Consider the following 576716-nt stretch of genomic DNA (forward strand, 5'->3'; position numbering starts at 1 on the left):
CCCTGCAGTCACATTTTGTCTTAAAGCTTGCTCTCATGAGACTTTGAAGCAATTAATATTTATAACTTTATATGCACAACCTACTCCACACATTCAAAGCATAAAATATAAAGAGTAGATAATTAATATGAGAGAAAAATGGAAAAGTCATAATTACATAAATATTGGAACCTTTTGCTGAGGGAAACCTAAATTATTTTACGAGCACACAATTTCCCTCACAAGCTGCATCGTTAATTGAGTGGCCTCTGTATGCAGTAATAGTGGTACTCATGATTTCAGAATAAAAATACGTCTGCCTGAAATTCCTTGGTAGTAAATTTCAATTAAAAAAAGTTTTTTTGAAGGAACTTTCAAAGCAAGTCAGTAACAAAGTTAAAAAGCAAAAATCGGAAAGGTACAAAGATTATGAAAGTTTCTAAATAGCCTTCTGATCAGATTCTATTCCATAGAATGTAATTTTCTCTGTAGAAGAAATGGAAGGTGCATCATATCACCCAGAGCTGCAGAGCTCAATAGCTCAGATAAGAGAAAATGTCCATGAGTCAACAATATGTCATTCCATAAAGGAAGCCCATATAGAAAGGTGGAAAATTATTCTCAACAGTTTGCAACTGTTACGCCCCGACAAGCTCCAGCACCGCCGCATTAGCTCCACCAATTACCAATGCGCATTTCAAACATGCTGGGGACTCATCGGGTCATCCTCAATGAGCCTATCAAGCCAATTAAGAAACCTTGCACAGTATTTAAGCCCTGAGGAACCATTCCTCAGGGTTCAGACATTGAGTCTTTAACCCTAGCTTGCTTGTTTGCTTGTTTGCTTGTTTGCTTGTTTGCTTGTTTGCTTGTTTGCTTGTTTGCTTGTTTGCTTGTTTGCTTGTTTGCTTGTTTTCAGGTTCTCAGGAATTTTCTCCATGTTTCCAGTTCCTCGGTCTCTATTGCCTTTTTACACCCTTGTTTTCCCTCAGGCCCTGCGGCACCTGCTTCAACTGCGCAGCTCCTGTCTCCGCTGGCTCTGGCTCAGGCCTGTTTGATTTCATCAAGCGCTGTCATTGAATAAATTCTCTCAATTGCCGCATATGTTGGCTCATTGACTCTAATTTTCGCTGAGCCCGTTTCAACACCCTGTCGAGCCCGGGGTAACAGCAACAAAGTATTTAACTGACACAAATCTGTGGCAAAACGTTCTGTGGTCAGACGAGGCAAATTTGGAAATTTTGATGTAATGTCAAAGTGTTAAAAGCAAAACCAAAATAAAGCATCACCCAGTCTAGCAGCAGCATTGTGCTATGCAGATGCTTCTTATTAGCAGGGACTGCAAAGTTCCTTAAATTTAAGGAAAAATGGATGAAACAAAATGGAGGTAAATGCTGGAGAAAAGCTTGTTTCTGTCTGCTGAAGACTTGAAATGGGGCTGAAAATTAACTTTTGAACAGGATGATCCAAAGGAAGATCCAAAGAAGAATACAAAAACTAATAGAGTGGCTTAAGGATAAGAGGATGAATGTTACGGAGAGTCCTGAACTGAATCCTTTTGAGAATCTGGGGAAAGACTTTAAAACTGTTGTCCGTGATCGATTCCTGAGCCTTGTGAGAGTGCTTGAGCAAATCTGTCAAGATCAATGGGCAAAAATTGCATCAAGCCAGTGTGCAAAGTGGTGGAGACTGTGAAAATGCAAAAAGACTTTCAGCTCTAATTGCTGCCAAAGGTGCTTCCAGCAAATATTGATTTCACGGGACTGAATCCTTATGCAATCAACATATTTCAGCTTTTGCTGACATTTAATGTAACTTATCCTTAAAAGTTTTCAGAATTCGTGTTTTGAATAAAATATTGAGTTTAAAAAGTAAGTTTGTAAAAAATATGTACTGTATGTAATTTCACGAGAAGAATTATCATAGGAAGGATCTAAATAGTTTTACAAGTCACAGTATGTATATATACTTATATACGCAAATCTATGCATGTTTATAAATAAATATTTACAATTTAAAGATTATTTAGTTCCCTTGTTTAAAATTACTGTGATATGGATATGCATGGGACTACATTTTTACTTCATTAGAATTGATAATGTACAGTATTAATCATTTGTCAATTTACCCTAAAGAAACACAGAAGCTAAATATCTTTCAATTAATCATTTACACCGGAAGTTGTGCAATTAAAATCAATCATTATGCTGACTTTGCTGAAAAATGAGAGGTGAAATTGAATTAAATGTTTCATGATAGGCGATAAATATAAAGAATAATGATGGATTTGCTTTGCTTATAGAAAATAAAATAAAAAATCTCGGAACAGAGGCCCACATTTTTATAAATAATTCTATATGTCCAGATTATTAAAACTGTAGAGTTTAGAAAATTAGTAGCTAAAGAACAAAACAACAAGTATTCAAAATAATAATTTTTAACAATATCACAAAGGTAAGTAGAATGAGTAGAATCCTTTCTAAAAGAATGATATAATGGGCATTAAGAATTTGTGTAGCCTGTCAATATCTGATCAGCTCACTTAAATCTGATCAGTCACAATAGCCAAAGTGCCAGGTGAGCAAATAGTATTACGAGTACTACTAATTAACTCAGCCATTTTAGAACAGCGATATTTAAGGCCATGTCTCAATGTGCACACTTGCGGTCTTGCTCCATTCATATTTCTGTTTGTGTCAGCAAGGGCTCAGGGTGTCCCATTTCTAATTTTTCTGTTTCACAAGCTCACGGATCCCCCCGATGCGCACTTAATGTGCACTTCTCGGAGGTCCGCATCGAAGCGGACGTCGCTGAAGGGAATTACCCACAAACCTTTGCGGAATGGTGTAGCCTATCATAGTGGAGAGGAGATGCCACAGAATAAAATATTCACATTGAAGTACAATTGAACTTTTTACAGTTTAAAAACTCATTATATTTTTCATTTCATTGGGTTACTTTAAATTCATACTGTATGTATTTCAGGGTAAAATGTTTTGACATTTATTTATTGGCTTTTATTTCATCACCTCATTTTGACTGATGAATATTCGTTTAACTGCCGTGTATTTTGTACTTGGAATATTTAATAGTACACGTATGTACGTATAAATACAACGTTTTGAGGTGTTGCCAAGTTTACCTTCTTTAGTTTACTTTGAATGAATGCGTTATGTTACCTGTACTGAAATGTTTCCAGCGGAACATTTGATATTACTGTAAATGCATTTAGTAGTACAAAGCTTTGAATAAACAGAGTGGCATTGCCAAATTTTCCTTAGTTTACTTCGCACGTTTTAAATTGAGCCTGCTCAACATGCATAAACATGATGTGTAACTACTTTTGTGCAGGGACAGACAAGATGAAATTCAATTTCATCAAGCTGCAAGCGGAGAATGAAAAATTGCATCAGCAACAGAAAACATTATGACCCTGAGCCATGTAACAAACGAATGATGTCACACAAGGGTGTCCCATTACCCTTTTTATATTGGTGTGCACTTGAATACTCAAGTCCACACTTTTGCTACGTCACAGAAGTGTGGACTGGGAGGAAGGGCATAGGGCTCAGTGTGAGAACTGGGACACGGCCTAACTGGATCACAGCTTTCTGATTCAGGTTATTAAGCCAGTCTCCACAGGGCCTGCAAATAGAGCCAAGCAGGCCAAAGTAGAGTCGGGATAGAAAATACAATAAATAGGGAGGAAAGAAATTTGATAAACAATAGAGACATAAGACAGAGGATGAAAGAGGAGATTTGATTGGATTCTGAGAGACATCTCCTTTCTACAACCTAAGAAACCAGCATAGAACTAGGTAATCTAAGCACCGGAAAAGTACTCTAATCATATGAAAGGGATTTGTTATATTGTTTAAAATACAGATTTCTTAATTGTAAAATCTACAATAAGGTAAAAGACTCCAGGCCAAAAGAGTGAATCTCTCATTGATTAGTTATTCACTAATTTGGAATATGGTTATAAGTTCCCATTCATTTAGCATCTTGTTTGAGTGAATTCTTTAATCCAGGGTAGGAGACTTGTTTAATAAGAGTTGTTTGCAGGTTTCCTCCTTTAAAGGTGTTTTGTGCCTTAATGCCAGGGAGAATTCTGTATTTTCTAAAACTGTTGAAGGCAGTCCTCAGGTATTTCACAGAGTGGTAAATATCTGTATATAGCAATACGAATTGTACGCTGCATGTTTGTGCTAACTTATTGTTTCTGTTTATTTCTAATTTTGTCTGGTCCATTTAAGTTTGTCACCTAGTTATTACTCTGTTATCCTCCGTGTCACAGTACAAAAATCCTATACTATGATGTGCTCCATATTTCCTGAATATAGGGGATGAGGTGGTTATTAATCTTCATAATTTGCTTACAAAGCAATCTGGTGTCAGGACCTGATAATTGCTATTTGAAATTGGATAGATACTCCTTACTTTATATTCACACCCCTTTATTTGTAACAATAGAATGATTAAATCTAAATCAGACTTTTAATTTAAAGTTGGGCACTTTCACAAACGTCTTAATTTTTACTGTAATATGTTTAATAGCTTAATCAGAGCTCTTTCCTAGTCTCATCTGATGCTAATGCATTTTACCATTCTCCTTTCCCTGTGCACACCTTAGCAAACCAGCTCATACTTTCTCTTGTTAATCATGTTTCAATTTATATTGCATGTGGGGGGGATTTCTCACTTTGGGTTATGAAATGATTTTGTGGCTAATCTTTTGCCTCTCACTTGCCTGGGGTGATAAATAACTCCCGTGACACAGTGGAACTTAGAATCTTATCAGCCCTTTGGCTTATGTGTGAAATAATTCTCTGTCTACAATGGAGATTTAGAACATAACTTTTATTTATCCTGCCCAGAGGCGTATGTAGCACTAGAGTAATTACAACAGCAGGAATGCTCTTCACTGTGTGGATCATCTGGAGCAGACAATGCTTTATCCTGATGTCACACAACTTCCTGCAAGACTACTTTCTAAATGGTTACACAGTTGTTAAGCAGTTTGTGCTCTCACCCTAGCTGTATAGGTGGGAGAAGCGAGAGCCTGTGATTGGTCTGTCTACAAGGTGTGCATTCTACAGAAGTGCTTCCTAGCTTGATGGTACACCAGTCTGTCCTGGGCTAATTCGCATTTGAGCTAAAGTTCTTCACAATAAGGGAAAGCATGATCTGTGTATCAGGGTGAAAATACTTGTGTTTTATGTGAAAAGGTAATTGATATACAAAAACCTCATTCAAGCTCCCCCTTTTGTGATTTCTTTTAGAGGCTTCACTCATACCAGAGATGCTTGAAAGTATAGTAGAACTGGGTCACACAGGAACACCTGGGGTTAGGTTAGGTACATATTTAGGTGGTTAAAACATTCCTATTGGCAATGCTTCTCACTAAAGCACTTTCATCAGCTTTTTATAATGCTTCCTCTCCAGTGTTTTCTCTAACATCTGGAGAGAATGTTCCAGTACAGTATATTCCATTCACTATAAAGCTGTAAAAATAAAAAGACTGGTTTACAGTTCTCTTAAGACTAATAATAGCGTTACTATCCTTCATACATAAATTCATACAATGAAAATTTGTAATCTGGCACATCATTTATCCTCTGTGGGCTTGAATTTATCTCAGAATATTGATCGTCTTATTGGCACATTGACTCCTTCAAAGAAGCAATGCGCTTTCAATGTTGTACTGTAATTGTGCTTTTCATTTTCATTCTCTGCTTTTTCTAAGTTGGAACCTAGAAAGTCCATACTATCTAACTATGTACATTACATTCTTTACTATGTGAATTGTAGTTTCTGAACTGAAATTATTTAACTTCTTTCTTTTTAACCACTGATGTAAGTTGTCACCGTCAACTTACATAACTTGTTGACGCCATGTTGGTCTGGAAAAAATACATAAATATGCAAAGAACAGAATTTGTGTAAGGGATAGTAAATAAAAGTCACAAAAGTATAATTATTTAATAGTTCAAGTAGGTGGCTGTGTCGGAATGCGTAGGCTGTGTCACACCCGAAGAAGACTCCACAGCCGAACATTATGTTTCTTTTCTTCTCTTTTCAGCATGGAATAAACCTTTGGTTGTTCCTAATTATTTAATATCCCACATGTAAAGTGGCTGCTTTTCCAGAAGAAAAAATATTAAACCATATGAAAGAAGGACTCAGTGACGCTGTTGTAAAAGTCAGTAACAGAAATGACAGTAGAAAATAAAAATCCAGTTGTTTTTCTCTAACATTTAGTTGATAATCCTAATAATACCCATGTCTAAATTGACTTAATCACTCTGCTGATCCCCACTGATAGTTGGTGTGTGGTGAGTTTTCATGCACACTATGGCTGCCATCGCATTATCCAAGTGTTACTACACATTGGTGGAGGGGAGTCCCCATCACCTGTAAAGTGCTTTGAGTGGAGTGTCCAGAAAAGTGATATATACTGAAAGTGTAAGGAATTATTATTATGATTTTCACATAATTAAAAATGCATTTTTTACAAATAACTAATTTGTAAGGAGGTGATTAGGTTAAAATTATGCCTTAACAGGTACTTTTCCTCCTGGTGTTTTGGCAATACCACACTAGTTATTCAAGCTAAGCATTTTGACAATTATTGAGGGTATGTTTTTTGATGCTAAGATGCTCCTTGTTATTTATTTGTTATAACAACCGGCTGTGTAAAATAAAAAAATATGCTGGCTGAGAGTAAGAGTGTGGCATGTCGTGATTAACTCATTATATTCTGTGTGATAATGTAGTGAAAGATTTTGGATTATCATGTGCAAGTGACTTGGTGCGTGGTCTCAGAACATGCTATTTTTTGACGGATTAGAAGCAATGAAAGTGCACCTCTGAGGCAATTGCTTCAGCATGTTATATAAGACAATAATTTACAGCCCCTTCTTTTGGTGTTCAGAATTGAATATTGCCTTTACAATTTTACAGTATCTCCTATCTTGGTATCTAAGCACGTTCCCTTAATGTTGTTGTGTTGGAAACTGCAATGTCTGTTCTATCTGTAAGCAGCTCCTCTTGATGTTATGCATTGTTTCAGGGACAAACTGAAGTTTCATCTTTGTTGTTTCACATGATACTATCTTGTTTAAACATTTTCAGGTTCTGCTAGAGAAAGATAAGTAAGACTAATTAAAGATAAGGTTTATTTGCTGAGTTTGACTGGCACTTTTCGCTATAGATTGAGGTGCAGAGATAAACAAACATTGTAATCAGCAGCATTAGTGCCACATGTTTGTAAAGTCATATCTTTTGCCAATACTCTTTAAAATACAATTAAGATCTAAATGCATGCTGCTTTGCCGATTCTTCCTTTTTTACATACTATCTTTAATATTATAGCATCACCACTTTGTGGTATGTTTGGAGAAACATCCTGTGCTAGCCAAAAATATGCAAATGTTGCAAATGTTATTTTTGGTTTTAGTTTGTATTTATGATTTTGAATTTAATATGGATGATCAGCACCATATATGTCTTATTTATGTGTAATTGCATTACAATTGTGTTTGATCATATGAGAACAAAAATGTACATATTGTTTAACCCAGTTTTTTCAAGTGAGTGTTGGGAAATATCTATCTGTACATTCACAACTAGATTTCTAAGTTTAAAGCATTTGGTTTCCTATCATTCAAAGGCAATATCAATGATACATTCAGCTCCCTTAAGTTAGTTGTGTAATAATATCACATGCTTTATTGCAAACCACTTTTGAGTTTTGCCTTTTCATGGATTCAATTTTTTCTTCTGAACAAAAAATGTACAGTATATCATGTTATTATTATGGGTTGAACTCATAGTATGTTTTTTGTTCTCGGATACAAAAATAAAAATATGTATTTATTCACATCATTGGTCTCATGATCACAATGCCTTGCCTGTAAATCATAAATAAAGGTTTTGACTTTCCTGATCCAGTATTGCAGGGAGCACTGCACAGAAGGTGGAACCTCCAGAAAAATGAATACAATAGTTATTCATATCTCCCATCTTCCTTTTTGATAAAATAATATTTTAAAGAAAATCAGAATTTGAGACTTTTTTGTCTAGAGCAAAAACATAGTAATTTAATTACATTGTCACTTTGCTCACATTGAAATGTAAGGTTTTAAAAATTAACAAAATCCAGATATAGAACAGATATAGCCATTTGAAGTACGGACCAATCTTTCAAGATTTATTTGACATTTCCATTTTAATAGAATGTTTATCATTTCATTGATCTTGTCATTTGTTTGGAAGAAAAGCTGCTGAAAAATTAATATTTACCCAGGTGTAAAAATGTACTCATCAGTTCAATACGGCAATAAGTGACAGTATTTTTCAGTTGACAGGAGCACAGTAGTACTTCAGTGGTCTCAAGGCAAGAAAAAGCATCACATTTATTTCACTGAACACTGCTTAATGCAATAAGGCATATTACAATAAAACTGAGAGTACATAACCTGGAAAAATATTTCTGTTAATGAATGAAATAAAACAGAATTCTACACAAAATCTCGATTATTAATATTGTTTTTATTCATGTTTTAATAATGTTGCTTACATGCTTTTGCACCACAATTTGCTAAGACCAGTTAGAACATCTTTGGTGACTGCAAGTAAATACGATTTTTAAATTGCCAGCTTTTAAGGCTAATTATATGAAGCATTATTATTTTCTAATCAATATTTTGTCTAAATCAGAAAACACAACAGCCCATTTTGCTGCATGCACTCGAATTTTAGGGAAAAAAAAGGATGAAATACAATTACATTTCGAATAATAAAACTGTCTGCTTTGTTTCAATTTCTTGTGAGCAAGAAGCAGATTGTTACCTAGCATTACTGTCATTACTCAGGAAGTGAAGTGTAATATGTATAAATTAAAATAAAAAAAATGATGTAGCCCTCGCAAGGAGATCTTCTGAATCCAATTAAACTGCAGTATCAAGTAATTAGAAGCTGTCTGTTAGGCTTTAATGTGTATATGACTATGGAAATGTTAATTTTACCCACAGTAATATCATTGTATTATTTGTCTCTTAATGAAGCAGAATGCAAACTCCAGAATTTAAGCCATAGTATGACAAACAATAAGGTAAAGCAAAGAACCACAAATTCTGAATAATATAGGAAAACCATTAAAAGGGTCGTCTTAACTATAACCATCACAAAATTAGGGGTAACAAAGACTTGGGATGCGGCAAAAGAAACATTCATGAAACTAGAATTTATATGAATTAAAATACAGTCCTGTATATTTCCAGTAAGGAGATTCCAGCTTTTGCAAGGCTTCAGTTACAAAAGGAGACTGACCTAAATATGTTTCACATTCCCAGCACCTTTGTTTTGCGATCCATTACTTTGCGTAGAACACGTGGATAATGTCATGCTTGGAAGTGGAATGGAATACTGTGTACATTAAGGAGAAACAAGACATCAATTTTTAATGGATGTTGATTGGGAAAAACAAAAAGCACCAGCAGAGCATCTCTGCCAGTAAGCCATGTAGATAGGTTATCCATCCATTCATGCTCCCTATACATAGTGTTGTAAATAAGTTAATAAAAGCAAAAAAGAAAACTGACAAAGAAACAGTTTTCTGTTTTGTTTTTTTAGTGCAACCCATCAAATAAAAACAACACTAAGTAATCGTCTGTGGAGAACTGTTGCCGGTTTTAAAGATTAACAGTAGTAACATCAAAAATGACATTTTGGTTTGAAGTCCTGCAGTCTCCTTAAATGTGATCCGTATATTGCTTTGCTTAGATTGTCTATCTTAGATTGTTTTTCACTCTGTATGCCATCCTTATATTTCATGGCCGACTGACTTTAATGATCATAAAATGGGTTAAAATGTTTAATAGTCCAGAAAATGAAACATTTTCTTCTTCTCATTCCCTCTTGTGCTCACTTTCAGAGCTTCAATTTTACCTACACTTCCTGCCTCCTTTATTAATGAATATATTCTCATGTTTTCAGAGATATCTTTTGATCTGTTAATTTGACAGAAAATTATGAAGGTGTACCCATCTCAATTAGTTTTTGGCATGTAGAATAACCTGACTGTTTTCTCCATGTCTCCTTGACAGATATTACATTTCCAGGTAGAGGACAAGGACCTAGAGGAATACGAGCTTCACAGAACAAATTATGAGAAAGAACACAGCATGTGTCATTCTCTGGCTAGTGATACTGGAATGATCTTCCACTTGGGTGCATGTATCTAATGAGGTAATTAGCAACTTTGTCTGACTTGTCTCTGTCCTGTCCAAACCAGAAATTAGAATTTAACACACTGGATATGGATACATTTTACTCTCTTACTCTTTCTCATCTTCCAATTCTGAGTGTCCTCCAGTCATCCAGAATTCTGAAGTTTTACATTTTTTCACAGAATACCATAACAATCCACTAGTCTTAGCAATTTTGATATGTTTTTAAAGGCAATCATTTTTTTCAGATAAGCATTATATATCTAATGTTTCAAAGACTGTTACCAGAGTCAATACAAAATTGTAGGAAAACATACAGTATGTACTTTACACTGCCTAAATCCAAAATGGAATATAGCTAATATTGATCAGACATAAAATTAACCCCTTAACATTTTCATACTTGCAGAAACACAGGGTTTGAGGAAGTAATCACTTTTTAAGAGTACAGTGGAATAAAATGACTAAATTATTTATGATTAATTCTGTTATCAAAACCACAGCACAGTGATAACAAATCTCTGGAATACCAGGATCATTGACAAATACAGCATTCATAGTTTAGGTAGATGTGAGAGGAAGTGATAGCATGTTTATATTAATTCTTTTATGAAGGTGGTGTCAATGTCAATAAAGGGATGTGCGAATATCTCAAAATATTATTTATAACCTTAGAACAGTTTTGGAGGGTTTCATCCAAATGGGGTAAACCAAAGAAAAGACACTGTATTCTCTGCATTCAGAGAAGAGTTATAAAGTGTCTAATTTGTATGCTTTACCGTTGCAAACTTTATTTGTTGATGCTATGTCTCATTCACTGTGGGATTTTAAATGCTTGCAAATTGAGGCTGTAGGATAAAACATCTCATGAGACTGAAAAAGAATCAAAAAGAGAAAAATGTCTCCTGAAGGCAAGCTATGTTTCTACATGGAGTCACTCTCTAGAGTAGTTTACTTTTCTTCAGGCTCACTTTCCTACAAGTTCAGGATTTTGATCAACCCAGCATCGAGGCTTATTTATTGTCAAAAGCCAGAAGATTTTGTGGCATTCAGATTGTGACTGATTATTTGAGAACTGTACTGTCTTTCAACCTCAATTCATAAATAGAAATTATTCAACCACGAGTTTGATCCAGTGCCAACTTAGATTGTAAATTATTTTTATCTACTTAGAGTAGCAATCTTCAAAATAGTAAGTATATCCAGTAACTGTGATCTGGGGTAGATCTCTGTGATTCTGTACTGCTGGTGTGAAAACCCCTACCTTTTTAAAAAAGCTGCTTATGAACAATAGACTGTGGGTAATACATTTGTATCAGGTTTTTTAATTCTTATTTGTGGTCATCTGTAATTGAACAATTTTTTCTAAATGATGACTGGCTTAATTTGGAGTGTACTGCATTTAAAGGTAATAAAAGCACACCTTCTTAAGGGAAAGCATTCAATAAGCATTCCACAGGATAACTGTGTTGCCAATCTGAATTTAGAAAACATTTGTTTTTGCTGATATTTAATTTCTTTCACCCATTAAAAGGCATTTTAAAATGTGTATACATGATTGTAATTCAACACAATGAGATGTTTGGAAGGGGGAGAGTAGTTTTGCAATGTCCACCCAGCAACCATTTCCAGTCTGCTAGCCCGTGTTAGGAAAAGTGTTGTGCTATTGATTGTCCTGGTACTGTACCTCACTGTCACAGATTCAATCAGCAAGAGCTGCAGTAAATGTTGTCATCAGGATTTGAAACAAACCAACTAGTGATGGAACAGTCTGGAGATTATGCTCTGCCATGCCGTATTCTTTATCATGGCCAAATCCTTACTCATCAACATCAGCACATTGTTTCCAACAACTTCAGAATACAGAACTTTAAAGCAGTTTTAAATGAACTTGTTTACCCTTATTTCTGACTAAACAGATATTAATAGCTGATTGAAAGGTAAACAGTTTATCCTTCAGCTGAGGTTCAATTGCTTAAATTTCAGACAAATCACCTGAATGAGAGGGAGCTCTGAAACTCTGAACATGGTAGAGGCTTAGAACGATAAATGCCTTGCACCATTTTCAAAGCTAAAAATATATTTAAAAATGTGCTTCAAACAGAACGTCAATTAGCTTGTAGTTAAGAAATGGGCTAGAAAAGAACTTAGAAGTAACTCCAATCCCCCTTGATCAGGGTAGAGAAACAGAAGGGTAGAGTTCATATTAAAATTCAATTCTGATCAGAACTTGTACTTGTATTAGGCATTCACATCATGTGACTAATCCTCCTTCCACCTAGAGACCACAGTCGGGTCATTTTTCAACAAGACAGTATGTACACCAACACAACCAGGGTTACTTGAGCACTATTGTGCACACAATGTTCAGGTGTTGTTGGACTGGCCTTTATGATCGCTAGATATAAAACCAGAAGATCTCTTGTGCAATGAGTGGTCAAAAACAATACCCTCAGCTTTGCAGTATCATTGGAAAACTCTCTCAGAAGGCCTTGTGAGATGTCTGAGTCAATGATGCTTCGCACAATTTAGGCATGTAACCAGACACGTGTAACTATACCTCAGTGACCTCTGCATATATAAGATATATGTTATGCCACAACCAATCTTTAACACTGTACTGTATCTAGATTTTGCTCACAGCATTTCATTTAAGTTTTCTTTGATATAGAGTACATACAGTATATATACACAGAATATTTAAGAATCTATCAATCAACTACAACTACAATCTTGTTAGTTTTCATAGAAAATAAAAGCTACAGTATGTATTTATTAGTGAGATGAGACAAATTAATAAATGCAATAAACAAGGCAATGAGCGTTACAGACAAAATATTAAATGAATACAAATTAAAAACAATATGGAAATATTTGTAAAAATCAGCAGAATTTTATCTTGTCTATTAAAACCCTTACCCATGCATAAAATATGTTCATTGTCTGAATTTTAATACATTTATCTCCATTTCATTAAACCTAAAGCTATAGTTAAAGTACATTAGATAAAATCATTGGACCTGCAGTTAGCCTATAGCAATGAGAGACATCTGGGAGTAACAGATAAAGTTCTAGGCATGATTGAGGGCTTTAATATCGTGCTTTGATTCCATGAGTGCACAGACTCTTATTAGCTATTTGGAATAAAAAGAATATGTGAATCACATTAAGAAATTAAAAGAATTGTTTCAGGAAGGTTTATATATAAAGGAAATTTGATTTGTACTTCTTTGCAACATCTTGCTTTTGTTTTTTTTTTATAGCTTACTTGATCCCTTATTCACAAAAGTCAGAAAATGTTTTTACTGCTGGTGTAGGAATTTCTGCATAAATTAAATAAAAATAAAGTAATGGAGGCTATGCACCATTGCAAATACCACGTTCTTTGAAAAAGGTTTGATCAAATTTGTGACTCCATCTTTTTACTATGCTGCTGCCTAATGAGTTACATTTCTTTTGTGTATAGATTGCACAAAAGAAATGCAACACGGAGGGCTATGATATTCTATTATAAACATAAATATCTAAAAATCATAGAAACTGAAACAAAATTACATATCAAAGAATCATGATATGTTTTGAATGTGAAACCAGACACCATCAAAAAAAAAAGTTCTCATTAAAAAGTTCAGTATCAGTACGACCTTCCTGACCATTAATCAGTCCTGATAGCGTGGGTTTTTAGGCCTGATCAGCCTCTGGACAGACTGCTGTGGGATCTTCCACCACTTTTCTTGTGCAGTTGCAGCCAGATGGTGAAGGCTAGCCGATCAAGGCCACCTCTTGTTGATGACATTGACTATGGGACTCAGGTCATGGGGAAAAGTTGTCCTAGGAAAGACCTCAGCTTTGTTTTCTTGAGGTTTTACAGCAGCATTCATCTTCAGGAATGGGAAAAACTGTTGGTCAAAGGTCCTTGCTCATGTCTTGTAAAATAGTAAGATTGCCCTGCAAATATAAAGTTCATCACAACCTAATGCAAGCAGCCATATCACTCTGCAACTCACAACTGGCAGCCCATTGAATCTCAGCAGGTGTGAGCCTGGTCAGTACCTGGACGGGAGACCTCCTGAGGAAAAACTAAGGTTGCTGCTGGAAGAGGTGTTAGTGGGGCCAGCAGGGGGCGCTCACCCTGTGTCCTATTGCCCCAGTATAGCGACGGGGACACTATACTGTAAATGTGCCTTTGGATGAGATGTAAAACTGAAGTCCTGACTCTCTGTGGTCATTAAAAATCCCAGTGCATTTCTTGAAAAGAGCAGGGGTGTTACCCCAGTGTCCTGGCTGAATTTCCCACTGGCCTTTACCAATCATGGCCTCCTAATAATCCCCATCTATGAATTGGCTTAATTACTCTGCTCTCCTCCCCACTGATAGCTGATGTGTGGTGAGCGTTCTGATGCTCTATGGCTGCTGTTGTATCATACAGGTGGTGCTACACATTGGTGGTATTGGAGGGGAGTCCCTGTTACCTGTAAATTGGTTTGAGTGGAGTTTCCAGAAAAGCGCTATATAAGTATATAAGCAATAATAATAATATTTCTACACACTGTCTTCTGTCAAGTCTGTCACAATCACTCCACCAGTCTCTGGCCCACAAAAGATGGGGCTTTTATTTCCCCGACATCTACAGTATATTACCCCTGACTACCCCACAGTATGTAAATCATTTTCATGCAGATGGTGAGCTACAATTATTCTTAGATATACTTAGATAGTAAACATTGAGTGTTTGGATTCAAAATCATTTAATGTATGTGCCCAGTGAGCAAAAAGTAGACTGTTGCATTTCCATTTCATATTGGTATATTACTGTACAGTCTACTGTGCCTGAAATTCCACATCTATGTTTTGTATAAGCAACACAGAACAAAAAGGGTAGTGATATTCTCTTCTAATTTTAAGGTGCTATAATCAGCATTTGAGTTTCTATGGTCTGTAATTGGAAATAAAACGCCTGTACTCTATATAGCATTTAAGATAATGTCACGCCCTGTACACCTAGAGGGCGCTCTACTTTTCTCCTGTTCCTAGTTCCCTGTGATTATTCATGTCTTTCCGGTGTGTTTTGTTGTGTAGCCTATTTACTTCCTGTGTCTGCTCTGCTCCTGGCTCAGCATCGAGGGTTCGGATGTCCTGAGACCCTCCTAGCACCTGGTCGCTCCTGTCCGAGGCCTGAGGGCCTAGGTTTCTTTCCAACATCGTCTAACCCCCTGAGCCTGTGCTAACCCCCGTGTTACCCATTTTTATCGCTGCGCATAGGGTCTTTATTGCTCTCCTTGTCATCCCACGGCTTGCCCTTCCGACATCCTGAACTTGGAAACCCATACGTTGGAAGAACATATGATGTATTTTTTGTATTATTAAAAATTTTGAATTAAAAAATTGAAACGTTTTGTTCACAAAATGAAATCGACTGTATTGCAACATTTTCCAGACTTTTAAAATATTTCCTAAGCTATGAGAGCAACCTTGTGTTGTCGTCAGCATGATAAATATAAGTTCAACACAACCAAGTTGTTGAAAACTTACTTCTTTTATTGTGCACTCCACAAGACATACCAGTTGTTTTCCCGCACTTTTACCACAGGTCACGTGGTACAATACAAGCACTGAGTGCTATTGCACTTTTACAATATACCACAAACCCGTGATTGGCTTTTTTTCCTTCAATGAATTATAATAAAAATAGTGGTTGAATGACATATAATCAGGATTTCTGGTAAGGTATATATAGTTTAGTACGTATTCATTTTTCCTATAAGTGGAAACACTGATTTTGACACTATTTTGTTTTGCTTGACCCCATATCACTGCATCAGGGACTGATAATATATTCTGATACTGACTCGAGGAGAAACATAAAAACAGACGCCCATGACATATAAGGACAGCTCAATACTACAGTTACTTTTGTTCAGTTTTACTATTTAATGCGAATGATAAGAGTTAATAAAATCAACATAACCTATGGCATCCGCAACTCACCCACTCCTAACTTAAAAGGTGTGTTTTAAGTAAAAGATAAAAGTTCTCAGTAATAAAGGACTCATTAAAACAAGCCTTAATAACCCTTGCTGATTGTTGGTCATAAGATTTAGGATATACATCCCTTCTGAATTAGAATTTTAAAATATTGTCAAAGCAAATCTTCCATTGAACTTGAATTAATTCTAGACTTCATTTTAATTAAAAATGCCTCAAAGTGGTGCGCAGTTGTCAGGGTGAAGCCACTGTGCATGGAATATTTAATTTAATGAAAGCCCTGGAAGTCAATCAAACAAGAAACTTTCATTAACATTTTGTTTTATTCCAGATACTTCTACATTCTGGAAACCTGCTTCATTCTGTTTTTCTTAGACCTCGAAACAAGCAAATGAACAAGTGCAACAAACAGGTGTATTGGATAAGCATCTGTTCTATTGTAGATGGACCTGAGTGGTTCAGCTATGTTTTGTAGCCCATATACTGTACCTCTAAAGATAAACACAATAATATTCAGAAGCTCATTATACTACCATACAGGAAATGCTGTACAACAGATTAAACTGGTATAATTTTCAAAAATTAGCAGGTAAATTCTTATTGTCAAGCATAAAAGTGCATTGAACGGTTAAAACAAACAGTGTGGATAAAATATCCAAATAGCCAAAATAAGTAATTTGCATGCACACAAATTAATACACTGTATTATCTGCACTTTATTTGTTAAGTTTCTACAAAAAATGTGGGTTTGCAACAAAAATGTAAATAACATATTCAAGTTTAGGATGGGTTCATTCAGATCTGCCATTCATCCTCAATGGCTATTTTTAATACATAACAAACAGAAACCTTTTCCATGTCTCGATTTTTCTTTCTGCCTAATACAAAGTTTAGATAAGCATTCAGTCTCAGAAAACATTTGCACAAATTTCAGTGTGCTTATAAAAGTAATTTCTAGTTCTTCTTTTATCTGAGCAACATGGAAAGTGCAGTTAAAAGAACACAGCATAAGAGGTTAAGAACTGACTTTCTATTTCATCCACGACTGAATTAGAATTTGTTTTCAATGGATGGCCCCTATACATTTGTCCTGCAATTCATATGGAGATCATATAATAATCCATTGCCTGTGCTCATTCCAAGTGTCAAGCATTATTCAGAAATCAGTCTACTGGAAAAAGAAATCAAAGAGAGAGCAGGAAGAAAGAAGAGAAAAATCTTCAGAATTTCAGTGCACAAATAGCTTCTGGCAGATGGCATATATCCTTGCCCCCAAACAGCACTTAAGCGCAGTCAAAAAGAGAGAAAACTCTGGTCATGGTTTTGTTCACTTAAGAGGTTTATCACACATACACAGGACGCTGATAATGGAAGAAAGATATGCCATGACAGGAAATTATGGCATATTTTAGAGAAATAAATGTAACTTTCATGACATCCAGCCTCAGCATGTAATTATAATCAGAGCATCCACATTATGCAGACAGGAAATCCCTTTTTTTGGCCTACTTTAGAATAATTATTATAATTCTTTCACATAGTGCAGTCTTTCATTCTGCTCTATTGTCCTAAATACCTTCCGCGCATAGATTAAAAAAGAATACTGTAATTGGATTACAGTGCCTTGTTTTTTTTTTTACTAGGTTGCTAAATCGAAAAACTTTGACTTCAGCTGAATATTTCCTCGTAGCCTTGTTCAGTTTTAATTTTCATTCAGTGGGGATACTATTATTTTGTTTTGAATTTATGTTTGAAAATGCAGCAATGCTGGATTGTGAATTTTTAACAGTTTGGTTTTTGTTTCTGCTTTTAAATCTGCTTAAAAATACTGCATGGAAGCATGGAGCAGGATATGAGCTGTGATACATCTGGCAGTAATGCAAAATGTACAGTCCGTAAGGGGACCTGGGATGCCAAACTGGACAAGGGCCAATGTGAATGTAGCACCTTTTTCAGTAGTACAAGATGGTATTACAGTATATGGAGTTTAAAACAAAAGTTTAGGGGAACGTCAAATTCTGATCTCACCCACTTCCGTCTACTTACAGTGCATGTAAATATCACATATCTTGCTTACTTACTTGTGCATTTCAGATCCTTCATACAACCCTATCTGTTCTGATGCAGCAGCTCCCTGGCTCATCCAGCAGTGAAGGGAATTTCAGCAGCCCAGTCCCTATGGATAGGTTGTCTTTCTTCTCAGAAAGTCAAGTTATCCCCATAAAGTTCAATGTTCATATCACATGACCTGTTATCTCCCCTAGAAAATTCTTAGGCTTTGCAAACAGCAGTGTTGTAACTCAATACAAAAATTAAACTGACTTTTCTGTGAAGGCTATTTGGTTTATTTGCAATAAATTCAAGACTATGAATGTAAGTAATTAAAATCTCTCAGTTCTAGTCACAACTGTATTCTGCAGATGCGTTTATTGTTTTAAACTTTTTTAATTTCAAAAACCTATTGCTGTCTTTAATTGCCTGTTTAATCTCTGCCATGTCATTTGGCAGTAAATCACCTACATGAATCTGCCTTCTAATTGGAATTCATATTCTGCAATTATAAATAAGCTCATAGATGGGGAAAGGGGACATTTATTGAGAAAATACAATGTGGATCATCCTATCCAAACCACAGCAACTGAGGATATACAGTACTAAGATTGTAGTTTATTTTCACTTCTCTGTCTCCACATTCTTTACTTCTGACAAAAAAAACTGAACATTACATGTAAAATCTCCTCACACTCATTTAGTGTCCACTCCCCTTCTTTATATTTGCCTTTTTTTAAGATGTACTGTACCTAGTGCTTCTTACAGGTTCATTTTGGTCAGCAGTTCTAAAATGGTTGCAGATTTTAAGTTATGCTTGAGCAATAAAGGAACCAGGATCAGGCTTGGGAATAATTTTTATAACTAGATAAATGTTTTAGACCAGGGTACACAAACACAAGACCTTCTAGTTCATTCCTGTAAGGATGTGTGTACTGGATAATCAGTTCTTTAATTGCTTGATTAACATTCTAATTAGCTCAGTTATCTAATTAAATACCTGTGTTTCTTCAAGGTTTCTGGCATTAGAAGGTCTGGCATTTGACTACTGTAACTCTGGTTTAGAGCATATTCTTGTGATGCAATTTGAAAATACAAATTGCAGTTACAAGAAAAATAAGATGTTTCCACAAAGAAACCACTATTTTGTACCTTAAATAACACCAAACTAAGATTTAAAAGCAGAAACTCTTTTTGCGTAGAAAGCTTTTTGGTATTCAGACAACAATAACCTGAAAACAGCTTTTAAAGCAGTACAATCAAAAGACTCTTGATTGAATTTCTCAGATCAGCTATGACTTGAAGAAGTATTTCTGAGATGGGTAAACAGAATATAAAACAAAGACACAAGCAGAGGCTAATTCTGTACTGAAATATATAAAGAAAGAAATACAAATGTTTTACAAAATAAAACAAGATGTTGTTTTCTCATTTTGCTTTTGAGTGTGGAATTACCCTTGTATTTTTGCAGTTTACATGCTCAGACAGCTCGCAATTGAAACTGAACCTTCTCAGAAACAATTTTTAAGAATAAGCAAAGACTTTTAAGTAACAACATATTAAAAATGTTTAGTCAGTTTTAATTGGAGGAGTTCTACAAGAAGAGAACAATTCCACTAAATACTGTGATTGAGTTACACTGTAGTTCAAACTGGAATATTTTCTGACTATTTACTAATATTTACTGATATGCTCCCAAAATTAGCATCTTCCACAGTTTTTCAAAGTTTAGAAACTGAGAAGTGTTATTAGAATGAACAAGCAAAACCTAAATTATGAGCAGTATACATTAAAAAAGATGAAGTTCTCAAAGAAATGATAGATTTACAGGTGACAGTAAAAATATATTCTCCCTGTAATACGAGATTTGTTTTAACTAAATCTAGGCTACCTGTACAGTATATGCGGCAGTGGTACTGTTCTGTAATCTGTTTTGCATTTAGACTTAATACCTGCTCACAAAGTCACACATGTCCTTCAAGACCAACTTTGAGAATACAGAGTTCTACAATAATGTCTTGGATGTTACCTAAATAATCTCAGGCCTTCAATTTATACCACCAAAATAAAAAATGTGATTAATTACTTTGTATATGTCTGTGCAGTGATAACACCTCAATGACCCTTTCTTCTTTAATAAATCTGATGCGTACATTAATACATTTTACAAATGTTAAGCTATTGTATGTGAACATCAGATAGCTTAAATTAATTCCTAGTTGAGAGATAATTGCACTGCAGATGCTTTTATTAATGAAGTGGGAGGAAATGCACAGGAAGAGGAGCATAACAGAACAGAAGACAAAAGAAATGCAGTTCAATTAGTATAAAATGGGATTGTCAATTGTTTTTTTTTGTTACAGAACAACTTGACAATCTAGAAGGGCATATATCAAAGTATACTGAGTGGACATCATACAATTACTAGTTATACTCCTTTCTTTCTTAGCACAGGGCATATGTGCAAAACTGAAGTTAGTACTCATTATGCTAGTCTTGGCAGGGGACAATTTCTGTCAATTGGGATTAAACTAATGAAAGGTATTTGTTTCATTATTCAAGATGTGAGTGGCATGTTTTGAATCACGTTAGTGACAAATTAATTAGCATTGTCTTACACTTCCAAGCTAGAAATTTCAGTTAGGTGCCCCCTTTGCTGTCTTCACCCTTAGCTTTAATTAGTGTTTTTATAATTTCCCTATGACACCTTGGCAGCAATGGTCTTAGCTAAGCAAGATTTCTCACTTTACAAAAGAAGAAGAAAACAGGAAATGGCTGCTTCTCCAAGGGACTGGTGTTAAGCTGGGGGAAAGTAGTTTGTGTCAATTCCACACACATTTAAAATCTGCCGGTAATTACAATATCTATAGGAGGACAGGAAGAAACAGTTTCCAATCAAATATACAAATCAATCTTTAATTTGAGTGCCATTTATTGTGAAGAGTTCTTTCCTTCCAGAGCACTCTAGTCTATTAAAATTCAAGTATAGGTTTTATAAATATCTAATCATATTTACAATATCAAAAAAAAAATATCTTGCATTAAACCACTGATTTATATGAATGACTGATTTACCATCTCAAAAAAACTGAATGCAAAAGATAACGTTTTGTTGGCATTTTACTGCAGATGTTTCCTACCAGACTAAATTTTAGAAGTTTGTGCAATTGTTGTTGTTCAGTATGTGTTATCTTCCAAAGTAAGAGAGCATGCAGCACTCTTTATTCACTTTGTTGATAATCTGATTCAACAAGTAAAGATGTGGGGACCAGGAAAACCATCACATTTGGTTTCAGGTATATTAAGTTTCAAAGGAACAAGTAATTGGTTTATTCCATGCTGCAAAGAGAAAAAAGAAAACACAACATTTCGGCTATGGAGCCTTCTTCAGGTGTAAGAAAGAAACCCATTACTTATTCCTTTGCAGCCTACGCATGCTGACGCAGCTACCTACCTGAACTATTAAGTTTCAATATTCTTTTATACTATAATTATGACAGTTTAAATGTATGCCAGTAATGCCCATAGATTGACTTCCTTGGGTATTGTATGTGAATAGCAAATGGAATGCGATTATTCATGTCCAAATGTATTCACTATTTTTTTTGTTTGACACAAGTAAATCCTCAGACCTTCATTATATTGCCCCTCTGTTTTGCTGGAGGCACCACAGCTTTTAAGAGTCTCTTAAGCATTGCAGAAGAGTGTCTCCAAGACTACTGTTTCTTCTAACAATGGTCAAAGCTGCTTGAGAAATGTCTTGTGATACATGGGTGTGATACAAGCATATAAATGTGCTTGCAGTTTCTCTAATTCTTTTAAAAGGAAAAGCATTTTATCGAAGAGTTAAAAATCCATCCCTTTTCTAACCACTTCATCCAGCTCTGGATCGTGGCAGATCTGCAGTCTTTCCCTGCCAGTAACAGACTCAAGACAAGGTACCACCTGTGTGAGACCAATTTTCTCAGAAGCCAGTTAACAGTCACCAGTATGTTTTTGGACTGAGAGGAAACTGAAGCACCGAGAGGAAACCCATGCAAACACTGGGAGAACATACAAACTCCATGCAGATAGCTCCGTGCAGAACTAAACCCAGAGCCCAAGCGCTGAGTAGCAGCAAAGCAAACCACTGTGGCACCATGCTGCCCATAAAAAACAGCAGTTTTAAAATAAACTGCACAATAACCTGTCCTTGAGTTTATGTTCCGGGTTTATAATGAAGGGAATGGTGTACATGCTGTTTGTTTTATTGTAAAAAGAAAAACAGGCCGTGGTGGCTTGTGTTTAATGGACCACACAATGCATTTTGCACCTCAAATCACCTTTGTATGCTACAATTGCCAATGATTCACTACTCTGACCTTCTCTTCGTCTTACACAAAGGTAAGACCTGAGCATGTCAACAACAAAAAAAATCAAAGAATGCCAAGTTATTTCTTTCAGACCATTTTTAAATTGAATATGTGTTAGTTTACTGTAGGTAACTTTCATTGCTTTTGCCTGATGGACCTCAAGGAGCTCTACTGTCAAGTATGCTTTTGTACAGAAAGTATACAGTGGATATTGAAGCAAAGAATTTTCTTCAAATTCACAGAAGCAGCGAGATGATGGCAAAGCATAAGAACCCTAATGGGATATATAATTTTGCTGCATTATACTTTAAATCACCCCCAGGCTATGCAGGTGCTTGTATTCAGAAGACCCATTTGAAGGAAAATATTGTCTGCGTGAAATGTCATCACATTAAAGGACCATTAATCGTTGCTTTCTATTCTAACACTGTACAAAATATTAATTTACTTCTGCAGGTTCAATACCTATTCATCTGTCCTTCTGTAGTGCCGACTGGAATGCTGGAAGAATAAATAAGCAGCTGAAACTTTCAGAGCTCCCATGGGAAGGAGGGCACACTCAGTAAGTATTCAAATACAAGTCTACAATATGACAATGATTAAATTAAAGACAAGAACTTAAAGACGACTGACTAAATTAAAGGCAACTGTTATAAGTAATATGCTATGCCACTAGAGGCTTTGATGAAAGGTGTGCTATTCTGAATGATCCCCCTTTCCAGACCTATTCACACTTTGTTCAGAAACAGGATATTAAATAATACCACTGAGAAAATCAAACATTCCCACTTGTGTGAAAAAAGATGGGGGCTTTTTTTTTTTGCTTGCTCCTCTAATTGAAGAATATTTCATTTATTTCATATATGTCTAACACAGACTATGATGTTTACTGAAACATATTGAGGGGGGAGAAACATCACATATTATTTTGTTTCAGGTTTGTTGTATTACTTTTTTGAACATAAGTTACTTCTTTAATTTCACTCAATAAAACTAATATTGGTAAAATTATCAACTATAATTGATAGCCTTTAAATTGAAGTCTTTAGTCTTTTATGAGACAGATTTTGATGTTGAACAGAAAATGGTTTAAATTGTTTAAATAATTTACCTAAGTTCACAGATTAAATATTATAAAGCACAGATAACTAGGGGGTAGTAACTCTTATTTGTTAAAAAGTATTATTTTGTAAATGGAACAATTCCAAAAGTTCTCTGTTCTCAATAATTCAACCATTTCTCTTATCTTGCTATCAGTATAGAGTGTCCACTTACTTTATTTAATACATATTAAAAATACATATTTTATTTAAAGCATCTTCAACAATGAGCTGCAATGCAACTTAAAAGGACAGTCAGATAGTTTGTATACAATGAAGCATGCTAAAATAAACTTGTACATTTTACAGCTCATTGATTGTTTTCAATTTGAACAGCTTTGGATAAAAGTATAACCTAAAAATATTTATAAAAACACTTTAATCCTTAATGTACACTATATTTGGTATTTATCATACTAAGACTAATTTTGTTTACCAACAGTATATTCAAATACACACAACTTAAGTGTTAGATCTTTCTTCTGTAAATCTGGATGCTACAAATCTCCCTATTGTAGAATCTCCCTACTCTAAAAATGCATCAACAAACCAGGAGAGACTGTTTTAACCTAGGGATTCTCTGTGCAGGAAAGAAGAGTTTCCTTAAAACAACAGAATGGCAAGCTCTTAACAAGGTTCAAATGCTTAACTCAAATCTGGTCTTAAAGACTGATCAGAACAAAGATGTACTACATGGCACTGTCTCTTTTCCTCTCTCCTTGTGTCTTGCTTTCAACTTGTTCGTTCTCTTTACCCTAATTTCCTGTTTCTTGTTTCTTTTCTTTACCCTAATTTCCTGTTTTATCCTTTATTCCTTGACTGTTGATTGCCCTTAATCATTTAGCCAGAACTTAATTGACTAAGGAAACCAGATTACTTTGTATCTCAGACATAATGCAACTCAGTGAACACTTCATTTCCTATCTTGCTTTGATGCTCCCAAGAACTGTTAGTGTTGACACTAAGCAGGTTTAAATCACTGTCACTAGATTCTTGAGACACCTCAATAATATCAATTGCAATATTAACAATAAAGCACAATAAACGTTTACTTCAATTTATTTTACTGTTTTTAAGCTTTTCTCCAACTTATTGTGTTTTTGAAAGAAGAATTAATATAGTGGGGTGTAGTTCCCAAACATCACAATAAGTACAGTATGTGAGGATCCCAAGCTTGTCTTATTAGATTGCAAGAAGAAAATTACTTCCCATATTAAATAATAGGTATTTAAATCATGGGTTGTACAGGTCCATGTAATTTAAATGTCTTTTTTACAGGTCATTACGTTTGTATATACTGTATTAAGTTCCACAATTCATTATACAATTATAGCTGTTGATGGTATTTTGAATAAAATTGCAGAGAAATTAAATTGAAAAATGCAGTAGCTCTGCAATAAGGACAGGGAAGGAGATAACAATGTATAGATAAGTAGAAGATTTGTATATAATTTGTATATGAAATAATATGTCTATGAGTACATTTTAAAATAAAGGTCATATTTAAACTCAATATTGTATTTGTTTAAGAATCTGAACATTCTCAATACCAAGTTTTGACTAAAATCAACAACTAAATATTTTCCAGTTTTAAATATGATTTATTCAAAAAGGCTAGCATTGAAAAGTGATAAGAAATCTGGACTTCTGAAGAAAGAATTGTGGGTTCCAGTCTCAGAATATTGTACCCTTGAGCAAGATGCTTTATCTGGATTGCTGTGACAATTGGTTTACTACACAATTGTTAGCACTGTTTCCCCCCAGCTTAAAGATCCAGGATTTAATTCAGGTCTCAGATTTGCATGTTTTTGTGTCTGTTTTCACTTAGTGCTCTTGTTCCCCCACCCCAGATGTGGTAAATTTGACTGACTACTATGCATATGTGAACCGGTTCTAGGCACCAGCAAACCAAACACATGCTTGAGCTGGCATATTAACAGGGGTGACATAATGGCAATCATTGTGTTTTTCTGGAAAAATCCAGCTAAACACTAAAAAATGTGACAAAGAGGTGCTGTGCCTGTCATGTTTGGTTTGAATATTTGAATATGATGTGAAGAAGGTACTTGTGTTAGTGCTCTCTTTGCAGAAAGATAATTATTTAAAATATTCCAATGTAAACATCATCTGCAGTCAAGTTCAAATGAATTTCTCATTAAAACCTTAACCTTAAGTAAACAATTAAGTACCTAATTCAATATCACTGGGAATTTCTAACAAAGACCAATATCGACAGCTTCCAAGAAAATTATATTCACTCCCTGAATTTTATTTTTGCAGGGGAGTGAGAGAATTCATTTATACTCCCCTTGCATCCTTAGCTAAAATATTTAAAAATGCAATGCAGATTTCCACAAGCCATGACAGTTCACTGGGCTTATTAGGGTAGGGCTGTACAGTTCTATTTTAATATTTTGGTACATGTATTTTAAATATAAATGTAACAAGAATTTTTTTTTAATATATTGTAAGAATTTTAAATATCTTATCTGAGGATACAAGAAGGAGTATTATACCTTGCAAAACATGTATTATATTATTATCAATTTCCTTTAATACTGATGTTCAGATGAAGGATTTGAAGAAACAATAGCAGAGGATTTTGATTTTGAACAGATGTTTGCACCTCAACAATCCATTAATCCTCGAAAGAAGAAAAGACAGTTTTGTTGAGACTCTCATGATGGTCCCATTCTCAATCCAAAAGAAAGGTTTAAAGTTGAACATTTCCATCTTTATTTGGATGTAGCTATAAGTTCCATCAAAGAGAGGTTTTATCAGTTGCATGTAATTGATACTTTTGACTTTATGCATGATATTGGAAATATTAAAAACCAGTTTTCTAAGGAGGATCTCATGGAGTATTGCCAGGACCTACCTTTAGCGCTCAGAACTGATAACGCTGCATAGTCACTGGTGGAGAAGAAATGTACGAATTGAAACTGAAATTTTTTAAAAGTCTGGAAAATGTTGCAATACAGTCAATTTCCTTTTGTGAATGAAACATTTCTATTTTTTAATTCAAAATTTTTAATAATACAAAAAATACATAATATGTTAGATGAATATACTGTATGGGTTTTCAACTTTAAGTATTGAAAAATAATGTCCCAGGTTAGAATTTCAATTAATTTATCTGCTACGGATGTCGGAAGGGCAAGCTGTGGGATGACAAGGAGAGCAATAAAGACCCTATGCTCAGCGATAAAAAGGGGCAACACAGGGGTTAGCCCAGGCTCATGGGGTCAGACGATGTTGGAAAGAAACCTAGGCCCTCAGGCCTCGGACAGGAGTGACTGGGTGCTAGGAGGGTCTCAGGACATCCGAACCCTCGATGCTGAGCCAGGAGCAGACACAGGAAGTAAATAGGCTACACAACAAGACACACCGGCAAGACATGAAAAATCACAGTTAACTAGGAACAGGACAGAAATAGAGCGCCCTCTAGGTGTACAGGGCGTGACATTATCTTAAATGCTATATAGAGTACAGGCGTTTTATTTCCAATTACATCCAATAGAAACTCAAATGCTGATTATAGCACCTTAAAATTAGAAGAGAATATCACTACCTTTTTGTTCTGTGTTGCTTATACAAAACATAGATGTGGAATTTTAGGCACAGTAGACTGTACAGTAATATACCAATATGAAATGGAAATGCAACAGTCTACTTTTTGCTCACTGGGCACATACATTAAATGATTTTGAATCCAAACACTCAATGTTTACTATCTAAGTATATCTAAGAATAATTGTAGCTCACCATCTGCATGAAAATGATTTACATACTGTGGGGTAGTCAGGGGTAATATACTGTAGATGTCGGGGAAATAAAAGCCCCAGATTATGCAACAACACCCATTTTTGTCATTGTCTTATGCAAATATAGGCAGAGATTATATTTAAATAGACTATACCCCAGGAAAATTAAAAAAAAAACATCTGATGTATTTCAGAAATGTCCCTGTTCTAATATGACTTTTGAAGAATATTATGAGGAGAGCACAACAATTGAAAGCTGTCAGATTTTGAAAGAGAATTGTGGGAGAATGATTTTGCCTTGTACACCAGTAAGAGATAAAATCACTTTATTAGCCATATACAATTTCTTGCATTAGGAATTTGTCAAATCCAAAGAAAAGCAATATAAAGTGAGCTTTAATTCAACATATAGGGATAAGTGAACCTGCTTTCCATGAGAAAGATGTTAGCTCACACAGGAGACGGCGCCTCTAGTGTTAAGACAGCTTCAAGCTAGGCTTGACAAGTAAATTAAACACACTTTAGTACTAGAAAGAAGGGCAAGCAGTGAATTTTACCACTACAGGAAAACACTTGCATGGGATCATCAATAGGCAGAAATGTGTTCATTGTGCATTGCTGTTGTTCAATCCATTCATCCATTTTCAGTAAGTGTGTACTACTCAGAGTGTCATTGCCACAGGTACTGTAGCCTAGTGCAGCAGGAGACAGAAACTACATAAACACCGGAAGGACATAAAAGCTCCACACAGAAATAGCTAGATCTGAAACCAGGAACCACGAACTGTGAAGCGGCAGCGCTATGCACTTGCCATAATCATTCTGACAATTGTTCTTATACAAGTACTTGCTGTTACGATTTTAAACCGGAAATGAGATTATTCTTTGTTCTTATAAACCACTCCCTTTGTACCATAAAACAAAACATTCATCCATATCAACAATTGTATTTATAACAGATATTAAAGGTATGATCTGTCAACAATATTTTTCTACTTGAGGCGGTATAGCATTTATATCTGGGGCATAACAATCTAAATAATGGTATTATCCTCAAAGGAATACAATTTCCTCTTACAGAAATCCATCATATATTTATAACTTTCCTGTGCAATTTTCCATGTAATTATTGTGTCAATAGTGAATGGCAGTGTGGTTATTGATCCGCTTGATAGATGACAGTACATTCAAGGACATCTCAGATTACCATGCTTAGTGCTGAAGCATATACATTGGTTTAGCTCTCAATATGTAAATAACAGCAGGAAAACACAACAGGTATTACTGTCCCTCGTAATATTCATGAAGTCACCTGAAAACTACAACTTAATGGAAACAAGCCGGTGAATTCTAAATGTAGAAATGTGCAGAAAATTAATTACAATAGAAAAAATGCTTTAGTCATTATGTAAAACATCCTAGGATTCTACACACATATATTAAACATACATTTACATAAAGCCCAGTACGATTTTTTTTCCAATCAGGAATATTGTGCCATTACGGCTAAAGTACCAGATATGGTTAAAATAATTTCCTTCTCACTACAACTCATTTCTAACAATTAAGATTATATATCACTGTTAAAAAACAATGCACTGTGCTCTATTGTACACAATACAGATGTAAAACAATATTTTGTTACTATTTTTTACTGTCTCAAGAGATCTGGATAATTCAAATAAAATGAATGAGAGTATTCCATAGAGCTCAACCATCTTCCTAAAAAATAATACAATCAATTAAATTCGCTCTTGCACATATGCAAATGATTTAAACTGAATTAATCTTCTTAACAATTAGCCTCCCTAGGAATTAGGTCCATAAAGTGTTATAACTATTGATATTGATCAACATTATCTTCAATTTAGTAGAGAAGAAGAGAACAAACTACATTAAAGTAACATCATTAAATGAAATGAAATTAAGCTCTTTCATTACTTTATTGTGATATCTTTCCATTCATGTCTATTCATGTTCTTTTTTAAGACTGTATATTTTACTTTCTGTTAGTGCCAAATATAACTCTACCTTGACTGGTGTGATATTTTCCTTTTTTATGGAAATTAATTTCAAAGGCTATTAATAAACAGAATGAATGATGTCTCCTAATAGTTTTATAAAACAGAAACATACAATTTAGACTAAAAAGAAAATACACTAGAATACACTGAATGCTTCTAAAGCTTAGGAAACAATATACAGTATATGGTGTGTACATTTTTTACACCTGAATTTAAGGTATTTTATATAATCTAAAGATCTTCTATGCTCCACTAAATTGTTTACAACAGCAATAATAATAATCCATAATCCATCCATTTCTTACCACTTGATCCAATTCAGGCGCATGGAGGAGACACAGTAACAGGCATAAGGCAGGATACACTGTGGACAGAACACCAGTTCATCTCAGATGAGCAATAAGAGTACTAACAAAAACAAACATAATAAAATGAATTAGGATCTTCGGGGTTTTATTGCACATAAACTCACACTTTACTGAATGAACTTTAAGCATCATTGGACACTGGTCTTGCATGGTTTCCAGTCAAATAATTCTATAAAACTCTGAGGTTTGTCACCCTAGAGAAATGGGCATGGGCAAGCCTGCCTTTTCAGTTCCAGCAGTGTAGCTTTTCAGCTTTAAAGTTCCGTCTAGAAATGTCAGTTCAAACCGTTGTTGCCATACTTACTTTCCTTTCCCAATTATTAATTGCAATGTCTAACTCTCAATGCTGTTTTACTACTAATACTCCTTATTAGGGGATATAATATTAAATGAAGCTTTTCATGATGAGTTCAGCTTATTACTTTGGATGTATTTTGTGTGTAGGCTATATCTCGTAGAGAATGTTGCTATAAAAGAAGTTTACAGAGAAAGCTAAAGCTGAATTCTGAAAAAATAAAAAAATATAAAGCAGCTATGTAAATCAGAAAAAGAGACATGGGCAAAATACAAAGTGGGGGTGGTGGTGGTGACTCTGCACCTGTGGCTTGAAGGTTGTCAGTTCGTATCCCACGGCCGGCAGAGGAATCCTACTCCATTGGGCCCCTGAGCAAGGCCCTTAACCCCAGATGCTCCAGGGATGCTGCATAAATGGCTGACCTTGGGCTCTGACCCCAAACTTCTCTCTCCCTGTCTGTGTGTCTCATGGAGAGCAAGCTGGGGTATGCAAAAAGACAAATTCCTAATACATTAAATTGTATATGGCCAATAAAATGATCTTATCTGATCTAAATACTATTAGAGCATCTATAATTCTTTTTAGGTTTTTAGGTTTGTGTGACCTTGTTTCCTTGTTTTCCACCTGGAAATCTGCTTTTGATTTTTTTTTACGGCACAAGCCTAGGTTTATTCTTCACTGTACAGTTAAGCACAAAAATGCATAAAAACAGAAAAGTGTGTTTCCTAACCTACAACTTTCAAAATTGGATAGGAATACAAGGTGTCTTTTATAAGATGTGTATGTTGTGCTTAAAGATAAAATATAAATTGTAGATCAAGGTTCTTTCTTTTCTCTATTCCTTTATTCCATTTTGTAAGCCAAAATTGTGTAATTTTGTGAATTTAATGTATTGTTAGTTATAGCACACAAATAATCTGAATATCAAATTCATGATTATCAAAGGTTTACAGCCAGTACTGCTAAGGCAATTGTTGTGTTGCTGGAAAACATCACATCATGGAAAACTGCATTATAGAAACCATTGGTTCAATGGAATTAAGTGTTAGGTTAGGGGGAAGAGAATTTCGATTTACAATAACAAAGGTATTTTTTCTAAAGTAGTTGGTCACATTTTTTAGTCGAAATGTATTGCTTCTGCATAATATGTGTTTTTGTGATAATTTCAAACAGAAAACAAAGAAAAATAAATACAAATTTAAGTTGAGGTGGCTGAGAAAGCTTTTTTTCATGAGGATTTTTTTAACAATAAACACAACTATAATTTTTAACTTTTCATAAATCATCTTCAAATGTTCATGAATTGAAAGTGCTTTTTAAAATATTATTCAAACTAGTACCAGAAAGCTTCCTCATTTGGCCTTCTATCCACAAACTCAACAGCCTTCTGTGTCTTCTATTACCTTGGGACTTGCCCTAACACTTTTACTTGCACTTACATTTGTCGCAGAAAGACAGGTTTCCTTAATTTTTGCAGCACTGGACCTAATAGTGTAAAGTGTGGACTCGGTAAGATCAGTACTGCCAATGATATTACATTTTCACTTATCGTAGCACTTTATGATTCTAATTTTTGTTTTTCTAACATTTTTACTAACACTAACAGAATGCTTCATACCCTTGCAACTCATTGCAACAGCAATCTTTCATCAAAGTTTCCCAAGAATGAAAATACACTAATTGAGCACAAATACACAGCTTTGTTGTATGCAGGTTGGACAAAGACTGACGCCAACGTGTGAGAAAACATGGTAGCATCCCAAACCTTTTTCAGCATCCCAAACTGTAAAATTTAAGTGAGCATCAACGAAAATCTATCAACTTTACTGTTTTTTTGTATACAGATGCAGCCATTCAAGTAGGCATAACACTTCTAAATAAGACAAGTACAGTTTTGTGAGCCATAATTACATTCCTTTGGTTGACTGTATAATTTCTATAGATTTCATATACTGTATGTATACACCAGTACTGTAAAAAGAAATCAAAAACAGTTTTAAGGATGTCTAAGATTAGGATTTATATTTGCCTTTGTATCAATCTAAATTTCATCAGTTACATTACCCGATAATTTCATAAAAACTCTCAATTTTTAATTTCTGATTTCTTAAGCTCAAGTTGTTATCCTATTTTTTCATAAAACCTATTTGGTCAATGAATTTGTAGAAACTAAACAGTAGCATTTTAAAAAAATATATTTTTTCATGGAGATTGAACTCCAGTTAATATTCATAAGGCTCTTTAATAAAGCACTTTCAAACAATATTTTCAAGAGTGACATAGGTTTTTAAAAAAAGCTTTTAATTAATTTTACATTTGGTAAGCTGCAGAGAAAAAAATGACTTTATCAAAGATTCCAATACTAATATGTAACACTGCAGTATAAATGTTTTAATCCAATTAATTGTGAATTGAGATTTACTGAATGGACCACTTTCAAAACAGTTTTAAATTCAAATCTTACTTTTTATATTGTCTGGACTCGTGTAAACAGAAACGATGTGCCATGAAACATGATGAATTCAGGAAAATATAGAACGGAACAATGAAACCCCAAATTAATGCTTGTTTGAATATAATAACCTAAGACATGATTTGAGGTTAATATTTGACAACTATTGTCACAGCTCAGTTAACAATTTCAGAAAGACATGATTAAAAAGTTAGACAGTCCAAAGACAGGTTTAATACTGTATATTCATGGTTTATTCAACCTTTATTCTCTGTATACGATCTACATCTTTGTAAGACAAAAGTTTCACTTTAATCACAACAGTATAAAATTCTATATTGTCACACAAACTTAAAAAGTTTGATAAGATAGTATGCAAAATGAACTGATGTAAATGCAACACATATTTGCTGGCTTTATATCCCATTTAATCTTATGCAAGGTACAATTAACAACTCTGGAATAGGCCACTGCAGAGCTTTAGGCCCAGGGTAGAGTACTGTCTCTTATTAGTCGTCTGGGCCTTCAGATGTCACAGATATTCTCTAATCCTTTACTCAAGGCATTACAGATTGACACAGGGCCCCTGGTAGCCCTGAGGGGACTGGATGGTTTCCTTTATTGAGTATTTCACACCACAGCTTGTCTGCAGCATATGGAAGTTCTGAGGACAGAACAAACTTTCCAGACATGGATTAATTCTAATGGTTTTCATAGACTGAAATGGGCTAGAAAAGTTTAAAGAATAAAAAGTTTCCTTTTCCTTTTCATTTTAATTTCAGCATATAGTCAGTTGGTCCTGATAATGATAATGAAGATGATAATCAAAACAATTGTAAATGATTAAAAGAAAAACCTACACCAACAACTAAAGACTTTAAAATAATAAAGTAAACTTAAAAAAAAGTAAACTGGGCCCTTCGTGATGTGTATATTTTAGATGTAGAGAAATTACCATAACACATTTAATGTTAAGGACTTTATAATCTGAAGTTTTTCTGTTAATTTTTTTTGCAACCTGTTACTAACCTATGCACCTTTTCTACCTGCTAAAATTTGAGGGCACCATCCAATGACATAGACTGAGAAGTACATATTGTAATGTAACGGGGGCTCAGGCGGGCGCCCTTGCCGCATTAGGTCGGCCCCCCACCGTCGGGGGCTCGAACCCGGGACTCCCGCGTCACTCGGCAGGGACCCAGCCCGGTGAGCTAAAGAGAGATCTCTCTACAGCCCAGTAGCTGTAGTCCTGCTATCACAGGGAAGGGTGGCGACGTCACCGCTCTGGTAAGCCGGCTCTTACACAGTGCCTGTCGGCCGTAAGCGTTACAATATATTCTGAAAATTTAAGGATTTAATATAATTTCCCTTTTGTTACGACGCAACTTTCTCTTATTTTCACTAAATAAAGCAAAAGATTACTATTTTAGTTTTAGATTCAAAACCATTAAATGAATATAGTATTGGATATAAAAATATAATGTTTGTAACTGCATATCATGTAAATTGTACTGTTTTTTGTAACAATAAAATGCTACCTCATAAAGTGTTATGAAGAAATAAAATAATGAACTTTAAGAGGCAAATGTCTAGTTATACAAATTCCTTTATTTCCTACATGTTGATCAGGGGCAAGCCTACATTTTGGAAGTCTCCATACCCTAAAAAACTTCAAAATCAATAAGACGGCATCAGTGATATTTCATCAAAATTACTTTATTATGTTATGATTTGCCTTTTGTGTCTATTCATATACAGTATTTTCACGTTTACCTGAATTGAACAGAATGAAAAGTAACAAGATTATAATTAATTGAATTTGGTGCATTTATTTATTAATTATTATAGTTGAAATTAAAAGTGCATTAGACTGTCAATACCTGCAGTTGGTAATTTACCATAGCAACCATGTTTATAGTATATTTATAGAACGGCAGGGAACAAAAACAGATTGAAGATTGGCAGAGAACCTGTTTAATATGGATATCTACTCAGGTAATAGGAGCTCTATTAAAGATTAGATCCAGTCTGCAGGTCACATGCAATTTCATTAGAGACATACAGTACCAATTACATCTGACAATTTAAAATTCCTTTTTTTGTACTTTTTAAAATAATTTTGTGCTTTAGTTTTGTGGATGTATAAAATTGAAAATGTGTTTTCCCCAAAGCCTCTGCAAAAAAAAACTTGTAGTGTTAGCTACTGTAGATTAGGTGTCTTCAGCAGACATGAATGGTCCTTTTTCTTTCAATTGAATCCAGTGTTGGAATTTGGCTCATGTTCAAGCCTTTTTATGGATATTATTAAAGTAATAAACTAGTTTATATAAATATACTAGTATGTGATCAATTGAAAAAGGCTATTAAATGTTGCTTAAAATACGTCTATACAGATGCAGCCATTCAAAATGCGCGGTAAAAACCCGCGGTACGGTAACCTACCCACAAGCCACCGCGGGGCACCGGAGCATACCGCAGGGCAAGTGATTGGCTGGCCAAAATGACCGACAGGGGCACTCGTGGTGCATTGGTTGGTAGTGCAAAGATTGAATCATTTAATGTCTTTACTGTGCACATTTTAATCCGCTTAGTTTTGAATATTTATATGGATTTTACCACTAAAGGGAAATTTTAGTAGCTGAGCATAAAAAGAAGAGGAGCATAACGCATCTGAAGGTCATAAACGATATTAATTTAAAACATTACTGTATGTATGTAAACTGTACTGTGTATGGCTGGTCTTGGTAGTTTAAAGAAAAAATACACACCAGTCTTCCATTTCTCCCTAAACATTTTAAGCATGAAAGTTTTATGAAACGGTACCCAAATATGCGATTGCTGTATTGCTGAATTTTAATTAAAAAAAAATATTTAACACGAACATTAAGCTGTTTACATCTTCCGCCTGAGAACAGTCACCCGTTGCTACCCAACGCAGAATGGTGATTGGCTGACACCATCTGACACCCCTCTGATTGGAGAAAAAAGACGTGCTGGTTTGCTATACCAGGAAGAGAATTTCTTTCAATTCAAAACGTGTATTTTAAAAGTTTAAGAAGTAAAAACCTTACAGCGTACACAGATTTCTAAACTGATCAGGATCGTTATCTTTGTCTTATGCATAATAATGTTCACCGCTCTGTCCAGCAAATTAATAATAAACTTTATTTTATATAGCGTTTTAAACGAATAAGTAATTAGATTGCTCATAAACCTAATCACTTGCTTTTTCTTTTTATTTAGGCTCAGATTACAACTATAGATCGAATTATTAATAACCATAATAACAACCAACCAACAAAAACAACCATATAAACATAATGGTGGTGCTGGACCTTCCAGTTTTATTTATTTTTTAATCGCGTAACATAAACATATTACCGTATGCAAACTGTACTGTATACAATATGTACATGTATATTTAATGTCTTAACTGTGCCCGTTTAAGTATTGAATATTCATATCTAATTTTACCACTGAAGGGAAATCTTAACATAAACATACAGTATATGGCTGGTCTCGGTACTTTAAAGAAAAAAATACACACCGGTATTCCATTTCTCCCTAAACATTGTAAGCTTCGAAGTCTTTAACTAACGTGATACCGGAGTCAACAAGCATACTTTTAGAATTTGATTAAAAGGGAATATAATATGGAATCGCGTATCTCAAGAAATTAATAACGATATAATTATATTCATGTTGCAAAAGAACTGCAACGGACATAAAAACTCCCTTGCATGGTTTCATTACGACCAGAATCGGTCTTGAGATATTTTTAACTTGATTTACAGTATTTGAGAGGTATGTCTTAACACCGATACTACAGTGCTTAAGTACTGCTCACGTATATGTTTCTAGGTTTATATTATGCATTTCATACGGTCAAATTACTTTTGAGCAATAAGAAGCGAGAAACGGTATGCGTTTTACTTTCGTTTTGTGCTGGGACCCGTGGATTGATTAGAGATATCAAGTACATACAAGTCATTTTTTAAATGTTGTAGTTCGTCTTGAAAAAATGTTACGAGTACATCATCTATCAACAATTACACAGGTTCTGTTTCCATATTGCGGATTTTGGTTACGTAATATTATTTTCTAGATTTCACGTTGTGAATATGATGGGATGTCTGATGGGATGTTTCTAAAAATCCACCCTCTGTAAAACGTCTTCTCTAGTTGTCCTGCATATGTATTCGCTAATGAAGCTGTGTGTTCTGAGCCTAGATCTCTACATTTCTGTATGAACCAGCTTAGAGGGCTAAAGACAGCTTGTGTTTAAATTGAGTGTAAGGCAATTTATGCTTCTAAAGTCATGGTCAGCATTTATCTTTGTACTGTGTTGTAAACTTGTTCTGTGCCAAGTCACATTATTTTATAGCGTTTTTAAAGCGTTATCAAATACGGTGTTACTGTAGTTTACTGAGTCCCATGTCACATGGTCTGTGATTGAAACCTGTAAAACCGGTTTAATTCGTCACAGCCAGCACTCTTCAGGTGTGAGGGTCTTCTGCTCAGAATGAAACGCTAAAATGTTTGTGTATATTCTAATGGTAGTGGGGGCGGGGTGTGTGGGAATAAGTTTGGTTGAAACATTTTCTCTGAAAGCATTTTCTTCTTGTAACCGATCTTGTTACAGCATGTTACAGTTTACTATTATTAACCATATTAATTTTAAGTGCTTAATGTAAAATCTTGTAAAAATATATTTTCATTGTTCAAATATACATTAAGTCTGACTATCATATAATAAGTTAAATACAAAACTAAAGAAAAAATAGGGTTAAATATAATTCAAAATATTTTGCTAACAATGTTAACTGTTTATGAATAATAAAATGTATTAACTAAGGAGTAGGATGGCACAGTTGTTAGTATGTTTTTTGTTTTTTTTTAACCCAATCTCCGGGAAACCATTAGTACGATGGTGAATCGGAGATTCTCAACCCTTGCTGCGTACGACTGGAAAAGAATTCGTGATCGGATCAACGAAATGCTTCGTAGGAGGAGGCAGTCTTTTCCTCTTGTCTAACAGTCTGTCCACAAACAAAACATTCCTGTTAGACAAGAGGAATTGAAAAAAAAACAATGTTGTCAATGAAAACCGGTGTGTGTGTCTCTCCCTGCTGGATGTCCCTCTCACAAACTGCTGAATGAATAAAATAATTTTATTGAAAACGAGTTTGCGATTGTCTGGTCTTTAAATTCTGTAGATACGCGATTCCATATTATATTCCCTTTTAATCAAATTCTAAAAGTATGCTTGTTGACTCCGGTATCGCGTTAGTTAAAGACTTCGATGCTTAAAATGTTTAGGGAGAAATGGAATACTGGTGTGTATGTTTTCTTTAAAGTACCGAGACCAGCCATATACTGTATGTTTAAGTTCCAAAATTAATATCGTTTATGGGCTTCACACGCGTTGCAGTATGCTCAGGCACTAAGTAAAAGGAGATGCTTCGTATTGCTTGACTAATTTTAAAAACTAAGTTATAAATATAAAAATTGCAGGCGCTGCTCTGGTGCGTCGGCTCCTACACAGTGCCTGTCTGCCGTAAGCGTTACAATATACATACAGTACCCAACACTGCTTGTACCCATCTGTCATGTAAATAAAACACCTTGAATTGAATTGAATTGAGGGGAGAAGGGGGGGATACTAAAGCCAATACTGGCTCAATGGGCTTTGACGTGCTAATGCGTTAACGGTCCGGGTGTGGCAGGCTTCCAATGTCAACTCGACTCGATTAGAAGACAATGAACGTATTTTAGCCCTAAATGAATTAATAGCAAACATGGTTTACATAAAATACATTTTTCCAAGAAAGTTTATAATAATACGATCTATAGTTGAAATCTGAGCCTACTTTAAAAATAAAGGAAAAGCATTTTCAGAGAGCAATCACGCTGTGTTTATGAAGAAAAAGTGATTAGGTTTATGAGCAATCTAATTACCTATTCGCTTAAAATGCTATATAAAATAAAGTTTATTTAGAGATGAATGATCAGTGTCGCAGTTTAAATAATGTGAGTCAGGAAACTAACACAGCGCCACCGGATTTAATAACGCAATAAAAACGCTATAAAATAATGTGACACAGTACAGCACAGTACAACAATACTGACCATGACTTTAGAAGCATAAATTACCTTACACTCAATTTAAACACAAGCTGTCTTTCTGTATGAACCTCTAAGCTGGTTCATACAGAAAATGTAGAAATGCATTAGCCTGATCATGATTAAAAAACACATAATTAAACACGCGTTTGCGATTTAAATCAGAACACGATTTAAATCAATATAAATGTTTATATTGTAACGCATACTGTCCCGCCTCCATTTCTCTATAAAAATTTACTGTTGCACACACACACACAATAGAAGCAGGAACCACTGTCAGAAGGGAAGATATATTCAAAATATCGCAAATATCGATCATGTTGCGATATTTTGAAATATAAAAGTCAATTGATTGTCCATAATATCGCTTACCTATTTTTTCGAAGAAATGTTTGTTAAAATAAAAGTCCAGCACCAGCTGGATTCGAACACACAACCTACCAGTTGGAAGTCACGCACCTAGACCAGTAGGCTACAAGACAGCTCGCATGTTCAGGTAGGCGAAACAGCCTTACACAGTCCTGCCGCAGTACACGGATATAATCATACCGTTATTAAATTCTTTAGATACGCGATTCCATATTATATTCCCTTTTAATCAAATTCTAAAAGTATGCTTGTTGACTCCGGTATCACGTTAGTTAAAGACTTCGAAGCTTACAATGTTTAGGGAGAAATGGAATACCGGTGTGTATTTTTCCTTGTGATATTTTAAGCTCTAGTTGAATGATAGGTGTCGCATTTTAAATCATTTTCGTAGCTAGAAATTATGAAACGCCCTGTTAAAAGCAAGGAAGTTTTTATGCCCCGTTGAAGTAAAACAAAATGCCTGACAAAGTATGGCTTGGACAGATTCCAAGTGCTTGTACAAATGTGCTAAAGAAATTATACTTTGAGTATACAGCTTGTCCAAAGTCATCCATTATTAATACTATTAGTAATATCTTCAGTAAAGGCTTTGATGCATAAATATTTCTGATAAAGGTAGGTTGTGTACTTCTGTCCAACTGAGCAATCTTGCTTTCATAATATATACCAACATTTTAATGACTGATGATTAACATGCTGTAATACACAGTTCAAAATTAAAGGCTCAAATGCTGTACATGAGAGGTTAAGCTCCCCCTGGCGGTTTTACAAGGCGACGCCGGATAGTTAGTCACGTGACACACGTGAAATGCGTGATACCGCGTGATACTGTGACACGCCCACCGGGGTATGCCGCGAAATACCTCACCCATTTTGAATGGCTGCATCTGTAGGAGCTTGAAGTTCTGTATGCATTCATTGAAATGAATAAAACCATTGCAATGCCTGGTAGAGTCACTTTGAAATACATAGTTTTCCAACTCACCGTACGGATCAAAGAATTGCCCCCTTGCCAATTAGTTTCATATCTGCAGCTTCTTTTTATATGTTTTCTTTCATGGGCTTTGCATATCTTTAAATTGTCTTTTACTTGCTTTACAATAACTCAGTTCAATAGCTTTGTTATCACTTTTATTATTGTTTTGAAAAGTAACATTTTTGGTTAACAATATCAAGTCAAATAAGTCACTTTGAGCCTCTCTGTTGATTTTATTTTACAACAGAGTGTAAGTAAAAGGCCTAGATCAAATTTATTATTACTTTTCAGCTTCTATTAAAAAAGCTAGTTCTTAACTAGAGCTTCAAATCTGAAATATGAGTTTTGAATAGTATTTTCATCCACTCTCATCCAATTGAAAGTAAAAGGTCAAGTGGAAGTCACAGTATTAAGACTGCAGACAGAATAGAGCTACGCAGGCTTTCTGTGCAATTACAGTAAGATTATCTAGAGATTTGGAAGAAAGCCACCTACAGAGAAAAAGCAATCCCCCTATCATTATGTTGTGAGCAAGTTAGATAACTGCAGAAGAAAATTCAAAACTTGACTTTTTCTCTTTGAAGGGCATCTCAGAAGAAGCTTGTAAATTTCAGTCTTTTTACTTGTTTTACAATATTTATAAGGTTATAATACTACTGTGCTGCATATAAATGGAAAAATAAAAATTAGCCTTAGGTGTTACATGTACTATAGCATTCATTGCAGTGCATTGTTATTACAGCTTCATAATTGCTTCAGGGAAAATGTGCATGATACAATCATATTCATATGTTTTGTATAGCACTAAAGAAATCACAGGAGAGAAATAGAAGACATGATTGTTTGTAATGAGGCCAATATTGTTTTAATTGTGTTTTGAGAGAAAGTCTCATATTTCTTCAGCATCCGATAGGTACTTTATAAAATAATTTTAACAATTGTAAATGCAGACATAAAATTGGAAAATCTGAATGTATAATATTTGTTGCAGTTAAGACCTCACATATTTTTGTTTAATCAGAGAGCACTAAACCCATATAGTCTACATCCCTTTTTAATAAATCCAATCCAAAAGTAAAACTTTAAAAGTATATGCCTTATATTAGTGTACCTTTTGCATATTTTCAATGTAATTCTTTGAAATGATAAGTACAGTATGGCCCCAACTGGAACATTTAAGCACTTCACAAGACAGAGAGGTAAGCAAGCTATGTCTTCTATTCTGTTTTAGAGAGGAGGGGATTAAGGGCTTTTGGTGGAATGCTTCAAGTAATCAGATTTCCCATGTAAGTCTCTATTCTATTTAGACTTTCTTTCTTTGAGGCTCAGTGAACCGGGCATGCTTCATCGGACTTGTACCATGCATGTGATCGCTAAAGAAATATATTAAAACTCCTCTTACTATATCTGTTGTCCCCAGCACTTTCAATGATGATGTCAATCACAATACAATCTCAATTGTTAATCTTTAAGTATTCAGTATTACATGCAATATTTGCACTCTAAGTTTCTGTTTTCTAGGATTATAAGCGTCTTTTTAAACATGAACCATTGGCATCATTTTGCATGTTCTTGTCTGGGGTAAATGGGCTGTGAAATAGAGGGTAATGTCTAGCGTCTAGTGGATTTGTATCAGCAATGGTTAAATTATTGTTAGCTGCCTTTTATTTATTTAGCAGACCTCTTTATTATCCTAGGGCACTTACAATGGAGAACAATTTGATCTTATGCAAGTACAAGGAACAGTCATGCAAGTACAGTTAAAAACACAAAATTAATAAAATATTACAATAAAGCTAACAGAAAACTGGAAGAGCAGAATAAAAGGAAATACTAAGAACTAAGAAGAGCATACAGATACAGGATGTAAATGTCCTGTTAATTTGTTATTCCATCTCTGGAATTTAAAGTATTAGTTCAATACCATGTATGAGTTATTGAAGGATCTAGCTAAGACCTGAGAGTTCAGAGGTGGTGTCTAAACAGCAGAACAGATAAGTCTTAAGCCGGCATTGAAAGGTGATGAAGGACTGGGTAGTCCCGAATCGACTTATTAGAAATGAATGGTAGAACCGACTCTGAAAGTGGGAAAAATGATGGGGAGGAACAGAATGTCTGTTGAACAAGGAGAAAAGCAGAGAGTGAGAGACTGTTGAGGAGGGGATAGAGAGGGAGTAGAAGAATATGAATAAGGACATCTTGCTTTGAGAGGCTGGGTTTTAGTTTGGATTGTGAGTAAGGCTGAGTTGCAGTATGGAAGGAGATGCAAGTATCAATGGAAAGAAAAGCGAGGAAGGAGTGATAGGAAGGAGTAAAAAATTAGAACAAGGTAGTAGATATGGAGAAACAATAGACTGGGACCTGGGAAAAAAATCTGGGGAACACCAGGAGAGAGCAGATAATGAGAGAAAGTCAGGAGATGTGCTATGTAAGATCAACTTGGTACTACTTTACTACATAAATGGGACAAAACCTCTTCCATAAGAACTGCACTGTTGATCACAGCCACTTTTAAATGAAAATATACTTTCAGCATAAAAATGAAAGTTGTTTAATATATATCCATAACAGTTTCTGCTGGAACTTTATGTTGTCTCCTTATAAATAGTTCATTCACCACAATCTTACAGGATGATTACTGATTCATCAAGTGTTTTGTATAGTGCTATACTTCACTTTGAAATGCTATATCATGATTAGGTGATGAGGACAGCATGGTGGTACAGCAGTTAGCATTACTGTCTCATAGGGCTGGAGCTATGGATTTAATTCCTGGGTTGCTATCTGCAAGAAGTTTGTACGTTGTCCTTGTAGTCACATGAGTTTTCGCCAGGTGCTTCAGGTTTTCTCCCTTAACCCAAAGACATACTGGAAGGTTAACTAGATTTTGGAAAAATTGCCTATGAGTGTGGGAGAGTGTGTTTTTATGTCTGTGTGTGCCCTGCAATGGCACACACCTGTCCTGTCCAGGGTGTATCTTGCCTTAGTACTCTTGCATATTGGGATAGGCTTCAAATCCTCTGCAACCCTGTAACATTAGGATGATTGGTAATTTGCTCATATCTGAAACTTTTTTTTCTGAGCCTTTTGGCTGCCTTTGCTGCATACTGCAGTGCTCAGGAATTGCATTTGAAAATGGAGTCAGCTCAAAAGTTGTAAGAAAACCAGTTCTACTGAATACCATTAATTTCCCAGAGCTTTATTCAATGGTTTTGATTGTTTTAGACTCGTATTTTTTGGTTTGAGGACAATTTGCAAATCTTATGACTGGAAGGCTTTAGAGACAGGTTGCAGAATTGCTCTGTTGAAGATAGGAATAGGGTTAGCATTCTCACACTACTAAGGCAGTTTTTACCCTCAGTGGTGGATTTTGGATCCAAAGTGAACATTACAACGAATGGTAATTTAATCCTATCTGAAACATTATTCTTGTAAATTTTGGCTGACTGTTTTTTGTATATTGCAGCGTTCACGTATTGTATTCTAAAACGGAGTCAGATCAAAAGTTGTTAGTAAAGCTGTTTGAACTGAATACCATCAATTTCCAAGAGTTTTTTTCAATGGTTTTGATTGTTTAAAACTCATAATTTATGGTTTGAGGGACATTTAAAAATCGTATTACTGGAGGCCTTCATAGACAGATCCCAGGATTGCTCTGTTGACGTCCCAGCTAGGGTTAGGGTTAGCATTTCCACACTACATAGACAGTTTTTATCCTCATTGCTGGATATTGGGCCCCAGGGAACTTTAGGAGGAGAAACGTTTTTTTTTCTGAGACTTTGTTGAATATTGCAGTGCTCAGGAATTGCATTCAAAAATGGAGTCAGATCAATAGTTTTAAGAAAACCTTCTCTACTGAAGACCATGAATTTTGACGAGATTTTTATTCAATGAGTTTGTTTGATTGAGATTCAAACTTTTGGGATTGAGGAACATTTGCAAATCTTGTGACTGGAAGGCTTTAGAGTCAGATTGCAGGATCTCTCTGTCGAAGTCCCAGGTAGGGTTAGGGTTAGCATTTCCACACTACACAGACAGTTTTTATGCTCATTGCCGGATTTTGGGTCGCAAGGGATAATTAAGATGATTGGTAATTTGCTCATATCTGAAACTTTTCGCTGGCTTTGTTGCATATTGTAGCGCCCAGTAACATATTCCAAAACTGAGTCACATCAAAAGTTGTAAGAAATCCTGGTGTACTTTATATCATAAATTTCCAAGAGCTTTTTTCAATGATTTTGATTGTTTCAGACTCTTACTTTTTCGATTGAATAACATTTGCAATTCTTCTGGCTGGAGACATTTGCACTTCTTATGATCATCTTTGTGATTCCACTTGGATCCAGAATCTGTTCAAACTGTTCTCAACTGGCACTTAAGGATTGATCCTGAAGTGCTGATAGAAGATTTCCCATCATTAAATTTATTCCCTTGAGCACTTCTGCTCTGAAGTAAAGAAGTTTCACATTAATACAAAACCAGCCCTCTAAGTTCGCTTACCTCCTTCTGATTTTAGGATTCCCTTAGTATTACAAGGATCTCATTTGCTATCCTTCTTAACCATCATTCAGACACTAAATTCTAGAGCACCTGAACCTTCTCATTCCTGTCAATTCAGAAATTCTACAAAATGCCCTCTTGTGTCTTTGTATTGCTTATCACATGCTCCTCTACATTTTATCTTTAGTTTTTATAACTTAAGAATTCCACATTCTTCACTCACATCTTCTGCACCCACATCAGCCAGCAGCTATATCACTCTGCAAATCACAACTGGCAACCCACTGAAGCTCAGCAGGTGTGAGCCTGGTCAGTACCTGGATGGGAGACCTCCTGGGAAAAACTTAGGTTGCTGCTGGAAGAGGTATTAGTGGGGCCAGCAGGGGGCACTCATCCTGCAGTCCATGTGCATCCTAATGCCCCCAGTATAGTGACGGGTACACTATACTGTAAACAGGCGCTGTCCTTCGGATGAGATGTAAAACCAAGGTCCTGACTCTCTGTGGTCATTAGAAATCCAAGGGTGTTTCTCAAAAAGAGTAGGGGTGTAACCCCAGTGTCCTGGACAAATTTCCCATTGGCCTTTACCAATCATGGCCTCCTAATAATTCCCATCTGGAATTGGCTTCATTACTCTGCTCTCCTCCCTGCTGATAGCTGATGTGTGGTGAGTGTTCTGGAACACAATGGCTGCCATCGCATCATCCAGGTGGGGCTGCACATTGGTGGTGGTGGTGGTGGAGGGTGGTGGTGGAGGGGAGTCCCCATTACCTGTAAAGTGCTTTGAGTGGAGTGTCCAGAAAAGCGCTATACAGGTGTAAGCAATTATTATTATTGTTATTATAATTACATCTTACATAAGTTAGAAGTGATCCTTTCTTCACATTGCTTGAATACATATACAGATGCAGCCATTCAAAATGGGTGAGGTATTTCGCGGCATACCCCGGTGGGCGTGTCACAGTATCACGCAGTATCACGCGGTATCACGCGGTATCACGTGTGTCACGTGTGTCACGTGACTAACTATCCGGCGTCGCCTTGTAAAACCGCCAGGGGGAGCTTAACCTCTCATGTACAGCATTTGAGCCTTTAATTTTGAACTGTGTATTACAGCATGTTAATCATCAGTCATTAAAATGTTGGTATATATTATGAAAGCAAGATTGCTCAGTTGGACAGAAGTACACAACCTACCTTTATCAGAAATATTTATGCATCAAAGCCTTTACTGAAGATATTACTAATAGTATTGATAATGGATGACTTTGGACAAGCTGTATACTCAAAGTATAATTTCTTTAGCACATTTGTACAAGCACTTGGAATCTGTCCAAGCCATACTTTGTCAGGCATTTTGTTTTACTTCAACGGGGCATAAAAACTTCCTTGCTTTTAACAGGGCGTTTCATAATTTCTAGCTACGAAAATGATTTAAAATGACACCTATCATTCAACTAGAGCTTAAAATATCACAAGGAAAAATACACACCGGTATTCCATTTCTCCCTAAACATTGCTTCGAAGTCTTTAACTAACGTGATACCGGAGTCAACAAGCATACTTTTAAAATTTGATTAAAAGGGAATATAATATGGAATCGCGTATCTAAAGAATTTAATAACGGTATGATTATATCCGTGTACTGCGGCAGGACTGTGTAAGGCTGTTTCGCCTACCTGATCATGCGAGCTGTCTTGTAGCCTACTGGTCTAGGTGCGTGACTAACAACGCACAGGTTGTGTGTTCGAATCCAGCTGGTGCTGGGCTTTTCTTTTAACAAACATTTCTTTGAAAAAATAGAATAGCGATATTATGGACAATCAATTGACTTTTATATTTCAAAATATCGCAACATGATCGATATTTGCGATATTTTGAATATATCTTCCCTTCTGACAGCGGTTCCTGCTTCTATTGTGTGTGTGTGTGCAACAGTAAATTTTTATAGAGAAATGGAGGCTGGACAGTATGCGTTACAATATAAACATTTATATTGATTTAAATCGTGTTCTGATTTAAATCGCAAACGCGTGTTTAATTATGTGTTTTTTAATCATGATCAGGCTAATGCATTTCTACATTTTCTGTATGAACCAGCTTAGAGGTTCATACAGAAAGACAGCTTGTGTTTAAATTGAGTGTAAGGTAATTTATGCTTCTAAAGTCATGGTCAGTATTGTTGTACTGTGCTGTACTGTGTCACATTATTTTATAGCGTTTTTATTGCGTTATTAAATCCGGTGGCGCTGTGTTAGTTTCCTGACTCACATTATTTAAACTGCGACACTGATCATTCATCTCTAAATAAACTTTATTTTATATAGCGTTTTAAGCAAATAGGTAATTAGATTGCTCATAAACCTAATCACTTTTTCTACATAAACACAGCGTGATTGCTCTCTGAAAATGCTTTTCCTTTATTTTTAAAGTAGGCTCAGATTTCAACTATAGATCGTATTATTATAAACTTTCTTGGAAAAATGTATTTTATGTAAACCATGTTTTCTATTAATTCATTTAGGGCTAAAATACGTTCATTGTCTTCTAATCGAGTCGAGTTGACATTGGAAGCCTGCCACACCCGGACCGTTAAACCAACGCATTAGCACGTCAAAGCCCATTGAGCCAGTATTGGCTTTAGTATCCCCCCCTTCTCCCCTCAATTCAATTCAGTTCAAGGTGTTTTATTTGCATGACAGATGGGTACAAGCAGTGTTGGGTACTGTATGTATATTGTAACGCTTACGGCAGACAGGCACTGTGTAGGAGCCGACGCACCAGAGCAGCGCCTGCAAATTTTATATTTATAACTTAGTTTTTAAAATTAGTCAAGCAATACGAAGCATCTCCTTTTACTTAGTGCCTGAGCATACTGCAACGCGTGTGAAGCCCATAAACGATATTAATTTTGGAACTTAAACATACAGTATATGGCTGGTCTCGGTACTTTAAAGAAAACATACACACCAGTATTCCATTTCTCCCTAAACATTTTAAGCATCGAAGTCTTTAACTAACGCGATACCGGAGTCAACAAGCATACTTTTAGAATTTGATTAAAAGGGAATATAATATGGAATCGCGTATCTAAAGAATTTAATAACGATATAATTATATTCATGTTGCAAAAGAACTGCAACGGACATAAAAACTCCCTTGCATGGTTTCATTACGACCAGAATCGGTCTTGAGATATTTTTAACTTGATTTACAGTATTTGAGAGGTATGTCTTAACACCGATACTACAGTGCTTAAGTACTGCTCACGTATATGTTTCTAGGTTTATATTATGCATTTCATACGGTCAAATTACTTTTGAGCAATAAGAAGCGAGAAACGGTATGCGTTTTACTTTCGTTTTGTGCTGGGACCCGTGGATTGATTAGAGATATCAAGTACATACAAGTCATTTTTTAAATGTTGTAGTTCGTCTTGAAAAAATGTTACGAGTACATCATCTATCAACAATTACACAGGTTCTGTTTCCATATTGCGGATTTTGGTTACGTAATATTATTTTCTAGATTTCACGTTGTGAATATGATGGGATGTCTGATGGGATGTTCCTAAAAATCCATCCTCTGTAAAACGTCTTCTCTAGTTGTCCTGCATATGTATTCGCTAATGAAGCTGTGTGTTCTGAGCCTAGCCAGCTTAGAGGGCTAAAGACAGCTTGTGTTTAAATTGAGTGTAAGGCAATTTATGCTTCTAAAGTCATGGTCAGCATTTATCTTTGTACTGTGTTGTAAACTTGTTCTGTGCCAATCACAAACTCGTTTTCAATAAAATTATTTTATTAATTCAGCAGTTTGTGAGAGGGACATCCAGCAGGGAGACACACACACCGGTTTTCATTGACAACATTGTTTTTTTTTCAATTCCTCTTGTCTAACAGGAATGTTTTGTTTGTGGACAGACTGTTAGACAAGAGGAAAAGACCGCCTCCTCCTACGAAGCATTTCGTTGATCCGATCACGAATTCTTTTCCAGTCGTACGCAGCAAGGGTTGAGAATCTCCGATTCACCATCGTACTAATGGTTTCCCGGAGATTGGGTTAAAAAAAAAACAAAAAACATACTAACAACTGTGCCATCCTACTCCTTAGTTAATACATTTTATTATTCATGAACAGTTAACATTGTTAGCAAAATATTTTGAATTATATATAACCCTATTTTTTCTTTAGTTTTGTATTTAACTTATATGATAGTCAGACTTAATGTATATTTGAACAATGAAAATATATTTTTACAAGATTTTACATTAAGCACTTAAAATTAATATGGTTAATAATAGTAAACTGTAACATGCTGTAACAAGATCGGTTACAAGAAGAAAATGCTTTCAGAGAAAATGTTTCAACCAAACCTGTTCCCACACACCCCGCCCCCACTACCATTAGAATATACACAAACATTTTAGCGTTTCATTCTGAGCAGAAGACCCTCACACCTGAAGAGTGCTGGCTGTGACGAATTAAACCGGTTTTACAGGTTTCAATCACAGACCATGTGACATGGGACTCAGTAAACTACGGTAACACCGTATTTGATAACGCTTTAAAAACGCTATAAAATAATGTGACTTGGCACAGAACAAGTTTACAACACAGTACAAAGATAAATGCTGACCATGACTTTAGAAGCATAAATTGCCTTACACTCAATTTAAACACAAGCTGTCTTTAGCCCTCTAAGCTGGCTAGGCTCAGAACACACAGCTTCATTAGCGAATACATATGCAGGACAACTAGAGAAGACGTTTAACAGAGGATGGATTTTTAGGAACATCCCATCAGACATCCCATCATATTCACAACGTGAAATCTAGAAAATAATATTATGTAACCAAAATCCGCAATATGGAAACAGAACCTGTGTAATTGTTGATAGATGATGTACTCGTAACATTTTTTCAAGACGAACTACAACATTTAAAAAATGACTTGTATGTACTTGATATCTCTAATCAATCCACGGGTCCCAGCACAAAACGAAAGTAAAACGCATACCGTTTCTCGCTTCTTATTGCTCAAAAGTAATTTGACCGTATGAAATGCATAATATAAACCTAGAAACATATACGTGAGCAGTACTTAAGCACTGTAGTATCGGTGTTAAGACATACCTCTCAAATACTGTAAATCAAGTTAAAAATATCTCAAGACCGATTCTGGTCGTAATGAAACCATGCAAGGGAGTTTTTATGTCCGTTGCAGTTCTTTTGCAACATGAATATAATTATATCGTTATTAAATTCTTTAGATACGCGATTCCATATTATATTCCCTTTTAATCAAATTCTAAAAGTATGCTTGTTGACTCCGGTATCACGTTAGTTAAAGACTTCGAAGCTTACAATGTTTAGGGAGAAATGGAATACCGGTGTGTATTTTTTTCTTTAAAGTACCGAGACCAGCCATATACTGTATGTTTATGTTAAGATTTCCCTTCAGTGGTAAAATTAGATATGAATATTCAATACTTAAACGGGCACAGTTAAGACATTAAATATACATATACATATTGTATACAGTACAGTTTGCATACGGTAATATGTTTATGTTACGCGATTAAAAAATAAATAAATAAAACTGGAAGGTCCAGCACCACCATTATGTTTATATGGTTGTTTTTGTTGGTTGGTTGTTATTATGGTTATTAATAATACGATCTATAGTTGAAATCTGAGCCTAAATAAAAAGAAAAAGCAAGTGATTAGGTTTATGAGCAATCTAATTACTTATTCGTTTAAAACGCTATATAAAATAAAGTTTATTATTAATTTGCTGGACAGAGCGGTGAACATTATTATGCATAAGACAAAGATAACGATCCTGATCAGTTTAGAAATCTGTGTACGCTGTAAGGTTTTTACTTCTTAAACTTTTAAAATACACGTTTTGAATATAAAGAATTCCTCTTCCTGGTAGTGTGTATAGCACGCCAGCATGTCTTTTTTCTCCAATCAGAGGGGTGTCAGATGGTGTCAGCCAATCACCATTCTGCGTTGGGTAGCAACGGGTGACTGTTCTCAGGCGGAAGATGTAAACAGCTTAATGTTCGTGTTAAATAATTTTTTTTAATTCAATTAAACGGGCACAGTTAAGACATCAAATATACATATACATACTGTATACAGTACAGTTTGCATACGCTAATATTTTTATGTTACGCGATTAAAAAATAAATAAATAAAAATGAAAAGCCCAGCACCAGCTGGATTCGAACACACAACCTGTGCGTTGTTAGTCACGCACCTAGACCAGTAGGCTACAAGACAGCTCGCATGATCAGGTAGGCGAAACAGCCTTACACAGTCCTGCCGCAGTACACGGATATAATCATACCGTTATTAAATTCTTTAGATACGCGATTCCATATTATATTCCCTTTTAATCAAATTCTAAAAGTATGCTTGTTGACTCCGGTATCACGTTAGTTAAAGACTTCGAAGCTTACAATGTTTAGGGAGAAATGGAATACTGGTGTGTATTTTTTTCTTTAAAGTACCAAGACCAGCCATATACTGTATGTTTACGTTCCAAAATTAATATCATTTATGGCCTTCACACGCGTTACAGTATGCTCCTATTCTTTTTATGCTCAGCTACTAAGATTTCCCTTCAGTGGTAAAATTCAATATCTACAACGGGCACAGTAAAGGCGTTTACAGTAAGTCTTTCTACGACAGACCAACGGACCACGAGTGCCCCTGTCGGTCAACCAATCACGCACCGCGGTATCGCGTGTCATCTTACCTGCGGTATCTGTACTGCGGTGTCTGTACCGCGCACTTTGAATGGCTGCATCTGTACTGTATACTGTACAGTTGAAATACCATTCATGATACTGCCGTGATCTCCTCTCTAGCTGTGTCTGCTAGTGAGGAAGGAGGGTCAGAAGTGCAAAATAGCAGGCTCATTACTGTTTATTTTCCTTCAATGGTTAACAGGTGTATGAGCAAATCACAGAAAGATAGAGAGCAAGAGAGAAAGAAGCAGCAGGGAGCAGTCCATGAGGTAGAGAAGGAAAGGAAACTTTCTCCTTTTCATAAAGGGAGAGAAGTGAAATAATGCTGAATGAAAAACATTTTAAAACTCTATAATTAGAATAAATAAACACCAAATATAGCATACACTTAAAATATGCAGTATGTTAGGGTGAATTACATTTTAATGATTTTATAAGTACTGTACATTCCAATTCCCTACACTATACAGTTTTGTAATTCGGGTACAAATGGATACATTGAGTAGACTGAGGTACATAAAACAAAACATGTTTTTTTAATGAAAAAGTGAGATAAAATGCAGAGGTTACCACACCTGTGTGAAAGTAAAGCAAGACTGAAGTGTAAAACAGCCCTGGTGGGGATTGCATAATGCTTATTCTGTTTTATTCATCTGCCAAAAGAACTTACCACACTACAGTACTTGCTCTTTATGCATGCAACGTAAACGCTTCTTACCTTCTCTAGGAAATCCGATTACGGGACCGATGGGAGGTTTTTATGTAAAGTCAACTCTTGCAGAACCTGGGGAAATTGGAAATGCTGATTTTGATAAGGCTACTTCTGAATAAGGTTAGTAAGGTTTTTAAATTGTATACTTATACATTCTACACAATGTGAGGCAACAATAAAAAGAAAAATAAATGTTAGATTATACCATAAAAGTGAAATCAAAGTAATGTTATGTTATAGTTGTACAATGCACTAATTAGACTTCATTTAGAATAGTGTATCATTTTTTATTCATGTTTGGAGAAAAACAATATTTCAGCATTGGAACCAGAACAGAGAAGACTGATCACATATATTCTGAGGCTTTACTGAATGTCATATACTGACCGGCTAGTATAGCTAAATGTTTAAGCTTGAAAAGAGAAAACTAAGCATCGACAAAGTCAACACAGGAGACAAAAGAGAAAACCATGTGTAAGTCCATTTAAAACCAATAACATGGTGGCATTTCGTTATCTAGAAGGTCTGAGGAGTCTGGAACATTTTAAGAGATCCATACTGAAGCCAGTATCCTTGCTCTTTTTAAAAAATGGCTGGATGAAATCCTTGGATCAATTAGCTCATAACTACCAAAGGGATAGATGGTCCTAATGACCTACTCTTTGTTCTAATCTTTATTATATTCTTTTAAAGCATTTCTTCTAATTATAATACTAACAACTACTGAAATCTGCCACCTGAAACAAGAAAATCTGTTTTGATAGGAGCACATTCTAAGCATCACACAACAGAATGAGCATTTTATTTATCAAAAGTCCAGTGAAGACGTTACTGTTGCTGTATACAACCTTTTTTTATGAAGCCATTTATCTAAAGAGAGTGTGAATTGTAATAATGTGCAGTTTACACAACATTATTGATATGTCACTGAAAAATGGGGAGACAATATGGACTGTTGACCACATTTCTCTCCAGAGAGTGAGCCATTTTTCCAGCAGATTACAAGACCTATCCATGTCATTTTTTGCAGTTTACATTTATTAAAAGTGTGTTCTACTTTATGTAGCATTTGTGACTGTTATAGTAAAACTACTTATCTCTTTTCCCCTCAATATGTTTATCAAAGGCACATATATAAACTGTCTAGTAGTTTCAATGTGAATGTATTAAAAATCAATCATTGTAAACTAACAATCACTTGTCTCTGCCTCATGGCCATCTGGATTAATGCAGTCCAGTCTGAGGGTAGGAAGAGATTTCCAAGGACAGAAGTGACAATATAGGCTACACAAGTATCCTATTTCTTAATATTTTTTTAGTTTTTCTTTTTTTTCCTGAAGTTAAAAATCTAATAAATACCACTCTGATCAGTCACAAATTCCTACAATTTTGAGCATAAATCTATTGTGTACACTGACTAAAGTCATACCCACAAAAAAGAAAGAAGTGAGTCTGTAAATGATTTCTTAAATTTTAAACCACATTTTTTAAAAATGTGTTTAACCTTTAGTATTTTATTTTACAAAAAAGTTATTTGTGTTTTAACCAAATGGCTATCACACTCTGTGCTCAAACAAAGGGCATAAATACATTTGTTTCAGTAGTCTATTATTCAGTTAAATCCTTCTCTATATATACACATCTCTCTATATACTGTATATTTACATTAATGAACATTTTATTATCTACACTAACCAGATGCCTTCACGTTTGGTACAGTTAGAGTCAGTGACTCCCACTTACTGCATTAGTCCATCTTATGTCTGTTCTGAGAAGTATTCAAAGCAATTATATTCCCAGATTTTCCTGAAAATCAATGTGAAGCCATCTGGTCACTCAGTCCTGCATTCATTTAAATATTTCTATAAAAACAGTCAAAGCCTATACAGTATATGCAGTGCCTTGCAAAATTATTCAGACTCTTCCTATGGTGTCCCATGTTGTGACATTACAGAATAACGCATACACTTTGTTTTAAGTTGTAATATTTTATTCAAAACATTTATGCTTAAATTGAATTCTTATAAGGGTAAGATAAGATCTCCCTGATAAAAGACATAGTAAAACTGTATCAGTGCTGTATGTTTAATTATATATAGTGCAGATGGGGTTTCAGCCACATTCCAGGCAGGTTTCTTCCCAAAGGTCACTATCCATCACCCAAAGGAAGATCCACCGATTGGGGATCTGCAGGGTTGGTACCAGAAACAAATCTGATTGCAACTTTGATTTCGCCCCATTTTTCTCCAGTTAATTCACTGACTTGAAGATCTCTACCTAAGCTGATCTACTGAAAGGCAAGAAATCCACGTTAGGAATTAAACGTTTCTTCAAGAAGCCAGACCAAGAGAGTGAGTCAGTCAAGAGCAGCATTCCTTCTAAGATATTCTCTCTGAAACAGAAGAAATCTTGTGTTCACTTACCCACTTTTATTTTCCCCTGAACAAGGAAATTAGACAATCGGACTCTTCCTTTTTGTTGACATTCAGAATACCTAGAATATTCTGAACAAAAAGCTACAGCACGGAATGAACTGAGGTCCCAATTTGTTTACCTTGTAAACATCAATATACAGACTGTGCACAGACTGTTTCAAAGGCAGAAGCCAGCAGGAAGCTTCTTTGGCAGAGCTGCCTGAGTCCAGTGCAAGGACAAGCTGCTCTCTCCTCTAGCTGCTGAAGAAACCCAGACAGCTTTTACCAGCGCAAAGTTTAAACTCATCAAGGATGTTTGGACAATGGATTGTTGAGTATAACTTCATTAATCACATAATTCTCTAGAAGTATTTTTTACAACGCATGTTTGATGTTTGGTTCACGAGAGTAAATTAATATGTACTTGTTTCTGAGAATCTAAATGTGTTATAATTATATGAGACTGATAAAACCTACCAGCTAGACTGTGCAACAAGACAGTAAATGTGTATTTTCACTCTGAAGTTATTAACTCTTTGAAATCCTGAGTGAATAATCAGCCGTTTGTGTGCACAGTAGATTGTTTCACAGATATATATTTTATTATGTTGTTGTTTGTTATGCTTGTTTGGGGATATCAATAAATTGTATAGTTGGGATCCGTGTGTGAGACTGTAAATTATTATGTTTGGTCAGTTACTAAAAGTCATCATGTACACTTGCAATTTACTATTACAATTTCAGATTGTTACAGCAAATTAAAACCCCTAATCTCCTACACATGTCAACTTCACTTATACAATAATGAATTTTCAATGTTATCATATTAATTAACAGCAGGTAATAAAAAAAATCAATATTAAGTGCTTCAAAATAATGACTTCAATTATAAAAGTAACAAGAAGTGAAAACTATGCAAGTGTTTGAATACTTATTTTAAAGGGATTGTACAGTATGTACTACTGTATATACAGTACGTGCTCAGCAGAAAGTAATAAAGTTCTAAATTATCTCCTACCTTACAGTATATCTGTTTCTTCATTCTTTCATATTCTCTTCAGATCTCATTCTCTTTACTCCTCCTCTTCCCCATCAATTCTCCTGTGTCTAGACCACTTTCATTTTCTATCCTTGAGAATGGTATGACAGAATGAGCAATGCACAGAAATCAGAACTGCTCAGTCTGAGTATCCAAGTATGAAGAACTTCTATTACAAATAGCCTGCTCAAAACGTATCACTTTAACTAGCACTGTTTATTAATTATTTTTAATTTATTTGCATGATGATTTTACCTACAAAGTTTAGCATTTCTATAGCTTGGTATTTTTACCAACACAATCTAAACAATATACCATGCACAAGGGTAGAACAGTGCTGTCCTACTTTTTGAACCTACAAGCTTATTGTTACAGGTACAGAGCCTTCATCACCAATCTGCACCTCTGTTTTCTAGAGGTCACATCTACGACGTCTCGGATCTCAAATAAGAACAGTTAGAAATGAGAGTCTATCAGCAATCTAACCATAACTGCTTCAAATAGTAACTATTGAACTGTTACGAACATTTTAATTCTCCAACCGGTAATGTAATTTGCAAATTGCACTTATTTACAGTGCGTTTACAATTCTACTTTATATCAATCCATCAATTGTTTAATATTGATGTTTGAATGTTTAATATTGTTATGCTGTTTCATTTTTCTTTGTTTTAACCAACAACTTGCATTGCACTTCATGGTGATGGCTTGTTGTCATTTTAACATGAACTGAATTAAAACCAAGACAATGGAGCTTGAGTAAGATAAACTTTGACTACAAAGCAGACTGTAACAAACATTTGTTGACCAATACATAAATGAATTCCTAATCTCAAATGGAGAGGGTTTTTTTGACAATAGCTAATAATATCTTAATATTTTGAGAGTGATTTAGGATTGATGGAGTTACAACCCCTCAGATGGTAGAAAGACCCTAGTCCATAAAAAGAATGTACATGTATGTTATTATATCCTCTGTTACACCAGTGCAAAAATCTATGGGTGTGTTAATGCCGAGGCACAACATCAAATGTGGAAGCATGAGTAATTAAAAGAAGCTGTATTCAAAGCTGGATTCTTTTAGGTTATTTAGGCTTAGCTGTGAATAAAGCACAGTTTACCAGTACAGTTATAAAATGTAATATTAAGAATTTTACATCATAACACACAAGAATAAAATATTTTAGAAATATTTCAAAGCCAAAACAAAATAAAATATGTAGATCAACATGAAACTAAGTTCTATAAAAACTAAGTTCTTTCCTCTGGTGTGTGGAAAAATTAAAGAATAATGGTAATAGGGTCATAACTAAGGTTGCTGCTGGAAGAGGTGTTAGTGGGGCCAGCAGGGGGCACTCACCCTGCAGTCCATGTGGGTCCTAATGCCCCAGTATAGTGACGGGGACACTATACTGTAAACAGGCGCTGTCCTTCGGATGAGGCGTAAATTCAAGGTCCTGACTCTCTGTGGTCATTAAAAATCCCAGGGCGTTTCTTGAAAAGAGTAGGGGTGTAACCCTGGCGTCCTGGCCAAATTTCCCATTGGCCCTTACCAATCATGGCCTCCTAATAATCCCCATCTATGAATTGGCTTCATTACTCTGCTCTCTTCCCCACTGATACCTGGTGTGTGGTGAGCGTTCTGGTGCACTTTGGCTGCCGTCGCATCATCCAGGTGGATGCTGCACATTGGTGGTGGTGGAGGGGAGTCCCTATTACCTGTAAAGCGCTTTGAGTGGAGTGTCCAGAAAAGCGCTATATAAGTGTAAGCAATTATTATAATTATTATTTTGACAACCCCTGTTCATAGGTTATTGTTCAGCTGTAATTTATTGCTAGTCAAGTTTGAACCTCATATCCAGTATGACTGAATTTCAGTCACATATTTTGTAAGAACAGTTATTACCATGTCTACTTGTGCAGGATATGACACATAGATATTTTTCACAATTTTTTAAATAATTTGTGAAACAATTAAACCAATTTTTGTTTTCCAAATGACCAAAAAGTATCTCACATTCACTAAAACATGAGAGTTCAACCCCAGTCCATACAGCGCCCACTCTAAAATGAAATTCAACCAATCAACAATATTGATGCTGGTGAGATAGGTAGGAAATAAAGCAATTAAAGCATTTCCCTGAACATCTACAGAACCTTTGAGATCTTAATACTATGCAGTACTAAGTAATTCTTTAGCAAACAATTTCTGCTGTCTGGTATTGAACAATTTGAGGGCTTCTTTTATTACAGAACTACAACACTGGGTTTAAATCTTTTTCCTAGCCAGCTGGAGGATATCACTCAGTTCCCATAGAATAACACTTTTACATAAAGCTTAAATAAAACTTAAACATTTTATGGTTCTGTTAACCTTAACCCTACAATGGATTAAAAGGCATACTCATTTAATTACCATTTTTACACTACTTCTCAACTGATTGAAAATTTGTCTAACAAGATACATTCTTGAAGAAGATACATTTCCAAGAGCTTTTTTCAATGGTTTTGAATATTTTTGACTCATGCTGGTTTGCGAAATATTGATAAATCTAAAAAATAGAGGGCAACCAGGAGAGATTGCTAAATTCCTCAGCTGAGTCCCTTGTTAGCGTCAGCATTCCAATAATACTTAGACATTTTTTAGGCTCAGTGCTGGATTAGGAGGCCCAAGTGAACTTTAGGATGAGTAATAATTTACTCCTGTCTTCAACTTTATTTTAGGAGACTTTTTGCTCTTATATTGTACACCGCAACGTTCAGCAATTGTTCTCCAAAACTGTGTCATATCAAAAGATGAAAGAAAACCTGGTTTACTGGGTAAACTCTACTGATTATGCCATTTAAAGTGCAACTAGATGTACGGTATACCTGCAGGGAACAGTCTAGGTTCTTGTAACCCTACCCTTACACTGGCCTAAAATTCACACTCATTTAAGTTCAATTTTCACATCACTTTTTCATCTGATTGTAAATCTGCCTACAGAAGACACATTCTTAAAGAAGACACATTCTCAAGATCTTTTTTCAAAGGTTTAGATTATTTTAGACTCATATTTTACGTTTGAGGAACATTCTTAAATCTCATGACTGGAGGGCTACAAGGACATATTGCTGAATTGCTCAGCTGAATCCCCAGCTATGGTTGGGGTAAGCATTCCCATACTACTTAGAGATTTTTTACACTCAGTACTGGATTTGGGCACCCAAGTGATCTTTAGGATGAGTGATAATTTGCTTCTATTTTCAATTTTTTTCTGATATGTTTGGCTGCTCATATCATGCATTGCAATGTTCAGTAACTTATTCTAAACTGACTCTCACCAAAAGTTGTAGGAAAACCTGTTTTACTGGGTAAAGATGTGGATTTTGCTTTTGAAAGTGCAACTACTGTGTGCTCGTGTGCATCAAAGACACATGGACTTTTTTTCCTAAAGTGGGATGCCTTTACTTAACATTTACTTACAGTGCTCAAATGTATCAATATCAATTGCTGAGAGAAAGCTCCCTTATTAAATTAAGGGTAAGCTAGTTTGATACACTCAGGTCAGGCTATATTACTTTTTATTTATTACTAAATGGCAAATACAATGTTATTAATATGGAACACTAATCTTCAAGAGCTAAAATGTCAGGTAATTTCTAAAGCAAAGAGACACCATACGTCAACAGTTTCTGAAAACGTAATACAGAGTACTGTACTGTATATGCACTGAGGATATGCTGTTGCAATTCTCATTTATTGGCTCTCAGACCCTGTGGACTTTAATGCACCATATTTTAATGTTCTATTGACAGGACAGTAGTAAAGACTTTGAGATCATGCAATATTTGCAAGAAGCAGAAGAAAACACTTTGCTGTGCATTTTTATATTTTTATATGATCATATCAGATTGTTCACAAAGGTCAAAGACCTAGTTACAGTTTCTAACACCTTGATACTGGTGGGAGAAAAGACTCTGATGCTGCAGTTTCAACTTTTTCAGACTTCTGGGTCTCAGATGTCTTCTTATTTAACCACTCCTAATGGAATCTACACAGTGATTCGGAATAAAATGTGGTTTCATAGTACAAAGGCTTTTTACTGCAATTTTATAATAATTGCTAGCAATATTATCAGCAGAAGTAAAATCCTTATTTACCTTAAATTAATGGGAATGGCTTTTGGAGAGGGAGAGCTTTTGCTTCTTCCAAACATTTTCAGACCTCACAGAATTTATGATAAGGCCTCAGTGATGGGACTAACACCTCATTCATAAAATAGGTTGTAAACGAGAAGAGATCACCTGGCACATCTAAACCAATAGGTTGCTAGTAGCTAATCCAGGGATCTCATCAAGCCATTTCTTGAAAGGATCCAGAATATCAGATTGAAAAACATGGCTGAGTGACTTGCTTAATAACTAAGAACATTTGCAAAAGTTCACTTTGGAAGACATTTGTCCCTTCTAGCTGTTTTTTAGTAGTTAATTAATCTGAGGATTACATTAAACTAAAGCCGCAAAATCCCAATACTTCAAAAACGTGGATGTTAACCTTGTTCCAGATTGCCATAACCTTTAACTGCATTTTGCAATTTCCATTTGTGTCCCCTGCTTTTTACTTCATTGTTGATTCCAAAGAAGTCCATTGAGTTAATTTTGTCAATAACTTGACAAGAATTTTGAATCCTTGAATTAGATTCCCTCATAGTCTTCTCAGTTCATGATTACAATGAAATTTTCTTTAAGCCCCAGAATTCAGAAATGACACCTGAACAGCGATACCTATATTCTTCTTAGTGCATTGAATTTTGACTATATATCTTAATATTGTTTGCCTTTATTGTGCAACACATGTAAATAATGCATCCATGTAAACAGTGTTTTTTATACAGTAAGTATCTTCTTCAAGATCAGTGTTATATTTTTGTATCTGTACTTAACATTTGTGGTACCTGCATGTAATACCCTGCACTTGTCTGTGTTAAGCAAAATGTGCCAGGTGTTTGCCCAGTCTTGATGTGATGTTACATGTCTTGTGTAAATGTAGAACATCCGTAATAAATAATAGATAATACCATAAAACAATGCCCATACTTATAATGAGAACAGCACAGGGATAGAGCAAGGATATCTTACATTATTCATCTGAGCAAGCACTATTTCATTCTGAATTCATCTCTGTTCATGCTGTTAGACGTTCATGTAACAAATCTTTGCTTCTTGTCAAAGGAAATTACATGAAAAGGCCAAAATTCAAACTGAAGTAGTGCAGTGTTCAGAGGAATTGCATCAGATATTCAAAGGATATTCCTCTGCTATTCACTCCAACTTTTAATCTTTTACTATATACAGTATGACATTATGCCAGTTATTCAAATAATTTAATTTTGTCTTATCATACACCTATTTTACAAAGAAGATTATGTTTATTCTATGTGCAGATCAAATGTGTGGTCTATGGGCATGTTAAGGAATGTAAACATTTCTGAGGAGTCAGGAGATGACACAATGCTAGACAGAGCAGGCCAGAGAGCAGCTCAATAACTGAGCCCCGGTATTGGTTCTCTGGGGGCTAAATTACTGTATTAATCACAATTAATGGGCAAGCACCGTTTCACCGTGGAAAACCAGGGACTGATGCGGGCAGGTTTCGCAGAAGTCTGCTCTTTATTGTGCTTAACTCCTAACTGACACAGGAGGGCAAAAACCCACCAAGGCACTTAAGTGCCGTAAAGCTGTAACCCCCAAACAAAAGTGCAACAACATCGTAAACCAAAATGGACACTGTGTGCGACATAACAAGCACCATGTGTGGTTGAGATCCTTGCGTGAATGTGACCGGTCTCCTTGGTCACCAGGGGCAGAGAGTTCAGAACTTCCTGGGCATAACAATTTGCACATAAACCTCTCTTGAGGTCGGATGTCTTGTTGGTGATGTCACTACATGCAGAAAATCGTGGTTACAGGTATCGTGTAAGATTAAACCTCATATTGCGCCGTGGAACCGCCAGCGGGTGCGAGCTATGTCAATGTTGACTTATGAGACACGTCTCATTTCATCTCATGTTTCGTCTCATGTTTCACCAACAAAACCAAAAAACAGAAAACCTTTTATCATTTGAAAATAGACAACCGTAGCTTCAAAAAAACGTTTTCAGAATCGAAATGCACCAAGGCAATCAATCACAATAACACTATCTGATGATGCACTTCAGCAAAGTGTGTCAATAAGTAATCGATAAGCCATAAAAACCTGACTGGAAAAGCAAAAACCAGCAAAAAAGAATATATTCCATGTTTTACCGTGTTCAGGGCATCCGTAAGACCAGTCATATATCCACAAAAGGCTAACCTTACTCATCTCCAGACCTTGAGGAAACTGAAAGGTATTGGATATTGGAATTGAATTTTGAAACTGACCACCTCAAAAAAGCTGGTCTGATTGGTGAAAAGCGCTTTCATTCATTGTATTTTCAGCCATTCAGAGCCCTTTGGGGTCTTTTATTTTTAATATTTACATTACTTCTTTGTCTGACTATTAACATCATGGACTTGGGTTTCACTCATGACACTCGGATCTATTTGCTTATCTAATTGGATACTACTGCTTCAGTTTCTGACTCAACAGATGTCTGATATTAAGACACTGTTGCAACAGAACTTTCTTAACCTAAACTGTGATTCTGACTTCAATGCTTCAATGTTCTTGATGGTGCTGATGGTCTTTTTAGGGTGGAAATTTAAAACCTGTTATTTTTTACCTTTTACAATCATTTGTAGTGCATTAAGAATGTCACAAGAGCTTCTTTAAATCCACTTTATTCCATATAGAAACTTTGGATGTGTAATTTAAATCAAGACCAGGGGCACTATTTTACTAAAAGGGCTGGGACAGAATGGAATATTCTACTCAGCCATGCTGGTGAGGTGGATATCCTTACACGTCTCAAGAAATGACTATATGATGTCCTTGATTAAGGAGCCAATTTAAAAGCAACGTGAGTTGGATGGATTATATCGTCCACTCTCATTTCTAAACATTTTAACTTTTGTAGCTACATACCATTGCTTAGTTAAGGTTCTTGCTATACCTTTCTGATACTGATATATTATTAGATACCTGTGTTTAATCCAGATTGGACTACCTTAATGATTTACTTAATGGATTATACTGTAGTGATAAATAGGCTTTTATTTCCATAAATTACTTGGCCTATTTATAGTAGTCTATGAGCATTTCACTCCCAATACCTGTACATTTTTTGGGCTCTATATGAAATTTAGAGTGGACTTTAAGGTTCCCCTGCTCGTGTATGAAGTATTAAATATTCTAGTGCCAGGATATTTTAAGGACTTACTGGATCAAATCATACTTACAATCCACCTCTTAATCTTAGATCTGCAGATTCTGACCTTCTTACTTAACTGAAAACCACAATCCACACACTCCATGTCCTCGGATATCATTGCCCAAATCCATCAATGTCTCTAGTAGATATGGGGCAGTGTTGACATTTTAAAAACTTGCTTAATGTCTTATCTTCTCATTAAAGCTTTCAGTGTGTTCTTGGTCTTTCTCTTCATTTCAGCAAGTCAGTTTGCTGTTCTGGTTTTCACTTCTTGTGCTGTGTATTGTTTGTGCTTTATATGGTAATAGGGTTCATTGCATTGTAGTAGGTGCTGTAGGAGACATTAAACTGAGATCCTAAGTACTAGACCATCAAAGACCCTATTGCACTTTTGGAAAGAGAAGAGGTTTTAGCCTCAGTATTCCATTAAATTCCACTTTGGACCTCCACAATCTTGCCTTATTAATGCTTCTGCTTAAGTCAACTGGCACAGTATTTTTTTTCGTCTCTCTGCCTGATATGTCATGTAGTAAGGGCTGCTGATAATTATCGCCGAGTGTGAAGTAATTTGGAATTTCTTCACGTAATTTCTTGTACTGTGATAAGTCATGCCTAGGAGTACAGAACATAATTGTCCACTCAGCCTGGTCAGACATTCAAAGTGAAATCCAGCACACAATCACGATTGGGCCATTTTAGGCATGTTTTTTTTCATTTTTGTTGGCTTGTTGCTCAACTTCTAACTGCCGGTATGTGAGAAACAAGTACAATTTTGTAAAAAGCTTCCATCTGCCAGGTGTCAAACAGAGTACTGCTTTAGGAAATGGGTTAGGTTCCTTCTCTGTAAAGCATTTTCACCATGACTTTATAATCTCCACTTATCTGTAATGACTTTCCTGGTTTTGGCACTACTGCTGTTGGGGCTGGCCATATGTTTTGCTCCATTTTTTAAATAGCTTAAAGCCTGCCAGCTGCAATTCAGGCGTTTTTACACTGTGCGGACGGCGGTATTGCCATCTTGGTTACTTTGTCACTAAGTTCTTTGTGACTTTTTAATTTACTTAGAGACAACATAAGTGGCAAAACAACCAACAACAAATTAAACAAGTTTTCTAAGCTATATTCTATAAAAATCCATCTAAAAATGTAATTATAAAGCAATCGTAATAAAAAAAAACAAATCTGTTTAAGCACACAGTTATAAAAAAGTCCACTCTTTTTCTCTTCCCAGTATCAGTAAACATTGTCAAACATGATTAATATTCTATTGATATTAGACAAAGTCGTATTAGACAAAGTGCACTGCAAGGTGCAAATTAACCATTGAACATGGTCACAGTTCACAATGGGCAAACACAGGTATAGCGATGCACAGTATGTTGTGGTGTGATGTTCCTTTTGTAAAATATTACTTATTTAATTAACTCAGTCTGACAAAAAAATAGGCACAACATTTTTAAGAGGAATGGTAGTCACAGGGCAGAAAATGTATTCTTGTGTGCAATCATCTAACAGATCCATGCAAAAAAAAATGCTAACTCAATAACCTCTTGTGAGGTAACTGTATCCTGTACAGAATGCACAGATGTCATAATGGAGGTACTGTTTGCTCATTTATAAAAGGCATTCCAAAATAACAGACGTTGCAGCCATATCCTACATAAAACAACTGACGTAAGTGTGACAAAGCACTTGCAAATTTTTTAGATATTACTTAAGTCAGAAAGAGGGCTAGATCTGTAATGACGTGGTTGAATAAAAGACTATAAGATAATTCAAGAGGAGTATGTATGGCCTCATCTTGAGTTTATTTGACCTCTGGTAGATGGTACCTTACAGAGGTATCTGAAAACATTTACACAATACACAAAACTCAAACATATTTTTTCTGAAATCATACATGCATAGATCATTTGATTACCAATATGTATGTAAAGTCACTGTTGATGAGGTCATCAATCAGGTCATACAAGAGGCAGGTCTTGAGAAATGATACACCCATGACAAAGATATAAGTTTAACACAGTGTTTTAATTAAATAAAGAAAACTAAAACAAACTAGAACAAAAGCTAGCTAATGGGTTGAGCATCTACCTTACTCTTATCTAAATGTCGAGGGTATTTAGTCTATTCCCATTGTGAAAACAAGAAAAGAAAAATAAGTCGCCATGTTTTCTTAAGAAGCTTTCTTCTAGCCTATGGTTCCAGGTCCGAATCCATGGCTATTTTCTCTTGGGGCGTTTAGCCGTTTCCAGTTAAATTTTTATTCTTCTTCCATACTTCCTCATTTTAAATTCTTTAGGTATTTATCAAGTTTAAATTAACTCTGCCTTTCAAGTCCTTTCAGTTTTGCTTTTCCATTGTCATTGCTTCATGCTTTTACACAGTAAATTAATCACCAAGATAACTTTTAAAAAGTTAATTTACTGATATCATATATGTTTCTGGTCTTGTGATTTTTTTCCCCCCAGGTTGTTAAACAAGGAATGCTATTATTTACAAAACAGCAATCTCAGTTCAGCATCTTCCACTTTGGCTCAGAGTTTTTCCTATTAGGGGAAGAGTTTTCCAGTGGCTTGTACTGTGTGGAACAGGGTACACCTGTACACTGTTCCAGGCATTATGTCACAACACCATTTTTATGCCAGTTTCCTTCAACAATCAGCTTGGTTCAGTCAAAGGTTTAAAAACAATCCATGATGTGCTTAACTAAGGACTGCCCATCAAATATTAAACACCTAGAGACTTCACAATATAATCATCTATCCATCTATCTTCACTGCTTTATCCAGTACAGGGTTGCCTATCCTTTCTGAGAACCTATCCCAGAAAGCAACAGGTGCAAGGCAGGATACACACTAGACTGGACACCAGTCCATTGCATGGCACACACAGACACAAACACACAATCCCACTAGAGCCAAATTTACAGAAACCAATTAACCTACCATTATGTCTTTGGACTGTGGGAGGAAACTGGAGAACCCAGAGGAAATCCTCTGAGCCCATATTATGCTGGCAGGAGCTGAACGTAAGTCCAGCTTCTGAATACACTGTCATTCACTTTAGAAAAGTACTTTACTCCAGTCGCTTGTAATCAGGCATCTATACAAATATGTCTAATATTGGCTTAGGGGACAGCCCTATGATGGACTAACATCAATCAAGTTGAAGTCACACATCTATCACTACAGAATCCAGGGTAAGCTCAGACCACATGAGCCTCTATGTTTCAGATTAGACTTCATATTTTTTTCTTAAATGCCAACCTCAATTTCATCCTGTGGGTACTGCTATCATACTCTTTAGAAATGTACTTTACTCCAGTTGCTCCAGTTCACTCAGCTGTACAAATACTATGATAAAAATGAAATAATAGAAATGTGGGGAGAGCAATGATGGAACAGCATCAATCCAGGTGGTGTTACGTATCATCAGTTCATTTAATGCTACAGAAGCCAGTGTAAGCTCAGACCAGATGAGCTTTGACGTATCAGCACCGACTATTTTCTTCTTAAATGCCATGCTCAGTTCAGTTTGGTTGGAATCACTTAAAGAGCAAGCCTGCTCTTTTTCTTGGCCAAGTCTCTGCTTTTTTAGTGCTGTTTAGACAACATTATCCCGTAAATACTGATTGTGTGATATCTTCATAGTTCATACTTGTGTATTACACATCAGAAAAGACACAACTGAATTATTCAATTTAACCATTTTTTAACTGGTTCAGAGAGTATGGGAAACAAATGCATGAAAGAATCCTAGACTCACCTCAGGTGACGACCTGTATGCTGTAATGTTTTTAAATGTCAAAGAAACAAGGTATTTTATACTTATACTTACCGAAATGAGTTAACATTAGGGTAAATTGTTTATGTGTCCTTGAAAGTAGTAAAATCTGACATTTTCTGTATATTCTACTACTTGCAAGGCTTGAAGAGCTGCTCTTTTCAAAGATAAGATTGACATCATGACATCAGTGACTTTGTCACGCCCCCTGCAGCCAGAGGACGCTCCTTCTCTGTCCTGTCTCTCATTTCCGGTTATTTGCTGTCCTTCCGGTGTTTCTCTCTTTCTGGGGCTATATATGTCCGGGTCTTGCACTCTGCCGAGGCTCAGCATTGACGTTCGGATGTCCTGAGACCCGCCAAGCACCAGGTCGCCCCACGTCCGTTTCCTGAGGGCATTGGTTTCTATACGGCACTCCTGAACTCTTTGCACTAACGAGCCCGGGCTAACTCCCCCTCTCGCCGCTAAGCATAGGGTCATTTTTGCTCTCCTGCCTCTCCACGGTTCGTCCCGTGTTTTCAGACATCCGTGACAGACTTCTTTGAATGTGATCTCATATTAATGACTGTTATGAAGTGCTGAGAAACTACCTTAAAGCCTGAATTTGCTGCAGTGGTTAAAAGCACAGTAGCAGTCTAAGGTCATTAACTACCCCCATCACCAAATCATTTTTATGCCATTAAATCCTGCTCAGAGCTTATTTTAAAATGCTTGATGTCACAACGCCTTGGCACTTAACTGTCTCATATCACCATCAGTGTATTCATGAAAAGACTGATCAATTATTCATATTACATCTGCAGACCCCTGTTGTGACATACGAAACTTTGTATTGTGAAAAGTTAATTTAGCCTAATGTACCTTGTTAAGTGTTGTTCTCTTAAACTTTATCTTAGCAAACTGCTTTCATTGAATGCTTTTATCCCAGATGAATTGCATTCTTCTTTTCAGAATCTTTGAAGAAATGAAGATGTTACAGAGGTACCAGAAAGAGCAATGCATATTTTGAAAGCAAAGCATCCAGCAATTTTCATATGCATTATAATGCATGGAAATTAGATATTCAATTATTTTTTATACATTTTATACAGCACTGCAGAAATGAGTTATTGATTAAATCTCCCTTGGTGGAAAGCATCTTTCATGTTTTTCTTTTCAAGCAAAAGAAAAGTACATCATTCCACATAATGTTGATTCACCCCAAAGACACTACTTTAATGTGTTTAAACAAGAAAACTGTATATTTCTAGTATTGTCAACCCACTTCTAGCAACATACTTCTGGTTCTTAAGAGCAACACAATCTTCTAATTTTTGTTCTAGTGTGGCTTTAACTGATTTAATTGAATCAAACACTGAAGTATTTGATCTTAATTACAACTGCTCACATGAGCAAAATGGAGGATGAATGCTTTGTATAATTTTTATTACGATCAAATATGTGTTTTTCAAAGTAATTTCAATACTTTTAAAAATTACTTTGTGCATTATATTTTTATATGCATTTTGTCTTAGAACTTAGTTTTATAAAGTGTCTTTTTTAATTATGAAGACACTCGAGTGTTATTTTGAATTTAGAATAATGTTTCTTAGCCCTGGTCATGGGGTACCCATATTCCCGTTCCAGCAAAACTACCTATCCCTTAAACCAAATGAATGATTTTTAACCATATTCTGGTGTGAATTCGGGGTAAGTCCTAGAAGTAACACGTCAGCGCAGTGAAAGCATAGCAAAAGCGACCATCTTCCCAATCCACACCAACTCCGACAGTTGCGTTTCGCATTCAAATGCTAAAACCGGGAATTTATGAACAGCAGCTATCGTTTGTTTTCTGGAAAACAATATTTTGTGGTAATTTCTCAACGGTTTCTGGACTAACTGCAATTACAACACAGTTGTAGTGTAGTTGATTAAAACCCAACACGAGCAGGTGGGCAAACAACAGATCTCTGTTTATTGTGGCTAAACAATATTTAAATTGTTTTATTTAAATAATTACCCGTTTTGGTGTCATCAGCTAGTTATTGTGCTCGTGACAACAAAGTGAAAAGTTCCACTGTATCAATGGACCACTCTTGGCCAGCATGATCATAATACTGGTGTAGATTGTGTTTATATAGTTCACAGGGTATAGAAAGTGTGAGTTGTGTGTGATTTAATTGGATGTCTATGGGGTTTCCGCTTCACTCATGCGCGCCAAGTCGAAAGAAAATTGACTCGGAGCATAAAAAAACCTTGGAGGACGGAGGGGACGGATGTGAGACACGTGTTTTGCGGAGCCGGTGGGGATTAAAACAGTTAAAATGGAAGCGTATCTGTTCTGTGAGTCGGACACGAGACAGACGACCAATAAACGCTTCAGAAACGCATTCGGTGTGAATTGGTATCACAAAGTATCTCTTTTGTTATACAAAACAGTCTTCCAACTGTATTTCCAATACATACAATAAACTTAACTGTGCGTCAACTTGGTTTAAAACCTTTGCTTTCCTTTAGCTATCCATACAACTTTTCATGTTTACGAATAAACGATGTATGGACAAGTGGAAATTACACTGGTAAATACATTGACTAAGTGTTCTTATTGCTCCAGTGGCCTAGTTGTTAAGTTCAACTAAAACATTGAAACAAGAAACTTCAGTAATAAGAGAGCTGAAACCCAGCATGTCCTCTACGTTTTATGCTATTTTTTAACCTTGTTCTACAGCAGTATTTAAGAATGGATTGTTTTTAAAACCACAAGCAAACAGTTCAATTTAAGAATTAGATGTGCCAGGCTAAAGAGATTGAGCTGGAATGAAATCTAGAAGATTACAGTGGTAATCCAGGACCAGAAAATTGGGTAAACAGTGAACATCTAGAACAGTAGTTAAGTTAAAAAAAAATACAATGATTTACATTGTAGTTCAAATTAGGAATTTACATGCTAAAAAAAATAGATTTTTTTATTTTTCATGAAGGATGGAAAACATTTATTTGTTAACATGATTAATTTCTAAACATTGAAAGATTTGTTTTTTTTGCCACAAATCTGATAATTTAGCAGTAAATACTGCTGCAATTAATAATAGTACCATTACTGTAGTAATGGAGTAATGGCCTACTTAATACTTAATAAGATGTCACCTATTGGATCACATTCAAGGATTCTGTTTTCCCACCTGAATGTACATAAAACCAAAGCAGTGAAGCATGCTTTTGAACTGATTTACACTCACACTGATTTAATACCCAAATTGCATGTAATGTATGAGATGTTTGTTCATTACACAAAGCTTTTAGCTTCCATTACAGCATTATTCCCAAGTGTCCCTTTACAATAAAAAGGAAAATATATTCTTATCTCGCTTGCAAAGTGGTAACGAATGCAGTCACTACTTAGAATGCCCATTGGCCCACATTTAAACTTAGTTGCTTATAGGCTTCTAAAATGAACAAAAATTGTCTCTGTGGAAATCTTGTGGGATTGTTGACACGGTAATACAATTAATATTCTTCTTTATCTAGCTCTCTAAAGACAAGTAGTGAGCAGCACAGCACTGCCTAATTGGAAGAATCAAATCTCTGTTGGAATATGTCATTAGCAGTCTCCATTTACAACATGTGAAAGCTGAGGACCCCTCAAGTGTGTTATAAAAGATAGGAAAAATAAAAGGTGTTGCATTCAAGAACTGCAAACATACGTGTTTGTTTCAAACACTACACTAAACACTACTTGCAATAAGCAGATGATGAAGATCATCACTATATAGTACATTTAAAAGCTTAAATTTACGTAATTTAAGGCAGATTACAAAGACTAGATGATAGAGAAGATAAAAGAATTTCAAAAACTTCATGACTCCGAGATGTGATATAATCATTTGCGCATGACTTGATCAGGTTTTAAGTTGCCAGCATCTAAATATATTAGTTCAGGTGAGTAGCTGTATCAGCATGCGTAGGCTGCAAAGGAACAAGTAATAGGTTTATTCCATGCTGAAAAAAAGAAGAAAGAAAACACAACGTTTTGGCCGTGGAGCCGTCTTCAGGTTTCGGCCGTGGAGCCTTCTTCAGGTGTGTCAGGTGGGTCAAGAAGGCTCCACGGCCGAAACGTTGTGTTTTCTTTCTTCTTTTTTTCAGCATGGAATAAACCTATTACTTGTTCCATCTAAATATATTGTAGTGTATTAAGTGTAGTTTAAGAGACTCCTGCAAGTCTCTTGGGAACCCTCTGACAGTAAATCACAAAAAGTAATTACACTAATTTTACAAACTGCATATGAATGAAAATACATTAAACCTTACATACATTAATCCTTCAAAAAGATAAACTCATAAATCATTTTTGATACAGATGGTATTAAACTTAGACTGGCATTATTTCTAAGGTGTAGAAATGATGTCTTTACAATGTTCTGCACATGGGATTCATAAATCAATCCAGGATCAAAGATTAAAGCACTTCATTTCACATACAACACAGTACACAGTATTGGTACACCGAACAATGTTACAGCACTGGGATGCAATAACATCACCTAAGTGGTAACTAAGATATGAAAATTGTAACCCAAACCTTTATTGAATTGAATTTACTTTATTAACAACAAATGTTATTAAATCCTATAAAACGTCTTAAACCACATCCTAACTACTTGGTCTCTTTTGACAAGAGTAAGGGTTTTAACCACTATTTCCAGTCTACGATGTCCATTCTGCGCTTGCACAGTCTCCCTTAAGATCCCTCTAAATTCAGTTGATGAAGAACATTCCCTCTTCTCTACCTGAACTGCTGTGTTGTGGGTTGCTGGTGCATCATGGCTGCTTTTCATGAGTGAAGCGATGCATTTCAGTGGTGGATGAAGTGGATCTCCTTCTATTTGTGCAGCACTTACCCATAGAAAGGGACTCGCACATACTGTAAAAGGGATCCTTTGAGATGAAGAGTCGTCACATTTATTTTTGAATACGTCCCAATAAAAACAAATCTACAATCTGCTCTTTGAAGTAAAATGGACGTTCCTGGAACTACTGTATATTAAGCCTTCGGTAGAAAACAGAAGACAAGAAATTTATGGCTGCTAAGTACAGCATCAACTGTCCCAGGAAGAGGATGCAAGTGTATCTTGACACCACAAGCTGTGAAACAACTGAAGAGGGAGTAACCATAAATCCAAAGGCAACAGTTGGACATGTTCAACAGACACTTGCATCAGCAGGTGTCACCTACTGTACATGAATACAGCATTCATAGCTAAGCTGCAAGGAAGAATCCTCTGACAGCAAATCATGAAAAATAACGTTGATTTAACGTGATATGAATGAAAAATGTTTGCTGTAACAAAAGTGAAGCTTGTGTGGAGAAAACAACTTCACTCTTTCGGAGTTGTTAAGCATCTATTTGTTTGGAATATTTGGTAAGATGGGGGGTGAAATCACATCCAGAAAGTTTGGCCAAACACCTGGTTCCCTCTGCCAAGAATCCCAATCTGGGCTATACAGTAAGTGGATATTCCCACATGACAGAGATACAAAGCATACAAGCAAATCAACAAAAGTATGGTTAACTGCACATGAAAGAAATGTTCTTGATTGAGACCTACAGACCGTAATACAATTCAAGAAGGTATTTCTCAAATTGAATCCAATGGATCTGAAAAACCTAGAGTAATTCTGCCTGGTCACAATTTCCCCCCAGAAATACCTGAACCTGATTGCATACTACTAATTAATGGTGTGTAAGTAATTGTGACCTGTATTAATTTAACTTACATATATACTGTAACTAATGGTCAGTGCACCATTTTAGATTTTTTAAGCAAAGGAACATTATCCAATTCCTAAATATGTTTTGTTGTTGCTATTTCACTGGGGTATGAATACAGTTGGAGGGCACTGCATGTCAAGATTCAGTCAAACTATCTTAAAGGCAGCTGGCAGAAAGTAATGGATTTATAAACATTCATTGATCCACCGCACGACCTTGGATAAGTCTACTGGGTTTTCGTATTGATCACTAATGTCTAGCCATAGAACTGGAAAGCCTGTAAAACCAAACAAATATATTACAACACACAATATTTAGATTAGGGTTGGGCACTCAAGAGCTTCAGTGCTTTACATTTCATTTATGTAATTTTAATTAACTAAGTAATCTAATTATTTGGAAAGCAAGTCAAATCACCCCTTTTAGCTCTTAATCAGCTGCTAATTTAAAAGTACATGTAGAAAACGCAGAACTCCTATCGATGAATTCTTGAGGACTGGAGTTGGTCATATGTGATTTACATTATTATTGTAATAATGTCGGACCTTACATTATGAAATTACGATCTGTCATTTTCTTTTACTGAAACGTCTCACTCATAAGCACATTTTCTTTATTGACTTTCAACTATCTGCCTGTGAGGGTTATAATTTTTAGGGTCAGATAAATGTATGCAAAAGAAATTATTCTGAAAGAATAGATGGTACAGTCTAAAACCCCATCACTTAACAATAGCCGTCTTAAAAATTAAACAAGCATATTAAGTAGCTATAACTTGTAGAGTAAAACAAAGAATAAGTTATTATGAATATGATTAAATTAATCAATTTGAAAGTTCAGGACAAACCATGTCTGTTTTAAGGGCATAATTGTAGAGACCCACAATAAATCCTATTTTGATACCTCTACAATCTACTGAAATAAAGCTGAGCTCATTTCATGAACAAGAAAAAGTACTATTGTTCTTTTCAAACAGGAAATTGAAATAACACATCACTATGTGAGTTATAATCCATACGTTAAAAAGGTTTGGAAGACAATTATTTTGAGGAACATATTGTGCTTCTACAGCACTCTTCAACACAGACTGCAACTGAAGCAGTATAGACTGAAGTGAGGTCCTGTCTAGGGTGAGTCACGGCAGCCATTTCTATGCCATCACACAACACACTGGCCTGACAAAAGGAAACAGCCTGTATGGGGAGCTTTCTTGGCCATTTTTTTTAATTTTACTTTGGTGTTTTGCATAAGCACAATGAAGGACTAAAGAAACAGGCAGGAATCTTAGCAGTTTCTTAAGGTCTCCTGACAGCTCCCTGCTATTCCATTACCGACCTCTCTAACAGGCTTCTTGTGTTAGCAAATGTCTTCTGTTGGCAGGAGGAACATACATTTAATGGAAATTTGATGGGAAGTATTAAACAACATACTTTTCCTTGACTGTTTTGGCTAAAGTCGATTCACTCTCGCCTACTGTGTAAGCAGTACCTGCAGCGATATTTTTCATTGACTTTCAGCATTCACAGGCATTGTCATGTGTGCAGCAGGTGGTCCAGACATAAAAGATTGATGCTCAGATCCTTCATCCTCTTTATTCGAGCTGCATATTAACCTCAAAGGTTAAGCCTCTTCTTAAAACATCCTTACGCTGCAAAATAAAACGAAATGATAAAGCAGCACTGTGAACCAACAGTGCCTACTGTTTTCAAGAACTTCATTTAAAAAGCAGTCTTGAGATATCTAAATAACTTTCATTTGCAATATGAGAACAGTAAAACAATGAAAACTTAAAAAAAACGTATTTAACCATTTGAAAGTGCAGTGTCTTCTCAATAATGGAGAACGAGAGCTAAGTACACATTCATTCTAATGCATAGTGCATCCTGCAGTGATAAGAAGCTTGCCTTTACACCTAAAAAATCAATTCAGCAGTTGAGCTGCACTACACTATTTGAGGGATAATGAAATGTCTTCTGCCTTCTAATGTCACAAAACAAAGGTAGACTGAAAGGCTCAAGGTGATGACAGAACCCATCACTCGAACTATAACTTATGAGTACTCTACAAACTGCCAAAACTATTAATGATTTACTTAAAAGTAAAGGGTAAGAAAATTGAAATGAATTGCTTTATTTTGAACAAAATGTGTAGAAATGATTAACTCAAATCCACTTTGTAAAAGGTTTTGCTTTTGAGTGAAAAATGCTAACATCTTGCAGTCTTGCAAAGGCATTGGGACAGCAAGGTCAAAACTTAATTTTGCTGATGTGAGTAGCTATATCACCCTGCAATTCATAACTGATGACCCACTGAAGCTAAGCAGGTGTGAGCCTGGTCAGTACCTGTATGGAAGACCTCCTGGGAAAAACTACAGTTGCTACTGGAAGTGGTTTTAGTGGGGCCAGCAGGGGGCACTCACTCTGCAGTCTGTGTGGGTCCTAATGCCCCAGTATAGTATAGTGATGGGGACACTATAATGTAAAAAGGTGCTATCCTTCAGATGAGATGTAAAACCAAGGTCCTGACTCTGTGGCCATTAAAAGTCCCAGGCCTCCTAATAATCACCATCTACTGTATGAATTGGCTTCATCACTCTGTTCTCTACCCCACTGATAGGTGGTGTGTAGTGATTGTTCTGGTGCACTATGGCTGCCATTGTATCATGCAGGTGGATGCTACACATTGGTAGTGGTGGACGGGAGTCCCCATAACCCGTAAAGCACTTTGAGTGAAATGTCCAGAAAAGTGCTATATACGTGTAAGGAATGATTAATTATTAGTTATCAAATATCATGTAGGTTACATAAGGAAAATTATCCCTTTTGTGAACGTGTGCATGTTTGTGTCTGTTTGTGCCCCATAATGGACTGGTGTACCCCACCTTGTGCCCATTAATTGCTCCTGCTCCCCTACTTCCCTGAATTAGATTAGGTGTAATAATACGTTTTCAAAAATCAACAGATAAATTTGAGTTGAAATTAATCAACTCAAAAGATAAAGAAGTTTGTAGTGTGAAAAATTAAGCTCATCCTGTTGACAAGGAAGAAAACAACTGAGCCAGGATCCTAGTTTATACTGCTCCAGATCATGCTGTACAGTATATCACATACTGTACCCAGAATGTGATGAAGGGACTAGACTATATGGGCCTAATACTACTGTCAGTAGGTGCTCAGGGTCTGAAACACTCCATTATGGCAATAATTCTGGTAGTCAGCTCTGTACATAATTTATATCATTCAGACAGAAAAGAGGTCTTACAACAGACTCCAGCTAAAGCTTGTTTTTCCAAAGTAAAATATGCAAGCCACTCTGAAGATATTTCTGGGTACTGGTTCTCCACCCCTAGTCCTGGAGAAACACTGTGTATCTTGGCTTTCTGTCCAGTGAGCTCTAATTCTTCAGTGCTAATTGATAACTTAGTTGATCTGCTTGTTTTCTTTGGTAAGTCCTGAATGTTAAAAACACCCAACTTTGGCTATACTCTTTCCATGAACTTCAGCATATAAATATTTATACTACCTCTTTTCACCTCGCCCACTGTTATTTGTGACTACGCAGCTCTTATTGTTTGATCAACAGCCAAAGATGTAAAGACATGGGTGGGAATGATACAGCGACTCAATTAACTCATCAAGGACACTGACACTCTGTGAGAGAACTTTAGACAAAATGGAGATTGTCTTCTGGACCATATTCCCCACAATGCTGTGGTGAATGTGCTGCCGCCTTCAGTCACCTGAACATTTGGGCCAAGACAATTGATCAGGTGACAATTTAAAAACCAAGATAGTGTCTGTCTCTATTTGGTGTTTGAGGACAGAGGAATGAGGACGGGGGGGTAATCCATAAACTCACTTACCAAGCAAATGAACAAGTGAAGCATACTGTATACCGTTTTGGAAGTGTTTATGAAGAGTCCGAGGGTGAAACTTGATTTCTATAAAGAGTCTCGGAGTGTTATATACTTTTGAGGAAGGTAAGCAGCTAAGCTGCCTCACAGAAAGAGTTAGAGACCTAAAGAAGTTAGGTTGTAGTTCATAGAACCCCTACGTTTTTGCTTTGTTTTGATGTTTGTTTTGTCTTACTTGCACTGTAAATAAACTACAATTGGGTTGTAGCTCACAGCTACTGTGTGTTGGTTTCACTACGACCCACTTGTCCAAATTCCCATTGTAAGACATCGCTCCACGGTGTGTCACAGACTCCCATAAGCATTTCTTTCAGCAGATGTAAAGATGGTTACATTTCAGCTAGAGCTCCTGAATGAGGACAGTTCTGAAGCTCAAAAATTGGTACAGGATTGATGCCAATGACAAATTCCATTTGACATTTTAAGGGTTGAAAGTAAAAAGTGCCCAAATAGAAAACAACAGAGGTTGGCCAAAGTTAAAAACAGAAGATAGTCATCTTAGAGGTGCAGGGTTGGGATCCATTGATATGAACTATGGTTACAAAACTGAAAACAGTGTTGTTTATAATTTTTAGGAAACAGGGCACTAGTGGATAAGCAGGAATGGCATTCCAGTACATCTCTGATGAGACAGGGAACGTGTATTTTCCAGTGAAGGGAAGACCGGCCTTGGATAGGTGAACCCAGTTAGAGTCCCAGAAGAGGAAAGGGACAAGTTTTTTCCAGTTAAAAGGAAGAGTTGTCATGGATGCGACAGTCCAGTTGTGTGTTCCAGGAAGTGAAAATGAAGAGTTTATATTTTGTAAAGAAGAGAAATGCAGAACTAAGAGGAGTTTTACAGGTATTTGCCTGTTCCAGCTCTTGCAGTGGAATAGTGGACTGTAGAGTGAAGGTGAAGAAGAACTGAAGATCTTTTTACTGACTCATACTTCTGTGAAGAACTGTTTTTTGGGACTGAGCAGGCCTCTCTGAAAGAAGACCACTGGCACATCATAGGAGCCCAGAGGGATTTATCAAGCCAACAGTGGCAGATCTCCCAAACATGCACACGTAATCTGGTGACATGCTGGCTCAGTTTGTGGCTCATTGGTGTCAGCATTCCCACTTCTAGCAAATGAGCTACTAAAAACCACACAAATTAAATTGAGCAAATGGCCTCATTTTCAAACTTCTTTTCTTTCTTAAGCTAGGCATTCAGATATTTAATTCGTGCTCCACAAGATTCGCATGGAAGGTGATTTTGTTTGTTTCAAAATGGGACATTTAGAAGAGATTCCTGTCTTGCATAAAGTATACTGACAGAGAAGTCTTGTTTGATCTTTTCTTCAGGTAGTTTCTTCATTTTCACTCAGAGCTGCAGACCATACATTCAAGACCTGGGATTCTTCAGATAATCCACAATAGTGGATCTTGAATTTAAACATTGTTTAGAGACAAATTAATTGCTATGACATGTTTGCGGCTGGAAAAATATGAATTGTAATTGGATATAAGGTAAATTAGATTTTGTGTTATGCAACAAGATAGCAAATAATTTGCCACAGATTAAATCACTTTTAATGCAATAGATAACATTGTAATCATGATATCACACAAATTACAGGACCACTGAACTAAAAATTATAGAAGAAATATTGTGTAAATATTTTTTAAGAAATGCTTGTCAATGTTTCATCCCTTTTCTTTATATGGGTGTTCCTGCAAAATATTTGATCCCCTCATTTACTACATTTGACTTACCAGCACCATTTAAACTGTTCTTTTTCAGAGAAGAGTGTTAGAGTCATAGTCCTGTGCCAGTCATCCCAAAGAGATTTTGCTTGCTGCAGTATCGGATCATGGAAAAAAAGTCAGAATGGAGTGATTGTGTGCCCCTGCAGCCATTAGAGATCAATGGGGTGATGAAATGAATAATTAAAAAAGCATTCTTATTAAAGTTAAAACATAGGTTGCCAACAGTAAGCTCATTATTTGAAAGGATCAACTCATCGCTATTTTTTATCAAACGGGACTCTATTTTAGAAGGCTTTAGTCTGTAAAATTTTACTGTACGTATTTTGGGGGTTTTCAAATTATTCTACACATTTATATACATTAAATAAATAATTCACATATACAAATTGAAACACCAAATGGTCAGAAAAAAAGAGCAATGCTGCAATGCACCCATCAAGATCATTATATGTTCTGATGGCCTAGTGATAATCACACAGATAACTTATTTCAGCTGTATCTTTGAGAATGGTACTTTTCCCACACTGCTTCAACATACCCAGCTGTATAAATCAGTTTATAACAAATATAGATTATGGTAACCACTAAGTTACTTTAGATAAAAGCACCAACCAAATAAATTAATACAAATGACATATAAGGCTTAAAGATGCTAATGTCGGGATTATGATTTAAATTAGCACTGTCTGTCAACATTTGGATATTAAATTTCATTAACCACAGAAAGCAGTTTAAACCACAAGAGAAGAAGACCACAGCTGACAAACTATTACCCATTGTTTGCTTTCCAGCTTTTAGGAAATGATTGCAATTATGAAGCCAATAATGGCCAAATGGCAAGAATGTGTAAGAGCTGCACATCAGGAGATTCAGTCCCACTTACAGCTGCCAGTAACATCAAAATCATTTCAGGCACTGGGAGTCTTTATTCCAAGTGTGGAGTCAATAAAGATTTGTGTATTTTCTACTACAGATAAAAAGTGTAAGTTGTGGAGAGCCGAGTAAGAAGATAATACACAGGGACGTCTTACTTGAGTGAAGATGTCTCTCACACACACATTACCATCACACTAGTTGACATAGAATGCACATTGCAGCGTGCATCTCCTCAAAACTGTAATGTAGTGTTTTGTGTGCTGCATAGGACCTCTTTGTATTGCTATTCTTAAATGAAAATAATAAAAATGAGCAGCAGTGTGGAGTACTGGCTCCTAATTTAAAACTATAGTAATGTTGACCTGAATCTCCGGTAACCTGCTACTGTTGTACCCTTGAGACAGGTAATTCATTCTGATTGCTTCCGGACATGCCCTCCTGTATGAATGAGTCTCGAGGCTGTCACTGTAAATGAGAATATGTTCTTCTTTGACATACCATACCTGGTAAAATACAGCAAAAAAAATTATTGCTTAGTCTGATAAGTTCAGTTAACTGAACATTATATTAAAAGTAAGTTATTACCATATAATGCTCACTCTTGTATGTGTAAATTCTGTATTGTTCACTCCTCCTGATGAAGGAATCTGATAATTTTTTCTAGAATAAATGTATTTAACATCCTTAAACATATCAATGACTTGTGAATGGATTATAGGAGCAAATGAAACATGCTCTTTCTTTATAATGTGGGAGATTTTATTGGATTTTATATTTCCATCATATAAAAATGATCAATCCTATTTTCTTATTAATGTATGAAGTAGATAAATGCATGATCAGAAATGCAACACAGATTGTTCTATACTAGATTTTCAATTGTTTTAACCCCTGCTGTTTTATCACTTAGATAAGTCATAACTTACAGTAATCTACAGTATGCATTGTAAGTGGTTTAGAATGATTCTAATAACAGAGTCAATTACAATAACCCAAATTATTGGCACTCTTGATAAAGATGAAAAAGGCTGCATGAAATAAGGTTGGACTGGAAGTGACTGTACATACAGTATATTCATTTTTTCATCATTTCATATTAAGTGCTTAGATTTTTCTATATAAATCAATTGCATATTGAATATGGGTAAATCATAGTACACAACCCTCCATAAAATTTCATCTGACCTTCTCAAGAATGATCAACACAACATTCACAAAGATCAATAGAACAAACCTTTCCTTCTTAGTTGCACAATAATACATCTAAATTTAGAATTGCATCAACTATTTGTTGTTGGTTTTACCAAATTAGCTAGATGGACTGAATCACCTCCCTTTTTGCATACTATCTTTTATTATATTCCTTGGTTTATTTGGGAAAAAAAATGGTAAACAAATGTATTCATAGGATCAGCCATCCATCCATTTTCTAATTGCTTTACATTAATGGGCTGCAGGGGAGCCAGAACCTTGTCTGTAGTGGTTATCATGTTAGCTCAACACACGAAAGGTCCTTGGTGAGAAACAGGGCAGAAACAAACATACTCTTCTCTCTCTCACCAGGATGTCTTTGGACTGTGAGAGGAAACTGGAGCAGCTGGAGAAAACTGACATGAACATGGGGAGAACAAGCAGGGATAACACAAAATCCATGCAGATTTCACTCCAGCAATTAAACTTGGGGCCCTTGCACTTTGAGGCAGCATTTCTCACCACTGCACTGATGTGCCACCCTCACAGGATCATGAGTAGGCTTAAATATTTTTATTTCAGGTGGGGAGCTGCGTAAGCATGCGTAGGCTGCAAAGGAACAAGTAAAAGGTTTATTCCACGCCGAAAAAAAAAGAAGAAAGAAAAACAACGTTTCAGCCGTGGAGCCTCCTATTCCACTCTATTACCTGAAAAAGGGTCCACGGCCGAAACGTTGTGGTTTCTTTCTTCTTCTTTTCAGCATGGAATAAACCTATTACTTGTTCCTTAAATATTTTAATGTCAATAACAATCATGATGATCCAGATGTATTAAGCCTGGGACAAGTACTTGTCAACTGGAGCTGGAATTTCCCAGGTGGCAGCACATACAGTAATTGGTGGAATGCTGTCACAGTAGGGTGGCCATTAATTGGCTTGAGCTGTCTTGGCTCCAAGACGAGTATTGACCTCCAGACAAGTCCTGGGCATCTGCAGAGAGGGATACATCTCTACAATAGCTCACTCTGTACCTCACTGAAGAGTTTACAACACAAACTCAATGGATGTACAAATGTGAATAGCTTGTCTGCACTTCCTTATTCTCCTTATGTGGGTACAGGAGATGTACCCATAGCTGTGTGCTGAGACGAAGTGAATTCGTGATTCCTAAATTGGAGGGTATGTAATGAATAGAATCTGAAATTACAGGCAGGTTCCAATACTATATTAATACAGGAAATTACTATTTGTGATATAATTTGGCTTATTGTACTGAACTAGGTCTTTTCCCTTAATCTGAGCTAAGCTGTGAACAACAAAACTCAAGAACTATAAAGAAAACATAGCTGGATTTTAACAGTACTTACAGTATATTGTGAGATTCTAGCATTCTAAAGCCGATTCTAAAATTAGCAAAAACTTTGAAATTCTTGTGATGGGCTGATGGCTGTATTTCTTTCACCTATAGCCCTATCTCATGAATTAAGCTGAAAAGAAGGAATAATTTCTGACATTCAAGCTAGTTTCAGCATCATTTCCTTTATGCTGTCCAGAGCCTTCAAGAGGGTTTCAAGTTCTTAGCCAATGTATACTGTATTTGATTTTAGATAGCTTTATGCTATGGCACCTATATTGTACTTTCCATCAACAATGTTGTGGTGCCTATCACTTCTGGGTTTTATTTGTTGTTAAGCACTAATTCTATATTTCTTGAACATATGGATTGATTGCCATAGCCCTCCTTTTTTAAGTGTGTCCCTTGTCTTGGCACTGTAGCAGAGTTAGACCATTGTGTATGAACAGTTCATTTTATTGAATTGATTGATAAAATGTTTCAACAGTAGATGTTATGAAGGTAGCTGATACACTACTAATGCCATTTATTTGTTCCATCTACTCCTATACAGCTGATAATAGGGATTTCAAAAATTATGATGAACCAACAACAAATCTTTCACATTGTATTGTATGAGTCAAACTGCAAAGACATTACCGTGGAAATTCTATCATGAATGTTCCCAGCGTGCTGTGCTCTGGGGCTATGTGGATATAAACATGTACGAACAGATACTTCATAAACAACTGTAAAGTTTTTTTTATGTTGTTGTAAAAACTAAAATTGTGATGACAACCTTACTGAGATGCTTTTCACTCTTCAAATCTATTTATACTACATTATAAAAACAGATGATTTATCCAAATTAAATAAAAAATGGAGTAAATCAGAAACCCAAACAATCCTGTTTTCTAATCCAAAAGACTGACAGAAAAAATAAAAAATTGAAAATGACCCTAAAATCGTACATGTTCAATGAACTAAACATGTATTCCCTCATCCACATCAACTGTCTTACAACAGAAATACTAATTCTGTATTTTTCTACATTAGGCGATTATCAAAAAGCTAAAGGTGAAAGAACTCTTTTAGGTCTACCTGAACACTTACCCCGATTTGTACTAAATGTTTATGAAATATCCTATGCACAGAGTTTTGTTCAAATCACCTTCACAAAGCATATTCATGCAAGAACAATATGTTCATGAGACAAGACTTGGGAAAAACAAATTAATGAAGCCTAACATAACATTGTAAAGGCAAGTCTAAAACCTTTTAGCACTTAAGATGTGTGATGCCTCACAGGGGAATTTTTCAAATTTTCCAAACTAAAGTGTTCTTGTCACTCCCGATTCTCATCTCAAGCGCACACATCCAGAACTTCTGAGGGAAAAAGAGCAATTCAAGAGACGCAGAATAAGATGAAAGTGGCGATACACTCATACTTCAGACCTAAAAGCTGTGGGTCTTGCTACTAGTATTTGCATCCAGTTTCGACATTTCAAAACCCTGTCACAGAGCTGATCAATTTCCAGCTATATTCACCGTATTGCTGTTGTTATACCACGGTCTTTTATGTTTAATTTGGAGGTTCCTTCAAGTTGACTTCTTTTATTTATGAGACAAGTGCAGAACGAGGCCCAGTGATCAATAAATAGGTACACTACCCAGCTGCCTTTGCACTTTATTGCCTTTATATTAAGGTCTAATTTTTCCATCAATCTTTCTTTTTTTCTGGATCAACAGTTTTTTCCCCCATATTCTGCATTCTTACGAAATGGAGTATGAGACTGCTTCTGTGAAAAATGTTCACCTAGAAACATGAGTAATTACACACAAAACCTGTTAGTATAGCCTTATTCCACTCTATTACTCTCAGCTGAATGGGTAGAAAACATGGTAACAGGGGGCCAATTCAACTGTATGTCCTCTTCACCTCAGAAAAGAAATAGTTTACACTATTCCTGTGCACACACAAATGAGACATTGTTCTCATGTTTGAAGTAATAAAAAAATGTGAAAAAAAGTAAAGCACGCACATCTCGGTATTTCCAAAAAATAGAATTTTAATATTAAAAAAAATCTTAAATGATTTAAGTTTAATTAGATCTGTTTATTAGATGTAGTTTTCTCTTTAACAGAAAAAAAGTTATGCGACAGAGATCTCCGTCACCGTCTGCAGACAGTACAGTTCACCACACACGTTATCCCACCTAAAACTGAATTACTCGCGTTCATACACTACATCCATTTTCTTGTCCGCTAGCTAGCTCCCGAGGGTGCACACTCGGGGCTCGGCTAGCAGTTTCCCATTTCATAACTACATTTTACTTCGAAATAAGTTCCTGTTATTCGTAGAAAATCAGACACAAACCCTCAAGGATAACGTTATCTTTTCTGTTTATTTGTACAGTACATACCTATGTGAGCGAGCGCTCTGTCTTTTTTCCGTGTTGAAGTCACTGCGCATCCTGGGCGGCCTGACTTCCGGGTATGGTGGCCTCATAGGTCCAAACCTGAAACCTCTTATCAGCTTGGCTTTGTAGTGTCAACGCTGAGTGGTGCATGCGCACATCTTCCGGTATAGGATGTACCATTTTTACAGATAACGATAAAAAGGCTAAAATGTTTCGTTCATGATTCTTTGTACATTCTGTATATTCTATTGTTGCAAAAATGAATGGATGGTTATGGATTGTGGAAAATAAGAAGTTTATTGTGAGAAATTCAGTAATTGTCAATAATTTTAATGTGATAATGGTAGGGTCCAAGGGGGCAGGGCTATACTGTACCTATTTAGGAGGCTCCTTTGGTAGTTTAAGGGAGAGTTAGCAAACAGGATCTGAGTGTAGTGGGGTTGCTAGGCTTATGACTCTTGGAGGAAGGGTTTGTATATATTTTTTTAATTTGTTATTTTGTTGCACTCTCTCTAATTGTTTTGTGGGAAGCACTGTCCAAATAAATCCCCCACATTTGTGCCCAAAGCTGAACCATCATTCTATTTTGAAAGAACTCACTTGGGCACCACTCCTGCCCTCCCTGTGACATTTATCACAGTAGTACCTGTGTGAATTATTGGTAGGAGGGGTGTGGTTGCTTGCTTTATCATGGTTGAAATTTCTTGACTTTATGGAAGAGATGTTCATGGGGCCAGCAGGGGGCGCTCACCCTGCGGTCCATGTGGGTCCTAATGCCCCAGTATAGTGACGGAGACACTATACTGTAAACAAGCGCCGTCTTTTGGATGAGACGTAAAACCGAGGTCCTGACTCTCTGTGGTCATTAAAAATCCCAGGGCGTTTCTCGAAAAGAGTAGGGGTGTAACCCCGGCATCGTGGCCAAAATTTCCCATTGGCCCTTATCAATCATGGCCTCCTAATAATCCCCATCTATGAATTGGCTTCATTACTCTGCTCTCCTCCCCACTTATAGCTGATGTGTGGTGAGCGTTCTGGTGCATGATGGCTGCCGTCGCATCATCCAGGTGGATGCTGCACATTGGTGGTGGTGGAGGGGAGTCCCAATTACCTGTAAAGCGCTTTGAGTGGAGTGTCCAGAAAAGCGCTATATAAGTGTAAGCAATTATCATTATTATTATTATAAGTGAAATTTAAGGTGGCCATGGAAACCTTTGGGCAGAATAGTACAGTACATTTTGGACTGCGTAAATCAAGTCTTACAAATCCAGACAACAACCTCCATCCTGAAGATTTGGTCTCACAAGGACCAATGCAAATTCTGATAATCCTTTCTTTAATCTGGCATTTAATGCATCTTTGTTGCCAGATATGGCCAAGGCTCTTATTGTTTTAAAGATTCTCAAGACTGTATGCATAGTGTTTTCTATAGCCTTGTTCACTCCCTTTATCCTACTGAAGTTTTTAATCAATAGTGAGAGCCAGGCCTGAGCCAGATTAAAGCACTCTAATGCCTCTTTGTATTGTACATACTGTAGATTAAGGACCACTTTTTATAGTTAATTTGGTTCTCTGTTAAAGTGGGAATCTCTATTTTTCAAACCATTGGCTCATACATACAATAGTTTCCCTAACTATCACTCTGATAGATTTTTTTAAAAATACAGAAAGAAGCAGTATAAGACATTTGCAGAAATGAAGAATTCTACATGCAGGATTTTTACTAATTTTTCAAAATGTTATTAAAACGGGCACAATAAAAATGCCTGGTTCATAAACATGAATGTGGGGTCATTAATTATGGTTTCTGACAAGATAAAATGCATAATTAATAACATTAAGTTCTATTTTATTAGTAAAAAGTTGTAGAACACTGTAAATTTCCCAGCAGAGAGTATATCAAGGATATTATTCAACACAGTTGTTGGTCAGTTGCAGAACTAATGTACTGTTCATCTGGCTTCAATATTTCTAGCAAACGTTTATTAAAATTATGTTAATTCTATCAACAGATTTTAGAATGATATTTTCTACATTCATGTTTTCTTGCCTTTGATTTGCCACACAGTATGAAACAAGTTATTCTTATGATAAAATTGCTGAAAGTCTGTATGTACAGAAGATACTTAAAACAAGGGGATAAAAGATTGAGATTTCAATTTTTCTCAATTTCCTGATTGTCTCTGTGCTTGCAAGTCAAATCAACTGACATACAGTAGACCTGGACCTGAGTCGAGCTTTCCTTAAACAGGCAGTGTTGCATCTCATCTCTTCCTACCCTTCCTTAGACGAGTTACTTAAGACCTTGGTTTATTGTATTTGCAAAGGTAGTATTGCAGATACTGTATGTGTTACAACATTTTTTTTTGCAGAACTCAAAATATTCCCATAGCATACAATACTATTAGGTTTAACAGTTTTGGCATTATTTTAAATAGTTTGGTCTAAATAGTTTGTCCTAGACATTTGGTTTCTTTTTTCATAAGAAAACACCCAATTTTGTTTCATAATAAAGTTTATTCTATATTACAAATAGTATTTTTGTTCTTGACTGCAAAATAGGAATGCATTATATTTACATACACAGGTATACAATTAATTGTAACAAAGTTAGAGAAGCTTGCCTTTTCCAAGTTTCATTTTCCCCCAAACAGCATATTTAATTTTTTCATCAAATATCATAATATTAAAAGTCTTTTCTAACATTTCTTTGACACCTGCAATAACACTGAGCTCTAAGGACATATTCTTACAAAATGTTTAAGGTGGAATCTTTATCAGGCAGTTTTGAAAGGTTTCACATCCTCTGAACAACATTCATTGTAGATAAGCATGAAACAATTACATTTTCCTGCAAGAGTATTACAACACTGAACACCACATTTTAATAGATCTTAATGGCAAAAACCAAATAACACTGGGTGTTTATCTTAGTACTAAGTGACAAGTAATGAGAACAAAACACTTAACAAGCAAAAGCCAGAAACCTAAACCAAGAGCAATGTTGGAACAAAAGAAACAACATAAAACACATGATAACACAAACTCAAACCCAATACAGAATCTCACTCTGTAAATTAAGCCCCCAGAACCAATACAGATTCCTCAGAGGGACCTGAAGAGCCTAATGGAGGTTCCTAAGGGAAGCAAACAGACTACAGGAGCTTTTTTTCCTTCATTCAAGCTTGCACCAATATGCTATTTGCACAATTTATTTTAAAAAGAAAAATCACTGTGTTAAATGAGTGTAAAGCCATTTGGTAAATTGATAAACACTAAAATGTGCTTGCGATAAGAGTTTAAAGTGTGGATGTTTTCCAAGATTTTTCTTTTCCAATAAATACAGCAAATTGCAATCAGGTGCAAATTCCTTGATAAGACTTATCAAAATCTTTCTTTGGAAAATGTACTGCAACTTACATTTTAGTAATTTTTTGTTGACAGAACTAATATTCACTTCTTCAACAGAAAACAAAATAGAACAAAACCTCTGCATAGAAAAAAATATATATCCTAAAGAGCTATGCAGGATTTATTAAGCCACATTAAATTTAAAACTGTTTTTTTTTGCTTCTTATTCACATAAAATGAGTGCCAGGCTTTCATAGGCTCACTGCAGAAAAGCTCATTGTATGCCCATATAGCTCATAATCTAGAATCGTGGCCTAAGGACACTGCCATACATCAGTAGCAGTAAATGACAGTAGTAATTAAGTTTTATATTGTATTAAAAGGCACATTTATCCTTTCTGTGGATATTTGCCATCAGCCTGGTTTTTGTGGCGTAGTCCACTTGTAATCTCAATGGAGAAACTTACATCAACCATTTATAGAAGCTGTCTACTCATAGAAAGACAGTCTACCAAACTGTAAAGACATTAAATCTCTGTGAGGTTAATAAATGATATATGATAATCATAATACATTATATTGAAGACAATTGAAAAGAACAGTATGGGAGAATCCAACTCCAGTTTTTAGAATTAGCTTTTAGCATATTAGATAAATATTTTGATTGCAAGGCAGTTCCATTTCATAACATCCAGTCAACATGCAGGGTATATATTTTTTTTTAAGGTACCACTTACATTAGCGTCTAATATTTTATAAAACATGGAATGGTCACATGGATAACTGGATAAAGGTTCCACCTTAACAGAGTAATATAATAACATGACAAACCACTCTGTTTGATGCTTCCAAGCAAATTAAAAAAAAAACACATCCACGTCATTGCAAGGCTTTTTTTCTTTTTCTTTTTTTTTAAATTGTAGTACATGCGCTTAAAAAGCCAAAAGATCCAAGGTGGATCTACTGAGGCATCCACACATTCACATCACAAGTCTGGCACGTTTCAAGGCAAAAGAAAGCTTGAAGGTAAAAGAAAAGGAGGGCAGCTCTATTGTCATCTGACAATATTCGCATCCAAATGTTTGTATTGTTGCTCTTTTCAGTGTTAAAAACTCTGAGATCGATATCAACCTCAAAGAAAGCTGTACCTTCAAAGACGAGATTCACTTTCTTTCCAAATTCTCTGGTTTCTCCTCGGTTGTGCAAAATGGTAACTGGATTGGGCAAAAGATACAGTGTGCAAAAATGGAAAGGACAAAAATAAAAAGCCAGCTTGCCCGCAGATTATTTTACACACTGAGGCTGTAAATAAAATATCATTTTCTTGTTTCTTTTCAATGTGGCACTTTATTTTTCTTTTAAAATCAGACTCCTTTGGTTTTCTGCTGGCCAGCATTGTCCACTTGTTCCAGAGTCTCACTGAACATCCAGTGAAATAAAAGTCTACAACTCTTCACAACGAAGTTGGGATATCCAAAACTTGCTTGTACCAATTAGGCACAGAACTGTGCATTAAGTGGCAGTTTAGAAGTCCCCATTCTGCAGTCTGCAGCCTTCATATACAGTAAGTCAGTACATGTCAAAAAAGTACACTACACATCTCTTAGTTGTCAATTTCTTTTTTTTTCTCCAGGCATTTCAAAGAAAAAAGTCCTCGCCACATAATTTTGGACTTCTGTAGCACTACAGACGGTACATTCGACTGATGAGGGACATTATTCACAAACCTATGCAACACTTCATCAAAAAATGCAGTGGTGGCACATATGAAGAAACAAGCATTGTTACCATTATCAGCTCTACAGTAAATGAGTCAGGTTCAGCGCTTCATGCCTGATGATTTGCCTTTTCCAAACATTCATTTGCAGGTCTTGAATATTTTAAATAAAACATCTTCTTTTCGAAGTTATCCATTTTTGTTATCAGCACAATTCTAAATTTGGAAATTTAGGTTGCAGGATATATTAGACATCAGCTGAATTCTTTTTTTTGATCCTATCTGTTCTATTCAAATGCCTTTTCACCTTACAATGGTGAGGAAAAGTTTCGCCCACAATTAAAACATTTGTCCATTCAAATTACAGATACATTATTTGTCTTAAATTACTCTCTTCCGCTTCTTTTTGGGTCTAACAATACAAACGCTTTCTTTATTCCCTGTATGCTTAAATATAAATTATTCTGGCCTGTAAATCTCCCAAAAGATTCTTCGTTTGTTTACCTTTTTTATGACATTGCATATTGTCCTAAATGTGATGTGCCTCTGTTATAGAATTAATCTCCATTCTGTTGAAAAATCAAAGCAAACTGACACCAAATGTTGCTTCAGATATTTTTTTTATATCAGTAGTATATACAAGGCAACACTTTACCAGGGGATTAATTAAAATCCACTATTCCGACAAGCTCCTCTATCCCCATTCATTCTTCTGTAAGTAGAGCTAACATAGTGATACAATGCTTGAGCTACAAGGAACTCGCTGATGGTGAAAAGATGACAGGTCTTCATTCAGGCACGGCTCGGTTTCTGCTCTCCTAGCACACACCGGGGCAGTGGTTTTCAGCTGTCTATGCTCATCAAAGTGACCACTTGCTCGAGCTTGAAGGCCAGTCTCTGTTTCCTTGCAGCATCATCCTGTTCCAGTGCAGACACAATCTGTGAGAACAGAAACAAAAACAAAATTGTATTCTCTTGCGCAAGACGGTTGTGCCAAGAATAGATTGAACCTTGGAAAAAACGGGAAGCAACTAAAGGATTAACATTGTTTTTATTAAGCAAGTGGAAGCTGTGGTTTGTGGAGGTGAAATTCCCAGTTCTGTATAAACTATAGCTTTAGTAAAACACATGGGCTCGCAATGAGCCAGGGAATGGAGCTGACCTGATATGATCAAACTGCTTTATGCTATACATCATTTTCTGACCTGTAAGTTGTCAATCAAAGAAACCATTGATGACAAAAGGCTGTTCTGATTTGCTCATCTTTGTAGGTCTCCCAAATGTACCTTTTAAAATTCACTGTATCACCCCGTTTAAAGAAATGAATGGGCAACCTACAACATATTTTGTAATCTGTTAAAGGCCCAAGATTACACATTACTTTATAACTTTTACTATTAGGCATCCAGGACAATTTATAATACATATACTGTATGAAATTTACAGTTAGAGGTCATGTATGTACAAGTTGCAATAAACCAACAAAAGGAAAAACAAGGCCAGTACAACCTGGAAAAGCTATTCATGCACTGTACCTTTCACTTTACATACAAATACCCCCAAAATAAATGTGAATTCGGGATGGAGGTCCAGATTAAAGACTTCTTCAGAATAAAAATAAAAAGTATACACTATAAAACATCAGCATAAAGAAACTAATATGACACGATGGCTTCCAAATAATCAAATGCATTACATTTTTCATTAAGAAAAGTCTTTAACTGCAACTTCTGCTAGAATGCAGCAGGCATTTAATTGTATGACATTATACATCAAACAGCTTGAGAAATCCTTGAAAACCCCGTTATACCCACAAATCCAGGAGTGTTACAAATTACCATACATGCATGCTGATTTTTGTAGGCCATACTAAGGATGTCTTTAGTAGCGAAGCTGAAAGGCACGGAGGGAGAACTCCAGAGATGAAAACAGCAGCTATGCCCTTGGGAGACTATTGCAGTTTCACCTTTTTTTGCCATGTATGATTTCTTTTAATCTTTCCAGCCGAAAGCAATCTTAAGCAGGCTAGGAAGAGGTGCCGGAGAAAGGAGTACACATCAATAAAGCCAATCAGATTAAAGGAAGTCCGCCACAGTGGCTGCAGCTATTTCATCTCACTCTTTGTAATGGGATGTTTCTGAGCCGTGCATGGAGAAGGCTCGGGTGCTCTATGAATGAATAATAAGGAATTAAAATGTAGTAAAAAAAGATCGCTTTTCTTATAGCTGGATGACATTATTAATCCCTTTGTCTTTATATAGAGTAAAAAATGAGCCTGGTCACATTCCTCTAACTGTAAATTATAGTTAGAGAGAATGAGGGAAAATACAAGCATGACATATGCAACACAGATTTTCATCCCATCCCTAAGAGTATTTCCTCTAATGGCTGGTGGTTGACAAAATGAAGCAATATTTCAATTTACTGCTTTTCTGTTCTTTGCTCAGACAAAAACGCTCTGCTTTGTCCCTGTAAATGCTTTCCCATCTACAATTTCAATTTAGTCAAAAGATGGTACAGTGCATTATAAAGCGCTTTCAAAGCATTTAAATCATTTCAGTTTGGTTCGCCTCACAGGCAGGCTGGACAATCTGCACAAAAACAATATAAAACAATTTGATTTGGGTCAGTTTATCTGTAGTCTTCGAAATACAGAACTGGCTCTTCAAAGCAATCTTCAATTGCTTATTGCTCTTCCTTAGAAAGTGGCACCATAGAGCAGGGCTGAAGATGTAAAGCATTCAGAAGTAAATGAGTAGTGTGCCTTTAGAATATTTTGGAGAACCATTATACAGTATAACATCTATCAAAGTTAATACGCCAAGGGGTCATATGGACATTGGAGTTTGGTCTTCTGCCTATGTACAGTACTGAGCTGCCTCCATGAGTTAGAATTATTATACTGCATTATATTCCAAACCTGGGAGAACAAACTGACTTGCAGCATAATTTCTATATTAACATTAATGGAACAAGTAAAGGTTTATTCCATGCTGAAAAGAGAAGTAAAACACAACGGTTTGGCTGTGGAGCCTTCTTCGGGTGTTCACTTTAACGCTTTTTTTGTACTTACCTCCTCACTGTACTTTCCAACATATGAGTAAATCTCACTGAGTGAGCTCATTGTGTTGAATTCATTCATGTGCATGCGGGACTGCTCCGCTAGGTAGGCATTCATATCCTGATCGCTAATGGCAGGCATCTTACCGATGTCTGAGTAGTACCTGTTGAAAACACCATGAAAAACAACATTAGAAACCATGGCTAGAAAGAATTGCCCAATGAGATAAAGGCCTTGTTCATGCTAAAGAACTGACCTTGAAAATAGCATTTAAAATTGTTATAGTTACTCCAGCTCAGAGTGTCCACACTGCTAATAAATTTGTAATTTACTTGAGCTTACTGTGTCCAGACATGATTAGTTTCAGGTCCTAACAGAGCACTGCACAATGAAAAACTAATTTGCTGCTATCGCACCACACATTATATTGTTTGCAACCTGGAAACGTGTAACATATTGCTAAAAAGATGGAGTCTGTCTTTCAGAGTAGCATTCTAGAAATTACTTTGTTTTCTTTCTTTTGAGTTTCCAAACATCTCATGAATGTGTATTCAGCAGCATAAAAATAAAAGGCAATTTGCTCTATGAACTATACCCTTTCCATCCATTCATCCATTTTTCTAACCACTTCATACAATTCAGGACCACAGGGGAACTGGAGTTTATCTATGCAACCAATGGACACAAGGCAGGGTACACACTGGATGGGACATGGGTCCATCGCAGGGATCGCAGGGCACACTCAGACAGACATGCACGAATTCACACCACGTGAAATGTTCTCGGAATGCAATTAACCTACCAGTATGTCCTTTGGATTATGGGAGGAAACAAAAGCACCCAGAGGAAACCCACACAAGTATGGGGGGAACGTACAAAATCCACGCAGAATTGAACACAGGGCCACAGTGCTGCGAGTCAGCAATGCTGACCACTGTAACACTGTGCCATCCGTAATGGATATTAAATATGACCAAATATAATAATCACATTATTCATACTTTCTTTTACTAAAACTGAAAGCCACATAAAAAGCATGAATAAGACCTCACTTAAAAGAACTACTGTGTAATACAGGATAAGTTACAATAGATATTCGCAAGGAAGGTTACATCCTAATCTTGAACACTCCGATTTACCTACCTAAACACATCTTTCGTCCAGGACATCCTTTCAAGAATCTTTCTCACACATTGCGACAGACTCCCTTGCTGAATCCTTGCAATTGTGAAGGGTAGGGGGTTTTCAGCCTCAGAAAGGATGCCATTCCTTTAGCTACAGTAGGTAAGCTTTGCCAAAACATTTCCATATGCGTACTGTATATTTGTCTTTCACCTGCACTTTAAGGTACTGCACTGTTTGTACTATGTCCTGTCTTGGCTGTATTATCATGTCTATTGTCCACGTCTGTTTGTCACTTGTGCCTATTTTTTACCTTTACTATTACTGGGTACAGCTCAACGTGTAAGCCTTCCAATACACTTGTTGTATATGGCAAATAAAAAAAGGTTAAATCTTGAATCTCTCACATTCATTCGAACTGCTGAAAAATATTGTTTACAATTTGCTTAGAAAAAAAGATACTGCTCCTCTGAAATCAATCCAGGAAAGAGTGACTAGATACAGTGCATTCTCAGGTTTAGAGTAATGTCCTACAATGACAGGCTAGACAAACTGAACTTATATTTTTGGTACTGAGAGAGATGTCTACAAGGGGATCTGATAGAAGTATTCAAAGTCATCAAAGGCACCGACAAAGTCCATCAAATGCACTTCTTCAGAATAACTGAAAAATGAACCGGAGGACAGTCCAAGTGCCGGAATCTTGGTATAATTTTTAATCTGTTGCTTGCTTTCTATTGTACTGCACCAAGACTATTGAATAACCTCTTCTACATTCGATTTTGAACATCAGTCAGCTCCCTTTATACACCAGCTTTTAATTCCAGTTAATTTACAGTTTTAATATATGTATACCTTGAGACACAATGTCAAATAAAAAAATATTATTACAAGCAGAAACTCGGGAGAAGTGCATTAAAAGCTGAGAAGAATTTTAATTGCCTGAGAGGCAGTTTTTTACACAAAGGTTATGTGAGTCTGGAATAAGCTACCCAGCCATGTTGTCAAAGCTCATATCCTTCTTTTTTTCAAGTAACCAAATGCAGGAGTGCATTTGTTCTTTATGTTCTTTAGTCATACTGTCACTACAGAATGTGACATTGTAACTAAAACTGCACCTTTTAAAACCTGGCAATACTGAGATACACTCTCATTAATTTGACTAAAAATGTATAAGAAACTGGAATGAATAATATCATTGTTTGATTTAAAGGTACACAATTTAAAACGATACAGGATAATGGAGAGAAAAGAATGTGTTTTATAGTGACACTGCTCTTTGACATCAGTATTCCAAAATCCTTAAAAGCTTCCAGATGTTATATTGTAGCATATAGAAAGTGCAGGCTTAGAACAAACAGCTCCTCCATTACTTTTTAGTTTATGATGATATGGAGTATACTGTAGTTTTGATTAAAATATAAAACAAAAAGATTAGGATCCTACCTGAGTATACAGTACCTGCTGAGGTTATCTAGATTCTAGAACACAGTTATTGAGTGCAGTACTGAAAGCTCTACTAGGCTTAATATGAACTGTAAAGTTATCATTTCAAAGGGTACAATCATGGGATATAAGGATGAACATACAAAATAACCATAATTGTGTCTTTTTCATAATGTTAACTATCACATTTAATTATAAAGTGATACATGAATAGTTTTGGATCTGAAAATGAGGTTGGAAAGTCTACAGTAAAACAAAGTTAAATTACTTTTTAATTTGAATTTGAAAGGAAATTATTTGAAAACAAAATACTGTAAATCTTTTCCTGTTATTCCAACAACTCACAAATTGATCACTTTTTAAAGCAGATTTGTTGCATATATTATAATTTATCAATAGCTTTGAATTATCCAATAGCTTTGGATAATTCACACAATAATTTTCAATATCTAAAAGAGGTTTACCTCCCAATTGAATATTTTTTTGACCTAGCTGTCAGCTGGAAATAACAAGCCAGGTAGCTGATGGATTTTTGTTTGCCACAGGCCTCTAGCTCCTGGCCAGTCCATACCTGCCAACTGAGGACTGAGACTGCTGGACTGCATTTGTAACATGGCAAGCATAGTAATGGTTTAGTTCTGGGTACTGTTTATTGGCATGCAAACATTTCAGAAAGTAATACTGATGCTCACAAATGTAAAACCGACTCATTACTTGAAACAGCCTGGGCTGAAAAATAGGCTTTCATTAATTTGGTCTTCCTATTCTCTTCAGTATTGTGAACAAAGGATTGACTTTGTAGTCTGCTAATTTTCCACAGACAAGCTTTATTGTTAAGCCTGGAATATCTATACAAATAAGGATCTGTGAAACAACCACTTCTGTTTTTTTGTTTCTTTAAAATGACATAAAATTATTGTTTGTAGTAATGCCATAAAATTCATATCCATTCATCACTACTGGGTATTCCAGGAAAAATACAGTTCTTGAAAATAAAGGCCAATAACATAATTACTGTACATCCTGGAGGCCCCATCCCACTCCTTCTCATCGGGTTTTCATTTTTGCCATTGTTACCGGCACTTTCCTCATTCAAGTGACAAACAACTTCCTGCTACCCGTAAATCGACTCCTCTGGTTCCAGAATGTAAATGCAACACATTAGAGAGCCGCGATGGCTCTTAATGGGCTTTTGCCCTTGTAAAGTACTTTAAATAGAGCTCCTCACTATAAAGGACACCTGTCTGGCTTCTCTGCTGTACCCCCCCTCCCCTACTCTTGTATAAGGTCTTAACTGCTTCAAAATAAAGAGGGCTGGAGGAAGACAATCAGTCACTGTCAACTGCAGCTGTGCACCCCTGTCAACTTGTTAATTAAACTCAATCATTTACATTTTTAATTCCTTCAACCTGACATCTTCTGGACATAAAAATTTGACTTGATAATAGTCTATTATACAATTAGGAACAAAAGCTTGCCAAGCCAGGGTAAGTGACAGGTGTCCAATGACTCACCGCCAGGGCACAACACACCTGCTGATGGGGAGCACTTAGAAAGCCACTAGGAGCTGAGGTAATTTTTCATTCAGAACAAAAGCTAGGCAGGGGTACTTTGTTCGGGTTGTTTCCACTTAGTGAACAGAGCTCTGCGTTTGTTTTCTGAAAGACCGATCCATATTTAAGGGTTAGATGGTACAGTGCAAAATTGTCAGGCTAAGCTGACATGGCTTGTGTTACATGACACTTTTCAGATGTTCATAAGCGGTGCAAAAAAAACCCCACTGTCAATTCTACGTAAGTGTTCATAGGGATGTGCTGGATTCTGCCATGGTGTCTTATTCTTTGACAGCCTCAGGTAAATTCTGCAGGGGGCCTCTCTTACTTGTTTAATCGCCTCACTAAACAATTGAAAGGAAAATATTAAATAAAACCCAAGGTAAAAAGTTTGAAATTTCTCCAGGACCCTTGCGTTTAATGGGAAGAAAATCTGAAATAAAAGAAGGTAATGCTTCCACGTCAAGTTTAGATAAGTGACAGTCAAGGATAGGCACAGTGCTACTAAATCACAAAGCTGCAAAGTTATTACTCTGTGGAAATTGTCAAACCATGACTCCTATACTCATCAGTATAGGTTGAGTGAAGTTTATATTCAGTATTTCAAGTCATGTTAAAGCAGCCTTATGAATCCAACAGTGAAGGAAAGTTTTCTTCTAAATATGAGCAACAGCATGGACTTCACTGGAGGTGAAGCAAAGCCATCAGCAACATTTCATGTGACTGTCCACCAGGAAATGTCATCTTGAAGCCTACTGGGAACTTTCACACCCCAGTTCAGCTTGTCAAAAGACTCTCACAATACTAGGTAAAGCAGATCAAGGAGTTTTATATTTCATTTGGTCTGCTTTGTTTATTATCATTCACTGTTTAATTTGCTTTTTAATGGTAATAACAACAATGGTGGTAAATTGTCAAGCAGTATTAAATGGCTCTGCCAGAGATTCTGAATTAGTTCAGTAAAGCTGCAGGCAAGTCTTTACTTCTGTGTTGACAGCAATTCATCTTCTGTTATACAGTCAAGAAAATCAGTTTGTCAACAGGAAAAGTATTGCATGTGAACAATTTTTGTCAAATGTGACATTGCAAATATTTTAATCAGACACTCTGAAGCTTAAATCTAGGCCCTAAGGGTTCTGCTCTCCAAGATGGTATGTTTCCAGTGAAATACAGTATATTATTTTCAATTTCCTATACTGATAATGCATGCAAATATTTGTAACATTTTATACATTAGCACAAAATAACTATCATTCTACTTTTTCCATGGTAGTAAATCTAACTGGTAAACTTTGACAATACATGCTTCCCAGTGATGGAGAAAAAAACATGTAAATTGGAATGTGGTATTGAGGGTTGTGATAATTTACTGTACATGGTGTTCAAGAAAGAACAGGAGATATATTTGAAAAAATGTCTTCCACATTCGTATTTTTTAAGGTACATGTTATACTAAAAGATTACTTTATTGGCTATATACAATCTCTTGAGAAAATTTCAAGTTTCATCAATTTCTCAGAGCACAGGGTCAGCCATTTATACGGCGTCCTTGGAGCAGTTGGGGTTAAGGGCCTTGCTCAGGGGCCCAACGGAGTAGGATTCTTCCACCGGCCATGGGATACAAACCAGTAACTTTCCAGCCACAGGCGCAGATCCTTAGCCACAGAGCTACCGCACCGCCCATAAGTGACCTTTAAAAAACTGAAAGGCAGACTACCTAAAATCTGAACACAATACTTGATGGAATTTGTTTGTCAGACACTTACACTTGCTTCTACATTTTGAATGCATCAAACTCGAAAACTTGTGATTGGTGGGTGGGCTAAAGTTTTAGTCTAGTCAAGGCCTAGACGGTACATTTAAACAAACACACACAGCAATTTTTATTAGTATATACAGTATTTTCTTTAGCTTTTCTTCATATCCTAACATTTTTCTTATGAAAACAGAGAACTAGGAAAGACTATAACTACTGCAAGTAGTTAAGACTATAAAAGGGACTTTTATCTGTTTTTAAACAGAAAAGTGCAGTTTTATCCTTTGCCTAAGAATAGTATACAGTAAATAACATTTTATAGTAAAAATACTTTGCAAAATTTAGTTCACTACTGAATTATCATTTATTGCTTTCCAAAATTAATTTAAGAAGTGTTTCAAATGCCTAAGCTATGTGGTTAAACCATTTTTACTTAAAATTACTATTTAACTTCATATGTAGTTCGTTCCTTATAAAATACTGTCCCCAAAAGGCAGTTACATATTTTGTCAAAATGTTAAAAACTGATAAAAGAGAAGATAAATTATGAGAAGTTAAACTGTAACAGTATAAATTATACTTAAAATAATAGTATACTACCTGAACCCCTGAAGGCCTACTGTATAGCTGTCTGTCTGAATAAACATGTTTGTCACAGAGTGACAAAGTAGACAGAGGCATGTTCCTTTAAACCCTCAGTTTCCAAAGTACCCCAAGACAACTTGATAGGAAAAAGTTGCCAACTGTTTTCGCAAGAAAATAGGAAAGGTCGATGGATGATGTTTTTCTTTTTCATTTTTTTAGATCAGACTCCTGTTGTTTCAGCAGTATGGTTGAATACTATTATACTGACTTTCAAGCTAACATTTTCAGCACATTTGCAAAGAGGAAAATAATTGATGCTCTGTTAGCAAGGCATGAAAGTGTAATTTCATTTTGCTTATCATTAGCTAAGATCCTTTTTCAGTTATTTATGGAAAAAAATGTTTGAAAGAACCAGTGCATTAAGAGAAGAGAGGTGCTCCTTAGAAAGCTATATTGATGCCTTACGAATGTTGCTGTTGTTGTAATTTTACAATTACATGACTTCCCCTAGGATATATAAATCATGATGCTTGTTTGTTATATCTGCTGCTGATGAGGTTCAGATAAAGTCAGGGACAAAAGATCATCCATTCCAAACTTTGCCATAGCCATTAACTCTCAGTCCTTCCTCCTTTTAAGACTTATATTTAAAATATCCTTCAATTCCTGTCTTTAAATAATTGTTTCATATGACTTTTTGTATGAGGAAAACTAAACCACAAAACACATGCAAATTGGCAACAACATTTAATACAGCACATCTGGCTGTTCTTGAAATCAAGGTTTGAAAAGCACAGTGAGTTTCTAACTAAAATGTGTACCATGCTGTTACTGTGTACAGTTATACAAAAACACATCGCATATGTTTCTGAATTCCATAAAGGGTTCTACAGAAGTCCACGGTGTTCACAGCGACACACAATAGTTTTTACAACAGTAAAGTCAGTTGGAGCATATGTTATGTCAGCTTCATTTCACCACATGTCATATCTGTCATAAGGACCTGAAGAGTGAGGCAGCAGGCAGACAGAGGTGGAAATTGTGTGGCACTGCAGACATCAAGTGTGAGAACCTGAGAATGCATGACAGTTTAATTTACTGAGACTCAGCTCTGTGAACCAGGCATATCTGTATGGCTAGAAGCACTTACACCATTCATTTCAACATGTCTTGCAGGCACTAACAGTACATGGATTCTATTCAAGACTGTCTCACTAATAACGCAAATTGTAAAATTTTTCTTTATTTTATAAACTCAGTAAATCTTCATTCTTCTTTGCAATTGACAAGGCATAGAAAATTGCAGGTTGTGACAACGTGAAGCACGGCAAGCCATTTTCAGACAAAAGTTTCACCGCTGATCTCTTTCATCATTATTGTACTCAAAGTGAACTACAGTAAGATTTTTTTTGCTGGATTTAAAAGACTGCAGGCAAGGTCATTTGTGTTCATTTTACTCCAAAGGTCTTTTAAGCTTTACTGTGTAATTACTAAGACATGAATGAAAGCAGACTGAAGCACAAAATGAGAAAAATATGCTTTATCTTCAGGAACAAAAGTTCATAGAAATTTTATGCAGCTCTGAGGAAAAACAAACACAAGAAAAATGAGCTCTGGATGCTTATTTTCCTATATTAAGCCTTGTGTTGGGTTTTGTAGTGATTATTTCTTAGCCACATCGATATCTACTTACTTATAATAAGCTCCGTTATTATAAGATGAGTCATTACATTTTAGTCTGATTTTAAGGAGGTACTGCAGGTGTTCCAATCTTCTCCAGTTTACTTCCCAGTGTAAGGTGAAGCAAACATATCACGGTTCCTTAACTACATCTTGTGACTACTGCATATTAATGAAGGAACACTGCTATACAACAACCATCTTTTTATAAAAAGAAGAAGCAAAAGTTCAGTTTTTTCATATCGGATTTGAATGGTATCAACTAAGTGTCTAATATAGCTGCCAGAAGCAGTCAATATTGACGACTCTTAATGCAAAATGACATAAACAATTCAGCTTGGAATGTCAGGTCAATGCATGAAATTAGGAAGAACTGCATTAAGCAGTATTCGTAAAGTCCAATTATTAACCCCTTGGGGCAAACAATTCTGAACAGCCAGAAAATATATTAGTATTTGTTATAGACCCTGTAACATCACTGAACAGTTGGGGAATTTTCCAACGTAAACATTGTGACAGAACAGTTTGTAATTGTAATTAACTTGTAATCCATAAAGCAAATGAATAACAATGAATCTTGGTTTGAAGCATAGTGCTCAATCAGTGCTTCAAGCGGATGGCAATACTGGATCAACACTATGGAAGCCCTTAAAACAAATTTATTTGATTTACTTTATCATCATTATTCATTCTCGTCTATAAATATGACAAAAATATGTATTTATTCACTATAGGAAATTCTGCAATCTCATACACTGACAGCAAATAAATATTTTTTTAACCTTTCCACAAACCAAATCATTTTTTATTCAGTACTGCTCTCAAATAAATTTAATAAAACTTTCATTTTAACAAATTACCAACACTACTGCTTGCATTTTCATAAACTGCCACACATTTTGTGTATTAAATATAGAGAGCCTCAAGCATTTCAGGAGCCCCATTTATTTATAATGTATTTTAATTTGAAATTTAGTGTATGGGAAATGGATCACAGAATCACACTTTGCTACCCTGGGCTATGGAAAACTAACAGCTGTCCTACTTTCTGAAAAAGTATATTGGTGCAATTTTTTATTAGTGCTAATAATGAGGTCTAAATGGTGCACCAAATAAAAATGAAGCAAGCTTGCTTAATTTTAGTGTGCAGTGAACTCCAGAGTAACTATGAGAGGCATGCTAAGCTTTCAACACTAAGAAGACGACCTCTTTATCATTCAAAACAGGTCAAAGAGGTGTTATTCTGGTAACATTAAAAAAAAACTATCCCATATTATGGAGAGTATCTGTGACTTCCTCTTAAGCCAACAAAGTTTCAATTAAAATGAAAATTGTCAGACCGATAACTCAGCATTGTACACACTCATCATTATACAGCTGTCGTCTTTCAATTATCTTTAATGACCTTTTTTCAGTAGTCATCCTTTTTGAAAGCAATCAAGTCCTTTGCTCAGAAAGGAATGCAATTAAATTTAGTCCCTTAACTTCAAGCATATACTGTACTATTGGGTATTTTTTCATACTGCAATCAAAATATGGTCTGATGAAGACATTCTCTCCATTTTTTGTAATGTCTTTAGGTTAATGAATTTAACAAAGTTGACCATGAAAGCACAGACAAAATGACGATAAACATTTTTTGGAAAACTTTACACACTTCTTGTACATTCTTTTTAACTTAAGATCTTTTGTTGTCAAGGCTTCTATCTGGGTTTTTCCTATTGTTAATTTCTCTTAGGATTGTCCTATGATACCTGTTCATGGCATTACATGATATATACATAGAGTTATTTCAACAAGTGACATCAGTAATGGATACAGGCAGAGGACATGATATGGTAAATTTAGATTTCCAAAATGCTTTTTAGGATGTCTATTGAAAATGATTAATTCTCAAACTCCAGGTAGCAGGCATTCAGGGAAATGCAGATATTTGGATTAAGAACTGGTTAATGGACAGGAAAATGGTGAATGCTCCAATTGCAGTGATATAGTTAGTGGTGTCCCATAGAGATATCTATTAATGACACTGCTTTCCCTAATTTATATCCATGAACTATTTTCTGGAAGAGTCAGTAAAAAGAGTGAAATTCAAAAATGATGCCACAGTAACATGATTTGAAGGCACTACGGAAGCAGCAAAGGAAAAATAATATATTGCTAGAATTGAAGAATGGCTAAACACCAAAAAGATCACATTTATGTGGACAAGAGAAGAGCTGCTAAGATATCAATTGTAAATATACAATGGGAAACACAGAGCTGGAAAAAGGTACTTATAAAAATATGTGCATTAGTGATTAGTCTGGAGGACCTATTTACATATAACCATATTTTCTGTAATAAATGGAAAAGTAGTAAATCAACTGAGAAAGGACCCACCATTGCTTAGTCCTTAAACTTACATGTTCCACTTTCCTGGTCTAGATTCCTTTCATTTACTTACTGGCAGATCCTGTTTGGCCAGGGACCAGTATCAAACCTGTGATTTCACATTCTCCTGACATAGCCACTCTTAGTGATATTCCCCTCAGCTCTAACCATATCAACTTAAAGTGTTTCAGCATGAATCTTTTTGTATGTCTCATTCCCAAAAGATTGTAAACATCCCCCCCCCAGGTATAACCCAAGATCAACACCCCAGATTCCCTCTCTTTCGTTAAAATGTATATTTTTCCACTCATGCCAAAGAACACATAATAGCCCTTGATATCACATGCAGTTTGTCCATTAGTGACCTGCTTAAACCTAGCATCTAATCACTTGATCTGTAGGTTCTAGTAACTGCTCAAAAACTAAGTTCCCGACATCAATGATATTCATTCAAATATGCGTTCCCAAGCCATTGTTACTGTCAGTGCCCCTCAGCTACAGTAGCTTGACTTGATGTCTCCATTATACATAACATTTTAGAAGAAATACCTCTGCTAGGTACTCCAATTAGCTTCACTGCATGAAATACCATGGAAAAACATAGATAAAGGGACATTGGCCTGTCTGTTCATTTAATGGCTTTCAAGCAACATCAACAATCCTATAGTAATGCACAGACTGCTTCAAGGTCTTTTTTTTTGGAAAGCTAATTGAAAAGGAGAAGAATAATTCTAGAATGCTTTTTCATACAATTCATTACCTCTTAAATGCAGACTGTAGACTCGCTAAACTTGTTGAATTAAAAAAAAATGTATAAAATATGAAATCAAATTGTATTTTGTGATTCTCTGCCTGAGAATAATTACAGTATGTAATCTCAAGGTTAATATATCTCATCTGAAATTCTACCCAGCAAATACCTGAAATTATCACTAAAATAATTTCCTTGGATCCTATTACCACTGCCTTCTGGTGTTCAAATCTTAGCAAATCTCATCTCTTCTTTGTGCCATTGTCATATCTTAAATGCTGTTAGTCAATAATATCTTGCATTTTTCCATTAGTCATTAAACTTGACATTATTATTCCTCTGTTGAAATAGCTGAACTTAGACCCCAGCCAGTTCAGTAAATATTGGTCCACATCTAACTTTTAACAGCATGCTGGTGCTGTTCAGTAACAAGATTACTGTATATATTTTCAAACAAGCTGTGTAATCTATTTGTCACGCCCTCTGCAGCCAGAGGGCGCTCCTTCTCTGTCCTGTCCCTAGTTTCCAGTCTGCTGTCCTTCCTGTCCCTCTCTTTCCCTTGGGCTATATATTTCCGGGTCTTGCACTCTGTCCTCGCTCAGCATTGATGTTCGGATGTCCTGAGACCCGCCTAGCACCAGGGCGCCCCACGTCCGCTCCCTGAGGGCATAGGTTTCTATACGGCATTCCTGAACTCTTTGTACTAATGAGCCCGGGCCTTTTTCCCGTCTCGCCGCTACGCATATGGGTCTTTTTCCGCTCTCCTGCTCCCCACGGTTAGTTCCTTTGGACGTCTGTGACACTATTTCAGCCAATGTCAGATTGTAGTGTAGTACAGTAACAGAAACATTTTAGGGTTACTAATGATATGCTGAAGATTGATAACTGTTTTAATTATTTTTATACTATTGGACCTCAGTGCTGTCATTGATACTGTTGATGATACAGACTTGGTGAAAAGACTGTTGGTCTGACAAGAACTATTTGTTGTGGCTTAAATCATATCTAACTGATACAACAAAAAATGAACAATTCAAATTGAGTATTGTTCCTCTTCAACAAATTTGGCTACCTATGGTTACAATGCTCTGATATGGATGCCTTTTTCTCAGTATATGTACAGTATTACTGCTTGGTCAGATTCTTCATAGTAGTGGTATCAGCTTTCGCTTTTATGAACATTTAACAGCTACAAGTCAGACAGTTAGAAATGTTAGTGATCAATAGCATTTTAAAATCTGTTGATAGGCTCTTCATTGTGAGTTCCCGGGGTATATGTGCTGGGCACTGACCTTTCCACCCAGCTCTTGTAGCTGGGAATGTCCTTGGCATACAGAAGCTTGTTGGAGGGTGAGTCTTTGCCCAGCCGGTGTTCTGACGTCGAGCAGGAGTCCATGAAGGTCTGTGCTACTACTGAGAGGCAGGCATCTGTGATGCTGCTTTTGTGGATATCGAAGACAAACTGGGGGTTCTTGATCACATTCACCCAAAATCGTAAGGGCAGGCTGTTAAAAGAAAAACAAGTGTTACAATTATGTTCCCATTAAACAATGCTTTTTGATCACGTTATCTTGTATGTGCTTTTTCTTGCTTTCAGCACAAATTTATTTTTAATGGATCTGACCTTTAAACTGAAACCAGCATTTCCTCTAATGGACATATGTTTATTAAGATTATAATTATTAAAATACAATTCTATTAAAATATAATTTATCTGACTCTAAAATTTTTATTTTACCCTATGTAGCATTTGTTTCATTATCCAATTCATTTTTCCTGGAGACATCTGTGTATTAAATGCAGAATAAGAAAAATATCAATGTATGGAGAACTATCAGGAGACAGGACATTTTCAGGTATGCTTAAATGAGAATCATACCAAAGTTGATTAGCAGCTGGTTTTTCCTATTTTGGGAACAGGAGTACAAAATGTCAGTTCTACATTTTGAAAATCATCACGGATGTACCATAAGATTTTAAAAAATGCAATAATCTTTTTGTCAGCCAGTGCAATGACCTTCTTTAAACCCACCCTGATCTGTTTAAGCTCTACAGCAAAAAAATCAACAAAGAAGCAATTACTAAGTACTATCTACTACTATACTACTCCTAACTAAAATAACTAACTCAATAGATTTCTGATAAAACACAAAACAGCATAAAGTACATCAACGTGTTTTTAGCTTCATATAAAGATATCAGACGAATTAAAAAGTTATGTATATCACATTATATAGGCCAGTTTGTTTTTTAAATTACTGAGTATCTCCATAACAGGTGTGTTTTTTTGCAGATGCTTAAATTACTTACTTAGGGTAATAAGACTTCAACAGAAACATTCATGTTGGTAAAATGCTCCTGTTAGCTTAATAGTTATGATATGTTAAAACATCAAAGGGAAAACAAAACAAAAACAATCACTTTTGTCCCCAAACGTCATGCATCTGTGAGCGGCACAAAAGAGGATTTGGGAAAACCCAGTATTATGCTTTCAAATTAATCTGAAAGAATCTACAGGGATTTGTGAGGATCAAAAGGATATTAACATTGCAACTACAGAGCCTTGTTATTTGCAATCTGGCTCAGCTAACCTAGGATAATATTTCCAGAATTAATAGACATTTTGACACATTTGTGTTTAGGGTTCACAGTAGAAATTGTGAATGTGAAGGCTGATTCAATCAATGGGACATAATCACCAAGCTACTACAGCCAAAGCAAAGGTTTGTTTACAAATACTTCTCATTAAATATGCATCACAATTGTACACTTCCGTCACAGTGCACAGTGTACAACAGTATCTTCACTTTTTCAAACTTCGTTAAATTAAAAAACGTTTCACTTTTTCACCCTGTGGCAAAATACTATACCTGTTTAAGTTCATGCTCAAGTTAGCAAAACCACCCTCAAAAAATGAACAAAAGCAAAAACTATAATGAATGGCAAAGAAACTTTGAGAAGATCAAGATGAAAAAAAGGTACAAACAAGCAGAGCCCATTGGTCAAACCTGATTATTCAAATCATAGTACCTCTTTCAGCAGTTTGGCCAAATTCTAATTAATTAGATGTAGTGATTAACTGTATTAAAAGTCTGATTTGCAGTCACTCGCCTGACTGAGGGAATGGGCTGCATTTGAGGAGGAGACTGACAGGACTCCCGCTCTCTTCATTAAGAATGAGCTAGGGAGCTGCTGCAAGGGTAAGGTGCGGTGGAAGAAGGGTGTGAGATGGAAGCACAAAGGGGAACTCAGCAGGCAAGATATTTATGCATAGGAGAGTGGAAATGGGCAAGATTAGAAGTTTGTCTACCTCCTGAAATTCTGCACTAAAGGACTAAATTCTCTGCACTAAAGAACCGATATGCAGGGGGCTTGACGTTAGTTCTTCAATTAGATTTCATGAAGCTCTTGATCTTTTTTTTCAAGAAGGATTGTAGGCTTAGTATTGCTTAACTCAAGATTTTATTAGTACCATACACCAGAACATAGGTTCAGATACAGTATATTAGGTTACTTTGATCTCACATTTATTTTGTAATACCAAAGTTTTTAACCACTCTGCAGTACTTCTTTTTACTACTGGAACTCTCCTGACTGAAATACACACTCCTGTCTGACTGAATCACATGCACAAGCACCAATTTTTCATTTCATTTTGCAAAGTAATTTTTCATTTTCTTTAAACCTACATGACATGCCAGATTAACATCAGAATTTGAAAACTTCATCGCAGCTACAATGTACTGTTTCCTTTGTTAAAGCAACTTAAATTCAGTGGTTCATGCTCTGCATTGGTGATTAGAAAAATCGCTTCAGTACACTACACATTGTCAAATATGGACAATTGTGAACTTAGTCAAGAAAAGTTAACAGGTTTAAGTCAATTTAAGTCATTAGCACCAAAAATCACTGGATCATGCTACATATATTATTATATACTGTATACTTGCAAAAGCTAATAGTGTCATGTTGATATGAGTATTTCCATAATATACTCTTTGCACACACAAAGGATTTCACTTTGCCTTTGCTAACTCAATATGTGTAATCTAACTATTCAACTAACCAGATCATTAATGTAACTCATGATTACAGAAACTTAACAACAAAACCTCACACACAAAATGCTTTCTTTTTTATATCATCAAAATCTGTGATTTAAGATCTCTAAACAGAGCATCATAAAACATTGATCTTGCCAAACAGGGCTGTAAAAGTTATTATGCCATACAATTTTCACCGATATAAAAAGGTCACAATGTATTTTACATCACTTGACCTTTAAAACAAAACGGTGCAGATATGTGAATTATGGATTATCAAGTCTCAGAGCCATGCTTCGTCTGTGCTCCGCACTAATAAATAAGATACCCATGGTGGAGAAATTCAGCTGTTGCAAGTTAACACCGATAAAAGTTAAAATTGAGGAAAACTGAGGGGCTGAACTGCCAGCCTCTTAAGAGGTCCTAAGCTGTACCAATACATTTACATGGAGTATGTTTGTGAAGTAAAATTACAAGCACATAAATATTAATGTAACTGGTAAACTTTAATGTTACAAGCTTCCTTGAAACACTAGTTCTCCAGAATAGGAACTAATTTACATTATGTTGTATGAAGGATGTTTGGCACAATTTTATCTCTCTGTGGATTAAAAAGGAATATTTTTAAAAGATTATCGTTAGTTAAATAAACATCTAAGAGGTTTCTCCTCCCTTAAGTCTCTTTTTGGAAATTAAGAGCACAGTAAATTAAGTACACAGACAGACACAGGCCTAAAAGACTCGATTATTTCAATAACTGTGAAATACCTCAGACACCACTGTCGTTTTCTCTCAACAATAACAGATCCTTCAGTTTACTTTACTCCTACTGTAATTCATTTGCTGACTTTTTTTGTACTCATCAACTTTCTCAAACAGACTTCCATTAAGAAGAAGACAAAATTCGATCTTGCACGTTAAATTGTATTTACAGAATAATCCTTACTATTTTCAGTTCAGTTGCCTGCTTGTACCCTGTGTTCTGAGAAATGTACTGTTCCAGCTTTTGAAGAACAGAGCATTGATTTGCACACCAGGACTAATAAGCAGCTGTGTTCTCTTTGGAAACACAGCCAGGTTAATGTACCAATTATCACCTTACTTAACACATTCATTCTTGCAGTGAGTTAAGGCAAAGGTTCTACAATAACAAAAATCTGACAATTAAATATAAAATAATGCCTAAATACAATAAAACTGAAATATTTTGTTGTTAATTGTTCAAGGAGAACACACTTGTAAGTTATATGTAATGCCTATGTTTTGCATTAATGTAAAGGAGAGAAAATATTAAAGACTGCAGCTTGTGATACACTTAGCTTCTTATTTCAGTTCTGAAATTTGTGGTTCTTTTTTCTTCACTGAAAATTCTCTCTCATTTATATATGCTTTAGATAATATATTTTTCTTTTCTTCCTCATACATATCAACAGGTCGGTTTTTTGTGTCTCCTCCCACACTTTAAGCAGTATTCAATGAAATATCAGAGGTACTGTATTTGGACAATATTTCAGGTTGACCCTGTTGGACAATAAAAGTGTACATTTACAGTAAAAGGATATCCGAGTGTTAGGAATTAAAATATATTTACATTAAAATACATGAGTACATCACTTAATTGTAGGAAATAGGACACGAAACAGTATATTTAAGTTTCAGAAACCACTTGCTACTCTTTAATACATTTTACTTTAAAACACATGTGTATTATTATGTATAATAATCATCTATTTGGCATCAAATGCTCTTTAAAAACTAAAATATTCTGGTATCACAATTTGCATTTAAATTATTTTAATATCACTTTTGCATGAATTTAGTTAGTTCAGGCATTGTTTGCTGATTATGATTATGATTATTCCCAAAAAGCCTGAGTGCTTATTTTAATGTTTTATTGGACATCATTGAATTATTTGCATAGACTGCTTTGCATGAGATGTGATTTCTATATGAATGGAGAGATTTCCTTGAAATAATTTTTTCCTTACAGAATCAGAGTTACCTTGTTGCCCTTTGACTTTTTGGTTATCTAAATTAGAATATAAACTGAAAAAATCCATAGCAGAGTACTAAATTTAATTGTACTGGTGAAACCCTTTAGGAATCTCTAGTTCAGCAGCAACGCTCTTGTGTGCAGACACAAACTATATGTCTCTTGGGAGTCCTATTCGGTGGATTATTAAAGGAACACATCTGCTCTCAAGACAAATGCTTCTAGGAGATTTTAACAGGTCCTAAATCCAGTACTTAGAGAAACAGAGGTTAATATCACAGTCCTATCCTCTTAATTACACCATTGACATCATTAAATGTCCATAATACCACTGACCCCATAAGAACAATTGTAAAACTGGATATCTACAGTATGTTCTGCATATCCAGCTGTTTCTTAGTTTCTTATGTGCTCACAAATGCATGCTATATCACAAGAAACAGAAATATCTATGAATTATTACTATACTGTATATTACAAAACATTCCACAGTTTTCAGATTTTTTGTAATGTCAAAAAACAAGCTCTGTTTTGAAACAGAAAAAAGTACATCTCTTACCATGGGTTTTCTACATGCTGTCCATTTGTATTTGTTAATATGTGACTAGCATGTAATTTTCATTTGTGCAAGATCTGTCTTTGAGTAATGCAACTTTCACATGGAATTCTACTTTATTTCTATGTTATAGAAGTGTTTAAATGTCTGTTTATTTTCTTGCTGGGTTTCCAAACTCACTTCTATTTGGAGTAACGGTTTCTATTGTCCAAAAATAGTAAGTCTGCTTGGTTGCTGAAAGGCCAAATAGATCTGAATGATTCCTAATGAGTATTAAATGCACATTGGGAAACACAAAACCATTGACGTCTCCATGAAGACTAAATAAATCAAAATGGTATTAATACAGTTGAGAAATATTAATTATTTGTCTTCTTAACATACTGTATTTATTAAGAGGCCTTAAAAACAGAGCAAATTATTATTGGTAAACATAGTATTGTTCTTAAAGCCTCTCAATATTGCTATCTAGATTCTGCCAGGCATCAAAACTTTGAACGAGGACTATTTTAATATTTTGTATTTCTTAACATTAACTCTGCAGAAACTCCAAGACATCATTATCTAGGAATGTTCCCAGATCTAACATAAAAGTTTGTTGTATGTTTCCAGATTAGTTCAGTGCATATGGTAAGTATCAGTGCTGGGCCAACACACAGACTTTAATCTCTATCTTATCTTGCCATTGTCATGGGAATATGATGTACTGTAGCTCACACAAATCCCAAATTTGTGACACAGGAGGTGTGTGAAGAAAATATGACACATGTGAAAAGGAGTATAAATCCCTTTCTCACACTAAAAATGTGTGCAAATTTACCTAAGAATCATGGGTTTTCTTTATATCAGCAACTGCAAGACCTTTGCTGTAGGCTCTTAAGACTTTGGATGTGCAGATCTTAATGCTGTGCTACTTTCCAGCAGTTAAGGTTAGTTAAGGTGTTTATCTTCATATCATTCATATGCTTCGTCAACAACCTTGAATTGGTCAAGTATCATCAGGGTTTTTCAGTGTTTTTAACATTTTCAAGGTTTATTTTACAATGCCGTACCTCCATTCAAAAGGCAATTAGTAGATATTGCCTCTGCACTAGATCCTGGTGTACCGAAATTCATTAATTACTTTCTCTGGGTATAGGGTGTTTTATTATTATTATTAAACATATTTTAAATATATTTTGATTATTATATACATTGCCACAGGCACCTCTATTCTGTTGATAAGAACAATTCTTAGACATCATCCTCAATAACTAGTAAAAATAAAATGCACATCCATATCATAGGAACAGGTAAAAGTTTATTCCATAATGAAAGGAAAAGAGACGATGTTTGAGCTCTGGACACCTGAAGAAGGGTTCTTTTCCTTGCAGTATGGAATAACCCTTTACCTGTTCCTTTACAGCCTACGCATGCTGACACAGCTACCGACTTGAAAATCTTCATCCATATTATACTATATATCAGTTAGTAATCTTCAGGACTGAAATAGGTGTTAAAACAAACTACAGGTTTAGTGATCACTTGTAAACTGTGCTTGAGAGATCGGGAGAAGCAAAACACTCACTGAGCTGGAAAAAACAGCTTGTTCCTTTTTTTGTAATTAGCAGTGTTTCCATTTTCATGTTTTTACCAGGAAAAACAGAATCAGCCAAAAGCATTTTTACTAAGATATCATGTGACAAAAAATAAACGCAGAAAACGTGGAACACTAAATATAGGATATCAGTGTAAACCTGCCTGTGAGAATGGTAGAATCTAAAATAATTGTAGAATCTGTGCAGGTACATAGTCATAGTTGGTGAACTTTCAGAATCCAGATACTTTTCCAACAAATGTATACTAGTTCTTCTGTTGAAGGGCTTAATTAAAACACAAAGCTGCAGTGGTAAATGTGCATACAATTGAATTTCTGTCAGTTTTTACAAAAACTGTATCATAGCAAATTTTACTAAAAATTGATAGCTCTCAAAAAAAAGTTTCAATCCTTTATTTCTCACTAAAAGAAGAAGGAAGCACTGATATCTGCCCTACCAGACAGGAGGTAGATTTTGTTTCCCAAGCTCATCTTATTAGGTCTCCAGTGCTTTCTCTGACAGCTCTCCAGAACCTCCTCATCTACCTGGACAGCACCAGTCAGCCTTGGCCTAGAACTATAGTTCCCTTCTGTCTTTTCCCTGGACCCTAAGTTTTTAGTCTTAACTCATCACTGCATTCCATACCCTGATGTTGAATTAACACCAGCTTGCAACTTGTCTTGTGGTTTTTTCACAACTTGTGTATGCAGATTGCTTTGTACAGGCTATACTTACAGTATATGTGCTTACCTCTATTGTCATATATCACTTTTTTCTTTTTGTAACTTGCACTTATTCTATATACTTGTAAGGTGTATTACATGAGCATAAGAATACGAAAAATAAAATAAGCATAAAAGACCACTTCACAAAGTCTGTTCATAATGCAGACTGACTGAGAGAATATTAAAAATAGAAAGTTTTATATACAAAGACAAGAGATGCATGATTCCTTTCTTGCAGGCTCATCAACCAATTTGATTCTCTCCCATAAGACTTGAAAAATGCCGTCTGTTTTTGTATTTTCTTCCTGCATCTTTGCTTCACAAACTACAACAGGTGATGTACAGTAGAAGATTGATCTCATTTCCTCCACAAGAAGGTAAAGGAATCAAAACAATGAGCCAGGATAATTAACAATTGGCATTAAAATTGTCAAATACTGTCAAATAACTTATTTTGTTTGCGATATTTAAAAGTACCTTATAGACAGTATATCTCATAGTAACTGCTCAAGATTTTGAGGAAGGAATTTTGATAAAACACTGAGAGTATAAGATAGCCGTAAATAATTTTAATGAACATATTTTTTTAATAATAATGATATTATATCATATATAATATCACATGTTATTATCCTTGTGGATAATTTTCTGAAACATGTTTGCATGCCATGCTATTTTATTTTACCATATAATACCATATAATAGTTAAGTGTGTATGTAATATATGTGTATTGATTCTTTGCATGTACTGTACTTGAATTTAATGGCTAACATGGTATGAGACAAGCTTATGAGAACCATAATGTCACTATTAGTCATAAGAACAAAGAAGAAACTTTCCTTGTTTTTCTTTTTTTTTGCATTTGCTAGAATGAGATATCCCTGGTGTACTAATCTGCAGCGAAGTAGTCTGCATTGCAGTACATGCTGTAATCATGCTTTTAAAACCCCCTGGCAGCCATCCGAACACTGGGAGAAATTTAATCAAAACACATACCTCAGGTTTATTTATATTTTCCAAGGCTCAAATATAAAGACATTTTAATGTTTTTCAAGTCAGTATTAATTTGTTCCAACTGGGAGATAACAATATAGTATTTATAAGCGTCAGTGCATTAATAAGCTTCATTACTGTGGTCTTTCAAAGCACCGATTAACACCTACTTCATTTCTCTTCATTTCTATTTTTTATTTTTGCTTTCTGGTACCAATTGACCGAAAATATGAGAATAAATCCAATGAATCAGGTGCTTTCTAATGGATTAAGTACTGTAGCTTGTTGAACTTTAAAATAACGATGGACTATGAAACTTCTGTGATCACAGATTTCTTTATTTCTTTACATATTGGCGAATAAGTTTACATACAGTATACAAGTTCTCTGTTTTAAAATATATTTCCTTTAGTTCTAAAAATGGCAGTTGGAAACCGTATTAAACCATATAAGGAACAAGTAATAGGTTTATTCCGTGCTGAAAAGAGAAGAAAGAAAACACAACGTTTCGGCAGTGGAGTCTTCTTCAGGTATGAGGGTTGTAAAGGCTCCATGGCCGAAACGTTGTGTTTTCTTTCTTCTCTTTTCAGCGAGGAATAAACCTATTACTTGTTAATTTGCAGCCTACTCACGCTGACGCAGCTACCTGCCTGAACTACTTAAACCATATAATATATGTATAAAAAATTCTGAAAAATTAGGAACTGAAGCAATTGAAATCAAAACACTATATTCACATCTACCAAAGACAAACACCAAAAGTTCAGAAACGTTTAGTAATAAGCATAAATATGCTTTTTTGTGATAATTGGTTAAACTGAAAAAAGGAATCATATTATTAACAGAGAGCAGTCACATTTGTTTTAATTAATATATGTCCAAAGGTCATAATTATTCCCACCTCTGTAGCTAGCATTTTGTAAATCCTTCTCTGGCATGGAATACACCACCAAGACACCTCCAGTAGTATGCTGTAAGGTTCTGGCACTTCTGAGGGAATATTTCTGATTATTCCTCCAGGCAGATATAATCTCGGCCCCTTTGCTTTCTACCTGTTTGAGTAAGAACTACTGTACAAATCTTTGATTGGATTGAAGTCTGTAAATCGAGAATGTGGCCAGTTTAGAACTATTCACACAGTATGTTGATTTGGATGTATGCTTTGGGTCCTGTCATGCCTATATGGTACAGTACATTTACAACCAGATTTGTGCTTTTTGGCAGAGGGGATAAGGTGATTAAAAAGGTCATGATTACCCAAATTTGATTAAAGGCTCCAACACCCACAATTCTATAACAGGTTTGGGCAAGTTTTCACCACATGATGAATGCAAACTTAATGCAAAAATAAGACATGGCTCCAATTCTCATCTGGATATAGTTTTAGAAAAACGCATTGTCTTTTTTGTGGTCCATTGGAAAAGCTTCTTTTCTTGTAACCTTGATATAAATGCCACATTCATGTAAGCAAGGTCTAATGGAAGTTTTTAAAACTTTGTATCCTGAAAAAAGCAGTTTCTGTTGGAGACCTCTAACTGTTGCCTTGTAATACAGTACTGAATGTCCCCTTTTTAGCAGGGTTACCACAGCTAGCAGACTTATATTTCTGAATAATGGGACACAGTAGTAGAAATTTGTTGATGCAACTTTTTGTGTTGGATTGTACTGCCAACCCCATCCCCATGACCATTGGCCTTAGTCTTTGAAAGACTCTCTAACCTTAACCATAGTTACACTTGCTATTATTGAATGTCTTTTACTGTATGTGTTGCCTCCTTTATTACACTGAGTTTGAGGCCTCTACATATTTCACATGGTATCTTTTGTGTTTCCAAGCAGCAAAATGTTGTCATGGATTTCTTTTTACTCAACATTATTATTTTTTTTTAATTAAGAGCTGTAGAAGAACTTGACCCTTGTTTTTTTTAATTCTAATTATTATTCGTATCAAATATAACTTTTTCAAAGCACATAGTTATTAAAAGTTTTTAGCAATGTTAAGCATCACACATTATTTCATTTGTAATGTTTTTCTTCCGGTTTCATTGGGGAGCTAAAGACATCTGGAGGGCACCGTATTGGTCATATTGATATCAATTTCTTACAGCTCTACTGTTTTCATAACATCTTTTACAATACAACTAACTGTCTTCTTGGTTTATCCTATATTATACAGGAGGTCAAAAAGTTAATCACATAAAATAGTTTGCAAATGAGTGAAGGCATTTTGGTTTACCAAGCTCATTTCTCTTTTTTTCTTGAAATAAGTGATGGTACTGTTTGAGCTTTGGCACCATGGCCCATACTTCCACAACCCTCTATGTGAAGAACTGCCTCCTGTTCTCCTGTAAAGGCACTTCCCTATAGATTACATCTGTGTTTCACTGTTGATTCTGAACATGACCATTGGGCTGATTTTCTCAGTCCTTTGGGGATTTGAATAATTGAACAAGGTTCCCTCACAATCGTCTCCACATAAGGCTAAAAACGTTTCTTTTATTCTATCCATGTAAGACATAAGACAGGGATGTACTGTAGCTGGCCACTCGTTTTTGGATTGATTTACTATCAGCATTAACCTTTTATCAGCTATTGCCATTTTTGTCAAAGTCAATTACTGGGATGTCCAAAATTTTACATGATATTTTAAATTCTATTCTATATTCTATTCTGATATTTTACTAGTACACTTTAATACAACATTCCCTGATGTAAATTCAACACCTTTTTTTAACTAAATCCCAACATTCTGTTAGTGTTTTGCATTACTTCTCCAAACTGTCCTGAATACAAAAATGATGCATCTGCATAAACATCTTTTTCAAGATCAACATGCATTTGCTTAGGACATGTCTTGGCTAAAAGTTAGGAAAGCTTCTTGGAGTACAATGTTCTAATAATGGATAAGGCCATACATAGAGTGCTTGTTTTCAAAAGAAATATTAATTTAATGCCATGGATGAATAAAGTCACAATAGTTTTCTTTTTTATGCTAAGAATATTTGAATTATTTGAATTATTTTTACATTATAGCACAATAAAAGGTTATTGGAAAACCAATCATTATATTTCACTATTAAACATGACTATGAGAATGCAAAATCAAAATAAAAGATCTGTGATTACCGTGATAGATCTTTCTATCTGTAATATTACATCAATTTCAGTAAGATTATTTTTTAATTTATTTTTAATGAAGGGAATCGCATAAATATCTCTTGAAAACAGCTTTTTGGTTTCTTGAAGTAACTAACTTTAAGGGGTAATAGCAATCATAAAAATACATTTTTAGCTTATTTTAATTAATTTGTACAAAAATGGAAAAAAACATTTATTTTAAAAGATTACCATTTTTTGTCATACAATACGAATATTAGTCATGAGATGGAATCTTAATTTACTTTGGGAAATGATTAAATACAGCAGAATACAAGATATTCATAAACTAAAACAAAAATGAGCACTAAACTTGAACATATAAATTCAGCCTCAGATAACGTTTTATAATTAATTGGGGTTTAATACCACCATCTTTTGAAAGCAATCCCAATGATGTCTAATGCAAGTGTGACCTACTGTAACCTTTTAAACACTTAACAGACTGTAGGAGAGCATAATAACCCAAATGCATAAAAATGAGGACTATAAGAAAAAGCAAATAAAGACCTGCATACCAGTTCACCACTCAGCTTCCCTTTGCATTTGCTTGACGGTGAGCAATATATTATTACAGTCCCCATCACAGAGGGTTTTGGCTTAGAAAACATTAGCATATCGTTAACACTGACTGAGTCACTAGTCAGGAGCGGATTGCATCTCCTCTCAGTAATGAACTAAAAGTTTATTTACTAAAAAATGAACCACAGGTCAATCAGTTTAAATTAATTTGGAGACGATTCTCAACCTTTTACCTTCCTTTTAAAGGCACAGCCTATCACAACAGCACCCTTAATAACTCTGTGATATCAAAGCTCATTACCTCTTGGGTTTATGTCAGTCCTGACGCAGCTATCTGATGAAGATAATTTGATGCAGTTAGTAGCACACAGAGCAGTATGGCAGAAATGGAAAGGCTAAACCGAGACAGCAGTGGGCAGTTTTAAGTGTAATTCTTTCACACAGCGAGCAAGATGAAGAATTTCCAGGGGAGCTGCTGCTGTGTGCTTCACTGTTTTTAATGCAGGACTCCATGTTTAGTATTGTAAAGATTACAGAAACACTGGCAGGCATTCTATTCTGTCAAAATATAAAAACATGGCTTTCAGTATATATTCAAAGGAGCAAATGATACAAAGTGCTGCCGACTACAGATGTACATAAAACAAGCCAGCTGAAAAGTACAGTGGCTCATTGCTCTCTATCATTCAGGACGGACAGTCAAAGAGCATGAAGAATTCAGGGCATTTCCCATTCTAAACCAATTACCTACGTGACATCTCACGTGTTTATTTTCATATGTATTTTCTGAACTGTCTCATTGAGCAGTGTGATTGTTGAGAAGCTTTTTCAACCAGATCGCAGTGGTTGAGATGAATGTATCAGGCTACATGGTACAGGTTGTATGTCTCTCAGTGCAGCAATCGCTCTTGCTCCATTGCTCAAATTAACGCATACAATTGAAAGACGTACGCAGTTAACAATATATCTCACATAATGTACATACAAATTACTTTGCTATTTTCCTCCATTTCTGCAAAATGGAAACTGGAATGGCCATCCAAGCTTAAAATCATTAAAATCACTAAAAAGCAAATTGCATTCTGTAAACAAACAGCAAAAAGCTTTTTAAAGGCTAAGATGTAATTTATCATCTTATTTGCATATTTGTATTTGCTTTTTATTTTGTTGTTCCAGCTACTGCATTGGAGCAAGAGCAGTGAGATGCCATCACACATAGCTATAAATGCCATCAATCTTCCCCTGCTCGGTGGTGCCCGTGAGGATTATACTGCAGTAATTCACTGATAATGTGCTATACACTGAATACTGTTTTTTAATCAAAACACCCTAAAGTCAGGTTGCTACAATGTTTGAAAGGTGGAAATAAAAGAAGTATTGCCAGTAATTAACAGGTAATCAGAATATTCACCTTTGCAGCACAAAAGCAGAACTCATCTACTTATGTCAGTCCAACAATCTCTGCTCAAGGACAGTTAATACTAGGAGTGCCAAGGAAAAGACAGCAATCCAAATAAAAAATTAAAAAAGAAAAATTGAAACTATAATTTTGCCTTATCAGGCAATTCATACTTACTGTATGATTATGAGATTAATATGAAAGATAAATACAACAAAGAGTATAATTGTAATTATTTTTAGTTAAATCTATGCATACATTTGATCATTTTAGAATTAAAAATATACTTTGGTTGCATATCCTTTTCAGGAAATAATTGCATTAAGTCCTACTGAACTCATCGCATGATTTGTGTTATCATTTACAAGGCTTTACTAAGCTATTTGCAGTTCTTGTCTATTTTTAGGATATTTTGACTTCAATGTTTTCCTTAGAATGCAAAATATATGCGCACTTCTCCATGTGCACTTGGAGATTAACTTGGCCAGTCTATGATTCCGTACTTTAAACAGCTCCTTGCCTGTAAAGGTTGTACTATGTATTCTGGGACCTGTCATATATGGGATCCTCTTATAAATAACATACATAAAATGTTTCTGTAAACTTAATTCAATCTACTGCTGTCATCATCAGTTACATCAGCACAAATAAATAAGCCTGTTCTAAAGATGGCCACTCATGTCCAGGTATGACAGTAAATTCAACATGCTTCACAGATAAAGTGCTTTTCTTTGGAGAATCTACAATTCCTGTTTTTCCTCCATGCTTTGACCTTTCAATCGCACAGCTAAAGGTTTGTGTTTATGGTCTCTTCTGTGAATAAAACTTTGATCTAAAACTTTCCTGGCTCATACTTCCAAGCCAGTTTTCACCTGGCTTTTCTGTTCTTGGTGCTGATGAGAGACTAGTTTAGACTTTGCAGTGTAAGCTTTGTAATTCCTCTGTCTTCTGCCCTCTGCAAGCTGATTTAGGTGAACAAAAAACTGAAGCTGTTGGTGTTTTCACCTACAATTTTATCAGTTTGATTTCTGCTATAGTTCTAGTTGAGCTTTTCTTTTCTTTCATCTTCAACTACTTGCTTAAGTGTTTTGCTGTAACCCTAACCTAGTAGTTTTCATTTTGACTATAAACTTCAAACACTTACTGTATATCACAGTAAGACAGATGGATAGGACATTCACAGATTCTTTTAGGAAGCAAACATCTGACCAAGACGAAACACCTGTCAGCCACTGCTCAAAATAGGTTGAACATCACCAATTTATATAATTGACCCTAGAGAACAGAATTGAATTGACTTTATAAAAATGTAATTGACTTAATTTATTCAGGAAACACATGTTTTGATTGAGATTTGGTTAATAAATAGAAGATAGGGAGTACAGATAAAGGGCGAACTCTCACTTTGGTATGATGTTATCAGTGGAGTTCTACAGGGAAATGTACCTGGATCACTGGTCTTCACAATGCATATCAATGATCCAGATTCTGCTACAGTTAGTCTAGTCTAGTTTGCAGATTATACCAAAAACAGGGGATTAGCAAACACCGTAGAAGCAGAAGAAATTTAAAAGCAAGTAGATAAAATTCAAGGCAACACCTGGCAAATGATGTTAAATAATTACAATCTAGGAATGTTATGTGAAGTTATACAGTATAATACACCATTAAAACCACCGTTAGAATAATATTGTATGTACAATTCTGGTCATCACAGTATAGTAAATGTCCTGTCCAGGAATAAATCCAGAGAAAAGTATGAGCAACAGAGGACAATGAAGAGACCTGATCCAAGTATTCTCTGTTCATTCTGAAGAAGTCAACCTAGTAGACGTCTTGAGAATGAACAATAAAACAAGAACCAGAGGACAGAAGCAGAAACAACATGGAATTATATTTTAAACCGAGAACAGGAGACTTCTTTACTCAAACGGTTAAGGTTAAAGGGAACAAGATACCCAACCATTTTGCTGAAGCTGAAACTCGTTGTTTTCAAGAAATGGCTGGATGTTCTTATGTTCTTGTCTCTCTAAAACCTACCTTTACCTTAGAACTCAAAGAAATTCTTATGACATTAGAAAAAAGGATGATACAAAATAAAAAGCACATCATGAATATTTGAGGAGGGAAAACTTACCAGTTGCTTTTCCACGTGTGCCGGACATGAGGGTCATGGATACTGTGCTTGTCCGCCTGCTCATCTAGGAAATCAAACATGTATTTGATGGCGAGGGGAAGAGCACTCCCTCTGTGTGCTGTGCTGAATATTGTCTCAAAGAGATCATCAACGAACTTTTGTAAGGTACCCTGTGGACAAATCATAAACAAGGCGTGCACATTTTAATCTCAACTCTGATGTTTAGCCATCTCTGGTGTTGAACTGTGCCAAAACACTGCTGTGTGGTGAATATTTTAAAAGACCCATATCTCAAACGTGTATTTTATTTTTTCAGTGTCGCAGATATGCACCTGTGTGTACAAAAATTCTAGAATGGTTTAGCAAGTATTTCCCAAATTCTAGAATGGTTTAGCTATGTTTGGAAGTTACAGTTCTTATTTTTTTATGTGTGCAGGTTGAGAGCTATGACCTACTTCTCTTAAACCAGATGGTCCCCACAACTGGAGAATGAACCTGATTATACTGCACACTCTACCTTCCACAGTGCCGTGCTACAGTTCTGGGATATGGCCTGTGTTGCCTGCATCCACTTACTGATCTGTTACTTTACAACTGAATTCACCCAGCTGCTTGAATAAAACAGGGAGTAATTGCTGTTATGAGGTTTGGCATTTGAAAACATAAAGTGAGTTTCTGTTGACTCTCTCTATATCTAAGCTGCTGTGAGCTTGAAACCCTTCTCTGTATGGGTGACTATGTTCTTCCCAAGAGAACAGATCTTGATCGAGTATGGCAGCAGATCACTTCTGAGTGCAAAGGGGTATGGGAGGGATTCCCTACTGTGTGAGAAGAGAAGGTAAGAATTTGTTGCAAGACGTTCAATGACATCAAAGGGGATTACTGCAGTACTGCCAAGGCCAATCAATTACAAAGCACCATCTCGTGCCTGGTCATTCATAATGGTGCACATGAAAGAGATGGAAGTTCTGTATCTGTTGGTTATAAATGTAGGCGTTTTGTAGCAGATAAAATCATTAATAAATTTAAAAGAGAAAGGTATGTTTCTACTTAAATCATAAATCCTTACAGATATAAAAACGAGGAGCTATATCTCATTTAGCACATCCCTTGTTGAATGACACAAGCACTAGAGCAATTTCTAGGTGAACAAGAAAGTGTTACAGTTAACATTTAATAATAGCAGTGAGCATGGAAAATATCTTGTAAGCCTCTTGTGTGCTAGGTTTAATTCCAATACCATTCCACTGATCATAATTTTATTTAATATTGTTGAGTTAAAGGGAAAATCTAATCCACTTGTAATGAAACAAATTATAGATTTCATTGCAAAGCAGCCACATATCGAGCAAGCGGTCTAACACTACCACATGAAGTTCACAGCACTGCAAATAAAATTGTATTCCATTCAAATGGCAAAAGAACAAAATCCTGTTAGCTGACAATCACAATAATTCTAGGGTGTCCCAGATTTCTGACAGCTTATCTTTGCCTATGAAGAAACAAATATATATTTATATATCACCTCTCTCTTTTCAGCAGCTGCTTGGGGCAGTGATGATATTAATAAAAATTCCTGACAGGTTTCATAGCCTGGTTGGGCAAACTAGACCAGTTTCCCTATAGTAAAAAGCTATTAAAGCCTTGTAAATAAGCCCGGTCACTTACCCAAATGAATTAACTGCTTCTATACACATAAAACAGAGCTTCAGACATGTCAGCCTAATCAATTCACGGGTAAAAAATTGCCCTCCTGCAAAATGACACTGATGGGTGTAATACGGAAGATGTCAACGTAAACAGCAGTCCTGACTATTTATTGGTGGGGTGAAAGCCAAAAGTAGTAAATTACACTGCTGTCAGGGCAATCATTTTTCATGAAGAGATATTCTGGAAGATAAACTGGTGATTTAACTAAAACAATCTATCTCTAAAAGTGACAACATTCTGGGCTGTGTAATCACTTGGAAATGACTCATGTGTAATGCGGGAAGCCTCTTTTTTAATTATATGTCACTTTCTAGACTCCTTTGTAATTTCCCTCCGCATCTCCGCACTCCAAATTTGTGTCACTAAGACATGTAAACCCAGAAAAATGACTGCCAAGTAACCAACTCACTTGCATGGGCTCATATTCCTTAGACAGGATTCTCTTTTATAAGATCTCCATTATTAACAGAATTAAATATATTATACACTTTCAGGAATAAAAAAAGTATTCCATTTGGGGACTGAAACTGTAAATTTGAAAACTATGTTGGGATACAGTATTATCATATCAGTAATATCTCTGTGTGAGAACAGCAGTTTAAGGAAAGATGGCAGACCTTGCTTCCACCACATTTCCCAGAAAACAGTGGGAAATGTGCTCCTGCACTCAGTTACCTGACCAGTTGTTAGAAGATACTTGCAAAGAAGCAATAAAACAAAAAGAGCAGCATGAGAGAGAAACCTTGTGTGACAGTGCACAGTCCCTTTGTGGGTCTGTAGAAGATTCTTGTGTGAAACTGTTAAGTCTTTGTGACCTGCATTCTTGTTAGTATTTCAGTTTGGAAAAGTCTGTTTTGAAGCAAGTACGCATTTTAGCTGCCCAAAAAGTTATAGAGAGGGACACAAGAAGTAAGCTATAGTTCAAAGATGAGTGAGGCCTTTGTTTTCTTTGTGGAGCACTTGTTGTACCTTAAGACTGTTTGTGTTTGTTTTCCTGACACCTATCAAATAAAAGATGCACTTGTTACCTGTGGCAAGTGCTTAAGTGCTAGCATAGGGTTGGATGTTCCATGCACATTAATCTCCTGTTATCATGGTCCTTACATGCAACTTGCTGTAATGAAAAGTTAATAATTCTGTGGGGTATCATTAAGCTACTGTAGGTCTGAGACAAGACCAATCCAAATCTAATTAAACCATCCCATCCCGACACGGTTCATAAGCCTTTGGACTCTTCTGTAGTTGTAACCATCATGACGGGCCAGCTGTCTGAAACAGTTTCGCCCTTTATACACCCTTAACCTTATCTGAGAGTGTACTGTACTTCTCCATACTAACCTAATACATACAGAAAAGCAAACCTGTTTCTCTCTTCAAGCCTAAGGGAAATCTAAGCCTTTCTCTATAGTCTAAACATAACCCTCAGACTGTTGTCAGCATGTCTAGTCTGAGACAACCACTATTAGGCTTGTGTTCATTCCCTATTTATAGAGAGAAATATTATTACACTTATTTTCTATCTAAATGAGCTGTGAACTGCACAACCCTAGATCAATCTGACACAGACAGCTCTGGGAAACGGCTGGTCAGTTACACTCCCTCACTATATGCCAGTACATTTTAAGATACTTTACCCCACTTACTTTTCTTCTGCTTTGTCTTTCTTCAGGTTGCATTTAAAGAGTCTTGCCAAACTAAATCTATAGCACTGATAAACCAAATTAGTAAATTAAAAGCTGAGTAGTGGAACCCTATATTACTTTGTTTTCTACTTTTTAGTATTTTACTACTAAAATAAATAAGTTTCCGGATTCTTCTGGCAGCTTAAGAATGAATTGATGATAAACAGCAGGTTTAGTAGAATTATTTATATAAAATATAGTCAACTGAATTTCCATAATTTGATTTTTTTTACAGAAAGAGCATTTATTATCCTTGGTAGTTTAAGATGTGGTTAAACTCACCTTGGTGGCTAACAACCGAGTCAGATATATCTCTGATACCATCTTGCTGCCTCTGTCGCCTTCCTTTTGATCCCCATGTTCGTGGTTCTTGACCAAGTGCCACACTTTGACCCCACTCTCAAGGTCAGGGGTAATCATTGGAGTGCGGGAGCGCAGACTGTCTGGACTTCCAGTGTACCGAATCATGTTTTCTGTTTGATGAAGCAGAAAAAGGAATAAGATGTAAAAATGCAATAGTGGAAAAAAACAAACAGTAAACTTTACCAACTTGACATTTCCAGAGTCCGGAAAATGAAGCTTACACTTATTTTGACATCCTAAAGGGTGTTCAATTAAAAATGAAAATATGTGCATTATACAGAAAGAAAACTGATATTAAAACATGCATGATGAATTTATCAATATGGCATTTTGAAAAGGAATCTCATAAGAAATAAAAAGAAAACTGCATACGAAAGAGAGAAGCAGAAGACACAATTACTGTAAAACTTCTGTGATTGATATTCTAAATGGATTTTCTGAACCCAACCTTGGGCACTGGAAGTGATGGGGAAATAGTGCAGGAAACATGGTGTGTGCTCATACAGCAGGTTATTGAGTATGTCGTATTTCTTCATGACAGAGTAATTGTGCCTGACAAGGTTTGTCAAGTGGAACCGTCCACAGAAGAAAAACTCCATAAGACTGATGTCCCTAGTGAAATACTATTTGACATTTTTTTTGTTGTAGTTTTGATTAAGAAAGGAGGCCAGTTTTTTTAAGATGTATTAACACTATCGTTTTTTTTTACATTGTACTGTACATGAGTTCAAAGTAGAAAACCGCATCTCTGTTTCATAGAGGTTTATGTTTGAAGTTTATTCCAAAGAAAATGCAGTGATGTGTGGTTTGCCTTTGGATCAAATTAATTTTATGATGAAGCAAAACAGTTAATATTGTTTGGTGCATTTTAGGCAAAAAAGGGTTTGTGGGCATAGTTCCTTTGATCTTGGTTAATCGACTTCAGTCCTATTTAATTTGATAACATGTACAATTAAATGACGTGATTCATATTAGAGTGATGGATGGGCTTCTGTTCCATTCTAGGAATGACCTACAGCATAAAAGCAAGATTCTATTCTATTCTCTTCTTGTTATCCTGTCATGGGACATCATAACATGACCTGTGGGTCATGGTAAACATTGTAAGCATGAAACATGACACACAGACTTGATGGGGATTCATGCTGATACAGCTTTGAAATTATGCAGAAAACGCTTTGCCACATGGGTTCAGAGTGAGTGTCAAATACATTCCGACAATGTTGTTACATTCATTACATACATACGTCTCTGTAGCACATTAATTACTATAAATCGGGTTTTAAAGGGATCTTTAATATTCTTGATTGTTAAAATCTCTCAAAGTGTTAATTAACATTGACCATGATGATAGTTAATTCAAGTCATTTAGAACTCAGATGGAGTGAAAAACAGGAGACCCAAGGGATCTACAATATGCGAACAAGAGTATCAGTGATTTCAATATAGTTCTATATGTCAAATTATTTCTAACATTTTTTTTACCAGATAATTAACCTATGCTCTTGTTTTTTTCTTAATCTGAAGCAAACTTCCTTGCTCACCTCAAAATATTTTTCAGCTCAAGATAGTGATAACTGATAATGATAAAGTATTATACAATGTCTTTAATTAAAACCATGGTGCTATCGTTAACGGGTTCACGGTTCTCCACCTGTGCTTATATCACACCTTAAATGCTATAAGCTAAAGAAGTACAGTTACTGTATAGTCATACTTAATTATCTCAGGTGCGGTAGTGTATGTTCTAATGCTTCTCAAGTGGATTTGATGTGTAAGACAATTTATTGTATATGTAGACCAGCAATTCCTTAGGCACTCTAATTTGGGGTTATACTGTACTTATGAAGGATTCCTCAAAGTACTGTATTTTCATCTTGAGTATATACTAAAAATCAATTTTCATTTGTTTCTGTGTTTCAAGATTTCTGAAATATTAGAATGTAATCTTCATACAATTTCCTTTTGGACGGTCATGCTGAAGGTGTACGGTGAAAGTGATTATTTTACATTTGCCTGCGTTATTTCCCTGTTTTACAACGTGTTTAGTGATTTTCATCATGGCGGTGCATATAAGGACGAAAGTATGTGACCGTTTATGAATAGGAAATATGTAAGAAAGCAAAAACAAAATACATGGGAAAAACACATAGTTTAAACCCAACAGAAGAAATAAGGTTGGCATAAAAAAGGCCTGGTGGGTACCAATACCTGTCCACATTATCAGTTTTGCAGTGTATTATTTAATAGGAAGTGTGATGTGTTGGTTTCTATGTTTCCAATACTGTACATTTTTATTTAGCAGCAGAAACGTGATGTTGACTTTTGGTATACTGCAAAATTCCTTATTTTGCAATTCTTCATGCAGGAAGATGAATGCTTCTCAGGTAGACAGTACTCCTGCTGGTGGTGGGGGAGTACTTAACATCAAATACAGCAGCATATTTTGGTTTTCAACTTACAATGATTTTCTGTTTTGTCTTTGTGTTTGTCTTTATGTTTGGGCTTCCCTACAAAAACAAGATTACACTCCTGCAAAGTGGCAGCATTATGGGCTCAGCAAAGCTGGTGAGACAGATGTATGGCTAGAGTTATGAGGAAACACTGGCATTAGCTAATTGGAAATGTGAGGGCTGCTGGCACAGGCAGTGACCGTATCTCTCCCTGCAGTGTTATTGTTGCAGTTCCTACTGCTCTCATTTGCTGCCTGGCAGCTGCCCTTCAATCCCTGCGCTTGTATCTGAAGGGCACCGTTGCCCTACAGTCGCAAATCTGGTCTCGTCTTCAGATTCCTTTGTAATGACTCCTTCCACAGCTTTTCCACCTGCTCTGTAGGAGAATCAGATAGAGCAGAAAAACAAGGAAAGGGAAAATGCAGTAGTACCATATTTGCTGGCTGAGGTTCTGGAGACGGTGGAGTTGTTAACTGAATTGTAGGCCATAACTTGCTTGGGAACAAGGGCCACCACTGAGTTATCCGGCACCTGTAGATAGAGGGACAAGATACATGAAAAAACACCAACACCAATATTAAAAGTATGAGCTTCTTATTACATATTTAAATGTATATATATATCCATCTGTCCATTTTCTTACCTATCCTGGCAAGCAAAAGACGCAAGACAGGATATACTCTGGATGGGATGCCAGTTCACTGCAGATGTATGTACTGTATACAGTATATAACATGTATTTATCTAATATTATTTTATATGGATTGTTTTATAAAATCCTTCTACAACAATAAGAATAGTCTATTTCACTGCTTATAAATTGCTGTATTATATCTGCATAAAAATCAAATGAATTAACTATGCTATTGACTTTTCCTTTGGTAATGTTCTCATAAAACACTACATCTTTTATATTCCTATTCTAGGTTTATTCCTAGGTTCAACTATTGCCTTAAAAGATAATGCTGCAGTAGAAAACAACTTGGCTAAAGTTCTCAATGACAAAAATATCACTGATGTTAAGCACTGAAATAAATGAATGGAACAAAATGTGTTCAATTAGTAGACGAATGATTCTGTTTTCCAAACAAATGGGTCCCCATATTAACTCAATTGGTTTGCATAAGATGATCATTTCTGTTAAAGCTTCCCTCTAGTTATAAAATTAATTGAGCTGATCCTTGAGATAGGTATGCTGCATTCAGAGTTGCAGAGATTGCCCCTGCACAGGAATAAACTGAAGGAAGGAGAGAGGAGTAGAAGTGCCTGGAGGAAATGTAAGCCCGAGATGACATGGATTAGGAAATATTTAATTAAATAGAAGAGCAGAATTATATATAGAAGAGGAAAAACACTTTGGCTCAGCAGATGTCAGAATGTTCCTTAAGGCTAAGGTCTAATTGTTCCCAGCAGAAAATTAAACATTTAATTTACAAATTATGAGCTAGTGACAGGGGCTCCAAAGGCCTTGATTTGTTGTGTGGAAAAGTCTGATTAGGTTTGGCAGACCACCATTTCTTAAACTTAAATTAATTTCTTGAGTGGGTCATGAAATCCATATAACAATCCAGATCCTTCTTATACGACATGCTATAGAAAACTTCATAGTACAAAATAAAAAGAATTCAGAAACTTCAGCTAAAAACAACCAAAGAAATACAAATGGAGTTAAGTTCTGGACACCTATACTGTATGTTCAAAAGGAACAGCTTACATCTTTATTTCACATTTATTATTGATAACCACAGTACATAACAGCACAAAACCTAACCACACAACAATTGTATGGTATTTATTTTTCATGTATTGACTTATTTTTAAGTGTGATACAATACAGTATAAGTACAATACTGTGAGGTATAACGTGCAATATTCTCAGTGGAACATTTCAAAATACAATAGAAAAAAATAAAGCTCTCAAAATCCATAATCTTGCAATGTTGTTCAAATGTTCTAACAGGCTTTGAGTTAGCTTGATAGCTTTTTGTCAAGGATAACTCGCCCTCCCTGGCTGAAAAGAATTAACTTCTGTCTTCATTATCTCATCTCCGATTCCAATCAACTTCTAATCCGTTTTTCCTTCCCTCCTCCACACTGACAGTCAACAGCATGACATTTAATTTAGCACCAGTGTGGACCCCCAGTCAAACCTCTCATTTAGAGGGCAACGGCTTATCTGCTGAATTATTTGCACGTTAATGAACAGCAGGAGATTTTTATCAGAGTCTGATTGGATGTGATTCCAGAACGGACAATGCCGATGGTGTGTGAGGAGTTGTGGCTGATTGACACCTGAATGACAAGTCAGTCTTATCTTACTGTCTGACAGTCTGACAGTGTGTTTGGCCTCCTATGCTTTGGTCATCTCTCTGCCTTAATTTACTTTGTTTATCAGCTCTCCTCTGTCCTGTTAACTTGCTGGTCCCTATCATTCATTTCCCTTCTTTAAATGCTTCTGGAAGCTTTGGAGCTGCAAAATCTATTAAAATGTCACAGGGTTATGAGGTAAGACTTTGGAGGGCACACAAAAGCACAAGTGAAGCCCTAGAAAAGGTACTTGGATAAAGGTGGATTTCTAGCTTAGACTAAACTCCATCACCTTTTTTTGGTGATTTATGAATGCTTAAAGTCATACACTCAACTCTTGCGAGTGTTCTCTTCAGTGTTTCCTTGGATGATTACACAATCTTCTCGTGCAATAAAATATCCTGTTCTTCTCATACACAATTTTAATTAACAAAAGATGCATTAATAGTAGTGTTATGTGTTAAAGCAAGTGAACTTCAAAAGATATTTATTCATTGTTCCCCTGTAATCTCTAAATAAACATAAACATAATTTTCAAAATAAGACAAATAGGCTTCTGTTATGAATGGTCATTATTTATATTTGTTATAATAATTAAAATAGACTTATGCTCACTTTCAAATACAGGAGCATAAAATAAATAGAGTACTGACACTCAAAGACCTATGAGTAACTATTTAACGTAATGATGCCAAGAATACCGAAAGAGAAGTCTACGCGGATTTGGTTTCTTTTAGTCGTACTGACTCTCAGAAGGTGGTATAAGCTGTGATTTGAATTGAGAGCTTTGCCCTCAGAACCCGCTCAATGTTTTGAATCAATAGACTTTTAATAATTTCTAAAATTATCTTGCATTCAGAAAAAATATATCACAGCCTACTAAATATCTCAGGTAAAGAATATACCTTGACCTGTCACTATTTTTTTTCGATATTACTTTTGAAAGGACTTGTTAAAACAGAAACACATGAACACAGACAACAGACAACACCAACCATGGGGATCAATGGATTACTGAAACAAGTAAAAACAGTGCATCTCAGACACTAGAGGTTACAAATGATATCAGGTGAAAAAGAGTGAGTGCTTCTAAGACAGGCTACAGATAGTAGCCTATGGTCTGTTTCTCAGACAGCTGGGCTCACCTGATAATGTGCCAACATATTCAGCCTCTTCCAGTCATTCTCAATCTTGGTAGTCACATCTTCATCTTGGAGAATAAGCCGCGATCCCCTTCCTTGGCGCCACTCTGTGCGGAAAACATTCAAACTTTTGAGTAATACAGGTTGAAAACTGCAGGTACTGTAGAAGATGTAGAAACTACTGGTCCTATTTTCTTCCAGATTGAAAAAATGTTATGAAATACAGGAAAACCAAGTATCGCCCTTCTATTTGGCGAGATCATATTTAGATGTTTGTCTAATCAGAAATGCCATCTTGGAAGCTGCTGGTAGTTTTCAAAAGAGAGACACATTTTTTTTTACTTGCCCAGCGAACATATTACACAATGACTGTCAGAAGGTGGTACAAGCTTGTGTACCATCTTTTGACAATTTAACTTTGCTTAAAATGAAGAGCTGTGAATCTCTGTAAGGGCTGTGGTTTATTAAAGGGTAAAAATACACTCATGTTAAAAAGATGCAAACTTACATTCACATGCTTTATAGGACTTAAACGATGTTCTAGCATGAAGGGCTAAATTCATACTTTTGAAACAGCCCTTGAAGGAGCAACTTGAGTCAAGCATAAGAAAATGAAAAACTGATTGAAAATGGAAACAAATTGTGAAATTCACATTGAACAAATAATTGAAAAATTAAAATATTGGTGTGATCTGTCACATATGATGCAGAATGAACACAAAGAGGTGGTTTAAAAATCCATAACAAAAATGTGTCTGTTTAGCAATTAAAACAAGGCTAATTTTGTGCTGGTGACAGATTACAGAGATAAGAAGAGTGTGCTAAATATCCACTGTCATGCAGACCTTCAATCTTTGCAGTTAAAATGCCATATCCATGTAGTACTTAGGTGGGTTATGTATCAGCATGTCAAATTAGGTCTATAAGAGCACTGTCAGGACTGAAGATTATCTTGTGCTTTTACAACTGATGATCAAGATTACTCCAATGAATTGAATAATGTTCCATCAGTGCAGCTCACTTTACGACAACGTGTAAAACAGATATGAAGAAAAATCCAAGTGCACAGAGATCTCTTCCAAAAAAAATGAAAATCACACATTAAGACACACTTTGTTCACATTACAAAGTTGTAATCTCAGGTATATTAAACTGTGATATCAGGAGCAGGGTGTGATTTGGAAGAGATAAAAATGACTGAATATTCCTACAGGAAAGGTGACCCTGGTATTCAGTGTGATATCAGAAAGTGAAAATCACTGGCATTGCCATCACCTACTGTCCCCTCTCATCACACCTCTGAGATTTCACTAAAGAATAAAAACAAAGGACAGAAACACTCCAATCCAATTTGTTCCATGACTGCCTGGAAGATAGAAGTTGGTAAAATCCCATTATCCTTATCTGCCCTTGCAATCTGGACCTGTATTGAATTTGAACTCTGGAGACTGGAGCTCCATTTATTGAATGCAAAGATCCCTCTCATAGAGCAAAGTATTATATTGTTTATTTTGTCTTACTCTACACAAATTCTAAACCTTTAGGGCTGCAACTGCAGACATTATTCCAGACAAAACAATTCTCAATAATAAAACAGCACATAGCTAGGGGCCTATAAAACAATTTTATAACACAACTGTCAAAGCTAAAACAATTACTTCACTTATCTATAAGGTGCTCCCGATGGAAAGCCTATCAAAACTCTGTATAGAGGTATAAATGTTATTATCGAAACCACTATTGTAAAAAAGCACACTTGATTTATTAGTCTAAAAAACCCACCTATCAAAAACTTTAATCTCTTCAGAAGTATAGATATAATTGTAATGAGTTTCAAATTCTGTTTTAAAACTGTACTATATGCATAAATTGTATGTATACATTTAAATTGTAAACTCAGTTATGGAGAATGCACCAATATCTGTAAAAAAAGAGAACCGGTTCTTTACTTAAAACTTAAAAACAGTCTTCTAAGTTGTCCTGAATATTTGGATGAGGTTAGATGTCTTGGGTTAATACACATTTTCCCACTCCCTGCTGTGATTTAACTGGCTTCTGAAAGTGGTGTTCTTCAAAAGGTTAGCTTTTTTTTAGTCCCCTGTGGGTAATGTTTTTTTTTTTATCTTTGTGGCTACAGAAATGGTTCCATATTTCTGTATTCAAGACACATAAATTTAACCTAGGCAATGAAATGTATTAATTTTCCTCAACAGATCTTACTGAAACAACGAAAAGACAGAACAAGTCTCCACAAGGTTTTAACTTGTACCAACATGTACAGTATTAATAGGCTCAAAATACAATGCATCAAAGCCATGTTTTGCTATCATTTTGCTACAAACCTTTTCATTCAAATATTCCATCTTCTGAACTCTCAGATTGTCATTAAATTAGGAAACATTAATAGTCTATTGTCATCATATTATAATAAGGTAACACCTAGTCGCATTTCAGTTAAGTTCAGGTTTCTTGGAGTGGATAAAATCAGGATTACATAATCAAAGATAAAAACCAATTCGATTTGATGACATCACATAATGAACTGGAGACAATTTTAATGAAAGGTTTTTAAACTTTTTACCTAGGTCCATGTCTGAAGCTTTTGGCCTATGTGAATAGGGAACATTCTTGTAAATCGCATCAAGAATCTTCTCTTTGACTTGGGTAATAGTGTCGCAGTTCAGGACTTTCACTGGGATTTCCGGACTCTTCTCATTATCAGGGTTTAGACAGTTCAATATCTGTGGGATACAGTAAGAAATCATAGAGTATCAGTTCAGCCTCAACACAAAAAAGAACTCCTCATATCAGTAAGCTAAGCATAACCTAGGAGAGGTTCAGGCCTGGATCTTACTCTCACATTCAGACAGTCAGATGTTCTAACAAACTTTTCTCAAGTTTGATCATTCTCAACATTGATAATTGAAGTTGAGAGAAAATGTTGTAACCCCAAAGGATGAACACCACTCAATTATGAAAAGCTGAGGTACAAGGCACAGTGAAATGGATCTAGACTAATTTTCCCAGTGGGTAGGGGATGATTTGACACAATACTTAACCAATCATAAGAGTTTTACTATCTAGTATGTGTTCTTTGCTTTGTTTGTAATACTTGAAATAAAATGAAGACACAGACTTCTTATTAATTGTCTGATAATGATTTAAGTAATGGACAAAACGTGAGTTAAATGCAAACAGAGGATATTGCCTTTTTGTTACTTTGTTCATTTTCTAACCGCTTCATCACATGTGGACCCAGAGCCTATCCAGGCAAGCAGCAGGTGCAAGGCGTGATACGTCCTGGAAGGGACGCCTGTCCATCGCAGGGCACATACAGGCACAAACACGCACACACTCACACGTAAGCCAGTTTTCCTAGAAGCCAATTAGCCTACGTCTTTGGTCTGTCGTGGGAAACCAGAGCAACCGGTGAAAAGCTACGCAAACACAGGGAGAACATACAAAGTCCACACAGATAGCATCCCAGGTCCAGAATTGAATCCAGGGCCCCAGCACTGCAAGGCAGCTATTCTAACCTCGGCATCGTCATGTCGCCCTTATTTTGTTCATACAGACTGCAGTTCATACATTTCATAAACTAAAGTTCAATTAGGTTATTTTGTCTTGCTTTTTCAATGTTCTCCATACACTTAATATATGTATGCCTGAAGAAGGCTCCATGGCCGAAACGTTGTGTTTTCTTTCTTCTCTTTTCAGCATGGGATAAACCTATTACTTGTTCCTTTGCACTTAATATATGTATTTTAAACTGGAATCGCAACTGACGACGGTAACGATAAATCTTTATTCAAAGAAGACAAAACATGTGCTAATGATATCCTAGAGTGGCAGCTCTGTCACTCTCCCCAGCCATCATTCTAATCACAGCCATTTTGGCAACCTGCCTCCTAAGGCAAAGGCAGCACTGGCCAGTCATTAGAACGAATTATCTCATGAGGTGATAATTAAATTGTCATAAAATGAACGAGTTTTCATCATCCTAGTCATCATTGAGGAGATTATATATTCCAAGGGAAAAGACAATCTACATGACAAAGCACTTAGGGGAAGAAAATAAGGGAGATGGAACACTCTGAAGTCTAGACCGCACTTCACAAACTGAATGCACAAGAGCACCTAATAATTTTAGCGGCTATCAGGCAGCTGTTTAAACGCTGTCTACAACAAAGAGCGTTTCCGTTGCTCTAGCAAAAAAAGAAGATACTCTCTGAGATACTCACATGCTACTTAAATACAGGAGTACCTTAAGTTCACAGAAATATCGCGTTTGATTTTTCTATTTAAGTTGAATGGAAGTTTCTGTATTTGTAAAGCACTTGGCCCTTCTTTGCCCATCTTTCCCATATTATCATATCACTTTATTCACCATGGCACAAACTGTAATGCGTCATCACTCATTCACTTATGACTTTTCTCTAGGTTTTGGTCCAGTCACCCTTGGGTCATCATTAAAACATTGTGTACAGAATACATTGATTCTGCAGGGAATAGGGGTGTGAAATTGTCTATGGTTTCTAACTGCTATTTTCAAATAGAAAAAAAAACCCAACACTAACAAAACATCCTTATACAGGTGTATACTACTTACTGCTACTTACTGCTACGATTCAATATGCAGCCAGCATTGTAATTTAAGTAAAAATTCTGAAATCTAAAATCTAAAACCCTAAGTATGAACTTTGCATTTAATTAAGAAAACTAAACTTAACGAACTAACCTTAAGCTTTTTTTCTACTACAAAATACTGCTTATGTAGTTGAAACAGTTCACACATAAAACTCCTTTTTCTATGTGTTTTTCTTTCTGTACACGTACATTTTTGGATTTGTTTTTCTGCATGTCATTGTAAAAATGTACTGTATGTGGATGGCTGCAGAAAACAGTTCAAAAGCCACTTGGGCAACACCACCCAGTTAACATCACTTCGTGCCCATTTCCCGTGACGCATGAAATGCTGCAGTAAGGTGTCTTGTATGTCCCCAGACCTCTGAACTTACCAGTGTCTTGTAGTCTATTTGCTGTCTGATGAGCTTGTCTTCGCTGAGTGAATAGCGAGCCTCACCAGTGATAGAGTCAATGGGTCCTTTCTCCATCTGCTGTTTGATGGCGCAGAACAGTGAGAACAGAGGCTCTCCTGCACATTCCTGTGTAGCAAGTAAAGATTTCCATTACCTTATGAAATTAAATCTAAACCCTGCTTTACATTAATAATAATACAATTCAAGATTGTAGATAAATCTTCATCTGCTATTCATATCACCACGCATAGCCAAAGACAATTTCTGATGTCTTCACATACCTTAATTACCACTAATCCAGGATTTTCTTATTGAAATTAATATTATGCAGATGTAGACTAGTGCTAAACAAATTTATGAAAGCAGATTTATTTTAATGAAATCATGTTCCCACATAGATACTTCAACACAATATCAATTTTACAGGATTACTCCACAATAAGCATACATAATTTAGGCATTAATTTATTTCACTGGGCTCAATGGACACATTAAAGAAAATGACCTTCACTAACCCTTTCCTCCCTCATTTTCCTCATAAATTTTTCAGGGTTTTATAAACTTCTACGTGCGACTTCATGTTAGAGTTGGAAAAGCATACTCATCTCATTATACACAGAACTTCAATGTCATCCCTTTCATACATGTACTGTACTATAGAATTGATTTTATGCCCTACAACACTTACTCACAGAATATCTCTAAAAGTGGACCTCATTTCAATTTTAGAACAAGGTCATCTTTGTACTATGAACTCATAATATAGCATACAAACTAATGGACAAAAGATAAATAAAACTACAGTAGAAAGACAGGTCAAAGAGTGGTATTAATCTCCAAAATGATTATGTCCTTCTCATCTTTGCTTTGTTTTTAGATTTCTAAACAAACTAATATGTTCTGAACTGTATCTTGGGATATGTTATGTTTGATTTTTCATACTGTATTTTAGCGCTTCATCAAATATGCATATATATATAAACAATACGTTGTTTTGCCTACAATCCTACTATACTGTGAAGTAATGTAATTTTTAGTGTGTTCCCAAAAATATACAGTAGATCTGAAAGACCTACATGGAAACACATAAAATGCTAGAACAAGCTACACTTATGTGGATGCATTTTGTTGTTGCTTGAGTTTCAGCTCCATTTTCTTATTTATAATGTAGAAGAAAAAGGTCTACATAAGCTGAAGTCTCCATCACCTGAGTATAAACCCTTTGAATTACAATTACAAGCACCTGGAATTCCATTGAATGTAAGACCTTTTAAAGAGTTGAAATAAAAACTCGGGATAGAGGGTGCTGAGTTAAAAACAGAGCACAGGTTCCTGTTAAGCCTGCCCACTAAACTAACACATCATGTGATTCATCACATGAGAAAAAGACTATATCTTGGCAGGGTACACAGGGAAAACACAACACTAGCATCCCCACTGATCTAAAGGTTTTTTTTTAATCAAGTTGCAATCCTGTCTGGATTGATGCTCAATAAGGGCAGAGGGAGACTGTTGTGTTAGTTCAGTCCTTCAGGACAGGGCTGCCAGTAGACGGTCGTCTGCCTCCATTCCCCTCAGCTCACATCAGTTTTTGGCAGCAGTAAGCTCATGCTAGAATTTGCCAATGCAAATGGGAGTGGGGAGTGAGGGCATTTGAAATGCTACTTTGATTTTTAATCTAACATTAATAAGGGGAGACAGGACATATCAGAATGTATGATAGGCATATTTCGCTTTTTATAGAAGAGATACAATTCTAACCAATTAAAAAAATGAAAACATCTTAGTTTAATACTGAGTATATAAAATAATACGATTCTTATATAATATTGCTGCTGCCTTTAATTCTATTTATCCATCATAGTGATTTTTAAGCTTTGATTTGATTGGCACTCTGCATGCTAGATAAGTGCTTCACTGTATAAGTTAATTAACAGGTCTTTAAAGAGGAACTGCGATGCTATTTTTATATTTTAGGGTTAGAAAGAATCGGCATTGAAACCACAACAAAAGTAAAATGTACACAGTAACATGTAAAACCTCTAATTTACATCACAAAACAGACAAAATTTCCAGGTACAGTACAGTATGTACAGCGCCATATTGCCGTCATTATCTGAGATTAAGAATGAGGCAACAAATCTTTTGGTGCCATGGAGTGGCCCTATTATTCTTTAAACAATGTGAATACATCTCTTTTAATCCAATAAATATAGAGAAATATAGCTCTCATCTTCAAGGTTGCTTTTTAACTCTGCATGCAGATCACATTGTTATATTTCTGTAGTGAATTGTCTGCTGCACAACCTGTACTTATTCACTCACACATTGCATGACATTAGTCATTACATTGACTAGTAAGAAAAAGAATTACAATTCTCGCGAACTCTCGACAACATGACAACTATACTGTATTTTCACAAAGTTCACAATTGTGTTTACATGTCATTTGGAATTCGTAAAATGTTGCTATATTGTCAATTAAATTATTTTGTTACCAAGATTAAATAATCACTCTGAGAAATTAGGACTGCAATTTCCTTTTAATTGGGAAAACAGCTTAGGAATTGGTGCCATCTTCCAATCAAAGTTGTAGCATTTTTATTTTCATTGTTTTTGAACCCCCTAAGAGGGTTCAACTTCAACACTATTCAACTGCCAGAATCTGCAATAATCTGCAAAAATAAGATAAAACTTTGCATATCTCCCTTTAAAGTTGTGTTCCATTCAAAGCTTACATGTTCTCTGCTTGATACTTGCACTTGTTGACACTCAAAGTGCCTTGGCATTATTCACATTTTCTGTTTTTCTTTCCTTTCATTCACCTCAATGTTTTCAGAGTAACAATCACACAAGCGTCTTGGCCAGATTATCTTTGAAAACAAGAATTTATTCTCAACTGATTTATCTTATTCAATAATTGTTCTTCTTCTTATTCTTACTGCTCAATATCCTGTCATTATTGAGATCGGATAAAAACAATTCTCTCCTTTACTTCTGTTGCCCTCCAACCTTTCAGAAGCTAAATTAAAAACTGTAAAAGGCCAGCTTCCCCCTGTGTAAAACCTGAAAGAAAACAAGTCAATAATCTGAAGAAATGTGGCCTTTCCTCAGCTCCTACACCTGTCTGCTGCTTAATTAGCTTATCTCCTATCCACATATTGCTTCTTTGTACCTGTCTATTCACTCTTATCAGGCTGGCTTTTGGACTGTGGCAATAGGAAAGGCAACTGAGTGGAAAAAGGGCTATTATGGAGGCAGGATGGTGGAGAGTCCTTTATTGCTGTTACACTTTCTGAAGATTCAGTGCTCACTGACAGACAGGAATCTGTAGGTATGGAGCTAGAGCACACAGCTAATTTCACCGATGTTACAGGTGATTAGTAATTTTAAAAGGACACGGAATACCAATTTTCACCTAAAGTCTTATCATTTCAAGAGTTTTTCTGAAGAGACTCAGAGCATATCCTATCTGCATGCTAAAACAAGTTTTGTACAAATTTCTTAAAAAACAAACATGTTCAGAATGAGGTGGTGCTTTATTCTATAAATGTACTCACCACAGGAAAATAGGAAAGTTTTTAACAGTTATGTTTTAACTATGCTGTTGTTTTTCCAATAGAGGGTGTAAATATTAACATGTATCTGTCTTACAAATTACCCAAAACTTTACATTTGCTTTGTGTTAACAAAGCTATTCTTCCATCTGTTTGCCAAGAGTGGTAATAAAATAAGTATTTATACCTTTAAATAATAAAACTGTGTTACACATACCTGTAAATACCATATATCAGAAAAGCTTTAACGGCAATGGTTCATTCAAATACATACGTTTCATGTACAGTACATATTTAGATTTTCTCCCACCCCTCTTAACACAAAAAAATAAGGGGATCACCAAGGAATGACCATTATTGAATTAATCAATAATGAAGACACCAAAACGTATGCATAAAGAAACTGTTATTATAAAAAAATAAAATAAACAGTTTACCTTTAGGAACTTGTACAACAGGAAAGTAAACCAGTTGGTTAGCATTTTCTCAGCAACAGACTCAGTCCTAAAACAAACAAAAGGAGTAAATATCTGTATTAGGCTTTGAGAAATACAGTTAAGCAGCACAGAGAATCCTTCTGATCTTGCGTTTGTTACTGGAGCACCTTGATTAGAAATTCTCAAAGCATATAATTGCTGGGATTAATACAATGTAGAAATGAAATTAAACCCTACAAGATCCAACTGAATTGATGTAATTAAAAGCGTTGCCCTTTCACCTGTGGCTCTGATAAAACAATCCTATTCATTATTCACTTACACAGTGTAACACAGTGATCTCCATAATTCTGCTAGAAATGAACTTGAACAATCTATCATGATTCATAAAAATGTGAATGTGTATAGAATGTGTAACTATTTTTCCTGTCATATCAGCCAGCATAAATTACTTTTCAGTGAGATAAGTACTGATTCTGTACAGCAATTTACATAATTATCTTTTTAATGTAAGCAAAGAAAGAAATGCGTTCACTAATTGTAATGTTCGTCTTTAAAAAAAAATCTGATAAAAGTCACCATAGTAAATTACTGTTAAGACTATAAATATTTTAGAGTCACTCCAGAGTCTTTCCAATGTGCTGGTGGTGAGAGACTGCACCCAGATTACCATCTGTAGATTTACATTTAAAGTCTTTACTCTCTGTAAGCTGTACTGCCAATGGGAGACAGTGGAAGAAACCCTATGCCAATGAGCTGGCATAACACCTGGAATGTATCAGCTTTCTTTTCTTTTTTGCCAAGACATTCATTCTGCATGATTTCCGACCGCTGAAGCTGGAGGTCAGAAATGGTTGCTTTCAGCATTCAGTGCAAATTCAAGTTCTCTTTTTTTGTTCTCATCTATACCGTTCTGAACATGTTACATTCCAAATACTATGCCTTGGTGCTGAAAAAAGGATAAAATCACGAACGCTGTCATATGCAGAACTCACATTTTATTATAGATTGAAAATAAGAGTGATGCTTCTGTCAGAGACGTTAATGAGAGCACCAAATTCACAAACCAACTGTTTAGCCCACTTACAAACGGTTCCTAATTACCTGCTAATCAGTATTCTCAAAGTGTTTTCACTGAAGTCGTAACACTTCTAATCGGTTAATTTGCAATTATATATATTGGTCTGTCTCCAGCTATATGAAAATACACAAGTTGATCATAAAGAAGTTACTTTTCTTCAAAGCCAACAGATTTCCAAATGCCTGGAGACTAGAAGACAGTCAAGGATCTGAAGTTTGCTAATCATTTCATGTTTGTATATACAGTATACATGCATTTTTGATTCAAGTTGACTGATTAAAAGTGTTATTAATTTATTTGTTGAGAATACAGATTAGTGGTTAATTAGGAACATGTCTATATGAAGGTCTCAGACTGAATTGTCAGCTTTCCTGTCTTTCTAAAATAAAATATGAATTGTGCATATTCACAATTTATGTTTTGTGGTGTGCAGGGGTATCTTGTTTTCTTACATTTTAAGCAATTTTGTGTGCACCTGCAGAGATAGTCAAGTTATGCACATGTTGTCTTTTTGATATATGTAATAATTAAGTCTACAATTCTGAAAAAAAAAGAAATTAAACTACTGCCCTATTCTTTTTTGATTCTACAATTAAGCTTTTACCATGCGTCTCTAAACCTCTGTAATTATGCATTTGGCAAAGCTTGTATCATTCTCATCCTCATTTAAACTATGGCTAAAGGGGAAAGATAAAGGATTAGCATCAGATGATTTAATCTAAAGATGCCCATTGGCACTGATTCAGGAGAAGGAGGGCACAAATGCTGCTCTTGCTCCACATTTGAGGATCAAGCAATTTGGAACTTACAGTAGTTCCTCCTGATTAAATGCAATTTTCCTCAACAAAATATACCCTGTGGTTCCCAGACAGAGGATTGAAAAAGGGGATTATGTTCTGCACACTTCATAAAGCACTTTACAGGTCATACATCTTCACAACTATGTACTTGAGTTTTACCAAATAATTTGAACACTAATTTATGCTAAAAAGTAGTATAATTTGACTACTTTTTAGCATAAAAGGTTTGAGGAATTAAGTTTAACCTTCTTAAATATTTTTTCACGGTTTCTATATGCCTTTTTCCCTAAAAATCTGTTGGATTAAATATCAGTGTACTTGAATGACAGCAATCCAGATACCATGGCAGTTAAACAGAGGTGCTATAGCAGCATTTAACACTGAAGTACTGAAAGAAAACAATACATATTATTTTGTTCAAGTTCGTACACCAGGCTTAAGTGCGTTGGTAATCTTTCAATGTAAAACTTTTGTAAATTTCATCAAAGCTACCGTCTGGAGTTAGAAGCATAATATACAAATGCAGCCATTCAAAATGAGCGGGGTACGCTGCGGTACAACGCAATGGGCGTATCACATCAAAACGTGTCATATTGTCATTTCATGTCATACTGCATTTTACCCTATGCAAATTAGATTATATTAATAGTATCCGGTATCACCTTTTAAAACCGCCAGGTGGAGCTAATAAAGCTTAACCTCTCATGTACAGCATTTGAGCTGTCACCAGAAAACACCCGGTTTCGAATCCTGATCACTGCTGAGAGACAATCTTTATTCAATTAAGATGTATACTCTTTAGACTTTTAAATTTAAACTGTGTATTACAGCATGTTAATCATTATACATTAAAAAGTTGGTATATTTTATGAAAGCATTTTTTATGTCTAAATTAACAAGCTCTGTAAAGACTGTAATATTAACTGCTGACTATGTGACACCTCTCATCTGTGTTGCAGAAGAAAACATGTTGCCTTTGATTAATGAAACTAATTTCTTCAATAAATGAAAAAAATAAATGTTGGTATATCCACATACAGTAAATGTGGATATATCACATACTGTATATATACTGTACAACACCAAAAGATTGCCACCAAACTGTAGCACACTTTTAGCACATGCCTATTGAAAAAGTACATTTGGTTTTAAATACAAGTAATTTCAAGTAAGAAATCAGCAAAACAGATCTGCCAACATAATTGTCCCCTGATACAATACAAACTAACTTACATCTGTCACAAGCACTAGATGTTGACAGACACATTAAAAGACTCGATTTTCATTTTTTAAGAAGTATTATTTATTCAACAGGGTAGGAGGGTAGTGTAAACTCATAGTGAGTTTGCTACATAAATATGACAGATGGCTCTGGCAGAAGTGGTTAGCTGGGTTCCGTTTTACATTGCTAATGGAATAAGGCCAGATGGGTCCCAAGAATGAATGCTTCTTGGAACCTGGAATGGAAGATGATTTTAGAAAAAAAAGACAAAAAAGCAATTATGTTTCCAACAGTTTTTAAATGGGGATGTCTATTTGTTTACGTAAAGTCATTTAATTACAATTTGATAGCTATTTTGCAATTTTTCCTAAATGTTTCTGGGCTAGCCTTCCAACACACAGAGCTTTCTCCTCCTCTGCTATGACAACACTTCAAATAAACGGGTTCAAATTCAAGCTGGGATGGTACAGAATTCAGAAGAATGAGCAACCACCTTCATTCAAATTCAGGAACTCTGTGCCACAACAGGGAATTCATGTTCAGTCATAATATCAGAGGGTTCTGCTTCATTGGTACTCGGCAGGGAACATGCATTTCAGTCGAACATGCAAATCTCTAACCTCCACCAGACACACTTGCTGTCTCAGTGCACTGTCACTCACCACAAGCTTTCCAATTCCACGCTAAACATTTCATTGTCTTCAAATTGCATTATTTGAAAGCTGGTTTTTAGTGCTGTTTTTGTTTTCCTTTTTTCTTATACAGTGCCTGAATAAAATGAGCAACACTGAAAAAGGTGAGACGACCAATTTTAGATATATATACAGCATAAGGCAGTGTATTCAAACTTTTATTAGCAAATTCTGTAAGAAAACAGAGTCAGATAAACTTGTATACAGAAACACTGTGGCACACAGTTAGCTATGTCACCATAAACTGGAATACAATGTATTGTACTGTATATAGAGCATATATGATATACAGTAAGTGGAGCAAATACTCCCATGGAGCAAAATGCTTTTAGGCTTTCTATTCATAAGAGATTCAAGTGGGTATCTGCATCAGCATGTGGGCCACAGAGGAACAAGAAGAGGTTTGTTCAGTGTTGAAAAGCAGAAAGGAAAGAGCAGAGCACAAAACTATGTCCATTCTCTTCCTCTCCAGCACACACCTGAAAAAGGTTGCAAAGTTTAAATGTTTTATTTTACTTGTTCTTTTCACTTTTCTCATGGTATTATTTACTTGACCTTGTATATACAGTATGTACCATATATACAGTGAACATGTTTATTATATTTTAACTGGGATGTGTAACAAATATGTAATAAATGCAAAACTGTATAATGTGTGAAAAAAAACAGTATTTGCCAAAGCAGATAAATTATAGGAGGTTAAAACAACTGAAATATATATTAGAGGAATCTGACTGAAGAACTTTTACACGTGCATACTTTCATTATTTCTAGTGTGTTAGTTGAACTAAGTACTGTCGTAATGGTAGCAAACATCAAAATCCTTCTGCTAAATACTGTCCTTTTATAAAGCACAGCAGAGTAATACATTTGTTGTTCTTGATTTCCATTTCATATGTTCCAAAAATAAATGTTTAACTTTTTATAATCTGAAAGATTAAATTACTTCAAACCTTTACTTATTAACTGTAAGACAACTGAACAGTATGCAAGTGAAGCAGTCATAATACAGGGAACAATTCATGATGGCAACACGGAGAGATGTTGTGCAACAATTAAAGAATTCAGCTATTTCCATACGTGACAGAGGCCCTTGCAAGGGAGAGTTGAGTGTTTCTTACAAATCTCTTGTACCCCTAATGCCCTCTAAAACCAGCGGTCTTAATTACTGTAAGAAGTGATTACATTTCTAATTCCATTTTTTTTTAAATAGACCACAATTAACTGTCAACATCACATTTTACATTAAATAAGTGCATTCCAGCTTGAGTTACATAATCATACTGAATTACACTTTGTTCAAAATTCTATTGTAAACAGTTTTTGGGGAATTTTTCCATATAAAAAAATTGTAGTTTTAATGACAAAAATGTAACATAAAATAATTTCAGAATGTGGACATTATCCAGATTTTGGAGTTGCTGATAAATCAAAATTCATTCTATCCTGGAGTAAGATTACATTAAAACTAGTTTAGTTTTACTATTAGCCATAGTACGTAAACATACCGTTATCACCAAACACAAAGGGGGTAATCATGGATTAATTGTACATCCATTATACTGCACCAAGTTCTCCCTATGCTCCCTAAAACATGGCTGGCATACTTGGTTGTTGTCTTCTTCCATGTAATCGTCATCTGATAACATTCCCTGCCACAACAAGCCTTGTCACTCCAGTCCATGCTTACAATTCCAAAAGACTGCAGGACCCGATTAATTCTGCTATACCAAACTCTAATAATCACTTTCATCTAAGGTGTCATTAAATCACTTCTAATGAATGGAATATGCTCCTCATCGGTTGTCTAGGAGGTGCCACATTGCATTACCATGTCTATTGAGTCTATGCAAATTTCAACCTTCAGAAGACAGAGTAATAAGGAGCAATTTAGTGTGTCATTATGTCGCAAGCAGTACAAGGGGAAGGGGCTAAGGAAGGATGGATCCTCTGGGGAGTGCTGTGGCTGTCCTGCTAAAAAAGGCTGAATAAAAAGTGAACTGAAATATCATTTGGGAGATCCTGTTTCTTGAAAAAAACAGGGATTCCTAATGCATACTGTACATCTGGCCTCAACATTAAAGGCATAGGATAAATACTACAGGACAGGATTCTTCAGATATAAGTTATAATAAGATATAAATGATATAAGATATACAGTAAATGGTACAGTATTTGCTATCGTAACTTTATAATGCTTCATATAAAGTTCTTTATAATTAAAGACACTTATATGCTTTGTTAAATAAGGGAGCTTACAGTATTTCCAAGATGTTTTATTTTTAATCCTTTTAAGACTAATCATATCAGAGTTTCACAAGAAACACTTTCTGTACAGTTGCAAATTAATGTAGATTGAGAAATGCTGACGGTGTTCTGCGCTGAGTGCCGTGTTAAGAGTAATTGCTCAATATCCAGTTCTCAGTACAGGGCCATTTGGATATTTAAAACCATCTAAAGCTGAAATACAGTAGAATACATGATTTTGACCATATCCTAGTTTTTATAGAATTAGTGTATAAGTGATTGAGATGCTGATTTGGCTTTAACCAGCTTGGCCAAGGGCGCAACGATCTGACCATAAGGATAATAGTTTGGAGCCCCGTCATTAGGTGGACTGAGCCAAGGAACTGCTGCAGGGGTAATGTTGGAAGGTGGGATCACAGTGATGAACACTAGGAAAGGTGTTTTGTTACATTATGTTTTATTTATATATTTTATATATATATACTATACATAATTTACCATTACATATTATATAATGTATATATTATATACTATGCTATACATTATACATATATACTTTATGTACTTTATTTAATCTTAGCTGGGCTTGGAGGAGTGTAAGCCCTCCCTCTCAAACTTTGTTTTAAACTCCAAGGCAAATAAAAGCATAAGAAAATAAGAAAGGCTGCCGTCAAGTGGAGGTTGTTTGTCTTATCTTGCTTGTTTGATCAGAATCTAAAGTGTGTTCCTTCATTTCTCAAGGAAGGCCAGAGTTTTGGCCTCAACCACCTGGCTAGGAGGAAAAGCATAAGAGGAAACTGAACCAGTAAGCAATGGCATTTACATTTTGGGCTTTTACAGTCCTGTACTCTGCAGAGCACAGCTATATATTTAAACACAACTGAGGGATTTGCAAGTGTTTACATTTAACAGTGTCAACAATGTCAATAAACATTAAAGAACTTTAACCTGCTATGATTGCTTTAATTTCAAACAACAGCAGCTTACTAAGGGTTTATTTTTAACGGAGATTACTTGTCATTTAAACCCAGGGTTGTAATAATTGCTTTCTACTACAGTATACTCATTTACCTTCCCTCATATCAAGAGGAGGAAGAAAAAAAAACACCCTCCGTGAATTGTAATGTGTTAACACTATGTTAGCAAGATGTCAATCGCTACTCCCCGGAGGTAGAAAAACTGAAAGAACTACAGTGAGATATAATGAGGTGATAGGATGGCTGGAAGGTACTGTGAAACCAGCTTTCGTAGTTAATAAGCACATACAGATTTAGTGTGAAATCATAAAAAAGGAGTTCAGCCTCTTGTTTTTTATATACCTTGTTGTCTTCTGAACTTTTTCAAAATAGTGGATTTTTGTTGCATTATTAACAAAAGGCTAGATTAGATTGTGAAGTAAAAACGGTGGAGGGCACAAGAGGAGATGATAATCGTTCAGTGATGATTTATTGCCTTCTGTCGCTGAATCTGTGAGGAAAATGTGTACCGATGTACAGTATTTTGCTCATTGGTAAGACAGCTGTCTCCATACATGTGGAAGAAAATTCCGCCACTGGGTTCTGCACAGTAAAAATCAGTAAGAAGTAAATCTGAACATCAAGGACACAGGAGAGAATTATAACAATGGCTCAGCATACTGAGAAACCCAGTCTGAATACTCTTGTCCTTCAAAACTAATTTCAACAACTTTACTGCATTTGGTTAGTAGAGCAGTGAACTGCAACACGCTGACTGAGACATGATTCCTTACCTCCTCAACAGTAGTTTAGGATGGTTTTTACTCTCCAGGTTTTTGTCAATGAGGTCTGACAGCAGCTGCTTCAGCACATCTGTAGCATACTCTAGTTTACTCTGCAGAACTGTCATGATCAGCGAGGCAACATTTCCCCGGTCCCTCATGGAGAAACTGCGCTGATACTCAAGAGTCCGGATGAATGACAACAGAAACACCTTGTTGTTGATGAGCTGCCCAAACAGTTTCAATCCCTTTTCTACCTGTTCCTGTCTGTATCCAGGAACCTGAAACGAACAAAAAAAAAGGAGTTGGCACCAATAATAATTCACAGTAGGCAAGTAGAGATTTTTTAATACTTTATTTAAGCAATTTTTTACAAAAATCGTCTGGGAAAAGTGGGAAAGTATCATTATCAGTATGAATGGGTGTGTAGTAACTCGATCAAGGGTACAGCAGGTGCCTGCCCTCACGAGCTGGGACCATGATCCTTTGGCCCAGAGTACAGCCACTTTTCCAACCTGCTGAGATGTGCTTAAAATATTTTAGAATTGTATTTGGGTGGATGGTCACAGAGGCATGCTGTCAGGAGAAGAGATCAGAGAATATAAAAATATAAAGATAACTTGCTCATCAAAACTGTTTCATGTCTGGGAAAGAATGCCCTCAGCATGTAATGTATTTCAGTTCTAACTGAAGAGCCAAAAGAGGGAAATAAAATGTATGAAATGGGCAATCACTGTTTAAGAAAAACTAATTTGATTCTATAGCAAGAACATTGCAAATGCAGTACAGTACTGCATTTTATGTCATAACATATGAAGTATCCAATGAGTGTCTATTTTACTTTTACATGTATATGCTCATTGCAAATTAAAAGGCCCTAAAATGTTGCATTGTAAATGCAATGACACTGCTCCATTACCTAAACATTGTGAAAGACTTTTTGTCCAGGTTTGGTAGGTAAAATATGGTGTGTATATTAATTTTATGCATTATACAGAACAATAACTGCATTGCAAAGTCAAAGACAAAGAGTACTTTAACTATACATAAACATTCTGTGTTAAGCCCATCTGTCTATTCATGTTATCTGTAAGATATGCAGTATAATTCCAATGTTCAAACAGCAGTTCTGACAAAATGAATGCATTATACTGAAGTGAAGGGCAAAACTGGCAGAGAGAGGTTCTTTGCCGAACAGGGAAAGCGATAAATGTTTTCTATTTGAATTCAGAAACTGTAGGTGTTAAGCAATCTCCGAGAAATCACTGAATTTCTCATCTCCTGTGTTTTAAAATAACTTACCCAAATGAGGCTTTGAAGGATGGGATGTAGGCAAACCAAAATTAAGTGCAGTGAACAAAAGTTGGGTAAAATAGAAAAATGTCATAATTGTAAAAACTTATGCTGAAAATCCTATCCTGTTTAACCACTTTATGATCTTTTTGATTCTATACTGTATTTTCTTTCAAAACGGTCTTTGAAAGCCGTGTGGCTGAAAGACCTTGATGACGTCAATACCAGCATTGCTACAAAAACGGGGATGCACCACAAACCAAAACAGAAAAATAACTGTACTTCCTTCTTGGAAAAGCCTTTTTTTGGAAAAAATATGCATATATTAAATGTAAATGTATTTTTATATTCACTGCACGAATAAGACTGGAACACAAATTTGTTAAAAAGCACTAAAAGCAACGAATCCAAAAGATCCCTTCTCCTGTGTTTATTTTTGTGATAAAACTGCCAGTTCATCCACATGCAGCACAGCGCTCTCTGTTTCCTTTTGCATCAATAATAATTTGTTACGAATGACAGCAAGAAACAAGTCAGCCATGGCTTTTTAAATATAATTCCACGTTAGGCTTTCATGCAGCTACACATTTAATTAAATTAATATTCTTTTAATAGCTGCCATAAAAGAGTTATTACATCTAAAATGGTAAACTATATTTAGCAAATTGCTGCAGCATCGGATTGAATTTTCAATGTCCATCATTTCATTAAAAATAATAATTTGTGAAATGTTGTCACTTTAACAAAATAAGGCTTTGATTTCTATCTAGCACTGAAGGCAGTGTCATAAACAGTTGTGCCACATGTCATTTCAGTTATTAACAAGAAGCTCATTGTGATTTTAAAGTCTCTAATTAAGAAGGAAAGTGAATTTCCAAACAGCCTCTACCTAAGTATTCTACAAAATGGCTCAAGATATCATGTTATGCATAGAGCCTGAAGGTAAAAATGTAATTACAACACTTTCAGTCGCACACCCCTACAGTGTAGTTAATTAAAAACACATTAAATATGTTAAAAATGTGGAGGCCCAAAAATAAGGAAAATTACACTACTTATGCCACAATGTTTGTTGCAATTTCTAATTCCTGCTATTTTGCGCATCTGTTGTAATCATGTTGTAGCTGTCTGTGTAGACAAATGAATTCAATAAACAGCAAGCATTAATAAAAAAAAACATACCTACTGTCTGTAGGTATTAGTTATCTACCTTTGTCAAACCAATGCTGAATGGAAGGTTTTGTATTTCACCATGCATTAAATTATGTATAGACTTTGTAGGTGCTTTCTTCAGGATCACTATTTATGATGTAGATCATCTTTTCTACTTTATTTGTGCTACAGTATTATAATGCATTTAGGAAATGAGAAAAGGAAACCAAGAGTTTGAGCTTGAATATCAACAGAAAGTCATCCAGCATCAGATTGCAACAACAATGGAATTATTCACGGAAGCCCTGTTGTTCCTGTTAGTGCATTTACTCTAATGAACTGTCAATGCCAAATAATAATTAACCTTCGGCTAAATGCTCTTTGTCCCAGGGGTATAGATTTGGTTGAATCTGGCATATTTACATTTAAAATGAATGTCTAAACATAAAAACCTGACCTCCAGGTCCCTCAGAACTGGATGCTCTTCAATTCCAGGGAAAAGAACTCTCATAGTGTAGGTACGGTAATCAAGGAATGGGATACCAGCTCCATCCAAATCACTAGTTAGTTCATGAATATCAGTCTGTAACTCTGCAAATGCTGAGGAAGAAAAGAAAAAAAGGATTAATATGTATGTACGAACAAGCAGAAATAGAATTGTTATAAAAATATAACTGTAATATTATTTTGCTATAAATAAATACAACAAGAAATCCGGTCTAGTGAAGCTATAAAACACAGACAGACTAACCAAAAGAATAAAGACTTGTGCAGTCTGTAGACGATTGCCTCTATAAACTGTTCATCACCATCTTTAATTTTTCATAAGAGTACGAGTTGGTACAAGTCAGAATCAAAAGATGTTATCACAAAGAGGTACGATACAATAGGAAAAAAAGAAACAGACACATTTAAGGTACTGTAGGTCAAATTTACAGCCTGTTGTTAAACCCAGTTGCCAGATGTTTCTTTGCAAAACGTGCATTGGAATCCGACATCTAGACTGTGGGTTACTCTCATGTCGGAAAGGTTTCTCACAGCTTGGTTTCTTGGGCACTGGCTGGGAAATTTAGGTCTGCTGATTTTCTCTAAGGTCTCTGAGCTCACTTTAGACTCAATGAGTCTATATTTTATCTGCATATTAAATGGAGAACCCCGATATAATGTACGAGAGTCAAATAAATCCTGAATCTGAACATCCGAAGAGCTGTGTTTCAGCTAACCACCTCAAGTGCCAAGTTACCACTAAACCTCTGCCCTGCTGCAGGGGATACTTACCCTCTTTACACTCCAGAGCCACCCTGGATTCAAGGTTGTCCATCTGCATCTGGAGGCGCTTCAGCGTGAGATCACTTTCACGGGACTTGCGCTTGTAGGCAATGAGCACCACCACGATAAAGATGATGAGGAGGCCTCCTGCACTGGAGATGCTGATGATGGCTGTGTGGCTGAGCGGGCTGTCAGACGAAATGTGAACCACACCAGGCGAAAACTCGATCCCACCAACCCGAGCCTGAGCAAACAAAATCAAGCTTTACCATTACAATGATCAACACCTGGATGAGGACAATGGGCTACCTATCCATAAGTCCGTTGGAAAAAATAAGAAAAGAGTAACATAACGAAGTAAAGAAGTAAGGGCAAGGATAAACTGTAATGATCTCAACCCAGTAGAGCCAAGTTTGTTTAGTGGGTGCAAAAGCACCTTTTTATTAAAATGTATAGTGAATCTTGTGAATCATTCAACTCTCCAGGTGGCACTGCAGAGCTCTAACTGGCACATTGACAGCCCCAGTCCAATCAGTAAACCACACCAAGCAAAAGTAGCACCTGTGGAGTGTGTCCTACAAAACATTTAGTCATGAATAAGACTCAGTACTAAAATCCTTTTGGTTTGGCTGCATGCTATTTCATTTATTGTAGCAAAGGAGGTTATACAGTAGTTTCTAATGCTGCAGTAGGCCATTGTAACATGGATAAATAAAAAAAAACCAAGTAGAAGCACAAGAAGCTCTTCACACCTAGTAAAATGTTACCTGCTTGCCTATTAGCACTCACCAGAACTTTGTGCCGTCCTGTGAGGTTGGGGGATTCACACAGGAGCTGGGTGTCAGACACTGTTAAAGTGCAGGGCTTTTCTCCAATCAGCACAGTGTAGTTTAGCTTGGCATTTCCCCCTGGTGCTGGAGGCAGAAAATTCCTACCCTAAAATGGAAAAAAGTAATTGTGATGTGAACTGTTTTCCATAGCAAACACCTAACGATTTCCTGGACATACAGTTGGGGACTTACAGTAACATACTGTATTTCACAATGATAAAAAGAAGTCAAAAGAACAGCACCTCAGCTGAATCCCCACTAAGAAAAGCATTTTTTTAAAGAAGAGTTCTGAACCCACTATAGAAGGAAACACCAGAGGCCATTGTTATTGAAGTGTCATGCCTGACATAAAAAAGGCAATGTCACAAAATTCTAGTTTGTTCTGTTCCTTATCTAAGCTATGTATTTCCAGGAAGGAAAATATTGATCCATTGTCAGTAAGCCCCTTACTCGAGAAACATAGTCCATCTCAGGGCTGAGGATAAAGGAGCAATTCAGAAGAGCCAATCAGACCTATCTAACACGTCCTTGGGAGGTGGGAGGAAACTGGAGCACCAGGTAAAAAGCCATGTAAACATGAGGAGAAGCTGAAAACTCCACACTGACAGAGGCATGAATGGGGAATTAAACCCAGGACCCTTGAGCCCTCAGGCAATTGCGATAACTGTGATTGCACTGTGCTGCTCACAAAGAACTATGACACAACAATAAGAAACAATTTAAACCACTGATTGCAAATACAATCTAGTATTAAAATAATGAAGCAAACACAATATATTAGTGGAGTTTTATGCATTCCTTTTGTGTCAGTCTCTGATATTTCGCACACTGATGTACTGTAAGTATATTATATTGAACATCTACTAATATTTTAGGAGGAAAAATGACCTAATGCAAATTAACATTGTTATCACACACACTGTTGTCTTGATTTCTAATGTTTCAATATACCTTCAGTATGATGGGTGAGCCAGGTTTTAGTTCCAACACTCCTGAGAGACTTAAAACCTCAAATACAGGGTTTGGATAATAGATGAAGTTGGTGCTGTTCAAGGACAGCACTGACTGGACATTGTCAAGAATAAACCCAAACTCATCCGGACGCTCCACAACCTCACCCTGGTGACTTGAACTCACAGCCAGCTCAGGAGCTTGGCAGACCATTGATGTTGAGCTGAGCATTTTGCATGTCTGAAACAGAAAGGGGGATTATAATTGGAATAAGAAAAAAAATACAGTGTAGTAAAACACTGACCATTAAGTTAACGAAACTTGAAGAAGGACAGGACATTTAGCTCACCGCAACTTGCTTGAATTGGTCCTTGTACCATAACTAACATGTTCTAGAAGGATACTGGTGGAAGGAAATCTTTTATTTTCACGGTTCTCAGTTGTTTTACTATGTTTTCACAGGTTTTTTATGTACTTCCTTATGTTCTTGTAACCTGAAAGGTAGCTGTACTGTACTAACACATACCCTGAGGTGCCTCTGCATTATTTCTCCTGGAACATATCTATGTCCTTTTCAGGATATTGAGCTACGAACTGCATAAAGTATTTCATATGAGATCTAACATTGATGCTGAAGGTAATTATAATTTAGATCTTTGTAATAACATCTCTGGAATTACTTTCTTTTGCATGTACCATTCTTTATAGTATTGGCCCAGACAATGTGGAGAGATGAACTCTCACAACAACACTGAAACACCTGGGCTTCTTGTTTGCACTGTTTTTGCCCTCTTACACGTTGCTGTAATAAATAAAGATATATTCCCAGTAAATACAGAAATATGAAAATGAAAGACCATCTATAAATAAATTCAGGTATGATAAAAGCAGATTGCTGTGACTGCAGAACACATCTGTATGTAATTCAGAATGCTTACACACATCAATATGATTAGAAGTTTGTAATATAATGTTTGACCATCCATTCACTGCAGCAGCAAGACACCTTGAAATGTAATATGACACATTGAATTCGCATTTTGGATTTTTTTCATTTAAAAGCATATTTTTTAGAAGAAGACACATGACAAATAGAAGACAAGAAAAAATAGTAAAAAAAGGTTGAACAGTCAAATTTTGAAAACAAGAAAGAGCATCTGACCACTCAGTCAGTTACTGCATTAGCAAAATGTAAAATAATGTAAGATGTGACCCACAGAAGGTACAGAAGTTTGGTCTTTACCCAGCCTCATAAAATAGATTTTTGGTTGCAGTTAGACCCAGGATATAAATGTCCTTGTACCTGAGTATTGACAGTAACCCGGGAAGCATCAGTTTTCAGGAACAGTCATGGGTTCATCAGTAGAGTCAATACAGTCACATCTGAGACTGTGTTAGTCACATACACCCCAAAGTGCTCTATCGCAGGATACTTCCAAAACATAAAGGTAGGTTTTGGATACTCCCTGCATGCATCCGCGACAGAGACAGCAGGGAGCAATCTTCATCTGAAACTGACAGTATGGTTTGTGTATATTCGATGTGCAAGGTTAGAACAGATAAGATACTGAGCCAGGTTTTCAGAAGAAGATTAAAGTACTTTCCCAGACACCAGTGAAGTCATCTATCATCTAGCTGGTCTAGTTTCCTATTCCCTATAAATGAAATGGGGTAGCAACTAATTTTAGGCAGGAGAAGAAACTGATAGAGAACAGAGCCTAGATCTCTTTCTAGTAACTTCTGAAGCCACTAGATCAGCCACTGAGTGAAAAAATAAAGTGGTGTTCAACGATATTCCATAGACACAAAGGGCTGAGTCTGAGATACATACAGTACTGTAATACAGGAAAACTAGGCAATATGAAGTCTCCCACAGTAAAACCAGAAGGCTCCAGTCTTTTGTGTTTCTTTTCAACACAGTGAATTGGTGAATTATTTCAGTTTCTTGTTAGGATTAATTTCATAATCTTTAAACATTTTAATTGGTAGAACCCATAAAAGATGCAATCTTCCAAAATATTTGCCATGGGACATTTTGGGATGAATCCCTTTTGGAAAATATTTAGATACTTTTATACCACTACAGTATGTCAAGATGAATCAGTATATGATATATGAAATAATTAAATATTGTTCAGAATCCTTTGAAAAATCTTTTTATGTTCCTTATGCATGCTCCTATACCTTTCAAATCTGTTTCATTGGGAATTTAATAGTGTACACCTGATATTTAGCTTTTAGCTTTATATTTCATTTCTCTTCAGGAAAACATTACCACCCCTGTGCCAGGACCTGTGTAGGTTTTCCACATTGAACAATAGCTTTTCAGAGCTCCTTCACCCTGAAAACCTTCTTGAGCTGTTTTAGCCATGTGCCATTCTAGGTTCCCAGGCTCCCAGTAACAATACTTACATTGACAGTCTCCACTCCATTGTACTTGGCTCGGATTAGAGGGTTTTGAATGATGTCCAGATTCGTTCCCGTTACTGTTATTGGTGTATTACCACTGCATTATTCCAACAAAGAGAAAGAAACCAACATATTACATGGGTAGGTCAAAGATTAGTGCTCCAGAGTATGCTTGGCTTCCTCTTTCCTCACAGTAATTCAGACGTTTAATGGTGCAAACCAGACAACAGGTAAAAAACAAATGTTGTGAAAATACAGCTGGATCATGGCAAAAAAAGAGGGAAGCAAATGGCACTGAAGCACAAGGATTTAAAGGTCATTTATTCATTAGGCTTGTTGTTTATTCCTAGTCATTTAGAACTTATATTTTAAATATTCTTAATTATAATGCTATGTTCAGTTGATATTTAATCAGTGAAACTCATATGAAAACATCCAGTTTATCTAGTGCGTTTCTCCAGGTCTTACCAGATGTCCAATTAATAGAAACTGCTGGGACGCTTCAATTCTAAGCAGCTAGGATGGCACCCTTCCATGTACTAAAGTATGCCAGCTTAGAAAACTGTAATGAGCGATTCTCTAGTCTTAACTGAGTCAAAAGAACACCACTAAGGATAATTTCATATATTTGTAGGAAACTTCCTCAGCGAATCCAGCAACAACTCACTTGGAGAATTCAACTGTCTATTCTCGGTATTACCTGAAGATGCTCCATTCTGGTTCTAACTTGGTGATTATTGGGTCCTCTACATATTCAAACCTCAAGTCTTTCTGAAGCTCGGCTCGGTCCACTCGTACAGACACAGTGACATTCCCATAGCCATGAAGGGAGGCCTGGGATTTGCATGTAATCCACTGAGCACCTCTCCTGTTAATGAAATAAATACCCAAAGATGATACTGTAGTTCTGCCTCCCTCAGGCAGAAATAGAATATTCTTCTATCACAAATGAAGAAAGAGGTCATATGTTTTATGTGAAATCAGCCAGGTTAATATATTCCAAATTAAAGCGGTCAATGTTAATGTGTTGCAGGCACTAAACAGCTCCTAGAAAAAGTTCACTATCACTACCACATCAGAATGCCTCCCAACAAACACACACAAAATTAATGTAATTTCCATGTTCCTTGTTCTGACTGATGTATAGAGAAATGTACCGTATGGTTTATACGGTTCACTCAGATGATTTATTACAGTGAACAACATCATGAAAGAGGTATAATGGATTCAATACAGTACTGTATGTGGTCTGAAAGTAAACAAAACTTAGAGAAGAATTAATTTGCTACAAAGGCAACCTTTACCTGTGAAAAATACACTTCTGGTCTTTAAACATGATGGACACATTGCTACCTGCGTCTAGATTGCTCCCAGTGATGTTGACAATAGTGCCCCCTGACACAGGACCACGATTAGGCTTCAGGTACATTAATTTGGGAACCTGTAAAGTATAAAAGGTAAAATGCACTGCATTACAAAATTAACTGTTTTTCCCTGCATAACAAACCTATGAGCTAAGAAAAGCAACATATTTTTTCAGATTTTGGTTGAACATACTATGCAATGCATGACATTTTTGTCTGTCAGACATACTGTCTACATTTTCTTGTTAATTGGATAATAACACCCACGCAGTTTCATTTCAGAATGCGTTTCATAACAAGGAGAAATCGCAGATGAGTGTGCACTGCATTTTAGCAGCATACAACATATTAGTAAAATTGCTTCTTAAGCATCTATTAAAACAAAAAAAATACACGTTCTTACAGATTGTGTAATCTGTATTATTCAATGTAAATTTCACGTGTTTTCTAAAAAAAATATTTTTAATCATACTCATCACTCGAATGGTAAAGAAACATAGAAGGAAATATTTACATTTCAATCATTACTAAAGAAAACAGTCCTACTGTATGTACTCTAGGAGAACAATTTTGCTAGTGAAAGGCATCTCTGACACAACCGATGTCTACACATGCTTACAGTAAAAAAGAGTAAAGGATGCCAAGCCAGCATTCTAGTGCACAAGTGCCACCACCAGCATTAAAATATGACAACTCCAGGAGTGCATTCAATAGGATCCTCCCTGGAAACCTAGAAAGATATTCATTATGTCTTCATATTTGTGAAAATTAAACAAAAATATCAATTAAAAATAAATTATTAAAATAGATGTGTTCATGCACTATGTGTATGTATAATGCAGTTATAATTGCACCATGAGCCCTACTGAAATTTCCTAATTCATTGTTCTGACACCAAGAAGACTATATATATTTCTTATTGGTCACTCTGCCCCTAGTCATTCTAATAGAGATCATTTCTGATACAGATGTTGTCCTGATTCAATAGGATTTTCAAAAAACCTGTGTTAATTAAGTGCCTTTCTGAGCTTCCAGCCTTGATGTCTCATGAGAATTAATTGGCTGCCATCGGAATGTACTTGAACATGAAACAAAAAGAAACTCACCACAAAGAAATAATATTTGTAGGAAGTTGCCATGAATTCAGGTCTGCACTCTCCCACACAGACCTGCACGCTTCCTGCATATTGACTTCTCTCCGCTTTCCCCATTTCACATACTATCCTGAAAACAAAGATGAAAAGAAATGGATTTGTCCTGCAGAACGTTGTGATATTCTTTTGTGTCGTGTTGGCTTCACAGTGGCATACCGATTAAGTTAAATGTCTGAGATGGGAGTCAGGGTTCGTACCTCAACCATATCCAAATCGCCACACAAAGCCCACCCATTTTGTGTGACACAAAAGAAGCCTTAGCTGAAAATAATCTTAAATCTTGTATGAGATACTACAGACTTTTGATTAAAGGCTTTATGGTCAGGCCAGACAAAAACTAAACTTTTAAATCTAAATGAAAAGTGTTGCATGTAATGCAACATACTGTGGTACATCACCAGGTAAGCACCATCCCACTTGTCATGGGATGCATGGCTGTAACAGCATAATGCCATACTGTATATGCATGATTCTCATCAACAGGAACTAGAAAGCCTGTCATGATTGTGGGATAAACTAAAGCTGGAAAGTATAGGCAAATCTTGAATGAAAACCCACTTGAGCAACCCAAGGATTTATGTCTGCTTCAAAAAGTCTGCAGGACAATGACATGAAGCACACGACCAAAGACAAACTGAAGTGGTCCGAATAGGAGAGTGACTTGTCAAGACAGAATCCTGACTTGAATCCATTAGAAATTTTACAGCGAGGCTTGACAATTGTAGTCCATTAACTGTCCCCAACGAACTTGTCAGAACTGGTAGACTTTTGCCAGGAAGAATGGATAAAATTACACCATCCCACTGTGCAAAACTGATAGAGAGCTATCCAAAAATACTGACAGCAGTAAATGAAGTAAAAGGTGTTTCCACCAAGTACTGTCTTAAGGCACTGAATACTTAGGCAATCAGTCAATTTCACATTATATATCTCTTTGAAGGTTTTGCTGACAATCATCCTCCTTCACCTATGAAAGTATTCATTTTGATCACCAACTAATATAAGCTCATACGGAAATATACATTATTTGTAAAGCAGCAAAATGAAATACAGTGTTATTGATAGGTGGTGAATACTTTTCAAGGCACTGTATAAAGCTTATATCAAATAGGCAAAATACATTTTGAATATAATGTAGACTGTGTCATGCATTACCTGCAATAACATTTTATTAATAGCATATTTATAGCTCATTTCACTTCTTTTCAAACCCACTTTTAGAAATGTTTAATCTGAACCAACTATGATTACTGAACTTAATGCTAGTCAGAAAAGATTAAATCTTCTCAACTGTAAAGCAATACACTACTCAGAACAGTTTTCTGTATGCTTATTTGGGCATGTCTTTCCAAATGTCAAATGTAGAGTAAATACACGACATTCAACTGGAAACAGATAGAGTAGGTTTACACAGATTTTAAGATGGCTTTGTACTTGACAGCTGTCTAATGCTGAATTTTCTCACAATATTTAGGAAGCTTAAGAGGGGTGATTTTCACAATAAATTGCCACCACTTTTCTTCAGTTTCTTCAGTTCAGTCTGAGCTCTTATATTTGTGATATAACTCTGGTAAAAAGATAAGACAGCACAGATACATATGAATGTCAGTAAGTAAAGTGATTAAAAAAAATAAAATCCTCCAAATACGCTTCACAGCTGGTGCAAATTGTTTTAGTTTTCCATTTACCCCCCCTGCTAACACTTCTGCCACTGTTTCACAAGGTAATTGATGCGCTGAGTCATTACCACTTTGGTCTTGTTGTCATCACTGAATTTCAGACCTCAGAGAGCTTCCTTCATAAGGCTAAGATCTGGACTCCCTTATGAAAATATGCTGTGGCAATCTAGTGATACCAAGGTGGTAATCATTAAGAATAACAGAAATTACCACAGGATTATCACAACAGCTAAAAGTATGACAGAAATATAACTTGTGGAACATAACAGCAACAGCATACTACTACAGGAATGTATTAGGTTCTTCTGTGGTAAATGCCATAGTTATTATATTATGTAGGTAGGTCTCACAAAGATTTGAACTCGTATTGACTTCCAAGGAAATCACATTATCCCATCACCAAAAGATCTGACAAGGGGTGTGAATGGAATAATCAATATGATTGAAATATTCCGAGATGTTCAGTGGTAAACTATCACATACAGTAGACATAATGTGAAGGAACACGCTTTATAACAGAAAGTTACAACAGTTAGTTGCCTTGACTAGCACAATTGATTCTGCAGAGCAGGTACAGCACCAGGATATTGCAAAATAAATGTGGAGGAAAAAATATGATGGATGGAAGTATATTTTACAGTACATACGAGCTTACAATTACATGATAAATACCCCAGGAATGTTACAACAGAACTAATACAACTATATCTGCCATGTGGTATTTTAGTACAGTTTACCTCAGGAACATTTAAAAATGTAAAGGATATGATTTACAAGATTATGAAAGTACCACCTGAAGTAAAATGTCTCCAGAAATCTTGTGCATATTTGTGGTAATATATTGTATTTTTCTGTTAATGGGCTATAAGGTGTGTGGGGTAACAGCTCAAAACCAAGATCCTCAATGCACTTCACTGTAGCTCTTATCTGTAATGCAGAAGACAAATTGTTGCTTCCTTCATCAGGACATGCAACTTTCTGATTCTGTGCATTGCGGTCAGTGATATCTATCAACATATGGTGATTTTTTCAAGTGCAAATGGATTTTAAGCATGTTATTTTATTTTGTTATACAGCTACTGTGTATGCAAATCTAGATACAGTATATTTAGAGCACATACAGTACATCACACATCCACAAGAAGAATTTCTTAACATTGTGCAACCAATCAAGTGAAGATCCTTTTTTACTCTTGCAAAAGGAAATGGTGAAATATATATTTTTTTGCAATTCAGATTAACAGATGAATCTTTACAATGCCATTTTACTTACTGCTCAGCAGGGATATACCCCTCTGGAACTGGTGTACAATCGACTTCTGCCACCTTTACATGTCCCTCTATCTCCCTGAACTCCAGGCCAAGATTCTCCCCTCGTATGGTTACCAATGTACCACCTTCCCTTGGACCTCTTAAAGGAGTTATCTGAAATAATAACAGAAGACAAATTAAATATTAATAATACCCTAGCAAGGAGTATCCAGATGAAGACAGTGAGAATAATTCTGTCTGTATCTGCAGTGCTCGCGGATAGGGTTGGTTCACACAAGTTCACAGAATCCTGCAGTGTTGGCACATATTTGCAAAATGTTGCAAAATGAGTCCAATTTGGCTCTTCATCCTATTCATCTTATGTATGAAAATTGTAGGTCACCAAAAATGCTGCCTGTGAACTCAGGTATATTTTCATTTTTTTATCAGTTCACAGACAAATCAAAACAGAGAGTGGGGGAACGAGAGAAAGCCAGAGAGCAAAAAAAGATCAAGAGATCCAATTTAAGAGCCCAATCTTAATTTCCGAGACAGAGAATGCTTTGATTTTGTAAAAAAAAATAAGCTGTTATATTCAATGTTGTGTTATGTATTTTTAAAATGGCTTAAAGTGCTACTTAATTTCCTACAGTATGTATTACATTTGTGTGTGGTTAAATTTTCACTCGGACAAGGTGAATGATTGTAGTAATGTGTTATGAAAATATCTTCTGTCAAAGCTTCACAATTACATAAGGAGCATTAATACCAAAACAAACAAGACTGGCTTAAAAAAACTGAACTACTTTACACAAATTAAATTCTGAAAGATTAGTGCTAATCACAACCTACAGTATGAAACTACTCCATAAAAGTCAAATTGTAATATCTGTCGTGAGGAAAATATGTCTCAGAGAGAACATTTTCTTGAAGTCTTAAAATATTTAAAGTATTTTTGTAACAGCTTTTAGAACCTCTGTTGTTCATTTCAAACTTATAATGTTAACATTATTATTAAGTTGTTTGTCAGATTTCATTTAAGCACTGTGAACATATTTGGGGTATTAATCTCAATTATAACACTGTTGAGGGACAAGACGCAAGTTACTATTACATATATTGAAGCTGTTGCATATGAATGTTCAATGCATGACTGCACCATTAAACTACTAAACCCTAAGGAAAATAGCTGTGACCTCTTGATCCTCGACTTGCAGTGAAATATTTTATAAACTTCAGATTCAAAGAACTATTTTAGCCGTGTGCTCTGTAGTGTATCATTCTCTGAAGAAAATGGTGCTGTCACCAGAGGAAAAAAAAACTCAGCATAATTATAATAGCCATGGGTATTCACTGATTTGCCCAGATGCCCCTTATTTAAGGGTTTAACTATTGACACTTTAATCCTGTTTCTTTAATTAAGTGCTTTATGAGCCCCTATTAACATTTCAACTACCAAGATATTGCTTTCCTTCCAGATTTAACATGCAGAGTTGCTAAGGGACTAAGGCCCATACAATAGCACGCATTCAGACAGCAGTACATTCACAGAACAAAAACAGAGATGGATGATTTACAGAAGGTAAATCTACTGTATGATTGAAAACAATCAGACCAGTGGTGGACGTTTAGGCATTCTACCTATATTGAAAAAAATCGATACAATTTTAAGTTAAAAAGAAAATCACAGAAAATGGAAAACCGCAACTGTACACAATCACCTAATCATGAAAAAGAAAAACTGAATTATCTGTGTTAAAACTCATAAATGTCTACCAACATATGTAAATATGAAAACATTATTCAAATATACAGCTGGTTTGTGTGTTTCTTGATTCTTGAGGTTTATTTCCACACTGACTTTTTTTTATAATGGAAAAGTAGTCCAGAAAACACATAGTCTCAATTATGCAGAGGAGGGTGAAGAGTTCAGCTCAGATACACACTGGATATTTGTTCAGTTTATAGTTAATCAAGTCCAATTAAACAATACAGAGCTCACGGTCTGTCTCTGTTGATGAAGAGAGGGATGAAACATGGCACAAATGCCTGAATGCTGCATTGTTTTGTATCTTAAGTCCATAAACTTTGAGGTTGGCAAACTGTAAAAGTGTCAGCTTTCACATTATACAGTATGTGTTATTTGCATGGTTACCAATGGTTTCGGATAAGAAGTTAAAGAGTCCTAAACGCACATGCTGGACTTTCCTGTTCAGCCTTTTTTACTGATACACTGCAAGTAATGACTGTGAAGTTCCAGCTTTGTATTAGTGTTTTATGTCAAATCTAAATCACAAAAAAAGTTCATACTGTAGCACTTCACGAATGGGGGATCTAGTGTTTTTGTTTCTCTACAATGTGTAACACATAATGTGGCCAAGGATCACCATGTGGTTAGGTAATCTTCAAATACATCTTCAAATTCGAGATGTATTTGTTCATGTGAATTAAAGTGTGTGTGTTTTTTCACATTTATCACATTGTTAATAATGGTGTTCAGAACTCTGCAGTCTCTACAAAGATATACAGTATGCAGTGTGCTGTGTTTGAATACAATAGTCCCTCATTTAAGCTTTGATTATAAGTGGCTTCAGTGGCAGGAAATTGTACGCACTGAGAAAACACTCTTTTCTATTATAACACACAGTTTGAGTCTGTTCTTTCAAACAGAATGGGGTTTGGGGTAAGGATGTCCTAGTCTTCTCTGTGTGCAAGGACACACACATAGCATGACTTAAACTGACAGAGCAGGAATGTGGTTGTGATGTGAACATTGTAGAAGAAAATCTGAGAGCCTTCATTCATACAACATTACTAGTTTGTTTCAGCAGTGTCTGTTATTCACCATCAATGTAAAATAATTTTCTACAGGGAAACAGAAGTCAAAATACTTAATGACAGCATTATAAAAAAGAGGATGCACTTACAAAACGAAAGGAAGAAATATTCTGCAGCACTTTGTGCTTTGCTTCAGGGTGTTTTAATCATTGGAGCTTCTAGCTTCCATGATATTAACTTTCAGTTGTTTATTTTAGCCTGATAAATTAATGTTATACAAGAAATTGCAAGATCAGAGACATTCTTGAATGTGCTTTATGATGTGTGACAATGATTTTCCTTAATGAAACACAACCTTTCCAAAAATGTATTTATTTTCATTACGTTAAATAGATGTTGTGATAGATACAATGAATTATTTATGTAACGGCAGCAACATTGGTGGATAGCTTAAAATTCATACAAAGATTTGCATTTGTTTTCCTAAGTTGATCACTATACAATCCCTCAGTAAAATGTACAGTTTAATTCCAGGGTCTGCATATGGTTAAGAATACACCAGCTACAGGCAGTCTGATTTATCTTGGTTTTCAAACGTTCAGCTAACCATCACTTCCCAGTTACCATCTGCCTTAAATACAGTAAATGGATTGCGTATTCTAAGTCTCAGCATTGAAACCAGAACTTGCAGTGTCATTCTTCTCTGCCACATAAAAACCCTTACTGGGCTTTTATATGCAGTGCAAGGTGCATCTCTGTGATGCATACACAGATCACCACTCAAGGGAAGAAGGTCAAGTCAACATGCTCAACCCCTGCAGCTGTGCTAATAAACACATTTAGTAACCCTGTGCAGGACACACTATCCTATACATTTTGAAAAAAAATGAATCAATAAAGTTATCTGCTGTGTAAATGGAAAAAATACTTTGGGAAATTTTAGTCTTCTAGTCATCTGTATTGTTCTGGAAGAAAATAAGATTTTAAAGATCCCTTTTTTCATGTAGCTACTTCATTATGGTTCTATATCGGCAAGTCCAAAACCTGATAGAGACATGCACAATAATGAACAGACTCAGTGTCTTTTGTAGTTCTGTCACTGCCTGCTTTAGAAACAGTAGACCAGATTAAAGAGGTATTGACTCTCACTCGTGAAAAGCTTCCAATGGTTTACCCAAAAGAAGAAGAAAAAAGCTTTACTTCCGTAAATGTAGCAGAATTGGTTCAAAGACCATTAATACTGTGTGTACTGCATTAAAACAAAAACTCAATATGAAAGCACAAGTATGGCTAAGAAATTCAGATGTCCAAATAATGCTGGAAGATTATAGGTTACATGACTGATAAAATCAACAGCATACTGTACATTGTGCAACTACATATACAGTATACTGTCAATATTTTCTCATTTTATATGTTTTCATTCATAATACAAAACTATACTTTACAACACCTTATTAAAGATTTGTTGTATGTTTAGAAAAGATGTTAGGTTAATGAGAGTTTAGAATCAATATAAAATGTGCATTAGACAGATATGGTAGGGAAATATTCAACTGTGCCATAATTTCTCTTTTCTCAGTAAAGCTTTGTGAAACAATGTGAAATTTTATATATGGAAATATAACAAAACAGCAGTTTATTATCTTAAGAGAATGCAGTCACAAAGTGACAAAACAAATTTAAATGTCTGCTGGAGTACAGTACTGTATGTTTCAATTACACTTGATATTCGTTAAAAAGGGAAAGATTCTTGTATCATGTAAAATGAATTTTTCATGTCCTCTTTGCTATACTGATATGAAGGCTCTTATAACTTCTATGTGGTTTTTAAAATGTGGCTGGGTGTCTTTTTGGAGAGCAGCCAGCAAGACAAACTCCCCTACAGATCCAGACAGAGCACTAGCTGCAATACATACCCAACCACCAGAGGATTCTGCTCCATTAATGGGTCACAAAATACTTTCCAACAAGAATCTTTTAATACAGCATCAAGGAGATGCTGTATTAAGACAAGGAACATTTTCACAGACTTGTATTGTCTGTATTTATAGTGAGTGTGAAGTTTAACCTGAAGACACCCTCAGTGGTTTAGGCAAGCATACTGTATGTTTAAGCTCTCTACTTCCATCATGTTTCAGAATGGTAAGGGTATTTCCCACAACTAAAACCATGTACTGTATCTAACATGTTACAAATGGAAACTGTGTTGAAACTGATACCTGTTTTTTCTTATCCTCAGTTAAACAAACTTTCATATCATTTTTACTACACGACATACAGTAACTCAGTCAATGCAAACGCTTCTTTAGGAACCCCCATACCCACACTATCCACCATCACCACAACCTCACCTTCACCACAATAAACAGCATTTGAAGTTTATATAATGTATATAATTAGTGAATTTACCACTCACACATGATTTTATGTTGTACTTAAATGTATTGTTAAAAGCTCTTCAAACCAGTTCTATTAAAAAGATGTTAGCAATACCTACAGTACTCATTTCATAGTACTAACATATGAAACAAGACGAGCACCAAATGTTTTAATAACAGATTTTTTACCTGTGTGATTTTTGGGTGGGTACATTTGCTGTTCAGCCCTGTGTTCTCCAGCCACTGGTTCTGCAGTTGTGGGCAATGCTGTTTCAGTGTACATCTGTTCTCCCTTTTACACCACACACAGCCAAAGTGAGGATCAGCCTTCAGGCACAGTCCACAGCTCTCCCTCATAGCTCCACATTTATACAGGTGAACTGCCACATCACAAGAAAAAAAGAAAATCAGAAAGCAAAGACAAATCTTACCAGGAAACAACACATTCAAATGAGCCAATACACAAACGCTGAAAGCAATTTTTGGATATTACCATAATATTGTGATTTATATTACGTCAGTTAGTACCAAAATGTGTATCATTTTTTTCTATTTTCATGCAATATGCAATAAAACTAAACCATTGCTCATGTTAAATAATATTTTATGTCACTGCAGTTGACTTATTTCTCTAGATTTTCAGATCAGTCTCTTATACCAATACAAGTATCTCATAGCCTCCCCATGTGTATAATGCAGACTGTTATGTAGATATTTATGCAGATATCCTCTATTTATACCACACGTACAGATGAAATGCAGAAAAATGAACACTTCCACTATGTGTGGGGATGTGTTTTAATACAGCAGGGTTCATATATACTGTAGTTATAAATATGGTAAAGGTTCCCACTATGCATTACTGCTTATTGTCTTGTAATTTAAGTGAGAAATGAGCTTATGCTCTGCTTGGATGAGATCGGCAGTCTGATCTATTTTACTTTTGCAACCACAATCTCAGTTTGGAATCATCAACTACGGTATTAGCCACACTAGCCTTTGCTCACATGAGCACAATGAGGAACAGGAAGAATGGGGACCTTTTTTAATAACAATACATTTCAAAACAGTCGCATGGTGCCTGAGGAAGAGTCAGCATTCACTGGAGGAGTGATGCAGCTCCCAGTGACAATAATGCAAACACAGGGCTACAGCTAAGACACAGAAGTCTCTCATGTGCAGCGACCGGAATTCAACTGTAGTGCTCAACCTGTACTCCTAATGAACAGCACTGGCTGAAATTCACTGGTTGACTCCTGGGATACCATATGGGATCCCTCCTTCTGGAGAATTCTGATGCATTGGGCAGACGTTACATTTTCTATTCAGACCAAGACTTCCAAAGGTGCATATTATACCATGTAAGAATGGGTGTTTCACAGTTCCATATATGCTTAAGGTTATTTTTCTCATCATGTGGTATTTAGAAATACAAATAGTCAATCTAAAACAGAATATTTCTTATGTGCTTTATTGTATTTTAACAGAACTAGATGACATTATTATCTAGATATGGTCAAGTCCATTGGTTCTCTTTTATACAGTACGTCACAATAAATGGGCATTAGCATCAGAGAACATAATGTCTGAGAAGTTACTTTTGCAAAACTTCACTGAGGGGGAAGATGGGCAGAGTACACAGAAGTAAGATAAGATTCTGTGCAGTGATGTGAGCGAGACAGCTCTGAGGAATGGAGACAAATGGGCTTTCTACTGGCCCCTTTAGAATTTATGAAATCAGACACTGACAGGTGGATAAATTCTGTTTCATCTGAAGAATCTTTCACATCTTCAGTTTTTAACATTTTAAGGCAGGTTTACAAGGTAAATGTATTAAATTTCTGCTTTTCTGCCCCTTTTAGACAGCTTCTCTTTTTCTTTTATTGAGAGTTTAGGAACTTATTAATCGCTGTGGTTCCTGATTGATTTATACAGTACACATTACTGTAGCTCTCTCTCCACAATGAAACCCAATCATTCCGCCTACGACAATGACATAGTTCCTTAGTTCCGCTTTACAAATTATGTCCACCAGAAATAAAATGTGCAATCACTCCATCTTAGGTCCATAAGTGAAGTAGGTGAATGGCAAATAATCTGATAGCATTTTATAAAAATGGCTTAAGAAGCAACCAAGTCATGGCTACACAGAATGAAAAATGGATTTTCCATAAACCACTTCGAAATTATTGAAGAGAATTTGTTGAACCCTTTCCAACAGAGCTAATATGGGAGCAAAATATTTGGCTCATATAAGGACTGCATAGTAAGAGGCTGGCGTTTAATTGCTGTATCTCACATTTTCATCCGTTTATAAACAGAGGCAGCCTTACAGGTGACATTTGCTCTTTTCTTAGGCACTTAGCTCTAAAACTACGGTGCTCTGCTTCTCTTTATCAACTAGTTTAACATTCTATTGCCATGGAAACCAGACAGACGTTTGTTTTTTAATTGCCATTAGATGCTTCTGTGATCCGTCCATCAAATTATGTTCCCAGAGCACCATTTCCTGATCTAATACTTTGTGTAAAGTGCATGTTTTTTTTTTGCCTGACACTTTTTATTTTAAATTCTTATCCACAGACAGAAGACATGCAATCTTACTTTCTACCGTGCAGAATATGAGGCAAACACAGAAGCAAATAAATAAAATCTTTGTGTACTAAACAGAGTAAAACCCACCACTGTGGATCTTATGTGATTAAAGTAGCGTTTTCCACAATCTACAATATTCAGAACAGGCTGTCTTAAATTTTATCAGTACTTATCAATAACCTTACTATTATTCTCACCCGATTCAAATAATTTGATCAGAAACTAATTTTCAGATATCAAAAGGGACATGAAGAGCGCTCACAAAGAAACCAACTACGTGTACCACAACCACTTTGGAGACTGAGTAAGGCTCACAAATCATAAATAAATAAATTCAAATGAAGACTTAAAAAGATATCTGATCCATATATTTTCACAGTCTTGTAGTCTGAGCCAAGGGCTTCCCCATTTACATCTACTGTATAATGCCAAAGTATCATTTTTTAAGTCTCACCAATATGTGTTCTGTATATGTTGTTACATATATATATATGTTAAATGAAATCTTCACTATTTGTAACTCTTTCAGCCTGTCTTCTGTTCAGGCAGTCCACTTAAAGCACAAGTAATTAGATGTATGAGGATTTTAAGAATAAACAGCAAATAGATATGCTGAGGGATATGTATTAATGACACCCTGACAGGAAAAAGGAAAGTGTGAAGTTAAGAAGGGGATCTGCTGCTTCTGTTGTGTTAAGTGTAGGATAGTGTGGCCTGTTGCCATAGTTACCAGTTTCAAGGACATATTGAAGTAGACCCTACCTTTGTTATCTGCTGGATTGTCAATGCTGAAGTCACCATTCCATACCACCATCAAATCTACTGGGAGACTGTTAATTTCCATTCCTTCATAGGAGTACTGGGAAGAACACAGACAGACAGAAACAGGTTAAAAACAAGAAATGCTATGAAATTTTTCTTGTCACGCAAAAGCTACAGTGACAAGAACACTGGTTAATAGCATCTTTAAATTAATAGAAGCTGATGAAGGATACTGTACATTTAGATGAAGCATACAGTAATGCAGTAGGACATAAGCTATCCTTAAAGTTAAGTTAATACGCTGATGGTTGCAGTTTGATCTGTTGATGCCTACATACTGTGTCCCATGGGAAGGAACAGTGAAGAGGATATTTTCAGCAAGTTTCATCCTGCCCACCTATACTGCATGTTCTCAAAATTCCATAGAAATTACAAAGTCAAAATGACAGTTCTTACCCAGCTGCCAGGTTTTTTTCAAAAGAAAAAAGGAACAGTTAACTAAAATGAAAATGTGAAAAGATTGATGTTTTTAATATATGTGACTTGGGCTGATCTGTCTTTTTTTTCCATTTTAGCAATCCTTTATCTAGAAGATTACAAACTGGGATAACGATGATTTTGTTTTGCAGCTTTAGAGCATTAGTTTATATTAGGTTATGCCTTGCAGGTAATACAGTTGAACTGACATCCTATGGGCTTGTGAGATCTGTGATAAGTGTCTGGGCAACAAAAACGATTAAAGACTACCAGGACTGCAAGACTGTTTTGTGGGATGCAAAGCAGTATTCTACCTTTTCTCAAAATGAATAAGGTAACAATTATTAAGGTAAACAAGAGTTTTAATCAGACAGCAATATTTAATATACTCACTGCTTCATTAATTACAATTCTAAAAAACAGTACTTTCAAATGTAAGAGTCTACTACAAAATGTAACAATTCAGTTGGGTGGGAATTAGGGTTTTGAAAACAAATTGATTCAGGATTTGGTCGCACAAGACTTATTTCATCCCCTAAAAATTGTTGTTTGATGCATTTTTTCTAGGTGGATTTGCATCAGGGTCATCACCCATAGCACAGATCAAAACACACATCTCACTTGTGACAGTTGAAAGACGAATGATGAGGTTTGGAAGCTTCATTTACTACATGAATACATTAAAAAGACAAAATATACAGTAGGGACTGGACAAGAAAGACAAAAGCCCAGCATTCTGTGGCTGTTATTTCTAATGAGTATGTTGTTTACACTCCCAGCCATCAAAGAGGTATTATAAAGGTTTGTAGTTCTAACCATATCCGATACATCCACCAAGGGCAATGGGTATCTGGAACAAGTTGTTAAAGAAGCAGAAATGACTGGATGAGATCCACAAATCAATTAGCTACTAACTACCAATGAGCTAGATAGGTAAAATTGACTCTTTTTTTACCTAACTTTTTTATGCTTCTTTCGTTGCTGCATGTTGTAGTTAAAATGTGCAAGTGTTTGGAATTAACAAGTTCTTTTGTCAGCAGGACAAAATGTGTATATTTAAAATAAATTAGCCGCTCTTCACCAATCTCAGAACAAAATTACACCACTCTTTACACAAGGCAAAAGGCTCAATTACTATAGATCATGGATTAGAAAACTGCTTGCATAGTTAGAACTATGCTGAGGATACACAATAGTCTATATTGCAAAAAGAAACAGTCAGTTTAACAACTACAGTACATACAATGTGCACCAAAGATTAAAAATCAACTTTGAAATCCAATAACAAGCATAACAACTGGAATATAGATGCAGGAGGGATCACAGGGATTGCACTGTAGGCTTTAAAAATGATTTCACTTATAGATAGACTGTCTGAATGTACTTACAAAATAGCATACATAAGTACTTTACATATCTCACCTTCTTTCAAGAAACAGCTGGATGAAATCCTTGAATCAATTAGCCACTAAATAACAAATGGGCTAGGTGGGCCAAATGACCTCCTTACGTTTGTTAAATTTCCTACAGTATGTTCCTACATCAGTGAAGGCCCAGGCACTTAGTTTTGCTCGCTTTTAATCCACCACCCCGTTCCTTAAGCTATGTACTCACAGAAGCTTATCCATAGTCAATCACTGCTGGAACAAGGTAGTGTTCTCAGTCCAGCTGTTGTATTTCCCCGAAATGTATTGTTTTTTTGAGAATCTGCAACATTTTTTTTACTAAGACCTTTCAACCAGCTACGCATAATTACAGGATGTGCACTGTGTTGTAGGCATTATTTCTGTATTATTTCTGGAATTATTTCTGTCCTGATTAAACATTCTTCTTTGTTTTTAGTGGCATTATTTTTCTGCTAATGTACAGTATTTATTACTGCTTAGTGCCACGTACTGAAACAGGATTTGTTATATTGCTTGGTAGATCTGATAAAAAGGGATAGTGTGTGGACTCTTGAGAGTTTGTACTGCTTGTATTTATTAGGCACCTGCTGGCAAGGCATTGCTCACTATCTGCTGATGATGAGTTGATGTTTTATCAAAATTGCCAATTCAGGGTGTTTTGCTGGGTTGCCACTGAAAATACAAGTGAAATCACTCTTATTACACGATGAACAAGCACCTGAATCCCCTTGAACCCAGGACATGTATTTATGTCAAGAGGATGAAAAAAACTGCATCTTAGATCACATGTATTCTGCAGCTGTCTCTGCCAATCTAGAGTGAACAGCAGTAGAAGATAAGGCACTTATTTATTTAAGCAAGGCCTTGTTTATACAGTCATTTGCTGAATGAATGTTAATGTAGATTTTAAACTAAAGGCAGTTTAGCTGAAAATGCTGCAGTTGAAAGTGTGCGTACATCTCCTGAAATCTGACAACTGTGTAACTGGAGAAACGTCACACCTCCAAACCTTAAACTGACTTTTGTGTAGATGGGATCTACAAATTCGTAACCATAAAGGAAAACACAACTGGAAATAAGAGTCATACGAACAGATATACAGTACTCTGCAAATTATTTGGTGTAGTACTAGAACTTGAAATACAAGTCGACAAGCATCTCGGATTGTCTTGGGACAGGACTGATAATCAGAGCTCCACCTGTGCCATGCAGGAATACTTTTCTATTTATTCCAATTGATTAATTTTTAAGTTACTCAGAGGAAAACAATTAGCCATAATCACCTACCTTCATGTCACTAGCAGGACATTCATGAATTAAATATCTTTCAGGCTGTATAGTGTACATTCACTCATTTAAGCTGGGAAAAACAATTAAGTGAAAAAAACAAAGCCAGAGGGAGGCTGTGCAGGCTTGGTGGAGCAGATCACTGCCATGCTTGAAGTGTCCAGGTGAACAATAGCTGGTGCTGTCTTTGGGAACCTGACTAACAGATACCTTTCCTTTTTAATGTTTCTGCTTCATTGCATCAGTGGGATTATGAGAAGCAGTTCTGTTATGCCAGCCTCTACACCCACCATCCTAATTCAGACAGAAGTAAACAGAGGAAGTTGAGCATACCAGCCGAGAGTTGAACTCAGAAAGCATTTTGGGCAAAACTAAATTTGTATCCATATTTAGTAGGCTATTGATATCCTTATTCGTACTTCACAGGCAAGGAAACCTTTTGTGAACCATTTTCACCATATTAAATATCTTATTTTTATATGCTGTAGAAACAATTCCAGTATTCCAGTTATCATTGTAGGCAGTGGAAACTCAACTGTTTACTATACTGTAAATAAAAAGACCAGGAATTTAGTTTTAGAAGCTTTCCCTAGGTCTGCTCCTTAAAGAAGGCCAGTGAGTATAGTGGTTCTATAGAGAAACAAAACAGAGTGTTTTGCAATCAGAGTTAGACAAAGTTTTACATTCAGTTAATATTTAGATCTTCAATTTTATGATACTTTAGTATATCTGTGCATCGTATTTGAAGCAAACATGTTATATTGTTCATGCTTATGTGTGATATTCTTATACAGCTAATGGAATCTGTGCAAACTACATTTTGAAAAGCTTAAATGTCCCTTATGTTGGTTGGATTAATCATTTGTCTGCTTAACTGGGTGAAAGGTTGACTATAGAGTAGCATTACTTGCACGGGTAAATGTCAGTTCCTTATTCTGTCTCAGCTACAGTAAGTGTTAGTTGAAGGAGTCTCCATTTTGTAACTTTCTAAATTCTATTTCAATGAGCGACTGTCACAGGGCTGAACTATTTAAGCTGGTAAAGGAAGGAGCTTTAAATCCACTGGTGTCATGTCATTGAGCAGGCTTGCATTCTTTGCATGCACAGAAGGATGTCGTGAAGCGTTGATCTGAAACTTACTGAGGTGTTCTGGCACTGCACACTGGAGCTGTTGAAGCGCAGAGCTGGCACCCTCTCCTCTGTGCCCTGGATGTTGAGAATGCATTCGTATCCTCGCTGGCCAGATTGGGGCTGGGGCAGGTTTTTGGCTTTCAGTGTGATAGGCTTTACAACTCCAACTGGGACAAGTATCTTCTCTGCTGGGAGCAGCTGAGGACAGTCCTGAAAAACACCAAGGACATTCAAAATAAAACTCTGCTGCGTAGTTTAAGAAGTTTGCATTTTGATCGTTTTGTTCTGTTAGCTGAAGCAAAAAAACCTACTGACAAGTTGGTAGCAAAACAAATGGGATGATATACATGCCTGAGAGACAACCATAGTGGGACAAGCATTTAAATTCTGAACGATATTCATAATCTCTCTCTCACTTTCACTGTGTAGGCAGATTAAAAATACATACAGTAGATAAAGGCTGAATTCTGAGTTATGTCAAAAAAGTTTTATTTCTTTGAACAGTCATAAAACACTATTACGTAAGTAATCTTCTCTTATTCCGGACTTTGAAAAACTAAAGTACTGCAAGAAAATGCAATAAAAATACATTTGGAAAACATAACAAAAATGCTTGACAAGGCTGAGTAAAACAGGAGTCAGCGTATTCCCTTTTCCAAAAACAAATTTCCACCTGGATTTTCTTTCCTTGTTCAGCATAAGGAGTAGACAGAGCTTAGAAGACTTCAGATAAGGTGCTTCTTACCCAGAATAAAAACTGGACCTACAATTTTCTTTCTTCCAGGCTGTTAAATTTATGATAACACTTGTTTGAAGTTCATTAATGCAATTTGATTGCATTACTCTGAATGAAGAACTGGTTTGCATATAAAAAGGTTTATGACTCTGTTAAAAAAAAGTCATTATAGATAATTGAAGAGGCTTTGTGTACAAATAAAAAAGAAGTTTCCAAATGTGTGCTTTATCATATTGACATAATTTTCTTTTCTATTGAAAATTAAAGACCTTTTTTTATTTAGAGAGTAGGTGATACAATATATAAAGGTTTTGGGGGCTTCAGATCTAAGACTTAGGTTCAGCAATGGTCAAAGAAAATAAATCAACTTTGGAACTGATCAAAAGTATGTCAGTGAGATATATCATTTCAGGCAGTACTCAATCTAGGATCTGAGACTACCATTTAAAATGCTGAAGAACAAAAGTTGTGTTAAATCTCTCAACATTAATCTCTCAAAAGGCCACAGAGTGTTGTTTTTTAAAATAAAAATACTACATCTTATCATGATCTTTCAGTAAATGAGGCTCACATGTCTCATGTTTTAGGTTTGTGCCAAATCCTTAAGAAAATACTATATATATATACCTATGCACAAAAGACATGCAATCAATCATTAAATCAGCTCTTTTGAATTTAATAAAATATTTTAAACAGGAAATACAAATCAAAGAATCATGACATGCCTTCAGTATAAAACGTGACTGAGTCAAAATAAAAAATGTATTACAAGGGAGGCACTACCTCCCTAAGTATTAACACAGTCCTTGTACTGCTGGCGCTTAGTTCAGACTTCCATTGAGACAGACTGCTCTTGGTTGCTCTACTACACTCTATCACCTGTTGATTGTTCTGACGAGTCCGTCTGCTGACTTCTTCATTATAGCGCCATGTAGTCAGGTTGCATCAATCAGAGAAGTGAAGTTCTGTAGCGAGTAGAGACTCCTGCCCAGACCACCACACGTGAACTGGTCCATTCAACAATAATTAGCATATCATTCTGTACATCTGCACCATGCCCCTTCACATCAATCAGGATGGTCTACAGAAAACCTTCATTCATCACTAAAGAGGGTGTAGCTCTACGGCTTGTGAGTCCACCTTGAGTAAGTCTGACGTAAATTTGTGCCACATAAAGAAAACTAACAGATTGCTGGTGTTATACTAACATGTTTGAGATGACTTGAGATTTACTAGTCACTGACATTAAGCATGTGTTTCAGGAAACCCTTGTGCTGGGAAAGAATTAGGCTGCAATATAAAATTCAAAATATATTTATGCACCAGCTACTGTAGCTCATGCATTAATTTATGCCCTGGCTGGTACACAACCCTACTCTAGAAATTTAATGATGCAATGAATTAGCATGTTGTTTAATATGGAGCATTGTTCTGATTGTAAACCAGAGCAATGCTTCTCAAATGTGAAAATCTACCTCCAGGTATGTAATTTGATTTGAATTTGAATCCAGTGTAATGAATGCTTTCTTTAAAGCCTGTGCTCAGAAGGATTCAATTCAATTCAATTTTATCCTTGTATAGTGAACTTCACAACAAGCTGTCACGGAGCAGACAGAAAATATATTTTATCATAGATATCACAAACAATAGACATAACCTGTTTGTAAAACTCCTGCGCTTACAGCTGAAACTTAACATACATGGATGTCTTCATTTTGTTACTCTATCCTTTTCAATTGGCAGTGTCACAGATGTAGCAATGTAAACTTTGATAAAGAGTACACATTAGCTAAGCAGAAATTACATTGGGCAGAATTATTTTTAAAATGTGATTCTATGTACATATTCAGATAGTATAGTTAGATTTGAGATTGTTTCAGACAATGTAAATATAGCATCAGGACGCATTTGAGATTTTGGCACCTTATTAAAGACTTTGCAGTTAACAATAACATCTGATAAAATCCATTATTCATCCATTCGTTCTCAGTAACTACATTACTTTATCCTTAGAGGGTCATGATGAGCCAGAAACCTAACCTGTCAGGTACAGGACACAGGGTAAGACTAGACCCTGGATGAGATGCCAGGGCACAAACACAGGCGGTCACTGGCACACTTAGACTGGAGGCAATTTAGAGATACCATACCAATTAACCTGGACAGCTTGTCTTTGGATTGTGGAAACTACAGTGCATGTACAGTAGATGTAGAAAGCCTACATGGACATTGGAAAAACATGCAAGCTCAAAAAAGGAAGGCATCCTTATCTAGAATCAAACTCAAGACCCAACAGCAATTATTTATTTCATCTGTCACATAAACTAAACTGCTTTTATCGTTTTTCATCATGACAGTTATAAAGTGTATTGAAAACTTGTAACTACATATTTCAATCACAAATCCCTTTTCTTTAAGCAGCAAACACCAACTGTATTGGCAACATTAAAAGACTGATAGGATCTTAAGACTGCACGTTATCAGGCCAATAAAGCCAACCAAGTTGATAAGGTCCAGGCACCATCAATCTCAGAGAGGTCTGGCACATTTATAACACATCCATAAACACTAGAGTGTTTTGAGGCCAAATGTGCTCAAAGACTTTAGGATGCATCATTTATTTCCCAAATCTAGGTACAATTTATTTCTCTATAATGTTGATATAATGTACACACTTTTATTGCTCTAGACTGACTTATAAATAATAATGGAAAAAGACCTCCACCTATCCCATTTTTTCTCTCACATCTCCTTATTGACGGGTGCTCAGTTAAAGCTGGCGGTTTTATGTTAGGAGTGATTGACTCCAAACATAACAACAAAATAATTGAGGGCTCGCAGGCTTTATTATGGCATCTTCAGAGATGCTGTTCTGCAAGAGTTGTTTTGTCAAACCAGGTTATTAAGTCTTTATAGGGACAATGCCCTTGTCGTAACAAAATTCACGAAGACATTTTGCCACACATGGCAATATACTAAGAGTGATTGCACCAACTGATCTTCTTGCTTGGTCATTTTCAGTGTCACCAGAAAATTTGTGTAGGGGATGGAGAAAGTTATATAAATCTTTTATAATCTGAAAAAAAAAATGTTGTGCAGTAGTGTAAAAGCTATTAGCATTAACTGGAAACGTAAAAGCTAAAAGCAGTATTCTGTCAATTTTCTTTTATTACATCTCAAATCCTGATTACTCACCATGTAAAAGGTAATTTACGTATTATTACTGAAATGGCACCAACTTTTTGTTGTACTGTTTCTTAATGCAAAAATCTTATTGGTTTTGCTACTAAGCATTAAAAAAACATATTCAGGACATTGTGAGCTTTTTAGAGAGATAATGGATATTTTCTTAAGAGATAAGAGGGACAGATATTTTATAAAATAGTATCGGAGAATGAATGATGATTAAAGATATAGTGATCTATAGTGTTACAATTGTTTTAATACCAATATATTTATCAATAAAAATAATTATTATGAAGATCTCTGTTTATAGAAAAGTAAAGTGTACAATGCAGTAGTATGACCACATTTAGAATATTACGTACAACAGGGATATTGTACTAAAGTTTCCTATTTTTAGTGACTGTTCCCAAACAACTGCATTAAGACAATTTGTCCTTGGATTCTTTAGCCTCCCTTACTTATTTTATTTTTCAATTTGTTTTTTTTTCTCCACACAATATTTAGCATATTTACTGTATGTTATGTTTTTAAACGTATATGAAATGCACTTACAATTTCATTCTTCTCTCTAGACTTGCACTGTAACTACCGCCGTACTAGTCCCGGCACATACCACATCTGCTCCTTCATGAGGTTTTATTTATGCTGAGAGATTGTACATTTGTGAATTACTGCATTTTCTTTGCTTTATTATGGTATCAGATTTTTACCTACTTACTGGATTGATTGTTCATTCAAGTATAATGTTGCTCAAAATTAGGGCACCTGCCACACAAATAAATTATAATAGAAACTGCTGTGAGCCGCCCTTGCTCCTTTTACTCTTTCCAGTTCAGAGGGGATCACCGTTGCTCTTTTTATTCTGCTTTCAAGTAAATATATTCTAATCGTCACATTAGCAGCATGGAAGAAACTGTAGCTGGTTGACACTCTCCTATACTTTTGTGGAAAAGGCTGTTGATACAGTATGTACAGTACAGTACTGCAGGTGCCAATGGTGTCCAGCCTCTTCAGTGACTTTAACACAGACTTTTGTGTATGTGTGGTACAGACCTATACAATGACATGCTTCTTTACAACTTCTCAATCAATGGAAGGTCCGAGTGTGATGGTCTAGGTTAGACTGTGATGGTAATCTGGCAAGCGTGATGGTAATCTGACGAATCAAGCCCAAGGACCTCAACTGGTCCCCTTCCTATGGTCTCACCCTGATGTGCCACTTCCAAAAGGACAATGCATGTACTCATACTATTTCTGCAACACCTTTATTCATCCAAACTGAAAAACTGAGCTTCCAAATACTTTACCTCCATTTAACATTTGTGGGATAATCTGGGACAACAGGTGGCATCTAGGTCTCAGAGACCGGTGAATAGTCTCATGCTTGTCTGGGATGTACAACAGGAAAGGTACAGAATCCTATAGTACATACCAGCATCTGCAACCTGGTGCAAAAGCATACATTGCAGATGCATATCTTATTTTGTTTCCAACTGTGGCCACAAATGCTACTGGCCTGTTGTTTTCACAATAGACCTGCTCTTAATAAAAATGTTAATCAGCATACAGTAATAAATTTACCTGCAGTATGTCATGTCTGGTCAATGTCAGTGCACTTGCTACATAAAAGATTTTGTCACTTTCCTATTAATACCTTTGTGAATATAATGCAGTTATATGTGATATGTTTTGCTAGATGGTCAAAGTAATTTAATATGCTATATTACACTATAATGTAGGATTTGAATGTAGACATTTTTCAATCAATGCAGTCTAAAAATGTGGAATGCAAAACTGCTACTTCATTTTCATTATGAAAATAGCACATGAAACCAGACTAAGAAACAACAGATGTTTAAAACAGCAAGAGAAGACCTCAAAAACAAAGAAGGCTGTATAATTATAGTGAGTGCTGAACTGCAATATTAAGTAGAAAAATAACACAACAGCAACACAAAAAGAAGCCCATCAATTTGAAACCCTATTTATTTGCCATATCTATCAACAGTAAGCAAAGCAAATGACTAGTTCCTTGACGTATTAAGACTGGGCATTAATTTATGACCAAGCTGTTGTCTGCTTGAAAGTTTTTTTTTTCTGTTTTAGAACTAAATACTGAAAAAAAACAGGAGAAGGGTTCTTTGAGAACATGGTGGTTTTATACTCCCTGTTTGTTTTTTTTCAGCTAAAACCTAATCATCAAGGAGACTTCAGAGGATGTACAAACACGTCCTAATGCCACAGCCCTGCAGGCAACCACCTACAGTACTACTGCTGCCACAGAAGAAGAAGAAAAACAGCAGTATTACGTCTCATTCATTGCCACAAAAAAACTGTTGTCTTTGCACAAAAAAGAATAGAAAAGAAACTGTACTTTTAATCCCACTGATGATGTCCTGCTGGGGAAAATGATATTAAACCAATGATGAGTCAGACTCATCACACTACCGTTTAGTCTACCAAAGCATGAATAACATGTCCAACTAAGATTAGTAAACATAGTTTGGATAAAACAGTGAATAAAATGTTTAGGAACTACAATCCAGGGGCAAGGTGAATCACTACTACAATCACGACACACTGGAAAACCATATGCACTGATCAAAGTAAATCCTTGGGTGTGCTCTTATTAATAATGTACTTTGCCTTGGGCGACATGATGAGTTGCAGACATTTGGCTCTGTGTTTCAACACAGATTTTTTTTCAGTGGTCTAGTTCACCCAGAGTTGGCAAAATACGTGACACCTTGTAAAAACAGGTCTCTCCTGTTCCCTTCAGGCTATTAGACGGAGAAGGGAGTACTCAGATTCTAGAATGAGACTTTCACTGGTCTGTTGCACAAAATGTAGTACCACACTTGCCCCTGGGTCAAAAGAAACAGATTTTGTAACTGCACCTATGGAGAGAAAGTTAACTTACTATGTAAAGACATTTTCAAAGATCCCAAATAGTGTGAAAAACTCCAGTCCTCTCAATCACAGGTATTAATGTCCTCAGATGTGTAAATGAAAAAATGATATGAATACTTCAAAAAGTAACCAGAAGAAAAGTGATTTTTTCTACGGGATAAGAAACCACTGTTTTTAATCAGCAATAGAAACCACAATTATGATGTCTCATCTATGATTACATATATTTACTATACAGAATACTGACACTATGTCTGAAAATGGTGAGAATAGAGCAAACTAATTACCACAAATGTTTACAATTATGATACCGCTAGAGTGATTCCTTGCTTTCTAGCAAATGGGAACCCTATTTCATAATTACCAGCCCAAAAAGAAACTGGTAAATACCTGCAATAGATGTGCCGCAATTTGCAAATGTTATTTCAAGAGAAACTTGTAATTAAAGTCATTTAATAGTTTCTTTTGAAGGTGTGATAAATCTTCAGTACACATCAGAGTTCCCAACAAACCTTGTGGTTGTTAATCAGGGATTCATTCCTGACTGGCTGTGTTTCATGTTTAGTTCCAGCTTGAGGCAAAGCCATGCACACTTTCCCGATCATCAGACAGTGAGATTGACGCCGGTTCCTTTGTGCTGAAGGTAATGTTCTGCTCTGACGCCAAGTCTGAATTAACAATATCCTCATTACTGTCCATGTGTTCAATCACTATACCCTTGTGTGCTAATTAGGACTGTCAATTAAAAACCCTAATAAGGTAAGCCAGTTCAAAAAATTGATCAGTCACAATCTCTTGCTCTGTGCTTTTTTCAATTACAAGGGGACATAGCCCCAAGATGTATTGAAACCACACTTGAAACCTTACTTGCATTTTCACATTTCTTCATTTCATTTTTTTTACGGAAGGTAGTTAAAATGATGTATTTGCTCATATATATAGTTTACTTGGAGTTTTTAAAATTTAGACTCTTCACTGCTACAAAAAAAGACGATTCCAATATATTGCTGTTTGTAGCTAAACATTAGCACATGTTGATCAAGTTGCAGGAAAATTAGGCTCACTTACTTAAAGAAGTGCGTGCCTATCTCAAGAATGTACACAAAAACCGGTAGCTGGGTTGGAGACAGCATTGATGGGTTTCACAGAAAACCTCCTTTAGAAGAATCTCATATACAAAATGTGTCATGGAAGCAACCTTTTTGTGAGTACTATCCAATAGGTCATAGAAATGACCTTTAAAATGTAGTGAGGTCTAGACTTTTTACACAGATGATTCAGACATAGCTTCATAATAGTTGTATAAAATCCAGAAGAGTTTGATCCATCGCACCCCTGACAACAGAAAAATCTTGAAACATTTATTATAGGGTAAGGATAATGTCAGGAGGAATTTCAATGACTGGATGTAAGATTTTCATCCCCTGATGAATCTTGGTAATGTCTGGATTCTAACGATACAAGAGCTAAAGACTGTACAGGGAATGTTTTTTTTTTTTCCTTCATTTGTGGAAAAACAGTGCAAGAGTACCGAGCGATCTGTCAGACTGAAGGTAGGAATCAGCAATAGAGAAGAAGTGGGTTATGAGCCTCCCACTAGTGACCGGAAGTACAAGACCTAAAATAAATGCTCCTCAAAGTATAATAATAATGGTAATTGCATATCACTGTCCATAATTGGGCTGCGACAATAAAAACAGGATAAATTGCACTCAAACTCTCTTTTGGCCTCTCAGTGACCTGTGCTAATGAAAAAGACAAGGTTCTGGGATTCGAAGAGCACTGCGCATGCCTCGTTTGAAAATGATCAATTAGTGACAAGTGTGATTACCATTACTGTCACTTTGAATTTTGGAAGGCAGAAGACAAGCATAGATTTTTTATCTTTACCAAATTACCAGGATGAATCAATTTATGAAGAGAAAAACATCAGATGGAGATAAAATGTCTGAAGTTACTAATATGGAGACAGAGAGTGTAGTCAGAAATGACAACTCAAGATAAATTAAGTTTGGATAGTCAATAACTGAAAACCTGAAATGTGCAGAGATACTCACATACTCAACACTCTGAATTACTTGGAAAACTAAAACCAAAGGAAGAGAATAATCTCTAATAAAATACTATTTTTAAAGTTAAAGACTTAAAATTATTCAGACTGGGCTATAATGATTTAAACAGTTGGGAAAACAATGCCTCTAACATGTCTATAACAAAAAATACTTCAATCTTCTTCAGACCTCCACAGATTCCATAATAAGCAATACAGCAGCTCAATGCAAAAAAGCATATGATAGCTTGTCTCACGAAAAAGCAACAGCAAGATGAGGCTGGTTCTTAATCGCAGTCTTATTAAAAGTACTGTTCAGACTCCACTAATGTGAATAATAAGGTAGACAGCAAACAGACATGAGATGAGAATGTAATTTTCTCTTCATCTTCATATTACATCCTGCTTTTCTTCTAATCATCGGTCTTACATAGAACTCATTCCATTTAAATTAGAAAATTGTAATTGCTTGCTGTACGATACTAGACCAGAACTAAATACAGCTTAAATCTTACAGCTAAATCTGAAATAGCTCATTCCTAATAAAACACTGACAAACATACAGTAGGTTTCCTTTGGTCACCTGACATTCTTAGTAATGATCTAAGTTCTGTCTTCAGTTGATTATTTGCACCAATAACAAGGGGCTTTACTATAAATTTCCCAACTACAGTTAAAGAAAGAGCTCACAAGCCATTCTAAGGATTAAATTACACCATGTCACTCAAATAGCCTGTCCCTACTATATACAGCAAAATCACATTTGTAGTTTTGTACTGCTTTAGGTAGTAACGAGCTGACTAGCCATGCTGGTGAAGCTGATACCTTGGACCCTGGACCAAGAAACGGCTAGATTACATCATTGGGTCATTTTGTTTCCTTGTTTGTAAATCACTATGTTATCTTACGTTCTTATGTTTTGTATGCAAGAGTAAATTCTTGATGTGATAGTATTATTTGTCTAAGTCAACAACATCAGTTTCTGAAAGTGAGCTTTATAAATTTCACACACCACTAGTCAACCACTGATACTTCAGTCTTACACAACCCTCCCCCATAGCCTCCACCAATAACTCATACTTGACAGTGCTTGGTCAAACTTGAGCACACTGTGACTTTAGCAAGCTTGCAACTGAACAGATTTTTGATAAGAACATGTAATTAAAACGCAAAAAAAAAACTGTAGGGATTTATTTGGATTACTTGCAAACTCCCTTAAGGAATGCATTAATTTAAAAGAGGGACATTCAGAAGGCCATTTAAGTTTACATTACAAAGTGATTTATCAGATTCTTCTTAGAGGCTTACTTTCAGCCATGGATAAACAACCAAACCTATTAAATCTGAACAGCATGTATATATACTTTGGTTAAGGGTTTTTATTTATGTTTTGTGGGACTTAGATAAATTAAACTCCTACTTTGAAACAACATTAAAGGCAAAATGATGCAAAAATGCTGTTTGCCAGTAGGTGATTGATAATTACATAAATGGAGCAAGGGAGTTACAGTGGGGATGTTGGTGCTATTATTTCATAGCTCTTGAGTCCTGGGTTTGATTATTATGTGGGACACCTTCTGTATGGAATTTGCTAGATATTTTATTATCGTTTGATTCGTTATTCTCAATTCTCCCTTTCTCCATTTCATCCATGGTCTTGTGATGGACTAGTATCCCATCCAAGACAAGGGCAGTCATGAACTCATAGTTCTGTCTTTCTTCCTATGTTTCTAGGTATTTTTCTGAACCTTGGTTTGTCAATCAGGCTTGCTACAGTAAACCTCAATAGAATAATCAGCTTTCTGATAATGGATGGGTGGACAAACAGAAAAGAAACTTGTTAGTTATTTTGGAAAGCACTATATAACATATCAAAGTCCATTATCTGTTGTTTGGCATATCCTAGCTAATGTGGCTACAGATCCAATCAATTGCACCTCGGACACAGCCCCGTGCAGGACTTTTTCTTTAAATTGAGTCTATGAATGAAGTGAGCACAGGAAATTCGAGAGATCCTGTAAGTTGAATAAATACACTCAGGTCCTCAAGGCAAAAGAAGCTAGACAAAAAGAGGGGAAACACTGATTCACTAGTTTCACAGACTCAGATGATGATTAAATCTTAGACAGGAACCTGATGATGACGAAATTCAGTAGAAAAAATTGAACATTTGCCAGAAATTGTGCATCCTAGAGTACTAAAAATGACAGGTCTTAAAAAGGACAAATCCACTTAAAATATTTGTCTTTCTGTCATGCAAAAACTATAAATACATTTTGAATGTTTTGTATCACCTGAAACCTACAGTAAACAAAAGGAGCAGTATGTGAATTTAAGAATTCAGTATAAACTTAAATATATGTAGTCTGTATGTTTAACTCATCTAAATCATACATATTTTAACACATTTTCCTTCTCTAATTTTTAAACTTGACTCATTATTTAAGTCATATCAGGTTAACTTAATAAATATTATTGTGTTTCTAAATATTTTATAAATATTAGTTTGGTTTCTAACCAAGCAAAAAACAAAATGTAACGTTAATTACATTGCTTTTTTATGTGATTGAATTGAAATATGATATCTTAAGACCATATTTTAAATTATTATGGAAAGTTAAAAAAAAACAAAATAACTAGAATCTTCAGGTGATAGAAGTAAAAGACTACAAGACAAAATCATGTTTCTCTCACATTTGTGCAATGTGTTTCTTAGAAACCCCATTTATTGTAAATCAAGGTTTCAACTACACTTGACAAAATGCAGCTGGAAAGCATGCAGACATGTTCAAGTACACCTCACCCAGACCTGCCAACTCCATTGCAATTGAGCATCAAAGGATCTCTGTTCTCTGACCAAGTGCCACTTTTTTAATACCCATGCTGTGAAAACAGATTTCATCTGTTTGCTGACATTGTTTCATCTCAATTACTTTTCTCATTCATGTTCCCAAGACTACAGCATTCAGATGCTAAAAGAACAAAATGCATTTTCTACAGTTTTGATGTGGACCAGTATGTCAGAACAAATTACTCCAATTTGAGCTCTGTTGTCCCAATAGATTCCACATAAGATGAATGAGATTTCTTCACCTTCAGGATACTTAAAACGTACTCTTCAACAAGAAGCTATTTTAGTCATATAATTGTAAGGCTGTGCCCTTCCCCTAGACAGACTATCATCATGTATTCCTGAGGAGAGGGATCATCACAATAAAATGCAGGCGTGAACAATTACTAGACTAAAAACCATATGGGGAGTGAAAACCTGTTGTACATTCCAGCTGTGGTTTTGTGTCTATGTTGCAGAAGTGGCTTCTCTGCTGTGCTGTGCTAAGAGGAAAATGCTTATAGACTTAATTTAATATTTTGTATGTATACATGGCCCATTTTTTTGGTTTAAATTTTGCATTTTTGTATCTGCAAGTTTGCAGAATTCTCTTAATTTAAAACAGTTTTTCTTACTTTTTCTTCCAAAGGATGTTAAAGATGTCAGACTTATTACACTGCTATTTATTCAAAAAGAGGCTGTGGAATGGCAGAGGCCTGGAGGAGAACTTGTTTTTGCTGTTGTCAGTTGTACAGGTTAAGACATACAGTAGAAAACACCCACAGAGTAAACACACTCACCTCTGAATGCTTGACTCTCCCCTCCTGAAAAGAACAGGACCGCGGGTCATGGGTACACATGTGGCGATATTTACACCAGTGGCACTGATAGGGACTATTCACACAAGACAGGCACCTGGTAGACAAGAAATGACAGAAACACAAACACTGATGAAAAAACTATATTCCTCAGAAATCTACACATTATCTACTTCTTTAAAACATTCACCTACAAAGTTTTAAACAGCGAGTAAATACTAAGGTGGGATTTCACATTGGGCATTATTATGATTATTTGTTCCAAACAACAGTTGTTTTATAGATATTCTCATACATAAGATTCAGACTGGTAGTTAGCCTAAGGCAGCAAAATGTGTACAAAGTCTCCTGCCTTGGGGAAGTCCCATTAGGAGGAGAAGGAGGATCAGCTGAGGTACTGAATGCCTACTAAATTCTGCTGGATTTAGAATTGTTACAGTACCTAGCATCACCTTGCAATTACAAAAAGATGTCCATTCCACAGAGATATTAGTAACAAGTTTCAGATAGAAGTTTCTCTATTAAATGGCATATGAACTTACAGTATGAACTAGATGTTCAAATTTCATATGGAGCAGTAAAGCCCATAGATGGATTATAGTCTGAGTTCAAATTTCTCGTCAGTGTTGTATCACAATCACACATAATGAGGTAGATGGTGATGGTGTAGGTGTGGTCCGAGGGGGATGGTTAAATGTGTTCGCCAATCTCACTGCTTGTGGATAGAAGCTATTGAGCTCTTCACCCCACTTCCCTCAGGCAAGAGATATAAGAGCATACGGACACTTACCACTAGATTCTTCAATAGCTTCTATCCACAAGCAGTGAGATTGGCGAACACATTTAGACATCCCCCTCGGACCACACCTACACCATCACCATCTACCTCATTATGATTCTTATCTATTGCACATCTCCAGTTATTGTTTACACGTCTGTATTGTTTACATTCAAACTGTCTACATGTTTAGTTGTACATTGTCTACTGTTTGTTTGTATATTGTCTTGATGCACTGTTTGCACTTTGTTTTGTTTTTTACACTTGTTTTACAATCGAGAGACTTTCTGTAAGTAAGAATTCCATTGTACCAGTACCGGTTACGTATGGCAATAAAGTTCAAGTTCAAGTTCAAGTTCAAGTTCAATTCTAACTCGAAATCTTAAAACTTAGTTCATAATAATATCCTGAACATCAAAGGTAACCTTATAACAGCAACACATTCACAGTTATTAGGAAAATGACAAAAAAAAAGGGAAGGCACACATTATTATGCGGCCTTTACATAGGTAAATTCATTCTGCTGATCAACATTTTTTATCAATAGTGCCAGTCAACAGGGAGTATACTTTGAAAGTCACAAGCTACTGTAGTAAAATGTGCGGACACTGCTGGAACCAATCCAGGCTCTACATCTGCAGTTATGCATTGATTAGTCTTTAATTGCCATCTTCCATGATTCTGCCCCATTCCTCTTCCAAATCTTGGAAAATCCGTGCCTTTGCACTAGATGTCACAAAGTGTCTCAGCTCATCTTGCAAATGCTCAGTGGTTCTCAAGTCTGGTGACTAGGGCCTCCAAAGCATAACATAAGAACAGTAATAAATGAGAGGAAATTATTTGGCCAATCTAGCTTGTTTGTTAGATTCTTATTAATCCAAAGACCTCATCCAGCTAAATCCTGAAGGTAGTCAAAGTATCAGTTTCATCCCCTATGGCTTGTTCACTACTCTTACACTTTTTTGGTAAAGAAGTGCTTCATATTCTCTCCATTCAACGGAGTGTCATCTGGTTTGTGTTTCACAGTTTCATAAGTGTGTGAAAGATTTTGCTACACAAACAGCATGACAACGCATGGTGTCCTGACCGAACGTTGTCACATGGCGATGAGCCCAAACTGAGAAGGCAGCAAGTGAGAGGATCCAGGACGTCATCGATGTTGTGCAGTGTAGACAGGCAGCCATCAGTCTCTTCCTGTGCAGTTACGTTGTGACTAGATATTCCTGTTCTCAGGCAATCACACTAGGGCTCCCCCATTGATTTGTGTGTTGGACAAAATAATTAGCATAGATTTCTGCACATCTGTACACACTTAATGATGTCTATTAAGTGGTCTACACAAAGCCTTGATTAATCACTAAAGAAGACAACTCCATTGCAGCTGAATCCACCTGAGATTACGCAGTCGGGTCTACAGCTTACCTATTGCCTGTGATGGGTTGAAGGCTTTGTTCTCTGAAGGCATAACCAGACCATTCTGATTCTTCTTCACTTGACTTTCAACGTAAGCTTTCTTGATTTTTAGGCATGACTTTCAATATTTTAAATCATATCTTCATCTGTGCCTGATCATCTTTCTGTCTAATGAGGTGATTTAGTGCTTGTGCAACAGTCAGAGTCACTCAGGAATATCACGTACAGTAAAGTATGATGGATAAATTCATCAAATTGACACCAAAAACAACCAATATTTATTTTGATGCTCAGTATTGTATTTGGTGATGAAATCCAACCAATTTTAATATAGTGTTATCAATTGAAGTGCGTGTTAGAAACATCCCAAGGGTATTTTTCTTCCATCCATGCTCTGCCTGTCTGATGCTGAAACTTTGATACTGTATGTGCCTTTATTTCCTCACGACTAGAAAACTGTCATGTCTCACTGAGGATTTTCTTAGAAACATTATGAAACAGGCTTCAGTATGTCAAGACTTTTGTGACTTGTGTGCTAACTGTAAGTGCAGTACTATGTATTAGCATATAACTCCCATCCTCTGTAAATTGCTCTTGCTCGCTGTGAAATTTACAATTTACTTTAAGGTTCTCCTGCTCACGTAAGCATGAGTATATTCAAGCTCTTAATCTTAGACCTGCTGATTCTGCCCTTTTTACTCAGCCAAATACCAGGCAACAAAAAATGGGTGACAGGGCCTTCTTCAGTACAACACCTAGTCAATGGCCAAACATGTCAGAGATTCTTCAACTATTGAGGATTCAGTTTAAAAACTAAACATTAGTCAATACCATTCACTATAGTTTGTAAAGTATAATTGAGTTTTGCTGATTTTAAAGAATGAATTCTATTTCTTTTTACTTTTTATGTATATCATGTGACATCACGTCAGACATCACGTCACTGAGTTTCTTGAAAAGTGCTTGTGAACAAAGATGCACAAGCACAACCTAAAGTAATGGTCAATGGAAGGTGGTCTATCTCATGCGAATCCAGCACTCATCACTGTCAAGATGAACCGTAAACGAAACTTACGATTTATGAACACTGCAGTTGTAAAAGACAAAGCTTGTGTTTGCAAACGCCAGGCCTGTCTCCTTGGACTTCAGGTACAGCTGAACAATCTGGTGGTCTCCTGTCAAAAAACAGATCAAAATCACACAGAAACAGCTATTACATTATTGGAACACAAACTCATCTTTTTGTTTGTCTGTACCCAGAGAGCACACTGCAAAGCCCATGCAGTGCTCATTTTTACCATTCAGCTGTTCCCAGCTGGGCTAGGACTCCCTGCTTAGCCTTACCTAGCCTGGGGTTTTCTACCAATTAGAGAGACACAGAGAGAAAAGTGACATTAATATCACGGTGATCCAAAATCCCTTGCAAATATAAGATTTCAATGCAGGCAGAAGGAACAGAATTTAAAACAGCCTGCTGTGGCCGGTGGCCAGCACATGAAGTAAACTTGAGGATTCCTGCAACTAATGAAGATCCTCGCTGTCTACTTAAATGCTTTAACTTTCAGAGGCTTGAAGACTCTTGCTGTTTCATTAAGTTTTAAAATGAAATAAATGTTGACTAGACTGCTGAATGTGCCAAAGCACTTCTATGCACTCCAGCACACCAACTCCAGCAGTCAGCAAGGGGACTGAATCAAGTCATAAATATTCACAAGCTTGCACTGGCTCTGCAGTCTAATCGAATGAGTCCACAGCGCTGCTGGGGAAGCAGCTGCCCAGTGTACACAATCCATTTAAAGAAGCACCTGAAGCCAATATGTTTTTTTTTAAATAAGTATATCATTATTATACCAGTATTATTACAGCTAACAGCTTTTAAGTGTAATTAACTTAGCAGTATGCAAATACAGCCTGTTTGATCAAAAACATCAGACTTCAAATATTTACAATTATGAGAATGTTTGGTGTTCTTGCCCATCATTGCTGCTGATATTTAATAGGTTGATGGATTTATTTTACTATAAAACAAGAATGCTAAACCTCAGAATGCAACCGTCTCAAACCACAAATTCAAATTATAATAGTTCTTAGCTCAAAATCTTGTTTTGAATGTTCAGAATGTTCAGTATAGTTGGAAAAACAGTACAAGGCTGTGATGTAACACACAAAATATATTTTCCTGAGGGTAAGAGCATGGTGTGCCAGTGACCCACCTTATCAATGGAATTATTTCATGCTAAAGATAAGATGAAAGACTGTGATGAACTGTGACTTCTTTAGGTGGTTTGCCCTAACTGTACTACAAATTCTGCAGTCAGTTCAGAGCAATGACACTTGGTAAAATCAAGCTGACCGTTAACAATGAATAACACTCTATTAAGATTTGTCTTGGGGTAGTGAACCTTTATCATTAGATGCTGAACCCACAGACCATTCTTCTCAAAATAGCTGTAGTTATCTCCTTAAAAGCTTTTTTGTCCTCCTAAATATCACACATCTGACACCACAAATTATTCTAGCTTGATTTTTCAATGTGTCTGTCTAGATATCTAGCCCTATCCGCCTAAACAATTCTCTAGAGGATTATGCAGATCTACCTTTGGAAGGTTATTTCATGCTTCGGAACAGATTTTCTTGTTAAAGAGAGTTAGTGAAAGAGGTGTCAGACTCCACCTGTCATATGCCAGAAACGGTGTACATCTCTACAGAATCTAAAAGACAACTCAAAGAATGTTATATCTCAAAATTATGCAATAGCTATCAGTGTTAAAATTCTGTTGCACTATCAAATAGTGTACAAATACCAATAGAGATAAACAAATGCAAAAAAAATTAAGGGTTCATGTAGCTTTGTCTGAGTCAGTATTTTCTTGATTCATAACCAACAACAACAAAAACAGAAATGGATAGAATAACAAATGTATTAATATGGTACGAAACACATTTCTCTCCTGTATTTCTTTAACATGTGTCTCAACTACTGTATCTTTAAGTGATCAGTTATTTTTTGTCTGCAGTTAGGGAACAACAGTTACATAATGCAGTGATGTGACAAGAGGCACGCATTGTGTAATGTACATTTGAGTACCAAATGAATTTTTTAGATAAACATACTGTATATTCCAGTCCTCCAGTCACACTTTCTCTGCATTTGTGCCCCGTAGAGTTCAGAGGCAAACTGGAAATATTATTCTTGGCTCATAAGCCTCTGCCTGGGTAAGAACCTATTTACATCTGAAAACTTCTTTCACCGTGCACTCTTAAGTCTAGCCTTCATTCTCTTGATTCTATGTTTCTAGCCATACCTGAAAATAAGCACTATTCCCCTCGCAACTCTGCCTTCTCTTCTTTAGCATTGCTATGGAATGACCTCCAAAAGATCACAAGGGGTAGTGATACAGTCACCAGTTTTAAATCTCAAAACTACATTTACAGTAAAATGTATCACGATACATTTACAGAAATCAAAAATGAAATTGATTCCATCCAAAAGTGATGCTTCACATAAAATTCTGAAATGTATATGTAGAAAGGGGACTAATTTCACTACAGAAATTACCAAGTGATCAAGCTTCTGACTATTGCATGTAAGATCATGGCAAAACATACTGTATCCCGAATTGTCTAATTCCTGCAAAACAAGCTCTCTGGAAAGCTCAATGTGGGATTAAAGGAAATATATTCGGTCCACCAAACCCTCAGATCAGCATTCTTGAGGCAATCTGGAATAGTACTTCTTAAAATATGGTTGTCCTCCAAAATTCAGCAATATAAATTACCTGCTTCATCATTTTATGTACTGTATGCTGTATCCTCAGTAATGAACCCAATACAGATCTGGACTGTATGCTTGTCTGGACAAGAGTCATAAAAGGATACAGTATGCAGAATCTGACTCCCATGGAGCATTTAGTTTAAGACCCTATGGCAGGAGAAGGACATCAGGGAAAACACGGCGAGGAATGGACGGGATGATGGACAGGGGACGGTGTAGACAGTGATCCAGTGCTCGGGGGAAACAAGAGCGGACAAGTCCAAGAGGAAGTCCAAAAGGGAGAAATCAGGTGCAGTCCAGGGTCCAGGTACCTGGAGATCCATCCAGACAAGCACTTGGAACAGGAATCCAGAAACATAGAAGGTTAAAACCATAACGGAGAAAGGCACTCTGAGCCCTGGGCACAGTGGTCAGGATGCCGTGACAAAGCCTATGCCCTCGAGCTACTCCTAAGCCCGGTGGTAGGCAGGCTTCCGTCTGTCTTCAAAAGTTGAGCCCTGAGCTGCAGAAGCACCGGGTTTAAATAAAAAGGGAAAAAGACGCAGGTGAAACTAATAGCTGTAGTAACACAACAAAAAAGGTAGGAGCGCTCTCTAGAGGAGGGAAGACGACCGTGACAATGACATCACCTCATCTCTATTTTCAATACTTCCGAGGCTCGTGATCCACTTATTACAGGCAAGTTTCCTGCTGGAGTGCAACTGATTACGGAATGGACAGTAAATCATTTAATCTCTAGCAATTCCAGTCCAAAACTAAAACCACTCAAACTTCAGCCATTGAATTCCAGTATGGTGATGACACTAGAGGGCGTGAATTCATAGAAATGGATCTCCAGACAATTGTCATCTTATTTGCTGAGGCACATGAGAAGATGGGACTTGCACTTCATGTTCTGAAGATCAAAGTGTCCATCAGCAAGCTCCAAGCTCGGAGCACCTGGTCCCGTTAGGGTTCTATTTTTTATGTTACTAGTTTAACTTCCCGTACCGAGGATGTTACCTGTGTCTATGTCTTGGATTGATCTCCCAGTTCTCGGATCACGGACTGCAGCCTGATAACCCCTTTTTGGACCTGCTTGCACTTGGTTGCCTTTTGAGTTTTCCCCTGTGCACTGGATCACTATTTCTGCCCACTGTATGTGTTCCCTGATTAAACCCTGATGTATTTCCCCTGATGTCCGTCTCCAGGCTCTTCCAGATTATACCATCGCGCATAGGGTCTTTACAACAGACTTCAAGGGAATCAGAACTGACTCCTGTGACAAATAGCACCTGATAGTGCTTGATGGGGTAAGAATATCTGGCAAGGAGCCCGGCACTTTGAGTCCCGAAAGTGTGAAAATAAAGAAGCAAGGTGAGAACACAGAATAAGCTTCACCATGACCACATACTGCAGTACATGACCAGATATCTCCCAAGATGACATCTAGTCATCTTACCAGAGAGAGTCCGGATCCCATGTTGGGATCACCTTTGGGTCAACTCTGGGTTGATGGAAGTCAATCATCCTCAGCTCTGATGAGGTTGAGAGTTTGCTATAGGATAAAATTTTGGGTACAGGCTACAATCTGTTTGTATTTTTCTGTTCATCTAAATAAATATGAAACTCTAGTTAAGGTGTACTTTTCTGGAGAACATTCAGAGACAGACAATAAATACAGACATTTACTGACCCTGCAATGATCAGAACGTTTTTATTTTTATTTTTTTGCGATTTCAGCTGTCCCCACTGGGCTGGTAAAGGGCCACTTTTTTAAACTACTCTACTCTGGGTTGCTTTCTAACATCTTTATGCACCTTTGCTTTTTGCATACCCCGTGCTGCTTCCAGTGTAGTGGAAATATGCAAATTCCACATTTAGCATGCATTGATCATGCATACCATTACCTTAATGAATAAGGAAGTAACTGATTAATTTTCACATGCAGTGTGGCTTCCCCATCCCACACTGTGATAATGCAGTTCTGCTGCCCTTTATTTTATGAGGCCCAATGTACAGTACTTTAGGTTTCTCTGGAGGTACACTCTTAAACAAATGATAACAAAATTAAATTCCTAAAACCCGTAAACCAGATAGCTGAAGTAGACAGAAGTAAAAAAATGGAATTTTATTATATCTCTACTAGTTATAGAACCCCTTGAATAACAGAGGTGGTGGAAGAAGGTCAACTCTGTGAATATAAAAATAATAGATTGCTAATTTTAGGGTTCCTGCATACATATAAGAAACAGAAGCATTCATTATGGTATTATAAAATCAACATTTATTATCTGTTTTTTTGCTAAGGAGATTGTTAATTTGCAGTGGAGCAAATGTTCCTTTGTTTCTCTGCCGTTCCTCAATCAAATGTACAGTAGCACCCATACTACATTTGACACGAAACATAATTATAAATTGGTACAGGCATTTTTGCTGACTGCCATAGATACTGCACAGCAATTAAGCATGGATTGGTGCTTAAATTACTACAATTAGGATTTAGTTAGGTACAGTATGTTACAGTTATAGAAATTATTATGGAATAAGTAATAGGTTTATTCCATGCTGAAAAAAAGAAGAAAGAAAACACAACGTTTTGGCCGTGGAGCCTTCTTCAGGTGTGGAGCCTTCTTCAGGTGTGAAGAGGGCTCCACACCTGAAGAAGGCTCCATGGCCAAAATGTTGTGTTTTCTTTCTTCTTTTTTTCAGCATGGAATAAACCTATTACTTGTTCCTTTGCAGCCTACGCATGCTGACGCAGCTACCCACCTGAATTATTATGGAATGTTTTCCATGAAGTACTGAATGAGGCACTGAAGGAACTTCATTTCGGGAAAGGATCAGTACCCTTCACATTATTAAAAACATTTCTAATTTCTCTTTAATCTGCCTGGCTCCCTCGATTTATATAAAAAGATTTTTGTATAGAGACAATGGATTGCATTCTTTTAGCATCGTTTTAGAAGAAAGACTCACCTGTGGAACATTAGTTTTTTTATGAGCACAATCTTACTGTCTCCTGAAAAATGTTTTCTGTTTATTTCTGTGTGCAATACGATTAGGAATTCAGTGTGTAAAGACAGAATGTAATGCTATGGACTCTGGTGCTCAGTCCAACTGTCCATATAAGTTTGTGTGTGTTTGTACCTTGCAAATGTATGTAATAACTGAGGATTGTAAGACAATGCCTCTTTACTTGTCTGTATTCGGTTTGTTCATTGAAAATTAAAAAAAAGTCATGCAACCTTGATTGTTTTTTTTGCTGAACAATGGTGATGTTTTATTGTTTAACTGTCATAAATGCTTTGTATGTAAAGTACTGCCATCCCTAGCTAGACAAAAAGACAAAGCTCATACCAAAGTACAGTAGCTCATTAAGCCAGAGATAATCCTGGTTACCATAGCACTAACAGGACTAAGATCATATGACTCCCTCCCTGGAAAGGACTGCAGCCCATTGCAGGGATTACCCCTTGCAATGCTGGTCTCCACTTACAGTATACAGCTGGGTGGACTGAAGCATCTGGGATAAAGTACCTCACTGAAGGGCACAACAACAGAGCCTGCCACAGGAACTTGAACTCACCAACTGTCAGCTGTTGGTCCAGAATCCTACCCAAACTGCCAATCCCTAACCAAATCCCATTTAATAATAATAATAATAATAATAATAATAATAATAATAATAATAATAATAATAATAGAACAGTATACTGTTCTTTGTACTGTTCTCTGATTTAATGGCATGTTGTTGTTGTTCAGTGGTAAATGTAGTTGGTCCCCTTCAATGAGCATAGTGCTTTTTGAAGGAATACACTATTCAAATGCAAGGAATATTATTATTATCATCATCATCATTGAACTTCCAGCTAATGTAACAAACTTGACATAACTTTATTTTATGTTCAATCCATGCGAAAACTGTTGTGAATTTGGTTTACTTAATTAATTTCACATTGAATGGGTTGGAGGGATTTATAAAGAAGTCTTACTTGAAGTGTAATTTGACTATAGCATTCCTTCTGCATTTCTGATAATTGGAGATTCAGAGCCATAAGCATACTACACATACTTGTATGTTTCAGTTGTCATTAAAATAGTCTGGTGCTGGTTGGTAAGAATTCGTTCTTCAGAATTCTGAATTCCATTAACAATGTGAAACAATAACAGTTATTTCTGCAAAATGAGGAAGATGAATAGGTCTCCCAAGTCTTTTAAGTCCCTTTGAAGAGGGAGATAAAAAAACAAAATGTTAATTGTGATGCAGTGAAAACAGGCATTTGCGATTTCCTTTTGTTTTAGCTAATGAAGAGACTCATGTTTAATGCAAAGGTGTAACTCAGGTCATGCCACTCAAAAGGAGCATGATGTTCCTATTTCTACCTGAAAGATTCATTAATCAATCACAGTAAACCATGCCTGACAATTAATCTATCTAAATTAGTCAAACTAAATGTTGCCTTGATATTCCACATTATTACGCATCTGTGCCTATTCTTTTTGACAACTCTTGCAAAGCATGTCTTCCTTAATGGATTACAGAGACTAAAATAGGGAAACAAACCTGTCCGTCAGCAAAGTACAGCTCAGGCCTGAGGAGCTTTACTTTGACATAATGCACTAATGAGTTAATATAACAGGAAGCTAGTAGAAGAGGTGGGGAGACAGAGAATCTTAGGAACCTTGTCTGATCAACATGTAGCTGCAAAATATCAAGTATTTTGTGAATCCTTCTGAATAAGTCAAGAGTTAAAAAGAATAAGAAATCTGTGGGAATAAAAAGATATGACGGTTTTTGGTGATACTTGGTGAATGACAGAGCAAAAGAATTTTCACATTAAGATGCATCTTTGTGCAGTAATCTCTGGTGAATTCATGTGTACGATCACAGGTGTCTGTACTAGACCAAACAGTTTATGCTTTTTAGTTCTATCAGAGGTAGATAAAGGGGATCCTATCAAACACTTTATGTGAACTGCTCTGGGATCCATTGGAATAAAAAGCATTATACAAATGTAAACTATTATTATTACTAATATTATTATTAATGAAAGGGGGGTGGGTTAGGGATTAGAAGTTACAATATATTATTATTAATTTTAAATATATAACATAATTAGATTATTATTATTATCACTGTTGATGTTCTTGTCTATAATACTACACTTCATCTCATTCTAAGAGGCCACAAATTGGTACATATGTTGGGGCCTCTCCATGTTAACTTGCAGTAAATGTGTATGGTATTCCAATGGGTATTTCATGCGATCTCCCCATCTATTGTCCTTATTGCCTATTGTTTATTCACACACGGACTTACTATAAATGGATTGTCAGGCTGTGTCAAAGCCTGGCACCTCATGAACTCGAACTTTTATTTTGGTCCTTTTTATTGATTTTCATTTAATTCAAGGAAGGAAAAAAGTATACATACATATAAGAAGTTATTTGCTGTGCTGCTAGGTTTACTAAAAGGTAATGAAAAGCACTATACAAATGGAAGGAATATTAAAATTATATTATTATTAATAAATTATTATTACACCGATACTACCACTGCTACTACTACTAATGATAATAATAAAAAGAAGAAGAGTAGACCCATGTGTGAAAGTGGCCACAAAGATTTCCTCACCTTTATCAATAATGATCTGAGGTACTTCTTTCTCTGCTGGTGAGTTGCATTTAATCCTATTCCCTTCCACCAACCCATCCATTTCAGCCAGGTCTTCAAAAGTACAGTTTACTCCTGCTGAGAGCTCTGGGACATTGTGAGCTTCCAGGATCAGCTGCAAATTGAAGAAAAGCACAGTTACGAGTCGGATGTTAAGATCACCTTTGCTTTCAGAGAAAAAAGCAATGTACTGTACATGTACATATAATGCCATAATACACAAAGGAAAAAGCTCTAAATCTAACAATGAATTAATGCCTTACAAAAACTGAGTATTAATGAGGGTGTTAAGGATCAGGTGAAGTTTAATTCCATGCTGAAAAGTAAAATAAGGAACACAGTGTTTCTTCGGCTGGCATCTTTGCAGCCCATATGTGCTGACACAGCTCCCCACTCAAACATCTTCAATTAATCAGGGTGGCTCCTTTTCAACACTTACTGTACACCATGCTTTTATTTTTCTCTTTTTCCCGGCCCATATATAGAACATTTTCTGGACCTGTGTGCTCCTTCCCCCTTCACAAACTGCAAGGATATTTCTTCAAGACTAACATTCTACAGTACCTTCAACATATGCATTCATTCTTATTATTTCTTACATTATTTAGATAACTTTACTCTAAGGACATTTCCAGACATACAGTAAGGACCTGCCAGAACAGGAGAATTAAGCTATCTTTCTATGATCCCATTTCTTCTGTGCTGGCATGGAGATGGAGGAAACCACATGCTTGCATGCTTAAATCTAGATCTTAACACACCCCAGAAGTCTTTGATTCAGAAAAGAAGAATGATTAAATTCCGTGGATCTGTCAGACTTGTACCGAGTTTATTATTGTGCCAGAGTATCCAAAACTTATCACACTTCAGATCACTCAAATATTTATCTATACAAGCAGAGTACTTTGAGGCACTCAGCCACTCTAAGCCATTTTTTAACCATTTAAAGTACAGAAAAAAATGCTCTTAACATTTAGCCATTTTAGTACCTTTAGTTTTCCTCATATGAAAATAAAACTGGCTTAAATTTCCAAAAATCTAAAGTGTGTGTGAGAGTAAAGGTACATGAATCATGGTACTTGTGTGGACTTTCAATTAATAGTATTATTCTTAAGCAAAGAATGTCAAACCACATTTTCCCCTCGGAGGTGTAAATTAATGTAATTGTGGTGTAAATTAATATGGGATGGCAAAAATACTGAATTAAATAAATTTCTCAAGAAATGAAAAATACTATATTTTATGACTAAATGTATTTACTTTCTTTGTCAAGACTTGAAATTAATTATTTGAATGATTAGCTGTAGTGATAATTTGCTGAAGAATGCAAAGAATAAGGATAGAGAGACAACCAGTATCAGAAGCTACGAGAAGATCATTAGTAACGTTTACCAGGGCAGTTTTTGTGCAGTGAAGTTGACGGAAGCATGTTTGGAGGGGCTCGAAAAGGTTATTTACAATGAGGTGGTTATGTAATTGAAATGAGACAGCACATTCTAGAATTTTTGCAGGAAAGGGTAAGTTGGAGATGGGATGAAAATTGTTTAGATTGTCCAGAGCCATGTTAGGTTTTTTTGATATGGGGGTAGTGGCAGCAGTTTTAAACACTGGTGGTACAACGCCAGTGCTCAAGGATTCATTTTTTATACTGAGGACAATGGGGCAGAGAGAAGTGAAACAGGACTGAAATAAAATGGTGGGAACGGGATCTACTATAGATGTGATGGATTTCATGTGTAAAACTAGTTTACTGAAGGATACAGAGCCAAGAATAGAGAGGTTGGAGAGAAGGGACCAGAAAAGTATGTAAAGGAGGGAGGAGGTGTGAAAGTGACATGCATTGTGGAGAGAATGTGATGCCAGATGTTGTTGATCTTGGAGCTAAAAAAAAATTAAAAAATGTGTTGCAAAGTTGCGATGAGGGAGCTAATGTAGATTGATATGAGATAATACAGTAAGTACAATAAAAATGCATTTCTGAAGAGGTGGTGCTGCCTTTGGTGCTGAAATCTGCATTTCATGTCTTTCTTTTGGTAAACCTCACTTTTGGTTAAAGGTTTATCTTGATCTCATTAGTCCATAACACTTTGTTCCAAAATTCTAATATTATGGCCTGGACATACATGACTGCCTCTGGAACTGGTTCACTTGTCTTTATTGACAATGTGACTAATGTTGGCAGCGGCAGAATGAATAACAGTAATATTCCCAAAACATGTGCCCAATGCAACCAAGAGTTCATCAGCAGAAATAAAAGTGGAAAATCTTAGACTGGTTAATTACATCTCCAATTTTGAAAGAAGAAAAAACTGAAGTCGGAATACCCCAAGAATAGGCAACAGCTGAAAATGGCTACAGCCAAAGTCTTGGCAATTATTACAAAAAGGCTTTGGTGAGCTCAATGACTTTGCAACCAAAAAAATAACTTTTACGCTCAGAAATTTAAAGTGAATATGTTCCAAAATGTAAGCCTTTTAGAAATCACAGGACTGAACACAAAGTGTTATGTAGCAAAAATAAGTTTTGAGTTTGCTGTCCCATAACTTTTGGAGGGCAATGTGGATCTCTTTCCATCTGACATCACGGTATATGGGTGCCACTGCAGTGCAGTGGTTAGCATTATTGCCACACAGTTTTGGAAATGGGGTGCTATCTGCATTTAGTTTTTACATGTTCTCTCTGTGTTCACGTGGGTTTCCTCCAGGTGCTCTGGTTTGATCTAGAGCCTGAAGACATACTGGCAGGTTAATTGGGCTGTGGGAAAAATAGGTGTGGATGTGCGTGAATTTGTGTTTTGTTTGCATGTATCTGCCCTGTCATAAACTGGCATCCAGCCCAGGGTGTATCCTGCCTTGTGGCCATCGCTAGCCAGGATACACTCCAGCTCCCTCGTGACCCTGAACTGGATGAAGCGTTATGAAAATACAGTAGATTGATAGTACATGTGCATATTGTCATTAGGATCCAGTGCTAGGGAATATTACATTTAAAACGTAATTTGTTATAGTTATAAATTACTAGTATAAAATATTAATTTTTAATCTGGATTTTTGTCTTTTCCATTAATAAGAAGATAGGGAAATCTGTTTTTAAGAGGTAATGTATTACCTTACAAAGAGCACCATAATGGATGATTTTCTGGGATATTTTTTCCCCCAAGTCTTGTTAATTGAAAATGGTAATCCCCTGCATGATTAATTTGAAAGTGTAATGGATTCATTTTTATAAAACACATTTCAGTATTCCAATTTGGGGGTGGGATAAATAGAAAATTTTTATAAATAACTAACATGTCATTTTTATTGATATTATAGATGTGTACAGTATAAAATATTAGTCAAACTCAAACTTTGCTTGAATGTAAGCAGAAGATTATGTAAAGTATTACCCTTAACAAAGATACAGGTGGCCAAGGGTCAAGACCAAATATACATATTTATTGAAAGTGGAGGCTTCACATTGATTTAGGCATTCACAACATTGAATTTGTGATATAGGATGAAACATTTTTACTGTAAAGAAAAGCTGAACTCGGCTGTTTTTTATAGTGCTGTGTAATGAAAAAAGCTACCCTCACTGCAGATACAGATTTTCCCATTAGAGTCAGGGATGCAAAAAGCTGTGCCATCATAACTCTAAACATTTATTTTCGTTTTCACTTTTGGAGCTGGGAGACAGAATTTTATTCAGCCCGGCTTGGACGTTTATTTCTGTACTTGATAAAGTTCAAATTTGGTTTGCACGCATCTGATCTAAAACTCCTTTGAAGGTAAAACACTTTGGAGCTGTAAAACAAAAATGTAAAGTGAAATGTTCTTATACTGTATAAAAGATGGATGTTGAAAGTACATGTACTGTAGTAACAGGGGTGACACGATGATACAAAGGTTAGTATTGTTGCCTTGCAGCACTGGGCCCCTGGGTTCCATTCTGGACCTTGGGTGCTATCTGTATTGAGTTCTCTCTGTGTTCATGTGAATTTCCTTTAGAGTGCCTGGGTTTCCTCCCACAGTCCAAAGACATACAGTACTGGTAGATTAATTGGCTTCTGGAAAAATTGACCCTGGTGTGAGTGTGTTTATGCGTGCGTTCCCTGTGAAAGACTGGTGTCTTCTCCAGGGGGTATTCTGCCTTGCGCCTGTTGCTTGCTGGCATAGGCTCTGGCTCCCCCATTATCCTGTGCTGGAAATATTCTTTATTCTTTCCACAATCCCATACTGTACTATATCAATTTGTGACTATTATAAGAATTCTAAGTCAATATCCATTGAAATAACATACAATATAAAACAAATACTATTAAAACTGCATTAAAACAATATGTTTGGACTTTTTAATTATCAGAAAATGTCACATGTACATACAGTACTGCAATGTTAAAGGGCACACTGGGAGGCATCAGAGTACAAAACTAATATGTTTAATAAATTCCTGTTTTGTTCATGTGGTCTACATTTATAACTGCGCTTACAGTAATATGGAAGTAAACAAACTCCAGTAGTCACTAGGTGAAACTACTATTGGATGATTATCAGAAAGAATGGAATTCGATCAATTATTTTTTTCCTTAACTAGAAGTGATATTCAACTGAATATCAACAACACTGATGCATTAGTCCATGAACCTGCATGAAGAGGAAGAAGGAAGTGAGTTTAAGACCGAACAAGAGAGTATTTTTATGTTAATGTTTTATACATAGAAAGTTTTGACTTTTACTTAAATCTTTAACAGATTTCTTTCTTCATAAGAATATCTAATAATAAATTGGCTCCATTATACACTATCAATCTCTTATTATATTCCACATTCATGTTTTTTGAAAATGAGAAGTACAATGTACCTAATCGTTTGGTGTACTTTATTAATATTAGATAAGGCCTTAATATACAGATGCAGCCATTCAAAACGAGCGGGGTACGCTGCGGTAGACCGTGGTGGGCGTGTCGCAGCAAAACACGTCATAACCATATACTGGTGTGTATTTTGTCTTTAAACTACCAATACCAGCCATATACAGTTTACATGATATGTTTATGTTCCTAAATTAATAGCGTTTATGATCATCAGAGTTATGTTCCTCTTCTTTTTATGCTCAGCTACTAACATTTCCCTTTAGTTGTAAAATTCCAAATAAATCTTCAATACTAAGCAGATTAAAATCTGCACAGTAAAGAGATTAAATAATTAAATCTTTCCAATGCACCACGAGTGTCCCTGTCGGTCATTTTGGCCAGCCAACCACGTACCACAGTATGACGTAGGTACTGTAGCTGCATGCAGTACGGGTTTGTACGGTGCACTTTGAATGTCTGCATCTGTACAATATCTTAGGCAGGAATTTTTACAGACACACTTGTTTTATTATTTAGGATAATAAAGGACATTTAAAATAAAGTTCCTTTAAATGACCGAAGATGGGGCAGAGACCTTTTAAAGAGGGCCAGACAATGAGTTTCCAAACATGAAAAAGTGTAAAATTTACAGAAACATGAAAACACAGCACTGTAAAGCACGACAATCTTACTGAACATCTGCACAATCCTACTGAACATCTGTAAATCTTATTCCCTAGAGCTGTGAAGTAACAAGTATTTTACATTTCCATTCCAGCCGAGAAAAAGACCATAAAAGAAAAGCTTACATACTGTACAGTTTGTGTACTCTGAAGGTATCCAACCAAAGTTACAGTATCTACTGTAACTACTAGCTTATTTATCCATCATTATTTAGTAACTTGTTCCTCCTCAGTTTCGTAATACCAAATAACCTGAACAGCATGTCTTGTGTGACTGTGTGAAGAAACTGGAGTAGGTGGATTGAGGATGCATATACTGTACACTCCAAACAGAAAGTGTCCCTGGCCCACATCTAACCCAGAATCCCAGAGGTATGATGAATAAGTGCTATTCCTCTATGCCTTCCACTACCTTATCTTGTAAGATTCCAAAACTAATACAGTATTTTAGTCTTACTGTATTATATTTAATGTTAAAAGTCACTTATGATGACAGTCATGTTTCACAGCATGAATATCTCTAAGTTAATAAATCGCAGCCTCACCCAGGGAAGTTAGAACAATTAAGCTTGAAAATTCCATAAGCATTAATATGAAAACTGAAATAAGATGTTTTGGTAAAAAAAATACAACATGAATGGACTTCATGGAAGAAAACTGGATTCTTACCTTTTTATTGCACATTCATTAGTGTGAGTGACAACATACTCTGTGGATATGCAGACTCAGATACATTCATCGGCCAACATATTATTAATAAACGATGCCAGAGGCAGGTAATGTATGTCTTGAAGAGTGTGAAGCAGATTTCCATACCTTTTCAAGGCCACTACAATCCCCTGACCTAAATCCTATCTAAAACTGTTGGAACAAGTGGAATGTACAGTTCATTCTGACACACATCTACAACCTTATCTGAAAGCATGCCTGCTAGACGAATAGGATGGGTTTGGGCTGTAGAAATGTCAATGTCAAATACAGTACATTCTACATTCTGCACAAGATGTTTTGGCTGTTCCCAGTGGCACAACAAGTTAGTCAGTGGGATTCTAAATATTTTGGTTAGGAAGAATACTCCTCCATTTACAAGCTTTTCTGTGCATTTTAAAAACATAAACACATAAACTCCAGAATGAGAAGTTATAAGAAAAATCAACCTGAAACATAAATCATGATATTTAGTTGTAGGGGGAATGGAGGGAAGTGCTAAGGTCTTAAGCACTATACTGTGTGAAATGTCAAGCTGCATTCAATTCAGTTTCACTGGAAGAATGCATTGGCAATTTCACTTCAAAATATTTTTTTAATAAAATGATAACCGACAATAGAAAAGAACAGTTAAAAATAAGAGAGGTCTTGTAAATTAGTGTATAAAAATGAAATACTTTAACATTTGTATGTCCTACATACATGGTGTATGTTCTTTCATTGTTGAAAAGGTAAAAAATCTCCAGAGCTTAAGTTCCATTCTGACACACATGTAATGGCAAGCAGCACAATATATACTTTTTTTCCCTGCTTCAGCAATGCTGAGGTCCCATACTGTATATGCACTTTTCATTCCGATTCAGAGTGCTTCTTATTTTTCATGTTTTCAGTGTCAATTTCACAGGTGCTTGCTCTCCAGATGGTAAGGTAATACCAGAGCTGAATGCTCCCCTCTCAAATGAGTCGCCCTCGTTTTCACATCTAGGAGCCAAATGCATTTCTATAGTAACCAAGAGCATTTTTAATGAATTGAGCAACAAGGTTTGTTGCACAGTTGCATTCCTGTCCAGTGAATAAGACAAAACAGGCTATCATTGACCAAAAAAAGCCCAATTATGTGTTTATGTGCACGGCTTAAATTAGAAAAATGCAAAACACAAAGAGAGACCACTTGGAGTGATCCAGTAAAAAAAAAAAAAAAACCTTTCAACTACAATGGGTTTCACTCATCATGTGCCTAGCAGGATAAATGGGATAAACTGGCAAAGACAGCAAAGAATAGCATGCACACTTACTAGTACACTGTACTGAGACACTGAAATATTGTTTGGGTGCACACTGAGTCTGACACACTGCTTGATATGAGATGCAAATCTTCGGGGCTCGGTCGAGCGCTCACAGTATTCTTTTCTGGTACACCTGCAAAACACAATCCATTGGAATTACATAACGTCAGTAGCCAGAACTCAGTTATAACATAATGTATTAGCTTCTTTCAGAACAGCATCATCTAATCTATGCCATTAATATTAAATTCATACTACAGTTTTATGAAATGATTCAGCAATATAGATTGTTCTTTACACCATTTAATAAAATTCTAAACTGACTGCGTGGAAGTAGTAAATATGTCCATGTTTCTAGAGGAAAAAAATCTTTTCACGGTAGTGCACCATTTCATGTCCATTGAGAACCAGTTCCCAAACAAAGCCAGCGAGGCGCAAACACACCTGTTGGTTTTCTTCCAGTCAAGCAATAAGTTACATAGTTTATCTTTGGTGTTTTATTGGTTACTTAAAATCACATTGTTTCAAATAGAAAACGTGTGTGTTCAATTAAGGAAATGTGCAAATTTCATCAATGGTCCATTTAAGTAAAGAGCTGAACTGGAATAAAAAAAAATTAGCAGGTGCTTGGGTCTCCTGGTTCAGTATTTTAAACTCCTGGTGTAATCCACAGCTCCTGAGAGATCAAAGCAGAAGCCAATGTAAAAAATGTTTCCTGAATGATTTATGGGATTGTGCCTTTTTTTTCATTTTAAAAGCGCAGACACCAAACTGTAGTTTTGATTAACATTTAAAACTCTTCTGTTAAACCAGCTACAAAAAAATATCATACATTAATTGTAAATATCTGAAACTGCAAGTTAATCCTGAGGCATCACAAGTAATGTTCATCTTGCAATAATACTTCCTTTTCATTAAATGTGTAGCTTGTACTTACGAAGTTAAGCTGCCTAACATAAAGAACTTAACACAAATTCAATGAAAAAAAAAATAATCTGCTTCTGGGAAGAAGGGATTTAAAACTCAGGGGTGATTTTCTTTCCCTTCAATTCTATTAAACAAAGGAAATGATGTTTTAATCAGTCTCCTTCTCATTGTAAAATTGTCTGCTCTTTTTCTACCAATTTTATTGGTTATTTAACAATCTCTGATGACATTAGCTAACTTGAAAGCTCTTTGCAAAATAGATGGAAATTACTGCAAGTATTTAATAACAGTTTCTAAAGTTGAGACAGTATCTGGAGTATTTCTGAGCCATTTCTGGGGTAAAAGCATACTTACAATAATAATATGCAGGATGTCAACATTTTAACAGCTTTGTTGAACTAAAGCTCTTTTCTGAGTCAGTACAGTATGTTTATGCGTTGTGGTGTTTGATACTAAAACAAAATCTACATTTGTCCAATAATCCATTTATCATTAAATGCATCATTTATAATAACAGAAATAACATTTACAGTTTTAAAACAAAATATTTTAATTATCTGTCATTTCAATACAGATATTTTAAGTTTAGCTTAATATGGTTAGCATACTGTATGTGTTTTAACATACAGTATAAACTGGTAGAGACCAAAAGACAAGAACAGGCTCACCCACACAAGACATTGGCATTTTCATGACAGTCACTCACAACGAGGCAACCTTTTTTAGATTTATTTTCTCCTCCACCACTGACAGCATTGTGTTGTGCAGGAATATATTGTTCTAGACTCCCTGTGTCCCAGGCCATCAATGTGTATCTTCAATCAAGGCATTTCTTTTACTGTACAAGCAAATCCCTTGTGTAACATGATTTCATTTCATTGCTCCATGTTACATCCTACCAGGACTTGTATCATATTAATGAAAACGTCAAGATCTGTTCTTTGAGAGATTCCTGTTATTTGTAGAGGAGTTCGTCAGAAAACAGAATGATACATAGTTTCATGCTTAAGAATACAGAGAAACCTCTAATTTACTTTTCAAAAACCATTGTGAAGCCCAGCTTGACACCACTGTATAATGGATGGAGTTTCAAGATACTGTATCTGGAAATCAAACTATTAGATTACTTTTGACTTGCGATGATGTGACACAGCAAAATATATTCCAACATAAGAAACAAACAAATCAATTCATACATTCTTTTTCTACATTTCTTCCAGTCAGTGTGGTGTCAAAATACTGTACTATGCATGTTATGTAATAGTTTGTTGTATTTCTTAAACTTTACATTTTAAATTTCTGAAACCGAATCCAATTATTTCACTGTATATGCTTTGCAAAAGTAACCCTCCCCTTTCCGGTGATACCCAATTATTATAAATGATGTATACATTTTTTTCAAGTGAATAGTTTTAATAAGAACTTGTACTTTGAGTTTTTGGGGACTTTTGATGTTCCTGTCAACCTTTCATGCTGCAATGGTGCAGTCTTTGCCCATTATTATTCTTTGAAAACTTGCTTAAGCTCTGTCAATGTTGGGGGTAATGATGGACAGCAACTCTCAAGTCTTGCCAAAGATTTTCTGTCAGATTCGGGAGTCTGACTACACATTGTTAGTACAGTAATTCAATGAAATGAGACACCATTGGAAGGGAATGAATACTTTTGCAAGGGAACACACTGACACGCCTATGTATCGTATTATTAATTAGGGGCATTCTCAAAGATAAAAAAATATGAGTCAAAAATCTAACACGCCCATTATTTACATATATTCCTATTTTAATTTATAAAGATTATTCTCAGAATCAAGTGCTATGGCAAGTACACACATTTAACCAAATGATTTAAATAGTAGTTAGCCAATCTTGTATTTCAAATTGATAGTTGTGTTGAAACACCATAAAGATTCGAGTTCCAAATAGTGAAAAATACTGTACTACGAATACATATTTTTTAAAACTGTTTAAGTCAATTTACTAATTCTGACAAAAGTATAATGGACACATCTGCTAATGTAATAAAACAAACAACAGAACAACTTTCTGAAGAGATAATTCTCTGTTTATCCACCTTCAGCTCAAACCATTTTCTCTGATATCTTTAACCTCCAGGTACTTCTAATCTATCAGGCATTAATGCAGCTGCCCTCGGGGACTTTTTGAAAATTTCTGATTATGTTGTTGCCTCCAGTAATCTTTTTTTTTTTAACATTAGAATAGAACCAAAGGGGGTCACAGTTTTAAGAGACTAAAGGCAGGTGATTTAGATTCATGGCACAGTATGTTGTGTCTAAAAGGAGTGACTAGCACACAACAAGAATTACATTTCCATAAAGATAAGGTTATCTTCTTTCTGCTGTTCATCTACTGAGACTGCATTAGTATTTATTAAATTGCAAGGAAAACAACATCAATAATCATCATTTAATATGCACCCAGTTAATACATTTACTATTTTATTACTTATGTGGTAGTTCATTACACATATGCATTATCATACAGAAAGACTAAGTTGCTAATTTAATTTTAAATACATTGTTGTGATTAATTTAATTTTATTTCATTTTGGAGACATTAAATAAAAATAACAGATGATGCTGCAGCATTCAGTAACCTTTCCTTACTCTCAAAAGTATTTGCAATAAAATAATATTTTAATGACCAAACAACACCTTGGGGCTTAACCTCTAAACTACAGTAGCAGTCTATGAGTGCAGAATTTTCTATTTACAGAATAAATTGGAAAGATGCAAAGCCCAACACTGGACAAGTGCTTCAATGATATACAATTCTCTCTGTCATTGCTCAGCTATTACCCCCCAATTTGCTATTTGAAACATAGCACCACAATGTCTTACTTGGCTCCCAGTGCGACACGAGGTGCTTATGGTATATTAACTGCTTGTTACATTTGTTTTTTGAATCACATGTTATCCCAACTTCAGGATGTATTTTTAAAGGAGTTGAGAACACGTTACAATTTACAATCTCAAAGCCTGTACGTGGCTCACATGACCCAGATGCCTTTTTTTGAAGAAACAGAACAGAATTTAATACAGTAAGTCACTGAAATCTTACAGTATATAGTTCACCCTAGAGTATAACTATCATGTGAAATAAACTTTGCAGGTGATTGAAAAGGAAGCTTCTTTTTTCAATTTACCACGGTTCCTTAATAAATCACTTTTTTTTTCATTTCAGGCAATTACCTGCTCCTGCTGGCAGTCAGACACTCACAAATTAAGTTCCAGTACCACATTGTGGTTTAGACTATTTTTTAAGTTTATTCAGCATTCCAGTATGTTCCAAATTATTAAGTATATTTTCCACTACAATCTTGTGCTGTTTACTGCAGCTGGTTGAAAAATCTTTTTAGTTTTTTTTTTTTGAGGAAATGGTGATATTCAGATGTTTGAGTTGATTGTGAGGATTAATGGTAATTTTATGTGCAAATCATACTTTATACATGCATAGCAAATGTAAACCAATACCAACAGTTATTGATAAAGTGTGCATACAGTATATGACAAATATCAGAATCTCATTAATATGATTACAAATGATAATTACCAGATTACTTAAAGTTTATCAATGTTGCCATCATAAATTATGTGTTATAAGGGTTTTATGCGTGAACTTTCAACCCCTGTACTAATACTGGATGAATATTGTTCAGATGTCCCAAAAGCATAAATAATCCATGCAGAAACCTAAACTTCGTTGTTTGGATTCAAAACCTAGAAGTATGGGTTTGTGTTTTTTCAGTTAATTAAAATTAAATACTGCAAGATACATTTGATGTTCTTAGTCTGTGCTTGAAAAAATAAATATACTGTATAAGAATCCATGCTTAAACAGAGTTTCTAAAATATTCATTATGATTATTGAAATATATCATTTTGGAAGGATAAATTGACAATTTGAATGAAAAAGACAAATTGAATGCAGGGGAAGACGAATATGTATAAGTATTTGGCATGATTCACATACAGTAGTTGAAGGAATGGCAACCTACCTAAGGATGGTCAGACAGCCCAAACCCCCACTCACGATTGCAAGGAGTGAGTTAGGGACACTGAAGCAAGGGTGTGTGTGAAAGTGGGGGGTGAGGGGTTGAATGTGAGAGAGATGTGCAAAAGGAAGTTCTGGGTGCGAGGCTTATACTGTATATGTAGACAAACACATAACCTTCTAACCTTCCTCCCACTTTATTATAACTCATACAGTACTTAATATTATAATTCCATTACTTCATCATCAAAATTCAATATCAAAACACTCAATTCAGCATCAAAATTACTTTAAGGGGTTATATAATAGTATAAAAGCTAATATTTTTGCTTTTCCATTTTTTACCTATGTCAGGATCATACTAACGTTTTCCCTTGTACTCAGTTGTTACTCAGCTTGTTTTTCTGGCTTAAAGCACAAGGCGAATGACACCTGCAGATGTTTCCCTCTACTGAAACACCAACAGGCCCAGTGCCTGCAAGACCGTTGGCACCGTGTAGTGATGCAGCTCTCGCTGACAATACAGCAATGCTTGCAGACAGCTGGCAAGCCACAGGGGTCACTGCAGCAAACTGAGGATATGCTGGCAGACGTAATCCCGCTGGCAGGACTCTGCCAACTGTGTGCCACCACTTCAGGAATCCCAAATTATGCTGGCGAAACGCAGCCCAAACCTGAACCAGCAACATAATGGTCAATCTATGCTCCACACAAGCATTTCTGCCAGTCAACTTTCTTTGGAGTTGGCTATGTTGTAATACTTCAGTAACTGTAAATGTTTGCATCCTTTGATTGAAAAATTCTAACGTGCTATGCTATTTCTCTGCACAAAACAACTCTATACCTGTGTATACAAACAGGGCGATTTTGTTGCATGTCACATCTGGTCAAATAAAGTAAGTTGCGATGGACTTCTGCAGTTGGTATGGGGCTGTGTACCAAGTGGGGGCTAGCTAGGTTGATATTATCAAAGGACCATCTTCAGCTGCATGCTCTACTTCAATGTTGCAATGACTGAAGATGCAAAAAACTCTGAAATTTGGATACTGATTTCAAATCTCATTCAAGCTAAAAGGGCATTTTAAAATACAAAATTGAAATACAAATTAGGAATTTGTGCCACAAAATACAAATCTAAGAAATCTAAGGTAAACAACCAGTGGAGCTGCAAAGGAACAAGTAATAGGTTTATTCCATGTTGAAAAAAAGAAGAAAGAAAACACGTTTCGGCCATGGAGAAGAAGGCTCCACGGGCGAAACGTTGTGTTTTCTTTCTTCTTTTTTTCAGCATGGAATAAACCTATTACTTGTTCCTTTGCAGCCTACGCATGCTGACACAGCTACCCACCTGAACTACTACAACCAGTTTGCAATTACAGTACAAGATAGTGTTAAGATAGCCAAGTATCACTTAATTCAGAAATACTTAAAACAATATGGATACCAGTTTGGGCAACTACTGTACTGTATGTAACAGGTGTCATGCTTGTCTCTGCTGCTGCTCTGTGGGGTAGGCTAGCTGTGTTACAGCAGCTGGTTACATCATAATCAACCCCCCTACACCGGTTGCTACGGATACTAAGCACTGGGAGACTTGGAGCACCTGGAGTTGGTTTATGACCATGACCGTCCCAGGTGCTCTTGAAGATAGACACTCAGACCTGACAGAGCTTGGGGCTCTCTCACTGAGTTTCGACACTGAGGGCTTCAAGCCCAGTTCCAAACTTCTGCCTCTGAATTCCCTTGAGTCCGCATTCCTACTTTTTCAGAAGTACAGAACCATCTACAGATACTGTAGGGTTACAGGACTGGCTTTACGAAGTCGATGGGGGGTGCCAATAAGCATGACTTCAGTCTTGTCGCAGTTAAGATGACGGAAGTTTTGAGTCATCCACATTTTTATGTCAGAGACGCAATTAGATAGGATAGAGACAGCCACATCAGTGTCAGGTTTGGTATGGATGTATATTTGAGTATCATCAGTGTAAAAATGTTCAATTCTACCAACTTTAGTTATCCATTTAGAGTTATCCAATGTTAGTTATCCATTTAGAGCTATACACAACAAACTGTTTCAGTACAAAATTTTAAAGAGACTTTATTATACCCCCCAAAAACTGAAAAAGATGAAGTGGCATTATACAGGAATGTGTTCAAAATGTAACACACATAAAGCATCACTATTGCACTTACAGTATTATGGTATTATCAGCACATACAGTCATTCTGGACCTCCACAGTGGAGAAAGCTCTCAGGCACCTAAATATCTCAATTCCACTTTCTCCCATTACATGTAACCTTGGTGTTTTATCAAAGGTTAAAGTAGCAATTCAATATAAAAATATCTTTGTATTATTGCTAAAGAAATAATATTGCAAAAATGGGTGGACAGAACAGGATCATCGTACAAGAATGGATTAAAGAGGCTGTATCATAACTTAAATTTGAAAAGATTTCCTATAATTTACAGGGGAACCTTAATGAGTGAGTATACAGTAGGAATGTTTGGGGCCCATTACAGACATACTTGAATGGCACCGGATGTTAAGAATATCAGTAGGAAATATTTGAATTAATCTTTTTTTGCGTTTTAATTGTTTTTTGGGAATGTAAGAATTTTTTTGTCAAGTAATAAGAAAAAAGAAAAGAAAAAAGGAATAAAAATAGAGAGAGTGAGAAAAACAGAAAGAAAAAAAAGTGTGTGTGGGGGGGTTATCGGTGGGTGTAGGAAAAAAAAAATTCTACCAACTTTTTCCAGCACTTGGGTTCTCGTACACTCCAGCGAGTCCCATCTTAGTAGCGCAGCATTACAATAGAAATGTCTGATTTTTTTCTCTTCCTTATTGTTTTCAGTTTTAATTAAATATTTATGTTGACAACAAAGAGCATCTTAGTGTCGCTGTCATAGGAATTTATCTTTTACGTATCAATCTTTTATTTGTGCCATTGTCACAATCCAGAAACATGGTTACATGATGTGATCTTGTTTCAGTTGTTTTCATGGACAAATGGTTTCAATTGAATGACTGCAAGCATCATCTAAAATGATCTTTTAGAAATGTATGTGGGTACATGCGGTATGCAAATCTGTCTGCCATTATACACTGCAGATACTTTGAACTAGATAATTACATTACAATGACAACATACAAAAATATATTAATTTGTGGAGCTTTACCCCAGAGGAAAAAATGCTCATTACATAAATGTTTTCGCCACAATGTTCAATTTTCATGAATGCACCAGAAATCAAGAACTGTTTTAAGTGCACTTATCACAAAATTATACTGATTACACTGTTTATGAAAACTGTTGTTTTTGAGTTGGCAGCAATTCAGATATGGTCACTGACCCCAGGATATGAACAGCGTGGTTTAATAAGAATTTAGTGGGAACTAAGAGGCTCAATATGTTTCACATAAGAAAGCAGATTGTAGCCAGAATCCACTGCGGCAGGACGCTCTAGGGCTGCAACCATGTGACAAAGATACAAACCAGAAAAGCATTTTAGATAAACTTGGAAACTGTCCCGAGTTACTAGTAACAACAAAAACAAATTTAGCCCTATAAAACAAGCGTCATTAAACTACACTTAATCATATTAAATGCAGCACGCCAACTCATTATTTTTAAAATTTTTGTGAAAACCAGTTTACAAAAAAAACATTTTGGTTGTGCTTTCTTACTAAATATACAGTACAGCAATACAGCAATATACAGTACTCATATGGGGGTCACAAAACTAAATTGGAAAATCATGATTCTGTATACCACACTACGGCCTTAATGTTTCTCCAAACGATTTTAATCCTGCGTTAAAATTGTGACGTGTATGTTAGCTCTAAATAATTTCCAAACATTTTACCCTATAGTGATAATTGTTGCTTGACAAATAGGTGTATGGATCTTTGTATTAAAAAATAATATCTTTGTGGGTAGTGCTGATTATAGTCACAAGTATGTAGCTGCGCAGAGTTTCTCTGAATTAATTTCAGAGGGTTGGGAGCCTTTCCAATGATGGCTGACAGACCAAACAACACTGAATTCAGGCTATCTCTGTTGCTAATCAAAGCACACTTGAAATAGAAATGCTGCTTTGCGACTATGTGTTGGAATGAGTTGAGAGACCAGGAAACAGGCATAATGTCAGTGCCTAGACAATGGAATCACATTTTGTATTAGCTTCAAGTGCATTGCTTCTGCTTTGAGTGTTTTTCCTCCACAAACCCAGAATAACACTTTCCAGCTTAGACTGGTTTGCAGGAATGAAAGCAAATTTAATCATTATTTACCCATCAATTACTTAAAACAATCCTCAGATACATGGTGAGTATTTTGGACTCTGTGGTAAACCTGTCTCGTGCACATTATAATTTTCTTATCCTGTATATCTCAGAAGACATACCCAAGGGCGCTCAGTGTGCTCGCTTAGTTTCTGATAATTTGATTTATTTAATGTATGTTGGAATGTACTGTATGTTGGAATAGATGAAGATATAATCTGACAGAAAGGTTACCAAAATTATCTAAAAATGTTACTGAGTATTGTACCAAAAATTGTACCTTCCACAATAATGTATTATAAATGCATTATATAAATATGCAACTTTTAAAATCAAATAATCATTTCATTAAAATTACCTGTGCATTAAATTTGCTATTTGTAAAGTTTTAAATCTATGTTATGTTATATGGCCAATATTTAGCTAGAACCATTAATGTCATACACCGTTGCAATAGTAATAAGTTAATATTAAGAGTTTTTATTAGCATGAAATCCAACAGATATTATTTCTGTTGCATTTACTGATGTGGTCTAATCACAACTGAATTTGATGACAATCATCTCCTCCTATAGTGGTTTAATACCTCTGCCTCTGTTAACAGCACATCCTTAATGTTGGCATTAATAAAATCAATTGAAGGAAGTCTATAAAGTGTAAATTTAAAGCACAGAAGACAAATCATTTCTAGAATCCTGGTTACAAATTTGAGACCTTAAGAACAGTACAGATGTAGCAGCGTTTGTGAGACTTAGCAGTAATGCATATTTAATGCCCACAGGAGAAAGGTCAACTGGGTTGGGAAATGAAAGCTATTAACTTTTCAAAGGCCAGCTGAAATGCATTGCTTTATCAATGCACCACCACCTAAGCTGTGGAAGAGCTTTCTCTCAGCTTATATTAAGACTCCAAGCTAATTTTACTCTAAAATATCCTGTTCCACAAGACAGCTAATTGGATGACATACAGTACATGGAGTTTGTCAAATGGGCTCCTTAAACACCAGAGTACAATCCAAATAACAGAAAGTTTACAGAGTGATTTAATGCTTTTACACGCCCACTATCTCAAGATGGAGCAGAAACTTTGACAGGAGGAATCATGTTTTGTCACAAGTCTTGTGCTGATATTTATTCATTTCTGTTCAGTGAAATCTTTAATGAATAAAATATAAAGCACAAAGGTAATAATTTCCAAGTTCTTCCTCTTCCTGGTAAGTTCTGAAGTATGTGTCAAATATGCTTATGATACCAAAGCAAGGTTTTATTGTATCAAATTTGCACTGTCAATACAAGAATAAAATTACCCCAGGAAACATAATTTAATTTAAATTTCAAGCAATGGAAAAGCTGTATTTTCTGCTTGAGATATACTGTTTCCACAACTAAAGTGTCACATCCTCTACATCTAGAGGGCACTCCTTCTCTGTCCTGTTCCTGGTTCCCTGTGATTATTCATGTCTTTCCGGTGTGTCTTGTTGTGCAGCCTATTTACTTCCTGTGTCTGCTCTGCTCCTGGCTCAGCATCGAGGGTACATATTGCCCTAGCACCAGGTCACTCCTGTCTGTGGCCTGAGGGCAAAGGTTTTTATACCGACATCGTCTGACCCCCTGAACCTGGGTTACCCTTCGTGTTGCCCCATTTGCCGCTATGCATAGGGTCTTTTTTGCTCTCCTGGCCATTCCACGGCATGCCTTTCCGACATCCGTGACATACTGTAAAGACTGGCTGAACAACAAGATCATTAACTTAGCATAAAAATGCCCTTACGTCATATAAACTCTAAAGATTTTCATTACTTTTTCACACCTCATCTCTTGATAGAATTGTTAATTTTTTTTAAGGAATAACTTTATTATAATGAAAGAAATAGATAAAACTTTATCAAAATGATTGTTTTGTTCTAAATCCAAACGTTTGATAACAGTTAAATGAATCATCACTGTAGTATACAGTACATGTCCCTTAAGTGCTCTTGAGAACATAACTATGGTTACAGAGGAGAAAAGGGTCATTTGACCTATCCACATTATTTTGTCTATCAGTAGGTAATTGTTCCAAAGATCTCATGCAGCTGTCTCTAGAAAGAAGCCAATGGTATCATCGTAAACATCATGGCCGGGCATCTTGTTCTATAATCTATATTATATTCTATATATAAACCTTGTACAACGAGTAATAATGTTAGAAACAGGGGCTGTGTCTGATATGAAGCAACATTTGTTTCTCAAGGAGCCAGATGGGAACCACATTTGTGAAAAACTACTATAGACCCGATTTTTCCAAAGTACAAAAGAAATATAAAAACATTCCTTTAAGTGATTCAAAGTCATTTGAATACAGAACTCTGACTCTGCAGTAGTCATTTAAATATGGAAGCTAGGAGTCAGCAAAGGTGTTATTACTCAGCCCAGTGGTTCCAATGAGATTATCCAATCTAGTAGAGCAGCATGGCGGGACCACCCTCAGGCCTGAACCTTTACTGCAGGAGGATACCCATCCATGTGGAAAATTAGAGGAAAGCAGAACCGCATTAACCCTTTTCAAATATATTCATGACAGTAATATGGAAATCATAAATCCCCACCTTGGTGTGCTGCCATAGCCCGACACTCCATGAACTTTACATTTGTGTTCATTTGAAAGTTAATTAATTTGATGTGGTTTATTGTGTGATTCTGGTTCAGTGCCGCATGCAGCCATTTTATCTGAGACTCATGGGAGCTGTTTACAAGTAAATAAATTCTGCGGAGAGGGTCGCTTAGAGATCGTGGAGTAAAGAAAGTGGGCCCTATACTTAAGACATTGAAATGCTTAAAGAACCATTCATGTTAGTTTTCTGAACAGACCTGTATGACCCAGCATTTTAGACAGTGTCTTGGGGAATTTCTTTTAGAGACTCTGTCTGTGAAATGGATGGGCTATTCTTAAGAAGAGCTAATTAAGATGTCTGTGAAAAGGGCACTGAAGACTCATTGCATGCTATGTGTTCTGGCATTGTCACCAAATTAAGTTTTTTTTTTTATTTATTGGTATAGGGATAATAGGTTAAATGTGTTTTGAAGAAAAAACACTTTTCACTCGCATTCTCTACAGGCCTGGTATAGCATACAACTATGTAGCTCTTGAGCAGTAAAAGAAGCAATAAATGGAGAAACAAATAAAGAAGAAATTAGTATTTTTTTCTTCAACACATTTTAAAGTACTAAATAATAAAATGGTTGTAGCTGAAACAGTGCAAGCATAGCACTGCGTTTCCCTCTAGATATTTCAGTACTACAACATCTTTCTTTTTTCACAATTTAGACTGTTATGTATAATACACAATAATAAACCTAATAAGTCTTCTTCTAAATCCAAAAAAAGATCTGGATAAGAAAAAAAGACATAAACATAAAAATATCTGGTTAATAACCCAAACACCAGAGCATAAAAATAAAAGAAACAAACTTTAAAAAATGATTTTTCACCTTATTTTGTGAACAGCAAAAACAAATACACTGGCCACTGGTACCGTATCCTAAATAGTTTACATTGTATTTTGGCAACATCTCTCGCAAATCAAAAATGTCTTGAGTGACTTTTTCAATTTTTTCTTCTGGCCCAAACCTCACACTTCACCCGTAGCATATATTAAATGGTTTATCTGTCTGTCATTTCAGGAATGTATCATTCCAGTAACGCCAAATGTTATTACTTCTTGGAGAAGAAGCTGGCAATCTGTGGGTTAAAGGTTAACAGTATTTCCTTTGGAAAGCAATTGAAACCTTAGCAGGTGTAGCCCTCACTGCAGTAATCACACCTTACTGTGAATGTAAATAGACACCAGTGTTTTTTTTCCTCAAAACAATTCTGCACTGCATGATACCACTGCTGCTATACCTCAAGAAAAGAATTATTATGATATTATATTCTAAAAAAAAACTGCTTGAAAAAATGCTTCTTAAGGCAAAGCTTAACAGGCATCACTGGACCAAACAGCAATTGCAGCTTGTGGAAAATGTTTTCTGAAATGTTTGGAAACTTCAAACCTAAAACTGGATTCCCATTCTCTGAGGTTTCTAAAAAAGAATGGGCATAATTTCCTTAAAGAAATAAAGGAAACTACTTTGTGAAACCTGTTTCACTTGTGCTTCTGTGATACTAGGATAGTAATACACTAGCCTAAGCCTTTAAATAATCTTTTGAATCTGGCTCAATTAGATAAAGAACTACTGATTTAAGCCTTTTCATGTTTTAACATTTTACTCATTTCTGGGAGATACTGTAAGTCAGTTCATTAATGTTATCTTGATATTGATATATTAATCCCAGAGCCAAATAAAGCTTTCTCTCCCAAACAATATTAGGATTTTCTTGCACACAACAAATGTAACAGAAGGTAGTAGAGGCACTAGTTTTTTTCTTAATGTGATACACTTTGTTACTTCACCTTTCAACAACATGGCAGTTCTTAACTGACACAATGATGGAGAAAAATGATAGGATTTTTCGTAACAGATCAATGTAAAGCAACATACTGAGTTACCCTCTGCTGGAAAATCAACTTCAGTATATCTGGTCACACTACAAAACAAGTAGCTATCTAGAAAGATTAAGTCTCCATATTCTTCCATGAGTCCCTTACAGACATTGTAATACTGAACCTTTATAGGAAAATGGCGGCAATTTGTTTGCATCTATGTAATGCAATAACATTGAAGAGTCAGGCAGGAGGTCCTTGTTCCAATCAGCCATTAAGACCAGATTCGAGAAAAATATTTGGACCTCGTTGAGACAGCTTGTCATTCTGTTGTTTTTCGGAAAGTCTGAATTTCTGTACAGACAATCCCTAGTTTAAAAACAGTCTCTCCTGGTTTGTACATGTTTGTAAACAGAGTAACTTGCATGCTTGCATGTTGTATGTTTATGTTGTATACTGTTTAGTGTGACATTGTCATTATTAACAAATATTTGTTTGGCCCAATATGCCTGAAGTTAATACTGTGACCAACATTTGTTCAACGAATAGATTTGTCATCTATGTCTGCAATTCTAAACTGCACTTCAAACACAAGCTCACATTTAACTTAGGGTTAAGCATGCATTAAATAGGTAGCTGGTGACTGGTGGTCAGAATTCACATTTTAGCAATGTTTGAGCTAGGTTTGAGCTGCGGGTAAGGTTTTCTTCATTCATTTCCTGTTTTTAATGACAGGCAGAAAATAACAGCCAGTTCATTTATGGTTAATCCAGTTGTTACTCACATTTATACCACAGTGCACAATTCCTTTTTTTAACTGAAGGACTTAAGTTTACTGTACTTATTCCTGAGAGGAAATATCATGAAGAGAAAAGTACAGCAATCTGGAGCTAAGATTAAGAATATGTCTTACAATATACTGTATTGTTGCTCTCCTTAGTTGATTGGACTGCATGCTCTCAGTAGCGTTTCTTTTTTGCTACTATAAACAGGATTTCACCATTTTGATCAATGGAACATGTTCATGCTACTGTATATTATATTTACCAATTAATTAACTTATTTATAGATTTATAATCTGCATTGCAGGGTCCCTGTTTATGTTATCAGACACCCATTAATATACTCTAGAAAAAGAGCCTTTATTCTAAGCAGCTGCCTAAGCTAATGCCTACACTACTGTACCCCCTCCTTTTTGCTATACTGAGTAATATGATACGAAGATTTTCAAATGGTATATGTAAGAAACATTAATAAACCTGGTCATTTGCACAAAACAATGCCACTAGTAGCTCATTTTTGGCATGCTTGACGTATACCACATTCTTGAAGCCGAGAACTGATTTTTAGAACTTAACGCCTTACTTTATTTAACAATTCAGTACTGTATTTCATTCACTTTTTTTCTACTTGTCTATAAACCAAAAATTGCATGAGTGCCTTGTTTAATATAGTAGGAACTATATTAAATTTTGTGTAGTATATTTTAGTACAGTATATACACTAAACATAAAACAGTGTTAAGTATATTATAGTATATACTGTATACTTAACATGATATTAGTATAGTAGGAACAGTAGGTCACGTTCCTTCTGTTGGCTGTGAATCAATTAGTTGAAGCCACCAGATACAGTCTGGCTTCACTCAGTGATGCTGATTCTTGCATCAAGAGGTTGTGACATGCTAACTTTTCTTTTGGTGTTAATGCCCATCCAGGTGATATAGGGATGACAGTCTGGGACAGGCAGGCTGTGTTCACATCAACCATTCTGAGACAGAATCCTGACAGCTTATGGAAATTGTAACGTGTTTTATTTTATAAACAGATTCCTCAAGCCGGAACCTGTGAACCTCTTCAGTTCCCGGTCAAAAGCACCGAAGTAAATCCCCCAGGGGTTCAGATGTCACAGGGTGCTGGGGTGCCTTACAGATGGGTGCTGACATTTCGGAGGTGCACCCTAGCATATTTTAAAAGCTTTTTTTTTTATACGCGCGTTACAGCAGCTCTAAGTCATAAAGTAATAAAATACTTTTTTAGATTTAGTCTTTTTCTTATTGTAATTTAATTGCGACTGAAAGAGCTAAGGTTTTAAAAGAAAATCTGCTTTTCATTTTGCAGATAAAAGTAACAATATACGTGAGGTTCAGGTTTGGGCTTGGGCACTGTGAAAGAGTGAACAAATTATATTTGTTCAAATCTTCCAAAAGCTTTTCTCAATTAGAAGACACAATTGATAGAACACTACAAATAACGGAAAGAATAGAGTCCGGTCTTTGTTAACAAGTAAGCACTATGTAGTTCAAGACATAAAAATGTCTTTGAATTATACAGTACATAAATGTAACCACTCAAAACTGGCACTGGAGATATAAATGTTAATGCACATTGATTAGTACACTGTATAAAAATAAGCCCTATTTGAAAGATATTGTATTTGATAATAAAAAAAATGCATTTTATTCATTGTACTGAATAAACAGTCTATAATTAGTCTGGTCTCAATAATCTTGAAAATAATTTAAAACTATGCTCTGTTAGAAAAAAACAGACAAAATCAACTCTAAATGCTTATAGTGGTATTTTATTTTAAAATAATTATTTCACATTTTAATTTTGACTTCCTTAAAGACATTTGCTTTGTTTCACTACTGGTATTACTGCAATTATCTATGGATAAAGTAGAAAACTGAACACGATACATATGGAGCTTTTTATGAAAAATAAATAAAATTTATCAATAGAAACATTTGGAGTGCAGATTTACTAACCATTAAAAATACACTGTCTCTATAATTCTTATTACAGCTTCACTGGTCTGCATGATTGCTGTGTTACTGCAGTTTCTTTCCTCAATAATGTCCACTAATAGATAATCAATTTTTATTTGTTTTTATACAAAAGGCCAAGAGAAGCTTGGGTTTATAGGCAGATGAAAACAAATCACTTTTTGAGAGACAACATGCAATTATAAGTATCACACATTCGCCCTAGCTTGTCTTTCATACAAGCAATCATGCTGATTGATTCAAATGTGGTATTACATGGCACTCCATGTACTGTATCTGTAAGGCTGGAACCCAGATTAATATTGCTTGCCAACTGCTTTTTTAATACCACTTTACAATTCTGCTGCGGTACAATAAAATTGTGGAAAATGGAAATATCAATTGCTCAGAAGATCCCGAGGACTTATGGAACCCAAGACTGATGCCTGCTAATGGTAGCATAAACAGATGGTGTTATGTGGCTTCTACAGAATCACCTTCAGGGAGGTGAATTATAGCTCCAAAGAGGACCTCAGCATGAAACACTTTCTATTTGAGTTACTGAGATCAGAATACATGAAAACATAACACAAACAGACATTTCAACATGATATTTTCGGGTAGGTGCATGAAAACTTCAGCTTAGAGAAACTCCTCTTCTGCTTTTAATGTGATTTGTAAAACATTTAGGTTATTCCAAAATACCAGAAAAAAAACCTGCATTCAGCACTCTGTGTCCCTGGTGGTTCATCTGGTAATAGCTTCTGCCTGTATAGCAGAACGAACCCTACACCTTGGAGACTGCAGTTGAATCCATGCTGAGCCACAGTGGCTGGGAGAAAACAGGCAATCAGCATGGTGTTTCTTTTACTCCACAATGCCTATCTCTGTTGGGCTAGGTGCCCACAGAAGCGTGCAATATAACTTTCACATTCCTCAGGATGAACTGTTGAGATAAACTGAGATATTTTGGCTCGATGTTGCTCATTTGAAAAAAAGGTCCATCCTTTCCTTAATGATAGTGTAAAAAATGACCATCACTGTCAACATAAAGGAAAGTACCACATTAGGCTTGTTTCTTAGTAAACCATATTTACATTTATACATTTCTATTTGAGAAACAGCTCAAGTGAATTTCTTACTTTTTGGTACAGTAGTTGTTTCCAAGATACTGCTTTGAATTGTTTTTCAGTTTTCAGACATTCCTATGCAAAGCACAGTTAGTCCCAGTTATAATATTCCAAATGCAAATTATGAACTTTATGCAGCAGCAGTCATCGGGGGGTGGTAACAGAGCTATTTTGCTCCAGGAGAGAGTTTAACCAATACCTCTTCAAAGAAACTTGTTTGGAAATGAGATCTTTGACTAATTTCTATATAATTAACCCATAAGGTACAGTATAGCTCTACAGCTGTTCCGATTCCTAAAGTAACTCAGTCTAGAATCACAAATCTGCTGGAACCACAAATCCAATATGTATAGGAGAGACAGTATATTTCATTTTTCATTCTACAGTACTGATTTCTGAAAGCTGTTATTAAACTTTTTTGTTTGTTTTTCTGGGTGTGTTGTGAATAGTTTCGCACATATAGTCCCACGAACCTTACGTCGTTTCATAGAGGTATATCTAATCTCTAAAAGAAGGCATCTAAACATTTTCCAACTTTTTGTACTTTTCTTTTCTGGTTTCTTCTTTTCTCCTTCCCTTTTCCTTGCTTTTTTTGTAAGTCTTGTAAGATCAATAGTTTTTCAAGTGAACCATGAATATACTGATCTGGCTTGGGTTTAACAGACTTTGGTACTATAGTGGATAGCTCCAAACCCTCTGGGCAAAACACTACAGTTTTATACGATATCACAAGCAGTAGGAACTCAGGTCAATCATCCTGGCAGTGATAGTTAAAAACGTCAACAGCCCTTAGAGACACATTGACAATAAATTAACAATGCATTTAGTTTGTAGAAGTATCTTAGCACTTGTCAATGACCTTCTGATTAAATAGTCATCCAAAAACATCAGGTCCAAGCACGAGAAGTGCCTCTTTTTAATACAATTCAGCATAGGCTCAGAAAGGGATCCCTCTACACATCGATTGCAACACAATTTGTACTAATACAGCATGGCATTTATCTTTCATGTTTAAATGTATCAGTTCATAAAGCTCAGGTGGGTTTCCATAGCAGCAATCAAGCACATTTCTGAAATTACTCAGAAAATATGACACATGATTAATACCGAATGTGTAGGCTCAGCAGGAAAGTCTGTATATAGCTCTCGGAAAAAGTAGTGGATGTAAGGTTTAAAAACAGCATTTCAAATTGGCACATGAATAGAACTGTAATGTAATTGCCAGTGGGAAATAGACATGATGACTGTACTTATAGAATATATGGTTATACCATATTTACATGGTAAGTGACAAAACATTTAGCCACCAAAAAAAAAGATCAGAGTACCTTCTGAAGTTTCACCAAGTGGAAAAAGATTTCGCAGCAACAGACCATGCAACAGATGTAAAATGTTGTGAGGATGTGAGGATACACAAAAGGGATAGGGGACACAAGATCACACATGGTTCATATGGAAGCCACCCAATACAATGGCAGGCCACTGGAATACTCCAGAGCAGGAGTAATGTACATGGTCCAGAAAACATTAGGAGAGGCTTGGCAGGGCCTTTCAGGATTCTGAACAACCATCAGGAAAACCTACAGGAGATCTAACTCCAAGAGTAAACTCACTTAATTGCAAATTAATTGAAAAGTATCTGAAATTAGTCTTGCTGCCTTTCAGATTTCAGAAATTAGAAGCACGGAACCTAACATAAAAATTCAGTGACTATTTAAAGTGTTTGTCTCATGCGATGCTTTGCTAGCAGTATCTTTGTACTCAGTGATATAACTGGATTTTTCATATTAAGACTAGGTGAAAATATAAACAAATGTACATCAACACTGCTCTGCACAGTTGGGGAACTCACAACTATTAATGATTTGGCTGCTTGTTTATTTCTGAGTTTGCCATAAAAAAAACAGCACTGCTTTGAGGTGTGATTAAAATCTTTTTTTTTTGGTATATATATAAGCATGTGTGACAACAGGATTAAACTGAGGAGTCTGACAATTTGGTAGAGAAACTGCATTTAGCAATCTCTCTCATGTCCTGGATAAATGTCAGCTTTAATGATCAGGAAGGCCACTGTATATTAATCTGTCTGTCTAGTAGACAGTTGTGGCCAAGAGCTTCTCAACACAGATTCCAATTAAAGAAGGAAGGATTGGATTCCAAAGCTCCAAATAAAGTCAGGATTGTGTGATTGCAGGAGAGGTCCAAATAATGGGATCATTCTTTCTCTATATTTCATTAGCAGAAACCAAGATTTCTACACTGTGACAATAAATTATTTTAAAACCCATTTTATTAGAATAATATGTGCTTTTTCTCATAAAGTTCAAATTAATGAAAGAATGTCTTGGTTACCAGATGACAGGTTCCTGTGGCTCACCTTTTTGTGAGTATTTCCTTCAACCAAAAATATAGTGGGTATTTAAGATACAGAAAATAAATTAGGTAATTTGACTAGAAGATAGTCATGAAGCAAGATATTAATAGTAATGTGAAGATATGCTTCACATTAAAAAACATATTAATAGTAGACACTTAAACCCCTTCTGTCATGCTTTATATGGCATTCACAAAAGCAAATACTATAGTGTGTACTGAATTAATAACTTTGGAGTTTCTAATGAAAGGTGGGAAGAAGGTAGTACTGTTATTACCCCAAGTTCTGGCTGTTCTGGTACAGTATACATTTGAATCTGTTCATAGATGCACCTCTTATATTATCAGAGTAAGAAACTCACTCTTTTCATGTTTATTTTAGTCTTGCAACAAGATATCTTACTGAAAAGTATAATTATTTCTATTGCTGTTATTATTAAAAGGAATTAAAAGACTGTTTGTTTTTCCAACTATACAGGGTATACAACCCTGCCACACTGAAACAAGCACCTCCAAACAATTAGCCATTTAGATGTGTTTTTTTTTTAAAAAACAGCATAGGGTAATTATTAGTGCCAAATAAAATTATTTTAGGGGGGTTTTAAGAAAGTTCAGCATTTACAGCATATGCAAAAGAAGGTCAAAGGCTAGCATGAAGAAATGTATTTCACCCTTCCTCTGTACAAATGGCATACTAAAAAGACAGATCATTTTGGAAGCGAATCCATACTGTAGCTCAAAAAACTACGTAACTGCATACAAGAGATCTGCTGTTCTTCTACAACCTTGAATTAACCATCTCCAATTCACTTCTGTGCACTAAAGCCCCACAAGGGCAGACTGTTCACTTTGTGCTTTTATTCACTTTATAGATTTCCAAGAGTAGCTGTTAGTCTAAGAAGAGGTGGAAAGAGAAGCTAAATCGATACAATGGGGAGGTAGGAGGAGAATGAGGGGTGTAAGTGTGTGTGTAGGGGAAGTCAATGCTCTTATTTATGAGAATACTGGCCCTAAGTTGTGGAATGAAATCCAGAAAGGCTGCTCATTTTCTTTGGTCTTTTTTAATTAAAACTCTGGAAGGTCTTAATTGCTTGTTTGCGTTCTCTGATGTGATAAATTCTCATTGATTCCAAATGCAAACGGCTCATTAGAAAAGGCACAGGCTGCAGAAATACCAAATAACATTCCTCTCCCTCTCCTACTGCTTCTCTCCTTTATTTATGTGTGTTTAGCTCAGAAGATAAAGAAAACATAGCACAGATGGCTAGGCTTAAACAATGATTTTGTATGTTGAAAGAAACGTAGCATTAAGAACAACGCTGTTTACCTTTGAATTTTGAGACTGAATGGGCTGAATGCACATGAAAATCTCTTTGTTTCTATGTAATGTATAATTAAGTGTAATGATAACGATAATAAGCACATAATGTGGCGCGCATTCTCCATTATTGCAGTTAGAAAAGTAGAGTGTCTGGAACAGGATACTAGGAGCAAATAGATCCAGGACAAGAGTCTGTGTTCACATGCATTATTAAAAACGACTGAAATAACATTGACAAAGCCAGGGTCCTTCGAGTGAACGATTACACTCCTCAAAGTGATGCAGTCTGTCAATCACAAGTGTCCTTGTCTGTCAAAAGGCAGTCAACTGTCTAAAGGGAGTTTGTGTTAATGTACATTTCATGCAAGTCACACTCTCAGATGATACAGGGCTCTTTTGTATGATCCAGAACATAATCTTTTGAAAGTCCTGCTGTAGCTACTTTCAAACGTTTCTTCTATGGCTTGAAAGTGTCCTGTAAGAGCAATCCAGGAACATGAAACAATGTAGTACACAGGATAGCTCTTGAGCTCCAAGTCAGCCTTACACAATCTCAAGGCATGCTCACAAATGCTTGTAATCCAAGCACACTGCCACCCATTTCTCACATGGTAACTGAGTATTGTTTACCTGTTTGTCCTCATGACTACACATTACAGTATAATTAAAACTTCAATTATGTACAAATAAAGTAGCAGAAATCCCAAACTTTACAGCAGTCACAGACGTTTCTATTTTTTTTAAAACATGTTGAGTTTAAACTAGTTTCATACACTACAAGTGATACCTCTGAACATTCAAGATGGATGTTCAAAGAGAATAAAGGCATTTTCTTCCTATTTCACAGTTATAATTGTCCAGAGGGAAAACTACTACAGCCGACATTATTCAGACAGTTCAAATTTTAACTAAAACCTTCTTACAAGAATACACAGGTACACATATTTCAAAGGCTTAATTTCTAAATCATCCATTTTGGCAATCTTCATTTGAAATATTCATGTTCTTGTAGTTCTATCCAAATATTTTCTATAAGGCAAGAGGTTTTCTATTCTATTCCTCTATTCACTGATTCTTTATTCTTTGCTTTGAATCTGGTATACTACCACCAAACCTTATTTATCATCAGTGCCTCACATATACTGTACAGTAGTTGCTCTCCCATACGACGATGAAAACCTCTTGAGTCTCCCAACTAAAGTAAGGGCTGCCGGACGATAAAACACAATTACTTAATTTCACGCTGTAGAGAGCATCATATCATAATATCTGCATACAGTACATGTTATCCATTGTGAGGGGAAAACCTTCTAAATGTGGGAGAGACAAACATGTGGTGAAAAGGTAACATTTAAGATATGGCTTGGAGCTGAGGTTAGAAGGCATTAAAGGAATTAAAGTTGGTGCTAGTGTTAATGAAATTGGATGTCTTCTTGGTTTACCAGTTACTGCTGTTCGTAGCGTATATGGGGATTCAGAAAGCATCCATGTACTGTAAGTGCTGATTGTGCAGCACCACTTTCTTCAAAAGTCAATTCTGAAGAAAATTAATCCTCCGGCAGAGAAACCCTTAAGTGTATACTGTAATTGCTTCGTTATTCTGCAATTCATTTTTCATTGCACATTTCATGAACATAAACACCCCAGAAAATAACAACATCATACAGTATCAGCATCCTGATCTGTGATTAAGAATTGAGATTTTAATACAAGGGTGATTTCCATGCAGTCTTCTACCTTTGCCTTAATGAAATTATGGAACATACAATATGATACTTTTTTTTAAAGTTAAACTTTGTCTACAGATTGTTATTATAAGAAATCATTATTAGTTTTAGGAAAATAGCACAAACAGATGCTTGTTAATCAATGACATAAGTTTCCTCCAGTAACAGGTTGCAGCTGAAACCCCTACTGTACCCAAAGCTTAGATCTGGCCCCTGTTGTTTCCTTACATCAAGCTACACATTGCCATATGGTAGACACATAGAGACACTGATCAAAGCTGTGTGCATTCACAGTTAAGAGCGTGTATGTACTTTTAACACTATTAAGACACCAGACAAGGTACAGTAGGTTCCCACAATATTTACATCAAGGTCTGCAATTATAATCTAGTCACTCAGATGAAGAAACAGAGAGAAACTAGTCCTAAGTATGATATTTTTTAAACAGCATTATTAAAAATCACATTTGTATGATTAAGACGCAAGTCACCCCTGAAAGCAAATAGACTTCAAAGAAAATTTTAATTAATATTTAGTCTGCTTTATTCACTCACACAACACTAATAAAAGCCCATGGCATTCCCACTGTGAGCACTTTTTTACATTAATGCTCCAGTTCCATAAACCTGCATTGAGATATCATTTTAGTCATGCATTGTTTTCTAATACACAGTCAATGAGCGGCAAGGAAGACTGTAAATATTCTGGATATGTTTTGTCTTCATTAATTCAGCAAACATTGCAGAAAGCAACTTAATATAAAGGCAGGAAGTAAACTGTTACTAGTGAAATAGTTATTACTAACATTTCAATGAGTGAGTCACACATGCAATAGTATTTAATTGGATTAATGATTAAAACAGCCACTTGAGAGACCTGTAACTTCTGAAGCACAAGTACGCTAACAATGGTTTTGGTATGGTTTGGTATTTCTAAGAAGGCACACAGTTCACTCAAAAGAGGTCATGTCTGAGACACAACTGTGAAACTATTGTTTTGTCATTCTGCTGACCTTCAAAGATGTCTCTTCAGAACTGTGCTTAATCAAACCTACTCTTAGATAGTACAGTTCATCTTCGTCTCCCCTCCAGCATCCAGCATGTTCTCTCTGCGAACTGCAGATTCCATATCAAGACAGAGTTTTGCACCTCAACGTTTTAACATCTATGTTTTGTTCCTTTTGAAAAGATTTACAAAGTAGGCACACATTGTCTTGTACAAGCCAACAGACAGTTCATTATTGGACCTGGTTGAGATGCATGAAGCAATCATACTGTATAAACCCTGAGGAGTAATGAGAAAAGTCTGTATGAGGATATGAGACTGACTGCTGGTGCAAGCGCTGCATATTCCCACACATACTCCACATGTGTTTCTGAACTCCTCCTGTTCTTATGAGTTCCCACTCTAATATCCTGCAGTGGGAAATGAAAGAATTGTTCCACATTATGAACAACTGGGAAATGTGTGTATATATATAAAAAGTTATAAAAGGTAACAGAAGTAGTTCTCACACAACTGGATTTTGCCAAGATTGCAGTACTCAAGACACAATCACAGTTCTTTGGTCAATCCATTCCCTAGGTAATGCCATTTCTGACAATGACAAAAAAGCTAAGAGTTTCCGAGAGCTTTTTGTTTGTTTTATTTTTGGATCTGGTTCTTAAAAAAAAGCTGATCCCGATGAATAAATTGCACCTGCCACTTTTATCTATACAATGTAAGCTCATTAAAACCTAACGGCTACTGCTACCAGAAACTGATGACACATTCAAGCGTTTCGATACACATCTGTTTCCCAGAATGGACACGTTGGAGCTGATTCAGGCTAGGTAACCAAAATAAAAAGAGCAATTTTTTACTTTTATTTTTATGTTTTCGAGAGGTGGGTGAGGGATGTGCTTTAACATCAGCTATAAAAGATCAATATTGTATTAACTGTAGCACTCAATAACAGCACTGATACTCCCCTAGCCACACAGTCCCTGTAGAATTGCTTCCCACAGTGGTGCTGAAAACGGCGATCTAAGCCCTTTTTTCTTTTATGTTTTAATCAATAAGAATTGTGAAGCTGAAATGGATGGCGTGGCCCTTTGATTTCTGTCGTCAGTGCTACATGCGAGACCCTGACCTTTCCTCTAGAGCTAGCATGCGGTCAGGCAGTGTCAACATTCCTGATGACGTTAAATGCTATTCTGTTCCAGCTTTTCTGATTCTGCTTTCCTGAGGGGCTAAATGTGACACTCTGAAATTGTGCCACAGGCCTGGAGCTTGATCCAAAGAAGTAGCTAAGAGCTGTATCCCCTGTAAACAACAATACATAAGTGTAAACTATATCAAGCATTATGTGTCAAACAGAAAGACGACCGTACAACACAGGGTCAGCTCTGAAGATTTGTGAAACCACTGATTTTACTAATACACACTTTGATTTCACTATCTTCACCACAAGATGTCTGGAAAGTGTCAAAGGTTTCTCGATGTGTCTCTCTTGGCTCATATTTACACTGGTGACTAATTTTCAGAGAAATCTGTGCTCTCCTTCACATGTCGCAAATCAGAGGAGAAATGGATTTGTTTTCTGTGCTTTCTGGGTTATAAATGACTTTAGATCGATTTGAAATTGGATGTCTTAGTCCAATGGAATGGTCACTGAATTTTGCTCCCAACACTTTTTTTTTTGTTTGGGCTGGAGTGTGATTGTTGAGATATTGGAGTATTTTGAAACAAATCTCTGGCTCTAGTGAGAGAATCTCATAACACACACAGCTACTCCAATCTAACATTTCCTGTGACAAGACTTCCAGCCTTATATTTTCCAGCCTCTCTTTATTGATTTGTTGCACAGTAGGTTTCATATTCTTTTGAAAACACAGACTGTACAGCTGGAAAAAAAATATTATGGTTGAAAACTGTTTCTTTTGCTATGCAGCAGTATCTTCCAATACAAAGGAGCCAAAAAGAACAAGAACATGCCCCAGCCTGCCTTCTAAAAAGAGGTCTAGGATTACCTGGGGTCTATTAACTATTCTGAAGACTTTTACTAAGAAAGGTAAACTCGGGGCCAATCAATTAGGCAGAGCTGTTTATCTCATATCAAGTTGCCTGCTTCGATGAGACATAGATGTTATTCCTGGCTCTCGGCACTGGGCCAAGTAAAGTAAATCCAAGTAGGGCCAGTCATGTGTAGAATACTTTCCAATAACGAAAGGCTTGATGGTTTTATTTATTGTTTCATCATTATTCAATTTCCAGACACTAATCCTCTTCATATATCCACCACTCATGCCCCCTGTGCAAACGGACACTCACTGGGCAACAAAATTCTTTTTTTTTTTTGCCTTCGCCCCTGGATACTAATTTCTTCACAGCAGGGGAGAGATGGCTCACATTCACTTCCAGTGCTTTGTAAAACAGATACTATGTTTTTGATTGTGTTTAATGTCACTGCAGATCAAACACATTTGTAAGTATTTCTGGATTGCATGCAAATCTAAAACAATTAGGCCTATTTTGCACAGCATGCTAAACATACATCAAAAATAAATCAATTGGTCTTAAAATACAGTATATTTATTTTTTATAAAAAATAAAAAACACAGATTCTTTAATACCTCAGTCACTCCCCTATTATTTGAACTCTTTTATTGAAACATACTATACAATGAAACAATTGTGCCTTTAAGCTATTAGTTTGTACTATAAATATTTGTGTTCTCCTACATTCTTGCCCTTCAGAAAAGCAATAAAAAGGACAAGGACCATAGCTTTGAAATACTGCAACTCCTGAGTTTACAGGTTTCATCTTTTAACTCCCCTATATTTTCATGCTGTGGTCTGTTGCTACATCTTTGACCTTCACAAGCTAACAGATCTCTATGGGCACTACATTTCCTCTGTACCAGTTCTAGAATTTACAAGCCAGGCCAAACTAGCAAGAAGTCCCCCGAGGCCAAAGAAGAGGACAAGTTACCAATTTTCAATTTACACCAACTGAGTAATTCTCTGGGCCTATTGAGGCCCTCTCCTATCAGACATAGATCTAGGCTTGTGGGAAAGAGAATCGTTATGGCAACGGGAGATCTGGAGCCCCATTTCTTGCCACACTAGCGGGAACCAATCAATGCTCTCTATGGCTCTTGCTCAATGGAATCGAATTTCTAGTTGAAAAATTAGGACAGGGATTTGTGGAAATCTATCCCTAGGCCTTGGCACCATGCCTCTCACCAGGAACTTAATATCAAAAAGTATCCATGGATCACAGAACAGTCACCAGGGTCTTTCAAGGACCAAGCTACTTTTACAGGTCTGTAGAGCAGCAACATGCCCCCGAGTCAAACCTTTCTGAAAAATACTGACTGCAAGAGTTAAATCATTCCAGATTTTGAACTTAATGCTGAACAATCCGTCCATCATATTTTTTTTTCAAAATCAGCAATATCACAATGACCTCAAATTAAATGTTTGCCAGGGAAAGAGTATACAAAAGTATGTTTTTATAGATGATCAAATTGCTAATAAGGTTTTTAATCAAAGGCCATTTTAGAATGGAAAAAACAATTGTTTGCACTTGGATGAAACAGTCACATCACATCATCACTTTCAATAGCTTATTCAATGCTTATTCAATTCTGGGCCACGGTGTCCCGGAGTCTATCCAGGGAAGCACTGGATGCAAGGTGGGATACACCCCAGACAGGATGCCAGTCTATCGCAGGGCAGACACGCAGACACAAACACATAAACTCTCACACACACAAGGGAAGTCAATTAACCTACCAGTATTAACCTACAAAAGTCAATTAACCTACCAGCATGTCTTTGAATTTTGGCAGGAAACCAGAGCACCAGGAGGAAGCCCAGAGGGAGAACATGCAAACTCCGAGCAGATAGCACCCCAGGAACTGAACCATGCCACAAGGCAGCAAAGCTAACCACTGTGCCACCGTGACACCAGTATGATATAGTTTTTAATTTAAATCAAATAAAAATATATATACAGTATACAGAGTGTTCACTACCAGTTAAGCATTACTGATGAACACCAAAGGCTAATCTTCGACGTGCATCTTTATATTTTAACTATACGATTAGTTCAATGCAGGGTTGTGGTGTAATCTAAAACGCCACAAATTATTTAAAAACATCGGAATGACCTAAAAACAGTGAGAGCAATCACTTACACACAATTCCGTTTTCACTTACGTATTGTGCAGCACACACCACCCGCAGTGGGGGTCCCCAGAGCCCAGACACTCGCTGCAGGTCGTATACTGTCCACAGGACTCCACCGGCACCCGGGTCAGCTAGGAGATGAAGAGGAGAAAATTAAAGTCTTTCGCATCACTTCTCAAGTCAGCGGCAGACCGGCGAAGCCGTGAACCCATTTACACTTGGAAGTGCTGCAATCTCCTCCGGAGTTTTAACCTCACACAGTCTGATCTGTCTGGGTCTCGCAGGGAGAGAGAAGGAGAATGACAGGGAGAGGGCTTTCGGCAAGTTTCTGATTTAATTTACAACGTGCCCTCTGTTTTTTTTTTCTTTTAAATTTTTTTTTTCCTCCTAACAATGAAAATCTAATGTTTTCATAGGAGCCAGCCATCTATTTTGTGAAGGTTATAATGACCGGATCAAATGCCCATACAGTACATTTGCCTTTGCACAATCTAAATATGAAAGTATTAACGTTTGTTTGTATTTTTACAGTTATGTTTAAACATAATTTTATGTTTACACAGTATTTTTACAGTTATTACATGTGGGTCTTCACAGAAGAAACAATTCAGGTGGACCCAGGGAACACTGGACTGTTCCTTTGTGGAATTAGGTAACTGCTGTTGCTGGAGTTAAAGCCCATGCCAGGGACAGAGAAGCACATTGGACCAGAGCTCTTTCTGGTTTCTGTAGTGTGAAGCAGTTTACAAGCATGTGACACCCCCCTGGAGAGGACACCAGTCCATCACAAAGATTGCCCCAGTAACACTGGTCTCCCACTTATACACCTGGGTAGACTAGAGCAACTGGGGTACACCGCATCACTCAAGGGAACAACAGCAGTCCCTGCTGTGAGGACATGAACCCACAACCTGTCAGTATTGAGTCCAGTGGTATTCTAGTGCTATTTTTCCATCATAAAAACAGTTCATTTTCTTATAATGTCTTAATTTACTATTCACGAGAAATTTCCTGCCACAATTCTTTTGTCAAACCCTACTCATTTAAACTTTATCAAGGGAAGCTCAGATACCGTAGCTTTAAAAATAAGAGAATATTTACTTATTATTTTTTAATACTTACAGTAACTTAGTACTATTTCTTCCTTATTTCTCATCCCATCTAGATGAAACATTTTGAAAACAACCGCAATGTAGTCATTAACATGGAAATCAGATGCAACATTTAAGATTTTGTTCTTGTAAGAAAGTGAAAGGTGAAATTCTATTTCACAGTTAAACAAGTTACCAGGTATTCCTTTACATGGTTAAAGTAAAATAATTTAGTAGATCTTTGCTAGAATATCAATAATAGAAACCTCCAGAGAAGGAGATTCAGCTGTGGGAGTTTTTCTGAAGAAATTACTTTGTGACCGTGTTTTAGTAGTGGTGATAAATGACAGATCTTTTACAGTGGTGACCCTTTTTGTTCGGCTACAGCTGGTTATTGACGGTCCGGAGATACTGTGAAAGAAAGTGTGGCACATGACAATTATCAGTGTCTGTCAAAAAAATGGGATAACTTTCATCATTTTTGACAATGAGAATCTCAAAAGTTTCTCTGGGCAGACCTCCAAATGATTTCTGTTGTGTTAAGTTTGTTAATCGCTAGGTGATACTGTAGTTCTAATGTTTTTTTTCCTTCTCTAAATTTAACTTTTAAATTAAGGTACTTGGAAATCCAATATCCAGCACTCAAAAGTTGGGAAATCTATGACAAATCAGCATAACAATGCCAGGACAGACATGAACAGATGCTCATATTGTCACTATTCAAAATAATTTAATCCACAATGCTGGTGTACAGCACAACCCCTCCTCCTCACCCATTGTTTCTCCATCCATTGTGTTCTGTACTTGAGTCGTCAGGCCATGCCTGGTCTAAGAGGCATTCTTGGCATTTCTAGAACATTCTGAGAAGTATCTCTAACGCTCAGTTCAAACCTTGCACACCATTGGATTCTCCTGTCTCTGTTGACATGCATATTCAGGTATAGTATTGTCGTCCAAACACAACTTCCTGAACATTAATGGACACAGTAAGTGCTTTATGATCATTTTTATATTCTTTTTGTAACAGAAATCTGGACTGTAAGTATACACATTTTCCATTATCTGCGGACAGTACAGAAACATGTCCACCATGAATAAGGAGGACCTGTTCTATGTAGTTAATAGAATGCATATACAGTATATTATCAATATTCAGAAAGTGACACTCTCAATTGGATAACAGATCTTGTATAAATAGAATGATTCCAATGATTTGAAATAGAATGAACAGTGGAATGATTTTTAAACAAAAGGATCTGCACATTAAACAAGGGACCCATAGGGCCCAGAAAGGCAGCAGATGATGACCTAGTTACTGTATGTGTTTTTGCAGGTTTTTATCTCGAGGAACCAGTGAGGACTAAATCAGTACGCCTGCACTACCAAGGTAGTTATAAATCAAACTGCTTTTTTAAAACAACAGGTTTTGACAGAATGAAATTGCTTCCTCAACTTTGCTTTTTAAGAGTTAAGGTATTTTAGCAGTTTACCAGGGCACTTTTGATCTCATGTTAACTCCTAAAATAAAGCTATTACCATCATTTCTATTAACAGGCACAGTCGTGCACTTTCGAAATGTGCTCTAGATCTTTTCCACGAGAGGTAATGCAACCTGTAATGATGCATTTTAGGCTGTAATTACCTCACAAAAACATTAACGTAGTGCACTTCTGACTCATGCATTTTATTTACTTTTTCTTTACCACGTCTGGATAGACTTAGGTGAAATAAGAGCCACTGCAATGGCACACATCAGAGCTCTCCTGTATACCTGCTATTTTTAGATGGAAAATATTACCACAGCACTGGAATAGCAGCAGTGGTGCCTGTCTTGTGAAAATACCATTCCCAGAGAAGCAAAGGAGTACACAGTCAGGGTTTCAGGGGGTGATTGTTATCTCAGGTCCTAGCAGATTCATGAAGTACGGAAGAGTGCAGGGATGTTCTTTATTTACCAGAGACTCTGTTGCACCACTGAGGTGTAAAATTCTAAATCATTGTGCCTTTCCTTTCATTTTATGCACTACTCTGCCTTTCAAAGCCTCATTTAAAAGGCAAAGACAATACATACACCAACATATTTTAATACACATTCAATACAAAATACAGTGCCCACATAGGCATGCTGTTTTCTTCTCTGCCATCAGTTAAACACGGTCTGATCTGAAGACAACAGAAACTCATCATTTAGGCATCTGTATTTAGTTTCACACTTAAATAGGATTTAATTGTACTGTGGACTAAATCAGTGCAAGTGATCAATTTAAATAGAAACGTATATGGTGGTGGTTCTTATCTTTTTATTTTCTTTGTGTACTTGAAAGCAGCAAAAAAAAGGGAGGGAGAGCATAAAATAGGTTAAATATACTACATCGGCATTAACAAATGAACACCTCAACACAGAAAGGTTTATATCATGTAGGTGTCAGAATCCTGAAAATCATTTCTGTGCCATCTATCTCCTGCTGTATGTCAGAGTAATCAGTAATCCACCATTCACCTACAGCATCCAGGCATGAAGTTAATTACATGTTTGAACGCAATAAGGGCAGTCCAGAACACTATGCAATGCAATGTACAACCCTTCTCCACCTACACATATAACTGTGTGTTCTTTCCTTTCATCTATATTTTAAAAAGATGTTACTTCCAGATTAAAAAGCAAAGCATCTCTAAAAAAGCTGTAATTGTTAGTGGAACTACAGCACATATCAAAATGGCTCAATGCGAAAGGACACCATTCTCGCAAAGCTAACAAAGCAACACAGAATTTTACATCTCCAAAGGGTTAAACCAACCCCAACAGCACGCCACACATATTGTTTAAGTGGCTGAATAATTGTTCAGTGAGGCCGCTTCTGCCTGCCTATACCTGAATACTGCTGTGATTGCTAATTAATTTGTCGTCTAAAAGGGCACTCAATATCTTTGCTTTCTCAAGCATGAAGTGCCAGATAAAAGTCCTAGCCTTTCAATACAACTATCTTAGAGGACACCTTGCCGCCTTTCACAAGTAATAATGTCAACTCAAAGCTTTGCTTATCAATATTTATTCACACACAATACCATACTAATTGATACTGTACATAACAGTTTTACCTTGTACCACTACTATTATAACGTGTAAAATATGACTGTGATATTTCTATTTTAGTCCTATTAATACCAACTAGATTCCATCCAGGGAGGCACGGTGGTGCTTGGTCATTAGCATTGCTGTCTTGCAGCGCTGGGTGCACTTGGCCTTGGGTTCAATTCCTGGGGTGCTATCTGTATGGAGGTTGTATGTTCTTCACATGTTGGCCTGGGTTTTCTCAGGGTGCTCCACATTCCAAAGGCATGTGGGAAAATTGACCCATGGCAAATATGAGCATGTCTGTGTCTATGTGTGTCCCACTATGGACTGGCATCCCATCCAGGGTATATCCTCCCTTGCATCCTTTTCTTGCCGGGATAAGATTCCATCCAGAATAGAAGGAATATTAACTTTAAAAGAATCCTGGCCAAGATCTATAAGCTGAAAACTTTGATGCAGTGTTAACAGCATTGCATCCGGAGCGGGTAGCATGCTTTACCATTACGTATACTGTATTCATTTTGTTCTGCTTTTTAAAGATGCCACTAATTAAAGAAAAGGTAAGTGATTGTTTGTGAGCAGGAACATTTAAATATAGTTCTTAGTCCAAGCATTTCTCTACAGTAGTCCTATGAAAAATGCATTTTTCTTTCTGAACACCTGTGTGAAAGTGCAAAGTAAGGGTTTATTGCTTAAGAAAGCTGCACTGTATGCACAGTTAATATTAGCTTCTCTAACTGAAAACAGGTCGAAATACTTTCTTGTAGAAAGTTGGGTGCTTGGACAGCAAAAATGCAGGAATTTAGGATTATCTAAAAACAGCACACCAATAATAGTATTTTCAACACCTATATCGAATCTGAAGGAACAGATGCATTTTTTTTAGAAAACATAATATTACAATGACTTATACCTTCAACATCATAAAATGGAATATAATTAAAATTTAGTATTCTATATTCTATAAGCATAGTATATGGGTAAGATATCACATATGACAACATCAATTATGTCCAATTGGAATATGTCTATGGTCTGAGTATGACTTGGGCACACTGGGTATTGATCAATTACAGAGCCCTCCAGATTCATTCATACCTTCAATCAACTACAGTAGGAACAAAAAACATAATACAGCAGAATGTGTTATGATTGGGGTGATATCTCTCACTTGAAAAAAATCTAATTAAGATATTCTGTAATCATAATAGCATGACAAAGAGCAAAGTCATATTTCGTATAACTAAATTCAAGAAAACAAGAGGGTCACATTTTGTTGAAATTACATGTTTAAATAAAAATAAGCAAAAACGTATCTATAATAATATTCTGCTTTTTGTGCGATGGAAGTGCGATAAAAGCCATCAGAATGTACCCTGTGACCAGTTCCCCTGTAAGTCCCTTTTACACTTAACAGAAACTTATTGGTGAATGCTAAAATAATGCCTCAAACAAACAGAGAATAAATTAATTCCACTTAAAGTTTATGCTGAAACTGAGATGCCATTTCAAAAGCGCTTCAAAACCTAGATATATTTTAACACCCTTCATCAAGTGAAATGCAATTAATATTTAAGTTAGAGTTTACCTACAGTTCAATTTTCCATTTAATGTTTTTTAAATAATGAAATATACAGTACATACAGTACAGTATATAGTAATAAAACAATTCTAAGAATTAATTTCCATTTATTCAATCAAGGTTACATTTAAGGGCTTCTCTTACAACTTTTACTTTCTGCTTGATGTCAACCGCTGAAAAAGTTTCACTTGTGAACTCCTAAGGGTTTCCTCTAGAAAAGATTTAACATTTTTCAATCCCTGTGCCATTGTTCAGCAAACAGAAAAGAAGACACATTCATTTCTGATGCTCTTGAGCTGGAAACCACATATTTGAAAGGCAGCGAAATTATAATAATAAATGAACTAAAATTGCATCCCATCTAGAACCTCAAGGTATTGCCAGATGTTGGAATTAATTATTTTTCCTTCAAGGATTCCCGGCAGCAATTAATATACATTTGGCATTTTTTGACACATTCACTTAAAACTGAAAGCTCCCTTGTCTTTAATTAAAATTAAGCTGTTTCTCGTTGCATTTTTAATCATTTGTTTATTAATAAATTACTAAAATACATGCAGATGAAGAACAAACTAAGCAGCGAGTAGGGGAAGAGGTTCTAGCCTTAATGCTGGGAAAACAGAGCATTGCATTGTTCACCAATAGCTTGTGCTGTCACCTATCCTATGTAAAACTGAGATTCAGAACCAACTGTAAGTGACTGATGCTAACTGAACATGTACAGTATCACATGTGGCTTTCAAATCAAATTCAGCCAAAAGTCTAACGCGCATCAATTCCTTCTTACGAGGATTTGATTCTGCTGCCTTCACAGTTACTGTGCATTTTGATGGTGCTAAATTGTAATTCATTTAGTGACTGTTGCCTAAAGCACACCTGTAGGTTGGACTGCAGCAGCTCTCTCACTCTCTCATTATAAGCATTCTGAAAACTTCACCACTTAAATCAATAAATACACAATTTAAGTGGAAAGGCTGGCTGTTCGACCACTCATCTCACTCATATTTAACTTTTAAACGTTTCCACTTTAACATTAGTATTCAGTAGATTAGGCATTTTGATGTTAAATTAAAGATACATGTACAGACCAACTTGCTAGGTTAGTTAGAAATGAATTAAAGAGTAAAAATTGCAAAGCTATTAACTTAAAAGGGTTATATACATTATAAAGAAAGGAAATGAAAAGTAAAAATGAAGATAAATGAAAACAAATCTTCACCACTTAAACCCATTTGAGAAATTAATTAAACCTAAACATCTAAAACAAAGGCGTTATCACACAATTACAAGTGCAATGGTGTCATGAATGTGTATTCTTCAATTTGCTCTTTTCGCAATGTAATATGATATTAGTGATTTATGAAAATCTCCAACAGAAGAACACTCTGTTTCTCTCAGTACCACACGGGAGTACTCATACTCTAGATGTCATTGATTTATTATAATTGAAACTGCGGAAATGTTTCAGATACAACACAATTGTGTGATGTACATATTCTTTTAAGGATACATTTACAATAATGAGTGATGAATGCTGAGCAGTTTTACTAGTTGTGAATATCTGCTCACAAGGGACAGGTCACACATTGGATCCATGAAGCTTCCGATCTTGTTTTAACAGTAATTAAAGGACTATTGAGCAATACTGTACATCATGAACAATACATACCAGCACTAGCCACCCCTGTTACTTTATCAGTAATAATATTCTATGCTATATATTTATATCATATTCTAGAGCTTCTTTTTTAAAAAACATATTCAACATATTGCTGTAAGAAGGGCTTACCTGTATGTTTATTTGATGTTCTTGTCATTTTCATTGTGTCTCATATTACTGAATATTTGCATAGTAACTGTTTTGTAAATACATATGAACTTGTACGATATTCGTACACAAACAGTAGCTAAAATGTAATTATGTCAATTTCTTTTATCTGTTTATGTAAGTATACATTTATTTTGAAATAACAACTGTACAGTCGCTTAAAAGAAACCACATTATTTACATTGGAACTATGCATAATAACACAACTATGTTCTTCTGGTATGATGAAACTTTGATGCATAAACGTACTGTAAGCGTGATTTTTCAGCTTTATAAGGTCAGGTATTAATTAGGAAGAACAGGAAGGCCTCAAACTTGCTAGCTTAGTATTATTAGTAGTATTATCGATTTGAAAAACAACAGCCAAAATACAAAAAATAAGCAGTCTATAGCCCAATTTTCACACAAGGGATGTTTCTGGCTTTTTTAAATGTATTCTTCTGTCTAGCTTGAATTTTCTGTAATATTTTCAGACAGTCCTGTGAAGAAGAACAGCATGCAGGCAGAGCCTGGTTACTTATACAGTATGTGGATATACAATGCCAGGATATTGTACATATCTGTCATCAAAGTCACAGTAGGCAGAAGAATACACTCATTAGCCTGTTACATTTCATGCCATGGCTCTTTGACCAGAGATTGTTATACACTGCAGATTAGATGCCTAAGTGTTAAAATATAGCATATTAATATATCTGATTTAATTCAGCAGATGAGGCTTTAATCTACAGTACAAAGCAAAGTAGAGGATATGGACACTAACACAGAAATCTGAGCATCAGAGCTTGGAATCTATGCAGAGTTGCAACACATATTTTTAATATACCACTATTGTTACTGTACTGTATATTATCATGTCTGCCAAAATATAATATAATATAAAAATGACCTTGGTATCCCTAAGTATTCAACACATTGTAAACATAAATTAAAACTGATTGCTATCCTAAACGCTAAAAATGTCAATGTGTACAGTAAGTCACATTTCCTGTGGTTCGATTAATTAACAGCCACGTTATACCCAACATGGAAAGACACACTAGCACTCAGTGCCATGGGTACCATAACCACTCTAATTAAAACAAATCCAGCCATGAAGTCTTTTGCTTGTGTTTGGTACACTATAACGGATGTGTTCCTGGGGTTTGGAGAGTGGAGGGAACACGCTCTGTTCTCTTTGCAAGCTCTTCCAAAACAAGATCACACGTGCTAATCTTTGATTTTGCCAGGACTGAACAATCAAACAAAAGGCAGCATATACGTGCAACAAAACAGGTTTGCCGAGGATCATAAAATAATGGAGACTTTCACTATGGATGAAGGAAGAGGCCGAAGAAGAGAAACATAAAAGAAAAGTTGTACTGCAACCTTAGCATGAAACAGATTGTGTAGATGATTGATTAGAAATGCATTGCAAGATGATCACTAAAACAATAATTTCATATTGAGGGGCAGATTCTAGTTTGCTTTCAATATAAATTTTTACGCATGTGTCCAGTGTCCATGTTATATTACTGTAAGTTTTAATTAAGTTTTAAATTCAACGAAAATTGGACAGTTTCTTCCAATAGCTTGGAGGGGTGGAGATCTATGCCAAAGAACACTAAATCTGTCAGGTGAAAAAGAAGGCCAAGACAAATCTGGACAACATTGCTGTTATTGGAATAGCAGGAGCATCAGTGTGGAAAAACTGCAAATATGATACTCATTATCCCACAAATCCATTAGATTATTGTTCATTCATCTTTCTGCAGTCTAAGAGGATTTGCTCTGGTAGATAATGAAGGCAGTTGACAAACAGCAGATGAGGGAAATAAAATGCCACTTTTTATATCAGGCATTTGTGTATAACTGATTACATTACAAGTCACAAGTCAATAACATTCTCTTAGCAAAGTGCTCTTAAGATTCAAAGGAAATTTTTTGGTCCCTTATCACGAATTCTCTGTATTCTCTTCTACGATTGGCTAAGAGAAAAGGGGCTCATTAATAATATCTGAGGAGCTCAGCTGATCCAAGGCAAGAGATGTCCTACATTCTGAGATAAATATAGATTGTCCTAAATGTTCAGCTTCTTATGCATCTTCTTAACGAGCTGTTCTCCCACAAGGGTGTGGATATGACAAAATCCTATTCAAACATTCTCCATCTTAAGCCCAGCTTAATACCTGGAGCTTTCAATAACCTAGGATATATATTTGTTCTGAACTGTAATCCTTAAAGCTCACCTTTATTCTACTGCTTCCAGTTCATAATTAAGAAGCAGTAAGCCATTTTTCCGGCTCCAGAAAAGCTTCTCCAATCCAAGAGACGGAAATCACAGTAACCAAACAATATTTAATGCAATCAAAAATAAAGCAGGCTTTGGTTAAGGTTTTCCTTGCTATCTCATTAGTTTTTTCAAGAAAAAACACCAATTAAATACTGCAATTAAGACTTTCACACAATTACTTACTGTAAACGATGTGCAGAGCTAGAAGTGCTTACATTTTTATTGGGTTTCTTTAAAGGTCATAGAAGTGCTTCCCTCTAGTGTGTTTAACCTTGCTGCCACCAGACATTTGCATGATCATCTTTCTTATCACAGACTCATAGCTGTGTTTGCAGGAGACTCTGGCTACCCCAAAATTAACAAATACGTTCAGGAAACAAAGCTTCGTGTCCATCATAGAACAATGCTTCCTGTCTAAGAGTACACAGATACTGTATCTCAGCCAGGTCTGTCCTCTGAACAAACAACAGAGTCAGGCCAAAGAATGATATAATGTCTTTCCATCAACTTTTATAGTTTATAATGACATCCCTCCAAGAGCAAATGAGAGTGTTGTAATTGGATATTGTTGTACTGCTTGTCTAAACATTTTAAATTATCAGCTGTAAAGACAGATTTTTATTTTATGTGTTTGGTTGGAGACTGAGATGCCCTTAAATCACACTTGTATTTATGCTGTACAACTAAATTCCCTTTTGCTAGTGCAAAATCTGGAATGCACTGATTAGCTATTTTTTAAATAGTCCCAATTAGTTTTTAATTGTACATTTTTAGTTGTTTCATTTTCAAAATTAAAAATTGTGAAGACAGATGATAAACTGTACTGCTGTATTTATGGTCCTTCTTATACAGTTAAAAAGTATATTCTGGGATATCTTAGTGTGTTTCTTCTTTCTGGTGCCTTGGATATGAAGAGTACTGTATGTTCCACAGCTGTTACCAGTGCAATACATGTGAGTTTGAAAATTTTGAAGGAGTTAGTTTGTTGAACATCGCAGTGTAGAGGTCTTTCCATTGTAGTCAAGAGTAGGTACTGTAGGATGTGAATTCTAGAAAACTACATAAAAATCCATGAGAACCTTTCATGATGTATTTGAGAATCCAACTCTATTGGGCCCCTGAGCAAGGTCCTTAACCCCAACTGCTCCAGGGGTGCCATATAAATGGCTGACCCTGCGCTCTGACCCCAAGCTTCTCACCCTGTCTGTGTGTCTCATGGAGAGCAAGTTGGGGTATGTGAAAAAAACAAATTCCTAATATAAGAAATTGTATATGGCCAATAATGCCACATACTTTTATTTCTATGGTAAAGTATTAAATATGACTACACTGGCAAAAATGTCAAGAGGACTGAGGAGAAAATTGTCCAAAAATCATGTACAGTAAAACCTCAGTATTTCCAAGTGTTAGGAACCTTGAAGTCTCTGCAAATGGTGAATTTGAGAATGCAGACTTAATATCTTATTTGGTATATCCTCAGCTTGTAAAACAAGCATTTTTGTACAGTAGTATTACTTTTGTGATAACTGTTGATTGTTTCAGGATTATTGTATTTATTATTGTAATTATTGTATTTCTTGGCAGTGGGTGCTTTTTATGAAAATGAATACTGTAAACTTAAAACAAAGCATTGCTGTCCCCCCATATTTCAAGTTAACACATGCAAACAACTTAATTAGACCACTGTTATGGTATTATAACTTAGCCTGTATAATATATGTTTTAATTTAGCATTACATATTTTATTACTATGAAAAATACAGTACCACTGCACTGTATAAATGTTTCAGTGGAAACATCAGAGGCCGGACGTAATAGTGGGGTTGTTGGCTATTACTGAGTGGAGGTTAGGCTAATTCTGTTACTTCTTTTCATTTCTGACATTATCTGTCTCCTGAAGAGACACAAGTATATGAGAGCGTGCCCACTTAGGGGACTGAATGTTTTTTTCTTGTAATTTAATGTTTCTTTTATTTCAGCGCATAACGCTAGCATACAGGCATTACTTTCATATTAACAATAATAACAATTTCTTACACTTATATAGTGCTTTTCTGGATACTCCACTCAAAGCGCTTTGAAGGTAACAGGGACTCTCCTCCACCACCACCAATGTGCAGCCCCACCTAGATGATGCAACAGCAGCCAAACCGCGCCAGTACTCTCACCACACACCCGCTATCAGTCGGGAGGAAAACAGAGTAATGAAGCCAATTCATAGATGGGGATGATTAGGAGGTCATAACTGGGAAAGGCCAGGTGAAATTGTGGCCAGGACACTGGGGAAGCACCCCTAATCTGGTACCACAGAGAGTGCGGAGCTTGGTTTTATGTCTCATCGGCACCTTTATTTGTAGTAGTGTCCCCCTCACAACACTAAGGACCCACACAGACCGTAGGGTGACTATGCCTTTACTACAGAGAGCGATGCAGGTCGGGGGATGTACTGTAAATTCACCAGATGAAGATGCACAAGCGGGTGCCTGCATTTGCTCTCCTACTACACAGCCAGGTGTGAACAGGTGATTTAGTAAGCGAACAGCTGGTTGGGACAAGATGGCAGCTCTTGTCTGAAATGCAGTCCCCAGAAAGATATGGATAATGACTTGCTGTCTTTAGACACTTGAGAAGTCAAATAAATATGTGACATTTAAAACCTGGAAGCTGAGGCTCCCGAGGGTGTTAGTCTTGATGTGTTGTCCAAGAGGAGAGCAGATCCCCCATTCTGCACCTGCAGTAGTGGGAGAAAGGGAAGGAAGCATGCAGGCGCAGTGAAGTGTAAATTATAGGAAGTTTGTTATTTCTGGAAAAGAGTTTATGAGAAGAGTTCCTGACCGAGTCTTAGGTAGTGAAGGAAAGCTTTTTTTTAATAAGAGTTTTAAAGACCCGCCTATTGAAAAATCCTGTTATGGTCTCAGGTATGCCACAATCTGTAAAGAATCCATTAGCAAAAGAACAAAAAATACATTTTGGTAGGTTGAAATTTACTATTGCAAACCAAAAGGTGTTAAAGGGTTTACTATTCTAAACAACTTTTAAAAATATAATGCTTTAGGTGACTTAGAAGTGTCTCTTAGATTTTAGATAGTTTGTGACACTGGAATGAGTAAACACTTCCAACTTCAAAGCAGTGATAGTATTTGCTGAGGTCTGGGGGCTCCCTGGAAAAGAAACAGTTGTAAAGTTTACCTTACTATACTTAGGCAAGTTGTGGATTAATGATTGTCAAGGAGCAGTACAGACACACACATTATATGGGGAAAGGATGAAGGAAGAAACAAGAAGCAGGCAACAAGGAGAAGATAGAGGAGTCCAGAGGAGTAGGAACTTGAAGCTTGCGCCTTCATGATCATCCAAACAAAACCTGACTGGAGCTAAGTATTTGAACCTTGTTAAGAGAAAGCGTGCTCTTCTGTGTTTTTAGGGAACCTGGGTTTCCTGGGTAAAAGATACCTCAGTTAGAAACCTCTTTCCTGCTTAGGGTGCATTTTTATGGATAGGGATATAGGCTCCCATTTATTTTGTGGCATCTGGGGTGCAGACAGAGAGATTTAACTGCAGGTTGCTTAATATTTAGTTAGAAGGCAGCTTCGCTTTTACAGTATTTGGCTTCTGTAGGATATTAAGAGTTAAATGCCTAATAGCAGTCTGGGGTTTTCTGGGTGACCAGAATGTTAGGCCTCTGAAATGCCTTGTTTGTTGTATGTTGTGTGTAGTGTAGTTTGTGTTTTGTAACACAATTATATCAGCTGCTTGGGTATATTCTGGAAAAAGCACTTACAAATTAGGGATTATGAATAATTATTTTACTTATTGATTTAACAGCTTGGTCAAATCCTGATTTTCACCGGTTTCGTAACCCCCCATTTGTAACAATATATATCATACAAGTCCTATAAACCTCCTTTATGTTGTCATGACATTGTACGACTGGTTAGAGAGTGGCAGAAAATAATGCTACAGTGATGAGAATTTATAATACTCTTTCGTTATAAAGATTGAGGTCTGTGTGGTTCCAGAGAGCTGAAGCATAATAAATCTGGAATCTTTTAATCTAATCAACAGTATCAATTTAATATTGTTGCAATAAAATAGATCCATTGTGGAGGCTGAAACTGGAGAACTGACACGCTTAACTACAAGATGAACACCTTGAGATAAGCGAAGAGAAATTAGAAGCAGGGAATGTAAGAACATGAAATATGGCTGACTTTATTCCTTTCGATAGCAAAAGTGGAGAAAACATCAGCAAGGGAGAATTTTACACAATTTACACTCCTCTTCTGGTGCCCAGGCGGGTCCTTTAACTGAATTTTACACCGATTCAGCAATGTATAGTGGGGGATGAGTAAGACCTCTTTAGGCCTCAGGGAGAGAAATGAAAATGCAATTATGTCGTTCCTGAACCCCTACCCTCTCTGTTCTAACTGGATTTGCATTCTGCCTCGGATGTTCAGTTACAGAAGCACACACAAACGTTTCAAAACCAATTCTTGCAGAGCTGTGTTATCCAGCCCTCGGGGCATTCGGAAGCAAATAAATAAACAGCGTGTTCCTTTTCATGCAATGCATACTGTATACAGTGCTATATTTGAGATGTGTAGCTGCTCGTGTTTTTGAGTGAGTGAATTTGTTGTTGCCTTTGCATTTGAAAAAAATCATTTTGTTTTACATTATACTTTGGTTACATGTTTTTGGGTGTTGATGCGTCTTCTACAACCAAGTTCTGTATGCTGCATACAAAACTGTACTAAGGAAAATCTGTATTGCCTCTTCTGAAATACACAGAAATTCCCTCTAGCAAAAACCAAGTATCTAAATAGCAAGATTTCATAAATTCTGCTGTGCAGGTGGGGATTACAAGGTGCCCTAGTGATTGTCATTAAACATATGAGTATAACTGAAATTAAAGGTCGCTTATAATAAGCATGCTAGATGAGATATATCACTTGAAAATCCTATTAATTTCCATTCTATATCCCTAGTCACCAGAATAAATTTCAAAATCTGAGATACAGCTATTGTCACATGCAGAGGTCCTTCAGGTTTCCTTCCAACATATTTAACAAAAAAAGGGTATCAAACAGTAAAGAACAGACACACTGACATATCTACTGTACGCTACGAGGGCATAAGGTGTTTTTACTGGATCATTTAGTACAGTGATCCACAGCCCTGTAGGTTTTACATAGAACTCAAACTCCACAACGACTAAAGACTTGGAAACAGCTGTAATTAAGACCAATTAAGTCAGTAATGGATTCAGTTAGGTCATTAAGTGCTCAGGTAGAATGAAAAACCAAAAGACCCTGTGGCTTTTCAGGGCCACGTTCACTGATTTACTACATTCTGGCTCACATCATGCACTGAAAAGTCAAGAATAAGAATTTTGAAACGTGTCAAATTTATACTGGGAAACTCCAAACCCCCAAAATTCAAATTTGACTTTCCGTACATTGTTATTTACTAAATTAAGAGAATCAGTAAAATTAAACAAAAGTTACTGTTAAAAGCATATACTGTTCCTAATGCAGTGTATATACAGTACTCTATTAAGAACTGTACGACATTCTAGAGAAAACACACCAAACACAATGTTGCAATTTCATACAGCAGTTGGCATTTCAGTAAAACAGAAAACCTTGGGGCAACCAATCTAGCAATAAAATACAATAGACATATGTTTTACTGGATTTTCTTTTCATACGGAAAAATCGAACACATTTTTCACTGTATGTATACTTTAAGTTTTTACTTTGGTTGGAAACTCAGGAAAGGATTGTTTACTGTATGTTAACGGTAAGGCCCAAATGGGTGTATGTTTAAATCTGATATTACCCAGCTACTTATTTCTTTCTTTTGCATACTTATACAGACACCCTGAAGGAGCTTAATTAAATTTATAATCCAGGTCAAGTGTTGTATTTGAATAAAAAGGTGTAACTGTAAACAAAACGGGCTACTTAAAAATCTAATAAGGCCAAGGTAGGTGGAGTGATTTCTAGTGTGAATAGCTATTTACGATGCTTGTTTCAGGTTGCATAGCCAGAGGTGGATTATAAAAATGTTTTATAATCAGAATCAGTCATTTTGTGCATGTGTGAGCTGACAAATCCTTTCATATGCAGTCAGTACCATTGGAAGGACCAAGTATTGTCAAATGCATTTAAGAGACTTTTGCAGCCCAATGGCAGTACTCTAGGCACAATGAATGTAATATATGGAAATGCACTTGATCTGTTTGTAGCACTTTCTATTTGGAAATACGTGAACTGTGTGCGATTGTATTAAGCATCCTACTTATATCACTGATAATTAATGATCTGCAGTAGAATATATTTTCAAAGAAGCATAGTGATAGCGCTGTAAAAAGCAAGGGAGAAGATCAGACACAGGAAGGAGGCGATTTAATATCAGTGGTCTAGAGAATTCGGTAATTTCTAGAGACGGAGCCTGCTAGAAACAATATCTGACTAAGCAGCCTTCTCTATCAAAGCCACCTGTGATGTGATTGCTGGAAACAGAAAAGTAGATACACAGTATGGACAGAATGACAGCAGGAAAATGAACAGAAGAAAAGACCATCCTCCCCAGTTCTTTACTGACTGACCTGAGTCCCACATTTTACTCAGAATGCATTTTCTGATATAAATATGGCATTAACAAAAGAGATGATAATTTCAACGTTTAATCCCATAGCCAGGTACATGCCATGCACTATGGGCTTTGAGTTTTTAATCATATATGATATTTGTATCTTTCTTTTATCCTGAATAGGAGTACAGATAATTATGTCTACTGTGTAATACACTTTTAATTTCAAATAAAATCAAGACAACTTTAAATGGAAAAAGATACTTTTTTCTTTGATATTAAGGTCAATTTAAACATTATTGTCCTTGTTCAAATTCCAAAGTAAAAACAAAAGTGGACACAATATCATTGCTGTTCCTAAAACATTTTCCATGATATCTGGTATTTTGTAATGATAGACTGGTATCTTTCTTAAAGCAAGTATTTATTTAGCTTTAATTATATTGGTAGCCAGAAATGTACAATTAGCTGCCTAATCATGTTGATTAATGAATGGGTTTCTTGACAGAGAACAACTGTCACGTGGCTCTGTCAGACACAGTTCATGAATTAACACAAGAAAAGTGTTTTTAGAGTGTCAGTTAATAACACTAAAAAAGGCATTTTACATAATATATGCTACAGTGGCATAATAGTATCTCATATATAATCTATAATGATATATAGTAATATGGTAATTTTAGAAATATATTAAACATTCTAATGTTCTGACTCGTATGTCCATATGAGAACGTACTTTAGAAAGTCACTACTGGATACAATGAAAGGTTTAAAACAGTGCCGTACACTGCATAAAGCTAGATAAAAAGAGTTTAAAATATTAAATGTCAATCATTTACACACAGTTCATGTATGATTCCATATTATTAGGAAATAATTCAAAGAGCTTTACCCCAGGTTAATATTTCAAATGTTTTTCATCACAGCTGCAATGGACTGGTATCCTGCACAGGGTGTATCTTGCCTTGTGCCCAATGCTTTCTAGAATAGGTTCTGGGTCACTCTACCCTGAACTGGATAATCAGTTAGTGAAAATGATGGTGATTATTTAAACCATTTTTTGGGTGAAGTGCAGTTAAAACCAAGAACAAGAGGCACTTTTTTACATTAATAGAGTTAAGAGAACAAACTACCTACTGTACAGTAACTATGTCGAGCAAGCTGATATCCTGACTTTTTTTTTAAGAAACGTAGAATAACCTATTCAATAACCTACAGTAGATGAACCAAATGGCCTCTTATTGTTTGTAACCTTTTTAGAATTTTATAATCTGAGGTTAAACTTTTGCATGTACTACGTACGTCTAGTTCTGGGTATTACCCTTGCTGTTTTTTTTTTTAAAACACCATTTCAAAAATGTAAAAATACAAAGATTTTTCAACACCCACAACTGCAGAAGTCATATAAAATATAATTACCCCTAAACTTTAAAGTCATTTCAATAGAAAAGGCTCATTCTACTTTTTCGAATGCTTTTCTTTACCTTGCAGCTATTGATTCATATACCATTATAAAGTTCTAAGTGTGTAACAGCATGACAAGTAAATTAATGGAACTAAGTTATACTGTGATCTACTAGTCTGTTACAGTGGATAAAAACAACAGTACATAATTTATTCAGCACATCTTGGATTCTAAGAAAGTGTTCAACGTAGATGATTCAGCCCCAGTATTGTAAGGATACTTTACACCACCAGCAATGTCGTTTCTGTTAGGTTTCCAATTTTGCACAATATGACAGAATTATGAACATGGCTTACTGAACAGCCTTTATGTTCCTTTACAGTTTCCTTTTAAAAAACTTGTTAAACTTAAAAACTGAAAAAAAAATAGGTTAGTACTTCTATGATGTTCAGAATGTAGTCTGAAGCAAAAAAAAAAGAGTTGTTATCCATCCCTCCACAATTAACTACCATCTAGAGACACAAAAGGCTCACAGCACAGCAGCGTCCTGCTCAACTCTCAGCAGGACTGAGTCAGAATGGCCATCTTGAGAACCTGCCTCTCCATTTTGCTTCATATGCTGACGTACAGTTGGAAATGCTCCTTACCAAAACAACTGTGCTTTTTAGTAACCCCGCTGGCTTCCTGGTAACCTAAACCAACAATACAACTGTGGAGAAACCACAGGGGCCTTAATGAGTTGAAATTCAACCTATGCCCAACACAACTCTAATCTACTTAATGCAAAGTGCTATCCTTCACTATGGCACCAGTCCTGCTATCAAAAATTCGTTAGTGAACATGTGCATTTACTTCTGGAACAGCAGGACATTTACAATCGACCAGCCATCATGTTCAGCTGTTCTTCCGTTTTTAGTTTTATTTTTGGAAGCTTTCTTCTAAAACCCATACATGCAAACTGCTGTTTAATTTAAAACTGGACTCTGCCATGGTCATTAATGCCTTTTTTTTTCTCGTTTTGCTGCAAACCAGGGGGTTCATAAAGAAGCAAGCCTCGGAACACTCAACTATAGGATTGTGTTTACCCTGCCTGCATGTCCATTAGCACATCTCTGTCTGTTCTGTGATTCCGATGTTTATGTGAATCAAATAATGGGACCACAATCGATTTTAGCTGGACCAAGATACTGGGCCCAATCTTTTATCACGATGGAAACCTTATATGAAACAGAAATCCCACTCTAATGTGCCGGTCAAAACTGAAGATTAGTCTAAGGCACAACAATAATTTATTCACTTCAGTCCTGGAAATGTTACGTCATAATTTCTGCAGTTTTAACAGAAACAGTAATCAATGTCATTATCAATATCTACTGCTTGCCACCAGCCCAACAGGTGGCACAGTGGCACAGTGGTGACCATTGCTGCCTCACAGCACTGGAGCCCTGGATTTGATCCCAGACCTGGGGTGCTATCTGCATGGAGTTTGTACAGTATGTTCCTCTCTTGTTTGGTTGTTTTCCTCCTACAGTCCAAATACAGTAGGTTGAATTTCAGTTCATTAAGGCACCAGTCTGAGGACAGAGGCCAGATTCACTGTACAGCATGGCAGCACAGGGAGAAGAGAAGAGAGAGATCAAACAACCGAAGGACGGACGCAAAGACTTAAGAGTGTGAATTTTTTTTTAAATTATTTTGTATTGAAGAGTCTCCAAGAGTTTCCAACTGCTTGGAAGAAGTTTCAGAGAGACTTGTTTTCTAACTTTATAAGCGCATTGAATTTTATTGTAGAGGGACTGAAGAAGTTAGTTAGAATCTTAAAGGCTTGAATTATTGTTTTGTGTGGTATTTGACTATTTTAGTATTTTCCCACACAATGTACATAAAAGAGCACTAGTCATAGAGCCCAGAGATGTAAAATTATAATAGACTGGATTTTGGTTCTCCCATGATGCCCAATTGCTTTAGCAGCTGTAGGTTTGTCAGCGAGTAAATGAATTCCCTGGTCAATCGTATATGCTTCCTAGTGAATTCAAGTTCTGATGTTTTCACTGCAACCTTCACAACCAGTACTGTACAGTATATTTATTCTTTTCCTGGTCTGCAGCAGCATTTCAGAAGAACTTAAACAAGAATACTTGAGACACACAAATTCAAAATGTCTCATTTTCTTATCATGTGCATGTTGCCCCTCAGTTTTGTTCTAGAATAAATCTAGAATGCTCTACTAATGCTTGACATGATATGAACTCTTAAATGTCATTTAGGAGTTAATGACATATGAAGCTGTGTCTTTTTTTTTTCTTTCTTTTGATGAATATGAAATACTCCAATATTTCCCTGTAACCTGCTGGTATGTTTGAGTGTATGTGGTACGAATGAAGTGTGAATGATACTTACCTTTTTTTGTTTCCCTAAAATCACTGCAGTGTTTCCCCCAGTGGAGTATTGTATTGTGTTGATCAAGATGGCCACCAGTCACCTTTCCTGTTTGTAGTATCCCACAAATGATCTTAAAGGGAAAGGTTACTGGTGGGCCATCTATAAATAACAGATGTAAGGTTATTTGTTTTGTTTAAGTGAATATATAACTGTTGCATGACTCTGTTAAAATGTATATGTTTTTATGGATGGTTAAATACTTTATTTTGATCAAATTGCCCATCTCTGTTAAATGTCTGTTAAAAAACATGAGGAGTCCCTTTAAGAGGATGGTCCTTGGAGAGGAGGGGCTATAAAAGGGACTGGGAGAGCTCAGTATGGAGGGGGGTGCCTTGGAGGGAAGGTGTGCACAGAGTACTCCTGTGAGGGTTTTTGTTTGTTATCCCTATTTGATGGCAATAAATCCAGTTTTGTTTGCATTTGAAGACTGCTGTTTGGGAGTTTCTTTTCTTTTGAGCCAAACCTGGTGGCTTGGCAGGTGACAAGCTGAAGTTACTTAGTTACTTAGTGTACAGGAGTAGTTTACAACAGATCCAAGAAAGGCAGCCGTGTCCTTGATGCATTATGGGAACTAGGCAGACAGGGGCAAAATGAAACTAATTCAGGGTAAAAAAGGGGTGTTTAGGTAGTTGCATGATACCTTATTTAATACTCAAAAATGGGACATTATTTGCAACATTTCCTACAGACATTACACAACATTCCCAAAAAGTCTTAATTTGACAGGGGAATCGATGAGAACATGTTTTGTATCTGAAATAACCCAGAGTACCTTAAATAAATATCTATCCATATGGATCCAAGGATGAAGACCTACTAGACACAAACGGCTAAAGATATTGTTAATAAACATTTGGAGTCCACTGTACTGTAAACCCATGGTGATCATGTTTTCTAGTTAAATAATATACAAAAGGAGCTTACTATTTCAATTCTGTTTATTTTATTGTGTTCAATTATTATATATGTGTCTCTTGTTAATTGTTTAATTGAAAAATTAAAGATGATTAGCACTGCTGCCTCACAGTGCTGAGGCCCTGGGTTCAGTTCCTTGGGTGCTCTAGTTTCCTCCCACAGTCCAAAGACATACTGGTAAGTTAATTGGCTTCTGGAAAAAGAGTGAGGGTGTGTGTGTTGGTGTCTGTGTATGCCTGTGATGGACTGGCGTCCTGTCCAGGGTGTATCCTGCCCTGCACTGTTGCTTGCTGGGATAGACTCCAGCTCCTCCGTGACCCTGAATTGGATAAAGTGGTTAGAAAATGGATGTATGGAAGAAATTAAGGGGACAGTAGAAGACACTAGAGATGATATATCATGAAAGACATTACTACAACTTTGTCCCATAGCATCCAAGATTAGTAACTAATAATAAGGGAATAAGTACAATTACTTTGCAATTAAATTTGAGAATCTCTTATATTATCAATGCTGCTTGAAGAGGATTTGATGTATTAATGGAGAGGACAAATCATTGACAGCATCAGTGTTCTCTCACAAGCAGGTGCTACAAGCACTGAAACTATCGGCACACTTGGACTGAACATGTTGTCTGGAGGTCAGACTCCAAACTTCCAGAGATAGCTCCCTTCTCCCAGCTTAGCCAAGGCAATTGCACCAGAGGAGTGCAAACAAGGCATTTCAAAGATACAGTAGAAGCTAACATGAAGAAGTACAACATCAATATCAACTCCTGAGAGATGTGACCTTTGTCTGAAGAGCATGGAGCTCACCATGACTGGATTGCATGATACACAACCTGATATCTCCCGACAAAACACCTGCTCAACTGGCCAGAGATCCTCTATTGTCCTTATCTTTCACCTTTGGGTTCATGAAAGACAGTCATCCTTGACTGCAACAGACAGCCAATGCACGGCATCTGACATAAAGCTAATTGTGAGACCTCTGCATTCACATCTTTCATAATTGTTATATATTTGATAAATGATCTTAGCTTTTTGAATTTAATTCTGAATGTTTTAATACCGAGATTATATTGGAATGTGGTGAATACATAAAAAATAAAAGAAGGAAACACATTAGTCAACCTTTGTTATATTACCCTAATTTTTCATCTTACTAGACCTGGGAACCAAATTATCTATCATATATTCAAAGTTTGACAGATTGATGGCTGTGAGGCTGTGACATGTCTGTTCTAAAGCAAGATGCATTAAAATAATCATATTGTGTAGAAGCAAATGTAATAACCCTTTGAATAATGTGTAGCCCTTCTCTAAAAAGTAACAGGCACATAATACAAACTTTAACTAAAATGCTAAATAAAGACCATACATAATCAGACTGATGTGGAAAATACATGCAGTAAAATGTTTGTTTCATTTATCATATCTTGAAGAATGAAGCTAATGAAGGTTAACTGAGGATTGAGGTGCATAAGCCATTGCCCTGTGGTGCCTCTAATGACTTTGTCTGGGTCAGTTATTGCCTTTACAGCTTGATATTCAAATCATACGAAAATGCTAAACAGTGCTTATAGAACTCTCAGTGGTAGCTTAATTGTACTTCACAAATAAGGTGTGGAACCCTGAACCCACATATAGCATGTAGGGTTGCCAGCAATTACTTTAATGTTAAATTAATCAATTTTACTTTATGAAATTGGTCCAGATCTTCATTACTCAACACCCAATTTACAGTACATACTGACCCTACAGTAAATGTTCTGGGACACCTGAAAGAAAATACACAACTGGCAACATCACAGTTTTATCAGAGTTTTGACACTTGACAAAAGACATTTTAAGCACATATGCTGATAATGTTTTTAAGCACCAAAACATCTACAGTGAAATATTTTTTCTTCTAATTGCAGAACTGATTATGGTCGCCCTGCAACAGATGAAGTATAATTAAGATGCAGCATCCATCTGGGTGCTGCTATTTCACTGGTAGATGAAGTGGGTCCACTCCATTATGTGAAGCACTTTGGGATTCTTTGAGTTAAAAAGCTCTATATGGATGCAATTAATTGTTATTAAGAAACAAAGGCATCGAAATGATGTAACCTGAGTGCCTAACTATACTCAATAATTGAATACAGAGAGCTGCTCCAGCAGTGTAAGATGGTGCACATAACTGTATGAGTCGTGCTTTTGGCCAGAAACTGAAATAGAGCTGTGCCACATGGGACCTGTAAAATTAAACCACGTCAGACATCTTCATTATGGTTATTCCACAGCACCTCTTATTACTTTCTCCCATCTGGTGGAACAGGGTTGTGGATAAAGTCACAAATGTCCCCACATTTTAATCTTACAGTCAACAAAAATAAACAAAATGGCACCTCCTAAATGGCTCCACTGTTAAAGGCCATTGCCAGAGCCCAGAGTGAGCTCTGTAATCAAGCTTGGGTTGTGTCACCAGCTGACTACGAGCAGGATTAGCTAAGGGTTGTCTCTGCTCTGGGCTCTGTCCCCTCGGCCCTTGCAGGGTTGCAGTGCTGTTGGTGATGGATGTAGCTCTCCTTCAATCAGTGCTGAGACTCCAGTACGGGGCCGTAGCTCCTGCGACAGGTTAAATGCCAAGCACCACAAAGGAGATGGGTAAAATGTTTCTGCCTAGAGTTTATTCACCCCCTTGTGCAGGTGCTGGACTCATCGGTATGAGTTAACATGTACAAAATGCGCAACTGTCATATCCATATCTTGAGATTTGAATTAAAAAAAGGACTTTAAAATTAGCTTGAATAAATGTTGAAAGAAATGCAGTTCACCTTGGTATTTACCCGAGAATGACCATGCACACGTGTACTGTAGCTGCACTTTAGTTATCCTCTTTTAATAACGGTACACACCGAGACGAGGAACGCATGCCTAGATTACACTAAGAATTGTAAATAATGAAAAATAAAATGCGCTTGAGCTCTTTGTTACTATTCTGGGGACATAATCTTTTCCCATTCTGCAGACGAAAAAAAATGATGTCTCAGTAAAGGATTCCTACCCGGAATGCTATTATCTGGTACTCACTGCTTTGACAGGATAAAATAAATTATCTGTGCAGAGACGAGGTAAATTACTATGCACATTCAGACACACAAAACAGATCTACTGAGAAACTCCTCTGTTGTGTTTTAATTAACTGCAGAAAATAAGAGGATTTATCAAGGCCAGCTGTTTATAATGAAATATTATTCAGGACCCTATTGACACAGGTTATATTTTTAATGCTTATCAACACTCATGTAACATTTTTCATCATAGATACTGAAACAGCTCCAATATGCCCTTGGCTTTAGAGACAGGCATGGAAAGGGAAATACAAAAGATAAGAAATTAAGGGGGGGCACTTTGGTGCAGTGGTTAGCACTACTGCCTCACAGTGCTGAGGCCCTGGGCTCAGTTCCTTGGGTGCTATCTGTTCTCCATGTGTTTGCATGCGTTTCCTCCAAGTGCTCTAGTTTCCTCCCACAGTCCAAAGACAAACTGGTAAGTTAATTGGCTTCTGGAAAAAGAGTGAGTGTGTGTGTGTTGGTGTCTGTGTATGCCTGTGATGGACTGGCGTCCTGTCCAGGGTGTATCCTGCCCTGCACTGTTGCTTGCTGGGATAGACTCCAGCTCCTCCGTGACTCTGAATTGGATACAGTGGTTAGAAAATGGATATATGGAAGAAATTAAGGGGACAGTAGAGGATATTCAAACTGCAAAACAGCTCCTCCTGTTCAGTTCTTTAAGCAATATCAGTTTGCACCACTGACCCATCCTAATCTTGTTTGAACTTTGAAAATGTGTTTCAGACCAGGCTTGCTCCTCATTACATGCACAATCTCATTTTACAACACGGATCAGCCTCTAATGCTCACATCTTATTGTAGAAAGAAATATATTGCAGGAAGATATTTTTAGTAGGCTTGATCAAATACTAATATACCTCAAACTTTGCTTTCAATGCTCCCAGCATTTGCAAATGTACTGTACACAATTCCTAATGAACACAGGCATCTACTCAAAACCTCATGTTTATAAGGTAAGATCAGATACACAACATCACAAAATATCACAGATCAAACGATTATAGAAAAGGCAAACATATTTAAGGTACCTATAAGCACTCAAATTAATAAATCTTCAAGGTCAGATAATATAATATCAATTATACTTAAGGAAATAAGACATATAATTCAGAAGCTATTGATGCAATAGTATCCATGGACTGGAGAACTGCTAATTTAGTGCACATACATAAAAGGGTGACAAAAACTGAGACATAAAATTTTACAATATGTATACAATTATATAATATGAACAGTCCTCACATTTGTAGTGTATAATTTTATGGAAACAAATAATTAGAACTAAACTAAAGAACCAAATCAATAATTAGATCTAATTCATAGGATTTTGTTAGCATGGATTTGGCAAAGGTACTGTAGGTCTTAAATTACTGATATAACTTTTTTTTTTTAATTTTTTGAATGAACAAGCAAGAATAGTAATGGGAACACAGAACATGTGACATGGTTTTCAAAAGCATTAATAAAGTTCCTCATAAAAGATCCAAGTTTATGGTTTGATAGAAAACAGTAAACATAAAGAGAGAGTGGAGTGATGTAATTAGTGGACTGGCACAGGGTATTGTATTGTATTAGAACCACTGCTCTTACTATTTTTATATCAATGATCCAGATTCTGGTTTAGTTAGAAACTAATCAAATATCCTTAAAATACCAAAATGGGAAGATTAGTAAACACTGTATTTTGATACATTTTAAGTCATTGCATGCATCTGTCAGATATCTTTAATGTAGGTAAGTTCTGAATACTATATTTTCTGGGAGAAAAAAAACACAAATATAAAGGGGGCAAAAGGGGGCAATGCTGACCCCGATGTTGCGCAAGAAAAGTCTTCAGTTTTGTTTAACACATAATTTATATTTTCTAGACAACAAAAAAGAAAAAAAGATACAGACGATATTAGGATATATAGTTAAAAATAGAATTGAAATGAAGCAATGTTACGATCATTGCATGAGCATTTAGCTTAATTTAGAATACTGTGTACTGTACATTTTTGGTCACCATGTTACAAAAAATACATTGTTATTCTGTACTCAGTCCAAGGAACAGCTACCAGACACATTCTGGGGCTTAAAGAAATGTCCAACACTGGAAGCACATTTAAATCTGGGAATGAGGGCTCTTCTTTACACAGGAGTCTGTTAGTGGAACAAGCTATCCAGGAATCTTGCTGAAGCTGAAACTCTTGGCTCTTTTCAAGAAATTGCTGGATGAGATCCTTGGATCAATTAGCTACTAACTACCAACTGGGCTGGAGTTCTATCCTTTCTTATATTCTTGTGAAAAAAAAATGCATTTACTATTTTGTTTTAATCACACTGCTATTTATTGTACAAAGATTCCATCATATTAATTTAATATTTACATGTTGTTAAAATATGGAAAACGCATTACCATGCACCATGTGAGCAAGAAGCAACACACACTGCAGAACTATCATTAATAAAAAAATAATTTAATTCATAAAAATAAATACTGTAAGTATTGATGATTAATATTAATGGTCATAAAATGCCATCAACAACAGCGACAAAAGGCTCTTGTTTTGTTACTTGTTTTGCAAGACAGAAAAAATATACAGTAGTAGTATTAGTATAGTATAGTGTTTCTGTTTTTTACTTGATTAACCTCTTTCTCAGTTTTTACACGGGAACATCGATTGCAATGTTCCTTCAATAAGTACTGTGAATAATCACCCAGCAAAGACTTGGTCTTTGAAAGGAACTGACCATTTATATGCAATACAACACAATCAGCCCGGGTAAATATAATAATTATTTAAAGCTAGCAGCCATATCACCCTGCAACTCACAACTGGCAACCCACTGAAGCTCAGCAGCTGTGAGCCTGGCCAGCACCTGGATGGGAGACCTCCTGAGAAAAACTATGGTTGCTGTTGGATAATGTATAAGAGGGGTCAGTAAGGAGTGCTCACCCTGCGGTCTGTGTGGATCCTAAAGCTCCATTATTAGTGATGGGGACACGTTATTGTAAAAGGGCGCTGTCCTTTGGATGAGATGTAAAACCAAGGTCCTGACTCTCTGTGGTCATTAAAAAATCCCAGGAGTTTCTCGAAAAGAGTATGGGTGTTACTCCGGCGTCCTGGCCAAATTTCCCACTGGCCCTTACCAATCATGGTCTCCTAATAATCCCAACCTATGAAAAAGCTTCATTACTCTGTTCTCCTCCCCACTGATAGCTGGGTGAGCGTACTGGTGCACTATGGCTGCTGTCGCATCATCCAGGTGAGGCTGCACATTAGTGGTGGTGGAGGAGAGTCCCCATGACCTGTAAAGCACTTTGAGTGGAGTGTCCAGAAAAATGCTATATAAGTGTAAGGAATTATTATTATTATTTTAGATTATTATTTGAGATTACAATTATTGAACTTTGTGTGCTCATGCATGTGCAGATAAACACTGTACATACAAACAGAAGTTGTTTTTAATCCATGTAAGTTTCATACACTTGTATTGTAAAAAAAAAACATTTGTACAATGTTTAAATGTTAATACATTTTAATTGGATTGGATCTTGTATGTTCTAGCTAGAATGCCCTTATCACAGAGAGCAGAGACTCTAATTCCAATCCATTCTGGCTTCCCTCTGTAGTGGTAATGGATTGAAATGGCTACATATGTTAAAACAACTGATGCCCATATGACACACTGTAGGTTAGAGCAATCAACATAACTGACACTAATAATCACGTCTGTTGACAGTGCTAGGGCTGTATTATTGTGGCCTGTGAGCTGCCCTCTCCTCTCTCTGGAGAAGCCAACCCCAGGGCATGACTGAAACACACACTACCTGTACAGCAGAGGTGAGATGCTTAGACAGCAGCTGGCAGTTTCATGTATGCTGCAGTAATGATCACAGATCAACTGTGTGCAGCACCAAGAGCCTGGAAACTCTTTTGAAACTGAAGCCCTTGATGATGAAGGAAAAAAGTACATTTAATGGATGTGTTAGTAGCTGGTCAGAGCTAGTGGCAAGAGCATGTTGTTGTTTAAATTTAAATGGTTTCACAGTGACAGTTTGTGACAAGAATGAACTTAATCATATAAAATACACATTAAAATATAAAACATATATATAATATAGAAATGGTCTTAAGAAGACACAAACTACTTACTGTATTTCACTATAAAGAAAACCTTCTCTCTCCTGTATAAATCAGTATAACAAAAACTACAGATTGAAATGTATTAGCATCGCTTTCTAAACAAAACAAATCCATTGGGTTACTCACAAAACGAAAAGCAAAACAACAATGTAAATATGAATACAGTTGAAGCTTTGCCCCACTATAGCAGACATCTTAAAACATGATCATATTAGATTGAAAATTCATATTTCAAGGGATGAATATGTAAATGGAGGCAAAATAATGTTAAATAATTAATATAGTATTAATCTAATATATATATATGATTACTTTAAAACACAATAAGCACAGAAAGAAAAAAATAACCTTGAGGTTATAAGGTTTTTCAATTTTGACTATTTAAGCTTAATTAAAAAAATAGCATCCTACTTTTATTAGTAGGAGCTTACTATTATTCTATTATCCTACAGTTTGTCTTCTTGAGTCCAGATTTAAACACTTCTATTGGACATGCCCTCAAAGTTGTAAACAAAAACATCATGTAATTGTTCAGAATGCTTCTGTTACTCATGTGTCCACATTTATTCTCTAATATCTGATAACCCTTTAAGGATAAAACAAATACTGAACATACAGTATAAAGTGCAGGCTATACTGTATATGATACTATGTCTTATACAGTATATACACTATAGAATATCATTATTCGTTAACATGCCAAATGTGTCAGTATAGCGAAGTCCCTATCACTGTTTATCATGGTTCCTTTCCATAAAGGTATATCAATAACTAACATCTTAAGAGGGACAAAAAATCATGTTAAGAAATGATGAACCTCAGGGGTTGACTGAACTAAGGGGGCACTGAAAGTATGAGTATATGAGATAATCCGGCTCCAACACTTTTTATTGTATGGATTAAAGAAATCAGTGCCCAGCTGTCAATACAATAAACAGAAGAGACCAATTCCTGAATTACAGAACTGCCAGTTTCACAAACTAGTTAGCACTTTCCACATCTCCTCTTGACGTACTGTACTAAAGATCCCTTAAATAAATAAGCACAAACTTTCCAAACCACATTCCCACGACAAAAAAATGGAAAAATGAAGGGACCTAGCTGTATTTCATGTCATTATGAAGCACAAAAAATTCTCATGTGCCTTGACCAAAATGTTTCGTTTCTCTAGACTTCTCTACAGCTGCTACAAAATCTTGTTTTGATTAAAAAGAAAATGATTGAGGAGAATTATAGTGAAATTTACAACTGCTTCACACTGCGAACCTTGCTTACCACTGGACTGTTAGTGTGTGCTCACTTTACGTACTACAGTATATATAAAACTTTGATTTCAATGTTGTGGCAAATTTAACCCGGAGACAATACACAGAATAGAAGAATACGTTTTTATTTACGGCATACCCTTCCACAAACCCACATTATTGTATAGTCATTTTGCTACAGAATGATGAAGTTATTTTTTCAGGTACTGTAAACCTTGAATGTGGTATTTACGTACAGTACATGGCTGACATTAACAAAATTATCAACTGCCTTCCAAGAATAATACAATGAAGCCAAGAGAGAATGTAGCACTGGCATTTGAAAAACCAGCTATTAGCTGAACCATTTTGGACCACACAACATTCAGTGAAAGCATTTTTGTAAGACCACCCGGGAGTATGTATTTCACAAGTACAACAATTCAAGCAGCACCCGATTCATTCATTCAATCTACTGTTGCTGCTTTTCCACTAAAGAGTGCAGACCTACACTCTGAGCTTTAAGGTGAAAGGGATCACCAACCAGCTGTGGGTCAATCTGGGAAGTACATTTTAATGTAACGGAATGTAGATTTCAATTCAATGCAATTCAATTGTTTTTTTTTTCATTTTATTTTTAGGTAGTGCCCTCAGTGGAACATTTAATCATTGCAGAAAGCAAGCATACTGCACTTTCAGGAGTAAGTCTAAAAGTGGAAATTGCAGGGCAACTTAAAGAACCACTTACAGTATTGCAGAGATCCTTTGCATATGCGGTATACTGTACAGTACATACAAAAAATAATAACAAAAACTGCAATTTTAACTTTAAACTTTGAATTTTAAACTTTAAACTGCAAATCATCAATTGGATTGTGTCATAATTCGTAACTGGCCAAAAGCTAAAAATGAAGAACAAATCCAACTCTAAAGCTTTATTGGTCTGTTTTGGGAAAGATGTTGTCTATGCTATTTTTAAGTCCAGGAAAGAGCAGGTGCATGTAAACCAAAACATTTCTCTGCAAGTTCAAATCAGCTAACACTAATTTATATTAAATAAAAATGGAAAATTATAAAGAAGAATGTCATGTTGTAGGTACAATATATAATATTTGTATACAGTACATGTAAGTGTAATTGCATAAAAAAAACATAAAATCAAATTAACAGATTTAAAGTACCATTGGTAAATATTTTAATAAACTGAGCATGGCCAGCATTTAAAATGGAAATTTTATGTTCCCTGTGTATCAGTTACATATTTCTGTGTTTTTTATACATACAGTATTTACATATTTTTCTGTTTTCCATAACACCATGAAAAATTTATTTTGTGTTCTCTATATTGTAACAGCCATTAGGTACAGTGTTGTTATATGCATTTAACAATCCCTTGTGAAGCTTTTAATTGCCCTATTCCCTTTGAAAAAAATACAATTAGAATAATATGCCACTTTTCTGATCTTTGTCCTCCAATTTTGTATCCTAATTAATCTAACCTCTGCAGAAGACAACACACATACAGTATATACTCAACATTCATGGCTCATTAAGCTATCAATTCCAAACACAGACCTTCAGGTAACAAAAATCATGCAGTATTCTAAGTGTCATTTTGCACTGAATGAAGTTGTGAGAAACAGTGAAGGGAAGAATCTGTTAGTACTTGAGCGAACAGTTTTCTATGTCTGAGAAGAAAAATAAAACATCCCTCTTCTTCAGAAGTAAGAATTGATCAAATGAGACATGAATTAGAGTGAAAACGATATACTGTACTACCATGTCAGAAATCTGAGAGAGTGTGTAATTTGTGAGCCACTGCCACTGCAGAGAATCAAGATGATTTTTTAACAATCTTTGACAAAATTATGAATATCCATACTATTAAAAAGGTCTTCAGACAACATCCCAGCACAAAAAATAATTCCTCCCAGTACAACTGAGCAGCCTTCCTCAGTTTCTTCCTCATTTTTCCATAACATTTATTATTTTGTATATAATACCATACCTTGACAAGCATAGTTAATATCTAAAAAACATTTTTAAATAATGGAAATGGGTGTATTTATATCTCGGATAATAAGTTCAGAATAAAAACCTAAACCTGTTCTAGATACAGCACCTGTCAAGAATAAAGAGGCAGTAACCCCACTGCCAGCAGCAAACATTAAGTCTCCAGGGCAAAGGTGATTCTACAACAGAATTCCCAACAGAATCATGTCACCACTTTGACTATTCTGTGACAGGAGCCTTCATGGCTTCTGAGTACCAATGTTCAGTGAAGGGGCATTTTTTTAATTTTTAGAATGATAGCCCATGCAGGCTACCACACATAATAGTTTGGTGACAAAAGGCACTGGACGTTCATTTAAGATGCACTCAAATGAATGCAATTGGTGAGCCTGAAAACCACTATTCATTGATATAATCGTCCATTCACATAAGAATGAAGGGTACCCCAGTAAAAACACAGCCTCCAGTCCAATCACAGTCCTGGGACACTGGTTAGGAAATTCTGATTCAGAGGAAAGAGTGTCACCTACTGGTCCCCTGACCTTTTACAGCAACAAAAACAACCTAATTTTTCTTAAGAGTATCCCATCCCATTGTTTACTAAGGCCAAGCTTACCTACTATAGCTTCTGTGAGCTGACAAGATTGGGCTGTATAAAAAGTATTAGTTTGCCAGTTGGAGAGAGTTCAGTCTCTGTCTATGACCAAAGAGAAAAGTCAAAGAGTCATTAAGACTCTGGTTACACAAAGGTCAGTTTTGTCTCTGAAGTGGACCTTGTAACAATGGGGACCATTTGGAAGACTTTAGTAACATCATACAGTACAGCATTTAACAAAAATGTAGAACCAATTTGCCAGAAGCTTGAGAACATTGCATCAACCAGTTGAACATTTTTGTACAGTTATTCCGTTTTATTTTTGATCTGAATATAATACTAGATCATCTGAATTAATATGATTCTAACAGAATACATAAAAGCTTTCAGTTTAACTGAAACTGGATGTAACTGTAGAGGCACATTAACAGGCAGCTAGGTACAAAATGCTTTATGAATTATACCTAAATACTTAATTTCACAAATAAAGTATCCACCATTTAAAGTTGGTTTAGTGTAGAGGGTAATGTAAATGTGCATTTTATATCAACTGTGACTATCATTTAATCCACTGTATTTCTTACATACAGAATAATAATTAAAATCTGTTTCATTACTGGATTTAATTAGAACTGGTTTCTTTATTTCATTGTTGCTGAGACTCCTCATCTCTTTGCACAATGAACAACTATTGTACTACTGGGACAAAGTAGTGGGTAAAATGAATTCTTGACACAATAGTTCCAAACACAAAGACTGTTTGAAGGATCCCATTTCAACCAATTAGGTATCTGTGTCTCTACTGCAACAGGTGCTCAGTATAAAAACAACTTATGGGCGGACTTTGGAGCATTTGCTGTATATTCTTTCAACTGTAACATGGTTCTTTATTTTTGGTTCAAACCCCTCACACAATAGCATTTAGAACTGATATAGTCCTTCTAATGGCATTGGTATTTTTGTCCATTCAAAAACAAAATGTAATTTGTGTGATTGCTATAAGATAGTGTATGACTCACCTGGTTTTCAGACATGATGTACAGGTAGTGTTGATCTGCTGAAAAGGCCATGTCCCGCAAAATTGGACCATTTTCAACCACTTGAACTGTCTCATACTGCAAGGCACCATGGGAAGGTCCATCCACTCTGATCTGTTAAAAAAAGAGATCATTATAGTTCAAATTAGGTACCTATTACACTAATGCGTGCAACTGGTTCCATTAGAGTGCAGAAAGTTCAGCTCTGTATGGCAAAAAAGATTTGACCTTTAAGAGAAGTATCTGCACTGAATCATATTAGATCACTTCCGATATGACTATTATTGCCTTACACTGTAATAGCTTTAAGCTTTGGCAGCTCTTTGTTTCCAATATGGATTCAGACAATAATTTGTGACAAATAATTCCAACAAGTAAACATCTGTTCAGGTTTCATGTTTGTGTTCTCATATTGCACCTTACCAAAGTAGCTTCTGGGCACTGTGCCCTAATGGTCAGTTCAAACTCTCTTCTGATATTCCAGCTCTTAACCTGTGTTCTAAAGTATGCCAGATATAATCCTTAATTCCCACACATATACTTTTTGTGTTTTATTAGTCTGACTGACATTTTGAAGTTGCTACCACTTTTCAGTATTTCACAATGAAGAAATAACATACTGTACTCATACAGTATGAATACTTACTATGACTTTAACTTTATTTCCTTGATGAAACATCTGTTTGCTACATTTTTTGGAGCACAATGTAAGACAGATAGTACTCACAGGTATTACTAAACCATTTCTTTTCAGACCATACAGAAAAGATCTTGTTCCATGAAAGGAAGGAATTCCAAATAATCAGGCTCTGTATTTTCATGGAGCTTTTGCCTTTGATAGATCTCAAGCAATGGCACAGGTTCAGCATGAGACCCACGACTGGTTAGAGATCTGAATCTCAAAGTGAAACACTATCAAAGCTCAGAAACAAAAAAGAAAAACACTTTCAAAGAATATTTTTGAAAGCAAAAAAGAAAAAAGGGTAAAAAGAAAAATGCAGTACAAGATCATGCCTCATTCAACACTAGTTATCTTATCTCCCTAATCAGATAAGTAATTTGTGAAGTATTCCGTTACAACATGCCATATACATTTAGCAGTATCTGTATCAGTGAAATTAGATTAATAACATGGAACTATGCAGAATCGAGACAGGCTTTGTGAACTTAATACTGAAGCAAGAAACCTAAGCAGGCAAAATCCAGCGCCACTTGGGATTTTAGGCAAGTGTTCTATACAGTTAAGAATATTACAACTCTGCTAAACAAATTACCTATGGAAACACATAACATCTATTAACATTAATGGGTCTCCACATGTTCTTAGCGATTAGACACAAAATCTGATAAAGCTGGTGTTTTAACTCCTCACTGACTGCAGGAAGCATATAAATACTAAAGGTAAGGTATATACACGGAGGAAAAAAATAGCAAAAACAGTTTCCTAAGAGTGCAAAGTATTTTAAAATCTTAATAAAGTTATAGGGAGACAAACATATGACATGTCTCTGACAAATGCAGAGGTCAGTTCAGTAGATCATACAGTAGATACAGTACAGTGCACCGTCGATCCTCTTTGGAAGCTGATTTAAATTCACTCACATAATACCACAACACCAGCATGAACCCCATCACGAACTTTAACACAACTGAGAACATTTCAAGTAAGCAAGTTACCACAACTCATTCTTTATTTTTCCCACTTCAATATACAGTAGATGAACCTGCTAGTGACTGTCAGTTATAGACACAATGCAAGCATGGTTCATGAGTCTCAGGATCACGGTGCAAATAATTATGGTTGCATTGGGATGCACACCCCTGTGGATTGTTGCAGTTGTAGCATTTGTATTGCATTTTCTGCTGTGCCATGCCGTGCATTGGTAAGCAGTAGTCAATCCAGACAGCAGGAAGTTCATCTTAGATGTCTATTATGGTATAAATGACTGACATTTCCAGTGCCTTGGAACCAAGACCATAAACAGTCGATGACCTACTGTGAGCCTATGAGACATTTAGCAGTGCAGCTGGATATCCTTTTGTCCTCCCATTATGAAACAGTCCTTTTATGTTCATTTAGACATGTCGTGTCTGCCACAGAACATGTCCTGTAGCCTTTCTTCTAAGCTCACTCTTTTTGACTTGCACACACTGTATAAGCTGCTGCAAGGAAGTAAATGCACTAAGCTGGCCATCTTTCAGCAGCTGAGAAGTTTTTCACTTTAAGAACTACTATGCCTCAATAGCCAGTACGACAGTGTACTACTCTTTCCCACACAAATCCATGCATGTACACAGTCTATACAAACACACAATGGCATTATTTTTAATGGGATTAGAAATTTAAACTTCATTGTCCTTGGGACTTTGTGTCTTTATATCCCACAGGGTTTTATTAATTTCTCCAAGGTGTTGCCATTAATGCAGAAGCCATCTCTAACATAGACATCACAGTCACGTTCCTATAAACTTCAAATACATTTTTAATGTTAAGCAAAGATTTACAGTGTTACTGTATACTGTAAATGGTTAAATCAGGTACAGGATGTATTTACTACAATATACTTAAATTTTAACTTACTGTATACACAGGATTCAAAATATTTTAACTATAATATATGTACATAATCTGCAATGTATTCAATTTACAATTACAATAATTTAAACTGGAGAAAAGCTCATGTAAAATGTGCCCTCTATTTAAGGCATTAAAGTTTAGAAAAACATTTTAAAGTTTACTCTGAATTCCACAGGGGAATGATGCTTGGTCCTGAAAACAGAAATATGCTTTGGCTAAAACCTATACAGCTGAATTGTGAACATACTACATCCAATTAAGGATGATTATACATAACAGCAACCGAGGCATTTTAACACGCCTGGAAAACGCTAATGCTGATAACCACATCACTTCATCAGATTATTAAAGGCACAAGTGGACAACGGCAATGCTATTAGGTTGAAAAAGAACAGCAGTGCAAAACTGCACCTCAAATGGTAGAACTGATTCAAATGTGGCACTCAAATTCCTAACAGGACATTTTGCACTCATTTCAGTACCACAAGCACATAAGCTAAGATTGAGAATTACCGAGTAGTGAACTATTGCTTTATCTTTGACTTACTATCATCAAAATAATTTGAGAGACTGCTTTATTAAGACTAGGTCTCGTACCAATATAAATTCAGCTGTCATTGATATATAATCAGAATACAACTTAAGAACAGAGCCCTGGGATGCACTAGACATAACCAACTGTAGAGGAGGAGCAGTGCACATTTGCTTTGAAGTGTTGTCTATACCTCAAACTATGAAAGAACTGTTAAAACCCATAGAACCCATAAAACAGAAACGTCTCTAGTCTGGTTGGCAACAGTATAATTTACACTGTATAATTCTCAAAGGCAGCACTAAGGTCCAACAGAGCACAAGGAGACAGAAACCCTGAGCCAGCAGGACATTTAATTTCAATATCTGGACAAAAGCTATAATCTGAAACTGGAGTGAAACTGAATGGAAGCCATGGACGGGCGCTGGAACCGGCTCACTTGTCTTTATGATTTAATTACGATGGCAGCTTCAGAAGTAATTATGAATCTTAAGAGAAACTTGTCTTCAGTTTTTGTGAAAGAAAATGCCTCCAAAATTACTGGAGGTCATTGATATCAGGACAATGGCCCAAAGCCTATAGCCAGTGCAGCCGAGATGTTCGTTATTAGAAATAAGTGGATAGTGTTAGACTGGATAAATCAATCCAACTGGGCATGAACCGTATTTAACAGCCCGAACAAACAACTGAAGCCAGAAGATCCCAAGAATAGCCAAAAACTCAAAGTCAAAGTTTGCTTTAGCAAAGTCTTGGCAAAGCATCTGAAATGATTTATCAAAGAGCTTGGATAACTCAATGAATCACGGACTTCATACAGTTATTGCTTCAAAGAGATATGTAACCAAATACTGAATTTTACACTTAAAAGTCAATGTGTCCCAATACTGTATATTCTAATATATTAATATATTATATATAATTCTAATATGATCAAAGCTACACGTAGAATTATCTAGAAATACAATGGACATTACTGTATATCATACTTATTATTCATATTAATCCTATGATCACTAATACAAATTGCTTGAATATAAAACAAAAATTTATGTAGGGCACTGTACTGTATATTTAATGTAGAACTATTGCACTACTGCATTGAAGTCATTTAGAAATACTGTATATATATAGAAAAAAATATTTATTGAAAAACAAGCAAAACATTTCCCATTGTACCCACTGTACAGTGTATGTGAGTAATAGAAACAGGAGATCACAGATAAATAAAGGCAAGCTAAATGAAAACACAGCTAAAACATAAGGCTGCTGGCTACAGTGTTCTCCTGCTGTAACAACGTTACTGTACAGTTTGTTCATATTTTACATCACATCCACCTAGTGGCCACAGCAAACAACTGCAAGACTAACTTGAAATATTTTGCTTCTCATTTACCTTTCTATTACCCTCTCATTTCTGAACACCATTTCTAAAAGCAGTCCATCTTAGTCAAAACCTTAAGGCAGCAATAGTAATGTAGGGAAATGATTTGTAGACACATTAAAGGGGAATTGTTTTTTATTTAAAAAATACAGCTGAATGCAACACAGAGAATGACTGCCATGTGATTCTCCTGACAGCTACATGTTTGTATATCAGGTTATTGTATTGGTCCGCTTCCCTTATTTGAGAAATTATAAAAATTAGAAATCTTCTCCCTGTGGCAAGTCATTATTTATGGTAAAGACTGTATTCAGGGACATTGGTAGAAATAACCTGTGGTAGTATCAACCAACATGCTTAATACACACAGAGTACATAATTCATACTAAAACACTGAAAATGAAATGTTAACTATGATGTAACAAATATGTTATCATAGTTTAGTGATGTTCTTTTGATTTTTAAACAATAAACAGTAGAAATATGCAACATGTAACGTACAGTAAATACAACTGAAGTTTATAATTATGCAAGAGCATTCTGGAAAAAAAAGGACTGAACTAAGTTTTTGAGATAGGTGTAAGCATTTGACTTTTGTAATATTCCTGTTATTATTAAGTTTTTCAACTGTATTATTACAATATGTCTATATTTTAGGCTTCAGAAAAGATACAGTGCTACAATGAATGCAATACAAAAACCACCTTTTCATGTAGTGACAATACAGCCACATGTAAACAGAATTTATCCCCCTTCCTTTGCTGAGCAGAAACCTCAGGCCTGACAAAGATCACACAACCAATTATTTCTCATACTCCAAATGTGGCTGCTGATGTGGGTTACTATTCCCTTTATTTAATTTTTAATACAGGCTGACAGGGAAAATATCTCAGTTGGTTAAATGGGACTTTATAGTTACTCCATCATTAAACAATGTTAGATACGTGGCAAAACATCATTGTTTTTCGTGTGGAATTCTGCCTATAAATCAAAGAGAACTATAAAATATTTTCTGTTTTGAACTGTGGCTTGTATAATAGAAACGGATAATAAAACACATACAGACATGAAATTTAAGCATCCTAAAACTTTCACTAATGCTGTATGTTCATAGTTGGCCAGGAACCCCTACTGTGAGGTTTCTGAGCACTTTTAGTAAATACTTAATTAATTTTGTTTGGCTTTCCTTTTCAAATATTTTAAGGTTTTTTAGTAGCATGATAAATATGAAATGTATTTTTTTCTACATATATTATATTTTGTTCATATTTCATATTTTTATTGGTTTCATATTTTTCACAGCAAAAGTTGTCCAGTGAATTAGAAGGACTTTAGCAGGAGTGAAATAAATTACTTATTTTATTTTGTACTCTACTACCATAGATATATTTCATAGTATATTTCAGTAGTTGCAATAGTACAATATGAAGCAGATATTAATACTAAGACATGTGATAACGTATTAGAATACACCACAACATAACATACTGTTTCACAAAAGCAAAGATAATGCAGTATTTCATTCTTCAATATGAGATATACTTAATGAAAACCACTACTAAGAGTGATAGAATTTGCAGGCAGGTGCAACAGGTTTATCAGTTTTTCAATATCTATCCTTCTCATTATGCACGTATAATCCCAGGCTGTTTGAAAGATTATTGACACTCTTTCTGTTTGTTAAGAGACAAATGGTACAGCCTAAAGCCTATCCATTATTATGATCTACCTACGCTTGTCCATTGATTTTAGATAAACTATGTAACTATTGATTTCAAGAGAATGCTCCACTTTAACTTTGTCAGAAATTTGCCCACAGTTAAATGTGTAGTTCTCTGTCTTGTAATGGTAACACTCAATTTATTATATTCAGAATAACAGAGGTTGTGTACATTACCATCCAAAGAATGAGTCAATAAGCTTCAAGAAGCAGGTACATTAACCGCATTTATAAATGCTGAAAGGAGACAGAACTAATGTCAGAGTGCATTCACTCCCACAACACAGTACTGCTGCCTTAAGTTTTGGTTGCAGTGATCCACCACTGATTTATTTAAATGTTATTGAAAAAATAATGCTTCCTGATTTTTCTTTTCTGTTGCCCATCACAGGATGTCAGGTTGGTATGTCTTGTTCTTTTGATGTTCAGTGGGATTGAACTAACTTGTTGAGATAGACAGAAATCCTTTGCTTAATGATTCTGATTATTACAGACATTGGAAGGCAGACCAAGTGACTGACATCAGTACTGACAGGGCAGTTAGTCATGCCACAATGGAAATTTAATTTCAGGGAGACGTGCAGAAATCACCTCATTTGAAAAAGACTGGATTTTAATAGTGTTGACTGGCCCATTCAACGAGCATGAGAATCTACACTATATGGCACATAATCCAGAAGTAAAAGAAAAAAAGCAGAACAAGAAAAAAATATTGGAGGAATGTACAGAATACTAAAAGAAACAAGGACTCTAACCATTGCTAGCCAATACAAAGCATTGAGTTGCTTTCCGCATTGTAAAAACTCAATACTTGAGTCTTGTAGTTCATCAGGCAAAAGGTAATCCTGAACTCAGCGACAGAGAATGTGACTGTTCCCTACTGTAGCTAGGACCCCAGTCGTGTAATTTATACAAGCTGGAAAGTACAGTATGAGCCTTTGAGTGTAGAGTTCCTTGCCCAGGGGTACAGTGCCAGGATCTCCAGAGGAGACTTGAATCCACAACTTTCCAGTTCAAAGCCCTGATCACTTCACTCTGCCAGGCCCCTTCTCAAATCTAAAGCAGTATAAAAGAACTGTGTTCTAATTCATTTCTTTAAGTGCTGTACCTCCAAACACAATTCATTTATGAAGGTCATTTATGAATTATACCATTATAAAAAATCTTGAAGTCCATGTAAAAGTATCATAGCACTTGCTAAGAACACTACCATTTCATGTGCACATTTTGAAAAATCAAACATTTATAAAAATCTAATATGAATTGTACACCCACTTAAGAAAATTGTTGAGTCTACTACAAGCCAATATCAAGGCTCACAAATCATTACATTAACTTTTTTATTCAGATTATTCAATTTCTTCTCTAAAAATGAAGGCCTTGTTTGTAGCTGTTGCCATCTATTCCGCATTAAAATTATCTTTAGGATGCAGCATAATGAACAGGGATACTATATATGACTTTGCATGTACTTTTTTTCTGTCAAACAGCATGAATTAAAAGTATTTTCTATTTTTATGGTGTAATTTCAGATTTTCCAGTCCCATGCTCAGAGTTCTGCAAGGTTCAAAAGCAATTTGTTCAGCTCCCAATGAAAAAAGTGGAAAAAAAAAACTTTGGTTGCACAGCAGATAAAGTTGTTCCCTCACTAAAGACTTTTTGGGTGTCCAAAATCCTTACGACTCTCTGTGTGCTACCAGAAAAGGCCAGACGTGCCAATCTCTTTTGCTTTTCCACTGAATAAAACCATGAAAACTTTCAACCTGATGCACACATGGCCTCACAAGGGACTGGCTCAATTAGCTCCACCATTCTGCTCATAGCCCCTGGGACAACGGGAGAGAGAGAGCAAGGGCAAAGTCAGTGCATGCCAGGGCAGAGAAACAGACAGGTATCAAGAGGCCAAGACAAGACAGGAAAGAGACAGTGCTGCCCAACACAAAGGTTAATGCAATTCAACTTCTTCACAAGCTTTCCATTGGGATTCTGAGCAAAGATGACCTATTTAGAAGTTAATATCTGATAGAAACCATCCACAGGGTTCATATGGCTAGATAATCTAGGTTTATCCTTAAGCAAAAAAAGGACTTATCTTTCCAATATTGCTTCATATGAAAGGGGACAGTTATCCACAAGCCTAACCTGAATGTTTAGACCCCCCAGCTCCCTTCTTTCAGTGTCAAGCTTCGCTCATATCAGTCTTCCTTGTCTGAAAACACCTGAGTGTGAAACTAAAGGGTGATGATCTTTTGTGATTTCCTCCAAGCTTTATCTGAACAGGCCAGGATTTTATGCTGCTTCAAGGCCTACGGGATTAACACAGCTGACTCAATGGACTGTCTGTTTTTGCCATAGGGATCCCGGTTTGAATGAGTAATCAGACGTTCCTTTCTGGGGGATATGATACAATTTCCGCTCTCCACGGTCGCCTTAGGGTTGAGTGTATCAAATGGACATTCTCCTCTTAAAGCAAGACGAGATGCTTAACCTCCCAGCAAGTCAGTACCCAAGTGAAATGCAACAAGAATGAGTTTAACAATGTATCCCTATAAAGCATATTAGATATAACGGGTTGTAAAGCTTTTGCTATATTCCAAAACTATGAAGTACGCATATGTCAATGTATTATGGTAATGTTGAATTGGCACACTTGAAAGGAACTGATGGTATGATTTACAAAGAACTTCCCTTAATATACATCTTGCATGTTTGGTGTTATTCTGCACATACTGTAAGGCTACAGCACAAGAAAATGTCAAACATAATTCCACAGAATGACTAGAAAGACAGAGCCAGCCGTGGGAACAGCCCCAGTTATCAATCCAGTTATCAAAGCCTAAGTAGTGATATTTCAAAAATTGTCATTTTATGCAGATAAGGTGCAATACACAGTACTGATATAATGCACATACAGTACTACAATTCAGATTATTTCTCTTCATTCTTCACTCTTTTCTGATTAAAATACACAATAAGGCATGCAAAAAAGAGCACAAAAAAGAGCAATTTCATATTAACCTGTTTTATTTAAAAGTGTAATATGCATGTGTACTTTTGGTATTTTCAGTATTATCTTTTGAGTATGGTATTTATAGTAGGTTTTGCTCATGTTGTGAATGTTTAATGCCTTGTCTGTTGAACATAAGGGAATATGAAGAGTTTTTGAAATTAGCTAATATTTATTTATTCTAAAATAAATATACTATATATAATTATATTGTTTTGCCAGTGTGAAAGCCCCAAGTTAACATAATAATCATCTTGAGTTCTTTCCAGACAAACACCTGTTGATTTGAGCCTACTGGAGCTTGCATGGTTTGGGTAGGTACAGGCGAACAAGTCCATCCTCAGGATGGGGAAGACAGAATTGATTGCGTTCAGTGCACATCTCCATACAGGAAGGTGATTTCAAAGTAATGCAGAAGAGACCTGGTCTGGATGGAGACAGCAGCAGCAGCATGCACTGAGTACTCAAACTTAACTGACACAGAAAAATGAATATATGGAAAAAAGGGGAACAATCCTTTCATTTAGAGATAAAAATACTGTACATAACCACTGAGGAGCCAAAAATATATCTGCCTTATAAAGTGTCTGTTTTCCCTGGCCTTTCACCAATAGAAGCAGTCCTTCCTAACAAAACCAGCATAAAAGCAACTCAGAATAGAGACAAAACTGCAACACTTTTACTTATAGCTCATGGAGAGCCTCAGAAGTGTATACACAGCCTTGTATCAGAACCTCAGCTTTCACAGCATCTACACAGAAAAACTCATAGCTCACATTCATTAGCAAAGAAGGTTTGCCAAGACAGACCTAATTCTGCGCTCACCGATGCTCAAGCTCCCCATCTTGAATGCTTTCCATCTGAAAGGCCTTGTCCAATTATTATCTTTGCAAAGAATGATTATTAATATAAACTCTGGAAATTCTGACCTTCAGTATCTGCGCAGTTTTCACAGACAAGGTCTTTCATAAGAGTAAGTTGGGGGAAGTTTAATTGTAAAGTATAAATATCTTTCATCTAGAGCCTTACAGCAGTCCTGTATATTTTAATAGATCATAATAATTATAACCCTATGCTACCTGTTCCAAAAGCTAACTGGTTAACTTTTCAGTTTAGAAACATTCATTTTGTGATTTGTTTTTATCAATAAAGTCCAACAGAACCCTTCTTAGAAAAAAAAGTTTTATAATTCAAATCAGCATTCACATGATTGCGATATGTGACAAAACCACAAAAAGAAGACAGAAGGTGAAAATGCTTGGTTTAAAAAATGGAAAGTGCATTCAAGTGCATTCATTTAAAAAAATACTAGCATAGACGCATCCCAGGAGCATTCCTGTAGTATCACAATATTAATCTTCACTGCAGAGGTTTGTTAACAATACTCCGGTCTCTGGGTGAAATAATGATGAGAATGCATGTAGTGCGAAGTTAAAAAGGAAATATGAAAACTGACATTATCAGTGTTTCCATTTTTGTTTATGTATTCCTGTTTGATTAATGGATTTAATTATCCACTCAAGAAGCAATAACGAATTACATACGGCCTTTTTTTAACTAGTTACCATTCCTGGCAGGATATCCAGACTGGTAGACACATGGTGCACAGAGGCACATTATCAAAGCTTTGAAGTGATCGCGAGTTTCAAAAGAGAAAGGGAAAGAGCTCCCTTCCCACAACGAATCTTGGATGGCAAGGAAGCTTGTACCCCAGTGCTAACCCCTCTGGTTTTCCTGTGATCCTTTGAAACACAGGGAATCTTCTGTTTTCATAGCAAAGCAGAACAGAAGTCAGAGTGAAAATCTAGGGAGCGAGATACAGTGAGTCCTGGCTCTCTCGGCACTGCTGTCACCAATAATGCCACAGAACACGAACCGCTCACAGGGAAGCAAAGCAAGCTGAAAACAACTGTGAAAACAGTACCCACAGTATCTGCAGTACAGGTAGGCCAGGATAATTAGGTTTAATCTTTGCACAGCAGACTTTTACCTTTGAGCACCCTAGTGAGTTTGCCTACTAGAGAGATACTTTTCCCAGTTCAGAGCACTTGAAACCTGGCAGGAACAGAACCGCTATTGTTTCTTTATAAAGCATGCCTGGCTTCTGTTCTCACTTCGGACCACACTTCATTCTTATCTTCAGTCTCTTCACAGCGTATCTTGCCTTTACAAGTCTAATAAGCACAACTGATGGGTGTTTGGGGAACATTTAATTATTTTAAATATATTTAAATATCATTAATATTTAATATCATTTAATGACTTGGGAGACAGTTGTTTCCTGCCTGAGCAGAAAAAAACATTGTTTGTGCACACAGTCACAGTGGAAGCAGGTGATGTGTGCACAGAGCTTGAAGTTTTCCTGATTCACTTTTTTAAGAATCCCCACAGCTAATTGTCAGTCCCAATTGCTCTTGCTGAGTTTCCAGAGGTCACGTTAGTAATGTCCTGAGCTGACTTCCTCACCCAAATCTGATGTCAGAGTCGGCCAATCTTTGGGAACAAGTGAAAATAAAATGTTTAATTAATCACAAAATTTTTACACAATGTTTACAATGTTTACACATTCACTTTTGATTACATAATATACATTGTAATACAATTAGCTGGACTGTTGTGTGTTGCTGAAGCTCTTTCTTAAATAGACTTAAACTGTGTGTCACACATCCTATACTGTACTTTCTTTATTTGGGAATCTTCAACAGAACATCATGTTTTACTAGAATTTCTTACACTTCACCATAATTAGAACAAAACCTTTCACCACAATCTTTAATACAGTATATGCATAGTGTTACTGAAGACAATATGTTCAGTATATACGGTTGAAAGTTTGACTTACAATCTGTTTCTGAGGTGATATTGTAGCTATATTAAGATAATGATGCACATACTGTATATCTTTAGATTCCATACAAAAGCCTACCCACATCTAAGAGCTAATACCTACTGCATTAGACCTCATTGTTTAACCGAATTACCTTCCATTTCCAGATTACTAATACACTCTTGGTCCCTTTAAGGAATAAATAATGTATTTGGTGCTTGTGCCTGGTGGGACTTTGTCTGTGATGCAGACAGATCTAGTTTCAGGAGGGCCATCCAAGTCCCCAAACACTGGCCCATGCTAGAGAAGCATTTTACAATTATCTTATTGAGTTAGTGTAATATTTCTTATCAATGCTCTGTGATTGAAAATTCATACTAAGGGGGACTTGTCAAAGGGTGGTGGTTAGCTGATTGGAGAAGACAAAAATATGCATGTACAATGAGAAACTTAATCCAATCAATTTCAGTTTGACAGGGGAGTGATGAGGAGATGGAAATTATGAAATCTGTCAGCAGGAATAAACGAAGGAATGTAATGTGAAAACCTAAGTGCACAATAAGGCAGTTAAATAGCATGACACAGAGTAAATAACAGCAGCAATCCATAAGGCTCTACAACACAAAACTCAATTACTCACTCTTATAAATAAGGAATGCTGAATCCCATGATCCTGACAGAAATGTCATTTCTTAAATATTGAGGACAGAAATTATACATGGAGGACAATAACGAAATGTTGCAGAATCAATTTAAGTGTACCATTCTATATTAACAGTTTGTCACTGTGCCATGGCTTATCAGTTTGAGAATGGCAATTACTGTCCAGAAATAATTAGGTTTTTATATCTCAGGGTATTACAAACTACACACATTTGATGTAAATATCGGTTTGCTTTTTAATAGAGTAAAGCAAACATGGGATAAAAAAGGATACAGAAATGAATGGGGGATTTGTGATTCCAAACTAACACTAATGTAACTAATGTAAATATAATGTAAAAACTCCTGCAATGCTGCATGTTTTCCCATAATTCTGAAGAGTTACTGTAGATATAATTTTTGTACTGCAGATTGTTAATGATATGCAGACAATAAAAACCATTTTTTCCTCTTTACAAACATATACAGGTATGTAACTTTCACACATGTTGTGAAAAAAGGACTCTTTGCCTTAATTATAAATCGTCCAAAGTAAAGAAGATATTTGGACCATGTAACACATCCCTCCCCTGTAAGGTAGCCGAGAGTGGGCAAAATCTGCCACATTAACCCCCAGTGTAACCTTATAGTAAGTAAACTGTTCCTTGAGTTTTGAGTAACAGTGGCGAGAAACTTGTCCCAGTCGATTCTGTCTGGCCAATCTCTCTTCATATCCATAGTCTTTTTACTGGCGAGCCAACACAGAAATGACTGAGGCCGCTACCCCGCTGAGATTTGTCACTGCTTTCAACAACCTGAACCATTTAAGCCCAGGAAATCTCCCTACTCCTAGTCTTCTCACTCCTAAGCTGGGAGTTTAACTGTCTTCCACTATATATTATGTCTCACCACCAGACAGTGCTTCCCCTGAAGCTCCTTCAACTGGAGCGGACACATACAGACGCCTCCCCTTGAGGGTCTGTTATCCAGACAGTCCTATTCCCTCCCTGGAGTAGTCTGCCCGAACATTAGTCAATCCCCCCCAGACTGTACCAGGACCGTGATGTAACCTGTCCTTTCCAGGGTTGTAATGTTAAACCAGGGCTGAGGTGGAAACTCGGCTTCTCACCGCGAGGGTTGGCTTCTTACTGACACACACACCTGAAGAAGGCTCCACAGCCAAAATGTTGCGGCGCTTTTCTTTTCTTTTAGCGTGGAGTAAACCTTTACATGCTTCTTACTGACACACCTGCCAGTAAAAGCTCCGCTCATCCGGCTTCCAACAGCGAAAGCCTGTATGGTCTAGCTCCCCTTGAGCTGATCTCAGGATGAGAACCTAGGGACATGGTTTCTCACTGTCCCTGCCACAGTGAGGATCTCAGCTTCCCAGCACCTCACCGCAAGACCACATTTGGTCTAGCTCCCTGTGAGCAGACCAGCAGAGACTTCCCATGAGGTCTGTCTTTCGCTGACAAACCTAATCAGCAAGGGTCCAACTCCCCTTGAGTCGACCTAGAGTGATTACTCCCTTGCCCCTATACAGGTCTGGCTTCACACTAGTGAAGTGAGTCACGTTCTTGAATAAGCTCATGCCTACAGTACTGTATGTGATATAAATGAATTCCTGCATGTATCTAGGATGTCTCACCCACACCCTCTGGTGGCTTAACCCTTTAACCAACACTCCATATCCTGTTGCCCTATAACAGTCTGATTTATTTATATTACATTCATATACGGTATACAGATGCAAAAAATGCAAAGGTTATAAAATAAATCTTCAGTATTAAACATGACATACAGTATAACATTTATAATGCATTATAACATTGGGTATACCTCCCTGTGCATGAATTAAATTCTGGTACAGGGATGTTTGATATTTAGACCTGATCAGCTTTTGGATAGACTGCTGTGGGATGTTCGGCCACTTGTTCTGTGCAGCTGCAGCCATCCATTGAAGGCTGGCCAATTGTAATTGGTTTGAACAATTAATCAGCACAATGCTCCTTTAGACTTCTCCACACACATTGTCTACCATCAGGTCTTTCACAGGCATATAGAGTAAAACACTCCACCTATCTCTTTGCTGCCACCTCTGGCCACAGAAAATGGTGATTCCATTGCTCAGCTACTAATATTTTTTTATTCTTGTATGAGCTCCCAGCATACAGCTATTCATGGAAGTATATATATTTATGCAGGTAGTGAGCTATGGGCATTCATCTCATTATTCTCATACCATAGCCACTGCAGTTTGAAGCAATTATGCGGATGGATAATTGGTCGTGGGCTAATCTGGTGCTCTGTTTTCTAAGATGTGGGTTATCCCTCACAGAATTAGTTTAATGGTTTTTCAGGCCTATTCCAATGATTTTAAACAAGAACATCTTACTCCCTGGGTAACCCCTCTCACAAACAAGACATTATCAACAATACTAACAGCAACCACATCACCTTAAAAGTAACCAAAAAGTCATTGTATATTTCACTGTTTTGGCATTAATTACATCCTATCTTATTGAATAGCTCTTTATACAAATTAAATATGACATATGATGCTTGTGTCTTTTGGAGTTTTGCCTTTAATGTACACAGATCCCTAATCACAAAACCCATGCTAAAGGGATCTTTTTGCCAAGCTTAATTGGACAAAACAAGAATATCTTCATTACTAAAGTGAGGCAAGGTCATATCTTTCATAGCATTAACTAAAATACTGACTTTCGTAATATTTATCCAGAACTTTAAACAACAGATATTGAACATTTTAATTCAACTGAAATTCCAAAAGCTGAGCCCCATGTGTTTCCATGAAATAACAAGACATAAGCTCAGTATTTAGTGATCCCAAATAACAATACTGCTTAAACAAATCAGCAAACATTCATATTTACTATTTGAGACAGAAATAACCTTATTAATGTGTCCAATGAGTTACTAAAATACTGTAAAAATGAGACTGCGCTGCATTATTGTGCATTCATACTGTATACACATACTGTAGGTTTAAACCAAAATGTTAGTGTATTTAAAAAGTGGCTTATATTGTAGTAAACAGCAGATTCATTTTATTTTGGCTAAAACAGGTCAGAGTAAAAGAACCTAAGGTCAAAAGTTCAAAACCAATTCATCCACCTTAAGCCCATAGAATACACTGTGATATCAAATTAACATTTCGACCGCCGTCTGATTAACAGAGGGTTCAGATTTCTGTTTACAAACGCTTCTTCTGAAGCCTGTGTGTCATCACAGTAAGATGACTACAGGCGTCCATGCCCTGACAGTCAAGCAGGCAACAAAGGGCACCAGTGGGGAAATACTGAGAGGTTTTAAAAGCTTTAGGCAAATTACATTTCATCTCTCACACCGGTCTGCAGCAAATGAACCAGGAAAACAAGTTCACACTGCACTTTCAAGTTCATTTTGCAGCAGGCTTTGGTTCCCAACAGGAACTGTAACGGGAACTGTACTGTATATCAACAGTTTTTTTGGCCGATGGCTATTTTTTTTATATTGGCAAGGAGACAGATTCCAGTCTATTTACAAGCTTTTGCCAGAATAAAATAGCAGTATGGGTAGGCAGAAAAAAAAATACACAAGCCTATGGGATTTTATTGTTATTGAAATAAAAAAAAACAGCACACTTGAATAATAAAATCACCATTTCAGTCTCTTCTATCTATTCCCAAAGTCCAACAGCAAGTGGGAATGTTAATCAAAATGCAACTCCAAAGCCAAGATATAACCATATATTAATATTTAAAACAGAATTATTTCTTTAAAAATATTAAAGCACAGAAACAAAGATAACAAAGCACTCTAAGAGCTCTGTGCAAAATGCACATCTTTTTAAAGTGTTGTTTCATCTTCTGTAAATTTCACAGTCTGATGTAGGATATTACATTTTTAATGTTCTCAAAAATGCATTACTTTACAGTTGAGTTATGAGTAGCTGTCTTTCCTAAAAGGTTTCTATTGTCATTATTGCTGTACACAATCTTCTCATTGTGCCCTCAATGCATCTACAGTATCTGACTTTTGGAAAGGAAAAATAATGAGTTTCTAAATCCTAAGTTATGTTTTTATATTTGCAGTTGCATTCTAAAAAATACATAAAAAGAAATTCTGCAACGGCTGTTGATTTGTACAATACATAAATGTTTTAGACAAAAACTGTTATATATAGCATATTTAGCTGATGCTAAATTGTTTAACTTACATAAATATAGGACAGAGATCCAAATCAGCCAAAGTAAACTGTCTGCACAAATATTAAACCCATCACTAATTTTTGTTTTGAAGAAAAACTTTAAGATTCATGTGGTACCAGAAAGGTGAATATTTTAAAACAAATAAAAAGGTTAAAAGTCAATTACTCCTAACTTATTAATTTGTTCACCCAAATAGTATTTGTATTTTTGTATAACACTGATTAATACAAATCTCCGGTTTCATTTAAAAAATGCTTTAAATAATGCAAAAGTCTTTTGCTCTTACACTTCAAGTAACCTTATCATATAAACTGAAATTATGGCTCATTTTACACACTGAAGGAAAATTCTTCTGCTTTTGATTCCATATGAATTTGACAGTAAAAAATAAAAAAAGTAAATTAAGCAGATTGCTTTTTGGTAATACAGTATTTACACTGATTTGTCTGTTTTTGAATTGTTTTTTTTCCACTTACACAACATTCTCTTGTGGGAGGCTGAGTTCTGATAGTGTTTGTCATCTAAGGTGATTTTATGACATCTCAAAGAGATAGAAATGGGCTATAGAATTGAAATCACCTGGAATACAGTAAGCCTGAATGACACATGAGAAATGCTGTTGTATTTGCATCTCTCACAATGAGACACCTAACTATATCTTGACGAGTCTCCTGCAAACCACAGACATTTAAGTCTTGCACAGAATGTCAGGCATGTTCTAAAGGAAAGCAAAAAAACGAAATTCTCACAGAAGATCTGATTTGTCTGTCATGACTCAGAAATCCTCTTATGCTGCCTAAATTTCAATTAGAGTAGGTATTACAAGTCACGCTGTTCTCTGCTGAACATACTGTAAGCCAGTAAGGCAAAGGGTTCAATTTGATTCCAAACTGTTGAGGACCAGAGGACTCCACTTCTTCCATTCTTGTTTCATAATGTGCATTGCTAATAGTATTATCTTTTGTACTGTACATGTACAGTACTAGGTTCTGAACACAGTTTGTGTCAGCAGTCCAATACTTTTTTTGAGATGTTAATTTAGTCTTCACATGTTTTAAGAAATACATGCACACAACCATCCATTTACTAAACAGCTTTATCAAGTACAGGGTCATAGGACGATCCGAAGCCTATCCCAGCAAGCAGCAAAAGCAGGATACTCCTTAGACGGGACACAAGTTCATCACATGGCACACACACACATGCACACACTTACAACAGGGCCAATTTTAGAGCAGACAATTTGTCTACTAGTATGTCTTTGAACTGTGGGAGAAAATCTGAGAATCTGGAGGAAACTTACACAGGCCTGGGGAGAACATACAGTACAAATGCCACACAGCTAGCGCCCCAGCCATTGAACAGGAATTGGAACTGCTGTGTTGGTTTCTGCAAGAGTTTTCTGAAACACTCAACCCTGTTGCAAGTATACAGAGTAGTAACAGGGATCACCAAACTACTGTATAAATGTCAATCATCCTGTAAAGTAAAATCAGAATCTCCACCTCAAGGTGTTTTTCAGGCAGGCCCAAGGCCAACTGCTAGCTGCTGAGAGCCGGGCCAAAACAATGCACAAACATATAATAAAGTAACTCTGTGCAATAAATTAAAGAGAAAGTTTATTTTAATTGCCTGAAGCACACAAATACAATTGTCAGGGTTTTGGTAGTAGGAAGCAAGCTGCCCAGCCATGTTGTTTAAGCCAATTCCCCCGACTTCTTTCGGGATACAGCTGGATAAGATCCTTGGATCAGTTAACTACTGACAACAAAAAAGCTTGCTGAGACAAAGGGCCTCCTTTCATTTGTACAGGAACTGTTCTTACTGTTTTATGTTGTTAATATAAAAAATATAATATTAATAATGCTGTACCTCCAGAAAGAATGAACAAGAGTAGTGATCAAAACTCAATAACACAAAGCCAAACATATGCTGGTGTCAAGCATTTCCAAACCACAGTGCCACGAAAAAGACATGGTATCGAAAACAATTTACAATTACTAGGTGATCAAGGCTTAGCATTACACTAATGTTTAACTTGTGTATGAAAGTGAAAAAAGGCACTAGCATGAGGCATGAACTGATTTCCACAGTACTGACATTCTAGTCTTGAGAGCTAAAGCAATGTTATTATCTGGCTATGACTGGGCAGTTTCCCTAGCAGCAATGTAGAGTACGGCTAAGCACCATCAACAGCAAGGGACATGCCCCTCCTCCCAGTATTCACCAATTCTCCTGCAAGGCACTGTGGAGACTGTACCATGTCAAAAGGCAGGTGGTTTGACATACTGTATGCACAGAGGAGAAAGTTGACAGTCTTCATTTCTCACTGTGCGGATACAGTAGCAGAGTCATAGCAGCAAGTCCAATTCATCAGCAACAGGCATTTCCAAATGACAAAATTAAAAAAATAATGGCAGTTCCAGTTTTAAAATACAACAAAGGCAATTGTAATCCGAATTCGAAATAAAAATACCAAAAAGCGAAACTTCAAATACTATGAAAGCCACTCAGAAATAGAATTATGCCGATGAGGATGAAAGGGATTTTTGGGGGGTTCATGTGAAAGTTAAGGTATGTAGTTGTCTAGATTTGACAAATTACTGCTTATGTACACCTCGTGCAATTTCTGTTCTCACTATAAAGCAGTCACTTTTTGTCCCCAGTGGCGTTTTGAAGTTATAAATTAAATTTAAATTGCCATCATTTGCATTGCAATCAGGATTTGACTGTGTCCAAGAAAAGGTGAAAGCAATGAAAGACACAATGAATGTGCCACAGATGTATAAATATGGGAAAAACAAAGGCCAATGTAACGTCTGGGGAAAAACTGCCTTCTCAAAGCTTTTTATAGCAATAATTTATTACCAATACTGGTAACAACACAAAGAGAACCAATATATTTTACATGCAACTAGTTCTCACTAAAGACATGGAAAATAACCAGCTGTTCTCACCACAAACTGTGTTATGGAGGAAAAAACTGTAAAACACTTCAAAAAAGAACTGTAGTTAATCAAAAAAAAAGTTATACTTCATTTTTAAAATATATTTTTATTTGTTATTTGCACTTGTTGTTTATTGTTTATTTAGAGGGACCTTTGATGTCCATGTACACAGGGTATTTCTCAAGTTTATTTGTAACAGTTACAGTAGCAGTACATTCAGTAGTGTATAAAACAAGGGCTCTTTTGCTACAGTACATCTCTCTCTCCTTTCTACACTTTGTGAAACACTTTTAGGCTTTCATTTCACCCAGGTTATATTACAATAAAGCACTCTCTGCCAGGATTCACGGAAGATCTTTTTATCTCAGCTTTAGTTTGTTCAAAAAGGTTCCGACTAGATTTCATAGCTTTTGTTTTTTTTCACCAATAGGACGTCAAAGAGCCTTGCTGCGCTCTGATTATGTATATTCCAAAAGAACGAAATACACACTGAATTCCTAACGCAGTGCTTTACTGCTCCACCTAATTGTTCGAGACTACACAATGGTTCTGATTTTCAAATCCCATTAGTGCATATTGAATCTCTTTAAAATAATAACTACAGGATAAATAAAACAAATTGTTTCTGTTTAAATTCTTACATATGTAATCCACTTTTATCTAGGGATGCGCATATACAATCTGTTGAGGATCCTTGGGGAAGTTTTCATCCAGCAGTGGGCTGAAAAGTGCTGCAGCTGCTGATGAACATCAAGTGGAATCAATAAGAATGTAGAAACAGTAACTAATAAGAGCCCATCCAGCCAGCCTAGTAGTAGATCCTCCACTCTAGGTATCATGGTCTGGAGGATGAAAGTCCATTCTGTATAATTGTACTCTTTACTAATAGAAGGTAAACCAGCTAATCAGCTGAGGACGGACCAACCACATTGTATTAAGCCTTTTCCCTGTGGCATAACCTGATCAACAAGCAGTTTGTCTGTCTCACCTGAGACTTTACCAATCTGCTCCCAGAGGATTAGATAACCTCTGTTCATGAAAGTCATTCCTTTTAATAGAAGGAAATCAGCTTACCTACAGCTGAAGCTGATTTCTCAAAGAACCTCATGCTGAATGCGTGGTAATTCATTCAGTCTCTGGAATGTTTATACAGTACACTGCCCCTAGCAGTCTAATGCAAGAGTCCTCTTCTCCAGGTCCTCTTCTCCGTTACAGTCGTTAGTAGTTGATTGACTTGGGGATCTCAGCCAGCTGCTTATTGAAAGAAACCAGGGTATTGGCTTCAACAACATGTCTGTATAGGTTATCCCATACTCTTAACATATTTCTGCTCTCATTGCTATTGGAGGTGGAAAAACCCACTGTTAGGGTTTTGAGAAAATGATTAGTAGTGTAGTATATTATTACTATTAATGTAGCCAATACCGCGACCCTCACCAGGAAAAGCAGAGTGAAAATGGATGGATGGATGGATGCAGCCAATACTTTTACCCAAAGTGATTTATATTTGCATAACTGGGTTTTTAAATAAAGCAATAAGAACAATTCACATTTACTGAAGGATGTAAACAGCAGCATCCTACCCAGGAATAGGGCCCTCGAGAGTGCAGACTCTAGAGCACAATGGATACCTCTGTGCACATACAAATACATGTACATCTTTTCCAACACATATACCTTACTCTTATAGTAACTCCTGCATAGCTTTAAAGTGAAAAAACACTTTTAATTCAATTTCTTTTGAAATTGGCAAGGATGAATGAATAATGTTCTCTTAATTGGGAGGGAAGAACATTTTTATTTTCTCAAAGACAATAAAACAAACAATCCAAATGTGGACAACTCAGACAGGCTGAAACACCAAAGGTCATATATGAGCAAGGCTAATTGGTATTAAATAATTGTAAGTACTTAAATATCATAAATGTAATAACCATAATAATGTTAGAATTCAATGTTGATAATATTATTAACAATATCTTGGTGCTTTAATATAGTATTAAAATGACCACACATTACAGTATAATTAATCAATTGTATTTACTGTACTGTATATAGTGTTCTTCATCACAATGAATCTGAGGAGTGGACACATATCATCCACCGCAGAAGTGCTGCACCCAACTGAGTGATGTACGGCAGCCGTTATGTAGCAACAGCCCACCTACTGTACACAGCAGATTGGAATCTAATCACCAGTTAAATTAAGGTGGGTCAGAGTGTACAAATCCAGACTAGGCATCAGCCAAGAAACTGGGGTGATCATCCGTATTCATACTAACTGTATCAGAGAATCTTTAATGACCAAGCAATCAGTTTTGCACCTCCTACAACACAGTGTCCCAGATCGCTGAACTGGGCCATCTGTCTGGGTTTTGAAATTCTGTTTCAGAAGGAAGCGTGCTGCTTAATGGTCCACCAACACCACTTACAGCAGCAACTTTGTTGCAAATTGGAGGTCTCCTTTACCAGTCCTTCCAAGACCACCCATGCCTAGCTTCTGAGATCAGACTAAACTACATGCAACAAACTCAACAAGTGCTTTCATAAAAACATTAATCTAATACACCATCATGAGAGTTTTAAAGTAATTGGAAAGCTAGTAATAAGACATAAACAAAAAAGTAATCATTCTTTAATGCGATGTATAGAATTGACTTTCATGGAAATAAATCTAAACATTAACGGCCATTTAAATTGCTGAGTTTAGATGAATATATTGAACAATAAAAGAACATACAGAATGTGACTAACATAAAGAACAAAAGACATACAAAGCACTTCCCTGCAAACATGACAGGGAAGTAAAACCCAGACTTTAACCAAATTGCTTTCATCAGTATATGAGACAGTTTCCTTATAATTCTTATGTATTTGTAAAACAATATATGGATATTTACAGTGTACATATACAGTACTGTATGGAAAATCAGTTGACAGCTGAAAATGTAGTGGGTAATATGTACATAATATGTATGCAGACAGTACAGGAAACTTTAATGCTTTAAAGCTTTAATGGACTTTGCTTAAAGGACTTTGGATTTAATGAACAAAATCTGCTAAAGGGAAATGTTGTCTGCAAAATCAGAAATAGCGGACTTTCGCTGCAAAAACGATTAAGTAATCAAACTCTTACGATGCATGTTGTTTGTGTTTCCTGTGCTTTAGCAAATTTTATACAGTATATTTACAATACATGAAATAAAGAGCAATATACAGTATATTATATTTATTTAACAAGGGCACAGGAACTATTTTCATTGACTGTGTTGAAAGTCAAAGTCCAGAAAAAGGTCCAGGAATCATACAGCATAGTATAGCATAGTAATAGTGCGTTTTGAAAAAATGACATTCATATTTTAAACACCATTCTGCAATAACAGACAACCCTTTTCCCATTAAACCGAGGATTTACTGTGTTGAGTATTTAGGCCACCAAAATCAGGACCAGACAAAATACAAAACAAACAACTAGCCTATGAATTGAGCTTACAAACAATATTCTGCTTTTGACTAGCAAAGGACTCAAGAAAATTCTCTGCTTTTGCTATGCCTATTACAGTTTTATATTGTTTTTAAATGCAATTCTAATAGCAGACCTCAGATGATTCCTGAAACCACTTGGTTTAGACATGTCTGGGCAGCACGCTGTTCCTGTCACTACTATGGACCAAGTCTCAATGCAATTGAATGTCTAGAGTGGCTTTGGAAAGGATAGTGACCTGTAGAGAAGAATATTCTTTAGAGGATGAGGCACATCAGTGAAACAGCACTGTAATCTGTGTTGTGATTCCATAAGCTGTAGAGTTTTGAAAATGGGTTCTATTCCTGCAGCTGTCAATCACTGATCTGCCAAAGGCACTACAGGCAGTGCCCTTCCAGGAAAGCACACTACAAACCAGAATTAAATTGAATTGCATTAGAGGGGGAGAGTTACACTAAGGTGGTTGTCTTTGCAGTGAAATAGAAATATTTTCTGATTGTTATTTTTCTTGAAATGTCTAAACTCAAATGACATTTCTTCACTAAAGATAAGGCACGTGGGATGAAGTGAGGTAATTACTACTCCTATATTATACTGTAATTCATGTAGGTGTAATGCTGTAAAGGAAAGGTTAAAGTCTATAAGATCATTCATTCCTTTCTAGTACCAATGGGAATTTTCTGAAGCCTTTGGTAAAGCCAGACATTGCACCAAATAAAAAAAAAGGTTTTATCCATCAACCCTAACAGCAAAAGTAAAAACAGAGCACATTATATACCTCAACTAAATAACCACAGTTTTTGAGGTCAGTGTGAAGATTCATAAAATGAAAAGAAAATTATTCATACAGTACAAACTGGAAGACATTCGGTTCAGTACAACCTGTACTTAAGATCAAAGGTTCAAAGAAAATGTAAGAAAACTTAGTCATTCAACTGAGTTAAACAAAGCCGCCTGTTTCTCTAGTTGTCTAAGGACTTTTGTGGACATGAAGGTAATGAACAGGGAATTACAAAGATGAATTCTAGCATGACTTTGAAGGTGCTATCTAGCATATAAGAACAGAACCCATAAACCATAAAGACTATTTCACATAGAGAACTGTTAATATATAATAAAAAGTGGGAGTTTTTGACCAGGCGTCCCACAGTAAAGTGAAATGTTTATTTCTACCTACTTTACTTTACTATAAGCGGTATTTTGAATTAACTTTAAACACAAATTTTGGCTTCCTCAGAAACATTCCAAAAAGGAGTGGAAAGAAGACAGGGTTACTTTTGAACACCAATTCAAATGTTAGATTTGCGCTCAGCAATTACTGAAAGAGACCTACTGTACTGTATGTGCCTGTGAGGAGATCCCCTTACATCACCTCTGCCTGTTTGTCCTGCACCAGAGTGCTCCAATATCGTGCTCTTGAAAGCAGGCAATATTTAAGGGCAGCTGCTGCCCTTGCAGTATAAATTTTTTTAAAAAACTTCCTCACAAGCACCTCCAACAGTACCTGTGCCCTGGCAGACAGCCAACACCACATTAATAAAAGAAAATCACCTAGAGCTCATATCATAACAACACAGGCCTGTGTAGTCTCGTCGCTCAATAGAGAGTATTGATATTGGGGCGATTCCCAACACTCTCAAATGTCAGTCTCCGTCTCTCATCTAATTTAAGTCAACTAGTAGGCACGTTGCAAAGTACTTGGCTGTAAAATGAGGGGGAGGCAAGACACAAAAAAACTTAAAGGATGTAGGCAAGAGATTTTCTTGTCTGTACAATAATTTTTCACAGAAGACCACAGCATCCTCGTACAGAATCCTAGTACTTCTGGAAATATTTTGTATCCTTAATGTCAAGCATAAGTACTAGGGTGAGTGCATCTAGTAGTTGCTTTTACAAGTTGCTTTGACAGAAGACTATTACAAGAAAGCCAGTTTACACGTATTTTGTAATCCACAGTCATTTTATTTCACCACAACCCAGTTATAGGGTATTTTTAAAAATAAAATGCAGAGAAAAATCTTAAGGTTCAGCTCCTGAACAGCTTCAGGTTTTACAACATGCAGTAGGTAATGCAAATGAATGCTGAAAGAGTGGTTTTGGATAGCCAGTGAAAACAACAATAACATTCATATACAGTAACAAATGGTCCATAACCTCCTGAAAGCTTTTGGAGACCATATATCTATCATAACTAATGCCATAAAAAATCATTCTTTGCAACCTGAAATAAATTAACAGAGCATTAATAGAGAGTAAAAGGCCTAATATTAACTATTACCAACTAATGATTAATAGTATGCATATTAATAAAGTTTAGATTGTTCTCGTTACATCACTAGACAACTGCATGTTAATAGCTTGTTTTTTATGAAACCCCTAAACTAAAGCGTTACCAAAAACAACTGTACTTGTCCCACAACACGGAGTAAATTATGACAAAAAGCTTTCTGGCTTGAAGCAACTAAATTACTCTGGATGAACAAAGACTACATTAGTAAAAAAAATAGGAAGTGGAAAATTAAATAAATGTTTAATTTCAATAAATAAACAGTAATATCCTTAGTTATAGTAATGTCCTAAAATTTCATCAATTACCTTCAAGTTTTAGACTAATTAGTCTTCTTTTTGTTCAGGCTCACTTCTGTCTAAAATTTGGCAATAATCTGTGCTAGATCCCTTGGTGCTAGAGGTACAGGTAACTACTTAATGACACTACCTTCTGCTGCTGAGGATGTTAAAAATCTAACCTCAAAGCACAGGCATTCACAGTCATATAATCATATAATCAAGCAATTTTTATCCCTGTATTAAAACTTACTGCTGAAGCAGTTTTGGGGTTTAGTACAGTGCTTTTGCAATTAAAGTGACTTAAATAAATACATGTGAAAAGGGCATAGAAAATAATTAAAGTAAATCTCCTATCTACTACAGTAAAGCTATTTTGCTTATCTCTCTTTTTTCTGAGAATTTTCCTTTAATATACAATGATGTGAAATGAGCTTGTCATCCAATTCCATTTTTATTGAATGAAAAAAAAGCTATTAATATCTTCAATAACTCATGTTCATTCCTTCAGAAGGAGGCAGGCATTTACCAAATTATCTAAATGTACTTTGATACTCCCAATTTTCACTTCTGTATTTGCCTATAATGCAATAAAAAGGAAAATACATGCAAATCCTAAAACAAAACACATTATAAACTAGAAGATTACATGAAGTCTTTTGAAAACTCCAGCTTATTTCACTATTGATTTGAGAATATAATGTAGCAGCACAAACTTGCCCAACTCTTTGCTGACACCATAGAATATGAATGCAAAAGCTACATTTGCAATATCAGAAAGCAGTTTAACATAAAATAACAATAATTGCAAACAGCAGGCCATTCTGTCCACTTAGTACATTTGGAAGACAGAACAAACTGTCAAACTTCAAGAGGTAAATACTTTTTTCTACAGCTCTGAGTAACGAATACTCAGGTTCAAGTAGAAACATAAAATTAAAAGGCTAATTCAAACACAAAATCAATCATAGAACTTACTGTATTTACATATGTGTTGACTAATTCATTCACAAGTCCAGTTTGAAGAGGATATCAGTATAGATATTTAAAGAAGTCAATACTTTTCTGAGATCTGTATCACAAAATGCTAACAGAACAACAAAAAATTAAACTGTGCATATCATATTTACATGCTTCTATACACATCCGGTGTTTCTCCTGACTGCATCTGGCGTTTAAAAGCAACTCTAACCTTCTATATGTTATTAAGCTCATGTCAATTACAATCCATTTGGTTTCTGAACTCTTGTCTTCAACAGTTTATAGAAATTCATGTATATGATGGTATCACGTTAATCCATTCCTTCCTAATACCACTGAATTGTATCTTCCAACTTGAGAAAATAAAATGCTCTTCTCGGCAAAATGCAAACTGTTATCTATTGAGCTGACATGCATGCATAGCTTTCATTTTATAAGAAGGGGGAAACTTTATCATGAAAGTCAAGAAAAAGAGATCTGTACTCCCGTCAATGTTTTATGAACTTGCATGCACTGTAAACACTTAATTCTCTTTCCAAAACTGCTGGTGCAGTTGCTTTTGTACTATGCACCCAATTGGAATTCAAACAGATGGCCATTTCCATTACCTTCACGCACACTTTGTTACAATGAAGTAACTCTTGAATGCTCACAGATGGAGGCCGAAGCACTGAGGAAGCAGAGTTCAGGTGCAATGAAATATTTGGCAAGCTACCTGTGTTCTCCATTCATTCTAAACTGAGCAGCATGCTTTAGTGCCCTGTGAAATAGGCACCACTAAGGAGATCCATCTGCAAGCTGGCATGCATGTCAAGGTTAATAACCTGAATTCTAAACATTACAATGGTGAAAGACATGGTCCTGAATGGCATTTAGTGCCAGTTTCTAATGTCTGTGGGTTTTAATGATGTACTGTAACACAGGTTTTTCAGGGTATTCGTTTAGTCTTAGAAACTATGTCCAAAGTATTTTAGGTTTAAGTTACTGCCTTATGATAAGATTCCCCCCTAATTGTACATATCTGTGATGTGGAAAAACAAGTATCACATTAATTATTCAGTCTAAGGCCTTTCTTTGTGACATGTCTGAAAATGAGCTACATCTAATCTGACATCTCAGTATCAGATTCATCTTACGTACAGTATACGGACATTCTGGAAGACAAAATATTCTAGTAATGCATTGTCTTTAAAAATAAAAGTATTTAACTTTGAGTATTATTAACCTAAGCAAGTTTACCAATAAATGATTTCCAAACACATTTCTTTGGAAATTGCTCTAATTACAGTATGCTGATTCGGCTTGTAAGGCTTCACACCAGAGGTTTCATTTTCTTAGCAACACCGCACATGGCTAGCTGCAGTCGGTGATATGGACTTGCCGTGCAATTAGAACTGTAATGCCCCAGGGCCAAATTAGGTCTGTATCTCTTTAAGGATGCAGTGGTTCTGGATTATTTGAAAGAACTCCTTAACATTTTAATGAGAAGCTTTATTCTGCATCACCCAACTGTATAACGGTAGCAGAAGTTAATAGTGAGGGAAATTAATAATGTAGAATAGCTTTGTGTGCACAAAGATACATTCTAAATTAGGAACAAGGGGTGGAAATAAAGAGCAATTTGTGGCTTTGTTGGAAAACCTTTAAACCTTTTAAAATGCAATCAAGGAAAATGTGATACGTGATGTAAACTTTTGTGCTTTCGGTCCTCAAGGAAAGCTGCAAATGGGCTCATATTTGGCATTACCTCTGGAGCATAGTGTAGTTGTTGTTCTGAAGCAACTGGAAACCTGAGAAGCTGGGAATTAGGAAACTCCTCCATTCATTAAACCTTTACACTACAATTAGCCACCCAATTTGTTTCCACCGTGAACACTATGGTGGTGAGTCACAGATCACGCCCACAATGTTATAAATCTGAATACATAAGAGAATATATTAAAATTTGTTTTAAACTGATTTGTATTTATTGAAACAAAGCAACATTTGTTCATATAATCAATCTTTCCACCTGTACAAAGAGTTCAATTTATACTAATGCCTTCTTCACGTACCCTATACTGCACTGCATTTTTAGAAGTATTGCATTATAAGGCTCCCAGTGTGCTTAATGGGATGCAGAGGGAACTGCAACAGCTGCAGACGGATACTAACAAGCTTATTACATGCATTGACTGTTACAACTTAAGAAGAGTTTTGTCAGACATACAATATGCTGACAAACAAAATCACTAGTTAGCTGAGGCATTTGCATTAAATTATCAACCTGATATCTTCAAAATGTAAAATGTGCACTATGTGTTTATGCTTTCAGTCCTTTGGGGTCTTCTATATTGAAAATAAACACATATACTGTAGTAAATATATTTTACTGTATTAAATAAAAGTCCCTAAAATTCAAATTAACACCAGAATAACTTGGCCCTCCGTTATTTTCTTTATCTTCAAATGAAGGGGCCCAGTTTTCTTCACAACAAAATAAAAATAAAACAATCCACTGGTGATTTTGCTTCTTAGCACAGTTGTGCCATTGGAAATGATTTCTTTTGTAAGACAAGCAATAAAACATGCTTTAGGCCAGCCTGAAATAAGGAGCTTAACATATAAATCAGGTTTCTGTATTCACAGGCTACAAACCTGACAATGTTTGCTGTAATAACTGTATCCAAATTCATTTAATAGAAATCAAGTTAATTAAGAGTTCATTGTTACTACGATAAACAATAACCCCGTGAAAGCAAAAAGGGAGTTTTAATGCTGAAAATTACAATCAAAATGTTGGGTTTTAAAAGCAATGGAGATTTATCTATTAACTGAAAAAACAGACTGCCATATATAGATCTAAAATCTAAATCATTGCTGTGTTCTTTGAAATCTGTATCTGCCTGTCGGTTGGCATTCTAATGTGGTGTGGTAAACAGCCTTGTTAGAATCATACAGGGCTACTAAATACTGTTTCTTTAAAGGACAAAGACAAGTGGCACACATCACACTATCCTTAGTGAAAACACAATTATTCTTTCCCTTTACTGTCAGATCCATAAGGAAAACAAACTCCCACATTCTCTTCATCCCCTTGTACACATCTAAAGTGACTGGGAATCATGAAGCAAAACTATTCTGACATATAACAACATTAAGTGACATTTTGCTTGCCTAAAACTGGAATTTCAAAGTTAAAGTTAAAACATTACTTAGAAGGACATATAACTAATAAACATACATTGTGGAATCTTATTCTGTTCATCAGCATTGAACTGAGTATGGAAAGAGTCTACAACACAAAAGTCAAACTGTATACGCTCAGGTGGCATTGGAAGCAAACTTCCAATAATAAAGCAAGAAGGAAAGAGCAATGTCGAAAGTGATGAAGAAGAGTAAAAAGAGAGGAAGAAAAGTATTTAAGCTCTTTTGACAAGGAGAAGCAATTCTTATTCTATTGCACAGGCCTGTTGATGTCATGGGACAAGTTATTTGAGTCTTTCAATGATTTTCTAGTAAAGAAGCATTTCCGTTCATTCACAATTCACACCTTAAAATTCTTTTTGCAATAAAAAGCTGGACAACCTCCAACATTTAAGCTTATTTTTAATTAGGAATTTTCTACGTATGACTAAAAGCTCCCTTCTTATTCCTTGTGCATTTGCATGCTGTATGCCTATTCTTGCTATAATCTGTTAAACACAACCATATTTTCAAACATTTACATTAACCAATGCTGGTTAAGGCAACCTCCTTCACATATCTGAGCCAAATTAAATGACGCAACTAATACTAAATAAAAACAACTGCCCTACAATTCCCACAGGAACCTCTGCGAACTCCATTTTCCAAATGCCAAGATAATTGAAAAGCGGTGACAGAACTACCTTTGCCTCTGAGAAAAAGAGACTGACTGCCTCTCCGGATAATATATCCTTCCGACAGTGATAAATACCAGCATTTACTTCTGCTTGCAATCTTAGGAGCTTTGTAAAAAAAAATATTTAGGGAAGTACATACATACAATCTTCTATTTACCCCAGAGTGGATATCCCATTCTGTTGCAGCCTTTTATTTGCTGTTAAGATATTCTAGTGCAAGGGACCTGTCTGCATGTACTGTACATGCCTTCACTGGAACCAGGACTAGATTCCAGGACTGAAGAAGTCCTTCCATTGCTGCTGATCCAACATCTCTGACTAGGCCTAAGCAAAGATAAAGGAGTGAATTTCGGATCCCTTTAAGGGTTTATACATATTTCAAAATGTTAATTTATTCCATTTTTTTTCTTTATCCTAAAATTAAATTAAAAGAGAGGTTTCTAAGTTTGTGATGATAAAATATTGAAATGTTTGAGGAATCATATTTGATTAAATTTGATTAAATCAAAAATATGTCTAAATAGATAACTTGTTTGCTCACCGCATTGCTATCACGTAAAGCAGAGAGGCTGTTGCTTTTAAGCCAGACTTGGCAAACATACTGTATGGTGCACGGCAGTATACGCTTTGAATGGGAAGGCAGTCCACTGCAGTGTCTTCAAACGCAGTCTTAGAAATGCCAGCTAACCAAGACAGTGTGTTTGTGGACTGTGTGACGAAACCAATGCACCTGACACAAACCCATTCAGCCATGGAGAGACATACTTTACTCCACACAGAAGGCACCCCTGAACCCAATATTTGTAAGCCAGTAAAACCGAGAGTAAAGACACCAAGCCACCCTGAAACAAGCTACAGTAGTTACACCTAATTTAAACAGATACTGTAAAAGCAACAAAAATACTACATGACCCAAAAGTAAGAAAAGCTTATACTTTTTAAACATTCAAAAAAGAGATTTCTATGTATGGTAGTCTTAAAGAGAAAGGGATACACTTTATTTAGTCAATAACATTATTTTAGAAATACAATCTGACCCCAGTAATAGTGATGCCATTCTTGGCAGTTGTTCTCTGCTCAGTTAAGATCCACAGGGACAGATGTGCTATATTTTTGGAAGTTGAAAACAAGCAGCATTACAGTAAATGAGCAGAACAGATTTTATTAGTCAGTCTTTACTAGAAACACAGCTATTTTGCTTTGTTTCAAGATTTTAATCAAGCACGCTTAGTGTACTGTATCTGTAACTTGTCAGTTACCAGGCTATAACTGAAAAAATGTAATCTGTTGACTTGTGTACAAATATAATTTGATTAATGTTTTACTAATGTCAAAAGGATCACATGTGCATCTGATGCATTTAGTATATTTCTAACAGAAAACAGAATGCGTGTAATTAATTTGATGGATTCCTAATTCATCATAAAAAGCACTTTCCCTGTGTCTTTCTTTCATAACAGTGAAACAGAATGTGAAAAATTGATTACACAGCTTTTCTAATTACCCCCTCCTCCAAAATGGTCTTTTCTTACTTTCCTGGTTAACACCTTCCAATTTAGTTGAATGTAACCAGGAAACACATATTCACAGTAAACATGTTAACAATTAACAAAGTTGTGTACAAGGCTTTTGATCGAACTGTCCTAATAGAAAGTCTAAATTGATTTAAAAAGTAAATCTATAGTTTTAAGAAAAGTTGGCCTCATTATGTTAATACACAAGTTGATATTACAATAGCAGGTGCTTATGTGTCGCATTGCTTTTCTACCATAATCTTTCTTAATAGGGCAGATATGTCTCTGACAACACCCTCAGATTCATGTACCCTAGTAAGTACTATGCTCTCACATCTAAAAATATCAAAAGATTATTATTTCCACTTTTGAGAAATATAAAAATAATGATCGCAATGTAATCTGCCTTCCTATGGTATAACTGAACATTTATCATAAAACATTTCCTTTGCACTTTCCCAGGACTAAGCACAGAAAAAAAAAATCGAATGTCTAAACCAGCAGGCAGTTGAGCAAGCGGATCAGTTCCAGGCAGCAATTAGTGCTGTTCTTTCAGGGTCCAATTAAAACAAAGTCCTGCAGAAGCAGAGGTAACTCTAGGGTTAGGAATGGGTACCACAAGGGTGGTTGATTGTGATTGTGTCTCAAGGCGTTCACAATTTTCTGCTGAATCAAAACTTTTCATGGTCAGCTGAGGTTGCTTGCTACCTGCATGGAGTTTGGATGTTCCCCCTCTGTTCATGTGGGTTTCCTCTGGGTGCTGCAAATGCCTCCCAAAGACTGAATAAACACTGGTAAGTGAATTGGCTATTAGGACAATTGGCCATGGTGTGAGTGTGTATTTGCATCTGTCTGCCTTGCGATGGACTGGTGTCCCTTCCAGGGTGTAGCCTGCCTTGCACCTGTTGCTCGCTGGAATAAGCTTTAGCTCCCCCACGACCCTGAATTGGAAGAAGCAGTTAGATATTTAATTTCTAAAATAATGATATGTTCTTCACATAAAAATGTGCTTTTAACATCTGATAGAAAGACAGATGCGTGGACCTTTTTTTTCTTTTTAAATGATTTCAAAAAAGAAGCTTCATAAAATAATGAAAATAAAACTACCTATCTGATCTTCAGACTAAGCATTCAGATCTTATTAAAGACAAATAACTTTGGCATTATAAAGAGACCTTCAAATCCTTTGTTCTGCTTTTCACCACTTTGGGTAATTGAAAAAAAAAAAAGCTTGAGAAAGCAGTTTGGCATTTGATCAGTTCTGAACCAGGGAGCTGGATTAAACAGAATGTTACACTGAAACAAGGGACCCCAAACCTTAAAAACGTATAAGCCTTTGATCTAAATAGTAGTTAGTAAAATGAATAGAGCTCACAGTAAGATAGGCCCTTTATGGTTACCATAGCAACAACCCTATCCAATAAGATGGCCTACCTGCAAGGCTTGTTGGAGCACTTTTAGGAATGTTTTATATTGTTAGGTGAATAAAGGTTCAAGCTGAGTGTTTTTGTCTTTCTTAGAACATTTCTTTTAAATATATGACATTTGACAAATGTATGTATAGTGTGTACAGACAAAAAATACAATACAATGGGATTAACAATCTCCTTTGAAGAACATTCAGTAAGTACAGTTACCAATGGGAGTAGGCCATTCAGCTTACCAAGCTGAAGTTAAGTTTTGAAGTTAATTGATAGTAGCTGATTCAAGGACCACATCCAGACTTTCTTGAAAGAAGTCAGGGTACTGGCTTCAACCATATGGCTGAGTTGTGTGGCCCATACTCCCACACCTTTTTGGGCATAGAAGGGCCTCCTGTTCTCAGTTTTGTATGCCCTTCCCCATAGTTTCCATTCATTCTCTGCTTCATGTTTCACTGTTCATTCTGAAAAAATCTGGTGGTTGACTTTGTCAATGCTTTGGAGATTTTGAATACTTGTTTCAGGTCCCCTCTTAATTTTCTTTATTTTCAGTTCAGTTCCTTCATCGTGCCAGTGTAGGAGATTCCCATTTTGTGTTTACAGTTTACATTTTCGTACCTGCATGCAAAAGCCTACACTTTTCTACATTAAATGTGATCTCTTAGATGTTTGGCCAGTATTATCTAAATAATTTTGAATTTCCTTTGCTGTCTCTCCTGTGTTTGCTAATCCTCCTAATTTGGTGCCATCTCCAAACGTTGACTAGTTTATTAACTATAGCAGAATCTTCATAGATGACAGAAATTAAGAAGAGCAGTGGTACTCCACTAGTTATATCACTCTCTATTTTAAAGTTCATCCCTTATCTGCACACTCTGTTTTCTGGTTAGTAACCAGCTTCCCTGAGTGCCTACCACCTGCTATTTGAGAATAAATTGTTCATGAGAAACTCTATCTGCCATGGTCATCATCCCTCCTCTAGAGGGCGTGCCGATCTTTTATTATTAGTTTCATTATTACATGCATCTGTCTCCTGTTTAACCCGTCACTATATAAGTTACGTGCCTCCTAAGCTCTAGGTTCAGTACTGGAATACGGATGCCTGAAGGCCCGCCTATCCACCGGGCTCAGGAGAAGCCCGAGGGCAAGTCCTTTTCCCCAGGCGTCCTGACCATCTGAGTCCAGGGCCCGGAGCACCTTGCTCCGTTATGGTTTTATTTTCCATGTTCCTGGATCCCTTTTCCCTGTCTTCCTCTTGGATTGATCTCCCAGCTCCCTGGACTTTGGATTGTACCCTGTTTTTCCCTTTTGGACTCCCACTGGACTTGTTCTCCTGTGCTCCCCCTCGCACCTGGATCACCGTCAGCACCGCCCCCTGTTAGTCCTCCCATCCATTCCTCTCCGAATTTTCCCCGCAGCCCTTTTCCAGTCACTTCTGGATTATACCGTCTGCACAGGGTCCTAAATAGGCACTACACGGGAGTCATTACTAGCGCCCATGACACTATCAAAAGCTTGCCAAAAATGTAAATACACTCCATCATATTCACTATATGTATCCACTACTGTTGTTGCTTGACCTCCCTATTGAAAACCCAAATGAATATTTTTGTATCCCTAAATATGTTTAGATCTACACTGTAAGAAGATTTCAAGAGTCCAGTTTATATAGAAATATAAAGAACAGAAGTTTACTTGCTTAAATTAAATTTTAATTACACCCTTTAGTTTTGCTCAAAATGCAAGATAATTGTTATAACTAGTTCAAGAACAGGTTATATCTCAAAATAAATACAAAGAAATCTAAGGGGATGTGTATTGAGCAGACTGAACAGTACATTTCTATAACATGAAATAACTATCCTCCGTATAGAAGAAATCAATAATCTTTAATAGCATTAACTGAAGCCCAGATTGATTTTGGAAGATGTTTAGAATAATTCTAAAGCAGGAATTATCAATGTGCCTCTAACAAAACGTGTTTGTCAGTGTCAGGGTGTGGTGCCTGGATGTGACTCTGAATGCAATAAGCGAACCAAAATTCCACACAACCCAGAGGAGTACCAAACAATGTGTATGTGCAGAATACCAAGAAGAGACAGAGATCAATGTGAGAATGAAGACCCAAGAAAACCCAGTCACTTAACAAAAAGAATGGATCACGGCTGCACCAATGATACAGTACACTGAATACAAAGACCAATGATACAGAAGAGAAAAAATAACCAATAAGACCTGTCCAATTGTCCAATTGTCACATGGCAAGACCAGATAGTCTGTGAATAAATATTCCAGAGACAATCATCCAACAGGTGAATCAACGAAGGCTTATGGTGATGATGATGGCTTGTGTTTGTATACATATAACAATAATAAGATATACACTTCTTAGTTCATTTTAAGAAGTTAATTTTAAGTGCTTGTGAACCTAAAACCTTACAATGTATATAACATTAATTTGAGAGATTTTATCTAAATTAAGATTATTACAAATTCATGTATTCATAAATGAGATTAACTTCCAACAATGTCTGGGAATTATAAATAAACATCAGTCATTACTTCAACCAATAGGTGAATACACAAAACACTTTGGGTGATGTTTATATGACACTTGCCAGTATGTTGTAATCTTGACTGCCTTTGAAATGCATAAGTCATGTCCTTGAGCCTGCAGAACATCTAAAAATCCTCCCTGTGAGCTCCGCACTTTGAAAACCCTTGAAACATCTCAGGTGGTCTAGCAATGAATCCTGTATGAAGCATTCAAGGAGTGGCCTGAAGATCAACTGATTATGCTTAAAAATCAATTTGTTCAGGAGACTTACATGAATGAAACAAAGCAAACATTAATGAGATCAGACAGCAATCCTTGTGTGTAGTGATTTTATTAGCACAATGTGCAAGATGGGTCCTCTGGTCACAAAAAACACAAAATAGAGTTTCATGCAAATTTGGAATGATTGCTGCTGCATGTTGCTGTAGGACAACATGGTACCTCATGTTAAGAAAAATCAAAAAGAATTATGTATCATGTTATTATTGGCGAACAAACTATAGACAACTAATCCAATTAGTGGACTTCAGATTTCAAATTATTGGTTGCAATTACCATTACAAAAATCATAAATGGGACATACGTGTATTATTAAAGAATTAATAGTCTAAGGTTAGATTTTGTAACTGTTTATAACATTATAATAATAACAGGCTACTACATTAAAAAAGAACAAGAAAAGGCAATCGGGCTCATATGGCTTGTTTGGTTGCTAGTAGCCAATTGATATTTCATGAGAAAAGCAAGGACAGTAGTTGTTGTAGACTACTGTTATACAGTAGAAGACACATAACTGAGAAACTAAAGGGTTACAGGAACGCCTTGGATGTTTCATTTTAGTAAACACTAGAATTTGGGTGCTCATCACATTGTGTCGGCACACACCTGTCTCTATGCAGTTCAATGCATTTTATTCCTTCACTTGCAATTGCAAAGTAAATTGACCAACATACTATAAGTGGTGTGCCCTTTACAAGCCACACCAATAAACCAATTTCAACAGTTGTCCTGCCATTTCTAACTCATTCTTTTTCACTTTCCATTTCATAAAGCAAACCACAAGAGCTCCATGTCTCAAAAAATCACATCTCAGTGCAATGAACAATACAAGTATAAATGTTGGTATATTTGTTATTATAGATATTTTATGGCCGAGATACCCCATTGACTCTGTAAGCTTGGTTTTGTGCACTTTTGACAATAAAGCAATTTTTCCCTGTGACGTTTCTACATGTGTAGACTTTGGAGTGGTCACAATTTCATTGTCACAGCTGTTGGTGGGCAAGAGGCAGGCAGACTTTGAGAAGCAAATTAATCTTACATTCAGATGTGCATTAAATCAATCAAAGCAGGACAATTACCGTCAGAGCTACAGTACCTAGAAGCTCCAGAGTATAGTATTATTTTAGAGTTTAAGGAAAAGTAACTTTTATAATGATAAATTTGATCAGGTTGAAGCAAGTTCTTTACTTCAGGCCACAGGCAAAAAAGACAGAGAATCAGTTCAGTTATGAACAATGTTTTCATAAGCTATTTCAATAATCAGGCTTAAATCAACAATAACTGTTTATGCCTCCTCTGTGGGAAAACCAAAGTTCAGTGTTCATTAAAAATGAGAAATTCTGTCTTGAGCTACTGGTTTATAATAAACAGATATTGATTATTAAGAGCCCACTGTATTTCCCGGGCCTATAACCTACAGTATGATCAGACTATGAAAGCAGTGTCCATGTGGAACAGAAACAGCTTGTCATAGATGTTAGCTCGGAATCAGGAGGTTAGACAATGTCGGGTAGAAACCTATGCCCTCAGGCCACAGAGGAGACGACCTGGTGCTAGGCAGGTCTCAAGACATCTGAACCCTCAATGCTGAGCGAGGAGGAAAGGGTGATCCAGAAATATATATCCCCAAACAAAGATAAACCCGAAGGAAAAGCAAAGCACAGGGAAACTAGGAACAGGACAGAGTAGGAGCACCCTCTAGATGTAGAGGGCGTGATAGTCCCCGCCCCCCCTTCCTGGGGGGCTCCAGACGCCCAAAAAACAAATGAGCTGCACAGCACTGGGGGGAGGAAAAAACCTCATTTAACTGAAAGGAAACCTCCGGGAATCTCCACATCTGAGAGCTGCCCCCTCCTCCAGGGTAAAAACCTTTATTGAGTAGAGGAAGGGGGATCTAGGTGGGGCTCCGGGAAGAAAGAAAAAAAACACATACAAAAGCACAGTACAAAAGTACAAAAGCACACACCACAAAAATAAACTTGGGAGACCAGGGCAACAAACCACACAAGAAACACTCACAACAGATAGGAGCCAAGAGTCCAGGGAAACAGGGGTCAGGGAGGCCAGGGAACATGGTAAACAGTAAGTGAGAAAACCAAACACCAAGAGTAAAACAAAAGGAACAACAAAAAACCTGGGAACAAAAAATAGAAAAACGTGACACACAGGGCCAAAAAAAAAGTTTAACATTCTGTCACTGATGCTAGGAGTGACTTCCCGTGGAAAGCCAGGTATTCGAACGTGGATGTCGGGAAGGCATACCACTGAATGACCCGCTCACAGGCGCAGGTGGCATCCCGCAACAAGAATAGAAGAGCCAGTTCAGCATTCAATCACGGATGCCGGGAGTGACAACCTGAGGAAAGCCAGGCATTCGTACACGGATGTCGGGAATGCATACCACTGAATAACCTGCTCACAGGTACAGATGTCGGGAGTGGGATCCCACGATTAGAATGACCTGCTCGTGGGGTCAAAGTATGGCTCAGCATTCTGTCACACATGTCGGCAAGGCATGCCGTGGAAAGGCCAGGAGAACAAGGAGACCTTAAGCATAGAGGCAAAACGGGGTTAGCCCGGGCTCAGCAGGTCAGACGATGTCGGGTAGAAACCTATGCCCTCAGGTCACGACCAAGTGCTAGGCAGGTCTCAAGACATCCGAACCCTCAATGGTGAGCGAGGAGGAAAGGGTGACCCAGAAATATATAGCCCCACAAAAAGATAAACCGGAAGGACAAGCAAAGCACAGAGAAACAAGGAACAGGACAGAGTAGGAGCGCCCTCTAGCAGTAGAGCGCGTGACACAGTTGTCCCATTACAGGAATTCTCATCTCACAACTCTGTTTTCATGTCGATATCAATGACTTCCTACACAAGCCAAATAGATGCATGGTTTCCATACTTCATTTATAAAACATGAATGGTGGCGAGACATTTTTAGTTCACATTTCATACATATAAAAAAGTGGAAATGTACTGAAGCTCAGAAAGCCCTGTATTAAGATGCTAGAAAGTATCATCCTTTGTACTGTATCTTCCAATAAAAATGCAAGTGAAAAATCTAAAATGAACAAAAGCACTTATCTAGAAACTGTAGCTCTGAAAGCTGTTTAAAAGATCGGATGTACAATCTATTACACATTATTAACAGTATATAAAAGCTAACCCATAAAACTTTCATCTTAAGCTATTGAATTTTGAAGTCATTTTAAACGTTGTAACATGCTTTAAAGTCAGTTTAAAATGCTCCTGTAAGTAAGTAGAGAAATAATCTTACCAAATGTAAACAAAGTTACAAATTGATACCAGAATTATATGATGCTTACATATTTTCGGTGCATATGGCACAATAGCACAGTGATTAGCCTTGCTGTCTTGCAGCGCTGAGGCCCTGGGTTCAATTCTGGACCCACAGTACCACTCTACCTGCCTGGAGTTTGTATGTTGTCCCCTTGTTTGTGTGGGTTTCCTCTCAGTGCTCTGGTTTCCTCCCACAGACCAAAAACACAGGTAGGTTAATGGGCTTCTGGAGAAATTGGCCCAATTGATATAACTGCGTGTTCATTTGGATCTGGGTGTACCCTGCTTTGGACTCATTGCTTTCTGGAATAGGCTCTGGCTCCCCAGTGACCCTAAATTGGAAGAAGCAGTTTGAAAATGGGTAGATATATATGTACTGTATTTGTGTAGAGCGTGCATATGCAAATAGCGCTGCTTCATTGTAGAGTGTCCAGAGACAGTTAACCCTGATTGCCTAACTGCAAAAGCCATTTATTATCTGTAATAATAATAAACCCAAATGACTGCAGATTTCTAAAATCCTCAAGGTTAATTATAATATTGAAAAAAATGTATTGTAGGTTGTGCTGGTTTATTGATGGAAGCTGTTAACTGACTGAGCACTCAGCATTTTCAAAATGATTCCCTTTTTCATACATGAGCCCCCACTGCTAAGTCTGATGGCACTTTGGAGTGAGATGGGCTACCTTTGATAAATGCATTGAGTAAACGGTTTTAATACAGAAATAGGCATCTGCTGAGACATCTCAGCTGGGCAAAAATTGAATGCAGAACACCGAACAATGGAAATGATGGCAATCAAATTGAATCTGAGAAACTGCCGGCAGTTTCACCTTTTCCTCTCAAGCTCCACACACATTCTGACCAAGATAAAACCACACATAAAGAGGAAAGAAGGTAAGAGGAGTTATTCCATAAAAGACTATGTAAAGAACTTTCTTTCGCTGCAGAATGTATCCTGCCACTAGCTGCTACAACCTATGAGTCAAGATTGTGTTTGAAATACAGTTTTTATTCAGTTTGATATCTGAATTAACATGTACAATAATGCAATTACCATATAGCTGTTGTAGTACATTTGGATTGGTATCGCATAATCTACTCCAAAAGTGTTGGCACTCTTGATAAAAATGACCATAAACGGCTGTATAATAAACAAAACAGGAAATGAGTTAGATTTTATGCTAAAAAATATGGAAACATATTCTAAATGTTCTTGTATGTTAATGTAATTGCCCAGAGAAAAATGTTTTTGTTAATGAGTAATAATTCATCCATTCAATAAAGGGACATAGAGGAGCTGTAGATGGTATTCCAGTCCATCACAGGGCACACACACACACATAGTCATACCACAGCCAATTTTCCAACCAGTATGTCTTAGGACTGTGGGAGGAAACCAGAGTACCAGATAACTTAGGGAGAATATACAGATTCTACTTAGATAGCCTCCCAGGAATTGAACCCAAGGCCCCAGCACTTGAAAGGCAACAATGCTAACTACAGCATTACCATGCCTCCCAGAGTAATAATGTTATTTCTCAATAGCTACTGTAGGTGTCAGAATTATTGGTAACCTCTAAAGATTCTTATAAAATAAAAAATAATAAATCTACATTAATATTATACTTTTTATGTGCATCTCACTGTCAAGACACTATATTGTGGCATTCCATGGCTTTCTGTTTCACAGGGGTATAAAAATGACATAACACACATATAAAATCCCTTTGTTGTCCATCACCATGGAGTAAGGCAAAGAAGTCATAAATAAAAAGAGACACATGGTAGAGTAAATATATAGTACCACTGACCATTATTAGGGCAGTAACTTAAAGGTTTTAACAACTCAGCATTTTGCAAAGGCCATGTCCATCTCTAGACTTGATCTCCATTAAAAACCTGAGGTTTGAAGAGGGCAGACCAAAGACACAAACTGAAAGATATCAAGAATCTGGAAAGATTCTTTATGGAGGGATGGTATACGATCCCTCCCAATGTGTTCTCCAATCTCATAAAACATTATAAAAAAAAGGCTTAGTGCTGTTATCATTCCACGAAGAACTGAAAACGGGTGCCAATAATTATGGCACTTAATTTTAAAATTATTAATGTATACCTTGAGAAATGTATAATTTACGTTAATTCCATTGACTCATTAAATTATGTACAATATTTCCACATGTTGGAAAACTACAATATACAGTAGCTCATTACTTCTGTTGTTTATTTCACAGAACCTTTTTGCTCATTTTTATCAAGAGTGCCAATAATATTGGAATTGACTGTTTCATTTTAATACTTAAATTAAACAATAAGTTTACTTAACTGAACCTTTTTTTCAGCCAGCCTTCCTGAAACAGCAACACTAGAATTGAAATGGTAACAAGAGGATAGATGTATTGCTTCCAGATAAGTCATTGGACTCACGTGTCATCTAGCAAGAAAGTTAATTCTGTGCAGTTGGGAAAGATCTGACCTCAATCAGACCCAACAGCTTTTAACCTTTCACGTGTTGTCACTGTCAGTTTCTGACTAAATTAAAAGGGTAACACTCAAGGACTGGAGAACAGTTAATGTAGTGCACATCTGTAAGAAGAGTGACAAAAGTGAACTAATTAATTATAGATCAATACGTCAGACTTCCATTACATGTAAGGTTATGGAAACAATTATTAGAATTAAACTTAAAGATCTCACCTATATGGAAATCAGATCCTAGGGAATAGTCAACATTGATTTTGAAAAATGTACTGTAGGTCTTGCCTAACACTTTGTTAGAGTGCTTTGAACAAGTAAAAATAGTAATGGAGACACACAAAGTATATGATATGGTGCATTTAAATTTTCAAAATGCTTTTTGATAAAGTTCCTAATAAAAGATTAATTATCAAACTATAGGCTGTAGGCATTTGAAAATACAGGAATGTACTGTACATGCTCTAACTGAGAATTGTTTAATAGAAAAGAAAGAGTATAGACAAGTGATGAATGCTTAAATTGACTTGATATAATTAATGGAGTACCACAGGGACCTGTACTAGGACCATTGCTCTTACTGGTTTGTATCAATGATCTTGATCCTGGTATAGTTAACACCTCAAGTTTGCACATTGTACTACAATATTAGGGTTTACCAAAGTGTAGAAAATTAATCTAAAATTTGAGACTGGGCATGTACCTGATAAGTGATGTTTAATGTACAGAAGCATAGATTCTTACATGTGTAACAGTGCTTGGGGTTTCCGGTCTTGCCACTCTTGCCCTGCCAGTTTGTCCCTCACTGCCTGGGCATGAACCCAGGTCTCCACAGTCACGCAACAGAGAACTTGCCAGCCCGGGCGGCTGAGATCCCTGTTATACGCAGGGGTGTATCCTTTACACATGCAGGTAGTAAAAGAACAAAACTATAAACATACGGTGGGAAATTGGCTGTAGGGAATCATTCAAAAAGGCAAATGAAACTATAGGATATACAGTATCACTAAGATTATAGTATTAAAAATGTTGGGTTGTCCCTGAAAATTGTACACTGCACTACTAATGCCTAATTTTGGAATATTATGAACAACTTTGATCAACACGTTGTAGAAACAATATTGCTGCTCAGTCCAAAGAAGAACAGTCAAAAGCATTCTGGGGCTTAAGAGAATTTCCTACAATGACAGCTTGAAGGAACTGAAACTTTTTAAGCTTGAACGGAGATGACTGCTGGAGGACTTGATACAAGTTTTCAAAATGCTCTATGGAATTGACAAACCCGGTGACCTTCTGCAAAATAGTCAAACATAAACCATAGGACACAAATGGAAACTGTGTGGCAGTGCTTTTAAAACCGAGAGCAGGAGATACATATTCACTTCTATACACAAAAAAAGAGTTGTGGCTGAATGGACCACACTACCTAGTCATGTAGTTGAAGTGGATACCTTGGCATCTTCCTAAAACATGGCAAGATGAGATCCTTGGTGCATTTAACTACCAACTACCAAATGTGTTAAACAGGCAGAATGGCTTTCTCTAATTTGTTATGATTTTTATGTGCTAATGTTCTTAAATTATGTGACATTACTTGAATGGGCAGCTTCTTGGCTACGGGCTGTATCCTTGTTGAACATATTCAAAAAGTCTCATGAGAGCATTGAAAATTATATATCATATTAATCCTTTAAACATTATATTTTCACAGCTGCCTTCATCGTGCAAAGTGAGTTATAAACTGTGGTATTTTAGTGGGTTATCTGTTTATACTTCCTGACTCCAAAGAGGAAAATGTTTTTCTTCTCTTATCCTACTTCTTTTTGTGTGCATTTTCTCATAGGACTTGTAAACCAATACCAAATTATATATGTTTGGGAATAATTTATTCAAGTCACATTTAGGAATTTCATCTTGTTTTCATTTAGCCAACTGCTTGTGTTTTCTATGGGATTGATACAGAAGCTGATCACTCATGTTCTGACATTACTACAAATACCGTTGTCACTTTCTATCCAAAAATCATTCAATGACTTAGTGTTCTAATGGACAAGATTTGAGTGCAAGATAGAAAATGCAGTAAGATGCTAAATTAATCGCAATTATTTAAGTAAGGATGAATTAAAGAGTCTATAAAAGACTTATCTATATTTACACATTTACACAAAAGGTGATGTCCAACTATTTTTAATAAGGTTTTGTATATTTTTCTCACCTTTGTCAAACATACACCTGACTTAAATCAAAATATAGAACACCTTCGTACATCTTAGGGTTGTGCCTAAAAATTATTAAGATAGCCTGTGTTTTTTTTTGCGTGAAATACATTTGAGTATAATGCATAAAGGAACATACATTTTATGCAATCTTTCAATTTAACTGCATTTCAATTGTTTATACAGTATATATACACCACTGTGCGTATTAATCTAACATAAAGTAGTTTAATATGTCAGGATCCCAAATATAGGAAGGGGTAAAACTTGGTTTTCCTGAAAAAAAAGTTAATCACAGAACACACAGTAACAGCTGTCAGGTAAACTTCAGGGAAAGAAAGCAACAACCTCTTTCTTAAAGTGCATCTAGTTATATGTAGAAACTAGTATTGATGCTCACTTTCTTCATTAAGAATGTACGTTTTTCTACATGACTTTATAATTCTATTTGTTGCATCTACAACACCACACCTCCTTGCACACTGCATTAAAACATCATTTAAAGTGTAAGCTATCTCAGTACTGTGATGGAGAAAACAATGTTTGTTCTTCTTCCCATCATATGAAGTAACATTTTCTCTATAACCTAGTTCTTGGCATGACACACAGACAACTCTGCAAAAATATCCTGTTGTGATCCCTCCACAAGCCAGAATGAGTGTTCTTGTCAACTTCTTGACAAAAGAACAAAAAGTCACTTTACTCAGAGGACTAAAAAAATGACTTTCTGTATATTCTCCACTGGTTAAGCTGAGAATGTAAAGGCAAAGAAAAAAAGCCAAGATTTTTCAAATACTGGTATACGAGATTTTTCCATCAAGGAGTTCTTTGCTTGATTCATATAGTCTAAAGACTGCACAAGAAATAAACTACATCTACAGTAAGTCAACATAATACAGTACATACATAAGACTCTATCTGTATCATAACCCTCTGACAGGTAGATAAATGAAGACATTTCAAATTAAATTCAAGACTTTAAATTCAACACCTATGTTAAGCTTAAATTCAAAAACTACATTTACAAAAACAAAAAGTATGTACAGTACTTTTTAGGTAACTGGAATAGAATTGAGATGGCACATTCTATTAAAGTTTCAAAATGTTATAGAATCTCCCCTATAGAAACAGTTTCTTAATTATTTTAATTGATAATGTTTATGCCCCTACTGACAACACAGAGGAGAGGAAGGGGTATTGAAAGGTAGACAGGGGACGCTATTTCAAAGATAAAAGCATTGACTCCTGGGCTTATCAGGTAGAGAGAAAGACTTCAGCAGAAAGAAGCATCAGCTTTGGAGATTGTTTTTCTATTTTTTCTTATATTGTCAGTTTTATATGCTGCAGTGAACTCTGTTAAGGTACATGCGTGACTGGTGTTTGATAAATTTCATATTCTGACAGTGTCTGCATGGCAACTGTATATATCAAAGATGTTCCAATAAAATGTATACTGTACGTCTGTAAGAAGCAACAAGCGATTATGTGGATGAAGATGATTTAAAAAATTCTGAGCTTAATGTCCAATAAAAAATGGACTGTTCATGCTACTGCTACTTACAGTCCATCGTGAACATACTTATGAAAATAACATTGTGAATATTGTGGATGCAGCCAAGTCACAATTGTGGTTTAGATTGCTTTGTTTATCAGCTATGCTTTCCCTTTTACAGTTTAACGATAATGTATGCTAAACAACTAAGACATTATGATGGCAGCAGAATGTGATGCTACCAAAGGAAATTAACAAACAGCTGCTTAAAGGGTTTTCTAGCTCATTCTTGTGTATATGGCAGGGTATCTATGAAGGCTACAGGAATTCCTTGGCAAAATGGCAGCAATCTCTAGGATACTCCTTTTTCTCAGCGCCCTTTCTTTTTGGGAATTAAACAGGGAGAAGAAGTGCTGGTACCAGTACATTCAAAATGTAATTGCACAAGGGTCAATTTATTTACTAATAAACCACTGAAGGGTATGATGTATTGCCTACTAGATAATTGACTGCATGCCCAGAGTCAAATCAGCGAATTAGCGAGGTCCAGAGAGCCCTGCCTTTTTCATGTAACTGGAGATAAATTGAGAGACTTCAATCATTTATACCATTTATGAAACCGCTTAATCCACAAGCCAATATATTCTATTCCCTTCTTATCTTTTCTTAGTTTTAAGTACAAAACACAAATAAAATATCAACAGACTGTTCCTTCCAAGAAGAGCAGAGGGTGATATTCTGAATTTTGTGAATTCATTGGGAGCTTTTCAATAGTTTCTTCTCCCCACTTTCTGGAAACACTGGTAACTGTTTAAATGTGTACATCAAGCAAGAGACAACACAGGGATACAGATGGAGTACAGTAGGATTTTCTTGAAGTGAAATATTTTATAGAAAAATGGCCCGAAGTGTATTTTTCGTGGTAATTGATGAACCCAATCTTAACAGCAGCTTGAGGCTGTTGAAAGGAAAAGTTTTAATTAAGCCATGTATGGCTAGGAAACCTGATCAAATTAACAGTACTTTATACCATAGTCCAAAACAAGCATGCTGATGAGTAGGCTAGTCCAATCTATGTACAGTAGTCCCTAAGCACTGCCATCAGAGATTGGGTGCAGCATGAATGTAAACCTAAGAAAATATGACATACCTGTATTATTAACTAATATCTATTTGCCCTTTTTACAGTAAAAATATTCCCGCTCCATCCAATTATTGATGTGTTACACCTTCTGGGAAGGGTGAGGTTAGAGAACCAGCAAGCTCAGAAATAGCATAATCCCCATCAAAGAATTCTAAGTTCGGTTTGGTACACTGGGCCATGAGACCAGGAGATCTAAAACTTAAACCCTAATCCACTCAACACCTCTCAATCATCTAGGGAAATTAGCCCCAGGCCAGCAAAACCGAGATCCAGAATCTGTCTGCTGTCTGGTGGTGATAAAAATCCCAGTTCAATTAATAGCTTTTTAATTTCATTCTGGTCAAAGCTTTACTTGTGTTTTCTGCTTTCTGCACTACCACAATACAATCCCAGATGCATACCCACTCTTGATTACAAATTCAGTAAACTAAGAAGAAGAGGAAAAACAATGAATGATATAAGCAATTCCACAGAGGAGAACAGGAATGATATGAGAGGGAAATAAAAATGTCATTTGCCTTAAATCTACAAAGGCTCCGCTCAAATGACAATAACATTTATGGTTCAGGAAGCTTCTTGAAAACCCAGGTTATTTTGCCTGGAATTTGTACACTGTAAAAAAGTACTATTTTCTGGACTGTCGAGTGCAGATAAATACTATATTATTTCCTTGACTTGCAGTATGTTCTTCTGTCAAGTCAAATGAAGGCTCAGTAATGTCAAATTCACTTTAGGTCAACTCAAAACAGCATTTGTGCAAGGGTTAAACTAAAAAATGCAAATCCACACATGATTAATCTTTGTGATGCTTTCCACTAACTTTGTCAATCACTTAATCAACTATTTCGTCCTAACAAGGTATGTCTAGACTGTTTTGCATCCTATTAAGGGGATTTTCAATAGATGTCATTCAATAATGGGGCATGGGTAAAGATACAGTAAACATTCTAAAACATGAAGTCTGTGTGCTTTATTATGTGTAAATGGTGCCATTTTGAAACCTCTTAATGTAAGCAAACGCAAAACCTAAAATCCTAAAATTTTGATAGTATTATGCAAAACCACGCATTCTTCATGAATGTGTGGACATTTGTATGTATTTACAAGAACCCAGTTCACAGTTTGGACAACCATCCAATTCTGAAAATCTTCATGTAAGTTATGGGTATGTACTATTTCTTTACTACATTAACTACAGTTTTTGGCTACATTTACTACATTTAGAAACACTTCTTTTTTCCAACATAACTCTGGAGACCCTAACCCATAATCACAGCCAATGACTCACAACTGGACTCCAAACCAAACACTCTGTTCCTCCAATAACTCCAAAAAGCTGTAAACCTGTCAGCAACAGGAATCCCTAAAGACTATCTGGCTTTTCACATTGTTTTCTGTAGGTAAATACTCCATTTGGTGAGCTCCCATTTCCAGGACTGAGTGCTCGAGAAAAGTCAGAATTTGTGCTAAGCAGCGTCATAATCCAAACACCAATTCCATCAATAGCATTACTGTGTCAAAGCTCTGTTTTAATTTTAACACTGGATTTTAATGACTTAAGTAAGATTCCATTGCATTTCACAGTTCTTATGAGCTACTGTAGGAGATAAGGCTAGTAGCATTGCTACTGACCAAGCACAAAGAATTCCATAGTGAATTTGTGTTTTTCAGGTAAAAAAATCTCAGTATATTTCTGCCTAAATACAAGTATTCTTACTTCTTATGTCATTTTCTACTATTGTAGCAAAACATTAACTTACTATGCTGCTACGGTATGAAGTAAAGCATAGAATATTAATGAACATTGCAAAGGGGTTATTGATGGTTTCAGGCAATGAACATTGTCTTCATCACCTTCTTATATACTTCATACTTCCTATTTATGCAGAAAGTAATATGACTAAATTCTACTATAAAAAAGCATTTTAATTCAAATGCTTCTAAAATACTACAAAGTGTAATTTGACTTATTGCTCTGCATTAGTACAGTATGCATAGTGAATAAGAAATGTTCGGTATATTACAATTCCGCTTTTCAGCAGCTAAAATTATACATCTATTTAGAATGCTTTATTAATATTTTGCTTGAATTTTCCTCATGATAAGTCTACCACATGTATTGCCCACTGAAAATAAATATGCATTAAAATAATGACAATACTAATTCATGCTATTAATACAGAACCCACCCTCCATCGAATTTGCATTCTTCCAGTGAAGTTGTTTCATGTTTTGTAAAATCTGAGATGAAATGATGTGGCTGTGGCTGTATTGGAAACGTAATTGCAATTTACCTCATGGCTGAACTTTAAAATCAGCTGTTCAGTGGCTGTACTGCAAATGAAAGTTTATATTTTCCCTAATGGTATCCACAGCTTTAGCCAAATAAGTGAATAGCATGTTTTCACTCTGCTGAGGTAGCTGAAATATTTCCCCACAGAAAGCCATGACTTTTATCTGCAATAAGAATATTACAAATCAACACCCTATCTAGCTGCACCCACTACAAGCACTGCATGTAATAAAAACTCCTTCCATAAAGCTTTTCCATGTGTGGACGTTTTGATGACTTTTATGCAAGAAAATATGATTTAGGTCTGACTGAGGGCACTATGGACCCCTGGCTAGTTGTGAATTCATATCATCCACACAGGACTTCTTAACATATTCTCAGCACTATTAACAGGGTTTATAGCACATATATAAATATCACTTGTGACATCTGTGAAGGAGGCACTTCTAATAAATAAATAACATGTTTTTTAAAGAGCATAATCCAATTAAAGTTCAACTTTAGCAGAGTACCTCTCACTTTATACATAAATTCTCTACTACTTAATTACAATCATGAAGTGTGAACCTAAATACAACTGCTACCTCTAATTTATGCCTATATAGTCCCTCAGTTTTGACCTACTTTTTCTGAGAGAACCACAAATTTTTACCATGTGGGAAAATTCTGAAGCCCTTCAAGTCTATTCTATGTGTCAAATGAGATGCTGATAAATGTCATCTTTATACACCACTTTATTTATCTGTATATGCTCTATTTAAAACCGTACGTACTGTGTGGGTATATGCAGTATACAGGGCCCATCAGTTTTATTCATACCCCTGATGATGAAAAGGAACAAAAGGCATTGTAACACAGAATAAGTTACAGTTTGGGTAATGTCAGACAATTTTAAAAACATTGCAGTATAACAGGTTTGCACAGAGCAAAGTGATATTGGTTGTACATAATTCTTTGAATTCCAAAAAACACATGGGTCACATTTATTGACACCTCTAGGTAGGTAGGTTAGATCCCCTTTTCAGACCACAAAGGCCCATGGGGGAATGGGGGGTAAGAGCCACCATTTTTCTTGACCATTTCAACACTCGAGTTGGAGGTGATGTGGATCATACATCATAGCATCATACTCCAGCCGGCCTATTACGCACAGAAGGATTACCCCCTGGGTAATCATTTGGAAAGCAGGCTGAGTGAACCCTGGAAGGCATCTGGAAGGAATTAGAGCAAGCTCCATCACTTGTCACTACCTGGGATTGAACCTGGGACCTTCCTGTCAGGAGCTAGACACCCTTGCCGTCTATGCTACCACAGATCCGCACTGACAGCTCTAAGTATCCAAAGTATCCCTTTAAATAAAATCCAACAAAAATGAATCTGCAACTATATTCTGCTTTTCGGAAGTTCAATGAAGAGGCTTCCAAAGCCTTCCTAGTTCCCTAGTTCCCTAGGGTATAAAAGGAAGAAATACATTACAAAAACATTGAGTAAGAGCATACATCATCATGATTACGGTGAGAGAGCTCTCTGATGACTGCAGGCAAATGGTCATTGATCTCCGCTAGCTTGGGCGTGGTTATAAAAGAATGCACAAATAAGCCGCATCTACCACTTTTCACTGTAGAGTCCACTGTTAAGAAATGTAAGGCTACCGGTACAGGGTCAGCTCTTTCAGGAAGAAAAGACAAGTTTGTCTTGCCTCCACAGGCTGTGAGACAAGAGGTTCATGAGGCAAACATAAATCCAAAGGCAGTAGCTACAGATCTCCAACACAAACTGGCATCATAAGAATACAAAGTGTCGAGGTCTACCATTCAATGTCATACAGCATCTATGAATGCAGCCTTCATAGGTGGGTTCAAAGAAACCTATCTGAGGAAGAACCACAAAAAAGGCTAAACATCTGAATATCTGAATGACATTTGGAACAATGTTTTATGTTTTACGGCCAGATAAAAGGAGAAGTGAGCAAACATGCTCACCAGTGTTGTGTTTGGCATACAAAAAAGGGAGAAAACACTCATGCACAATATGAAATATAACAGGGGCTCTGCTTATGTTTTGGTGTTGTTTTGCACCTACTGTACAGTCATGAAGCCCTTGTTAACCTAGAGGGATACAGTACATGAACTCCCAATACACATTAGGAAATTTTTGCCAAAGAAGACCAAGCTTGGCTGATAATAGGCATTCTAGCATAACAATCATCCAAAGCACAAGTCAAAAAGAAATGCTCTCAAAATAAATCTGTCCATTTCAATCCCCAGTCCTCAAACCAATTAAACCATGTAAGGTTCAAATTCGAAGGCAGTTCACAAACTGAAATTAGAGGATCTGAAGACCTTAGAGCAATTCTGCTTGGAGGAGTGGTAAAAAAAAACCCTGAGAAAGTCCAAAACTTTAGCGTATTACAGAAGAGATCTTCTCAGTACAATCCCTGCCAGATGAAGGTTTACAAAATACTAACGACAGGGGTGTAAATGAAAGAGACCTTTGTGTTTTTTGGACTTGCCAAATATGACTTTCCCCCGTGCGATTGGTTTTAAGGTTACAGTATGACATTTTTTTTATTTTTTAACGCAGGATACATCATCCAATCCATAAATCATTTCTTTACGTAATGTATTTTTTTTCCCTTTTTCATCAGGAGGTCACTGCATACTGAATGTATATAATTAGCATAAACACAAAAAACACACATACCGCACATGCTGAACTAAGGAAGAGTATATCACAAAGTCACATCTATTTTAGGGAGAATAGTAGACTTTTAGGAGCTTATGTTTCTCATCAGGAGGTGAAATGGAAATTTCTGAATGTTTTGTACTTTTGTGGTGACAATTCCTGAGTAAGCAGGTAAGAATATACTGGAGCTTGTTCTGGTCCTTGTGAAAAAAGTGTCTAAAACAATATGCAACACCTCCACAACTTATGGTACTTTACTTCTTGTAGTTGAAATCCCCAAAGGCCTGATAGTATCTTTATGCCTCTGGAGCCATCCATCACACAGACTCCAGTTTCAGTGATCTCTGTGAGGAAGCGAAATACAGCAGATGGCCAATTTACTTTTGTTGCATGAAATCTGGAGGGGCGCAGTTTTGGAACCAATGTTTTAAAAATAAAATTAACCTCTATAATAGTGTCTGCATGTTTTGTACAGGAAATATAAAAGCAATTAAATTAATACAATTGAACTTATGTTGGCAGCTGTTCTAGCATCCAATGTATTGTCCAGTACAGAGTCTGTTATTATGGGTTTCCAGGGCACTTCATCTAAATTGTGCTAATGTAAAGAACAGGATTATACAGTATGAAGTAACTGCCTCAGCCATTTCATTATTGTTTTTCATTGCAGATAAGAATATATAAATATATCTCCAATGTTATAATTTATTCTGAAAAATCCTCAAATACTGTAATATGAATGCAGAGAACTGTCGATAAATCAACTGTGGTCAATGTAATGTGGAATGACAGCTATAAAGCAGAATGATTCCCAAGGGTGCTATTTAATTTTAATTTGTTAGCATTTTATTTTTATTCCACCCCTCCTCCACGTCTTCATAAATGTGGTACGGCCATGCCTTCAAAAGGTGACTTGAAAAAATAGTAGGTTCCTTAAAAGCATTTCTATAACATCTCATTAAAGTAATAAACATTCAGCACTTTCTTGACTGTATGTTTCTTATGGGTCTTTCAGATTCTCCGACACCAACATTTTTCTATCTACAGTCAGAGAGACAGTGTGAAGCATTTTTTTAGTGCTTTTACAACAAAAATTTGGTGGGTGGGGGTACTCTGGGCTCCTGCCTAAAAAAGATACATTTTCTTGTAGTAACTGCAGCCCAGATGTGCTTTACCCCTGAAAGTCATTATTTACTGTTTGAAACAAACACCAGGTTGAAAAGGCTGCCAAGCCATTCGGAATTTGTCATCTGGATTTCCATTAACCTCACTTTGGACAAGCCACATCAGTGGGACAATAAATACCAGCATTTTTGTTTCTTGACAGCAGGAAATCAAGGATTACAATAAATGAAGTCAGAAAATAGAACCTGAAACCTTGAATCATTTAGTTTTGAATGAGTCCACTGTGCACAGTAAATCACTGTCCGTGATCACAGTCTTTCCTTATCTATGACAAAGCTGGTGATCGTAAGGGTTCTGCCAGCAGTCACATAAAAACCTCGGATCCTAATTGCAGAAGTAAAACTCCAGGCAAGGAGAGAATGACTAACTACAAACATTCTTAATTAAAAAAAAATCAATAGCAAGTTTATAATTAGTTTCCCATTTATAAGCACCTTTAAACACACAAGAGAACACTGGTTAAATAACAGCTTTTCATCTATATTTAGTTTCCACATTAGGCACAATCGTTTACAGCTGTAATGCATCCAATCAGAGCATATGAAATGATATAATATATAAAAGATTGACTCCTACACTGAAGACTTTAGGATTCAAGGTATTGCAAGTATCTAAATCGAAAACTGCCTAATGGTTAGAAAACAGAGTAAAGGTAAGGGGTTAACGCTGACACTGAGGTAATATAGTGCCACAGGGATCTGTGTTAGGACCACGTCTCTTCCTAATGGTTAGGAAACTGACAATACAAATAAGTTGTACTGTAAATGCTTAAACTGAGGAGGTGTAGTACCACAGGTATTTGTATTAGAACCACTACTCTTTCTAACTTAGAACCTACAACCTTTAATTCAATACTAGAGCATTAATCAATAATACAGCCTTTTCAACCAGCAATACATACTGCTGTTTCTGGCTTGTTTCAAGAAACAGCTGAATATAATCTTTGGATCCATTAGAAATAAGCAAACAAATATACCAGATAAGCAAAACGGCCTCCTCCAATTCATTACTTTTCTTACTGTATGTTCCTTTAATAATCAGCACCTTCTATGTGTTCAGAATTCAAGAATTGCAAACTCCTATAAATTAAATACACATTAATACTAAAATATTAAAATTTAATGAAAGGTGCAAATGTTAAAATGATATTGATAGACACATTTCAGGTGATTGTTTGATTTAAAATGATCCACATCTCAAGTGTGTCTGTGGGGTCTGTTAAGAAGACAGTCTCTCTCCTTTTGAAAACCGTAAGAACAGTCACAACAAAATGTGTTCAACAGAATCCAGAATTTATATGGCAGAAACAGCAAGAACCTTGGAGTTCAGAAAGGAGTTCATGCTCATGCTCAACATTGAGTGTAATAATTTGAAAGTGGCCTGTTTACAGTGCAATGCCTTAAACAAAACACAGTATAGCTTTGGTACAATATTTATTTGAAAAGAATGCATATTAATAAAGAAAGTCTGCTTCCCACTTTTCCTTTTTTTCAAACAAAACCACAAACCTCCAGGATCTGGCTCTCTGGGCCACACGTCTGCTTTACAGCTGAAACACAACTGACATCTTTGTTTTTGTCTACCTTATCATCCCTTTTTCAGCACCTCATATCCTTTTATGACTTGAAATGACAGGGAGAAAGCTCTTTATGCCTAGGAATAAGAATCTGGTTTTGCCAAGTCCTAACACACATATTCATGTCTATAGTGCCTATAGAAAGTCTGCAAACCCTTTCCAAGCTAAGACATTTTCTGGCCTAACAGCCTGCCATTAAATAAAAACGTATTTAACTTTTATTTACACATTGTAACATTTTACCTCCAAGTGAAAAACAAATGCTAAAACATTCTGAAAACCAATTACAAATGAAAAATTAGAAAATGGGACTCAACTATGTACCCCTGAGTTACAACTTAGTGGAAGCACCTTTTGCTTGAATTACAGGCACAATGCTGTTTGGCTAGCTCTGTACCCATACTGTAGCACACCAAGATAAGGTTCCCATTCCTTATTACAGAGCTGTCTATGTTCATTCAAATTGTAAAGGGACCACTGACTCCCTGCAACTTTCCACAGATTTTCAACTGGACTGAGGTCAGGTCTCTGTCACATTCCACAGTCTCCCTCGCAAACGACGTTACATTCCCGGAACCTCTGCTTCCCAATCTCATCCCTGATTGAACCCATCACATTCTCACATGCATCAGATTCCTCAAATTCTCACTCCCTAACCAATCATCCAATCACACCCCTTTCCTTTCAGTATTTAAACCCCCCTTCGCACACCTTCCCATGCTCACTATTGAGAAGCCTTTCATAGTATTCTCCAGTATGTGTTTCCAAACCTTTCAACTGATCTCCTGTTATGAAGCTTCTGCTTCTGCTTCTGCTTCTGCCTCTTGACCTCGCCTTCTGGATTTTGTCTTTTGAATTGTTTTTGAATATCTCTTGTTACTGGACCCTCTGCCTCCCTTGTCGACCCAGCCTTTGGATTTTGTCTTTTGGATTGTCCCTTTGCTACTCTGTGTCCTGTGGGATTCCGGTCACGCACAAGGATCCTCCTAATCCACGTATAGGTTCCGTGACAGTCTCTGACTGAGCCATGTGAGGACATTTACCTTCTTGTTCTTTAGCAACTCCACTGTTGACTTGGCTGTGTGCTTAAAGCAGTTGTCATGTTAAACCTTCCCAATTTCTTTGGGAAATTGCAGAGGGCAGCAGGTTTTCTTCAAGAATCTGTCCATATTTTGCTCCATGCAGTTTCCCTTCAATCCAGACCAGTGTCAAAGTCCTTACTGCAAAGGAACATCCCCATAAGAGAATGTTGCCTCCACCATGCATTACAGTGAAGGGGGACATGGTGTTTTGGGTTTTCACAAAATGTAACATTTTGCATTTAGTTCCATCCTTGTTTCATAAGACCACAAAGCTTTTTTTTTCCCCACATTCAGTAGGTTCAGAATCTCTACAGTGCTCAAATGAGACTAAATGTGGGCTTCTTAGAGCAATGTCTAATGTTCTTCATGCCACCCATTTTTCTCTCTATCTCTTTCACTGTGCCATTCCACAACTTTATCCTGGAGGTCTTTTGATATCTCCTGGTTGCCCATACTTGACTCTTTAATTTGAGATGCACTATCCAGCAGAGGAAACCTACAGGGACAACTGATTTTCTGAAATCTTCAGAATTACTACAGTTGAACACAGGTGGAGGTTAATTACTTTGTTGTGTGATTTGGAAGGCAGTTGGTTACACCAGAGATAATTTATGATTGCTATTACTAAGTGTCTACACTTATACAACCCATTGTACTGTGTTATCAATTATAATTACTTTTCAGAATGTTTGAGCACTTGTTTTTCACTTGGAAATTGAATTGTGTGTTACAGTGTATAATTAAAGGTACAAAAATTATGATCTAATATGTCTTGATTTCAGGCTGTTAGGCCATAAAATGTGTTAATTTGAAAAGGGTGTATAGAATTTCTATAGGCACTGTACACTGTATATAAAGGAGAGCTCTCAAGGCATCCACAAGGAAATCTTCCATAAAGGATCACATTTCCTTTATTTACAGAAAGTATGTCTCCCTTCGGCATCTCAATTTGTCACTCTCGTTTCATTTCTTTCAAACATTTACTTTATCTAACCATTTTATTGATCTTGAAACAATAAAATATTTGCTATTCCAAAAATAAAGAGGTAGCTGGGAAGCAAAACTTTTTGAAAAGGAAATATTACACACAACAGACAATCCCATTTATTGTGTTGTACTGTACATATAGGCTATGTGCCCTCCAATATTTAGTTTGGCATTGGCATTCACTATTACCAAACAAAACATGTGCCACTGTGGGTCATAATCACAAGACCCGGCATAGCTGTTGCCGGAGAAACATTTCTTAACAGTAGCATATGTTCCTGAAAGTTACACTGCCCTGCAAGATTTAACATTGACTCTTTATTATTATTGTGCTTTTCGTTAAAAAAGCCATTTTCACTGTGTTACTGTGACAAATCATGCTCAAAAGCATAACTGTGCACAGAATAGCTAAAAAATACCCAGGCCAGACAAAAAGCCCTTTATAAAAATGCTAGAGGGAGATTGTCTCAGTTCATTTAGGCCTATTAAATTCTGATATTCACATAGAGAGAAAGAGCTTTAAAGGAAATAGTGAAATACATTTGAATTAAAAAGGCACAAGTGTTGCAATTATTTTACTGCAGCTTCAGCTGCAATTATAGTTTAAAGCAGGGGTGATTTTTTAAAATAAACATTTCTACTTGTTTTTCTAGTTTAAACTAGTACTGTGACAAACATTCTGCAGTTTCATATGAAAGGTGTATCATAGCTTTATCAAATGCATTTCATTAAAAGAGGGAAAATAAATATGATTGACGTGATAGGAAAGTTATTGAATAGCAAAACAAATGACCATTTACCTGAGGTGTTCTCATTGCATATCCTGACTGAATATCACTAGTGGAAAAACAACATGCAATATTCTGTTTTGCCTAACATCTATTTTCTACTGCATTCACCGTCATTAGTATAGACAAGTATAGCTGGTATAGGTTTGTGTTGTCGTCCACAGAGGCAGTGCATTGAAGGCCTACTGGGGCCTTGCAGTCAAGACTGAACTGCATTGTTAATGCAGAAACCATGGCAGCAGGCCAGGCACTGCTAACCTTTCTCAACGCAAATTGGGCTTATTCCTCCCTCATAAAGGATTCACAAGGTTCCTATTCACTGATAAATCTATTTTTTCCAGGTGAGGATGTAGTGACTGTTAATAAATGTAATTAAACTGGCTACCTCTTCGGGCTTTCTTCTTGTCTTAGAACATGTCATCAACTTAACCCAAATTAAAAGTGTCACAAAGCACTCTAGAAAACATGACAGAGGAAACAGCTTTGCTGCTGTGCTAGATGGATCCACGATTTAGATTTAAAAAAGAAATGTATAGTGCTATAGTACAATACATTATTTATAAAATATTTTGTTAATTTTACTAGAACTCCCTTCAGTAGTCCAAATATAAATTCAAAGTCCAAGTAATGTCTCATAGAATTATCTACAAAACACAACAACAGAAAAATGGTTAAAGGCCATAACTTGGAAGGGCATATAACCCCCACAAAGGTCTCTTTCAAAGCTATACTAAGTAAGGTTTGTATTTTATCAGACTTGCCTTATGCAAGCTAATTTGAAAGGGAACAAGAAGGCCATATTGCTAGCGGCACCTACATACTTCCACAGCACATTATACTATAGAAAAAGTGTGAGGCATTTTAAGCCATGATATATTACCATGGAAACTATGTTTTACAGCTGTTTTGCATGCTAGGCAATGCTACTATTTCATACTGCATAATGCATAAGAGTTTATACTTTTTGTTCCTTCTGAATAAGCATGTTTATGAAATGACAGTTGTAAATAATTAACAGAAGAGACATCTTCAATATAGAAAGCCACAGGACATGTTATTTTTTCAGGCTACAGGGCATTCCAGAATTTACAACTAGGGTGCAACTACTTGAAAGACATCATTTCTAGCATCATTTAGATTCATGTAGTGCATCGGCCTTCTTTCTGTGTGAAAATCTCAAAAGAGAAAAATTTATTCACCAGCAAATAAGAAATCCAACGGCTGTTGCATACCTACAGTACAACCTCTATTCCTATTATTCATTAGAGATTGCTTCCAAAATCCTTGAAGTATAGTACATCCTAATTTTGCATTGTACAGGCCTGACTGGTTTAACAGTCCCTGCCAATACGTTCTGCCATTAATAAGCAGGTGCTCTAGTGAGTGAGCACCAATCTTAAGACTTTAAAAAAAAACTATATTATTTGATTTTCATGTCCAGTGTGGCATTACTGCGACACTTAAACTTTTAGAACGATAAGGTTATCACAGGACACAGAGCAGCAGTATAAGGGCCACATACTGTAGAGTTCAAACAAAATGCAACTGTGATAGTCAACCATGCAGAAGGCCAGTGATGAAATGCCATGTGAATTACATAGGATCTTCTCTCTAATAATCACGGCCTTTAATTGTAGTTCATATAAACAATGATGTTGCCTTCTCTCTGTCTTATTGCAATGCAGGATAGCTATAAAACCGCTATTGCACAGCAATTTGGGTCATTCCAGGTTTATTAAGCTGCATGGTTTTGTATTACCCAGAACTTGGGAATATTCCATCCAATACAGGGTCACGGGGGAGTCAGAGCCTATCTTGGCAAGAACGGGCGTTTGGCAGGATACATACTGGATGGGACATGAGTCCATCACAGGGCACACTCACACTTACACCAGGGCTGATTCTCCCAGAAGCCAATTAACCTACCATGATGTCTTTGGACTGTAGGTGGAAACTGGAGCACCTGGAGGAAACCATAGCAAATACACTGGAGAAAAAACTAATTCTTGACAGATAGCACCCCAAGAATTGAACCCAGGTCCCCAGCGCAGCAAAGCAGCAATACTAAACATTGCACCACCGTGCCACCCAGCTACTTAATTCTGAGCATATGGAAAGACAGATGTGTAGAGTTAATAAGGAGGAGGAAAGTCAATACAAAGGCAATACGGAAGTTAGAGAATAAAGGCAAAATATGGTACAGCACAGATTTATTTTTGGTGTTAGAAAAGCTGAAACAGCAAAGATAGACTTTACCATTTCTATGTATTTGGGTAGCAATATAACCAAAACAGTTACAGTATATGACAAAAGTTGTTTAGTTAAAAAAAAAATCAATGTTTTAGGGAATGCACAGAACATCAACATGCAGATGGTTTTCGTAGTGTTTTTAAGTTTTGTTCATAAAACCACATAGAAGTTATGAACTTAAAAAAAAATCAAGTTAACAAGTCTTTGGTGAATGTTTCAGTGCCTCTGGAAGAAAATCCTACTAAATATGAAATGTGAAATCACAATACCACATTACAAACTAAAGAGGGTATTATGTATTGCTTGAATGACACTATAGACTTGAGCCCTTTCTTGATTATGTAAGGACTGTATAATAGCAAATATAGTATATTCATGATAGCAGTGTAAAATTATATGACTAAAAATGACTGTATAATCTATGCTTGCCGATCTGGCATCTTCACAAGTACATTGAAATTAAAACAATTTTCTTTGATAAGGAAAGAGTTTTAAATCACAGAAAATGTTCTCATCTCTTCTAGGAGGAAAAAGATTTATTTAAATATATCAGAAAAATATTGTAATATATTAAGGATTCATACACGTCAAGCAAAAATAAATGTAATACAGTTATGCAGAAACATGTTCTGCTCTGACAGTTGTGACCCCTGATTCAATGTCTTTTAAAATATACAGCCTGAAAAATGTAAAACGTTCAGTCATTTTGACACAAGAATCTAAAAAAAACCCCACCTATATTGTTTAAAAACAAAATTGCGTTGAAATATTTGCCAACTGAAATACCTGCTGAACAGAAAAAGTTGTTTTTACAAGCAATATATAGTTAAGAATTTTCAAGAACTGAGTTCCATTTACCTCAGCAGAATTTTAATGAGTATCCAGACAAGAAACTGAGGAACTTTGAAGTTATCAACATTTCAGTTTATAATTAATCTTAATTCTGTATGTATACTGTATGCATGCTGCAGGTCCCTATGGTTACAGCACCAGGACACAGCTCATCTACATTCATTTGTATGACTTCCTAAGCAGACAGTAGAAGATTGATGACTTGAGGACTTTACAAAACATCTCAAGTGGAGCACACTGTCACTGAAGAAATGACAGTTGTCCATAAATTGTGAATGCCATTTTTAGAACAATGATTTAACATTTTTTTAGCAGAACTTCAGTGGCAAAAAATAAGGAAAAGCATTTTATTAAATGCTGCTCAGGAATGAGGAAACTGACCGTATCAATCACAGTTTAAGAATGTGCTATCCTTAAAGGAGATTTGCCAAGGTAGTGTAAATTCATACCATATTTTTGCTGTTTTCCAATGTTTATTTTTCCCATGCCTACCATGTTTTTACTATAATATCACTGTTATTTTTTTAAACATTTCCCAGGGGACACAAGTGTTAACTTGGATTATGGTGTTTTGAAGCAGAAGCAGAGTTACGACATTTGCACTTTCTTCAATTACTTTTCACTATCCAATGAGTTTTCTTGGCAGTTCACTTTGAACTCAAATCAGATCAGCAAGACTGGCACATGGGTGGGAAAGCCAAGACTCCAAAGAAGGAAAGTTTACTGACATAGTCTCTTCATCTATTGCTCCAGAGATGAAGATTACTGAGTACGCATCAAGATTTGTGACAAAGTGCAGAATACTTTACTTCTGTACTGTAAGGCGATTTCTTCAGTCAGTTTCGGGTTCAAACTCCAAGCTGTTTGCAATTCCTTTACAAAGATCAACTGAACAACCAGACAGAAGAAAAACATGTCATACCATTCTTCTGCTGGCACACATGCCCAGAAGAGATACTCATTGCATTGCACGAGCCAATGAGTTGTCTTCAGCTGTGTCAAACGTATTTTCAGTTAGTAACTATTAACCTTTCTGTGAAAAACAAACATGCGAGCATCAGTGCCAGTCGTGAAATGACAGTATCAATGAAGAAAATATTTTCTTCTGCACAACTACGAAGATAACTAACAAGAAAATGATTGTGTAAAAAAGCTGTACTGTATGGACCAAAATCCAACTTAAATCTGGACACATCAATAGAACTCCACCAGGGAACACTTTCAATCAATGAATTTGTAATGAAATATAATGTGTAAAACGTTGTTAAAATATCTGTAACAATAGAGGCTAAGAAAACTGAGCTGTACAGGTGTTGAAGGGGATCCCCTTAAATTTAATACTTGCAAATCTGAAACTTCTGAAGGGTCTCATTGGCATAGGATAGTCCTCAGATACTGCAAAGCCTCGAAGAACAGTGTTACAGAACACAAGAACATAAGAAATGTACCAAGATGAGGCCAATATTTTCTAAATGACAGCATAACATGAGTGGGAAAATGGAGTCAAGCCTTGTTATTTACAATACTTGACCTTTTTATTATAGATTGTTGTCACTGTTGTCACTGATTTAAATAAACATATATCTTTATACTAATTAAATTAAATATTTCTTTAATTGTTTTATTCAGTTTATTGTGAACTGCTGCTACAGTAGCTATGATCTACCTTCCACAGTGCCATGAGCAAGCTATTAATTTCCTTATAATGGAAAAGAAAAACTGGATAAAAGATTAGGACAATTACAAAGTTGCAATCTCTCCATGCCAGCTTTCATTTTAAAAGTCCAACATCCTTAAGTGACATTCGGATATTACATTTTTTTATTTGCATATTACATTTAACTTTCCGTTTCCTACAATTAAAGTTCTTGTAATCAGATGTATAGTATTTTGCCGACATACTGTGCTACTATACAAAAGAAAAGAAACGCCCTGGTCTTACCGATTTAATCAATTTTTGAAAACAAATAACCAAACAATAAAACAAAAATCACATAAAATGTGAACAAATACAGATCAAAGCATCATGATATATATTTTGTGTATGAAATGCCACACACTGTCAAAATGAAAGTATACCAGATTCAGAGCTGGGCATGGCCTACTGCGACTATTGACGCAATCCTGGGAGTTTTGACGCATTGACCTGATCAGCTCCCAGACAGAGTGCAGTAGGATGTTCCCCTTCTCTTCCTCTGCCTCTACTGCCAGCTGGTTAACATTACGTTGGTCCAACAAATCAGAATCGGAAAAAAGCTAGACGTAGCTAGACTTTAATATTATATTCTTGAAGTTGCACTTTTCAAATCCTAGTACTCTGTGGTTTTACTTTGTTGGAAAACCACCATTTCCTGACTGGATTGATGGGAAAACCGATGGCTCAAGGTCTTTGTCAATCTGTCTCTGACTACTACTGAGCAGCGAGGTTGCCATCAATCGGCACCAAAGGCTTTCTTGTGTTAATGGAGATTTGTACCCCTGTCGTCACACTTTCACTAACTGGTTCGCTGCAAAAACACAACAGTCAACATAATGCTCATCATGACATGTCCATACATGCTGTTTTCCTTCAGATCTGACAATTCACTGATGAATGATGCTCACTGACCACTCCTTCTGCTGCCACCTTAGACATTTGCTGACCCACAGAAGACAGCAAATTCACCTCTCAGCTCTGAACAGATATGAACATGTTACCCTTGAATAGCTTCCAAGCAGGCAGAACATTTTTATGCAGATGGTAAGCTACAGACATTCTGCTGAAATGCACGTTATTTTCTTCCTTCAGGGATAGAAGTATATACTGTATTCTGAAATCTTATGAACCACCACTATTGCACACAGTGGTCACCCAACTACTCTACACGGCTCGTTAAAAGTTATTGCTGTGTACCTTACTTAACAGCAACATGTCTGAATGCTTAAGCAATCTTAGCTTTTCCATTTTTCTTTCATATTTATTATATGTCTACTTGTTTTTATTTTGTTTCTTTGAACGTGTGGGGTATGTTATGTAAAGGTCTGGATGCTTATTGTAAGACTGACTCCAGTGACTCCAGTTTTGTGTTTTCACGTGTGTGCACTGGTCCTTTTTTATGGTTCATTTGAAAGGTATCTGCTGGGTTGACTTTTGCCCATGTGTTTGAGGATTCTGAAAATTTGTATCATGTCACCTCATTGTCTTCTCTGTTCAAGACTAAACAGGTCCAGTTCCTTCAGCCTATCAGTGTAGAACATTCCCTTAAGTCCTTGGAAATATGTACAGTAAGTGCTTTTGAATCCAGGATCAAGCACCACTTATGAGTCTGCAGTGCTAACCACCAGGCTGCCCCAAGAGCATGCAGACATTTACATGAGTAAATGTTTCTGCAAAGCATCTTTAATTTTCTAAATCCTGCATTTAATGAGACAAGTCAACTGTAAACTAATTCTCATTTGCAATGATGACCTGGGCAGTATCCATTTTTCCTGCACGGTATTTACCAGAGCAGCTGGAGTGAAATACCTGGCTCTAGGGTACAAGAGCAGCTTTCCACCTGGGACTTGAGCCCACAACCCTCCAGTCTGGAGATCAGAGCCCTAACCACAATTCCACAATGCTGCCTACGTTTTCAAATCTATCTGATCAGATTTCATTACATTTTCTAACAAGCTCTTTGTTATGTGTCTCGCTATACCTGACTGGTCCAAGCTGCTAGCATTGTTGTACTGCCTTTGAAAAATGTCAGAGTAAATTTACATGGAGGCATTTTTAATCCCCAGGGTGCACAATTCGTGAAAATCCCCCCAGTGGAAGTTTATTAAACCATTATATGTTATACGGCAGTTCTGCTGTGCCAGCAAAACTATGTTCTTGCATTCAGTCTGGATCCAGATCTCCACAGTTTAACTGTAGGTACAGTATATAATAATGAATTGACCTACAAAATATACAGTATCTGTCAGTGACAAAGCTCCAAGTTTATTTTAAAAGGTGTATAGAGAAAAATATGTTAAATCAAAAGTTCCTGGCAAGAAACTGACCTAACTGTCATCTACATGCCCAAATCAAGGAAAGGAATGAGAGGAGAACAATGATGTATATGTTAAAAACTGTATAGAAAACAAATTCTAACACGAGATATCTGATTACTGCTTTGCACTTTATTATTTTGTGTAAAGTAAAAGGTGCCTCTTAGCCTCCTGCAATTTTGCTAACAAAGGGAGGAAATTATTCCCCATCATATCTGCATGGCGATCTCTGTTAGAGCACTGGGAAGTGCCTGATAAGCTATTTAAATTTACAAAACTAGGAGTCACTGATGATAAATTAAAAGGGCTAAACCAGCTATGCTGCAAAACACCAAAAATATATATACTAAGCACTCAGTCCACTTTCATTAGTAACCCAGTAGCCAGTCAAATGTCCAGTACTCTCAGGAGAGGGTAGTCTAATTACAAATCAATCCAAGAACACATTTAGTGCTCATAACCCTAAATTGCTCCAACTGTGCTGCAGTTTGCATTCTGCCAGTCTAAACAGCTCGATCCAAGTAGCGTTAACAGACACCAGATGCTGTACAGCTATGCAGACAGATGCAAACTAATTAACGTGCAGCGTTTGAGCTAGTAGGCAGTTCCAGTAACTACTGGCAGGTGTCAATATCACATCACCTGTATCACCATCCATCACTGTGACAGGAGCAGGAAACAGGGTACAGATGGTGCTCACACTATGCCAGTGAAATGCAAAGTTGCTGTGACACCCTAATACTGGGTGCAGCAAGAAAATATTGTTCTATTAGACAGCAACAATGATGGATTGTTTTTCTTTCTTAATTCTCAGAACACACCTTATTGAAATAATTTATTCAGCAATCTGTTGGCTGCATATATCTGCATACCCTTCCACCAACCTGCATTAGTCGAGACAACCTAAATACTGTACATAGCCTTTAGCTTGTGATGAATCTCATTACACTGCAGCAGTTACTTTTGAGACAGGAAATTTGATACTATTTAATATTCCATTCCACATGAAGAAAAAAAAAGCAAAAGAGAGATGATATGACACAGATAATTATAAAATTCAGTTGCAAAAATGGCAAAACACAAATCCTGGCAAGATATCCGAATTCAAACATTTAAAATAAACAACAGAGACACCCTGAAGCCCAATAACAGCTGGTGCATGGTAATGTAATTGATAGACATATCCAGCACAATATGCACCTTGTTGAAACAACATAATATTTATCTAGTTCTCTGTGCATGGATTGAACACAGGTGGCCTAAATGTGCTGGGATGAAGTGCCAGGAGTGCCTTTCTCATAGAGTTTGATCCAATATCAGTGAAGAGGATACTTCACAAGGCAGACGTTTCAGAGCTAAACATTGTCTTTCACATACTGCAAAACATATCCCTATTCACTTTTTATGCGTCTTCAGATTTTTATAATTGATCAGATTATGGATTACTTTTTTTAAAAAAAAAACAGAATGAACACTAAGAAGCCAAAGCTTTCAAATTGCAAATCACTCAGCTAAACTGTTTTCAAATGCTCCTCGCCTTTTTTTTCCCCTTCACTCTTTTTGTTTTTGTCTGTCACCATAAAGCACACTCAACGTCTCTAGGGCATCCTGGCCATTTCTTATGTGCAGTTAATTTGAGTTTCTCACTTCAATACATCACCAAAGCTTCACTTCTATTTCCTCCAGCAAGAGGACAATGGTCTTCTGACAAATAAAAATATGTATGCATGTTCAGTGGTTGTCTCTTGGGAAAAATATCTAAAATTAATCAGGCTTGTTTCAGGCCAAACAAGGTTCGGAGGCTAATTAGGTTACACAACCTAGTTTTATCTAAAAGCTGCAGCATTTTTTAAGCTTTTTGCATTTCCTTATGATTTGCAACCCTATTTTGCACATAAGCGATTTATTAATCACTGGCTGAAATGATAGGACCTAGCATATAATTGCTTGCTTTATGGGATGGAAGGAGTCCTAGGTATTTTGAGTTGACTAATGTCATTGTGCATTTAAGAAGCCTGTCTGGTATTATTTCCTTTACCAAAAATACTACAAGGCTGTGTCCATAAGTAATTTTCTGATCATTTTGCAAAAAATATATTTGTAATTCCTTCTGCAAAGTGCTTTTAGTATTATTGATTTTAGTTACAATCTATGTAAAATATTTTTTCTGAATTTTCTTAGCTTTCAAGGCAAAGAATGCAATTACATTTAACCTTATGTAGCCTCAAACATGTATGCTCACAAAATTGTTGACCAAAAGAGAAAACCAGCAAAAACGTCTCATTAGTCAATACCCTGGATTCCTACAGGAAATGGCTGGATGAATTCCTTGTGTCAGTCAGCTACCGGGAAACAAATGAAATAGATGTGCTTAATGTCCTCCTGCCATTTGTAGCCTTTCTTGTGGTCTTACAAAAGTGTAATTTTCTAACAGCTTTACCCAGTACAGGATTATGGGGGATCCGGAGCCAATATCGCCCTAGATGGGATGGAGGTAATCGCAGGATACACACATACAAAACCACTCAATTACAACAGGGCCAGTTTCCCAAGAAGCCAATTTACCTACCAGTATGTCTTTGGACTATGGGAGGAAACTTGACCACCTGGAGGAAACCCACACAAACACAGGGAGAACATTCAAATTACACGCAAACAGCACCCCAGGGTCCCTGTGCTGTGAGGCAGCAATGCTAATCACTGTGCTACCAAACCACCCACGTAGATCACGTGGAGAATGCAACATAACACTTATTATCTTAAATTACATAAATCTATTTAAAACATTTTTTGATAAGCAATTCTAAGAGGCATGCTCAAGGTACTGCTCTACTAATAAATGAAGCATGGTATAACGTGCTTACTATTGATTTAAATTCAGAAAACATGGCTTCACGATCTCTTGTATACACAGATCCCATTAAAGAAGGCATACCACTTATTCTCTACTGAGCTTGTTTTCCATGTGTTCAGAACACATTCACAGACAGATTTATTCTGACTAAAGGTACTCTAAATGCCTAAGACTTGTCCTTTCTGATTACAGCAATTGAAATATGATTTATAGCACTGAAATAAAAGCCATGAGAAAAGACTACGAAAACAGTGGCCAGAGAATGAAAGAGGTCATGACAACATGTTGAAGGCTCCTGACACAGGCTGTCCTCTTGTATTCCTTTCAGGAATTTTAAAAGTCAATATGAAGTCATACAACAAGGGAAGGTATGTCAAAACACAGTTTAAGCCTGTCTAACTCAATTACAACTGATATTTTGCATTTCTAATGGATGCCTTATGGGGAGAAGCAAAGTCATGTATTAACAGAATTATTCGCAGAAAAGACAAGAAACACACTGAGCTATGGAATGAAGAGATTGCCTTTTTAAAAACCACCAGTGAAGAGAATTTCACAAAGTATACTATACGTGCAACCTCTCAGTTAAAATTTAATGCACTAAGTGTCTGCGAGACAAAATAAGTGAAGCAAGAGCATCATGTTCATCTCATTGCTTTCAAAGAAAAAAAAACTCACTAGGTTTACATGTAAGAAAAAGAACCATCACCGCATTATACGTGTCTACTGTCTTTTAGATGTCAGGAAGCAATGATTCTGAAATGTTTATGAGAATTTCACATGTTGTGTGTAAAAACTGTGTAGGTTCTATGAATTTGCAGATTTTCAAAGTACAAATAACTCTTTTAAACTGAAGTGAACGCACACTGTTGTTTTGGGGATGTTGTCCTTAAAAATCCCAGGGCGTTTCTCGAAAAGAGTAGGGGTGTTTACCCCAGTGTCCTGGCCAAATATCCCCCAGGTCTTTACCACTCATGGCCTCTTTAATAAAACCCATTTATGAATTGGCTTTATCATTCTGTTTTCTGCAACACTGATAGCTGGTGTGTGGTAAGCATACTAGCACACTTTGGTGTGCGCTTAACATTAGTAGTGGTGGAGAGGAGTCCCCATTGGCTGTATAGTGCTTTCAGTGGAGTGTCCAGAAAATTATTATTATCTGTATGCACCCAGAAACTACTAAATACTATTTATACAGAAAATATTACTACTAGGGCAATAGGCTTTGTCATTACAGTGCAGTATAAGCACTACAGCTCAGCAGTTCGAACCTGGACCATGTCACTAACTTACTGTCACCAAGATTTGCCAAGGAGCACTACACAACTGGCACAACAACTGCAAAGGTAGGGTTTGAATTAGTCTCTCCCTGCAAAACAGCAATGTGAGCAATCTCCTTGTCAAATACAGGCTGGCAATGACATTTGTGAGGAGATTTGTGCCACTCCTCGCATCGACTCTAACCCCAGTGTTGGAACTTGTTGCGTGTGAAAAGCTAAAAGACTCAATGAGCAAGCGGGTTGTGTGCCCTGTCTTCATTCTCCATGTGTTGTACATTCGCCCTCTGTTGTGCAAGTGTTGTCGCTGAAGACATACAATATAAATACATCTGGCGATTCCAAATTGAGTGTGTACTGTATATAGTAAAAATAATACAAAAATGTTTGGTCTTCAATATTTTTGAGTTATCAAAATTTAAGTGATACTGCATGCATCTCATCTGGCATTTTGTATGTGACTATTATAATATGTTGCATACATCTACAGGCTCAGTCTGTTGCAATCCCCATATGATTCCAATTTTGGCTAGTATATTTATTTCAGCCTCAATAGATGCTCTAGTCAATGTTGCTATTATGTTGCTTTGGTTATCTACCAAGATGCCTACAGGAATATCAAAGAGATCCTTTCACTTTTCCACAATTTCTACTTGACAAATATACAGAAAAAAACATCACAAGACAGCGTAATCATTGGCAGATTTAAAGAGTATCTTAAATGTACTCCGTGAATGAGATGCACAACTAGCTATGTGTATTCACTGGAATTCAGGTAAAATAATGTATTAATTTTATTAATGCTGAGTCTTTAGACTTCAGCATTATGTACATGAATTATTGCACACAGGTTTCAAATTACAGGAATGTTAATTTGTTAAAATTGGATAAAGTCAGACCCATACCATATCATAATGCCCTCTGGCACAATCAATCAGAATTGAAGGTGAAAAAAAGTTTTAAAAGTTTAAGCTTGAAGTTACAAGAGAGTCAATATTATTGAATTGATAGAGAACACCATGATACATAAACCAAGTAAAGTTAATAGCTTCTATATAATTATAGTTTTTATAAAAAGGTACTAGGTTCACACTTTGTTAACCAAACAGGTACGTCTAGGTACCTGTGGGCAGTGTTCGTAAATATTCTAAAAGCTTGTGATACAAATGAGCCTTACAAATTTCAGGTCATCATAATACGATCCTGTGTTTTTAACGAAACGTTTCTTTTTCAGGAAGCCAACATCTACTTAACTGTAACATTTAAAAAATGGGTATAAATCAGCCATATGAATATTTCAATTTTAAAAACCAAAGACCTACTGACATTCCCTGCTTCAGCACTGCATTTGCCATTACTGATGCATTTAAAGAAAATGACTATCGTCAAATAAGCCACAGTCATATTGGCAAGTACCAGAAATAAGAAAGCAGCATTATTGATGTATTTGTTTGCAGCTACAAAGTTAACTGCCACTGCAATTTTACTAGAACAACACATCAACCCCCACATCCATTATTAGATGTGTGCTTGAATGTTCATTGATTACTTTCACTGTATTTACTCTGGATTAACAATAGTTTGTGGGGAAAAAAAATCTATAAAATCCTCAAAGGACACTTGGGCCTACTCTTCTCAGAACACCCTGTCTGGTATTTCTGTGCCAATGTTCCATTAACAGACCTCTGTATAATTCAATTTATATAAGAAGTTAAAGGAGAATGTTCTTTTTTTAAATTATGCCATACAGGATTTTAATGGACTAGTTTTACTCCTTTTTTTCATTTCTTGGAGATTTAGAGGAGAAGAATATAAAGATCTATGGCAACCTAATGTTGCAATTACCCAAATGGAGGAGAAATTAATTTAAACTAGAATTAGCAACTTCCCCAAGCTGATATTGTGATTACATGATGAGAATTACTTAATTAATTAATTGAAAATGTAATTGATCCCAGCCATGGAAACATTTAAAACCATGAACCAGGAGTCCCCACAATCACGTGCTATGTACAGTACGTAGACATTAGGAGGACTGGATTAGTATTAGGGAATGTTTTAAGATGCTCTTTCTCTCTGGTGCCAGGCAGCAGTATGTTCTCATACTGCTCATTGTGCTCAACCACCTTCACACAGTCAAGCTGTTAAATCCAGCTACACGGCATTATTTATTGATGAGAGGGGATTTGTTTGTCCTGGCTGAAGGCAGCACAATGTGCCCCGCTGTAGCTATTTAAGACATTTTAATAATGAAATACAGATCTTGCAGTCTTGTATTTCATTGCAGAATAAATGCTGAGTGTTTATTTGGAAATTATAGAAGTTACCTGTAAAGAAGGTATACTTTCCAGTTTCATAGAGGCTGTTTGAACCTGGGTCCGGACACTATGACATTTTGAAAACCAAAGTAAGCAGAAACGTCTAGTGCTTTGGAAGCTCCTAGTGATTTTTGGAGGAGTCTTTCCACTGAGACAGTCTGCACTGAGCAAGGAATAATGGATAGTGTTCCGGTAAGTGGTGCATTAAAGTAAGGATACTCCCCTGAAAATTCGAAAAGGGTAAGATATCTCAACACGTATCATAGGAAATGGTAAATAGATGGAATTTTATATTCATTTCAACCTTTGTATACAGTATCTTAGATAAGCTACCTTTAATACACGGGGCCTGAACACATTACGAATACATTTTCACAATGTACTGTCCACTTTCAAGCCAAATCTACTTTCCTTACTCTGAAGGAATTTTATTCTGCTGCAAAAATGTCAAATTGTTTCTTGTTCCCAGAAAAATATACAGAATATTTACAGTATAAAACCCACCAGTAAACCCATTCTTAGTTAGACTTTCAAAACCACAACATTAAAATACAGTACAGCATAAGCCCAGCTGAAGCTGTGTTGATTCTATCCATACATTTGTGGCTAAAGGACAAAAAAGCATTTTATTTATAGTCACAGGATGACATTTTCAAGAGAGCTTTACATAATGTAGCTAGGGATTCCATGTTTTACTACAGAAATATAGACTGCTTTTTAGATTACATTACATTCTCTACAGAGGAATCTTCTTACTGTTGTTTAGGTAATGAAAATATTAAGAAACAGTAGGAGGAAACCAATGATCAATAAGGCAAAGTTTTGTATCACTCCCAACATCATGTGAAAAAGGTACATTTTTTTCCGTTTAGATCTGGGATATAACAGTAGGAAGAGGAGAAATTCCTAAAATTAATTAAGCTATTTAGTCTAATTACCTATATTTAAGACTCACAAAATGATTAACAAAAGTGTTAACAAATCACAAGTTGTTGTGGTTTGAAGAAACATGTAAATAAGATAACTATAGATCACAAAGATTGAACTGCAATCATATTCAAAGGAATAACCAAGCAATGTGGTGTGTGAACAGGTTATACAGGACTGCAAAATATACAGTATATACTCTGTACCTTCTAACAGGTTAATGTACTGTCTTTCACCCTATGCACTCAAACAATGGTTGATTAACTCTGATCTTATCTATTTTGCCACTATTTTTCTTCTCCTCTGCATCCCCTGTAAAATAGTGTTCTGTCTGTGTTGGGCAGCATTGTTTACTTTGATAAGGACACAAAAGATCTAAAAAAAAATAACTGAACCATAATCTTCCTACTCATTTCTTTTCTCTTTCAGAAAAGTCTGTTGTACACATTTTTTGAATGGCAAAACCATTTTCCTTTTTGTATGGTGATACAGAGTAGACTTTTACATTCCAGGACAAGTAGCAAATGGTTGTGATCAGTTTTCATGTTGAGAGAAAAAAAATTAATAAATTGAATTGCATTCATTGAGATTAAAGCTGCAAAAGAAAGAAAAAACAAAACAGGTTAGCCCAACCTTTGAACCCAAAGCCCTGGTTATGTGTTTTTCAAAGTTTGTATTATTATAAGCTTATCTGGCTAATGTTTTCATGTAAAACTTACAACTTATACATGTACACTTTATACAGTACAACTGGTTTCTCTGTGCATTTCACTAAAGCAATGAGTCATTCACATACCTCGTTCAATAATTCAACAGAAGGTTTTGACTCAGAATTATATTCCCAAAACTTCTTCATGTTAATAATACAGAGCCCTAACCTCTCCTTCATGCTACTGCCTGTAACACAAGAAACAGGCAGAATAACACAATACTTTTGAGTGGAATAATATACTGTAACACTTTAAAATTCATCAGAATGCTATTATTATACATATTCGTTTTGACAAAAAATATGTTCAAATGTAATAGCTGTTTTCAGATTAGGATAGTTATCATACTAATTTCCTTGAATGCATGTGTACATTAAAATTTTATTGGTTTTATATTCTCAGAGTACTGTAAGTTTCTGGTAAAGCAGAATTTCATACACAGAACGTTCAAGAATGCCCAAGTACAAGTACAAGAACTGACTACTTTGCATTCCGCATAGCTATTAAAAGCACACGTTATGTACAGAAAGAAATTAGGTTGAATTTAAGATAATTTTAATCCTGCCTGGGCTACCACAGAACAGATGCATAACTAGGAACAGTGCTGACAACAGGAGTTTTGTCAAAGCTCACTCCTATGCTGCAGATCACAGACTGCAACAGTCACACCTGCTACCAGTACAGCTGCCAGAGCCAACTGATTTGCAGTCACTTTACTCTGAACTCGCTCAGACCTTCTTCTCAGAGGTGAAAGACCAATGCATTAATTCAGTAATCCACTGTTCCGCACAGCACTGCGAGAACAGGGGCATAAAAAACAGCACTCCTTTGAGAATGCCTGCTAATGCCTCTGCAACAAAAGACACACAAATCATGGGTTACCCTGCCCTTTGATTTCTAAAATATTGTCTTATGTTTTGCTGCAGCATTGAAGATGCACAGAATTATGAGTTCATTAGCTAAAAGCTTATCAGTTTTAGGAAGCTCCAAATAGCAAGGGCATGGAAATCTTCCATCCTGATTACTGTTATTTTTTAACACATCTCTGAATCTCTTTCTCTTCTGGAAAAGATCAAAGCCATCTCCACAATCAGACCAAGGCATCTTAGGTTTGCAGGAGAGCTGAGACTGAGCCTTACTGATTAAGAAACTGAGAGACTGGGTTTTTCTAAACCTCCAGGGAGACAAAGGCAGGGGTCATGTTTTATTTCAGGGTATTTAAGAGGCAATTGCCTCTCCAGAATCAGGGCACTCTGTTTCTGTTCTCTGCACAGAAGTTACCCCCTAGAGAAAGCAAAGAGGGGGGGTGGTACAGCTTTATTTTAAGACAAAGGTTAGGACTTTTATTGATGTTGTATAAATGGTCAATTTGTAATGTTAAACATCTATTGCTAATCATTTATCTTGTAAACAACTCAATATCATGTTATAAGGTACCAAACAGTCCTCCCATTAGGCCACACTGACTCCACCAGGGTAATACATCATCTGGGCTGCATTAATGGTTGTAACCTGTTTATTACAGGGGTGCTTTATTGTACTGTACATAAAGAGATTGTTCATCACTACCTAGAACAGTTGATGAATTTTAGCGAACACTTTCTACATCCTTCATCAAATCAGCCCAGGTAAACAGTCTTACAAAGTGAAGAATCGTATGCAGTTCCAATGGAAGACTAAGTTAATGTACTGTATGCTCAGAAGTCTTCTTCTGTGAAGTGTTACCTAACACTACTTTTAAAAGAAGCATCAGAAACGTGATTGAAAGTCTCACAAGGCTATGCAAATTAAAAGTCAGTTGAGCATCACCTTATAATCAGGGTAAGCTAGCAATCTTACCAGCAGCAGTGGAACTGAAAAAAAAAAACAAGAAAAAAAAGCTGAACACACCATGCATAAGACTTCTGTGCCATCTGTTGTCTATGACTAAGTCTGCCCTTAATTTGAAATCAGGGATATCTGCACTTATGTTCTCCCACTCTACAATACCCTATAGGGAACGGAATTTAATATTAGCATAAATAGATGCCAAGCTAGCCATAACTATGATGATCTGAGAATGCAAAATCGACAGATATAGCATAGTCAGTGTTCTCTGTAGACAGCACCTGAACACATGGCAGGTAATGGGGAATTTAAATACTTACCTGTCCAAGTTTTTTGAATGCCACAATAATTGAGAAAAACAGATGTGGTCAAATCTAATTAGCAGGTGTGAGCCTGGTCAGTACCTGGATGGGAGACCTCCTGGGAAAAACTAAGGTTGCTGCTGGAAGAGGTATAAGTGGGGCCAGCAGGGGGCGCTCACCCTGTGGTCCATGTGGGTCCTAATGCCCCAGTATAGTGATGGGGACACTATACTGTAAACAGGTGCCGTCCTTTGGATGAGACGTAAAAACCGAGGTCCTGACTCTCTGTGGTCATTAAAAATCCCAGGGCGTTTCTCGAAAAAGAGTAGGGGTGTAACCCCGGCGTCCTGGCCAAATTTCCCATTGGCCCTTACCAATCATGGCCTCCTAATAATCCCCCTCTATGAATTGGCTTCATTACTCTCTGCTCTCCTCCCCACTAATAGCTGATGTGTGGTGAGCGTTCTGGCGCACTATGGCTGCCGTCGCATCATCCAGGTGGATGCTGCACATTGGTGGTGGTGGAGGGGAGACCCTATTACCTGTAAAAGCGCTTTGAGTGGAGTGTCCAGAAAAGCGCTATATAAGTGTAAGCAATTATTAATTAATTAAAACTTCATATTTCACCAACTAATTCTTCAGTTAGTTCACTTTTTCACAATATTTCTCACATCCCTTTCTTGGCAACATAGAGCTTTCTAGCATTTCTTTTTCTTGCTATATTTCTTGGTATATTTAAAAAGCATAATTTGGGACCTACAATCAATGTCCACATAATCACGGCAATCAGTGTCCACATAATCACAGCAATCACTATCTGAATCAAGTCAAACTGAATGGTTCTTCAAACATTGAGTTTAAAAGTACCCTCCCCCTGAAACCACTGAGAAAGCTGAGCATCACACAGAGCTACACATGCATACATAATGAGATTAGCGTGAGAGCTACCGAGTACTGTGTTGAAAAGAGCACTTGACCCTTTTAAATATTAAAAAAACAAAGTTACTATTTCCTGCTACAAAAGACTCCCTGCACTGGTTTCCTGTACCAAATTTGGTCTCCTGTTGGACTGATATGACTTATAGCCAAACCCTGTCCAGAAAGTACAAAATCCTTAAAGCTGACCCAGGATGACCTTTCAGCCTAGCTCTCCTACTCTTATTTACAGTTTAATTGCAGTGGTGGCCAGATGACCTTGTAGGTCCTTTTCAATTAAGCAAAGTGTCATTTAGTTTCAAACAGTTTCCACTGCAGAACAAAAGAAGACATAATGTTATTAAAAACCTCAGTGTGAGTTTTACACTTTGACTACTGTATTGATTGGATCTAAAAAAAGTACCAGGCACAAATGATATGGTTTCTGTCAGATGCTGGTACAAAATGTGTATTTCTGCCTTTTAATGCAACATAACACAAACATGTAGTCTATATGCACAAACAGCTAATAATACAGTATGTCTCAAGTAACATTAAAAGAGATAAACCAATATCATTAGTTAATAAAAAGCACCAATGGAGTTGATACTTTCTAAAATAACCCAGAACATAATTTTTGCTCACAAAGAAAGAATAACACAACAATAAGGTACACAAAGAGTTATAAGAATTTGAAAGCATCATTTGTAGATCACAAGTACAATTAAGTGAAATATTTACCTAATTTACATCACATCTGTAAGCTGAATATTTTACAGCTAACTAATAAGGAAATATGCTGGTGAGAAAAAGCACACAGATGTCTATACAGGAGTGTATCAGTAACTACTGTATCTATATAACCTCTACTATGTGCTAATATTAGAAAACATTCCTTTAAATGTGAGATTGTTGGGATGAAAGAAGTTTGATCATCTAGTTTCTGTAATGTTTTCTTTCATCAATGACATTTCTCCTCTACAATGGAAACCACTTCAAACCATTTTTCCAAGATTCGCCTTCACCTGTAAAGAGGATCAGTTGTATTTCACATATTCCTTTATCTGTTCACAGCACATTCTCTTGGGTGGGATACATTTGATTAATATTTTAAAATGCTTAATTAAAAGAAACATTTCTAGTTGTTATAATATGACCCAAAAGGCAGTCTAATCTTCTTTGAGATTTTTTTTTTTATCTGACTACATTTAATGCTTTGGCAATCAGTTTATAAAAGCCAAAACAAGCATCAATAAAATACATTATGAGAAAAACTAAAATCAATAACAAAATTAAATAACTTTTAAATATGCACTACCTTAGTCGCAGTAAAAGCAAACAAACTACAGAAAGAGCATATCAAATTGTATATTGATCTTGTGTTATACTTTTGGGAGGGAGAATAATGGATTGGGGATACTTTTGCAAACCTTTATAAACTATAAAAAATAAAAATAAATATTTTTAGATATTCTGTGCTTGTATCACAGTATGCAGCAGTAACTGCTTATGCAGTATTAGATTATGTTATGATTCTACTTCAGTTGAGCAAAATAATTCTATTTCTGAGACCTTAATCGAGCCATAAAATAAACAATTAACAACAAATATTTACTGTTTTTTGAGAGAAAGTTTGATAAAAATGTTGTAATGCTTAAACCATAAACATGTTGGAAATAGATACAAGGTGCCATTAAATGCAGACCAGCATGATTCTGTCTTACAATGAAAAACGTTTGGTGTCAAAATCATGGTACCCGAGAATCTAATACCAAATACAATTTTTCACATATACTTCCCATTGCCTAGATAGTATGACATTAGACTGTCCCTTTCAATATCTCACCCATATCAGGGATTGTTATACACCAGAAATGAGCATGAAACGTCTCTGGCTTTTATGGGTACAAAAAAAGGATTCTTCATATTCTCCAGCCAACATCCTGTGTGTCAACAAGGCATGCCTAAATATCAACTGCACTTCCTTTGGGACAGTAGAGACATATTCTGCATAATATACCTAAAATGGACAATATGGATGGTGGCATAGTTACCCATCCTCACATCTTCCAGACATAAACCCCATAAAACATGCATGAGTTTGACAGGGCAAATGGCACAAGAGACCACTTCCACATCGGAAACAGCTGCAAGATAATCTTTGAAACATTTACCTGCACACTTGTGTTCTCTTTACGCATAGTAAAGTACATTCACTGATATTATCACACAGTACTGTATGTAGGGCAATAAGCTTTTGGAGAATACGTTGGGATAACACCAATTTTCAATACACAGATACTTACTTAACTATCTTTAGCTTCTTACAAGTCTTTGAATAAGCAACGACAGTAATGGATACAAACAGAGCATATGATACAGTATAGTACAGTAGATTTATATCTTCAGAAGGCTTTTGAAAACGCTCCGCATAAAAGATATATTATTTAATTGCAGGCAATAGGCATTCAAGTTAATGTGTACATTTGGTTTAAGAATGGTTAACACATAGAAAACAAATACAGATTAAAGTAGAGATAAGGTGTGAAGGCACAGATCGGGGTGATGTAATTAGTATAGTACCGTAGGGTACTGTATTAGGAGCATTTCCCTTGCTAATTTACATCAATGATCTAGATCTTCGTATAGTAAATTAGTCAGGTTCATGAATGATAGCAAACATTCCAAAAGATGCAAAAAAAAACTAAATTTAGAATTATGCAAGGGAAGTAATAAAAGAGGAAATTGAATTTAACATTAAACATACAGTATGAAATATAACAAGTTTTCAAATGACAAAGGGCCGTGTGGCCCATCTATCTCATTTCTATATATTCATCCAAAAAGATGAAACATTTTCTGAAATCCTGCTCTCCATTTACAGGCAATTGCAGTAGACACAATTATGTGAAATACAAATCTTCCTGAGAGACAGACTGTAGTATATTTCAGCCACATTGTACTAAATTCTTAGATCAAGCAAAATTACAGTTCATATCATTGCTCTTATCTACAAAAGGCTAAAATGTCTGCAACATTTTTTAAAACATGGCAAGCAGCTTCCTACACAGAGAGATTTTCTATAATAAATGTTTTATGAGCCCAAATGGTCTCTCACAGCCCCAGCTGCAAGGAGCAGTATGTCTGCTTTTAGCACTCAGGAGTGTTGCTAAATGGCAGTGAGGAAGGAAGGCAAGAGAGACCAGAGCAAGGCAGGGATTTCTCCTGGATAGACAGGGAGTGAAAGGGAGAGGAGAGCTGTCTGATTCTCAGAACAGTCTGCTGCACTCCAAGCAACCATTAATCATTAAAGTACAAAGAATAGACGGAGTCAGATGCTTTACATGCGTTATTTGTTTCCAAGGTAAGTGAAAAAGTGGCATTTCTCAGCAGAGATCTATAAATGTTTATGGCCTTCAAATCAACCCATTAACTACAGAGGCACTCTCTGTATTTTCCTTGGTTTTATACAGTAATAACGGCAACTCTCAAATGTAACTCTGAGCTTTTGCCTTAGGGCAAAAAGAGGAATATACGTATTCTAATTATGTAATTTTCTTCACACCTTAGCCTTAAGGGAGAGAGAGACCATGGTGCTTTAAACTGTCATTGCATTTTACCTCCAAAATAAAACCTGTTGATGAACACTTGAGGATTCAAAAGCATCTATTTTGGCATGAATATTATACAGAAAGCACAAAATACTGCATCCTCTACATTATGAAAGAAAATCATACCATTTACTGTTATCAACTGGCCATATACTGTAAAAATGAATATAACCACTGAATATTGATTTAAAAGTGGTATCTGTTCTTATTATTAACTTACATCTTACAAATCCATCTTTTCAACTCTTTATGTATTTACTTATTAAAATGGATGAACCAGATAAATATTGCCAAGCACAGATGAAAATGACCACAAGATCATCCAGTACAGCAAAATGAATACACACCAAGCATATGAAAGGAAAAAAACTGAAAAAGGTACTATACCTTTAATGGCTTACACTTAAAAAAAAAATCAAATCTTGATTTTTATTATCATTATTATTATTCACCACATGCTTTGCAGTATCAGCAGATCAATGTTCCCTTGTGTTAGGTGCCTGAATTCAACCTGAACAGTCTACATGCCTGAAAGTAATTAGCCGGCTTCACTGAGCTAGAGGTGAAAGCTTGGGGAATGGGGGGGAAGGGGAGTTGCCTTCTAAATCGACACAGGTGGACCCCTACTTTATACCACCATCCTGAAAACACATGCTGCTCGCCAGAGAATGAACGGATGATTGATGAACCTATAAAGAAAAGGCATCCAAAAGAAAAACAACTGAAGAGAGAGTTTCATGGCCACAGATGTATAGAATTCTATCATTTTTTCAAGCAGAAGACCTTTGCCGATTCCTCCAATATGTCAGTACAGCAGGGTCTTCTGTCCACAGGACATGACACAGTGACAAATCCACGTCAAAGGGGTGCTGGCAAGTGACCGGGAAACCAATTCAAGGGCTGGGATTTTTCAGTCAAAATGACACTGAGCAGTAAATGCTTTAAATCAAGAATCGGTTGCTAGCAAAACCTGTGGACTGAGATTTTATAATGCCGAAGAAAGACTGAATATACTGTAAGTGGCAAATCAAGAAATCAAAATAACACCAACACAAACTGAGACATTTTACCACTCTGAGTAATAAAGCAATAAAACGCTGAGCTCCTGTAAAATAAAGTCCTTCTGCTTGAATTATAATAACTCATTTACGATGTGAAACAAGCATATTTAAAGAAACAGGAGTTATCCGTGCACGGTATGTTAGGCTATACTGTACTGTATGTACACCTGAATTGAAAAAATCACAAAGAGGTGCAACTAAATCAATTTTGTGTCCTGCCTTTATAGAGCAGCGGCACCTTTGATTTTTTTTTTCTCCTGAAAAGCAATGCATAATAATAATCAATAATAATAGTTATAATCAATGTGACTAAGCAAGCCAAACAGTCAAGATTTTCTGTTCTTTAATAGCAAAACAATGGACTGCTTTTTGGAACAGCTTGAGCTAACAGCGTTATACAATTATTGAAAGCACTGATTTTTTTATCCTCTTTTTAGCCCAAGGGACCGTTTTGTGATGCTGCATCCCAATGGGGTTGTACTAAGCGTAATCATTTCTACTAAATAAATCAAGCAAGGTCATTCAGACTCACTGTAGAATTCTGTTGACGTACAGTACCATCATAGAAGCAACTCTGTTTGATTACGAAGAACACATTATTAAAAAAACAGCTGTACTAAAGTCTGTAAGTGCTCACTGCACTGGTAACTACAAATATGCTGTTTTCAAATGGCTCTCAACAAAATTATACATACAGTACAGTGCTATAATTCTGGTGAGGGAAAATGTGGATAGAAGAATTAACCATTTTTAATAAAATAGAACAAAATAAAAAAAATTAAAAGCAGTCCTTGAACCTGCATGTATAAGCTTTCACATATAACTGTTAAAAAATCTACAGCAATAGCAGATTTTATGAACAAGGAATTTATCGGGATAAAGATAAGCCTAGACAGGAATTGTTAGTGTTTTTATTGAAGTATTGCTAAACTGAGGATTCATCATAGACTTCCCTCTCAAAAAGTCATAAATGGGTTGTAGTACTTCTTATCCATACTGCCCTGCTGTTTCCATGATGTGACTGCTCTCTGTCTCTTTCAGATACCATACTATAAATAACCTCATGTTATATTTCACAAACAGATGTATGAGATGATGCAGGATTAGATTCCGATTTAATTACAGCATTCAATTACTATTAAAATACAGTATGGGGTTCCCACCATTAAGACTTCTGGTCGTGTTATGAATAGATCAAAATGAAAGAAATGAAATTTGACAGTTTCAGAGTAAACCAGTATTCAACCTCAACCCAACGCCAGAATCCAACACCATGGAAACCCATTTCAAATGCCTCTGGGCAGAGAGATTTTTATCAGTATAGCTTTTGTAGTAGATGATACATTCCAGTGAATAAAAACAATATCAAAATTAAAAAGTTTAATCATAGCCTCATGCTTAAAAAACCTATATATTCAAGGACAGCTTAGAAGAATCCTGCCTCAGTTCTAATTAAACAGAAGGCATTGTCATTCCCAAGCTTTTAAACATTGGCATAGAGTTCTTTGCCTTTCAGGGGGCTCAGGTGGAATAATTGGCAGTAATTGTTCTAACTGTTGGCACAAGTGCCAGTACATACAATGTAGTGTGGCTCAGTTGGCTGGGGGATAAGAAATAATCAAACATGCTGCCCCATCTCTGTCAAACTGTTGGAACCAGCTTAACTTACCACGTTCTGTGGATACTCAGAACAGAATCTCCCTGTTTTGAAGAGGTATGCATTTACAGTACCATCCTAAACAATTCACAGTTGCTCTGATCTTTAGCGGGATTTCCTTGCATGTGCTGACAGCTATGATTCATACAGTACAAAACAGGTTTAAAGAATCTGGACTGGATAATATCTCTGTGATACAGTGTAGCCAAGCGAGTGAAGCGGTGGCTATGTGGCTAAGGATCTACGCCTGTGACTGGAAGGTTGCCGGTTAAAATCCCACAGCCAGCAGAGGAATCTTACTCCATTGGGTTCCTGAGCAAGGCCCCAACTGCTCTAGGGGTGCTGTACAATGGCTAACCCTGTGCTCTGACCCCAAGCATCTGTGTGTCTGCGAAAAGACAAATTCCTAATGCAATTATACAGTATATGGCCAATAACAATATCTCTATCTCTCTTGCTTCCATAATCCACATAGGAAAGTGTGGTTTCCTAGAAAACTGTAGAGGAAGCAGCTAAACAAATGGCTTTCCAGAGTAACCTTCTTGGGTGAGCTATATTAGTTCCTGTTTACTGTATGTCCCATGGCTGATGGGTTGATGCCCCCACTGAACAGTGATATTGCAGGAGAGCACAGATGAGTTGAACCTGAAGTCAACCAAATGACCCTTACCAGCTTGAAAAACTATTACATACTGTACACACTGGTACTGTAGAAAAATAGTTGCAAACGCAGACTTATGCACTTTATAATAATTCTAATGATCACAGATGACCACACATTGCAAAAGAAAAAACAGAATATAAAAATCAAAATTTATGTATCTCTGAAAAGCAGAGTGGAACAGTTAATGAATAATGCAGGGTAGACACTGCATGGGGGCTGTCTAAAGCCTAATGCCCCTTCCATGACAGTGGAGCCTCAGAGGGCAGGCACTGCTGCAGCTGCCTGCCTCTGTGGAATGAGATGCAATATACTGTACTGTACCATATGCAGACAGATGTTTAAAAGCCTCCAACAACCCTATCACTCTGCGATGCTTTTGACCCAATGCACCAGAAGATTTTGTGTCTCTGTGGAACCTGTCACTTTCTAATAATTGAAGTGCAAAAAAGGAAAACAAAGGAAGCACTTTCAATCCCAACAGAATAAAATCATAAAGGCTGGGGAGTCCAGTCATCTCAACATGAATCAGGAATAGAACTTCTCATAGTTTTTTCTTGGTCTGCAGGATGAAGTGCCTGCTGTCAGGGAGAATTAAAGCAATGCTCTTATCTTCAATGACAGCTGATGGGCTGGTGTGGATCCACAAGTAGTAAACTCAGTCAACTTTCATGCATTACATTGATCTCACACTGGACAGAAGAAATGCTATGCTTGTTTTTCGTACAAACATAACAGCACATCATAAACAGCAACCAAATAATACCCTTCAGTTCTTTTTTTTAATTGACTACATCTTTTACTATGTCCAGGTTTCATGTATAGCAGTCTACAAGCTCTCCAAGAGGTTTTGCTTCACCAGATTTTTTTTTATGTCCCTGGTGTTTTGCTAAATATCATTTCAATCAATCCACATTGCATCAGCCACATCAAATGAAAATGAATAGAGTCAGACAATACATTAGAGGACATAGTACACAAGAGAATTTACCAGGCAATACCAAAGGAATGACCAAATTAAATGTGAGAAACCAGTAGTTTTAAATTACTAATCTGAGGGAACCAAATATTTCTTCTGAAGTGGGCCTGAATTCCAGTAAGGCTACATTATGGAATTGCCGCTGGTCAATTCATCATCCTTTTGTTTAGTGATGCCTCATAAGTTATCACGCAGTCAGTTACTTAGCCAGTTGTTTATTTATACAGTAAGTACATCACATATAATAGAGTCTTTATACAGTCCGGTGAGCTTCGTCACTATTAGTCGCAAATAGTACAATATTTGGGAATTTACATTCAGTGAAGTTTCTTTCACTGAGTTCATTCATTTTAATGCCTTTGGTATAAAAAAGAGATAGGGATCTTGAGACATTTTGACAACTCTGTAAAGTCAAAAATAAAACTTTCACTTGCACTAAGAAGAACTATTTTCTTCCACTGTGAGAAGTGTTTTGTTTTTTGTTGTTGCTGTTTGCTTGTTTCAGCAGTTTCTGAAGGAAAGGATTAAACAGAGACTTGCTGGAACGTTCCATTCCTTAGCATGCTGTTACCATCCCTGCGCCAAAGCTCGAGTTAAAATCCGACCTGAATTTCTTTGGCCACCACAAGACAGCACTTATGTTCCTGGTGTGAAAGAGACTAAGATGAAAGGTACCCATAATACCAAGGCAATTTGCTTGGAATAGTGTACTTTTTCTATGCTATTGCCCCATGGTAATGAGAAAATGCATGAGTCACTTGGCCAATTAATTTTGTAACAAAATGTAAAATGCCCAAAAGTCTACTTTACTTCATTTCATAACATGCCAAAAAACCAAACCAAACATATGTTGCAGGAAACTGAAAATTATTAAATTACCTTTAATTTACAACGGCCTGTTTGTTAGAAGCAGTCTGTCATTCCACTCTGCTAAACATGACGTATAATTTGTTTCTCTGCACAAGCTGACAACTTTGAATAATTCAGATCAACTGTGCCAAGTTGTTTATTTGTTGAGGTAACTCCTCCGTGTACAGAAAGCTCTGCTAGTTAAATAAACACAAGATCAGGTGATACTGTTTTGGGAGAAACAACCTAAGGCTTTAATGAAAGGCTCATATTGGAGTTCCATTGGGATGACATGGAAAATAAAAATCATTAGGCTACACAGTGCTCTGTGTGATGTAAACAAGCCTGCAGTTCACATACTCTTTTGTCTTCAGTGTGAAACTCAATAACAATTTCATTTAAAAATATTAAATAACTAAACCTCTCAGCATCTCAAGACTAATTTTCTGCTCGTTTTATTATTCTTAGTTATTCTATTTATCAACTGATAAACACTGCTGCACTGTGAAACAATTCTTTGAGCCACAAATATTTTTTCTATAAATTCTTCACATTATTAAGAGCTACTAAAAAATGCAAGGAAAGATGAATTAATTCAAAAAAGAACTGTAACATTTTGGTATTTCCAGTGTGAAACAAGGCACCAAGCTATGTTGCTACATTAATGGAACCTGTTGAAAAGAAAACATGCAGTAGGCAAACTTAAGGGATCAATGAGCTAATTAGTTGCATACAAGCACTGATCAGGCAAATTACCACCTCTCATATGAAGTGTTTTTGTTTGGAAATGTAGCAACTCAATTTTCAACCCCTCTTTTCATAATACCTATTTTCCTTAACAATGTTTTCAGTTCCCAAATGATATAATAAGGACCCTCCACAAAAAAATAAACTGCCGTAACCCCTACACAGTACCTGAGCAATTTTCATTCTGTGTGTGCAGAAACCAGTTTTATTTGGAGGTGGTAGTACCCCTTCAGATACACTAACTTGCATACAATTGAATACAAGTTGCTGTTCAAAACATTGTCAATGCTATCAACACCTACTGTGGCATTTTAACCTTTTCACTGGTTAATTAGAAGGGTACCAGAGATATTCTGACAACCGTGAATGTTAAATTCTGTGTCAGAACTCTCAGGGTAACATGCTTGATGATCGCTGCACCATTTGACCCCAGCAATATTTGTAAAGTCTCCTACTGTCATGTGATTTTCTTTATGCAAGAAAAGCCTATTTCTTAAACAGAACATTAAAATCAAGCAAACAGCTCATATGAAAAGGTGAAGATGTGGACCACAAATGTTTACCCTGTCTGTATTGTAATGACTCAAGTCCAGGCACTCATTCAGGCTGACAGGAGTTAAGGCGGACAGACTTCATGTGTGCCTCTGATTAGTGTAACTCTTTATTAGTAAAAATCAGCTACATACTGTATTGTCTATGATCTGATTACATGCTGAATTAGTGTAAAGCAGCTCTAATGGGTAATTGAATTGTTTTAAATAAAACAAAAAAAATAAATAAAAATGGTTTCCAGGATGCCATACTGTAGGTTATATACAGTCTTTTACTTCCAGGGCCAAAGAAAGTAAGGGGGGATTTTGAAGTAAAACATTTTACAAATGTAAAGTCTTTAAAATAAAACTTGACTACTACAGTATGTAGTACAGTAGTCATACACACAAATACTCCTCCATGGCAAAACCATTTATGTAAGTACCTGCTTAAAAGTCCTATGAAAGGTAAATGGTTTGTCAAGTTAAAAATGAAAGTAAACGCTTCTTTTACACCAAAGGAATAAAAGGGTCTGGAACAAGCAACCCAGCCATTTTCTTGAAGATGATATCCTAGCTTCTAAGCCAAAAATAAAGGCTTAGATCTCAATTAGCTACAAGTAAATCAATGATCTAAAAGCTCAGAATAAGAAGCTTAAGCATAAATAAGAAAAAATAAGTTTATTTCGGGGGAAAACACAGATTCATGAAGTACCCCTGAAATGTTTTATCATTAATGGTAACTGCAGAGTGAGATTTGCTTTAGATTACAGCATTGTCCAGACAGCCACTAATCCTTCCTGCAGTAGCAGCTGCTGTCAGGATGGTATTAAGAAACTTGATGTGCATTTATGACTGAGAAGAAGAGGAATGTCTTTAAACAAAGGATTGTGAGAAATGTGGAACAAACTAAACCGTTAATGCTGGCGTGGCTTGTTTCCTTCTCTTGACTTCCTTTGAGAAATGGATGAACAAGACTCTCCGGACCTAGTAGCCATGAAACAAATCTGAAGAGGCTGAATAGCCTCTTCTACTGTATATACTGTAGCATTCCTCATGTTATTGTGAGTCATCAGAATACTGTACATGTGGTGCAAAATACGACAGCTAGGAGACATTATGCAGTCTGATAAATTATACAGAGTCACTTGTTTGTATTACTGTATTTAGGAATTGCTTTTAATTTTTTTAACTCTTTGGTAAGAAGTGGTGCTGGTTTCCAAAAAGGCTAAGAGTGGAACCACTTAGCATTAGATCACTCTTTTGACGGTGTTATGTATCATTGCAGAATGAGATCTAAGAAATCCCAGACATGAATTCTATTTACTTGCAGTATGTCTAGTCTCTGTAAATTCACTGTTCCTATTCAAGTGGATCTTACCTTCCTGTAGTTCATACAGAAACAATAGCTTCTTTCATGTTAATCTCAGTAAGTTCATTTAAAGCCTTTTTATGTTCCAGTGCTATTTTACATGGCTGATTTTTTCATATTATTGTCATTATTCTTGGCCTATTTAAATATGTGCCTATGCTCTTCAGTGTACTCAAGGAACACCTTAATTATTGTGGTGCTTGAGCTTTAAGTAGTCTTGGAGACCTTTTGAAATGTCCCTAAGAGCTCTGGTGCTTGAAACTGCTACAGTTCTTATACTCAATAAAAATAAGGAGGGCACTTTAGTCAAGATAGTGAAAAACCAAAATTAAACAAAACACTCATGAAACAGAAATTTGGGATAATCCTTTCTAGATGACAGGGAAAAATTACAAACACTTGTAATTTTTGAAACTATTGAATCAAGTGAAATAGGATGTGGATGGCCATGTACTAATCCAATATAATAATCTGAACAAAAGCCTTTGTATAAATATCTTGGCTGTGATGCTTGCCATAAGAAAAATGTGAAATCCAATGTTTTAACAATTAAATTATCAGCAGGAATGTTCAATATTGGTTTAAATATATATGTATAATTATATATTTTAATCCACTACATCATATCTTCTGTATCATGTTCATAGTCATTTAGCAAAATAAATTAGAAATTGGATGAAAAATATTGAGGAAAAAAGCTTAGAAATGTCGGTAATGAGAATAAATCCTATTATGAGAAGTGAACGAAATATGTAATTTGAAAAGAGCCAGCCCAGAGTGCCATCAAGATCTGTCAATCCAAGTACTTACTGTGATGTGGGTGTTATAATAAAGGTGATTTTTATAAGAGTTTAATTAATTTGGGTCCTGATGTATAGCCAGTTTGTGTCAAAGATAGCACTACTGACAGCTCTGTGAATGGGGGTGAAATGCTCAAGGTACAGAAGGTCGAAACTTATCAGTCAGAAGCCTGTGTTAAGTGTTGCAGATTATTCTCACTTGGTTCAGAATACTATCATCTCCGAAATAATTATTATTGTGTTCCAACACACAGTAGAAAAGGAAGGATTCTTTTTTCATTTAGAAAAAAAAGCTTCCAGTCGATTGCGATGAGGTACGTTGTTTCCCAGGCCTGAAGGTCAGAGCTGCAATGTCTCACAATCTGAATCCCTTCAAATGTACTGTAAAAGAATATGTGGTCTCCTTGATTTTGTGACTTTTTTTTCCAGGAAGCATTCCCCACTACCCTTTGGACTGTTTATTTAAAATATCCTCTATAACAGATTAAATCGGAAGGACAATTCCTTGTGTCAAAAACAGAAGCTGTGGAATTGACTCACAAGGCAGACTTTCTGAAAGAAAAAAACATTCAATTTAGAGTTTATCTTGAAGATTTATGTTTGGTTTTTACATGGCCAACACTAATCTTCAATTTCTTATTGATATCTTTGGCAAGTGCTTTCCCACATTATACCACAGACATAATAATAATGAACTTTATTTTATACAGTGCCTTTAAAAGTGGCTGCTTAAAGCACTTTAATCATAACGACTTCATTATGATTGTTTTAACAAGCTGTTAACCAGTACAAGTGATCTATAAACTGGCTTTTGAGTATACTTGAATGTACAGTGTACAATTGAGTGTACAATAACAATGGCAAATCCCAGAGTTTATGTTAATTTAAAACCGCTTTATAATTTCTATCAGACTATGCCTCTGTTACAGGAAAGGTAACTATTTCCTTCAGTTACTAATGCTCATTACTTTCATTATCTGTGTCTCTTTGAAAACTGTTAATGAATACAATACTATAGATGAGATTAATATACAGTATACAACTATTTGAGAAAAAAGTAATAAATAATCCACATTAGATTGCTTTTAAGATTATCTTTCTTTAATCCTTTTCATTTTTCACTTTAGTCTTATAGTTAATTTTTGATTTCCATGACATCTGTTTACTAATAAGCTTTCTAATGACATTCAGGCATCACAAGTGTCAGCCTATTTTTTTCTATAAGTGGATATTATGAGGAAGGTGGAGCTGTAGGAAATGAGTTTTGAATCATTACTATGATGAATATGAGTGCAAGGTCTCATCGGCACAGTGCCTCTTCAATTAGACATAATAAAACAATAAAAGAAAGACATAACAAACAATATGATTACAACCCAAGTATAAATTTTACATAATGAACACATTCAAATTTGAAACAAAATATCCAAAAGCAATTCAGATTTTCCAAGTATCATGGGCAGAATATCACTCTGTTTTCTAAAGAAAGAAAGTTTAAAAAAGAGTGGTGGTTTTACGGTCACCTTAATGCAAAAAAGTGGTTAGTGCTTCCTGTGAATGTGAGAGTCTGAGGTTGGCCATACACGAGAACTTAAGTGCATTGAGTTGTATATCAAATAAAAGAAGCATTTCATCAACCTTGGGAACAATAAATTGCATAAACTATAAAATAAGGTTAGGCAAAGTAACTCATAAATGTTTTTCTTGTCAATTTAATAGAACACATTTGAAGCAAAAACACACAATATTACTCTAGATAATTTTCTCCTGGTAGGCTTTTCATTGAATGTGCAGATTCGAGAACTACCGTGAAAGTACTGCTCCAACATTACACTCCTCACATTGTGTAGATAGAAAGTGAAATTCCAGTTAAAGGATGTAGGGAAGAATGAAGAGAAAAATTAAAGTAGAAGAAAGTATCCAAAGTATCCAAAGAAGAAGAAAAATACATTTTTCTTGTAAACAATCCACAGATGTTTGTAGACCACAAGAGTAGAAAAATAATTTACTTTTAATTTTTAAAAATGGCTCTTCATTATTTAGAAACACAGAACAAAATGTTTCATTATAGCATTACCATCATAATGAAATGCAGCGCATTAAACAATTCTTTCTTCTGAAAAAACAATATATTTTAGGGGAATGTCACTGTGATAGTGCAGGCATGACAGAATACAGGCTGCAGGTTTCTTAGTTTTTGTTGTTCATTTTTTAATCTAACAATACCAAATGACAGCACACTTTCCAGACTAGATCCGTCTTTCCACCTCCTCTTTCCTTCCAGTTTAAACTCTGGAAAATCCTTACATCTGATATTTACCCAGGGCTGCACGAAAAGACATCAGGAGAACTGCGAATACTCTCAACATTTGCTCAGGGTCTTAGTTAGATAATTGCAAATTATACAAATAATATTAAATCAAGTTCTAATGATAGCTAGAGATAAATATTATCTCATTAGACGGAGTATGGGAATTATCAAGACAAAGCTCACAACAAAGCAAGTAATTTTGTAAGAAGTCTATAGAGACCTTTAGTGCAGTTTGTGTACATCTAACACACTATAGATGCATTCAGTTATGAACAGTACTGAACAAAATGGCTGTACATGTTTTATGACTTTATGAAAACACACAATGTCTGATTAATTTAATTAATGGTTTTCCTATTGATTTTAATATTATTTATCTTAGTTGTATGGCAGATCTAAGAAACAACCCTTTTGCTTTAATACACTATCCTGCACAAATGTGTACTGAATTGATTTTGTTAAAGCGCAAAGTACTGTAGCTATGTATATTTGGTAAAATGCACAGTAGCTGTTAGGAAGAAAAATCATGATAGTGGTAATGTCTATTGAAAGCATAAGTAAGCAATTTCATTTTTCATATCGAATGACGTGTGACTGCTGGCGGGAAACATAGTCACAAATCAAGTTGCATTCTAATTCAAACCATGGAGCCTCTTCAGAAAGATTCAGAAGCAGCATAATAAATCAAAAGGGTGCACTTGAAAAGCAACCCAGTTAAAATTAAGCTTTGGAATCAAGACAGATGCAAGCACATTACAAAATATTAATCCCATTGCTCATGATTTACTGAAGCTTAAATTAAGGTATGAGGTGATCAATAGTTTGAAAGTCATTTTACAGAATGTCCAACACTTAGCATTAAGATGAAGGCAAGCAATACATGACTAAAAATGTTGGGGGAGTTTTTTTGCACATTTTGGCATCTTTCGTATAACTTGGTTATCTTTGTAAATCATTTTTTGAAATACCTGTGATCTATTTCATGTGAAAAACACCCCCCAGAAAATACTGAGCGCTGGAAAGAAAAGATTTCATATGAACACCAAATCAAAATTAATTTAATTTCTGGCTGATGCAAGGAGTGTAAAAAAATTATATTTCTTTGGAAGCGTGCTGCATGCTTGAGCTAAATATTTACCTCGTAGATCAAGTGTCTTAATCAATAAAAATAAAGCTGTAGATTTTCCATGCTTCCCACCTGCTCCACTATCATATACTAAACCAGGGATATAATGTGTTGCATCCTTGCCGGCCCAGAAGGTTACACCACAACATACCCTAAGGGCCTGACACACGTCACTGGAGTGCCGCCAAGAAGTAGCACCAGGGACATTGGGGCTAGGGTTCTCCTAAATAATCACCTGCGCACATCCTTCAATGAATTTCCCTGTCTGCCTACTTCCCCTGTGTCTGAGGCAAGCCCTTGATTGAGACTGTCATACAGAGAGCTATGTGAAAGTGTTGTTCCATTTCCTCACTGAAGCAGTAACTTGGCAATCTGCCACCGGGGAAAAAAAATGCTGCACTTGACGTGTCTGCAGCTCTTCCCAGTGTGCTGACACAGAGCTGAAAAAAAGGGAAGCGACATCTATCCTCTGAATTTAGATTGTATCTCCTACCATTTCAAAACAAAAGGCCAATGCACTTCTTAACACTTTAAAGCAAAGCACAAAAACTTACAAGCATATCCATACAAAGCTAAACTGACTTACATCTGGTCTGGTGGCTTAAATATTTTGCAAGTGTTCTGATTCAAAGAACAAAACATGAAGCAAATTAAAAGCTGTTTTTATATCTCTGACAACACTAAGTCATAGTGAAACAATTTCTAAAAGAAATTTCAACAAGTCACAGAATACCTCACCAATACATCCTTATTTATTTTTTTGAGCAAATCCAAATCAAATTTAATAATTGAATCGCTTCCTTTCTGGTCTAGAAAATGGCACTGTCACAAAAAGCTGAATTAAGGGAAGGGCAAAGAAAACGGTCCCTCTGAAAAGTGCTTTATGTCAGTGGAAATAACTTTTTTGTTCTGGGTCACTCTGAACTTGAAATCACTTTAAAGAAATCAATCACATTGATTGATGTACTAGCAAGTGGGAAACACCTTACAACTTTAAATCGATATCAAAGATCATTTTAACTGAAGCTAACTAAAATAAAGGCCTTTACCAGCCTGTGCCTGTAAGGGGTTATCTGTGGATGTCTTCAAGATTTTATAATGAAACACAAATCGGAGGACACAAGTGAAACTATGGGGAAGTGCATTAAAAACCAAAAGCAGAAGACATTTCTTTCATCAAAGAATTGTGGGAGTATGTAACAACCTACTCAGCCATGTTGTTGATGCAGATATCCTGGTTTCATGGTAACGAGGTAATAAATTGTAACTCTCATTTTATTGGGGTTTTACCTTTGTTTTCTTGGGATTGTAAGAATAAGAATATATTGTATTAAAATTGCCCCTCTGCCCCTTTCCCTAAACTTCTGGCTTACATTTTTATTAATCAAAAAAGGGTATTTTGATAAGCATAGCCTCTGAACTCCCCAAATAAATCAAACAGCAATACTTACATTTACCTAAAAGTCCTCAAGGTATTGGAATTGATTAAAATGATGTTTAATTTTTAATGAAGCTTGTTACATCACAGGTTTTATTACTCTTGTAGCTGATATACTTGAATAATCCCAGTCTCAAAAATTCAAATCTTCAATAAGGCCTTCGAGTTTTAAATTACATCACTGGCTTGATAAATATTTCTGTGTCATATCTGAGGTTTCATTGAGGAGACAAGCAATGTCACATTTTAAGAGGTGGAGCTGTGTTGCCCATGTGTACTGGTCTGGAAACTAATGCATGAAGCATGGACTTCGATAAAGCCACTGATCCTATCACATAATAAGAGAGAATTATGGCTTACATTGCCTTTGCGGAGTAAATACCTTCAGCCTTCAGAAAATGTGCATAACCTCAGACACAAGGAGAGACAAAGAGATAAGTAGTGTCCCTTTAAATTTCCCTCTAAACTGATAACTTTTGACTTTGCTGTGCAGAAAGCCATTAAAGGGTTTAAAGAAAACCTCTAATCAATGCACAATTATATCTCCTGACAGTTCTATATAGCAGGCTGCATATATAGCAGTTCTTGCTCCTGACTCTTTGCAGGTCTGATGTCGTGAACGGTCGCTCTTTCATAATGGATGTTTCCTTTTGTTAGAGCAGATTAAAAAGAAATTGGGTTGCCACCGCTGGAGCCTCTGCTTTTTTGTGTCCAACATTTTTTTGAATACTAAACAAATCCAGCCAGCAGCCATTTCACCCTGCAGCTCTGAACTGGCTACCCACTGAAGGTAAGCAGGGTGGAGCCTGGTCAGTACCTGGATGGGAGACCTCCTGGGAAAAACTAAGGTTGCTGCTGGAGGTGGTGTTTGTGGGACCAGCGAGGGGTGCCCACCCTGTGGTCTCTGTGGGTCCTAATGCCCCGGCATGGTGGCAGGAACACTATACTGTAGCGGGCGCTGTCTTTCGGATGAGATGTTAAACCGAAGTCCTGACTCTCAGTGGTCATTAAAGATTTCCGAGCATTTTTCGATAAGAGTAGAGAGTTATCCCAGTGTCCGGGCCAAATTTCCCTCTCAGCTTTTACTTTGGCCTCCAAATTGTCCCCATGTATGATTGGCTTGCGATGGACTGGCACCCCGTCCAGGGTGTAACCCTGCCTTGCGCTCGTTGCTTGCTGAGTAGGCTCTGGCTTCCCACAACACCGTTTGGTACTGTAGAAAGCAGTTTGGTAAATAACATGACTAAACAAATCCATGCCTATAAACCACCACTCCCCATATGAGTGCTATCCACTTCTGTGTTTCCCACCTAAGGATTCCAGAAATTAAATGATAAAACAACAGTGGAAGTAAAGTGTAATAATGACCTGACAAAGTAAACAAAAACATTCCATGCTTCCACTGTCCCCTCCTATATGATACTTCCATATAGATAATGTATAGAAAGGCCAAGATCCACTGATGCCAGGGAAAGTGGAGATTTTCAGCATTAACAACATTTTAAGCACTGTGAGGGCGAGTCAAACATGTTTGTTTCCACTGCTGTGAAAAACTGGGACTGGAACCCTCCTTTAACAGGTGCACCTGCTAAAAAGGATGCACTACACATTTCTAGAATAGTAAACACCGAAGAAAAAGATCTATTTCCCAAAAGAAGCCATATTTGGACACTCATAAAAAAAGGCATCTAGGGAGCCCCATGGACAGAGCACTTGGAGAAGGCTCCATTGCAAAAAATTATAAGCAAAACATTTGATAATTTTGCTTGTTGGAAGAAAAAAATATATTGTTCCTGAAAATGTCTTGACCTGTAATATTTAAGTTCATATACATCTTTTAAGATGAAAATCTAAATAGAAACAACATACATGCAATTTATTATTATTGTTATTACATAAAGTAACAGCCGACAAAGGTTCCTGTGAAATTTCTGAAAGAAAACAATTAAGACAGGAAGCTAGTCCTTTTGCTTTGCCCAGTGCAACAAATTATTTGAGCTTCTGTTGATGATAACATGTCATCAGATAAGAAAGGTCTTCAAAATACATGGTTGCTTATAATGAAAGACTTTGCAGCCATTCATCTTGGTAGGTAATTCAAGGTCTAAGTTAATTCTGGATCACTTGATAGGTCTTGGGAGATATTTGTATAGCATGACAGGATAACATTTTGCCAACTGATGCTTTAAGAAAGTATTTTATAATGCATTTGCACATTACATACAAAATCTGATAAGTTTAATGTAAACGCCAATACAGATGCACTGTTCAAGATAACTTTTTTCTTTTTGCTGTAGGTTTAAACTAGAACAACTCAATTGATGATTTTTTAAGATTAAACATAAAGGTAGTACAAAGATATATACTTTTTTAACTAATTGGGTTATATCAAAGAACAATCAAAACTAAACACTGCACAGTGCACATACTTACACTGATTCAGATTTCAGGGAATGGGCTGAGGTTAACAACATGACACTTGATGTTCTGTTCAGGATTAGGGTGATGATTGAAAACAACAACAACAACAAAAAGAATGACGATGTTGATATTAATTTAGCAAATCAGTAATTCACATATATCACCTGGGGGATATGTTGCAGCTCTTAGTCCCAACCAGACCCTCTATAAAGCCAAGAAATCACTTCACAGTTGAGAAGGGAACTTTAGGCAGACCAGATTATTCAAGCCATGAATAAAATTCAACGAGGACCCAAGGGTTAACACCTCTATTCTTAAAACTAATATCAAAGAATCTTTCAGACTATGAAGAAGGAACCTAAATCCAATGTCTTATCCGTAGGACAGCACCATCTGCAGCATACTTAGCGTGTGTGGTGAGACTGTGAGAAGGCAGTGGAGTTCAGTTTGAGTTTTGGTTAGCATTTAGAATGGGAATAGCACTGAGTATAAAGTTAAAATTTTTAACCTATATAAAATCTTTAAAGTTTGTTTTTATGCACTGGTTTTATTTAGGAGTTAATAATTGCTCCAAAGAGTGGTAAGGGTATCCAAAGGTATATTTCAATAATACTTTAAAATATGCCAGAATATCAGAGAAGCATAATCTAGCCAACGAATATGTGCTCTTTTGTTGAAAGAACAGCTTTTAACCTTCAAAAAAGGAAAGGTTTTTCAAAAGCGACAGTGTCTCTTATTCTGAGCAATGCAGGTGCCCAGAATGACAGGGACAGTGCTTACCAGATTGACCTTCACGGCATTTCCATTCCGGCGCTTTTCCTTTTTTCAGCTAATGTCTTGGTAACTCGGTAAAGAGAATGTTTTGTCATTGTGTAATGAAATTTGCAGTGTGCGTATTCTGGTGGGTAACAGCTGGATAGCATTTAATTTTAATCTTCACAGGTCAAACAAATTGATACGCCGCCTTTGCCAAGGGGAAAAAAAAAGGTCAGAATCACAGCAAATTAAGGAAAACATGCAATATCGTTATGATGGCTTCTGTCCCAAACAGCTAAACAAAATTGATATTTGGGAACTCCAAGATCAGATGTCAAGGTTGCTCTGCTATCTCCACTTTTCTGGTCTGTATATCAGGCAATCCTACAGAAAAACACTTTGCATGATGCTCCTACCCTGACTCGCACTTCAATAGCATCATGATGATAAAAAAAGAACTGTATAACAGGCTGGAGAGCTTGTGAGGTAGTCAACGTTAAATTATTTATACCTGATCTCTCTCTAGGCAGAAAAATTATCATTCATTGTGTCTAGCCACTCACAGGACATGAGATAAAGTCTGGATCTGAAAACAATCAAATCTGCCAAGAAAATCATACACAGATGTGAATTCCAGTATCTAGGAAAAAGGAATAAGGAAACAATAATAACAATTACTTGAATGCAATATGTCCATACCTTTATAGTTACAAAGAAATCAAATAATTAAGCCCAGCTGTGTTAAACTGCTCTCACAAACTGAGCATTCCACACATCGACGTGTTATGAGGCCTTTCCTGCTCTGGAACTGAATTACAAAGTACAGCAGTAGAGCACTTCTTTATGAAGTGGCTTGGAAGAAGACAAAAGAGATAGGGTAAATGCATTTTTTTTAAAAAAGAATAGGCTTTGCATTTTCACTTAAATCATCAGTAAGTTTGTACGTAGAATCTGCAGTCCAAAAATACAGCAATAAGTCCTGCTTGTATCAACTGCACTGAATTAATCTCTGCCCCTTTCCCTAAACTTCTGGCTATTTAAACTCAGGCACCCAAACCTTCCATACCATGACTCACTTATCAAGCCAGACGACTTTCTACAACCCACAATAAATGAAACCTTGTGTGATCTCCCCAATAAAAGCACTACGAATTTATAATAATCTTTTAATTGACCAAAAATATGTATATTAAATGTAATGCAAGTAACCAATTTAAACAAAAAGTACATTAGGTTCATGAACAGAGGTTCATTCTTTAACCTCTCCCTACACGAAAAACTGTATGCACAATAACAGCACCTTTTAACCATATAGAATCATTTCTTCAGTTTGCTTTTTGAAAACATCAAGATTTACCAAAGTTGTATATTTTAATAAATTTCACAACAAGTGTAAGATTTTTGAATGTTTTTTCAATTGTTCTGCTCAATTGGTATTCTTGAGCAGTCATTGAACTGCTTGAATTACAATTACATTTATGTTAGGTTACATAAGAACAAACATCAGAAAACAACACCTTTTTAACCTGGGTGTTCATTTTGAAGAGGTACACAATCCAACACACCAACCCCCACTAAAGCCCTGTTGTTTTAAGTTATCCAGACAGAGTTCTGCTACTACAGTAGTTGTTCTTTCCTTGAGTTCTTCCCAAAATAAAATGCAGCACAAAAATACTGTAGAACTCTCCAAAAGTAAGTCTGTCAGCAATATGGATATATCACCTGACATTTCTTTACATATTATGTGACAGTGGGGCTAATACCATATTCTGCGCACTTTCCTTATTTAGTATTTGTTCTTTACTTGTTGCATACTGTACTGCACAACTCCACAGGGCAGGTAACGTGAGGTCCACATCCAATGCATAAAGCTTTTTTGGGGGGATATACTTGTGATGCAGCATACTGTATGATACTTTGACAACTTTGACAACTTTTTCTGGATCAGTTACACTTTAAATCTGGTTTGGCGAATGTGTTCTTCTGTATCCTAAGGAAAAATCCAATAGTTTGCAAATTCTGGATGTTGAGCAGTTAAGTGTCATTTTCAGCCTTTCATTTTATTCTTTCCTTTTTGGAGTGTTGTCAAGCCTTGTCATGCACTTAGGATCTAGTTCACTAATAGGACCCAGACAGATAATTTTAAAAAGCAGCACTGCAAGAGGTGGTAACTTGGTGCAATGAAACTGATAATATGCTAAATTAAGAGCTGATTTGGAAAGAAAACCATCAACCACATTGGCCCTCCAAGTACAGAGCTGGAATACCCTCATCCAAAGTATTTGAGCTCACGGTGCCATCTTTATTAGTAAGGGACCACAAGGAGTGACATCACCCAGGAGTCCTTTCAGCAAAACAAAAGTATCTTCTGAAGTGTCTGTTCACTGTTCGACTACATCAAATCACAACTTCTCTTCAAACACATTGATGGGCAAAAAATACTGCTTTACTGCAATACTGGGAACTGTATTCCCACCCCACATTTTAAAAAAGAACTAATTTGCTTCTAAATTCTTCAAATCAAGATTTTGTACCCTGTAAATGTTGCCTGGCATCATAGGAGGCAATATACAGGAGGCCTTATACTCTAGATAAGGAACAAGTTAAAGGTTTATTTCATACTGAAAAGAGAAGAAACGAAACACAACCTTTTGGCTGTGGAGCTGAAGAAGGCTCCACAGCCGAAAGGTTGTGTTTCCCACATCCCAAAAAATGGGATGTGCCAATATTCACATAATGCTGTAAACCTTTAAGACAAATGGATTGCCTTCTATCCACCAAGGGATCAAAAACAAATAAACAGAGTTTTGTTGGGAAAGAGGTGGTCACATCTGGGTTATTCATACTAACCTCCCATTACAAGGCAAAGAAAACAGCGCTGAACTGTATATTAATTTACAGTGCAAATACACTTTGCACTTGTGGTTTGAGGCTTTTATATTAATAAAAGCTCAGGCTTCATAAATAATTATCAATAGGTTAACAGGGCTCTCAAAACACTCTTAAGGGTCTTGCCAGGCTACACCAACAGTTCATCAATGATCAGTTCATCACTCTCACTGTAGGCAGTTCTTAATCTTTTCACAGAATATAGTGAGGAGAACTGTCTTAAAAAATGCTGAGTGTAAGAACATTGACAAGATGTGTCTGCATAGATTAAATAAAGTACTCAATGCCAAAGGCTAATTTTCAGGATTTTTTTATGTTTGAAGAGAAACTGTTAAAAACTAGCACTGATCATCTCTTGCAGCATACTGAGCTTTCCTGGCAAGAAATGTGGTGTAATTAACAGTTTGGATAGAGACCTTGATAAAAATTAACCCATTTTTTTTCTGCTGGTGATGTTACTGTAACACTAAAAGAACTGTAACATTTGAAGTAAACAGTTTAATAATATGGGATAGGTGATTAGTGATCAAAAACTATAAGCATGCTAAGTTAATATGTCACACAGGTTTTTACAAGGGAAGACTTCAATAACATGCCCCATGGGTAAGAACCAGCTCCAAGAGAATTGGATAATTTTAGAAAACCTGACACTGAGGCTCTACAAAATCAAAACCAGATTAAAATCAGTAAATCTAATGTGGTCACTGCACATTTTCCCACTTATACTTAAGAAAATGAGCAATGGTACTCAGACCACCTACAGCAGCTTTGATATTTCAACACTCACTCAGAAAGGGCACAGTACAGTTTGGAGAACTTCTGTACATGTGTAACACCAATTCATAAAAAGGGAGATAAAACGTAACCAGTTTTTGTATGATATACATCATAATTTTAATTCCGATCTGATTCTGATTTAGACGCTGAGAGGAGGAAAATACGCTGTGTACTGTATATTGCATGTTTACAGGTTACATATTTGAACTCATCTGGACAATATGTGGAAAGAGATATATCATAGTAACTGTATGTTAAGATCTCATTATGTTTGGGTATCAGTTCTGGTTAATCATAGCACAAACATGTATACTGTATTATAGTCTTAGAAAGATTTCAAAGAAGAACAGCAAGAATGATTCCAGTTCTTAGGAGTTTTTTGTAAGATCTAGAATTAAACAGATTGAGAGGAGTTTTCAACCAAGTACCTAGAACTATTAAGGCTTTAAAGAGGGTCAATCCAGGGATCTGTTTCACACTCAGGATTACAGGACAAGGATACAGGATTATAACTGGACAAAAACAGGCTGGATACAATTTTAGATTCACTTAGATATTAAACCACCAAATGAGCAACATTGCAATCATACAGTGTGTCCAGGTTCAAAACAATGATACTTTTTAAAAGACACAGCATCAAACACTAATTAAAACAACCTAAAGACTGATATTTAATCTATTCAACAATAATATCACAAATGTTTCATCACAACACAGCTTTTAATAATCAAGATAATAACAAAATAAAGCTACTGAATAAAATTCCACACTGCCACACTTAAATATATCTCTTTTTTGCAACTTGAGGAGTCTTTTTTTGTTTCAAAAGAGTAATATAGAGATATGGAAAATTCTTCAATTAAAATGGCCCAGAATCAACATTTCACAAGGTCAATTCAATGTAGTGTTTTTCCTTGTCCATTACAACCTGAAAAGGAAGTAAGGAGCTTATTAAAATGTCCATGGATGGATCACTTTCAGCCTAAATTCGGGGAACAACGGAAACAGAAGCAATGATAATGAACTAGTTCACCTTTCAGTCAATCAAGTGTCCAGTGATTCAGAATGGAATAGTGGCTACATCCCATAGATGTTACCCTTTTCATTGTTACTGCAGTTTCATTAGGACAATCTCAGAAATTACCTTACTCGAAATTTAGTTATTCAATGTGGAATCGCTCTTCAGACAAACAAGTCATTTTTTTCTGATGATGATGAATAAATACTTTTATCCTATGAAGCATTCTTGAAGTTGTAAAAGTGCTATGCAGTATATTGTTATATTACCGACGGAATTAATGTACTACTTGGGAAATCCAGTAGCAAAGGCATAGAATGCTTATCCCCCTTTTCATTCCTAACTCAGCTTACGCAGCAACTTAACATGAGCAGGCATTTTGATATTGTAAAAGCATTCATTTTTAATCTGAACAAGCCTTACAAGAAAGAGTATCATAAGCTGAACCTTGCTGGTGCCAAAATGTGTTGCACTGCTTTGAAGAGATGATGATCATCCAGGGGTTCAAATGCCAGGCCTCGGAGAGCTCTAATTCTAAAAGTGACAATCTGGAGCCACAGCGGAGCAGTACTTTCATAAGATACTATCACTCCTTCTTTGGGTCTGTGTCTAAATTGACGGTTGGAGGAAATGTTTACCCATGCCACCTCTGGGACCTTGCTGTCATACAGCATAAAATGTAAAATATTTTCAGCTCGTTGGTGCCGCACACCCATGAAGACATTGGTGGTGGTTTCAGAACTACTGGAATTCAACCACCAAGGCTGAGTGTGATGACAGAATATGGAATACAAAAACAATGTTTTGCCAATACAGGTATACAGTATGTTTCACAGAAAAGCAGAAAGGTCACAGATGACAGGAAGTCATCGGGTTTGCCACGTTCTATTTCTCTACACAAACACAGTACAGTAAACCCAAAAAGCACAGGCACCCCAAACTGGAATCAAACCCAGGACACACTGAGCTGTGAGACAGAAATGGAGAACCACGGGACCACCCCCTTGCAGTGAAATCAAATTCTGCTGAATTACAAAGGATGAATGATGTTTTTAAGGGCACATTTTTTTCATCAAGACGTGCTCAAACTAAACACGTGCATGGATGAAATAAGTTCAATGTCAGCAAAAAATGCACAGAAAAATCCACACCTAAAATATGTTAAATATTTAACATCTTATATAAAAAAACTCTTGTAAAACTGATTCGTTTGAGGATTCATGTTTAAATTACAATATTAAAAATCTGGTTTTACATCATTTGTAGAATGGGAGATGTAATTAAAAGGGGGTGAATACTTTTGCAAAGAAACAAATCAGCTGATGCATCCGAATACTAATGTTTTGTAACTAAATGTGTTGTTGAGGTGGAAAGAAACTTGCTGACTAAGAATTAACATGGCTGTTGCCACATTGCTGCGCCTATCCAGTGGAAAGTGGTCAAACGAACTAAAGAACTTTATTTAGTGTGCTGTCTTGATTCTCCATTTTGCTTTAGTTGCATTGTTAGCAGAGTATTTGAAATATTTACGGCAGAAGTAGATTTTCACCATATAAACTATCTCTACAGCCAATTTTTCACATCAGTTTGTCTAAAATCATTTGCCTTTGGTTTGGTTACAAAGCCCATGAGGACAGAATCCAGCATTACTTTTTATTTATCAAGGCAGCTTGTAAAATGATTGCCCCTCCCTCAAAATTCAGCTCGTTTAACTGCTTCAGAATATGGCAGGCACAGAGTATTTTGAATGAATTACTGGCCTGTCTGAATCTCTTCAGCCAGCTTTCTCCTCTCTCTCAAGTTAAAAAAAATAACCAGTTAAAGGTAGAATTCAGACACGAATACTCTGTTGGCAATCTTCCTATACATATTTCTAAAATTATTGTACATCTTTTGCCTTTTTGACTCCTGACATAAACAAATGAAGATTGGGATTGCTAGCATAAAAATGCATTTAATTAAAAAGATCCAGTACTGAAGTTTACTGATTCATCTGGTTAAATTCACTGGCATTTGATGTAACACACCTCAGTGTCTTTGAAGACATGTGGAAATCTATTACATTGAACTCGCTGCAATTTCCTAGATGACACAAACAGAAAATGGTCCACCCTCCCTTCTGAAAATGAATCAAAACTGGCGTATACTAGATGGAATTTCACTGCTTTTCACAACTTAAATTGTGCTGGTCTCCTGACTTAATCTCCTACAGTAATTTTAAACCAGGCATTATGCCACGCCATACATGTGACTCAAACAAAGGCATCGATGTATTAATGAGTCTAATTAACACAATGGGAACACATCTCCCTCGGCCAGGATTTCAAAGGAGACCAGCTGCAGGTATAAGGGTTAATAAGATCTTGCCAGGCAAAGCCAGGGTTTCAAAATAAGGGACATTCTACTTACAGATGCACAGAGACACCCCCACTAACACCAACACCCCCTTATTATGACAGGTTAAGAGTTACATGCTGTGCATCACATTAATGCTGAAAGTGACACCAGTGGCATGCCACTGAAACGGACTCTGATGGGCAGCGCCAACCACAAAAAAGGCAAACAGGGCCAGAGCAGAATAGGTTTCTACAGGAGCAGCTGCAGGATTATGGTTTAATATAAAATGCACACAACACTCAATAGTATTATAACAATAAATCGTCCAATCTTTGGTGAACCCATGCTGTACTGAAAACCCCATGTGATGCACTTGTCTCTGGCCCCAGTGTCCCATGGGAGTTCTAATAAGCTCCTTTATTTAAGTTACTTATATTACAAGAATGGAGCCATGGTGTGACTTTCATCTTGAAAGAAAAGAAACCAAATAAAAAAAGATAGAAACAGAAAAACCGGAGGGGGAGAGGTGGAAAAAGGGAGGGTAAAGAAAAAGATAGTCACTGAGGCCATATAACATGTTGGTGAAAGACACACATGCCATTCAGCAGATAAAATCAGTTACAGAAAAGAAATGGTAGGAAAAAAAATGTTTCCACTGTAAGAAGAGTAATACATAATTTCAAAACATGTAAAAAATGTCTCAAATAATTAAGCCAGAAAAAGTAATTTAAGAAAAAAGCACAAACCTTTCTTTCAGTTCTCCTTTCTGGTCCAGTACAAAAATACACTGACTAGACTTCAGGATGTCAGAGAGGCTGCAGTATCATTGCAGCAAACAAAATTGGATTCTTTTCAGCTAATCATAAGCACTTCAGGTTACCCAACAATAGCCCAGAAAAGAAAATAAATAAGAAGACATAAGATAGTTTAGGAAAGCAGCCAAACACTAGCAGACAGAAAAAACTTCAATAATGACATAACTTAGCAAAGTATTCAAGTGTAAATTTCAGGCAAACCATTTGCAACTAAAGAGTTATTTTACTTTTTTGAAAGCTCAGAAGAAAACATGTCCTGACAAAACACTTATGAAACAAAACAATGCATCATTTTCCATGCTCACAAAAGACATATTTTTAGTGCTATACCACAAGTCTGTCCATCTTTGTACCTGTCCCAACTATCCACTGCCTCTTTGCTCAAAATAAGAAGTCCCCCATCAGCTGCAGCTTTCTAAAATGCACAGAGCAACATTTAATGTAATGAAACATTAGGCTCAATAAGATGTGAATAAGTGCAAGACAAAGATCTATTATCTCCCTTAAAAGTCGCTTAGCAATCCTCACATGCTATTTTTTTTTTGCCAACAGCGTCAACACCAAGTCACACAATCATTCTGTCATCTACTGTTGAGTCTTTCTAAACAGTCTAGCACTGGTTTTCAATTTCATCCAGGTTAAGAACCTTCCCTTTGGAGATTCACAACGAATGGAAAAATATGCCTGATTGATTGTCCCGGGCTCATCCGTGATTTGTGAGGTGTTCCTGTGTTCCAGGAAATGTTGATCTCACTTTACCAGTCTATCTGTCTGGCAGTGCACAATATGGCTATGATGCAATAGGTCACAAGGGGATAAAAAAAGATGAATACTTATCACTTTTTACTTTTATTTTTTCAGAAATAAGAATCTGGTAGGCTCTTGAATGGATTCAAGAGTAAGTAATGACTTCGTGAACCTACTTGATTGTAAATCTGAAAGATGTTACAGAATTATGCCCTGGAAATATGTAGTTGGATCAACTCATTAAATCCTTTGACAGAACAAACATCAGATAAGAATTCTAAAGATGATACCATTAAAACTGTGTGCACTTCTCAATGTTAACATTAAGCTATTATTATTCTTTGTATGTTATAATTTGTGTTTTTTCCACTAAATATTTAAAATACATTTACTGTAAAAAAAATCCCAACAATACTTTGAAGTGATTTCCTGATTCTTTAGTCCATTTTAAAGTTATTTCAAGTGTATACAAATTGAAATTATTTAGTGGTAAATATACAGACATTTAATCAATGTGTGACTCAGTTATTGGTCACTGAGGCACAATCACAATCAGACATTGGGCAGAATGAGTCACTGCTAACCCTAAGGAAAAATGTTCCTGCTAGAAAGGAGGTAAGCATTTATAATTAGACTGAATAAAGGAGGGATCTACAGATTTGATAAATGACAAACCTTGAACTCACCAATTAAAACACGAATGTCACCAATGACAAAAAATGATTTATATTTATCTGGGCAACAATTGAACACACCAACACTTTCCTGTAATCAGTTATCACTTATGCTAATTCAGCAATGAATTTCCAGTCTTCTTTAAAACAAAAGATATTGCCATAGATTAAACTCAGAAGAAATCAAGAATGTTTATAAACAAGAGGTCATTTGACTCATCGACCTCATTTGTTTGCTAGTAACTAACTGAACCTAGGATCTTGCTCAGCCATTTACTTGCCTTTTTTCTCTTATCCTGGTATCACGTGCAAACTTTAGTAGTTTGCTACTTACTCATAATCTAAATTAATACCAAAGAGAAAGGGCACCAGTTTCAAAGGAGAGAAGAGCATTCAGCTCACCTACCCCATTTGGTAATAAGTTGTTAATTGAACCAAGGATTTCATCCAGAATTTTCTTTACAAAAGCCAAAGAATCAGCTTCAACAACATGGCTAGGTAACATGTTCCACACTCACATAACCTGTTGGGTAAAGTCACGTCTTCTTGAAAACTTACATTTATTACATCACCACACTTTTAACCTTCGTCACTTACTTGTACTGTTCTCTATTCATCAGCCAGTTTTAAATCCTTATCCAAATACATATTGTACATTGCCTTGAATTCTTACCATCTGCAATTTGTTCATTAATCTTTTATGAAGGGCACTATCAAACACTTTTAAAAGTCTAAACATACATTACAGTACAATGTCACATGCTCTTTTTTTAGAAACCTCATGTTGGCTGGCTCATGTCCTGAATTACTTGTAACGATTTCCTTTCTATAACTAAATCCTCTTTTTAAATGATTTTGTAAGGCGCCTTCTTTCTCCTAATTTTTCTTAATTGATAGCACAAACCATTTTGTCCACTGGTTTCAAGCCTTTGGTTTACATTGTCTTGTAACTATTCTATTATGTGCTTCAAGCTGAGTATCTTTGAACTTTCTTTCCGTTTCCTACTGATTCCGTATCTATTCTGTTCCATTCTACTTCTCTAAAGCTCTGCCTCATGTGCTCATACAGTAGTATGCTGCCTTAAATTGTATATGTTTGATCTGTGCTCACATAGGTTCACATTTTCAAAATATATTATGATTACAATTTACACAGCTGGGTATGCTGTAGCAATCTGGGTAAAGTACCTTGCTCAGGGGAATAGCATCAGTGTTCCCACCTGTAATTTAAACCCATAAGCCTCCAGTCAAGAGTGCAGAGCTATAGCCACTATTCTGCACTGTCACCTTTAATAAATCTATGGATTACGGTGAAGAATAACAATATTTATTATTTGTTGTTTCTCCCCCTACTAGCCTATTTGTACATGGTTTTTCCAATCCCTTAAAAGGCAATATATAAATCACCAGTCATAAAACTTCATATCAGTTATAAAAATGCACTTAATGTTCAGTTTATTATGTGTTTTTTTTCATTCTTTTTGAATCCTCCTTTTAGGATTACACATGTAAGAACGTCCTTATGATTTCTTCAGTAACAGTTCATGGTCTCGTCTGGTAACAAAATACTGCAAGTGTATGTTATTGTCATAACCCTGTAAAAAACAGATGCAAAAATACTGGCAATATTCCCAGAGCATTTATGCCTATGAACCACTTCTGAAAGGAAAATGAGAAAGCCTCACGGAAATAATTCTCTGCAACACCTCAGGGAGTTAAATTACAAGTACCTTCATCCACACTAATTGTTGTTTAAGTGTTTTGTTTTATTTTTCCTAAAAAAAAACTACTGTAAGAAAAAAAAACAGGACTAAAAATAGTACTCTGTGTGTAGCTTTGTCAAGACTGCCTTCGGTGCTGTTAAGGTATTACTGAAGGCTATATGCAGTTAAACATGAATAATGAAGCATAGTAGTAAAAACATAATCTGTTTGATTCAAACAACTTCATTTGCTCATTCACTAAGAGAGATGATGTTTATCTCCTTTCAGTATTACTCTGTGAAGTTTGCTTGACAAATGATGATTGCAAACAATCAGTAGTAAAGGGAAATTAAATCTGTTATCAGTCAGCATGGTTTAGAGAAGATCTAAATTGCATGGTGCCCCTGTACTTTAGAAAAAAGGTGCCATGTACCCTGCCAAGATAGCTTTGCCTAATCACAGGGAGTGTATGACTTCACATTCCAAACACCCTTCATTTCAGAACACTTCACAGTGTGCTGTCAAGCTCACCATTAAAAAATATGCGCATTTCATTAAGGTTATTTTGCAAGAAATGTGTTGACTCATTGTCTCAGAACTGCAAACAAATAGCATCATTTTCCCCTATCTTTCCTCATCTGAATTCTTCCTCAGTTCCTGGTACCCTTTAGGAAACTTGACTGCCCTTCTCTGCCAACACTCACCATCTCACGATAACACTATTGCCCAAGAAGACATGGCAAACTTTCTTTCATGGACAGAGAGCTAAATAATAGTGTTTGGCACTTTCCTAAGGGAAGCTTACTAAAGATTTCCTCAGAGATTAATCAGTCAGAAAGAATATTTGCATTGTTGCATTGTCACTTTAGATTGGGTCAGTATCTTAAAGAGGAACAGACTTATTCTCGAAAGTTGTCCAAAACTTTACAACCTCAAGTTGTTTCAACAACCTCTTGTTTTATCGAAAATAAATGTAATAATTTGCATGCATACTTATATTATTGTTCATCTGTATTTTACTTTGGACTATACAGTGCCTTGTAAAAGTATTCAGACCCATTAAGAAAGTTTCAAATGCTGCAAAACATTTAAGTGGTCTGAATACTTTTGCAAGGCATTGTGTATTTTATATGTTGTGTCATATATTTTATATAGTTTATCATAGTTTTGAATTTGGATATCAACTGAGAATATTTTACACATATTTTTACACATAAATCTGTTGCATAGATATAACGTGTTGGAAAATATGAATGAAAATTATACATTTTTATTCTATTGAAAATTTCCAAATTAAGAACAATGTTGTCAGGAAATACATATATTGCAATTAACACTTACAATGTAGATGTACTAATGCAATATATCATAGAAATGCTCCAAATTCAAACCAATTGAAACCCAACTCTAACTTGATTAAACTGCATTGCATAGAATGACTTCTTTCCAGTCATTTACTTTTAGAGATAAAATAGAAATTTAAGCAAATAGAAGCAATTTAAATCAAATTAATTTAATGAGGCGGGTGATACATTTTTTTCCTTTTTTTACGGTTTTCACAAGCTCAGAAATTTCAGTTTCTAAGGATGAAAGAGCACAACACCAGTTGCTTTACACTTGCGGGCCATTCCGCTGTTTAATTCAGCGAGAGCTAAAAAACTAGGCTCGTAAAGATAGGTGGAAGAAAAGGGTATGGCCAAACGCAGTTCTTGTGCAACATGGGAAGCAATTTATCTGAACTTAGTTACACTTCAGTTTTGAAGTCTGTTTCTATGAAGGATATAACACCACATCATTGTTAAACAGAACTTGCACCAGCTTCCAAACAGGATTGTCTCAGGTGGCATCTGGAAAACAGTGCAAGAACTGTCCAGCAAGGCAATCCAAATGAGACATAATTTTGTTACCTTATTTTAATCATGTTGACCAAGATAGATTTTTGCAGCTAGGAGTTTGTTAAGATGGGGGGAAGGATAAAACGTGTCCAGCTTGAGTTGGTGCTTTCAAAGCTCCAAGAAAGTTCTGATGGCATCTTAGTGATGCGATGGTCTTCTGTTTCTTCCTTACAGCTTCAAACTGAAGTCGTTCTTTGCCTTTTATAGTTTACATAGTTTTATAGAGATTTCTTGAAAAATATTTAGAAACAAAAACCATAATTAAACAAGGAACCTTCACCCATGTACAGTATGTAAGGACAACTAGACTATTTGAATCATCAGCGAGTGTAGTCGTGACGTGACAAGAAGTGGCCAGATGACTTACAGTATGTGTCCTGGCGGTCGAACGTGAGGCTAATCCACACACAGGCTTGGGTCACCCTTTCGTTAAAAATCATTTTCTTTCATTTCTTTCTACATACACAGGTATGCAAGCCCTTGCTCTTTCTTCAGCAATGAATAATTTCAACAAATATTACGTTCTACTCCACTTTTTAACATTTGGATTAACAATTCGAATGGATGCGAATGCAAGAGGTGATTAAGTGCAGCTGAAAATGTTTATTTCAGTGGAATTCAATATCAAATTAGGTTTTTTTTTTTCTCATGGCCTCACACATTCCCGGGAAGCATTTCAGTTACCTTCCCATCCCCTTTCCGCAGGGCACGCCACCTAGTCTGGGAATCACTGGATGAGTAAAACTGTGATGACCTCTTGGGAAAGACAGTATACTACTATAAAGGCAGAATTACGCTGCAAAGTTGGGTAAAACCATCGCAGCACAAATGATGCATCCACTGGTAAATTATGTTGAAACTGTACTAAAAGGAGAATGAAGGAAATACTATTCATCTTGTCAGTAGATGAGAACTTTCAGAATTTATAGATTCTAATTCAAATTATTTTAATTATTAAGACTTCCATTTGCTAGTATTAAACAAGTGAAATTATTGTTGCTTTGCAGTTTGCTGTTGGCATTTTGCTAGTCAATAATGAGGTAATGCAGACAACATTTTGTAATATTTAACATCAATATGTAATATGAATGAACAGTATGAGCCACGAATACAAAAGTCACTGTAAGAAATGCAAAAATAAAAAGCCAAGAGCCTGTCTTTGAAATTGACAGACTTACATTATACTAAATATATGTTTTACGTCTAATGATATTTTCCTAAAGTTCGTCTGGCATCAACACACAACATAAAGACGTTGTTCAGTTTAAATTATGCATTTACATACAAAACCTTTTTTCAGCAGTGTTTCATGCTTTACATAAGCTTAGAGAAGACAAATCTGAGTTGATTACTTTTGCTTACAGAGTGTTACCAAGGCACAACAATAATGCTTTGGTTATACAGTAATTAGCTCTGTTTGGCATGACATATTAAACTGATCTTTGGCTTCTATACAATGCAGCATCAGTAGAGCTAATGATGTAAAGATTTGCTCCACACTCTCTCTCTACTGAACCTGAAAAGACCAAATCAATCTTGAATCACTGAGCTGTCAGCAATCAACATTAACATAAAGAAAATTATTATCATCAATTTATCTGACTGACACTTTTATCCAAAGCAACTTACATTTCTACCCATGTGTACAGCTGGCCACTTTATTGCAATAATCTAAACAAACCCCTTGCTCAAGGGGAAAAACACAGCACTACCCCACCCACAGTTCAGGCCTGCCACCTTCCAGGCATGGGTTTGGAGCCCAGACCACTAATCCATACTGTTTCACGGTGCAGATTACAATCTCATTAAAGAAACAACTCAGCTGCAGTCATATCACTAGCAAGCCACAGCTAAAAAAAAATCAAAACAGAAGAAACGATGTGTGTAGAATGTTAAACCTTTAAGATTGTTAATCACACACAGCAGCTTCCATTAAAGCTCTATTAATGACCCAATTTACACTTGTTGCTGCATTAATCAACTTTTAGTGCTGTGATCATGGGGCTTTTATGTTTGGTTTTGGCAAGCTCGTGGAACACCATGTCTCCAATACATAAAGAGTCCCTTGCAGAGTTCTGAGAAGCCTGAAACAGAGAGTGGGAAACACTTGGTCAAGATGTGGAAAACATTTCATTACATGCTGTTAATTTGGGAAGAACTGGAATTTAAAATAGAGTGCAGAAATAAAAAGAGCATGCTGGGCTGGGTGTAATGTGGATCAATGTTATAAGTCAGCCTGCACAAGTTACTATTCCCCTGGGAAGAGCTGGAAATGGGCAACTCTCCGGGCCAAAGGGAGAACTGTAAGTACAGAAAGGGAGAACTGTAAGTACAGAGTCCCTCTTTACTGTATGTTACCGTACCCTTTTACTGTATATTTAATTGCCTCAAGCAGTCCATAACTTTGAACGCACAATTCTATAAAAAAAAAACAATCCTGACACGTTTCCTCGCTTAGCAGTGCTTTCTTCAATGTGCAAAGGCGCACATTTTAAACACACAACAGACGGCTAACACTTTTTATCACAACCATTCATTTGCTGTCTGCCATTGGATCATTTACCTTCTGCACAGTGCATTTCACATTTTATTTATAGCTGATTAGTTTGCATCCCATTACTTTGCTGCCGCCCAATAAATCCCTCTAAGTATTATGCTTTTTTGCTACTTCTGGCTGATTACAAAAATAATCTAGCACTTTAACCATATGCTCCTTTTCTAATTGGGGTCCAGAGACGTATTATTTCGATAGCTCCACTTGCAGCAGTTTATGTTTCACCGCATCACCCCTGTCAAAAACCAAACGAAAATGTGAATTACCTACCCGTGAGTAAGCCAGTGGTTTTTGAATATGGATGACTGGCATATGCTGGTGCTCAGAACCTGTCTTTGTTATTGGCATAGCAAACAGCAGAGATTCATCCTTAAAAAGAGCTTGTGTTTTTCAGAAACACCATATGGCAGCCACCACTGCAATATGTGCTTCTGCAGTGAGGTCTTTACTGCCCAGGCCATTTTAATGCCATGTGTACATTGACAATGGAAGCAGAAGAGCCAAAAAACAGAAAGGAGTTCTGGAAACAGAAATAGTTCAAAGGAGGAAGAAACTGGACTGAATTGCGGATCGCTCTAATGGATTGGGTAGAGAGGTCACAAGGTTACCCCTATGGCAGCTGAAAATTAGTCCACAGTTAAGAAAATAAGTCCATTAGACTTGTCCATTAGGCTTGAGATGGGGGGAATGGGATTCTAACTAAGAGGGAACATAATTTCTAAGAACATCTGCAACGTTTTTTAACAAGATTGCAAAGAAAGTGTATCATTATTGGGCCTCTTTAAACTCCTATTAAAATACTAGGGTGGGCACAACTGGTGACAGACTACAGTGGCTTGAATGGAACAGGACAAGTCATTTTGTGATAGGTCAAAGGGATAAATACTCTAAGCCAAGGGTTCTTCAACCCTGATCACAGGCAGCCAGCAGGTTTTATATATAATCACTACATTGTCAAATTTTAAAAACCTGCAACAATTCATCTATGATCAATTAAACAGAGGATTGGGTAAATGAAGTGAATTAAAAGATCATTTGGAATAATGAGAAATCAGATTATCTTTCAGCCTTCAAGAACCAGAGTTCCCTTAAATGAACAAATTACTTGCTTAATGACTTGATTGATAACTTCTAATTGTTCCTCATGTTTAGAAATTGGCAGATTTAGAGTAAGACTAAGTGTATTGGGGGTTAGGATTAGACCTCTGCTCTGGAGTGCAGTTTTAGATAATGCTAAAATAAAAGTGACCATGAAGATCCCTTCTTCTTTGAAGATAATACATTCTGCACCTTGAGACTATTGTAGCAAGATTACTTGAAGGTGCCTATAACCTATAATCTCTAAATAATGATCGGGCAGAATCCTAATTATAGTGTACCTACAGAACTGGTTTTTGACTTTTAAAAAGTATAGCCTTGTACTATACAACACAACACATACATTTTCCTAAAATGTTGGACCATTTTGCACAATACTGGCTTTTGCACACAAAATACTTCTGACAGTGTTCAGAAATCCTTTAGAACAAAACAATGCACCTCAAGATCAGCTGCAAAGAGTATTATTTTAACAATAGAAATACATATACTGTACAAAGCTGTTAAGAAAAGGTTTGTTCTATTTAACTGGAATATTGCATTCCAATTCCAATTCTTGATTTAAAATCGCATTCATTGAAACCCAGCAAACTCGGCAATGACCCCAAATAGCCATAGAAAAATACAAAGGGTACTCCTAGCTACTATAATTCCACTCCTCAATCATAAATTAATTATGCATGTATTCAATTGAATTAATTTTGTTTAAATCTCAGGACAAAATATCAATTTAAAACTGGAATATGATAGCATTTTACTAAAACAATAAGTAAAACCATGAATGGCTTGCCAGAGGCTCATAAGTGAAGTTCCAATTAATTAAAAGAGGAGGTGTGATAGTAAATTAACATTATAGAAGGCCTGCAGCTAGCTGCTCCTCCCAAAAGGGCCTGCAGATCTGCTTAGGCAGAACTGCACATTTCCCAGCATTTCTTTGGTTCCATCACCCTCTTCTAACATTCAGATCTCACAGAGAAACATTCCTTCGATATTATTGCATATTTATGAAGACAGTACTGTGACTCAGCACACAAGATGGTTATTGCAATCTTCCCAGCTTTCTTCTCAGACAAATGCACAGTAAACTCTTTCCGCTGGGATCTGTTTTACCTCTCTTCTATTGGTCATGGACCAAGAATGTATTTTAATTCAGTAAAACACTGACGTGTCTAAGTGTAGAAATTAAATTGCTGGTTTTTCAATGGCGCACCCTCGTGACAGCCTGAACCTCTGTTTAAAAGAGCAGTTGACAAGGCATCCTGTTTCTGTGCTAAGACCTGGCAGATTTTTCCCAGTGTCACTGGACAGAGTTTTGACATTGAGGGGTCAGGGGATCTTTCAGTCAGTGTTGGCCCATTTTCTGTACAGTGTGCAGCGTGAAATGTAATCATCCAGAAAGAAATGCAATGTCTTTATTACTGCCCCAATGCTCAAAGCCTTAAAGGTCTGCCAGGCTCTCTGCTTACAACTCGAATAATGAGAAGGGTTTAATGAGATGGGGTTGACAACACCAGAATTAGGCTGATTTCAAATTTTATTACCTCCTATGGAGGGGAGATGAATGTGCAAGGCGATGATAAAGGAAAACTGAGCAAATCCTTCCACATGAGAAGCATAGTGAATAATCCCAGTCAAAAATTACACCTGTCAGTCAAATTAATAAACATGTTTAATAATCACACAACCAAGCCAACAGCCTCTCTCCCAAAAGAATGACAAACAACTCTCGTGCAATCTGTCCTTTCCCAAGCATTAAGAGGTTGGAAAAATGCCCGTCTTTATATTTGTACCGGAGTTCTGTTTTGTCTCCCTGATATACTGTCCAACTAAATTCAGTTACAAAAAAGCTTACAATAAAAGAAGCCGTAAAAGCAAATGGTTACGTTTGAAGATACAGAACATAATCAAATGTACAGACACTGTCTGAATGGGGGAAATGAAGGTAAAAAGTTTTAAAGAAAAAATAAATTTATCAAAAAAATGTTTAAGTGCATTATAATTTAGTATTGCTTGATAAATAGGCAAGGTAGCAAAAATTGTGCTTGTTCTGCAATTGAGATAAGTTCAATACTGTCCCCGCCGGAGCAGCCAAAATTAGAGACAGAATTCAGCAGGTTTTATGTTTAACCACTACATTGTCAAATTTTTAAAACCTGCAACAATTCATCTACTGTACAGGCATTCTGTAAAAGTTATAAAAATAAATGTCAGAACAACATCAACCCACAATTGTTTAATATACTGTATGAGCATTGGTGAAATGCATGTGGAAATTGATATATGTTTAAAAAGTACTAAATTATGCTGCACTGTGCTACAACATGCTACTGTTGCTTTTAAAAAGTAATAAAAACACAAAAATGTGCACCAAAGCAATAGGAAAACAACAGATTTTCTTTATCATTGCCAAGACCTGTGAGCATTTATGTAAAATTTATTTCTAGAACAAGTTTTGTAACAAATGCTATGTATAATATGTGAGTCATCGGAAACCAGAGCCTCTCAAGAGTTTAGTAGATAGAAAAGTAAAATGAACTACAGTAAAACAAGAGTGAGTGGCCAGCATTGCTGCTTTGCAGAGATGGGGCCCTGGGTTGAATTTCAGACCTGGGGTCCTATCCATGTGGAGTCTGTATGTTGTTTGTGTGAGATTCCTCCGGGTGCTCTGGTTCCCTCCCACAGTCTAAGGACATACTAGCAGGTTAATTGACTTCTGGAAAAATCGACCTGGTGTCAATATGTGTCTGTGTGTGCCTGCAAAGGACTAGCATCCTGTCCAGGATGTGTCCTGCCTTGCGCCTGGTGCTTGCTGACATACTGTAGGTTACAGCTCCCTCGAGACCCTGTATTGGATAAAGCAGTTAGAAAATGGCTGGATGGAAAATAAAACTGCCGACAAAATATCTACATCTGAAAAAAGTCTGCTTACACCTTGAGACAAAGGGTGTTTGCTCTTTTTGAATCTTCCCATTGTCAGAACCTGTCAAGAACCTGATGTTATTGAATCTCACAGAAAGTAGTCAAACGGGGACTTAAACAACAGCCAGACAGAGGGGGAGGGGGCAATAAAAAGAAAGTCAAAGTGTATTCATCAGACTGATCAAGTAAATTACAGATACAAAGTCTGAAACAGAGATTACACTCCATCTGTATGTATTCAAAACTGCCCATTATTATAAATATCTTCCACTTATTGTATGATAAAAATAGAAGAAAAGTACAGTGCTGCAGCAGTCATGGTTTTAAAAAATGCAACAAGCCAATAACCTCACCTCTTCACAAATTCTCCTCACGCTACAAAAGAGACAAGGGTCTCACAACTAAAACTAAAAACAGGTAATCAAAAAGGGAGAAATTCAAGGCGATGTTTTGCCAATCTAAAGTGCTTTGTGATATGCCAGGCTGTAAGCTTCATTTTAGTTTCTCAAAGGAAAGAAAGGACTCTTCATTATTTTGTGCTCATTGCTGTTCAGTGCATTATGAATAAACATTCTCTTCACTTACTCCTTAGGCATAATGAAAGAATGTGTCAGATTAAATGTTGCATGAATTAACTCTGCACACCCTTCACCTGGATTGAAATGACAGAAAAGAACTTGCTGTTTTAAAAACATACCTACCACAAAAGTGTCCCCGGAATACAAATCTCTGAGGCACATCAATATTTCAAGATCAAGGACTGTGCTAAAATCACCTTCGTCTGTGGGGAAATGATTAAATAACACAGCTCTATATATAAGAAACATCTCTACAAGTTTTTTGATATTTAGAAATATTGCATAACATTTTTCATCATATTACAAACAAATTGCAAAATGAACATGCTATGTCAGGAACCCAATGTAATGACAAGGTCAATATATTACACTCACAATTTGTTTGTGTAATAGTCTGCTATCACTGTCAGCACTTCCAAGAGAAAGCATACTGTAGTTTATCGGTCTCAGTGTCAACTCTGCATGTAAGAAGCCATTGCCCTCACACAAGCAAGTTTTTGTTTTTTTATTCTGCTCAATGAGCATCTACCAGAAACATGGCTATAATTACCGATCTCACACTGCAGTGCAAAACGAAAACTACAGCATCTGTGGACGTAATGACAGTTAAATGAACATCAAAATATAGGCTGCTTTATTCAAGGCTCTTGTTATATTAAGCAATTCCATTGCAGAGATACAGTATGTGAACTTTTTTTTTTTTTCTGGGCCCAGCATTATTGCTGCAAACAATTAATGGAGTGTTCAGTTGGCTGGCACCCATTATTGGAAATTTGTGCTGGCGAGTACTTGAGTGAGGGTAACAGATTCCCATTGGAATGTTCATCAGTGGTGTTTACTGAGATTCCATTAGAATGCACCCCAGTGATAATGCAACTGCTCTGTTGGCACATAGCTCACAAAGAATACAGTCAGCTGACAGGAAAAGTACAGAATATTGCACCACATTTATCTAAACCAACAAACCTCTTCCCTAAGAGCAAATGTCTCTAAAGATATATACCGTACTGATGCTGAGAGAAAGTGTGTAAAGGTCTACGTTTTACATAAATAGCCCATTAGGCACATGCATAATGTTCTTTACATTTTAAACAGAAAGGAGAAACTGTATGTGTAACAAAGGCGTTCTTTCCGGACCCTATGTGGACGACACAATCCGGGGTTGAGTTAGAACACATGAGGGAAAAAAGGCATGCAGGAATACGGGGATGAAAACAGGGGGGCGTGTCCATGAAGTGCTGGTGGTCGGGGGAGGTGTGGCCGAGGCAAACGATCCAAAACAGAGTCCAATGCGAAATCGAGGACAAAAGCTCCAAAGCCAGGCGGTCCATCCGTGACTGACGGTTAAAAACGGGAACTGGGCTAGAACCGGTGGGGGGAATGGGAATAGGAACAGAAACTTATAAGCATAACGGAGCCAGGCGCATCCAGGTCCCGGGCTCGCACAATACGGGAATCAATGCAGAGTCCCGAACTGAGTGGGCGTCTGGCTTTTCAGGGGGGCTGGACGGAGGCTGGAACAAGGGGCAGGTGCACAAAATCAGGTCCGAAGTGCAAGAGTCGGAGCGCCCTGAAGGAGGAGGGACTACAATCGTGACAGTAGTATGTTTGTTGATTATTTGAGATGGAATAACAAAATACGGGGTCAGTGACATAAAAACACAAGGTGCACAGTGGTTGATATTTGAGTTAAAATTGCCAGAAATTGTTAAGAGTAAGACACCGTTTTAACAACTATTACAAAAATTTCATTTTAACAACTATGTGAAAGAACTGGTGATCACCTGGTTACTATCTGAATGACAGTTCTGCTCAAACCAGCTGTATGAGGAACAGACAACATCTGGGAAGACCACACTAGCCCAGGACAATCACATATAGCATGAGAAATTCCCACATCAGCAGAAATGAAATGCATATCCTGATGAAAATAATCCGTTACATGCTATGAGACCCTCCAGGGATAACATGTTAGCCACTGAGAGAAGGTAAACCACTGAAGCGAAGTAAAAATTACTACAGTACAGTATGTGGGGACAAATCTTTTTTTAACACAATAATGTTTTTTGGTGCAGACTGAGAGCAACATAATGTTCTGCAATCAATGAAGCCCTTGAGCCCAAAATTTTAAAATTCTTGCAGGCCAAGTCAAATTTTGGGAGAGGACTATCCAAAATCATACAGCTGTATTACCCTCAGGGAATTCATACCTGATACTAATACTTGTAATACTGCCTCTCATATCTGCAGTGTGTCATGTTTTATACTGAATCAACAGTGAGACTCAAACTATGGGGACACAAGTGAAAACTACGAGAGAGTGCTTTAAGAACAAAAAAAACTGAAGTTTTTACATACAGGATTGTAAAAGCCTGGAACAAGCTAACCAGCCATCTTGTCAAAAGTCAACATGGCTTCTTTCATGAAACATCCAAATGAGATTCTCAGAACACTTAGGTACCATAAACCATACGAGCTGCACAGGCCAGATGGCCTCCTGTGTTTTGTAACCTTCTTAGATTTATATAATAATTCTTTAATCGGTATTTATGTTCACATTTGATGTGATTTTACTTGACATCTATAAAATACTGGATGAAATCCAATACACCTGAGTGTTGCTGACACTGAAAAAGTAGGTGTATGGTGATTAATATAATACAGCGAAACAAACTGAAGACACTTTTGACAATGGGAAAAAAGTTGCAATTAGATTATATGTACACTATGGGGACAGGCAAGAGGGGTCTCCTTCTGACTCCGGGAGGTGAAAGTGTGTGTGTTTCTGTCTGGTCTGCCAGTTAGTGAAATGAAATCCGTTCCCTTTCTGTCCCCAGGGAGCAGCAGGGTGGAAAGGTTGGTGAGTGTACAGCTCCCTGCTGTCAGCGAGGGCCTAGATAATGTTTGTTACACAAGACAGTGACTCGCTCCGATCAAAATAATGGACCTCTTACATCCACTGACCCCTCACCCTCATCAAGACAGCCACGTCAGGGCCACTTTTTTTATGTGGAACATAGGTGCTTTTAAGGACGCAATTGTTTCCAACCAAGTGGTGGAAAGTAACCTCAATTGAAGAAGGGATGGCCTCGATTTATCAGCTGAATTTAAATAATTTCTTCATGAGCCAAACATAAATGCGTGTTTCTGAAAATATGCAATTAACACAACATGTTTCAGACTTACTATCATCCTATTCCCCCCTTTCCAACCTTTGTTTCTCTATTTCTGGTCTCCTGTTCGTCCCCCAAGCCCATCTACATTTTATGGGTGACTGTTATGTCCCAAAGCTCTGGAATTCTGTCTATAAGGATATCAGTTGCCTTCCCTGAGTACTTTCAATTCAAGACTCAAAACTTTCTTCTTAAGAAAGGCCTTTGTTTAACTGGTTCTGTGTCTGCCCCTTCAATTTCCTGCCGTATTCCAAACCCTTACTCTAATTGTGTAATTCAGCTGTCTGCTCTCATTGTGTGCTTGTTTCTTACCGTAAAGCACCTTGGAGAAGCCAAATTTAAAGGTGCTGTAAAAAAAATAAAGTTCATTGTTAACATAGAGTAAACCGCACAGTGTAAATCCCAGCACTGTAAGTGAATGGTCCTGGGGTGATGAGACGAGAATTCATTTATTAAGGTTGGAGCAAATATAAAATGGGTGAAATATAAATAACTGCACATTCCTTCTTCATTAGGAGCCCCGGCTGGAAGGCTGAACCCCCCGCCAATGAATATCAAGGCAGCACATCAAATCTTAGTAGCTTTTTTCTACCACACATATATTTAAGCTTCAAAGACATGAAAAATAAGGTACGCTACTGTACTAGACACGCGCCTTCCTGAAAGTGAATTTTTTTTCCACTCTGTTGTTTCATCCACTTCTGTGCACAGTGAATAAAAGAGACATAAAAATTTCCACAAAACTGTTTCAGACAGTAAAAAGGTTTCCAAAGTGTATTTTAAGGCAGAACCCTACTTGATAAATCTTTATTGTGTGCAGGGCGAGTGACCCAGTTGAGAAATTTGCTTTATTGCTGCAGTAAGCTGCTGGTTTTCTCAGGGGACCTACAAAGGCACTGCATTGGCCAAAATAAGCACACCTGCGGTATGCATCACATCCTCCTTAGTCACATATGGGAAACAGAGAGAGATGACATCTGTTAACTGGGGATTGTAAATCACGCACGACAAGACATTGTAAATATAATTTTGACACTTAGAACAAAACACATAAGTCTGAAATTTCATTTAAAATCCCTTTATTCAAAGGGTGGACTGATAATCCCCTCTACACTAACCGCTTTAACAGAAAAACCTATTTTTTATACAATGCTAGATACAGTACATATACTGTATACTGTACATAGAGCATGCAAAATAGGATTTGCAAGACATATTACTACATTCTATATGATGCTTAGCCCTAAGGATTGTTACTGTCTTGCGGCTACCTGAAGATATGGTTTGCTGCATTAATCTGACAATACAATAATTCAGTTTTTCAGTCATACCCTAATTAGGCGTAGAAGCATAATCTTTATTATTTTAGTTTATTGGCTTAACTTGTCTGGCTAAGATGACAACAACCTAGCCATGAGAATGAGGGTGACAGAGCCCCATCGTTTTATACTGGGTGAGCCAGAGAGCTGCTGGAAGGCCAAAGATAGAGTGTGGTACAGAAATAAAACACACAACTGGATAAGATAGAATCGTGATATTTACACCTAGGTAAGAGGAAGCAAAATTCAGACTCATTCCATTAATATTAATCATATAATGCTTGCATTTGAACAGCACTTTGCTATGAAGATCGCCAGGAAAAGCAGACTGAAAATGAGAGGATCAATGAATAGCTCTTCTTACTCCAAAGAAGCACACCTCCACAGAAGCGCAGCACACCTCTAGGGCCATAAGCCACTTACAGAAGTGACATCAATGCCCTCTGAAATCTGAACAGTGAAAAACACTGCTGCAGGTGATGACCCGGACATCTGGGAGGTGCTATCTACTATCTAAGGAGTGGCGCTGTGTATGTTCCCAGAAGCAAGAATGAAATCCGGGCAGGGAGATCTGTAGGCGGAGAAGTGAGAATTAAATTGACCAGCTGAATCAAGCGGAAAAGTTAGGGAAGCCAGCTTTTGGCGCAAGTAGCCATGACATCTTGGGTCGCTGCCTCACCAACCCTTACTGTACATATACAAAATACAAAGCAATATATGTATAGAAAAAAGAATTTAAAATGTAAAATAAAAAAATACAGAAAAATATACCGGTAGAGAAATGGAAGTCAACATGAGCTTAGCATACTTTCAGTACCTGTGCTAAATCAATCGTAAATGAGGATTTCAATTTAATAACTTATCCAAAGGTTAAGTTTCACCATACTGGGGCATTGGCTTGGATCTGCGGTCTAGAGGGAAGAGTGCCACCTACTGGTCCACTAAAGAATCTTACAGAACCAACCTGATTGTCTTTAGAAGTCTTTCTTTCCAGTACTAGGCTGGCTGACCAGGTCCAGCCTTTCTGAGCATTTGAGATCTGAAAGAGAAGGTTCTGGGAATACCACGTGGTCACACTGCTGCGTCCATCCAATTACAGGAATTTCTTTTCAGTGAGAATATTTGTGCAATTCCTGCAAAAATCTTAACCAGCTGCCAACTACATCTTCCCATGGATGGATGGCTTAATTAAGAATAACGGGGGTCACATTGAGCATATTGTGAGCACCCCTTGACCTGCCACACTCCCAGATCGCTCATATACCCAACATGGAGCCTTGTGTTTATTTAATATGAAAAAGTAAGGGTAAAAATATGACTTCCTTCAGAATGTGATCTTTGAAAACAGATGCTACCTAACTTGTTCACAAACCTAATCCAACAATAGCAGGTGCATTCATGCCTGGAGACAGATGAACTGATTATTCATCTGGTACTTTCTGGAAGGAATATAGAAAGTGCTGATTGGAGCAACTTACAGTATGAATCTAAACCAACTGTGTGTACTATTATTGATTGCAGCACATGGAAAGATTCTAAGGAAAAACATGTTAATAGTCAGAAAGTTCTTCTCCCTCATACGTAACCATGGTTTCAGATTAATTAAAATAACACTAGTTTTACTTGCTGAATACAATGAATAACCTTTGCAGCACTGCTTAATTATAGTAGATCAAGTTTAGTTTTAATTTGATTTTTGGAACAATGTTCACGGCATACAGCACAGAGCAGTGAGCATAAAGTAATGCGGCTGTTCTTCAACTAAAGAGCTACATCTTTTCTAAACAACATTTTAATACTTGTTTATGATACTTCAGTTTTTTATGTGTGTATGTTCTATGCAGATTTTTATATACAGTATATATCACTATGCATATAATATATAGTGATATATACAGTATATTTATATATCAAGATTCCACTTCCTTTGTTGTTTACAAGGCATATTCCAAATCAAGCTCAACTCTACCTCTGAAGCTTCGTTCATGTTCACATGTGTTTGTATTTTTCAGAACATATGAAAGCTTACAGGTAACACATGTGAACATGAACGAAGCTTCAGAGGTAGAGTTGAGCTTGATTTGGAATATGCCTCTGCATGAGTTTATATGTTTTGCCCGTGTTTGTGTGGGCTTCCTCAAGGTCCAAAAGACACCTGAAGAAGGCTCCACGGCCGAAACATTGCTGTCTCTTTTCTTTTCAGCGTGGAATAAACCTTTACTTGTTCCTTATCAACCTATGCATGTTGACACAGCTACAGTACCTACAACCCACTCTGGTAGGTTGATTGACTTCTGTAAAACTATCCCCCATGTTAGTGTTTGGTGTTTGTGTCTGTGTGTGCCCTGCGATGGACTGGTGTCCTATCCAGGGTGTACCCTGCCTTGTTCCTGCTATCTGCTATTTGCCAGGTTAGGCTCCAGCTTCCCCTGCGACCCTGTACTGGATAAGGCGGTTTAGAAATGGATGGATAAGAATTATTTTAAACGACAGGAGGCAACTTAATCCATTGTTGTTAGTATCAAAGTGATCTGAGAACTTCATCCACCCATTTTTTTTTAAAAGGCCAGGGAATCAGGTATCAACAACATGGCTCGGTAGCTTGGTACATACAGTACTTCCACAACCCTTTGCATAAAAAAGTACCTGCTGTTCTCAGTTTAATGTCTGCCACTTTGGGAACTGTCAAATACTTACATCCCACCTCCCTGCTACAACCCCTTGAGAGAAAAGAGGGCAGGTTACATGTGTTCTTGAAAACACTTTCCATTAAACTATCAGCAGTTTTATAGGTGACAAGACCAGTAAGCAAACAGGCTATCATGGTACAAGTCTATCTGGTGCACAGTGATCTCAGGATTTCCCAGCTATAGTTATGCTTACGGAGAGCTATTGACCACAGTGAGTTTGAATAAAAACAGACTACAAGAAGCCTAGTGTATTCAAAGCAAAGCTTCTTACCAGCTCAGCCTCTTTAACAATAAGGCTGAATATTGTAAAGACTGTATTTTAAAAAAGCACATATTGAATTCGGGAAACTTTAATCAGTCAATTTTTGGATATTTTCATCCATCCCTATCAATATATGTATAGCTTTACAATATATTCATTATTTGGCTTAATATTTAGAAGTTATTGTAATGTAGGCAAGTAACGTTTCTAGTTCTCTGTGTGTATTTAAGCTTATTTAGAAACTCTGCAATCTGAAGCTCTCCAGGATAAAGGATACAGACTCCAGACCTACAGTAATAAAAGAGTACTAAAGAGAAAATATGAACTTTTGTGTTTGGGGAAAAATATTCTGCGATACTGCACGTTAAAAATATTGCAGAACTCACCACAGCATTTTCATCTTCTTCTTGACTATGAAAACAGCGCAACAATATTTAAATCACTAGAGAATACTGTATTACTTTCATGTATACTTTTATGTATTTGGTGCCCTGCATATTTTTTACACAGGCCAAAAGATACATGATCTGTTCTAGCCTAAATTAGATTAAAGCGTATTGGCTTCAGTCTTACACTTTTGAAAATCAAACAAGATCTGGTGTAAGTTTTAATAGTGCCCTGGTTAAAAATAATTTAAAAAACTGTGATAAATATTAAGCATTGATAACTGCCAATCCTTTAGAAAATACAAAATATGTTGGCCTAATGCTGCTTTTTTAAATAGGAAAAGATATTTTGTTGCTTTAATTTCAAAAGGCAAAAAAACACATATCAGACCATGAAAAATGTGTATTGGAATTTAAAGTTCCATGCTACTGTTTACATGATATAATTTATTTCTCTGGAATGGTGGAGCAGGTCTTCCTTTGCAAAAAAGAAGAATGAGGCCAGGAGGTTAAAACAGAGGCATTATTTTCTTTATTACCTCATTCCATGGAACCATTACTGTTGAAGAGAGCACAGATGTGTCACTCCACTGAGCTGGCCTGAAATTCAAAACCTGCATCATAACCCTGTTCCTCTCAGACCAAAGTTTGTACACAGTGCCTGCATAGCTGTCACTATGCATGGTAAATGTTAAATGAGCCTGACCTAAATAATTGCTCTCTAGTCTATGACATGGAGATGTGCACTTAAAATGTGTTTCTTTTTCTCCCTGTTATCTCTTTTCTGAAAAAGGTTGCAGTTTTTTAAGAGTATTTGAAACATATAATTATACAGTTTCTTAGACAATCTGAAAATAAATTGATTAGATATTTTAAGTGGAAATGCAAGTTATTATCATGCTTGTTTGCCTGAATATCGTTAACTTAATTTAAAAAAACACCTAAATTGATACTAAATGATGCTTTGACTGGATACCCCTTTTTAGGAGACTGCAATCCTGTTCTTTATACTTGTGAAGCCTATGGCAAAAGGTTTTGAGTTAAACAGGTCCCCTGACATGATTAATAGCTCTGCAGTTCAGGCGGAAGTATCCGTAATTGTGCCAGCTATAAACTGCAATTTTTTCCCTGTTTAAATGACCAGAAAAAAGGGATCTTTCATTTTTCTAACAAATAGTGCCTACACGGGGCTGGTTTGTCTTAGCTTTTTCCAGAGGTTTTACTGTATGTATCTCTTAAAGCAGCTATTTAAGGAATGGTTATGCTGAACTATTACATTTAGAGCACATTTCTGTTAAATTAATCAAGGTAATTTTCACATGATAAAAAATTAAGGCGAAAAAATAAAAAATATATATTCTAAAGCAAACGAAGAGAGGGGCTTTTATGAGGGGGGAAAGCAAAACACATTAGAGCAACCTAATACACTCTGTCTTTGCATGAGATGGGTCAGAGGGTAACAGGCATTAAAGCATAACGCAGGAAGCACTTACACTCCTAGTGGAAACTCATTACCAAAATGCACTCAGACATTACCACAATCAACAGTCCAATCAGGCTTGGTGTAAGACCGAGTCTTTGACAGTTAAATGACTTTCCTTTGCTGTCACCTGAAAATGCAATACCATTATAGCTAGGAAGATGAAGCAATCCTATCACAATGTTAGAGTAATGGTACATAAACAACTCTGGCGAAAGTGCAAAACCAATAGATAAATCAATAAATAAATACTCCACCAAGTCCAGTAATTGCAAGACCTATTGCTCTCTCTATTTATGTGCTCAAGTGGGAGATAGCTACTGTATTTACCAAACAGAAGCATTGACCACATTCACAACCAAAGCTTGTGGCAATGAGGCTTATTGTATAGATTTTGCTGCTCAGAAACTGCAACACATCCAAAGGTAAATTAAGCATGCTCACATCCCAGCTCTGAAGGATGCTTTTCACAATTAAAGGAGCATTTCTTGTGTGGAATAAATTATTCTATGATAAATGAAATGCGCTGCCACTTAGAGTCATGCTCAGGGATGCAGTTGAGGTTTAACTTTGGAATGGAAGGTGGAAAGTGCCAATGTTCCATAATTCCATAACCCATAAATGTTTTGTCACAGATAACCAGCAGCGCAACCTCCTAGTTGAGGTTGTGACTCTCATGGAAGAGTCTGTGTTTGAGTTAGTTAAGGCACACAAGTGTACCAGAAAGAGAACTGTTGACTTTGAGTTGAATGTAGAATGTGTAAAATGCTAGCTTCTAAAACATAAATGTATGTCAAGTCCTACAGATTGAAAAATAATAACAAATGAAAACCTGAGTTTAGGACTATTGCATCTCCTGGCTAATGTTCTAATTCCACACTCTACTGCACTTGAATACCATACGTACATCTGTATGTATGACTTTTTGAATTTTGACTGCTGTTTGAGAAAACATAAAAGCATTGATGTTGGAGCAGACAAAGTCAAAAAGACGATTTAGAAATTTAGGTGTCATTTCCCGGCAACAGAGTGCTGGTTTAACAAACCTGTAAATGGCCTGTTTAAGAATGCTTAAAAAGGCAGCCTCATTCACAACCCTAAAATAATTTCCTAGTAAACAAAACTGTGCCAGTTCTTCTGGAACAGAACCCAGACACGCTAATTACGATTGAAATGAAAGAAGGGAAGTAGTTGTGGTGTGTAAAGCGATTTAAACAGTCATGGTTTGTTTTGCTCTCCCTCAGCAATGATGCAGCACAGCTCCTCTCTCTCTCTTCAGTCTTTGAATGAAGCGCTGATCCCCATTGATACATAACACCCTACCATTTGTTCGTTGGCACAGTTGAATTAAACTGATTTAAGCATTAAGCGTCTAATACAGCTCACTCAGCCTTTTAATGTTATGGTTATACTGTAGTTCTGCTTTTGAAGTTCTATCATTAAGATATCACTGCTTATGAGAGCACAGAATAAGAATATTTTAATCCGTTCTGATTAGAGTCACACCAGTCAAATTATTAAAGGATGATTTAGCTTTTAAGAAGCCTTCTTTTTATGAATGAATGCAGACTTTGAATATTTTTTCAGTTAAATCCCATCGCAAAATACGTTCACTATGAGGACAATCCCATCTATTTGTCTGTTTTCATGGGAGTAGTGTATTGTACTGTATATATCAATAAATGGTTAAATCTGTGAACTTTGCAGTCTGACTTACAGAGCATTCTTAATCATTAGCGCTAATTAAAACAAAAATGTAATAAGGAAACAACCCTGAGTTTAGGATAGGAACACATTATGCATTGGGTAAAAAAGTGATTAGGCAGGGATAAGAGTACTTAAGAATGAATATAGCATGAAGTATCCAATTTCCCTGGCTGTTTATTTCATATTAATTATTAATCTGTGAGAAAGGCAAAATGAAAGCAGAAAAACAATAATACAACCACAAATACTCAGCTGAACAACTCCTTGAAGACATCACAGTCATGAGGTGCAGAGCTATTTTTAATCCAATTTGCACTTCCTGTTGCAGGAGGCCTTTCCTAAAAATAAGCCCTAAGTCTCGAGGTACAGCCCTACACAGTCAAGTGAAGAAGCGTCTTTTTTTCCTATCCTTCATTAGCTAAACTGTGCAGTTTCGGATCAGCCAAATTGAGGTACTGTACAGTACTTTGCACTGAACAACTCAGAATGTCTTGTTTCTTAACCTTTAACTTGCCTGGCATAACAAAGCGATGGATTAGTACTGTTTGGAATCGTAGCTTCAAAATTTGCTTGTGGGCACTTTTGTGGGCTGAGGCACTTCTGTTCCCAGGCCTTTGTGGCGCTTCGGTTTTAATTTGTAGTTTGCCTCCTGACATAACAAGCCTAAAAAACTTGGGAATTTGGATGGAGGCCTAAGCACACCCAAAGTCATTATGAGAACAAGATGTAGGCAAAACAATGCATTGGTTCTTTGAAAAACAAAAGCATAGCTAAAGGCCCAGCAAGGGTAAATGCCAGGCAATCCCAAAGAGAATAGAGGGCACCCCATCCCCCCTCTTCAATATTTCAGAGCCACAATACAGTTACAGGACTGTCAGGAAATTAATGAATACTGGGAAAAATAAAGAATGGCCATCTAATACTCCATTATAGTGCTGGTTTTCAGTCTACGTAGAAACGTCTCAGTGCCTCTGAGAAAAACCAGGTAAAAAAAATGTTTTTGATGCAGGTTTCATCAAAACAGGAAGAAAAAAGGTTATACTTTAAATCTAAAACACAGAGCAAAACAGCTAGAATGTACAATTTGATTTGGCCCCCTCTAACTTTAGATTTCATCCCTGCTTACTGTGGAGAATTATGACTTGATGTGAGCTGAAGCAACAGACATCTGTCCTTTGGTATTACGTTTCAGATATGTTTAGGCAAAAATATATTATCAAGCAAGCCTACGTTTTATAAATCTCACATTTCCTGAGTGTGACATAAACACCTGGACAGACAACATGACCCTGCTCCTTGACCAGCAGAATGTGTGGATTATATTTTCTTCCTTTAGCAGAGAGCCTGAAGCTTCACAAAAATATGAAGAAAAGTGTAATTTTTGAGAAAACTGATGATTGCAAAACATGAACTGAACCAATGCCCTCTAGAGGCTAACCAGGGTTTCTGAACTATGTAGTAGATGGCCTTATGTTTGTTTTCTCTTCTTGTTTCTTTATGTTCTAAAATACTGATAAACCAACGTCTCAAAAAGCATGTTAGGTAAGTCAAGATAGTAATTAAGTGAGAACATGGGCCCTATTGTATTAAATACAAATAGCAATAGCAGCAGCCCTAATGTCCTGCCACCCCAGCATGCCCTCGGCAACACACCGTTCCCTGTTGACAGTTTTTGACAATACAAGAGAGGATGAATTTTCATCATGTGTATGTATTAGGATGCAAAAAAAAAACAATTTAAAACAATAACCACTGAACTCTACAGGGCTTTGGTGGTGTTGATGGCTGTTTATTGCTGTGAAACTCACCAGGCAGCAGACAAAGTATTAACCATTCTCGTTGCAATACACACAGAACTGTCCTAAGGCATATTTCATCATTAGCTCTTAGCAGTTAATCCCCTGCTCCAGTGATGGCTGCTCCTGAAATGATTTAAATAATCTGTATTGTATCATGGGTTCTCCACTGCCGTCACACATCAACAGATGAGCCCAGTCACACTTTTTTTTTTTACATTTTCAGAGAAAAAGAGGAATGTAATGTCTTAAAACACATTCTGGCCCCAGAAGCAACACCATTTTGCATTTTAGAGCTCCATGTCAATAGGATTTTTGAAATCAACAACAGAACGTTGTAAGATGAGGAGAAGAGCTTTATATTACAGTGGTTCTTTCCTGGATTGAGATGAATATCTTCTGGACGAGTCACTGGAATCTTGTGCTTTAATGAGAGAGCGGCCATTTGTTAGTAATGATGGCTTGGGTACAATAGTTTACCATTCAGTTGCTCTCTTTGTTACATTGCATACATCACTCAAAAAAACATGTGCTTTCATTTACCCATTTCCCCCGAGAAGCAATGGAACGTAACCATCTCATTCCCTATTTGTTGTGTCTGGCAACTTAATATAATTCCATATTTCCATTTTCAAAAGGAATTTTTGCATGTGCAGGCAAAGATGTATATTCATCTTTACCTTTACTTCCACAAAAAGCTTCTGTTTAATACTGGTGCCTAAGACTTTGCAGAAAGAAAAAGCCACAACAACGCTTCCTGTTTTATTCTTTTTCAAGGTTAACTGATCATCATACTGAATATGTTTCCTTACAAAGGACTGTGGCAGAACATTAGAAACCCAGCATGGCATCTCACTCCACTCGGGTTCTACTGCCCAAGCATTACTAATTGGGATTAAGCAGTATCAGAAACAAATTAGAGATTGACCATCCTTCGTGTGACACACGCTGAAAATAATTATTGGAATACTGTTCCTTGGATCACAAATAAAGCAATAAAAACATATATCTATACTTAAAGTTCTTCTTGCCATCCAAGAGGAAATAGTTAGAAAACTGAAACCACATTTGGTTTGGGGTTAGCCACAATACAACATAGAAAGCAATCTACTACACAAACACAACAGTTTCAAATTTCTTGCATTTATGCCACATCCATATAAAAATGCAGCACAGCAAATTTCTCTGGAGATGTCATAACCTATTAATATTTATTGCCATACTATAGTATTCGATTTCACAGTAGAAACAAATGAACGATAAACATTCTTTGTATTTATTAGACCAAAAGCCAGATAATCTTGATATTATTGACAATGTATGACTAAAAGAAAATGTGTTGAAATTCTTGCACTTCATTGTAAATATTGCTTCATACCACACAAATGAAAGGAGGATCATCCATTTAGCATCTTAATGTTTTTTTACTTTTGTTCTATCAGCATTTACATTTTATTCTATACACTGAGTAGCACAACTTTACATTTTATCACTTCCGTGATAATGTGACAATTGAAACGAATGAGAAATAGAAATTGGTCTAATTTCTTTTTCCTTTCACCCTTCTCAGGTTGCTTTAAAATGGTAATACTACCATTTTAAACGTGCTATACAAAATCTTACTCCATCCATCCAGTTCCAGTTCAAACAGAAAACCAACAAGTGTGTGACTCGCGTTAGCTTTTAACCAAACACTATTAACATAACACAGGCTTCTTGAAAAACATCCAACTTTTAATTATTCAACGATATTGAACATTTGTTCTTCTGAATGGAATTTAAAATTGATCTGAGGAAACATGACTCTCCAATGACAGAATCATGCACCTCGAAGAGCAGCATTACTCCGAGGGCACAAAAATAAATGCCCATCACTTGCACAAGTCTCGGTGACAAGGCCTCTTTGCCTTGTTACTCCCCATTGCACATACTCACGAAAGAACTGGCATACTGGCCTGCCCACTCTCACATACGTTTATACTGCCTCCTTCTCTTAGTGTGTCTTGAAAACCTGAGACTGAACTCAAGATTTTGCTCTCTAAAAGTTTTCCAAACAAAAGAATAAAGTCAAAATCCACCTGGGATTCCCAGATACCATCAACAGTGAAGGAATTCATGAGGGCTGATGAGCACCATTCAGTCCTTAAAATACTGTATATTTTAAACTTTGCATTTTCAATTACAAAAATCAAATTACAAATCAGAGGAATGTATTCCTAAAAAACATTAACAACAGTGGTACTAAATAATTTAAGCTCTAGTGATTTCCTCCCAATTTGAAACGTTTACACAAGCTACCATGCTCTTAACCATGCCTGAATAAAGTGCCAAGCGTAAGGTCTTTTTTCTACTCATCTGATAAGAAATAAAACTCTTCCTTATAATGAAACCTTCTGGCCAGGCCCAGACCAGTCCCATGTTTAGACAAAGATAGCCTTACCTTTTTCAGCTTGCCACTCCTGGTGCCGATGAAAGCCAAGGAATGGTTCTTGTACACGTAGGCGATGACTGAGGTCATTCTGTCCGACTCTTCGGAGAACAGAGGGATCCCCCGAACCAGCTCTGATACTCCCAGTGGGGCATTCATATCCAACCCACAAAAATTGTCATCGATTGTTAAAAGCTGCAGACAGAAGAGAGAACATATTCTTGAGATTACATTACTAAGACTGGTTACACTAATCCACGTGGTTCTACAGAGCAAATGTTGCTGTAACAGTAGAAAGACAATCACCTTACAAGACTGTCAGGACACGAGGTTTAAACTTCTTATACCAAATACATTTTTTTGATTCCTCTTTTATCTTTCAAGGCCTCATCATAATGCTTTTCATGGAATGCAGGTTTGTAAAGAAGGATGAATGCGCAGCTGTTACCTCTGAGTGCTAAGCTGTATAGGTTAATTGGTGTCTCAAGATTGTACTTGTGTGTTTTCCCTGTGATGGACTGGTCTCCCATACAAGGTATAGTCCTTGTCTCGGGCCTTAAGCTTCCTGGAGAAGTTCACAATACCCATGACCCTCACAGGCAGCCTTCTGAACGTGGGTGGATGGATTAATGACAACGAGTCAAGACATTTTATTCAAACCACGATGATTTTTGTGATTCAAATTGAGGAAAGCTCAAAATAACTTAAACCAAAAATACAGCATAAAACCTCAACCAAAGAATTTGAGCAGAATGTTTTATTTGCCAAAGGGGTACAGAGTAAAAGTAGTTCTTTTTATCTAACATTTGCAGATCATTCACTAGACAGTTACAGGGTATTTAAGCCAGCCAAAGGGCAACTGCAGTTTGTGAAGCTCAGAGGCCAATGTAACAATGTTTTTATTGGTCACAGCAGGACACAGCAGTGAATGGACACAGAAATGGATACAGAAAAATGTATTGTATGACAAAGGAAGAGGCATGTTGAAAACAAACAACATCATGGAATGTAAGGTGGAAACTTGTAACAGATAGTGAAATCATTCCACATTTCTGCTTGGAAACAGAAACTCGTGATTTCTTTTAAATTATTTTTTTCATCCCAATGTCTGACCTTTACAAATGCTTTCCTGTCAGACTCAGCTAGGCCCAGTGGACTCTGCCTGCCAAGCCAGACTAATGGTGTTCATTTAGAGTGGGGGGCTTGTTAGAAGAACTGCTACATGATGTATCTGCTTTCTGCAATGTTAGTCTTTCTTCTGCTGTCTTACATCATTTGTGGAAGCCATGGATCAGCTCTGCGTTAGCTGTTCCTGTATATTACTGGCTTTTGCTTACTCCTATAGAAAGTCTCAGGTTCACCCCTGGCTTTTTCAAGGTTTTTTTATTGGGGACACAAATGATCTCCATCACTAAAAGTTTAGTAGTGAACCTATGTACCGTATCACACATTTTTCTGAGAAAAATGAGTGCACATTTTCTGAACTGGTACCAAAATGAGCAGTCTGTACACAATACATAACAACTTTGAATAGCATATGACAAGGAAAAATATTTGACGAGCAAAAGGCTTATTTGCCAGTAATACATTTGGGTATGTTCTATGAAAACAGAAGTCTTAACCTTTATGGGGACTTCAATAATGTTTTAACACGCTTTGTGGAAAAACCTTTCCTTTTACTCTTCCTTCAAAATCCCTGAATGCTCAGACATGTATTTTTACCAATTCTCAGAGAAGGTAATGCAATTACATTCTACAGTACATTTCTGTAGAATTTTTCATAGATTTAGTCTTCTGATCATGGTTCATAATGCCAATGGGTTCAATTCACAACTGCAAAACATGATGCCTGGAGAAAAAGGCCACCACAGCCTTTACACAATATAACATTGCAGAGTTTATGCTGGCTTAATGTCATCACAATCCTTTCCTGCAACCTATTGGAATACACCTGTTATCATCCAGTGCAGCCACATGAAGTCTATGGTTTTACAAACCATAAAAGCAAAAAAAAAAGATAGCTTTGTGAATAGACAGTGTGGATCTATTGTTTGCAGTATGCAGTAAAGTTGTGCATTTCTTTTTACACTATGTAGCTGCAGAAAATTTATTTTATTTTCAGATTCGTCCACATTACTCTGATTTTAGAAGCTACATTTCATGTCTTTGCACAAAGCAATTGGATTGCTGCTCACTCCTCTTGTGTATGACATAGCATATTGTAACCTAACACGAGCAATGAACAGAAACCAGCCCTCTGCGGTGCCCAGGTGGCTCCTTCTCCAGTCAGCGCTGTACTGATGGGCACTCAGTGATGATCCTGTGGTCTGCTGTGGTGCTCCACAGCTGCAAACAGGGCTGTCACGGTAGCTCCAGCAGAACACTTGAGCTTTAAAATGATGCTGGCAGCTGCATTTAAAGCCAGTTAAAGCCTGGCAAGGACAATATCGTGGCTCACTGAGATCTCATCCTGCACCTTAGACTGGAGTCATCCCTCTCTATGAATTTACTGCCCTTGATGTAGAGATGGCTTTTAATGTTCACACCACAGATAAGACCTCTGAGGCTGAAGACAACTGAGGAAAACAGCCTGACTTGGGTTTGTGAAACAAGGTGATCTTTTGTCATTTATTCACCTGGCACACAAAACCGTCTTATGTTTTATCAATTTTATGTTTTCTTGATATTAGATAACCTGAGAACTAATACTCAGATCAGAAAAATAGTTCATTTGCTTTCATTTACCATTTTATACAGTAACAAACATCATGTCATCAGAAATCCTGCTGAACTAGCACATATGTTCTGATTGCTATATTTGATCAAATATTAATTTTCCTCTGATATTTAAAAATATATTTTTCCATTAAAAAGCAATAAAACACGATATACCTTAGAACACGCTTTCCATATTTTGTCCTAAGAGTTCTGAAAACATCACGGACAAATGTAAATTTGCATCATACCCACAATTCCACACCTTAAATATGAAACTGAAAAAAAACTAAAGACATTTAACTTCTAATAACAGCCTTAGTGGGGCATTTCTATTTTTCATTGTCCAAAACAACAGAATAAGATTAGTCAGACTGTCTCTAGGACACAAAGAGTCTACTGTATGTTGACTGATCATTTAGTGACCAAATACAGAGTAACATATATTTTGATAACAAAGCTAAATGAGGTATTTTTAGGATTTTTTTCATGCTTTCACTATCTAATCATACTCTCTGGCTCTTAGTATTATAGGGCCTCTAAGGTTATGGGCAATTTGATTTCCCTAAGTACATTGTAATTTAATTGGGCATTTCTGGAACAGAGGGTGTTTCTTTGGAAACACAGAATTTCCTGATGGCTGTGTGAAGAGACATGTTACAGCCTGAAAGTCTTAAAGCACCCCGCTTTCAGCATGTACAGTAGGCTAGTTTTATGAAAATACAATTCTTCATATGGATCTTCAAAGTACGTGAACATTAGTGCAATATAAAAAAAAAGCTCAAGTAAAGAAAAAAAATCAAAGACACAAACCAAATGATAAGAGCAGCAACACATCAATCACAGGCCTCTATTTTAGCAATCCTGGCAGTATCAACTCTCATTTCTTATTCAGGCTCCTGCAATTTTTTAATACGCTTATGTTTCAAACCATCACCAATATCATAGAGCTAGTATCTTCATACATACAGCACCATGAAATTAAAAGTAGCATTCTCCTTCATCGCCACCAAGTCATTAACCTGAGAGTGCAAACAGACTCATCCATAAATCACAACATACAAAATGTCAATTTGGGATTGTTTTAGAAGAAATTACATTAAATGAGGTAGCAAGTGTGAACAGGACATACAATATACAAAAAATGACTCCTTGAAATGTCTTAACTATGTACTGTATGTATATGCTCATCAAAGAAAGACTGCAATCATTCTTAAACCATTTATCTTTCTTGTTTATACTGTAGGAACAAAAGGCTGGGAAAATAACTATTTTAATTGAAATCATAGCACAGTATTCAGAGATTTTCAAATTATTTCTGAGGTAAAATGCCCTTTTAAAAAAACAAACACTGTACATTGCGAGTAGAGGAAAAGGGGTTATTTTATTTGTCTTGCTTTTGATTTTTTTAAATCTATGGCCTGTCCATTCAGTGATCCATGCTGCCCTCTATTAAGCTCAGCATGGATGATGGAGCAGTAGCTCTATGCTCTTCTAGAGTCTGATAAGAGCATTCTTTCCACAGGAGTTATGAGTTTTGTCTGGTCCTTTCAAAAAAATGTACAGCCACGGCTTTTTCAAGTGTTTATCTTTTTTTGGAACAGTAGTCTAAAAGGTCAGGATTCATCGTGCTTCCAAGTCTTCAACTGCTATCAGGCTCACACATTCCAATAATTTCGGCCTATGTCAATTTTGTTTTTCTTCAGACTCTGTCAATACATTTTGGAAACTTGGAAAACGTAAAAATGTAGTTACTTCATAAACAAAACTAACAAATGAAGGAGACCTCCTATATCCTCTAATCTGAATGCATTTCTAAGCTATTTACTTTATTCACATATTCTGCAATGCAGTGTATTGCTGGTGCAGATTGTGTCAGATGTCACCTCAATAAGTGCTGCACTTCAGTGGTGAATGAAGTGGATCCATTCCTATATGTAAACCACTTTTATTTCCTTGGGATGAAAAGTACCTATTTAACCTTACAAGATAACCGGCAGTAGTGCTGTACCACTACACACTTTGGAAAATCTTTGTACTGTACAGTATAGAGTATTTAAATATTCCAGCACTAAACTTACAACTAATCATACTATTATAAATACTTGTACCCCCCAAAAAAAGCAGTGGATCTGCTTCCAGTATTTACTGACAAAACCTTGAACAGAGGGTTCAGGAATGTGCAGTCCCAAAATTATCCAGTTCTTCATTCATTCCATTCTGAAACTAATTACAAAAAGTGGGGCAACTGGGCTACTGCTAATTTCTTGGGAAAAGAAGCCCAAACCAGTGAAGTTCAATTGCTTTATGTCTCTAATCTATTTGGCAAAACGGCCACATATACCTGGACAAAGGACTACAATTAAATACTCAAAGAATACAAGAACAACAGCACTATAAAAGAGATGAGAGCAAAATGAAATTGTGCCATATTATGGTTCCCTGCCGTACCCAGAGAACACTTTACCAGCTCTTTTCAACCATTAACCTGGACATTAATGAGCTCTGTAACATTATTTTCTCCTTTATATCAGGTTCTATAATAATAACGTTATGTATGATGCTCTCTAAATGAATACGATTTGTCGTATACTTAAGATGTTAAAAATGCAATTTATAGTCAATGGGTATTAAAAATGTTTTTTTTTTCGATTTGGCTAGAACTCTATCTATATGGAGAAACATAAAAACAAGAATGGTCAATGAAACTATTGACTTTTTAGAAAATATATATGATTTTAGTTGGATTAAGTTTAGTTTGGTTATACTGAAGTAAAAACTTCAGTAAACAGGATGTTCGAAATTATCCAGATTTTTGAATGAAAACTAAAGAATGAGATCAGTATTCACAGAACTGAAACTTTTGTTATGTTAAGTTACCAAACGAAATCCGTTTATCTCGTATTCATTTTAAAAAGCAAGCTCTTCATTATTAAACTAGTAAATTTTATAGTTTCATTACTGTAAGTTCTTTATTGATTGTAAGATATACAGTACAGTAAGCCTTACCCTGAAGCTGTCTTATTTTGAAAAGAAAAACATCTCTTAGTAAAGTGTAAAGATATCTGTGAAGTAGTAGACATTAACATTGTTATCAGCTGTCTAGACTTTGCTATGTAGTGCTAGAATGAATTCAAGACATCACTGATAAATATGGAAAGTTTAGCAAACTCTATTTATTAAACTAAATGAATAAGAAAACAGTCTTTCAAATAACGGATACCAACAATTTTTTTTGATGTGATCACACAGGAATTAAGAGTGTTTCTCCGTCATATTAGTTGGGTAAATGTTACACTGCCAGTAGAAATCAATCCAGACTTGAATAAAAAGCGATTTGTATTGCAGAAAACCAGACTGAAAGCCCTAAACATCCTCCAAGTATGGCAGTGATGTCATCATCTAAAGACATGTCACTGCACTCATTTAATCAATAGGAGTAGCTGAAAATGGAGCCAGGAAAAATCTATTGAGTCCAGTAATCATCTGCTAAGGATTAAGATTTGTTAAAGTATGAGACCTTTGTAAGAGAGTAGTAAACAACATAAATGCAGACATTGATTCACAGGCATCTGAATATTATACCACTATTTGACATTTTTGTAGTGTCTTCAGAATCTCTTTCAGAAGAGCTCACCCAAAACCCCATACATCAAAACTGCATTATGCAACCAAAATGACAGTAATGATAAAATGTTATGTTACCCAAGAAGGAGACAGCGTTAAGAACTCTCAGTAGCACAGATAATTTTAAAATTATGTGAAAAAAACAGTTGTGAAATTCATAATTTTCTGATGTGTGATTTGATAGTTGAGTAATTACTGTGTAATGTCATTTTGATGGATTATGACCTTTTCTTTATTCTATGTACTGAGATTTAATTACAGTACAGAATAAATGCTGGGAAAAAAATGTTAATGAATAAAAAATAGGTCTATACAAGAGCAATTCATTGTCCATGTTTAAATTTAAATTTTGCAAGTCTATAAATTTCAGTAAAGATATAACACACCTATTTTATTAATATACTCTATGTACACAATTGAAAGAATGTTACAAAGAAGATTACGGATAGTGTCCAGGACTACATGTTAGATACTTTTCAAACTTTTATATAATATCTAAAAACTTAAATTTGATTTGAAAAAATCAATTGCTGGAGACTAATAAGCAATTAATCTAGTTTAAGAAAGAGTCATTTTCAGGCATAAAAGCTTTAAAAAGTACTGAAAAATACCTGTTCATGAACAGAGATATCCCTTGACTGTAATTAAAACAATGTAGATTAAAATTTGACTTGGATCTTTCAAAAATGATTAAGAAGAGTTCTTCTGACTTTAGACTTTCCAAGATGCTCCACCTTAATTGCCTTAATGGAGCAGTTTCTCACAGCTCTAGCTGATCTTTTGTGTAGCGGGGCTACTGGTGTTTCCTTTTTGGTGGGTGTTGCACGTCTGGGTATGTGTGAGCACTGTGGGATCTTCTGGGATTGGGATTCATTGAAAGTAAGGAATTAATTATTTTTACATCCTATGACCATGTGCATTACAAAAGGTTATTAGTTTCTTCACAAAGATCTTTGTCATGCCATGCAGTATCTAGTTTTGTATTGGCATTTTCAACAGGTTATTCAGGTTTCCTCATATGTCACTTTCTGACAGCAAATTAAAGTAATGCACGCCAGTTCCACCTTTCCTGCATCTTCACTCCTGATATTGTTTAATATGTGGAATATGTTCAAGTTGTCCCTTTGCCAATTTTCTTTGTGATATTCTTTATGGGTGGAAAGACTGTTACAAGCTTATTAGCTCCATCACAAATCCCAGGCACAAAAAGACATCGGAGAAATATTTAATTTTTAACTGCTCACTTTCAGGATTATTAGTCCATGAACATGTTTTTGGAGAAGAAAAAAAATCTATTTTCTAATATGCTATACTTCAATATGACTCCCGGTTTTTCTTGGAAAAAAGCAAAGACAATTTATTTATGCTAGATTCTGAGATGGAATATGTGTTTGCTACAGTCAAACTGAAGAGACAAAAATAAGAAGGCAATACACAGTTATTTTGCACAAACAAAATAAACTCTGATCACTGATAGTGGCGTGTTTCTGTTATTGAAGGATAAATTGAAAACTGAGCAGTGGTTATGAAAAATCAAAATTAACAGTAATGTTGCAAAACCTGATTACTTGATCAAATTGGGCTGCCTGGGAGACACTAACTGGCACTGATTGGATTGGTTTAGTATGTCGAGCAAGGGATAGCTGCTTGAATTCGCACTGATTGCTGCACAGTGGAAGGAAGAAAAGCAAAGACATGTACCCATCCAGCCTGTACAAAAAGCCCTTCAATACACTGATGACCCAATCTGTGGTAACTATGGAAAAAATACACAAATTGCCCTTTATGTAACTGAAAAAAAGCCTTGCTTCTGGTTCAGTCATAAAGGGTTCCGTGGTAAATTCCATAGTATATACTGGACAGATCAGCTTGCTACACCTCCAGTATGTCTTATAAGTTTTTTTTTATTTCATATGATATTCACAAAGTCGGGTGTTTTTGACTTGTTAGAAAAAAAAGATACCTGGCAACAGTTTCTCAGTTTACAGAAAACAAAATCTCAGACTCTTCAAAAGTAAGGAGTGTAAAGACACAGTAGAATTCATAGCTGAACATTTTCAATTGACTTGTCAACAAAAACAGACACCCTGACCTCTTATAGGCAAATGCTGTTGTGCCCTATTGAGCCCACTTGGAAGGGTTAAACCTGTGAAGTGGTTTCATAGCATGTCTCAGCGGCATGCAGTAAAGTTATCAAATTTCATCATAAAATCCATCCATCCAGTTTGTAATTAAATGTAGCTTAAACCCACAACATTCTTGTCCACAAAAGCACCGAAAGCATAAAATGAATGCTAGCTATATAAGTGAGAAAAGACATTTTGTATTTTTCATTTCTTTTTGAAAAACAAAACACTAGCAAGTTAGAGAGTGAAGACAATCTTTCATCTGAACACATTATGCAATAAATTTTAAATATTGACAGTAAGTCTGGGTCCAAAGATATAATCCACACTTTTGTAACTGCCATAAAGTATACATTTAATTTAAAATTGGCAGCGACTTACATTACTCACTCAAGCCCGTGGCTTACAAAAAATAATATGAGAAAGCTGGCAAGTGAGCTGAGGCTATTTGGCCCATCGAACTCATTTGACTGCTACCGGCTAATGGATCCGAGTATCCCATTGAGAAGCCTCTTGAAAGAAACCAGAGTGTCGTCTCCAACATGGCTGGGTAGCCGGTTCCACACTTCCACAGCTCTTGTAAATCGTGCCTTCTGTTTTCAGTTTGAAACGCACTTTCCAAATGTTTCCAGGTCAGGTTTCACTGGCAATTCTGAAGACGTTCACTGGCTGGGACTCAGTTTGAGGGGGGGGGGGGTGTTTCATTTCTTTTTGGGCACTAAAATGGTTTCAACTATTTCAAAAAATAGTCTTAAAACACAAAGTTTAAAGAAAATAAGATGGGGTAAATTTTGAAGAAACCTCACCACTCAACCATAATAACATTAATCCGGGTCTGCCATGTGCCCTTGGATCTTCAGAGCACATATAGCTAAGGCAATACTTGGATGCAAACAGCAGTCTGGCTGAACAAGCATTTCAGAAAAGATAAGGCATTCACAAACCTAACTCTGCAACCATAACCAATTTTCACCTCTCAGCGAAACAAACCTTACATATTGTAAAGCATTAAAGTAGTAGCTGCAATGTTACTAGTTGGACTACACCGGAAGACATTGTTTTCAATTAACCCAAATACTAGAATATACTGCCTTACAGTACATAGTAGATGGCTTCATTTAGCTGTACAGAACATGTATCAGTATACAGTATGTGCCAATCAAAACAAGGAACAGCCTAATGAGCTGCATGACTAGTAATCTTTTTAGGAGGGAGACTTAATTGGGAGAAATACTTCCTTTCTAAAACAAGACTGAATACTGAAAGGCAGCACTAGTTATGCAGTGTAACCTATCTGCGTACATAACCTGTAGCCCAGGGTGTCAGCCCAAGCACTCTCCCAGTCTTATGATACTGGCTTCCATATCTTAATTGTCCTCTTTTTCTCTATGGAAACTGAAATATCTGGGACATCGATTGCTAAAAAAAAAACATCAATAATATGAGAAGGGAATTTTCTTACTTTATCTGTATTGCTTCTGGAAAATATTAGAACTATGCTCAACTTCTCATGCAGTTTAGCATTTTCTGAGCTCTGCTTTTATAAGACGTATCCTGAGCAGATATTGAGGTGATACCGTGTTTCTAGAGTCAGTGAGTGATGTAAACAGACAATAACTTAAAATATATGAAGTATTCTGAGGCAGTATATCTTCTTGCATAATTCAATATTAGATTTCAGCTATGAGACTTCAGCTTGCGTGGTGATTCTTGTAAAACCATCTGTGTGATATTATGAACCATTTCAAATCGAGTGCAAAGGTTAACAAACTGGGTGTATTTGTTAATATTCCTCAGATATTGGCTTGTTGTGTGATACTAATTTAAATGATGGCAGAATTCACTTTAGAATTGCCTGTAAAACTATTCCTCTGACTTCTGAGATATCTCTACTTTGATGGAATAATGCTTATTTTAATCTCAAATTGATCCCAGATTTCTTTTTTCTTATCCAGGTGTAGAAACAATATGTGTTCCTTTTTATAATTAAATGCCTCAACCTGTCCTCTAGGGAGGTCTAGCAGCCATAGTTACAGCTACTGCTAAGCAGGCAATATTTATCTTACATGGCTTTTTATTTAACTCTTGCCTCCATGACTACATTGCAGGGTACCTTCGACCTGTATTAATTGTAACAGATTATATAAAAAATGTTGCCAGATTTAAATGTATCATTTTCTTTTGATTGTCATAACAGAAAAAAACAATTATAAAATACTAAAGACACATGTTGTTTACATTCTATTGTCAAATGTTTAAATAATATGAGTGAACAGATCAATGTCACCCATTAATTCATACAAATTCAAACTGTGGGTGAATTAAACCCTTAAAACCAACAGTTGTCGCTTGGCTGTTTTACCACATGTAGAAACTCCAGTGCTGGTTTGTTTACACCAGAACTAATGAAGCTCTGTATCATTCCAAAATATTGAATAATTAAGCCAAGACTAGTAAGAAATGAAATGTAATTATAAATCATTAAATTTCACAGAATGACTCTCCATGGAAGATAATTTTGTGTATCAATAGGAACAGTATGTTAAGCTGTTCTGTTTTTAATCACCAAAAAAGAATGGGATAAAAAATCTCTCAAAAGATAATTTACCTTTTTAAAGAAAAAAATAACTGCACATGTTAAAAGCCCCAGTGTCACACAAAGGCTCCATGCTTATCTTCTAATTAAACCATGTGAAGAGACTCGGGATTATTTTCATATTGATACAGGGCATCGTTAGTTATTTCACAAAACACAGATATTCAATATAAAGTTCATTTTAAGGCTTATGTATTGCCTAAAAATTAAAAAATTGAAAATGATTTAAAGGTGAAAAAAACTTTAAAGATTCTTGTATATATAAACATCATAAAGCTGATGGAATCAAGACCTTAAAACAGACCTATGCTTCTACTGAGTTTTTCCATATCTCTCAAACATGCTTCCAACATTCTTCCAACATGATACACAGAACAATAACATGTATAGTTTTTTTTCCAAATCAGAGTACTGTAGAGCAAAAATAACAAAAGTGAACTTACTGCACTGCTACAAGGAATATCCTTGACTTTAAGCCAGGCCAAATCTAATGTTCCTTCCCCTTTGTAGCAAGACTGAAGTCTATCCTTGATCCGGTCATTGATGTTTTTCAGCATAAAGACACAAAGTGCAGATTCCTCTGGAGATTTGGTTCTCCTCTTTTGGCCTTTTGAAAATATGGTGTAAAGGACATCATCATCAGGACTAATGCCCAGTGACCTGGCTAAAATAGCACCAGCTTTTGACAAGTAAGCAGCCTGAAGCAACCGATATTCAATGCCATTCTTCATACAGCCAATGGGAACCTCCACATAAGAGTTAAAAGCAGTGTCTTCTTTGCAGAGACGGACAAGTTTGGATGTGTACACCTGCTCCTTGGTAGCAGAACCAGTGGGACTGGTCATTTCAGGCTGAAGAGTCAAAAAATAGACAAAGTTTCCACTACTGAAGCCATAGACATAGTAAATATCAAAGTCTGGAATGATTGTGAAAGTATCGGAAGGAATTTTTATCATTGAGGCTACAAATTCATCGTGGAATACATAGGCAAACATCCCATCAGCCTCCGAGTTTCTTGTTAATTTCCGACTGGAGATAGTAGGGAAATATTCGGGCTTGCCATCCACAGCAGTTGCAATAAACAGTTTGTCAGCAGAGTCTTTGTTGGACACAATCACTCCAAACACTGAGCCACTGTCATTGACCCCAGAGAGGTAGTGCTCTTTCTTATGGGATGGCTCCCCAAGCTTGAAAAGATCCTCAAGCCTCAAAAGTTTGCAAATTCCCTGGTAAAGACTACCACAGGCTAGCAACCTATTTTCTTTATAGTCTATCAGCAGCATTTTGTTTATATTGTTCGTGAGGGTTAATGGTTCATGGCAAGGCTGAACTATCCTTGGAGGATAACACTTAGGGTTGTCCTCATCCGGTCCAGTTTGGTGGGTTACTTGCACCTTTAAGTCACTGGAAAGTTTGTAGATCCTATTCACAGCACCCAAGTAAACATTCCCGTTTCTTGCATCAACAGCTAAGTGGTTGAAAGTCCATTCAGAATTTTCAGAATGGAAAGTGCTGAATTCCTTGTTGATGTGGACAGGTTGCCTGGAAGCTGATGAAGCTGTCAGAATTGGCAAAATGTAAAAGGTCAGAAAAGTCCAATTTCTCATAAAAGAAGCCATTTCTGAAGACTGAACGGTTTCTATTCCCAGCAAGAATGCTCAGTCCAGTAGATTCAGCTGGTCTTGATCAAAATCTGTTTTTCCATCTGAAATCATTTTGGACCTGCAAAAACATGTGAAAAGAAAAATATTTAGAACATTTGTTAACTTTTGCTTACTTTTACAACTATTAATATAACTGCCTCATCATTTTGAAGACATCTTGAGGGATTTGTAAGTGTAGTTTTCTTTGAAAGAGCTTCTCTGCCATTTGCTCAGGTAACTTCCTATTGTTTTGTTAATGTTATGGACAATAAAAATAAGACATGACATGTGTCACAATATACTATTTTTTGTTTTTACTTGCAAACCCCGGTTGTACATCATCTTCCCATCTCGATCAGCAGATGCCAAAACAAGTGAAGAAACAATCAAATGGTTAAGACCGCTAATGCATATGGATTAACATTTATATTACTCTATGAAAGTGTGACACAAGCTACAAGACTGTTGGAAATCTGACATCTGTTCTGCCACAGAACAAGACAAAAAGCTGAGTTTTTATGCAGCCACCAAGTAAAAGTCGACACGATGTTAAGATTTTTTTCTTCTTCACTCTTATACCCAACGATGCAATAATACATTAAACACTGCTCCACACATTTTTGTTCTTTGTCATCCTACTTCTTTTTTCCTGGGAAAAAGAGATTGTTTTCTTCTCAGTATTCGTCGTGCACTGCAGCTGTTGAAACCAGGACATACAGCGCAATCTATTTACGCCCGTACGAAGTTCGCCACTGAAGCGAGTCTCCATATTCAGCGTTTTGGAGACTCCAGTTAAAAGCAGTCATACTGTTAGAAAAGCTTTTAACGTTTTCTGAATAAGATGACACTTGCCTTAAACAGTAATTGATAACGTCTAAAACCTGACTGGTTCTGTAAAATGCCCCAAAGCACAAAATAAAAAAACATCCACAATGGACGCTGTTAATATTCACTTCTCTTTCCACATGGGCACCAGTGTTTTTAATGCATTTAAAATGCGTTTGCACTGAGATTTATCTGTACACTAATATAAGAAGGCTGCACATGCAATCGGCAGCACAGCAAGCCTTTTTTTCCTAAATCATTTTCTCTTAGGTTCAAAAATATGCTTGCCGCCATGGCTATTTTTGCCTGCTCCTCAATAAAACTGTCCAGCAGAATGTGAACTGAAAGGTTGAACATCTAAGCCGGCCTAAAACATTCCACAAGTCAAATCTCACTGTCAATTTTCCAGGGAAATACACAACCACCAGCTCTATAGAATGCCGCAGTAGCCTGGCTATTCATCTTTGAATCATTTATCAAACCAACAGAGAGACAATCTTGTTACATATGGAAGTGAACTTCACACTTACACACAGAGAGGACTCCATTAGCAAAAATGGATTTTCTGGCTAGCGCAGTTTATATGCTGTGACAAAGCCAAGAACTACCATCAATGCTCAACACACCACAAAACTGTGTCCATGCCAGCTATGCGTAGGCCTGCTTCAACACTTTTAGGATAAATCTATTTCAAGATTTATTTCCTTCGGCTAGTTTGTTCAGGTACTGTATATGCAGTACCTTAATTTATAAGAACTGCAGCTCAACCACACAAGAGAAGTACATGAAATAAAGTAAATAAAAAATACCATCTGACTCATGTCTTTAAGATTTACCATTCAGACACCAAACTCAAGTTTGTCACTGACAGTTAATTATCCTTCCCACTAGGAGTGCGCATTCAGCTTTATTTGTCTTTGCTTGTTGATCACTGTGTGCTAATAATTAAATTTCGAATCACACTGGGCATATGCCATTTTATACTCCATGTTTCTAGTTCAAACATTTTTTATTTACTTTCAGTGTGTTTACGTGCTTCAAAATGCCAATAGCAGGATTATACACCCCAAGCAGAAGTATAAAATCCCATAGCAACATGACTGTATTGGATTTTTTTAATTACATTCTTTTCAAGATGAAATTTGCATACTTATGAAGCATTACCTATATTTAATTTGCTTTTTCCGTCTTATCTTGATTTGGTGGAAAACATGGTGCTCAAGTGAGCTTACAATTGGGTAGCAATAGAAAAATCCTCTAACCAGAATGCAGGACTAAAACCTGGAGATTATATCTGCACTCTTGCTGTGTTTGAGTCCCCTGTGACAGAAAGACAGACTGGCCACGTACTGATGGCAAAGCACCCTGGGATCCCCAGGCCCTGTCAATGACCAAACAGCCATGGGACTGTACCCATAGGATCTAGCTTTCTCATGACACATTATTTGTCATGTTTCCATTGTGAATGCACAATAACAAACAAAAGCAAATGGTTTACTATCGATAGCTCCAAAGACATTTATATGCATTTAATTAATGTTGCAACAATAGCATCAAGTTACAATTTCAAAATTCCAAATTGAAGCATAAAGAAGAAATATGTCTGTATCAATATGTATCAACACAGCAGAAAGGGCCTTTGTGATATAACCATGTGTTCATTAATGGATCTGTGTTTAAACTAATCAAAAAAAGGTTAATTCATCTACAGTTTCAATATTTCACTGTTTATATATAATGGTAAAAACAACTTTAGAGAAAGACTTTAAGTCATTATAAATGTAAATTATATACACAGAGACACTCTTCAGAGCTTTTATGTAATTTGGGTACCCAGACCTTCTGTATGATTTCATTTTTTTTCAACAAGCTCTCATTTCTTACCAGAGTAATTCTCTTTCAAAAATGAATAGAATCAACATTACCTATTTAAGACCAATTTGTAACACCTCACAGAATGATTGTATTCACATACCTATATGAAACAGACCATAGTATTTTGTCATTCTAACAGAAAAAAACAACACATTGCACAAGGTATAAAGTAGATATTGGATACCCAACCTCAAAATTAGGTCCAGGTTGTCACTCACATGTCATTTTTCCAATTATTAGTTTTGTCGCAATTGTTCATTTTGCGAAGTTAAAATCTGAATGATATAATAACTGGCAAGAGTGACACTCGACACACCTTGTCACTACTAGTGCTTCCTCTACAGCAGTGCTGTCAACGCCGGTATCCTCACGAAAACAAGAATAGCCTACTTAGCCTCCTAAGACAACATGGCACAAGCTTTTCTTATCCTTAAAAACTTCGCTGAAGAGTAATCACATTGATTAATTCTCCTCAGATACAGTAATTAACAGAAATTGTTTAACATGGCTTCTATTTTATTTTTAGAGCATCCTCTGCCAGATGTGCTAAACTCATCAACCATTCCTCCCTCCAGACACAGATGACTGCTCCTTCTTTGCTTTTCTGACACACTCTTTTGGAGCTCTGTGTAATTGGCTGGTCCTGCATTCTCCTGTTGGACTGGAACTAAAAGACAGCAGAAGAAAGAGGAAGCCAGACCCATCCAAGAGGGGGAATAAAACTGACATAATGAGAGAAACATCTGAATATTATTAAAAATCGAGCTTTACTGTCCCAGGAACCCCACTCCTCTTCTTTTTCCATCAGACTAGGTAGTGGATGAAACGGAGATCCAAGCTCAAATTGAAATATATATCAAGTAAAACAAAAAGAAAGTTATCACAGAAGCTCTTAATGTGTTATTTTCACTCAGCATCAGGGATTCTGCTCCCTTTGATATCCGGGAAGGAATATATTCACTCAGGCTCAAGTCTGTGCCTATATATCAAAAGCTCCACCCTCCTTCACATGCATGATCAGCCTCAAGTGCTACCAGAAGGCCCACAAATATTATCAAACGGCACTAATCTCATATACATTCATATAAAACTACAAACTGAAGAAAACTACACCTGAACAGCCAAAATGTTGTGTCTCTTTTATTTTCAGTATGGGATAAACCTTCACCTCTTCATTAATATAAAACATCTTCAGTCAGTCAACTGTCCACCATCATTCCAATACTATAAGTGTACCTCTTTACTATAACGCATCAACTAACGATGAGAACGAGTTTCACTCCTCTCTCAACAACTAGATGATTCTAGAATATTACACACAAACATTTGTTTGTAGTAGTGTAGTATAGTATGCACCTTGGTCATCCTCCAAAAACCCCAGCACAGGTATCAGAAATGTCTACTCTGAAGAAACAAACTTGCAGGCTAATATCCTTCCTTCTACTGGTGCCATGGAAAATCAGCATCAGACAAACTATTCAGCCAGTAAATAAACAAGATATTATATTAATAATAGGTACTTAGACAGTGAGGTAGTGAGGTTAGTGAGGTTAGATAGTGAGGTAAAACTATTTTAATTTGTCATCCCTAGTGAACTTTTGTGAGATTCATATCCACGGTGGGTAAAAAGTATAATGAAACTGAAACTGAGATGTAATATTCAGCCTTTTGTTGCTAGGAATCCATATAACCTTTAAGCTGAGGACAATTAAGGAATCCCGTTAAAGCTTCACAACTTACACATTGGTGCCTAATTGCAGTGAATTTTAAATGTCAGTCCAAACGGTTGATTTGTCATGTACACAGTTTTATCAAAATGTAATGGGTGTTGAAGTGCAAAAAGTACATTTTTCCACTGCTCTGCTCTTTATTTCCCTATTGGCGACACCACCAGTCCACCAATAGGCCTACAGCAGGGTAAAGATAGGAAGCATGTGTAGTTTAAGAGCTCAGGAAATTACACAGCACTTTAAATTACCCTAAAATCTTAAGTTGCGGGCTATTCCGTGACAAGAAGGGCATGGGCCAACCATTTCTAGGCCTAGATGATACGGCAGGCGAGGTGTTCCACACTCCTTAGCCTATTTCGATGTACCTGGCCACTGTCAGGGCCTGTCTATATCAACCAGCACCTTTTCTAGAGTCTAATGAGCGTTGGCATCAGGCGCCTCAACCCAGCCTTCGGTTCATCTCACAGCGACAGCTCTGCTTACCAAAAGTTGCCCACTATGTGGCTGGCATTCCACATCAGTGACCTGGGCTTCTTACCCACTTGAAGTCTGAGACTTATAGTCATTCACTTTACCAGATAAAACTGTGACACTGCCCTGAGGGAATCCGTGAAGAGAACCAGCTACTAGGTGGCTCCATTTGTCTTTTGCCCCTATACCCAGGCCGGCCAACCAATTTGCACATCAGGGCTGCTATAGACTTCCACCACCATTTCCTCTGGCTTCGCTCTGCCCAGGCATAGTTCATCATCTTTCATTTCATATCACAACATAAAAACCATACACCAAACCACCAATGCAGAAAACAAGCTCTATATAAGACGAATTGCCAACTACTGCTATTCTACGACCAAAATAACGGACTGGAATTAAAAAGAATTCCTTATTCTCTACTTCTCTAGGTCCTGCTAGGAAAGGTGGAGAAGATTTAAGGTTAAAAGGTTTAGTTTCTCAGTTTTTAAGACCAGCAAAACAGTTCCTGAAGTCAGTAAGTCCAATTAGATGAAAACGACTTCTTGTTTCGCTTAATATAAAGTCACAAAATCACTCAGTTCAATTCAATTCAACTTTATTGTCATTAAACTTACACAGGTGCATAGTATAATGAAAAGTGTTTCTCATTAGTCACTCAGGTGCAGTATATAAATAGGACAGAAGATAAGACAATAGACAGTAACACAATAGCAATAACAGTGACATGTAATAACATAAATAACATGTAATCAAGTAATCAAAACTGTGCAAAATTCAGTTGGACTATACTGCACATTTCATCAGGTGCAAGGAAAACAAAAAAATGATCACTGACATTTCATGAAAGTAATGAACTGGGTGAGGTCTGGAGCTTAAGGTCTGTGAATGTCATTTTGCTTCTGTGCAGAATGATATTTTAATGCAATTAAGTATGTTCAGTAGTTCATTAAGTCAGTAATGAATATCATCTGCAATTTCCTCTTATCTTATTTCTTATGTGATGCACATCCTGCTTCGTTTTTTCTGCTGTTGTTTCAGTATATTTTCTGCATTTACTTTCCATACAATTTGAATGCATAACTTTATAACATCTGCCGGAATTATAATGAACAGAAGCTGCCCTCCTGTTGTGTTAGAATTACTAATGACAACTCCGCATCAGTTAATGGATACCTCAAAGAGGTCTGATACTGAGAAGGCAGGCAATAAGCACAGGACAACTGTGCAAGAAATGCAAAAATGTTACTGCAATGTGTGCACAGGTCAAATTTGCAACTCTTGATCTCTGAATTGCCACAGTGGCACCGCGCCTCTATAGCACACTATATTCTTTGCCGACGACAGGATTCACAGGATATGACAGGAAAATATCAGAAGTCCCCAACTTACTTTTGGCAAGTTATTATTTCACAGGAAATGATTTCATTCAAGTTTTAGAAAAATACTTTGCCTTGCAGGGGCTTGAGACCTTAAGGTGTTGGTATTGGTTTAAGGAAGTGGTTTATGAAGTGGTTCATAAATTATGAAATAAGATTGATTTCAAGCCTATCTCCTTCTGAAAATTGAATTTTTGCTATTTGTACCATGTTGGATGGGAAGGGGGTCTTCACAGGAGCTACAAAAATCAACCAGAACATTTTGGTTTCCCTGGATTTTGAGGTTTTAAGGATTTGAGGATTATTCTACAGGTGAATGTATCGTACATTCAGGTATTGCTTAAAGCCAGTTTGGCAAAGGTAAGATAACACACAGTTCTGACCAAACGGGGATCTGACTATAACTTTGGATTTGTTTATGGTGAGATATAATATAATAAAATGCTACAGGGTCTGTTTCCAGTGGAACTGGTTTGAAACTTAGTGATTATGAACTTGCATGGAGAAGTTCTTGATAACAGCATCTTTGAAAATATCAAAATCTCACATGCACATGAGACATATGATTGACAGGAACTAGGACAAAAGATATTATCCTGGCTAAGACTTGGCATTTGGCACCTACTGTAGATGCATATAACTAGGATTTTGTAACACAACATACTCCTGCAGAGGCTAGGCAACACAATGTGCCTTTTCTGGATGAGTTGGCATGGAGTGGCCCAATTTAGAAAATAATATCCATTGAATGCACTTAAATATGCAACTGTAAATAGAGATACAGTGCCTAATAGCTAGGGCTGTACATTGGAATGAACAAGTTTTCTTTTGTTTTTTTTCTTCACTTCCAGAGCAAGTAAGAATATTTTAATCTCTAGTGTTATGTTATAAATATTTATTTAATACAGCCTGGGAGTCTAAGCAGAGCTACTGTAAATCATTACCATGTGCCAATCACACAAGAAGCATTTAGGTACTCAGTGCCCTTAGAATCATTGAATAACCAGACCAACATTTGTTCAACATCCAGTTTTCCCAAAGTTAACATTAAAAATATCGTATTTATATGTGCATGTCCACAATCTTAAATTGTAGTACATGGATAATATATAAAAAGCAAAAGTAAAAAAATCACGAAAGAAAATCACCACAAAAAATGAATAAACCTATGGCAATCTGCTTGGAGTTTGTATGTTTGTATATTTCCTGTGTTTGCATGTTTTTTAGCTGGGTGCTCCAGTTTCCTCTCACAGTCCAAAGACATACTGGTAGGTTAATTGGCTTCTGGGAAACTTGGCCCCAGTGTGATTGTGTGAACGTCTGTGCTTGTGTGTACCCTGCAAGGGACTGGCGTCTTGTCCATGATGTATCCTGCCTTGTGCCCGTTACTTGAGGAAGGGGTTAGAAAATGGAAGGGTGGATGTATTATGTATTGTCCACATGTTTCACAATCATGGAACTACCCAAGTGAAGGCTCTATTGCTCATTATGTGTAGACTGATGTTAGGTAAAAAATATATCAATAAGCAGTTCTCAAACTTCAGTCTTGGACTTAAGTCACTTGTGCATTAAGTCCTCATAGTAACTTGTAGTAATGCCTTTCATCTGCTTATATTTAAGCAGCAGAACCTTACAAATCTCTAAATTTCACAAGCAGCTAACACTATTTACACAGAATGCAAAGTGTAAATTGTTAACACAGAATAGTTTTGTTAGCACATGAGCTGTGGAATTCTGCATGACCTGAAGCCTATTTACAATCTTACAATCTTACTAAATATCCCAGCAAGGCAAGTGTCCAATCTTGATTAAATAAAGGCACGCACTGTAGCATCAAACAGCAAGAACAAGTACTGTACCTTGTCCTGGAAATGTTCCACAGATGGAAAAATGATACACCTGTGACATTTTAGCATGGGCTTTAAATGATAACACAAGGTGAAAAACAACACCAAAATTCAGTCAAGGTGTTTCATTTCAACACCATAATCCATAATCCAAAAAAATTGTTTTTGAGAGCCAATATGCATAACATCCATCTTACTGCAGTTTAGTTAAATTAAGTTGTGGATGCATCTGTCACGCCCTCTGCAGCCAGAGGGCGCTCCTTCTCTGTCCTGTCCCTAGTTTCCGGTCTGCTGTCCTTCCTGTCCCTCTCTTTCCCTTGGGCTATATATTTCCGGGTCTTGCACTCTGTCCTCGCTCAGCATTGATGTTCGGATGTCCTGAGACCCGCCTAGCACCAGGGCGCCCCACGTCCGCTCCCTGAGGGCATAGGTTTCTATACGGCAATCCTGAACTCTTTGCACTATGAGCCCGGGCCTTTTCCCGTCTCGCCGCTACGCATATGGGTCTTTTTCCGCTCTCCTGCTCCCCACGGTTAGTCCCTTTGGACGTCCGTGACAGCATCCATATCTTAATATCAGACAGACAGCTGTTAAGTGCAGAAAGTACCTCACTGAGTGTGCTTAATCAAAAAAGCAACTTGCTGCACATAAACAATCTCACCACTACTGTGAAAAGAATGGGAATGCTTACACTCTGTAATTACAGTTTCTGCTATGTACAACCCACCCAGGCACAGATAAATGAACAAATGCATTGGACGGCCATGGGCATGCAGGTGTCAGGAAGCAAGCTACTTTCAATTAACCAATAAAATGACGAGGGTGTCATCATGATGTATGTTGTCTTCACACCACAGTATTTTAAAAACATTGTACCAGTATTTTATACCCTAGATGAGCAATAGAATCCATGAGGTAAAAAAAGCAACGATTAACACAGTCTGATGTTCCTCATAGCTATTATGATTAGATATGTTTAATTAGTTAGATCAGTTTTACTTAAATGTTTTCTTTAATTTCCATAAACATCAATCCAATCCAAATCAGGGGTTGCAGGGGAGCCAGAGTCCGTTCTGGCAAGCAACAGCCACAAGGTGTGATGCACCCTGAACAGGACTGCAGTCATTGCAGGGCACACACAGACACAATCACAGGCAGAGACTCACACCAGAGCCAGTTTTACCAGAAGCCAATTAACCCTGGGAAACACAGCGAGAGCATACAGTACAAACACCATGCACATAGCACCTCAGAAACTGAACTCAGGGCTCCAGTGCCGCACAGCAGTAATATTAACCATCATACTACCCCTATAAAAATCTAGTCATATAAAGCAGGACTCATGTGGTATGCAGTGGTTATTGGTCCATTTTTAAACAATACATTCTTTAAACGGATAACCTAGCACCTGTATGCCTCTTCTGATAAATCTAAAGCACTAAAGAGTCATTATTTTATCTCACATTGGTCTGCACCATTAGCTGTTAAATATACTTAGCAATATAAGTATCTACCTTTCTAGTTTCATTCCATACTTTATTATATCTTCACAATTTTCTTAAACAGAAAGAAACCTTTTCACATTATCGAATGCTTAAAACTGTCTCCTCGACTCAATTTCTCAATGGCTCTTCAATTAGCATTTCCTTTTAGAAAAAAAATGCATTATGCCTGAAATCACCTTGTAAAATAAGCATAACTGGCAAAGTGCAAAGCCCATCAGCTCTCTTATTAAAAAAAAATCTGCTTTCATCTGAAGATGTAGGAGACTGTGACAGAACTGTAATCTGATGATTTTACCACTTTCATATCAGAATTTATCAATTAAGGCAGAAACAAAACTATGAACATTTCTGTGGTGTTAGGATATTAACTGAGACTAAGTACTGTTAGCAGAATTATTCGCTCTCCTCTTTGGCTTCAAAAAATTAATTATTTTCACTAGCCTTTGAAATACAAAGTGAGGAAAAAACAATATCTACAGGAATATGGGGATGCTCCTGGGGTGATAATAAGAAACGTGCATTACAAACTTTCATAAAATGGCATTATACTGTACCAAACTGTTTTTTCCGAAAAAGTTTAATATCTACAGAGACTATAATGAACAGAAGCTGCCCACTATTGTGAGTGAACTCCTAATGACAACTTCAGCATCAGATAATTGTTACCTCTGTCATGCACACAATATTAGCAGATCACAGAGACTCGATTCATTTTTCTTGTTACTTCTGGGTTTATAAATAAGAACATAGCCACCCTGAGGTTACAAAATGTATTTTCTTTCTGGAACCTTTTTTTCTAAATGAGCAGGAGCAAACCCAGATGATATCCCCCAAATTAGATGTCAAAATTATGACTACAGATGAGCTGAAGAGTATATTCATTTCTCCAAGCAATTAAACGCATGCCGAAAAACAAGTTGAAAGGTAACCATGGATGCATACATCGAGCTGGGAAATCAGAGTATATGACTTAAAGACTACGGATCAATGCTTGGCATTTTTTTCTTTCTGAAAGTTGTTTGGTGGTGGGTGGTGAGGTGTTTGATGAAACACTAAGGACAATTCAGATGGGAAGCAGCTGGAATAAGATAAGGCCATACAGAACATGTGTACTTAGGCTAAAATGCTTCATCAGGCATCATAAATCCCAAACATGTGTTATGTGCCAATATCAGAGATGACAGAAGCTGAGAACATTATCAAGCTTCCAAAACTGACATATACTGTATATTGTATTCTAGGTGGGTGATGAAAATTGCTAAAAACAAAATAAACTTTCAAAAATAATACTTCACAACATGGATGTATCTAAGGTGTTTGATTCACATAACACATTTGCTTTACTTTGTTCCACGTGGGTTTGTTCTTTAAAAAATATATGTCCTATAGCATTCTCTCTCTCCCATAAATAATTAAACCATTTCACAAAAGCATGTGAGTAGAAGTGGAAATAGCACGTAAAAACCCTGGACTCAACATAATACACTGGCTAATCTAAAAACAGCATCATGTCTTAATCAGAAAAAGAAGAAGTGATACAGCACACCCAGGGAGAATCAGCAGCTGGGACACGAAACAAAGCCCACAAAAATCATCACTTCACCTGCATCGCAATACATCAGCAGTGAGACTTGAGTTCACGCTGGAAACAGCAAGCAGACTGCACAGTGACTCATTTCCACCAGACTTTTTTATTTTCAATTTTCTTTCTCATCAGCTTTTCACTACTTTCAGAATGTTGGGCAAGCATCGCTCCTGAAAACAACAGTAGAGGTACTGCAAGCCGACACAGCTCTGGTCTGACATTACTTTTAAAGAGATAAAAGATCTCGTTTTAAATCATTCTTAAAGAGCCTAAAATACTACATTATTGTTAGGAAACATAAGTAAATGATCAAGTGATTAGTGGATAATACACATCAGGAAAGTAAGCTTACTTAACAGACTAGATTAACCTCTTAGGTAATACCCGATCATCATGGTTTTATGGTGATTATGAAACACTTTCCATTTTTTTAAAAGCTGATGATTAGAATCGTTCAGCTTGATATATCAGCTTTATACAAAGGCCATAGATTTGTCTCAGATTACAGAATAAGGTGATCTTCCATTTGTGTCACCTATACATTATCGGGACACTTTTTCACAGAAGTTTGCGATACATTTCCTTTAATATTTCAAATTTAGATGTTTCAAATTTCTAATAATTTTTTTATCTTTGAAAGATTCATCCCTCTTATGATGTTTATTCTCATTTTAGAGCAATGAACAAAACGTTCAAAAAGCTGTCACTACACAATTTTAGTGTTATTATATGATACTGTACAGTTCAGTAAACTGCTTACAACCAGATTTACTACATAAAAATATAGTTAGAAGAAAACAGCATTTTTGTTTAAGGCTTTCACATTGTTAAAACAGAAAGTAACCCAATGACCCAACCAATGGCTTTGCAAGTGGGCATGACAATCAATCATAAATTCTAAAACAAAACATGTTGTTTCTAGACCCGCAGGTACTATACTGTGTTCAATTAAACCCTCATACATACAACCCAGATGGAAAGTTACATTCTTAAACCACCTGATCTCTTTTAGATTGCATACTGATACAGTTCCAGAGGTCTTAAAGACATACAGGCAATCCTATGTTGCTTCATTCACATAAAAAATGGGAGAAAACTCATTGTGATATAAAGATTGGCTTATATTTTCCTACCCTAGTCATTCAGTTCATAAAACTGTAGTCTAACACAAGCCCTATGAGAACCTACTCTTAATACATAGGCACATCAGGAGCTTTTGCAAAAAACAGTTTATCTGTAAGAGAATACGTCCATTTTATCTTCTGGAGAATTTAGAGTTTTCAGATACTGGCTGCATATTATTTAAAGATATTGACACAGTCGACTTAATCATATAGTCTGTCAATGCAGTGGGGGCTCTCTGGACATTACTAAGTATTCAGTAGTAGAATCTCTTTCACTGAAACTGTGTACTATTTGTAATGAAAGCTGTAGCTTTTCTGAGGTACTCTGTAAGCAATAATAACCATGTCATAGATAAATTGGGTAATTACTTAAGGTGTACCAGTGCAACAGTGAAAGATAATCTGTTAACAATCCTGTATTTTTATATCATTGCAAAGTACTGCCTCATTCATAATATAAAGTGACAAAGAATCTGCCTTATCTAAGTGACTAAGTGTATTTAGGAGAAATTATTCTCCTTTCTGTCCCAAACTGGAAATGTAGTCTTTTTACTTATGATATGGCCATACCTGAATCTTTCAACCTTGTTGCTAATAACAGAACATATTTTAAGTATAGCATTATAAAAATTCCTTAAGTTAATTCAGCTGTCAATTAACCCATGTGATAGTATCACTTTCCATTATTCGAGTAGATAATTGTTTGAGTTTAGCAATTACCATTGCTAAATGATGTATAACAATTAAGTGTTATACGTACATTTTATACATGAGGATCCTCCTACTGTCTCTCAATGGATTAATGAATTTAACACTTACCTGTTTGTGTCTTTAGAAAGGATAATGAGGTAATAATGAGCTACGAGGCAGTTCAGCAGCTATGTGACAAAACCTGGAATCCCTGGTTATAATGCACATACAGGACATACAATATATAGTATTAGGAAGAAACTGACTTTGCGGTACAAGCGCAGAACACTTCTTTGATTGTTGTACATCTTTTTGTTACAGTCTCTTTTTACATTTTTCTTTTATTTTTCTGTTCTATTTCTTTTGATTTTATTATGACGTAAGCAGGGACACCATTGGAACCGTTGCTATTTTATTTATATAATAAAACTACTATTAAAAAAATGCTTTCCTCCTGAAAAAATATTTTTTTTTAAAACTCACAGAGAATGATATCAACATGAATGCATCTGTTTATGTCTAGCCATATTGTATAGTTCACTGCACTGAATTTGACAAAACCCAAATGTGCTAGTTGAAGGACATTAGTACAGGTTTAGTTACAGTTTAGAAACGAAAATCACCAACTTTCTCACCAACATTACTCTAAGTACAGGGCTATTTGATTGCTCAGGCTAGCACAGTGCTGTAAGCATTTTCAAGAGGAATTTCACAAACTGAGCAGAAAGGGGCACAAAAGGGAGAGATGGATTTTGTACGCATTGTAAAAAATAAAACGTTATAACGTTTTAAAAAACTGGCATTGAAAAGCAAAACCAGTAATAAAAGGAAACAACAGAAACTTGACGAAAGCTCCAGAATATCTGTAATAAAAAATACTTTGGACTCTGCATCTTTAAGAAGTTTGCTTGCTAGAGGAAAATAAACCCTTTCATTCCCCTCCAATGCGGTCACATGGCGAAATTAGATTTACAATCGCGCATCAAGACAAAAAAGAAAATCCTGTTTTCTAAAGGTCACAGTTAAATTACTGAAAAGTTGCCCTGAGCATCTGAAGCCTTTGCTTTCTTGCCATCTTAAATGATAAGGGGGTAAAAAACAACAGTGAATACTGGACTGGACTTCTTGAAACCAATGGAATTCGTTATCATATGCGGAACCTACAGATAATTTGGTTTTAATATCACTTTTGACGCCTCCCACGTTTTTGAAGCCTATAAAATTAAACCTGACAACACTTGGACATTTAGTTTATAGACTATAAAGTGAGTTCTAAGGTCCATTAAGAAGCCAGCGTGAGATGTCATGCGAGGAAGAAAAGAACCAGAAATAAGTCCACACAGTGCTGTTGACACATCTGCAGAAGTGATAATTGGGAAGGATCACTCCATTGAGCAACACTGCCAAAGAGATTTTTTTACATCCCAACCCAGCCCAGCAGAATTCTACCACATGCTGGATAGTCCAGTGCAAACACCTGACAATCCAAGCACTAATTATTCTACTCAAGGGCATTTGCACTCAGTGTTTTACTGTCTGGGTCATATGTTGTCACTCATTTCTAATTGTGAATGCAGTAAGCATGTTAATAGCCTGGCTCTTGCAGAATAGATTCAGTTACTCCAGGGCCTTTTTTCTTGGCACTACCACTGTATGGTTGAACTGTGTGCATTCTCACATGTAATTGTGCATGCAGGAATGTAGATTGTGAAGGCCATTTCAATACTACTATTTAGAAGCCATTTGAGAATAATACAGGAACCACTGTCAAATGTTCACAACAACCGTCATGCCTTAATTGCTGACGGATGTACTGTCGTTTTTATATTTAGGGTGAGGACAAGGGAGGACAATGAGATGTTTATTATCAGGGAGTGTGATCTGTAACAGTGAGGAAAATCACCATGACTGTCTGGGACTTCCATGGAGCCATAACATTTTTTGTTCTGATAAAAAATATGTCTACAACAATTTAAATGAGACACAGCAAATGAATTTATTATAAAAAATTACTAAAAATTCATTTATTATACAATTGCCTAAAATCTATTATCATTTTACATGTTCTGAATAGAACATAATTCACATATTTATAACTGAATCCAAGTCTTAACAAGTCACCAGCATTACATAACTGGCTAGTTACATCTTGTGTTTAATACTACCAGGTTTGGAGAAGAATCTAATACTATACAGTATGTCATTATAAACAAACTTAATGTGATCTTTCTAAATTCAGATTCAGACTGAAGTTCTAAAGTTTAACAACACCAGGATTACTTTCCAATTCTACTATGTCTAGACAGGCCAAAGGTAGCATAATTAACCCATAATTAAAGTCAAATCCTTACAGCTACATGCTATTCTCAGTAATTCATCAACCACAACAATAATTCTGCACATAAATGATACTAGTACTGTAATTTATAAAGATCAGCATGCATAAGAAATATGGTCATCAAGCTATTCACGGGGATTTTTAGATCTTCAGACATTGCATCACTCAGGCTTTTGGGCTCACTTCTAACCACACGTGAGCCTCTCCCGACTCGGGCAAAGAAATGCATCCTACAGCATGATCATATACTATGTTTGTGCAATTGGAAGGCATGAATAAGGATGTAATAGCAAAACCCTGTTTCGCTACGTATCATCAGTCAAGCTACTTAGTTTGATTTTCTGCAGGCTTGCTTGACTGCTATTGCTCAGAAATACCCTGAAGTCATTTAGCTTTAGGTAGAATGCTGCTCTAGGATCACCATATTATATCAGCCATGGAGCACTGTATTGACTGTAAGTAACTAGACAGTGGCCTCTATGGAACTATGCAGCTTCTCCCAAATATACAGTACACTGGATTTACATTTTTACTATAAAAAGTAAAAATAACCAAAGTATTGGTTAGAATATTTTAGAAGAGCAATATTTGCTTAAATAATAAGTGTTGCCGAGCATATCCCAAGCTTCTGAAGCCAGGACGAGGAACAAAAATGCGGTTTTCATTTGAATTATGCAGTCTGTAAAGCAGATGGTCTGAGCGCTAATTTTACCTCGAGGGTCAACACAGCAGTACTTGGCGGAGGTCGCCGACACATTTCAATGTCAAAGATGACAAAATAATATGTGAGACGTCTTTTCATTTGTGGACATTTATGAAAATAATAACTATGGCTTTCGTGAATGTGCCGAATCAAGCAAAAAAAGGGTAACACTTACTCCCTCCATGACAGCTTATTAATGATAATAAGGAGCTCAGCTCTTGAGGAGGTCTGTAGCTGATCTTGAAAGAAGATCACGTTTTGACTCTATTTGGGATGAAGGGTCAGTTCATTTCCCTGCCTTTTCTTTATTTTTAAGAGCTCCATATGCGATCTTCATACATACATCATGTAGGTGTAGGGGCTGTGGTCAGAACAATGAAAGGAAATTATTATTGAAGAATGATATAGTGTGGCTCATTTTAAAACAAGGATGGGCAAAGCATATCATGCATTTCCCTTTCAGTTCTTAACTTCAGCCCTTTTTAGATATTGTATAGTAGAAACAAGCACTGGCCAGACCATAAAGTCTAACTTACTTAGTTCTTTGGTTGGTAAGACATAACCTTCAAGACAAGAAGATATCACAATTCCAAAGAATGTAAACAATCCCATGTTTAGTATTACTGCTATTAAAAGCATTCTTACCGAGGTAATTACATTTTTAATTTATAACGGTTCTCATGAAAGTGCATTAAAAACTGCAAGAATGCTCCCTTAACTTATAGTTATACAGCTGATGGAAGTTACAGATAAAAAGAAGAATGAGCACACACAAAAGGCTTCAAAAACAAAATGCTTCAAATGGCAAGCATAACAAAACAAGAAAGATATCAGTTATTTCAGAATCGCATTTTTTGCTAAAGACCCAATTCATTATTAATTCATGACTCTGCTAAACCATACCGAAGATGAAAATAAAAAAAAAGGGAATCTCCTACTGAAAGAGAAATTCAGAGTAGTGCTTTGGAGGTTTCTAGTCTAAGATAATCTAAGTAAGAAGTCTTATACGTATGCAGGTTTCCTAAGTAAAAATAAGGTAAAATCCAGATGTCCAGATGTTCAAGCTGAACAGTACAGTTTGCCAATGGTAACAATCTAAATATGGACGCTCTCAGCACCTTTATTTAACATGTGGACACATTTAAAATATGGACAAATTTCAGTGAAACTCTGTATGAAGTCCCGACTTTTAGCACATTGTATGCTCAAAACTATAAAACAATGTGGGGGCTGTGCTAATGTGAAGTATTGCAGACATACACCTTGCTTACTCTGAGGCAAATGTTAGGATAAAAGAAAGTCATCAGCAAACCGAGTTTCCAAAGAAAAGATGTATCAGTAGCAGCTGATTTAAAAGTCCTATCCACGCCTGCTGTATGCCCTGCCTCAGTCTGTTATTGGGATAGACGTAGAGTGATTGTTGAGCTTTCATAGCGCTGTGCTAATAGCTTAGTGCTGATTTTATGACAAATAGGGAAATACATTCATAAGCTTTTATGGGATGGGCTAATTTAACACCTTTTGGTTCAAACAACAAATTATTTAGACAAAGGCTTATATTTAAGATAAGACAAGATTCTCAATGGCATCTTTGGTAACCAAGACCAAGGAACATAGATAACAGTGTTAGAATTGATTAATATGATAGCCAATATGTAGTTTTAATGCCCACTGAAAATGAGAAATTAATATAGAATTGTTAATGCTGAGTTGCAAAATCATCACAGGTGCTTCCCAATGACGTTAAGGGATTTTTTTATTAAAGTTTTGTAAACCCATTCAAACATTGGCGTTAGACATTAAGTCCTATTTGAGAGTCATTGCTTAAAAAATGATAATAATTTACTTTATATTATATATAATTATATGCCATTATAATTAGAAAGACACTTGAGTCCTTTAAATAAGTGTAGTTTGCAAGATCATTGTTCCAGTTAACCTTCAATCCATATCCAATGAACACTAGTACAGTATATGGATATAAAAGACACCTAAGAGCATGTTAAAGGAGGTTCCTGCTAACTTCTGTTTCTCAGGTGTGTCTAGTACTGGTAAGCAAGAACCAAATGGAACTATGATGTATTGGTGCTATTATAAGATTTTAAAAACATCTCCACCCGTTTTGCAAGTCCCTATCAAAGTTATTTCTAGCAGAGCTGGTATAAATCGTTGCGTTTTGTGTTCACCCGAATCTGTGCAGTAACAACGTAACAACAGTGATACTGTCCTTAAAAGATTGAATCTTAATAGTTTCGTGCATCTGAGAAAGTTGTCTTCATCTGGTCAGCAAGAGCATGAGTGATAATGTTGCTATTCGACTTTTCGATAAATCGCACCTGAGAATTTTAAGAAGTCAAATGTTACGTTCTCTGTCATTTCACGGGTTATTAACAGGTACCCGAATATTGTACCTTGTGGCTTACTGTTTATAGTACTTTATACCTTAAGTAGCCGTCAAATGTATAAATTAAAATGACGTTAGGTTAAAAAACAATATTTGACGTTAGAAAATATATATTGTTCTTAATCTTTTTTTATCTTGTAATTATTCCGAATAATTTTCGCGCAAACGAGCATTTTGCAAAGATTCGTCCAGTATAGACTGTGGCGCTTCAAAATACGTCATTTTTTTAGCCAGTAAAATCATTTATGTGTTCATAAAACGTGTGTGCACATTTTCAACAAGACATTTTCTGTTTCGTGTCCAACAATATATAGTATATGCTGATTTGATGAATTCACCACTTAAACTGAATCAGTGCACTGCAGGTTTAATAGGTTTTCACAACTAACGCACCAACCTCTATGGTGTAAATTGCAAGATTGTAGTCAGAACACAGGCGGAAACGTCAAGCGTCACTTCATATGAAGAGATTCCTCTTAACAGCTACTATCCCTCCTCTCTGAGGTCTGGGAAGAAATGCGGACAAAATGTGGAAAAGTTATTTCCATTTGCCGTTATCTTACTACTTAGTATCGAAGGCAGAAAGTAACAGGGTTTTACTGAATAAACTACCAACGTGAAATATCGGTAACGACAATATATTTCAAATTTCATGAGAAGAAACGATTCCCAGTTAACAGTAAGTGTTGTATGTTTAAACTGCTTACATGTCACTGCCTTCCGTTTTCAGAATACAATATACGTTCATAACGGCTCAAATGTTATAGCTACTGTTAAGGAGTACCACAGACTGTATTGAGCCATATGTTATATTTTTGTTTCTGTGGTCATTAAGCACAAAGTCGCGTTGGAAAATTAAGTGCTGTCGTGTTGTCCAGCCCCACATATATTAGATCAAGAGAAAACTGAAATTAACTTACATATATACTGTACATATAAAGCTGTCATCCCTCCTGAGACCGCATACTATTCACCAGTCGAGCCACTCTTGAAACATTTGACATGCATACTGGGGCAGAAAGGGCCAAACTGAATCAAGTTCTAAAAAACTGGGTAATAATTATACTTACTGTACCTTGAAGAAAAACGCCTCAGGTCGAAAAAGAATGGCTTCACAATTACAGAACTGATAACAGCGCTGGTAGCGATGGTGAGAATATTGTCAACGAGACTTAAAAAAATCCCCAAGGAAGATGGTGCAATACTTAACGTACGGCAAAACAGGTAACATGCCTTACCTTTCCTGAAACCAATTCATCAATCCGTTGCAAAATAATGTTTTAGCCTAAAATTGCATAATCCGTTCACCGACGGCGCATAAAATACCCCCTTTGACACCCCTTACCTGTAATTGCTGCTTTTTCTACTTCACTACAGCCGCATTGACACTGCAGATGGTCTGTTCACAGGAATCCCAATTCTCAGATACTCCAAAATCACAATCTAGATGTGTAAAAAAAACGAATGCGCTCTTAACAAATCCAACGGCTCCGGCACTCACACACGCCTCCCTTTATTTCCTACAGTAATTTGAAATCTGTAAAAAAAATGCTACCGAATCCTGTGCAGTTTTAGCTGCAGATCTCCATCTACGCTGTGATCAGCGAGTCCTTCTTCAACAACTATGCCGCGCTGAACACTCTCAACCCCGGCTTGCTCACACACCTCCCATCCCACTCGCAGGCTCTCCTGAAGAGATGTAAGCGTCGCAAAGACGATTCCGCAATTCTGCCGCTTAAGGAACTTCCTGGAGATTTGGGATGGTCTGCACTTTGGGGTGTGGAGAAGGTGCTTTAAAGTTTCCAGTGTAGCAGCTGACACCCAAGTATGTTGTGATCTGAATCGGTGCTTTACCAGTGCGAGAAGACCGACTGCCTTACTTCACTGAGCCCTTCAGAGCTTCTCCTCTATAGTGACATCTAGAACCTAAACGCTGATTGGGCTAATTGTAAGATTTCATTGCCAGCAATCTGAAAGCAATGTTTCAATGAATGAGAGACATATGCTGGAACCTTGTAGATGGCAAATGTATTTTTATGTTTATGTAATACATTTATTCACAGTCTAAAAAAGATATCTAGGGATGGCACCAGGGATTTCGCGACGTAATCTGGAGAACAGAAACAGCAACGCTTTTTGAAAATGCTCAATAGCTTGATGGAAGGATTGTTTTGTATGTTAAGAAATATGCGCCGCAGTTTTGACGATGCTTTAATTCAGGAGTTAATTATTTTATTTCTAATTCCTCCACTGAACACTGAACAGTGTTAATAAAACAGTTCAGGTTTCAGAGCTACACTATCCGGAAAGATTTATATTCGCTATATTGTGTTTTAAGGCGCTGTTGGGGTTACAATGTTCTACACTGTTATAGACGGATTTTTTTAAACCTCTTAAATATTCTGTTATTGCATTTACCTGTTGAAATCAAAGGCAGGCTGCCAAATTTTTGTATGCGAACTGAGAATTGTTTATACAATTGATAAAAAAGTTTCGTAACATGGTATCTCATTTACTTTCAGCAAATAACTTTGATATTAAAAAGTATCCCGGTGATTGTGACGGTAATAGAAAGGACCGCTTGCAAAAATCATGTTGTTTTTTTTTGTCTAGCTTGTTGATAAAGACAGTGGTTTATGCGCAGCACAAACATACGGTCGTTTTCACACATTTTGAGTATGAAGTGGAAGAGCGTGGAAAGACTGCAGGGAAAAATTTAAAAACCGCTTACCCCATGCTAATCAGAAGACTTATTGAAATGGAAAACTTTCCAACATCTTGAACACAAATGGACTTCTGCATTCATTTAGTCATACATGAATTATTATTATTTTTATTATTATAAGCGCAGTAGGGGCGTTTGTCCCGTATTTAAATAATCATAAGTATTAAGTGATTTTTGCCTAGATTTATGTTTTTTTATATGCAAATAAATTAAACACTCGTAAGATAACACCGTTGTAATAGCTAAAATATATCGACTTAGTTATATTTTGCTATTTCCTTCAGACTTGGAAGAACAGCTTTTGAACTTTAAACTACTATTCAACTTTAACATGCACTCGAATAGATTCTGGTGTTAGATCAAGCGATAGTTGTTAAGACTAAAGTGGGTCAAAAACACAGAAAAATATGAATTATAGCCCACTAACTTACATATTACAACCCGGATCTTTGGTGCTCTTTTCCTTTAGACCTTTGAGGTTGAAATGAAGGCACTGCAGTATGTCCGTTTCTCTTGTTGCCGAGTGCTTCGTAATGACAACCGCCTAAACCCTGCATTATAGCCCCACCTGCAGGAAACTTCAGTACTGCAGCGTATTTCCATTATTACTATGGTAGACTAACTCCCTGTCGTATTACCAGGTGATAATTCATGCGTATTCACAATTAATATAATTATTTTTCTTTATTTTCTGTCAATAATATGTTAATCAAATGATTTAAAAAACATTGTTTTGTCGAATATAACAGTTTTGTTGGAAAATGGTTTCAAAATACAGCACATAATATCAGCACAGCACAAAATATAATTTATTCTATATCCTTTCCATTACAGATGCTAAGCGAAGTGTGCACCTACAATATTTATGGTTTCTTTAGCATAGGTGAGATTTTTCTAATCTTACATATTAAGTCATTGGAATATTGTCACCTTTTTATATGTGCAAGGTTAATATTCTGCTATCAAATCAAAGGGATTTCAAAAACACCTATCCTTAGACAAGTGATGTTGCAGAATCTCTGTTTTAATACATCTCAATTACATGACCTCCATATCCAGGAAGATTTTTTTTTATCAAAGCCTGGCCTTGCAAATATTTCACTTTTATAAACAGGGTTATTTCGCTGGTAACAATTAAACAGCAGAAGCCACCCACAGACAGTAAGCTTCACACAGCAGCTCAGTGAACCTTGGAATTTACAAAAAATGTGTCCTTCATGAGAAATGCATAGCAGCCATTATCTCCACTCAATAACAGGGCTGTTGAATAATGTGTGAAGGTTAGTGGTGAAAACTTTACCGTGTTCATGCTGAACGTCTATACAGTGTGAACACCACTAGAACGTGTCTTAAGCATCTAAGAAATTCATTTTATCAGATAATATTACTTTGCTTTACTTAGTTATTTGAACAACTACATCAATTTATTAGACATTCTGTAGTATGACAATGGTGGTTTTCAGTTGTCTATATTGTGAATAGATCTCCGTGTAACATTATTGGAAGCTAAATAATTAAAGACAAAGTATTAATTACATTTTGTATGCATCTTATTAGTGGTCAATGTGATTTGCAGTGACTGAGGCGAGTTCCTTTGTAAAATTGTGTACATAATGTGCTAGAGGCAACTCTTTTATCCATTCACACCAAAAAAAAACATTAACAATTCCATGGGGAATTAAAATTCCCATGAAATCCGTGAGGAAGCTGATTGTAAGACGTGATAACTAGGTGTAGACCGTGACAGTTTTCAAAGATTACATCTGTCTGATTTGTTGAATAACAAGTGATGATACAAAGCTTTTATTAGGATTTATAAAGTGTTTTATACTTGTGCGGCATGTACTGTATTGTAGGTGCGCCTTAAGCTATTGATCTTTTCCATGTGTTTTCAGAAGAAATTCAGTCTTGTTTTAAAAAAACAAGTATCTATATTCAACCTCAATAATGGGAGTCCAGTATGGGACTTTTTACAGTGCTCTTTTAACATATGTACAGTACGCATACTGTTGTTGGGCCCCTACCTGTTTTTGGCTGTCTGGTGTACAGTATGTGCCCGTTGCTAGTTCAATTTTTCCTGTAATGACTGATGAGAACTGCCTTCACTAAGCAGGAGTGGGAGAATCAAAAATAGCATGAGCAGGACAAGAGGAGCAGCACTTCTCTCAATGACATCCCTGCAAGTTCACAGGCTTCAGTCAGGCAACAAGGGTTACTGCTGTACAGGAAGCCAAGGACATTCAAGCAGACTCAAGCTCACCCTGTCCTGTCAATATGCTATAGCTGTGTGCGCGGTACTACAGCCACATCAGGCTAATTACATCACCCAGGATTGAAAGTTCGAGGTTATTTGGAACCTCTTCCATGAAGGCTTTTATTTATTCTCAAATACAGATGAATCAGATTGACTAGCATTTGATTAATGAAGTACATGTACCGTATCTCTGGTGATACAGTTTTAGGGCTTGAAAGCAAGCATTCTTCAATATTAATTAATAACGTAAAGTAAACCAATCAATATGTTTCACATATTTTAATAACATCTCTGTTACAGAAGGAAATGAATAGTAAATGGTGAGCATGCATATTAGTACTCGTTAAGATTTTGCTTTCAAGTAGCTCTATGCACTTGTTTCTAATTATTCAGTTTCTACACTTTCCTCTACTAAAAAGTAGTCACTGACTTCCTCTTATCTTGCTTGTGGTTTCCAGTTGCTATGTTGGTTTCTTACTACCTAAGCTTGGTTGTAGAAAAGTTGCTTTTTATAACTTACAGACAGTGAGTACAAAGTTCATGGCTCATAAGAGATCTGGACAAAATAAGTCTTCTTATTTTTTCACCCCAACTCTGGGATAGACTTCGACTCCCCCCAACCCCGAATTGGATAAAGCAGTAAGGAAATGGATGGATGACTAGTAAATACTTTAAAGAAGGCACAAAGATTACAGAACAGCCTTCCATGTCATTATTTAAATTATTGTCTTCTGATGGCTCCTTTGCAGGATGAATTATGTCACACGGGAGATTGTGAGTTCACACCATGTGAAGCAGACAAGGGATTGGACCCTAGGAGTCTGTCTGTTGTCAATACTTCGAACAGATCTCACTTTGATCTGTTGCGCCATCTTCCTCATGGTCTGAACCTTCCAAATTTCACTTCTTTGTCCCTTGAGACTCATATTCTGGACAGGTGCTGCAACTGAAGCTTAGTTGCACAGCAACCAAAAGGCCACTACCAGGACTATGACAAGAAACAAAATTACATGTGTTACAACACAAAGTTACTGAATCATGTAGAGCAGAGGTTTCATCCAATAAATAAAACTGGTCACTTGTTTGTTTATAAAATGCTTTAATTAATTTTATATGCCATTGTTTTTTTAAAACTAGGCAATGCACAGAGAATACTAGTATTAGGAAAATCTGACTCCTTCTGTTATAATTTGTGGAGTACCACAGAAATCTTTATTTACCCTTTTGCATTTTTCATAGTCAGGCATTTTTAAAATTGTTGAATTTTAGATGAATACAAATACACAGGGGTCAGCAAATACCATAAAATGAAATATAAAAATATACAGTCTCTTTTAAGGACTTGGGAAAGAGAACAAATTGAATTTAAGACTAAGCACACAAAAGCACACACAGCAAGGATGTATATTATTTTAGAATGAACACCATTTCAGATTAGGGTGGGAGTTAAAAGCAGTGACAATGATAGTGGCAATGGATTATGGTAATGCATATTAATCAACTCTTTCACTTCAATTAACTACATCACAAGGAGTAAGATGGTCACATTGATGTCCTTTTAATTGTTTTAAAAAGTATTCTACCTTCTTAGCTTTGTATAATTCAGATGACAGAAAAAAAATTCCAAAGTTTCCAAAATCCTATCATGATGTAAAATCTAAAATCTATATAAAGAATTAAAAACCTATCCAGACAAATTCAAAAGATAAAAAAAAACAATTATTTGTTAGTGACTGGTCATCCCGTGTAATAAAAAGCCCCAGCGTCTACCTGAGTGTTAAAAGAAAGCTGCCAGACTAAGCAATTGCTTTGCTTATTTTTTTTCTGGTGTGAATTTTAACTTCTGTACGCTGTAGATAGCAAAAGCAGACAGATGTACACCTGTCAAGTGCTACAGATCATCTGCATTAAATATGGATTTCAGCCACAGAAAGGAACATATCCTGTAGTACAGTAGGTGTGTACACTATGCATTCATATGGATTTCTCTATGGTCGAGAAAATGGAACATGCTTAAAATGCAGATGAGATTTACAACTTATCACTCAACCAGAATGTTAAAACCACTGTGTGTAAGTTACTGTATGTTAATGAAGAGTTTTATGAAAAAATATAAGAATGTTCCACTTCGTGAGCACTCTGAATGTCATGATTATGTTACTCACCAAACTGTATATGGTACATGATAGTTAAATGTTTAATAACACAAAAATACGACTATCATTAAATATGATATCTGGCTTAATTGATATGCTGGCTCTAATTTGCTAATGTTTAGAATGGGAGCTTAACATATAGACACAAATAATGGAATTAATACAAAATGTGCTGCAGTACCTAATATACTAGTATATTTAGTACCTAATATACTAAAATATATTTTCAAACTTTTACAATAATGTCTATGTATTCATTTGCTGTATAACATTGTTTTATTTATTTTGTGCTGTTTTATTGCCTGATAGTAACGTGGGTTTGCAACCAAAACATGAATGTTTGAATCTGTTGTTTATAGAAGCTGTGTTGTAATAACCATAAATCACTAAAATGGCAAAAAAAAGTTGCCATGACAAGTATGCCATTACATTTGGCAGTGTGCGTAAGATTGCTGTATTAAGACAGGCTGTGAACATAGGCATTGGAGGAGAGCCTCCTGGCTTTACTGATGGATACTTCTGATGGCAGGGCTCTTGGTATTGATTAGTTAGAGGGAGAGAACAGACATGTCCTCATTTGCTATGTAAATCTGTCACAAATTTCAGGAGGAAGTACTTTGTGGCAGGAAAGCAAATAATTACATAGCTAGATGCCAGAATTTAGACATGCAACAAAATGCTCTTTGAAAGCTAAACGTAGCATTGTGCTTCCAGCCTTCTCTGTCCTCTTCAGTCTCTTCCTTCCTTCCCAATTATAAGTCGAAAATGTTGACAGGGGGACAGTGAGATCGTCCAAGAGTTCTTCCTAGAGCTCTAGAAAAAGTGTCTGTCACGTCCAGTACACCTAGAGGGCGCTCTACTTTTCTCCTGTTCCTAGTTCCTTGTGATTGTTCATGTCTTTCTGGTGTGTCTTGTTGTGTAGCCTATTTACTTCCTGCTTCTGCTCTGCTCCTCGCTCAGCATTGAGGTTCAGGTGTCCTGAGACCCACCCAGCACCAGGTCACTCCTGTCCTTAGCCTGAGGGCATAGGTTTCTATACGGCATTTCCTGAACAGCTGAGCCTGGGCTAACCCCCATCTCGCTGCTATGCCTAGGGTCTATTTTTGCTCTCCTGCCATTCCACGGTTCGTCCTTTCCGACATCTGTGACAGTGTCTTGCTTAGGTACACAGGTACTGTAGCATCCTTCATTCATCTGATGTGTAACTGTTAGAAAGAAATCTATCTCTCCCACTGGGATATACATATGCATCTATTTTTTTCGGGCCCTGTGCAATTTACACATACAATTCTACAGGTCCATTAAGTTTATGAGCTGTTAGGGGAAACAGAATTTATGGTGATGTTCATAAAAGTGTCTTTTACCTCACGGATTAATCTTATGGGAAACTGATTGCTATCTGATATAAATAACACTAGAACACATCACAAGTCAGAGATTTGTCAAGTCAAAGTTCTGCTTTACCATAAAATGCATGATGATCTCACTGCACTAAATGTGATGCTGGCACAAACTAATATATCAATATTTAATTAAATCTCATTTGAGATGATTCTGAGAGTGTGCATTTATTCATTATAAAGTATCGCTGGGTGACCTTTGTGATTATATGTGCCTATCCAAAAGTACTGGCCAGCAAAGGTCTTTGGTCTCCAAAAAAGTAATGCCTTGTTGGTTCATCTGTTATTCTCTCAACATTTTTTAACAGAATGGCAAACCTGAAAATTGTCCACCGATACACACGGTAGGACCTTGTCTGAGTGGTTGTGTTATACTTTGGATTTATGACGTCACTACTTTTCTCAGTGCTAATATGAAGCCCTGTTCTGCTAGTTAGAGGGATCTTTAGCGCATAGAGATGGCTGTACATTACCCAATCTGGTGTTGCACTTCAGTGATGGATGATGAGGGAACGCTACAATATGTGTGAAGAAATTTTGGATGAAAAGCGCTATATAAATACAATCAATTATTAATAGCTGATTATCACGGTAATCCATTGAAAGCCTATCCCAGTAGCACAGGGCATTGGGCAGAAAGCCAGTTCATTATGGTATAATAGACGTATGTAATCTTTTTTTCATTATTCAATTTAATAAATGTCTGAATGTGTTTCTTGAATTGAGCCTTGAATAGTTTTCTTAGAAAAAATCATGCAATTTATTTTGAAATGTTATGTAACCTTTGATGTTTGGTATTAGGACATGGTACTATACGGTACATGGCACTCCATTGGTAGCTAATGTCTTGAAAATTACAAAGCAGAAACTCCTGAGGCTATATAATGATCCTGGTCAAGAAAAGAGTTCAGTTCAATTTCAAGTTCAGTTTATTGAGTTGTGCAGTAACTCAAACATCTTGGTTTGAGTTAACTGTCTATAGAAAGAAGCCATTTTAGAGACTTTATGTTGAGAGAATTAAAGCAATTTTCAGTTCAGTGAAGAAACAAATTAAAATTAGAAAAGCAAGAGTCAGAAAAGAAACATTACATCTCTCCAAAGAACAGCTAGAAGTCTTTCTTTCTAAAATGTAAGTCAGGGATACTTCCATTCATTTTAACAAACCATACAGATATCGCAGTCCATATCTGTATGAACAAATGAAAAGTGTCACACATATGAGTCAAATCATGGCATACAGTAGTAAATAGACACCTCAAAGGTACGTTCATGGTCTTATACTTGTTAATTTTTTAGAATTCTCTGTGGTAACACCTATACTTTAGCTTAGAGTTATAAACATATTCAATAATGCTTTAGCTGTGTACCATTTTCTGAATAAAAAAACTAAAGTCTTGAAATAATGAATATAGATATACAGTATACTCTTACTATAAGCAATTAAAAGACGGCAACATATTCAGAAAATATTGCAGGACAAAAAATCAATACCGTGCAGGACTTCAAATCAGGGAGGCAGAATTTTATTATTTTGTAACAAACACACACAAGCAGAAATAATGTAATCTCTCCATCACACACAGACGTTTTGGGATCATTGGACTTTCAGTCACCCAGGTGTGGCTACTACTGTATATTATTTTTTTTTTCTGCAGTAAGGGCTTGCTTTGCAGGCCATGTGATGTGTACCCAGACTGGCAGTAAATATTAGCAGATGGAAAAAAAAAGTTCTGTAAAACAAACAAAATAGTAAACACTCTTGCTCTCATACCAAAGTCCAATAATATAGTAAATTCATTGTGCTGCTTGATCATATAACAGTAAGTTTCAGTACACATCATGCAAAGTGGCTACACCAGAGAAGGTTTCTTTCCACAGAACAATAGCGTTAATATGTATAGCCTGTGACTGTGTATGTCTACTCATCCATTTCTCTGCTGGGACACTGCCTTCTCAAGCATACTAATTGAAATGGATTTCTGAATATTCCTTGCTTTCATATTCACACAGCATACCTTCCTCTGGTAGCGTGGTAGTGTGTCTACCAACAACTGCGGGGCATCTTTCAGAAAATCCAGTGCCTTTCCCATAAAGATAGCTTTATCAGGATTAATAATATCCCTTGGGACTCAGCCTTTGCCATGGATGGTTTAAAAGATCTGTCAAAAAGTCCACTGTGAGTGACATTAGCTAGCTGAACTGAAATGCCTCCTGAATACTATCATTTACATGATAGCGGCCTCTGTTTCATAAAGTTGGGTTAAGAGAAGAAAAAGGTATTGAAAGTCAGATGCTGTACTTGAAGAAGTTGCAGTTGCTTTATTGTTATGAACATTTCTAGTTTTTGGAAACCATACCATACATTGTAATCAGATAACCAGCAAAGTACAGTACAAGCACCAAAACAGTTATCAAATTCCACGTTGTCATATATGTAAACATGGCTATAACAAAGCACCTCTGAGAATAAACTCCACTTATCCGTCCATTGACCGCTTCATCCAATCCAGTGTTGCAGCAGAACCAGAGCCCTTCCTGGCACGACGGGTACAAAGTGGGGTACACCTTGGATAGGATGCCAGTCCATCACAGGGCAGACACAGACACAGACATGTGCACATTGACACCGGGGCCAAATTGTCCCTGGAGGCCAATTCACTTCCCAGTATATTTTTTGGACTGTGGGAGGAAACCGGAGCACCCTGTGGAAACCCATTCAAACACTGGGAGAACATACAAACACGCAGAGAGCACCCCAGGTCCGGACATGAACTCAGGGCCCCAAAGCGGCGAGGCAGCAATACTAATCACTGTGCCTCCATGCCTCCCATTTATGAGAGTAAATTAAATCATTGCAGCGCCTGATCTTTATACTTCATACAGTATATTTGGTTTTCAGGGTTTGTAGTAAATTGCCCAAGCCTTGCTTGCTGGCTTCAATTGCCCTGGTTTTACCAGAGGACATGGTTATGTAAAATACAAAATACTCCAAAAAGTCTTCAGGAACCACTGCCCAGTTTTCTTCTTTTAAGTAGCTTTCCATGTTAGACTCTGTTATTGCTGAGTTTGGATATCTGCTGGTTGCTACCCCACTGTGAACCAGCCGCTCACTGTGTCCCTGTTATGGAAGCTTAAAAGAACGAGCTTAAATATAACTTTTCCTAATTCATTCCTCTAAAGAGCTTTGGTACCATCCAGCTGCAGGATTGTATGATTGGACTAATTATCCCTTATCAACCGATTATCTGATTCGGCCAGAACCATGCAATAGAAGAGCTTCTGTACAGTTGTGAGTATTAGGCTGAGGGTATTCTTTAAATCAATAGCTGGTCAGGACAAATACCATTTCTGCCCCCCAAACATCTCATTTAAATGCTCCTGTCTAGTACTATTTCAGAAGATTTAGCATTTCAGGAGATCAATACAATGTGTTACCTAAATGTTTCTGTCCTTTTAAAGGCTGAAAGACCACAGGCTTTTTACTATCACTGCTTACTGTTTCCTTATTGGTAGGAAAAGTTTCCTGATTCTAGAGTGGTAAGATTTTAGAACTTCCTTGGATACATAAATTGATAATGCCACTGCTCTGCAAGACTCTATAAGAGCTGTCTCAGCAGGTTAATTAATCTCCCTCCAGGCAACACAATGAGTGAGCGTAATCAGCCTAATGAGTGATAGGTCTGTGGGTAGTCAGGGGCAGGAAGGTACTGTATGGAACTGTGGGATCCGGAGAAAGGGTAGAGTTTGTCAGAGGACATGCTCTGTGACAGGTCTTTCTTTAAACAGTACAGTCTGACATCTAATGTTTACTTCATGAGTGCTATCATTAACTTCATCTTCAGTCCTTGTCTGCTTTAGAAATCGCATTGAAAATTCCAACAATCTCAAACACGTTCATGACTCTACCTTGAAAAGAAAGGAAGAAAAAAATGAAATTGAAAAACATTTCAGTATTTCAAATGCATAATAACCCAGGCTAGCCCACAACATGGACACATGCACAAGGTACTAGGTACAGTTTTGATGAAGTGATGGGTAAAAGGTTTATTGACACATTATACTCTAACACAGGAAGGTTAATTTTTAAAATGTGCTGGATGTACACTAATCTCTTTGAATTTCCCCTTTATTATATTCAATATAGTGCACATGCCTATTATTTAACAGCATTTTCTCTTTAGGTTCAGAGTTTAATGCAATCAATGACTATTAGAATCTCTTGCTATTGATTGAAAGCAGAGACTGATATGATCTTTCTGCTGAGATCATAATCTTGCCTCTAGATTACACAGCATTAATAGCTGAGACATCACTTGTGAAATAGCCACAGATTATTCACTACTATTAGTGCATATAAAAACTGAATTAAACCGCTTAGTGGTGCAGTAATTACAATTATACAAAATGTAAGAAAAAAAACCTGTCAATTAAACAGATTACATGCAATAAACAAGCATAAAAGAAAACAAAATTGAATAGTTTTACTCTGTGGTATAATAGTTCTGTCCAAAGGAGTCAAATACTAATGTGTTTTAAACCTGCTTGACTATAGAGCTGTTAAAAACTACCAATTATACAGTCTTGCTATTTGGATACAGTAAGTGAATTCTGTGCACTACATTACAAGGATTAAGTGCCATCCTGTAGATCATACATTTAAAAAAAAAATCCAAACTATAATACTGATATCTAAAGGTTGACAAATTGAAATCTATTGGTCATCCATTGCTGACTACAGTATTTGTAAAACTTTCAGATTTCAGTATTCTCAAACATTATGCCACTGCTAAGTGCTACGGGTGACTAATTACTGCTGATGGTGGCTCTACACCATGGTTGCATAGAAAAAAGCACCTGGTCAAAGAGTTCAAAACATAAAAACCAACCATAGGACCACAACGTTTCCAACTCAGATTTCCTGAAAAATGTACATTTTTTTCAAGTACAACAAACTGCAAAAAGTGTGTTCGCCCTTTACTTTCCTTGTAGCACAGCAAAGGTGACTACATCTTTTATATATGTCCAGTAATGAATGAAAAACATTTCAGGAAATTAATGACACAGCTTCTGTTTATCAAAAGTGACACAACTTTGGTAGGAGTCCCTTTCAAACATCAAAGGGCAGCTTTCAGAAATTAGTAGTGTGCGTGAAGCTTATCAAAAACACAAAGGAGCAAGTAGAGATTTCTTTCCAAGATGAAAAGCAAACGGAATCAATAAAACTCACAGTGTTTTGGCTTTGGCTGCCTTTTCTGGTATGTGAAGAGCCTTGGAAGACATAAAGGGAAGAGGTGAGGTGGCAAAGAAAAGCTTAGAATTGATAAAGGCTCCAGTCTTTTAACTTTTTAGTGTGAAAGTGATCACTTTTTCTTTTGCAGTATGCATACTGATGTACAGTTGCTCCCATTCTGACTTCACCAATACCAATTATTAGTACCAGCACATCATGGGTGAAACAACCTATCCTACCTTGTGCCCATTGCTTGCCAGGATAGGCTCTACTTACCCCCTGTATTGGATAAAGTGGTTAGAAAATGGACGGATGGAAAGTTGAGGATTTAGTGTATCGTTCTCACTTCATGAACGAAAAGAGTCTTCTGCTGAAGTCCGGTGGTGGAGAAATGACATCCCTGTAGCACTTGGTGCTAAGTAAGAAAAGAGAATAGTCTGGAAATACTGAGGTTTTGTTGTCTCGACTTCCTCTTTTATTTATGTCCAGTAATTCATTTATATGTATGTGTATTTACTTAGGGTTAGGGTTAGTGTATGTGTAAATCCATGTGTCTGAATAATTATGTATGTAGGCATGAATCTGCATTTCTATTTCCACGTGTATGATTTCTATCATTTACATATAATAATTTAAAGAAATATCTTTCAAGCACTATTCATAGTGCCTATAATATAGCTTTAAATCACTCAGATTTATAATTCCTGCATGGTGTGAGAAAGAAAATGTCAAAAATACGATTGCCAATTTTTAATGCTTGAGTATAAATTCAAATATTCACAGGAAGATATGAACAATACAATGAAGAGAGCGTTAGGGGAGGGGTACAATTTTAATCTGGGATTTTAACATTAGACCATTGAATTTTGCCTCTTTGCTGATCTAATCAGAAGCCCAGGCAGGAGGGAGAACGGTCCTCTTGAAAAGAAGTGTTAAATTCTCATGCATAAAGGATTAATATATGTTGTGACTTTAATTCCCACTTCTTCTTTTATTTAAGCTGTGTGAGCTGTGACCTTGTCTCCAAACAAATTAGATAAAGCTGAAATATATATCAAGGATGGCAAAGCATCAGGTGGAATATTTTCTTATTAAATGGAGAGCAGAAATCTTTTATGTTGGATAATTTTGCAATATGTTGACTTTGACTCAAGCTGATGCATAGGTGCCTTGAAATAAGAAATTTGTGGTGATGATTAAAGAATTCCTTGTCCCTAACTAACCAATCGTTTTTTATTATATTAAAAAGGGACTACTTTCATTTAAGATTTTTAATACCACACAAAGTAAACACAGTTACCCTAGACCTGGTATGCTGTACGATATTTGTATATTCAAAACCTGAAATTTCTCAGTTGTCCAGGTATCGTGGGAAAAGTAAACTGTAACATTAAGTATTAGTTGTGTGTAGAACTGCAGTTGATTTGTCCCTGTGAAAGTTTCTTTTTGCATTACCAGAGCACACTGTTCACGATGCAGCAAAGGATTTTTACATTGCTGCTCTTTGCAAAAGCGTGTGCTGTATATTTTGTATTAATGGGATCGAAAGCAAGCAGTTTATTTATACTCAAAAGCCTTTAAAAATTATTTCAAAATATCCTTTAAAAAACGAAGGCCTAGCTGGGTATTGAACTGGAGTGCGACAGCTCATTCGTTGTTGATACAAGGCCTTTTTACAGTTATACAAATATAAATCATCAAAGGAAATGAATGTGTTTAATTTTAAGAAGAAATACAGTTTAATAAACATGTAATAGCCACTCTTGAAAGCTAATACTCTGCTCATATTGTATGTTTTGTTTATTTTGAATATAAAATGATCATTTTTACTGGGATGAAATTAGTTTATTTTTAATAAGCCCCTGATAGGAACAATCTTTTCACATTTTTATTTTGACATAATTAATTCTAGTTTATATTTCACTTGTGAAGTCAGTGACATCTGTGAATATTTCATTTTAATTCTTTCATTGCCATCTATAGTGTATTCTGCCACTTCGGTTCATGTGCTTGCTCAGTACTGGAAGCTTAAACAGAATTAATGAACTGTAAATAACACTCAGTTCTTAAGGGGCCATAATATTTCAGCATCTTTTCAGCTCAAGAGGTCGGGTGATAGATTTGGAGAGCTGTTTTTCAAAACCACTTCCCCTTGTTAATGCCTTTTGACATCTCCCAGTAACATCCAATAATCAATCTCCAATTACAACCTGCAGCCTCTAAACATCTGTCTGTCATGTAATTTGATTCACTCCATGTTTGCATTTTACACAATGAACTATAATTCGCGATCACGTGTTGATGTGCCGTCTGACTTTTTTGGGGGGTAACACCTCAGATTTGCAGGTGGCGGATATGCAGAACTTATAAATGGAATATATTAATAAAGTATTTATAGAGTAACACAAATGAACTCATAACTCCACTCTAAACTGGCTGCTTGTTAACAACAATACACTAATTAAAGCCTAGACCTAATATTATTTACAGAATGTAGCTTGTTCTATCTACAGTATAGAAACCTATTCTGAGCTGCTCCATTCATAAAAATCTCATTCTGCAATACCCGACCCTGTTTTGTTCTTTTACCATTATTAACTCACTCAGCTCAACAATCTTGAGAGCAAGATGGCAATGTTTAGGCATGAAGTGGCCTGTGGAACAAGAGCTGGGCCATGAAGGCTTTTTAAATGTTCTAACCCACCGTTTCAGTGCTCCCTCTTGAGTGTTCTGCTTTGAACTATGGTTTCTCAGGCACAATGGACTTAACAGTGCATCTCTGAGACCCTGGGTAGCTCTCATTCTGCTCACTGTGTCAGAACCAAAGACCTAATAACCTGATTTTAGACAATCTCTTTCTCTTCCGCAACACACATTCAGAAACTGAGAATCCAAAGTCAGTTCTTCTGGGGTGTGTGTGTGTGTGGGGGGAAGCTCTACCAGGGAGGATAAAAGCTGAGCTGAATCCAGCTCACCTCCTGTCCATGTTAATGACGATAAAGTGGCATCACACCCTGCTGCAATCTAGGAGGTTGTTGTGAGCAATTCAGAGTCAATTGAGTGAGAAGAAATAAATAAGTAGATAATACAATTTACGGGTGGCTGAGTCCATCCTCCAGGCAGTGATTAAAGGGATATAGTCCCTTTCTCTACCTTAAGCCACACAGCACCACACATATGTTTTAATGACTGTTTCAAGTGATTCATAGAAAAGTTTCATAGGCTTTAATATGGAAAAAAATATTTCTGGAAGATCTGACACGAAACTTCAATATTATACCAGATTTAATATTTGATCCCCAAAGTCCAATTCATAACAATAATTCAAAATATTACTTTGTGTTTTTATACCCTAAATATTGCAGCAGTTTTGTTACAGTAATTCCTGCTTCAGGCATTTCAAAGATGAATATTTAAAAAAGTTTATTTAAGCCCAAAAGCATCAGAATTTCAAATCTTAAAAAGACAATTTTATTTGTTGAACTGTAACAAGATAGTTATGTAACACATCATAGTTATACACATTATGCCGTTATTCTCACATGACTCTCTATATTTGCATGTCAGCAATGCAGAAAACAGATTGTTTGCTTCCCTGATATTCCTGTATATATAAAGATTTGCTTAAGCTGTGTTTGATGCACTTGAGAGCTTGCGATGATAATTGTATTCAAGGTATGAATATTACAAATAGAGGACCTACATACTGTAGGATTAAACACAGATTTATCACCTTGCTAACAGATCCTGAAAAGCATTTACATACTATCATAACTATACCACACTTAAGATTTTGTAGGTTTTTATTTCTGAGCCCATAAGAAAGGAATGATCAGTATCCACCACAAACAGTGCTAAAATGTAAAGAGCAGAAAATGATTTCTGTCCACGTAATTTGAGGCAGAGAGCTGAAAAACTGTATAAATGGGTCTGAATTATAAATTGACGTAAAGATGCATAATACAAATAGCTTTATCCCTCACGGGCAAATGTAGTGGCAACAATATCAGGGCATTTCTCCATATAACTGACAGCAAGTGACAAGCCATGTGCTACTGTACGCGATATGTTGCATCGATTATGTATGATGTTATTTTAGACAGAGAGTGCAATTACTTTTAGGGTTAATGGGGATCACAGTCTGGATTGGGGTCTAGACTCTAGGGTTTGGGTTATAGCTTTCAATTTGCTCAAAGGCTGAGATGTGACAGCTTTTGCTGGGCACTTCTGGGCAGAGATCACCACAATTGTTATTGTTCTTTACACATTTCAGAAAAACATAGAAACATTTTGAAAAATTTCATCTTTTTTACGGTTAGACTTTGTTAATGCTCTCCTGTTCATGTTCGTTTTTTTGCCCTCGGTTGGATAATGTAAGGTGCTAAATTGCGATAGCAAAGTTTAGTTTCTGTGATTAATAAGTGGAAAAAAAGTCAAGTTCTAGAAAGACAATCTAAAAAATTAAGGCTTAAATAGATATTGTGTTTCGCAATTAAATCTCAATATCCAAGACACATATCTTGATGTATCTTGATGTTCAATAGAGTTCATTTTATATGAATAAAATAAAGGTGGTTAATTCAGTTGTTTCAGAATTTACAAATATTTCAATTTTTTTGCTACTATTTGGTCATTTAAGACTCTGCTTAGACTTATCAGGACTATTTTATAAGAAATTGCAAAAATAAAGAAGATGCTGAAACTCAGAAAAACAATGACAGTGCTACATACTAGCAGGTGAAATTAATTAGTGTTTATTTAGATTCCTTTCCTACATGTGACATATCCGGCCCTCAGCAAAGGTTATGTGCACTCTTACTTTACAGGACTTTGAACAAGCAGGTTAGAAGCATATTGCCTAGACAACTAAATATCAAGAACTTTTGAACAGTCTGTTGGGACACTGTCAGACTATTAACATCAAATCACAAATATAAAATGCAAGTCTTCAAAGGATCTAAAATGCACCCTATTTTATATATAAATTGAGGAAAATGCAACTATTCTTGAAATATTAAAAAAATATTTACTTAAATCCCAAATGTGGTTTAAATAAAGTTTTGAGGAGTCTATGAACCTCAGCCAGTTAAAGCACTGCAGTGCAGGCTGAGCTCTATGATAGCACTGTTCTAACCTGGGGCACGTCGCCAGCTATTCTCCCCAGCTATACTCCTCTGCACCCCCAGTGCAGGTATACTGGCTCCAGGCTAATTGCATGGCCTCTTGGGCATGTGGTGCCGTTGGTGACGGACACTTCCTGTGAGGGCCCATGATGCCTCAGATGAGCTAAAAGATGATTGGCTCCAAGGTGGATGAAACAGAGGATCCCGCCCACACTTCCCCTTCCCCCTCTGGGTGCCCGCACTGGGTTTGTAACTGCTAGCTGATACAATACATAAAAAACACAACTGGCTATTCCAAATGAAGTGGATATAACCAAAATAACTGGCAATTCAAAAGTAAAAAAGAACCGCGTGGAATAAAAGAGCATCATTGACAGAAGAGACCTGCTTTGCTGGCCGAAAACACAATAACATTTTCTCCTTTGGTTTTTATGCCATGCCTTGTCACACACACACACACACACTGATCTCTAATGTGTTTTGTTAAATTATGCAAAATAATGAAACGCAAGCATTAGTCATGGGGATAGAAGCATTAATCTTGCTGATGTGTTTTCTTTGGCTGGAGGAGAAGAGAAAACTTTTGAAAGTGTGGAAAAGCATGAATGATGAACTGATGCAGGTTATTAAACCCATAAAGCGCAGTAATAGACAGTAATAAAATAAAACAAACTTGTGCGATAAACACGCCAGGCCTTAATGCTCCTTTATCAAGTGCTGCAGCAGATGTGGATGTGCTATCAGCATTGCCTGCCAAGCTCTAAGGCACAGTGCAGCTGGTCCTTCACTAAAAGAATAGGGGCTCCTGCCTTTCTCTATCCAAGTCTTGGGACATGCAGCTATATTGATAATGAGATGGGTCATCATCTCACTGGCAAGGAAAGAACTAGGCAAAGAAGACACTCCAAAAGATAGCCGGATGCTTCTGGATGATCAGCATTGCAAAGATCTATAGAATTCTTGGTATAGAGCCTGATTCTACTGTGAAGTCCAAATCAGAGAAGCAATTCAGAACAGAGGCATTTCTACTCCTGCCTGCTTGTTTGTTTTACATGGGCAGAGAGCACATACTGAGTGAAAGAACTTAAATGAGCAAAAGATAACTTTTCTGTTATTGTGTCTCATCTTCAAGGCAGGGATGCTGTTTGTGTTTCTGTAGGTGAGTCCTCCAGTGACAAAATGTAAGCTTATATGCTGTGATATGTGCAACAAGCATATAAATGTTTATCCTCCACCATTTCACTTGTGCAGATCTGGGGAAAATGACATCTTCATTTTTTTTTTCACTAGCACCTTACAAAAATAACAGTTCTTCTCTTTTTTATTAGGCTTGATGGATCCGATCTCATAAAAAGAATATTTTTTTCCCTGGTAAGTAAGAGAATTAGAAATCATTAAAAATATATCAAATTATTTTGTATTTGCCTTTCATTGAATTGAACATCGAATTGCTGTTAATTACAGTCACAGATGAATATAATATGAAAGTATCGAAAACGATTTTGTCTTGCACCAGGGGCTTGAAGTAGTAAAGAGAGAGAGAAAAAGCTCTCAAAAAGGTAAACCTCAGTTTGTGTGTTTGGATCCTGGTACATCAGTATGTCATTACCCTTTGCACAGGTCGTATTTGTGTACCTTTCTAGGGGTCATGTCTTATCTGTGTTGTTAATCCACATACTGTACCTGAGAAATATCCACAAAACCTAACTAGGGTTTGTGTATGATGAACCACACATGCTTCTTCACTTTTACAATCTGCTATTGCACAACATACTGTATGTGTAGAATTTTATAGTTACCATACATCCTGTAACTTGCATATTTTAATACTAAAAAATTGAATTTAAGGTATTTACAATGACAGTATAGCATCTGTTGGGGGATTGTTTTTTATAAGCTAAACTGTAAAAAAGATTTTGTGTCACTGTAAGTCCTTCCAGGTTGAAGTACATAAAGTACCTACAGTAGATGTGAGAAGCATATTACAGCCTCCAATGGTTTACCTATCAGGCTCAGAAAAACTAAAAACTGATGTTTTGTTGGACTAAACCTTTCTGATAATGATGCCAAAGAAGGTCACTGAAAACCAATTTAACAGTGCTGATCTTCCAGCAAAGTCTTAAAATGGAGCTGATGAGGTTTCTTGCATTTGACATTCAGAACCAAAAACACTAAAAATGATTCTCTTAAACTATGACACATCATTCGTTCTAGTTCTACTTTTTAAATAGCCTGTTCATTTTCCTGTGTTAAAAACAATGTGTGTTTCCAATCAGTGTACCTGGTCCATTGTGCTTGAAGGCAAAATGGACAGTATGGAGAGGAGTGGAAAGGGGCTCTGTCTGGACTCCAGATTGCAAGGTCGAGTTCAAATCTCCTGTGAGACGCTGCTGTGATACCCTTGAGCAATCCACTTCACTCAAATCACCCCCTAGATGTCCCATGGTAGAGTTGGGTCTCCAACTTGTTCTTGTAAATTCAAATTGTGTTCTCAATTGCCTCATCTGGTTGAAGAAAAAGCACTTTTAAAAAAAATGTTTTTTAGATTTTCAACATGAAGGAATTAAAGCATCTCTGAGCCATCTGAACATTTTCCTGGTGAAAATGACAACACAAATTGACCATTCCTGGGTCAGCATTAATGTTTTAAGTATGACATAAAATTGGTTGGCTAATACTCTCAGTTGTATGTCATACAATAATGCAACCATACTAGTATTATTTATGAGACCATAAGAAAAATGACATAAGGTTACAGTATATTTTAGAGCTGCTTGTGGCTTTAATTCAATAGTAAGAAAACATTTAAAGAAATTTGATTTGATATAAAACTACACTAAACTACATTATATCCACCTAGAAGAGGCATTTTCTAAACAACAGAAAGCAACTGAAAGGATGAAAGCATTGTCCTACAACCAAAGGGCACAGTAAGTTAGTTATCACTGCACTAGAAGCTATGGAATGGTTTTTTTTTCCCGCATAAAAATCACGTTTTCTTTTATTACCCACTTAATTATCCGTGATGTAAGTAAAAAAAACATATTATCTTCTGAAAAGATGGGGGAGGGGAGCTCAGGTGCAGTTCAGTCACTGAATCTTCCATTTCTCTTGCATTTAATCATTATATAGTAGCAAGAGATCCAAACACTGACAATTGAATCAGTCTGCTTATTTAGCATTTTAAGGATAATTTTCCAAAAACCGTATGCATGTGATTAAGAAGATAAAAAAATGAATCATACTCAAAGTTTTAAATTTAAATGCAACATTATTCATAGCGATGTTCTGGAACAATAGGTTTCAAATGTAGAGATAACAACGTAATAGATTTGAATGTTCAATTAACAGGAAGGAACAAGTAAATGTTTATTCCATGCTGAAAAGAGAAGAAAAGAAAACACAACATGTTTCTTCTTCTTTGAAGAAGGCTCCACAGCCAAAATGCTGTGTTTTCTTTCTTCTCTTTTCAGCATGGAATAAACCTATTGCTTGTTCCTTTCCAGCCTATGCATGCCGATGCAGCTACCCACCTGAACTACAATCAACAGGAAGTTTACTTCTAGAAATCCATGTAGGGAGAACAACATATTTGAAAGTTATGTAATAAAATCAACATACTTACATTTAAAAAATCTCATTCAAACATATTCTGTTTTAATATAGTATAAAATATTAAGTATAAAGTATTTTTTAAACAACTGTTTCATTGGTCAATATTTTCATTAATACCAGGTCTTTTTCCATTGGTGAGTAAAATATTTCTATGCTGTTTAAGAGACAGAATCTTCAGGACCCAACACTGAGTAAATACCTCTTATGGATACTGAAATCCAAAGTAAGTTAATGAAGGATGTGTTTGAATAAGAAATCTTTGCTGTATATGACTGTAAGCAGCCCTCAGATACAGTCAGGATCATTTTTGAAAGACCTAACACAGTAATGTATAGTGCCCTGTGAAAGTTTTTAGACCATTTTACAGCCTTCACATTGTTTTAAAACTTGCAGATTAGAATTATTATTTGAAGTAGTAAATTATACTTTTCTAAATTTGCATTTATTTAAGTTTTTTATGCTTTGAAGTAGCAATTATTTTTTAGATATCAACCTACTCCATACATTCCTAATATATAATATTTAATATGAAAAAAATGGAAAGTTTCTGAATACATAAGCATTGAAAAGCTCAACTGTGCCAAACCTAAATTAATTTAATGCACACAATTACGTTAACAAGACACACAATTAGCTGACTCAGTAGTAATTTACTCAAAAAGACTTGCCGCTGTAATTGCTCCCAAAGGTGCTCCCACCAAATACTGGTCTCAATACTTATGTAATCAACATGTTTCATTTTTTTCTTTCGAATTTACTGACATTTACTGCAACTTATCTCACCCTTAAAAGTCTCCAGTTCAAGCATTTAGGTTTTTAATAAAATATGAAGCTTGTTTTTAAAAATCCACATGCATAATTTGGGAATTTTACATCCGTTATCTAACTGCTTTATTCAATACAGGGTTGTGAGGGGGCAGGAGCCTTCCCAGCAAGCAACGGGTGGAGGACAGGACACACCCTGGACTGAAGGCCAGTCCATCACAGACACGGGCACGGCACCAGGATCGTTTTTTCCAGGATTCACTTAACCTACCAATAAGTCTTTGGTCTGTGGGAAGAAACTGGAACAAATGGACATGTGAACAGGTGAGAACATACAAACTCCACACAGACAGCACCCCAGGATTTGACCTTGGGGCCTCCGATTCTGCAAGGCTGCCATGCTAACCACTGCAACTAGAATTCGTTATTACTGTAGCTTATTCATGTACAACAAATATGTGTGTCCCGCAAACCAGTTGTGATAGTCACCCACAAAGGTTCATTCAACATTCTGCCACATGAGCTACACATCTGTAGATACTCATTTGCTGTGTGAAAATGTTACCTTTACCCTTGACCACTAGATACCTTACAGTAGGGAACCAGCTCCATCACTGTGGGAATTTGAGGACTGCTGTGACTACGATATGTTCAGATCGTCCTTATTTTGATCAAGTTCAGATTTTATCATTAGGTGGGCAGAGAATTGAGTGAGAATTCATGTCTAATGGTGTACAGATGGGGGGTTAATGTACAGCCAGAGTTAATGTGACATCAAGATTATTTTCATTTTTTTTGCAGGAATTAAAACATTTATATAACATCCAACAAAAATAATTTCAGCTTCCATATGGTAAATTCGTGCTGAATACAATTTCTGCTCTGTTAATAATACCTTCATACCCACTTACATACCACGGGGTTCATTCTTATAAAAATATATTTTTTAAGTTCTAAAAGGAATAAAGGAAACCTCCAGTTTAAAAAATAACCAGTTTATAAATGACTTGAAAAAAAATGGTTGACGATGTTACAGTGTGATGGATTGAGCTATAAAGCTATGACTATAGAAGAGTTTGCCATCTGTTTAGTCATTAAAATAATGAACTGTTTTTGCCCAAATGGCATGCCTAAATAGTGCATAAAAGGCATTTAGTTATTTTTTGTGAGTATATGTTTTATCCTAGAGCAAAGATTTGGAGCTTTACTGAATGGACACTTTAAATATTGTTGGCTCTTGTAGAGTCACAAAACATCAAGCATTCTGCCTATAGGGCTAAATTGTGTTTGCTACAGCAAGCTGCATACTGCTCAGTGTATCCTGAATATTCATACAAGACAAAAATGACATATCAAAACCCACAGAATTCAGTCACTTGCTAGCAATATGTCAGCGACGTGTTAAAAGTTAAAAATATTTGATTGTAACAACTAGGAAATCTTGTAGTTTAGCAGTTTGATGCTATAAACCCTCTTGGGGTTGAGAAGAAAACCTTTTAAAACTTTGCTGAGCAAAAGAAATGCCTGGAAACTGGCAAAGGCATCACAAAAAGAAATTTCAGTGAGGCTTTGCAGCCCTCTGGGAAAGAGGCATCTGAAAACCCTGGCTGAAAGGTACGAGCATTAGCTTTCGATGGAGAGAAAGGAACTCACCTTTGATTTATCAACACTATCCTTGGAATCGTAAGAAAGAGATAAGCCACAGCTCAGGATCAGATAAAGTTACTGAATGGATAAAGAACAGAAGATTAAGCACAAGGCAAAATGAAAGGCTGGTGCAAATCAGAACAAGGGGAAAAATATCCCTGTGGATACCTCGGATGTTTTGTAGAGATCATAATTCAGACTAAACACTGGAGGACCTCACTACGCAAAAAGCAAAGATATGCAAGCACAGGACAAAGAATGTAGAATGGTTAAAAAACACATCTATACTTGCCTCTTCAACCATCGTCCCTTACTAATATTTCTTTGCATCAGGATATATCGACCAGCCCGAGCTATGATGTAGCTCAATCAAATAGTAGTTAAGAGAGTGAATTGGGCCAGCTCCTTTACTTTTGTTCAAAGGCAGTGAGAAATCCATCCTAGGATTAGCTTAAGCCGCAACGAAGCACGCAAGCTAACAAAAGACAAAAGATGGTGACAGCTCAAAATATGCAACACATTTCCTTTCCTGATTAATTCGACAAGAGACGGAATTCAAGACAATACTGCAGATTAGGTCCGTTATTATTTTAATTAATGCTACCTTCTCTTCATAAAACCAAATTACAATTCAAATGAAAAAGGAATGGTTTTCTAATATTTTCCACAATTCCAATTGTGCTTTTATTCCATGACTGAAATTGAATAAAATGTACCTGTGTGGCTGAAATTGTTTGTTGACTATTGTACATTTGTGCACTGTGACTGCCTGAGAGCATAAACTAAGAGGAAGCACACATGCTGTGAGTTCCATTTTTGTAACTTGATATCTGCTATTGTTTGTGTGACCGTTTTCAATCAAGGTAGCAATTCCCATGTTGATTGTGAAGGGAGGATAAACACGACCAGGGTGCCGGACAGAGAGACGAAAATTCTGAAGGCCTTCCATTAAGCCACACTTCCTTTGCCAGCTTTCGTATTTTGTTACCAGCTTTTTCAGTTTTCTTATGTGATTTTATTTAACCATCTCTGCCTTTGCATTGAGTTCACCTGTACACTGCTGGCTCATTCATTTTCAGTCTGCGTTTTCTCCTAGCAATTTTGACTTACTGTAGGGTAAGATGCATTTTAATGAGCATTTCTACTCATTTCTTGGCATTTAAATATTTTGTTTAACATTTGAATTTTTTTTCAGTTGGTTTGTTTTTGCATTTTACACATCAGGACCTGCTGTTTTTTTTTAATTGCAGCTGAGTTTTTGTAACCCAGACATCTGGGATCCTTTCACACAACCATTAACATTGGCAAATGCAGGGCATGAGGGACTTGTTTGACAATGAATTTGTAAAGAAAAAAAATATTTTTATTTTCTTAATATACAAAATATAATTAGCTTAAATATGAGCTACATGGTAGACAGAATGGATAGCTTTAAAACAATACTGGATATGTTTTCCTAATTCTTGAAAATATTTTTTAAACTACATAAAACTTATAATTAAACTATTTCATGTACTGTAGTACCTACAGGAAAAGACCTCAGTCGAGTATAATATTTTAATTGGCAGTTTTTAATGTAATGGTGGCGATCCATTGATGTTTACCAGCAACACTGCTGCATTGGGGAGAGGGATTAGTAATTAGTTTTCTTGGCAGAGGACAAACACTTACACATTTTTCAACAGTAAGAGGCAGGTTAATGAAAAGTAATAAAATTAAATGTTTTTTAACTGAAACAGCTGCTCTTAGATTTGCACCCTTTTCCTTTACAAAATATATTTTAAGTAAAACAAATGTGAATAACATAAGGAGACAACATGGGTAGAAATTACAGGAAATGCATTCTAAACTAGGAACTGAGGAAAAAAACACTTTTTTACACAAATGATTGTGGGAGTCTGACGAAATCCAAAGATTAATTAGCTTCTAAATAATGAATAAGCTAGACAGACCAAATGGCCTACTCGTGTTTGTAACCATTTTTATCTTTTCAGATACTGAATATTTCTATGGATATTTGTTTTCTATATTCCCATGAAATTCAGCTGATTTCAGATTTTAGTTTTGAAACTTTTCAGAAGTACATGCTTTATTGAGTGGAAAAGCACAATATATTTTTAACACTGGAGGCTGTTCATAATGGTTACAGCTTCCTTTTGGACAAATAATTCGAATGAAATAAACCACGTATGAAAATAGCTGTGCCTTGTGTTATATTGCTACAAAATAATTTGAGTTTAAAAATAATCATTAGAATGAATTCTGCAGAGGCATCTAATAGCACAGAAATAATTTATACACAATACATTACTTTCGCGGATTCATTCCACAAATTAAAAATGTACGTCATCATCACCCTGATATAAATGTAGATTTTAAATCTTAAAACCAGTGTTAAAAAGAATTTTCAAATAAAGACAATGAAGCTTCAAGCTCATGCTGTATGCTAGCTGAAATCCAAATAATAAACTATTATTTTAATTGAACTTCCACCTTGAAATGCGGAAGAAAATCAGCACAACTCACAAAAATAAGCTGTCTGTGTTTTTTCACCTCTCCATGCTGAACAATACTTTTCGGGAAAGCGTAACATCAATGGCATTATACAAATGACAGACAAAAGTTTGATTTTAAAATATATTATTGATACAATTTGTTCAGAAACAGTCATAATCTTCTGGACAAGTCAAGACTTAATGAAACTCCAATTTAACAAAGCCAGTCAACTCAAAGCTTCATTTTACACTTACATAAAGAAAATGAAGCTTTGAATAGAAACCAGCAGCATTGTAAAAAAATCATAATTCACTTCTAAAGTCGAGGGTATCCTTGAATTAAACAGAAAACATGGTGCTTTTCCCTGCTGATGAGGAACTTATCTCTTGTATCTTTAAAGCAACCAGCCGGTCTATACATTATGAGCAAATAATGCATTATTTAGCTTCAGCTGTTCAAACTCCTCTCCTCTTCTAACAGCGTTCATAGTAAAGGTATTTGGGTACAAAAATGACAATGACGGTTAAGTAGAAAATGAGATGCTAATAAAATCTCTGGCTGCTGCAGTCTCTGTCCATTCTTGACTGTTCTTGAACAGATGTTTTCTTCGTTAATGATAAATAATATTGAAAGCAAAGGGGAGGCCTTCTTCTCCTGAAGGTGGTGGTTAACCTCCCTTTCTCAACTGGCTCTGGAAAAAAAACAAAGCAATTCAATGTTCCTGGAAAGAGCAGTTACAGATTCTACACACATGCATTTCCACATCGATATTAATTTGATACAGGCTATTGCATTTGATACTTGGGAATAAAATACCTATAATGCCATCCATCTTAATGGGAATATTGTAGAAAGGAAAATGGAAATTAGTTTGCAGTTCTTGTTTCCAAGAACAATTTAACTATCATCGACCTTTTGATTTTTCTAGCTTACTATTAAATTTATCCAAGTCAATGATTCTAAAGGTGTACACAACGTGGATACATTTAATTTATAGACTCAAGTAAACAACACATTTCTGAGGCAGAGAGTATTATGTGTCATTTTATTTTAAACTGATACAGACATAGGATTCTGAAACTATGTGGAAAGAATCTGAGAAAAAAAAAATAAATATTTTTTAAATATTTCTAGCCCCAAGTCATATTTATCAGACATTTCAGAGGGCCCCACTCCTCTAACTTTGCACTAACCTGGGATCTCATTTCAACTGCCCCAGGTTCTGTGGCAGGTTTTAATGTTCTTTGAAGAAGTGCCTAGGAGTTATATTGAACTTTCAGTGAATCCGATTAGATTTTTTTTATTTGGTTATTTTTATTATTTTATCAGTGATTCAAAAAACGCTAACAGAATAAAAAATATAGTAAGAAAAATTTATGCGGACAGTCACATATTAGTTGCCGACAGAATAATAAAATGATTCTAACACAGAGCCTCGCTGGATTCCTCCATAATTAAGTTAAATGATATAACAGGGTCACTCAGACGTCAAAACAGATCAGATTATATATGATTAATCAGATTTTAAAGAAATTATGCTTCTCATACTGATATCCTGGAACTGGTGGAGAGGCGAACTGCATGCTGAAAAGTATAAAGAAGAAAAACATTTGAACTGTGCAACCTTCTTCAGGTGTGCAGAAGAATAAGGGAGAGAACAGGAATACAAAGTTGTTTTTCTTTTCTCCTCCTTATCCTCCTCTTCCTGCTTTCCCTCACTCCTGAAGAAGGTTATACAGTTGAAACATTTTCTACCTTTTCACATGGAATAAACCTCTTCTTTCGTTTGCTGCCTTCACACTCACATTGTCCCCTACTCAAACCTCATTGTATGTACAGTAATATGTCTGTTTCAGTCAGGGATCCAGAATTCCCAGTTCTGAGTTGTGTTTTGTTTCCTAGTGTGTTTTATCCTGGACCTGTGGTTTTTCATTACATACACTACCACCAGGGAATAACCTATATAAACAGTGTTTGTTTTTTGGGTAGTAGTAGAAAAATTCAGCTTCTTACATGGTCTTAAATCCGTTTTAGTACTTTCGCTTCTTTTTAATAAAAAGGTCAGTTGGTACGCTCACTAAGACTGCTGTGCTTTATGACATAAAGTAAGATTCAATCTCAGATAAGAAAATGGTAACAAATGACTGTTCCTGTCATCTGGAAAGTAGCAAAGAAAGACTGAAAAAGATGAAAAACATTGCATCAGGGATGTAAAAAAAACAGATGGATCAGAAATAAAAGGATGTACAATGGATAAAATATAGTAGTAGGAGTATTTTTTAATATTTTTATCAATTAAAAGAAGGATGGAATACCTGCAAGAAATGAAACGTAATCTTTAGATTCCTAGAGAAGGCTGGCAATGCTTTACCAGCACCCTTATCAATCTAAGTGCACACTAAGTAATTTGTGAATCACAAGTACACTGCCTTACTACAGCATCTGCACATGGACCAACAGTGGAAGCACCACACAGTTGCCCTTTTCAATGGCAAAACCAATGGGAAAAACTCATGGCTTCAAACCCTCACCCTGGCACAACTTCATAAATACTAACCAATCATGCTAACTATGAAGTGTGGTTCACAAATGCAGATTGTTTGGGTTTAACTTGATGCTAAAAGGCCCAGCGTCTTAATGAATCCAAATGGGATTACCAGATTGAAAACGCCAAACATCTACCATAATAGTTGCTTCTTAGTTATTAGGGTGATGGGAGTCATAAAGTAGATAAAGTAGTCATCTAAAAAAAGCAACCTTATAATAATCTCAAAAAAGATGGAAAAATATAAAAGGAAGCCATTACCAAGGCAAAACAGTAGCAAATACAATGGGTATAGAAAGTCACCACACCCTTTCAAAAGTTGTACCTTTTGTTGTATGACACTCTGAAAATAAAAACAAATTAAATTAGGCTTGTTCCATTTTTATTTACACATAGTAACCTACATTAGCCAAGCGAAAATACAATTGTAAAACATTCTGAAAATTAATTAATATAACAACAGTAAAATACCTTATTTGGATAAGTGAACACCCCCCCTTACAATTGCATTTGTAAACTTGCTCAGTTATAATCACCTTACAGATCACACAACAAACTAATCGGCTCCCATCTGTGATCAATTGTGGTGATTTTGATTAGTTCAGAATAAAAGCAGCTTTTTCTAGATCCCACGGCTTGGAAGTGCTTTTGAACTTGAACTTGAACTTGAACTTTATTGCCATATGTAACCGGTACTGGTACAATGGAATTCTTACTTACAGAAAGTCTCTCGATTATAAAACAAGTGTAAAAAACAAAACAAAGTGCAAACAGTGCATCAAGACAATGTACAAACAAACAATAGACAATGTGCAAGTAAACATGCAGACAGTTTGAATGTAAACAATACAGACGTGTAAACAATGACTGGAGACGTACAATTAATAAATTACAATGAGGTAGATGGTGATGGTGTAGGTGTGGTCCGAGGGGGATGGCTAAATGTGTTCGCCAGTCTCACTGCTTGTGGATAGAAGCTATTGAAGAATCTAGTGGTAAGTGTCCGTATGCTCTTATATCTCTTGCCTGAGGGCAGTGGGGTGAAGAGCTCATGCCCTGGGTGGTGACTGTCCTCTGTGATGGCCAGAATTCTACCACGGCAGCGGTCCTCATAGAGCTGTTTAATCTCGGTGAATCCACTATGGGCAGAAAGGTGCTTTCAAAAGAACTTTGAGATGAAGTTGTGGAAAGGCACAAGTCAGGTGATGGGTATAAAAAGATATCCAGGGTTTTACGTATCCCATGGAGCACAGTCAAGACCATCATTAAGAAGTGGAAGGTGTATGGCACCATCCAGACTTTGCCTAGATCAGGCCGTACTTCCAAACTGGATGACTGAGCAAGTAGGAGACTGATCAGAGGGGATACCAAGAGGCCGATGGCAACTTTGAACGAGCTACAGGCCTTTATGGCAAAGACTGGTCATTGTGTGCATGTGACAACATCACAAGCACTCCACAGATCTGGCCTGTATGGGAGGCTGGCAAGAAAAAAAGGAACTCCTTAAAAAAAGCCACATCAAGTCTCGTTTATGTTTTGCTAAAAGCACCAAGTGGCAAAAGGTGCTGTGGTCAGATGAGGCCAAAATCAAACTTTTTGGCCAGAACGTAAAACAGTAAGTCTGCCAAAAACCCAATACATCTTACCACCCAAAGAACACCATTCCTACAGTAAAGCACGATGGTGGCAGCATCCTGCTGTGGGGGTGTTTCTCTTCAGCTGGGACTGGGGCACTTGTCAGGATAGAAGGGAAGATGGATGCTACAAACGACAGGCAAATTCTTGAAGAAAACCTGTAGCCCTCAGCCAGGAAGTTGAAAGTGGGAAGAAGGTTCACCTTTCAACATGACAATGACCCAAAGCACACCGCCAAAGCAACTGTACAGTGGCTGAAGGACAGGAAGGTGAATGTCCTGGAGTGGCCTAGTCAGAGCCCTGACCTAAATCCCACTGAAAATCTTTGGAATGACTTGAAGAGGGCAGTTCATCAATGGTCACCAAGCCCGAACAATTCTGTAAGAAGGAATGGGCAAATATTCCTTCATCTAGGTGTGCAAAGTTGGTAGAGATGTATCCAAACAGACTCAAGGCTGTAATTCAAGTAAAAGGTGCTTTCACCAAGAATTAACTCAGGGGGTGTTCTCTTATCCAACCCAGTTATTCTACTTGTTTATTTTTACTTTTTTTCAGAATTTTTGCTTTCTTTTTTCACTTGGATGTTGCAAGGCACAATTTGTAAATAAAACTAGAAAAAGTCTGATTTTATTTGTCTTCTTTTTGGGCTTTAGGGCAACAAAAGATGAACATTTTGAAAGAGGGTGGTGGCCACTGTAAGTAAATAGAGTGCAGCAACTGAAAATGAAAAAAAACAGTAGTTGGCAGTGGTAAAATTGATTATAAAAGCCAAGTCAGTCAATTTTGACAAAAAATGTTTTTAGAATCACCAATTCTGAATGGCACAATTAATGCGCTAATGTTGCACAACTTTCTTAAGTATGAACTTTATAAAGCTTTTTGCAGGCACTTTTTAATTAACTACATAATCATCTGTATAACACTTTAGAGCTGTAGGTCTACAAATCATTGAATGAAATAAAGAGCACTCAGGTCCAAATGTTATCTACATGCAAGGATAACGAAAGTCATAATTATCATTACAATAAAATCCTTGACCTATAGCAGAGTTCTGCCCTACTATCTCATTCACTATGCAGAATTACATGTTAATATGCTATCAAGTACTCTTTATTTCTTAATTCCAGGAACATTAGAACACAGATCATTTACATTCATTTTGGTTGCATTTACAGCTACTAGTATTAGGAAGTGTCTTTAATGACTATAAAGCCTTTACATGCTAATGACTGACAACCATTATTTTCAATACGTATCTTAGAAAGCGAAAATACTACATTCAGAGTGAATGTCAAATATTCTCTAAAAGAACACAAACAATATACAGTGCCTTGCAGAAGTATTTCCACCCTTCCTATTGAGTCCCTTTTTGAAACTACTAAATAATACATACAATTTTAAAACTTAATATTTTATTAAAACCTGAATACTTAAAATAAAGACTTCTAAGGGTAAGATAAGTTACTGTAAATGGCTGAAAAAAAACAAATATGTTGATTGCATAAGTTATCAGACCCATTAATATTTGTGAATATTTTGGTGGAAGCACCTATAGCAGCTATTATAGGCATACGTCTTTTGTTTAAGTGTCCTCCAACACCAGGTACAATTTTTGCCTTTTCTTCAAGGCAAATTTTCACTGGTTTCATCAAGATAGTTTATGACTGCAGTTTTCATGTTTTTCCACAGATTCTCAATAGGATTGAAGTATTTGAATGGGTCACTCATGGACATTCACTTTCTTATTCTTAAGCCATTCTGGTATAGCTTTGGCAAGACTTTCCTTTAGGATTTGCCAGTAATTTGCTCAATCCATGTTCCCATCTGTCTTGACAAGCTTTTAATTCTCTGTGGATGATTTTTTTTTCAGTTCCCTACAAGACCCTTTTATGGAGTGACTGGGATATTGTTGACCCATGGATATTTTCTCCCATCTCAGTTGCTGAACTCTGTAACTCTTTCAAAATTGCCTTTGGCCTCATGGTGGCATCCCTAACCAGTTTGGCTGATCGGTTTGGAGGGACAGCCTGATCTAGGCAGTGTCTGGATGCCTTACACATAGTAATGATCAATGTCACCATGTTCAAAGTAATATTAAAGTAATATTAAGGGTCTTTGAAATGTTTGATATCCTTCTTCTGATTTGTACCTTTATAACAGTTCCATTCCTTTGTTGTTCTGAAAGCTCTGTGCTCTTCATGGTTGAAATTTCAGTACATAACCTTAAAGTAATAGGTGTATTTATTCTGAAATCACAGACAATTGGAGACAGAGTCCACACAAATGACTATTGAGTATTTCGCTTTCAATGTGTGAAGTAGATTTGTAATCTAACCAATATTAATTGCTACTTCAAAGTACAGTATAAAACCATGGATTTTATTTATTTGAAATTTGCAAAGTATAGTATAAATCATTGGCTAACTCAAATATTAAAGCTAGACTGCAAGCGTTAGAGCAACAAATGTGAAATCCCAAACAGTACTCTTGCAAAGCACTGTAGTATCAGCTTTATTGGAAAAACCCATAAGGTGCCAAAGCAAATATCAGGATAATAATGACCTGTGATTTCACCCGATAAGTCTTACTGTAACATGGAACTACAATGTCACTAAGATTTATACATAGTTTGTTTAGTTATTGAATTGCAGAAGTATAATAAACATATAACACTTTCTCATAAATTTTAACAAGAAGTGTAGAGTTACAAGAAATTTCAAGACACTTTCATTAAAATTCCATTTCATTTGTTTCAGGTTTTGTTGCCATCTGTGATTTTTTTTTGCATACTGCTGTTCTCAAGATGTTTAAAAACTCAAGGAGTGAGTTAAAAGTGGCAAACTATTTTCATGACTTTAAGAGTGAAAGAGAATTAGGAATCCTTGCTACCAAACATACATATAATAGAGGAAATGGGCAGTTTTGCAGTCTGGGACTTGCCGTACCTGTTTAGCAGTATTGACACACTGTAGGTACAGCTGAGCCAGTGTGGAGCAGCAGAGGGTTTGGCCTGGGTTCTCTCTGTAACACTGCACGATTTGTCTCTGCAGGTCAGCACACACTGGGTTGTAGCTGTATTTCCTGCCAAAAAAAGAGAAGAAAAAAAACGCATTTACCACACATTCAGGAAGAGGATAACTTATCCTGGTGGCCCTGTACAAAAATATGACACTCACACAACACATTTACATTCCTTTAAAGTACTGTTGCTCGAAGGCAAAGGAAGATAACAAGCTCTGAAAACCTTGTTGCACTTGAGAAAGGAGTCTGAAGTATATCATTAATTGAAAGACACAGAAATGTCCTTACCTTCTTAGAAGGACACAGGGCAAAAACAAAACTAATATTTCAACATATTTGCAGTTTTGCTATGAAATCTCAAACAGAGGTACAATTTTTAAAAGATAAATGAGAACTATAGAGGACGGCATGCTGAAAGTCAAAATGTCCTCATGTAAGTGCTTCGAAACCAAGAATGAATCTTATTCTTCTAACTTGCATGTTACAATGCTTTCATCTGCTAATTGTGCACTTCGCTTCTTCATTTCTACTCTACTTATGAACATCATCCATGGCACTTTCAGAAGCCCTTATCCATTCACTAGTTTCAATGCCATCTAGCACACTGAAGCACAGCACTGATGGGTCTCATCTCTCTGAGTAAATGCCTTTCCTTTTTCAGAGAGAGCCTTGTCCATTTGCTGGGATTATCCTTTATTTGGAATGTGAGCGGGGGCAATATTGATCACTTTCACTTGTTGTACAACCTCTCTAATGCATTCTTCCAGTTTAGTGAAAATTCCCATTGAGATTACTGCCATGCATTACATAGACATAAATTACTGGAACTCATATGCTCAGTTCTGAAGGGTTTTAAAGCGCACTTTGTTAGTATATCAACCTAAATGACTGAATCTGTAGAGTCACATCATTCAGATACATACTAGACATCCACATATATCCAATCTCTGCTTATGCAAATGAAAATATCTTGCATACAACACAATAAAGTGAACCTTTGAAGACAATAAATATTATCTATTCCATTTATTTCGAATATCAATAAATAATTTTCCCAGAATCAATTGTTTTTTATTGTTCCCCACTTGAAAAATTATGAATGCATTTCTATTCTTGGTGTTAAATCAGTGGATGTGTTTGATTTGTTCTACCGAGTAAGAAATAACTCTACATATGAAAGACATAAGAAAATGTAACACAAACCATCCTGTCACCTTCTATCTACCAAAGGGAATATAGAGTTTGCACAAATCTCCTTCTTAAAATCAAACTCTGTTTGAGGAAACTGCAGCGTGCTGTAGCGATTAAAGATCTTGGGAGTTCCCAGCTGTACTGTATATATGGGTATAAATGTTAGCTTTTCTGTATAAAAATGTCAGCCAAATTAATAACAACCAATACAAAGCTGCACCTGTGCATGTCTAACAAAAATATTATATATCCTGTAAAGCAAACATGAATCGTGCATAAAAGTAATTTTAATTTCTATTGTCACTATCTAAAAATCCTTTTAACGCAGTGGATGTGAACTCCCTTGTGCTACCCACTACCTAATCGTTTGGATGAGTGGTGCGTTTATGGTACTGGGCAGAACAAATTGTATTCAAGGTCATCATGTGAGGAAGTCATTAATACAATATTACCTCATCACCGTAAGATTACAGCTGCTAATAGCTAGGAAATTAGACTTGTCTACCATCACTGTTTTTATAATGGCTTTTGTTAGCGCGTTAGTTATGTCAGGATGGAATGAGGAATTGTGTCGAGCAGCAGGGAATTCAGCCATAAATAAAGGCAGGTGTCGAAAAGCAAAGCCAAAGGCATGTATAAAACTACACTGGCTGAAGAAGTGGGTGGTCAGGGCTTCCCATAGAATTATTTATTGGCATCTGTTGTGAACACTGATTAAAGCCCAGATAAGCTTTTGTACAGCAGGTCATAGTTTTTGTTGAACCATCAAAAAACAACTTTCAGTATTCATATTCTTTACTGTGAACAAAGAACAACTTATTTTCTTTCAAGTGGTGCTTTTTTCACAGTTTTCTTTATCTTTTGGAATCCCTTGGTTAATTAATTATCATTTTTGACCATTTTAATTTCTGTGTGTTCTGTGTCTTGATGTCACAGTGTAATTCTTGTAATTAATGGGTGTTCTGTGTTAGTTCAAATAGATTATGTGTGTTCTATTTAGTTGGTTCTGATTTGTTATTTGGGAATATATACTGAGCATCAAAAGTACATTTTTAGAAAAATACAGTTTGGAATAATGATTAAATGTTTCTGATGCCATGATTAATTGATCATTCATGACTGAACATGTTTCATTTGCATGACTGTTGCATAGGCACAAAATCACTCATTTGGGAGTTCCGATTAGGCACGAGCCGATGAAGTGATTTAACCTGTTGATCGTCAAGCTTGGTGAAAAATCGAGTAAAAAACTACTGAGGAACACCCGTGCCTTGCTTACATTGAGGAGAATGATTTCATGAAATTGGAATTTGCAGACTATATTAAGTTAATATACTGAAGCTCACAGGTTGGGGTGTTCCCAACATTACAACCAAATGTAGACTGTTAACAATAGGGCACAATCTAGGAGTCCTGACAGAGGACTGAGTCCCGTCTCTCCCAGAATGACACCTCATGGATACTCCACTCTTCAGACTTGAGCTTCGCTGAACATTTATTGGATGAAGTGGTACAACGTGTGACCAGATAGGCCAGTGAAAAAAACATACTGTTTATGAGTACGATTATTATTAATAACCAACATTAATTTATAAAATGTCAGGGCATCTGCTACAAAAATATAACCTTCACGACCTTCAAAATTACTTTGAGAATTTATTGCTGTTATAAGTGTGTTTTTTTAATGCTAAGCAGAGTAATATGCAGTTTACTCAATAAAAAACCAACATGTCCCACTAGTCAAAACGTATTTGTCATACAGCAATAACTCTGCCAATGTTTTGCTGTTGGACAGCAACGAAAAGCAAGAGTTTGAGATAACATGCAAGGCTAGTTTACCTGTCAGATTTATCCATATAATTGACATTGAATCTTTCCTTGTGGATAAACTTTAAATTACTTATCACACCATACAGACAGAACTAATAAAAGTTTGAAAAGATTATATCAAACACATACAGATTGAGTTACATAACACTAGGTGCTCTTTGATGCCAAAGTATTATTACAACAGATAAAAGGAGCATTTCTGACGATTACAAAAATTAAGTCAGCATAAAAAGTCCCACTGTTGTGAGTCCTGGACCAAAAGTATCAACCAGTATTTAGAGAGGTGTTGGGGCATCTCTTAGATTAGACTGACTATAGAGATTATATACCTTGCCAAAACAAGTTCTGAAATTTGGAAATCAGTGCCTGTAAACTGTCACACTTTCACCATGTGAACAAAATATGAGATAAAAAAAACACTACCCTTAATCCAATGATCCATGCTTTACACGATGTAACATAAGGGTGAGAAATAAGACTGATGCCAGTTTGAGTCTCTAAAAAAGCCGAGGAAAAATCTCAGTTCAAAACCCACCCTTCTGTATAGAAAGCACATTTAGTCAGTTAATGGTTGAAACCTTAAAAGATTAAATTCTGAAATATTTGTCAAATGAATTCTGCTAAGGCTCATCTCAATGCGATAGATCTCAATGTGCCGTACCCAGTGACTCCTTTATAAATGTCGGCAATATACCACTGAGGTCAAACACTTTCAGGCCAAACTGAGCCACTGTCATTCAGCTTACTTTGCCACTGCCTCTAAGGAAGCTCATAATATATTTAGTGAAACTTCAAGAGAATTAAAACAAATGGTGTTGTCAAGCCAGTGTGAAAAAAATGTTCTCTTACGGGGAACCGCAATCATAAATCTTTGTGATCTTATGCTGAAGATTCACTTCCACTTTTTTATGCAGCAGAAATGTTTCAAAATGCACAAGGAGCTGTTATCACTTCTGGAGATGCATAGATAGCAGGGTGAAAATTGCTTCCAGTACAATCAGAGTTATTGTTTGCCATTCTCACAGCAGCACTTTAGATGCCAAAAGCCAGAGGTTCTGAAGTGCTTCTACTGAAAAGTGATACAGCATAAATCACGGTGAAGTAAAATGCACATCAAATACGGTAAGTTAAGGTTCGATGCCAGCCAGGTGCCTAACATGAAAAATACATATGAATATGCATCTTTATATGTAAAAAAGAAGGAATTAAACAGAACAATGCATTTTCAGCATTCTTATATATATATATTGGTCCCACTGTAAATTTCAATTCTTAGCCACTATTTTATAAATTAGGAGCAGCACAAAGCCTCACGAAAGTCTAGTTACATTTAAAAAAAAAGTAATGATGTGTAGCATTAACACAGTTTAATATAGATTGTAATTATCTTTCCCCAATATAAAGCTACTAACCAGATTCCTAACATGATTTCTCTCCTTGACATGTAGGAGCTTTGAGAAGCTGCCGTGCTGCCAAGGTGAAGGAGGGTTTGTCTTAATATTAAGCTGCAGATGTCTGGTCTCTTTTTACTTCTGCCACATAAAAATGATTTTTAGTCTCACCGGTCTTAAATGGATACAAAATCTGGTGCTTCTGCTGTTAGGCAACCATCTATACAGACAGGATGTCATAGTAAAAAGAAAATGACCACAAATAGCATAAACAAACATTCAGTAAACGATCTAGCATTTTCTTTTTCCTATGGTATTGAGGATGAAATGGAGTAAACATTTTCTCCCTTAATTAATTGAGTGCTACCTTACCTGATTCAGAAAAAAGGATTTTATCAGACATAAATTAATTTATTTACACAACCTTTTGCACATATTAAATGCTAAATTATAATTAAGCCTACTCATTTGTTTAATATAACTATGATAAATCCCTGTAGCTCTGTAGTTCATTTTCTTAAATAGTTAGCCACTTCTTGGGTTCACACAAAAATCGGTCACATCATGTTTTGTATTAACGCTACATTATGACTGTTTACTTACAAATGGATTACAACACAATGTCTGCTTCAATAAATATAAATCCTTCGTAACCTAAGCTGTTGAAAGTTACAGGAAGTGTTGCACTGGATTACACACATGAAAGAAAGTAATGAACATTCTAATTCAGATAAACTGGGCAAATGAAAGAGAAGTAGGTAAAAATGTCAAGCATTACTTTGGTATTCATTTCTTGTAGCTTGTGAGGAATATTTGAAAAGAAGAAGAAGAAAATCCTGTCAGCTCTAGGTAAAATCCCCCAAATTAGGCAAATCATTCAGGGACGTTGCTATTCGCTGCACATTTGGTATGTGAAAAGTATTACACACTCCCCACATCTACTGGAAAAGACAGAAAACCTTTCATATAACTCCTGACACTGTTTTTCAAGCAAAACTGTATTGTTTTTACTTTTTGTTTATAATTTTAATAGAGAGTATAATAAAAGACTATAAACAAATAAAAATAATAATAAATGATAGATATATTACCCTAAACACATTGGCAGATCGCACAGCTTTAATGAACAACACAAAGCATTACTTGGAATTTTTTTTAATAATAATGACGCCTATTAAGAGACACTAACACAGAGGTAACCTGAGGAATCCCTTGTGTGATTCTGAGCCTGTACATCTGGTCAGAATACAATTCATTTTACAAACATTACACAGCACAGTCCACTGAGTCACTGGCCTCACTTTCTAAACAGTTCATTCCCATGAAGAGACTACTAATTTATGCTCCAACGCTTTTCTCAAATGCCCTTACGTCTAGAACTTCAATGATCACATTCTTTGCAGTCAATAACAGGGATAGACAGCAGTAGTGGATCACCTGACTAATCATAACCCTCTAATAAAGGTTTGAGCCAACTGGTAAAAGAAAAAGGAATACAAGAGAGCTGCCCAATCATCAAACGTTGCTTGAAGAAATGGGCATGGTCTAAATCAATGGCACTCAGGTAGTGAATTTTGTAATCTACTGTGGTACATTCCTTAAGTAATCAAGTTATTCAACAATTAATCAATCACTTAAAGAGCTTGTTGTACAAACACCTTGAATGGATTGGAAGATCCAGTATTTGAGCAACAGGGATTTCTAACATAAACATGGATTGTAAACAGAAGAGAGGCTTAAACTAAAAGATAGATTCCTGATATGTATGCAGTCAGAGAGCATATTGTTGTCATTTGTCAAGGCTAATGTCTATAACATACACTTAGTATATCAAAAGACAAACAGAATAATAAAAAATGAACAATACTGGGGTGCGATATTCATGTGTTAAGAAAAAAAACAGAAATTAAATTCTATCTCAGCATGAATACATTGTTGGATTATGCCTAAAACACAAAGACATCAGGACCATATTTATGAATTGAATATCAGGAAACTGAAATAAATTTGAAAACAATCTATTTTTTACCACTTAAACTAAGAAAACGTGGACATTAACAATAAATGCAATTAACATTTCATTTTAATACTTTCACAATTACTTTTTAAGTACAATTAAAATGCTCCACGTGTGTCAAGAGAATTACAAAAGACAGCAGCTTTCAGAAAGGTACAAGAAGATACAGAAATTAACACTGGGATGTTCAAAGAGTACCATATGTTTTTTTGGCTGTAACTGTTCCTGCTTAGAGATGACTTTGTCATCACTTGGCTCTAACAATGTTTGCAAAAGAAAGTCATTTGAAAAAGAGATAAAAAGGTCACTTAAAAGGTTAAATTGAGTGTAATCAAAGATAAAACCATTAATAAACCCTATTATAGTTTGGTAAATTCCTGCACTGTTGTAATACTTTACAAAATCCATTAGATTAATAATTTACAAATGACAATTATGATACCTTTTCACTTAAAATCTTATGTTAGTTAGATAAATGTACAAAGCAGTTTGCATGTGTAAAGCCTAATGGGGATTAAAAACAGAGTTAATATAAAACTAGGTTCCTGTCTTTACTATTATCACATGATATTAAGACTAAAAACAGAGAAATAAGGCTTTATGTTAGATTGAAACAAAATGTATAAAAGCAATTAAATGTCAATGGGAATGATACAAAAATCAAATTTTATGTTTAACAAAATTTCTCATCACACCCATGGCAATCATGTGTGTAGAAAACACTTTAGGTATAAATAACTCCTAAAAATGACAAAGTTTTAACTTCAAAGCAGTGCTCTTCCACAGCTTGATTATGCTGACTGACAGACAGGCAAATTGGATGTATATCAACTGGTGTTATGGCCATTTGACAAGATTTCCAATTGGTACAATTATTGGTAATAACCGAAATTAATTTACTTATATGTATTAGTAAAAATAGAAACCCTTATAAGCAAAATAATCCTTTTTGGCTCTTCTTATTTTTCTCTACCTTCATCTCTTACAGCAACAGTATTTTTTCTTCAGTGAAAAAAATACTTTTCTAAATGTTTTTCATTGACTAGATATGAGAATAAGAATATACTTAGAAGATCAACAAAAATCATTAACCTCTTGAATTAGTAGGATTTGAGAAAACAGAAACAAGTGATCTTTAACACTAACTGCAGCCAAACAGCAGAAATATATAATTTAAGTGAAAGAACATCAGTCTATACGTAGCAGGAGGATAGATAGATAGAGATAGATCTTTTCCAAAACCGTACTAGATTCACATAGCTAGTAAAGTAGTTTTAGATGTACAAGTTAATTACTCTGTGCAAAACCACAAGTGTACTGTACTGTTTGAAATAATTCTCATTGCTGAATGTAAGATAAGTTAGGACAAGTACCAATGTTAATGGCAATAATTTATACTGAGCATCAAAATAAACATCACTTATAGCAGCAAATACAAAATGTTCAGGAATGTTCACTCACATTTTATAAAAATGTGACGTCAAAGGAAAATTAATTATCCTGATTAATATCTGTGATTAAAAGTGCTGCAGAACAGGGGGCGTCACTATGACGGTCCGAGGTAGAAACATATGGCCAGCACTGGAAAAAATAAAAGTCATTTCTACAATGCATGTGTCAGAAATGCTATTTATACCTGGATAATCATGTACCTGTACACTGGTCTCCGAGACCATACATCTCATTCTACTAATGTTTGATGGGTCTGAAGTCTGGCAACAGAGGTCCATACCATTCCTGCCTTGCAATGCAAGACAGCTTTTGTTACACACTCTGTATCAAGACATACACTTGATACATTTAGAGTTTACAGTTTAAATGATGTGTTCAATATTGACAAGAAGAAGTACAATTGTTTGGGTGTTATTAGTTTAAGCAGATTGTGTTTGTCTATTATTGTGACTTAGTTGAAGATCAGACCACATTTTTATGAGCAAATAATGCATAAATCCAGGTAATTCCAAAGGGTTCACAAACATTTTCTTACAACTGTACATTGACTTGCTTGAATATTGTTATTTCAGGATAAGACCACAAAAATATCAAATGAAATTCCATGCAGTTAGGTTATGATTAGTCAATTACAAGTGGAGTCCTGTGGGAGAGACACTCCTGCCTGCCTTGACTGGTCTGTTGTCCACAACAATTAACATACTGTTCTGCAAGACTGTGCCACAATTAACTGGCATCCATGAGTGTGCTTTAGACAAAATCCTGATTCATAGAGGACTTAGCATCAATGCTGCCGAGCAGCACTACCTTTGACAAGAAGGGTATATTGCTTGATTTCTGTACTTTTCTTTCTTCATTTTCATCAGGCCTGACGTTCAACAGGTCAAATCAACTGATCACCCGAACAACTCTCATTACCACCCATAATGAGGTGATTAAGTGCTTTCGCAACAATCAAAAGTCTCTCCAGTGCATCACAGTTTGTCATGATTGATCAATTAATCAAAATAATTTTAAAAACATTTCTACCTTTATTCCAATTTTTTTTTCTAAGACTGTGCAGAAATAGTGATGTTTCTTTAACATCATTCCTCTTCAAATCCTTTAACAAAGCCAAAGGCAGAAATGCAACTCAGTTTGAGTGCGAGGAAAATTGGGATTGTAGCCACAAAAAATCTTATCCCACAGTAAAATAAAAAATTTGGGAATCTCTGTATGCAGAGAACTGCAGAAATCAATCTGGCGAGAAACGCCTGTAGGAGCTGCAGCCATATTTGTCTCGACTATAAGGAAAAAGGAAAACTGAAAATAAATGCACACAGCCGCTTTTTATCATTAAAAAAAAGTTTAAGAAAAATGGGAACGGTTTTTAAATCTGTCTAAATTCTAGTCTTTTCTGCAGCTAAAGACTGGTGTATAATTAGGTATATGAATATTACTATGACGAAAAAGAAGATAAAGTTGTTGTATATACAGTATTACTTAACTGCCAACGGGAGAATTAAATGTCAGTTTTAGCAGATTCTGTAATTGACCTCTTTACCCATGTCTTTTCAATCCAAAAGTGACTCAGATTGTGGAAAACGGCACTTAACCCAATTATACAACTATATTAAACAGTTCCTAAGTGTCACTGAATATAATAAGAATTACTTCACATTGTGTTTCATAATCAGTTAATTGGTCTATAGTAAGATTGCTATATATTGCTATAGATTGCTATGGAGAAGCAATAGTAGCCATTCTGTAAAAAATACTTACAGGCTTGGTTCCAACACTGTTTTGGTTTATTGTTCATCCACAAAGGTGGAAACTTATTTTTGGCATCAGCATACAAAAGTACAAAAACACATAACACAACATAACATACACATTAAAAACAAACAATAGTCTTAGACACGAAACAACACATACACACACATTTTGCTCTGCCCATATAACACTACTATTGCACATAAGAAAACAGTCACTTTGCTGTGTTTAAATGACTGATTCTCCAGGTAACAAAAGATTTCTTGTATACAGTTTTCTTGGATTTCTTCAATGTCTCTCAGTATATTTAAACACACATTCAGTACGGGGGTCGATTTTCTAAAATCAATGAAAAGAAGAAAGTAAGGGTGGGATGAATGGCAGATTTAAAACAGATTTAAAAATTAATAATGCATATATTGCATTTCAGAAAAAACAAAACAGGAGAAACAACAGTATTACTGTTATCATGAAACTAGTCATTAATTCCTGCACCCTTGAAATAAACCACAGGAGAAACAGGTCAGTGCATGTGCTAGGCATAGTTCAAGGGAGCTTAGTCGTCTGGACTTTCCTGCTGCCACCCAAACTTCTGAAGAGGCAGTACAGAAAAGTCAGTGAGACTAGAGGTCTTGTAACCTTGGCTTGAGGGTCACACGTCTAAGAAAAGAAGGTAGAATGTCTCTCTCCAAAATGAGAAAGGCTGTGTCTGCAAAGTAATTTTAAATGCAATACACAAGCATCACAAGAATTCAAAAATAGCTAGAATATTGTCTGATATTTTGTTTACATAATTCAATTTGCTTAAGTGCTTAGCCAATGAGAAAAATATTTTTTATATTGTTTTACATTTGCACAAATGATCAGTTTTTTGCCTTTAGAGAGCATGTTTTCAGAAGCACAGAAATGGGAACAGAATAAGGGAATAGCATCATTCTCGCAACCACAGTTTCAACATACTGTATAAAAGATACATTAGAACGTAATAGGTTTAAGTGTTTCAGCTTCTATCTGATGTCTTTGTAAATTCTGCTTCCAACAAATTTAAATGATAATACAGAAGTAGTTTAGTTACACAAATCTATAATACTAAAACCAAAAGCAGTAGACATTAAGAAAGACATACAGTAATGACTACATTTTTAAAAGGGCAGACTACATATAAGTATTTGGTAGCAAATATGTACAGTTCTTTATGTTTTTGTCTCTTGGCTGAGAGAAGACTTTCATTAATTTAAAATATCAAAAACCAAAGGAACACCCATCTAGTGCTGGTTGTAGACCAAGTCTAGCAGGTGTCAGCTGCAGTGAAGTCTTCAAATAAAACGTGCAAATCCCCAGTAGAGTCAGGGCAGGGAGTGCGAAAGAAGTGACGGGTACACCGTGATAAATATGGAAAATAACTTCCATTTGTCTCTCAAACTGTTGTAGAAAGCAAACGAGCATTTGGCTTGCAGTGGCTTTCTGATCCCAAAAATCGATCAAACACCTATTCGTCACGTAACGCAGTTTGAAACTTCATGCAATTTTACAACTGTTAAAAACAAAGAGGTTAATTGTATGTCTGGATAAAAATGTGCTGTGATAGAGGTCTAAATCAATTCTATTTAATGTAGCAACAGCAGCATCTGCGCATGCATCTCGCGATGTAATGAGATTGTGATGATGTACTGGCATCCTGCTGTGATCGCTTCATCATGCCAAATGTTCTACTGGGAATACAAGGGGGCAGCTGCACTGACCCCCTCTCCTGTGATTTACTTATGCAGAGACACAAATATTAACTGATTAGAGATTCAACTATCAGTGCCTCTCTTTGCATGAGGGGTGTCACGTCTGTTCCCAGTTTAAAAGCCTTCCTATTTGGATTATCATGTACTTTAACAGACGGAACAGATCAAATTAACAGATCAGTGGGATCTGATTCTGACACAAATTTAAATTGCATCATGAAGCTTTTTAACAACAGATTATCATTGCTTCTTTTAGGAAGAGGAAAACTAGGAGTTCCTTAGCCTGCTGAAGTTCTTTTAAGAGGAATAATGCTTATTATTAGCAAAAAGGTTTTCTTTAGCTAAGAACAAAACTGACTGGTTGAAAAATACACAGCTCCTAGGAACATATGAATTTCCTTAGCAGGTCACACTGTGCCACAAGAAGAGTGCCTTGCAAAACAATTCCGACCCTTCCTATAGTGTCCCATTTTAAGCTTAATATTTTATCCATAACCTGAATGCTCAAATTGGAGACATCTGTGTGCAAGTTTAGTTATAGTAAAAAACTGAAGAGAAAAAAAAATGAAATATGTTGATTGCATAAGTATGAAGACCATTAAACTCAATATGTGGTGGAACCAACTTTGGCAGAAACTGTAGCCGCAAGTCTTTTTGGGTCAGTCTTTACCAATACCAGCTTGGTGTAATTCATATTCATTCTTCTTGACAGATTTTCTCAAGATCTCTCAGATTACAAAGGGATTGCTTATGGACAGCAGTTATCAGGTGTTTGGCTGGACCAGTCAATAACATGCATTGCCTTATTCTTAAGACGCTCCGTTGTCACTTTGACTTTGTGGTTTGGATCATTATCCTGCAGAAAGATTAATGTTTGTCCTAGTTTTAGGTCAGACACTGGTTTTCCTTTACTGTTTGACCATACTTTGCTTCATCTATGTTCTCAGGAGTCTAAATGAGATTCCCAGTCCCTTCTGATGAGAACATATATACATAATCATGCTGCCATGAACTATGTTAAGTTCTGCAACAGATATATTTGAATTTAGCCCATAAAGTTTCAGTTTGGTCTTGTCTGACCACAAAGCCTTTTGCCTCATGTTTGCAGTATAATGTCTGTGTTTTCTTGCAAACCACATACCAGAGTTGAGAAGTTTTTTTCCCCAGTTATAATCAGTCCCTCTTTGTGGAATAAGTGGGATATTTTGACACATGGACACTTTCTCCCATCTCAGGCACTGAACTTTTTCAAAGTCGCTGTTGGCACGGTGACCACAGTGGGATCCTTAACCAATTTCGACCTTGCCAGGCAGAGGTAGTAGTGTCGGGGTTCCTTCCATTTCATAATAATCAACTTCACCATGCTCAAAGAGATATTCAGAGACTGAAATGTTTTTATACCTTTCTCCTGATTTGTGCCTTTCTACAACTTTACCCCCGAGTTGTTCTGAAAGCTCCATGGTTGAAGCTTTTCTTGAACTTTTCTGCCTGGCAGTGGAACCTTTCAGAGATACAGCAAATATATTTATTCTGAAATCATATGAATCATTTCATGAGTGACCTCAAAAATTAATCTATTTTTTCCTTTACATCAATTGTTTAGGTTTTTGCTTTGTGTGCAGCATTGCATGAAATTTATTGGAAATTTACAAAGTATCAATTATTGGTAATAAAATGTGAACCACTGTTTTTACATACAAAGGCAACTAATTGTGTGGCTAGGTGGGGTCATTTTGTGCACCTACATTAATTTAGATATCTGACAGCAAAGATTTGAAAACCTTTGCAATCATGACTTTCACATTTTTCTTTCATATAAAATGCAAAAAAGCTTGGAATGAAAGCACACACAACAAGAGTCACAAGTTGCAGAAACTCTAGGCCACCTCCCAAAGAGAGACATTACTTGGAAAACAGGTCCAGCCCAGCGGTGATGTACCCCAGGAAGTTCCTTAGACCTAAAAGCCTTTCTGTTTCTTGCTCATGCAAGCAGGTGGTGTATCACCCTGTGGAAACTAATGTATCTTATTGACACCTTAAGAAGGCTCCACAGCCAAAACCTTGTTTTTCTTTTTCTCTTTTCAGCATGGAATAAACCTTTACTTGTTCTAATGTATCTTATACCTCTTTTGTGAATGAGCTACCTTTCATCTGCTGGAGGATGTGCTTAACCTCGAAGAATATAGAATATTCCTTCTATACAGTGCTGTGTCTGCTAAACTGAGAGGAAAATCAATGTTCAATGGTATTGCCATACTGTCATTTAAAAGCCTGTTATAACAACTTCTCTCTGGCGAGAGAAGCCTAAGGATAAGATCCTAACATGTTGCCTTGTTTTCTGTTATAATGTACATGTGAGTATAATGCAACTGACGGAGCCACAAAGAACTAAGGAAATTATTTGTGAGGCTGCAGTGTGTGTCAACAGGAAAAAAAATAACATACTAAGATAAAGATATCCATAATTAACACAGGGCAAATGTATAATTATCATATTTCCACTGCACTGGAAACAGCACAAGATTTGTAGTTAACAAAGGTAATTAAGGGCACTGGAAAATAACTTATATTTAAGCAGTCAGGAGTGAATAACTACACTCACTACCAACCTCCAGTGAACATAGGTTATTCTACAATCCACATTTATCTATTTTACAACACCAATGAATGCCCTACAAAAACATTTAAAAAAAACACCATATTACTGGGGCTTCTGGTGATGGTTTTTAAGAGATAAACACAAAGAAAATATTCAGGACGTAAAGAGAAAGAACAGGACTAACCAGTTAACACTGACTTCACACCTTTTCCAGTGCAGTGCCCCATCCTGTCTCTATGAATGAGTTGTAAATGCAATGACCCCACCCTATTTCTGTACAAACTTGCTTGAAAGCATTAGATTCAGATGAGAAGAACAAAACACACAATGTGGACTTCAAAACACTAACACGGTAAAAAAACAATTGTTGCACACATACAAAAAAATGAATGCCTCAGATCAAAATCTATTGTGTAATGTACTGTACTACAGCCAAGACAGTACTGGTGAAAAACAGTATGGAACAATAAACCTTGTGTCTGATAAACTAGTAGTAATAGCCTTAAACAGTGAAAATCTGCTCTGTGTAAACTTTCTGACTTGCACAATTTGTACTTTTTGATTACATTAATAAGTCCTTGCATCTGTATGGTGCTTCTCATACACAAAGGAGGGGATCCTGTTCATCTACTACTGAAGCGTAGCACCCAGCTGGCTGAACCATCTGCCTCACTACTACACTGTGCAGGGGTATTACAGTGAACAAAACATTTCAGATTTTTTTTCTTTTTGATTCTTTAATTCTAGTAAGAAAAAACACAAGGATCACCTATAAGGAAAATAAAGTCCAAGGGGTTAGTCAAGATGGATTTAGAAAAGGTAGGTCTTGTTCAAGCAGTAATGGATGCACATAGTGCCTCCATTTAGATAGAAAGAGCATACTTTATTAATCCCGTAGGGAAATTGATTATTTAGATTTAGATTTTATCCTTATGATGATATTTTTCATATTATCAAATTACAAGCAGTAGGTATTTGGGTGATTTCATGTTTTAGAATGGAGAAATGTTTGATAGAAAACAGACGGTACAAGCAAGGCGTGAGTGCTCAAATTTGTGTGATGTAGTTCTTGGAGTACCCCAGTGATGTGTACTAGGACCATAGCTCTTCCTAATTTACATCTATGGTATGGGTCAGGTTGCCATTATCTGGATCAATTCCAGAGAAGTATAACTTACTTTTATAAAGTAGCGAGCAAAATACATTTTAGCATACCATCCCTTGGTTTCAATTCTACGCTTTTAACTACCCCCCACATTTTGCATGCCTTTTCATTTGCTTCCCCCTATTTTCTAGATTTATATGCTATGTCAACGTAAACACCTAAATCTGTTTCACAAGTAGCTGATTCAAATTCTTGTCATTGATAACGCAGTATGCAGCTAGAATAGTGTTTGCTAGTTGAGTGAGTATAGTATTATTTTGGCTATTGCTTTTGGTAGTGGATGGTCTTTCATTATTGAAGATGACCGATAAGGGAGATAAGAGGCCTGTAACTGTATGTGAAACTAAAATGTCAAATCAAAGGTGGCTGCATAAGAAAAGCTGAAAGATACTGACTGTGAAAGGTGATTCTTAACTTGATTTGAGATTTGACAAATTTAGAATTCATTAAATGAGACAGTGAAAAACAAAGGTTATCACCACACAGTCTGACTAAATGCTTTCCCAATCAGCAAATGACTGCTGATGTGTAATTTGGGTTTCCAAAATCCCTTCCAGGTCTCTACCTGTCCTTTTCTATTCTAACTTTTCTAACATTCATTTTTAGCAGGGCAAACAAAGCTTAATCACAAAATAAGATCTTTCACACAAGAAAAATAAATATATAAATACTGAGAGCCCAATTGATAATAGCTGTGCGTCATAATCTGTGAAATTAGTTAATCACTCTTAATATCACCTAGGAAATGCAGCTGATTTGACCAGCTTTTGTGTAAAGCCTACAAATTGTAAAAACAAGGCCAACAACAAGGCGTGTACAGGCTTCCAAACACCCCTGGCCCATATTAAACTACCTCTATAACCTTGCCCTTGTTCTGCCACTCATAAAAAAGAAAAGACAAGAACAGGAAATGGATATGTGCCTAATGATTGTGGCTATATTGATAAGGTGAAAAGAAAACAATGATCATGGATGCCATGAGCACTAGAGGTATTTGATATAACTTTAAAATGTTTATCAAAGTTTAAAAAACGCAACAGATGCATTTTCTAATTCTCTAATCTCTGCATTTAGTCTTTAAGCCAATATAGACGGTTGTATGGAGCAGACTGTTTCAATTCAACAAATTAATCATAACTATAAAATAATAATTACACTCTAACAAGACAAAGATCATAAAGCTAGACTGAGCACTGGGACAATAAGATGTCACTGGGAACAATACCGAACAGAGTAGTTAGCAAGTACGGACTTAAGAGGTTCTAAGATACATTATTTGCGGCAAGTATTTAAATGAAGAGGTCCAGAATGGTTAACTGCAGAACAGTGAGTGAGTTCTGACTGGGTTGCTAGCAAGAGATTACAAGTCCATCATGATCACTCCACTGCAAACTATTAGGGGAGAAGGTCTCTGAAAACATAGAATACATTTTGAAAATGTGTACTTCCAAACATTTTCAAAATGTATGTGATGTCATCAGCAATCCAGAGGGGTGTATATTGAAAGCAAAGTGCAGGAAGCATATATTGTATATACTCACAGGTATCCTTTGTGTACAGACACATGGCAGAATGTTCAGTAAGAAAACTGAAATGTTTCACTTCTAAACATCAGCAACTTCAGGAACTAGGAAGAAAGTGAATGAAACAGCCCCGAAAGCAGATGAGGACACTGGGCATAAGTCACAAAACTGCTTCAATTCACTTTTTACACTTAAAATAACGTGAGAATAAAATCCTGTGGAAAATATGCCAATATTCTGAATGTAAATAAAGAAACAGCATACAATGACATGAAACATACTAGATTTTACAGTATTTTGTGTCTCTTAAGATTAATATTAAACACTGTTGATATGATAACAAAGACTTTGCCCTACAGAACTGTGAATCATGCATTGGGACGTTTCAACACCCACGAAAGCTGAAGGCATGAAAGTTATTTTTTGACAGAAAAAAAACCAATCCTTCTGCTCCTTAATTCAATATTTCCCCTGCCCTTGTGACCCAGGGGAAGGGAATAACACTATTGTAGCTGCTACATATCCTTGTACCAGTCTTCCAATTAAAGAATAAAGAATATATATGTAAAATGTAATTAGTTGCTAAAAGCTGAAGTCAGTGATCACAGCCCTACTCTTCCTGTAATATCAGACTCCGTTATTCTTGTGTAAACTTTTCATTACAAAACATACATCTTTATAATCTAATCACTTGACTCTTAATGCTGCATCTTGTAATACAAGCCCTGCATTAGCAGAGGCAGCATGTTACATTAATGTTCTTTTAACACAATTTATGTACTGTAAGAGCTCCTAGAATTGCTCATTTAGATTTTGATCCATTTTTTAACAGTTCTTCGTAGACAAAATAATTTTTCATGGTCATTTTCATTAAGAATTATGTACCAAAGATTACTCCAATTATGTTTACGTGTAAACTATGTGATTCCTAAGAATGCATTTACTTAAAGTGTATTTTCTTATCAGTCTTCACAACTGCTCTGTGAAATGAAGTTAATATTATACACATTTGTATGTAAATTGCAGGGTCTATCTTAATTTCTTTTAGTATGCAGATGGAGTGAAGAAATGTAAAGAAGAATACACCATCTGGCAGCCGCTGATTAATAATTCTGGTGCATACAGTATTTTGGTATTCTGGTATGTATTTTCTGTGTAAAAAACATTTAAATAAGGAAAAACATTTCAGCTATGATCACAATCATTATTACTACAATTTAGGTGGTAAAGGCCATTTAAACAGACATAACACACACGACTGTACATATACACGTAGCTGGTTGACACTGCAAAAGATTTCCAACAATGAATCCTGTCACTTCTGGCAATATCATAACTGAAGATATTAATTTAAATGTCAGCTTAATCAAATGAGTATAACACAGAAAACAGATATTCAACATAACGCTATGAAAAATATAGTGAAACTCTTAGAGTTACAAACTATTTTTAGAGTGTAAGTCATCTTAATACTTAAGTGGAAAATATGCTTCTGACAGTGAGAAAGACAAGACTAAAGAGTCCCCTTATGGTTGAGAGGGCACACCATGAGGTATGCAAGACAAGTAATGTGGCTGGGACTTTGCTGGTTAAGCCACTGTAATGTAATGTTTATTCTTTAGAGCTCAAAGAGAATGCTGGATTACACTTGCTATCCAATACTGGCCCATTAAGAGCACACACACAAGGCATCCAGGAATTGCGTAAACTGAGGTAGACAGAAAGAAAGGAAGATCAGTTAAAGTATCATACCTCTCAATCCTGTCTCCCCCAAACTACCGATGTATTTATCATTCCCTTTTGTTGTTTTGATTTTTGCTTACAACATCACCATACATGCACAAAGTCTAATACAGTGTATATATTTTTCCTAGCATGTATAGTCAAAAGTATTTGGGCAGTTAAAAAACAGCGACTTACATAAATTCCAAGTGAAATTACTGAAAGGTACATTAGCAATTGTCCTTTATATTATGGCAACAAAATAGAATGCAATGTGCACAATGCAACAACTAATTTGCCAGCAGCCATGTCACCCTGCAACACACAACTGGCTACCCACTGAAGCTCAACAGGTGTGAGCCTGGCCAGTACCTGGATGTGAGACCTCCTGGGAAAAAATACGGTTGCTGCTGGAAGAGGTTTTAGTGGGGCCAGCAGGGGGTGCTCACCCTGTAGTCTATGTGGGTCCTAATGCCCCAGTATAGTGACGGGGACACTATACTGTAAAAAGGTGCCGTCCTTCGGATAAGCCATAAAACTGAGGTCCTGACTCTCTATGGTCATTAAAAATCCCATGGTGTTTCTCGACAAGAGTAGGGGTGTAACCCCGGCGTCCTGGCCAAATTTCCCATTGGCCTTTACCAATCATGGCCTCCTAATAATCCCCATCTATAAATTCACTCTGCTCTCCACCCCACTGATAGCTGATGTGTGGTGAGAGTACTGGCGCACTATGGCTGCCGCTGCATCATGCAGGTGGGGGCTGCACATTGGTGGTGGTGGAGGGGATCCCCATTACCTGTAAAGCGTTTTGAGTGGAGTGTCCAGAAAAGCACTATATAAGTGTAAGAATTTTTAAATGTAATAATAATAATTATAATAATAATAATAATAATAATACTAAATTTTTAATACCATTTTGCACGACCCATCTTTGTTACCTTTTCAGCTTGTAATAATTTTCTTGTTTTAAAATTCATTTCTGACATTTTTCAGGTTCAATTTACCTGCTCTTAAAGTGTGTACAACTATGAGCTAAGTGACGAACTTTCTTCAAGAGTAGTCTTTAAGACAATCGATAGTATGGAATTGAAGACTGGGGGATCGAGGCTAGGATTAGGGTACCCGTCCTGCTGGGATACAAACTTCCACCAAATAAGCCTTTTAGAAATGGCTAACAATTAAAATTGCACAATTCTTAATATATTGCAAGTTCATTGACCCTTTAATACAATATATATAACCTCGTTGAAGAGAAGCTCATAATGAGCAGTCTCTACTTGAGTCCTCCTCTTTTCCAATTCAAATACATTAAAATCTAGATTCTATCTTTAAATCTGTAAGAATATATTTTGGATGAAGAAATAATCAGCATCCTTCACATATTCAATGGAATACGTCTGTGTATTTTTAAGCAAAGGTTTCCATTTTGGTTTTCACAAAGGACAGTCATCTTAAGGAATCCAATTATTTGCTCGTGCATTTCATGACCACCTCGCAATTCCTGTGCCACCTATCACGCAATAATATGCTTTCCAGAAAATCTGCGGATGACCCTGTTCTCCTATTTTACTTTTTCTAAATTTATTTTTTCAATAGAGCATTAAGGTATTAAGAGAAATTGCTTTCTTTATTGTTATTTTAAGTACCGAATTGTCTGTGACTACATGTATATATATTTAGGGGCATTGGATATTCATGAATAATCCGTGAACCGGAAAGTCTTCAATTTCTTTGGTTTTCTGTAACCTCACTTTTGGCTATTTGTATTCTGGAATTATAAAAAAAAAAACAGTCCCAGTATAAACTACTCACGCAGCATGCAGCAAGCAAGGTTGCTTACTGCTTACTTCACTGCAAAGTGAAGGTGATGTGAACAAAATAAATTGCACGGATTCGCCATTTGGATGAGATGTACATCTACAAACATGATTACTGGATTTGACAGTAGAAACCTGATGTTTCATGCAGGGTCTGGCTTACTGCTCTTGGCTGAGAATAGGGAAAAATACTGCCAGTTGTACTGTATCTTTAACAATACTGCTGAAAGGCTTCTATAAAAACACTTATAATCATACATATATTCCTCATATTCTAAAAACAAGAATTATGAATGCAATTTTATCATGTACTTCATACAATTAAACATACTGTAATAGTTGATGCTATGATTTATTGAAGAACACAAAAAGTGTAATATGCACCATGTTAAAGAAAACAATGGTGATCACAAAGCAAAGAAGGGAAAACAAGGGTAGGCTGTACGGAGGTTTTGAGAATGTATGATGTTTTTAAAAAACATCATTAAAATTTACAGCAGTCAAACTAACTACTACATGCCCATGTAAAGATACAGCTATCTTAAAATTTTTGTTGCTGCACTTCTATGAGGTCTAATTCTCGTGGACTTCGGAACACTGTTTCCCTTGAAAAAGTCATTTACCACAAATATTTATGTGAACTGTATTACTAACTGTTCAGACTTAAGTTTAAAATGCCTACACCAGTTATTAGGAACTAAACCCCAGTTGTTTAGTTTATCAATTTGACCAATGTATTAGATTATTCCTTATTTCTAACTGTTCACAATGGGACTTTCTTTGCCTCTATTATGAGGACACAAACCAAATTACATCTTAAAATAGCACATAAAATACTAAAAACTAAATTCAAAACTAAATGTACAAAAAGAAGACTGTTTATCACACTTAAAAGTTGTTCAGAGTATATTTTAAACATGTTATTAAAAATTCAATAGTAAAAGAGGAATTTAATAACTTACTTGAATTTTGCCTCGACCTCATTGACAGCCTGCTGATATTGTTCAGTCGTGACTTTATAGAACTGTGCGCTCTGGAGAATAGGAGAACAGATATGAGAAAAAAAAGATAAATGAATGCTATGTATAAATAACATGAATATAAAATTGTGCCAGCTATGAAACCTTTTGCCATGCAGCCATCTTGGGCATCAAATTAATGTCAGGATCAAGTTAGGCAGTTGGAACAAAATCAATGGACGCGTGACTAGACAGCAGGATGATGTCTGAACCTGAATATAGGGGGTAGGTCACTCTTGGAAATGATGAATGGTGCTCAGTCCCACTGTCATCCACAGCATGCTAACATCTGCTGTAATCTTATTTGGATGGTGATTTATCTTTCTTTTATCTGATCAATAGAAATGAACATAACAGTTGTAGGGATCAATAGTCATTTTTTATCGTTTTAGGACTGAAAGTCTCATTTCTGACACTGCCTCTTCTTTTGAAAAAAGCAGATTTGCCCTTTTGATTGCGGTTCAAATGATCAGTCAAGATTCTGTACGCTGTGGATTTCTAATTTCATAGCTAACCAAAGCTATCAAGAAATGGTTTGTCATCTCAGCCAAGATTTTAATTTGTTTTTTGTATTTTACCTTCTTTATGAATTACTTGTGACCCTTTCATTCTTTGGTCTTCACCCACTCTTTTAGGAAAACAAAAGCCTTTGATAGCTATTCAGCAGCATTCCTTGGAGGAATGATCTCTTACATCAATATCAGAATAAATCCACCACTTCTGCAATATTTTATACTGTAATTTATCCACATTAGTTTACCTTACGAAATCAGTGTTTTCTTAAATACTGATAAAAGTTTCCAATACATTAAATAATGTTGGGTGATTTAATTCTGGGCTGAAGTAAATCTATATAAAAATACTGAAAATGTATTTAATGGAATGCATTGAAACTGGATGATCTTTGCAATCAAGAAAAAAAAATCAGGTTGAAATTGGTTTTAAAATACTGTACACACAACTGTATCCTCTGTTTTAGATTAAAATCAATACACTCAAAACTACCAATTGCTTAATGTGGCAAATACTCTTAAAACAATCAGGTGGATAAAAATCACACATTTAGATCATTCCCCTAATCCAAACCACTTTCAAGTTGTGCTGGAAAAGCACGTATTAACTGCATACAGGCCTTCGGAAAAATGATACTTGACATTTTCAATCTATGCTCTTTGAGAAAGAGAAAAATTTGACTATTACTTCAAAATAAAGTATGGAAAAGAGCAGGGAAAGTTTGTGCATAATTCTAAAATCACTGGCAAAAGGGATTAGTACATTCTTTCCTTAAACTAAATGTTTTAGGACATCTAGCCTAAATTCCTTCTACGTCACTGCAATACATATTACCTACCATATTTATTTCCTAGCAACAGTTTCTGGAAATGTGTTAAAAACGGTTTACTTAATAATAACAATTCCTTACACTTATATAGCGCTTTTCTGGAAACTCAAAGCGCTTTACAGGTAATGGGGACCCCCCTCAATACCACCAATGTGCAGGACCCACCTGGGTGATGTGATGGCAGCCACAGTGCGCCAGTACTCTCACCACACATAAGGTATCAGTGGGGAGGAGAACAGAGTGATGAAGCCAATTCATAGATGGGGATTATTAGGAGGCCATGATTGGTAAAGGCCAATGGGAAATTTGGCCAGGATGCCGGGGTTACACCCCTACTCTTCTCAAGAAACGCCCTACTTATCTCCAACAAAAGCTAAGTTATTTTAAAATATACTAAAATTTTTTGGCAAATATCTGAATTAAATACTTTCAATTGTCATAAGAGTTTATGTTTTATCTTGTAGGTTTCTACACAGAATAGTAGCTGATGTCACTTTAAATCAGACACATTAAAAGCCAGGTAGTAATGTATTTTAATAGCTGAGAGCAATTTAACCTGTCATGATTTAGCACTCATCTAGACAAGAGAAGACCATGCAATAGAATTTCTACATACTCTTGCAGATGCTGAGCATCCAAATAAGCCACTATTTGTGCATGTACGTTTTACAAAAATAAATATAGGGACTTTTGATACTGATTAAACATTTGTGGTATCTTTTTTTAATTGTTCTTTCATGCCTGTCCATAAATACTGTATACTCACATGACTTTGAATATTATACACACACTAAATCGTCTTATTACTAAGGGAGATGACTGGCCACAGTCGACGAACTGATTTAACCTGCTGAACATCAGGCTTGGAGAAGACCTAGCAAGAAAAACACAAGAACCAACATGCGCTGCTCATCTAGAGGAGATTCATGCCATCGGCATATATTAGACACTGAACTAAGTCCAGCTGAACTAGGAGACTGCAATGCTGCTTGCTGTCTGGGGTGTTCACAGTCAGCAATTTGTAACCTGGCAAGACGTTACAGCAAAACACAGTTCAACAGTTACAGGCTTTGATCTAGGAGACATGCATCATGACACATCTCCAAGTGTCATCATCCACATTTAATGGTTTTAGTAGCTTGTAATGATTTATAGCAATCTGCCTTCTTGGCAATACACTGATCAAGCAAGTCCTGTGACCTCACTTTCTCCTGTCTACTAAAATGAAATGCTCGTGTAATAATTTTCTACGGATGTCCTACTCTATATACATGAACCCCACTGAACATTTGTGCTGAACATTGAGCTGGGACATGTGACATTTAGGGCTCATAGACCAGTGAATAGGCATATGCATCACAGACTTGCACTGTACAACCATGTTGATCAAACTGTTGAAGACAAATTTTAACTAGAATAATGAATTCATTTATCATGTGTTTGTGTGTGTTTAATAAAATGCCAATGCATCTACTACAAAAACGACATAGCATATAGCAGATAACTTTTAATGCTCTGTATATATTATATATACATAATAAGAGGGATTGGCAACTTAGATGTATATAATGCTTAGTCTATCATATTTTGTGTATCTTGAAAATAGAAACATTCTATTTCAAATAAATAAAATGGAACACAGAAAATAATCTTCAATGTAATGAAGATGTTTATAGTAGTATCTGACAAACATATTTGGCTGATGAACCCAATTTCAAGCCACCATTTTTTGGGGACCCTAATTATAAGTATGGTACGTCCCAGTGTGTGGTCCATGTGTGTTTTGTTGCTGTTCCACACTTCCTGACCTTGATTGTTCTCCTTTTCCCATTGGTCCATCATTACATCATTGTTTCTGTGTGACATCATCTTCAATTATCTCTCGGCCAATCAGAACGCAGATTATTCAGTATATTAGTTGGAGGTTTTTAGAAGGAAGGGGGCCTTTCGTTTGACTTTGGTCCCGCTCGGCTCAGCTTCGGTTTTGCTCCGGCTTCGCTTCGTTCGTGTTTGTTTTCGTATAGCTTCGACTTTTGTTGGTTTGTGTTCGACTCTTTGTACTTTTGTTTGTTTGTGTTCATTGTTTATTTTGCCATTACCTTGCCCTAACGGGTTATATGTTCAATCTCTGTGTTCTTTTGTACCCTGTTACTTGTGTCTACTCTCGTTTGTATTTGTAGTTCACTTGTGTATTTGTGTGAGCTTTTGTGTATAGGATTAGTTTAGGTTGTTGTGTACATTTCTACACACATAGTTGATCTTTGAATTAGTAACACTAGTTAGTACGGGTAAGTGCTGTTTGTCTTGTATGGTTTTGGGTAGTCAGTGAAGGTTAGCTAGGGCATTTGAAGACGCTGAGGAACTTAAATTTCTTCTGCACCCGTGCTTCTCTTATTTAAGAGGTCACACAATCCTCATTATTGATAATCCTAATTACTGATAATTGATGAAACAGTCATTTCATCTGTGGGAAGCTATAGCATTACGTAACAACTCCTTTTTGAAAAGTGACTTTGAATCACTTTGCATTGTGAAGAAAGTTTCATTTTTAATTATGTATTTTTTAAAGTAAACAGCAGTTTGCCTTTTTGTAGGTGGATTATAGTTGAGACAAGGGCTTATTATTACTATTTTACTATTATTTTAAAGAAACTCTTGGATACATGTCAGAAGAGTTTTAAGTTAGTTTATTGTTATATGTATAATGAAATGCTTACTTGCGTGTTTTCCTCACATGACAAATGACATAACAGATGACATAACATTGACATATGGCCAGTAGCCATATCACCCTGCAACTCACAACTGGAAACCCACTGCAGCTAAGCAGGTGTGAGCCTGGTTAGTACCTGGATGGGAGACCTCCTGGGAAAAACTAAGGTTGCTGCTGGAAGTGAAGTTAATGGGGCCAGTAGGGGGCACTCACCCTGCAATCTGTGTGGGACCTAATGCCCCAGTATAGTGATGGGGACACTATACTGTAAAAAGGTGCCATCCTTCGGATGAGACGTAAAACCGATGTACTGACTCTCTGTGATTAAAAATCTCAGGGTGTTTCTTGAAAGGAGTAGGGGTTCCTCAGCATTCTGGCAAAATTTCCCATTGGCCTTTAGGTATCATGACCTCCTAATAATCCCCATCTCTGAAATGGCTTCATTGATCTTTTCTTCTCCCCACTGATAGCTGGTGTGTGGTGAGAGTGCTGGCGCACTATGACTGCCATTGCATCATCCAGGTGGGGCTGCACATTGGTGGTGCTGGTGGGGAGTCCCCATTACCTGTAAAGCGCTTTGAGTAGAGTGTCCAGAAAAGCACTATTTAAGTATAAGGAATTACTTGTTGTTGTTGTAGAAAATGACATAACAAATGACATCATAATTCTTGGAGACTGGAACAGGGTAGCAGCAATTATTTAACCAGCATTTAGAAAGCAGCTGTATGCAAAATTCAGCAGTGGTAGTATTTTCAGTTCAGTTCAAAATACAAGTGCCAGCAGTATTTTGAGTTCAGTGCAAAACAGAGGGGTGTAAGTGGGGGGAGGATTTAAGAGGTGGAGTTTAGGAGTCTTATGGCTGTGGGGTAGAAGCTTTCTTTGAACCTAGAGGCCTGGCCTAAATCTGACAGAAGGAAGAAGAGAGAAAAGTACACTCCCAGGGTGGTTTTGGTCTTTGATTATATCATCCTCCGTTCTGAGGCAGCATGTGGTGAAGGTGTTCTGGATGGAAGGGAGTTCTGTACCAGTGATGACCTCAGCTGTCTCCACCACCTCCTGTAATTTTTTCATTCACGAGTTGAGCAATTGCCATTCCAAACTGTAATGCATCCAGTGCAAATACTTTCTACAGTACATCTGTAGATTTTAAACCACTATATATATGTATTAGAGAATGTTATTAGTTAAAATATTTTGAAAGCAAAATATTTGATAAGTTTGCTAAATATCTTATATTTAATAATGGGTTAACATGTTCATATCATCCAGTTTACAAACAGGATTCAAATATTTTAGCAAAGCTAAAATGACCATGGTTTAAAATGCAGATTTAATCTCAAGTAAAAAGGTCCCAGTTTGGCATCATCTTAAATACATCAGTTTCCCGGAACCCAGTGTCAGGATCATTATTGTAATTTAGACAAACACAACATGTCCATGCATGGTGCAATGCGTGGTGCAACAATGTATCTACCATCACGAAACACTGCTCACCTGCTCTGGAATTTTTTATGATCAAGTGCCGCCCCTTCTATCTGCCAAGGGAATTTACAACTGTTATTATCACCGCCGTCTACATCCCCCCGATGCTAATGGCAAAGAAGCGCTAGAGGTACTGTACACTGCCATAAGCAAACAGGAATCTGCACATCCTGACGCAACCTTTATCGTCGCGGGCGACTTTAATCAAACAAATCTCAACTCCGTTCTCCCAAAATACCATCAGCATGTCTCCTTCCCAACGAGAGGAGAAAACACTCTGGACCACATTTACACCAAGATTCAGAATGCTTACACGGCTGTACCCCTCCCTCACATTGGAAACTCAGACCACACCACTCTGTTTCTCCTCCTGCCATACAGACAGCTGCACAGGCGAGTGAAACTAGTGGTCAGAACTGTGAAAGTGTGGCCTGAAGGAGCTGAATCAGTCCTGCAGGACTGTTTTGAATGTACTGACTGGGATGTGTTTAAAGAGGCAGCCACACAGGGATCATACACCGACATACAGGATATGCATCATCAGTCACTAGCTACATCAGGAAATGTGCTGGCGATGTTACACTCACAAAAGAAATAAGGACTTTTCCTAACCAGAAACCATGGATGAACAGTGAGGTTCGCATCCTAATCAAAGCAAGGGATGTAGCATTCAAATTGGGCAATGAATCAGAACTAAGGTCAGCCAGGATCAAACTAAACAATTGTATTTAACATGCAAAAAACACACTCAAACAGGAATTAGAGGAACACTTCACCATTAATGACCCAAGACGTATGTAGCAAGGTATACAGGCCCTCATAGATTACAAGAGTAAGAACATCTGTGTATCTGCCTATGATGCCTCCCTGCCTAACAAGCTCAACACCTTCTATGCTACTCAGAACCAGTCAACAGAGCTGCACCCTCCGCAGCTGACCAGCTGCTCTCACTGTCTGCAGATGAGGTGAGGAGATCTCTGCTAAAAGTGAACACACGCAAGGCTGCAGGACCTGACGGCATACCCAGTCGCGTCCTCAGAGCCTGCGCTAATCAACTGGCAGGTGTATTCACAGACATTTGTAACATGTCCCTGGCCCAAGCCATAGTCCCCACCTGCTTCAAAACAACCACCATCATCACAATACCGAAGAAAACCACAGTGACATGTCTTAATGGCTATCGACCGGTGGCACTAACACCTGTCATCATGAAGTGATGACACCATTCCGAACACACTGGACCCATACCAATTTGCCTACCACCCCAACAGATCCACAGATGATACAATCCCCATTGCCATACACACTGCCCTATCCCATCTGGATAAAAAGAACACATACGCAACACTACTATTCATCGACTTTAGCTCAGCTTTTAACACTATCATTTCAGAGAAACTAGTCAAGAAACTCAGTGCACTGGGTCTCAACACCACCCTCTGCAACTGGATTCAGGAATTTCTGGCAGGCAGACCTCAGGCTGTCAGGCTTGGAAGCCACACCTCCGGCACACTAATTCTGAACACTGGGGTCCTCCAGGGGTGTGTGCTTAGTCCACTGCTCTACCCCTCTACACCCACGACTGTAAGGCCAAACACAACACCAACTACATCATCAAGTTTGCCGATTACACCACAGTTGTAGGTCTGATCACAGACGATGAGAGGGCTACAGGGAGGAGGTCAATCTCCTTACAACATGGTGTGAAAACAACCTCACCTTCAACATCAGCAAAACCAAGGAGCTGATCGTTGATTTCAGAAAACTGCAAAACGGACATGCTCCTATCCACATCAATGGGACTGAAATGGAAAGGGTCAGTAACTTCAAATTCCTTGGCGTCCATATCATCGAGGACCTCACATGGTCTCTCAACGCCACCTGTCTGATCAAGAAAGCGAAACAGCACCTGTACTTCCTTAGACAGTTGAAGAAGGCTAAGATATGTCCCCAGATCCTCACTAACCTTTACAGATGCACTACAGAAAGCACACTGACAGGCTGCATCACAGTGTGGTATGACAACTGCAGTATTGCTGACTGCAAAGCCCTACAGCGGGTGGTGAAAACTGCCCAGTCCATCACTGGGGTTGCCCTCCCATCCATCCAGGATATTTATGACAGACAGTGCTTGAGGAAAGCTCTAAGCATCATCAAAGACCCCACACACCCCAGCTACAGACTGTATGACTCCCAGCCTCTCTCACCTACGATCTGAACCTCATAGTGCCTTCTTTCTTACCAAAAACTCAAACACACCTTGAAATCTACCTCTACCTCACATGTCAAGAAGCTCACTCCTCATAATTTTCTATCCTTTATTTCATTCTGTTGATGTATGCTTTTTGCACATCTGATGTTGTTTTGCACATTACCTGTTATCTGTTGTTCTTTTGCACATTGCCTGTTGTTGTTTTTGCACACTGCCTGTTGTGTCTGTCTTTCTTTTCTTATACAATTGTATTGTTGTGTTTTGTCCTACTTATTGTCTGAGAGCTAGCAGAATAGCATTTCGTTATACCATACACCTGTATATGAGTATAATGACAATAAACTTGAACTTGAATGTTACTTTGCGTAACAGTCTTCGATAGTAATGCATTTCTGTCTTTGAGAGAGAGATAAGAGAGTCAAAGTCATGGCATTGTGCAGATCAATGGGGAGGGTAATTATTTGATGGTGATGGGCAGTGAATTTGGCTCATTTCCTGTTGGTTATCTTCTTGATAAAGGCCAATATTGACAGCTTTACATTCCTTATCTCCCATCCTGTTGATGCCCTTCGTTTATCTCCGTGTTGTTTACATAGGAATTAGTGACAGCTGTATTATAGGAGAAGCATAACACTGCAAGACCAAAGTCAAATAAAACCTTATTTTTTTTTGACTTATCAAAGTTAACTCTTTAACCAAGAGTCACTTTTCTGGTTAAAGCCAATGCATTTTCAAGGTTATGAGAATTTCAGAAACAAATTTAAAACATTTGCCTCAAGATTTCTTTACTCTGTCTTAGTAGTATGCACTTCTATGTTGTTTTGACTGGCATCTAATGTGTTTACTTCTGAGACAAATTATGTTTCCCAGCAACCAATGAAAGGTGAAAATTAAAAACAACACATGATACGGAAATTTCCAGTGCTGTCTCTTAGGACATATTCATATCAGATTGGCCAGGTACCGATGTAAGAGTTAAATTATGTTTACTTCTAACTGATGGCTTGTAAGAAAGAATACATGAAGGAGAACCGACATTCTGAGCTATCGACTTCTGAGGATCAAACCTTGACAAGCTGTGGACCTGAAAACATGAATGTCAAGAACAATGCTTTTCTACCCTATTTCATATTAAGCTATATTCCCAGACGAGACATACCGTCACCTCACAGAAAAGCCAGCTGTTGTGGTATTCAGGCATGAAAGGAAGTGCTGAGTAGTTGTTTTTAACCACATGCAAGGAAAAATGTCTATTGATAATCAGCTAGTGCACACTGCCAAGAATATTCATCTAGATCAATACCAATCTCTGCAGACTGGGTGGGACTGAATAGAGTAAGTTCAGTGGAGCTTCTTTTAATACAATTTAAAATGACATTTCAAAATTTAGGGCTGGTCTCATAGACCAGGATTAGTATTAGTCCTAGACTTGTTTTCTTGAAATAAAACTTGAGTAATCCAATAGCAGTACCACTCTGGGTTTATAAAATCCCTGGCCAAAGGGACTATCAAACAGTTCTTGAGAAATATTTCTCAAGTACACTTTCTACAAATACCTGATGATCTTCATCTGCAATGCAACTGAGCATTTGCAAGTAGCTCACTGAAATAAACAGGATATGAAATGTCCCTTTTGTTCCTTAACATTCACTTAAATTACTTTAGAAATCATCAACTGCAGAATTAAATCTGCTTTTCTGAAACCTACTTTATTGATTTAGCTTAGAAAATACAGTAGATCAAGGATGTAACATAAATACGATATAACTAACATTGATATGATTTTATAAGATTACTTTCATTATGAAAGTTTCTGGAATACGGCATTTCCAAACACAAAGATAAAGACCTTAAGTGCAAATTAAGTTAACCATGTGTCACATAGTATCCTCATTGAAAGTGTTTAAATTCAAAGAGGCCTTTACCATTTTGTTCCACTTCCTTAGCAAATTTTACAAATTTCAAATTTCCAGATTCTCAGTGTTTCATGCATTCAGCAACAACCTCATTAACCAAAAAATATAAGAAATAATGAAAATGAAATGCCTTCAATTTTACCACTGGGTGACTGAAAACAATTCTAACGTTAAATGCATAATGACATAGCTAAGTCTATGAATAAGCAAAATACAGAAATATTAAAAAGACTTTTTAAAAATATTGAACCCACAAAGTATATGTATTGTGTTATTGTTATGTATGACTTGTACATTCTTTAATATTCACAAATTGGAAAACCTTCGAGCACAACAGTCAAATTTCTGGATGCTGACACCACCACCCTCTTCCTTCACTAAAGAGAAACCTTTGACATCACGGGTCAAATTATTAAGAAGTCATTTATTTACTCAGACTAGACTCTCCATGTGTTTCTTTCCAACATCATTTAGTCATTTCAGGCTTGTTTATGATGGAAAAAATGCTCATTACCACATTTTTTGTGGGACCTGCTGCTTAACCATTAAGGTGTAGTGTTGTATTTAACATTCACACTTCCAGTTGTGTAAAAAACAAAACATGCAGAGACATGCATTTTACCCAATACAATAGATATACTGTAATACATTTTGCTTCAAAAGTAAAAGGATGCTCTTCTTACAGGACTTTCTGCACATAACCATTTCTTAGTTTATAATGACATGCAAAATATTATACAGACTGACGCCTGTTGCTCCACTTATGTGCCCATTGTAGTGAGCAGTAAGTCAGCAACGCAGCAAAGCACAAGGCTCTCTGTCCTGCTGCTGTTATGCTTCAAGTCTATTCTTATGCTCTTAAGTGGAGCATAAAACCATATAAATTAAATATAGAATGCAATGTATATATTTTTAACTATACCATCCCAATGTTCCACTAGCCTCATACAAGCTCAAATGCCACTCAATTCCCTGGGCTGCTGTTTGAAACCCTGTACCTGAAATGGATAACCAGTTGCAGAGGTCATGGGCCAAGCAAACAATGAGTTGTCAAACACGCCTTGGATCCGATTGAAAATATAATTTAAGAGTCATTTCAAAGATGGATGGCATAGAACTTGCAGCAAAGGTAGAAAAGTACAAAGGGCTCAGTGACCCCAGCAGCCCTGCACACAAGGACATTATAGAAAATAAATAGACTGGAATATCATTTCATCTTCATTAAATGGTAATATATGTTGTAGAATAGTTGATGAATATGTTGTTTGATAGTTTTGTTGGTGTCCATGCTATTATGTTAACGAAAAACCTGTGAAGGAGCTGATCTGTGCAGTTAGAAGCATAAAAGGATATGCTTCGGAGACAGGACCAGTATAGACTACCAGCAGCAAAGAAAGCACTACACAAACGTGTCACAGGAAGTATAGATATAGCATTATTTCACCTACAAGAGAGCTGACAGTGCTCGAAGATCAAGCAGAAGGTCTAGTCTGACAATGAAAAAAATTATGCCATCAGTGTACAATAAGTGATAAGTGAAAGGTAATGTATGTTAATCCAAAGAAATGAAGCTTGTGCATGTGAATTCTAACATAAGTTTATGCATTTCTAGGTTTACAAACCTAAAAGCCTTAAATGACAGTGAAAGGAAAAGGAAATACAGTAGCTTGTTAATTACTGTGCTTAACATCAGAAGACGACACCTTTGATATAGTATGTGGTATACTTGAGACTCATACTGTGTATCTGATGATAAATCCCACTAATTGAATTAACTGGCTCGGTGCAAAGCTTGGGTTTTTCCACACATTACTGATTTGAAGGATTTTAATGTAAGATAACAGCCCTTTGGAGATTTAAAACCAAGCTGCTGAGCTTTCTGTTTTCTAGTCTTACAAAGTTCCTCCATTACTCACTGTGTTAAACTATGTTTTCCAGGTATTGATAATGCTTACAATGGGCTTTAAATCTGCACTCCCTGTAACTCAGAATGCTAATTCATTGTTAAGGTGACTGCAACAGATTTGTAAACAATCAAAACATTCAAAATGTTATATTATGCATGTATAACAAGATAATGCATAGAAAACAAGAAGCCATGTTTTTAATCTTCCATGGATTTAAACCTGTTCATGCGGTTAGTCATGCTATGTTTATTTACTGGGAATTATTTATTGAATCAGTTATATAACCTTTTTTTAATATATTATATTAAGTATGGAGAATGGTAAAAAAAATCCAGTTTGAACTTAATAGCAATAAGATCTAAGCAGTTGAGAGTACTAATTTACAATTAAAGCCCAGAATCTTTAAACTCTATACACTGATATCTGGTTTCAAACAATATTTCAGGCTGTTAAATAAGGCCAACGTAGATTAAGAGGCTTTCAAAAAAGGAGAACATGGTATATAGCTAGGAAGTCAAAAAATCCACATTGAACAATATGGAGGCGATGACTTGATTCTCTTTCAAGATATTACTGAAGTACACATATTTACATTACTACAATTTCCTTTGACTGTAATAATTCTGTAGGGGTCTTTTGGGTGGGAACATAGACAGGGCTGCCACCAATATGGCAGGGTGGGGGGTTATGTTGCTATGTACTTTTGTTCCTATTTCAGTCTCTGTTTGGACATTTTAAATGAGTAAAAAAGCGTTCATAAAAATATACAAGCATATAGATATTTAAGAGACAGGAATATAAGTTGAGAAATGTAAGATTATTTTAAAATGTGTGGCTTGTTAAAAGGAATAAGAATTTTATCAATCCTGAAAACCGTAAATTACAACCAGAAAAAAGATTGCTGCATTGATAAATGTAAGACTTTCAGAAATTTTACCATATGATTTAGGGACCGTATGGAACAAAATATAAGATTCAGAAACAATTTTCAGAACTTGGCAATGAAAATATTACTTCTGCAATATGGTGTCTGTAGCGGTTGAGTTGTCAATGTGTTCTGTGATGAATGGGGTATGTAAATTGAAAGGGACATGTAATATATTGAACTTTTTTCTTCTGATTCGCTCGCTGTGCTCCTGCTTATAATGACACAGCTTTCCACAAGCTGCTTATAAGGCACTTAGCAACACTGTACTTCTGCTGTTGCAGACTGCATTGTCAGTTTAATAAAAAAAAATCTTTTCACAATTTTCCTTTATTATGACGACTTGGGGTCCTCTAATTTGTAATGTAATATATTTGTGCTCCATCTTTTCACCCATCATATTTAAATAATTCTAAATACAGTAAATGCTATACAAGTAGTCAAAATGTCTATTTACAATCAAGTTTTATTAAATCTAAGTCACACAAAGCAGTCTTTGCAAATATTCTGATTATCTTACCATATTGTCATTTCCACACAACATATATCTTTGCCATAAATGTTATTTTTTCCACTTAAAGTATTCAAATAGCATACTCTGAAGTGAACAATCTCTTGAATAGTCTCTTCTGTCTTATGAGTGTATACAGTACAATACTGAATCTCTACTTAGTATACTATATAAAGAATTCTGTGCAGTGCTTTTCAGTTCTGGTCAGTCTGCTGGCTTCAATAATTTTCAACACGACAATAGGTGGAAATCTGTAGATACTCCCTTAAGCTAAAGACAACTCGGATGGAGTGAAAACCAGTACATGTACTGTAAAACACTATTATAGGATAAGAAGAGGTCCACACATCAGGAACTCATATTGTATGCAGCTCAGTCACTGCTCTCCAGAATCAAAGAAAGGTTTTCACTTGTTTAAAATAACTGGATCACAAAGTAATACTTCTATACTGACATGCAGCTTTCACTGTTTATTTTCTTTGGAAGACAGGACAGTTGGTTCTAATTCTCTGGGGCGGTGCGGTGGCTCTGTGGCTAAGGATCTGCGCCTGTGGCTGGAAGGTTGTCAGTTCGTATCCTGCGGCCGGCAGAGGAATCCTACTCCGTTGGGCCCCTGAACAAGGCCCTTAACCACAACTGCACCAGGGGCGCCATATAAATGGCTGACCCTGCGCTCTGACCCCAAGCTTCTCCCTCCCTGAGCAAGTTAGGGTCTGTGAAAAGACAAATTCCTAATACAAGAAATTGTATATGGCCAATAAAGTGATCTTATCTTATCTCTGTATGACCTGGAAGTAATATTGTTTAGAAACTTAAAAACCAGAGAGAAATATAAAAAATCCCCCCATCTCAAACAGGATTTGACTTCTATCACTTCTCTCTAAAATCTTACATGTGAGAAGAATGCAGTCTCCTTCTACGCAAACTTCACATTAATTCAGACTGTGAACCCTCAGGCTACCACAGATGTAGCATAGCATCCTATCCTCCGAGCCGTATAAGAGGATACAAAACGAGATCATTAAATTATCATTCCACAGCTTGATTGGTCCCAATAATTCCTCCCAATAAGATTAATATGAAAGCAAGTTCCAGGAATAAAGCACCTCTGCAGTGAAAATGGCAGTTTAGTGTCCTGTAAATTGGATTTCTCTTAAAACCCTGACACATCATAACAGTGGAATTCTATTTACTGCAGCAAATGGGATGAATAATACTGTTTAATACTTGCTTCTCTAGCTGCCACTGACTCACAGCTCAGAGCACTGTGAACCAGGCTCACACAGAGGTTAATAATCCTTGACAGCCAGAATAATATATAATAGCGGGTTGGTAGGGAGAACATACAGAATACAGAAAGGTGGGCTCTGTGTAGTTTGAGGTATTGTAAGAATGAGATAAGGTATTGCTTCTTTTGAGCTTTGGACTTTAATTTGTAGTTTAATGGTATGTTAAGCATACTGAAACTACTGAATGACTCCATAACACAACTCAAATTCGGTTATTTACACCCAATGAAAATATCTTCCAACTTTATTTTTATGAGGTACTGTGCGCTATGGACAGATTACAATATTGAACTGAGACCAATAATCAGCTCTCCACACTGAGCTTCAAATCAACAGAAGGTTGTCTGATTCTAGCCCACTGTGACTGGGCTCAGGTCAGTCACACACCAAATGGCTTTTTTATTTGCTTTATACTACTACTTGTAATGAATAGTTTAAAATGAAAATCAGAAGTGGTGGTGCTGTTTAATCTATAAAATGAATTGAAGAATTAATTAATCTTACCCTTTCTTCCAGTCTGGCGAGTTGCTCCTTGTAATAGGCATCTTGTTTTCTCAGCTCTCTGTCCTTTTCTTCCAGTTGTTTAGCCTTAAACACAAAAGAGAAGGTCAACATTACATACTTCATACACAAGGTATGAACAAAGGTTCCCTACTTTAAAATATTATTTAAACCACCATCATAAAAAAAACTCCAAGAATTTAAAATGGACACTGATTTAAAACTATTAAATACTTTTTCACAAACAAAAAAGTGAGATTTGATATAAAATATCAAGATCAGAATACACTAAGAACAATAGTTTAGTACAGTTGTCTCAGTGGACATTATGCATTATGAGTGATAAACCAATAAGCAATATACTGGGGAAATATACTGACTAATGATGGATACAATTACCAATGAAAACAGAAGAAGACAAAGCTTCTGAAACATTATAGTTTTACAGTTGCCCAGGATCACAGTAACCAAAAGATAATTCCATCTGAAGTTTTTCACTTGATATATGAGGCTCAGACACTCAATTTCAAAGAATTTGCAGCACAAAGAAGACTTTCAATTATGATATTAATTGAAACCTGTCTTTAGTCTTTGGTGACTGAAGCATTTTTTCACCTTATTTAAGAAAATCCTCAAGGGGGTAATGGGGGGTATGCAAACAGACTGAAAGATGATAGCATGTATAATCTAAACTCACCTATGATGTCTAGGGTATAGATGACAAAGGATTTTTAATCTGTGCACCACCATTTAGTGAATGCAGAAAGATAAATGTCTAAAATTAGCAAAGAAAAAAGAGCCCTGCAAAGATATCTTGTTTTAATTAAGAAGAAAATATTTCTAAAGCCACCAATTTGGAATCAGAGATGCTTAACTGATTTGACCCACTGTTGAAACTATTAAATGAGCACAGTATATGAAAATAACATCTGAAACAACATTTTGAAGGGCTGTGGGCTTGTACAGATACAGCTGTCTCAGCTAACACTACAAGCTCACCGTCACCTGGCAAGCCGCATGGGGCCGGTACAGGCCAGGACGTGGAGCAGTGTCTAGGGCTCTGTTCACGTCGTTGAAATACTGTGGGTTCAAATTCCAAAATGGGCACTGCTTTTGTGTCACTGAGAAATGTACTTCACTCAGATTGCTTCAGTGAAATGCTTTGCTGAATAAATGTGACTTGCTTTTGTATCCTTTGGATAAACTAAATAATGCAGGTTTGGGAATCTCAATCACAGTTCACTAATGAAAAAGTCTAGTTTAAAGCAGTGATCAGCGCATTTTAAGGATTTACAAATTCTAAGATATTGATTAAGTCAATCTACAATCTTAGTATACAAAACAGATGTGATCACAAGGAGCGAAACATACCAGGCACTTTTGTATACAAAGCCACAGGGTCTAGAACAAAATGTCCATTAAAACTGCTAATGCATACAGAGTATTGCAGAATACAACCTATATAGACTGCAAATATATAAAAAGCTAACATGTAAAAAAGTGTAATTACATATTTTCATGTGAGAAAAGAATTTGGATTAAGGACACATTTTCATTTCTTACCTTACTTTCAGTTTCCTGAAGCATGAAAGAAAAAAAAAAACAATAATGTAATCAAAATAATTAAAAACTGACACAAATTTAGCTTTAGAATGTGCTGAAAACAAACTTTTTTGTACATGAAGGTGCGGCAGCTACTGGTTGGCTGTATTGTGTGCTACAAGCATTTTTAATCTATCACTTTGAAGATGGAAACCAAACCAAAGGCTGTACTGTAGCATCTGTACCATCCTGAAGTACAGAAACTCAATCCAGCAAAGTTCATGCAAACTTAGCAAACAGAAATAAAATCTGATCCTATTCCTATTGGCTTCATTACCAGATGCTAAAAATAGTTTCTTAAAACACATTATTAGGATTACATGAGAAAAGAGATTTACATACATTTACTATATAAGAATACTGAAATCTGGGATTCTGCAATGGATATTGTTTGGTGTTCTTTCATTGTCTTGACTGTTTCCTATTGTACTTGTCTTTTAGTTTGTCTGACATTTGATGATGTACATCTGAGTATGGGATTGGTTGAGGTGGAAGAGATGGGGATTGAGGGTTCTACTTATATTTAGATGTCCTTGTTGTAGTCTATTTGTGGGCATGTTAAAATGGAAGTTCAGTAAAGCAAACCGTACTCCACTGCATTAGCCATTATTTTGAACTGATCTATTTTAGTACATCTGCTTGCTGTTAAATTAAAATACAGACCATTCTTAAGACAAAAAAATGACAGAAGATAAAAAATAATTCAATATTTCTTTAAATAACAGTACCTAAACCTGACACATCTCTTTAAAGCAAATGAATCCAAGAGATTAATTATTTTGATTTTAACTCCAATTACTAACAAAGCTGTCTTGTTAAAAATAAATCAGTTCAGAAAAAGAAGGCTGTGTTAACCACAAACAGAAAAAAAATTAAAAGCATATAAATACTTCTCAGTTCTTTAAAGCTGCCAGTGCTAGCCTATCAGAAGGAAAAATTGATTGGATTATGATATATAGATAAGCAGTACTCTAATACTAAAGAGCAAATTGAGCAATATTGTCCCTTGCAGTTTATGAGAAAGACTGCAGTTAGTTTAAAAAGCATTAAGGGAAAATGCATTGATGAAGTGTAAACTTGATGGTCAAATTAAATTTATGGTTTGCAGAACAAGATCTTACTGAATATCAATTAGCTGGAACAGAATAATTAACAGTAGCTGTGTTTTTAATTAGCTGAGTCCTGCGGTTTAGCTGTAAATGTGAAATTATGCTGTGTGGTTCACTGACTCCAAATTGCAATAGAGGAAATGCTTTATTTTTATTGCCATTCAAAAAAAAACTTAATATCCTACCAACATAAAAATAAAGGAAACTGTGGGAAAAGCATTAGGGACTACCTAATTTGAGTTGGCAAATGAATAAATGGAAATTTGGAATGTAATTTCCAAAGAAACTTTTTACTTAATGCCCTTAATGATTTACATAATGAACTACACTGATGAAGATGCGAAATTAACTTTTTAAAAATACTTTTTACAATTAAAAAAAATAAAGCTTTTTAACTCAGAGATGAATCTGAATGATCCACGAGTCTTTAAAATATTAAAGAAACAGCATCACCTTTTTTAACCAACCTAAGAATAAATTACATCACTGAGGTTGTAGGCGAAGTGAAATATTTGAAAAAATATTTTGCAATATAAACCGATTTATTCAATTAAATATAATAATGTTATATTTATAACTATGATATTGAATAAATCAATTCAGATAATTTAAATAAAGTAGAAATAACTGCTTTCAAATAGCTAAAATACAAAAACAAACATATGTCTCCATAGTATAAGCTGCACGAAAAAACCATTTCAAGTGGTTCCCCCAATAAAGGTGTTCTTCTACACCACAGGTTATATCTAATCCAGAGTTTCATTCAAATATAGGCTATATTTATCAGAGGTGATCAGGATTAGTAGTAGTACGTAGTAGCACATTTGTAAAATGTCACTGGGCCATGCATGTTTCTACTATTTTCAACATGAGGATTTTGAAATCATTAACGCATACAACTTTAATTACTTTAATTTTTAGAATGTCAATCACTTTAATTGATTTCAGAGATTAAACAAATTGCTACCTACACTGTACATACTTGAATATATACTGTATATTGTAACGTGGAGGGAAATCCGGTCATTTAAAAAAAAAACATTTTTGTTTTAAATGCTTTTTTGCACGTTTCTTATGCATTAAAGAAAATGTAAACTCTGTCTTTCAAATGTTTTCTGTCTTTAAACAAATCTTTAAACAGTAGTGTTAACTACTTGTAGTTGAGATATAACTAATACAGAGACAAAACAGATATAAATAAAAATAGTTGTGAGAATATTGTGAAAAAAATGTAAGACATTTACTTGGAGGTCTCTTCTTTATTAAAGGTGAAGTTTGAAAATATCACTGCATATTTTTGTTCTCAAGGTTAAAATGATCCAATTTTCTGAGGTTAAGCAAGGTCAAATAAAGTGGCATTTAACCGCATGCCATTTGTCACATTTACAGTTAAATCCATTGCTTCATGGTTAGTAATATGGTAATGACTTTCTGCAGAATTAATTTAGTACTACACAGAGAACACCCATTTAAAAATAGATTACTATCCCTTAGTAAACTATAAAAAAATATTATATTTCATATAAGGTTTATTATTAAGTCATTCTATAATTTGCTTAAATGCATTAAATGTGTGCGAGATCCCTTTTCTTGTATGAGTTTTCTTTCTTGGTGTATTTTGGAAAATGAAGTTATTAAAAGTTCATTTAATTCTATGTGGAAAAAATCACTTCAAGTGGTAGATTTAAGGTTGAAGTTTATGTACTGTATGTCCACACCATATTTCTGAGATTATTCCACTAATACTGCCAGCCACTGGGATCTCACACACAGGGGTAAGTCCCTTTTCGTCATTTACAAGAATGCTTGCAAATTAGTCCTACATTACAGTCAATAACTGAGAAAGCAGTTTAAAAGTGTTTTAGTGAGACTGGGTGTTTGTGAGTGTGATAGAACAAAGATGCCATGAAAATAATGTTTCTGATTTCTTTGAGAATGCTTCCTGAGATATGTTTTAATAAGATTTGGTGCTAAAGGACTAGATACTTAAAATGAGCACAGTTTGAGGTACTATGAAACTATTCGTATTTAGTTTTCCAGCAGGCCTGAATTTGCTTGTGCAGTAGCCAAAGTCAGTTTTCATAGGACTTACATTAAGAAATTATGTTTTATGAAGATGGTGAAGAGCATATTTTATAATAATTTAACATTAATTAATTAAACTATTTAATTTTACTCTGCAATTCAATAACATCTGTTTTAATGGGAGATCTGTTTTTATTAACACAAAATCAATTTGACTGAGACCTGTAATGTGAAGCAGTCCGTTACTGATTTGTCTACAGCATACAGCAGTACTGAGAAATGAGGTTGCAAATCACAAAGGCGAGAGAAATTACACATTTAAGTGGGTTGTGTACTCAATGCTTTCTAGAATTCAAAATTCATCCACACAAAAATGCTCTAGAGTAGGAAACTGTTTGTACCTTCTTGTATTATGGGAATCAAATATTTTACTCAGCTTTTTAAATGGCCCATAATTAGTTATGTCCTTTATGGAAAGTACACTTTGATTAGGTCTTGTTAATAGGGTGTAACTGATTGATTTGAATAAGATGACTTTGTTACCGATGGCCCATAAAGTAACTGTATTGCTACAATACAACAGCCTGGGCTCATCTGGGTAATCCTGGGTCTTCTCATAATACATTTCTGAATTAGAAAATGACATAACAATACAGAAATATGCTGTGGTTCATAAAGATTATACCTATTGGGATAAGGCTGAAATTATTTATTTCATTAACTTTGTTTCAATCATAAATTACACAATTCCTCTATCTATAACAACAAATGAATAATTCCAAGATTATTTCATATTAAACACGTACAGCAGAAGAGTACCATAAAAAACAATGTTTCTGAACATTTCATGATGATTGTTCACATTTGGCCATTAGTATACTGTATATGGTACCATGTAATCTTATTTATTTTTCCTGAAAAATCAATTTACAAATTGAACATAAAATATCTAAAAATATCCCCTGTATCACCTGCAAGTACACATCTAACACGGCCCATTCAAGGCCCATCAGAACAATTCCAGATCACCGAGATGGCATCTTGTACCTCCAGCAACCTTATTTACTGTATCTCTTGCAGTAAATGCCCAGCCATGTACATTGGAGAAACAGGAAGGAGACTCGGAGACCGATACAGAGAACATGTTAGGGCTGTGAAGATTAAAGATCTCTCCAAGCCCATTGTTTCTCATTTAACCTCTGACGGCCATGACCACTCTAATCTCTCCGTCTGTGTTCTCAAAGACGGTTTTCCGAACTCAGTAGGACCACCGAAACCAAAATTATCCTCCAGCTAGGATCACACCTTCCCCCTTCTCTTAACGACAGACTGCTTTTCTTCTAAATTTTCTCCATTCATTGGAGGTTTCATTTCACACCTCTCTACACCTATTCTGACTTCACACCTCTTGATTGGCCTCTCTTTCTGTCCCCTGCTCCCGCCTCTCGCTCCTCCTCTCTCCCAGCTTTTGTTCTCCTGCTGCATTACCTTTGCTTACCCCCCTGTCTTTCTCACACCTGAAGAAGGCTCCACGGCCGAAACGTTGTGTTTTCTTTCTTCTTTTTTTCAGCATGGAATAAACCTATAACTTGTTCCATAAAAATATCTATATATATCTATCTATATATTTTGTGTTAAATAACACTTAACAATAACCATTTTAACTCAAGGAACATAAGTATTTCACTAGTAGTTCAGGTGGGTAGCTGCGTCAGCATGCGTAAGCTGCAAAGGAACAAGTAATAGGTTTATTCCATGCTGAAAAAAAGAAGAGAGAAAACACAACGTTTCGGCCGTGGAGCCTTCTTCAGGTAGTTCATTAGTATCTCACTAATAGAAAATAAGACAAAGGGCTTGAATTTCTGCCTGGGACAACAAGACTACAATTTTCAATCATGCATCTTTTGAAACTGCTTCCACATTACTTACAGATTTAATGGTGGTAAATTTGTGCATAACCATATCAGAAAGATGGCAAACCAGAGGAAACCACTGGTTTCTCAATTGGCCATTTCTTCAAAGAAGACAGAGTTGTGTGCCAAACTGCGATAAGCATTTGCAAAAAGAAGTACTACATTTACTCTTTTTGCACATTTGCAGACCAAAATCACAGATTAGGAGGTTGCACACTAGAAGAGTAAATGCAGACACCCACTGCGCATATTCAGCTTGTGGATCCTCTTCACCTGACCTGCACTCTGTAGTAATGGAAGTTAATAAAAAGTTAACATCTTAATGTAAAAGTGCATCACAAGTTATGCTTTAAAACTTTCTTGATCGGAACTGAATAAGTAGAGGTGTGTAAACCTGTTACGAGAGCAATGTTAGTGTTGTGCTGCAAAAATAAAACATTAAAACAGTAGCCTCACAGTCTCAATTCTTGCACATCTTGCAGAAAAGGATAAAAAAATTAGAAGAAAGAGAATCAGACAAATCACAGGACCAGGAAAATAAGATGGTTGAGTGGGAAGGGAGTGAGTATACTTAATTTATTTTCTTGTCTGTAATTACTAGGCTGTAATAAACTTTATTACTGTGCAGCAGTGCTGCATTATAATAGTAATAAAAACAAGATGTAAAAAAGAGAATGCACTCCATTAAGAATGAAAAAACAACTCTATAATATAATATAACTCTGTAAAAACTATAATTCCATAAGTTATATCATTAACTTGAAGTTGGAAAACAATGTTTTAAATATTAGAACTATTTCTGAAATAATTCTAAAACAATAAAGCTAGGGAAATGCTTGTTTTACGAGCCATGGAACCATAGCCTATTTTTCCCAAGTCCCACATTTGTGAATTTGCCATTTGCAGAGACTTCAAGGTACCTTTCAAGGTTCAAGGTGTTTCTGTACTTTCTTTTTCTTTTACTGTGCTTCCTGTTCTAAATCTATTAAGGATCTATAAGGTCTATTACGGGTAGGTTTAATCCCAGGTGGGGCACTGCAGTTGTACCCCATACCAATGTACTGCACTCAGTTTGCTCTAAGAAAATATCCAGCAGTATAAATGGGTACAATGTAAGTCACTTTGCATGAAAGCATCATCCAATTAAAACTAACATCAAGGTTAAAATAAAAACCAAAATACACTATTCTCAAGTATCATTGCAAGAAGTGACAGCCAAATTTAGGTCATAGTGGTTTGTTGCCAAGTGCTCCACTCTGGAACAGATATTAACCATTTATTGCATCCAAATTGGGTTACAGGTAGAATACAGTACATGAAACTAATTATAACCAGTTAGCCTATTTAACTCTGATACATGAGTAAAAAGGAGGGATTTACAAAAACATACATAAAATTGTACTGTACTGGTGACAAGCAAAAATAATAGTCATTATTATTTAACCAATGTTTCCAGAATAGAATTAAAACAAAGATACGAAACAGAAGCAAGAAAAATAGGAGCCCTTTGGAAGTCCTTTTGACATTAATTGCACGCTGCGACCAAGGGCAATGTGCATCACAGCTGGCAGACACTCCATGTGTCTGATTCTAGGAAGACGATTGCAAGAGAATTCTGTCATGCATATTAATTCCCTTCAGGGTATTTAGGTTAGGAAAGTTAACTTTCTGCAAATGTTTGTTAGGTTCATCTCTCTGCAGTAAAAACCAGTCAAATGTATGAGAAAAAGTCAAAGACAGTTTTGAAGAGAAATGTGCTGTTTTATGATCACTTCACTCTGGTCTACTGTATGTCACCCACTTAAACCCAAGTTCATAGCACTTTATAACACAACTGACTTTAAGCACAGGCACGTCATTATTTTTACTTGCATTTTTCTAAACTATTCTTTTGATGTGTGAAAGGAACCTCACAGAAAATGTTACATTAACGAAAAATAAGTTAGATTTAGTTTACCGAAGTTAAATTCATATGAAATAATATATTTGTGTATTATGTTGTTATATTGTGTATTATGTGTATTTCTAACACTGAATATAATTATCCACATACTAGGTTAAATATTTACTTCTCCACCTAATTAGCTGCTGGCACAAAATAGATGACACAAGTTAGTGAAGTGGGTACTACAATTCAGTAGTGGATGAAGTAGGCTTCCTTCTATATGTAAAACACTTTGAGAACCAAATGGAATGAAAATACTATACAAATCCAAGTGATTATTATTATTCTCATAATATATTGTTGTATTGTTGAAAGGAGTCTTAATTCATAATAAAATTAACACAGCACACATGACTGAGTGTTTGAATTATTTCTTACAGCACAGTTAAAGTAACAGTTCCCAGCTGAAATTCCATATACATATATAATATATAACCTTTGGGCTTTAACATCTATTTAATTAAGAATACAATGTTGGGAACTAATCATGCATGGTGTAATTATTGAGGTTATATTACAAAACAGTGAGCTCTCTAACGGCTTTATTTGTAAAATTTTCTTTAGAAACACAGATTTTGTTTTTTATATTTTATAATTTAACAACAAGTACTAAGTTAAAATATTATGGGGTCTTTTCTGTTTATTCTTATTCTGACAGTTCTTCAGTCTATTACCTGCATGCAGTTATGAAAACCTTCATCTAAAAAAAAACCAAGAATCTACAAATTCAACATTCTATGCTTGAAATGGTGACGCAATACCTTTCCCCGATTTTTAAATCACACAAAAGGCCCTTAGTCTCAATGTAATTTATTATTGGATTATATCACTGGAATTGCTTGCATTCACAAATGACAGTTTCACTGTGTGGATTATGGAATATAATTTAAATCTCCTATAATTATGGTTCTTTCAGAAAACATTAACTGCTCTTTGTCTTTGTGCAACACAAATTTGTTCTTTGGCAGAACATAAACTTAAAGGGTTTAAGATTAGAATTTAACTCACAACCTTCCAGTTCAAAATCCAAAGGCTCAAACTGCTACTCTACAATGCCTACCTATGATACAATCATGCACTAAAATACATTTTCTCCTATTCACAGTTGTAAATTGACTGTCAAAAAGCAGCCTTTTCTGACACCTGTATCTATCCATCAATCTAAGTCTGTTATATTTCACTGCACTGGCAGCCGTCGGTGCCAATTAATGACCAAGAGCAGCAAGCTTTCTCTGCCAGGTTGTGGCACTGCCAATTAAAAATACCTTCTTTGCTCTCCGAAACACTGTGCCGGACTGTGCACTGGTCTGAATGTCTGAATAAAAACACCCAGAAGTTTTAAAAAGCTCAAGGATGAAATAAGTTCTGAACTGTACACGCAATTAAAAGAGTGCAGACAAACAGTGTCAAGTTAAAGCAGTAAGCTTCCATATAGCACCTTTAGAATGTCTGGACAACAGTAGTGAACATATTTTGAAGACCAAAGCTTAGAGTATCTAATTATAAAAGTGGCATTTATCTTGCTTTTCTGAAAGGAGACAACAATAAAATGGAAATGAATACTACTGAAAGGATGCTGGCGTCCTCTAATCCTCTTAAAATGTTTGCTGTTACAGACCCTGCTGGTGGTTGTCATGGAACAATGGTCAGTGTGCACCAGCTGTCACTGTGGGACTGACAGAGATATCTGCTGTTTTGTAGCATTTCTATATTTTGAAAACAAACATATATTAATTACAATCATGTTTGAGATAACTTCAGTACATAGGACTGTTTTTGTGATAACAATTAAATCAAAACAAACAAAAAGCATCCTGGTCCTATTCATAAGACAGAAAAAATGACAAATTGTTACAAAGGTCAGGAAAACATAAAAAACAAAAAAAGTGCAAGTCTAAAATAATTTTATATCAATATATTCCAAACTTTTTTTTAATACTGACTATACTTATAAAAGTATTTCTCAAGGACTCATACATGCTTTATATAGCGTTTTAGCATGCATTACATTCTTTAACATAATGCATAAACCATTAATGTTTTCTCTTTGTGGGCAGTTGTATCTCTCAACACTTTAAATTAAACTCAAATTAATTCCTTATTTATCTATTCGTTTTCATCCACGATACTAATGATTCTATCTTCTAAAATGGTAAATACTACATTCCCTCCATATGCTTAATTTTTATAACAAGCATTTAAGACTACATTTTGAAACATAACTATTTTCTAATTATCTGGCATGTATGTATTAAAAAAATGACTTTTTTATTTTTCAGTTTCACAAGTTTGGTTCGTGGAAACTAGTAAAATAAAAATTCAAAAACACGGTTTCATTTGTTTAATTAAGTATAGTATGGATTATTCACACACGTCTTTCAATACTCTTCTTCACAAAGGAGTGTTGTTTCACCTTACACCCTTCTTGTATAACCACTGTTACAGAACAGAATCTGTTTTGGAATCTGGGTATGCAAGTGTAATGTGCACCTAAGAGAAAAAATAAAAGTTCTTTCAAATAAATGTTTAGATCTCCTCAGATAAACAATTTGGCCTCTGTTAACATCTGTCAAATTAAAAAAAAGTTTCACTTGATAACAAAATGTTTTACTGCTAACTACAATTTTGAGGTTTGGGTAAATGGGCAAGTAATTAGCAGCTATGAGTCACTAACACTATCCATTCTGTTTGAACTGTACATTCATACAATACTAGGTGCACATTAAAAACTCTTTAAAAGACATTACATGAAACAGGCAATAGTTACTTAAAGAAAAGAGAATTCACATACTTCTTAACTAAAAGAAGCTTAAAAGGTACACTAGAAGACGACAGAGAAATCACATAAGTTCCTCGATTTTCAAGTTCTCATTTCAAAAATGACACCTCGAGTATATCTAATTCATAACTCAGCAAGGCTTTTTTAATACTTAGAGAAATGAATTGCACGCTATTATCAGAAAGAGCCAGAGTTGCACGTATGTAAGTGCAACAACATTTGAAGTAAACAGGTTTCCCAGAGACATTTAGTATCACTTTTTTGTTCATTTTCTTTTCATTTAAGGTTAGAAGTAATTTTCAACACACAAAACCTTCAAAGCAAAATTAAGAACCAAAAAAGATCAATTTTAGGGTGCCAGCGAAGAAGTACACACCTCAAGAAGAGAATAATTACATATCATATTAAATCAAGCAATGGCTGATGAGAAGTAGATGGTGTGAAGAATGAAGACTAAATCAGGTTCAAAAAGCAAAATTTAGTTCTATAGATGAGTGGAACCAAAGTTCAAGGATACAGTTCAGGTTTTTCTGAACAAATCCATTGAAAATGTGAGCAAATGTAAATCTGAAGTAAAAGAGACCATGGTGGTTAAATGGATTAATTACAAGACAAAAATATCTATTGAACATGGAGAGAATGCCATTACCCTTTTAAATGTATATGAATAGCTTTATTAAGTTCAAAAGATTGCGGATAGACCATCATAGATGAAATGGTAAAATGGGTGTATACAGCCAAAGACATAAAAGGAAAAAAAAATTAAAGGGATTACAATTACAATTTTCTGCAGTTACTGCATGTGGTGTTGCTTCAGTGTGTAGTCTTTCAAAGGGCTGGTAATTGGGAAGCATCTTTAAGCCGATTGCAGACAGCAAAATGGCTAGGATTACACAACAATCTAACCTCTGCAGAGTGACTAGAGGAAAACTAACGGTTTTAGATGGCGTTAGCCATAAATAAATGTTTGACCAGGAATGATTCATACCCACAGTGAATCACATTTCATGTTCGTTAGTCTTCATTTCTCATTTAAAAGGACAAACTCTTCATATCATGGTCCCATACGCAATAAGTCCATATCTTGGTATGCATGTTAGCACAAGCAAATGTAGAATTACATGTAAAATAACCAAGCTAAGCTAGTTTATTATTTTAAGCGTAATATTTCTAATAGGCATCCAGTGGATGCTGTAAACACAGTATTCAAATCAAATAATTTCTTGCTTTTTATGGCTTATGTGCTTCAGAAAGGGCTTGCTAGTACCCTGGTTCTAGAGAAAATTAAGCTTTTGAAGCCTGTCCTTGCTGTTAAAAAGAAAGCCAATGTCAGATTTCCCTTGAAGTCTTCCACAAGTATCTAAATTTGGATATAAAACAGACTCTGCAGGGGAATGTAAAACTGTGACCTAGACAAGCTCATCATTCTAGATGCTGTACTATAATGAATATAAACCAACAACTGCAAAAGGAAAGTTTCAATATATCAAATGTTCATGTTTTTTTTTACAAAGATTTAACCATATTACACCTGTCTAACCTCTATATTCATAACTAAAGAGATGTATTGTTTAAGGTAGTATTAACACATCATTTGTAACCAAAAATCCTGATGAAAACATCAGATAAAAAATCAACATTCAGTAAAGCACAAATTCTAAAGTGAAGAGAAAATGGATTGTATTCAATAGATTTAAAAATTCAACTATATTGTTTTAAGGTATTGATTTAAATATTAGGCTGTGTCATTCACGTGTTACAATGCAGAGGTCACCTTTAGAACAATTCACTTGTCTTTACTGATAATACAACAAAAGATGGTGACCGAAGAAGTGTCAAGTTTAGAAAAATAACTTGGAATTTCCTTAAATTTGCAACACACATATGGGCAACACCTCACCGTGCAGCATGACAACAGTCCAAATCGAATGGCCAGTGTAACCAAGGAGTTGATCAGAAGAAAAAAATGGAAAAAAAAAATCTCTTGTCAAGTCATCTGCAGTTTGAAATCAAACTGAACCTCCATTTTATACACTAAAGAAAAAAATAAAGTCTGGACATGCCAAGAACAGGCAAAGCATCTTAAAGGATTACACAAAGCGTTTGGAGGGCACTGTATATAGTATGCCAATAAAGGTTTTTCCATCCATTCATTTTCTAGCCACTTTACCCATTGCAAGGTTATGAATATGTACTTTTGCGTAAGGTCTTCCACATTGTGCTGGTTTTTTTGAGTGGATCAGGTTGAGCGGCAGACAAATGTAATTCTAGATTCAGGTTTCGATATTGGGAGATGTTCGGTTTCAGCAGGTTATTTGAAGTTAGTCCAGTGCAGGATTAAAGTGATAGCCACAGGTAATATTTTATTTCCTATTCATATGCAGTCTTTGGTGGAGCTGTGGGGAGCCAGGGCCTCCTATATTTCTGATATGTAGCAATGCCTCTAATATTAACAATCACTCCAGATAACAACAGCCTACATTCACAGCATGTTCTGCAGATTGCACAGTAGAAGAAAATGTGCTACAGACTACATTTGTCAAAGCCTTTGACATCAACACATCCATACCAATATTAAAAGATACGAAATGTGTCCCTTTTTTAAATACATCTACATTACTCACTGTTTAAAAATTATGCCACATTTATGTGAGAAACTGAGAAGGAAAGCCTTAAATTATTCTTTGTGTTTTACATCACATTTATTAGAGCTGGGTGCTACAAGACATTACCCTCATATTTAAAACTTTGGCTTTTTAAGACTTTAAGAATCTTTATCTGAGCAGTTCCATTTTAAATCATAAACCCTTTCTCAGTAAAAGCTGTTAAATCATTCTTTCTCAAGATTGATCACTCTCCTTTTGATTGAAATATCTGCCTCTGGCTTTGTTTTTCTCCTAAAACATTCTCATTGGTGATTGATTCAATGTCAAGCTGTGAGCCAGCTTTAAGGTCAGTATCAGTCAAAACCAAAACTGCAAACTATAAGTTAATTAATGAGAATAAAGAAAGACCAATACAGAGTTTAGGGCATAAAGAGAAAGTTTCAAATTTCAGAGTTTTCTTACCTCTTATACTGTACAAAGAAAAATCTATTTTATATTTTGACATAATATACAAGAAAGTAATAATTGTAGCAAAATTAAAAATAAGGTTTTTTGCACAAAAAGCTTTCAAAATGTACGAGTTTCCCACTGTTCCTCAGTGTATATACCGTACAACACCTCTGCTCTGCCTTGCAATGAAGGGATACAAAGGGGTTCAGGCTGCAGGTACTCTTTCCCACTCTAAGGCTGCTTTCCTTTCATCTCTTGATACCATCTGTGGCACATTATCCTCCATTAATGCACGCAGTGAATCATGGCCTTCAACCACAACTTTCTGAAAATGCTGTCAAGACCCAGCAAAAGTCCATCCATCTTTCTATTGAAATATTGTTTTTGGTCGCGCAGCTGTCCCACATAGATTGTCTTTATGCTGAACCTTCAAAACCAATAAGAAAACTGACATTTGAGGGTTTACTTTCTGGTTTTCACCAGAAGTATCAAAGGGTTACTGTGCATTTAGACACTTATCACAATTAGAGTTAATAATTTCAATGAAATATTAATTCTCCCATACATACCACTCCTAAAAACAAAATAAATAATGTATGCTTTCAAACTAAATATATATATAGACAAAATAAAAAAAATCATAGGACGCATATAAAAAGTTATATTGACAGTAATTCTATATTAAAGTAGATTACAATTCTAAAGAATGAGGAATACATTAAATTTGAACTTTTTCTCTAAACATATCATTTATCATTTTAGTACTGGTTCTTCCATTTTAAAAATCTGTCGGGATTATTGAGCTCTGGAGGACCATGGAGGACTATTTATTAAACCTGCTACTGCTAGAACTCACTTCTTAAGGAGAAACAAATGCTGAACAGTCCAGAAAGCATGCTAATGATGAATGAATGCGACAGATGCTCAGAAATCCATAATATATTTCACAGCTTGTGCCAGTTAGCTGATGCTCAAAAACCATTAACTAACACAATGTGCTCCAGGTTTACCCATTTATTAATGCTACACGGCCAAGAGGAAAAAAGCAGCTTTGAAAAAATGTCTCCACGTCTAAGATGCCACCATTTAACTCTCCTAAAACAATACCTGTTGTGTTGGAATTGTGAGCAGGGTAGTGGTCAACATAATTGTTCTTCCGCACAGACAACTAAAAATATATGAAAGGATGACCAGTGCTATTGGAACACAGGTTAAATGATGCTAGCTGTGTGTGATAAGATGAAGGCCAGCAAAGCATATTATTAAAATAAGCAATATTAAAACTTTATACATTTTAAAAACAAAAGTTATTTTAATCATAACACTGGGTAATTGTATAACATGCACAAATAATATAATGTAAACATTAAAATGCACATTTACATTTAATATTTTATTTTATAGCAATCTGATAGAAAAATATGATCTGATAAAAACAAGATATAACTAGAATTCTTAATATAAGGGCAGTAAACCTGAAGAATAAAAAATATTGATTAAATATAAACAGTATTCTTCAAAAATGCAGAGGTTATTTGTATGTTATGTTGACCTGAAACAGTGTTAAAATAACTATTTGATGCTTATTCAGGTGTGGTTGGAGCTCCACACTGCCTTGTAACCATGGTTGATCACTATTACAACTATAAATATCCTAATGAGTTCATCAAAATACTAAACACAATTTTAAAAATCCTAAGCTGTTCTTTAATGGGACCTCTACATGTAAATAGTGGTGAATGTACCAGATTTAAATAATTTTAATATTAAATTGATTTTAATAATCAAGCACTATGCTTAAATTTAATACATAGAACAGGGGAATGTGGTCAGAACATTCCACAACAGTATCATATGTGAGATTCTCCTCTTCATTTTTTTTCTAGTTATAGTTGGACCACAAAAGATAGCAAACATCAAACAAACATCATTTTCCAATTTAACAGTAGATTGTGTAAATGAAAACAGTCAATAATTAGTGTTAGCATAACATTAATATAAACTCAATCAAATAATGTACAAAGCAGAGAAACAATATAATCAAGCATATTTGTGAATTTGGAAATTTGTGAACTTGAATTTGTTCATGAATTGCAATTCAAATGTGTAACAATACAAAAAATATATATAATGGCAAGAGTCCTTCCCTAGCCAATAGTGTTAACCAAAAATATCATACCCATGGAATTGGTACATGTTGGTTTCTATAACAGCATACTCCAATGTCAAAGAAATTGTGTCTGGCTACCTTTTGACCGAATATGCTCTTTTGAAGATTTTGTGGATACACAGTACTTAACATAGCTGACTTGTTGTAGGGGTACTGTGAAAAAGCACACTGGTACTGGCAAATGTTTACAGAGTGCAGCATGATATACTGCTGCCTCTAAAAAAAGACATTTTATAGTGGACTTCTGATTAGGTGTCAAACACTGATCAAAGACAGTTCGGCAACAGGACAGAACAGCAGAAATGAAGGATAATCAAATAGCAAGCAGAGAAGAGAGGAGAATGAGAAGAGATAAGATTGGTGGAAAAAGATGACAGACTTTACCCACTCTTTTTTTGAGAGGTAGGGCAAAAGGCCAGATCTTGTAGACATTACTCTGAGAAAACAGTAATAGCTTGATTGGGAAATGTGCCGAGATTAGGAAGGAGAGGGAAATTCAGCAGATTTCAGCTAACTTGGAAAAGGAAAAAGACTAGAGGAGAAATAAGGCATAATACAGGAAAAAGAAAATGAAGAAATGTAGAATAAATCAGACTTAGACCCCCTTTACACTAGCACTTGTGTCCTGACATGCTTTTTGGAAGCCTTTTTAGTTTTATTAATGTGAAAGTGTGTTGTTTCAGATCTGTAAAGATTTACTAATAGTAGTTGGACCCAGGTCAAAACTCAGCTCTTAGCAAGATTTGGGAAAAAGATTCAGTGTAGAGTGAGCCTATTTTCCATAATAAAGTGGAATCTGGGTTACAGTAAGTCCGTTAAAACACTGGTAGATATTAAAAATAACTGCCCCAAAGCACAGGGTTCAATGTTACTTAAATAAGAGTGTTATGAGACAGGGAGTGGCTCAGAATGCCTTTTCCACCATTCAGTAATAAGAGGCCTGTTGTCGGGGAACCCAGGTCTGGAAATGGCCTTACAGGTGATTGACCAAACCCACTGGATTAGTTCAGGTACTGTATATGAGGTGGAGCGTTAAGCCAGTATCTCTTTTTCCTCTCCTGCCGATCAGAACAATAATAGGAATCACACTGGTGATATCCACTTTCCCATAGCGCGCCAACACAAACACCAACATTTTGATCTCTATTTGGGGAATGGAAAAGTCCAGGTATTCCTAAGCATAGAAGAGACCTGACAAAACGTAGGTGCTGAGTTTGTTTTAAGTGTTGAAAAACATGCATTTCCTTTTTTACCATTCCCCTGGTAAAACTCGTATCTCAAGAATGGGTACAGAGAAAGAGTTCTCAACATTACACAGCTCTAGAGAGTAGAGTTTTATGATGTTTGTAAACCAGCATTCCCTCTCTAAGCTGTCAAGATTCTTTTAATCGCAGCGTGGCCTATCTCAGTGGACAAAGGAGGATAACTTTAGACCACGGGTCAGCAACCTTTCAGCAGGGACGACCCAAGAGTTAGCTTATCCACATGCGGGCAGAGTGGTGGCACTGTGGCAAAAGATCTGCGCCTGTGGCTGGAAGGTTGCCGGCTCAAATCACGGCCGGCAGAGGAATCCTACTCCACTGGGCCCCTGAGCAAGGCCCTTAACCCCAGATGCTCCAGGGGTGCCATATAAATGGCTGACCCTGTGCTCTGACCCCAAGCTTCTCTCTCCCTGTCTGTGTGCCTGTGTGTCTCATGGAGACAGCAAGCTGGGGTATGGGAAAATAAATTCCTAATGCAAGAAATTGTATACGGTCATCTTATCTTTTTAAGGATTTGCATGCCATTAATACTTTTGTAGTGGCAATAATACCTTACTTACATTTTGATTAATACAGATGCAATATTAAAATATAATATCTCAAATTAATAAATGGATACGCACATCTTATCATTTAGTGTGATCCTTGACCGTGCTCCCTTGCTGAGATCTCCAACCTCAGACTTGTAACTTTATGTAGCACACAAGTCTCTGAGCTAATTCAGTTCAGTTCAGTGCTGGTTCTGTTGCTAACCGGCTATTGGACAGACAAAGAACTGACCTTTGTGAAAATACCTGTTCACAGAGGTATGTCGACCTCAATGCTGAGAGCAGTGAAAATGTACCTTTCTTCAGAGAAAAGGCTCTTTTATACATGCCCCATCTGTAAATGACTTTCCATATTTCGTAATACACTGTGCAATTTTGTAACTTGCTTCCGTGGCTTGATTTTTACTCACACGGAAATTAGTGAAGATGCTGCTTTGTTTTCCGTACCTCGCTGTGGCCCATCTGATAGCCGTGTCCACCTCATCCTTGAGGTGTTTGTCGTCTTTGTCTTAAAATGTCGTTTGACACCTGATGTGCGGTAAATGGTGCATCTCTCAAAAAGAGAAATGCAGTGAGAAAACATCTAACTTGGCTTTCTTAACAACCGCCATTTTACCCAAAATGTTTGACCTTACACTTAAATGTAAGCACTGCAGCACTGATTGCAAGCTTTCCTGTGAAAACAATAGGCTAGTCCTGCTAAACATAATGCTGGAAATAAACCAACTGAATACATTTCTTCCTAGCTTTCATTAGGTAGCATGTTGTAGAGAATCACGCAGAAGTCAAGCATCATTTTTAATCATTATTTAGACTTAATTTCTTTGCGACTTCTTAGATTTTCGTTGCAAGTGCCATTAAAAATCTATAAATTTTTCAATAAAGCACATGTGCTATAGGTTACCCATCCTTGCTTTAGACATTTGCAGACCTGGGCTCAGGGACTCACTGCTTCTGTAAACAATTATTTAATCATTTGTGCAGAGTTCCATAAATATTTGTTCATCTTCTAGGTTTACCCTCCTGTGCTACCTCATTGTTCTAGGGGGAAAAAGAGACCACGTGTATTCACATAGTTCTATCACATTCCTCAAAATAGGGGTATTATTAAATTTAGTAAAATGGAATCAGGACATTTTTATTTCTTACCTTTTATACATCACCCAACTCTCTTGTCTCACAGCAATAAAGTAAACACCAGTAAATGTACTGAATTCTTTACTGGAATATTAGCTTTTTTTTTCTACTCAACAGTTTGGGATATTATTTTAAATTTGAAATGCAGTACTTAAAAGGCAATATGTTTAAAAGCTGAAGAGTGAAATTGATCATATTAATCCTATTTAGTCAAGAGTTAAACTGTGTGACAGGGAACTTGGCTGGAACATAAACCAGTAGGCATGTGATCCTCCAGGATCAGGATTGGGAATCCCTGTCTTACAAAATAATTTTGTGAATAAACACCAGTAATGGATACACAAAGAGCATACAATATGGTGTGTTTAGATTTTCCAAAGGCTTTTAATATAGTTCTTCAGAAAAGATTATTACGCCAAATATAGGCAGCAGACATTCTAGGAAATGTGTGCATCTGGATTGAGAATAGTTCAATTAATAAAAAAAGCAGTACACTGCAAGCTCTTCAATCTCTGTCCTTAATGGTTACAGTTATGTGACAACAGTACTATTCTATTTATTGGTAACTATTAATTGCTTATTATCTAAGGAGTTATCAGGATACAGCTACTTCTTTTCACTTCAAGCCCCTGTCGTGGAATTTTATCAAAGAAGAGCCAGGAGAGATATTCTCAAGATGAATGAATATGATATGAAGATATGAAACCATCACATATCACATACTATGCATACTGCATAATTTTTTCACTGCAAATTAAGTGCTAGAATTAATTGAAATGTGCAAGAGATATTGATGGCAGCATCACTTGAGTGAATCAGAATGCAATACTTTTAGATTGTTCGAATTACTTTCAGGTCCTCTGGAGTGGACTTGTCATAGCTGAAAAGACTTTAATTTTTTTTACACAATGCTTTCTGTCAGAAAAAGTCATTTTAATCTGACTGGGAAATTTTGAATTGTCATTTACAAGTACAAAACCTGACAATGTCTCATTCAGCTTCTGCTGTAGTGCCAGACAAGCAAAATGTAGTTGCTTCCAAATTCCCAGAAGAACACTAAAAGAAATAAAAATCATAACTGTATAATATAATAACCTACATATGCACAGCTGAATTATTTTGAATATGCACTTTATAAGGTCTCAAGGGATAAGAAAGCTTCTGGTTAATCTCAAAACGTAAAACCCCGCATGAACAACAACATTGATAAAATTATCCAGAACGATTGATAATGAATCATCAATATTATTATATCTGTAAATTTTAAAAAGAGTCTTCAGAATGTGCATGAATTCTGCTCGGACCAGGATGGAGCAGCTCACTTTTTATCCTATTGGTCATTTAACCATATTCCAGTAAAAAGTGACGACTGTAGTCCACATGTGATGAAACACGCGAGGAGCCAAAAATAACACAATACAAAATACATTTAAAATGGAGAATAAGTTGATAATAGAGTAGCAAGTAAAACAAATCTGAATTTGATAAAAACATTACATTAATAAACATTAATTTTTCCATTGCTAGTGGTAAAATACCACTTTACATAGAAGTGGCAAAAAGAAAATAACCATGCATCCACACATTTAAAGAAAAGACTGGTTCCAGTTTTTTTTATAAAGGAGAATATACAAGCCATGCAACCCCATCTCCTGCAGATGGTCTGTCTGGCTAGATCTTACAATATATATGGTAAGTAGGATGTTACCATCTGCTATTACAAGCTTTACGGGGGCTGCAGGGCCTATCTATTCCCCCAAGTTTTATGCCCATCACTAAGATGGCATCACTAACAGGTGAATAGTGTTTGTTTGATTGGAAAAGGAACTTAAATTACAGTTAAATTTATACTTTTATTTCATTTGGAGTTTTAAACAGGCTTGTTTTATGCATGGTTAAAGTGCAGTTTAGTAACACATTTCTCGTAAACTGTGCATCTTTCTATCAAAATAATACCAAGCTGCAAACTGAACAGACTTACTTAAAGACTTAACCTTTAATACCTTTAGTTGTATTTACACCACAGGTGGTTTTGCCTCCAAACAAATGTTATTACTACTACTCTAATCATTACAGGAATAACTAAGAAAATATTTTTAACTACAAAAGGGCATAGCAAAAAAAAACACCAAATCTCTTAAGAAAACAATACAAACTTCATAGCAGACCTTGGCTTGACATTTGAGCAAACATTGTTTTAATTGCCCCCTTTCTATCCCACTCTCTCTCCTCCCCTCAGTACCTAGCTGCTATCTCTAGCTGCACTAAATAAAATCTTAATTTTTACAATTCTCCTGCTGTGTTGACTAAGGTAATTTGAAAAGAGCACAGTAGCAATTTTCACCAAAGCTCTACCAACACAAAAGGCAGTTCCCAAGTTAATACTGACCAAAAAAATATCAAGCATGATTTAAGTAAACTCTTTATTAAAAAAAAGCCTATTCTGAACATAAAAACAATGGATGTTATGTAAGAACTGACAAATATGACATTTACTAAAAACACTCGAGGGCTGTTAATGATGAACCTCACAAATGTATTCAAACATCACAAGAGAAAAGGATTTTTAGAGAAAGAAAAATATCAGACATCCTGAAATCTCCAAGCTCCTTTGCTTTAAACCACCAAGATGTGTGGGACCCCAATTTGCATATTTGCGTTTTCTTTCAGTGCTTGATTTTACCATTTTCAGCTCCTCTGAGGCTATTACTGTTTAAAAGATGCTAATAGTCCAGTTACCAACAATGAACTGAAAGTAGGTTTTTAAGAAGCAGATAAGAAAAAGTACTTAAATCCCACAAGAGACTTTAACTTTTATATTCACTTAAGAAGACAAGCTTAAAATACTCTGCTGCAAAAACAAGAACAGACTATGAATAGATTTAAGAAAAAGTATAAAGTTGAGAAAACTTCAGACATATGAATTCCCCACATAATAATAACCTCATTTAAGAAATGTGTAGGTTTATTCTCCACAGTGTTCCTCTTTTCATCCCATATTACTTTAAAGTCTGTAAAACCCAGGGTTTTCAGAGCAAATTCATATGAAAACTGATGTTCTACATGATTGCCAGATCACAAAACAGAGTCTGGAGTCCAACATTGAGACTAAGAAAACTGTAGTAGTTTGGTAAACTAGCATTTTGAGGCATTTCTCCAGACACTGCTGACATCTGACCATAAAGAATTAAAGTTAAGATAGTGCACTAATGTACAACTCTGGTTCTTTATTCAAATCTTACAAAAGCTGATCTAGTCCATCTTATATTCACACTTTAAACAGCAGTAGAAGGACATGTTACAGTACTGAAAAAAGAAAGTAATAATATTAATAAAAGACAAGAATGGCAGAGTTAGAGAGTATAACTTTCCACTTTTACATTCAATTTACAGCATACTACTTATTATAAATAGTAAGTGTAAAGTAAAAAATCATATTTCTAATGTATATTAGTGTGCTGTACACCAAAATGTGTCTCCTGGCATGAGAATTTTGCCCAATGTACAGAAGAGTTCTTCCAAAAATGACAAACGCACACCATTCCTTTATATGTTTATATAAGTATCCTGACGTAAATACTGCTTAACAGAAAACATTATACTATAAGGACAGTGACATTGTCAGGAGTGTAGTTCAGTGGTGAGCTTCCATTTAAATAGGTGGACAACTGAGAAACACAGCTCTATGGTAAAATGTGGTGTATTTACAGTGTGGTGAAAAAGGAAACCAAACACAACCATACCTCTACCCTAGCTCCACCCTAGGTCTAACTCTTCTCTTCAATAAATGGGCACTCTATAAATAGCCAGGTAGCTAAGCTACTTACAGACACCACAACCAAATTCTCAGACGCCCCTTGGTCCACCACTTTAATATCATCTTAAGAGAGATTTTTCTATCTTCTCCAAACATCAAATACAAACCAACAATGAAAACCTCCATTCCTAGTTTATTTATCTCAAGAAAGCCTACACCGATTTACCCCTTATCTTAAAAGGGACCCCTCCTCAGCAGTGTATATGAAAGAATTATTGGGGGAAGTAGATCTTTTCATGGGTTTTCGCAGGTCAGGGTAATCTGATCAGATAAGCAGCTCCAATTAAGTGGAGACCATCAGATGTCTGACAACTCTGGCTAGCTCCAGTGATCAACACTGTACCTGAAGAGTAGACTTAATTATCAGAGAAGGACAGAACAGATATTGATTGATGGAAGAAGAGGAGCCCAATTCTGGAGAGAGAGGGCTCCATGACTACAGTCTTCAACACTTGGACTCCTCATTTGGCAAACCAAAACCAACCAGATGTTGCACATGGAAAGGACTCAGCTTAAATGTAGGGAAACAAGCTTTATCTTTCATGTTGGTGGAAATATTTCTAAATCTGCCTTGCAATGTTTGTCACGCGTTTAGTACATGAATGGGACGGTCATCTCCTTCTGAAGAACTTACTCAGTGTACACTGATGTCTGGAAATAATATATTTTTTGTTAGTTTTAATTAATAAATTCTTGACTTTTCAACTATTGCCTATTTATTTCTCCATAACTTTTCATATGAAATTAAACATGAAGACATTTGGCCTGAACTGTGGCCACACTTCATTGCTCAACTATCATGACTTGCTTGCAAACAATATGGTATTGGGACTGCCTAATATTGGGCTATTATTACTTACCCTCCATTAACATCCTATATACAGCACAACGTTACATACAGTACAGGCACTGAAGCTGCAAAATAACACCTCTCTGGGTCTTTTTGGCAACAGTGGTAACCGGCTTGTTAGCAGTATCTAAATTCCAGGTTGGATCCTACTTTCAGGCTGACTTACTTTATATATAATTTACATATTTCACCCTAACTTTAGTTACATTTACATTTTACATTTAGTTACAAAAGAAGAAAATAGGGAGATTCTTTAATAAAAGGTTTTAATTCCTGCCTGCCCTCGTAAAAAAAAAAAAAGTTTTTTTGTGAAGTCCTTAATGCTACAGTAGTTTTATTTTTATTAAGAATTCTGGATGAGCTTCCTCTCAGCAACTCTTCCTTAGTTACTGCAAGCCCCAGGCAGACATGACGGCTAGGTTTGGCAAAGTCTTATACCACTCCAGGGACTGGCCTGGTGTCCATGTACTGTAACTACGTAGTATCAGTATGAACTCAGCACACAGTAAAAAAAAAAATGAACACTGTAAATATGACTGAGGGTGTGTTTTAAAAACCTTCAGCCATAAATTTTAAAAAAATGGATTGCTTCCCATAAAACTCGACAAAGGTTTTTCTACATCTGCTATGAAAGCAAGGTGAAGACAAAATATTTATTACTCCTGGTGTTATTACTTGAGATTTTATGTTTTCCAATAGACTGAGAAATGATACATTCCACCTCAGGCTGTGTGCTCTGGTATTTCAGAATCATCTAAAAATGACTCATTTTTCTATTAATATGATGAATGTGCTAAATGAGGTATGTAACCAACATCATATGTTTGTAAACACTCTAAACTCTCCTGGGGATGAACTCTTTACCTCCTCTAATAAACCTGCCATCTATTACAGCATACTGAAGCCACCTTAAAATATGACAACCAGATACATGAAATTAGAATCATGTTTTTGTACAAAATGAATTTAACATCTAAAATTGTCATTAATGATGGCTGGAACAATTAGATCTAAGGTTATTAGAATTTTTGTTTGTTTATAATATTTGACAATCAGAAGGTTATTCATAAACCTTGGAAGCTTTAAATCTGATGATGATTCAGTTATTTAGCAAGTTTCACAAGGTACTACTTAAGCCTTTTAGCCAGATAATTTGACATCATTGATTTGGGTTTCACCACTATGCAAAAGACCTTCTGTTCTATTTGTAGACCAAATCATTTATTACCATTGAAGTTTTCTGCACGTAACAGACGTCTGTCTGACATTAAGATATACAGCAGATACAGTAGAACTTTCTTAAAATTGACTTTGACAAAAAGGAGGTTATGATTTCTGCTTTCAAACATCAGTTTTTTTCAAACATCATTGTTATTTTTAGCCCTGTAGTATAATGCGACGCACATTAGAAACATCACAATGCTATCTACAGTGCCTTGCGAAAGTATTCGGCCCCCTTGAACTTTTCAACCTTTTGCCACATTTCAGGCTTCAAACATAAAGATATAAATTTTTTATTTTATGTGAAGAATCACCAACAAGTGGGACACAATTGTGAAGTGGAACGAAATCTATTGGATTTTTGAAACTTTTTTAACTAATAAAAAAATGAAAAGTGGGGCGTGCAAAATTATTCGGCCCCCTTGCGTTAATACTTTGTAGAGCCACCTTTTGCTGCGATTACAGCTGCAAGTCGCTTGGGGTATGTCTCTATCAGTTTTGCACATCGAGAGACTGAAATTCTTGCCCATTCTTCCTTGCAAAACAGCTCGAGCTCAGTGAGGTTGGATGGAGAGCGTTTGTGAACAGCAGTTTTCAGCTCTTTCCACAGATTCTCGATTGGATTCAGGTCTGGACTTTGACTTGGCCATTCAAACACCTGGATACGTTTATTTGTGAACCATTCCTTTGTAGATTTTGCTGTATGTTTGGGATCATTGTCTTGTTGGAAGATAAATCTCCGTCCCAGTTTCAGGTCTTTTGCAGACTCCAACAGGTTTTCATCCAGAATGGTCCTGTATTTGGCTGCATCCATCTTCCCCTCAATTTTAACCATCTTCCCTGTCCCTGCTGAAGAAAAGCAGGCCCAAACCGTGATGCTGCCACCACCATGTTTGACAGTGGGGATGGTGTGTTGAGGGTGATGAGCTGTGTTGCTTTTACGCCAAACATATCGTTTTGCATTGTGGCCAAAAAGTTCGATTTTGGTTTCATCTGACCAGAGCACCTTCTTCCACATGTTTGGGGTGTCTCCCAGGTGGCTTGTGGCAAACTTTAGACGAGACTTTTTATGGATATCTTTGAGAAATGGCTTTCTTCTTGCCACTCTTCCATAAAGGCCAGATTTGTGCAGTGTAAGACTGATTGTTGTCCTATGGACAGACTCTCCCACCTCAGCTGTAGTTCTCTGCAGTTCATCCAGAGTGATCATGGGCCTCTTGGCTGCATCTCTGATCAGTCTTCTCCTTGTCTGAGCTGAAAGTTTAGAGGGACGGCCAGGTCTTGGTAGATTTGCAGTGGTCTGATACTCCTTCCATTTCAAGATGATCGCTTGCACAGTGCTCCTTGGGATGTTTGAAGCTTGGGAAATCTTTTTGTATCCAAATCCGGCTTTAAACTTCTCCACAACAGTATTACGGACCTGCCTGGTGTGTTCCTTGGTCTTCATGATGCTCTCTGCGCTTTCAACAGAACCTTGAGACTATCACAGAGCAGGTGCATTTATACAGAGACTTGATTACACACAGGTGGATTCTATTTATCACCATCAGTCATTTAGGACAACATTGGATCATTCAGAGATCCTCGCTGAACTTCTGGAGTGAGTTTGCTGCACTGAAAGTAAAGGGGCCGAATAATTTTGCACGCCCCACTTTTCATTTTTTTATTAGTTAAAAAAGTTTCAAAAATCCAATAGATTTCGTTCCACTTCACAATTGTGTCCCACTTGTTGGTGATTCTTCACATAAAATAAAAAATTTATATCTTTATGTTTGAAGCCTGAAATGTGGCAAAAGGTTGAAAAGTTCAAGGGGGCCGAATACTTTCGCAAGGCACTGTATTTTACCCTGCAGGACACTGGTCAGTTAGCATCTCTCCGGACACTGAAATATTGATACATAAGATTACTGCAATGGCTGATTTACTTTAAAGCAGGATTCATTATGTCCAGGCACCAGCGTACTAAATTACGCTGTACTCCACTATACTTATGTACTCCACATCAGCACATAAGGGATGAACGTATTCCAGCCTTTAAACTTCATTTTCTGATTCTGGCCTTTGTACTTTTGTGTAATTTAATCTTAATCTTGATTAGACAGAATACATTTACTGTACTTTATTTCTTTCGATTTTGTTTTGTTTCTATTTTGTTATTGTATAGTGTTATAAAATATCTTGAAAAATGGTGTAACAAAGCTTTATATATCATAACTGGCTAGTTATTTGCAATGTTTACTAGCTTAGTATGGGGCAGTACCTGCCGGTAACAGTTTAACGTCTGCATTGGAGTTATAAATAATTTTCACTGATATATGTTTTCTTCTAAAAAAAAAACGTGTAATACTTTCAGGATATTATCTAATTTGAGTTTTAATGTTCAAATATCTATTAAGTTAATTTGCAGCCAGAAACACTCTTGTTGTTTTAAAATTAATGATATGTTCCATACACAGATTTGGGAAAAATGAAAATATCAAACAAATAGAAACAACCATGCATGCATGCGCTTTTTGTTTCCATGACAGAATGTGACATGCCAGTTTCTAAATAATATCTTGCACCCTCAATGCCTTAACAACAACATTTTAAAGGCCTCATCTGAAATAACTACTTTACCTGCGCTGCAAATGCCAGCCCATTATTAGAAGGAGATATTAGAACCGGCCCTCTGTTCAGACTCAGGTATAGATTTTTACTCACTACATATCTGACATTTGTCATGATTCAAAGGATAGCATGCCGATAAACCACTGGGGCAGAGGCTTGAGCCAAGTTCAAAAGCTGACAAGAAATCTAAAAGGTGACTGTGAAGTACAACAATTAATTTTTTTCCAACCTACAAATAGTTTTCAGTCAAAACTGGCAATGAATGACGAAAATTAGATTAGAAAAGCTGATGGGGGCATCAATTTAGCAGCCACAGATGTGTATTTTCAGATATTTAATACATTTTTATATGTAAAAGATTTAAGGACACTTGGGAGAATTCTCTATATGGTTACATGCTCTTTTTATGCTGGTACTTTTTTACGTAAAACCATTTATGTACTTCACTGTTCAATTGGTCTTTTCACCTTGGACTATGCCAGTTTTGTACAATTGCCTTTTTGTACTTACAAAGCGCTTGGCTTTCAGACGCTCGTCCTCCGCAGTCACTCTTTCCCGCAGTACAGCCCTGCTAATGCTCTCTTCTGCAGCAGCTCGCTCCCTCTCCAGCGCTTTACCAATTTCCTCATGAACAAAAGCTTTATCTTGTTCTAACCTTAAAAATAACACAGAGGGGTGAATTTAAACAGGTGAGAAATGCCATCGATAAGGTTACCAAACACATGTTACAAACACACGTGTAACAATACAGAACTTAAGACCACAAAGTTTTAACTTCAAAACTTAAAGAACATTTACTCTTACATATTTCTTATGACAGGAGTTTAATTAAATGTATGAGATTCAAGTCAGATTTAAAGTTATCTCAGTCTGTTGTTTATGCTTCATGAACAACCTTTCCTAGGCTGTTTCCACCACAAGAACTTGTAAATTACAAAAAAAAATATTTAAAAAATGTGCAATTAGGAAACTGTAGAACAATGTAACACTGTTTAATACCCATTACTGACAAAAGAGTGCTTTCATTTAAAATATGGGTAAGCAAACTACAAGAAGCTGAATCACTTTATTGCTGTGAAGTTCTACAGTTGCTTAGCAACACATTTTCCATAACCCAAGCACCTTGATTCCCAGGGTGAACAAGTTATGATGACAAACTCTACGCAAAATAGTTTCTTAAAATAATTCAAATTAAAAAGGTTTACTTTTCAAGTTCTCTTTTCAAAGAGTTTGTTCCTTAATACTTGCATTCTTCTCCTACATGCCTGTTATTTTCTCACATCACTTAAATAACTGAATCAAAGACTGAATCAATTAACTGAATCAAAAAGGTCTAGACTGTCTAAGCAAATCTATATCGTACAGACGGTTTTCAAAATATTGTAAGTGTTTTTAATGTCCAAAGAAATTTTATATTTTCTATTCCTCAGGGAAATTACATAAGCTTGCATTTCTGGACCTTTTAATCATTTCCTATAGCCTGACCGTACAGGTGCTATTGAATGAAGACTGAGTCGTGCTGAAAGGCAATTTTCTAAACCCAGTAAATTATTCCAAACAAGTTTTCATCTATTTTAAAAAATACAGTTAATTCATGGGTACTTCGGAACTAAACACTTTTAGTTGTTCACATAACACAAGGCTCACTATGCCTCTTCTTCCATTCGCACACTTCCTAATGATCAACACAAACTCACTTGCTCTGGGAGGATAAGTGGCAGCTACTGTCCAGTCTGGATTTCTAAAGCGAATGGATTATACACCCAGAAATACTCACATCTACAGGGACCACCCTGCACTTCTCAGAGCTACATTTCAAAGCAATGAAGGATTTTCTTTAAAAGAAGAAAGGTTGCCAGTCTTAAATACATACTTTGGAATGACAAAGAATTGCTGTGTTTTAATAGACGTTTATTACCCAGATCTCTGAACTGCTATTTAGCAAAGACCGTACTATAGTTGAGGGATTTAGAGAAGGGGTAAGGCATTTGGGCGGCTCTTTAATTACGAAACATTAAAACATGTTGCAACCATGGATTCAGCTCAGCATGAACCTTGTAAGTTATACCAACAAAATGAATAATTTAGTTCACCATCAATGTGCCTGCACTGCACCTCCTTTATAATTTAAACACTGATTCCTATCATTATTTGCATCATGATTAAACTGCAGTTATTTCTTAGAAGAGTGTAAAGCACATTGATTTCCCCACAGTTAAATTTCAGTAGCCACACACAAACAGATGCATGAGCACTGACCACTATCTTTATAAATCTAAAAAATAATCAGTAAGCACCTTCATTCCCAACAGGAACCATATCCATCAACTGCCCCATTATGACAGAGTCTGAAATTAGAACAGCAGTCTGATGAGGTCATCATGTCAAATTCAATGTGCTTTTAAAACCTCAATTCCCTTCTAAGAATTGATTTACAGACATCTTTGAACCACATAGTTGCAGATAAAATATCGCCAGAAGAAAATGAACATCACGGCATAGATTGTTCTAACACACATATTCATAATTAAACATCAATGCAGGAGTGAATATTGAAGTGAAAATAAACACAAGAATGTGCTATTTCCTTCATGTGCAGAATATAATGGCTTAAGAAAAAAGGACAATGGATCACGCTTTCACCTGAAATTGTCACAGCTGGTAGGGTTTCCTTCACAAGGTGCTTTCACAGGTGGAATGCTGGGATATTATAAGTCTTGTCAACAAAGGTGTTTCCCCACATGTCCCTAGGGTTACTGGCTGTGTTTTGAAGGAACCGGAGAAGGAAGTTGAATATGCTCGTCACCAGTTAATCAATTCTAAAAAAAACTACACGAGAGAAAGGCATTCTACCCACCCCAGTCACCTTTTCGTTTAGTACAAGATTATACAAAGTTTCTGAAATTCCTACTTGACCAGCATTGCATAATATAAAAAATGCAGTGCCAAGATGGTTCTCGACAAAGAAAATGTGAACAATGCCTTGCTCATACCTTTAAAACAGCAACTGTCTGGAAGTAATAAAAGGACATTCACCTCCCCCCTCAGGACACAGACACGAGTCATAATGAACAAATACTGGAAGACATCACACAGGCACTTTGAATTAACAAAAACATGTCAAAGCAATTCAACCAGCACCTAATCAAAAAACCTCACTGGCGGAGCAAAAGGCAGTGCAGCACAAGTGACCATACCTGTGCTGTGGATAGAACATATCAAGTTAAAAAACTATACATTATTTGAGACTATTATTTGTAACGAAAGCACTGATATTGTATGCAAAAACCCCTATATACAATTGTAGACTGCTGAAATAGAATCAATGGCAAAGGTATAGTTTAATGCACAGATTTTATTTGTCTTGGTCTCAGAAGACACAGAGCTAGAAATGTGAATTATTTGATATATTATGTGAATCATTATTTTGAATGATTAAAATATATATGAATATACAGTATATATGATTTATCAAATCCAACAGATATTTTCTTTTATTAACTGAGGTACTTCATGTCCTAACATCAGAATGACCTCCTGTTCCATGATGTCAGAAATCAGAGTGTTTTTGTGTCCGTTCTATACTTTCTGTATGAATTCTGAATGTTGGGCACAGAAGTCGTATGTGCTGCGTTTTTCACAGGTGTGTGGCATCAGAGGGGAGTCATGATAAGCTGATGAACGAGCAGCCTGAGTGGGGAATTCCTAGCCTGTCCTCTACAGGGGAGAGTTTGGATCGGATAAAAGGTTGGTGGGCTGTGGGATGGGAAGAGACTGCCAGCTGTTTAACTGCTGCTATGACTGCTGGGAGTGACTACTGCTGTGACACAGAGAGACATACTGCTGTAATTAGAGCTAATTCCTGCTTGTGCATGGCTGTTGTTTTATGTTGTTTCATAAACCTTAGCCAGCCTGTTCACCTCCTAGACAGATGCTCATACTTTTCCCAGAATCTAGAAATGTTACTATACATAGAAACATTACACCAGCGAATTGGTGTAATGTGTAAACACCAGGGAGCACGAGAAATGGAAACTCGAATAAATGATAACAGGGTTAATTAATGGATCATATTATATATTAATGGAAATTAACATAAACTATATATCCATACCAAAGATGGCTATGTCACACTGATGAGTCCAAATAAGAGTGAAAGAGCTGTCGTTGGCTGCTAACTGCGATGTCATGTACACAGAACGAAAAGTTTTGCGACCCACACTATTGGTTGAGTGCTACCAAGCGGAGGGCAGGATTAGTTGGCCACAGCTATCTCTGCTCCTAGAAACACATCGACCCCTGCTGCCTCCCAGGCCTTGCAGGCATGTGAGGGACGTGCCTCTGTTCCTCCAGTACAGGTGCAGCTCGGAGGTGGGCATGTCAGAAGAGTCTGTGTCGTCCTCCGTTGTGTGTGGTCGCGGGATTTGTAGGCGCAAGCCGAGCCATGAAAAACACAAGTGGCTAAATCCAAATAGGGTGGACCCAATAAAAATAACGACGGTAAATTTGATATACAAAGCAAATGAATAGGAGTCTGCACAGCATTATTCAGTTAACACAGATTCCCCTGGTCTTCTAGAACACACACAGTTTATTTAGGCCCGCTATCATTTTAAGCAGATTCAAGTACAGGAACATCAACATTTATGTGCCCAAATTCCTCTATAACTTTGTCCCATTTTTTTCATATTATCAAAACACTAGAAAATGAAATGTGGTGCATTAACATCCAAATATTAAACTGAGTTTTTTTTTTAAAGTAAAATCACCACCTGTACTGTGGTCAAATTCATCGGCTCCTCGGCCTCCAGATCACTGAGAGGCTGAGCTGGTCAGAGACCACTGCTGCCATCCTCACTAAAGCGCCCAGTGCCTTCACTTCCTGAGATGAGACTCCCTAGGGATGAGCAAGACAACACTCACCAATATTTACCGTAATACCATTGAGAATGGTAAATTACAGTGTGGTATGGTGGAGCCGTGGTACAGGACAGAAAAGGCAAACAGAGGGTTGTGAGGTCTGCGCAGTGGGAATCAGTGGGAGTGAACTACACTCCATCGACTGGATATAATAATAGGAATTGCTTAAACTTATATAGCGCTTTTCTGGACACTCCACTCAAAGCGCTTTTACAGGTAATAGGGTCTCCCCTCCACCACCACCAATGTGCAGCATCCACCTGGATGATGCGAAGGCAGCCATAGTGCGCCAGAACGCTCACCACACATCAGCTATCAGTGGGGAGGAGAACAGAGTTATGAAGCCAATTCATAGATGGGGATTATTAGGAGGCCATGATTGGTAAGGGCCAATGGGAAATTTGGCCAGGACGCCGGGCTTACACCCCTACTCTTTTCGAGAAACGACCTGGGATTTTTAAAGACCACAGAGAGTCAGGACCTTGGTTTTATGTCCAATCTGCAGGATGGCATCTGTTTACAGTATAAAGTCCCCGTCACTATACTGGTGCATTAGGACCCACATGAACCGCCAGGTGAGCGTCCCCTGCTGGCCCCACTAACACCTCTTCCAGCAGCAACCTTAGTTTTTCCCCAGGAGGTCTCCCATCCAGGTACTGACCAGGCTCACACCTGCTGAGCATCAGTGGGTTGCCAGTTGTGAGCTGCAGAGTGATATGGCTGCTGGCCATATATCTCTACCGCTGCTACAACTGGGCTAGAGCTATACTTTGGGATCCAATTCACCATGGCCATGACCTGTTTTCACCCCTGGGTTCTGGTAAGAGGTATCGCAGTATCAGAACACTGAAGAATAGATCAGTGTTCTGATACTGCATCATAGCATCATAAACAGCTCAAATTAGCACCTGCACTTTAAAGTACTGCACTGTTTGCACTATGTCCTGTCTTGGCTGTATTATAACGTCTATTGTCTAAAGTTATTGTCCATGTCCGTTTGTCATTTGTGCCTATTTGTTTTTCTCTAATGTGATTGGGTACAGCTGAATGAATAAACATTCCAATATATGTTGTTGTATATTGCAAATAAAGAAATCTTGAATCATCATGAAGATGACTTACTGTAAAGCTGGGCTTCATAACACGTGACCGAAAAACAACCGAAATGCTAGAACTGAAGCAGCATTTTTGCTAATAACAACCCTTAATTTTGACACCGTGGGGATCATGGAAATCTATATAAAAATCTGGTTTGTTTGAAATGCAATAAATGTAAGGGACAATTACACTGACTGTGGGGCAGGGTCCCCAACCTTTCGATACTACCGATATAAATAAAAACATAGAACTGCTCTGTAATCTGTAATCATCACATAAACCATTTACAGGGTGGAAGACAACAGTGCTTTGTAAGAGGTACTGCTGTTTATGGCTGTAGGAACATAAAAACAAAAACAAATGACTTTCATTAGATCTGGGCTCAGATAAACTTGTAGTCTTGGAGGAGGATAAAACCAAAACCAGCTTATTGTGTCACTGTTTAAAAATGTTATGTGTTGCTGCTTTCCCCTTTCTTTGACAGTATTACGCTCTAGTCTAAATGATGACAAACACGACTTATGCTATCACACTATCAATGTTAGGTTTTTGTTGCCTGTCTGATTTAAAAGGATTCCTCGATTGCCATCACAGAATCCAGGAGTATTCAATCATTAATCGAGCAGTGCTTGTTATTAAGTACAGTATTATATCTCAATATGAGCCACACAGTAAATGGATTTTGACAGACTTGCATAACATCTCCGAATGTTTTGAACAAAGCAGTTTAAGACACCATGCAATATTAATGAATGAATAATGTTTCTAAATGCTGAGAATTAATATTTAATGAAGCTGAATGCCTCCTGGATGAGATGTTGATAGTTAAGGTAGCACTTAAAAAAAATCACTGATGCTGACATGGGAATCTGCAATGGGATACCATTTCAAGTAAAACCTTTCACCCCAACACTGATATGAGCTTATTTTTCCACTCAAGGAAAACACTTCACCTCCATCTTTGCTGGAAATCTATTGAACATTACTGTGTTCAACACCAGACTGCGCCATTATTTTTACAACCTTCCACAAACAGCAATACGGTCAAGCCACAGGCGACGTTTTATACATAAAAATTAATATTCATTTGACTCCCAATATTTACAATACAGCATTTCATAAAATGTTGTGGATCAAAAAACCACTAGAATGAAGTAGTAATTACTTGTGTAGTAGTGTGTTTCTTGTGTGTATCTAGGCCAATAAAGTGATTTATTTGGGAAGAAGGTTAAAGAAAAGTAATAAAAGCATATATAAAAATTAAAATAACAGCTGCTGGTATTGAGTTTGTATATCTGAAAGGACAGTTGATTTGCATACCATAGGCCTTATGTTAATTACAGCATTACAGTCAGCACCAATAATCACACTTCACATTCCATAGTGTAACTTACATTTCAACAACTGAAAAGTCTCCCTCACTGCATACACAATTACTAAATCAAGAGAAGCAATCAAGGGAATAAAATTATGAATCAGGGCTTAATCAAAAATAATAAGGAAACAAAATCACAAGATTATAAGGTACAAACTGTTATTAGAAGGTCAATGCCTCCATCACATTATTCCCAAGCTGTTTATACAAATCAGCAGTACTGAAGGACAAGTTACTGCCACAAAAAACATTTAGGGCAGTGAAAATGTATTTTCTGGGGATGAAGATAAAGAGAGAACTGTAGCAGTCTTTTAAGTATGTATTTTGTAAAGACTGTTAATTTGTCCTAATGTGCTGCATCAATATACTATGTTCCATGTTTATTTGAGGATTTTGCATCTACCTGTGACACTTATGTTATGTTTAACTTCCATTTGAACATGGGTTTCAATTTTGGTCGCCATGTTACAAAAAATCTGGAATCAGACCACAGATGCATTTAGGGGCTTAAATGAATGTCCAACACTTACTGGCTGAAGGAATGGATCTTCTGAGTCTTTTTAATATTCTTACATTGAGTGCAGAGTTGGATAGGGCTGAACCACAGTACATTAGCCTGTTTTTGATACGGTTTTATACAAGCGTCTGCCTGTCCCATTACAAGTCCATTGAAGTCAACTCTGCAATCCTCCCTGGAACCAAGAGCAGCAAAGCACAAAGCTCTGTCTCACGTTCTACTCTTCCCATCTATTTACATGCATTGACGCACGGTAAGTGGATGTAACAACCTATAACTATATATTATATAGTCTGTAATATATAAGTATTTGACTTTTCGTTGTACTGTCCCAATTTCATGTCTCAATGGTCCACTAGCCCCTTCAAAATAGGAGCAGAGATACTGAACAGCCCAGTTGCCAATAGTTTAAAATATAACTTTGTTAATGGAATAGTTACCAAATATTAGATGACACTCCCAAATAAGGCTCCACAGTCGAATTGTTATGTTTCTTTTCTTCTCTTTTTGGCATGGAATTAACCTATTACTTGCTCCTAAAATAATTTTATATTGTTTCTTTAGTTACCAAATATGTTGCTTGTTTATACGGTTTCATCTGTGTCTGTCCTATATTGTTGTTTAAAAAGGAAAAAATGGCGAGGAAGCACTGCGGATCTTGTATTACCTGCACGACAGGCAGCAGATCAGAATATGCTACAGAGACAAAAGTAGTGTAGATTACCTGCTGCATAAAAATATTACATGAGCAGAATTTATCACAACACAATTTTCAGCATACTGTATTTTAACACAGGCACCCAAAGTTCTGCAAATCTGCAGAACTGCAAAGTAAAAGAAAGACTCTTCATAGTAACTGCCCTTTACATTCCGTAAGAAATAAGAAAGTTACAAATGAGAGGTTCCTCGGCCCATCAAGCTCATTTAGAAGTTAGTGGTTAATTGAGCTGAAGATCTCATCCAGCTGTTTTCACAAGAAATCAGGATATCGGCTTCAAACAAATAGCTGGGAAGCTTGTTCCGCATCCCCAGAACTCCTTGGATAAAGAATTGTCTCTTGCTCTCAGTTCTATTTGCACTTCCAGGTAGTCTCCACTTGTGTCCACTGGCTCTGAGTTTCACTGTGTTAAGCAATATAAACATTGCCTTAGACAATTTAGAGAGTTTTGAAGGCCAAACAACCATTATTTAGTGATAAATTCAGCAGATATCCTGCAGATTGTGCAATTGATCAACTCAAGTAAAGTGTAAATTAACAGAAAAAGTGTTACACTCCAACTTAATAAGCCAGATGGGCTGAATGACATCCACTTTTATGTTATACATATATAGTTTCACAGGCTTCATTTCTAATGCAGATGTAATTTTACCCAATTCTGATGGAATCAATGAGCCATGAGAAAGACTATCAATGAACATACACAGTCAGTGTTGGTACAGTCATTAGAAGTTTGTCATCAAGCACCCTAGAGAACTGATCATTCAGCACATCTCACATGACATGAAAAAATACCCAACACGAAAAACCATGAGGAGCTGACTATGAATGTACTCTGCTCCACAGCACCAAAACTAATAATATTCCACAAACCAATTTCTTTCAATTTTCAGGATGACATCAAAAGACAAAGAACCATGCCTCTATTTAATTTCTCTTCTTCTCAGATACTAGAAAATAAGGTCAGAATACCTCACTTAGAGCTGGCACTAAGAGGAAAACATATTATAGCTGAGGTAAACTACAGTCACGCTTTTGCCTTTTATCAATAAGCGGTTAGAAACCGTGACCTGAAGAGCATTTTTCTCAAAAAAGTGTAATCCGTTCAGGACCATGATGACTTTTTTTTATTCCCTATAAGTACTTACTGCCCTTTTCTGCTGACTATGCACCCATGCAGGTTTAATTTGATCTGTGAAAAAAGGCAGTTCTGCTTGGTTGGTTTGAAGACGATTTCAGCAAATCGCAACCAAACAGAAGCTGTGTACAGGTGAGCAAAAACATTTCATGTATTATCATTAAAAAATATATATTTTCTGCTAGTAGCCTCTCTTTACCAGAAACTCTAAAAATACTCCACTCTGAAAAACAGCTGGACAATACATTTAGTTTAGTAAAATCACAGAATTCGGCAGACCAATAGATTTAAACTACACCTGCAAACCTCACTGTTTATAATATTCATACTTCACATGTTCAATATTTTGTGCGTGTCCACCTTTTTTTTAATATATAAAACAAGCAGTGTTTGTCCACCACTGGAATCAATACAGGTTGTACCTATTCTTTACATAAGGCTACAGATACTGTCTTGCACCATCCATCTTGTAGAGCCTAGACATGCAAGTGTCTGTTCACTGGTTTCTAAATACCACATCATTCCGGTTCGTCCTACAAGTGTTCAGATCTATTGAGTTGGGATAACTCTCACATTCTCATCTCATTAGAAAGCACAAACAGCAGAAGGACACTTTCCTGCTGGAATGATGTCACATCAAGATGATCCCATAGGAATGGCAGCAGGTGAGGACCCAGGACGACATCAATGTCAGGCTGCTTTCAATCAGTACTAGCTGAATGATATAGAGACTGCACACTCATCGCAGGTGATGATGATCTAGATATACCTTTATCACTTAAGAGAACTAGGTTTCACTACAGATGAGTACACCTGAGGTGGCCTATTCCAGCTTCTAACAAACAGATTGTACAAAGGTGTTGTTCTCTTGATAAGCAGGACATACTATAAGGACATACAAGCAGGACAATATATACTATATTGGGCGGAGCGGTGGCTCTGTGGCTAAGCCGGCAGAGGAATCCTACTCCGTTGGGAGGGCCTGAGCAAGGCCCTTAACCCCAACTGCTCCAGGGGTGCCATATAAATGGCTGACCCTGTGCTCTGACCCCAGGCTTCTCTCCCTATCTGTGTGTCTGTGTGTCTCATGGAGAGCAAGCTGGGGTATGTGAAAAGAAATTCCTAATGCAAGAAATTGTAAATTAAGTGATGTTAATACTGGTTCCTGATTTTCCCAAAGCTTGATATTCAACAGGTAAAATCACCTATGCCCAAACCATTTTCTCACTAGTGAAGCGATTTAGTGTTAAAGCATCAGTCATTCATTCGACCGTGACACAGCCCAATATGAATGATTAATTTTTCAAAATAAGACCAAAAAAATTAGACCAAAATTCAAAATGAGACCAATAAAATACAAAATGAATCTGTTATTTCTGTAATTTTGAAAGAGAACTCACTTTTTAAGCACAGATTTAAAACTATATTAATATGTATTCCAATATTAATTGCAATAAATTAATATTGGCATATAAAATAATGTTTTTCATTTACAAGTTCATGTTAAAAAAATTATAGGAAACTGATTTAATTTCAAATGTGTAATTATTTGACCTCTGTAATTTTAGTTGAATGTGTACAGCATTAAACAGCTTTAAACAAAAGAAAAACACCTTGGCAGTCAACATTGTTTTGCGATTGATTATTTGACACCTGAACTGCATTTTAACCTTTAAAAAAAAAAGACTAGGAAAATCATCAATTCCTCCGTACAGCGGATACAGGTGTACATGAAGGTCTGCTGAGCTGAGACAAAGCATAACTCTACAGAGCAGCAGCTCAGAACTGACCAGCAGCAGATTTTCATCTCTAAAGTTCATGAGGCATGGCACCATCTGGCTCTGTACGCAGCCGCCTCTGCAGTACGAAGACAAATGTAGCCCATTACAGAGAATCTTTTAGCGGCATTTGCAAAGCTGCGAGACCCTGTAAAAACATAATCCCTCCAGCAAGGGGGTAATTGCATTGTTCATCATTGTGTAAGGATGCCCCCACACTACTGTGGCACTCCTGTTCTGCAGTGGTTAAGCCAGAATAGCCCCCACTTTCTTCACTACTATTGCTTTTCCAGTAAAGATTTGTTTTCCTCTTACAAATAATGCCGTTTATTACTTGTATATTTTAGAGACCCACCTCACTAGTACAATAACACTATCAGTGGAAAGAACAAAAATATCCCATTGTTGCTTTCCTGAGCCACGTCTACGTCCTTATACTGGACATGTAAGTCAACTGGATTTTTCAGCAGAAAATTCTCTGTTGGTCAAATGTTAAACAGTTAGGCTAAAGAAAGAAATATTGTAGATCAATAACACCTAAAATAATCTGAACAGAAAATTGTGCGACTTCATTGTATGTAGTTAAAATACCAACATGGATTTGTTTTTTTCTAATATGAACACAATAATATGTGCATAGTTTAATTTTCTCAATGAAATAAGGAAAGAGCACATTGAGGTATTCAATCTTAGCAAAGCAAACTACTTCACTGACCTGCTGCAAATTGATGTATTACAGGTTTCTTGGAAAATCCGGTTTTTTAAAACAGCATCAACTTACTTGAGGTACATTATTAATTATTAATTATATATAGCACCCTTTCTAAAAAAAGCAATATCTTAGCACGTTAACATCGCGGACCTTACTTCAAAATGTCAGGATTTATGTGCCTTGAAAGAAGACAAAATAAAGACAGTCTGACAAAAGTAGTCAAAAAAGAATATAATAAAAATAATAATACCCTAAGTGGAAGACAGCATTAAGAAAAATATTGATTCTATCCATCCGAGCACAACATGATGGTCAATAAACCTCCCTGGGATCGTCTGCGATGTTACCAAGGAGATAGAGTATGACAGGCAAGCTGTTTGCTTCTGTATCATCAAGCAATTCTATCAAGAAAAACGCAAATATCCTGAATTATTTTAACGGACAACACAAAATAAATCCTTTATCAACAGTCATTTGTCCAGGCTATACAGAGGCCAGCAGCACAGATCTCTGGGGAAGATGTAAGATCTGATAAAAAACACTGTTACCTCACTTTAATTTATATTTTGTTTCAGCGCTTACTCTTTGCACCAAAACATAAAAAGCAAAGGATTCCACAGGTGCTATTTTTTAAGGAACTACATTGACTAAATACAGCAGTTCAATAACAAAGGTAGGTTGATGATACTGCATGACAAACTCTAGGATTCAGCTTGTGAATTCTAGAGAGAAACATCCACAGAGTTTACTCTGTAGTGCTTCCACTGCCACGTGTGCAGAAGTAGGAGGAACTGAAGTGAAGTGAAGGTGGGTTAAATTCTAATGTGGATAAAAGGTTGGTGCAGATGAGAGAGTTTCAGGTGTAAGGTACTGTACATTAAGGGCTCTTCTGGAACACAGGGGACCTGTATACGCTAGCTGGGTTGCACATGGTCCAGAAGTCAGTGATGTATAGAGGAATCGTACACCTACAATAGCTGAGACCTATTTAAAGAAGGAAAGCAGGGAGACAGGGTGGAAACAACAATACCCGTTCTGGTAAGATCAGGAAAGCAAACACTAAGACCAAACGTATATCATCTTCTTCAAAACTCATGCCTCTATGCGAAAAGAAAACGAATAAAACACAAGGCTGTTGCATTAACAAGGAATTCTGATATTATAGAAAACTAAAATATGATTTGGGAAAGATGACAGGGATGAACATAATATTTAATGGTTATACATTTTTTCTGGAAAGGCAGGTAGCTTAAAAGGCAAAGACAAAATATCGTGGAATACACCTGCGAGTCTAAATCTGAAACGGGATCCAAGATTCTGAAAAATTAAATCAAGTAGCTGAAAAAAAACAGAATGACCAGCAAAGAGACAGGAAAGAATGCAAAGCACTTTTTCCCTCAATATCAATAACAATTAAAATAGTAATAGTAATTAAAATAACAGTAAGTAAAGTAATGGTAAAAAACTTAAAACTAAATGAAAATACTTTACAAGATATGAGGACTCCGTCAGCATTGGGTAATCTCAGAACAAATGACAATGAGGTTCTGCAGGAGCTAGGGCCATCTTAAAACCAGATGGTACTCACAGACCTTTTGTGAGCACACATCAACTGTCACTAAGAATGAAAACTTTCAGAAAACAAGGGACAAGCCTGAATCAAGAAACTAAGAGTCAATTTATCTAAAGCATTCACAGACTGATTATTTTAGTTTAAGTAGGTAGCTGTGTCAGCATGCCTAGGGTACAAAAGGAAAAAGCAAAGGTTTATTTCATGTTTCAGCTGTGGAGTTTAACTATTTTAGCTCAACTTTTTTTACAATGGAATTTTAAAAGACAGCCAATGTGGAGCTCATTACCAAATTCTCAGTGTAATCATTTTAATTGCCTGCTGCCGCAATTTTGAAATCTTGCCTATATGTGGTGTTTTTTTACATTTCATATAAAATGCATGTTCAATTGGATTTAAAACTGGAAAATGATTTGGCTACTTTCGACATTTTTCACTTGATGCACTCCTTTATTTGCATTAGCTACATGCGTTGGATCAATGTCATGCGGCACACTGAACACAACCCAATATATACAGAATACATTTCTTCTAAATAGGCGTTTTTCTGTGAACATCAGAATTACTTGCTTCTGCCATCAGTAGTTACTTAATTAACAAACATGAGCATGCCAGTTTCAGAGGTGGCCTTGTTTATGTAGATTCTTCTAATAATTAAAATAAAGTGTCAAAATAACAAAAATGCGAACATAATGTTTGGATATAGAGCAAAAAGTGTGGAATTTGAGTCCACTAAACAGTGCTCAGCACTGATTACCATACATAATTTTTGTGGTTTTACGGCCCTAGAGTTTGAAGAAGAAAAACTCAAAGTATTCATCGTCAACATCATATGTTGATTCAAAAGGTAAAAACGTCAGATGTCAGAATCTTTACTTTGGCCTGGTATTAGTGCTGCCGAGGTCACTAACATTAATCGGTTAATTCCACAGCAATACTTCATCCCAGTTCAGGTTGTACAAGATAAAAAATCATCTAAATCCTTATACTGGAAATGGTTCAAATCAAAATATTTTTTAAATTTAGTTTATCTTCATAGATGTAACACTTTTTTTTCCAATTAAGTAAAGTGTTGACTTCATAGCAGAGCTGAAACAAAAGTATTCTCTCTCAGTGCAGTCAAATTTAAACTCTTTTATTCCACTAGAGGGGGTTGAAGTGTTAAATGAACAGCAGATAATGACTAGGATCATGATCTGGATGAAGGATCAGATTACACTGCCAGTCTCCTTTCATAAACTTCCCTTAAACAAAATGAATAACGAACTACTAAGCTCACCCATTTATTGACAAATAATACCTGTTAATTTACAGTAAAGTCCAGTGTTACTCAATGAAAAAAGTTAAAATATTCTACAGTCACAAATGTATCTATGCCTGGAAAAAAATGAGCGAGTTAGCTATTTGCATAAATAGATTCTTAGCAGTTGGTGCTCAGATTATTGTAGTTTGCCTTGTTGATGAATCACTGAACCTTTTTGAGAATATCCTCTTTGAGGCAGGACCACATGGCTGTTCTGTATGCTCTCTAAGACGTGCACCAAGATAAGTAAGATGTGCTAAGTCTCAATTATCTTTAATTTTGTAGGATTCAGTGATGCGCGTTCTCCACTATTACTGTTGATGGTCATTGTTGAATCATTTCTTCTCGCAGATGTTCTCAAGTTAGTGATGTATCGTGTTATTTTTCCTTCCCCAGACTCCATGGACCATTAAATACATTTCTTGAACACAAAAACTTAAGAAGACACCACTCTGAGACTTAAATGTAATGTAAATTTTAACTGCTAGAACAAGTAAATGCCAGTCATGCTATCAAAGAAAAAATAAGATTTGATAGACTCTTTTGAAGGATGAAAGGGTGTGAATAAGTGCTCAATGGGACATAAAATTAGGCAAGAAATAAATCTCCAAAGAATATTCTACTGATGACTGTTCACAGGGAAATCATTAAGGACAAGGGAAGCCAAATGAACATTATTCATGCAGTTAGCACTTAGAGCTGTACAAACAAAATGTTTATTGTTGTAATGTCATTTACAACAACTAACATTAAACACTGCCCACTTTATGCTGCGCTATGAAAATTCAAAATGGGTCAATTCTGAATCACTGTCAAATTTAAAAATGAATCATTGTAGAGGGTTTTAAAACGAACAAGATGGCAGGTCCTACTTCATTTCAGACTAACTGAACATTAAATAGCAGGCATTTGCTGGGCAATACACATTTTTCAACAACTCACTCTGTCACTGCATTTTTTGGTTATATTGTTCACTCTAATTTATGAGGTACAACTACTTAATAGCTCACATAGAAAATAAAGCAGGGTTATGCTGCTCTAGCATAAAGGTTGACTTCTTTACTTAAAATGAATAGTTTTCATTGGTATTTTGAGTGAATACAAGTGTACTTACTTTTCCTGTCCTAATTAGTTCTCTCTTAGTTGTAACTCTCAGGTATGGATACAAATTCGTCACAACTTGAAAAAACACAAAATGTGATTGCACATTCTCTCTTCTCTAACAAACTTTGATGCTATGTATATATAAAGCACACAAAAAATCTTATCTGCGCAGGAAAAACTTATCTTTCCCAAAATGCAATACACTAGATGTGTGACATCTTGTTTCCCAATTATGTATTTCCATAATTATGTAATTATGTAAATTATGTAAGCTACACATTTAGGTGCACATTTAAAATGCACCGATACCTGCATTTGAGTAAACATTGAGTAAATGTTGTAACAGCCTTGCTTCAGTCATTTTTAGCATATACAATATGACATTCACAGCACGAACATTTTAAAATCAAAAGACATTAATACTAAAGGCGGCGATCTGTAAATTAAGAAACAGCTAAATCACAAGAACCAGGCATAGCAGCTGGCATTAAAATCATTTAAAAATGTAACATTTCTTCTTGAACAATAATAATAATATTCATTCTTCTTTGTGGGGGTTACAAAAAAGCTTCCCTGGTAATGAGAGTAATTTGCGCTGAAGTTTAAAGGCCTGTAATGTAATGTACTGTAAATTAAATTAAAAGTTACAACACATGTCAAACTACTCCAGACACCTACTGTAAGCATTCTAATATTCTCTGCTGTTTTGTGCCACAGTTTGTTTGTGCTGCCAGCTTATCACACTGTTTTACACCAGTGAACAAAAGCTGAGAAACAGTAACTGATCAGAAAGCTCAGTAGTTTTCCTGTATCCCAATACTTGGCCCCTAATCCTTTAAACAACAAGTAAATGATCTCAATTTAAGTAACAGCAGCCTATTCACTGACTTTTAATTTTACAATCATTTTGTAATCAGTATGAACTTTTTTCCAGGTATGCTGCTCAGGGTAACTAGCATCTCTAAACTTATATACTCAGGTGTGTAAGCAAACACATGTGAATGTGCATGCCTGAGGTGCTCTGTCCAGGATGCAAGCCCTGCCTTGCACTCCAGACCTGTTGAGTTAGGTCCAAATCACCACGTTCACTTAGGTTTAAGCAGTTAATGAAAATGAAGGGATAGATATAATGATTTTAAACACTTCGCTACGTTTACACAACACACCGTACATTGCCAGTCTGTTGAAAAAATATTCGTCTGGAGGTGTCATTTAATTTCTGGCAAGAATAAGCCTGCAATCACAAAAAAAGCCTACTTTATGCTAAATTGTGAAATTGCAGAACTGAAATGTAAGTCAAACAGTCTGTGGAGCTAGTGAATATTGTCGCCTGCAAACTCTTGAGGGATTACAAAGTGAAACCCTCAATGGCTGTGATGTCAAGTGAAAAGCTTTCCTAACTCCCTCAAAATAATCCAGATGGTCCTTCTTCAAGCACAAATTTGTAGATAAAAATAATATTTTATTGAACACTAAGCAATAAGGCAATCAATCATTGGTTCAAAATGGGGTGGGTTTTAAAAATAATTTCTTTGTCAAAAATGCTTTTGGGTTCATTGTAATACTGTGTTGAGATATAACCTTTTGTGACTGGTTTTAAGCAACTGTAGACAATAGGCATAAAGATTTAACCTTTACAGGTAATGAGGATATAGGGATGTACACAAATACTTTACTCTCTAACAATCAGGTAATTTAAACTAAAAAAGAAGAGTCATACAAGGTGCTTCCACCACAAACTAACTCAGAGGTGTGTACAATTATCCGACCTATTTTTCGAGGTTTTCATTTGTAATTACTTGTCACAATATCTGAGCATTTGTTTTTGTGTGTTAGGATGTGAATATAACGGTAAAATAAATCTAAGATTTAATGCATCTTGATGTTAGACTGTTGGGCCACAATGCATGTTATAGATCTTCTACAAGCACTGTACGTACAGTACAAAAAAATCCTTGCTGTGAGCAAAAAATGCATGTTACAAAGAATGTGATGCCCTATGACACGACTGAGGTCAAGTTAACTTTTCTTTATTACTACAGTTTCCGTGCACCAGTCTCTTTTTAAAATCCCAGGTCAATGTAACCATTACTTCAGTGCTTGAAGCCTTTGTTCCTCTTACTACGTGATCCTGACTAATCACAAGTTCTTCCAGGGACTAATGCGACACAACACTGAACTTTTGTAAAAATACATATCTGTAGAGTAATAACTCTAACCAGAACTAAGATCACGGTGTTAAGATTATGTGAGTGTTGCTATGTATATTCTGGAACTTAGTACACAACAATGCAGTGGTTTTAGTGTTTGACATGGTTGGATTAGTTCACAGTATCCTTTCCATCAAGGAAAGAAATGACAAGATTATCATCATAATTCAGGGAACCTTGATAAGAACCACTTTGGTTCCCCTTCATCATTTTTTCCACAGTACCTGCTGTTCAAATATAGGTTTGGATAAGGGCATAGATATCTTAGTGATTGTAAGGGAACATGAAAATGGTATCCTGCAGTATAAGTGTATGAGCAATCTTGCTCTGTAACACCTGTACCACCTGTAACACATCTGCCCTAATGCTGCTTTCCAACCTGATGCCTCTGCTGTCTTCACTACCTAACCAAAATGTGATCCATCTCCAAGACCATACAATTGCAGCTACTAATTTATCAAATACTTTCACATTTGTAAACATTGTGGTTATAACATTGTAAACAATTACCAAGTAAACTAGATTACCACTGTTAATTGAACATTATGAATAATTGATCCTTATGAATGATTGAGAAGCACACAAAAACACATATACTTTAAAAATAAAATATACCCATCAAGCCAATAAGGTAACAGTAATACTGTTATCTGAATTTACTCACTGTTTTTGCAGTTTTGAATCTCTCTTATTTCGTTCATTTTCGAGATCTTCAGATATTTTTCTCCTCAGTTCTTCTTCTCTCACTGAACAGAAAAAAAATAATTTACACTTAGTAATATTTACATATATAAAAATAATAAGGTGATTGAAATTCATTCCCTTTTCTCATTATGCAAAACCTAGATGGTCATACCTGCTGTCAGCTAAGGTTAAACACTGTTTGGTGTCTAATGAGTCCGAAAGGCGATGTGCAAAGAGAACACTACAACAATGATGTGCTTCAAGGTGAGATGTAGATCTCCCATTAATAGGGACTTTCATATTGTTTAAAATTATATAAAAAAGGATCTGCTTGTTAAACACAGTAAATAATTATTTTCTTGACACGATGTTCTACCCAACAGCACCCAGGGGAAATGTACGTTTTTATCCTAGGCTTTTTTGGTTGCTTGCTGCAGGGTGTAACATTGCTACTTTATTCTCTCTCTGTTCTGTGTTGCCCTGCTACATCCTCTGAGGGACCCTTCACTTTCCATCCGCTTCCTCTTGCGGTGCATCTACTCTGCGGAACAGCAATTTCCTGAATCCTAAACAAATGTCCACACCCACTGTATTTGTGGCTTCTTGTAGTAATACAAGATTGGTTAGAGGCCCTACTGATGACTGCCGATGTCCATATTCATGTGGGCTCTTCATCATCTCTCCTCATGCATCTTGGTTTATTACAGTTTTCCTTTGATGTTCATTTTCCTAGTGATATTAAGATCCGGGCCTGACAGTGGTAGCAAAGTGCTGGTAAGAAGATTGCACCTATGAGTTGTTTAGCTCATAGTTATTAATTGATGTGGCAGGATTTGACATCTGGCCTATTATTCGGTTTCCACTTTATCCATCTGACCTCTTTTTCTCTGTTCCCCTCTCCGATATGGGTGAAGGTGGTCCCAGTAGTGGTATATTACTGATATATATATAGTGTGTTAGTTTTTGTTTCTGATTGAGTATTCATTGTTTTCACAAAACTTATTTGTGTCGCATTTTGTCATGTTTTACACAATCGTGAAATGTGCTCTTGTAATTGATCTTTGCTATCTGCAGTCAAAGCTTGAGGATCAGCAAAATGTGTCTCTTGCTTTTTATTCTTACAACACATGTGCCCCCCTTTTAAAACTTCTGTAGATGGAAAATAACTTCATAGTGTTTCAAACTGGACCATAGGCTGCCATAGGCTTCAGTAGCCTCTCATCATTAAGAAAACTGTACCGCTATTATTGGAATCAATGATCATTCATTGTGATGAGGAGCACGACACTGGTTCATCTGCCTTGTGTTGGATTGCTACGTGTGGACTTCTTTAACATGCCATACCATTTACTTTAATTATGATTGATATCTCAGAAATATCCCAGTGGTATTTATGTGAAACCTAAAGCTGGAATTGTACTTAAACCACTAAACTCATATTTGGATAATTATGGTATTACAGTGTAATAAACACTTTCATGGCTTAATACTTGCTTAACATGCCTTCTTAAAACCTGTTCATTTACTGCAAGTGTTCTCATTAATCAATCAAACTCAAGAAATTTGAAAATGCCATCTTGAACACTTACAAAAGCTTGCAGGCAAAACATATATGGCTGTAGTACATACAATACATTAGTCATAAACATACCTGGACATAAGGTATCTAAATTTACCACATATCAAGTTCACTTTCTTTTTGGGGCTGTACATAATTCAAAAACAGATTAACATGAATTTTAATAAGAAATACTTACTAACAATGCAAATCAAAGGTGTTGGTTTGTTTAAATACATCCAACCCTTAAGATGTGATCAAACCCCAAACATTATACACTTTCCACTCATTTCTTTAATTTTGCATTATTTTAAAGATTTGTACAATATTCAAGTTCAGTTTGATTCCACAGCATACCAATTAGGAAATTCTGGAGAAAAGGTCATAAGAATCGGCACGTATCAAAATAAAAATTTAAAATCAAATAGATGGCAAGGATTGTGTTCAAAGAGGCAGTGCAAATATGACAGTTCTTGCAAAACAAAAACTTGTCACTTTCAGATTTTAAAAGACTTTTTCTTTGCTGTATTCTACAGGTCTCTTCCATGAACAGACGGATTAATCCTAACCAACAAGCTGATTCACAACCAAATGCTTCCATATCTGAAGATATGAATTTTTGTCCACCTGAACTCTCAAGAAAGCCCTTAGCACCCGTAGGCCCAGTGCACTCTGAAAAGATAAATGGACTGAAAAGTCACTTAAAAATTGTAGCCTACTTTCAACATCAGTCTGATACTTTCTCATCTTCAAGCTTGTGTGACTAGCCAGCTTTTCCCCGTTTTTGTGTGAGCTCCCATTCCTTTACGCTGCTTCACAATTGTTTCATTTGATTGTATTCGGAACGTGGCTAGAAATTTGGACATTTGGTATTTGGACTTGGTAAATACAAGATTACTGTACAAGAAAGGTACCTAAATATTTTGATAACACTGTATTCAAAGTAATACTAACAGGAACAGGGAAAACGTCTTTGGAATCTTTTTAGAGAAAAAGTGAAGAACAGAAATGTATTTGCTTTTCAATATTTGCCCTTCATATATTGCAGTGCTGTGTTGACCCCAAATACCTTTTTCTCCCAAAACTGAAATATAATTCTGATTACATAAAAGATGAACAAGCAATATAGCCGGTGCTAAATGTTTTTGGAATTATTCCAAAAGGTCACAGTGCTGTGCATTTGCTGCTTCCACACATTTCCATTAGACTGACCTTGTACCTCCTTTTATGCTTTTAAAAAGATAAAAAAACAAGATCCTATAAAAAGCTTAGCCGCCTTGTGGTATACAAAACACAATAAAGCAACCATGAACGTGATTCAATTTGTTTCTCTGTTTTTCATTTTGGCGATCACTAAAGCACTGAAGAAAAGCAATAACACAACAAGCAGCACAACCTGCTGAATGATACACGGCCATTGCTTGAGTGCTGCCTTTCCCCTTTAGATGTTTTCTACCATATGAACATGCTGAAAACAAAATCACTCAATCACACGAAGCTGCTGGAGGAGGACTACTTTGAATCAAGTTTTCAAAGGTACTGTGACTATTTCCTAGTTCATACTATCTATGTAAAAATAATCTCTGCTGCTTATAGCTAGGCTGAACTCACTGGTGCACCTTTTAAAATGAATTTATATCAGGGCGGTTCAAATAACACTCTGTCAGTATCACGGAGCTGTTAGATGGTGGGTTATATCTAAATTTATGTAAACTATTTAACTCTTTTACAGCATTACCTGATGTCCAACCTATCTCACCGGAGTGTTGAACCAAGGGAAACAAAGTAACAGCCCTATAAATATCAAACCTCCCATTTTGCTTATTGTTCATTCACAGAAGTTATTATTTTGAAATGTAAAACGCAGCTACTGGTGACTTTGAGTATTCCTGTTCAGGCAGTACTCGGGCCATTGGAACATTGAATTTTTTTTACTATAGGTACATCCTGTATTATATTCATAAACACTGCGTGAACCTAATATCCGTGTGTTTAGTCCAAAATTGAGCATTACTCTATAGTCACATATGAAAACAATTTTCAGTAAATTTTGGTTGTGGGTTTTCAACTGTCTAGTGAGCTTCTAATTTAAAATCACACCTTCTCTTCATCTTTCCAAAAGTAATATTTGCAGTTTGTCCTCGTACGTGCACAAAGAACTTTTAACATTTTAAAAGTTTTTAAACTAGGAAAGTATAGGCATAAAGTATTATCTATCAAGTGCTGCTCTGAAAATCATTATTCTTGGGAGTAGTTTTCTGGTCAAGTACAATATACGACGAGATCTGGACGTGCACTGAAGTTTACATATCACAGGGGAAGAACTCGGGGGGGGGATGACAGGTTTGTCTGAAATCTGAGAAACGTGACAAATGCTTAAAATTATAGTCCTCCCATTGGGAATCACAATCCTAGATCCCCTTTGTTTTTGTGGCAGAAACCTTAAAGACTGATTTTTATGTTTCTGTAAAACTGTCAAGCCAGAGGTGCCGGCAGGAAGCTGCTGAGCAGTTAGTGAGACAGCACACAGGAATTGCACTCCAGGCAACATTATTTTGATGGGGCGATGAAGAATATATTTGTCATGCACAAAAAATCACCATATTTAAGAAGACTTTTACAGATCTTTTTTACCTTTATAAAATCTAATGTGTATATGACAGTACAGAAATTGCTGGTAGAGATTCAATGCTGGACGTTTCTCTGATTATCTTCCTGGCAGGACCTAAGTTTAAGAATTAAAAAAAAGTTTCAAATGGATTTGGTTGAGATCTAATTTGGCAGGGCAGAACAGAATATTTGATCCACTTTCAGATTTACTTATCACTTTATTAACCCTTTACAATTTATTGCATTAGGAATTATCTTTTCGCATACCCCAGCTTGCTCTCCATGAGACACACAGACACATAGACAGGGAGAGAAGCTTGGGGTAAGAGCGCAGGGTCAGCCATTTATACGGCACCCCTGGAGCAGTTGGGGTTAAGGGCTTTGCTCAGGGGCCCAACGGAGTAGGATTCCTCTGCCTGCCGCAGGATTTGAACCGGCAACCTTCCAGCGCAGGTCCTGAGCCACAGAGCCACCGCTCCGCCCATGACAGATGAGCTTCATTTACTTCATGGCCATTTTTTCATGAGAAAATGCACTATTGTATGTTTGTATTGTATTGCATGTATGTTTCTGTAGGCAAAATATACATTTTGTCCTGGGTTTCTGGCTGCCTGTAAGCAGCCAAGGAGCAATTTCGTCTGCTGTCATATTTTTTGTCTTTTTGGGAGCAAACGTTTTCATGAGACGCAAGTATACAGCTATATGTAATCATATTTGAAAAATACCGTGTTATAGTATTATAGAAGATTAAAGGTTTTTATTATAAGGTCATTTTCCATATAATACAGGCTTGTGTAACACCATTTATTTTTCATACAATTTTCATTTTGCACACATAGCTACTGAATTGTTCATAAACATTTGGCTCACATATTAGTCAAAACATGTCTTATAGTTAGGGTAATGAATCGGCATATCATTAAATAACGGGAATTTAATATTTCTGACCAGAGCCAGGGTGGATTCAGGTGTCATGGTCAACACTAGAACAAATCACATAGAACGGTAGGCTGAAGACTGCAGGACAATTTGAGTTTTAGCTTGAAAACTAAGGAGCAGACCACCTATGGTTGTCTTCAAAGGAATTCTACTGATGCCACATGAAAACAAGAAAAAACAGAAATTTAACACAATCTACAGTAAACAACAGGTGCAGAGAATAGGGGATTAGATTTATAGGGAATCAGAAGGCATTATAATATTGAGGCACAGAATATTACAAAACATTTTTCCAGTACAATAAAAGAACTGCAAAACCTAGACTAAATAGTTTATAAGACAGTAGTAAATTAATAATAGAAGGTGGTAAATGTACAGTATAGATGCTAAGTAAATAATTCACATAGGTTTTACACTAGAAAACATTAATAACATGGCCCAAATTGGAGAACAAAACTATATCGGGTAATTTTAACAACTCACACAAAGTTTCTATGGTGGCTAAAAAATTCAATAAATTACCAGAAAAACACAATTTCTTTTAATCACAGCATTAAAAAAAATTAAAAACCAATAAATATCCCCATGGTCTTTTCTCAATCATTCTCACAGAAATGAGAGATGTTATTCGTAGACCCCTAGTACAGTTCAGCTCTCACACAGAACAGGAGCAGATTTAAGAATTGTAGATTCAGGAAAAGGGTGACAGAACAGAACCAGGAAACATATTTGTATTAACAGTCTGTTTTTCTGTTACAAATAAAGTTGTGCCAATTATATATAGAGCTAAATTAAAATAATGGTTAGAAAACAATGTAATTTTAAGAAGCAGCTAACAGAGATTTAGATAAAGGAAGGTACTGTTTAACTTTCTTGAACTTCTGAAAACGTAATAAGGATAGTAGATAAAACTAAAGTGTGACATATTTAGACTTCCAGACTGCTTCTGATAATGTTCCTTCTAAAAGTTTGATTTTCAAATTCAAAGGTAAATGCACACACATGGAGCAAGCATTAGTTATCAAACAGAAAACAGTGCATACTCTTTTAAGAGAAACCATCTGAAGGGGCAGATGTAAGACGTCGTGTGCAACAGGACTGTATTAAGACCAGTTCTCTTTCTGACCTATAGTGCTGTGAAAAGTACTGAATCCAAATTGTATTTTTTGTTTAATATGCATGGCCATCGATAGAATTAACTATTTTTATTGATGCTGTAACCCATCAGTAAAGCTGTCATTTACAGAATCACTTCACTTGCTTGTGTAGATGAAGACAAGATTGCCATGCAGCCTGACAAAGACCGAAAATATATCCCCAATGCAACCAAGTTGTCCTTCTTAAGAAAAAAAACGTGAAGAACCTTAAGACTGACCGAGTCGACCTCCAGATTTAAATCTAACTGAGCAGGCTTTTTTACATGATAAACTTGTAGTTGGAGCACCCTATGCATGGGCAAGAGCTCAATACGACTCCAACAAAGGCTTGGCAGAGCATCGAGCATGGATTGCAGACTTCATGCTGTTATTGCCTCGAAGGGATATGCAACTAAGAACTCAGTGAATGATTTAGTATTATGATCCTTTGAAATCACTGGATAAAAAGTATGTTTCTGTTCTGATGTGATGAATCTATGCATGGAAATACCCCCCAAAAAATTATATTATACTTCTAGCGCAAATACAAATAGCTTGTTTACGAAACAAAATAATAGTTCTGACTTCGCTGTCCCAATTATTTGGAGGGCACTCTATTCAATATAAAAAATAGACGTAGATAAAGTTAGCTAGCTAAATTTCATATTACACATAAATAGGGGATATGGCAAACACAGGCAGGTGGCAGGAGCTATACAAAGAGATTTACACAAAATCTTTTAGTGGGCAGACACACAGTAAAGAAAATTTAACACTGATAAGTGCAAAGTGATCCACAATGGTAGCAGGAACATGCGTTATAAATATTGGATAGGTGATTCGGGAAATCAGGAAATTGCATATGAAAAGGATCTGGGTGCTTATGTAGAGTTTTTTATGTCCTCGTCAACACATTTTATGGAAGAAATAAAATGTCCCTCATTTGCTTCCTTTTTATGTTCTTACTAGAAACATTGCTTAAATGGGAGGTTCAACAAAACTGGAAACCACAGAAAATGCCTGTATTAATGTACTGTGTAACAACTGAATATTGCACCTTGATACAACTAAAACAACTTATAGAAACTACAATAAATTTATTTTATTGTAAAGTAGAAATACCATCATGAAAGAAGTTTAATCAGATGTAACATTATTGTTGACTAGACTGTAATATACTCTTTATTTGAGATATTTAATTAAACCATTGAATTCTCAAAATTGTACAACAGAGCACTACAACACAAGGGGTTAAAAAGGGTGCTTTAAGACTATGTATGCTACTTTCAGGACAGAATTCAAGTTTCCTCACTAACAATGTGTAAATTTAAGTCAGATAACATAAATAATTAGAAGATAGGCTACATCTTTCCATTTGCCACAGAATAATTTTCAGTACAATGTTCAACTTTAAGTTAAAAAAGAATTCACTCTGCATATTGAATTCTGAATATACTTACAACTTCAACTATGTTTGTTGAGCACTTTGTACTATTATTTTATCATACTAAAATAGTGCATTTCTGCAACGTTGTTACTAGGTTGAATAGCCCCATTTGCTGCAATGCATTTTATACTATACATACACAGCATAAAGTTTTTTGGGGAATTCCAGGATACAATCTTTTTTCTGTGCAATAATCTTTCATTTAAGATGCACAGATAGTGAAAGAATCAGTCAGTAAGCCAATAAGTATGAAATGGTGTTTATTTTTCAGGCTATCTATAATTGTGGCATTTAGGTTTAGTTCTGCTACGCTTCTTGCTCAAGATCAATTTGTTGAGATCAATTATCCTATCTGCATTAGTGTAATTTTAAAAGAAGTGCAACACATACAAATTAACTAAAGATGTAGCAGTGCAACAATTAGAAAGCTTTGGAAACTTCTATTTTCTGAAAGTGGTATAAATCATAGTGAACTGTCTATACATTATTTTTAATTTCAGTGGTCTACATGTACTGTCCAAAAAACTGAATTCCAAAAAAACTTCATTGAGTATGTATTAATATTTGCATTTGGGCTATTTAAAATAATGCTCAATATATTAACCGTCTGAGCAAGGAAATTAAGCAAATAAGCCTTAAATATTAATAGGACACGGCTCTCTGCACTTTCAGCAGATCACCCGGCTGAAGAACCCATCTCATATAGGTGACTGTACCTTTTAAAGAAGAGGACTTGCTGCATTGCTTACAAGATCAATATGTCTTGTGTTATGTGTAAAAAGAAAGTATGGTTACAGGTTAGCAACATTTGATTTGATGCTTTTGCGTCAAATCAATTCACTCACATTTATGTAGCCAATCAGAGCATACAAAGGATTAGGTCCTCACATGTCAGTGGAGCATTTTTGAAGACTGCTTTCAGATGTAGTTGTCTGTAGTTTCCTTCCTATTTATCACCTACTACACAAAATGTCAGCACTAACAGCTTGCAAATTAAAGAGGAAGACATGACATTGTGTATACTATTACTTTTTTCAAAAAATCAATTCAGCCATCATTTCACATGGCAAAATCATCAAAGTTTTTCACATTTTAGAGTGAAAAGGTAAAACTAACTATAACCATTTTAATGCCAGGTCTATCTAACAGGGAATCGTTATTTTTTCTGTTCCTCAGCTGTTACACATTTTCTGTGCTATATGCTAGATGCATACCAAACAGATTTTAATGACCATTAAATAAATGTAAATAACTTTTATAATCACAAAAATATGCTATTAAAATTCCTACGTTCACTAAATGGGACTTTCATAAGATGGAGCTCACAGACAAGTCCAATGTCAGCTTTAAGTAGGACACTTGATTCTTCAGATTTAATTACTTGCTGTCTTTAAATTCCATTCTTGCTCTCAAAACTCAGGTGAGCATACGATAGTGGGATAATAGGTCTAAATGAATAGTATGCCTAATCAAAATTTTAATTAACCTATGACTCTAGATGGGAAATATCTGCAATATCACTTAACATTTTATTAATGACTCCAAACAACTTTCAATACTAAAAACCTTCTCAGTTGACATTCAGTTTTCTAAAATGGGCTGCAAGATAATCAAAATAACAGACGAAGAGTTCAAAGTTTCTTAATGAATTACTTTTATCCAAATTTAAAGCAATATTTCTAGTTTTGTTAAAAATAAAAAAATCCAAAGTGCCACTTTGAACCTTTTCACAATCTCTATTCCCCAATTACCGATAGGATATGTCTGGATTTACAGACTATTCCCAGGACATTCTACCTTCTAACAAAGTATTAGGCTCTGTTGCCCTGCATGTGATTCTGTAGTGTGAATGCTTCCAGTTCCTGGGTTACAATTTTACTTTCCTCAAGCATCCAAATGTAATGAACTGGTATGATTTTATTACTGCAACCAGGAAAAATCTGTGTTTTTAAGACTTAAAAAGATTTTCCCTGACCAAAATGGAACCAAAACATGAAACAGACATTTTCACACAATAAGAGAGTCTTCTCCACTATAGTTTACTACACATTGCACTTTGCTGTACATGAGTGATTCTAAATTGCATTCAGTAAAAAAAGATGAAATCTAACAATTTGGCAGTGCTGTGAAAGATCTTTATATTGGAGAATACAGAAAAATGCACAGACCAAAGAAGGCCAAAATATACATGTATATGTGTATATATTTCTGATAGATAAGTTTTCATATATATCCTAAAATATATATTAAGTGTTAATTTCCAATTCACATACCAGTTTTGGCAATGCATTTGCAAATTAAACAGGGTGTATTGTAACATATTACTGTTTTGTATTAAATGGAACATGAATAAGCGATTTTGGTTTTTTTGTCTTGCCAGTTTGCATAGTGCATACAGAAGGACACTCCTATCTTAAACCATAAACAATAATGCTTTGCACAATCAGATTTTTGGGTTTACTCACTCATTTAGGCTCATTTTAATTCACTGGGTAAAACAAAAATAAATGACTACCATGCCTTGTGTTATCATTAAAATAAAAATGAAAAAGTGTTACTGTTTAAAAATGTCAAATCATTACCTAAATGTAGTAAACCCACCAACAACATAAAGTTATAACAAAAATGGTGAAATCTTCTATGTTCTCAAATTCTTTTAGACTTTTAAATTCTAAATTGAGAATTTTAACTTATGAACAAAAATAATTGGGTATCAGGTAATTCAGTTTAAGATTTAATTGACAGGGGAATGCTTTTGAGTGCCATTTTATATCCTTCATTATTTTACTAGGCTGAGCGATGCTTGCCTTTTGGAAAATATAAGGCCTACAACTTTCTGGGGAGTTGTAATAGCACAGTCGTAATCCACGAGGTTAAATTTTATAGACTCATCAAAAATAAACACGAGACAAAACCTCTGCTTAGTACTTTATATACTGTATGACTGCACATTTGTACTGACCTTTCCTCAGGTCTAAATTTGCAACACCACTATCCTTGGTTTATGTGCTATTGCTACTGTAGATAAAAGTTTTCATGGTGAACTGATGTCACTTTAATCAAACAGCAGGAAACGAACAAAGCGGACAGATTCCAGGTAGTTTTTCTATGAATCAACAGGACATAGATATTTGATAAAACGAATTAAAGATAACAGTTGATAAACAGAATAAACCAGATATTGCACTGATTTCTCACTAAAACGGGTCAATCCCATTTCTCCCTTCTGTGCACTGGCATACATTTCAGGATTCAAATGTTAGCAGCTCACAAAATTAGCTAATTTTATATTTTGTGAAGAGAGAGTCAGGTAGTAAATACAGGAATACCTCTTATTTTAATATTTTCTAGACTCGCCCTTTTTAAGAATTAAAAAACAACCAATAAAAATATAAAATTGTTAAGCTCGTTGAAACAAAAATGAAAAATGCTTCACGAGTATCATTTACATTTTATGCACTCAGTTAATGAGAGCAAGAAGAGGAAATGTAAAGTTATCAAGTTACTTTTGTTTGGTTCAACCATTTGCTTTTGCCTTATTTCCACTTTTTTTCCCACATTTTGACCTATAGTTTCTGACAAAAAACAGCTGACACTAAAAGTGGCAAAAATGTATAGACAAAGAATCAGTATGGATATTAAAATGCAGATATAAGGCATGTGCAGTAGAGCTGGCTGAGCTCCGGATCCAGGGAGAGAGGGAGTCAGAGAGAAGCTTGCCAGTTCTTTTGGCTGCTTCCGAGGTCAGAGCAGAGCCTGTGGACTGGACCTAGAACAGAGATCCAGTAGCTGCTTCACTCTCTATCACCTTGGTTCAGACACTGATCATATACAAAAAAACACATTCTTTATTGTACTGTTTAAGGAAATTGCACTAATCATTTTTTTATTAATTAATATCACATGGTATCTTCCATTTCTTAGTTTCTGAATGGCTAGTATAATTAGAGTGCACATTGCTTTTAAAAACAATTCTCCATTCTTCAAAAACTTCATTACTGGTTAATGAATGACTAACGACTAACAAATTCTGTGACAACAGCACAGCACTTCTAACGGAAAGCTAGAAATAAATTTGGGAGCCCTGATAATCTAATGGAAACACAAGGGACCTTAGATATATAGAAAGAATACATTTATAAATACATTTTAAAATACACAATCTATAGTCTTCTTACACTACTATACAACCACAGAATTAACATTAATGCAGACTGCAGAAGTCTCCAAACCAAACTTTTAACAAGTGGAATTAAAAACTACAAATTAGAAAAACTGCATGTCAATAGGGATTTTTTATACATTAATGTGCTCCCAAATTACAGTATTTGCTGAAATGCAGTTCAGTTTTACAATGGAATTTAGACTGCTGACACTTTACTCATAATTGCACAGTATTTCTCAATACTTTAAGTTATTTTAGTCAGTACTAGAACACAAAACTAAATAAAAACATACAGTCTTAGTAACAAGTTAATTTCAAATGGCGATGTACAACTTTACCTAATTACCTTTCAAAGAAAACCATTAGACTTATTTAACACTTTACCACCACCTTCAACCTTTTGTAACAGTTCACAACTGCAACAGGTCTATCTGCAACAAATTCTTTGCAACTATTTGCAAATTATTAAAGCAAGCTCAGGCAGAAGAATTATATTTGGCAACAGGACAACGCTGACCCTTCGCTACCCCACTTCACTATTTAAGAAGTCACAAGTGCTTGGCATGCGTATGATCAATTTCTGACTGAAACTGGATCTGAGCCACAGAAAACTCAAAGTCACTGCATTACGAGATGGAACACAAGAAGGCCAATGACTAAAACCTGTTGTTGTTCAACAAACTGAACAATTAGACATTGAACTGAATGTGAAACTGGAGAAATCAGCACTGGACATTACTGCTGAAGATAACATACTCCTAGAAGAATAGTGCAAGATGTTCAAAATGAGAACTTAAACTTTCTCTCAGCAATATAACCAACAGCAGCTCTCATTCTCCCTTCTGTGGTTAAAATGAGCAAAGCCCTTGAAAAGCCCTGAAACTAAGTAATGAAGTTTAAATCTTTTGAGTTAAACCCTAAAGGTTATCATTGTTTTTAATACAATGTTAGTATTTAAGTACGCAACTGCTCTTAGCTCTCAGCCCAGCCTGGGGCTCACCTACCATAGGCTTCTACCTAGAGCACTGCCTACCCTAGGTTAGCGAGTGTCCTGTTTTATATTGGTCACAGTGAGTCTTTTCCTTTGATACAATGCCTTAGAATTGTAAGTCCTGTGAAGGGTACCACTATAAAAGTTAATTTAATATATTTCGGCTCTTCTACTCTCATACCTTACATTGGTGGTTCTCAACCTTTTTATCAACTGGGCCACAACCATGGCTAAAAGCAAATCTCGCAGGCCGCATATATTAATCACTACTAGGCCTACCTTATCTGCATGCATAATAGCTACTATAATATTATAATGTATATAACAGACAATATTATAATATTAATATTATATATTAATATACAACAGTAATTATATTAGTAGTAATATATAATATTATAATATCTATTAACCATGTGTATGTATAGATGTATAAGCAAAGTGCTTCTGAAGTTGCACAGCTGATGAAGGACTTCTGTCTGAAACTTCCCATTTCTCAAGAAACTTTGTGTACTACACCATAGACTTTCCAACCTCTATCTATATATATATATTCACCAGCACTGATTGGTTTGCCATGTTTAGCAAGTAGCCATGAACTGTTTAACATGGCTAGCTAGCATCATCGCCTGGGACTCTTTTAAAGTAGCTTGCATGAGTTTCAGCTCGGCAATAGCAGTTTTTTCAAGATCAATTATTTTAGGACACTGTCACTAGAATCAGGTGGGTATTGCTTGTCAAAATTCTTGTGAATAGTATCAAAGTGTCTTTTTACGTTGTACATTTTGCAAGCGCCAATAATTTTACTACAAAGCAAACAGAAAGGCAGCCCATCTCTATCAATCGTGGCAAATTTGCTCCTCCATTCTTCTAATACTTTCCTGCCCTCATCGCTGATGCTTCGACTCTTTTTTCTGTTTGCACGTTTCATTTTCTTTGTTTCATTGAGATTTTCTTCCTCTGGCCCATGTCGTTTTTCACCCCTTACAACAAATTTATCAATTTTTTCTTTCTTTTTTATACGAACTAGCAGGCTTCTAGGCTAGGCGGCCCTGGTTTGAGCGCGCTATTCTTTGCACTCCGACGTATGTTGGGCGCGCCGGTGAAGGCAAAATGAAAGTGTGTTCTAGTGACGCGTGTTATAGCCTACGTGCAGCACTTTAATGAAATTAAAGATTAAGGAAAATTCACCAGCGAATCTATTCAGAAACGTTTTTTTACGTGAATAGAACACACTCCTCGTGGGGCTGCAAGTTCGACCTATTTTTTATTATTTTTTTATCGAAGGAATCGGCTGCAATCAAATGTAATTTATTAAAAAAGGGTCGGACGTTGCGGGCTGCACTTTTGTGTGTGGCGGGCCGCAGGTCGTGAACCACTGCCTTACATACTGCAGTTTTTGATGCCATGGTGGTAAGATCTTCCAACGGGCACTGAAATAGGGGAACGCAAGGTATAGACATACCCAATCAAAATACTGAAGTAAAATCGTGTTGGTCTTTAATCTTTCAAAAAAAAACAATGCAAACATAAAATGAAAAACTATAACAAAACTCCCTTTTGGAACAATTGACTAAGTTAGGTTTTTCCTATATTGATATCAGGGCCCCAACTACATTCCTCAAGAAAAATAAATATGCTGAGTCGTTATTTTCTTTAACAAAAGACATAAAAAAGAAATGATTTTTTTTAACCAATTCATCTGCTTCACGTTTTTCCAAATTACTTCATCTTTCAAGTTTTGCCTTTCTCCTTTTCTCCCCATGTTGGGTCAAGCTTATGTTCAGAGCCATCTCTCCTCTTCAGCTGAAAAATCAGTAGTTGTTTCACTCCCAGTCTGTATGCCATTTATCTTCTCTTCGTCAGCTTGTTTCTATGCGGAATTTATTTCTCTTCTTTGCTTCCGGCTGCAGTTAATAAAAATGGCAGCTTTTCATGCAAATAGCTACTCCCCACATACAGTATTATTCCTCCCATCATATCCTGTATTTCCCTAATCTTAGCTCACCAATATAAACAACCGTTTATTCACAGAGTGCACAGAGGCTCCAGCATAGTGAGCTTTCTCTACCTTCTCTCGCAGGTCTCTCCTCTACTGAGTCAGTCTTCACCTTATTAAGCCTGTCCCCTGCTCCCGTAACTATGCAATGCTACCATTTTGAGTGCTGTTATTTTTGTTCCACCATCTTAGTACAGGCAAACATGCCTAACAAATCTGCCACAGAAAATATGTTCCTTCTGCGACAACACCCCCTGTGGCATCACGGGTTATATAAATAGACCATTTCCAGCAAAGTCTGTGTTGAGACTATGTTTTTTGGCTTATAAAAAGCACAACACAGGTAAAACCTGTGTTTAAAATTTTTTTTTTCGACAGCCATACATGCAGGTGCTCATTTTTCTATGCCAAACTAAAAGAAATGGTGCTGAACTTTACAGAAATAGAAGGCATGACAGATCAACTTTCTTTAAAAACATTTATGCTGTTTCACATTTCAATTCAAGCACCTTTCGTTCCAAGCAAATATATTTTGTCTATCTGTAGAAAGAATGTTTACCTTATTTTACGTAAAAAGCCAAATTGACTCAATTTGAGATAATGAGGTAGGCAAGAATATCACTGATGGGCAACAGTTCAATGCTTTTACAAAAGTAATTCAAAGCATTAAGCCATTGCCGAGTACCCTTCCTCTCCAATCTTCTTCCACATCAAAATGAATAACTTTCATTGATGCTTCAGCTCAGTTTATACCCGCCTTTCAAAAGTGTATTTTACTCACTGTAAATTATTGGTTAGAAAAAGCATAAGATTGCATGCAATTTTCCTAAATGCATAATTACTTACTTGTATTTCAGTTCCTCTACACACAATCTACACACAGAGATATTGTTAAGTATTACTTTATTATGCAAAGGACTTTTGTATGACCTACATCTAGTCAACTAAGGAACTTCAATTTATAGACTGGAGGTTACAAACAGGTCCAATGTCAATGCTGAGTAGGACACATAAGCCTTAAAAGATTAGTTACTTGCAGTCTCCAAATTACTTTTTTCCTCTCAATCTCGGCTGAGCATGAGAAAGTGAGATAATAGATCTAAGTGAAATATATTGCTTATCAGGACTTCTATTAACCTATGGGATCTGGAAGGATAAAGTCTACATTACGGCTTACTATATTAAACTGGTCATCCAAAAACCTTGATGCATTGAAAGATCTATGGCTGATATTCACTCTTAATTAACAGACTGGGAAAAATCATAGCTGCCAGATAGAAAATTCTTCAAATGAAACAAAGCAGGATTTTTGTGAAAGTGTGGATGTTCCTATTATTTCTGGGCAACTTATTAGGACAAATTCCAATCCCTTTCTTTGAAAGCCTGCAGATGAATATTTATAAAGGTATAAATGAAAGATTTAGAATTCTCCATCTTGACCATTATTTAATCACTGCACAGTATCACAGGTTTGCTTTTGCGAGTGCCAGTCACAGTTAATGCTAGCATTCTGATTCACTGACATTCATAAACACTTATTTTAATAAGCTCATTGCAATCAGATAAAGTGTTAAATAACTAGTACTTTTTAAACACAAACCATCTTTAAAATACTTTGTCATTACTGCATCGAGCTACTGTAGGTATCCTCGAAGTGCATTATGAAATTGTCATGGACCAGTGAAACTTTCTGAAGTATTAAGAGTCATTAATTACTACAACAATTGTGGTAATTAAGGTTCAAATCATGTCATGATTTATTGTATTTACTATATATATATATAAAAAAATTCATTCATTAATGTAAAGTACAATATGATATAATTTAAAAATTGAATAATAATATACTCCAAAACCCCAGCTGTTTGAACTCTCAAGGACCACAGCTGGACATTCATGACTAATTAAACCAAAAAATATTTTAATGGATTAAAACATGTGCATCATGTCTTTACAAATTGATTTAAGGTTATCTACTGTATAAAACCTGTGGATTGCCCTAAGGACCAACCCGTCACAGAATGAAAGAAAAGGATTATGACAATAGCTTTATCTCTAACATGCATTTTGATCAAATACAAGTGCTGTTGTAGTCTCATTTATTAAATAACCATTTTGTTATTCTGGACATGAATAAAACTATGCTGTGTCCTAATAGCAGTCTTAATTTATCTGTTTGATATTTAACATTAATCCACTGCTTAACATTTTATGATTTTTTTAAGAAGCACTATAGACAGCAAAGTGGAAGGTTTGTAAAAGAACTAAAACCCACTCTGTCTGGGCTGACAGCTGACTGAGTGCTTCAGTGACACTTGTTTAAAGGCAGCAGCTGCAGGTGTGAGATAATAAACCTTGTCTCTTCCTTTTGTGCTGACGTGATGGAAAGCAGATCTGGACCACTAAATCTTCCTCAGTGCATTAAATTATGCTGCAAAAAGGAGACTCCTTGTTGAATAAAAATCATCCTTAATGCAAACCTCATTAGCAATAACTATTTCTTATTAATGCAGCACTGTCTTGTTTCTATGCGGGGATGAAACAGAACCATGACTACTCATTTTTATAAGGACCCTTCAAGTACAATGTCATCTTTTGATATTTAAAAGAAATTGGTCTGTGCACCAAGCCAGTGTGTTGAATGATTACAACTCTGAGTACTGTAGAGAAAGATGAAAGGATTTGTAATTTCAGATGAAGCATTCTAAAAACCAGAGTGTAGAAATATCTATTGGCAATTACACAGAAAGGAAATGTAAGTCAACAAAGTCACCCTAGCAAAATATCTGGCAAGTAAGGCGATTCCATTCAATAAGGTATGAATTTTCAAAATACACTACAATCAGATAAAATGCAATTCATCATTTTCCTTCAGTGTTTTGATTTCACCTGCTGAACCTCAAGAAATGTAACTCAACTACAGAAGACCAATTAGTAATTAAGATGTTATTAAAAGAACACAGCACACTCCAGGACACGATAATTAACCTTATTATATGTTGGCCCTTCACACCAGTAAATAGGAGTAAAATGTTAGAAATAACTTTTTAGGAACCATCACTTTGTTGCATGGGAAGAGATGAGATCACAGACATTTTTGACTGCCATGTAACACTCCTAGATCTTATAAAACTATATAAACATACCTAAATTAGTAAAAGTGCAATTCTGGAGGACTGTGTTTCTGTAGCACTTTTACACTACAGTAAAGTGTCACAACTCAGCATTGTTTTAGAGCATAGTACTTGATTTGAATCCTTTCCATTCTCATACCAAAAGATACCAGAAAAGAGCATTTCTCTTCCTAGCATGCAAATGTGGATAAGGGAGGAGATTTAAGTAAAGCATTGCACTAAGTGATATTCACTAATTCTCAGAGTAAAAGTTCATTTACTACTGTTCAAAACAATTTCAGTCACAAAATAAGTGTTTTATGAGGTTTAAAGTCAAGGCAAAATAAAGATTCTGTAACAGGTATACTTGAAACTAAAATGGTGATTAAACTTTTAAAAACCTCTGTCACTGAAATACAAGTAGACCTTTGTGGCTTACTTACTACATCAATATAAATCAATTGAAAATAGATATTTATACCAAACAGATATATACTTATGGTACAATCTCAAGACAAACGTAAAAAATAATGAAGCTGTTACAACAGTTAAGGTGAATCTTGGAGTATGAGAAGACATTTGATGATAGTGGATAAAGAACTACAATAAGGACTACTGTAATTTGTCTTTCTGAAAACATGAACTCTGATTTAATAATCATGCAAAGACTGCTCATCATAGTACAGCTACCCATATAATTGGTTCTATGATTGTCTCTCTTCATGGATGAAAATAGTTACACAAACTCCCAATCTTGAAATGAACCTCTCAGTCAAATATTACACTGTCTTTTTCAAAGTAACCTTGAAATGACCTTTTTTGTCACTGTAATGTGAATGCGAATAACAAGTACTCAGAATTATTTCTTTTGACAAACATTCAATCAAAAATGAACAACAGATGCAGGAGGATCAAAAAAAGGTCATTTCAGGTTTCTTCAAGTGATCAATTATGTAAAGCAATTATTTAATGTTGCTTTTCAAGTGTAACAAAAAATGGCACAGAGTGTTATTTTAAAACTAAAACAAATTAAATTCAACCACTGGCAGGCTCCAGCTGCAGCTCAGGAGATCCTCTATAGCAAGATCCTCTACTGCAGCTCAATCTCGGCAGAAAAGAAAAAAATCACATATCCAGGTATCTTTATAAACACACAAACCAGAATTGTTCAGTGCCATTTAGACAGGGGATTAAAACAACTAATTACAATCTATACAAAACTGAAAAGAAAAAAAGTGATGTGACTTCAGATATATTCAGGTCATGAGTGGTGCAGATTTTAAAACACTTTGTAAGAAAAACATTTTAATATAATGGCAAGATATTAAATATTTGGACTAAAGAAATATCCTAATCCTTTACATCCAATACCCTTCAAGTATTAAAGATCTTAATCCTAATTAAAGTTTTAGTAATACATTTTAAAATCCTAAATAAAACAAAAATGATTACATCATCTTTTTTGTTTTGTTCTATGTAGTTTATCATATTATTGAAACAAAAAACACCAATTACAAAAACATGTTTTCCTAGACCACAATTGGCCATCCATCTGAACCCTGATGCTATAAACCCTATGTTTCAGCTGGTTGAAACATTTAAACATCCAACAAAGACTACAAAATCAACATCTTTATCATAAAAATCATTGGGGGACAAACCTATGGTACACTGCAGTGAGCACTCTAGATCTCTGTAAGCACACAGCATTAATCCTATACTCTAAAAGGTAAATAATTAACCCTCTCACAAATGTTGAGGGACATGTAATTGTTCCCAATCTCCCTTTTATGTATAAAACTTCCACTTGCCATTGTAACATTTAATAATAATAATAATAATAATAATAATAATAATAATAATAATAATAATAATAATAATAATAATTGCTTACACTTATATAGCGCTTTTTCTGGACACTCCACTCAAAGCGCTTTACAGGTAATGGGGACTCCCCTCCACCACCACCAATGTGCAGCATCCACCTGGATGATGCGACGGCAGCCATAGTGCGCCAGAACGCTCACCACACATCAGCTATCAGTGGGGAGGAGAGCAGAGTAATGAAGCCAATTCACAGAGGGGGATTGTTAGGAGGCCATGATTGATAACAGCCGATGGGGAAATTTGGCCAGGATGCCGGGGTTACACCCCTACTCTTTTCGAGAAACACCCTGGGATTTTTAATGACCACAGAGAGTCAGGACCTCGGTTTTACGTCTCATCCGAAGGACGGGACGTAAAACCGAAGGACAGTTTAATCCAACTGTCCCCTGAAATAAGTTTTCCAGACATAAATTGCAATTCATCCTGCGACATCTGTTCTCAATCCATGGGTCAGCAGTTAGAACACTTCTGAGGTGGAGGGAGGGTACCGAAACTTGTCTTTTAATACACACAATGCATGTTCCAAGGGACACCGAGCACGAAAAACATTCGCTGTCTTGCATATCATTCAGATTGGGGCTTCAGAACATTGAAACCTACATAAACAAACAGTGAAACTGAACTGCTGAATACAAAGTGGACTTAAGTAAAAGTGATGCAGAAGGTATCCATATGACCTTCTGAAGATAAGCATTTTAAAAATTACAACACCACACAGCAGCAACGAAATCAAATAACTACAATTATATTTTAAAATTCTCCATAATCTTATGCTTACTATTTCTAAAAGGTTCTAGTTCAATTAAACAGTCCCATACATCAAAAACGTTCCCCTCTAGACGCTCTTTATAACAATTCAAAACTTCAAAACCTAATGGGTGTGATGAATATAGCCTAACATGCATGAACACAGTACAGGTATTCTAGAAGGCTGTCCAATGTTGAAACTCACAAATTAAAAAAAACATATATAAACACCACAGATAATCAGCTTTATTTTTGCCTAACATAAATTTAATTAGAATCCGAAGAAATTGGTAACTTTAGCTAAATCAAAGAAAAGCCTGCAAAGACCCTCAAGATTTATAATAATAGCAAGGTACTACTGACAAAGAAAATCTTCAGTCGAGTTTTGGACATTAGACATTCTACTTCTTCCAAAAGCTCAGAACAGCATCTAGCAATGAATGGAAAAAAGAACCCTTGGGTGCATTCTGTATGAAAAATGTGTCACCCTGATGAACCTGATTCGAAACAGTTTTCAACATGACCGCTGAACAATGTTTTGATGTCAACCCTGCCTTCCAGTGGACTGCTAGAGATAAGAAACCAAGCATTGAACCATTCCTCTGCATCATTCCAAATGAGAAGATACAAAGATCCAACCTTAAGCAGCATGTTCTTCCACTGCCTTCAGTTCGATCTGCAATCTCTGCTGATCTCAGATAGTCCAGAAGCATTTACATTCTTTGCTGAGGACTTGAACTGAATTCACCACAGAGAAATCCTGAAAATCAAATCCTAGTCCTCTTGCAATCTATTGCACTAGGTGCTGCTAAAGGGGAAACGTATTGCTAAGCTAACCCGAATGAAATATATACTGTCAAGGAGTTCATGAAAGAATGTTTTTCAACAAAGCCATGTTGAAGTATCTTAAATATTACTTTTATGTCATCTCTGAGTAACCTTAAATGTAGGACTGGAGAAGCAAGTTCATACAACAGCCCATATTGACAAATTACTACATAAAACATTGATGCAACAGAGTTCATACAGACTAATAAAAAACAGCATATAAACCCTTATCATTAATAAGAAAAATGAGTTATCAAAACTGCACAAAACTGGAAGATTTATGTAACAGATTGCTTTTGGCTTCATTTCATTTTCACCCAACTTGCAATTACCAATTATTTACTTTTCGATTCACATTAAGGACCTCCAGATCCATCAAAGTTAGTAGTTTTTGAGACTTTGTAAGCTCCACACTGCTCAGTTACACCTTCTGGAGGAGTGAAGAGGCCCTCCCTTGTGTCACTGCAAGCCTCCTGGCTCCCAGAAAGCTGTGGTTTCATACAGGAGTGGATGTTTCATCGCAAGCAGAGAGACCCTTGGCTGACTAATCCCATCTGAGCTATCTGAGTGCACCACTGCTTGGGCAGTACAGCTCACAGTCAGCTAATGACATGAACCAGGTCAGACTCAACCTTTCAGTCACTTTTCACAACTGCATTTCAGTTACATTTTTCCAAAAAAGCCTAAGAAACCAAACCATTTTAAATTAAGAATAAACAAAAAAATGTATCTACCAATACATTTTGTCTTGTAATTCTAAATGGTAAAATAAGTTTGTTTGTTTGCAATGTATAATCATTTTTTCATTAAAATAAATGTCTTTGTTCTGCTATTATGGGATTCTTAAAGTAGCTAACTATATAAAGAAATAACACGATGATTCAAAGGTGGTACAGACTCACAACTAATTTTTTAACTACACAATGAAAGGAAAAACAAAGGAATTTAGAAGACTTGTCTCTTTACTCTTAACTTAAAAAAATGTTTGTTTTTGACAATGTAAGAAACACTATGTAATCTCAACAGTCAGTTAAACACGCCTCTATCCACAGGAAGTTTAGTAATGTATTATGTGTACAAAAGTGTATTATGTTAATCAAGGCAAAAAAGAAGACAAAGGCACAGCAACATTTAAACAACCTACTAAGGCCAAATGCTGATAATACCTGATACTACAGGGGGTGCAATGTTAAATAAAGAATATTTTGAATTCAATCAAAGAACAACATGGAATGTACCAAATATGACATTATACAAAATTTAGCAAATGTGCCAAACTGTGCAGAGGGATACATCACACGTTCTCATTCGGTTTGCCCTGAAGGCATCATAAAAGAAAACGCATTTCTTAAGGGGCTTAATCACAATATGTGGGCAACCATTAAAAATACATCAATACCAATTTTCTTAATTACATTGCAGAGTAATATTTACTTCAGCAAAAATAACCCTTGCCTCTATTACCTGCTGCTCCTAAAATCCTTTCTAAATGAACAAACGACCATACAGGAGGAATTAACAGAAGTCATCATGTCTGCAAGGGCCAATGCTCAATGTACAATCAAGCAGAGAAAAAGCAAATGAAAGAGCTGTTACAATACAATACTACGGCCTGGGAAGTTCAATTATGGCTGGGTAAATTGGAAAAGTGACTGAAGAATGGTGCTGAATTGACAGCTGCTCGGCTCACCTGCGGGGGCGATGGGGGACTCAGAGACTCGTGGCGGTGGCCTTGATGGGGCTGGAGAGGAGTCTCTCATGCGATTGATGACATTTTCAGACAACTGTCGGAGGACAACAGATGGATGTTAAGGAAAGCAATATGCACTACATTAAACAAAAATAAATACTGTGCTACGTGGTGAATAAAACAAACACCAAATTGTGGCACTTTCAAGACCAGCAGCACAGGGATGGAATCATTTCGAAAGCTGTAAAGCTCTAATAAATACCCCTGAGGTACATTCAGTGTATTTCTAAAAATACTTGAAGCTAGTGTAATGAAATTTGGGTTCCTAGAAAGAACTTTTGTCCAAAAGTAAGCTCCTATCTAGAACTCCATACAACAGGAAAACATCCGAGTTTTGATACTTAAAATGTGACAAGGAAAACTGAATAGTTGAAAGATTCACAGGTATGCAGGTAGACATGGCAGATAATACATTATTCACTGTGTCAGAAAGGAAAGAATTGTTTTCCTCAACATGTTGTTCCTATAATAATCTAATTCTAACACCCATCTGTGTTTTATTTTGGGCAAAGTTATTCTTTGAAACTTGTTATTCTTTGAATCATTAACACGTGCAACACATGACTTAGAAATTAATTTCACTCTTCTGAAACTCAGAAGCTACAGGTCATTGAATGGGAAAGGAAAATGAGAACAGAAAAGCAAATGGGGTTAGTGCTAATTTGTCTTCGCCCAAATCCCTAGATTAATTTTGATAAAACAAGTTTCTGCTCATTACATCAATGATAAAGAATGCACAAACTTACTGTCATTCCAATATATAACACCAATATGTTCTGGAATGCTCAGAATGTATCGACATTTGGACAGGATAAGTTGTATCCCTATTTCCTCTGGTTTGGTTTCTTAAAAAAGATTCCATATTCATACCAGGACCTTCTGATCGCACTCTCTTCCCAACCTGCTTGTTAAGTGGCTGCTGCCTTACTCCTGTCTGGGAACACTTTAAAAAGGTTACCAATTAACGGTGTCCAGTCTCCTGATGCAGGTGCTGGACATAATGTAATTTCCACTTCCACCAAAAAAGTAAATTCTGTATTCTGCAGAAGTTCAGTTAGTCACATTTCACACACTTACATGGTGGTGGGAAACTGCTTCAGAGTTGAGACTAATTCATCCCCCTCTCTAACTTCTTAAGAGTCCTAATACTCAGGTAGAGGTCAGTTAACATAATGGATCGGATTAAAAACTCAGTTAAAATGGAAAAGAAGGCCAGTGCATTGTCAAATCACAGGCATTCAATTCTTTGGTATGCAATCCTTATTTTAATCCATATTTAAAGATTCATGTCTAGTTTTGCATTTTTTTCATCTTCAAAAAAAAGTTTAAAGAAGCTTTTGAACAATAATAAGGTGCGAATACAGAAGTAACACTAACGTGATTGTCTGATATCCTCTTTTGACCATCTCATTTTCATAATTTCAAATTACCAGTGACATACGTGACGATCTGGAATATTTACTATTTACTGTGTTCCCATGAAGTCACCTGATAGTGTCACCTTCATGTGAAGTCAACACTGTCATACCGATTTGAAGTACATTTTTCCAAAAGCTCATAGTTTTAATGACAATTTCAATGAAACACAGAATGGTATTTTTTTAAAAACTTTGAAATTTATACTTATAATATCCTAGTAAAAAAAATGTCCCAGGGTTTTATTTTCTATGACAATCAGTATTGGATGTGCACTGGACACACTTTCGGATATAAATGCGTTTTTACAGGGTTAAAAATAAAATATAGTGTTTTTATATTGTCTCAAGGTGCAGACAAAGTCTCAGCTATCAATTGCATTAACTTTTTTGGCCAGACGAGAGGAGTTAATTCATATTATTGTGTGCTTCGCTGAATTATTCACATTTAAGATTCTATGTTTTATTTGATTAGCCATGTCAACTGCCCCATACAGCAAACTTCTGTCAAAGACGTCACGAAACGAGTGACTTTCTTAATAATCCAAACCTTATGTACAACTTCCGTTTCTTTTGAGGTAAAGAACTGACAATGCTTTCGACGGGAATAGCGCCAAGACACAACGTGTTTTAAAGTTTTAAAATAATCATCCAAAGGTGATGGGGGACTTTAGAAACTTTGGCCGTCAATTATAATGAGCATGATAAAGACGATGAATAACTATACACGACAGAACTTCCGAGCATAAGGTCACCGAGACCCGTCTGTCCCATTGACTTAACTCACCCTAATGCCCTTCACCACCGTAATGTTGTCATTCTCATCTGCTTCAAAGGAGACCCGGCGACTGCTGCTGTTGCCTCCCATACCTGGCAGCAATCAGCGAAAACGATTTCTATGCTCTGCTGAAAAGGGGTGTCATTAATCCCAACAAAGTAGACAAGATTTTCTTGCCTACAAAACGGTATTACCAGGTCCCTCTCGCAAGGCCACACGACACGGCACCACACTCTCACCGCCGGCCCACAGCACACTGCGCGGCACATGAACAAAGAGGCCCCTGATTGGGTGAGGGAGTCATCGTCTTCTTTCAACGCACTCGTGTACTGGCTAATGGTTGCCATGGCAACACGAATACAACTATTTCCCTGGGAAAAGTTTTGGGAAAGTATAACCATTCCTTCAAACACAGGTTAAAAGATACGGTCTTTGGACTGTCGGAGAAAGGAAACGCCAAAATGATTTTCGGAACAGGCAACAGCTTGCAACGCGCTCCCAGTGCATTGTGGGAGTTGGAGTTTTATTCAGTGCAGCCCAGGTGTGTCGGTATGACCGTAAACGTTTGTACTTCTCTTTTTAAACTGAGAGGTGCAGTAGACTTAGTATCTTTTTACAAGGTGTCAGACGTCCGATTTTAAGTAATTTGTTGAGGTCCAGTCGTAGGTATCAACCGAACGTTAAATATGCAAATGTCTGTGCAGAAGTAATTAATACAATTTGGAATTGCTAAGGCTTTCTAGAAAAGCATGTGTATGGTTACGGTTACTAAAACGTGATCAGTAATAGTTTAATTTAAAATATGTCGCATATATGAAGCCGTCAGAAGCAAATAAATTAAATCTAGATGTTTCGATTTTTTAACGTACGTTCATTCTGATCATTTATTTCGTTATGGACATCTCAGCATTAACTGCAGTCCACGAGTCGTGGGTCGTCGTAAGTTAGCGAAAAAATACGTCTTTGTTTTTTTTTAAAATTTCAGATCTGCTTGCCATAAACACTAAGCACATGGTGATTTATTGTTCTCATCGCGCTGAGGTTGAAAAGAATCTCAACTCGAAAAGACATGGCTGTGGAAAAACAAATCTTGACTTCGCTTCATGATCTATGAGCTATATCTTTTTCAAGGTTTGTGCATTGGATCCTGGATCATGTCTGCAGTCATTAGTATTTTTTCCTGTCATATTATCAGGGAGATGACAAGTATTACGTCCGTCCACCGCTTCATCCAATTCAGGATCGCAGAAGAGCCGGCGTATATCCCGATAAGCAACGGATTTAGGACTATATGTTAGGTTTTCAGTATCTAAAATGTTTTCTTTATATAGACTTTTTCTAAGCTCTGTTTATCCTTCCCGGTCGCAGGAAAAAATGTGTTAGCCAAATAGAGTGATTAATTACAAGTTTAAAATAACCCAAAATATCGCTGAACAGTTGTCCGTTATTGAATTTGCAAGGTCATTTTCCTTATTTGTATAGTATCAGGAAAAGTGTCATAGCCCCCACATTCCCTTCAGAGAATGATAGTGTAGCGCCCTTGCCTGGCGCTGCGGACGAAGGGTGCACGGCGAGGGGCAGGAAGGGAGCAGTAGGAGAGCCCCTGGCCAATTGCGGAACAGGTGTACACAGTCCCGAGATCGCCCGTACTCATGTAAATAGTTTCCCTGGTTTTGCACCCCTTTTATACATGTACCCAATTACCACCCTATATCTGTGTAACTGTACCCGACTTAACCCCAGTGTGTTGTAGCCCGTTTGCCTCTTTCTCCCTCTCTCTGTTGTGGTTGCTGTGCCGGACGCAAGTCCGATTAATAAAGCGCCATGTTCTCAGTTAAGAAGCGCCTGACTTCCTGTGTCTATCCTCGCCGTACCCATCGCATTACAATAAGTACAAGATCGCAATCCCCCACCCTTCTCAAGAGAGCAGATAATACATCACACCCCTGCCACAAAGCAAAAACTTCAGTTCAATTCGAGCTTTATTATCCCCTGAGGGAAATTGGTTTTACAGCAGGGTCCAACACAACAATACAACAAAAACAGACCAACATCACCCACTAAGAAAACAGTACAGCAGGAAATGTAAGAGATATGTTTCATTTTTTGAGATAGAGATTGCAGGTTGATGAAAGATTACCTGAGTCTATTACCGTTACGCCTGGTGGCGCAGACTAGCTTGAATAGAACTGTCAATTAACAGCTTAGGCCTGCCCCCATGTAAGTTTCATTGGGTTTACATTGCACTTTAACTGCATATCTCTATTAAAATATATTTATCATACTCTTGCAGAGGCTTATTGCTCTAGTCATTACAGCTAGTCTCAGAGGGGAAAGTTGGGACACATACAACACAAATGTGAATGCTACACAACACTAAAAAGCCAATACACACTAACTGGGTATCTGACCAGAGTAAGAAACAACACCAAGAAACAGAATCTAGTGAAGTACAGGCTCAGTGACCACTGCCTGGCCATAGAAACTGGGCACCACAGGCAGATCTGGTTGCACAGAGGGGATAGGTTGTGCTCCCACTGCCAGCAGGGAACAGTGACAGAGATGCACTTTCTGCTGCACTTGTATCAAATACTTAGGATTTTTTTCCCTACCACAACAAATCTTATCTCAGAATTCCCACACCTGCCAGAATCAGAACAGCGTCTTATCTTATCTTACTGGGGGTGGGGGAGGTAACTCATCAGAGCTGCAGCCCAGGATGTGATGTCTTGTCCCAGCTTGAGGAATACACTCTGGTTGGGCTCGGAGAGCCGGCCACCTGGCCAGCAGTGAGCGCCGTTCACGTCAGGGCTGGGATGCAGACAGATGAGCAGCCGCCCCATTCCTATCGCCGTATCGCACGTTCGTGGGGAACTCGGAGCTCAGTCATATGTAGACGACCTAATTCTGGGTCAGAGTGTCGTATGTAGCAGAGCAGCCATCTCGCTGCTATCTATTCAAAGTCAGCTCACAATGTCTTATGTGAACGTCCATTAATATGTTCTAAGTCTAAATATGTCTGTGTAGATCGTGTTAATTGTATATACTTTGGCAACGCTAATTCATTGATCATGCCAAAAAAGCTCTTTCAATTTGAGTTTGAATTTGAGACAGATAGATTGGGTCATCCGCTGGAGGGACACGTGGACAAAGAGAATCAGAATGAACATTATTGTCCACATACAGTGGAAATTTTTCTTCTTTGGCCTAACTGAGACAACAAATGCAAAATAAATAAATCCTCCAATGAACTTTACAAGAAGGGAGAAGCTCCCCCTTCTTGCCTGGTCAAGGTTAAGGGGTAAAGGATTGCAAGACAGGCCAGCATCGAGCCTGTCACAGCAAAACATACTGTGGTGTTCCATCGAGGGGTGGAACACCACAGTATGTTTTGCAATATGTTTATCTACAGTTCAAAACCGTAAACTTCCATGAAGGTGTCAGCGTCTTTAACCACTTGACTCATTTCCTCTCTATTCTTTTGAAATTATTTGTAATACTGTTGAATTATAATTAACATCTTAACCCTGGAGTAGAACCTAGGGTAGATTCTTGGGCCTGTTGAGAAAACAGTCCGCTAATTGAACTGATAGGATCCTTCCGTCTGACAAGTGAGGTGGGATTAGGACTGATTGCCTGAAAATCTATTGTGGGGTGTAATCAGCAAAACTGATTTGTAAACAGAGTACAATTACCTAAAAGCACAAGTACTGTATCAAAGGATATTGGAAAGAAAATGCAAGATAGAATTTTGTTGTGGAAGCTAAAATAAATAAAAAATATATTTTCAGTATCACGACAATAAAAGAACAATAAAGAATAACATGTTTTGGAGATGAAAATTGGAAAACTTTTGATGATGAGAGGGGAATTGCTAAAAAAGTAAGTGAATAATTCACTCAAGTGTTTGCCAAGGAAGAACACAAGACACCATCAGCCTCAGGCTGAACAAAGGCAAAGTTCTGTATTAAATACCAGAAGAAATGTTGCACATGTTAAAAACATTTAAGATAGACAAATCTCTAGGGCCTGCTGGTATTCTACCAGTTGTGTTTAAGGAAAAACAATATTTTACAGTGTGTTAAAACTACAGTGACTCAGAGCAGGGATAACACATGGACTGGATTAGATTCCTAATGCAGAATGATGGAAAAGGGTAGTAAAACTGACCAGTAATAAACCAAAAATCCTGTAATTGGAATCACGTGTAAATGGTATTGCAAGTAAGGTTATGAAATTATAATTAGAATTTAGCTCTACCATAGAATTTTAGAAGATAATTGGCCTGGAATTAGAAAAGGTTCATCTTGCTCAACCAAATTGTTAGCATTCTTTTGAACAAGCCACAGCAGTGATGGAAACATCACACGTTGGCTGTCTCTTCCAATCAAAGATGATTGTATTCCATGACCCTGAAGGTCACTAAAAAGTCCACTATGTGTTCCACAACCCTCTGTCAGGCTGGGTAGGTCTTGCCTTGGGAGATATTAGGTAATTAACCGTGCGATCCGGTCAAGGTGAGCTCTCTTCTGCCCTCTCACTTTGCCTCTTCTTCCTAGATGTTCTTTTTCTACATGGATTGGTCAAGCGCCACAGTCTCCCTGGTGGAGTATATATTGATTTTGCATTTGTTCAAATTTGCATTTACCAGATCTTTCAAACACTTTTCTGGCCTC

General features: G+C 36.2%; 2 protein-coding genes across 4 annotated transcripts; both read right to left on the reverse strand.

Annotated features, from left to right (window-relative positions):
* Positions 1-86325: 86325 nt before the first annotated feature.
* plxna4 (plexin A4) lies at positions 86326-432129 on the reverse strand. 2 transcript variants are annotated; one of them, XM_088645401.1, is made up of 33 exons: positions 432039-432083; positions 430228-430325; positions 409207-410485; positions 397712-397894; positions 266133-266264; positions 232836-232936; positions 204636-204759; positions 197078-197231; positions 188761-188860; positions 185477-185591; positions 172974-173174; positions 168664-168760; positions 165496-165686; positions 160170-160321; positions 157170-157287; positions 156004-156140; positions 155400-155567; positions 154703-154796; positions 152291-152530; positions 151299-151445; positions 150519-150753; positions 149698-149840; positions 146808-147076; positions 139016-139082; positions 135001-135147; positions 132564-132723; positions 129986-130089; positions 126965-127064; positions 124000-124190; positions 120326-120495; positions 104516-104728; positions 91970-92120; positions 86326-89835 (listed from the first exon to the last, which is right to left on the reverse strand). In XM_088645401.1, the coding sequence occupies exons 3-33, from the start codon at positions 410380-410382 to the stop codon at positions 89740-89742; spliced, it is 5676 nt and encodes a 1891-aa protein (XP_088501527.1). In that variant the 5' UTR covers positions 410383-410485; positions 430228-430325; positions 432039-432083; the 3' UTR covers positions 86326-89739. The 2 variants fall into 2 exon arrangements, with proteins under 2 accessions (XP_088501527.1, XP_088501528.1); XM_088645402.1 differs by lacking the exon at positions 430228-430325 and having other exon boundaries at positions 432039-432129.
* Positions 432130-456420: 24291 nt separating this feature from the next.
* On the reverse strand, positions 456421-572308 carry chchd3a (coiled-coil-helix-coiled-coil-helix domain containing 3a). Of its 2 annotated transcripts, none has more exons than XM_088645403.1 (8): positions 572050-572308; positions 569788-569881; positions 546658-546739; positions 528065-528205; positions 499510-499612; positions 484652-484722; positions 463419-463554; positions 456421-456984 (listed from the first exon to the last, which is right to left on the reverse strand). In XM_088645403.1, exons 1-8 carry the CDS (start codon positions 572128-572130, stop codon positions 456961-456963), a joined length of 732 nt encoding a protein of 243 aa, XP_088501529.1. In that variant the 5' UTR covers positions 572131-572308; the 3' UTR covers positions 456421-456960. The 2 variants fall into 2 exon arrangements, with proteins under 2 accessions (XP_088501529.1, XP_088501531.1); XM_088645405.1 differs by having other exon boundaries at positions 499510-499593; positions 528061-528205; positions 572050-572307.
* Between the last annotated feature and the right edge of the window lie 4408 nt (positions 572309-576716).

The sequence above is a fragment of the Lepisosteus platostomus genome, chromosome 9, assembly GCF_059453375.1.
Source record: "Lepisosteus platostomus isolate fLepPlt1 chromosome 9, fLepPlt1.hap1, whole genome shotgun sequence".
Classification (NCBI taxonomy): Eukaryota; Metazoa; Chordata; class Actinopteri; order Semionotiformes; family Lepisosteidae; genus Lepisosteus; species Lepisosteus platostomus.

Bases quoted from the DNA above. Each gene is read 5' to 3' on its own strand.
- plxna4 (XM_088645402.1), bottom strand. From the start codon at position 410,382: ATGGCTTCTTTTATGAGAAATTGGACTTTTCTGACCTTTTACATTTTG. The intron at 204,760-232,835 runs GTAAGTGAAAAC...TGTGTTTTGCAG, and splicing joins TGGTGTGTGCTGCACAATAC to GTGTACCAGAAAAGAATACT. The intron at 160,322-165,495 runs GTAAAAAATCTG...TTATTATTTCAG, and splicing joins CCCACCCAAAAATCACACAG to ATAACTCCTTTAAGAGGTCC.
- chchd3a (XM_088645403.1), bottom strand. From the start codon at position 572,130: ATGGGAGGCAACAGCAGCAGTCGCCGGGTCTCCTTTGAAGCAGATGAG. The intron at 546,740-569,787 runs GTGAGCCGAGCA...TTTTCTGTTCAG, and splicing joins GTCCCCCATCGCCCCCGCAG to TGAGAGAAGAAGAACTGAGG. The intron at 456,985-463,418 runs GTACGGCAAGTC...TTTTTTTTCCAG, and splicing joins GTGTCAATACTGCTAAACAG to AGCCAGTTGAGAAAGGGAGG.